General features: G+C 43.5%; 9 protein-coding genes, 2 long non-coding RNA genes and 2 other non-coding genes across 35 annotated transcripts; 6 read left to right on the top strand and 7 right to left on the bottom strand.

Moving 5' to 3' along the window:
- Positions 1-12,168: 12,168 nt before the first annotated feature.
- Positions 12,169-69,269, bottom strand: TRIM66 (tripartite motif containing 66). Of its 7 annotated transcripts, none has more exons than XM_053203498.1 (21): positions 54,003-54,432; positions 49,682-49,848; positions 43,511-43,614; positions 41,939-42,086; positions 40,938-41,070; positions 40,493-40,609; positions 39,096-39,210; positions 38,396-38,542; positions 36,116-36,233; positions 33,781-34,685; positions 32,241-32,402; positions 20,702-21,223; positions 20,344-20,536; positions 18,778-18,838; positions 18,158-18,332; positions 17,563-17,852; positions 16,948-17,074; positions 16,548-16,622; positions 16,034-16,186; positions 15,404-15,622; positions 12,169-14,657 (listed from the first exon to the last, which is right to left on the bottom strand). In XM_053203498.1, exons 3-21 carry the CDS (start codon positions 43,517-43,519, stop codon positions 14,598-14,600), a joined length of 3,729 nt encoding a protein of 1,242 aa, XP_053059473.1. In that variant the 5' UTR covers positions 43,520-43,614; positions 49,682-49,848; positions 54,003-54,432; the 3' UTR covers positions 12,169-14,597. The 7 variants fall into 7 exon arrangements, with proteins under 7 accessions (XP_053059473.1, XP_026929009.1, XP_053059476.1 ...); XM_027073208.2 differs by lacking the exon at positions 54,003-54,432 and adding an exon at positions 49,097-49,145 and having other exon boundaries at positions 49,682-53,952; XM_053203501.1 differs by lacking the exons at positions 49,682-49,848; positions 54,003-54,432 and adding an exon at positions 66,160-69,269.
- Positions 69,221-72,752, top strand: RPL27A (ribosomal protein L27a). The gene is made up of 5 exons (XM_015084677.3): positions 69,221-69,573; positions 69,968-70,031; positions 70,474-70,549; positions 71,223-71,397; positions 72,580-72,752. Exons 1-5 carry the CDS (start codon positions 69,571-69,573, stop codon positions 72,706-72,708), a joined length of 447 nt encoding a protein of 148 aa, XP_014940163.2. The 5' UTR covers positions 69,221-69,570; the 3' UTR covers positions 72,709-72,752.
- LOC113603533 (small nucleolar RNA SNORA3/SNORA45 family) lies at positions 70,729-70,858 on the top strand. The gene has a single exon (XR_003425128.1). It is a non-coding gene; the product is annotated as a small nucleolar RNA SNORA3/SNORA45 family (small nucleolar RNA).
- LOC113603532 (small nucleolar RNA SNORA3/SNORA45 family) lies at positions 72,328-72,458 on the top strand. Its single transcript, XR_003425127.1, has one exon. It is a non-coding gene; the product is annotated as a small nucleolar RNA SNORA3/SNORA45 family (small nucleolar RNA).
- Positions 72,753-78,911: 6,159 nt separating the features above from the next.
- On the bottom strand, positions 78,912-256,336 carry DENND2B (DENN domain containing 2B). Of its 9 annotated transcripts, XM_027073196.2 has the most exons (26): positions 255,858-256,336; positions 253,785-253,855; positions 235,069-235,328; positions 234,678-234,812; positions 233,256-233,388; positions 186,481-186,569; positions 182,616-182,719; positions 129,903-130,007; positions 111,973-113,217; positions 108,392-108,528; positions 100,851-101,002; positions 99,123-99,338; positions 98,054-98,150; positions 97,412-97,456; positions 96,230-96,414; positions 95,052-95,161; positions 94,767-94,836; positions 91,942-92,019; positions 91,247-91,387; positions 87,429-87,577; positions 83,586-83,763; positions 83,245-83,286; positions 82,249-82,360; positions 81,252-81,491; positions 80,285-80,371; positions 78,912-79,661 (listed from the first exon to the last, which is right to left on the bottom strand). In XM_027073196.2, the coding sequence occupies exons 8-26, from the start codon at positions 129,980-129,982 to the stop codon at positions 79,627-79,629; spliced, it is 3,399 nt and encodes a 1,132-aa protein (XP_026928997.1). In that variant the 5' UTR covers positions 129,983-130,007; positions 182,616-182,719; positions 186,481-186,569; positions 233,256-233,388; positions 234,678-234,812; positions 235,069-235,328; positions 253,785-253,855; positions 255,858-256,336; the 3' UTR covers positions 78,912-79,626. The 9 variants fall into 9 exon arrangements, with proteins under 9 accessions (XP_026928997.1, XP_026928993.1, XP_026928995.1 ...); XM_027073192.2 differs by lacking the exon at positions 182,616-182,719; XM_027073194.2 differs by lacking the exon at positions 182,616-182,719 and having other exon boundaries at positions 234,678-234,801.
- On the top strand, positions 148,639-151,769 carry LOC128311831 (uncharacterized). Its single transcript, XR_008290474.1, has 2 exons — positions 148,639-150,078; positions 151,372-151,769. It is a non-coding gene; the product is annotated as an uncharacterized LOC128311831 (long non-coding RNA).
- An 83-nt stretch (positions 256,337-256,419) lies between the features above and the next one.
- AKIP1 (A-kinase interacting protein 1) lies at positions 256,420-264,572 on the top strand. Of its 5 annotated transcripts, XR_008290473.1 has the most exons (7): positions 256,423-256,566; positions 256,793-257,020; positions 257,484-257,564; positions 259,755-259,859; positions 261,448-261,522; positions 263,720-263,976; positions 264,126-264,572. XR_008290473.1 is itself a non-coding variant. In XM_027073203.2 (6 exons), the coding sequence occupies exons 1-6, from the start codon at positions 256,486-256,488 to the stop codon at positions 263,858-263,860; spliced, it is 711 nt and encodes a 236-aa protein (XP_026929004.1). In that variant the 5' UTR covers positions 256,423-256,485; the 3' UTR covers positions 263,861-264,572. The 5 variants fall into 5 exon arrangements, 4 of the variants coding, with proteins under 4 accessions (XP_026929005.1, XP_026929004.1, XP_026929007.1 ...); XM_027073203.2 differs by having other exon boundaries at positions 263,720-264,572; XM_027073206.2 differs by having other exon boundaries at positions 256,442-256,574; positions 263,720-264,572.
- A 479-nt stretch (positions 264,573-265,051) lies between these two features.
- On the bottom strand, positions 265,052-274,019 carry CD1H11orf16 (chromosome D1 C11orf16 homolog). The gene is given in 7 exon segments (XM_015084688.3): positions 265,052-265,358; positions 265,360-265,480; positions 268,330-268,989; positions 269,587-269,821; positions 271,655-271,811; positions 273,092-273,276; positions 273,893-274,019. Coding segments are annotated over 6 exon segments (1,632 nt in total). The 5' UTR covers positions 273,259-273,276; positions 273,893-274,019; the 3' UTR covers positions 265,052-265,066.
- Positions 274,020-276,611: 2,592 nt separating this feature from the next.
- ASCL3 (achaete-scute family bHLH transcription factor 3) lies at positions 276,612-277,558 on the bottom strand. Its single transcript, XM_015084690.3, has one exon. The coding sequence runs from the start codon at positions 277,528-277,530 to the stop codon at positions 276,985-276,987; it is 546 nt and encodes a 181-aa protein (XP_014940176.1). The 5' UTR covers positions 277,531-277,558; the 3' UTR covers positions 276,612-276,984.
- A 7,388-nt stretch (positions 277,559-284,946) lies between these two features.
- Positions 284,947-299,121, bottom strand: TMEM9B (TMEM9 domain family member B). Its single transcript, XM_015084654.3, has 5 exons — positions 298,875-299,121; positions 296,666-296,757; positions 292,444-292,552; positions 290,416-290,550; positions 284,947-286,125 (listed from the first exon to the last, which is right to left on the bottom strand). Exons 1-5 carry the CDS (start codon positions 298,977-298,979, stop codon positions 285,970-285,972), a joined length of 597 nt encoding a protein of 198 aa, XP_014940140.2. The 5' UTR covers positions 298,980-299,121; the 3' UTR covers positions 284,947-285,969.
- Positions 299,122-311,662: 12,541 nt separating this feature from the next.
- Positions 311,663-336,657, bottom strand: NRIP3 (nuclear receptor interacting protein 3). The gene is made up of 7 exons (XM_027073190.2): positions 336,295-336,657; positions 319,064-319,225; positions 318,482-318,564; positions 316,426-316,565; positions 315,192-315,244; positions 314,971-315,065; positions 311,663-314,687 (listed from the first exon to the last, which is right to left on the bottom strand). The coding sequence occupies exons 1-7, from the start codon at positions 336,466-336,468 to the stop codon at positions 314,672-314,674; spliced, it is 723 nt and encodes a 240-aa protein (XP_026928991.1). The 5' UTR covers positions 336,469-336,657; the 3' UTR covers positions 311,663-314,671.
- LOC128311830 (uncharacterized) lies at positions 336,614-343,637 on the top strand. Its single transcript, XR_008290472.1, has 3 exons — positions 336,614-337,069; positions 341,438-343,058; positions 343,149-343,637. It is a non-coding gene; the product is annotated as an uncharacterized LOC128311830 (long non-coding RNA).
- A 3,558-nt stretch (positions 343,638-347,195) lies between these two features.
- Positions 347,196-414,771, bottom strand: SCUBE2 (signal peptide, CUB domain and EGF like domain containing 2). Of its 5 annotated transcripts, none has more exons than XM_027073186.2 (23): positions 413,923-414,771; positions 412,439-412,561; positions 405,425-405,550; positions 400,880-401,014; positions 395,590-395,715; positions 392,774-392,890; positions 391,940-392,029; positions 386,491-386,607; positions 385,414-385,536; positions 382,880-382,996; positions 381,474-381,596; positions 380,930-381,046; positions 380,583-380,669; positions 378,763-378,867; positions 375,993-376,148; positions 375,387-375,593; positions 362,081-362,251; positions 360,020-360,187; positions 359,151-359,312; positions 356,937-357,134; positions 355,587-355,739; positions 351,773-351,852; positions 347,196-351,078 (listed from the first exon to the last, which is right to left on the bottom strand). In XM_027073186.2, the coding sequence occupies exons 1-23, from the start codon at positions 414,041-414,043 to the stop codon at positions 350,926-350,928; spliced, it is 3,075 nt and encodes a 1,024-aa protein (XP_026928987.1). In that variant the 5' UTR covers positions 414,044-414,771; the 3' UTR covers positions 347,196-350,925. The 5 variants fall into 5 exon arrangements, with proteins under 5 accessions (XP_026928987.1, XP_026928986.1, XP_014940169.2 ...); XM_027073185.2 differs by lacking the exon at positions 413,923-414,771 and adding an exon at positions 413,400-413,899; XM_015084683.3 differs by lacking the exon at positions 413,923-414,771 and adding an exon at positions 412,796-413,358.
- Positions 414,772-438,146: the final 23,375 nt, after the last annotated feature.

The following is a 438,146-nucleotide window of genomic DNA, read 5'->3' as shown; positions in this document are numbered from 1 at the left end:
TCTTCTCTCATTCTGTTCCCACAATTATTAATGTCACTGCTGGCAACAAGTGTTGTATGCTGTTTATTTAAACACCCCATGTGGTAATGTCATTGTTACAGTGAAATATCAAGTTGCTTGACATTTAAGGGAGAGAGATGGGAATTAAAGTTTGTCACTATAACAAAACATAGAAGCAATTAGTACAGTTTATTCCAGAGTTTGTTTACCCTATCAGTAAAAATACCAAAATTTGGGGGGAAGGAATGGACTTCAGTTTTCTTAAGTCAAGAAGAATTGCTTTATGCATTCATTAAAATGTATCTCTGTCATTCAAAAGATTTCTGAGACACTCAACATCACAAAAAAACCACTCTGTAATTTTTCTAATCTATAATTATGTGTTATATTACAATTTTTTGAATGGGGACATGTCTTTGAAAAATGTAACTTTTTCCTAATGAGCTCTATCTTTGATTCTGGTAGGCTCTACAAATTTATGCAAGTCTTTCTATTTTTTCTCTTCTCCTACCTTGACAAAAATAAAAATGTACCTTATCCCCACAGTTCAAAATGAAACATTTGACAATTAACTCAGTTTTTCTGATAAACCGTGGATGTCTGACCCAGCCTCCTTGTCAAATAAAACCAATTCAAGTCAAGTTAGTATACACCAAAACTAAATTAATGTTTCAATGGGATGGAAGACTTGATATTGTTAAGATAGCAATACTCCCCAAATTCACCTACAAATTCAATGTGATCCTTATCAAAATCTCAGCTGCTTTTTTTGCAGAAATTGACAATCTGATCCTAAAATTCATAGGGAGTTGCAAGAAATCCAGAGCAGGGAAAACAACCTGAAAAAAAACAAAGTTGGGGGGGGGGGGCTCACAGTTCCTGATTTTAAAATTTACTATAAAGCTATGTTAATTAAGACTGCCAGGCTGGCATAAGGATAAACATATAGACCAATGGAATAGAATTGAGAGTCCAGAAATAAACCCATGCATCACTGACCAATTGACAAGAGTGCCAAGATAATTCAATGGGGGGAGGGGGGGTGGGAATGGTCTTTTGAACAAACGATGGCATGGCCAAACCATGGGCACACGAAAAGAAGTGAATTTGCATGTGTACTTCATGCCATATGCACTGGTGTATCCATACAATGGAATATTACTTGGCCATAAAAAGGAACAAAGAACATATACATGGTACAACATAGATAAACCTTGAAAATATTATGCTAAGTGCAAGAAGACAGATGCAAACATCCATATATTGCATTATTCCATGTATGTGAAATGTCCAGAATAGGCAAATCTATATATAGGGAAAGTAGATTAAGTGGTTGCCAGAGACTGTGAAAAGGTGGGGAATGGGGGGAGAATGCTAACAGGTGTGGGGTTTCTTTTTAGGGTGATGAAAATGCTCTAATCTAATCCCAGTGGTGATGGTTGCACAACCTTGTGAATACACTAAACAACACTGAATTGTGCACTTTAAAAGGGTGAATTTTATGGTATATGAATTATATCTCAATTTAAAAATAAAATAATTAAGTAGTGCTTTATAGTTCATGGATTTTAAAATCCACATTTTTTCATTTTTCAAACTTTGAAGTTGGGTTGTACCTTACAACTTGATTATATATTGCTGTCAGCCAGGTAGCAAACCTGATATATTATGGAAAATTATTCTGTTGACTCTTCCCTGAAGGACCAAGAAAGTGCCAGCCTCTTTGTGTCTCAGTTTTCATAAAATACAGGTTATACTAACTCACCTAATGTCACCAGCTCTATGCCAGGCACTGTCCCAAATGCTTTATATATTCTAATGTATTCAATCCCCACAACAACCTCATGAGGTAGGTCCTATCATCATCCCCATTTTACAGACAAAGAAACGGAAGTACTGTGTGTTGGAGCGACCTGTCCAAAACTACATAGCTAGTAAGGGTGAGTCCCATCTGGGTGATCCTGACTCTGTGCTCTAACCATTAGGCATCACTTCCTCTCTTACCTGTGGCATGCTATGGTGCAAGTCAGCCATTACCTCAGTCTTCAGCATTCTCCAATACAAAGTTGGCCAAAAGAGTAACTAAAGCTCACAGTGAGTCTTCTGGTGGTTTAATGATGAAAACACCAGTCATCTGGTAGTTTGATTAGCTCATTCAAACATTTTTGGGCTACGCCTAGGGGATTTCATGGTCTAGAACTTTATTTACTGAGCTCAGGTAAGAGGGAGTAATCTCTTTTTGCTTGGCTTACAACGTGAGTAAAAGGGAACTGGAGCCTTAGTCCAGACTGTCTGCATTTTTCTCCAGTTGACTGCAAAGATTGACCTCCCTCTCCTATGAGAAGATCTGGGTGAGAGGCAGACCCAGCATGGGGTTGGAGGGATGAATTCCCTCTTACTTGTTGGGTATGGGACCCGGGGGAAACACCACCAGAAGTCATCCCAGAAAGAAATGCAGGGTCAGACCTGGGGCAAATGTTCTTCCTATCACCTGACCTCCAATTTTGCTGATTTAATGCAAAGTAAATCATTGGAAGATTGGAAGGATTCCTGATGATTCAGGGGTGTCCAGCATGCCAGACTCAGGAGAGAAAATGAATTGTGTCTCTTCCAAGGAACTGTAGGTAGAGGGAAAGGGTAGCAAAGCCCTCCTTGTCCCAATACTGCCAAGGCTCACGCCACACCCAGCCCAACTTAGCCCCCCAGGTACCAGATGCCTCTTCAGAATGACTGGGGAAACCTAGCCTGAGCCTGATTGCTTCCAATGAGCTGACCCCATGGATATCCTCAGGCCCCAGAGACCAGAGTCGGGGGTGAAGACAGGACTCAGAGCCCTCCACTGCTTCTCCACCTCACCTTACAGAGGCTTCAGCAACATTTCCCAGCCATGGACAGAGTAGTTCCACCCCTTCCAGCTTAGGCCTCAGCCTCACAGGCTGGAAGGCAAACTCAGTCTTTTCAGGAGAGAAATGACTGAAGCAAAGGGACAGCAGAAGTCACACACAAGTGAGGCAGGACACCAGCTCTGAATTGTGCCACAGAAAGAAGGGTGGGCAGGGGAGGCACCTGGAACCACCATCCTTCAATGTGGTTTTGCTTTGTAAATTTATATTTGGAAATAATTTCAAACTTACAGAAAAATGGCAAAAATAAAAATAATAAAAAGAAAATCCAATAGTAAAAAGAAAAAATAGTAAAAGGAATCTTTACCCAGATTCACCTCTTAATATTTTACCCCATTTGCTTTGTTTATATCTACATATACATGTATACATATTTTTATAATTCAAAGATATAAAGTATATTATGTATTTATATATTTATATTTATATTTATATTTATATTTATATTTATATTTATATTTATATTTATATTTATATATTTATAAATACATATTTTATATATTTATAAATATATATTATATATTTATATTTATTTATATTTATATATTCATATATACTTTATAATTCAAAGATATAAAGTATATATAAATATATAATATACTTTATATCTTTGAATTATAAATAAATATATATTTATATATTTATACACACACACAGTTTTTTTCCTGCACCCTTTAAAATTAAGTGTCATACACTCTGGCCTTTTGCTCCTAAACACTCCAGTGCACACTCCCTAAAAATAATGATATTCTATTATAACCCAGTACAGTTATCAGCTGTAGTATATTTAAATTGATACAATAACGCAGTGTACTGTCCACATTCCAATTTTGTCAATTGACCAAATAATGCCCTTGATAGCATTTCCTGCCCTCCAGTACAGGACCCAGGACTCAATAGCTGAGTCTAGTCTCAGGTATTGCATTTAGCTGTCATGTCTCTTTAGCCTCTTTTAATCTAGAACATTTTTACAATTTTTCTTTGTCATTAGTGACAAGGACAATTTTAAAAAATCTTGTCCCCTATCCCCTGACCCTAACATAACATTTCTCATTTTTAGCTTGTCTGATGTCTTTCCCATTAGATTCAGGTTGTGCATTCCGGGCTTCGTTACTATATAAGTGATGTGCCCTCATCAGTGTATCACTTCTGGACTCACAATACCTCCATCTGTCCCTCATCCGTGATGCTATTTTGATCACACAGTCAAGGTGTGGATTTCTCCTCTGTATAATTACTGTATATTTTTTCTCCTTCACAACTAATGAGCAATAGGTAGAGAGACAATTTAAGACTGTCAGATATCCTGCTTCTCATCAAAATGTCTCTCTGGAGTTTGCCTTTACCACCTTTTCCAGAGTTTCCCTAGAGCTACATAAGTGCTGCTGGCGCCACCTATGGGGCTTCTGGCACACTGCAACAAGGGGAATGCTCTGTGCATCCTCTTTTACTTCTGCCACTTGTCTGGTGCTCAGGAGCTATTTCAGCCTGAGAAATTTTGAAAGAAGACACTATAGAGACCTGAGTCACAAAGCTTGAGTTCTAGTTCGACATCGCCACTAACTTGTGAGGAACGTTGGACAAGTTCTTCCCCTTCTCAAGACTTGAGAGTCCCCAGTAAAATGGGAGTCTGGATGACAAAGACCTGAGGTATTCATTCAACATATATCCATTGAGCAGCTACAGGCACTGTTCTAGGGTCTGGGCAAGATTTCCGCTCTCAGGAAGCTTACATCGTATGAGAGGTGACTAAGACAATAAGCAAGAAAGCCAGTAAAAGATAAACGATATAGTAGTAAGTGCTATGATGACAATAAAACAAGGTTGTGAGAGAAAGTGCCTGAGGTCCACTTCAGATTGTGTGGTTAGGACAAGCTCTCTGAGAAGGGGGGAATGAGCTAAGACACACAGGATGATATTTGAAACACACCATGATAAAAGTTTACATATTTGCATAAGTGTAAAAGTAGTATAACCTTTTAGTGCAAAGTTTGGAGAAAAAGCAGGAAAATCATAACGCTACCACCCTAATATACACCATAATGCTACCACCCTAATATATAACCACTGACAACATTTTAATCTATTTATATCTTTTTTTCCTTTGATTTTACATATAATTCTGTGTTCTGCTTTTTTTTTTTTTTGATGGGCATCATCTCATAAGTATTTTCCCTGTTGCCATTCTAGATGCATGCCTCATATTCTATTTGTTAAATTTGCCCTTCTCCTCCCAAGAACAGTGTAATTAACACCCAAACACCCTTCATCTACAATTACCAATTGTTAAGTTTTTGCCACATTTACTTTAGTAATATAACACATCATTTTTATGAACCTTTAAGAGTTGCATGCAACATGACACTTCATCCCTAAATACTTTAGCATTCTCCCCTTCAACCACAGTTCAAATTATCATGCTCAGGAAATTTCATATCAACACAAGCTACCAACCCATATTAACATTTTCCCACTTGTCCAAATAATGTCCTTTACAACTGGGTTGGTTGGTTTGTTTTTGGATCTGGTATCTAGTATTTGATCTAAGGACCAGGCACTTTATGTAGTTGTTATTCTCTTTTCTATTATACACTTAAAGCTTCTTAGGCAGGAAATTTTGTCTTAAAGTAAAATGATAGCATTTTAGTGCTCAGACTTGAAAATTTAGGCCATTCTAGCTGCTAGTGAGAATCAACCTAGTCCAACTAACAGTAAAGACTAGACAATCTTCTAGACATCTCTATCCACTGTGGAGACTGTGTGAAAATTTATAGTAACAGAAAACAGAGCAGGGTTGTTCAGTGAGCCTTGGAAATGTTATTCATACAAAAGCATCCTGTGCTTCAGAGAGCGTTATGTTTTATAAAAGGTAATCTAATCTGCAAATCTGTTTGCTTGCATTAATAATTTATTCCTCTTTTGATAATTGTTTAAACTGATGTCTCTGTTTCCAGAAATACTCGAGAGGTTTCTCAAGTCAGAAGAACTTTGGAATTTTCTTCTCCCTTTATGCATCCATTACTCTGGGCAGATTCTTAGTCCAAACAAAGATTTCGAGAATTTTTGTCTCATTTAAAGTATGTCCTATAAATTCCTTAAATATCATTTAAAATTATGTTCTAGTAATTATTTAACCATCTTCTATAGGCTTTTTATTGTTTCTAATATTGTACTAAAACAAACCCTTACCCTCTAAAATAATAAAAATGTAAAATAACAAAATAAAAATAACATGAAAAATAGTAAGTTTTTGGTATCATCAAATATCCTGTTAGTGTTCAGCTTTTCCCAATTGCCTCATGATATTTTTACTTTAAATCAGGACGTAAGTAAGTTCCATACTTCACAATTGATTTATATGCTTTTTAAGTCTCTTTAATCCATGTTTCCTGTCCATCCCACGTTATCCCCCTTGCAATATGTTTGTTGAAGAAACCAGATCACTTGTCCTATGGGTTCCACAGACTGAATTTTGCTGACTGTATCCTTGTGATGTCATTCAAGGTGTTCCTCTATTCTTTGCATTTTCTGTCATGTGGGAGCTACATCTGTTAATTGGTAGGTAGATCTAGAGGCCTGATTAGTTTCAGATCCTATCTGTTTGGAAGCATTTCATAGGTGATATTGTGTTCTTCAATCAGGAGGCATGTAATGTCTACATGTCTCTCTTTTCGTGATATGGGTAGCCATGCGTGGTCATCACCCAGATTCATGAATTCATTAGGGGTTGAAAAATGGTGATATTCCAAACTACCAACCCTTCAATTATTAGCTGAAATACTTTTGAAAGAGACACTTCCGCTCATCAAATATTTGGCTACCCAGAGATACATTTTATCCAGGACAGAGAGGATGAATGCTCCACTCAGCTAATTAATAAACTTAAGAAGGCACAGAGACATGGTCCTGGCACAGCCTTTGCCATGAAGTGACCCTGTCAGTGGGCCACGCCTGGGACTCACTGGAACAAATGGATAGTATAACCCTAGAGAAGAGCAACTGCTTCCACCAGCACCAGGTCTCAATCCTTTGGCTGAGGCTATGGTGTTCATGTTTCCAAGCCTCCTCTGAGGCTGGATGTTGTCTCAGGAATAAGATCTGGCCCACTGATTTTGAGAAGCAGTGATGTGCACAACTTCCAAGACACAGGGCTTTTGTTTGTGTTTTTTCTTTTCTGAACCAGATTTTATCCATGCAACTCTATTCTAACACCATCCCATTGGCGTTACTGGAACACATACATGCATGGAAGAAATCTAACAATGACTTTGATTCAAAGCTCATACTTAAAAATATGGAATGCTTCACTAATTTGCATTTCAGAAGCAGCAATGTATACAACTCCCAAGACACAGGTTTTAAATGAAACTGCTTGCCCTCCACTTCCTCTCTCTTTACCCTTCCTCAAGGCAGGCACACAGATAAGCTGGTTAACCACTTCAATCCCTGGTTGAATCCTAGAGAATGGTGACACCAGAACTTATAAAGAACTTGGGTTCTTTGACAGCCTCGAAGAGAAGAGCCATCTACCCACCTTAAACTGCTTGTTTACCTCTCAGACTGTCACCTGAAAAAGACTTCTTGCTTACCTCTCAGACTGTCACCTGAAAAAGAAATACATTGCTATTTTTTAAGCCCCTTTATTTTGGGGTCTCTTTTGTTGTTGCAGCAGTTGAGCCTGCACTCTTATATCAAAAACAGAGCATTATTTGCCCACTGGACCAAAAGGATGTTCCTAAGCTTCCTGGGCTTGCTGTACGCTGGGTCTCCTGCTCTGTAGGTTCAGCATTCATGGAGAAATATTGTGGAATTGTTAGAAAATGAATAATTAATGGGGTTAAAACTTAGACACTGGGTATTTATTTAGACTTTGCTATTTTTAATTTTTTGGTACTTATTTTTATATTAGGCCCTGGACTAGGCTCTTCCTTTACTGCCTAGTGGATAAAATAGTAGATTGGCCACATGTGCAAGAGGAACAGGTCTGCTATAGGCCTGCCTGTCAGGACAGGGCTTGCTCTGGGGAGTAGGCTTGCTGTAGTTGCTTGCCATGGAAACGGAGGAGTTCAGAGTGGACAGGCTGATGTCCCCGGGACCTGGAGAAAGATAGTACTTAGAAAATCAGTAAGGACAAACACAGAAGAAAACTCAGAGGAGGTGTGGATAAGGTTTCAGGTACTTGGGCCAGTCTGGAAAGGGATAAGGTTAGAGAAGACTTTCAGGTATCATTTTAAATATTAAAAGTGATGATCATCCTTCCTTGAAACACAAACTTCTCTGACACCACATCCTCCTGGTTTTCTTCCCGCATCCCTGGCTTCCAAGATAGGGAATATTGAAGAAGAATATGTTAAGGGTGCCAGGGACTGGCTAGTATGTCAGGTGACATTGAGACACCCAAGTGGAGGTGTCCAATAGACCATAGGACATGTGGGTCTGGAGCTTGGAGAGTGGGTCCCTGACTTCACTAGATTCTCTGAGATTTCTGCATCAGTTAGGGTGCTTAGTTCCAAGTAAAAGAAACCAATTCTGGTTAATTTAAGCAGAAAATGAGTTTCTTAAAATATTTGTTTAGAGAGTTCATAGAGCCGTTGGAAAGGCGAGAGAACTAGGAGCTAACTGGTCTGCTGTAGGAACCATCCCTGCCATCAGGCACCAGGGGCTTCAACTTGTTCTGCTGCTCTTGCTGCCATGGAAACCTCACCTACCTGCAACCAATACCACCACCAAGAAGTCTCTGTGGTCCCTGAGCCACCACCCCCCCCCCATGCTTTTTTTAATGACTACCATTAGAACTGTATCCTGGCTACCAGGGACATGGTAAATCAAGATTTTAGTACATTTAGCTACTGTAGTGAGGAGTTAGCTCTTCCTCCCAAGACTCCTGAAGTGGGGAATTCATCCAAATAGGAAAGGGGTTCAGATTCTATGCAGTTAAAGTGAATGATGAATATTCAGAACAATGTCCTTACACCCTAAATGGCTAGACACCACTGGCATAGAGTGGGCAGAGAAGACAGCTAAGTCTAGGCGACTGGGGAATGGCACTAGATAAAGGAACATTCTTGAGGTGTTCATTGCCTAGAAGTGGTGGGCACTCAGGTGGTTTTCCCCTAACTCCACCTCAACCTCATTGCCTTAATTTTGAGGAATGGGCTGTGTTCATTCAATAAGAAGCAGAGAGCTGAGTTCTTCCCTAGAGAGAAGGCTTCCCAGTCCATTCCCCACCTTGGGTTCTTAATGATGAGGCAAAAAGACCATGAAGTAGGTTCAACCATTGCTACTGAAGAAACACTCCAGGACACAATTATTGGTAAAGAAAAGTGTTATTTTTTAATTTGTTCTTGAATGTGTAGGTCCTTTTAAGATCAGTGACACTTCCCTTTACAATATTCCTCCCACCTGCCCCCAACCACTTTGGATCCAATGGCCACTTCTGAAAAAGGCCTAAGAGGAATTCACCCTGGATATCCAAGAAAGAGATGCAGCTTGAGGAATGGGCATACAGTTCAAGAAGCAGCTCAAAACTGCTTTCCTCAAAGCACCTCAGTTTGGCCTATGAGTCCCTTTGCCCTATCTTGGCCAAGACTCCCCAACATTCCCTTGCTCCCTGTGTGGCCTGAGCTTTAGAGTTAGAATCAGTATCACCATCTTTCCAGCTATAAAGCCTCTGAGAGATCACTGTTTTCAACCCTCCCCCCTCCACCAACTCTATAGAAGGGGAAACTGTACCCAAGGTCACAAAGCTCATAACTGGCAGAGGTGAAATTTAGGTGTTCAGCATCTCAAGTCACGTAAGTTTCTACTATATTTCCCCACCTCCAAGAAAACAACCACCATCTACCTCCAGCTCTAGGAACAACTGGAGCAAGCAGGTGGTGATGATCAGATGGGAAAGACCTGGCTAAAAGAGGCCAGGATGACCTCAGTAGAGCCCCAAGCAAGTGATGAATCACAGCACTTCTCAGTTTTCCCTCTACCAGAGTATTACCAGTATTACCAGTGAGTATTACACTCACCCCTGCCAGGATCCTCCTCCTGGTTAGGAGCTCACTGAACCATGCATGGCAACATGGTATACCATGATCCCAAGTGCCTCTAACTTGTACTTGGGAGCTGCCCATCAGCCTGGGAATCCCATTTATCAAACTGTTTCTTGGTAAGGCTCAATCCACATTCGTGGGCTGATTTAGATGGGACCTCTTGGTGACTAAAGCTAAAACCTGTCTCCATGATGTACTGGGAAAAAGAGAGGGAAGGGCTCACAGATGCTGTCCTCCCTAGAGAGTTCATAAACATGACTGGCATGGGGTGAACTGAGTCCAGGAGAAGAAACGGACTCAAGAAAAACGGGAGACTTAGAGGGTGGGGAGCAGAACGGCTGTGCTTCCTCCTGATGGCCCAATTCCTGAAGGGGAGAGACCACAAAGCGCTATGGATGTGTTCCCTTGTCAAGATTTTAAGAAAAGCTCAGCCTGTGTGGCTAACAGGTAAGAGAATAATCCAGGGACCTATGGCGTCATAAAGGCCATGTGAAGGGGCTGTTTCAAAGAGGAAGTGGTAGAAATGCTGTGGAGAGTTCCAGACAGCTGAGGACTGAAAGGTCTTCTTTCTATTTGGCAATGGGTGGTCACTGGTGACTTTTTTGAAAAACTGTGTAGGGTTGAAGAGCAACTGAGAAGAACTAATGGAAAAAATCCTTTTTTTAAAGAAACTTGGGGGCTCCTGGGTGGCTCAGTCAGTTGAGCATCCAACTTCAGCTCATGATCTCGTGATTCGTGGGTTCGAGCCCCATGTCAGGCTCTGTGCTGACAGCTCAGAGCCTGGAGCTGGCTTTGGATTCTGTGTCTCCCTCTCTGCCCCTCCCCCACTCATGCTCTGTTTCTGTCAAAAATAAATAAATGTTAAAAAAAATTTTTTAATAAAAATTAAAAAAAAAAGAAACTTGGCTAATAAGGAAAATGTATAAGGGGCAACATACCCTAAGCGTTTTGCTTTAGTCTTGGGGAGACCTTTGCTTGTTTGTAGGCTATGTGGAGCACCAGTGAGAGGGAAGTTAAGACCCCAGCAAATGGGGCAGTGGATGAGGGGCAGAGCAAAGTCTTGGAGGCCATACAGCAGGATTCAAGAAACAGAGCACCCAACAGGAGCAAAAGGGAAGGATGTGAGGAGGGATGTAGACACAGACAGATGGGAAGGAGAAAGGAGCCAATGGGCAAGGAGGTTCTTGCTTTAGGGACTTTTCTGTGAATAGGCAGTGAGGTCAGTCGTTGGCTGAAAGCAAAGATGAGGGGCGTGGACAGAGAGCAACGCAATCACATCAAAGATACCCATTCAATGCTGACAGCCCATCTGAGGGTGTCAACTCTGAATCTGTCATGTTTAGCAACCCAGGAAGACAGAGCAGCAAATAAGCTGATGCAGAAAATGGAGAATGGTTGGCAGTTTCAGGGGAAGTTTTGAGATGGAGAGGATAAGAAAGTTCAGGATGCTGATAAAAAAGGTCAGTGTGTGATGGGCCACAGGTTCAGGGTAGGGAAGGAAGCAGCCCACCAGGAGAAGGCTGAAAGACTGGGAGAACAAAGAAAGAGAGAGAGAGGGTCAGGAAACTGAGCTAAAGGAGCAGGCATTTAAATAAACAGCAGGGAGGGAGGGAGAAGCAGAAGAGGAAGCACAGGGCATGGTGATCCAGAAGGTGTTGGGGGGTTCAGAAGGGAAAACTACAGGGGGCATCCTGGAGTCAGAGAGGGAGCAGAGCGGAGCCCAGGAACAAATAAGGAGGGGTCTAGGTCTTAGGAGCAAGGCAAAGAGCTGTCACCAGAAGAGGGCACAGGGAGCCAGAACCCACCAAGTCTGATGGTGAGGACTGCCTGGCGCAGAGCCTACAGAGGGCCCAGCAGCTGCCACTGTGGGAGGAGGACCTGCAGAGGGTATAGTTGGCAATTATTAGGAGTCAGGTAGGGCCAGCCTGCCCACGTTCTGGAAGAGGACTCTGCAATTCATCCTGCAGCAGTGTTTGCACTGAAACCCCCCCTTTGCCTCCACTGAAGCCGCTTGGCTCTCCTGTTTCTCCCACGTCCAAGGAGCCCAACTTCTCCTCTAGGACTGCATTCTATTCTGTGAGGCCCCGGAACTTGCTGTATTTCCATTTCATGACTTTGTCAAGGGCCAAAGGACTTCCCTGACTTCAAAAGGGGCCATTGTGGGAGTGAGTCAAAAGCAGGAACAGCTCAGATGTTAAGGAAGAGCCACTGAAGTCAGTCACTCAGCTAGCAGCTTTTTTTTCTTTAATTTATAAAAAGTCATGTTCTGTTTTCTGCATGCAAAACAAAACAAAACAAAAACCATGACACAAAACATTGGTGCTAAGTACACAGGAAAAGCCTGGGGGAGGGCAGTGGTGTGGGGTAAGCAGTGCAGGGGTGGTGTGGTGGGCCATGACCTTGCACCCTTGCAGGGAGGATACCCTACATCTGCTCAGGTGCCGAAAGTGGGCCTCTCAGCATGCAGGGTCTCTGCGGTAGGAAAGGAATATGTGACTCTCGACTACGTTACTACGATCCCCTGGCCCAGCAGGCTATACCCAGCTAGGAGCTTCACGAATAAAAGGGGAGCTAAGCATTTAGCCCCGCATTTCTGCTTTATATTTGTGGTCTCCGGTTGGTCCTGTGGAAGGATCTCAGTCAGGTTTGAGACTGTCACAGCCCTCACCTGGCTATCTGACACAAAGCACCATGATTCTCACTCAGGGAAGGTGGAAATGGGGGCCACAACACAGGAAAGATGACCTAGAGCATGAATTCATGAGGTAATTACAGAGGGAACCTCGCCAAGTGAACTAAACAGAGAAAACGATTCAAACATTGAAAGGAAAGTGGCCAGAGCCCAAGCCAGAGAGTCATGTGAGCCCCAAAGAACAGAGGGCTAGGTCTAAAGATTGCCTGGCTAGTGAAGCACGAAAGACTTAGTTACCCCAAACTGGGAAACGGGATTATGGAAGCCTGTCTGCGCAGGAGAGCCTGGCAGGTGCTGGTGAAAGAATGGCCGGCGGAGGATGGCCTCTCAGCCTGGGTGGCAAAGGAAATGAGCAGCACCACCGACTGACAAGGAAAGCAGAGCTTTCTCTGAGCACAATGTTCCCCTTAACAAAGGCCCTACAAACAACAGCTTCCTTAAATTTCATCTTTTAGCAAAAATAAAGCCAAGCCACGACAAAGTGATGTCTCTGGGCCAGCCCACTGAAGCGCCAGGTCTGCAGCTCCCCCAACACCATCAGCAATAGGGTCCTTCTCAACTAAGTCCTGGCTGAGGAAGTAGCTTGACCCCCAGCATCTGCCTATGCAGCCTTCCCCAAACACCCCACACGGACCATGAAGATCCATCTCCATCTGAGATAGAGTCTGGAATTCCTGTTCCCATGGCTTCCAGAACATTTCCTTCTGCATTCTCGGAGAAGTGATGTCCTGAAGTTGCTCCAAAGTCACTGAAGGACACTGGCTTCTCACCTGTCAGTTTCCTCTTCTCTACCCTAGACAGAACTTCCCCCATGAATGATTACACCACGCTCCTGGCAGTCCCTTTGGCCTTCTCCAACCTCCAACAGAAAAGGGCTGCCAGTAGAGTCCTGACTTTTTTTGGGGCTGCAGACAGCCTGGGGGTGAGTGAGTCCGAGAACTCACTTCTGATCTTTGGCTCTGCGAACGTGGAAAGGCTGAGAACTAGGATCTCTACGACAGAGGAGAAGCCTAGCACAGCGAGCCAGTTCTGGGTCACTCCCCTTGCCCAACCCAACTCTCAGGTTTACCCAAGCAGAACTCGGGCTCCAGATCTCTGAGTGGAGACAATGAAGGGATGGCCACTGACAATCACTTCTAGGAAGGCAGGTTCTGACACTAAAGAAGAGTTATTAACCCAAAGTAAGTGGCACAGAGGACAGGCTCTGAAGTTGACATCTCCTTAAGCCTGCACGTCTGAGCCTGAAGCTGTCGGTGGTCCCTGCACAGCCACCTGGCCCCGTCAAGAATGCCATACATACCACCTAGAGCACTTTCATAGCGGCCACCTAAGTCAACATCGGGACAGGGAGCATGAGAAACAAATACCCTGAAAACCATTAGAACCCGAATAGGCACCAATTGAGACCTATGGCCTCTGGAAGCCTCCATCACCCTGCCCAGGGGAGCTTCCTGTCCTGGCAGGCCAAACAAAGGCAAACAGTGACAGTCTTTGGCTGTGCTGGGCCAGGGATCACAGGCCTGCCATATGTCAGAACCTCTCTCCCTTCTTTTACCCTCTTCTGGACCCAGGAGGACTTCAGATAGATACATTGCTCCTGAGCCTTGCACACTGAAAGGTGAGAAAAGTCTGCTCTCCTCAGCAGAGAGCAGTCACCAAGGAAGTTAAGTCCTCCCAAGCCTGACCAGACTTGGTCTTGTCAAGTGGACCCCACACATCTGATTTTTCTGGTAATAGGGAACACCTCCCTCTTTGCTGTTTATTACTGAAATCTTCTCTGTAGTGGATGCACTATGGCTCCCAAATGAATGTTGTAAGATGCAAACGGCAAAGAGCACTACACAGCTCGACAAGACTTGTCTCACATCCATGATCTGAAGAGAATGAGCTGAAAGGTGGGGAGGAGTGGTCAACAGCATGAGGCACCAGCTGCCAGAGTGCTCGCTGTACCGCCAGCTCTCACACCTGGGAGATGCTGCTGGCCAGGCGGAATGACATTCTTTTTGCTCTTTCATTCTCCTGAAAGAAAAAAAATATGTGTGTGTGGAATCAAAATAACCAAAGGTAGTGCTTATTAACGTGCAAAGGCAAAGTGTCCAGACTGGGACTCCCCAGAGCCAAAGTGTTTTCCTCTGCCCCGGGAATGCAACAGCAAAACTCACTGCAGCCACTAAACATGGTGGGCCAAGTGATGTAAACAACTGGGGATGGCTGCACACAGCAGGCAGGCAGGCAAGACATTTCAGTGGAATGAAACAGCACTGAACTGTGTCCCATGTCTGCATATGTGGGACCAGACACAGGTCAGAAGCGCTCTCTCTACTGTAAGCAACACCTCTCTCTCCTTCTCTACACCAAGGGGCTGAAAATATCCCTTCCTTTCTCCCAAACGGAATTTGAGACCAGGCCCTGAGACCAGATGTTTCTCTTCTTCCAGGGACCACAGTGGAGAAGAATCAGCATTGAGCTGTGAATCGGGAGACCTGGCTTCCCACCCTGATTCTGCTGTTAATTTGCTGGGTGACCCTGGGCAGACGCATCCACCTCTCTGAGTTCCAAGCCTCAGTGGTAATGAGACTTGATGAGCCCTGCACTGCCCTGACTTCCTGTTAGACTACAGGCTTGGGAGCAAGGGTTCCTTCTGAGCACTCTCTATGCCTCCAGCAGCTTTGCTTTAGGCTGCTCTATACACGCTGCTTGGGTGCCCCCTGACTGCCCACCCACCAGCCCCACAACCTGCCTGCCAGCTGGCAGCAACTCTTTACCATATGTCGCCGCCGCCTCTTGGGTTGGATGCCCTCCTGCACGTAGGGGGGCCATGGGAAACCCTGCGGAGTGGAATACCCACTCTCGCTTGACACCTCTTCGGAGTCTGAGTCCTCCTGCCTTGGCTGGGCAAACCGTTTCTCCGGGTAGATCTCCTTCAACCAGCCCTCAAAGAACACTTCCAGGCAGCGGCCGGCCTCTGCAACCTCTGAGTCGGGCTGAAGGGGAAGGAGAGCAGTGATGGTCTGGCCCGTATCCACCACCCCATCTCTTCCAGGTCCCTCAAGAGCTATACAAAGAGCACAAAGCCTGGCTAGGTTTCCTGGAGGTCTAGAATGTGACATTTTCTCCTGAAGACTCAAGATAACCAGTTTAGTACCATCTCTTCAAGCAGAAGTGACCCTGACAGTTACCCACAGAGGGCCAACCACTAGCATTCCCCCCTTCTTCCTTCTGAGTCCACACTGAGGCCCAAGTGTGGAAGAGAGCTTTTAAACACTCACTATGGGAGACCCTAAAAGGTTCCCATGTCCTTATGGCAGCTCAGGACCAAACCTGATATCCCCCATCCAGGCATGAGTCTTGGGGTCACTGGGAAATAGAGGAGGGGGAAAACAGGCAAGACATACATAATTGAACTTCGCACAGTTCCAGAACATGAGGCGGACGTCTGACACCACCTCCTCTGGGGTGGTGTAGTGAGCTGGGTCCTTCTTTTGCAGCTTCCTCCGAATGATTGACAGGTCCATGGGCCTCTTGATAATCTGGTAGTAATGCCGAGCCTTGGGGGAGCAAAGAAGGGGAAGCAAAGCAGGAAGAGAGAAGTAGAGGTACAGAGAAGAAAGAGGGAGAGATGGAGAATGAGTTGAAACAGATGTGAAAGGACACAAGAGAACAGCAGCAAGAAGAAAAGAGAAGAAAGGAGACAAAAAGGGAGAAGGAGGAATGTTTCACTGTCAAGTCAGGTGTGGTGTAGCAGCAGCTGGGCTGGGGGGCTGCAGTGGCCACACTGAGTCCGCTAGCCCATGCACGGATTAATCAGACTTCCAGCGGCCATGACCTGAGCCCGCCCCAGGGTAGCACTTGGACTCACACCCAGGCCCAGGGCCCTCAGCGCCGGCACAAACAGGAAGCCTTCCTTACCAGTGGGCTGACAGGTTCATGGAAGGGCAGGCTGAGGCTATGGCAGCACAAGGACAGTACCAGCTTTTCACACTTCTGCAGAAACCAGAATGGCAGCACGTTACTTCGGCCTGGCCCCATCTCAAGAACTGAAGACAGTGACCCTGATAACTCCAGCGGGGTCAGCTCTGTCCCACAGGGCGTGGGCCAACACGTTAAAGCACAGCACAGCCTGCTAGACTAGAGGAAGACAGCTGGCAGAAGGGAATCCATAGCAAAAACCCCATGGGCCAAGCTGTCAGGCATAGCCCAACAGAGAGATACCTGGAGAGACTTCCCATCCCCCTCAGAAAGGCCTCAGCCCCTGGCACAGGGAGGCTGCCCCAGGCAGGGAACCTTGTTTTCAGAAACCCCTCCCTACCTTCTGGTCATAGATGCTCAGGCCAGGAGTGGCCCGCATTCCAGGCTGATTATAGCGGGCATTCTCACAGTCGTACTCCATCTCGGGCTGGGTCAGGCTGCGGCACAAGGTACATACCCAGTCTCCCCTGCAGAGGCAGATGAGGCCAAATTAGGCATCAGCAGGTGGCCCAGAACCACCTCCCCTCTCCCTCTGCTCTAAGATGGGGGCAGAGAGAGAGAATGGTATGGGAGACTCAGTCCCTAGGCCTGCCCTGTAGGGAATGGCTTCCTAACCACAAGCTTTAAAGAAATTCACTAACTTGGGATGGAGTGAATCCAGAAAAAAATTGGATTTAGCAAGGGGCTGAGAGAGGAGTATGGGGACAAACCTGTGTGTGTAGGAAGAAACTGGGAACAGAGGAAGAAAAACAGCCACTCAAATTTCAAACACCTTCCTATCCATGCATAGAAGGCACAAGGCAGTAGGGCCACTGACTCACATACCTGCAATTCATGCAGGCCCAGAGAGGGGAGGAAGCCCATTTGAAGGAGCTCTGTGGGCCTGGCCTGGAATAGTCATCCCTGGAAGATCACCCTGCTAGGCAGCCAATGGCCCTAGATTGGCACAACTCACCCGGGGAAGCTGAGCAGGGCCGGCAAGTGGCAGGAAAGGTGGAACACTTTGGGGCAGCGATCGCAGCACAGCAACTCTCCCCCATTGAGGCACACAGCGCAGAAGTCCTCATTCTCTATTGGTACCGGGGGCCCCTTCTTGGCTCCAGGGGTCCGAGGAATGAGTCTTTGTTCTTCAGGAGATGCACCCTCCCCCTCTGGTGGCTGCTGCCCCGCCAGAGAAGTGACAGTGACCTTTCTTCCCCCCAGACTTGGGGCCTGGATGGCATCAGGCATGTTGTTCTGGCTGACCTTGGAGAAGAAGTGAGTCTGAGCAGTCAGCACAGCACCAACAAGTTGTGGAGGGAGGGAGAGGAGGGACTGACAAGCCCTGGGCACCAATTTATTCCAGGCCCCCAGGCCAGCTGAGCCCCAAGAATGCTGAGCCTCCTGATATGCATCTCACAAGCCCCTGGCAGCTGAGGACAAGTCTGGTCAGGCTGCAGCCCCACTCAGACTCTGGACAAGGCCAGAGCCAGAATTCTGAATGAAGTGGAGAAAGAAGAGAGGCTCCTAAGGTGGGCCAAGCTCAAGGACAAGACAGAGCAGAGTGGTACCTTAATAGACATGCTGGAGGACTCAGTGCCACACTCGATGATCAGCAGGAAGCTCCCATCCTGCTCATTCTTCTGGGGCTTCAACTTGAACACAGGCATCTCTCCCGAGGAGGCAGCACAGATCTTGAGCCGCTCCAGTCGCACATAGGGAATCTTAGGCTCGCTGTTGAAGGGCCTGTGGCAAGAGAGACACCCCTGGGTCTTAGTGGGAGCCTCCTCTGACCCCAGCCTCTAAGTCAGCTCAACCATGATCCGACAACTGAACTGCTGCTCAAGATCTCCTCAGTCCCACCCCATGCAAGCCCATGTTTCTCCCTCCCACCCCCGGCGAGCTGTTTGCTCAAAGAAGAGGGGATTCCTAAAGAGGGAGGACTTCACACAGAGCACATGCCCTCTGTTGCAGGAGCCAGGATAGCTTCCCACAGGCATCCCAGACTCCCACAGGCATTCCAGACTCCCAACCACACAGATCCTACTCAAGGGTCTGGGAGTTGAAGAAGACAGTTGCAGGCAAACTTCTGCTTCTAGTGAAGTCATCAAGTGTGCTGACTTTCTGTGCCAAACTCCCAGGACATGAAGTTGAGGGGTGGGAGAGGGAGGTTGGGCCAAGAGCCTGTTACCTGATACTCTGGTTCCCTTTTGCATCCAATTCCAGGGCTCCTTGTTTAAAATTCTCATACTCTAACGCAAAAGACAAATACCTGTGACATACATTTATAACAACATGCCCAATACCCATACCTTCCACTCATGTGCTATTCATACCTTTGGCCACACACCTATCATACAACTGTTACCCACAGTGTAATCATTCATAATGGTGGCAATCCTAACATGGCTCTCCTTCCTGAGAGAAGAAGGCCACCTTCTTTTAAAAAGAGAAACAACACTCAGAGGCTGTCTATGGGTGAGTGTTGGGTCGGGTGAGGGGCCAGCTTCTCACCTTCCAAATGAGCTCAGAAATCTCTTGTTTCCCATATACTGGGGTTACGTGCTCTTAGGGGTCATTCTGTCCAGCCTCTGCATTTTCAGCCAAATTCTGATATTCTAGTACTGCCTGAGAATCTAGCTCATACCACATAGGCAAGAGGCTCCCGTAGCCCTACCCTGGGTAGAGCAGTAGAGCCTGTGTAGCTGGGCAGGGGGCAGCGTGGGGAGAGAGGAGGATACTAACATTTAGTGAGCACCCACTCAGCACCAGGCACTATCCTAGGCACTTTCCTTGGGCAAGCACAGTCCAAAAATTTGATTATTTAAAATTCAGGTTTCCATTATTACACAGTTAATAAGAACCAATCAGTGTTCAGTTAGTCTTTCAGTCAGTGCAAAGAAACAAGGGGAAAATTATTTCATTTTCATTTATTAGATATATGGGAAATAGACGGATCATTACAGACTAAACACACATCATACACTAAACAGAAAAAGTCCCAAATTTTCACTCGGCAGTTGCTTACAAATTTTCCAGCTAGCCCTCGCCTACCACAGAAGAAGGCAAGTCCCATTTGAGAAGGGGTGTAGGTAGCTGAGAAGAGAATCAGAGCCAGTCTCCACCAGTCCAAATTCTCTTTACTATGAGGCACACCATAAATCCAGATGACTGTTGGGTGCAAGGCAAGTTCTTGTTACTACAGAGAAAGTCATCAAATGATCTCACTGTAGTTATTTGGCCCAGTAGTCTACAAAGTAGTTACACTAGCCCCATTTACAGAGAAAGAAATCACCTCAGAAAGGTTAGGGGTCTCACACAGGATCAAACATAAAAAGACAGAGCTGGTTTTCTATGATAGATCTACCTGACTCCAAAATCACACATGCTCTGTTCCCTAAAATATTTTGTCAAGGCTAGCCCTTCTGGGATGAGTTTTGGGATGTGTTCTTCCCAGGAAGAGTTCTTCCTTCTGGGATGAGTTCTTCCTGCTTCCCCCACCTCTAACCCAGACCTCCATGGGAATGTTACGTGGAGCTAAGTCTTGGCCATGCCTGGATCAGCCCCGGCCACAGTGAGGAAAACAGAACAGGTACCAATAAGTCAGTTCTAGAGGGAAGAAGTGAACTGAGCAGAGAGAGAGAGAAACACTGCTCCCTCACACCTAGAGCCTGTCTCCTGACCTCTCTGTCACCTGGGAGTGCTGAGCTCATGTTTGTGGCCAGCACAAATAACAGGCTACTGACTTGAGCCTCACCTTTTGGGTTCCGGTACTGTTGCAGAGCCATGGACGTGTTGATCACTGGGACCAGTGGGGGTTTCTTCACAGAGAGGTTAATTGGCTCCTCTAGTTCTGAAGGGATAGCCAAGTCCTTGGAAGCATCCAGACCACGGGTTGTGGAGTCTTGTCTCAGAGAGTCAGTGAAGCGGGTAGAATCCTCACTTTCCATCTTTCAAAAGCGAAAGGCCAACAAGAATCAAAGAAATGAGACATTTTTATTGTTACTGGTCATAAAGCTATTAAGCTAAGGCCAGGATAAGCTCTTATCTGCAGCGGCCACCCTTTTGCCCAGTGATGTGTAGAGGGTGTGGAATGGTATTTACCCAGGACTTACCTTACACAGGGCATTCCCGAGAGAGGGGTCAGCCCCATCTCCAGGGCACAGGCTCCCTACAGCTCGCCCAGAGCCAGGACTGCAGCTGGATCCAGTTTCTGGTTGCACGTCAGAAGCTGGAGGCATGCTCTGCAGAGGACAAGTCGCCAGACTTGGCATAGCCTGGGTGGGACCAGACATCAGGTTGAGCCTGGCCTGTGACTGATCACTTGCTAGGCTTGTGATGGCCTGGGAGGAATCACTCATCAGGCTGGGCACGGACTGGGGTGTGCCGCGCACAAGGCTGGGTATGGTCGGCAGATGACCCACTGTCAGGCTGGGCATAGCCTGGTTTTGACTGCTCATCAGGCTGGACACAGTTGTGGGGGTGCTGCTCAGCAGGCTTGGTACCATGTGGGAAGGGGCGGCAGGCAGGCTGCTCACGCTCTGGATCTCTGGCTCTAGGGTCCTTGCCAGCCTGGTAGATGACAGCTCCATCTCCAGTGTGTTGGAAAAGCCCATGATGCTCACCGAAGTGGAGTGCTGCAGGAGTAAAGACAAGGCAGAGTCAGGCTCTTAGCAGGGAATGGGGGGGAAGGAGGAGAGAGGTGCAGCCCTCAAGAACTCCCACGCTCAGATTTCACCCTGGCCTCAGAGACTAGTAGTAGCAAGGAACTCACACAGCACATGAAGTCCCCATTCCCATTCTCCTGCACCAAGGAGGCTGGTAGAGAGGCAGGCACAGGCTGAGGACACTGGCGTGCATGTGTGTGTGAATGTGTGTGTGTGAGAGAGAGAGAGGGAGGGAGAGAGAAAGAGACAAGACAGTGTGGAAGAGTGAGAGATAGCCTACCACCTGACCTGAGGGTGGTATGCGCATGTGTGCATGTGCACGTGCGTGCACACACACACACACACACACACACACACACACACACACAGAGCCACCGTTAGCCCATGCGCCTCAACCCCTATCCAGTACCTAATCAAAGGGTCAGACTGTAGGACTGCCCTCCAGCTTCACATTCCCTTCTGACTAAATCACTAGTGCCTTCTTGTCCCTTCTGGGGGTCCTATAGACTAGTTTCTGTTACATAAAAGTGGAAGGAAGTTCAGAAGGCTCAAACTCTGATCTGCCTCAGGCCTTCTCTGAGATAATGCCAAGGCTCAGGGAGCCCCAGTTAGTGCTGGGGAACTAATTCCTTTGCATAAAGCCATTCTTTTCCTTTGCATAAAGCCCTACAGTGCATTCCACCACTCAGGACAACTGTGAAATCAATGGCTTATCCCCTGTCCTGCTCTGCAGCCACAATTCATCCCTGAACCCTCCCATTCTCTGAGCTCCAGCCACTCACACATTTTTCAGTTCCTGAAACAAGCCAAGCCTTCCCTCCACCTAGAATCTTCATCCCTTTCAAAGAGACTGCTTCTGCTCCAGGGAACATTGTCCTATCCCTGCCCCTGTCCCACTTACCCTTCTGAACTCAGCTCACCTGTGATTTTTTTTAGAGCAAAGCCTCTTTTCATTCTGTGGCCCAGGCCTGGTTCCCTCTTTTGTGTTCTCATAAGTCCTTTTTATACTGTATTCTTGTAGCTGTAAGACCATTTGATTAATCTCCATTTCCTCCATGAATTGTAAACTCTATTAGGGCACGGATTTTACTTATTTTGCTTACCCAGTGTATTTCTAGACTCAGGAGCAGTCCCTGGCTGAATAAATGAATTAATGAGCTATTTACAATTTTAAAAAACAACATAATGTGTGATTTTTTATTCTACAAATCTTAAACCAAATAAATAGCAGCTTAGTTCTATTAAAAACTGTGTCTATGCACCTCTCTAAAATAATGGTTGTCTTCATATAGCTAAAATTTATTGAGCATTTATTATATGTAAGGAAATTTGCTAAGTGTCTTACATACATTTCCTCGCTTAATCCTCATAACAAACATTAAAGGGTTGTTGTGAAGGTTAAAAGAAAGAATCCATGTAAAGATTTAGAACATCTGCCATATTGTAGGTACTCAACAAACCCCAGCTACGGCTAATGCTGCTGCAATTATTGTTATTGTTATTATTCTTCTTATGGCCCTAATTTTACACTTGAGAAAAATGAGTTTCAGAAAGGCATCTGAAGTTTTTAATGCTACTGAACACATAATTTTGTATATTTCTATTTCTCTTTACTTGTGCTCACACGCAGAAACACGATTTTTGCATATTGACCTGGTACCAGAGACCTTGCTGAAGTCACTTGGGGAATTTCTGTGAACACAAATCATGTCATCTGTGAAGAGTTAAGTTTTATTTCTTCCTTCTCCTGTGTTTTCTGGCCTTACTCCACCAGCTAAGACCTCCTGTACCAGGTCAAATAGAAGCAGCGATAGTAGCTGAATTGTCTTGTTCCTGATCTCGGAGGATCCTTTCAATATTCCACCAACTAACAATGATACTTGATGTGGGATTTTCACAGATTTAGAATCCAGATCTCTGGCCCCGAAGCCACACTCTTGACTGTGGCCCATCTAGCTCTGTCCTTCCCTGTGCTTCCTCCCCTCCCCTTCCCACACTCTACACTTCAGCCTCTGTCCTTCCCTCGCCTGCTCCCTCTTCCTCTCCTGTTTTCCTTTCTTCTTATCATCTCTTCCTCTTCTCTCCCAACACCTTTCCCTTATTATTTAACTGCTTTAGTAAAGCTTACATTTTCTATTCTTAATTCCCAATTCGAAAAGCAGATAAGCTAAATACCTTTGTTTCTCCAAAGAAAATTTTTTATTTTTAGATGTTCCTTGGTAGTGCAATAGTGTTCAATAAAAAGGCTTCCATTTGCTCTATAGTCTAAGTCCCAAGATAAGGAATATTGAGGAGAATGAAGTATGGGGAGAATACTCAGAGCAAATTGGGTAGATTAAGCATGGAAGAGCCGCCTCAAACATGCCCTGGCCTGCATCCCTTGGCATTCCTTGCTGTCCTGGTTATATACTACCACAGCTTTCTAAGATTCGATCTTTCCTTATCTACCTACAAGAATACCCAAAGATTGTTGGAATCTCTTTTGTAACATAGGACAGTCTAACCCTTTGAGCTGGTTTCTTTCACCTTTTCCCCATTTGACATGTATATTTAGTGCAACTCTGGTTGTCATCTCATCTGCCAATGACATAGATGGCTCTGTGTGAGATCCTTGGTGCCAAGCATTAAGGGCATCAAAATCTACCTGGGACAATCCCAAGTAATAATGGTCAGGTGCTGTAGGTCACAAGATATGCACAACATTAAATCCCCAAAGACAACGCTCCCCAGATTAGAGGCAGGATATCTCTACATCTCCAGATTAAAGGTAGGATATCTTTGTAGGATATCTACTCCCCTGTCCTGATTATTTATTGTGCATCATGAAGTATGACTTAATGATAGAGGACAGGAGGGCATGAGTACTGAGCCCTAGAAGAACTGTGGAAATTCTATCACAGTTTATTTTGAGTTGGGCCTGCTGAACCTGCTCCTATAAACACCGAGCACACAGCACAAGGTCAATAACGTGTCCTAAGAGACTGCAGACTAGACTAGTCTTTTTCAAGTCCACATTCACATTCAATCTCAAGGAGACCACAGCTATCAGGAAGTAGGGGAAAGCCTTAGTAGTGGTAAAAAGAACCTGAGAAATTTCCAGGATCTCAGAGAAAGTGTTATAAGGAAGCCAGCACCACCCCATTTCTATAGGCTATACAAATACAGCTGCATTTCTGGAACATATGTATGCTGTGTGTTAGTTATTTTTGATACTTCATTTGGCTCTCTGGGTGAAGAGATGCAAAATATTAAAATGGAAGGAACTATTTCATGTGTAGGAAGAAACACAGGATTGAGAACCTCCTTTCTACCCTGCTGCCAGTGCTGCAAAGTGAGTAGAGGCAAGGGGAGAATCAAATTTCCGGGCCAGGAAAGCAGGCTGAGGAACCAGGGCCTGGGAGGAAGGACAGGGCTTCTTGAGAGCACACTAGGCTTGAGAATATGGCCATTCCTGACATTTGGTGCCTCACACACAGAAGGTGCTCATCTCTCAATGGAGACGACATTGCCTGCCCTCTCTAGCAACCAGGATTGTTCAGAGATCAAAGGAGAGAAGACAAAATTATATGGCCAACTGTAAGGTCTATAAATGGCAACTACTGACCCTTCCAAGTTGTCAGCTACATGACACCTTTCCTTCTTCTTCACATGTAAAACCTTCAGATTTCATGAGGCAAAATATGTACTTTGAAGTCTGCAAGTGAAAAACTATTTTCTAGATCAGGGAGGAAGAGAAGACAAAAATGCCAAAAACATTCACTCTGAAATCAGCTCAGGTCATCTCTGTGGTACAAGGGGAGACTGCTCTGAGCCTCTTACCTCTCTTACATAGTGTCTCCTCACTTGCTCCTAATTTTCTTTCCTTCCCCCATGCTATATGTTCCTATATGTGTCCCTTTCCTCTTCTTTTCTCTCTTTATCTCTGTTTGCCACCTGCCTGACCTGTGACCTGTCTAAATCACCTCACCTGGAACCTACAGAATCTGTCTGAACCACCAGCATCCACAACCTGCCTGACCTACGACTTCCCTGAACTGTCTGTCAGCCTCTTCTACTAGTCACCTGTGCAATCCTTCGTCCACCTGCCGCCTCCATCCCCATCCTCACCACTTGGGTCTTTTTCTGGAGTTCAATGTGCTTATTTATATCATTACAATGATTGTCACATGATGTTATCAAAATTTGGAGAAGGCACTGTTCTTTCATTCAACAGAAAAGGAAACTGAGACACAGAGCAATTACACAGATTTCCCAAGCTTATATAGGCCTAGGACTAGGAGTCTGGGCCCAGCCTTAAAAGCCTGCTGGCTGGTCTTGCTTTTGTGCCATTAGCTAGAAAGCTAGTGCTCTAGTAAAATATGATAGAGAAGTCAATAAACAGACACTTAATGCACATGCCCTGAGTTTAATATAAATTTCAGGTTCTTACAGCAAGATAATATTGCTGGGGATAAAGCAGCACAAATAGGGTGGTGTTCCACAGATATTAATTTTCCATATATCTGAACCATACCTCTTTCAATAACAAAATGCAGTTGGCTTTAAAAAATTATTTTGAATGGGACTACTTCTAAAACACTTTACACACCACCCTGTCATATTAAATAGAGTTCATGAAGCCTAATGAGACCACTCCTTAAGGACATAAACAAGCTTGGATGGACTTCTGTTGCTGGAGTAGGCTGTAGTTCAGTGATGCTATAAGGCAATGCAGGGCTTAGCTTGTCCTTTCACCAAATGACCTCACACTGTGGCACTTTTCCAGGTGATGGTTCTTGTCTTCTCCTTTGTCGTTAGCTGACATTACAGAAGTCCTGACTCCTTGCTTCACTCTGCTTACTGCTACCACGTAGGAAAACTAAAATTTCCAAAGGAAACCATGTAACTAAGTTTGCTGTCAAGACCTCTATACTAGACACCTGAGTGTGGCCTTATGATCTCATGCAGAAATAATGTGTGGGCTTTGTGACATCTGTTCTTGTTGCTGCTCCGAAGCTTTGCCTGCTCACTTCTGGGTTTTTGCCCCAGTAGTTAGGGTTGTCAAAGACTGATTGCCCTGTAAATGTACAGAGGAAAGGGGAGCAATGACTTGGAAGTTAAGTCTTGGAAATACATTAAAGGCCTTCATTCTGGTTGAAAGAAATAGATGAGGAGATAAGGATTGAGGTATACAGATTTGTATTAAATCATGGAATATCTGAGTGCTTCAAAGCTTCAGATTGGGTAGACTGGTTTAACATTAGTAGATCTTCAAACAACTGAATCAGATACCTGAGGAAGGAACTCATTTCCCCAGCAAGTTGTTTCACAAGTTGATTTTTAATAGCAAAGTTGTAGCTTTTATGGACAGTGAGTGGTCCCCCAGGTGAATGAAAAGCTCTTATACAAATTAAGACTATTCCTTTGGATGGGAATGCAAGCTGGTGCAGCCACTCTGGAAAACAGTATGGAAGTTCCTCAAAAAACTAAAAATAGAACTACCCTACGACCCAGCAATTGCACTACTAGGTATTTATCCAAGGGACACGGGTGTGCTGTTTCAAAGGGACACATGCACGCCCATGTTTATAGCAGCACTATCAACAGTAGCCAAAGTATAGAAAGAGCCCAAATGTCCATCGATGGATGAATGGATAAAGAAGATGTGGTATATATATACAATGAAGTATTACTCAGCAATCAAAAAGAATGAAATCTTGCCATTTGCAGCTATGTGGATGGAACTGGAGGGTATCATGCTAAGTGAAATTAGTCAGTCAGAGAAAGACAAATATCATATGACTTCATTCATATGAGGACTTTAAGAGGCAAAACAGATGAACATAAGGGAAGGGAAACAAAAATAATATAAAAACAAGGAGGGGGACAAAGTGTAAGAGACTAATAAACATGGAGAACAAACAGTGTTGCTGGAGGGGGTTTGGGAGGGGGAATGGGCTAAAAGGGTAAGGGGAATTAAGGAATCTACTCCTTAAATCATTGTTGCACTATATGCTAACTAACTTGGATGTAAATTTAAAAAAATTAAATTAAATTAAATCATAAATCTAAAAAAAAAAAAAAAGACTATTCCTTTGGATATAACTATGGTAATACATGCTAACTGACCAGAATCAAATGGGAAAACATTCATGGGTGATGAAGAGATAAGAACTGAAGAGTGTCCAGTGTCCTGATGATTCAGGAAAAACAGAAATGGTAAAGAGGATCTTAGAATCAGAGGTGGAAGGAAGAGGAAAGGAATAGGCTGATTCCTATAAATCTGAAGTAAAAGCCAGAATGAATGAAACACTCAAACCCAAGCCTTGGAGACTCTGAAGAATTAGGCCAGAGATATTTTGGCCAGTCCACTGTAAGGAAATTTAGGGCCCAGGAGCAAGGACCTGTTTTCTCATGAACCAGGAAACCTAGACAAAGATCTTAGATTTGATCTGTAAGTGAAATCAGGCTAGAACAGAGGAAGGAGCCTTCCTAGAAGTTGCAAAATTCAGGGAGCCAGACCTGGGGAATACTTGGCTTGGTTTCTGAGCAGGACAGAGCAGAACTCTGTATAGTTCTGCAATTCCTGACCAGAACTCAGGCTGTGCCCTAAGAAAGCTTCACGAGGCCCTGGGAAGATTCTGAGCAAATTCTGCTGTTGAGACCAGGCTATGAGGCAATGATCATTCCTGGAGTTGAGAAGCCATGACCTGGCCCATGGCCATGGATCTGGAGACTATGAAGGCAGGACACCCAGTACTTCCTTTACGTAAGCCAAGATTTAGAGTATGAGTTAAAGCAAGACACTTCCCATCTCTGGACTTTAATTTCCTCCTCCACAGGTTAATGTACATTTGAGTTATAAGAATCAAATTAAAAACTCAGGCATCAAAGTGCTTTGATAATGATATAAATGCTCTTCATGTGAGTCATTATCCCTTCCTCTTCTGCGTCACTCTTACTAATGTAGACCACAGGAATGCCTACTGCTTGGGCATCATTTACTAAAAATACATCTCAGACTTCTCTGAAGCCATAAGCAGCATCCTGGTGGTCTTGCTCAGCCTTCCGTGGAGGATGTGGACCACATGTGAGTGGAAGAGAGGTCCCCCTTGCAGCTGAATTACGGCTCAGACAGGCTCTCTGTGATGCCCACAGCCTTGGCTTCAGGAGAGGTCTGAGGAAAAGAGTGCATGTGTGTCCTTCAGCAGTTGACTCATTCAGAAGTATAAAATGCAGCCATCAAAATGTCTTCCAGTTTCACCTGGGATATAAGGTATTCTTTGTAGTGTGGTAACCGTGGTTTCTCTTCAGAATGGCTAAACCAAGATTAGGCAACCGTGAGGGCCAGGCAAATGTCAAAATTCATTCCAAAACACCCTGCTGTATGCAGGGAAGGTAGTGGGATGAGCTCCTTCCGAGACTGCCGAGCTCAAGCCACTAGAAAACCCATTCAAAAACGTTCCTATCTCACTTTCAGCAGCAATGCGTTCACCATCAGCTTGGTCAGCACCAACCCCCAGGTACTTGTGCACAGCTGCTGTGCTGTAGCGGAAGTCCTCCTCGTGGTGATGTAACATCAGTGAGCAGCTCAGAGCATGGAGGAGTCGCTGTGGAACACCCAGAGAGACGCCTGGTGCCCCAGCTTCCTCTGGTCCGTGGCCTTCACATAGACTTCCGACTTCCCTGGCACTCACAGGCCATCACAGGCTCAGGAGCAGGTTGGAGGCTAGAACACCTTTACCAGATAGAGATAACCAAGACCAAACGAGGCTGGGTCCTAAGAGCTCTCCCCAGCAGGGCCTCAGGCTACTCCCAATGACTGTAAGGGGGAAAATCCAGCAAGTGGGCGGCCAGATGGAGTCATACTTGTCACACTGCAGTACACGGGGAGAGACAGTCTAACCTAGTCCCCGAGCACGAGCAGAGCCAGGAACCCATGCTCTGGTCCCAACTTTGCCAATGCTCAGCTGTATAACTCTTAGGTGGGTCACTTAACCTCTCTGTGTCTCAGTTTCCACATCTTTCAAAGGGGAATATGAAAGTGGCTTCCTCATAACACTTCTATGATAAACAAAGACATAAAATGGAAAAATACATGTAAAAACCTACGGGAAGAGATAGAAAAATGCTATACAAAGTATTATCATTTAATGATAAGATGCTCAAAATGTTGTTTGGTGTCCTCAATCTTCATACCCTCCACCATGCCTAATCCAAGCTTTCAGACAATGAATTCCCACCAAAAGAAAACTCTTTCTCTGATCTCAGTAGCTTTGTGTATAACCAGTACCTCTCTCAGTCAAGTAGACCCAAAGGCTGCTCTGGGCCAGGATGGCAACATTGAGGTTCCTTTCTCGGGGAGTCCAAGCCATGAAGAAGCCTATAAAACATCGGGAAAAGGCTGGGCCACTTGCTCCTCCAAACCTCTGCATGAGCCCGGGTTAATAAGGGCCAGGGGCAGGTCAAGATGAAAAGTCAGAGTTCCTAGGACCTTCACTAACCCCACTGCCAACCCAAAGGCACACAGTAGGGCAGCATCCCCTTGCTGATCAGAGATCCCTGTGGGCTACCCACACAGGCAGTGTGGACTCCATGCTTGCACACGGTTCACCTCCTTTCCTTTGTACTGTGTGTGGGGACAGAACCAAGACTCGTTAAATAAGCAGTGGCATTTTCTGTGTGGCTTCTACTACACTTGAGCACTGGCAATCCCCATGTTGCCTTCTGAACTACATACACCTAGAGCTAGCTGCCTTCTGGTCATCTTCTTATGTAGCTTCCACAGGAGAACACCAACAATTCAAACTTAATTTTTTCCTCCCCCCAAATAGGCCCTTCTTCCCATGCCCCCATCTCAGTGAATGGCAACCCAGTGGGCAAGACAGACCTGGGTGTCAAGCCAAAGGATTTTCTCTCCCTCACTTTCCATCACCAATCAGACTTCAAGTCCAAAAGCTCTTGTGATCTGATCTCTTGAAGTCCATGCTTCCTCCTTATACCCATTGTTACTGATTCCATTTAGCCTCTCTTATTTCTCTGTATTTTGGTCTCCCTTCCTACAGCTAAAGTGAACTTTCTAAAATTTAATTGAAACCATATCCCTTGCTAGAAATCCTTCATTCACTCCTCACAACCCCCAAGACTGAATCCTAAACTCTGTATCATAATTTACAAGGCCTTCCAAGCACTCTGGTTTCACTCCCATCCACAGTACACCTCATGTTCCTACCAAGCCAAATTGTCTGAAACCCCCTAAGCACCCCAGGCTTTCTCGCACTTCTGGGCTTTCCTACTAGCCATTTGTTTTGGATATTTATTCTAGCCCTCTCCCCACCCCTTCACTAGCCTAACATCTTCAAACCTCAGCTTAAAAATCATGTCCCAAAGGAAGTCCTCTGTGAAAAGTTCTTCTGCCAGTGTTATGTGCTCCTTCTATACACCCCAGTGACTATCACAGCCCTTTATCATATTTATTGTTGTTGCTTATTTAACTGTCTCTCCCACTAGACTGTAAGCTTCAGTGTGAGACTATCTTATTCACTGATATGTGCCTGGAACCTAGCAAAACATCTAGCATATACTAGCATATATATAAGTATATATACATATGGGTATATATATGTGTGTGTATATATATATATATATGTATATATATAAGTATATATATGTGTGCATATATATGTGTGTGTGTGTGTATATATATATATATATATATATATATATATATATATATATATAAAACAGTGAGTGAATAAATGGATGGATCTATAGACAAACAGCCTAAGTGTAAAAAGTTAAACCCTTAAGAGCCACAAAGGGCCTATTTATAGAATCTCTATGGCCTCTAGGCCAAACCATTTTCAATAGGGTAGGACAGGCCCAGCATAGGCAAACAACCACTAATACCAGAGGGCTGGGCCAGACTTCAAGCATCACCAGGGTTTTCCAAGTTACCATTTCATTTCGCCATCCCTTGCTTTTCTAAAGTCTCTTCTCAAGTATCACTGGGATAGACTAATCTAAGACACATATGGCATCAGCGTCACTGGGGGAAACACAGTGAGGGGCAGGTACATAGGACAACTGTGTACTGGGGCCACAGAGCCAGGGGGATGTGCAGGGCTAAGCATGCAGTCTGGGAGGGTACCGAAGAGCTGACACAGCTTCAAGTGCAGGGCTGAGAGGAGGCACCAGGCCAAAGAAGGCAACAGGACAAGTAGAAACAGGCCAAGGCACACAGGGCAGGCTGAGTGGGGAGCACAACACATCAATGAGGTTCCAGCTAGGAGGATGACAGGGGTGAGGGTGAAGGGCAGGGATAAGGGGAAGACAGCTGATGGGCTATGGTATTCTGGGCTGTTGCTGGGGTAAATGAACATTTCTAGCAAGCAGGTAAGTTGGTGGACAGGAAGGGTAGCTTATCTTCCAGAATTCTCAGTGCCCCTAGATGCTCAGCTACCTCTGCAGGATGTCCTTACAAATCACTCACCCAAAAAACTCCACTGATTGAAATTCTAAAGCCAATCAATTTTGGGCTGTGGGGACACATAAAATACTTCCCCCATTTTCATTGCAGAGAAAAAACAGTCTCTGGATTCTGACAAACCCGGTTTTAAATAAACCTCACCCCTCTTGTCTACAAACTATAGGGCCCTGGACCTCAGTTTCCTCAGCTAGAAAGTGGGGGTGCCCACCTCACAGAACTGTGAAGCCCATGCACCATTCCAGGCACTGTGTAAGTGTGTAATTTCCCTTTCCCTTTACCACTTCCACCCTAAATGAAGGACAATTGCTGTCATTTTAAGTGCGTGTGGGAGTGGAAATGGGGTGAAGGAGGACTCTGTTGCAGACTCATTAGGACAGACAGCATGAGTCAGGGCTGCATAATATCCAGGGATGGAACAGGGACACTCCTCCCCCCAGCCCAGTCATCCTCATCCAGGGCCCCGGGCTCTTGGGTGGCAGCGGGTCCCCCATGGTCAGGGAATGCGGGCTCCATTAGTACCTTTCTCACCACATTTGGAGAGGAGTGCTGGATGGTGTTGTCCAGTGGGGGGACACTGGGAGGGGTTTCTTCCCCAGACGCCTGGGGCAAGTTAGCAGCAGTATTCTTGTCAAGAGGGAGAGCCGGCTTTGGACCTTCAGATGCTGGGGGCTCATCTGAAGCCTGAAGAAGAAAATAAGAATTTGAGTGGGTTTTACCGCAAAGAGTAGCAATGGCAGCAGCAAAGGCTGATGGCCACCCTGCATTACCCATTGTCATCAACTATACATTGTGACCTGCTTGAAAATTTTTCAGAAAGAAAGATACTCTTATCTAAACTCTTGCTGAGACTACATCCTAATATGATAGTCTCAAGATAGAACCCAAACCAAGAATTCTGGGCTAACCCTGCCATATTCACTTTAGCAATCCTAATGGTTCTGACTTCCATTTTGCCTGTGGTCCTCAGTGAACCCTAGACCTTTCTCTGCCATCATGAGGGTGGCTTCATATCTCCTCAAAGGAACTGAGCCTCAGAGGGAGACATCTGAAGCATGATCTGACGCTGTCAGTGCTAAAGCAGAAATGTGAGGCCTTATATTTTATAATAAAGTAAAAGTCCATAGAGCTGCTTTGAAGATACAAACGTGATTACAGAATTAAAGGACATACCACTGGGGAAAAAGTGAGAAAGGATGGGGAGAAGGGGCTGGAACAGGAAACTCCAGGAAAAAAAGAAAAGCACTAGTTAAGGATGAAGATGTGGAATGCAGCAAAGATCCCAGAGGTACAAATGTACCTCCTCAGTTGGCTCGTGACTGAGAGAAGACAGGAGCGGCATTCATCACTCCCCCAGGGAGAGAACGAGGCCTCTTCTGTGGAATTACAGTCAGCAGACCGGGATCCAAGCCTTGGCTCTGTCTGTCGCTCAATGTTTTATGATCTCTAGGCAAAGTGCTTGCCTTCTCTGACCCCCTCTTCTGCGCCTATAAAATACACATGGCAATGCCCACCTAACACTGTTGATAGGATAAACCGTATAGTATATATAAAACATACCCAGCTTAAGATATCTGAAGTAAATTTTAAGTCCACAGCTGAGTAGTGTTGGAAAGCTGCTGCCCACTAGAATCAAAGGCATGTCCTCCCGCTGCTCCTGAAGCTCTCCCCTTTCACCTGAGATTCCTAAGTTCCCAGCCAGGGAAGTGGGAGGTTATAAAGATAAGAAACAGCCTCCCTTCTGTCCTGGCAATGGCAGGAGTCTAGCACAGCTCAGAAGACTCTATTAATGGACAAGGTCCCTAGCGTCATCTAGGAGGGCAGGGCTAAGCCAGGCCACTCTGGAGAGTATTGAGCCCAGATCTATGTTGGGGCAAAGTACCATGCTCTCTAGAGCTTTTCTGTGATGGGCAGGGGAACCCAGGGAGGACTTGAAATGTGAGGGCTGAGTTCAAGGCCACCCTAAGATGAAGAATCTGTGTTCCTGTGACTGGGGAGGCTGTGTTTGGCCAGCGATCCCAGGACAGGGAGGACATGTGTCCCAAGCCACCCTGAGGCTCACCTGCACGGCATCCTCCTGGCTCTGGGACTGGATGGGTGCTGGCTGCCTCACAATGTAGTTGATCTGCCCCACAATGGTTTGCTGAAGGTGCTGAGGAGATTTGGTCTGATTCAGCTGCAGGCTGGGCTGCTGAGCCTGAAGGAGAAGCTCCAGGTCCTTCTGCATCTCCTCCAGCTCAAATTTGTGGTGCATTATATCTATGTTCTGGGAGCAGGCAGGCCCAGGCGGGCTTCCATGCTGACTAGAAGCCAGGTGCTGGGATGGAGGTAGAGGTGGCGGCGGCGGCTGCTGGGGTGGGGGCGGCGGAGGCGGCAGAGGTGGCAGCTGCTGCTGTGGCTGCTGCTGAAAGTGGCTGAGCTTCAGCTTCTGGTGGTGGCCAAACTGGACTTGGATGGAGGGGGTCTGTAAGGGGGGCTGGGCATGGGCTCCTTGCTGAACATCCTGCGGGGGCACGATGCACACTGGCTGGGAAGTCAGCTGCTGCCCCGGCCGCTGAGACGAGTTCTCCTGCTCCACGGGGGGCTGCGTTTCCAGCCAGGGCTGCATCAGTTTTGGTGGCTGAGGATTACAAGCCAGCTCTTTCTCCCTGGGCAGCAGGGCAGGGCACTGCAGAGACCCCAGTTGTTGGGGTGCCATCTCAGAGGGTTGCCTGAAGCTGTGAGCTGAGTGTATCCCGGGTGGGGGGACCTGACCTTTGAGGGAGGGCGAGACTGGGGAGCAGTGGGAGCAGCACACAGATGAGGAACACAGTGCTGGAGACTGGAACTTATGTGAGGGGTGGCTGAGAGTCTCTTGCTGTGCCACTGGGGACTGATGGCTTTGATAAAAGGATGGCGGTCCCTGTAAGCCTCCATAAGCAGGAGTCTCTGCCCGGGACAGATGTCCACCTTCAGTAGTTATACAGCCTGAAAATTCAGAATAGAGAATGTTTCCAAAGGGAATCTGCAGTTGTTCCCTGCTTGCCACTTCCTGCTCCCGGGACCAAAGGACATCAGTCAGTGGACCTGTACCAGGTGCAGAGATTAGGAAATTCAACCCCTGAACTCTAAGATTTGGTCTAGAATGCTGTCAGCAATGGAACCAGTATGGACCTTTGGGGGCCAGGGACATTTGAGACATTAGCTCAGCTTTTACCAGATGCTCGGTCCTCACTCTGTTTGTATCCCGCTACAGAAACCATGGACTCCTTCAAATAGCACCCACTCCTTTTTAACACAGGCTCAGACCAAAAAAAAAAAAAAAAGTCAACATTGGGGATGGGGAGGTAGTATGCTGGAGAGTAGCAAAGGAGAGAGAATTGACCCTGGGACAGATGAATAAGTCTCCAAATATAGGTCTGGGAGGCTGTGTTTTGGGCAAGTAGGATGGACAGAGTCGGAGAGCTCCAACACCAGGTCAGTAGCAGACACAAGCACTGTCCCGAGGTCCCAAGGCTTCGTGCATTAGTAGACAGTATATATGCCTAGCTCAATCTCGTGGCTTCCTCGCCTCATTGTTTTGATGAGGCTTGCTTAGGGAAGACCCAACACCTTGAGAGCCAGAGGTGTGTTCTATTCATCTCTGATCCCTCAGCACCCAGCATGGGGTGCTGGCCCACAGCAAGGGCCTGCCAAAGGTCTGCTGAATTAAATCAAAGTGGAGAGGGAAGCAAAGAATAAATCTAAATATTATGCTTCTCTCTGTCAAGTTCAAAAACCTTCCATAGAGGTGAACAACCCAGATGAAGGCAGCAGTTGGCAGTTAGCTTAACAAACCTACCATTGGGCCATCAACACAGGTACAACCTCAGGTTGTCTACATTCTGCCTAAAGACTCAATGCCAGAAAATCACTGCAGCAGGGAGGGCCATGGATTATCTGTTTCCATCTTGACTCCAGAGGAGGTGTGTGGACACTACCCCTCTCCCTCCCTCCTTCCCTCACCTTGTTGCTGATACCCATTTTGTGCCTACGCACACGAATACCCTTGTATGGCCACAGAGACAGAGGTTCACCTGAACTGCCATACAGCAGTCTGAAGAGCAGAGCCACTGTCTTGTTTCCTCTAGCAATGAAACCAAGGTAACAGGGACATTCATGCAGAATGGAAACCTCAGATTTCAACTGGTCCTGTTACAAAAGTCCTGCATTGCCATTGCTATTTAAGTTGTCCCCCTCCTCAACCCCACCTCACTCCCGCACACACAAAATGGTCTGCTGAGTGACTCCATGACCACTGGCAGTCTCAGGGAGTGCCTTCTCTTGGGATTAGGCTAACCTACCCAGTAAGCTAAGAAGATGCTCTCTATTCATTGTTAGCACTTATGTAAAAGCCCACAGGGTGGGCCCTGACTCACCAAGGGAAGCCAGTTGCTTGGTCCAGAAGTTAGGCTCCCAGGTGAATCTGATACTCCAAGGGGAGCCAGGATCTGTGTTACAGTTTGTCTCCAGCAATCGCTGCATCTGAAACACAATCTGACAACAGAGCCAAAGGTCATTTCTTTGGGCATCTTGCACCTGAATGACAACTCCCTCTCCCTCACTCTTCGACAGGGTGAAGGGCTCAAAGCCATAGGTCTTTAGCCTCAGGTCCCCCATACACTCATTTCCTTGCACCTTGGTATCTTCACATCCCTTCCCCTGACCTTGTCCCCTCCCTGCCCCTACCAGCTCATGCCCTTCCTCTTATCCAGGTTTCCTGATCCCCTATACTTTTATCTTTCAGGCCTTGAATGGTCTATAATTCTCCCTCAGACATCACCTGCCTGGCAGCCCTCTCAAGAGTTGCATTCATTCTTCCATAACCTTGATTTGAAAGCCTACAAAGGCAGACATTCTCTGAGCAACCACTGCTGTCCTTCCATCCATATGTAACACCCCATCCTAACAACTGCCCTCTTCCTCCCTCACCACTTCCATCTATCCCCTATCATGAACTTTTCCATTTATCCAGGATTTTGGCAAGTGTCCAACTCACCCTTGCCATCATCTAGTTAACCAATGCCTCAGTCAGCATCTTGGCCTCTTCCTTCCTCTCTTTCGTGTCAATCACCTTCACCCCTCTTTTCAGGTCAGCCACCTGACCCAGACCTTTTCATCTTCTAGAGACCTTCATCTCTAGCAACTGGCCCCTGCTTTAACTAGCTCTCACTCTTTCTGAGCATGCTTGCTCCTCAACCTTACCGAACTCCCCAAGCCCTGTGCCATTGGTCCCTAGGGCCATTCCAGCTTCCCATCATTTTCAGTAACAGTATCACTAGCGCTTAACTCCCTCTGCATCACCACAGTCTATTAGCCTTACGTCGATTCAGACATTCCAAAGCCATGTTATCTAACCTCGGGGTTAGATCACTAACCTCGGGGGCACCCTATAGTCCTTTTTCTTATCACTTCTTGTTGGCTTCCTCTTCCACTGTCCTCGATGACTATCTAAAGTCCACACTTCTCTCCTCAATTCTACTTACCCAGTGCCTAATTCTCCTATTATCACCTCCTACTTCAGAAAGGACAAGAGACACAAAAGACAAACTTCCCCAAACTGGTACCATATGCACCTCCAACCTTAACTACAATATACTGAGACCTTCCTGGTCTTCCTTCTCAGAGGGGTGCCCCTTCCATTTAGGGTCCACTGGTTCACTCTAGGTCCTATTTCTTCCTGCCTTCTCAAGATGCTCACTCCACCACACATCTCCTTTCTCAATCATCAACCTCTTCTCCCAAAGAAACTTGCACAAATGCCTTCCACATTTAAAAAAAAAAAATCAATCCTCCAAATCCATCCCCTTCTCAAGCTACCTTATTTCCCCTCTTTTCACTTGTTTCTAATTCCTCCCCACCTCCTCTAAGGCCCCTCAGTCTAGCTTTTCACCCTCCTGTTTTGCTGGAATTTCTTTCAGAAGATCACCAGGGACCTCCTGATTCCCAAATCTCAAGGCTTCTCTTCACTACTCCTCTTTCACCTAGGTAGCGACAATAATGTGGATGACTTGAAATGTGAAATTGTTCATTTATGTGCACCACACCCTCCTATTTTTCATGCTATCTATGACTATTTCTTCTCACTGTCCTTTACTCTTCTTCTTCCTTTGTCTATGCTGAAAATGATAGTATTGCCCTGGGTTCCAGATTTCTTGTCCTCTTCCTTCACACACTCTTCCGAGGTGATACCACCAAGATCCTAGTTACTCCTACATCTCTAGCCCCAACCCTGATTTTTCTTCTGACTTCCAGACCCGTCAAGCAAAACAGATTTTGGACATCTTCGAGATGCCCTGCAGGCACCTTAGATTCAACATATACAAATATAAACCCCACCAACTTCTTTCAAAATTCTTTCTCCTTCTTCTGGTCTTCACCATCCTCACAAGCCCAATACCTCAATATCATCCTCGATGCCTCCTTTCGTCTTAGCCCCCATTTAAACCCAAACAATTGTCTATGGGATGCCCAGAACACTGCTGGTGTCCGGGCTCATGTCTCAATCCATTACCTAACACAGGACTCCAGAATTTCCCACCTGAGTTGTCTGGAGGAAAGCAAGACCATTTTAGCACCTTGGCACTGTGGGGTTTGGTAAAAAGATGCTTATTCACTTACTAGCCCAAAGCCAGTGATTGATGAGTTGGAGCTCTTACCAGCTCTTTGCTGAACAGGAAAGGGACACTGGTTTTGCTGCAGACAGCCCAATTGATGAAGTTCTGCACATGTTCAAACTGGCGGTTGAGAACCATGATGCTCTGTAGCTGTTGCTCCAGCTTCCGCTTTCTCTCATTAGTAATGCCCTGCGTATGTATGGACAAAGACAGAGTCCCTGATCCTGTTCTTGGACTTCAGTCCCCCTGTTTGGGGAGTCTGGTGGCCTGTGGATCGGTGTGACCCTGACAGGGTCAGACGAGATTGTGCCCCTGAGAGGACAACAGTGGGACAGAGGGACACAGGAAGGGAGGGAGGAAGGTGGGTGGATTTTTATAGTGCAAATATGAAATGGGTGATAAATGAACGAGGACATGAACAAATGCCTACATCTCTTGGGCATAACTTGTTTCATGATCCTCTCTTGCAAGGCGATAAGCGTGTATAGACCAGGAAGGCAGATGACTTAAAGCCTTATAGCATTGATGGGAGTTTGAACTGATTTTCCAGCCCCTAATGAGCCATCCTCCCCAAATTAGACTGGACATTTTAAGATATAGAGAACAGCAGAAAGCTATGGAAACTGCATATCTGAATTCCAGCCAAGGGGGCTCCAAGCCCTGGGACTAGCTTGATATGTGCCTGGTTTCTGACCCAGGGAGATCGCCAACCCAGCCATCTGATCCATCTGTCCACATATACCTCCAACTCCTCTATGAGCCCATTGGCCTGTTTGTTCAGCTCATTCATCAGAACCATCTTGGCCATTTTGATTTGGTTTTCCACCTTCCTGTGTTGATGCTTCACTTCAAAAATCCTATAAATAGAATGGGACATAGCATGATGAGCCCCTCCTCCAGGCCCATGATGACCTAGAGATAACAAACAAAACAGCCAACAACTTAGAGGCTGCCTATGCAGGCACCAAACATAAAGAAATAAGAACCCTCCTCCACCACCCTACCCTTTGCACACGCAGCCCACTTGATCTAAGTGGGCCAATGGCCCAAAGTTCAACGAGGTTTTCTCTAGGTAAATATCAGGTCCACATTCAGGTCAACCCAGCAGCTCACTAGTTACACAGCAATGGAGACAGGACAGAAAGAGTGAGTATGAGTATGACATCGTGTAATCTGTTGTCTTAAAAAGGTGGATGCTCCACTAAACAATGCCATGCAGTAAAAAGAGCATGGGCAAGGACAGAAAGAAGACTAGTGGTTGCCAAGGGCTAGGGATGTTGGGGGGAATGGAGAGTAACTACTAATAATGTGTACTGGGTTTCTTTGGGGAGTGATAAAATGTTCTAAAAGTAGATGGTAACAATGATTTACACAACTTGGAATATACTGAAAACCACTGAATTGTACATTTTAAAAGAACAATTTTATGGTATATAAACTATAGCTCAATAAAGTTGTTTTTTTAAAAAAGAACACAGGCTTTGGAGTCACACATACCTAGCTTCCAAATCCAGCTCAGTCACTGACTAGCTGTGTGATCTCAGACAAGTCACCTAACCTCTCTGAACCTCAGTCTTCTCATTAGTACAATGGAGCTAATCCAACTCTAAGAATTGTAAGAATTGAACAAAATAATGCATGTATGATGTCCAACCCAGTGCCTGCCACATGATGAGCTCTTAGTGTCTACTAATTCCTCTTCCTACATTAAATATTAATGGTTCTATATCATTTATAGATGTATATGGAAGACACTGGGAAAGGGATGATAAAGGGTAGATTTCCACTGAGTTACTGCACCCTCATGATAAACCCAGAATCTGCTTCATGCCATCATTCTCAAGTACCTACCCTGGCTATGTCTGTCATGGGCCACATTCAGGAGGCATGTGCCTAGGCTCAAACTCACACTGATCACCCTGACCTAGCTTGGTCCCATTTACCAAGTGATGGCCCAAAGCCCTTTCACTGGCCCTGAGACCTCTAAGTTCCAGGACATATGCCTTCTGGGACACATGCCCACATCTGCTTAACCTCATGTATTCTTCATAAGTACTACATCTGATAGCCTGATATCAACATCCAGGATGTCAAGAAACAGAGCATTTCCACAATTGGCAAGGGGCTAGTCTGTGTTACCTGTCCTCAATTTGCTTTGCAGAGGTCTGTAGATTAGATTTTTTATGAGCCACCTGTGTAGTCACACTTTCCAGAAGCATCCTCTGGTTTTGCAAAACTTCTTCAAGATGTCTACACCTAAAGAAGGAGGCAGAGAAAAAGCTGAGGAGATCCGAGTATTCTTCTGAGCATGCCAGTCAAGCAAGAACCCCCACCATGTATTGTCTCAGCCAGGCCCATGGAAGCTGGAATTATTACATCTAGGGAAAGTCAGATATAGAGCAGAGTCTTAACCCTTCAGGTCTTCTCTAGAGAAGCCCCATGGCAAGAGCAGAGAAAAACTCCAGCCTCAGGGCTCCAGATTGGCGCAGGCAGAGAGAGGATTTTGATGCACTGGGAGGCCAGCACTAGCAAAGCAGAGTCCAGAACCCTCCCAGGCCCCCTTTGAGCAGCCAGCCATCCCTACCTATGTTCTTTGTGTTCCACCATGAGGCAGCTATGGCATGTTAGAACATCACAAGTCTCACAGAATAGCTTGAGCACTTCTTGTGTGTGTAGAGGACAGTACAAGGCGAAGTCCCCAGAACCACCAGTCACTCCTGCCAGAGAAGACAGAGAGAGTGGGCTTCTCTTGCTCAGGAAGACTCTCAGTTAAGCTCCACTGAGCAGCCCTCAGCCCTCAATGGACACAGGGGAGACACAGAACCTGGAAGAAAGGTGGTGCAGACAGGAGAGGCCTCTCTCTGGGCCAGTGAGGTTCCAGGAGCACAAGGAAGAATGTGAGCTTAGCCCAGCTGGATTTGCCTAGCTGTCCAGAAATCACACACCACCCAGCCCCAGGTATCTCACCACCTGCCAGAGGCTGAGGAATGGGCCTGCTACTGCAGCACATGGATCTTCTGCAGAGTAATGGATCCTCTAAAATTCAACCTAAAGCTCTTCATTAACCAGGGTGCTGCTGCGGGGGCTATAGGCCAGGTCACAGACCATTAACTCTGGTTCATGTGGATGTAACTAAGGTAAAAACCTTCCTACAGTTCAAGGACCTTGGGCAAAGACTGTCAAGGAGACTGTCATTGAAAACAAGTGGCAATGAATGGGCCAATGGACAAGCCCTGATCCAGGCTGTTTAATTATGCAAGTAACTAAATAGAAGTGAGGCATGATTGTTCTACTTAGAGATGAAAGTAGGGAACTCGGCTAGCACTCACAATAATTCAGGACTACTCTTCCCTGCACGTCTCACCCACACTCACCCCTCCCACCCCCAACAAAGGAGAGCCTAGCCATGAACTTGCACTGTGGCTGTGACTCTGGAGGAGACATTTTTCTTTTGGGAAAGGCTCTAAGACCACCTTTACCTTCACCCCAGTAGGGAGACAAGGTCAGAGAGCCACTCTCCAGAGGTTTTAGGGGCCAGAACTGCTTAAGGGCACGTGAGCCGGTGGGGGAAGCAGGGAGAGATACCTGGCGGGCCCTTCTGGGCCCGGGGAAAGAGAGGGCCCCCGGGGGCTGGGCCGTGCCGGTGCTCCTCCGTGCAGGAGCTGCACAGCCAGCGGTTGCAGTAGGTGCAGAGGATGTGTGCTGCCCTCTTCTCCTTGCACTCGGAGCAGTTCTGGAAGCAGAGAGGTCTGGAGTTACTGACAGCATCCTCAATTGGGCCTGCCTCCATGAGGGACTGGGGGCCTGTAGGGCTATTCTCGATAGGGCAGTCAGTTTTGGAAAGCCACCTAGGAGTGACAGTGGTGGCTTGTGAAGGAAATCATCCTTTGTGACTAAAAGAATAGTGGCCACAGGGACTATTCCCCCAAGTCTCAAGCTGAAGATGAGGAGAAGGCAAAGATCTACTTCCCAGGTGACATAGCCTGCAGGGCATGGCAGAAGGTTAATGGATGATGCTGTGAAAAAAGCACACAGCCAGTGTTAAGGAAGCACAGGGAGGTTTCCAGGAGCTCAGTCTAGGAGTTGCCAGGAAATATTTCATGAGGAAGTGACTTCTGATTGGATATGGAATGACAGGTAGAAGTTTCCCAAGCATGCAGGGGAGTAAAATGGGAGAATACAGGCAAAAGCGGGGAAGTTCAGCGTGCCTGCAAAAAGGGAGAAGCCACAGATGTGGGAGTACACAGAAAGACAGTCGATCATATACAGCCAAGAAAGAACAAGTACAGACCAACTCTTAGAGCTGTGTTTCCACAACTGGGGCTTGCTGGACCCAAGAGAACCTAGTCCTCTCCTAGCCCAAAGGTTCATTGTTTTGGTCAGCAAATATCTGGCAGGGTAAGGTAAAAACATGTGTAAAAAAGATTTGTAAAAAAGTAGCCTGTCTGTGCCTGGATAATATAGGCCATCAAAATAATGTGTATTCTGACAGCTTTGTACTCATACTGGCCTCTGACAAACCCACAGGGGGAAGGAGGGAAAAAAAGAAGAGAAATACAAGTGTTACTCATTAAACTATGAATTCCTTGAGAGTAGAGAACATGGATGTTTGTCTCCCTAGCACCCAGCACAGGGCCTGGCACATGTCAGACATTCACTAAGAATTCAATACAGGATCAAGTAAGTACACTGGCAAATGAAGAAAGTGTAGTGCCAGGAATACCCCAGAGGAGAAAGGAACAGTAGGTGCCAGGCAGTAAGTGATGTAAAATTGCAGAAACTCAGAAAAAGAGGTATTAGTTGCTAAATATAGGCAAGATTGATTAACCCATTTAGCTGGTGTATAAGTTTCAACTGAGGGGAAGAAAAAAGGAAATAAAAGATCAGTACTAATATTTTTCAGTCAGAGCTGTAAGAGAGAGAAAAATAGCCCCATTTTACTTCCCCCAACTCAAATATTTTAATTCTCTTTAGATGGAGGGATGGATGGAAGGAAGGAAGGAAGGAAGGAAGGAAGGAAGGAAGGAAGGAAGGAAGATTAGGCAAATTGATGGAGGGGTAACAAGTCAGATGAAGTGATGGGTGAATAGATGAACTTACGGTCAGGGGCCCCACAGATTTCTGAAAAGGATCAGTTGTTTTCTTGTCCTGACTTACCCTGGCCATCTTGGATTGCCCAGTAGAAAAGCACTGCAGAAAAAAATGCTCAGTTACATCCCTGGTGAGGTCCACTTGCTTACACCCAGGACAGGAGATGAGCTCTGGGAAGGGGGCAAAAAAGCAGAGCCAGGGCAACATGGCAGATTATACATAAGGCCTAGACACAAGGCTTTCTACTACACAACACCAAGGCATGTGTCCAAACCCCTCGTGCCAAAATGACCTGTGTTTGATGTCATAGTCTGCACTTACCATCTAGGTACTCTGGACATGACCACTCCTTTAGGGGACGGCCCTACAGACCTCCTCACATCCACCTTCCCAACTTCCTCACAAGCCATGCTACCTGTTCTGCTTCTGATTAACTGGGTGCCTTCCTGCTGCTCCCACTCCTCATTTCCCAGCTCTGAGACCCAACCTCCCATTATTGGCTAAGCTCCCGGGGGTCAGTTTATCCCAGGACACAGATCCAGCCACTAAGGTTACCACACAGCAGAACTACTATAAAGATCTCAAAGCCAGAGCTTCTAGAAAGCTCTTCCCACAGAAAGCAAGGCCTCCCTGTCTGCTCATCTAGCAGATATTTTTCTCTTCTTACTGCCAATACCAATCAGTCTGCCCATGGGGCTAACAGAGATTTTGAGGGGCCTTCCCCACCGAGTCCATATTGCACGCCCTACACAGACATATGTTTCACCTGGGTACACGAACATTTTGCCCTATCCCCTCTCCCCAGGGAAATGTAAACATCTCCAACACTTTCCTCAGTATACGGGGTTCCCGAACTACATAAGCAACATAGACTGCCACCCTGGAGACTAGAGTGCTCTTCAGGCCCACCTCAAGAGCAGGAAGCTCACTGGGTGCAAGGAAATGTGGCTCCTGGGGAGGGCCAGGTGCCTGTGCCCAGGCATGAGGGCCACCTGGAAAGGGGTGGCTATGACAGAGAATGCAGCGGTACCACCATAGTATTTTCTGCCTCATATCATCGAAATGATACAATGGCATTGCTCTAGACCTGCAGTTAGACAAACTTACGTCTAAACACAAGGTTTACCACCCAGTGACCTTGGTTGGGCAAGTCACTTAATCTCACTTAGCTCCTCAGGTGTCCTGTTTCTTCACGTGTGAAATAGGAAGGGAAAATAAGAGTTGCAAGGTTTAAATTAAATAATACTTGAGAAAGCACCTGATCCTCCACGAACGTTGACTTTGAAATCAAAACATTTCTCATATCCCATTTATGGCAAGGCAATGACCTCAATTATCAACTCTCCCAAGTGATGGAAGTCAGATAGTCTGAGAGGTAGAGTGAAAAAATAACCATAAATTCTCCCCCCACCCCCACAACCCCCCTGCATCCATGCTCTAGCATGGAGTCTATTCTCCACCCTTTGAAGCTAGGCCACCTTCATCATGTACTCTGGCCAAAAGAAAGCCACAAAAGTGATGCTGAACCAGTTCTAAGCCTAGGCCTCGAGTGGCTTTGTATGATTTAGCTCTGCCCTCAGAACTCTAAGACTTCCACCTGAACGACCCCAGGTTAGATTGCTGGATGAAAGACTACGCAGACAGAGGCCTCGGTTCTCTCTAGTGCTCACTTGAAGCCGTCATAAACCAGTTAGCCCCAAATGACTCACTGGCTGAATACAGACAAAGGAGTGAGCACAGTTGAGCCTAGCCAAGCCCAGCCAAGCCCCAAAGAACCAGCCAGAGAGTCCCAGCCCACACTGCTGACCTATAGAATCAGTATTTTTAAACTACTAAGTCTTGAGTGTCTTATAATGGAGCAAGAGCTAACTGATCTACCCTGGAAAAACCAAAATCCACCAAATCATGCAAAGTAATAATTTAATACTTGTCCTCCCCTTCCCCCCACTGAAGAGACACCCCCCCCCCCCACACACACACACCCCCCTCACAGAGCCATGGATCTGCAATCCCTAAGACATTCTCCTGCCTGTCAGGAACAGTGGCCAGAGGCAAAGAAGAATGCTCTTCATAGGTGTCATCATCCAGGGGAATTGGGTGACTGTCCCTCTCTTCCATTTGGCTCACCCTGAAGAGACTCCCCTTATCTACCCCCAGGTCAGAAACACTGCTCTAAATGTTGAAAATAATTTCCACAAGGCTTCTAACCCCCTGGTAACAGATGCCCAAACATTAGTCTCATTAGCATCAAGGAAAAAAGGGAGAAACAACTGAATAGATCAGACAAGCCTTCATAGCACATCCTCTACTGCCCCTGGCCATAAATGCCAAAATCCTCATCTTGGTGCTCAAGATGGCCTTACTTCACTCTAATCTTATCTTCAGCTTCACCTGCCTCACACCCTGTGTCCTTGCTGGGGCAAATATCTCTGCTGTCTTCAGATTGTCAAACCTCTGCATAACTCTGTTTATGAGAGTGCTGTTCCCTCTCCCTGAAATACTCTTTCTTGCTCCCCTCCTTTTCAAATAAACTCCTATTCATCCTTTCAAACCTGTTCAAATGTTCTGCCTTTAAGAAGCAGGGTTGATTTCCCTCAGGATGAGTTAATTATTCCCTCTTCTGGGTTCCCACAGCACCCTGAACATCCTTCTAGTATGACAAATATCACATTGCATTTTAACTATCTGTTCATATGTCTGCATACAAAAATAATCCACAATTGGCACTAAAAGATATTGCATAATTTTTAGCAGATTGGACAATTATATTTCTTTGGGGTTTGGGTGTCCCATGCGTATTCCTTGCACTCACAGCCACTGAAAGTAGTAAGAAGCCATCTGGAGGTTTTCAGGGTGATGAGAAAAAAGCCAGCCAGGATGATAAAGGAATCAGGTCTGATCTACAGCTGTGAAAGGCTGTGAATTGGGAGATGTGGGTTCCAGGTCTAGGGCTGGCACTATCTGTGTAACCTTAGGTAAGTGACCTCTTTTCCCTGAACCTTATTGTCTACATCCTTAATATGAGGGGAACAGGAACAGCAGGGAAGTGTGGATTATCCAACCCGCTTCCTCTGCCTAATGTACCCAAGCTCCAGAAATATTCCCCTGGGCAAGACTGGATGGGACAGATAGCCAAACAGTGACCTGCCGATCGTCTTTGTCAGCAAGTCAGGGGACAGGCTTATGGCTTAGGGGAGGCCTACATCTAAAAGTCATCCCATCTGACAAGGGGCCGTCGTGGCAGACAGCAGAGATGGAATACCACCACGGCATTGGTACAAGCAGGCCCCAGGGAGGCTGTGGGGCCCAGAGTGGACACAGAGGACATGTGCTCTCTTTGGGTCATGACATCTTTGTCTAGAAATTCTTATCTTCCTTCAGAAGGCCCCTGGCCCCCATCAAGCTGTGTTAACCTTGAGCTTTTGTTTCAAGGGGGTTCCCCATTCTTCAGTGCGAATCCCAAAATAAAGTTTTATTTTAGACAACTATAATACATGAACCCCTAGGGCTACAGATGTATATACAAAATAACCAAACATCTGCTTATAATATTTAACATTTAATGTTTAATATTTAGTCATCAATACATATTTAAATCACATATTGCACAAAATATTTAGATATGTTTCTTTTTTTTCTATCAGGATTATTCAAGCCTTAAGCTTTTATTTCATACACAGAAACATCAATTCTGAGCAATGCAGAGCCAGGGCCCAAAGGCCACACACCACCATCCCTAGAGGAAGTGGGGTTCCTGCCTCCCAAATGAAGAAGTCACAGGCCCCAGAGGTTCTTCTGGGGAACTACGAGCCTGGGAGAGAAGTTCTGAAAGCTGAAGGCGTTCAGTCCACCTGTCATAAGAATGAGCACTCCCGTCCCTGGGGTGGATCATTCTTTTACCACCACTCCCTGCATGAGACACTTTATGCATGTTATCTCAGTTAATCATCAAACCACCTCTGAGAGGTAGACATTATCCCCATTTCATAGCTGGGGAGACTGAGGCTCTAAGAAGTTGTCATCTGGCAAAGATCATATGAAACAGCCGCAGAGCCATGATTAGAAATCAAGTCTCCCTGCCTCTAAAATCCACGCCTTTCCAGAGCACCTGGATGGCTCAGTCAGTAAAGCATCCAACTTTGGCTCAGGTCATGATCTCGTGGTCCATGAGTTTGAGCCCCGCATCTGGCTCTGTGCTGACAGCTCAGAGCCTGGAGTCTGCTTCAGATTTTATGTCTCCCTCTCTCTCTGCCCCTCCCTGATTGCACTCTGTCTCCCTTTCTCAAAAATAAACAAACATTAAAAAAATTAAAATCCACCCCTTCCCATTATGCTATATCTCTCTAATTCAAATGTAAACAAGGTAATTTTATTTTAATTAGATAATTTTATTATAAGTAAAACATGCCATAATAATGATCAGACTCTAATTATGACCTGGACCCAGCTTTGGATTATGGGAATCCAGAAGGAAGGAGCTGGGAAGCCAGCCCCATCTGTGTTTAAAGTTTTATAAAACAGACTCCTTGAGAAAAGGCAGGCGAAGAAGAGTTTTTCTGCATGGTAATAAATCTGGGGACAGTTTCATATTATAGAACCAGTGGTTCTCGAACTTTGTTACATATTTGAATCCTGTGGGGCACTTTAAACTTCCTGATGTCCATTCCATATCAATTAAATCAGAGTTTTAGGAGGTGGAATCCAGGCATAAATATTTGTTAAAATTCCCCAGGTGATTACAACATACAACCATGTTTGAGAACCAGTACCTTAGAGAGAGTCTCTCCTACCCCTGTGCCTAAGTCTGATAGCTCTTTCCCCACACCATGCAGCTGAGGAAGGCAGGATCGGCCAGTTTTAAAGAGGCTCCACAAAGTTAGGAAACATTTTGAATGTGGAGGTGATGTATTTCCCCTCTGGCAAGGAAGAGAAAAGGGCACATTCCCACCAGACAGCAGGTGTCCTGATACGTGGGTACCCTGGGGACCAGCAGTGAGCTGGAGGACACCTCCTGCCCCCCCTAACTCCCAGCTCCACTGAAGGACCCAGGAGCAGACTTAGGGTGCTGCCTGAGCTTTGGCACTACAAGCATGGCTGCTGGGGCCTAGGGTGCGCTCTGCTCCGGACTGAGTGAGGCAGCAAGGGACAGGAGTCAAGACTGGGTAGTCCACCCTTCAGACGTGAACAGCAGGGCCAAGGCAACCTGGGCACCAGGGGGTTATGGTGGGAGAGATATCCCAGGGAGGTCTCAAGAAAGCTAGCATTGGGTCAGCTCAGCCCACCAGGTAGGGGCACAAAAACCCCTGTCACATAAGCCTGAGCCTGGTGCCAAGAAACTCACCGAGGGTTAAGAAGCCCTTCATTCTACAGCTTTTGTCCAGGGCTCCAAGGAACTTTACAGCTGGAGCCCAAGCTCGGACTCCCAACAGAGCAGTGGGATCCTCTGAGGCAGCCTGATGCTCCCCTGCCAGTTCTCACCTGTAGAACCAAAGCTGGACAGACCTAGCTCTGCGCTGTTCAAGTAGCCAATTTCCTCACCATACAGATGGTGACATGGAGGCCAGAGAGAGGGAGGGACTTACCTGAAAACCACAGAGCCCTTGTAAAATGTAGGTGCTGCCTTGAACCACTGGGCAGTCCTTGATTACCTACCTCTGTATCCACAAGTAAGACATTCTACTCCACAAGCCTCTGCCAATCACTAGGCAAGGAGAGAAAAACTACTCTGTGGTAGTATCCTCTGGCATGTTGGCCATCCTCACTCCTGCCCTCCCACCTGAGGGGAGCCCCAGGGTACAAGGCATCAGCTAAGCCCCCCACAACACAAGCCCCAGCAGCCTTCCTCCAGCCCATAACTCAAAGCAGCAACCTCCTCTAGAAATACATTGCACCCATTCCCAAGATGCCCAGTCCCTGCTAGAAAGGCAAATTTTGATCTTAAGGTAACTGCTGCTCCTGCCCCTGGCTGCCAGCAGGCTTACCTGAGGCTCTGTTGCCCTGTGATTAGAGCAACACCTGGGAGAGAAGTCAGAAGAGCGACAGGTGAGACCACCACAGGTCCCAGAGGACAGTGTTTACCAAGTGCCCAGGAACACCCACCCTGCATGCTGCAGCCAAATGGGCTGCAGGGCCTAATAACCCTTGGGGAACTGGGCACTGGGTAGGGGAAGGGGCACACCCTGGGTCCTCTCCTTTCTCTGATACATCCTCAGCCAGGGCTGCATTTCTCCAGCTCACCTGAGATGCTCCTGCAAGAAAAGGTTGGTTGACTCCTCCTGTTCCTGTTTATCTCGAAGGCTCTGCAGCAATTTCCCAAACTGAACAGCAAGAGGGAGACCTCAAAGAGGCGACTCTCTTCCTAGCTGCATCTCCTTCCTAATCCTCTGGGTGCCTTGGAATAGAAGCTCAGAAGGAAGAAAACGAGATTTTCAACTTTCAGGAACTAGCTCTGTCGCCCTCTGCACAGCTCGGGAGGCCATCACTCTCAGCCTTTTAGGATTCGATCCAAAAATCCTTCAGCCCTCCATGTTCCCCAAAATGACAGTGCTCATGTATGGCTGGAATCTGCCCCGATCCGGCAGCTCATTTAAATAGAGCTCATCACAACAACAGTGTTGGTGGAGAAGTGAGTAGCTGCAGGGCCCTGGGGACCCCCTGTTTATACGTAGGAAGAATGATGCAATCTGGGTATCAAAATAGCAATCCAGAATGGAATAACAGGCTCACGCAGCAGCGGTGCCTGCACAACCAAAGCTCAAGTTGACACACTCTGTCAGCCCCACACTGCTGCAGCACGCAGATGCCAGGCACACACTCTCACCGCATCCTTTTAAAAATCAGCAGGAGCCCGAGATATCCCTCCATGCCCCCGGCACTGAAGGAGGGTGTGGGGGGGAGGCCTTCGACAGACATTAAAATCTATCTCCTACACACTCACCTGCTCCTGCCACTTCACCTGAAGTCCTTATCCTGTGACGTCACAGTCAGTTGCCATAGTGACCAATTGTCCGTCACAAGTGGAGGATTAGGACTTCAGATGGGGAAGACACACATTTGTGATGCATAAAGGTCCTGGGAGGTGTCCCTTGGCAGCTAACTCTAACCCCCCCCCCCCCCAGGGAGATACAGTCAAACACAAGCAGGGAGAAAAAAGGGAAGGAAAAGCAGGGTCGAATTAGAGGAAAGACATTAGGATGAGGCAAGACTACAAGCACAAAATAATTGCAAAAACACAGAGCACAGGAAAATTTTAAAAGCACAGATGGGAAGTGGCAGGGAATAAGCTTGGAAAGACTGGTAGGAGAGTAAGCTCCTGAAGGACCCTGAATGCTAAACTAAGGAGCTTCACCTTTATCCTAAAAGCAAAGGCTCTGGAGAGTGACAAAGCTGGGCTTTATGATTATGTTGATGAACTGGAGATGGGGCACAGGGAGAAGCTTTGTCCAGTTTAGCATTGATGGGACCCTGAACAAGGGCAGAAATGGAAAGAAAGGGACAGAAGTGTTTCAAAGAGAACCAATAAGGCATGACCAAAATAAGATGTTGGAAGGAGTGGTGGTGTGTGAAGAAAAAGGGGTCAAATGGATGGGCTGTCATAGACAGAGATAAGAGGGAGTAAGAGTGTACTTGCCAAATCCCATCTTATGTGGGCCCCACTTTCTCTGGTATCCATAGCCTCTCTGGGTCAGGCTTCATTCTGCTTTGCTGGACCAGTGATTCACAAATCTTGAGGGTTTGTTAGAAAACCTGAATCTGCCAAATCTAGATCTCTTGTATGTGGGTGTGGGACCAAGAATCTATATTTTTGGTGAGTAACCCAAGTAATTCTTAGGCATTTGAGGACCAGTAATCTGGACCCAATGGCCAGGACAACTACAGTAGCCTCCTAGCAGGGCTTTCTGCATCCAGTCTTGTCTCCTCCAATCATTCTTCTCACTGAACCAGAATAACTTTTTAAAAATACGTATTTGATCGTATTCATTGACCAAAGTATCCAGTGTCTCCCCACTGCCTAGAGCTTAAATTGGTCAAGACCCTTCATAATGTGGCCTCAAATTTCCATTCCAGAGTTCTCACTTCTCTCCTTCAAACAATCCTATATTGCAGCCAAAATTAACTCCCTCCTTTGCCTCCTCCCCTTTTCTCCATGCCTCATCCTAACACTATTCCCTACCTGAAATTTCCTTCCATATTTTCCTGGGCCTGCCTGGCTCCTATACGGATATTCCTATTTGATGTCACTCACAGGTTCAAATCCATCCAATTTCCCCAGGCAGAGACTAAAACAGGGGTCAGAAAACCACAGGTTGCCTGTTTTTGTAAGTAAAAATTTACTGGAACACGGTCATGCCCATCCATTCCCATATTGTCTGTGCTGCAGTGGCAGAATTAAGTAGTGGTAACAGAGCCTATATGACCCACAAAACCAAATATATTTACCATCTAGCCCTTTACAGAAAAACTATGCTGGCCCCTGGCCTAAAGCAACAGCTACTTAAATTAAATTGTTCTAACCTCACCCTTTACAAAGGGCTCAATTCCAGTAATGGGGTCCTGCTTATTCCCAAGTTAACCTCCACCCTGTGTCCTCTAAGTTATGATAACTGGGTCACATTTGAGCCAACCTTCAGTTTGGGGTAAGATGTTACTAACAAGAAAAGGGCACTTCAGGAGGAGGGAACATCATACACAGAGGATTACAGATGTCAAAATGTGAGGCCTCTAGGGGAAAGATTCGTAAAGCTGGCTCATGCAGGAGTGACAGAGATGAGGCTCTAAAATTAGCTTGGAGTCAGATTAGGAAGAGCCTTGAAGGCCATGCTAAGTTTCTGTTCTGAACTGTAAGCAACTGAGAGCCTTTTAGATAGCTCAAAATGCAAGCCGACAATAGAAGAGAGTGGTCAGGGTTGAGGCTAGAGGATTTAGGAACATAATGCACAGAGGCAATAGGTAAAGTGTGGTTAGGCAAGGACAGCCAGAGAGTGTGGGGCACAGCCAGGTGGCGGATCTAAGCTAGAGTCAGAAACTGGGCATGAGAGCTAGGTGATAGGCTGAGGAGATGGATGGTTCACAGCTTTCAGAGCCCATGCTCCAAGGGGACCACCTGACTGAAACAAGCTTTCGGTGCCAAGAAAGAACCCAGAAGAGAATGCAGAAGATACAAGTGGGAGGAATCTGGGCTCGTCTCATCTGATAGATTGGCACCTCTATATCCTTCCCTTCAAATCTCAAGAGTCAATCCAAGGACTTCAGTGACACTCCATGCAAAGCCACTGTCTCCATTTCCAACTGGGCCTGGACAGAGAGACAGTGGAAGAACAAAGGGCAGCAGGCTACTCTAGGTCTGCAGTTCCTACTGGCCCTCAAGCCCGGGCAAACCCTGGATTGGCAGGCAAAGGAGATGAATTTTCTTTCTGGCTCTGTAACAACTATGGCATTCAGCAGGATTCTAATGCTTTCTGGACTCCTGATGCCCCATTTATTCAGTGAGGGATTAGAGATAAGCTCCAAGGGTCTTTCCTGCTCTTTAGCCTCCACAGCAGTCAACCATGGCTGGTCCCCCTTGAATGAGAGAGCTCCAGCAGACAAGGGTCACCTCCAAGACCCTATCCATCAATCACAACCACCTTGAACTCCCTCCCTCAGCAAATCTGCTCTAGCTATATCCTCCCAAGCAGTGTCGGCAGCAGCCAGCATATCCCCGAGAATACAGCCTGCCTCCTTCCCGTTACCAAGGGAATTGCTCTCCCAGTAACGGGTACTGTTCTGAGGTGCTGGTGCTACTCCCAGGGCCCTGGAGAGCCAATTAAGGTGAGGAAACTGTTCATGAACTAAAAAGCCATCCCACTGATAGGGCTCCGGAGCTCCAGCTTCTGCACCTGCTGCACGCTCAGCTCAGCCCAGCTCAGCTGGCTACCCTCCACCTAGGAGACTTGGGTCACTGCCCACAACAGACCCCACAATGGTTGGGGACACAGTTCAGTACCTGGACTGGGCAAACAACTCTTCCAGGCTCCTATAGCTGAGATCTCACCCCTGCTGCCTCCCACTCTCACCCCAGGCCATTAAGAGCCCCTCCAGCTGAGCTCTCATTAAGATCATCATTTCCTTTTCTGACTCTGAGGTTGTAGCATGTTGCATCAGTTCCCTCTCTTTGGATCTTCCCAAAGTCCCAAGACCTGCCCACCAAGGGACAGAGATTGCTCCCCTTTTCAGCATCTGTAGTTTACAAGGGATGTGCTGTCACCCATCACTAGTTTTGGGAAGCATGAGGCTATCGTGGTTATTTGGTGTTCTTAGAGCTCTTCAAGTCCAACCCTGAAAGCCAGAGAAGACCTGGGATTGCCCAATTAGTGCTGGAGTCCAGACTGAGCTCCAAAGGCCATGACTTCCATACCAGGGTTCTGCTCACATCTCACAAATCACCCACATTGATAACAGGAAAAGTAAAATACTAAACAAGTAGATTCTAAAACTTACAAATCAGAATCAAGGTCTCTCAGCTAGGATTTGCCTTTTAGTAGATTTGAAAAGAAAGAACAATGTTCCTTTTATTTACCTGGGGAAGGAAATATCCAATTAATTGCCTTTCTTCCCTAAAACAACAAATAGAGCTACAGGAATCCTGAGAATTTTGAAGACACATGGTAAATGTCAGTTTCAGGCCCACCAGCTCCCTTCAGAGCTCGCTACATTTTGAAGTATCACTTTGTGACTCAATGGCTAACTTCTCAGATAGAGTTTGACCTGGGACCATTTTCAATTAGGCTTAAAGGCAAATAGTCCCAAATAGATATTCTCATTGGCTGAGTAAATCCACTTCCAATATCCAGCCTTTCTGCACAGAGCCTTCAGCTCCAGTCATCCCACTGCATGGCTAAGCCATTGTGTGCTCAGCACAGAGCTGCCTTTGCTCTGGTCCCCATCACTACCTTTTGAAGACTTTGCCCAGCTGGTCTCCTTAGAGGCAGAGACCTAATGCAGACACACTTCCCACTGTGCTGGAGTTGCGGGGGCGGGGGGGGGGGGGGGTAGGGGAGGGAATCTCAGCTAAGCTGTGGCCTCATTAAAGATGTGCACCTGATGACTCAGGCTGCACCATTGGTTCTTTCCTCAAAGATTTTCCGCAGAGTCTCCATCAGTTCAGTGATTCCGGGTGAAATCTTTCCCAGAGCGAAGTGCTACAGTGCAGATCACAAGCTCTGAAGACAGGTTTGACCTGAGCTGACATTTAGCAGTTGTTTTGGACCTTAGACCTTACATATTCACAATCCCCAGGTTTTTCATCTGTAAAATGGGAATGCCTAATTATAGGGTGATTGCAAAGTTTAGAAAAGATAATACAGGCACGAGTACCTAGTGCAGTCTCTGCAGGTGCTTGAAAAATATATGTGCACCTTGCAACTTGAGAAGTAGAAAGGGGCAGTGTCACAAGTGAAACAGTCTTCCTTCCAGGTAAGAGCCATGGGAGATCTCTGTGAATCCAGTGATTAAATCATTCGATCAATAAATATTCACCTGAGCCCCCATCCTGTGTCAGGTTCTGTGTTGGGCTGTGGAGTTGTAGAGTTGAAAGACTCGGTCCAGTTGAATAAGATGCCCACCTCATGTCCTCCCCAGTGCCAAGTACCAGTGCAGAAGTGCAGGCATGGGAAGGCTCCACCGAGGGACTGGAGTTGGAAACCAGCTGGCCAGAACCCGAGCCCAGGCACACAGCCGATGCAACACAGCAATGCTCAGCTCTGCCCAGCAACTAGCAGAACTAGATTTATGGAAAATGACATATCCCCATGCACTGTTGGCATATGGCTGGAGGCACTGATGCACCCTATTTATTCTTCAGCCTCTACTCACCTCCTCTCTACCTGCTTCCACATTTTACTTTTGAAAACTCCCGATTGACAGCAATACAATAAGCATTTTAGCAAGTCTGTGCCCCTACTCTGCTGGACAAAGTGGAAGTGCTTAAAGCTCTTTCCAAAGAACCAGACTCCCAGAGCATGGCTTCTCAAATTATGGACCAGAAATCAAGTTCAGGTATTGGGTGTCTCACTAGACCTACCAGAGAGAGAGCACAGCTCTCCTTTTCATGAAGCAGCTCATTTGGGTACCATTCTTTTAGTTCTTCAGAAAACATTCAGTAAGCAACTGATATCCACCAGACTTGGTCTGTGGAGAACCTCCCAGAGGCATTGCTGCTGTGCCTGAACTTTCAACAACCTTCTCTTCACACCCCTGCCGCACCATATTATAATCATCTGTCTAGTTATTTGCCCTTCAACAGAACATGAGTTTCTTGAGGACAAGGGCCCTGCCTTTTCATCTCTGTACCCTAAATGCCATAGAGCCAGCTACACAGAAGTCAAATACCCATGAAGGAGACAAACATACAAACCAACAAATACCACACAGGATAGTGCCCTAAAATCTCCAAGTAGTCATGGAAGCTGATTCTACTCTTCATCCATAAACACAAATATGGAAGGTAGCAAAGGCCTAGCCAGACCATAAGATATACCAAGGAATATAAGATGCCACATATTTAAGAAATTGTCTCTCAAAAAAAAAAAAAAAAAGGAAAAGAAATTGTCTCTCTTGTTCTAAATCAAGCATGTTCACATCTAACAGATTTTTTCCACTTCAGTTTCAAAAGTTCTAAATAATAGTATTTTTTTATGTTTCTTGTCTTATTACTATATACTATGAGTAGCACAGAATGTTCTATGTGTATGTTATCATTTCATTTTCATAACAATCCTTTAAGTTAATTACTACTATTACCATCCTCATTTCATAAGCAAGACAACTTGCCCAAGCTGTCCAACTACTAAGTGGCAGGCAGATTAGAACTCACACTCATATGCCCAAATACATTGACACCAAGGCTTATATTTTTATTCTCCATTACACTTCAAATAACTTGGCAAATAAACACTATGATTCTAATAATTGTCATTAGTATGATTTAATTTTCGACTTGAGAGCCACACAAAGCCTTGAGACATGCATAATTAGTTCATGTTAAAAATCCCAAATGAGATCAAAGACTTAAACATAAGAGTTAAACTATAAAACTCTTAAAAGAAAATACAGAGGAAAAGCTTCACAACAATGGATTTGGCAATGATTTCATGGATATGACACCAAAAGCACAGGCAACAAAAGCAAAAATAGAGAAGTCGGACTTTAGCAAAATTCAAATCTTTTATGCATCAAAGGGCACTATTAACAGAACAAAAGTCCAACCCACTGAATGAGAGAAAATATTTACAAATCATATTATCTGATAAGGGTCTAGCACCCCTAATATATAAAGAACTCCTACAACTCAACAAAAACAACAAACCTGATTAAAACATGGGCAAAACTGAAACTCAATACCATTATACAACAACTCTCCATTCCCCACTCCCCCCAGTCGCTGGCAACCACCATTCTATTTTCTGTCTCTATGAATTTGACTACTCTAGGTACCTCATGTAAATAGAATCATAGACTATTTGTTTTTTTTTTAATGTTTATTTATTTTTGAGACAGAGAGAGACAGAGCATGAACGGGGGAGGAGCAGAGAGAGAGAGGGAGACACAGAATCTGAAGCAGGCTCCAGGATCTGAGCTGTCAGCACAGAGCCCGACGTGGGGCTTGAACTCACGGACCATGAGATCGTGACCTGAGCCGAAGTCGGACGCTTAACCGACTGAGCTACCCAGGCGTCCCAACTATTTGTTTTTTTGTAACTGGCTTATTTTATTTAGTATAATGTTCTCAAGGTTCATTCATGCTGTAACATGTGTCAGAATTTTCTTCCTTATTAAGACTAAATAATATTCCATTGTACCTATACACCACATTTTGTTTATCCATTAATCTTTCAGTGGACACCTGGGTTACTTCTGCCTTTTGGCCATGTGAATAATGCTGCTTTGAACACAGGTGTACAAATACTTCTTTGAGTCCCTGCTTTAAATTCTTTAATTCTCTCTGGTGTACACCCAGAAGCAGAATTGCTGGACCACATGGTAATTCTATTTTTTAATTTTTTGAGGAATGGCTGTGCTGTTTTCCACAGAAGCTATACCATTTTATATTCCCACTAATAATATACAAGGATTCCCTTTCTCCATATCCTCACCAACACTGGTTATTTTCTGTTCTTTTTTTTTTTTTAATAGTAGCCATCTTAATGGGTATGAGGTGGCATCCCATTGTGGTTTTGATTTGTATTTCCCTAAAGATTAGTGATACTGAGCATCTTTTTGTGTGCTCATTGGCCATTTGTATATCCTGTTTGGAGAAATGTCTATTCAAGTTCTTTGCCCATTGTTAAAATAGGTTGTTTGATTTTTTTTATTGTTGGGTTGTAGAAGTTCTTTATATATTCTAAAGGAACTTTTTAAGACATATTTAAGATTCACCATGTTTATAAATTTAACTTATTAGATTTCCAAGTGTCCTTTAATTAGGAATGTTTATTTGCTAGACAATTGAAATACTTAAAAAAAAAGAATAAAATATGAGGTGCCTGGATGGCTCAGTGGGTTAAGTGTCCAACTCTTGATTTCAGCTTAGGTCATGATCTCACAGTTTGTGAGATCAAGCCCTGTGTTAGGCTCTGCTAACAGCGTAGAGCCTGCTTGGGATTCTCTCTCTCCTTCTCCCTCTGCCCCTCCCTCATTTGCTCTCTCTCTCTCTCTCTCTCTCTCTCTCCTTCAAAATAATAAACATTTTTTTAAAAAAAGAAAAATAAAATACGTTTAACTTATGAAAGCAATTATTAGCTAAGTTTGTAGATATGTTCAAATATTAATAAAGTCCCTTTAAAAATGACTGTTAAAATTTGCCACATAAATAGAATGAGATTTATAAGGTAAAATTAAAAAGTTAAGGAAGAATGAAATTTAAGTTTAAAAATCAGATATTAAGTTTTATTTTTTTAACGTTTATTTATTTTTGAGAGACAGAGACAGAGAGTGGGGGAGGGGCAGAGAGAGAGGGAGACACAGAATCTGAAGCAGGCTCCGGGCTCTGAGCTGTCAGCACAGAGCCCAACGTGGGGCTCCAACTCACAGACTGCGAGATCATGACCTGAGCTGAAGTCGGATGCTCAACGGACTGAGCCACCCAGGCACCCCCAGACATTAATTTTTAAAATCAACGTACACTATCTTTTCTGTGCTCCAAGCTCACAAAAGAGCCCAGAGAGGTTACACAGTTTACCCAAGGATTTAGAGGGCCCCAAATTCATACCTAAGGACAACTGCACTGCTACAATGCCTCAAGGAGCCTAGACTTGTGCCACAAATCACTTTAACAATACTGCAGATAACAAAAATAAAGATGATGTTCCTAAATACTCTCTACTTGTTTGACTTTCTCATCCTCCAAGTTCACCCAACAGAGACTGCACCTCTGTTGCATGCCTGTGCTAGAACGCTGAGATGAAGGGATCTGGTTCCTGTCTCCAAGGCCTCACAGTCCTCAATGAGACTGTTCCCTAGGAAACCTGACGTTCAGGAGTGAGACACAAGCTCCTCCCACTAAGCAGCAATTTAACTGGTGAATGGTTGCTAGTCAGTGTGCGTCTGTTCATAATCAGGTCCTGACCAATCCTAGGGGGCCAGCAGTTCTCCCTCCGCCTCGCCTGGGAAGTTTAGTGAGCCAGGACACACGTCCTGTCTGTCTGGGGAGCCAGCCAAACCTTGAATCAACACCTTCCCAGGTTTCTCGGTCTGCCACCAATTTAAGGAAATCCCAAGCATGGCGACTCCCAGCTTACAAAACAGATATAGCAGGCATCAGGAGGATTTGCTTTGTCTCACAGATTCCCTAAAGAGTTGCGCTCAGCAATGAGTGTCCCTTGGGCATTTAAATTCCGATTCTTTCTACACTTGAAATTCGGTTCCTATGAAACAGGAAGAGACCTATGATGTGAAGGAGGGGAACCTGTGGTACTTTTGTACTTACCATCTGAGACAGTCCCAGAAGCCTTGGCAACCTGCCTCAGATCCTGGATCAAGCCCTGGAAGCAGTCCTTACAGAGCAAATGCTGGCAGGGTAGGAGTCAGGCACCGACAGCCTGCAGGTTCTGTCGGCACAATGAACAGGCCAGTACCACGGGCTCCATATGACCACTCTTGTGTTTCTGGTCAACTAGTGGCAGCCCCATAAAGCTCATACCCATATCTGACCCCATGCCCATGACCGTGCCCAGGACCGGGGCTCTTGCAACGACCTCCTCAGGTATGAAGTAGCGTGCAGAGTGAGCAAGCTCCACTGCCTATAAGTGAAGCACAAAGCAGAGTGATTAATTTCTTTGGGGTGGGGGATGTTCCTGGACAGGCCAGAGAGGACTCTGAGAACTGGAGGCTCGTGCCCTGAAACCTGCAGGGCTCAGCCCCAAACTCTCACTTGAACTCAAAGAGAGAGTCCAGCATCTCCACTGTGGAAAATAAAGCCTAGAGAGGTCTGCTAGGTTGTGTGTTTCTTACAAGGTTTGTTTGCCTTCAAAAGTGTCCAAGATCTACCTGTGCTTCTTTTTATTAGTGGGCAAGCCTGGTCCAAGATTTTGGAAAAGAAAAGGAAATGTATTAAAAGCCAAGTTTATACCAGGTGCTTTATATGCTTTATCTCAAACCTCACAACTACTCTTGGAGATAGGCATTATGATACTTCTATGAATTCAGTAAAACCATGAAGGACAGGCTGAGGAAACTGAGGTTCAGAGAGTTTGGGTAATTGCACAAAGACAGATGGCAAATAGCAAAGTTCAAATTCAAATTCAAAATTGGACTTCACACCCTTACTACTGAAATATTTCTCAAGCTAAGGTCCAACACACATATTTTTGTGAGTTCTCCTATTTTTTAAAATTAGTATTCATTCTGATAAGAATTTTTAAATCTATAAATGTTCCAGTTCATCTACATATCCACCTCAACGAGATTTTAGAGGCAGTGTTAAGAGTTTAGGATCTAATTCACACCATGCACTTATTTGTCTCAGGCAAATGGGAAGAGAAAGGGGCAGCCTTGATATGTAAATGATGCATTCTTGCCACATGAAGTCTCAATAACATTGTGGCATGTGGTGAGGAATGTTTCATCGTGCTTGGAACAGATGTAGGAGGTAGGGAAATTAAGCCATCATCACCCTGGCAAAAGTTTGCCACACCTGGCCACACTGGGAGCACCACATTTAAACTGTAATAGCAATTTAGTTCAGCAACACATCATCTGCAAATGAAACTGATATTGTTAATTTGATTGTTTTGGTTTTTTATAACTTGCAAACTGTATTCAATTTTATGTAAGTTTTGTATAAGAGCAAAAGAAGTGTACCTCATTTTATACTTGTACCTACTTAAGAAAGAAACCAAATGTCATTTAATTCACATCTGGAGCTCTGGAGTTATGCAGATTTGACAGAACTTTCATTTCAGTCCATAGTCTTTGGGAGCCAAACCCATTAAAGATGAAGAGTGACAAGGCTGGGAGAGGCCAGGCTGCTTGGAGGCCCAGCAAAATGCCACTAAATAAAATAATGGACGGACTCTCACCTCTAATTCATTTTGGGGCTCTAAGAGTAGTTATTTCGCAGAGGGCAGCATAGTAGTGCTGGTGGAGGGAAGGGCAATCTGTCTTAGAAGGTTTAAGTGTGGCTGAGTTTATTTTGTTAGACTTCGACAACATCAGACTTAATTATTCAGGACACCAAAGAGATTTTATTTATGTGGGTTATATCTACTACTATGTACCATGTTATAAATGAAAACTGAGATAATTTTAAAATATTAATTCATTTAAAAACAATAAACATATTACATGTCAACCTGAATAGCATACTTTTTAGGAAGAAAAAAACTATTAAAAAATAAATTTAGGGAGAAGAGTGGCATTGTTTTTCCTTTTTGCAAACCTCATTAATGTCTGTGTTAATAAAAGCCAGCTGGATTGCCATACCTGCTTCCGTAGTCCATCTGCTGTATGTTGTTCTGTTTACAGTGTATGAAGAAAAGCCAGCCTCACAGGGCTGTACAATTGGAAAAGATAAGAGTATTTTTAATAGCCTTGTCAGGTAACTGTGGATATCCTTTGAAACTACAACAAGTAGCACTTTCTTAAAGCTTAGTTGTAATGTGGAATCTGAAACTACATCAGTGAATTTTTCTTACCCTGTGACATGAAAATCCACTGGTCTGTCTTGCACTGTAAACTGCCCTTCTACCTAGGCATCATTTTAGAACACCAGGCATCTGTCATTTGGAAAACATTGATCCAATGACTTACGTAGACGCTTCAAACACTGATGTTTCCTTATACGATAACAAAACATCACACTCTTAAACATCACCTCCAGTCTTATTGGAAAATACTTTTTTAGGAAGATGTCAAACTCATAGAGGCAGCTATGCCTTTACCAGAATTCTAAATTTTGCTGAAAGCTCTAATTTTATCATTGGCAACAAATACTGTCAGGTTTTTTTCCTTGAAATGACAGGCTCACTTCATTTTTGAGAGCATATTTGCCATATTCTCAAGTCTGAATAACCACAGTTTGTCTGTCAGCTGTTCTCTCAAGTAAAACTGGTGTTGTACAAAAAAAAAAAAAAAAAAAAAGGCTAGTTCAGCTTGCAACTCAAATAATAGTACAAGTGCAGTTCCTCACCCTGGTAAGTAGAAATGCTTTATGCACACTTCCAGTTTCTTCACAAAGAATATTAAAATGATGCATATTTAAGGACCGGAATTTAGTAAAATACTGCCTACCTCATCATGGACACACCTAAGTGAAATTGGCTTCTCCCTTCTCCTCCTGTCCTTTCCCTTTTCCTGCGAGTGCCTAGCAGTGAAGAATACAATGACTTCTACCAGCATCTTTGGCTTTTTACACACCACCTTTGGCATTTGCTTTGGCACTATCAGTGCAAATGCCAATCCAGTAAAAAGGGCAAATAACATTCTGTAGTGTTATGAAAATGGTTTTGACTCTGTGGAAACTTGTGATCCTGTGGACACTTGTGAAAGAGTCTCAGGGACCATCACCATCCCCACCCTGCCCCTGCTTCCTGCCATAGGTCTACAGACCATACTTTGAGAACTGTTGCATTAGGCTTTAAATGACAACTCTGGGAGGGGAGGGTGCCTGGGTGTCTCAGTTGGTTAAGCATCCAACTCTTGATTTCGGCTCAGGCATGATCTTAAGGGTTGATGAGATCACCCTGCATCGGGCTCTATGCTGACAGTGCAGAGCCTGTTAAGATTCTCTTTCTCCCTCTCCTTCTTTTCCCCGCTCATGCTCTCTCTTTCTCTCAATAAATAAATAAACTTTAAAAATAAATAAATAACAACTCAGGGGATTCAAAGTGGGGACATGGCTTTCCAACATCAGTGGGCACTACTCAGGGTAAGAATATAAATAAATATTTCACTTCTGTCTTAGAAGAGCAACTGAAGTAACTCAGAGGGTAAAGGTTAAATTAAAGGCACAACCAAACAATAGAGTCTCTGATTTGAGAGTAAAGGGGGACGGTCAAATGACCTCTCTTCTAACCGCTTCCTCTGGCTGCTTTCCACTATGTCTTAGCTCTTCCCTCTCCTTCCTACCTCCTCTGACCTAGGAAAAGGGATAGAGTATGGCAGAATGTACTTAAGCCAGGGGTAGCAGATTCGAATGCCTATGGGGGCCAGGCATGTAAATAGCAAAGTGCTCCACCTAAAAGAATATGGGTCTCAGGGCGCCTGGGTGGCTCAGTCTGTTGAGCGTCTGACTTTGGCTCAGGTCATGATCTCACGGTTCATGGGTTTGAGCCCCATGTCGGGCTCTGGGCTGACAACTCAGAGCCTGGAGCCTGCTTCAGATTCTGTGTCCCCCTCTCTCCCCACTCCACCCCTGCTTGTGCTCTGTCTCTCTCTGTCTTTCAAAAATGAATAAACATTAAAAATAATAATAAAACGAATGTGGGTCCACATAGTTTTTCAAAGCGCCAGAAATCCAAATTTTTACTTAAACTCTAAAACGTTGGCAACTAATTAAAATTTAAAAACATGAAAACTGGGGTGGCTCGGTGGCCCAGGTGGTTAGGCATCAGACTTTGGCTCAGGTCATGATCTCACAGCTCCTGAGTTTGAGCCCCACTGTGCTCTGGGCTGACAGCTCGGAGCCTGGAGCCTGCTTCGGATTCTGTGTCTCCCTCTCTCTCTCTCTGTCCACCCCCCTCCCCGCCACACACACACACACACACACACACACACACACACACACACACACACACACACTGGTACTCTGTCTCCCTCTCTCTCAAAAATAAATAAACATTAAAAAAAAAATAAAAACTTGAAAACAGCATGAGTCAAACAAAATATACCAGTAATCAGCCTGAGACCTCTGCTCTAAGTCATGGAACCAGGAAACTAGGACTAAATGAAACATCATGTGAAAGCCTGGAAGGACAGAAAGCCTCACATATAACATTACCTTGCTCACAAATCACTTCCTTTTAACACCCCACAGCCTGATCTGAGAGTTTCTGTAGCCTTGCCAAGGAATGGCAGAGCAAGTCATTCCATGCCACACTGGGGGTAAGAATTTCAAAGACTGTTCGCACGGGTAGTACAGAGCAAGTGATCATCAAAACAAGATTCAGTTCAGGAGGAAAAGAGGAGAGAGACACACTAGGCAATGAGAGAACACCCACTCGATGCTAGACGGTTTGAACATGATATATTATCTGTTTACTTGTATACTGTCTATTTTAGACACAGTCCTAGAACAGAACTTAGTCTTTCTTGTTCACCATTGTCCCAACTCCTCACTGCCTGGCACATATACATAGTGTCTACACACAGTATGCATTCAATAAATATTTCTAAAATGAAAGAATAAATCTCAGTATTTTTCATTAGACAAACAAGAAAACTAAGATCCAAAGAGAGTATGTTGTTCATTTAATATCATTCAGCTAGTAAAAATAGAGGTAGAGGGGTGCCTGGGTGACTCCAGATTTCAGCTCTGGTCACGATGTAGTGGTTGGTGGGTTCAAGCCCCACATCAGGCTCCGCACACACTGACAGTGTGGAGCCTGCTTGGGATTCTCTCTCTCCTCTCTCTATCGCTCCCCTGCTCTCTCTCTGTAGATAAATAAACTTAAAAAAAATAGGGGTAGGAAATGAACCCAAGCTTCTATGTTCTTTCTGCTGATTTTATCATCTGAAATTAAATTAAAATCCAAATATTTAAGCCCTTCCTTGTTGTGCTATTGGATAAACTGTCCTCTAATATCCTAGAATTCCTCTCTTCACATTTTGCTATTCTGAGTTTAATGGCAGCAAGGTTTTCCACCTTAGCTTGCAACAAAGCTAGTTGCAGTTGTAGTATAATGAGATTTTTAAAAAATCTATTCAACAGCGTTAGGAAAGACTCCTGGAAATTCCTAATCTTCAAATTAGATTATTTTTACTTTGTGCTCAAGAAAACCCTGTGGCCCTATGGATTTTTCTCTAAATACTATATTGCCATTTATCAAAAACTACTGATAAAGGCAAAACAACAACAACAACAAAACCCCTCGAGCCTGGTGTAGCTGAAAGTGGTAACTATACATGCTGCTGGTGCATAAATTGGTACAATCCATTTGGGGAAAAAAATAGCATAAAATGAATCATAAAAATGTTCATACCCTATAATACAGCAATCTCACTCCTGGGAATTTACCCTAGACAAGCTATTGAATAGAAGAAGAAAAAACACATACACACAAATGTCCATTGCATCACTGTCTCTAATAGCAAAGAACACAATAAGAACAACAACCAAAAACACAAAAAGAAACAAAAAAAAAAAATACAGGAGAAAATGGTTTAGTAAATTACAGTACATGCTGAAGATAAATCAGTCTTAAGATATTAAAAATAATAATCATGAAGACTGAGTAGTGATACAGAAAAATGTCACGGTATTAAATGAAAAGCAGAATACAAAAGGATTTGTATGCATGATCATCAGCTTTGTAGATAGCTATGTCTCCAAGTAGACAAGAGCTGAAAGTAATATTCAGACATAAAAAAGCATTATAAAGTGTTATCATTTGAGATGTTTATACTTATATTTTTAAAGATTTTCTTTAATGTTTTACTGGATTTTCCATTACATGCTAATTTTAAAATCCTTTCTGAAATACATTAGGATTTCTGAGTTTTTCTAGAACTCTCACTTAAAAAGAACAGAAACCCTAGGGCGCCTGGGTGGCTTAATTGGTTGGGCGTCCAACTTTGGCTCGGGTCATGATCTCACAGCTCGTGAGTTGGAGCCCGCTTCGGGCTCTGTGATGACAGCTCAGAGCCTGGAGCCTGCTTCACATTCTGTGTTTCCCTCTTTCTGCCCCTCCCCCGCTCACACTCTGTCTCTCAAAAATAAACATTAAAAAAAAAAAAAAAGAACAGAAACCCTGGCTCTTTCCATCTTAAATTAACAATCCTTTACTTGAAAAAGGAAAGCAACATAATCTTTCCAAATGTCCAAACCTAAAGATGGAGAGCAAGAAAACAAGGTTGGATCTACCCAGGCTGTTGTTGCCATGTGAAGGACTGCTAAGGAACTCAGGAACCCAGAGAGGAGAAAAAGAAAAGGGGACCACCAGAGCCCTCTTCAGGGTGGGGTGTGTTCATAAGGTTCCCTAGAGAAAGGCGTGGGTTCCAGAAAAGGTCAGCACCACATTTACCTGTCTCGCCAGGCTGCTGTCTGGCATCATCTCCCTTCTGCTCATTTCATAGATATTTTCTGAGGCCCTGACTCTCTGAGGGAGCCCATATGCCTGAGATGTCACAAGACCACACTCTACTTCAGAAGAGATGTCACAGAGAAGCAGGCCTCTCAGAGGTCATGTCTCAGCACTTTCCGTGTGCCTGGTGGAGAGGGACAGGTTACCTAATGCCTAATGTCTGGATGCTACTCAACTTTGCAGATACAGAACTTGCTGTCTCAGAGCTGGTCAGCCTAGGGAAACTGACCCACATTGACAAACCACACATGAGCCCTTAGGAATGAAAGGGAACCTGCTAGAAACCAGAGCCAGACAATCACCCAGGGAATTCCCTCCACCATGATAGAACCATCAATGAGAAGAATGTTAGGTGAACGCAGAACCCAACACAGAGTGCTGGTCCACTCGGAGAATTTCCATTCAGATGGATGGCCTGAGGGATAGGATATAGCTCCTCTATAACCAAAGAACCTGGCAAAACTATCCAGAAGCAGTGCCAATTACCCAGAACCCTACCTATACCCCCTGAACAGTATTTGTCCTGGCTCTAGGCCCTCCTCACAAGACACTTGATGGTTACCTTTCATTCCCAAAGCTCTGCCCAGCTTACCTCCATTCACAGACCATGTTCCCAAGGGTAGTTTCCAGGTAGCTCAGTTCATCCCTTGTGCACTTTCTGGCCAACTTCAATGTCAAATACAGGGTGATCTCTTCTTAGACCTTGCCCCCGACTCTCAAGACCCCTGTTTCTGCTGGCCACAGGTAGTATGTGATTGAGGACTGAAGGAGTGATGAAGACCATAATGCTGTGAGGTCAGAGAGGGAGTGGTCACTGAGGTAAAAACAGATCTGGAAAGAGAAGACTAAAGGCTAGGTAGGCCCAGGCTCTGTATCTTGGCAGCTCTGTAGCCACCGGTAAGTCATTCAAACTTCTGTGCCTCAATTCTTTCATTCTCATTCATAAAATGGAGCTGGTAGTGTTGACCTCTCAGGCAGAAGCAATTTGTAAGATTGCAAGATGTATTTGGTTATTATCACTCTGGACTGGAGTGTTCTGGGAAGAAGCAGAATATAAGGTGGGCCCTAAACGTTGAGGGAGATTCAGGATATCTGTTCAGGAATAAGATGAGCAGTATAGGCATGAGAAATGGCACCAGCACAGGCAAAAAGGTAGAATGTATGTAGCAAGTTTGGCTACAGTAGAAAGCTGGTATAAGAGGAAAAGCTGAGGTTGGTTTGGAAAGGCACATAGGCCTTTCTGTAGGTAATAGGGAGCTACCCAACTTTTTGATCAAGTAAGTGAAAGGATGAAAGTTATGTTTTGGGAAGATTAACCTGGCAGAGGTGTGAAGGATGAAGGGACTGGAGGAGGGTTAGAATGCAAGCAGGGTGCCACAGGAGGATGCTGAACTCAGGATAAGAGACATGATGAGGGTCTTAATGAAGGCAGTGTCATGGGGGCTTGAAAGGAGGAAGCAGATCTGAGATAGAGAACAAACGGATATGGTGACAGTGTATTAGAGGAAAAGAAGGCTCGGGAACAATTTTCAGGTGTCCATGACATCACTATTTAAGTGGACATGAGCACCACTCACCAAGATACAGTATAAAGGAGAAGGCACCGGTGAGAAAGGAAAATTGAAGTCTTTGAATATGTTTCCTTAGTTTGTCTGTAGAATGTCCAAGGAATAATAATCAGAAATTAAGTAAACACATGAGTGTGGAGCTCAGCAATAACATTGTGAATTGAAGCCACCCAAAATAAATTCACCCAAGAAGACTGTGTATTGTGAAAAGATAAAGAGCAAGAACCGGAGGGTGAAAAATATCACTACTTGAATGGTGCATAAAATTAGAAGAAACTGAAAAGGCTGTGAAGTGGCCAGAGAGACAAGAAGAAGGCAAGAATTTCTATAAAGAAGTGAAAGAGATAAAGTACAACAGAGAGAAGTGGTATGAGGAATAGGAAGAGTCCATTCAACTGGTATTTAATTGATGCTTCGAAAAAGAGCAATTTCATTGAAGTAGTGTAGCTGAGGGCTAGATTACAGTGGATTAAACAATGAATGGGAAATGAACAAATGGACAGAATTTGTAGACATCGCTTTTGGGGGGCTTGGCTGTAAAGGAAAAAGCCAGGGTAGCAGGTAGAAGACAGTCAGGGAGAATTTAGGATATTTAGCTAAAATATATTTTAGCTGACAGGAATGGGGCAGGGAAAATAAATACACACACAGAGTAATTGAAAGAATGGGATTTCGAACACTGATTGAGACTCGAAAGAGGGCTCTTCCAGTTAGTGAAGACAGGGAGGTGAGAGTAGTTACATTCGGTCACTTAATAATTTGTTGAACATGCACTACATGCCAGGAACTGGGAGTGCATGGATAAAAGAAAATATTCCTGAGCCATTAAGGAATTTGGTCTAGTACGGAAGACAAATGTGGATCAAGAATTATATAAGAGCTATGTACTTGATTGTGTGAGGGCACAAGTGGGGAAAGTAAGCAACAATGATTGAATGGGTCAGAGAAGTTTCACAGGAAAAGAGACACTTGCACTGGGTCTAAGTGAACAGGGATTCTCTAGTCCAGGAGAGGAGGTCACGGCCATGTCAACTAGGTTCAGGTGAAAATTCAAACTGGGTGGTTAGAAAAAGTGTTTACAGAGTCTGTATAAAAAGGACCATAAAGCAACCAGGTATACTGGTGCCTGAAGTATATCAGATTGTTCAATCTGTGGAGGCCCAGAAGATAGCACAAGGGCAAAGGAGGAATTAAGACCGAACGCCTCCCTGGAGTGTAGGTCAGCAGGTGCCGGTGGGTGGTGGAGACATCTAGTGAAAGACTCCAAAGGTAGCAGAGCGAGACACCGGTAAGCACGCTGAGGATCAAATAGCGTCTCGCGAATCCTCACTGCGGCTGGGAGACAAGAGAGCAACCGCTACCGCCAGGGCCGAGCAGACCGCAAGAACGGAGCGAGACGCGTTGGACGACTCAGAACTGGGGCGTCTGACGGGTACGGTGGCCTAGTCGGGTTCCAGGGCCAAGTCACCGCGACAGCTTGGACCACACAGCGCCCCAAGCGCCGGATTCCGCGAAAGCTCTCAGCTTCAGAGCCAGAGCGAGAGAAGGTAGCGACCAGCACGACTCCCACACGTCAGGGCCACTGGTATTTCCTGGAGAGGACCAGGACACCCCGCAGAAAGAAGCAGGGGCCAGCCTTGTAGTCACGCGAGACCCGCGAGACCCAAGAGGCCCCGCCCAAGGCCGGGTCTCCCTGGCCGGAAGTGAGTCTCATTGGCTCCGCCTCCGTTGTCAGTACCGCGAGATTTCGCGGAGCCCTCCCTCTTTCTTCTGGGCCGCCGACATGGTAGGTGCTTATTTTCGTGCTTCCCCGTTGTTGCTGGTTCAGGCCGCGAGCTGCACTCGCGTTGCACCCCAACCACCCACCCCTCACCTTAGCCCGGTCTCCCAGGCCGCGCATGGCAGGCCTCAGCGCAGGGTGCCCGGCAGGGGCCTGGGACCTTGGTGCCGCGTGCTCCGCTCGGAGTTTGGGTCTCTGAGACACGCGGGCCGGCGCGCTTGGGCGCCGCCCTGATGAGGCCGCTTGTCCCCAGGCCAGTTCGTAATATCAACTTTGCTGAATGTGCTACAAAGCAGATCTTAATTCCCCAGGCCTACAGACGCCTCGCAGACGGGCAAGTTGGCCCCCTGCCACACCTACCTCCCTTTGGCCTTAATACCAAGCACCTTTTTTCATACAGCCATCCAGACTGAGAAAGACCCGGAAACTTCGGGGCCACGTGAGCCATGGCCACGGCCGCATTGGTAAGTGCCGGCGTCCCATCCCGGTCTGCTTTGAACTCCCTGTCGGGTCCTTAGCTAGCCAGGAAGTAGGTAGGGTAGAAGTGGGTTAGCTTTGTGTGGTCATTCGGATTAAGTTTGAATGTTAGCTGTTTTTTTCTTTCCCCTGTGAGAATTCTCACCAGTACTCCATTTTTAGGGAATTTCACATCATTTGGAGGAATGAATGAAAACTGGGGCAAAGTGTTGAATTGATTGAAGGCATGGAGCACTGTGGATAGTGCCGTGATGTGGAACACTGCATAGAGATGTTTCACCTGGAGTTTTGAAGGAATAGCAATGCTTAGAGAGGTATTGTAGACTGGGAACAAGATAAGTAGAGATGCAGAAATGTGGGGAAATGGTTTTGGGAGAAGAATTGAGGGGCTGGTGAGGGTATGTTAACTGTAACTTTGTATTCTTTCAGGCAAGCACCGGAAGCACCCAGGAGGCCGGGGTAATGCTGGTGGCATGCATCACCACAGGATCAACTTTGACAAATAGTGAGTGCCTCTTAGCTGTACTGTACTTTTCACTGGCACTGGCAGTCTGCATTTAGGGGCAGAGGGCTGCCCTAGAACACCTTTAATGGGAAGCAAGCCTCTTACCACTCAAAAGCCTTGTCTGTTCCTGGCTTTTACCTTTCACCAGGTTACCATTTGATGTGAACTGAGAACTTGTCATCGAGGCTAGAGTCACGCTTGGGTATCAGCTATTGCCTTGGTGTGCTAGAGTCCTCGAAGAGTAATTGCTGACCTTATTCACTGGCTGTGACCCTCATGGCATAGTCAGTCACCGGGTTAGTGACATGCATCAGATTAACCTGTATACCTGTTAGATTCACTTATTCCCCCAAATTTGCTTAGAAAACCTCTATTCTAAGAATGTGTTGATTTTCCATAATATGCTGTCAAGTGAGCTGGAAGACCTTTAGTTTTGGCACTGCCTCTTACTTTCTAAGTGACTTCTGGTTCCATGAAATAAGGGTAGTTTTTTACTCCTGAACATCTTTGGAGGCTTTTCTTAAAGATTTGTTTTAATTCAGCAATGAATGGGGTACCTGCTATTTCACTATAATCCACCAGTGAACAATTTACACTATAACCGAGGGAGATGGACAGTGAGGATGGTAAACGTCACTAAAGGGAGATCATTAAAGTGCCCGTCTCTTCCCAGTCATCCAGGTTACTTTGGAAAAGTTGGTATGAGGCATTACCACTTAAAAAGGAACCAGAGCTTCTGCCCAACTGTTAACCTTGATAAACTGTGGACCTTGGTCAGTGAGCAGACACGGGTAAATGCTGCCAAAAACAAGACTGGAGCTGCTCCTATCATTGATGTGGTGCGATCGGTGAGTGAATATTTGTTACCTTTATATGGTCCTTGCGTCTTAAAATTCTTCGTAATCTAATCTACTTGATCTCCTGCCTGGAATCCATACCCAGTTATCTACTAGACAGTTCCACCTTTTTTTTTTTTTTTTTTTTTTAAATGTGTATTTTGAGAGCAAGAGATTACTTGCATGCAGGAGTGGGGAGCGGCAGAGAGAGAATTCTGATGCGAGGCTCAATTCCACAAACTATGAGATCGTGACCTGAGCCGAAATAAAGAGTTGGACACTTGACCGACTAAGCCACCCAGGTGCCCTCAGACTGGTCCACCTCTTGATAGAATTGTCACAGCTAACTCACCAAAATTGAGCTCAATTGTGATTCAAGCAAAACATTGGAAGAATAATAATCTTTCCAGTCCCTCATTCATACAAGTACTTGTATTTGTTCTTTCTTGAATGTTTTTCCAATCCATAATTTCATTCCCACTGTTGCCCTGATTTGTACAGGTTTGCATTTCTGGCCTGAGCTTTTGGCAGTATGTTAACTCAACTGGCTCTGGTCTGCTTACATGAGGCACAGCTCTTGAATCTTTATTCGCCTTACAGAATAAAGTCCTAATATGTTTGGTTGTTATTTAAGGAGCTACATTATCTGAAGAGATTCCCACCCACACCCCAAAACACTGATGATGACAAAGGATTTTTGTATATCTTTTTGGAGCTCTGGGCGTAGCATCAGCTCCCATGGGTGTGGAGGTATTCTAAATCTTAAGGGGGCTTTCAATTAAGTTTTAAATCCCTTTTCCCTGTGTAACATCACTTGAGCAATTTTCATTGTCAGGACTTCTTGGAATACTGCTGGGAATGTGGTTTTCCCTTTCTTTTTTTTTTCTTTTTCTTTTTTTGTTGTTAATCAGCTAGTAATTGGAGAGGGGAGTTTGTGCTTTGCCTGAGGCTAGAGTCACATCCTGACACATCTCTTGTCCTGGTGTGCTAGAGTCCTCAGAGAGAATCCACTGGTCTTGATTCACTGGCGAGGGCATTCTGTGCCCCCGGTAGTGCCCAGATCAGAAACATGCCCTCCCAGTTCCTAGATGGAGCAGATTGGCAGACATCTTTCTTTATACACATCAGGGAGTTGGTACCTGCAATGGTGTGTGTTATAAACTCTTTTTTTTTTCTTTTTCCCAATCTCTCCAGGGCTACTACAAAGTATTGGGAAAGGGAAAGCTCCCCAAACAGCCTGTCATCGTGAAGGCCAAATTCTTCAGTAGAAGAGCTGAGGAGAAGATTAAGGGTGTGGGGGGAGCCTGTGTCCTGGTAGCCTGAAGCCACATGGAGAGAGGTTCATTAAATACTAACAACTGCTTTTCTCTTCTGGTCTGGGTGTAAGTTCTTTAGCACCCCTACCTCTCTTACCTGTACATTTGAAAGCTACATAACAGATCCAGGAGTAAGGGTATGAGGGCCTGAGCTCCTTTGCCAACTCAGAAAATGTGTAAGAGATAGCACCAGTACTTAAAAGGACTTGGCCCATTACCTACCTTGAACATTTATAAAGTGAGAATATTTGTTGATAGCATATTTGTGTATCTTAGAGTTGAAAGGCCTGTTTTGCATTGTATACTCTGAAAATACAGTGAGTGGGAGAATACCCTTAACTGTCATGCATGGCTCACAGGGGGGAGATTCGGGATTTTTGTGTGTGGAGGGGTTTGTTTTGTTTTGTTTTGAAGTCAGCTGTACACCCAGTGTGGGGGCTTTAACTCATAACCCAGAGATCAAGTTGCATGCACTAGTGACTGAGCCAGGCACCCGGAAAGAGGAAGACTCAGTTTGATAGGCACATTTTAAATAGTGAACAATGTGTTAGAATTGAAGCAATTGTGAAAGATGTAATTCTTGAAACTAAAGTTTTTCCTCCTTGGCTCCCTCATCTTGTACCACACTGTTCTAGTCATAACCAAAATCTTGAAATGGGGCCTACCAATCTGAATGTTAAGTGCACCAGGGCTTTTACACATCAGAGTGGTTTGGAATCTAGAAAGCCTGTGTCCTTGTGCAGAGGAGTCGTAATGTTCAAAGAAATACATCATGAGATATTAATGATTCTGGTCTGAAATGTACCTAGTATAGAATTTGGGAAATCCTAAAAGCCAGAAGCTGGAATCAGGTGAGGATTTTGCAGACCCTCAAACATAAGGAAGCATAGGGGAGCAAACTTTGTGGATTTGGTTAAGAAAAGTGCCAGGAAGGCTTTCCTCCCTTGTACAAACAACTTTATCATTTGGATTTGCTTCTTTGTAATAGTCCTGATGAAGATAAAACCCATGGGTTTTCCCATAGTGTACCTATAAAATGGAAGCTGAGGCCATCAGTTTAAACAGGTTATAGTTGATAAGAGTAATGTTTAATTGATTCCAAATAGACACTGAAGATCCAAAGATGTATAAATACAGTATCTTAAAAGATTGAGATGAAGTTTGAGATTGCAGTCCAAACCATAACAGCTGTGGTGGCTTAAGTTTAGTCCAGTTTTCTCATCTTTAAAATTGAGGATTGTGTGGATTAAGTAAAATGGAAGGCTTTACTAAACCTTTTTGACAGGGAAGCAGACAAGAAAAGCCCCTTGGTCTGATTAAGTCAAGGCAAAATGATCAAAGCAGAGGAAAGAGCATACATGCTTACCAACTTGGAAAAGTTAAGCAAGTGTTAGGTGGGCAATAAGCATTCAAGGGAGAATGTAGTTAGGGAGTGGGAGAACCAAGGAAATGGGAATGAGAAAACAAAGTAGGATTCACAAGACCCAATGGACAGGACTTGGTGATTGGGTGAATTGGGGTAGGGCTGACCAGCAAAATGGTTAAGCCTCGACAGGTTGGGTTTAGTGAAAGATAGATGAAAATTAGTTCTTAATAGCCAGGGTCTTTCTTGGAAATTCATTATTTGTACCATGTAGCCTCACTGTCCATAAACAGGATGGGGTTGAGTGGGATAATACTCCTTCCAATCCTGCTGTAAATGGACATCCTGAACGTGAAAGTCCCTCAGCTATTTTAAGTCGAAGACAGTTGAGGTACCAGACCATGTATCTGGCCTGGGAAGGGCAGGGTCAGTTGCCTGGTTCATTTACTCAAGCATCTACAACTAACAAGTTGGCAGACGCTTTGATTTTTTTTTGCAGGTGTTAATGCCAAGGAAGCTAAGTGACCAATGAAAAGCCATACGTTCATGTTCCAAGCAGACCTGTAGTGACCATTTGGTTCATTTGATGGGACCAAATGCAAACATTACGCTGTGACTTTGTTTCAGTTGAGTGCAAGGTACCACTGCTTAGATTAACAATGGTCCACGCGGAGGTAACAAAATGTTGAAACTGCCAAGCTTTGAGCCTGCCCTGTAGGCACAGAGGCCCCTACTGCTAGGTCTCTAGTAGCTGATACATGTATATAGAGTTAACGCCCTCCCATACATGGGGAACAGAATTTTGTCAGGTACCCCTGTAACTCCCATTTCCTTAAACCATTCGTTTACCTATTCAAATTGTGAAAAACAGTGTTACCAAGCACATAAGGTTAACAGCTAAATTTTCCATAAGCTTGAATTGCCAAGGAGATAACTTCCGGCCTAAGGTACGTGTGCTTTAAATATATTTTTATTCAAACCTCGAGGCTGTAGCTATAACAAGCCTTGTTGGCAATAACGGCCACATAATTGCAAAATGGGACCCCGTTATCAAAATCTGCTAAAAAGAATTGTTTTAAATTCAAATACGTGCCTTCTGGCTGGGTACGCTCAGCGTCTACATCCGCCTCCACTGGAAGGGAGGCTACGGGGATGACAGCCAGAGACCTGCAGAGGTTGGCACTCCCGTGCCTACCCTCACGGGCGTACACCGCCCTACCTTGGCTACGCCGTCATTCAACACCCATGTTAGGCAGCTCTACTCCTTCAGCCCCTGAGAACTACTTCCGGAGTGTGTGAGGTTCTGGTTCCGGGGTCACGTTGACCTTTACCACTCCTACGGCCGGAAGCCCTTTCGGCGTCTGCTCAGTTTCAGTGCTCAGCCAGTTCCGGCAGGGGGCGGGGGCGGGCAGCGCTGCGTCGCGCGGCCGGGAGACTTATCCCTGCAAGGCCGGGGTGGGGGAGTGGGCCCCTCCAGGGGGGGGGGCCAGCTAACCTCACAGCGCTTTAGATCCTGCTTCGGCCTCACTTGCGTTAACATGGCCTTTATACACGTTAGAAGGGGAATTTCCAAACTTCTCAGAATTAGTTTCAGTTTTCAAAAAGATGAGCGCCGGCTATGTTCAAGTTGTTTTGGGTACCTGCTTGTACACACGCGGGAATATTCTGGAAGAACATAAAACTGAGCCGGCATTTCCTCATGAACTTTGGGAGAGATGTATGTTTTGGTAGCTTGAGTTTCTTGCTTAGCCAAATGCATATTATTTACATATTAAAAGGCAATATAAATGGACAGAAAATAATTTGAAAGCTACCAATAGCTTGCCAGTACTGAAAAGTAATATTTTCTCTTGGTCTAGAGTTTTCATGACCTTTTATGTGATACCCACCACCACCTGCATAGGCAAATAAACCTAAGATGTTTTGTAATGCATACCACCACATTATCTGGCTCAATAATTTTGTGTATCATCCTTAAAAGTGTTAAAGCATTCATTATGCTTCATTCTGGCTCTTTGTTTTACTTATATTCCCACTTTAAGTTTTTTTTAAAAAATAGTTTATGTATCTTTATAAATAAGTCATTTTGGGTACAAGGTAAGTTACAAGTCTACATGGGAAATAAAGGGTATTATTTTTTAACAAAAATATAACTGAGCTGTGATTATAATCAGAGTGATTTTTTTAGGTCTCTAATTTCACACACCATTTGATGTGAGCCAGAGTTGGAATAATACTCTTTTCCAGGGGCACTTCTTCAAAATACTGCCCTTAAGCCCACACTCCTCTCCTCATTTTTGACACTACTGCTTACAGAGCATGGTTACTTAGTAAAGAAAGAGAGAGAGAGGGAAAATAAGCATTTAAAGATATAATGGGGCAGCCTGCCCTGCTCTACCATACTGATTGAGGAGAAAACCCTGGACCTTTTTAAACTCCAGAATAGAGGGCTGACACTCCACAGATATTGGGGCTTCTGGTAAAGGAGACAGCACTGTATTACCCCTGAGCAACGGACCCAGGGTTGTCAGAAAGGCACTATTTAAGGACATTTGTTCTCAATGGTGTCAATACCATCCTTTAGGGGGTGCAATTTGGAAATAAATGGGGAGGGAAGTTTTTGTCACAGGGAGGGGAAGCAACCAAGCATAGTGCTAAATGTCCTGCCATGTATGGGGTTGATTCCAAACAACAAAGAAAATTTTAGTTTAGATCATTTTACACGTAATAAACTTTTTGTTCCAGTTCATATACTTCTCAGCTTTCCAGGATTTCAAATGCTGTTTAAGTCAATGGAAGGTCGTACTGGGTTTTCTTCAGAATACTACCAAAAGTTGTTCAACTCTCTTAGTACGTACTCAGTAGAATCTGAGTTACTAATACAAAACACTTTTCTCTGTCTGCATGTGTAGCTACTGCGTTCACAGTAACTCTATGTATAGGTGTGAGCATCTGACCTCACTGTGTCTTCTAAGTGTATCTGTGCCCAAGCATTTACATATTTAAATACATGTTAAAACAAAATACTTTTATTTATCCCTATTTATATTAAAGTTAAGATGTGTTTAGGTAGGTTATATTATCTATGAATTTCATTTCAAGATAGTAAAGGGTAGAGTTAAGAGTATTTGCTATAGAAAAGTAGTGTTGGATGGTGATAGGGTTGAGAACCATCTGTTTAGGGGTCAAGAGACCATGTAAAACAGAGCTTAGAAAGAAGTCCTGACCACTTTTTGGGGAGCCTGGGTGGCTCAGTCAGTTGAGTGTCCGACTTCAGCTCAGGTCATGATCTCACAGTTCATGAGTTTGAGCCCCGTGTCGGGCTCTGTGCTGACAGCTCGGAGCCTGGAGCCTGCTTCCGATTCTGTGTCTCCCCCTTTCTGCCCCTCCCCTGCTCATGCTCTCTCTCTCTCTCTCAAAAATAAATAAACATTAAAAAAAATTTTTTTTTTAAAAAGAAGGTCTGACCACTTTTTGTCAACCCCACACCAGATCCCCTGGTCACACCCTCCTCTACATTCCCCCCAGAAATTTCTGTGTCTTGCCCATAATACTCACCATATGGACCTTTGCAGCCTAACCAGAGGCATCATGTGCCAGTACTGATTATCTGAATTAGGATGAGAACTGTGGCCATCGTAGGAGGAAGGAATCCTTTGGGTTAATCTTAGGTATCTTAAAATTTTAAAGATATATAAAAGTTTCAAATTTTCTAAAAAAAACATTTATACCTATATATCATGTGATCTGATCACGTCTTGAGGGTTCTTTGAAATCACGTTAAAAAAGAGGAAATAAGAGAAGGAAAGAAGGAGCACCTTTTGGAAATTATTATTATATTGTTAAAGAATCCATTTCTATGACTATCATGAAGCCAAGGACGGTAACTACACTGGACTCTGGACTTTATGGTTATAAGCATTTTTCTCTCTATACCTGGAAGATGCCAAAGCCAACTATACAGTAGGCTTTTTCTGAGAAGACAACTTTGTCTTCCCAGAAGACAAACCCGCTACTTTGCTTTATGAGGCAGTTAGCAACCTCAAGCCACAGACAGGTTGGGACCTGTGCAGACATCAGTGGAAACAGGGAGAAGGGAAGGGACTCAGGGTAGGGTTTTGTCTCCTGTTTAAGTAGGCCAGGGTGGAAGGAGAAAAAAGCTCTACTCCTTGGTTCAAATCCTGCCAGACCCAAACCAAATTCCAGTGAAAAGAATTCCAGCTGAATGCCTCATCTTGGCAATTTTCAAGGTCTCTACTCTGCGAAAGCGTTGGGTGGGTGGAAAGCCTAAGCCGCCTATATTTCCCACCCTGTTTCTCTTCTTGCTTTTCCATGAAATGTAGCAGAAATTTCTGCATGCAAACCTCGGGTTCCAACAGGAAAAACTAGTCACAGAATGACAGAAGAGCTGTAGGCAACAGACCAGAGCTATGAGCAAGCCTGGGTTGGCTTTTGCTGAGTTTCACCCCACCAATATCAGGATACTCAATCATATCTTAAGGGCTTCATACTAAATAGGAAAATGTTAAGATTCACCTAACAGTGGGGCCAAAAGCACTGAGCATTCTTTGCATCAGTGGGAACATGCACAGAGAGTCTGAACAGTTGGGTTACTGAAGAGGAAAGGTGAACAAGAACGATGACTAGGTATCTTCTAAGACCAGTCACACAGTTCAAGCTAGAGAACTTGATTTCAGGGGAGGTAAGTGACTCACACTAAAGCTAAACTCTTAATGAGGTACTCAACTCCCTACATGATGGTGTTTCATTCCTGATTGGCCTATCTCAGCCCTTCCCCCAGGAGAGAGAACTCTAGATAATGAATAAAGCCAAGGAACACATAGGGCTCTGGGCCCAAACAACTGTACACTGTTTATTGAGAACACCCGTAGATGGTGGGAAGGAGGGATGCCCTGTACCGCATCATGGCCACCACAGACTGGGAGCTGGGCCCAGAGATCACTGGCACAGCTGGGGGGTGGAGGGGTGGGCTTCCCATGACTCACTGACCATCACAAAGGTAGGAGGAACAAGAGAAGGCCAGACCTGAGAGCCTGGTACCATACTGCAAATGGGGATTGATTGGCCTTTGCCTTTCAAAAACAGAGGGTCAGGGGAGGGGACTACTAGAAAAAAATAGAAACTCTAAGATTAAAAAAAAAAAAAAAAAGTCCTGTACAGAACAAGACAGCATCTGCACTCCAGGGCCCAAGACTGGCAGCAGGGACCTCAGGCAGGCAGGCCAGGAGCCTCCAGGGAAAGATCAGTGGTTCGGCTGAGACAGTCAGCTGCACATAATTGGCTAGTCGCCAGCACCCAGCCCCTTGGGAATATACAAATATTTACCAGATTCTCTTTGCTTGTTACAAAAAGAGATAAGAAAGCTTACAGCAGATTATTTACAAACAGTATCCTGGGATATCGTGAAGGCAGAGGTGGGCTGGCTTGGAAGGTGGGGTCTGTGGGGGCAGAGCAGCCACAGTTGGCCCAGAGGGTCCCAAGCTGGCCCCCTCCACAGGCTCCAGGCTCTGCAAGGCACTGGACTCTTACTGGGAAAGGGGCTTAATTCTTCTTGTGGAGGAACTTCATTTTGTTGCCTGTGGGTCAGAGAGGGCAAGAGTGAGAATGTTTCATTATCAATTCTTCCAATAGCCCTAACCCTCCCTCTCAGTGGGAGACAGGATTAGAAAGACTGGACTTCAGCTGTGACAGAGCTGATTCAGGGCATTGAAAATATGCTAGAGCTCTAATTAGGGCACTGGTATCAATCACTGTGGGGCTATATGGGCAAGCTATTTAGCTTCTTTGGCCCCAATTTCCCTTTAAACTGAGACATTCTATGATTCCATGATTTCATTGGCTGAGCTCTTTCAAGGGAGTGGAGGTTTTCAGAGAGGACACTCTAGCACCTCGACTTCTGTAGACTCCTTTATGGCCTAGAGAAAAGCTCCCTGCCCCTAACATCCTCATATTCACTCAGGAAGGAGTACACTGAAAAAGACCTGATTTATGTAGGGATCTGTGGTTTCTCCTGGTTCTGCAGTTTGGTAAATGTGGTAAATGGTCTTGGAGCACTGGGCTGGGAACCTCTTCGCCAGGGGATCTCTTACTGTTCGGTCTACAGCCCCAATATAAATATCCAATGATGGTACTGGTTTAGAGAAGTTTGGACACAGCCTTCTTGCTGAACACCCATCTCATCAGTGACCATGCTTCTTACCCAAACCTCGGAGAAACTTATTCATCCCACTCTGTTCAGTGTCTGGGAGTTCCTCTAAATACTGCTCCACTCGCTGCTCAAAGAGGCCTGGGAAAGAGGAGGAACAGGGAAGAGAACAGTCATTGCAGGGAGGAAAGAGGAGGCCTATTGGAGGGGATCATGGGCACAGATCCCCAAAACGGAGAAACTGAAGATCTGCAATTATAATTTATGGCAGCATCTTGTTAGAATTCAGACTGTTTCATTGGAACTATAATTAATGACATCTCACTGTGTTCATTGCTGAAGCAAGAAGCCCTCAGTACCTTGGCTCCCAGTGCACATCCCTGGCCCTGAACTGTATTCCATAAGGCAAAGATGCCATTCCTGATTTCAGAACTGGGCACCTTCTCTAGTTGCTCTTAAATCACTCTACTATGTTGTTCCAAAAGATTTGTTAGACTAAATGGGCAGTAGTAGTGGATAGAAGAAATAACAACCCTGAGGTTAGACAGAAAGATCTTGATGAGATTTTATAAAAAAGGTCCTAGAGTGAGCTGAACCCCTGAACGGCAGCTGCCACCAACCTCAGACAGAAAGCTAGCTCAATCTTCTTCAAGGGCTTTTCCAACCTGTGATTCTCAGAACCCCCAAAATTGCTCAGTCTTGTCTTTTTCTCTGAATAAGAAAGGCATCTGAGGAGGGGATGGGCAACCAATGGCATGCCACTCTTGGGTAGAGAGGAGTCCTACTCTCTAACCACGTGGCTCCAGCCTGCGCACAGTCTTGTGACAGCATCTACTGGGACAGGAGCAGAAGAGAGCTCCCTTGGCAGTTTCTATGAGAAGAAAGGAATGTTAGGAGGACTGGCCCTCGCTGATGATACCGAAGAGTTTCCATCACAGTACCTAACTATTCAGCCCTGTAGTAGCAGAAAACGTAGAGGAGAGGGCCCATAGCCCCCAACCCCAAGCTCTTCTGGCCTTACCCTTTGCACGACACTTTCTTAGCTCCCTGTCTTGGATGAAGCCAGCAAACATCTGAGACTCCATAAAAACCTCCAAAAAACGGCGGATGCTCTTGGAGGCCACAGACTTGCGGAAGGCTTCTCGCTGAAAGGCCCTCTCCCCCTTCTCACTCTGGGTCAGGAAGAGGGAGTAGTGCCCAACAGTCTCCACAAAGAACCGGATAAACACCTCTGACACCAGCCCATTGAGGGTATTACATTCTGGAAGAGAAAAGATAATCTTTGAGGTTCAGGTCAAGAATCTGTAATCTCCAACCTGCAACCCCACCCTCCAGCTGGTTTTGTTTCCCTCTCTCCCAAGAGAACTTCCAGCCAGAACCACTTATCTGTTTTTGAAACCTTATCTCTTGTGCTCCTGGACTTGTAACTAGCCCCTGAGCTGGAAGATCAGAAATGATTGTCTGAACATGGAAGTTGGCAAATATTCACAAGTGAATGAGAGTGGAAATCAGAGACCAGAGGATCTCTTTCCCCACACTCCTCACCCTTGGTGGTTTTCCTGGCTTCACAAGAAGAGGAAGTTACCTCCGTCTCCTGCAGGGGCTCAAGGCAAGGCCCCAGAGGGAGGAATAACTAGTTTTCTGTCAGCAAAAAGAGTCCTGTGGTTGCCACATGTCTTTGGGTTTTCCTTCTCAAACCTCCTGAGGTAGAGAAGAATTAGAGGGAAGAGGGTAGCTTTATAGCCTGGGCCTCGCTAGAAGCGCCCCCAGTGTTGTTTATGTTTCTTTGACAAGACACCACAATACTTCTCTCCCCTTAGTCCCATTATTCCCTGAGCCCACTGGTAGTGAGGCTAGAGATTTCTAGGCTAGACTGAGACCAAGGTCCTATATCTGAAGCCTCATCAACCAGAAGGGTCTGGTGTGTAGAAACAGGGTCCCAGTACCATGAAGCCCAGACCCAGAGCAGAGGGAGTCTGGGGGCAGAGCTGATCCTGCCCAGGGCAAGCCTCACTCACCATCATCAGAGTCACTGTCAGAGTCCTGGGAGATCAGTTCGTTCTTCCTCTCTAGAGCCTGCTCCAGAGCCGCCTGTAACTTCCTCGGTAACAGCGTGTCCTCATCATCCATCTATAGGAGAAGGAAAACACACAGTGATCATAATCACATCTGACACTGGCTGAGCACTTACTATATGCTAGGCCCTGTTTGAAGAACTTAAATATATAATTTTATTCATTCCTCCCAATAAACCTGATGCTGTTATCAACCTCATTTTATAATGAGAAGCTGAGCACAAAGAGAGGTTAAGAAACTTGTCCAAGGTCACACAGGTAAAAAGTGGTACAGTTGGTGGCATTCACTGGCCAGGACCAGTCAGGGGTTCCTCGCCCAGCACCCTGATCTCTAGTTCCAAAGTGGGAAGCAGAGCTGGTTCAGGGCAGGGAAACTGTGGCCCGGCCTGTGTCTCAGTTATAAGGCTAGGCTGTCCTTCCTGTTTCTGCAGTCTGGTTCCATGTCTGTCTGGACCTTGATGCCTGTACCCAGGAGTCACAGCTGTCAGTGGTGTGTAACATACTGTACATTCCCAGGGGGTACACCATGGGCTATGCTCCTTAGTGGAGAGCCAGACTAGCAAAGGCTTTTTGAACTTGACACGATGACTGCAAACTTTGACATTCCCTGGCATTTTCGGAGGCCTGGCCAAGACCATGCAGCTCAAAACTGGCAGAGCCAGAGCTCAAGTGTTTGGACTTCCAGGCCATGCTCTCCACACACCTACACTCCCATCACACTGGATAATCCCAACCAGAAATGCAGATCCTGTTGGGGTCAAGACTTCTCAGATCAGCCTCTCCCCGCCTTTGTCTATTCTGTGAATATGGAACCCAGAGAGCTCAACAAAGAGGCTACGAAAGTTAAGCAATGTGTGTAACAGTGCTGGGTGTTCTCCAGCCTGCATCAAACAAGCACCCACCCAGGGCAGGCCACATTCTGTGGTGTCCTGCTCTTACCTGTCGGATGAATCGGTCAGATCCCAGATTCACCATCAGTGCCTAAGAGAAAGAGTCATTAGTGGCAGTGATGCAAGGTGTGAGTCCCTGCAATGCCCTCCCCAGGCCTCCAGACCTCCTGGACTCCCAGAGTCAGACAATAGGAATAACTCCAGTCAGGGACAGACCACCCAGGGAGAAAGGATAAGAGCTGGGTAGAGAGGCCCAGAAGCCACAAGTGAGAGGATCCCAGTGGTCTTTCTCCCTTTTTCCCCCCTCCGCCCCTCCCTTCTGGGAGTTTCTGTTCCTTCTGTCCCTTCCTTCCTCCCCTCCTTGCCCAGCTGGCTCCCCAGGTGGCCCACCTCCTCCACAGGCAGCTCCTTTAGTTTGGGGAGGGAACTGGAGAGCAGGCCAACCAGGAAGGGTGTGGGACAGCAGACGATGTCAATCATGGAGGCCGGAAGGACAGGAATGAAGGTGTGCTGCCAGGAGAAGGGGTAGAGCAAGGCCACCACAGCATGGGAGCAGCTGGAGAGGGTACTGGTAGACAGACAGAGACAAAGCACCTGAACCCAGGCCCGGCACCTTCAGTGAAGGGGAATTAGAGCCTGCTATGGGTTCAAAACATCCTCTTATAGGTTAAACCTCCCAGTGCAACAAAAGTGCTAATGGAGTTCAGGTCTGGGTCTGCAGGCTGGTGAAGACCCCACATTCCCACCACTCAGGGCCTCAAGGACACTGGTACCACCCTCTGTGGGACTTGACCTAGGAACAGTGATTAAGGTATAGCAACACTTGAACACACAAAGGACTCACCTACATACCCCAAGGGCCACACTAATGTACAGATAGGCCTAACTTAGAGAGGGAGTATCAGCTCAAGCCAGGGAGTATGAGGATAAGGCAAGCAAGAGTTGATCACAAATTCATAATGTGGAAGAACTAGAAAGCCCTCATAGGTCATCTTATCAATTCCACATTTTACAGCTGGGGCCACGGATATGAAGGGTCAGTTTCATAAGTGGCCGACCTAGGACACAACCAGTTGTCCCATCTCCCAGTCCAGTGTTACTTGACTACTCTGCCCTCTATCCTAACCCCCCTCTCCCCAATTGCAAAAAGTGGTCTGACTGAGGACCCCTGACTGAGGTGAGGCACCTGGCACCATTCCACCAAGCTGAGAAAAGTGTCTGCTCCCACCTTTCCTCACCTAAGGTCTCAGTGGGGCCATCCCTCTCTCAGCCTAGAAGGGGCTCCAGGCCTCTAGACCCAGCAGCACTACAGGGCCGGCTATCAGAGCAGAATGACCAGTGCAAGACAGGGAGGAAGAGCTGTAGGGTGCTAGCTAGAAGGAAGTGTGTACTCCCCACGTGAAGGGCCGGTGTGGGGCACTGGTAAACACAGCAGATCCACCCGGCTTGAACAACCCATCTGTTGGGAGGAAAATCAAAGGCTCTCCCCAAGAGACCATATTATAGATGAGAAGGCAGAGGCCTGCAGTCAAGTTCAGTCTTAAACCTGACTTTCCCACTCTGACCCGCTGCCTCTATTGGTCCCACCTATTAGCCATAATAGACTCTACTTGATCAGATCCAGCAGGGATTCTCTCCCTTTCCTAATGCCCCACCAGTAGGAGAACACGGTTCAATCCATGACAGAAGCAAACCCCCTCTTACAGAAGGATCTTTGGATGTTCACAAGTATTTTGTCACCCAGTGCCTTGTCTGGCTCTCCTGCCACCCTATGGACACCTAAAATAGTGCTGGGCCTTGAGGAAGAGACCCAGGTGTCCTGACTCTGACAGCCCTTCCCTTGGGAACAACAGCTCCCCACATGGTGAGGAGAGCCATCCAGAAAAGATGTAGAAAAGGGCTGTCTCAGGGTGGAGGGACACACTGATCTCCACAATCCCCTCCAATGAGCCTGGGTCTTTGGAGGCAGAAGATTTTATATAACCCCTAGGGCTGATCACTGCAGATCCTGTGTATATACATAGTGCATCCCTCCCATATACTCAGACATAAAACTAGACCAGAGGGATAAAGGATTTGTGGAAAACCTAAAATGTGAGCAATGGAACATGAGCTGGCTGGACTTACTGAGCCCTGACCCAGTTCAGGCCTGCATGCCATCACTGGACTGCCTACCCTGCCCCTCTCCAGTCACAGGCAGACCCTGTGCATGATAGACATCTTTTCTAAGATCCAAGAGTGGCAGAACTTGAATGCTGAGCCAGGCAAAGAACAGAGCCTTGGGGTACTTTCCTTCCAGAATGGTGCAGGAATGTGCTCAGAGGCAGGGGCAGCCACAGAAGACAACAGCTCTATTCAGAGCCCTAGTGGAGCTGGGCTATGGGTGGGGGTGGCAAAGATGAGGCCCTGCCCTGAGTGAGGGAATGGAACCTTCAGGAAAAGAAACCTCAGGGTCCAGCCTTCATTAGGGACACCAAGCTCTGGCCAGAGCAGAACCTCACAGCTGGGCAGCCAGTGGCTTTGCTGATGGATAGTGAACCAGGGGACAGAGAGGTAGCAGATAGGGGCCCCATGGAGCTGCTGTACCTGGCTAGTTCCAGCTGCTGGGCTTGGTCCCTTCCTGAGGACCTGATGGGCCCACAAGATACAAAGAGCTGTGGGATAAAGAAACACTGAGACTGGGGCAGGAAGTGAGGGGCTGTTTTCATTTCTAAGGCTGGCCTTCTCTGGAAAAGTCAGCAGCCCTGGCATTTCCTCCTCTTCCTTCTCCTGGGCCAAGGGTGGGCCTGGCTTCCTGCCCCAGTGCCCTGTGAGGGCATTTAGGGGCCCCTTTCTCCAGCTCTCCTCAGTAGCCACTCACACAGACTGAAAGACCCCAGGGAGCCTGGGCCTACTGAGGACCAACCAGAAAGAGGATTTTCCTTTTCTCCCCCTCCTATTAGCACCTGGCACGTGGTATGGCACAAAGCAGGTAGGTTAACAAATGTCCAAATGACTGAATTAATTCTACCCATCTAAAGAAACCACTTCTTCCTGTGATGGATTCTTTGACCAAAAAAATACACAATGTGTTGCCAAGATCTCATCCTTTCCCTGCCTGTCCACTCCCCACACATACTCTATGGTTTAAATATTTGTGCCCAAAATTCCAATGCTGAAATCCAAAACCCAAATATGATAGTGTTAGGAGGTGGGGCCTTTGGGAGGTACTCAGGTCATGAGGGTGGGGCCCTCATGAATGGGATGCATGTCCTTATAAAACAGACCCATAGAGCTCCCTCGCCCCTTCCACCACATGAGGACACAGTGAGAAGGCATGAGCTGTGAACCAAGAAGCAGGCCCTCACCAGAACACAATCGCGTTGGTGCCCTGATCTTGGACGCCCAGACTTTAGAACTGAGAAATACATTTCTGTTGTTTACAAGCCACTCAGTCTGGTATTTTGTCACAGCAGCTTGAATGGACTGAGACATTTTCTTTTAAATCCTGACTGCCTAGAAGAGTTCAGCTCCTTCCACAACACCCCTCCCATGGCCACAACCAGATCTTGGCATCTAGAACTTCTCTACCTGTAAAATCATAAATGTCAACATTTCTGACCAAGACCTATGATCCAACCAGCTCTTTTCTTACTCACCCTAAACCAGCTGCCCTGCCTCACAGGCACCTCCTGTCTCTGGACATTTTTTCCCTTTCCTAGTTTGACTAGACAACCTTCCTGCAACCAGTCTCCTCCCCAGCACCCTCAGTGCCTCACCTTGTCCTTCTCCACAAATCCCCAAGTGCCTGGCCCTGAATCATGCCAATCAATTGTCCTCTGCAGGTGATGCCCTAACTGGTTCCTCCCTGGGGGGCTCAGCATTACTCCTCCTACCTCTAGTCAGTGCCCTTGGCCCTTCCTCACAGTGGTTCTGCCTAGAATTCATACCTCTCCTCAAACTCAGCATCCCACAGAGATGGCCTTGCCTGCCCTTTCAGAGGAAGTGCAGCCATCAGCCAGAAATCTCCTTACTCTACCTTTCTCCATAAAATGTATCTGTATCTGCACACTTGGCTGGGGCAAAAGAACAAATGTCCCACCTCTTCCCTCAGGCCAAGTCCTCCCTTGGGTTCTCAATCCTACCACACCAATACCACAGTAGCTGGCATATACCAGGGCTCGTAAATACATGTCAGATTAATTAGTGGATGTGCCTTCCCCCTCTTCTTCCCCTTACCCTGCTGGGCCCTACCTGAGCTTATCTGCCACAAAAATGACCCGACGCTCCAGCAGCAGCGAGGCAAAGATTCGGATGAGCTGGCGCACACTGAGACAGGTAAAGAGGCACTCAAAGTCCACATGCTCCAGCCGGGAGTCCATGGGCCGCCGCAGCTCTAACACCTGCAGGAGAGCAAGGGGGAAAGTGGGTCTAGGCAGGCCAGGTGGGTGTCACGCCGGGTCCTATACAAAGTGACAGGCTGGAGGTTTCTCTCCCCACCTTCCCTTTTCCAGGTCTCTAATCTACCCCACCATGCAGTAAGACCCAGTCTCTGTCTCCTCTCAGACCACAGTACTTAGACACCTATCCTCTGAGCACTGGGGCAAACTGGATGATGAAGGAGGCTCCAGAAGGAAGAAGTTGATGGGCCATCCATCAGGCTCTCAAGAAAAGGAGGAGAGGTGACTATTCTTACAGATAAGGAGAATGAGGGGACCACACAGCTTTATCTGTGGGGTACCCCCCGCCCCCTTGTCCATCTCCCCAAACAAAGGTCTTGGCATCCACGCTGACCAGCCCCACCACCAATCGCTGCTCCCCAGGCCCTAGAAAGAGCAGCATCTTTGTATCCCTGACTGCCACCTCTTGAAAGCCAATGCTAGTGTCCTTGTTGTCATGTCCTCTCCCTTTCCTGTTAGAGTTTCCTTCCAGAGGTCATGTTTGTCCTACCATTCTGGCCTCTATCTCTGCCAGCCTGTCTAATCTCTGTGCCAGTGACAAGGAAAACACAAGGAAAGGGCTGGCTATTCCACAACAGTGCCAGGAAGCAGGACTTTCTGTATCTGGGCCAGACCTAGCTGTCCTCCCTCCAGGGTGCTGCAAGGCCACTCCCAAGGTCACTGCTGTGGCACAGAAAGCCACTTCCCTGAGGGCAATCCAAAGGGTGAAGGATAGCAATTGACCCTAGCTGTGAGAGCAGGAGAAACTGCTGATGCCCAGGCCATGCCAAAGCAGATGTCACAGGGGCCTGCAGAGTCTCCTCAGTCTCTCAGCGCATGCAGGCAGCAAGGAGGTGCAGGCCTCCTGATAAGCAGGGTGAAAAATGAATTCCCTCTTAGATCCCCTTTAGAGCTCCATATCATCTCATGTATTTCTCAGGGTCTAAGCAAGGGAAGTTCAAAGTCCTAGCTCAGTACTCATCTCTCCAGGTCCCAGAGACCTGGCACAAGCTGCCCTAGCGATGGGTGCATGCTATCTTTCCCACTGGATGGTGAACTCCCAGAAGGCCAAGTGGTGAGCATGATGCCGCGCACACACAAGGAATCCCATACCACCGTTTCCCCAGAGGCCCCCGCACCCCACTTGTGCTTGCCCCACCCCAGAAGTCACAGTGACGCTCTCCCACGCCGCTCCACCCCCAGGAGTCTGCGTGCAGTCCAGCAGGCTCTGCTCTGCAGCGCAGCTTCACACTCCCACTACCCCAGGGGTCCCTCCAGGGTGTGAGAATGCACAAAAGCAGCTCATGGGGCCTGGGCCTCCTCTCACTCACCCCTGCCCTCGAGGGTCACAGTCCAGCGGGGCTGACTGAGTCTAAACAACCACAGCTGTGAGATTGGTGTCAGAACGGAGGAAGCTACGCTTCACATCTGTACGGGGGTCCAGAGGGCCCAGAGGAAGGGCGAGACCCCAGCTGAGACAGGAAGGGGTCAGGGCAGTGGCTCAGAGCACAAGATACTTCACTTGGGCCGTCTAATGAGCGAAGGGAAGAGTGTTCAAGGCAAAAGGAAGCAGGGTTCAGCGACAGTAAGCAATTCAAGTCAGAGTGCTGAGAAATGAGGCTGGTGAGGGTGGGGCCATCCCGAAGGGCTCCAGGCAGGCTGCTGGGATCTCCCATCAGGGCAAGGCTGGCCATCTTGCGCCAGACCCCTCAAGAAGCCTAAAGTCCCTCCAAACGAGGGTGGTTGAAAGGAGGCCAAGAGAAAGCCCTGAAATGGCATTTGCGCCACCGGCAGTACCCTGTGTTTCTACAGTCAGACCTCTCCCACTCTGCAGCAACTAAGCCATTTCTTCTTCCCTCTGCTAGAACCCAGCACCCGCCTCTCACTCTCAAATGGCCTTCTTTTCCATTTTGAGAAAAGTGAAGCCGCCAGAGGATAATCCAAAATCTATGAGCCATGGCCCTTCCTGCCAACCCACAAGGAAGTGCCTATTTCTCCTAATGAAAGTCAGTCCCTCTCCGGATCCCACAGCCCTGCCACCTCCTGGGCGACAGAGGGTCCTCTCCCTCCCTGCTTCTTTCACCTCTGCCTCAGCTGGGCCATTCCCACCAGCCTCAAGACAACCATCTGGAGCCCCCTTTCAACCACTGACTGTCCCCTTCCCTAGTTCTCTTCATCACCAAGCGTCTTGAAGAGATGTCCACGCAGTCTATTCCCACTTTCTCACTCCAATTCACTTCTCTACTCACTCCACTCAGGCGTCTGGGTCCCTGGGCCCGGCTCCACTGAAATCCACTCTTGTCATTGCCATTCCTCATGGCATCTTGCCATTCCTCACCCTGACCTCACCTGATCACCCCTTCCTTCTGGAGATGCCCCCTTCTTGGCTTCCAAGCCACGGCCTGCTATTCTTCCTGTCTTCTCACTCCTGAGGGTGGCTACTCTTCCGCTGCAGGACCCCTAAATGTTGGAGTTCCCCAGGGCTGAGGAGGATCTTCTCTCAGGTGCCTCACAGGTATCTTAAACAACACGTACAAGATCCACTTCCTCCTCTTCCTCTTCAGAGCCTGCTCCCCCTACAGGCAGCACTCCATCATCTACCCTGTCACTCAAGCGAGAAAGCTGGGAGTTAGCCTTAAAATCTCCCTAACATTTATTTCCACTCAAACTGGTCCTAATTCTAAAACACATCTCAACTCCACCTACTTCTCCTCATTCTTCTACCACACCTTAATCCTAGCTACTATCATCTCTTGCCTGTAATGCTATACAGGAGCTTAGCTGGTCTCCCTGTTTTCACTCCCATCCATTATCTCCATAGCAGCCAGAGTGAGCTTTTAAAAGAACATCTCAGATCTTATAACCCTGCTTTAGATGACATCCAAAATCCTCACCTTGGCCTAGCAGGCACACCGTGACGTGGCCCTTGCTTCCTATCACACCCTGCTCACCACCCTTTAGACCATCTCGACCTGTTTTCAGTTCCTTATCACTTTCCCAACATAAGCCTTTGCCCGCGCCGTTCCCTCTCTACCTGGAATAACCTCCCATCCACACCCTTCTCTTTCAGTCTCCCTCCTCCACTTCATTTAGCTGACTCTACTCACCTTAGTCGCTTCTTCAGAGGAGGCCTTCCCTAGCCCCCCAAACCTAAAGTAGATCCCCTGTTACACACTCTCACTCCTGTGCTTGCACTTGGCACTTAACACTTTAGAAACTGTCTATTTAAACGCGGGTGTATGTATTTACTATTGGTCTCTCCCACTAGGTTACAAACCCCACAAGCTCAGAGCTGTGTCCCACGTCAACTTCATGACTGCTCCCAGGTGTGGCGCGATCCCTGACTGTGAGAGAACATTACCAGGAAATCCCTGATGAATGAATTAAAGGAGGGCAGGTGGAATGCAGTGGAGTCCAAGCAGGTCAGGGAAGGCCCCCTTGCAGCTGCAGGGAGTTGGGCCCCAATTACAGTTCTGTCATTCACTTCTCCAGTCCCTACTGATTAGGTGCACACACATGGAGAGCAAGGAAGGGGCCATGCTCTGCCCCTCCTGGGGACTGCAGCATTGGCTCAGCAGGCCTTGCTCCAGCCCCCATCCATCGTGTGAAAGAAGAGGCAGCAGAAATCCCTACCTCATTGCCAGCACCTGGAAGAAATGTCTTCACTTTGATGGTCTTCCCCGGGGCAGGGAAGGGCGACTCCATGAGACTTCTCATGAAGGGATAGACCAAGGCGGCAGAGATCCCACGCCGGCGCTCCACCTCATCGAGGACCTGTGCCCACCACCAGCAGTCCAAAAAGGAAGGGTATCAGGGCACTGCCCTTTCCCTACCTCCTGGGCAGAGAAGAGGGTGGCCTGGCATCTGACCAGCTGGGGCCAAAAGCTGGGGAACAGGAGGACTGTCTCACCAGCAGATTTACACTCTACCCTTCCTGCTTCCCTTGCACTCAATGACTGCTCTGCTCATTAACTCATCCTTGCCTCACACCCAGGAGCTGGGCAAAGGAAACACCACTTGGGAGTTGGGTCCCTGGGCACTTTGCTTCCCCAAGGACTCTGGCTCTTCCCATGGCCTAGGGACAGCTATGACACTGGCAGACCAGGCTGGTACAAGGAGCTGGGGAGATGCCAGCTGGACAGCTGGGAAGTCAGGCTTGAGAACAGGAAGGAGTCAGAGAGCCTGCTCTATTGCTCTTGCATTCTCTTTCTCTCGAGCTCACTCACTCACACACACAGGTGGTTTTCTCATCTAAGCTGGCTGCTGATACTCCTAAGGGAGCTGTCCGCTGGGGGAAAGGGGAGGGAAGTAAGCCGGAGCCCTCTTACCTTGGAAAACAAGCCGAAGCAGCCAAGGCGGCTGATGACACAGTATACTTCTGGCAGCCGAGGCCCTTTCCCACTTGGCTGGGTCGGGACGAGGCAGAGGAGAGAGAGACAGATACAGAGAATGCATGATGACCACATCTGGCTGCTTTTCCTTGGGAACTGAAGACTAAGGACTGCTCTCCTAGTGGAAGACTCTAAGACCCCACTAAACCTCTACTCAACCAGGCCCCAGGTCTGGAAAGGCTGACACTCTTGGGGGGCAGGCTTCAGCCTCTGCTGGGTCTTCCAGCCCAAGGTGCCAGACTCCTGCTAAGCTCCTTCCAGGAGGACACGGACAGAGACTGGCAAAGGATTAAGCAGTATGGCAGAAGCTTTAGGGTGACTCATAGATTTACATCTCTAAGGCTAGGAATCCAGAGGATGCAATGATAACGAGAGGGACGTGTGTACATTCTTAGGAGCAAGCCGTGTAGTCCTCTGCGGCTCACAGGGGACATTCTAAAACATTCCTATTCTAGATTCCCCTTTCCTTCCTTCCTTGATCCACCCCATTCTAGTAAGGCAAACTGAAAATAGTAAAGTACTATTTACTGAATATTTACCATATGTGAATCCTGGGCTTGGTACCTGACAATACCTTGTGACTCAGGCACTATCATCTGCATTTTATAGATGAGTAAACTGAGTTACAAAAATATTAAGCCATTGCCCAAGGGCATGCATCTAAAAGTCATGGAGCCAGGAGTCTCTTTTGGCCTCTGATTTGCTGTCTTATCTCTAAAGCATGCTGCCTTCTGACAGGATAGAAGGGAAAGGGACACAAAGACACAATAGAGGTATGCTACCAGCGGTGAACGAAGGAAAAAGGAGACTGAAAAGGTGACTGGCTGGAGGAGATGTGCATTAAGAGCTCCCCAGGCCTGGAGACCCCAAATGCAGGCTAGGATGAGTCCACAGGAGTCTACTTCTCCAGCCAGGGGCTGGCAGGACTCTGTGGCTGCCTCTGGCTCAGAGGCCTGAGTGCCTGGCAAGGCCAAGTAGGGAGGGAGCAGAGCAGCAGGTGCTGGCCCCTCATGCAGGCTGCTAAGCAAATGCAGATGGGTCTATTTCAGTTTCCAAACCTGCTGGCCACACGTCACAGATCTAAAGAGAAGGCAGAATCTGTTTTTGTCCATATTAGGCCTGAAACTCACTCCTCACTCTTTCCCTCTCCCCCGCCTCCCCTAAAGCCCCAAGTGATTAAATCAAGTATGTGGGATTTGGGTTAGAATCATTGTGTCCAATCTACAGGAATGCCGAGCTAGTGCCAGCCCCCTTGGCAGGGACCCAGCCCAGGCCCTCTCTGAGCACGCCAGGACAAACATGCTCTTCCCTGGGGGCAGCAGGCCCGCTGCAAAGGAGAGGCTCTGCTCCATCACTATTCCTGCAAAGGCAGCCTTTGGAACATTCCTCTCCAGGCCCAGGTGAACCTGGGGCATGCTGGACTCTGCCTGGCTCCCCACCTGGCATCCACACTGCTCCACATTCCCTTAGCCCTACTCACTGGGCATTCAATATTCAAATATCCCTTCCCCCCGGACTACCCTTTGGGGTGATCCAAGAATATCAGACTTGGTATTCAAGAACTTAGGGTCAATCCTGGCTCTGTCACTGGCTGTGTGACCCTGGGCAAGTCATTCCATTTCTTAATCTATAGAACTGACATAATAATACCTCATGGACTATTAAAAGGATCAAAAAAGATGACATACTTAAAGCATCTAGCCTGGAACATAATAGGTCCTAAATAATATTTCATTCCCTTTGTCTTCCCTTCTATGTTGAAAGTTCTACCTCCTCTACTAGACTATCTAAAATTCCTTGAGGATTGGGTTGGATTCATGTCTAACTCATCTTTTTGTGCCTTTAACATGCTGCCTGACCCTCAACAGGAGTATGGTACGTGTTTCGGAATGAATGAATGAATGAATGACCCAGAATCCATCGTTTGGGGTCCCTCCTATACATTACCTTTGCCTAGGACTGGCATCTAGTGAGTCCTGCCCCTGGACTGGCATCTAGTGAGTCCTTGTCCCACTAAGGCATGGGGACCCTTAAACACTGCTGACACCCCAAACCAACAACATCCCTAGTGAACTTCAGGGAGGAGTGTAACAGGACTCTCTTTACCTTACCTCAGTCTATTTCTCAGAACTACGAGAAGGGGTTTGGGGAAGGGCTTCTCTCTATATAACATGGCTTATATTTTCAAAACGTTCCCTTTCTCCTGTGTTCAAGGCATCTCTCCCAGAATCCCAGGGAAGGTACTGCTCTGTCCCTCCTCAGCTTCCAACACTATCAGACCACAGACAGGATTCTTCCTCACATCAGGCTGGCCAGTATGGTCATGAGGAAGGTTGTCCTCCACCCCTGTCTGATGCACACACATACTGCTGAAGTGATATGATCCTTCAATCTAGCATCAGCAATCAGAGCCCAGAAGCCCGAGGGAAATGAATGAGAAGAAAAAGTGTAGGAAAGTTAAAAACATATGACAGCCCAGTAGAAGGTGATTCACTCTCTCCTCTTATTGCAGATTATCTTAGATCCTGGGGCCTGATCAAAGGGGTCATTCTGAGTCCTGCCATCCCAGGAGTGCCTCCTCCTTGTGAGTGTGTGAGACCGTGTGTGTGTGTGTGTGCATGTGTGCTCTGCGGTGGCATCATGGAGCATACGAGGAAGCAGAATGTAGGCTCTCATACAAGCTAGAGTTGAAGAAGATGCATGCACACACACTTATACACACATGTGGCCCAGCCCCACAAGGACTGAATGGCCCTACTCACCAGTAAGCGCCTGCAGTAGCCAAAGCGTCTGCTGCCATCTTCCCCAGTCAGCATGAAAGAGAAAGTCTCACTGGAATAGGGAGGGGTCTGGCATCAGGGAAGCATCAGAGGACCCAGGAAATAGCACCCAAGAAGAGGGAGTGCCCTCCCAAGGAGGGGTGAAGGGCTAGGTTGCTGTAAAAGAGCAGGCTGGGACTTGGGTGTGCCCCATGCAGTTGCCCCTGCTATGGAGGTAAAGGAGATTCTGCCCCCTCCTGCCTCCAGCCAGACCAGGCCAGGCCTCACCTGCTATACTCTGACACAGGAAGCCAGTCCTTGGCATCAGGGAAACAAAACTGGGGAATGGCCTTGAGCCTCTCCTCTGCCTCCCGCATCTGCTTGGTGGGTCGGTCCAGCTATGGGGAGAGAAACATAGGGAGAGATAGACAAGAGAAGATGTGGATCCTGGAGGTGGTGGGGGGTGGCTGAGAAGCGTCTCCTCCCCTGAGAGCTCTAGATGGCATCCTACCAACTGGCATGCTTCTGCTTCTCAGCAATCCTGTTCCCATTCCCGATTCTTACAGCGAGGTCTGGGTGTGGGCTGAGTCATCATTTATTCATTCAATATGTGCCAAATGAGCGCTTTTCTGTGGCACCTGGCCCTGTGTCATGCTCTGGGGCTACCGATGGAAAACAACATGGGCAAGGTCCCTGTCCCTGCACATTCTAGTCAGGAGGGTGAGATACTCAACAACAACATTTCAGAGGGTGCTGCAAAGGAAATAAATAGGGAGATATGACAGACAGAACCAGGCAGGGGAAGGGATATCTTAGGTATTTGGAAAGATCTCCTGGAAGAGGTACTATATGGGCAGAGAATGAGGAATGAAAAAGAGCTGGCAGCCATGTGCAGAGCTGAAAAAAGAACATTCCAGGCAGAGGCAGAGAGAAAGGAGGCCAGGTTGGCTGGCTGGTGATGGGCAGAGAAGGTGTGGTAAGAGGGAAAGTAGGTAGGGGATGGGGAGGGACAACTCATTGGTACAGGGTTTCTTTTTGAGGTGATAAAAATGTTCTAATTGTACAACTCTGAATATACTAAAAGTCATTGAACTGTATACTTTAACTGGCTGAATTATACAGTATGTGAATTAGGTCTCAATAAAATGGTTTAAAAAAAAAAGAAATAAAATAGAAGTACCTGGGGGCCCTTCCTCAGGCCCTTTGCCAACCTTATAAAAAATCTGGATTTCATTCTAAGCATACTGGGAGGTGTTCTCTCCACCCTCATGCTCTGAACAAGCACTGACCCAAACCCACACCCCCTGAAGCCCTCTGTTCCCTGCTGGCTAGCAGGATCTATGCTCAGGGCTGTCGCAGTGAGGGGAGTGACTGCAGCAGGACCAGGATCTTTCTTGCTGCACAGATGGGCCAGGAAGACAGAAGGTGCTAGAGGAGGGGATGGGAGGAGGGAGAGATGGCCTCACCTTGGGAAACTGGTAGGAGACTTCAGGGAGGTAGGTGTTTCGAGATGGCTTCTTCTTGAGGGACACCACCACAAAGTACTCAAAAAGCTCCCGCTCTTGCCACTCGAGCAGTTCCAGCTCCAGGGTCCGATAGCTGGGCGCACGCTTCAGCATCGACTGGATGTGGACTAGGCGCTGTGTGTGGGCTGGGGGCAGGTCACAGGTCAGGGGACAGGCAGGCTGGACCCTCACAGATTCCACATCAGCCTCCCTCTCAGGCTCTGCCTCTGTGGACCACCTCTAAGTGCAGGAGCCTGGCCTGATGCCCTGTCCAGGCAGGTTTTGGGGGAGAAGTGGCAGGAGCAATGTATCTACGCCTGTGCAAAGGCCCTACCCTGCCTCAGGGAGCTACTACTGGAGCCTCTGGAGGCTGGGCTGGGGCTGGCAAGACTGCTTGAGCCCAGCAAACCCAGGCGTGTATCACTGCGCCTACCTACCTCTGCCTAGTGTCAACATGAGAAAACGTGGACCTCCATGGAGGCTTCATCCTGGACCCCTCTCAAGAGTCCTTGGACCTGGACCCTTTGTCCCAGTTTCCTGACCCAAAGTCCATTTGCCCACATGCCTGGTGGAACCAGTAGAGAAGGGAAGGAAGGAGCTAGGTTCCACATACTATAACCATCCAGGAAAGTCTAGGCAGGTTTCCCAGTAGAGAAAGAACAGACATTTGTCCAAGGCTTCCGGAACAGGAAGTTCCCAAAACCTTTTCAGGGAGGTGGCAGGCCTCCTCTCTATGGATATGGGGGGTGAGTGGCTTTGGGGCCTCCAGAGGACCAGTTTTCCTCAGACCGTGGCACGTTTCTTAAGCCAGAAGAGGTACTTGCAATCTTCTAAACCCACCTCTAAACCTCCAGATTTGCAGCATTTACCAGGCAAATCTAGCACCTAACTCTCGGGGACGACACCTTGTGGAAGTCCAGGTGAAGGGGGCTGTCTGAGTTCAACTTGGCAGGGCTGCCTTGCACGCAGTAGGAGAGGCTCCCCTATAGTTCCTTGCTCTGTTGGCTGCTATCCTGCCTGCCTGTTGCCTTTCCAAAGCAGGCCAAATGGGGACGTTGGAACTATATGTGTAGAGGGAGGGGGGCAAGTCCCTACAGAGAGGGCTGGGAAGGGGTTCCGTGTTCTTGGGGAGCCACACCTCACCTTTGAACCTGTCGTCAGAGTCGCTCTCGCTCTCACTATTCTCATCTGGAAAAGTAACAGCAGGAGTGCACGCTTGCTGAGCCACCGCCCCACAGCCAATGTTCTCCATGCCCCCCTCCCAGCTATCCTCACAAGGGATGGATCATACGTAGTCTGGGCTTCTATGGGCCCAGGGTCCCCTGAGTTCAAACTGAAGGTGCTAACTGCTATACAAACCCCTCTCCACCCAGTCCTGATCTGGGGAAAGCTGCTGAAGGCCTGAGCTGGAGGCTGAACCAGAAGAGAGGCCTATAGGTCTGGAACACAGGGCTTGCCTCCAGGACGCGAAGATTTGAAATGGGAAACAGACCACAGAGCTCTATAAGCCCGGCCTTTCCTTTTGCCAGAAGCAGATTCCCACACCCACCTCCCTAATCAGGGCCGTGCAGCCCAAAGCCTGAACTAACCCATCCCATGGCTTCCTTCCCTCTTTGGCCCTCCCCTTCTATGTGCTACTTCTTGGCAGGACTCTACCCTCCTAGAAGGCAGCAGAATCCTGTGATCAGCCCAAAGAAGGGTAAATTGAGGCAAGTCCGTGCCTCTCCCCATTCCTAACGTCCAAGGGCCCCAGATACCTGAACCAGCTCAGATATCAAGGCCTACCTCTCAGTGATGCTGTCTCAATGCTGGACATAGACAGCTTTTTTAACCTCTTCTTTCCCCTCTTGGCGTTGTAGATGGAGTTAATTCTTTGGACAAGCTGGGTGAGAAAAGCAGGGAGGGTGAGGTAACCCTGGTGAGGTAACCAGTTGCCCCTACTTCCAAGAAGGCTGATTAGTAGCCCATTCATTCCCTCAGGTGCAAGCTTTCTGCCCTCCTGACACTGGGCCCGGTCCTGGTCTCCCTGCTGCACTGACCCTGAGTGCAGACTGTCTGGTTGCTCTTTACCTCATCCCCTAACTGGTCTCCTGCCCCAATGTGCAACGATGTTAAACTTAGCTCCCTAGAGGAAGGAACTGTGATCAAACTAGACAGGATGGGAGCTTCTGGGTCCCCAGAGTCACTGAACCAAAGGAGACAAAGAGCTCCTCAGACATAATAACAGGAACAAAGATTCGAGCCTTTCCCTCTAGGCTATAACCTGGGGCCCCGACAGGAAGGAGCTAAATTCCCAATATACCCAAGCATTGTTTGCAAACTAAAAATACCATTTGGCTAAATCCTGCAGCTTTGGGCTGGGGATTTGGGTCTGACTGCCTGTGTGTGCAAATCGTTGCTGAAAACTCTCAATTCTGAGAGTCAGAGAAAGGAAGACTCATGTTTGAGTCCTAGGTCCTTCAAAGCCTGGAAGTGTTTAATGTGTGCAGAGATCTCCAAATGCACACCCCACACTCACTAATGGGGAGTCTCCTAAAGGACTGGTTTCCATTCATTCAATGGCATAGAGTGCTCCCTGGGGGAGAGGCTAGCCTGTCCTTGCCCTAATATCTGTGCACTCATTCATTACTCATTAATGCATCTTTGGTAATAAGAGAGAGAATTAACCAGATGAAAGAGAAAGGGCCAGTGTGAGGACCCAGAATTTATTCAAGGAGAATTGAGGAAGTAGCCCCAGATTAGGGAGGGAAGGAAGGAAGGAAGGAAGGGAGGGAGGGAGGGAGGGAGGGAGGGAAGAGCTGCCCACCTGCCCACCCACCTGCCCAGCCCAGGTTGGCTCCTCTGGGGAGGCTACCTTGGGAATGCGGCGGGCCCTTCGGCTGGACAGCAGCTCACTTGTGGTGCTGAGGCTGTCCTCATTAAGGCTAGAGGGTGAAGACGGCAGGCTCAGCTGAGCTAGCAGCAGCATGTCGTCATGGCTGTGCCTTTTGGGTAATCGTGGCAGCCGGTGGCTCTTCCTTTCTGACCAGTTCCCACTGCGCAGGGACTGGCTGTTGGGTTTCAGGGACAGCTGGCATGGGAGAGAAGACATGGGAGAGGGGTTCACCACATGCCTTGGCTGGCATCCCTGGCTCCCCCGAATCCCATCCTGGAATTTCCCTCTGCCTGGGTTTCCTCTTTTAAGACCTCAGCTGCTAATCAGCAGGTCAGGGCTAGATTAGATACATGCTTCTACAAAGAAAGCTGAACCACCTCTGCCAGAAAAAAAAGAAAGCAGAGGCTAAGAAAACTGGGCTCTCATCTGAGTGAAAAGATAAGGCCAAGCAGGAATTCTGGGGGCTCCTTGTGAGCTTCGGGGCAAGGCTTAGACTTTGCTCATTATTCAGCCTGGCTGATGGAGCTAGTCTTCCCCCACCCCAACCTCCCACCAACCCCGAGCCCCCAATCCAGCCCTAAAAGGCTTCTTTAGCAGGGGCCATAATCCACATGACAGCCTGGTCCTGCTTACTTCTTCCAAGAAAAACAGAAGGGCTCTGGGCTTTCACTATCTATCAAAGCCTGGCAAGGTGGGCCTCATAGCCAGTTGCCTTCACCCAGCTGCCCCTCCCTGGCCCTGATCTATTCTCTCCATCTAGACCAACACTTCTCCCAACAGGGCACCTTACTCTTCGCAGACCCAGCTCACTGCTAGAAAGGCAGCACCCCTGCCAACTCGGCCTGCCTCCTACCCACTGTCTGCATCTAGAATTCCCTCTCATCACTCTTCAGTTAAGTCCTCCTTCCTCCCATCCCCCAAGGCCCTCTTCCCACCCAACCAGTCTGGCAACATAAGTTCAGTGGAAGCCTGTTTGAATACAGCACATTAGAAAGGTGACTCTTGTATAAAAATGATTACATCGTTCCAAAACCAGAAGAAATTTCTGTATTCTCTAGCCAATGTTACAAAATATCCAGGTCCCTCCATTTGCAAAGAAAATTTGAATTGCCTGGGTAGGTCCATTCTCCTGCTTCCTGTCCACCCCAGATAAGGCCAGAATGAGCCAGAGTCTAAGGGCCTCCTTTGACTCCGTCTTTTTTCTCTTTCTGCCTTCTATCAGTCCTTAAAGATTCATTCTTATTTCCTCCAACACAAGTGGCTCAAGGTCTGGTAGACACGCGTCTAGCTCTCCAAATCTGCTTCTTGGGCCTATGCCTGGCCCCCAAATGCCAGTACTGAGATCATTTCTGCCAGAGCTGCAGAATATCAGGACTCCAACCAGGGCCCCCATCTTTCTGTTACCCACAGAAGGGGAGCAGGAACAATGATAAGACAGGAGGCGGCAGAGGCTCATGCCTTGGTGTTGCAGCTCAGAGCTCAAGCAGTGAAGGGAAGAGCATGGGGCAGGGTGCCCCAAGGGCATGCCTCACTTCCCTGTGAGGATTCTGACATGACATTAGTCCCTGCATGCAGAGGCCTTTCCTGAGGTCACCTCCTTTGTCAAGCACTATGAGGGAAAGAGCCTGAGTGGAAGTGGGCCCAAACCCTGGTGGGACAGGCCTCTCCTGTGGCCCTCGCACTGGCTCAAGTCAGGGCTGCAGTTACCTGAGTGGGTGGGTTGTTGTACTTCCTGTCCTGAGGACCCCACATCCTGTGCAAAGAGTCCAAGGAGTTTTCAGACAGTTGCTGGGATTTTCGTCCTGCTCTTCGGCTCTTTAAGTCCACATCCTCATATGGATTCTCCTTGGGTAGATCTCCTGCAGAGGGGGAGAAGTTAGAGACGGGGAGAAGGGAAGGAGGAAACACATGCACTCACAAATAAACAAGCAGAATTCCTGTGAACCAAAGAGAATGGCTTCTGCCTGGCCCTTTAGCCCATGAGTCATACAGCTGCCTGTCTGCAGTGGGGAGGCTACAAACAGATCCCGGCTCCAAAACCAGAAGCGAACCCCCCCCACCCCCACCCCCACTTCAGCTCAGCCTTGTCTGGCCTCTGCTTTATAAATTCAGAGATTGCACAAGACTGGCTCAGCTACCCCTGCCTGCACCCAGCCAGAGGACAAAGCCAACACCAGGCGTTGTTCCTTGGCTCCAGTTCCTCTGCCGTGAAAGCCCCAGAGATATACAGTTCAAGGTAGGAAAGGCTTTCAGAGGTCACCAGGCTGTCCCATTAGCAATGCTCCCTGAAGACCACTCTGCGGGATGGGCATGGAGGAACACTGATGAACTATAAGGAGCAAGGCGCTCCCAGGCTTCCCTCTCAATCACTCTACCATGCACCGCTCTTTCAGGGCAGGTCTACCATCCAGTCCACAGATAACCCCCACACCAGAACACTGTCAGTCAAGTAGTGAGATTTCGGTAACGATCTGCTCAACGTACTGCTCTCATTACAGTGTCACTCTAATTCCTCTACTGCTGACCTGGAAAAACAGATTGATCTTCACTCCCCTTTTGGAATAAGCCCTCCTGCTATGACATAGGGAGGTGTGAAAGGCCTGACAGCAGCCTGGGCCTAGGGGTGAGGGTGGGGAGTTTTTGCTTTTCAGGACCAATTCTTAAAACCCTGGCAGCAGGCACTGTACTGTCACTACGAGCAAACCTCGGGAAGTTGACAGCACAGTCCCTGCCCATAAAAGCAACTCCTACCCATAGCCATACCTGCCTACCTCTTTCCCTACAACCATACCTGGACGTTGCTACACTCCAATAACATCATGAGCCAGGTCAGTCCTGGCTCAAGCCTGCAACGGATCTGTGGGCACTGTGAGTGAATACAGCCCTCTGCTCCTCTTTTCCTTGTCTTTCCATATCCTCCCTGCCACATCAATGCCCCTGTCTGGGACGTGGGACCTAGGCACCAGTGACCAGCATTAGGCTGTGCTGGGGGTAGCATACATGAAGAGAACAGGCCTCACTCCTCTTTTCCCTGGTCAGCACCAGAATGGAGCCTAGTGACTGCTGAGCCCTGCAGATGCCTGGATGTGCCTCACACCCGGGAGGAGTTCAAATACCACTTCTCAGGGAGCAGGCAGAATAAAGAGCCATATGATTAGAAACAAGGCCACTGACAGTGTAAGCTTTCCTAGGATGGAACACAAAAGAAAAACTAATCCCTATATGCTTACAGAATTCTCAGTTTCCCCCAAACTGGGGGAATCTACAGTTACCCCCCTCAAATCCCCCAGATGGGGGGATCTATTTATTATTATCATGAAAAACCACAATGAATTTAGGAAATGCATTCAACAGAGGTAGGGGGAGGGAAGAGATGTGAAGGAAGGGTGCCATGGGAGCAACGCAAATCTCTTGAACTTGAGTCAAGAATGGGTCAAGAAAGGATCTGGGACTGGATGAAGTGATTCCGAGCACCACGCAGAGTCCCCAGCAATTGAGCGGAGTTTTCCTGTAACACAGTCATGCTATGAATATGACTTGTCTCCATTCCAGAGTCCTGACTAAGCAGAACTGGCCCAGCAACCCTGCCTCAAGAAGCCAAGTATCAAATCTGGCATCCAGCCTACCTTACTCTAGGCACTTAGAGAGGAGTCAGGAGAGACTCAGTACTTCTTGGTCTCCCTCCAAAATATATTCTGTATTGATGAGGTGGGTGGATCAAGGAATCAAGAATGCCAGGACACAATCTTCCTGATAGTGGGAAACGGGACCAGAGCATCACTGCTCAGATGGGGGCAGGAAGAACATTTATTCCAAGCTCATCAAATCCAAACTGCCTTGACCTGGATGACCAGCCAAAGTCCTTATCATCATCCCTCAAACCAACAGGATGACCTTGTCTCTCAAGTCCTTTAGATCAGAGTTTCTCCAAACTACTGACATTTGGGGCTGGGAAATTCTTGTTGTGGTGGTAGCCTTTCCTGTGCATTTGTAGGATGTTCAGCAGCAACCCTGGCCTCAATCCACTAGATGACAGTAGCACCACCTCTGTTGTAATAACCAGAAATGTCTCCAGACACTCTCAAATGTCCCCTGAGCAGATGGATAAATGCACGGATGGGTGAATGGATGGATGAATGTATGGAACGAAGGAGGGAGGGAGAAAGGGAGGGAGGGAGGGAAGGAAGGAAGGAAGGAAGGAAGGAAGGATGGATGGGTGGATGGTTGAAATTACTCCCCTGCCCTATTAAGAACGACTGCTTTAGACAGATGTTTCTAAACTTCCTAACAGATTCTGAGTGCCATGATATGACTCCCAACACAAACCCTCTTTCCTCCATCCTTCCCTCATTCTTTTCTTCTCCCTCTCACCTTCCTTCTCTTCCTTCTTTCTTCCCCAAGAATCAGAGCCTTGAAAAGTGATATAAAATCCAAAGCTCTCAGAAATAGATATAAGGGACTGAGGTCCAGGGAAGTAATAGAAGTACAATGTTGATACACATCAGTGACAAGAAAACAGTTGGGAACACGAGGGTCTCAATACTAGTATTGCCTCTGGAAACAAAATTTCAGGAAAGCCTCAATGCCCCTCCTGTCTTTCCAGCCTTAACACCAGCTTCTTTCTTCTTCAGCAATGCTTAAAATTCTCTCTGATATAAGCAGGCCACTAATCCCTTCTTCAGGAAATGACTGCTGGCCCAAGCCCTGCCTCCCCACCCTTAGCTGGGCCTTCACAGCCCTAGTTCACCTGCTACTCTTGACTTCCAAGACTGTTTCTGGCCACTGTTTTGGAACTGTCTCAGAAGACATACCCCCAGTCATTTTTTCCAGGGACTAAGGGTGCCCAGGGGATGGGAATATGCAGAGACCAAGCAGGCCCTGAGTAGAACCACACCTGAACCTGCCAAGAGAAAATTAACCCAGAAGCAATGGCTCAGAATTGGGAGAGGAGGAGGGTTGGGGAAAAGGGCTCTGAACTCCCTCTGGGGAAACAAGACAACAGCAAGGCTGGAGAAGCTACAGCTGAGTGAGTATGGGAAAGATTTAGCAGGGGCATGGGTGGGAGACAGGAAGCCTGGTAGACACCAGACTTTTTACCTGCATTTCCACTCACACAGCTTCCTCAAGGGTGGTCTGCACCACAATGCCCTAGGAGTGGGAAAAGAGGTAGGCCCTCTTCCCCAGAAGCCTGGACCTGAGCAGCCCCATCACATCAAGCCCAGCTGGGGAAGCCAGAGGTCTCAGCCCTTCCCAGCTTTGCTGATGAGATATGGAACAAGGGCATCGCCAAGAATTTCTGCTTTGCACTGTTTTAAAGGGGCTTGTCAGAGACCATACTTATCACACTGATCCTCTCAAAGGAAGAAACCCACCCCACCCACCCAGCCCTGCCCCCATTTCTCCCCACAGCAACTTTGGTCATTAACCACATGTACCAAACAGCACTCACTCCACACACACACACACACACACACACACACACACACACACACACACACACACTGGAAGAACCAGTTAGGGACGAAATGTGTGTGAATATGCATAGGCACTGAGAATTTCTCCCAACACAATCCTAAGCTTCCTGACCACACCCTGATTAGGGCCCAGTCTACAGCTTCCCTGTCAAAACCTCTCCCGGTTTGAACCAGCTGTTTCTCCTGGTTCTCAGCTTCTTCCCCTCCTTCCCAAGGTGGAGAGAGGGCCAGGATAAAGGCCCAAATCCCCCACAACACACTCTGGGTTGCAGCCTCAATGCTGTTAGGTGCCCTATGTTCCTTACTACCTTCCTGCCTGGGGACAAATAAGAGAAGAAGGCAGAAAGAACAGAGGTTCAAAACGCTTTGCAGTCAGGCTAACTGGCTCGGTCCCCAGCTCCCATCCCGTTCAAGTTCCTGGAAACTCTCCCTCAGCCCCAACTAGCTGATGGGAGTGGGAACCTCTGCAGGAATGCAGTCCAGGCTCCCTGGTCAGGCGCCGAGGCCACTCCACATAACTCCCTAACAAGCTGCTTCCTTGGGTGCATTTTTAAGTGTCAGGCTCAAAATGCAAATGATTATAAGGCTTTGTAGAATAGCAGCATCTTCAGGGGCAGATGTCAAATTGGACAGGCGAAATTAACAGCCCCAGAAAGCAAAGACAGTAACTTTATTTTTGAACCCCTCTATTGCAAATTAGCAGGATAAACCTCAGCCTGTTTTGGAATATCCCACCACAGGTCCCCAGGCATCATGCCTGGTGTGGGCAGGAGGCCAGCAAATTCCCTGAGGCCCCTCATTCAAGTCCACTGCTCACAGAGAAGACATGTTAGTTTCTGGGCCAACTGATACTCAACCTCTAACAGACCAGAAACTCCAATCCAATCAACTGGTCCCCAAGATGGAGATTTAACGTGGGTGCTCCCTGCCCCCCGCCGGCCCCATTATCACACACCCAAAACAAAGCTTTGTCTGTCACTGTGCAAGCAAGGCAACATAAGAGTTCGTTAATCCAAACAGAACCAGAAACGACCTTAACCTCATAGAGCACAGGCTGGGCCAAGAACAGAGAGAAGGCTCCTGGGAAGTCCTAGGCACTGGTCAATCCCAGGCAAAAGTGAAACTGACATTCAGAGTTCAGCAACAAAGGCCCTGGTGAAGCCTCTGGGGGGGGGTCCAAATTCTTGGGCCTGTCTCCCGGGAAGGAGAAGGGGATAAATCAACCAGAATCTGAGAGAGATATTCTCTCTTGTACTTCCCTCTAGCCTCCCTGGTCAAGTCTAGAAATTCAGACAGCACTGTTGTGGGGGATACAAAGGAGGAAGCCATATCCAGGGCACTGAACTAACTATACCCACACCCCACAAAGCAGAAGCAAAACCCAGGTGTCTGGGTCACTCCCCTGCCTTCCCTCTAACACTTTCCTGAGTACTCCTCCCATACTCTCTGCATAATGCTCCAAAGATCCAGAAGCCAGGTGAGCAGCTAAGGAATACACCCTAATTCCAACCTCATCCCATACCAGCCCTTACCCCCAGCTCTAACTCACACAATCAAGAAGCATCCAAGCTGCTCCTATATTTCTTTGCCTCCTCATACAACATCCCAAAGTGGCAGTAAGTCCCCTCTACTAAGTGAAGAGACGGAGACCCAGACACACTTGCCTCTCTCTCCCTCTTCTCCCTAACCTGACCTAAGAAGGCCCAGAGAACAGTTCTGTTTCCTAGGACAGTGCCCCTCAGATTCTTATCTCCCCCTGTACCACCAGATATGGTCCCCAAACAAGCCCAGACAGAGCCTTGGATCATGGAACTCTGCACAGGGAGATATGGTTGAAGCATCCCTTTCTCTTATTTCAGTTCAGCTGATACAAAACATTTCCCCACTTGAAATGACAGGACAGCACAGAAGGGCTGCAAAGCCTTCTCAGAGAAGAGGATCACAGTGTGGGCAGTGCCTGGTCTACTGGGGGAGGGGGGTTAAGAACCATAGTCTCCTTGGCCCACTGCAGCAGCCACACTGGGTGCTCTGAAGGGCCCTGGGCAGCAATAACACATTCTGGTTTCTTCTAAGCTAGAGGAAACAGAAATGTATCCTGAAACTGGAGTGGGGAGGAAGATGGGGATATGGAGCTGATCCCCACAGGTCTTGACCTCAACTCTGGGTGACTATATGTACAATGCTTTTTCCCAGGGTTAAGAGAAAAGGCCTCCCTCTCTAAACCCTTTTGCTATTCTAGGGACCTCAATCCCACAGTATTCCTGTTATGACCTAATTTTGGATGGCTATATACTATATATTCTGCTCCTGGGGAAGCAGTGCTTATGTGGATCCAAGCACTGCTTCTATTTCCCCAGAAATGCTGGCCCAGCAAGTTATCAGGAGAAAACTATGAAACTGTTGGCAAAGATCAAATGAGGGAATAGACGACCCCCTCTTCCTAAGATTCTCTAGTCTTAGGAGAATCTGGAGGGTTCTCCATTAGGGCCGTTTTTCTCTCTAATATGTTAACTAAGAACTTTCAAGGGTCTCCAGCCTCAAGGCCTAACACAGAGATGAGACAGAGCCAGAGATGAGAGAGGAGGGGTCAAGTGCACAAGCACAATGCTTCTCTTGAGTGACACTCACACATACTTTACTCCAACAAAACTGAAGCCCCACTAAAGAGAATAAGACCAGGATTCAAATGAAAGCCCAAAATAAACCCAACGCAGCCGAGACTACCAGTTTTTTGTTGACCCTGGAACACAAGTTTGCCAACACCAAGTCCTCCCAGTTGTTGAAGGACAATTCTCCATGGTATTTTACATTTCTGACTTTTGAGCAAGGGGAAGAACCCATCCAGACTGTCTTTTCAAAGATGTATAGCAAACAACCTCAGAAGGTAGAGATAGTGTCTTCCTCCAGGGCAGAGGCAGGTTTGTTTCCTGGCCAGAATAATAAAAACAAGACCTCCTTGTGGGGCAAAGGTTGGGCATGTTTGCTAGCCACCCCCTGGAAAGACTGGGGTTCCTTCAGCCTGAAGTTCCTCCTGGCACACAGACCCACATGTAAGTGCAGTTTCAACCTGGACCTCCTCCACACTGCCTCATGGGACCTGGGAGCAAGGGGACCCATGTGCTGCCTGCTGTGCCATGAGTAATAAAGTCCTTTGACTGTGATCCAAGAGTCTTGTGTCTTCGGCCAGCATCTGTGAAGTCAGGGAAGGCTAAACTTGTTAGTATGCAAGCAGAATAAAATCCCAGATGCTTTCTTGACACCATTTACTTTAAGAGAAAGTAGAAGAGATACATATTAAGGACCAGGCACTGTGCTAGGTACTCTGATATAAATTTTATCTCATTGAATCCTAACAATAATCCTTTGAGGTATTATTATTATTATTATTGTTTTTGTTGTTGTTGTTATTAACGTATCATCATCATCACTTTATAAGAGGAAACAGGCCTCAGAAACGTGATTTGCCTAAGATTACACAGCTAAGGAAGGGCACACAGCTAAGGAAGCCTTCTGAAAATAAAAGGAATGATATGGTTTTCCCCTTACTGTGGTCCCAGAAGCCTTTCAGTTTCAGTTCATTCAAGGTCAGGCTTTAATCTCTTAGCTGCTCAGTCTTTTCCAAGATGCTTCCCCTGATGCCCATTTTCTTGAGAAGTTCCAGAAGCTGGGCCATGTCTGCCCCCAGTGAATGAAGTGGAACCTGGGAGTGTCCCTCCTGTTCCTGTTCTGCAGCCCCCAGAGATAAGCCAGCCCGCCACCTCTACCACAGCTTACCCACAATATCTTCATAGGCATTTTCTTCTAAAGTGCTTTTGGATCCAAACTTGGGTTGGCTCTCAGTACCATTCTCAGTGGGAGAAGAGGGGTACAGGGACTGGAGACTGGATGCATCCTCAAACTCAAAGGATTTTCTGTGGATAACAAGAGCATGGGTCATTTCAGCAGAACTAGATTCCAACCGCCTCACTGGGGGAATGGCCATGGGCAACAGCAAAGACCAGAGGTCCTCCTCACAAACCAGCTACCAAGCAATGTATCAAGGTGGATCCAAACTTACCATTCAAATGAGGAGATAAATGGTCTGAGAGACCCCAGCCTCGGTGCCTGCTAATCATACCAGTAACAAATCCCACAGCTAAAAAGGGTGCGATGTGTCAGATGCTATGTCAAACACCTTGCACATGGACCTCATTAACCTTCACAATGCTGCTACTAGCTATTGTGCCATTTTATGAATGAGGAGATGGAGGCTCAGGGAGATGAAGTTACAAGTGGCCGGACTCACCGAGGCTGTCTGACTCCAGGGTCTGAGCTTTTAACCTGGGCCTCCAAGCCCTGGAGCCTATCATCCTTGCGAAGTATCTGCCAGTACCACAGAATGGAGTGCCTGTTCAGCCTCTGGAGCCTCCATTATGCCTGCATCCTAGCAAGCGCTCCTGCTCTTAACAAGTAGTAAGGGCTCAACAGTGGATGGGTGATGCCCAGGGCTGTTTGGGGGTCAGGGAATCAGGTGGTGATAGGTGCATCGTTAGAAGAGGAAGGGCTGAGACCTCCAAACAAATCATACCACTTCTGAGGTGGAACAAGGAGGGCAATTTGCAGCCAGAAGCTACTTCCAAGACCCAGCTTCCCTTGAGCTAGTCAGCTGCTCCTTTCCATACTGCAAATAGCCATCCCCTCTACTACAGAATTTCAAAACCACGGCTTGTTAGCTCCTCAGATAGCTTGAGCCCACAGTACTCTCTACTCCTCTCCTCCGTTTTCTAAGACTTGACCCTAGCTGCGTCCTCTCCCTCTCCAAGGCAGGTCCCAGCAAACTCCTGGGGGGGGGGGGGGGCGGGGGTGGAGAGAAAGGAAAGATACTGACTGAAGACCTCCTCCAATCCATTAACACCTCCCTCTTCTTTTGGTTACCATTAGATATTTCAGCCTTTCTCTCTTGTTTAATGAACAACTTCTCAGAGTCTTGGGGTGCAAGTCAAGGACTAAAGGTGTCCTAAAAGCCACATTCTGTTCTCAGCTTGCCTAGCTATTCAGTAGCACTTGACACAGCTGAACACTCTACACCGGCACCCTCCTCCCTTCACCTCCACGACACAGTCAACAGCTTCTTTGGCAATTAGTTTTCAGGTTCATGTGAGGGATATACCTTTTCCACTTGCCTTTTAAATGCCAGAGTCTCTCAGAGTTCTGTCTTCAGGATTCTTTCTCTCACTCTGTGCTCTCTGGGAGCCAAATACTGATGGCCATTGCTATATCTACCATTCCTACTATGATGGCTCCCAAGTCTGTCTCTGACCTAGACTTCTGACCCAGTTAAATATCCAATGATTAAGTGCAGTGGTTCCTGAATGTTGGCTCACAGATACTGGCGGTCTGAGATCAAGCTTTCATTAACATATATACTGTGAGGTCAACATCTTTTGCAGATCTCAAATATACAGATATACAAATCATGTTCAGCCAAAGTACCCTTGAAAATCCCTCAGGAAGATACCACATTGAAGACCAACACACACTGTCTTTAATTAAGACTAATATAGTCAGTTTCTCCACAGATTTATTTTTAACAGATTTCTTTCTTTCTTTTTTTTTTTTGGGTTGAATACCAAAAGAAATACTTGGTTGGTATTTTTTAAATAAAAAATTGTTAAATATAAGAATCATGCCTGACACAACCGAAACAAACTTACCATCTCATGCTCCTCCAGGGAATATGCCACTGTGTGAATAGGCAAATAAAAGAACTTATACTTTTTGAATGGTCTCTCTTTTTTTCCAAGAGCACAGATTTTTTAATTTGCTATGTTAATTATTATGTGAAGTGACTCCACCATATATGGTATATGTGTGTGTATATATTATATATAAATGTAACATGTACAGGAGTATGTGTTAAACCTTCGGGCTGATATACTCTCCCACATCCCCTTTTCCACCTAGCTAACTGCTTTTTTGTTCTTCTAAATTTAGCTCAACAACTCCCTCTATAAGGAGGCTTCCCGCACTCCCCTGTCTAACTTAGCTGCCTCTTCCTCTGGGTCTCTGTAGCATCCTACACTGACATGGATCGTGTCACATAGAGCATCTAGGATTTATCTGTGATCTACCTCCTGTACCACATCAAGAATGGAAGAATAGAAGAACCGTATCTTATTTGACCCTGTGTCCCCTTATCCAGTACAAGGTTTAGTGCATGGCAGGCTCTAGATGGGTATTTATAGAAATGGATAAATCAGAACAAAGCAAACACTCCTGGCAGGCTGTTAAAGTCTTGAGAGCCAGTAAGCATGTTGGGGTAAGCCAAAACACAGGATTACCCTTAGCCCAGGGCTCTTCTGGCCCATGCACCTGAAACTTTCTGATGTCTTCCTCTCATGGCTGAGCAGTTATCTATATGATGGTGTCCCTGAATGATATGCTGGGTGTAGCCTGAAGTATTAGACCCAACTGAAGAACCCCGAGAAGTAAAATAAGCCCAAATGCCATCTGATTTTGGGTTAGAAGAGAAAGGCAGTGAGGGAGAAGCAGACAGGCCTTTCTAAGGAGGCGGGCTCCCGCCTACCCCAATTCAGAGAATAAGGTGTCTGTCAACTTTCACAACCCTAGCAGCTCCAGTGCCCAGTCAGTCACTTATAATTGTGGAGACAGCCCAGGTAGTCCAGGGTCAAGAATGCTGAGACTGAGCAGGAAGCTAATGACAGTGTCAGGACAGGCCATTCTTGAACATGGCCAAAAAAACAGTAAAATATTCTTTGACACATTTTCCATCAGTCTCCCCTTTCACGATCCAAGGATCTCCTCTTCCTAAAGGCCCAGGATCCCTAAATGGCCAGGCAGCCCTCAGGAGAGAGAAAATCATCTTAAATGTATTGATGCTACTATGTTAATGGCAACATGCAGTATTCAGATAGTGATTCCCTCAAGGAAATAAGTTTCTAATGCTGGCATTTCAGGTAGTCATGAGACTAAGATCCTACGTTCCCCAAAGGACTGCCCATTCTATCTAAAAGTAAGGTGGTCCTACCTTTCCCACAAGGACCAAGGCAGTTCCAACAGGGCTCAAGACGTAGCCCAACTCTCCCCCCAACGCCAAATCCAGCCCACACCTTCAGTAGACAGCATTTGGAAGAAGCATTTTCATCCTCCCACTCACGTTTATGTATCCTTATCCTGCAAGAGCAGAACAATTTCTTTTTCACCTAATTGATGTCACCACCTGACAATTACTCACTGCTTCAGGATCCATGAAGCACTTCTGACTGTGACCCACAACTACAGTCTGCTTTCACATCTTCCATCGAAAAGAAAGCCACAGTACCCGGCTGTGAAGACACTGGAGGAACATTCGTTACCTGCTCTGGGACTTGCGGTGACCACGCGTGTCCTTCTTGGGTCTCCGGGTGACTGGTGGGGCTGGGGTGGAGGGCAGGGGGGGTGGAGCAGCAGGTGTGGGCGAAGGAGGTAGACCATTGCTTGGCTTACTCTTGGGATTCTTGTCAGCCTCATATTCAAAGGTGCGCTTGGGTTTGGGAACAGGGTTCACAGCGGGATCAAGGGAGCTCTTTGATGGCAGCAGCTGGGAGCTCAGGCTATTTCCCGGGGTCCCTGGCTTAGTGGAGCCACTGCCTTCTCTCTCCAAGGGTGGGCCTGCCTCCCCCCCAACTCCAGCCACTCCTCCTGCCCGGTTGCCAGTGCTCACACTCGTGCTCCCTGTCAGTTCCTCCAAGATTCCCAAGGTCCCAGTCTTCCTTTTCCCTCGGTCTACACTGTAGCAGCTGCTGGGGAGCTGGGGGAGTCCCCGGCCTGGCTGCTCCTTCAGGGCCTGTTCAATTTTCTGGATCCGACTCAGCACTGCTGAGCTCTCTTTCCTACTGCCATGCCCCCTGAGGAAGGCACTGGGCTCACTCCGGCCTGCCCGTCTCTCTAGCCGGTAGAAAGAGTCCCGGACAGGGAGCGCCTCTCCCTCCTCCTCGGTCTCAGGGTAGGAACACTCTGAGAAGGTCCTGCTCATCCTCCGGAGGCCCTTGAAATCGAAGGTTTTTTCTGAGCTGCAGGGGGATGGCGCCACGCTGGGACAGCCTTCACTGACCGCCCACTCGCCCCCAGAGCCCTCCCGCTTCTCCCCACACATGCTCATCCTGGGCGAAGCCTCTCGGCGACCCTCCCATGCTGAGATCTTCTCCCGGATGCCCAGGCTATGGGCACGGTTGCCAGTGCGGTTCAGAAAGGAGCTCCGTGAGCCGGTTCCCGGCCCCAGGGATGGGGTGCTCTGGGCAAGGGGGAGGCAAGCAGCTACTCCCTCTACATCCTGGGCTGCCCCTTGGACATTCTCCTTCTGGTCCTCTCTCTTGCACACTGAAGGGCTTCTGTCCAAATAACTGAAGTTGGTGGCCTTGAGAGGACAGATGGGTGGTGAAGTGTCTGGGGAGTGAGCTTGAGGATTTGGGGGTGAAAGATCACGGGGGTGCCAGTCCTTGAGGAGCAGCCGGGAGCTGGAGCGGCTTGGGTACCTGCAGGCTGACGTTTCACTATCACTGAATGGGTAGATGGGACTCCTTGGTGGGGAGAGAACTGGAGGTGGAGAGACTGACTGAGACCTAAAACCAACAAAAACAAAAACAAAAACAAAAGGAAAAGAAGAGAAAATGGCAGTGAGTGGCCCGACAACCAGAGGTATGTGTTACATTTGTAGAGAGCTAAGTAACTCTTTCCTACAGGACGTTCAAGCTCAAAGTACTCTATTCAAGTAATACACCCCCAAAGCCATCCTCAAGGAAAGGAACAGCTCCTTATCCACAGCAGGCCAAACTCAATGGGTCTCTCTGCCCAGTTCAAGCCCAGAGACCCTGAGTACCATCCGGAGCAGAAGCCAGCTCTGTGTCAGGTGAGAGGATCCCCAGAATCTACATCTGCCAACTAGAGCACAGTAAGGCCAGTGGTGTCTGCAAAATATTTAGCAACCGGCCCTCTGAAAGACAAAGCACAGATCTGTAATGTTTGCCAACTTCCATGGTATAAATATTCCTATTGTGGCTGATTTTAAGCTACCAACATGACCTCACTGAATGTGACATTGGGAAGAAATGCTAGTGATCAGTTCTCAGGAGCTGCTAGAAAGCATCTCCAGCACACTACTTCCTGCACTGCCCCAAATATACACCCAAGCGCTTTGATCTGTCTCTTTAACAAAGCCCTGTCTCCCCTGAGACTTCTGTTACCACAACATATGCAGCTCAGCTTGAGTCCTGACCAGAATTCAGATCTCCGAAGGTCTCAAAAGGATCAGAAGGGTCCCTCAAGAAAGAGTCCTCTTGGCCCTGTCAGTGAGGACGCCCATGGGGAAAGGAGGCCAGCTCCTCAGGCAGCTCTACCTTCCAGCGGTGGCATCCCTTCAAACAAGCACTGGCCACTTCTAGCTCTAAATCCACACATAGATCTTATCAGATATGAGGAATAGTTCTAAATAATACATACTGTTAACTCATTTAGTCTTCACAAAAACTCTATATAATAATTATTGTTTATTATTATCTTCATTTTACAAATGAAAAACACTGAAGCCCAGAAAGGCTAAATATCTCATCCAAGGCCCCTCAGCTAGTGAGGAGGGAAGCCAGGACAGGAATTTACGGTATATGATGTGGCCCCCTCTAAAGACGAAGCAGTGGCCTCTGCCATCTTTGTCAACTGCCTAGGCTCCAGGACATAACTCGGCAGGAACCCTCACAGCACTGGGCACAGCCCTGTCTCAAACAGTGCATTTATAAGGATCAGGGACCTCTTCCCCCTCAAGACCTCTAGACCTCTCCCCTACTAGACCACGATTTCTTCCAGGTGGAAGGACACATCCTCAGTATCTGTAAGGTGCTCAGGGAATGAAGGACAAATAAAGAAACAAAAAGGTAAAGGTGAGCTTATTGACAAGAACCATGAGAGGACTATCTTTTCAGTTCACTGTCAACTTCCAGCCTTCTTCTCAAACAATTTTAGTTCAAAGACAGCAGGGTTTTTGCCAACGCCACATGCTACAAAGGCCTACCTGACCCTAACACCATGGGCCTTAAAGCCGGGCAGTAGCCTCACAGGCTCCAGAGTCCCATGCCATCCACAGGAAGGCAGCCAGCTGCCCTCAAGCCAGCCTGCTGTCACTGCTTGCTCACACACAGAAAACCGTAGCTTGGGTGAGTCAGGGATTGGCCGACAATTCCCTGTTGGGTCATAGCCTCTGGCTGCCCCCAATCAACAGGAAACCTCAACATGCTTAAGTTGTTTTTAAAAGGGCAAGTCAAACAAGAGCCATCCCACGTGTACATGGGCACAGATGAGAGAAATTCAGTGCCCAGCCAAGCCAATGACCAAAGAGACTCTGCTCAGTAAGGATGTGTGAAAAGAATAAGCCTCAGCGCTCCCTAGAGTAGGCAGCAGCAGGGCAATGTGCCAAGCTTGAGCCTGGGGAGATCCCAACCTACTCACAATCGAGGGAGGCCTGAAGTCCCTCATTTATTTCACAGAACCATGGATACAGAAGGCCATCAGTCCAGCCCTGTAAGCCAGTAAAGTCTGGACTACACAAAGGATTCTGTTTCAGCTATTCTCAATTGGAGGTGGGAGAAGATGCCTTGAATAGAAAACAACTTTAATTTGTGTTTTTTCATTCAACAAATACTTAGTGAGCATCTACTATGGACCAGGCTCTGCTCTAGGTGCTAGATATAAGAATAAACAAAAGGGGTGCCTGGGTGGCTCAGTCAGTTAAGCGGCTGACTTCGGCTCAGGTCATGATCTCGCAGTGCGTGAGTTCGAGCACCACGTCGGGCTCTGTGCTGACAGCTCAGAGCCTGGAGCCTGTTTCAGATTCTGTGTCTCCCTCTCTCTGACCCTCCTCTGTTCATGCTCTGTCTCTCCCTGTCTCAAAAATAAATAAAACGTTAAAAAAAAAAAAAGAATAAACAAAAGAGACAAAAATTCATGTCCTTATGAAGTTTAAAATCTAGTGGGAGATGACAAGCATCTAATGAGACTCAGAATCTCTTAGGAAGCCTTTTGATTATGCCTCATTGCTCCAGACATTTTGATATGCTCCCTTAGAGATGCGTCTCCTCAAACTCCCAAGATGAGAAGTCATCAGGCCATGAAGCCACTGTACTTATGGGGAGTAGATGTGTGTGGCACAGTTCCCACAGGTGGGAAAGAAATAGGGTAAGGATCTCTGGTCTGATTCCAGCATGATTTCACAACAAATGGCTCCCTAACTTCCCGTAGTAGTTCCAGCATGGAGAAATCTCCACAAAGCAAGAAATTCTCTCAATGCCTAAATGCCTACCCTGCTGTAACTAAAGTTTAGTTTCCCTCCTCGCATGAATCATCAAATAGAGAAGAGACTGACCCTTGCCTTTAAAGGTCCTGGTCTCTGTATCATTGCTGAGCTGTGGCCAGAGCTACAGGTATTCCTTGCACAGCCTCCCACACAGGCCAGGCCCCAAGTGCTGTATCAGCTTGGGATGAAAAAAGGGGCCTGGAGCCCAGGCATCTCCAGGTTCATCACTCACTCCAGGGTTCTAGGAATAAATTTGTAAACAATATAGATAAGCCCTTGCCTTCATGCCATTCTCACTTAACTCTCCCTGTTTCTAATTCTACCTTTTTAGGAATGTGACCTTGGGCAAAGCCGCTCACTCTGAGCTTCCAGTTTCAATCCCTCAAAACCAATCCAACTATGTCATTGGGTTGTCATAATGGGCAAATGAGACTATGGATGTGAGCTGATATCGTACACTGTAACTCACTATGACTGTAATTATCGTTGGTATTAAGTTTTTCACTTAATGGTTATGCTAGGCCAGTTGTTCTCAACAGAGGGTAAGAACATTAGAAAGCCTTAGGGTTCACATTTCAGCATAGCCACTACCAAGTTACATGACTTTCAGCAAATAACTTCAACTCTTTAAACCTTAGTATCTTGATCTGTAAAATGGAAGTTAAAAAAGCACACATCTCTGGGGATTATTGTAAGGAATAGAGACAATATTTGTCAAGTGTTGAGCTCAGTGGCTAACACATAGCAGTCAATCTTAGCCTGATAATAACTAATATTAATGAGGGGCTCAGCACTCAGAACAATTGCTTGGCAAACTTTTTCAAAGAGCTTACCTTTGTTCTTAGATTCTAAACATCTGGGGTGAAAGGGGAGGGAAGTAAATTAAAAATGGCTGTAAATCTTTTGCAGCTCATGCTATCAAAAGGTGGATTCTATTTTTCTGCCCCTTAAATCTAGGTTGATCTTGTGATATGCTTTGACCAAAAGAATGGAGTAGAAATTAAGTGAAGTTCCAAACCTGAGGCCTCAAGAGGCCTTGCAGAAGCCCCCTTTATATACCTAGAATGCTACCCTGAGAATTTCATGTAAGGAAGCCAGTCTAGTCTTTTAGAGGACAAGAGGAGCGCAACTGAGGCCCCTGTAGCCGACAGCCCGCCTCAGTGTGAGCCTGACACGTGAGTCTAACACGTGAGTGAGGTCATCTTGGATCCAAGTGAACTTGGCTACATGGGTGACTCCAGAGGAAACCAGTGGAGGGACTGCCCAGTAAATGCACAGAAACGTGAGAATAAACTGTGCTAAACCACTACGTTTTCGGGTGGTTTGCTACAATGCAACAGTAAAATGATGCAGGTGGGAAAGGCCAGCCTTGTGTATAACCGGCCTGCCCTATCCTAGTGCAAAACCACTGCCCTGGACCTTCCATCCCTGTGCCTCTCCTCCACTTCCCCATAGAGCAGTTGTTGGTCTCGATGGTCTTGGTCTTGGATCTCCATGGTCTTGATGTTTGGATCTCATTCTCTTTACTAGGGGCTCTGGCACTCTTCTGAGAATCTCCTCTGAGCACTCCCTACAAATGGAGCTAGTTCTGTAATCCCAAGAATAGAATCAGCTTCCATCAGTCTTTGCCCCCCCAAAGTGGCTAGTATCACAAAGACAAGAAATAACAAGCACCGGCGAGCATATGGAAAAAAGGGAACCCTTGTATACTTTTGGTTGGAATGTATATTGGTACAACTACTGTGGAGAACAGTATCAAGGTTCCTCAAGAGATCAAAAATAGGGGCGCCTGGGTGGCTCAGTCGGTTAAGCGTCCGACTTCGGCTCAGGTCATGATCTCACGGTCCGTGAGTTCAAGCCCCGCGTTGGGCTCCGTGCTGACAGCTCAGAGCCTGGAGCCTGCTTCAGATTCTGTGTCTCCCTCTCTCTCTGACCCTCCCCCGTTCATGCTCTGTCTCTGTCTCAAAAATAATAAAACATTAAAAATAAATAAATAAAAATAAATAAATAAAAATAGAAGGGCGCATGGGTAGTTCAGTTGGTTGAGTGCCTGATTCTTGATTTTGGCTTGGGTAATAACCCCAGGGTTATGGGATCAAGCCCTGCATCAGGCTCTGCATTCAGTGTGGAGCCTGCTTGGGCTTCTCTTTCTCTCTCTCTGCCCCCCTTCCCCGCTAGTGCACTCTCTTTCTCTCTCTCTCTCTAAAATAAAATAAAATAAAATAAATAGAAATGCCATCTGATGTAGTAATACCACTACTGGGTATTTACCCAAAGAAAATGAAAGCAATAATTCAAAAAGAAGTATGCACTTCTATGTTTATTGCAGCATTACTCACAATAGCCAAGATACAAAAGCAACCTAAGTGCTTACCAACAGATGACTGGATAATGAAGATGTACACACACATATACCAATACACAGTGGAGTATTACTAAACCATAAAAAAGAATGATATCTTGCCATTTATGACAGCAGGGATGAACTATAAGGTATTATACTAAATGAAATAAGATAGAAAAAGACAAAAACCACATGACTACACTTATATATGGAATCTAAACAAACAAACAAATCCTTAAACACAGAAAACAAACTAATCATTGCCAAAAGGGAGGGAGGTGGGGGGATGGGCAAAATAGCTGAAAGGGATTAAGAGGTACAGCCTTCCAGCTATAAAATAAATAAGTCACAGAGATGAAGAGTACAGCATAGGGAATGCAATCAACAATACTGTAATAATGTCGTAGGGTGACTAGACTCACTGTGGTGAGAAAAGCTGTTGGTGCAGGATGAAAGCAGGCAAATTCAGGAGCAATGTCCTTAAGCAAGCAGTAAAGGGGATGGGGATCCAATGCCCATCTAGAAGGGTTGCCCTTAGACTGGAGAATCCCTTTTGTTCTCACTCTCATCTACCTGGGCTGAGTATCTTCTCACGTAGTCTCATCCCTGTGCTGCTTTATGCTTCCACCATTGGCTTTTACTGCTTTCATGTTTTCCAACTCATTCCACAGAGGGGAGAAAAGATCCAGATTTGTTCTTTGTTTCCCGCTCCTTCAACCATATGTACCCAGCTCCTTCCCCAAACACACAGATCTACATAATGACTAAGTCCTACCAATTTTACATCCTTCACATCTCTCAGATATGTCCCCTTCCTCATCATCCCTACTGCTGCTACTTCCTTCTTTCAAATCTGATCTTTCACCAGGACTATTGAAACAATCTCTTAATCTCTCTCTCTGCCTTCAACCTTAACCCAGTTCTCATCAATCCTCTTATCTTCTGACATCTTTCTAGTAAGGGAAACTCCTCATGCTTGACACTCCCCACTATCCACAGAATGAAGTGCAAATTCATTGACATGGATGTCAAGGCCCCTCATGATCTGGTCCTTATTTATTTTTCCTCTGTCATCTCACTATTTTTTCTTACATGCAGTCCTGTATCCTACCCACATCAAACTCCTTTCCCCTATTTATTTTTTCCTTTGTCATCTCACAGTCTTTTCTTACATGCAATCCTGTATCCTACCCACATCAAACTCCTTGCTTTTCATGCTTCTAGGCTTCCCACGTTGTTTCCTTTGCCTGGAATGCTGGCTTGGTCACTTACATATCTCTGTAGCTGCACTCTGGAATCTCTCTTGATCCTACCCCCTTCATCCAGGTGGAGACAGCTATGTTTTGATGCCTCCACTGAGCCTGGAAAAATGTCTGTTATGGTACTTGTAACATGTTATTGGACTATATTATTTCCTCATTTGCCTCCCTTACTAGACAATGAATGGACCTAGTTGAAGGTGGTAACAGAGTCTTATTAATCTTCGTATCCCCCATTCTTTGTAATGCATCTAGAATTTAGTAGAAATTAATGTTTATGTTGAACGACTAAATGAATGAATAAAAAATAAATGGTTAAAACTTAGGTCTCCTTTTGCCTGCCCAGGACAGGCACAGACTTCCCTGCCTCCCCCTCTTGTTGATATATGACCTGAAGAACAATACAAAAAGTTACACAAAGCACTCAGTGCAGCCCAGAGGGCAGGTGTCAGTTCCCAAAGACCTCTCCCATAAGGCAAAAATCATATAACAGACTAAGAGTCTAAAAACCTGGGTTTCCTCTGGTCCTAGTCCCATCACTTCCTGGATGTACTCATGGAAAAGTCACCTAAATCCTCTGTGCCTCAGATTCTTTATCCATAAAACAGGAAAAACACTTGCTCTAAGTATCCTTACTACTAGCTGTGTGGCTAAAATGATGTACTTTTCAAAAGTGCTTGAACACCATAAATGGCTCCAGGAATATAAAAGAAATATAAAAGTAAATACAACACAGCTAAAAGACATCTAAGACTCTGCTCTGATCATCTCTTGCTCTTTATTCTAAAATCCCAGGTTTGCCCCTGGGAAGGGAGACACTGTGAAACGCAACACTCACACCACTGCCTTGTCAGCAGGCAGCCAGATCTGCTCTCGGCACAGGCGCGCATGCCAACACCACAGCATTGGACTGGCCAAAACCAACATTTACAGAGATAAAAGGAGAAAGAGAGAAGAAAGGGAAGAGAATGCAAAGGAGCAGAGGAGCATAAATACTCACATACAGACAAATATATAAGACAAGTGAGTAGGAAACAAAGAGTATGAACTAAGGGTATGGAAAGAGAAATTTAAAGAAAAATTAAAAAAAAAAAAGAAATTTAAAGAAAAAAATTTAAAGAAGAAAATTTTAAATTTAAAGTGTGTGTGTGGGTGTGTACATAGACAGAAAGTGAGAGTTAAAATGCAAACTATCAAACTATGTGCCCTTTCCTCTGGTATTATTTTATAAGAATACAACCTAACCCTTCGCTTAGTGATCTGAGCCATTCTCCAGTAATATAGCAGTAAGCAGTCATGCTGAGGGATGCCAAGTGTACCCAAGGACTCTTTGGGAGGGAAGGCTATCTTTAATTAGTCCTTGATGACAAGAGATTTCTGAACTCAGCATGTTCTGGTGACAGGGCTTCTGAGAGTATCAATATCAGGAAGAAAACCAAGTTGGGGCCAGTTGGGGAAGGTTCCTATGGGTCCAGGAAACAGCCCCAGAGGTACCAAGATAGGCTGTAGACCACATCAAGTGAGCCTGTTTACAGATTAAGATTATACAGAGCCCAGCTTCCAATATGCTTAGTCTTTACCAAACAAGTGTCCAGCCTGCTTCTGAATGAAACTGCCTAGAAGTTGGCCATCCACCATTCTCGGGCTGTCCAATGAAGGTGGGCCCTTGTTGGCTCAGTGGACATCAGGATCCTACCACCATGCAGTGACTGCCCCAACTCTGGAGATGACATTCTCACCGTATTCCCTCAAGGCCATACTCTGAGTCTCACGGGAGGAGAAAGGGGAGGAAGTCTGCCTGAATCCTGTCAGCAAGTCCCAAAGTTTGTTCCCCAGGCCGGAGCAGGTGCTCAGTTCAATAACTCCCACTGAGATCCCACTCTGGGATGGTCCTGATAAAAAGCCAAAGGACAGGGAAACTCTCACAACTTTGACTTCCTGTTCGCAAAGCAACCTCATCTCAAATGGCTGGACCCCCACAACAGGGCCCAGGACAGCCTCATCCACCAAGTGGGGCTTCATATGAGCCACCATCTCTAGAGATTCTTGAGATCAATCACAGCTTGTCAGGGTAGGTAGAACAGTAGGTAGGGTCAGAGCAGAACCGGAGTCACCTTTTCACTTCCAAAAGTACATCTAAGAATCTACCAAAGTCACACCTGCCTGCCTTCCAGCTGATTTCTAGGGAAGCATAAAGAGGATTGGTGAGCTCTTCTCTGGGGGGGACCCTAAGTCCCCTAAGTAGTACAGAGCAGTTACAAGACAGAAGCCCTCCCTGAGGCAGGTAAAAATTATGCCTTACAGGAATAGCTCCCGGTAAAAATGAAACTGCTTTACAAAACAGAACCAGGTACTATGCAAAGCCAACAAGGAGAGAAATATAGTTTCAGGAAACCATATTAAAGATACTTGTAATGGTTTTAAAATTTGGTCCCCCAATTCTCTGACATGCCTCCTATAAAAATGACCCCTCCTTTTGAATCTGGACTCTGTGACTGCCTGACCAATAGAATACAACTGAAATGAATTTGTCAATTTTCAGGCCCAAGCCTCAAGAAACCAGCAGCTTCTACTTCCTGTCTCCCATGCTGTGAGGAAGCCCAGGCCACACAGAGTGGGCACATATAGGTATTCTAACAGTCCCAACTGAGGTTCCAGAAATAGCCAACATCAACCCCCAGACACGTAAGGTAAGACACCTCTAGGTAATACCAGCCCCTAGAGTTACCCTACACCGTGAAGTCTTTCCAGCCAAGGACCCAGACATCATGGAGCAGGGAACAGCCATCCCTGCAGTGCTGTCTGAATTCCTAAGCTACAGACTCTGTGAGCATAATAAAATGGTTGTTTACACCATAAAATTCCAGGATAGTTATATAGCAGTAGATAACTGAACAGATTTCGGTACCTAGAAACAGAGTGCTGTTGAAACAAAATCCTAAATCAGTGACTTTGGGACTGAGTGACTGGCTATCAGGAGGGACTTAAGGGAAAGTAAGGAAAATGTTAGTAGAAGCTAGAGGAAGGGGACCCTCAAAAAACATTGGAAAGTTTGCTAATCCTGTCACCAGTGGTGACATGGAAAATAGAAAATATACCTAATTTAATGAACTCGCTTAAGGTATTTCCAAGTAGAGTGCTAAGGCGCCATCTGACTTCTAGCTGCATATAGTAAGAGAGAGAAGAGATGAGCCAAAAAAGGAAATATAAATGGGAAAGGGCTTTCTGTGTTAGGAGGTAACACTTGTTTCAGTCTCAGTCTCTCCAAACAAGAACAAAGCCCCTAATTAAGAAATGGCTTTCCAATTGTGGGGGCAGTTTTACTGCATGTGTGTATGTGCGTAAATGTGTAAACTAATCAGACTGTATACTTAAGACTGTTCAGTTTATTATACTTTAATTATCCTTCAATAAATCTCTTTAAAAAATATCTGGAGTGGGACTGGAAGATCCTTGTCAAGACCTAAAAAATGTTTTCAAGCATTGTCTCATAAAATCTTACAGACAGACACACAAAAGGCCTTCTAACAATTTTAAGGGTAGGCCTGGCAGATCCTCTGTAAATAGTAAAGCGTCTAAGACTCTTAAGAACCAAGCAGTCTCACAGAGAACCCAAAGTGGGAAAGGACTCATGGTGAGGTGATTTGTACATGTGCCTTTTGTCTACTGCAGTGGATTATAAAGTGATTCGGAAGAAACTCACAAAGTTTTTAAAGGAACTATATCATCAGCTGGAACTGAGAAGCACAGAGACAGTAAAATGAAAGGAAGTCTCTGGACTCTTGAAATACTATGCACTTGAAGCAGTTGGAGAAAACTACTCACCTGTAAGAATGGACTACTTTTTATGGAAAAGGAAAAATAAGAGTCGGGATAACCAAAAGCCCTGAGGATGGAGCCAGAGACAAGGTAAATGCCTCCAAGGCAGTAAAACCAAGACCTAATCAAGGAATTGGTAATTTGTGCCCTCACTGAATATAAGAATTACAATGGACCCCTAACTGCTGTGTGGCCTCCAGTGTTCCCCTTTCTGAAAAGAAGTATCTACAGCGGTTACTCTAGGCCTGTCCCACCGGGGTATTTTGGGTGGCAGATATAAATTGTCTTTAGTTTATAGGCCTTCACATCAAGAGGAACAGTACTCAAGGAACTGCACCCAATGAAAGGGACTGCACCCAAAGAGTTTCATCTATATCTGGACCTGACTTACATGACAAGATCCTAGAATTTAAGCTGATGCCATTAAAAGGAGGAGACCTGGGATCTTAGGGGAGAGACTGAGTGTATTTCACATTTGGGAAGGATGTGAATTTTTGTGATCAGAGGGCAGACCATGGCAGATTGTATTTTCCAAAGAGAGTGCCCACAACCTACCCTATCTCACATGGCCTTCTAGCAACGTGATGTTGATAATCCTCTCATCAAGTGGGAATTAGTTGATACTGTGATTTACAGTAAGAAATATGTAATTGATCTTAGTCCCATTTCTGGCACAGAGCTCCTAAATCCCTTGGAATTGCCTAAATGATGACAGTGATGACGGTGTCTTTTGTTATGCTAATGAAGTGACTTTTGGACTACACCTAAACCTGAGGGCTGTTTGCCAGGAAAACCAACTTTGAGATTAGAGGGCTGGAACTTTCTGTTCTCCCTTGAACACCAAGGAGAGGAGGGGGCTGGAGGGTGAATCAACCACCAATGGCCCATGATCATCCTCAGTCATGCCTGTGTAACTGAAGCCTCCATAAAACCCAAAAGGGAAGGGTTTAGAGAGGTTCCAGCCTGGTGAATCAGAATGCTTCCACATGCCACTATGCCAGGCCCAGGCTCCCCAGGACAGAAGATCCTTTGCTTGGGACCTGGCCCTATGTATCTCCTCATCTGGCTGTTGATTCGTATCTATTAATATCCTTTGTAATAAACTGGTAATCTAATGAGTAAATGTATTTCTTGAGTTCTGTGAGCCACTCTAGTAAATTAATGAACTCAAGGAGAGTTGTGGGAACCTCTGATGTTTTAGGCAGTTGGTCAGAGCACAGGTAACAACCTGGGCTTGAGATTAGCATCTGAAGGAAAGGGCCCTCTTATGAAACCGTGCCCTTAACCTGTGGAATCTGATGGTATCTCTGGTAGATAGTCTCAGAATTGAGTTGAACTGTTGGGCACCAAGCGGATGTCAGAGAATTGCTTAGTGGTGTGGAGGAACACCCTCACACACACCCCCACGTTGGAATTGCCGTGCAGAGCTCTTTACCTTGAACTTCGGCAGACCTTTGTTATCTCCTTAATCAACAGAGTAAAACAGAAAAAACACTATGTAACTTCTGAGGCTAGGTCATTAAAATGTCATGCATTTTCTGCCTTGTTCTCTGGAGATGCTCACTCTTGGAATCCAGACATCATGCTGTAAAAGCATGCAACCAAACACAGAGGCCACACGTAGGTGTTCTGCAGCTGAGATCCCAGCTGACCACCAGAATCAACAGTCAGACATGTAAGTGAACAAGTCTTCAGATGATTCCAGCCTCCAGCCACTGCGTCACCAATGCTGCAAGGAAAAGAGACAGGCTTTTCCTAATGAGCCCTACCCAAATTGCAATTTGTGAGCAAAATAAATGACTATTAATGTTGTCAGCCACTAAGTTTAGGGTTGTTTGTTATGTAGCAATAAATAACCAGACAAATACTGATGACATCATGGGTGGATTCTAGGAAGCATCTCAAGTAACGGGGGGCTAAGGCCAGAGGTTCTCCTGAGAAGTAGCCTGCTTTTTTACCCACAGCCAGTACTCTCAGGAGACTTTCCCTATCTGCTAGCTCTTACCCTCTTCCTGAAATCCAGGCACAGGGTCCAGATCTGTGTCCACTTTAGCAGTGGGATCTCAAGACCTCTCTGGATTTCACTACAAATCAATGTCTCCCTCTGCACAGAAACCTGTAAATATAAGTTGAATTTACAGTTCCACTGTCAATTAGCTATGTGGGTTTTAGCTTCCTCATATGTAACATCAAGTAATTGAGCCAAATGAATCCCAAGACACCTCCAACTTTAACATTCCAAAAGAGTATCTGTTGGGCCTCCAAAGAGTCCTAATTGAGTAGGGGAAAAAAGACCCACACAAATATCCACTCTATGAGCTACTATATGATTAGTGCCATTTGGAGGCTCCAAACTCAGGATTCTAAGTGTGAATACAGAGAGTAGAGAAATCCTTCTTAGCTGGGTAGTTAAGAAAAGCACTGGGAAAGAAGTAACATCTGCATCTAGACTGGCAGAAATGCAAGTTTTGCATTAGGCAATAGTGAAGGGTAAGAGTAGAAAGAAATATCAGGGCTTTTTATGAAAGCCTTACAAGCCAGGCCAAATTTGACCATATCCTACTTGACAATAGTTTTTGAGCAGGGAGATCCCAGGAATGTTTAGAGGGAGGTGAATGTAGTGGCACAATAAAATAATAGAAGGATCGAGAGCTAGGCTTGAGTTCATCCTCCCATTAGCTTTGTATTTGGGGGGAGCACCTCTTCTTTTCTATGTCTCAGCTTCTCAATCTATAAAACAAGTGGGTTAATACTGAATGAGCTCTAAGGTTATTTTCAGTTATGCTTTTCTAAAAGTCTTTGGACTGAATGGAAAGGGAGCCCAAAGTTGGTAAGACCTACTAGCAAGATACCATAAAGATTCAAATAGCACAGCAGCCTATTCTCCAACAGGCTCACTGCCCAGACATCTCATCAACTGGCCAAAAATAGTTATCATCTTCCACAGAACAGGCATTGTTCCAAGCTCAAAGGAGAAGGAAAGAAGTCAATCAAAGTCCTTGACCCCCAAGAAGTCTACATTTTTATAGGCACCCAGGTTTCTTGCACCTACATCCAGAGGCAAGGTTCCCAAACACAATACTGACTGCCCATATTTCCATGTGGCAACAACCGGGTGCTGGAGGTTCACAGTGCAGAAGCTGTTAAGGTAATCGGCAGGCATAACAAGTCTCCTGAGAACACCCCCTGCTGCCTGCCAGGCCTTACAACGAAAGTGAAATTCCCGGAAGGCAACAAGTAGCAAACAAAGTTCACCCCATACAGGTGGCTGAATTTGCTTTACACACAACACTTCCTTGTTTGCAAGTCACCACTCTGCTTCTAGTCCCACCCCAGGTCATCAACACCAGCATCATGAAGCCTGGCCTCAGAGATCCAGGGGACCTTTGAGACTCCCACCTCCCACTCCCAGAAATGAATACGAGCTAGAGTGGGAACAACCTGTGGGAGGGTGTATCTGGCAGCTAAGGGTGAAACAGTGTGCCTCTCCTGCCCCATCAACAAAGAGAAAGGGAAACCTGCTCCAAGAGACCAAAACATAGCAAAGAACAAAACGTTGGTGGTCAAATGAAAAGGCTTAGATTTCTTCCTCCTGTGTATCCTGCCAATGAACACTGGGCTGCAGAAGAAAAGGAAGGAAATAAATAAGCAAAACACCCACCCCCCCACCCCCCCCACACAAATAGAATGGAGTCCAGGATCCTTAACCCATATTGGCTCAAGTGAAATCTCATTCAAATTAAGGGCACAAACTTGCAAATACCTATCCTGACAGTTCCACAGGGTCCCATCTCACCTTTCCCACCTTTCCGTGCCCCAGAGTACCTTCTACCCCCAAAGTGAGATACAAATGCCTCCTAGTACCACTGGATTCCTCTGCCTCCATGTGGATGATGTGGAGGTCCCCAAAGCAGTCAGGGAGTCAAACACCTAGCTTTCCCAAGCCCTAGTACCCTCATACTTCCCAACCAAAGTTCCCATCACACCAAGGAGTCTTTTCCCACTGAGACCCCTGGGCTAGCAATGATAAAAAGGGCCTCGGGTCACTGCCAAACATCTATTGAAAGGTCAGACTAAGAAATTCAGGTGCCAAGGTCATCAATCCAAGTTGTAAATGCCTTGACGAAAGAGAATGGGTCATTCTTCTTTGTCCCCCATTGTCTACCACAGAGCCTGGCACCTGAGAGCAAAGCCCTCAGAGTTCATTGACAATGACTTCCTAAATGAGCTGGTGATTTAGTGCCCTACTCAGCCCAAGGAACACCCCCTAGAAATGGCTGGGGGTGAAGACAGCCAGAGAAACCACCAGATGACAATTTCAAAATAGCACCCGCAGTCCAAGTGGTAGCCTCTGAGAGAAGGATACAGCCAGCCACAGAGGCCTGTGACTCCATGCTAAAAGCCCAGGAAAGGAGGGAGGAAGGGAAGCAGAAATATGACAGTAAAGAAAGGAAGTGAACACTTAGAGGGGAGGCTGGAAGAATTCTTTTTTTAGGCACATCAGACGCTCAGATATTTACAAACATCATCTATCATGTTATGATGGCAAGCATGCGAGGAAGTTCAAGGAAGAGCAATTTCTAAAAATATTTAAAACATGTAGGTATATATTTTCCAAACAGAAACAGGTACCTGTCAGTGGCCCAGATTCTGCCTTGTGACTTGCTGTAAAACCTCCATCTCCCATTCCATCCCCCACATAGTAGAAATTGGAAGAAAAAAAATGAATATTTAAAGGAGTTGAAGGCTGCTGGTATGGTAATTTCTAATGCAGGTCTTAAATACACTATTTCTTTAAAATTAAGAATAAACTATACAATCACAAATAATGCTTATTTTACTGCTACAGTCTCATATTAAAAAAAAAAAAAATGGGAATCTTAGTTCCCAGTCTCCATCTGCCAACTCAGTCTCAGTAACACATGCCACCAAACCAGTGAGAGCCCAGCAAAGAGGTTCCCCAGAAGCAGACAATGGGAGATAAAGACTCTAATATCTAGATCTGCTTCTGCTGTGGCCACCAACATGCCCTGGGAGAATTCAGGTTTTCTACCTGTTTTACCCAAGAAGTTGTCAGTCCCTGCCATTCTCTGGCTCACCCAGTTCAGGGACGCAAGTATGCAAGAAACTCTACCTAGGTTAGAGGAGGTGCAAGGGCAGGAGGTAGGGGCTGTTCTTGTTGGTCTTGCTGCCACAAGGTGGCTATCCAATTTGTGTGCCTAAGTTCCAGAATCTCCCAATCTCTGTCTGGTTGACACAATCCATCCAGGCCATTTCCATTGGGACCAAACCTCGAATGTGTGGTACAGGAAACTCCTCTTGCCTCGTTCACACCAGTCACTCCTTTAGGGACGATGTACAGTGTTCCATTCTTTCAACCATATCTTGATTCCAGTTCTGAATGAACCAAACAACTTCCACCAGCTCTGGACAGACACCCCATCAGATTCACCCTGGCACTGCACAGCCCAGACACGCAGAGAGGAACTAGCCCTATCCCAGCCTAAGCTGAGCATCCTTCTCACAGCTATCCATTCTACTGGTTGAGGTCCCAAAAGTCAAATTTATCCACCTTAGATTCAGCAGAAGAGGCTAGAAAAGGTACATGGCTTTAATAAAAGAGCCCAGAGGTTCTTCGAGGACATCAGCATCCAGCCTCAACCAAAACTTTTGAAGCCCTGGTGAGAACAGTACATCTATCTTTCAGCTCTGGAAGCTTTCATTCCATCATAGGGAAGGAGCTAATATTTATTGAGAAGCTTTATGGCAGGCACTACACTAAGCACTGACATATATTATGTCATTTAATCCTCACAGCAACTCTGTGAGGTAAGTACTATTATTATTATTTCGTAGATGAGTAACTAAGATTTTAGAGGGCATAAGAAAGTGTCCTGAGATCTCACTATCTCAAATCCAGAGCTGGACTTGAAGCCAATTGTATATGATTTCAAAATCTGTGGTTTTTCTATTGTTCTACATTCCCACTTTTAAAAAGAAAACAAAACCAGGAAAGTGGATTATAGCTTACGCTGAGTAAAATTCCCAAGATGCTTTGTTTACAGCCCAGCCTATATTCTTGTAGAACCTGGACTTCTCTGCTTGGAACTTGTGCTAATACGCATAACTGCCTCTCCACCCCTAACCCCAATGTGGTCAACTTCCCTCACTACAGTGTAGCCTAGCTCAGGCACAGCCCCCAAGCTGTCCCCATCTTAGGAAAAAGGATACAGCCAGGAGAACGTCAGCTGCTTCTTGCTGGCTCCATTCCTGGAGCCCTAGGCTCCTTCAACAGCACAAATCAAAGTGTTTTAGGGTCCCTGTTTGTTCTCCCCTATGAACACTTATAGAGCTGAAAAATGGCATAAATATTAGAGATGGTTTTTGCTTCAGTGTCAGCATGAACTGGGCCAGGATCATTCACCTGGCTGACCATCAGAGTCATGATGATAATCATTTACATTTTGGACCAAAGCCATATGGCTGCCCCTTGATGCCACCCTCCAGTGAGCCCCATTCCCCCATCAGTGCTCCCCTGCTCACCTGCTCAGAGTCCCCCGAGGGGCCTTAGTGCCTCCAGCTCCGTGGGTGATGCTGGAATTCTTGTTGGCAGTCATGGTCATTTCGGCTTTCTGAAAACCCAGAGCCCTGCAAAGAAGACAAGGCCTATAAGCCAAGTTTCCATGGGCAGCCAAAAGCACCTCAAACATTTCCAGATGACCTCCAAAACTGCCAAGAGGGTTTGTGTGGCGGTGGTAGGAACCACTTTCCCACATATATTTAATTCCAAGTGTTATGGCTTAGGAGGAGCCTCAAGGGACCCCTGATCTGAGTTAGGGAATGAGTCTAGGAGCTAACAGATAACTTACCACTTCACAGAAAATGACAAAACTCCATCTCCGTCCTACCTCTTTTTGTTTCTTAGAAGTCCCAAACTTCTAGCATGCCATAGAGACTTTACAAATTCCATCTTATTTGCATACCTCCCAAACAACTATTTATTCAGCATTTTTCTTGAATCAACCTGAAACAGACTTGCTTGTCTCAAAATGTTTAACCTTGTTCTATACAAGTAATCATTTAGTCATTCAACAAATACAAATGTTTACTGAGCACCCATGTCCTAGGCACCGCCATCCAGCAAAGAATGAAACAAAGTCTCTGCCCTCAGGGAGCTTACATCTCAGTGGGGAGAAACAGGCAATAAACCTGCACATGTCACATATGTGTGATACATCAGTGTACATTTGTGTATAATACGTACAATACGAAGAAGAAAATGATGCAGGGTAGGTGGGGAGTAAAGAAGATATGTTATTTTATTTTATCTCATTTCACTTTTTTAAAATGTTTATTTATTTTGAGAGGGAGAGAGAGAGAGCGCGCGAGCAGGGGAGGGGCAGAGAGAAAGGAGAGAGAGAATTCTAAGCAGGATCTGCGTTGTTAGTGCAGAGCCCAATGTGGGGGCTCCAACTCAGAAATGGTGAGATCATGACCTGACCCAAAATCAAGAGTCGGATGCTCAACCGACTGAGTCACCCAGCCCCCCACCAAGAATATCTGTTATTTAAAAAAAAATTTTTTTTAATGTTTATTTATTTTTGAGAGAGAGAGAGAGAGACAGACAGACAGACAGACAGAGCATGAGCAGGGGAGGGGTAGAGAGAGAGGGAGACAGAATCCAAAGCAGGCTCCAGGCTCTAACCTGTCAGCACAGAGCCCAATGCAGGGCTCAAACTCACCAACCAAGAGATCATGACCTGAGCTGAAGTTGGATGCTTAACTGACTGAGTCACCCAGGTCCCCTGAAGATCTGTTATTTTAAATAAAATGTTTAGGGAAGAATATTCTGATAAAGTAACATACGAGCCAACACCATAAAATTATGAGCTATCATTTTTTTCTAACATCCATTAAGATAAAAGTAATATATGTTATGGTATTTAAGTACTGACAAAGTGAAAAATATCCATTCATGTACTGTAAAGAGTTAGCTAATATATCATTATCCTTTAGGGAACATTATTTTATGCTAAAATAATAAAAGGAAGAAAAAGGTTATAACTTAAGAGTACATCCAGATTGGAAAGGAAGAAGTAGAATTATCTCTTAGTTGCAGATGGTATAATCTTGTACACAGAAAATCCAAAGGATTCCACTAAAATACTCTTAAGCTAATATATAAAGTCAAGCAAGTTTTCAGGATACAGAGTAATATTTTTTTAAATCAATTTTACTTCTAAATAATGACAGTGAGGGATACCTGGGTGGCTCAGTCGGTTAAATATCTGACTCTTGGGTTTTGGCTCAGGTCATGATCTCACAGTTCGTGAGTTCCAGCTCCACATTGGGCTCGGCACTAACAGTGCAGAACCTGCTTGGGATTCTCTCATGTTTGTTCTCTCTCTCCCTCTCTCTCTCTCTCTCTCTCTCAAAAATAAATAAACATTAAAAAATTTTTTTTAAATAAAAATAAATAAAAGACACCCATGAGTGGGGGATATTATTTGCAAATCACATATCTGCTAAGAAGCTCGTATCCAGAATATATAAAGAATTCTTTCAATTCAATAATAAAAAGACAAATAACTCAATTAAGAAGTAGACAAAGGAAGGTGCCTGGGTGCCTCAGACAGCTAAGCATCCAACTCTTGTTTTCAGCTCAGGTTATGATCTCACAGTTTATGGGATCAAGTCCCACCTTAGGATCTGTGCTGACAGTGCGGGGCCGATTGGGATTCTCCCTCTCTCTCTAAATAAATAAACTTAAAAAAGTAAACAAAGGATTTGAATAGACATTTCTCTAAAGTTGTAAAATTTGCCAATAAGCCCATGAAACAATGTTCAACATCACTAGTCATCAGAGAAATAGAAATCAAAACTACAAGAAGGTATTGCCCTTGGGTATTGCACACCCACCAGGATGGCTATAATCAAACAGACAGATAAAAACAAATGTTACTATACAGAAAAAGCATTTGACAAAATAAAGCATCCTTTCTTGATAAAAACCCTCAAGAAAGTAGGGACAGAAGGATCTACTTCAAGTTCATAAAAGCCATATATGAAAGACTCACCGCTAATATCATCCTCAATGGGGAAACACTGAGAGCTTTCCCTCTAAGATAAGGAACACAACAAGGATGTCTACTCTTACCACTGTTATCTAATCAGACAACACAAAGAAATAAAATGCATCCAAATCAGTAAAGAGGAAGTCTTTACTCTTCTCAGACAATGTGATACTCTATGTGGAAAACCCAAGAACTCCACCAAAAAACTGCTAGAACTTATACATGAATTCAGCAAAGTCGCAGGATATAAAATCAATGCACAGAAATCAGTTGCACTTCTATACACCAATAATGAAACAGCAGAAAGAGAAATCAAGGAATTGATCCCATTTACAATTGCACAAAACACCATAAAATACCTAGAGTAAACCTAACCAAAGAGGTAAAAAAAATCTATACACAGAAAACTATAGAAAGCTTATGAAAGATATTGAAGAAGACACACAAAAAAAGGAAAAATATTCCATGCTCATGGATTGGAAGAACAAATATTGTTAAAATGTTGATATTATCCAAAGTAATCTACATATTCAATGCAATCCCTATCAAAATAACACAAGCATTCTTCACAGAGCTAGAACAAACAATTCTAAAATTTGTATGGAACCAGAAAAGACTCCAAATAGCCAAAGTAATGTTGAAAAAGAAAACCAAAGCTGGAGGCATCATAATTCTGGACTTCAAGGTGTATTACAAAGCTGTAATCATCACGACAGTGTGGCACAAAACAAACACATAGATCAATGGAACAGAATAGAGAACCCAGAAATGGACCCACAAACGTATGGCCGACTAATCTCTGACAAAGCAGGAAAGAATATCTAATGGAATAAAGACAGTCTCTTCAGCAAATGGTGCTGGGAAAGCTGGACAGCGAAATGCAGAAGAATGAACCTGGACTACTTTCTTACACCATACACAAAAATATACTCAAAATGGATGAAAGACCTAAACATAAGATAGGAAGCCATCAAAATCCTAGTGGAGAAAACAGGCAACCCCTTTGACCTCAGCTGCAGCAACGTCTTACTTGACACATCTCCGGAGGCAAGGGAAACAAAAGCAAAAATGAACTATTGGGACCTCATCAAGATAAAAAGCTTCTGCACAGCAAAGGAAACAATCAGCAAAACTAAACAGCAACGATGGAATGGGAGAAGATATTTGCAAATGAATATCAGATAAAGGGTTATTACCCAAAATCTATATGAGAACTTATCAAACTCAACACCCAACACACAAATAATCCAGTGAAGAAATGGGCAAAAGACATGAATAGACACTTCTCCAAAGAAGACACCTAAATGACTAACAGACACATGAAAAAATGCTCAACATCACTCATAATCAGGGTAATACAAATCAAAACCACAATGAGATGCCACCTCACACACGTCAGAATGGCTAGCATTAACAACTCAGGCAATAACAGATTTTGGTGAGGATGCGGAGAAAGGAACCATTTGCACTGTTGGTGAGAGGGCAAACTGGTGCAGCCACTCTAGAAAACAGTATAGAGGTTCCTCAAAAAATTAGAAATAGAACTATCCTACAACCCAGCAATTACACTGCTAAGTATTTATCCAAAGGATACAGGAGTGCTGATTCAAAGTGGCACATGCACCCCAATATTTATAGCAATACTATCAACAATAGCCAAAGTATGGAAAGAGCCCAAATGTCCATTGATAGATGAATGGATAAAGAAGATGTGGTACACACACACACACACACACACACACACACACACACACACAGAGGAATATTACTTGGCAATCAAAAAGAATGAAATCTTGCCACTTGCAACAACGTGGATGAAACTAGAGTATATTATGCTAAGCGAAATAAGTCAGTCAGGAAGACAAATATCATATGATTTCACTCATAAGTGGAATTTAAGATATAAAACTGATGAACATAAGGGAAGGGAAGCAAAAATAATATAAAAACAGAGAGAGAGACAAACCATAAGAGACTCCTAAATACAGAGAACAAAGTGAGGGTTGCTGGCAGGATGTTGGGTGGGGGGATGGGCTACATGGATGAGAGGCATTAAGGAGGACACTTGTTGGGATGAGCACTGGGTATTGTATGCAAGTGAGGAATCACTAAATTCTATTCCTGAAATCATTATTACACTATATGTTAACTAAATTGTATTTAAATTTAAAAACTCTGTAAAGTAATGGTGTAAAATCAAGTTGATATATATGTGTGAGTTTGTATATGTATATGTATGTTCATACTTATGCAGAACTCTAAATTTTTTTCTTGTTAGCATAAAATTTAAATTTTCATGAAGAGATATGCCACTTCTTGGACTTATTTGATGGTAGAACTCCTTCCCACTTTTTTTCTCAGAATACTAATTTGTGTCTAGAACAGGGGTAGGTAAATTTTTCTGTAAGGCCTAAATAATAAATATCTTAGGCTATATAGGTCATACAGTCTCTGTTCCAATTACTGAACTCTTCACATAATATGAAAATAGCCACTGATTGTATGTAAATTAATAGGCATAAACGATTACGTTTCAGTAAAACTGTATTTACAAAACCAAGTGGTGAATGTCTGGGATTTGGCCAATGGACCATGGTTTCCTGACCCTTGCTATAGTAGAACATTTGTTTACTAAGACAGTTTAGATGATGTTACAGGACATTATATTCACTGATGGTTTATAAAGTGCTAGAGTAGACCAGGCACTTTATCTAGCTCTATCCACTGCAAGCCTCAGAATCTTGAGTCCAATAGTTAGGTAGAGCATATGCAATAAAGATATCTGTAAAAATAAGAGAATTAAAAATTAAAAAATTAAGGGGCACTTGGGTGGGTCAGTCTATTAAGCATCTGACTTCGGCTCAGGTCATGGTCTCACGGTTCATGAGTTCGAGCCCCACATCAGGTTCTGTGTTCACAGCTGAGAGCCTGGAGCCTGCTTCAGATTCTGTGTCTCCCTCTCTCTCTACCCCTCCCCTGCTCATGCTCGGTTTCTCTCTCTCTCTCTCAAAAATAAATAAATGTTAAAAAAAATTTTAGTGAGGCTGTGGAGAAACTGGAACTTTCATTCATTGCTGGTGAGAATGTACAATGGTGCAAACATTTTGGAAAATGTTTTGGCAGTTCCTCAAAAAGTTATACACAGAGTTACCATATGACCCAGCATGATCCACTCCTAGGTTTATACCCAAGAACAATATAACTGTGTCCACACAAATATCTGTACACAAATGTTCGTAACAGCATTATTCATAGTAGCCAAAAAGTGGAAACAAATCCAAATGATCATCAGTGAATGAATGCATAAACAAAGTATGGTATATCCATACAATGGAATATTATTCACACATAAAAAGGAATGAGAAATACTGATACATTCTATAACATGCATGAAACCTCGTGCCAATTTCACAAAATGTCCAGAATAGGCAAATCTATACAGACAGAAAGTAAATTAGTAATTGCCTAAGTTGGGTTGAGAGTGGCACACTTGGGAATGACTGCAATGAGTTTGGGCTTCTTTTTGGGGTGAAAAAAAAGTACTGGAATTAGATAGTGGTGATGGTTGCACAACTCTGAACATACTAAAACAAGTAAAATGTATGAATTTTATAGTATGTAAGTTATATCTCAAGATAGTTGTTCAAATAAAACTTAAGGACAAAAAAAAAAAAAACCCTTTTTTTAAGTGCCCTGAAGAGTGGATGTGAGAGAGAACACAACTGATACACCAAGCATATTTCTAGTGTGAACGTACATTCTGGCCTGAACTAGCACCCCCTTCCTGGAAGCTGAACAGCCATTCTCACTCTGATTGGTATTCCTATCACACAGACCAAAATGAAGTATATTTGGATGTGAAAGTTAAACATATTTGTTTACATCCAGATGGCTAACAGAACCATGAAAAGATGCTCAACATCACTCACCATTAGGAAAATACAAATCAAAACCACAATGAGGAACCACCTCACACCTGTCAAAATGGCTAAAATTAACAACTTAAGCAACAAGAGATGTTGGTGACGATGTGGAGAAAGAGGAATACTTTTGCACTACTGGTGGAAATGCAAACTGGTGCAGCCACTCTGGAAAACAGTATGGAGGTTCCTCAAAAAATTAGAAATAGAACTATCCTACAACCCAGCAATTGCACTACTAGGTATTTATCCAAGGGATACAAAAATGCTGATTTGAAGGGACACATGCACCCCAATATTTATAGAAGCACTATAAATGTGTGTGTGTATGTAAGTGTGTATGTATATATATATATATATATATATATATATATATATATATATACACACATAAAATGGAATATTATTTTAGGGTGTGTATGTATATATATATATATATATATATATATACACATGTATATATGTATATATATATGTGTGTGTGTGTGTGTATATACATACATATATATATATATATGGACTATTATTTGGCAATCAAAAAGAATGAAATCTTGCCATTTGCAACAACATGGATGGACCTAGAGGGTATTATGCTAAACAAAATAAGTCAGTCAGAGAAAGACAAATATCATGTGATTTCACTCATATGTGGAATTTAAGAAACCCAAAAGATGAACATAGGGGAAGGGAAGGAAAAATAAGAAGAGAGAGGGAGGCAAACCATAAGAGACTCTTAAATACAGAGAACAAACTGAGGGTTGCTGGAGGGGTGTTGGGTGGAGGGATGGGCTAAATGGGGGAGGGGGACACTTGTTGGGATGAGCACTGGGTGTTATATGTAAGTGATGCATCTCTCAATTCTACTCCTGAGGCCACTATTATACTATATGTTAACTAACTTGGATTTAGAAAAAAAAAATTAAACATATTTATTTACAGCCACTAAAGGCCTTAATCCTAGAGGCTGTCTTACTTATTACCTTGGTGCAGAATAGCAATTGGTCTCAATGGCAAAAAATAAGCCCAACCGTAATTTTTGTTATCATTCCTAGTTCTCTCCTAATTTCAATATGAAATGCACTTCCTCTAATTTCTTTAACTTCATCATGGAGGCTCTCCAGATTGTGTTTTTATTGATGGTGGGAGCATGGTAAAGTGGGAGTTGGAAAGGGAGGAAGAAGCCAGCAGGCATCAGGTGATAGTAATGAAACGTCCCTCCATTGTGAAGACTGCAGATGCTTTTGAAAGAAAACCAAACCTGAGACTCACTTTTATCCTTCATTAAGCAGAGAAAACCCTTCTCTATCTGTTAGGGAAAAAAATCTTTAAACCTAAGTATACAGCATAATGTTAGTGATGATGGTGATGATGAGGATGATAATGAGGAGGAGGAGAAGTCAATCTTGCACCAGCCTGTGCACACTGGCTCTCAGCCCCATGCCAAGTTAAGTGCTTGGCACATGGCTGTGTGCACAACAGAAGGAAGGGAGAGAAAAGGCAGCCTCTGGAAGCTTTCCCAGGCCAGTTCTCAGGGTCCTCAGGGAGCACAGCACTACAAGGAATCAACTTGCTAAGTATGAGCTTTCAACCGTGCCCATGGTAACAATGGTCACAATAATCATCATAACCCATCAAAACAACACTAGACATGCTCTAGCAGCTCCAGGGCAGGTCCTTAGGGAAAGGGCAGAAGATTTGTGGAAAGACCAGAAACTGAAAAATATTAAAATAACATGATAAAAAATATATTCTTTCTTCTCCCATATTTCCGATCTAAGGAGGGTGGACCCACTGCTCACAAATGCTTTTACGTAGTTGAATATGAGAACACAGAGCCAACTTAGTAAGAAAGAAAAATACAGATGACTTTGACATTTCTTGGGCCAAGAAGAAAAATCCTGTGAAGAGGTAACCAAGAGAGGAGTGGATCAAAATTGTTACAAGGCCTATGGCAAGGACTCTTGATCACACTTCTGCAAGATCGCAGCTGCTAGCCTCAAAAGTAGCCTAGGAGTTCAGGCATCTTGGGTAGGCACTGCTGAGAACCCCAGACAGGCCTGCTAAGTCAGAAGAACAGAGATGCCAACTCATCATCCTTCCTCCCACCTGCTCTCACTAGGCCAGGTCTATCAGCTCAGGGAATAATCTAGGGGCTTGAGGAACTAAGGCACAGGCTAACCCTTTACACCTGAAGCTCAGACGTGAGCACTCTGCATGGCTGGCTTCCTGGGGGGCACTGCTTCTCCCAGGGCCCTAAGAGCAACTCCAGGTTCTCATCTATGCTTTCAGTCTGATACCTTGGCTAGTCGGGCTGCAAGGAGAGAAGACACTCCAGTTAGAGGAAATAGCCACTGAGCATGGAGCAGAGAAGGGAACTGAGACACTGTTTTGTTCTCAGGCCCATCAGTGGCAAAGTCCAAGAAGAAACTGCTTGTTTAGAAAGTGAATTGTTCAATTAGCATCTACGACCAATGACAAATTGCTCAAAACCCTAGCTCTAACAAATTATAGACAACTATCTGAAGAGTCAGGACTATCCAGAGAAAGGACTATAATTAGGTACCCCCAGAATTTTTCTATAAACTGCATTGAGACAGACAAACCACAGTCCCAGGTACTTGAGGTGCAGTGGGAAGAACACCTGATTTGGGGTCAAATAACTAAGTCCAACCCTGCCTCTATCAACTGCTAGTTAAGTGACACTGAACAAGTGAGTTTCAAAGACTAAACTTTGTCACTATAAGAGCAATAATAATAACATGACCTACCTCACATGATTGCCTGGCATACAAAAGCTTAATAAAAGGTTTTTCTTCCAGATCATGCTTCTGTGGGTATGTGAAAGGCAACCATTCTTGACCTTAAGTCATTTTCAGAGTCGCTGGTACTGTCATTCAATCTGTTTGCTATACTATGCTAAGCACTATGCAAACGTACTAGAATATAAAAATGGACAGACACGGTCCTTGCCCTAGAGGATGTAACAATAAAGGGACAAGAGTCAAGTAAAAAGTGTACCCCAGGAATGTCTCATAGGGAAGTGACATTTGAAGTGAGCCTCAACCTATTTGTTACCCACAGTTAGAGGGCCTAAGGAAAAGCAAAGGTACATTTATTAAGACATGCTGCTACATTCTTTATATAATTGTAATACCTGAAGTTATAAGTGCTTCACATGTATTAAATCACTTAATCCTAGTAACAACTTTATGAAGTAGGTATTATTATTTACACATATCAAGGAAACCAAGGTACAGAGCAGTTAAATAGCTTGCCTCAAGTCACTTGGCTAGGAAGTGGCCACACAGGCACTTGAGCCTGCACCAGTGCCACAGCTCAGAGCCAGGACCCTGCATTATCTCTAATCATCTTCTGATTCTGCTCTCACCATCCTGCAAGGTAGTGATGATACAGGCCCATTTTTCCAATCAGGAAATTTAGTTTCAAAGAGACTGAATGATTGGCCCAAGATCACTCATGCAGCGAAGGAACAGAACAGGAATGTGGCCTCAGCTCTGTCTGACTCCACTGTGCACTCACTTGCCTTAACATCACTGGGCTGCTTGTTAAAAATAGAGTCCCAGGCCCCACCTCCACCTCCTGAATGAGAATCTATAGGAATGGGGACTAGAAATTTGCATTTTAAGCTAGTTTATATACCTGTAAGTGTGAAAACTTCTGTCCTACCACTTTCTGAGGACTTGGGAAGGTACAAAGGGTCACTACTGACTATCCTCCTAAGGATTTTCCCAGCTATAAGCAAATAAAAGATGGATGTTCATTCAGCTCCTCTTCCTCCTCCCACCCCTCAGCTGCTCCCACCCTGCACAGAACCACTGACCCTCAAAGACAAAGCAGCAGGTACAATATGAGATCTATAATACAATATGGATAATAATATGAAAGCATTATCAATGTCTCCTCTAAACAGTTACTCAATTTTCTGGTGTGCCCAGTGTTCTTATATCTCAAAACAACTCTTCCTGCCACTCACCTCTGGTACCTAACATCCACCTTCCTCACTTTCTCCTCACTTTGAACTCCTGGGAAAAAGAGTTTATACCTGAAGACATAAACTGGTGTCTGCAAGACATAAACTGATGGTTTGCAAGAGCAAAAAAATATGTCTTATCTGGCCCTCCCTTTATTTTTAAATAATTTGAATTGTCAAACATTTTATTTATTTTTTTAACATTTATTTATTTTTGAGAGAGAGAAACAGAGAGTGGGCAGGGGAGGGGCAGAGAGAGAGGAAAAAACAGAATCTGAAGCAGCTCTAGGCTCCAGGTTCCAGGCTCTGAGCTGTCAGCACAGAGCCCGATCGATGCAGGGCTCGAACTGGTGAATCACAAGATCATGACCTGGGCCGAAGTCAGAGGCTCAACCAACTGAGCCACCCAGGCACCCCTAGTTGTCAAACATTTTTAAAAAGTGGGTGGGTACAAATAAAATGCAAATAAAAATCAGATTCTGGCTTCTCTTGAAAAACCAGAAAATCTGATGTCACTGCATTTCTGTGTGGCAACAATTGACTAGACTGAGTAAAAGTGGCCCATTTATTTTTTATTTTTTTATTTGAGAGTGAGAGAGACAGTGTGAGCAAGGTAGGGGCAGAGAGGGAGAGACAGAGAATCCCAAGCAGGCTCTGCACTGTCAGCGGGGAGCCTGATGCGGGACTCAAACTCAGGAACCAAACCATGAGATCACTGACCTGAGCCGGAACCAAGAGTTGGACGCTGGACCGACTGAGCCACCCAGGCTCCCCAGAAGTGGCTCACTTAGATGCAGCAAGCTCTCTCCAATTTACCGCTGTCCCTGCCCACCCAGTGCCTACAGCTGGCCAGCTTTACTCAGCTCTGTGACCTGACTCTATCAGCAGGTGAGTGCTACAGCCCCAGCCTGAGTCCCAGCAGGGAAAGGTTAGGAGGTACCGTACCAGAAGCATGCTTCCTGTGGAGCATCCACACAAAGCCTCTGTACAGCTGGGCCTGAGCAGTGCAGGGAAGAGGAGCCTAGTCTAGTCCAGGGCACTGCCTCTTAGTCACTTGAAACCCCCCATTTTCTCTCCTCACTGTCACTGGAGGAAAGACCTCTGAAAGGCTCCCAGCTTTTGCTCAGGCTAGCCTTCATCTTGCAACTCTCTCTCCCACTTCTTCTCCCTACAATCCAATCCCATGACCACAGAGAATATCTGTGTTCTCTGAAGGTCCAAGAAGGGACCATCAGGTCAGTCTCTTAAGGGAGTTCCTTCTGAGGGATGCCCAGACTCTAAGAATGAACCTTCCTATCCTAGAGCAAAAAAACACCTGTTTCCCTTTGTTTAGGTGATATTTCTAAATGTCTGTATGATACTTTTCTGCAGGCCTAATTGTGGATGTGACAATATGCCTTGCCCTGAAGGAGGAGACATATGAAGCTTGAGAGTGATGAGGAATAGACACAGGCATTTGGAAGAAAGCCTCCCATTTTGCTAGGGTTAAAGTCGCCATTGAGAGGAAAGACAGTCACTGTCAAGCACTCTGTTTTACGGGTCCAGGTAAGAAGTCAAGACACCTGACAAAGGAAACCTCTAAACCATGTAAGAGAATTTCTGCTAACAACTACATTCCACTCATTTCTTAAGCAATCTCCCAAGTGGATGTGGCAGCTTAGGAAGCAACCCAAAGAGAAGGAAGAGGTGGGAAAGGGAACAGAGCTCCATGTGTGCCCTGAGAACCTGGTTGCAGCCTGGAGACTGTACAGGTCTGTACAGCTGTCATCTGACCATGGTGGGGTCAACATTCCTACTACCCCTGCCCAGGGAACACCTATTCAGACCCTCATTACCTTCTTACTGACTCCCTCCTGCAAACTTTCCTCATCACTGGTCCCTGGCCAAGAAAAGGAACAGACCAGCAACTCCCTGGAGGAGGGCTTAGGTCTTTAATTTCCTCCTTTAAGAGTCCCAGCAACCAATATTGGCTCTACCAGCTTCAGGGAGGATCATCATTAGTATGAGTTCCCTTTAACCATGCAAACCAGAGTTCCCAAAAGAGTGTTTGAGTCTTTCCTTCTCTCCAGCAGATGTCCTTGGATTAGACTAAGGTGGGAGGGAAGGGCTTTGTCTCCCTTTCATGGCTCTGCCTGGACTAACAGCTCACCTGCACAGCCTCTCTGTTGCTTGGCATTCCTAGGAAGTTCAGCGACACTGCTCTCCCGCCATGCTGGCCTCCTCTGTCCCCACATGGCTGAGAAAGCTATGGGGCAGTTCTAGCTAGTTCTTCCCTGGGTGCTCAACTAAATGTGAACTGACTTGTTAACTGATGACAGAAGAGGACCCCCAGGGAGTCAGAGGCAAGGATGACAAAGGGCCCTAGAAATTCCACACAGGGCATATCCTTTAAAGTGTGCTCCTTCTCTTCCCAAAGTCACAGCTGCTGTAAAGCTGATGAGAGTTTCCCACTGTGGCTGCCACCCAGTCAGACTGTCAATGGCAGGCCTTTTCCTTCTACCCCTCAGCCGATCTTGTCCACCTCAAGGCTTTCAATCAATCTCCTCACAAGTATCCCTATTATCTTCCTGAACGCTGCTTCAGTAACAAGTTCTCATCCAACACACCCACAAGGAAAGGCTGTTCCTGGGAATCTTGCCTTCATCTCATTCACGCTGGCTTCTCTTCCTTCATCCCCCTTTTCCTCCCCTCCTTTCCCGATTCATTTCTTATTGGTTATCTGCCCAAAACCTGTCTTTGGCTCTGCTGTGCCTAAAATCAAGGGCTTACAAGGAAAGGGGACAAAGTGGGCTCAGAGTTTGGCTGGGTAGGCACCAAAAGCTTTAGAAAGGGAGCCAGGAATGATCTTCTCAACTCTATCCCATACTTCCCTCCAAAATGCCAGACCCTTTTTCTCTGTCACTACCTCTACATACCTTATACCTTGGAGCCTTTCCATGCCAGCCCCAGGTTCTCAGATTCTAGGTCCAGAAAGCTCTTCAAGCAAAAATGTCAAGGGAATCATAAGTCTGGTCAAGTGGAGAGGAACTGAGATTTGTTTTGCTGGGAAGTCAGAAATGCTGGGTGTTTTTACAGGTCACCATGAGGCTGAAATCTTCCTCATGCAGCCACAGGAAAAGATGGTTTTTGTTGTTGTTGTTGAATAATAATCAGAAAAAAAATAAGCTCTTTCCATCTTTTCACTGTCCATTTATCACTCCCACATCCTCTTTCCCAACCCTCCTCCTCAAAGAGGCCTAGAAGTTTGGGTTTTCAACCTCAACCATTTTCAATCCCTTTTCCTGCCAGATGGTCCTTCTCCACTTCAGTACAGATTCTGTGGAGGTTGGAAGCTGGGTTTAAATGTTTCCTGAAAGCCTGAAATGGGGTGAGGGCTTGTTAGGCAATTGCAGGCCAAAGGAAATCTGGTGGCTTCCAAGATAGTTTTAAAAACCCAGACATGGCTGTTTCAGCTGGTCTGGAAACTCAGCCTGTCAGCAAGCAGCTGAACCCAACTCTGCCAGGACAGCAGAGCCTGCTCTGTCGAATGACTTGGCAGCACTTGGAAAAAGAAAGTAGAACAGAGGCTTGCCCCACAAAGAGCCCTGCTCCTTGGGGCTAACCACTGCCCTCGTTCACTTTGGCAAGAAGTGGATCCCATAATCATGATGATGATTCAAAGGCCACAGACCTGTCTCACACAGTGCCTTCCTCCGGCCAGCCACAGCAGACTGGTTGCCATTTCCCGCAGATGCCAATAATGTTCATGTCTTTAAGGTTTTGTTCAACCAATTCCTTCTATCTTGATGTCCTCCTCCCCCACTCTTTCTTGAATATTCAACTCAAGTGTCAACTTCTTTCTGAAGCCTTTCTTGATCCTAAATCTTGACCTCCTTCTCCCCCTTCCCATGCTTTCCAGTCTAGGTGAACTCAACCTGACTGATGGAAAGATGCCTTCCCTGCTCTAAAAAACACACCACCCACAAGCCAACTTTCTCAGAAGAAGACTAGGGAATAGTAAGGGCCAAAGGGACTGCACAAGTCTCCATACTTCCATTCTTCTATCTGTAGCATTAGGCAGAATATCCCACCTCTATAATGAGAACACAGAGACCAATGAGAAGCCATCTACAAAAAACAGAGGATACTCAGAACCAAGAGGGAACACACTTGAAGTCTCTAGTCAGTGGGTTAGCTTTCCCCCATTCTCAATCTTAAAATCTCTTTCCTTTTTCTTACTCTTCTAGCTGACTTTGCTTCCTGTTTCACTGAGAAAACAGTAACTATCAGAGCAGACCCTCAATAACCTACCACCAGCATTAGTGCAGATCTTGTCACCTTTCTGCTGAAAACCCTGACATGGCTCCCAAAGTAAAAGCAAGTCTTTTTACTCATAAGTAAAATGACTCACAAGGCCCTTCATGAGATCTTTGACCTCCTTTCAACTATTCTTCCCCTTACTCTTTCCACACTAGCCACACTGCCTCCTTGTTGCTTTCTCAAACACCCAAAGCATGTGCTACCTCAGGGCCTTCATACTTGGCCATGCCCTGTAACTAGAGAACACCCCGCAAGAAAGCCTGCTCCTTCTTCTTCCAGGACTTGGGTCACATGTGTCCCCTTCTTAATGGGGCCTTCCCTGACCACACTGTAAAAACTTAGTATTAACAAAATTCCCACTAAAAAACCTTCTTTGGGGCACCTGAGTGGCTCAGTCGGCTAAGCGTCTGACTCTTGATTTCAGCCCAGGTCATGATCTCATGGTTCATGAGTTCAAGCCCCACATTGGGCTCTGTACAAATGGTGCAGAACGTTCCTGTGATTCTCTCTCTCTCTCTCTCTCTCTCTCTCTCTCTCTACCCCTTCAGCATGTGCTCTCTCTCTCTCTCTCTCTCAAAATAAATAAATAAAACTTAAAAAAAATTCTTCTCTGGGGTGCCTAACTGGCTCAGTCAGTAGAGCATGCAACTCTTGATCTCGGGGTTGCAAGTTTGAGCCCACGTTGGGTGTGGAGATTATTTAAAAATAAAATCTTTAAAAACAAAACCAAAAATAACCTTCCTCCATTCTGTGACCCCTCACCACTCCTATTCCCCACTTCTTGGTTTATTTTTCTCCATATCATTTATTGCAATCTCACATACTACTTTTTTTCCCCCACTTACTATGTTTATATAAGCTAAGGATTTTTGTTCATAATCTGTGTCCTCAGTGGCTAGAACACTGCCTGACACACAGTAGGCCCTAAAAAAATATTTTTTGAATGAAAACAATTTGCCACCAGCTCAGAGTGGCCCTCCCTGGACAGGGTGAACAGCTTCAGGCTCCATTATCCAGGCCCGTCTTCCAACCCCACAAGCCTTTCCAGTTCAGAGTCTAACCCTACCTGCAACAATCCTACCCACTTAGAAAACTCAAAAAGGACCAGCCCTCTGAGCATCCAAAAGATTCAGGGCAGGGGTGACTGCAGCCTAAGAACTGACCTGAAATTGCTCTCTGCAAAGATTACAAGGACTTTCTTACTGCAAAATGCAATGGTCCTTTCTATGGATCTTAATGAATTATAGGACCTCTCTTTTCTCATGTCTACATTTTGGATACTACTGAACAGACCTCTGTGAAGCACTAGAATGTAGTTAACTCTCAATCAGGATTACACTCCCTGGGGGATTCACGATCTGCCCACAAGATTTTTATGTTCATCCAAAGGGGGAACAGGTTAAGATAGGTTGGGAAATACTGTCAGAGAAGTAGAGAAGAGGGCCAGGTGTGGGCACCTAAGGCTTTCAATTATTTACTTACTCAAACCCTTTGAGACTATCTTCCCAGCCAAGCCCCCAAACCACTGTGCTTTAATCTGGTCTTTGCCCTTGAGCAGCTATCCTATCCTGCCTGAGTTAGATTAAAAAAGATTCTGGTACAATGTAACAAGAGCTGTGAAAGAAGTATGAACACAGAGCTCTGGGAACAAGGAGAAGGACACCTAATCAGGTGGCCAGAATGGATTTTAGGAGGGCATCTGGAGAAGACAGAGAGTGATACTGGGCTGGGTCTTGCAGGGCTTGGGAAAGATAAAGAAGACAGAAGAGGAGCACTGAAAACAGAAGAAAAACCATGAGCAAAAGCCAAAGAGACAGACCTTGGAGGAGGCTGAGATTTCTGGAACAGGACACAAAAAGTGACAACCTAATGGAAAACGCTGATAAATTAACTACATTAAATAAGAACTCTGTTCATTTTTTAAATGTCATTTAGAGAATGAAAAAGGAATCCACGGAGTGTGTACACAGGTTAAAGGGGCTCAGAAGATTTGAGAACATTAGATACATAGAATTATCATGAAGAAGTAGATTTATTCTCATACTGCAGATCTTGGCCAGATCACTTTTGGAGAAAAGCCCTTTGTTCCTCAATTTTGGAAGGTAGTAGATGAAAGTGTACATACACAGCAGACTTTGCTGGCTCTATGCATGCATTTATCTCATTTAATCTGTCAGTATTTCTACTTTACGGGTGAAGAAACTGAGGCTCAGGCTAAGTAATTTGCCCAGGGATACACAGTAAGTGGCAGACACCAGAGTCTGGAGAAGGGTTAGCATTGAGCTCCATAATTGATACCAGAGCACATCAGTCCCTTGGTCTTTGTCATATCTTGCGGCAGGAAGCCATCCTCTATCCCAAGTACACACCTGCAGCCCCGCTGTATGCGGATAGAGTTTGAAAAGGATATTAGCAGAGGTCCCCTGCCTGGCCCCCAAATTCTTGTGTTAAAAATCCCATTTTTCTTTAAGCCAACTACTTCAGAGGGCCCTGAATCGGCACAAAATAAATATAAGAGATGCTCCTCTCTTGCTGCTCTTCAGGCCTTTTCTCTTCATCATTCTTCCCCACTCAGGAACAGAAACTCTCACAAAGACAGACCCTGGTCAAAGAAAGGCCTTCCCCAAAAAGTGCAGTCATGCTGAAGCAGAGACTGCAGGTAAGGGAACTCTGTCCATCCATCTGTCCAACTTCTTTAAGAGTCATTATGGGGACAGAATTTGCCTCTTTTTCCTCCTTTAAACAAAGCAAGTGCTGCTTGGCAATTGCAGGTCTGTGATTCTCAAACTGTGTGCTGAGGTATCCTAGAGCACTGCAATGAACTCACAGTAAAATACAAGATATTTTAATTTTTTTGAGGGAAACAGAGCAATATTCAACATTTGCCGGACACCCCACGAGTTCACAGTTTTAACATCAGATCACACTACATTCTTTTTAGTGATGCCATTTCTTGGTGAAGCTGGGTTTTCAGCAGCTGCAGTGATAAAAAGCGAGTACCATGTGAAAAGCAATGTAGAACAGGAAATGAGGATGGCAATATTCAATCTGATTCCAAGCTGTGAGGGGTTTTTTGACTAGTTGACGACCAATGTTGCAATAGTTTCGGGTGTATAAATCGTGATTCTACAAGTTCATCCATGATGCCATGTTCACTACAAGTGTAGCTACCATCTGTCCCCATACTAAGATGTGAGACATGGTACAGGGCCCAGTATGACCCACTAGTTAGTAACTGTAATTATTTATGAAATAAAAGTATGTTTCCTTTCCATTTAGGTGTATAATTTTTTCAAATGGGTAGTCAGTTGTTAGGATATAAGTACTTACTAAATTGTTTAGACCTAAATGTCTACGGACACTGAAAAAATTACTGAAATATAAAGGGCCCACAAACTGAGAACGTTTGGGAACATCTGCAGCAGGTGTTTTTACATCTCTGCATCCAGGAGCCAAAAAGGAGTCCCCAGGGCACACCCAACCCTGCCCCAGAAACAGGTGAGCAGCAAGCACTCAGGTCTATGGAGGGCACGCGGAGGCACACGATGCCCGACAGAACAGCTGCCCCTCTGCCGGAAGACAAGTGGCTGCACATCAGCTCTCTCTCAACCCGGAGACTGTGCACATCCGTGTCAGCTTCACCCCAGGCTCCCAGGCTCTCCTCTGAACTCCCTCCCTAAAAAGCTCTATTCAGTACTGACTTCATGAACAAAACCCAAAGCCAGCCCAGAAGCCAGCCCGCCAGCAGGAGACTTCCACACATGCTCAGGCTTGGGCAATGTCCACAAACCAAACCATTAATCCACAGAGGGAGGGAGCAATGGGAATCTGGGTGAGGGCTTCCACTGACAGACAGCCCATCCATAGAAAGGCCACTGCTGCTTTTTGGGTGAAGATTTGCATAAAAATAACTCCTTTGTTCCTAAGGAGTCTCCAGCCTGCTACACTCCCTCCCTCCATTCTTCCCTGAAGTTATAATCCTCCGTTGGTGACATCATGGCCTTTGATACAATAGCTAACTATTGTGATGTCACAAGACTCAACTTTTGTCATTTTTGGTGGGGGTTGGGGTACAGAATGTGACAAAGGGCTAGAACAGAATAAAGTTATAGAACTGGAATTTGCTTTTTCATGCTAATTTCCCTGGTAATGAAGGGCAGTGACTCAGAAAAGGAAAGGCAAGCCACTGGCAGGCAGCAAGGCTGTACATAGACTGTCCATATCAAGGGAGAGGGGTAGGGGTTGGGGGCAAAGGCAGAAAGAAGACAAAACAAAGTTTTCACTTTTAGGGTTAGCCAGCCAGATATGAAGATGTTCTGAGTCTGGCCAAGTCCAGGACCTTCTCTTTCCATCGGCCATTGCTTGGGCCCAGAGAAAACACAGAAAAAAAGAAACGCAGGAAAGGCTCCAGGCTGGAGTGTTCCCTGGAACTTAATGTTTGGGATACTGTATTGAGTTCTGGACTCCACACTGTCAAATGGACAGACTCAGTTTGGACCGCATCCTGAGGACAGCAACCGGGATGGAGGGGGCACTCAGAGGCATGTGATGGGAGAAATGACTAAAGGAATGGAGAATGTTTACCCTGGAGAAGGCAAGACTGGGGATGGAGGAAGAGGATAATTGCCTTGAGAATTCCGAAAGGCTCTCATGTGAAAAAGGGATTATATGTGTTTTCTACGGCCCCCAAAGAGACCTCAGACATAAGAAGATCCAGAACGGAGAAAATGAGGAAGAATTTTTTAGTCTTAAATTCCAATTAAAGACTTTAAGTTCTTTTTAATTACCAATGTTCTCAATTACAAACTATGCTCTTGAAGACAAGGACTATCTTGTTCACCGTAGTATATCCCAGAACTCAGGGTAAATAGCACACAGTAGGTGCTTATTAATAGTTGTCAAATAGATGAATTAATGAAGCAATAGCAATGGTCTGAAGTTGTTGGTGTTCATAGGGACTCACTCCAGAAAGTATTCACTTCCAGAAAGTATTTTTTGAATCCCTACTACATGCCATTCACTTAATTAAGATGCTATGGACACAGCAGTGAATAAGGTAGATAAACTTAGTCTATCTCCCCTCTCGCCCTGCTTTGTAGTTTAGCACAGATGGCATGTAAGGTCCCTTCCATATTCAGATTCCTTGGTTTCAGAATTGACTAAAGAATTTGAAACTGAGAGGAAAGAAGACCCCAAAGGCCACAGATGAACCCTACCTACCACTTCTACTGCTACTTAAAAAGCCTAGAAATCTAGACTAAGCTAAGGCTGCCTTTTCAGCTGCGGAGGGGCCTCCCACTGAGAGACAGCAGGGTGCTCGACCAGATCAGACCAGAGCAAGCCACCAGGCTGAACATTTATTAAAGCCCCCGTTTCACCACCACCTGGTAAAGTAGGCTTCTACGTGAACCCAAGCTCCCTCAAGCCAGCAATAGGTAAGTATGGTCCTGACAGGTAACATGAGGTATTTCAGATGCTTTCACTTCTCTCAAGGAGCTTATCATATCCCCATCAGGCAATTATCCTGCTAGAGGCCACCTGAATGACAACATAGTTACTATAGAGCAATTTTCAAAGAAATAATTCTAAGATCTTCTTTGCCTAGCTTGTGCTAGGGCTGTAGGCTTGGCTCCAACTGGTGAGGGCATGAAAGTTATAACTACAGGTAATGAAGCAGATTATTTAACAATAATGATACACAAATACACAATACACCCAGACGTTACCCTCTTCAAAGTAGTCCTTAAAGGCCTAAATGTTTATTCCATCCAATACATTGTCAAAGCATTTCTGAAACTCTCATTTGGAAACTGCCCTCAGAGGCTTTGGAATACAATTTGAAGTTTCTCTGAAGGAAAATCTGCATTCTTCAAGGATGCTAACTCATTCATATGACCAAAAAAAAGTACAAACTAGAGAAAACCATCTTAGGTCAGAATAAGCAGTAACTGTCAAGTATACTGTAGAGCCTTCATATCAAAGGGGATGTGTACTGAAACTGTCCCAAATCTCCACTCTTTAGAGGACAGCAGTTACTCACTTTGAGTCACAGAGCCCTGTGGCTATCTAATAAACCCCAATAACCCCCACAGAAACCCTGTAGGAACATACATTTCTGTCTCCCATTTCAGGGTTTTCCTTTTAGGGGGTTCACAAGCTACTCCACAGACTCATTTTAAAAATTCTTACCAGGGGCACCTGGGTGGTTCAGTTGGTTGAGCGTCCGACTTCGGCTCAGGTGGTGATCTCACAGTTATTAAGTTCAAGCCTGCGTCGGGCTTTGTGCTGACAGCTCAGAGCCTGGAGCCTGCTTTGGACTCTATGTCTCCCTCTCTCTCTGCCCCTAACCCACTTGCATTCTGTCTCTGTCTCTCTCAAAAATAAATAAACATTAAAAAAAAAAAAATCCTTACCCTGAGGTGCCTGGGTGGTTCAGTCAGTTAAGCGTCTGACTTCCCCTTGGGTCGCGATCTCGCAGTTCATGAGTTCGAGCCTTGTATCACATTGACAGTGCAGAGCCTGCCCAGAATTCATTCACTCATTCTCTCTCCCTCTCTCTCTCTCTCTCTCTCTCTCTCTCTCTCTCTCTCTCTCTCTCTGCCTCTCCCCAACTCACACTTGGCACTCTCTCTCTCTCTCTCGCTCTCTCAAATAAACCTTAAAAAGAAAACCTTAGGAAAAAAAGAATTCTTATCCTAACCTATTTTACCTTCCTCACAAATGCACAGATCTTTCCGAATGGAGATCAACACAGCTCAACAGACATGCTAATGCTCAGCACAAAGACAGACTCAAAGCACCCTGCTCTCCTGAGTCCTTGCAGCACCATGTTTCACACTTGGACCTCAGTATGAAAATTAATAAAAAGAAACTTCATTTAAAATGGAGTCAGGAGGCCAGAAGTGGGAGCTCTCACAATTGCAGGCCCAAAAGTAAGTCCACACTACTTCAGCTACTTTACTAGACCAGCAGGAAGAAGAAAGGTTTTTCTCTTCTCCCAGCAACAGCCCAGCCAATGAGAGGTCACAATTCAGCCAATGAAAAACCACTATACTCCAATGGACTTTTTGTTTATAACAGCCCCTCCCAATTTCCCCTTTTCCTCAATAAAAGAGTGTTCCTCTCCTTTGTTCTTTGGACTTGCGTATGGTTTTGTGGTAGCTTGTTTGTCTTGAATTGTAATTCTCTGCTATTCCTGAATAAACCCATTTTGATGGCAAAGTAAGTTTTATTTTTAAGGTTAACATCAGCAATCTACAAACTAATACACTTCACAAGACTCCAGGGGTGGTAGAAATGGTTAAATCCAAAAATGTTGGACTCACAAATGCCAAGAGTGCTGGACTCAAATGTGACGTTTTCTAACGTGGTTTGTAAACTGATGGAGACAATTCCCAAAGAGGAATCAAATCTACCTTCAGGAAATCACATTCATTTATCTGCAAGTGCAGATACAAAGAGCAAGCTATGTCTCAGCATGTATTTTCTCACCTAAGTCCCTAGTCTCCTTGTGAGAAGCATGGGGAATATTCCTCCTGCATTCTTCTGGGCCAGCCAGCATGCTCACCAAGCAGCTTTCACATACTAAAAGCCACCCAAGTCACATCTGACTCATGCCATTGCTCTCTGTAATGGGGTATGACATGCATCTAATCTTTTGTATATTTTCATATTTGTAGCCTACAATTAGGCATTTTTGAGGGATGTAGCTGACTAGCGGTTCTGTTCAGTGACCTATAATTATTCACACAGGCATCATGGCCAATCCAGGCAGCTATTAGGCTGGAGGCACTCTGAGCTCAGACCTCACGGAGGAGGCTGCTTGGCTCTAAAGATGTCCAGAGAATATCGGTTAGCAACTGGCTTCAGAAGGGCCACACCACTCTTCCTTGGCTGCACATGGAGACACCCCTATTCCACGCCCTTCACCCCTCTTCCTTATCCACTGCCTGACTCAGCACAGTTCACTCACAAACCTAAGTCGTGGCACATCGAGGAGCCCAATGTTCCAAAAAATGGACCATTTTCTTGGACACAATCTCCATTATCAAGGCAATAGCAATATACATCAACTTTTAAGATGCCCCACAAATTTCTCACCTGAAGAAAAACAGGTCACACCCACCGGCCAACAGAATCCTCCAGTTGCTGCTGTGCAGCTGGGCTGTGGGAGCTGACACAGGCCTCTTCTCTGAGCCAGCCTCTCTGCCACCAGCTGAGTGGTCTCACTGCTCCTAAGGGCCCAACAGAGTAATTCTCCCCCACGCAAATGCCCACCATCCTGCTTTACACTACTTTGCTGGCTAGAAAGGAAGGGCTGGTTAGCCCTAAGAATCTGTTTTAGTGATAATTCACATATATATCTCCAATAAAAACTGGTTTCTTAATTCATTAATGACAGCTCAAATCCTGATTATTTTTTTGAAGTTTATTTATTTATTTTTGAGAGAGAGAGAGAGAGACAGAGAGAGAGAGAAAATGGGGGTGAGGCAGAGAGAGAGAGAGGCAGAGAGAGACTCCCAAGCAGGCTTCATGCTACCAACATAGAACCTGACACAGGGCTTGAACCCATGAAACCATGAGATCACAACCTGAGCCAAAACCAAGAGTCACACGCTTAACCAACTGAGCCACCCAGGCACCCCTCAAATCCCGATTATAAATATACTCAAAGATACTGCCACAAGCCAGCTCAGGAAACCTGTGAAGCACAATTGTGGCCCCACACTCAGCAGCATACACATTAAGTATGAGCCCAATACCTAAACCACAATTACTATACAAGTTTCCCTTCTTCCTGAGCACTAGTTCAAAGTACTTTAAGAGTGCTTTATAGTTTTCAAAACCACTTTCACATGTTATTATCTCAGTGGAGTCTACCAAGCAAGCCTCAGAGGTTAAATGCCATAAGTATATTCTCCAACTTTTTCTTTTTTTAGTAACCTTGACACCCAACATGGGATTTAAATTCAAGACCCCAAGACCAAGAGTTGCACATGCTACAGACTTTATCAGGCAGGAGTATTTTCTGCATTTAACAAAGGCTGAGACTCTAGGGAGGCTGTCTTATCCCAAGGTCACTCAACTAGTAAGTACAGAACCAGACCTAGAACTACTTTGTAGCTATGTGACCTCAGTTCTTCATATGTCAACAATTAATAATTGTTAATTAAGCTGCCTCACAGGGCTTATAGTAAGGAAGTGCCTGGAATGGCGTCTGGTCACAGTAAGGATTATGCTGTTATTATGTTATTATTGTTGCTGTTGTTATTAATAATTATGAGTATTATTACCACCACCAGCAGAATCCCCAATTCCAAATCTAGAGCTCTTTCCTCTCTATCCTGCTGTAGCTTTGCACAGTTTACTAGGAAGTGGCATCATCTAACCTTCAAACTTTTATTTTTGTGTGCATACGTATGTATCCCCCCCTTTTTTGCACATTTTTTTTTGAGGAGAGAGAGAAAGAAAGAGAGCATGAGTGAGGGAGAGGAAGAAAGGGGGAGAGGGGGAGGGGAGAGAAAGAGAGAGAGAGAGAGAGAGATTGAGATTGAGTCTTAAGCAGGCTCCAGTATCAGTGTGGAGCCTGATGCAGGTCTCCATCCCACAACCCTGGAATCATGACCTGAGCTAAAATCAAGAGTCGGATGCTCAACAAACTGAGCCACTAAGGTGCCCCATGCATCACCTTTTCTGCAAGTCTGACTCTAGTCTCCTGGCATCTGAGGTCATTTATGCTGTGTTAGCCACCATTCTGTAGCTCACCCTGTTTGCAGTACTCAACTTTTGCTTATATCCAAGTCTTCATTTATTCACTTCCTTCCTTCAACAATCATTTAATGAGCACCTACTCTTGATGAAGCACCACACAAGCTACTGGGTGAAATATCCTTCCCCTCCAGATACAAGAAATGAGAAGTACAAAAGAGCAGGATGCACAAAGGAGTGATAGCACAGAAGTACCAGAAAATAACTGTCTCAGGGCAGCACAGTAGAGTTCAGAGAAGGCGAATGAGTTTTAGAGTGTGACTGGAGTTTCTGAGGCAGATAAATGGAGAGAATGACATTCTGAGCTAAGAGAACAGTATTTACACAGGGATACAAATCAGAATCATACAGAATATGATAATCTCATACTGCCAGCATGAAAGGGCCGTGTGTGTGTGTGTGTGTGTGTGTGAGAGAGAGAGAGAGAGAGAGAGAGAGAGAGAGACATACAGGCAGACAGAGGCAGAGAGACAGAGACAGAGGGAGACAAAGAGAGACAGAGACAGAGACAATGAGAGAGAAACAAAGACAGAGAGACAGAGACAGAACAAGCTCTGAGAGAGAAATATGTGGGAGAATGAGCCCCTACTGCCTGGAAGCGGCAGGCAGGTGGGACAACAAATATCGTGTCTGCCTTTCTACAGTCTAAGGGCAATCCCTACTCCCTGAGTATGCTTACAGTGTACCAATTTTAAATGCAAAATCCTTTAACAACTGTTTTCTCTCTCCTTCTGTCTTCTCCTCCTTCTAAAGAAGAGGCTGTTTATCCCTATTCTCATTTCTGCCCTGCTCTTAGCCCTGAGTTTTAGTGCCAATGCTTTTACACAAATCCAGTTTCACGTCCTGAGTGAAATATAATTTCATAGGAATGTAATTCTGAAATGATCTCATTGAAAAAGCACATCCAGCTTTTGGCCATGAGCAAACTTTGGGCCAGCCCATTCACACCCAGAGCCAAGGAGATTGTAGACCCCTTTCCCTTAAATGGAGAATATGCCTGGTACCCAAAACAAAGGACACCAGCTGCCCATGGATATTATCCTGCCCATAGCCAGCCTGCCTGCTTGCAGACAGAGGCCTGGGCCCAGAGAAGCCATGGCTACAAAACACTCTTCACCGTGCAAAGGCAGACTCAAGAGCATCCAAGCAAACAGGCCTCACCACACTGATGCTCCCTGTGTCCCTCCGGAGGGCTCTAGCTCCAGTCCATGAACCACCAGCTCAAACTGTTAACACTGCCCTGTCACAGTCACATCAGACAGAAGAATGTCCAGGAGCCAAACGGCTAAAGATCCTCCCCACCATGACCTGCCTTCCCTAACTGTGAAACTCAGTTGCTATCTAATTCTACTAACAGCATCAGAAATTAGGGCATGTGGGGCACCTGCATGGCTCAGTCAGTTAAGCGTCTGACTTCAGCTCAGGTCATGATCTCACAGTTCGTGGTTTTGAGCCCCGTGTCGGGCTCTGCGCTGACAGCTCAGAGCCTGGAACCTGCTTCGAATTCTGTGTCTCCCTCTGTTTCTGCCCCTCCCCCACACTCTCTCTCTCTCTCTCTCTCTCTCTCTCTCTCTCTCTCTCTCTCTCTCTCAAAAATAAATAAACATTAAAAAATATATATTAAAAAAAAGGAAGAAACTAGGGTATTTGACTCTGAAACTAGAGTCAAAAGCCAGGTCTAGTCTAGTCCGGCAGAGCTGGGACAAAGTGGAACTGGGGGAGAAATTATGTACTTTGATGGACTTCCAAAACTCCTAGCTGAAGAATCTGCAAGTTAGGATCTTTGGGGGAAAATGTCCTTACTCCAAATCTGTATTCCACCCCCACCCCCCACAAATCCTCATGAAATGGACCAGAAGGGGAAGAAAAAACTTAATGGCTTGTAGGGTCTACAGAAACTCTCTGTTCTCTCTTTACAACGTTTGTGTAAATCTAAAACTATTCTAAAATAAAGAGTGTATTAAAATTAATAGCTTGTCATGGTTTCCTCTATAAGGAATAATGGAAAAGAGTTGTCTTGGTTATAAATTCCAACTCTGCTTCTACTGGCTATGAGTGACCTAACCTTTCTAAACTTCGGTTTCCTCCTCTATTAAATGGAGATGACAGTTCCCACCACGAAGTATTGTGTAGATTAAGTGAGGCGTCGCGCAAACAGAATTTACCCCTGCCCAACATGCTTTCTTTCTGGGCAGTAACTGTTTTTCAGTTCAGTTAGCTCCTGCTTGGGGTTGGGTTGGAGGCCCTGCCTCCACTCCACAGTCATACCTGTCTCCATGCGTTACAGCCTCTTCCACATACAGCATCACACTATAAACCCACAGTAACTGCCCAAAGGGCTGAAGGCCGCCTCACAGTGAGTTCCAACTAGTGAAAGCACACCTTTGTGGACAGAAGCATGTTCTCCTTCCTGCTTTCCCCTCTTCCAGTAGGATCCAATGTCACCCTCATGAGCTCAGTTACTTTCCTGAGGTTTGCAGGGGTCAACCACAAGGAAAGGCAGAAGGTGACAGAGCCAGGTTTCTGGAAGAATTAGCTGTCTATGGTAGGGTGTGGGCAGGGGAAGAAGTATGCTCTCAAAGTTGCCACAGAAGATTCTTCACCCTTGGCAGCACCACACCACCCACCACCACCACCACTATCTCACACCCCTCCCTGCACCTTGCTCCCCACCTTGGCCCCACCTGAAGCTGGGCTGATAAACTACAACTCCACCAAGTCAATGCTCAGTGTAAATTCCCCAAAGCCAAGAGATAAGCCCCAAGGCTGGACATGAAGTCACCCCCAAGCCCTGGAGTCACTCTTGAGCCTCAGCCACCCTGACTCTTGGCTTCACGATGAGTTAATCCATTTTTCCCCTAGGAAGACTGAGGTAAGCGGACAGGGCCCCATCCTGGTTTTATAAGTGGATGGGCTGGAGGCCAAGTAAAGAATCAGGTGAAGAAAATTATGACTCTAATGTCATGTTATCTCTGAAAATCACTCAAAAGGGTAGCAGATCCTTAAAAAACTCTCCTAAACCAAAGGAGAAGTCCAATCTCACCCTGAAAATTTAGTGTCCAAATAAGGGAGCAGTCAGTGCTAGAACAGTTAGCCTGTTCCAACTTGGAAAAGCCCTGTGAGAGAAGCAGTTCCCAGGCTTAGGATTCCAGTGACAGGTTGTAACCCCTTGTAGCACTAATGGGCACATTCTAGTGGCTAATTTCTCTGACCTTCCAGTTGGCTGGATTGGGGACACACCCCAGCTGAGGCCAAAGGACATTAGTTCCTGGCAGAGAGTGTGCAGACACTCAGCAGCCTAGCCGAGTCAGATAACAGCCCCAGCTCCAGCAGTTTCAAGGACACGTTTTGGGAAGCAGAAGATGTCCTTGGAGCCATTTCTTATTTAACCAAATAAGAGCCAAATATAGCCAAATATGAAGAAGCTAACTATGTCATCTTCTATGCAATTTTTCTCCAGCTTATCACTTCACACTAAATAAATGTGAAGTATTACTATTATCATTACTAGTTTCCCTTTATGCTTCCATGTCCAGTCCTCTCTGCTCATAAACGACAGACCAAGCATCCTGGAACATCAATATAATCATGCCATCCCTTGGGGCAACTTAACTGCCAACCATACCAGATCCAGATTCTTCCAGTTCTTCCAGAACCTTGTCAAATGCTACCAACCAATCATACTTCTCTTCTTCCACCACCCCTCACCATACTACCACACCCTCCATTCCCCTCCACACAAAGACACACAGACCTGCACACACACACACACACACACACACACACACACACACACTTCTCTCTCTGAACAGAATACCTCCTGCTGCAAGCATGTCCATTTCTGCCTCCATGTTTTTGTGCTCAAACCACTTCCGGCCTGGAGTCTTTCCTTCCTTTCTGCTTATCCAAATACTATCCATGCTCCAAGACCTAGTCTAAGGTCTCAGACTTAGGTGGAGAAGCCACTCAATCCACAAACAATGCCTATGCACTTCCTCTGTGCCAGGCACCAGGCCAGACACTGAGTACACAATAAGGAAAACAACACAGCCCTACATGCGTCTAACTGGTGGGAGACATAAACCTCCCTGCTCACTTGAACTGTGCAGGTAGGGGAGTCAATGACCAGACCTCAACTGGCAACTTGCTGTGATTCTTGTGGGGGAACACAAGGGGGTGAGAAATTCAGTCCAGTTGGACGAGGTCTTCATGCCTCTCCCTTAACCATCTCCAAGAAGCCACCCAGGTTTGGTGGTTTCGAACATATTTTATTACAAGAACCATCATTCTCTCTGATCACCTGGGGAGTAGTGCTGCCTCCTGCTTTGGAGTTTTATCAGCTTCAGAGGTAGGCTGAATCCAACCCCATTCAGTAATAGCCCTAGACTACCCTTCCTAAGCCAGAAAATGGAGAGAAAATGACCAATACTCTCCTCAAGAGTTCCCAGATTTTGGAGGTCCTGGGTGGCTCAGTTGGTTAAGTGTCTGACTTTGGCTCTGGTCATGATCTCATGGTTTGTGAGTTCAAGCCATGGACTCTCTGCTGTCAGCTCAGAGCATGCTTCTGAGCCTCTGTCTCTCTCTGTCTCTGTCTCTGTCTCTCTCTGCCTCTCACACACTCTCTCTCAAAAATAAATAAACATTTAAAAAGCGATTAAAGTCTTTTTAAAAAGACTTTGTGCCACTGTGACTGCATAGATGATGGTCACATGGGAGGCAACCTCCTGAGGTCCCTCAGGGTAATGTGCAATTCTCAGACCCTAATAGTAACTCTATTCCTCTCTCTCCTATTCAAGAAAGATTATCAGAATATAAGTCTGATGGCTGTTATTATAGGGATAATCTTGCATACCTTCTAAGTTAAAAAATAGGTAACCCATTCACTTGTCCCTTGAGCCTTTAACTCCTGTAGGAACAAATGCAGTAACTCCATGAGACATATCATATCAATACAGACTCTTTTTTCCTCCTGAATAGAAATAGAAAATGTCCTCCAGATGTAATCTTAGATGCCTTTTGGATCCAGGAAGAAAGGAAGAGAGAACACCTAACCCACTCCTATTTATTATTTCCAGCAATGGAGACTCACAGTCTTCCTCATTACCTATTCTCATCACAGTCTATCTGGACTTCAAGTTTCTAAAAAGCTCGTCTCACATGAGACACAACTGCTAGTTATGGCACTAACTGTTCAGCATCCTACTGGTAGGATTACCCCAACCCCCCACAAGGCTGAATGGGGTGTCAGTCCATACTAAGGAAGCTCACAGCTTTCAGGACATTACCCAAAACACCAGTCACATGTTTAGGTGTGCAGACCTCTGGGGTCTTGGACAGGTCAAGACCATTAGAAAGGTCACAACCACTGCTGGTCAATGTACACCACATATAGCACTACAAGGGATCAATGAGCAAAAAGCCTTAAAAGAAAGACAGGACAGATGAGAAGAAGCTGCCACCAGCCCTCAGATCACAAGCATCTCACTTGGAGGAGTATCTGGCTGAGTGAAGCTTTGCATCCAACCGTTAACAAGCACTTAGTCTTTGATAACTTGTGGTATCCAGACAGTATCATACCCTACCTGACTGCCCAGGCTCCCTCACTCAGCTACTCTATCCTCAAAGGCTGGAAGTGGACCCAGCTCACACTAAGTATCTTCAGAGACTTAGCTACACATTTTCAGTCCCCTTCCACCTCAGCCCCTCCTCCTGCCCCTAACAACTCAAATTTTCAGCCTCTACATATGTGTCTATGTGCCTGTGTGTCTGTGTTTTATTTACACTACCCATGTCTGTTGTTAGCAACAGAAACAAAGTACTTTAAGGCAGAAAAGGCAAGTCAGCCAACTGGCTTGCTGCTCCCTGTTCTGCTTCCAGCTCAGGGAAGAGGCTGGTGAGGGTCCTTCGAGCACCAATCTACCATGTGTGCCTAACGCTCCCACGTACGAGGGGAACCAGCATGGTGCCAGCTTACCCCAAGCTGTCCACCGCTGTGCGAGGCCCCAGTCATCAACCCACCTTCTTCTTCCCTGGAGGCCATGCCCTGAACACCTCATTCCCTTACCTGCCTGGATGCTGAGTACTGTTGGAATTCAGAGCTTCAAAAGCCAGAATTCAGGAAACCCACTCTCTTCTCTTGTACACTAGGTGATTGTTAAAGACAAACAGGCATTGCCTCCCCAGACCCAAACTCTGGAGACCCAGCTCATGAAGCTTAACCTTCATGCCTTTCCCATCTTCAGTTTTTCTGTTACTGATAATCTTCTCAAGTTCTAGTATCAGGCTCTAGTATCAGGCTCCTCAATAAAATCAGTGGTAATTACTGGTCACTGCTTTGTTTTCAGCAGAAAAAAAAAAGACACACACACAAAAAAACATGACATGTGATTCTTGCACTCAAGGAGCTCACAGACTAACTAACTTAGGGAGACAAGAAAACAATAGGAAATAATTCAAATGTGAGATACAGAGTTAAAGTACTCTAAAGTAAAATGGTTGGAAGTGGAGGGGCTAGAGTAGCTCAGGAAAGGGTTTCTATGGGAGAGAAATATGAGCCAGACCTTAAAGGACAAACAGTAGTTGGACAGAATGAGACAGGAGGTTATTTGAGATGAAGAGTTAGACTATGACTCAAGGTCCCAAGGCAGGAAGAATGGCAAACATCGTGCCCACATGTTTTCCCATATCCAACTGAGGCTCAGCCCTGGGGGGTAAGGAGGAAAAGGACTGGCCTGACTTGATGAAAATAAAACCCTCCCCTCAGGGTCACCATTCTCTCCAATCCCTCTGCTCCCACCTCTGCCAAGAGCATTCTCAGTGTTTCCTTTTTCTGTACTACTTTGAATTCCTCTCCCCTACAGTGCACAGAATGTAGCCAAGCCAGCCTAACTCCCTAAACCCGAAACATCCTGCTGGAACTCTTGGTACTCAAGGCTCCTGCTCCCACAGTGGGACAAACTTTGTGTTCCGCCCGTTGCAATGTGGGTCAGGAGCTTGGTCTATTCCTCTACTGGGCCAAGTCAAGCTAAGTCTGATTCTTTACTCACTAGAACAGGAGAAGGGCTAGGAAATTTTAAGTACAAGTCTCTGGTAAGTAAGCCAGGGCAACAGTCTCCCCTCCTTCCATTCACACAATCATATGTGCATTCAATTAATACATAGTGAACATCATCATGTGCAAATTCATGTGCTTAGCACTGGTTGGGACACCAAAATGCCTCATGCATGAGTCCATCCTCAAAGAGTTCACATTCTAGTAAGGTGTATATAATAGAAACATAAATATAGTAAGTACCAGGAAGACTATTTTAAGGGCCATTGGAGAGATGAAACGCTGTGGATTTAGGTAGAGGGGGATTACTTCCAACTGAAGAAGCAGGAGGGACTCAATAGAGAGGGCTGCCCTTACACTGGGGCATGGATGGAACTACATGAGCAAAGTCTTGGAGGCAATAAAGTAGAAGACATATGAAAGAAAACAAGATGTTCAGCCTGGCGGGAGTTTAACTGGAAGTAAACCAGGGAAAAGGAGAATTGGAAAGAGAAATACCAGATCTTAGAGGGCTTTGAAAACCAAATTAAGGGTCTTATCTTTTCTCTGGGAAAGCATATAATTTTCTGAGACAGGAATGAAGGGTCAGGAACTGTGCTTCTGAAAAATGGAGGAACCCTCAGAAATCTAGGGCTGTAGCAGAAAAATCTCATTATGGAGCCCACAAGGACCGAAGAGCACAGGAAGGAGAAGAGAGGAAGGGAAATCAGATAATCCAGTACATGACTGGAATTCTTATCTTTGGGGTTCAGGCTGAATGAGAAAATAAGCAGGCAGTCCTGAGGGCACTAAGAGGCTCTACAAGCAGCGAAACATGAGAGAATCAGCTATCCAGAGGAGACAATGAAGAGTGGGATGTGTAAGCATCCAGAAGACTAGAGAGGGAGAGCAATTTCAGAGCTTAGGATGCTGAAAGTGGAACATCTCTAGGTGATGAGGCCAAAGATATGGTCATGCTATAAGATGAAACCAGAAGAGGATAGAAGATGAAGTCTTTAGAGCTGAACAGATTGAGGGGCTGTGAGGCCAGACCACTGAAGGATTCGCAGTATGAACTTCCAAGCAAGAATCCATGATCCATCACATCCTTAAATCACTAACCCCTTCTCCTTCCACTGCACCTACTTGTAAAGCCCTAACTCTGGATCAGTTCAACCATCAGCATCCTTTGTACCTTCTGAGGGCAACTAAAATCTACTGATCAAAAATCAACGTGTCCAAAATGTGTCTGAAAGGTCTTTCAGAAAGACATTCTGAAGTATTTATGGATGAAATGGTATGATGCCTACAATTTGCTTCCAAAAATCCAGTGGAGAAGGAGGAGAGGTAGCAGACAAGGATAGAAATAAAACAAGTTAGGCCAAGTACTAATAATAGCTGAAGACGGATGATGGATGTATAGCTGTTCATCTTTGATTCTCTCTACTTTTGTCTATGTTTGACATTTTCCACAATAAAAAGTTGAAAAAATAAAACCACTTAAGTGAAAGATTGATGGGGAACAGTGCCAAAGGTTACCCACAGATTATCTGCTGTTATAAAATGAAAACTGTAATTTTACAATGGAGAAATTTGGCTGGCCCTATCTTAAGTAGTGACCAAGTTTAGCATCAATAATAGTGGGAAAACCAGACATCATGTGCCTCTGATCTGCTGCATTATTTATAAAGGGTTTCCTCCTCCCCCCAAAAATGCTTATCCTAAATCTAATCAAGCCTCTAGATCTAATCTGCAGTTTACAGAAAGTACAGGGGAGAGAGGAAGAAGCTACACAACACCCTAAAGAAACAATCAGACAAATCCATGGGGTGCCAAGTGAATTTATGTTAAAAAATTTAAGAGAAAAAAATTTTTTTTAATTTTAAGAAAAAGAAAGGCCTAAAATTGAACTCATCATTTCTACTCCACCTCTAATAAAACACTTTTTGCCTCTTGTACTTTTCCGACAAACTTTCTCCACTTTTCCCCAACTCTACAAGTCATCTCTGACTTCTCCTTCTCCTTCTTACTCCAACTCAGTCTGGCCCTGCCAATGCTGCCTCCTTAATGCCTCAGGTTCACCTCCTCCTTTCCCCTGCCCCTTATTCACGCAGAGTTTATCATCAATTGGCTTGACTTACTGCCATAATCCCCTAAGAACCATCTCCTTGCTTCTACTTTTACTTTCTACAAGCCTATTTCCTACACTTCAACCAAAGTGATCCTGCTGCAATGCAAGTTCACCGTATCACTCCAGGGTTCAAGTGCTTTTAGTGGCTCCACGGCCCACAGCAGTGCTTCCCAGAACGCAGTAAAGAACTATAGGGCAGGCACCCTGCGGCATGAAATCACAAGGTGATTGAGTCGTTCACCTGTTCTTGCAAACCTCTCACTCGATTCAATAGAAAGTCTCCACACGCTGCTGCTAGCTCTAGCTCTAACCACTTGATCTCTTAAAAGAGACTTTCATAGGCAGCAGTATCTAGCTAAATATTTTTTTTAATTTCTTTTTTATAAGTTTGAGAGAGAGAAAGAGTGTGTGTGAGCAAGGCAGAGAGAGAAGGAGAGGGAGGGAGAGAGAGAATCCCAAGCAGGCTCCACACTATCAGCACAGAGTCCCACTCAGGGCTCAATCTCATGAACTGTGAGATCATGACCTGAGTGGAAAGCAAAAGTCAGACATTTAACTAACTGAGCCACCCAGGCGCCCCTGGCTAAAACTTTTTGTCCTCACTGTATTTACTTAAAAGTTACCTTGTGTGTATCACAAGTAATATTGATTTTCCACTTTAAGAAAGTGAGATAACATTTCCTTTTAAAACAAATTTAAGTTCAAAAGTGAGCTGATTTAAACATCATGTAAATAACAGTTCAGGTATTAAGAGGCCATGGTAATACTGTGAAGATGGTAAGCAATGAATTAAGTTTGGGAAAAACTGTCCCATAGCATAAAATTCAAGTTTCTTTATAACGCTCATGCTTTCAAAACAAGTTGGCAAACTGTCTAATATTCCTCTCCTTAAATCAGAAGAGCCCCTTTAACTACCTCAAGGAACAGAATGTGGCCTATGTGAGGGTACTTCACTTCCAAGGCTAGGTTAGATAAAGGCCATGCAACCTCTGCCAGCCTCTCTAGGGTCACTGGCTTTCAAGTCCTGAGCCACCTGATAAGAAATCCAGCAATCCCTGAGACCACCATGCTAGAGTGACCACAGGGAGTAATAATGGGGGGGGGGTGGGGGGAGGATGGAGTGAGAGCAGCAGACCACAGGAGCCCCAGATGCTTGAATCTCCCCAGCTCAGGTACCACACATGGGAGGAGGAAGCCTTCTGATGATTCCAGCCCCAGCCACCACCTAACTAAAACTACATGAGAAGACTGCAAGCAAAACCTCCAAAACCATGAGAGGTAATAACAAAATTATTGTTGTTTAAACACCCACTAAGTTTGTGGTGATCTGGTGTGCAGAGCAACGGCAGATCCATCCCTACAAGGGCTAGTTCTGGAGACCAGTCTCTGCAGTCTCACCTTGCCGCTGCTCATCCTGCCCTACCACGCACAGCAAAAATGACCAAGTTGGTAGTTATGTGCACAGAACTTTGCACATACTGCTTCATTCCTCTCAGTCTTGGCACATGCTGATCCCTCTACGTTGGAATGCCCTTCCTTTGGCTTGTCCACTTAAAAAATAACTATTCATGGGACGCCTGGGTGGCTCAGTCAGTTAAGCGTCCGACTTCGGCTCAGGTCATGATCTCGTGGTTTGTGAGTTTGAGCCCTGCGTCAGGCTCTGTGCCGACAGCTCAGAGCCTGGAGCCTGCTTCAGATTCTGTGTCTCCCTCTCTCTCTGCCCCTCCCCTGTTCATACTCTGTCTCTCTCTGTCTTTCAATAACAAATAAACGTTATAAAAAATTTAAAAAAAAAAACTATTCATGATGGCCAAAAGGAACAAACTTAAAAAAAAAAGCCACAATTTTTTCATACTTCAAAACCTAAATCTGCATCATTTCCTCTGTGAAACCTTACCCTCATCTTGATCACACTCTTCCTTCCCGCCGGTGACTAAACGAATCCCTTCCTCCTGGTGCCACTTATATTGACCTTTTATGTGCCTTGTCCACTGAACTACTAAGTTCCTTAAGGGTAGGGATTATGTCTATATGCAGCTGGTCCTACAGAGGCCTAATGAACATCCGCTGGTCTGAAGTCGTTCGTTCCTCCTGCTTCCTTATTTAGCCTATTCCCACTAAAAATAGATGGAAATCTAAGATCCTGGCTGACAAGAACAGAAATGATGCCAGGTTGATGCTGCTCTCCTGGGTCTTTCAAACCCTAACTTCTCTGGTTGCAAGATTTTACTTACTCTGACCCTTGATTAAGGCTTTCTCTTATGGGTTCACAACCCTTAGGAGCAACAACCCTTGGCTGATCCAGCACTAAAAGATGACTTTTAAAATATAATTAGGGGCACCTGGGTAACTCAGTTGGTTGAGTGTCTGACTCTTGATTTTTGGCTCAGGTCATCTTAAGGCTCATGGGTTTGAGCCCCATTTCGGGGCTCTATGCTAAGTATGAAGCCTGCTTAGGATTCTCTCTCTCCCTGGGAATGCAAGCTGGTGCAGCCACTCTGGAAAACAGTATGGAGGTTCCTCAAAAAACTAAAAACAGAACTACCCTACGACCCAGCAATTGCACTACTAGGCGTTTACCCACAGGATATAGGTGTGCTGTTTCAAAGGAACACATGCAACCTCATGTTTATAGCAGCACTATCAACAGTAGCCAAAGTATGGAAAGAGCCCAAATGTCCATCGATAGATGAATGGATAAAGAAGATGTGGTGTGTATATATATATATATATATATATATATATATAGAGAGAGAGAGAGAGAGAGAGAGAGAGAGAGAGGGAGGGGTGTGTGTGTGTGTGTATATATATATATATACACACACACACACACACACACACATATACACACACACACACACACACACACACACACAATGGAGTATTACTCAGCAATCAAAAAGAATGAAATCTTGCCATTTGCAACTACGTGGATAGAACTGGAGGGTATTATGCTAAGTGAAATTAGTCAGTCAGAGAAAGGCAAAAATCATATGACTTCATGCATATGAGAACTTTAAGAGACAAAATAGATGAACATAAGGGAAGGAAAACAAAAATAATATAAAAACAGGGAGAGGGACAAAACAGACGAGACTCATAAATATGGAGAACAAACTGAGGGTTACTGGAGGGGGTGTGGGAGGGGGGATGGGCTAAATGCGTAAGGGGCACTAAGGAATCTATTCCTGAAATCATTGTTGCACTATATGCTAACTAATTTGGATGTAAATTTAAAAAAATAAAAAATTAAATTTAAAAAAAATAATCAAAAAAAAAAGATTCTCTCTCTCCCTCTGACCCCTCCCCCACTCACATGTTTGTGCACTCACACTTTCTCTCTAATTTAAAAAAAGAAAATCTGGATGTTTTCTTTGAAAGTGTCTACTCATGTCTTCTGCCCATTTCTTAACTGGGTTATACTCGGTTTTTGAGTGTTGAATTTGATAAGTTCTTTATTTCTTTTTTTTTTTTTTTTCAACGTTTATTTATTTTTGGGACAGAGAGAGACAGAGCATGAACGGGGGAGGGGCAGAGAGAGAGGGAGACACAGAATCGGAAACAGGCTCCAGGCTCTGAGCCGTCAGCCCAGAGCCTGACGCGGGGCTCGAACTCACGGACCGCGAGATCGTGACCTGGCTGAAGTCGGACGCTTAACCGACTGCGCCACCCAGTCGCCCCTAAGTTCTTTATTTCTAAACCTTTATCAGATATGTCATTCCATAGGCTGTTTTATTGATTATTTGCTTTGCTACACAGAAACTTTTTATCTTGATGAAGTCCCAATATTTCAAAGAAGACATCCAGATGGCTAACAGACACATGAAAAAATGTTCAACATCACTCATCATCAGGGAAAAAGACAAATCAAAACCATGATGAGATATGACCTCATATCCATCAGAATGGCTAAAATTAGCAACACAAGAAACAACAAGTGTCAGGGCGCCTGGGTGGCTCAGTTGGTTAAGTGTCCAACTTTGGCTCAGGTCATGATCTCGTGGTTCATGAGCTTGAGCCCTGTGTCAGGCTCTGTGCTGAGAGCTCAGAGCCTGGGGCCTGCTTCAGATTCTGTGTCTCCCTCTCTCTCTGCCCCTCCCCCACTCATGCTCTGTCTGTCTCTCAAAAATAAATAAACATTTAAAAAATGTTTTTAAAAAGGAACAACAGGTGTTGGTGAGGATACGGGAAAAAGGGAACACACTCTTGCACTGCTGGTGGGAATGCAAACTGGTGCAGCCACTCTGGAGAAGAGTATGGAAGTTCCTCAAAAAACTAAAAACAGAACTACCCTATAATCCAGCAATTGCACTATTAGGTATTTACCCAAAGAATATAAAAATACAGATTCGAAGGGGTACATGTACCCCAATGTTTACGGCAGCATTATCAACAATAGCCAAGCTATGGAGAGAGTCCAAATGTCCATTAGCTGCTGAATGGATAAAGAAGATGTGATAAATATATCACATGTGATATATATGACAGAATATTACTCAGCCATCAAAAACTGAAATCTTGCCATTTGCAGTGATGTGGATAGAGCTAGACTGTATTATGCTACGTGAAATAAGTCAGTCAGAGAAAGACAAATACCATATGACTTCACTCATATGTGTAATTTAAGAAACAAAACAGATAAACATATGGGAAGGAAGGGAAAAAAAAAAGAGAAGAGAGGGAAACAAACCACAAGAGACTCTTAATGACAGAAAACAAACTGTGGGCTGACAGAGGGAGGCACGTGGGAGATGGGCTAGATAGGTGATTGGTACTGAGGAGGGCACTCATGATGAGCACTGTGTGTTGTTGTATGTAAGTGATGAGTCACTGAATTCTAGTCCTGAAATCAATATTGTACTGTATGTACCTAAAATGTAAATAGATAGATAAATAAATAAATAAATTTTTAAAAAATATAATTAGGTGGGACCTAACTAGTTTAGTATCCAGGACCTTAAATAATTATTCTTCTTCCTTCTCTCAGTTCAAAAATCTTCCTTAATCTTGTAAGCATCCAAGTTTCTTCACTCTTCTTCCTGCTGCTCCCCTCACCCAGAGTCACAACCTTCCTGGATGTTGTCTTAACATCCCTTTGACTTTGGCCCTTTAGTCTCCTCAGCACCAAGCATGTAATTGTCTCTCTGCTCTCACCTCAGCCAGGCTGAGCTCACCTCACCAGGTTTAAGAACAAGGCTTTCATGTCACACTACCCAGGTCTAATGTGTCAAATATGATTGCACACAGGATTCACTATAAAGTTTCTCAGAAAAGGAATGATGCAATTTTCCCCAAACATCAAGAAAAGGAATCTGGCTGCACTGTGTAAGGATAATAGCAAACAAACAAAAAAACAGGATTGGCAATCAGAAGACTTGGGCACAATTCCTTGATCTCCCTCTCTCGCTAAAGGCCTTTATATTGCAAGAATTTGAATATTGGTAGCCTCACTCACAAAAAACATTAATGTAGGGGCGCCTGAGTGGCTCAGTGTGTTAAGCATCCCACTTTTAGTTTCAGCTCAGGTCATGATCTCAGTTTGTGAGTTGGAGCCCCACCTGGGGCTCTGTGCTGACAGCAGGGAGCCTGATTGGGATTCTCTCTCTCTCTCTCTCTCTCTCTCTCTCTCTCTCTTTCTGACCCTTCCCTGCTCTCTCTCTTCTCTCTCAAAATAAATTAATAAATGTTTTTTAAAAACACTAAAGTAAATGTAATAGACATTCACAAATTTTATAAAAAGAGCTGATTTAATAGGAGAAGGTTATTTTTAGGTATTTTATCAATAAAATTTAATTCTTACCTCAATCCTTACCAGAAACTTAGTTACAACTTAAATGTAAAAAATTGGAATGATAAACACTAGAAAAAAATCAATGAGTTGTATAATTCTGAGGAGGGAAGAAAACTTTTCTAAGTATGACACAAAATTCAACTCAAAAGCCACTAATGAGAGAAAAAACAAGCCCTGAAGGAAAATATCATACATTTGCCTAAATAAAAATTTAAGACATATGATATATAAGATATATGAAAAGCAAGTAATTAACATAAAAAGTCAAAAATTAAAAATAAACTGAGGGGAAAAATATCAGCAACTTATATGGAAAACAGTTCTAACATAACATGTTATTTAAAAGCTCTTACTGAATCTACAAGATAAAATAATGACCAAATAGAAAAATGAACAAAGTATTTGAACCAAAAATTCCCAAAAGAATGAACACATCTACCAGTGAGCATAAAAGGTGTTCAATTTCACTAACAAGTAAAGAAATCCTAAGTAAAGTAACAAATAAGAAATCCTTTTCGCCTATCAGATCGGCAAAGATTACAATGGTTTATAAGATTTACAACAGCCATGCTGGCAAGGGTGGGGGAGAAACAGGCACCTTTACATACTGTTGATGAGAATTACATTGATGCAACTTCTCTGGAAAGTGGTTAGGCAATATTTATTAACATCTTAAATGAGCATGCCTTTGATCAGCAAATCTTCCCTTCTAGGAATTTTGCCTAAGGTAGTACAAGTACTACAACACTGGGGCAAAGACAGCCGTGTGCTGCTGGCTACTGCAGCCCTGTTTATAACAGTTGAAATTGGAAACAACTCAAGTGTCCATCAATAGGGGCTTGGTTAAATAAATTACATTACATCCACCTGAAGAAACACAATGCTGCTGTTCAAAGTAATGTACTGACATGGAAAAATAGCCTAGATGAATTACCAAGTGAAACCATTTTCAGTAGAGTATAATCTTGTTATTCATTTTTAATTGGGGCAAAACATATATAAAATCTACCATCTTAAGCATTTTTAAGTTTACAATTCAGTGACATTAATTACATTCACAATCTTGTGCAACCATCACCACTATCTATTTCTAAAACTTTTTCATCACCCCAACAGAACTCTGTAACCATCATTATACAATAGCTCCTCATTGTCCCCTCTCCCCAAATTCTTGGTAACCTCTAATTTACTCTATCTCAATGAATTTGCCAATTAAAGATATTGCACATAAGCAGAATCATACGATATCTATCCTTTTGTGTCTGGTTTATTTCACTTAGTACAATGTTTTCAAGGTTCATTCACACTGTGGCAAGTATCAGAACTTCATCCCTTTTTATGGATGAATAATATTCCATTGTGTGCATACACCACATTTTGTTTACTTATACATCAGCGGGTGAACACTTGGATTGTTTCCACCTTTTGGCTACTGTGGATAATGCTGCTACGAATATTGGCATATAATTATTTGAGTCCCTGTTTTCAATTTTGGGGGGCATAAATACCTAGGAGTGGAGTTGCTGGGTCACATCGTAAGTTTTAGCTTTTGAATTTGTTCCCCAACAGCTGTACCATTTATATTCCCACCAGCAGTGTATGAGGATCCTAATTTTTCCACATCCTCGCCAATACTTTTTATTTTCCATTTTTGGTTAGAATATAATCATTTTTACAAAAATAAAATAAATGTTTATATAAATGTATTGTAGAGGAAACTGTTAACAGTGATTATACTCCTGGGGCACCAGTTTATAGGAAAAGCTCATATTCCAACATGTATTTTCCTATTGTGTAAAAGTTTACAGAACAAATGTATTACTTTTGTTATTAAAAAAATACTTATTAAAAATATTTACTTATTTTGAGAGAGAGAGAGCAAATGGCAGAGGGGCAGAGAGAGATTGGGGGAGAGAGAATCCCAAGTACACGCTGTCACCACAGAGCCCAACACAGGGCTCGATCTCACCAACTATGAGTTCATGACCTGGGCCAAAATCAAGAAGAGTCAGATGCTCAACCAACTGAGCCACCCAGGTGCCCCCCACCAAAAAAGGTCTTAAAGGAAAATTAACCTGAGATAGTTTCATGCACGCTTACTAATTTGAAATTGTAACACGTTATAGTTCTTGTGAAATGCTTACAGCAAAGCCCTGAATCAAAGGTCAATTCCCCGTCCTGGCTCTGCACCTTGGGCGCTCGGTTTTCTCACCTGACGCAAGTGGGACTCTGACGCAAGTGGGACTGGACCAGAGTTCCCAACCACAATGCCAAGAATGGGTTATGGTTGTGTAGACATCGCGACTCCTTCAAGCCCCAGGGCAGCACTGGGGCTCAGCGCTACCAGGAGCCTCCTCCTGTTATCCCAACGTGCCTTACAAAAGTTAACACTTCTTGTGTGTGTGCAGGGATAAGAAAAAGGTTGGGCAGCGCTAGGTCAGGTAACCTTTAATATCTCTTCCCGTACTGAAACAGAATTCTACAACTGTGCTGAACTAATGAGCAAAGCTAAGAAAAGGGGAGTGTCAGGGAAAATCTAAGAGTCACCTACCATAGAGGAGAAAATGGAGATCCTTCCCCAAGGAGAGAAGAAGCACAGACAGTGATTCAAGAAATGAGAACCTCAAGGAAGAGAGGGCAGTTTATGATTATTCACTCAAGTGTCTCACATGAAGCCACAGATCCTGAAACAGAGAGCAAGGGAGCACTGCTTGGAGCGACACTGCTCTGGGAGAGGCATCCCAAAGATACCCACGTGGGCAGCAGACAAGTAGAACGCCCGACCTCTGTGGGAAGAGGCACTGAGAGGCCTGGCTAAGTGAAAGCCAAGTGAAATCCTCTCTTCCAGGTGTTCTCAGCCTATCAGCTGCCAACTGTGGACTTTGTCCTGGAAATTCAACTCCTGGGCTAAAGAGATAATCTCCCAGGCATGTCCTGTGTAAACCTGGCTAATCAACAGAACACACTCAGAACTAAGCCTGACGGCAGTCCCTAAAACAGTCCTGCCAACCAGGGGGTGTGCTAAAGGGCAAGGTGGGAGCTCATCCTGGCATAAATGTCATCTCTCCTAATAGAACCAAGTGGCCAGGATGGGCATTTTCCAAAAATAAGTCAAACAGCTGCTTAGAGACAAGCACTCAGCTGGAAACCTCATCCGGAAGTGATATGGATATCGTGAGAAGAGTCACTGTGACTGAGGGCATGGACCTTTACTGGGCTTTGTTGACATTACAGTGGTAAGCCACCCAAGAGATTCTAAAGTATAGACATGAAATTCTAGGTCACTGAAAGAAGGCATACGGATTACATCTGGCCCTCACACCCTTTTTGAACCTCAGCTGCTGAGCCTCTTACGCAGTGGTTCCCAACCAGCAGCAGCACTTAGAAACTTGTTAAAAATGCACACCCCCAGGCCCCACTCCAGATCTACTGAATTGGAAACTAGCTCTCCAGGTGAATTTGGAGCCCCTCTCAAGTCTGAAAACCTACAATCTGGAGTTCAGATCCTCCAGACTTCCCTTATACTCAGTTTTAAATAAGCTGTGAGAGACTGGAATACTGCCCTCACTAGTTATACCCAGTAAGACAAGTTTCCTCCCACCCCCATTCTATCTTCCACACGGTCTCACAGGTTTCTTTTCCACCAACCAAATCCAATTGTGTTCCTTTCCTATTTTCAAAAGAAGGATTCTCCAGTACCTGGAGGGTTCAAGCCCTTAAAGATCTGACCAAACCAATCTTCTTAGCCTCACCCCTAATTCATCTGTATGTACCTACTCATGGTAGGTGAGAATCTCATGTTTGCTCAGCGAATCAGTGCTAAAGATAAAAACGTTGTCTACATGAATCTTTCCTAACCACACATCTTTTCCTCCAGAAGCAAAGTGGTTACTAAAACAGACAGAGACAGGGGAGACAGGAAAGCAGAATCCCATTACAAAAGAAAATTCCTCTGTGTGTCAAGAATCCATGCTAAATCTGAAATTCAATCTTACCCTGCTCTGCCCTTCAAACTATTCCATCTAAGCTGGCTGACAAGGCTGAACACAGATCTCATGAACACCGAGGAATGAGAGTTTACAAACAGCCCACACATTTTCATTTCAGAATCCTGACCCTTGCTCTATAGAATCCAAACAGGATCAATCCTTCAAAAAAGGAAGTATCCACCAATAGAAACTAGTCAATGTTCAATTTCCAGCAAGTGAAAGTTGTGGCCTGATAAATTTATTTCCTCAGACATTTCCAATGAACTTTGAGATTCTAAAAGAAACCTGTGAACTAGGAAATCATAGTTTATTTAAAAATGCTAATTTACTGAAAATTAGTTATCTTTTCCCAAAACAAATTCTATCTTTTTACTATAAAACAGAAGGGATCGTAATCTAAGACATCTAACTACTTGTGGAATATTGTTAATGAAAAAGATCATCACTTCTCCTACCCAAAGAGTTATTATTCAGGTTATCTGCTTCTGAGTCTTGCCACCTATCCCCAGCCTCCCCGGTTTTTTATTTGGAATGGAATTCTCCATACTTAACCAGGTACTCCTTTCAGAGAAAGTTGAAAAGAACTCATTAAAATCGACAAACATCCAAAATCTATCCTAGCTCCCAATGGATAGATGGCAGAACATCAACACATAACAGTTCAGAGGGAAAATGCACATGAAGTATGTTAGATAACTAAAAGAAAGTACAGTTGGTATACCAATTAGAGTGGAGGTATAAAAGGAGCATATCCTTTGGAATCAGACAGGCTTAGATTTGGATTTTAAGCAAGTTAGCCACTCTCAGTTCCTCATATGTAGACATCAAAACATCAGCAAATTCACTCAAAGATGATTGTGAGAATTTACTGAAATGATGTAAGTAAAAATGCCTGGTGTAATACAATGCCTGGAATACAGAAAGCATTCTACTAATGATATACCACAAACCTAAAATATACATCAGTTTTTAAAACATATATTGCTTGATCCCAAGAATTATGCAGCATGGAATTATACTTATTCCACTTCTTTTAGCTAATTAGCTAGGCCTATCCCCACTCCAGATCCCCCTCAATTTCCCCATATTTTTTCTTGATTCTTCTCAATCAAATCCAATGTTCCTCTTAGCCATCTCTTTCATATTTTGACATCCTATCTCTGGTTGTGCCACAGACCTAGAATGTACACCCTTCACATTGGTTCTCCAAACTCCTTACCATGCCAAAAAGGCTGTACCTGAACTAGCCTCTACCAACATTTTATGCCCTTATAATCACTGGCTCCTTATATTCTAACAATGAACTTCATGTTCTTTCAACATGCCAAGCTCTTTCCTACCTCAGGGCCTTTGCCCTTACTGTTCCCTCCTCCAGAAATGTACATGCCCCAAACCTGAACATTCACAATTTCTTTTTGTGCTTGAACTTGCAGCTCCAATGTCCGATTCTCAGAGAGGCTTTCTCTAACTCCTCTTTTAATAGCTTTCAAGTTCCTGCTACTCTCTCTCTTTTACATCACCACTATTTCTCTTATAGCTCATATCACTATCATTATCTCATTTATTGTTTACTTATTTACTGACTGCTACCCCCAAACATTTTAAGCTCCATGACACATATACTTTGCTGTTTCAGTCATCTCTACATATAAAACAGTGCCTAGACCAGAATGGGTACTCAATAAACATGTAATAAATAAATGAATGAATAAATAAAAAGTTTCTAAACAAGAGGTGCAGAGTTTGACACACACACCCCACACCCTACTTCTCTACCTGGTAGCAGAAGATGGAATCTCCAGGAAAGAGTGTACAGTAAAAAGAGAAAGGCTCTTATAAATAATGCTGCAATAAATATAGGGGTGCATATATCTTTTCAAGTTAGTCTTTTGTTTTCTTTGGGTAAACATCTACTAGTGGAATTACTGGATCAGATGATACTTCCATTTTTTAATTTAATTTTTTTAATGTTTATTTCTACTTGAGAGAGAGAGAGAGAGAGAGAGAGCACAAGCAGGGGAAGAGAGAGAGAGATAGAATCTGAAGCAGGCTCCAGGCTCTGAGCTGTCAGCACAGAGCCTGACACGGGGCTCAAACCCATAAGCCATGAGATCATGACCTGAGCCAAAGTCGGACGCTCAACTGACTGAGCCACCCAGGCACCCCAGTATTTCCGTTTTTAATTCTGAGGACCTTCCATACTGTTTTCCACAGTGGTTGTCCCAATTTACAATAGCCAAGATATAGAAGCAACTCAAGTGTCCATCAAAAGATAAATGGATAAAGATATGGTACACACACACACACATACACACACACACACACACACACACACACACACACACACGCATGCTTTGGAATATTCCTCAGCCATAAAGAATAATGAGATCCTGGCATTTGTGACAACATGAATAGACCTAGAGCGTATAGTGCTAAGTGAAATAAGACACAGGAAGACAAATACCATACAATTTCACTTATATGTGGAATATACAAAATGCAACAAACAAACAAACATACAACAACAAAAAACAAACTCTTAAATACAGAGAATACACTGGTGGTTGCCAGAGGCGGGGGTAGGTGGGGGAATGGGTGAAATAGATAAGAGGGATTAAGAGGCACAAGTTCCCAGTTACAAAATAAATACATCATGGAGATAAAAAGTGCAGCATAGGGAAAATATTCACTAATATTGTAATAACCTTGTGTGGTGACAGATGGTGACTACTTGGCGTGGTGAGCACTGAGTAATGTATAGAATTGTCAAATAACTATGCTGTACACCTGAAACTAACATAACATTGTATGTTAACTATACTTCAATTAATTTCTTAATTAATTTTTTTAAGGCCGAGGAGAAATAAATTCTTGGGGAACACAAACAGTCATCCCAACTCACCTGCTGACAAAACATTAACTACTCTCAGAGCCTGGGATGATGTCAGAGGTGTTACTGTCTCCATGGCTTCTTACCACCATCACTGCCTTTTTTACCACCCGTCTCCTCCCAGCCAGCTCTTCCAGCACAGGTGAGCAGTAACTCACTCCTGAGCAGCAGTGAGGACTCAAACCCAGAGACACAGAGACACAGAGAGGACAGTGCTTCCCATACCACTTCAAAAAGGCAATTTATCTGGCAATCTTTCCATGTGCGTCTGAACCCAGACTGGTGAGTGAATCAGGGGGTTAGAGGGAGGCAAAGAAAATAAAAAATTTCAGTGCTCTCTTCCCTTCCTAGATTCCAAAGCCTCAATTCTCTGAACACAGCAGCTGAGTTGGTCAAGTCACAGACTGCCAACCAAGGTCACTGCCATTGCCAAGTTCACCTCAGCTGTCCCAGGTATTTTCCTCTGGCATTCAAGTACCACGCTTCTTTATAGATGCTGGGGTCAGTTAAGTTCTTTAGTTTCCTTTCCCTATTTGTATCTGTTTTACCAAGTGACAGAGTACTGTATATGCACACACAGATCTGACCTTTTTCTCCTCAGATGAGTGCAAAATCTCCATGTGTGGTTTCTATACCATGTGCTCTTGGCCACTTTTAATCACCCCTTCAGAACACACGATAGGTCAAAAACTGCTAATAAACTAAATGGGGTGAAGGATTCTGGCATAACTTTGTGCCAAGAAAACTTACCTCCTATAAGGACTGCCAGGCATGGTTTTGGCAGCCGTAAGTCCCATCAAGGCTGAGCCTCTCCCAGCCGTACAGGGAGCTACTGTAGAGTCTGAGTGCCTGCCTACACAAGTAAAACTGCAGAAGAAATACAATGTTTGACCCTAATCTTCAGAGTTTGGTCTTCTCTAAAGCACAAAGAACCTTAAATTATAAACAGTCTAACTCAAAGGGAAAATCTGTGAAACACCTACTCCCAGGAACTCCCCATTCTGCCCTAGGCCTGCTTGGGTTCAGCAGGCCCATAAATTGGCACTGTTGATATGACCTTTCCAGGCTATATTTCAACAAGAGATAACAACAAAGCTGAGAGCTTTGGTAGCACTCAGAGGAGATTTGAAGGACTTAAAACATGCTGCTAAGTTTGGCAGCAAAAGTTCCTGTTTCTTACAGCTGGAAAAGGAAATCTCTTTATAATTATACTTGTAGATAAGACACACCGAGCTACTCATGCTACTCATTCTAGTTAGGAACAGATTAGAGCCGACTCATCCCAATCCACCATTCCTCTGAGATTGATCTGAGTGAGCACTGTGGGGTGCGGGGGCAAGTCTCACCTGGGGCTGAGGAGTCAACGTACCTACAGGGAAGATAAAGTGCCAGGAGCTTCTCAGTGGGGCTTACTGTCATAGCCACTACCACTTGCTCAGAGATACCTGCCACTCTTCATTACCTAGCTCTACTTTCTGTCATCCCACTTCCCATCTTCCTCTTTTACCCAGGGTTCTGCCATGCCCCTAACTCCAATGCCATATAACATGTGTTACTCATCACAGAGGGTCCTTTAAACCTACATGCTCTTTTGGCTCAGATTCTTTCTGGTTTATATATTTCTTTACAAAAGCAAAGTACAAGAGCTACAATCTATGTACTGATTGCAGGACACTTATTACTGCTCTGCTGATACTAGATGTCTGCCCAAAACATGGAGGAAGGGAACATTGCTCCACATTTCTCAGCAGAACAAACCAGACAAACCAACCATTCGGAAACAAACTCTGCTTGGCTTACAAGGTAATAAGATATATAACAGTAATTGCTCACATTTCATTCAGCACCAGATACAAGGTACTATGCTAAGCACGTGACACTTAGGCCTTACCACAACACTACAAAATAATACAATTAGCACTTCTGTTTCACAGAAAAGGAGCTGGGGCATGGACAGGCTCCATAACTTACCCAAGATCTCAGAACTAGTAAGTAGCAGAACCAGAATATGAACCCCTACTGTCTGCCTCCGGAGCCCAGGCTCTAAATGTCACTCTTTCATTAGACAGTTCTTCTCGTAACACACAGGTTTTTCTTTGAGCACCAATGGCTCGCTTCAAACCCTGAAGGAAACACTGACATTTTTCTCCACAGAGAGAAGGAAATAGTGATGGCAGTACTTATTCACAAAGCTGATCTGAGTCTATACAGCAGAACAAATAAGTACCCTAAACATCTGTCAACCAAAATTTCCCCAGGAGCACCAAGTGAAACCCACCTCCTTTCTTACTAACCTGGTAGATTTTCTAACTTACTAAACGCTGGAGCCTCTTTGCAGGTTGTTACAACCAAGCCCTGTGCATCTGAGAGCAAGATTCCAGGCTCCAAGTTATGAGAACCAAGTCAAATGCTTTCTAGAATCCAGCTGATAGGATTAAAAAAAAAAGCTATGCAAAGATTTTTTAAGCATAAGCAATATATGTTGGCCAATTTGGGGAATAATTTTATAGAACTTCAGGGAATCTAGTTGGAAAGACAAGACATATGCATTTAAGAGTCAAGTCAAAATGTCAATGAAAACACTCTATCTAAACCCCCCACTTTCTAGAAGAGGAAACTGAAGCCTAGAGAAGCCAAGGTTACTCCCCCAAGATCACCCAAAAGTCACCAACAGAGCCAGGACTAAAGCTCAGATCTGCTGACTACCTGGCCAGGGCTCTCTGTACTGCTATATGGAGGCCGAGGAACTCACAGGAGGGACAGATCTCAAACAACAATTACAGCTAACAATTACTGAAAGCATATTTGTGCCAGCAACTAAGCTAAGCGCGCTATATAAATTCACTAATTTGGTGCACCTGGGTGGCTCAGAAGGTTAAGCATCCAACTTTAGCTCAGGTCATGATCTCATGGTTCATGGATTCGAGTCCCACATCAGGCTCGATGCTGACAGCTCGGAGCCTGCTTCACATTCTGTGTCTCCCTCTCTCTCGGCCCCTCCCCCTCCAAATAAGTAAACATTTTAAAAAATTATTTAAAAAAATTAACTCATTTAACCCTTACAAGAAACCTTTGAAAGGAGTAAGATTATTCCCAATTTACAGATGCAGACACTAAGGTTTACAAAGGTTAACTCGCCAGAGATCCACAGATAGTAAGAGGAAGAGCCAGACTACTAAGCACGTAGGCTGGCTACAAAGGGTCTTAAAGGATACACAGGTAGGATTCATGGAAGTAGAAGGACCAACAGCAGCTTGTGAAGGGCGGCCAATGTTGGGGGAAGGAGGACCTAGGGCCCTGACTGGGCAGGCTGCCAGGAAGCAACTGGCAAGAAGCAGTTCTAGTCTGCCATGACAGTGAAGGGTAGGCATCCTACAGGAGGGTAAAGCAGAGCCTCTGAAGCTGGGGTGAGAAGGACCACCGTGGAGACTCTCCCCAGGTGTCAGAAAGGTGAATAAAATGCAAAGTATAGGGACACCTGGGCAGCTCAGTCGAAACTTCTTGGTTTCAACTCAGGTCATGATTTCACGATTTGTAAGATTGAACCCCACATCAGGCTGTGTGCTGACAGCGTGGGGGCTGCTTGGGATTCTCTCTCTCCCTCTTCCTCTGCCCCTCCCCCTTCTCACTCTCTCTCTCGAAATAAATCTTTGAAAAAAAAAAAAAGAGAGAGACGCCCGCTGTACTCTTCAAAATACTGCACTAAGTTGATAATGATAATGGAAAGCACCGAACCTTTACTAGGTGCCAGGCACTGGCTGAGAGCCTTACAGGTGTCATTTCATTCACTCCTTGGCACAATGCTAACAAGCTAAGTACTACTATTATACATTTCACAGATGCCTCACAGAAAAGGGAGGCTCAGGGAGATTAAACAACTTGTCCAAGGTCACACAGCCAGTAACTGTAATGGCAGGTTCTAAACCTAGGCGTGTAAGACCCTTGGGCACCAGCTCTTCGTTACCACATGTTGCTGCACTGAGACATTTACAGTAAGTGCAAGTGGTCCATTCCACCACACACGCACTGAGCATCAAGAGTCACTGATAGCTGAACAAACACATTGCAGGTTGATTCATTTAAAAGCAATCTATGATATTTAGCTGTCAGAACTCCATCAGGGAGCTGTGTTCCAAGACGTAAGTGAGCACACCAAAATTCACTTCCTCTAACAAGGCTAAAGAGTTCTGAAAACTAGCTGACTATATAGTTTTCTTTCCAATTTTTCCCTTTCCCTTTTCCTATCCTCCCACACCCAATTCACTGACACTCTCAGAGAAACTTCAACAGAGACCTAGAACCCTCTCCCTCCTCATATTTCCAGTCCTTTATAGTTGGCTTTCGTCCATCATTCAAACAGTACTTCACATCAGAGTCTAAGAGTTGGCTATTCCTCCTTCTTCCCAGCCTAACGCATGAAATGATCATTAACCCTACCTGCAAAACGCCAAACTTCAGCGGGTCTTTGTTTCTTCTTTCTTAGTCGAACACACAGAGGCTCACTTTGGGGAGGAAATAACTACAATACAACATCTAACATAATATATATATGGGATAAGTCCCTCACTTGCTATTATCTAGACCCTCCCCAGCCCTTGGCCTAGCCACTCTGTATTCACTGACAAAATGGGTGAACAGACTAAGAGGGCATATGGGTACCAGAGATGCCTCTGAGCCCAAGAGCAAATGAACAGGGGTGTCAACTCCAATGCCGGCCTCCCAGGACACAACGCTGTCTCATTGGGTCCCCCGGGGACAGGCCAGCCTTCTGCTAAATTGTAAAGGCCTCCTAGAGCAGCCCAAGAACTACCTTCTATCTCCCCTGCTTCCCCTAAGAACTACCTTTCCCCAGTCCCCTTGCCCAGGGCCTTTCTCCTGTTTCCTTCTAGTTTTCCTACTGCTTCAGATCTTGTCTCCCCTAACTCCCAGTTCATTTCATTTTCCCCAGGGTCAAACAGTCCTTCATTCACTGTACTGTTTCTCATTAGTCAATCTCTAGCTCATATACAAACCCCTTCAGAGACAAGTCACACAGAAGAGGAGTCTGTATCTTTGAGAAATGGGTGGTTTATAGGACAAACACTTAGAAACAGGTCAGCTTTCATTAAGAAGCTTTCATATCCTAATTGCATATATAATTCACCTTTTATAGATACAGTGCAATCTAACATATAGGCAGTTTTTAGATGAGAATATTGTGATCATTTCAATAGCCCTTCAAGAACAGTATATCAGAGCCAGAAATAATAAGAGAAGGGATCTTTGGAGAAATCCTACAATGAGGTCTAAACTCATTTAACATCCTCCTCTCCCCTCAACACACAAATACACACAGGCAAGTTTTCTAGGTCTTACAGGTGGAAACAGAGACATTGGGGATTTTTCTATCAGGCAATATTATGCAGCATATTCCCCTAAGATAGATGCACCCAGCATTTTACTGCACCCACCTACTGAGATAGATGCACACAGTGCCTCCTCCCAAGCCAAAAATAGATGCTCAGAATCTCCCTCCCCATCCCCAGGAGAAGGCACTCACTAATGCAAGTTCTCCCTCAGGCTTTATAGAGAAATCTCTGCAGACTATGCCAGATGGTAATTTTTTTTTTCTTTCATGCCCTCCTGGCCCCTTCTCCACTTTCCATGGTTACTCTAACTCAAAGAACTCAATTATCTACCAGCAGATTTCCCCCTCCCCCACCCCTGTCCACCCTAAACACCCTCTTCTTCCAAGCTAATGTAAAGGCTCAGAAGGGAGGCCAAGCCAACACTCTGCAGGGCGGCTGCCTGGACTCCTCTAGGCTCAGATACACATTCCCTTCGCTTGGCTGCCTCGGCAAACTCTCTTGGGCCCAACACTGGAAATCAGGAGACTCCAGGGCAGTGACACATAACAGACAAAGAGAAGCAACAAGAAGACATGCTCTTCAGTCTCTCAGCCCCACCTGCCTGCAGGGAGGTGTTCTGGCAGTCCCAGACTCTGACCCTTCCACCTCCTCCCCATGGTCCTCCCCAAAGTAGTTCTTAGAATCAGATTAGGTAGACACGGAGCACAGCCTCTCTTACTTATAACTCAGCAGTGTTGCCAAGATATCTGGAGTCGGAGGCACCCCTGCATACTGTAAACCCACACCCTCCATTCCAGGGACAGGGTAGAGCCAGCAGAATTCAGGATGCCCTAGGCCTGTCCTCTAAGGCATTTCAAAGTTTCAACTTCCTTGGGTAACTGATTATTCTAATTTTAGAGAGAGGGAGCCCAGAGGGAGAGTATGCAGGAAGGGCAGTAGAGGAAGGGGAGAGAGGGAGTGAGAACAGGAACGTTACTTTTTAATCCTTAAAGAATATGGAGGGATCCATCCAACGTGTGACTCACCTCTGGGATGCTGGACTGAGCAGGAGTGGGGACCAGCTGCAGCCCCAATCTAAGCTACGGACCACTTCTCTGTCGGGCCTGAGAGGCTACTGTGATGGATTCACCTGAAAAAAGGCTCTGTTGTTAAACAATAACAGATCTGTCTCCTCAGGGTCTTCCCAAGGGCTTCTTCCCAGAGCCTACTCCAGGGCATGGAAGCTTGCCCTGTCCTGCTACAAAAGCTGAGGCTGCCAAATGGGGGGCCAGGTCTCTCCCTGTGTTCCCACCTAGCATGCCATGAGCCCTACACACTCCCTGAGAACAGATCTGGGTGCCCTTTCCTGAAGTCTCCCCACCCCTGCTTTTCTGTTCCTTGGCATAGTCCCAATGCATATCAAGAATCTCTGCCCTTGAAATTCCCACTTCCTCATTTCTTTCTTGTTTCCCTCTAAGCTGTAGCCATACAGGTTCCTGAAAGAGCTGCCCAGCCCCCAAGGAGCCTTTCAGAGTGATAACTCTGCCTGCCGGTTAAACCCTGTCTTTCAGACCCAGAACCCAGCTAGCAGAATGAGGGAACCAGCCCTGACAATCAGAAGCCTCTCTTCCAGCTACTGAAATGTATACCATAACTGCCAGGTAGTTAGCTGTGGGACACTGGAAAAGCGAAGGGTCTCTTGGAATCCTCTCTTCTATACTAAACACATGAGTCAGGTAACCTAAGCAAAGAAAGCTTCATCTCTGAAGCATCATTTGTGAGGCTCAAACCTGCAGTGAACATCACTCTTCTATTTCCCAAAGAAAGCATCATTTGTTTCCTTTAATATCTCGAAGGACTTTTTAAAGTTTTTTTTCTCATTTTTATTTATAAATGCACAAAAGAATAGGGCACTTTATAAATTGGGAAACTAGACCAGAGAGGCAAAATGCCTTTCCAGAAGAGAATGGGGCCATCATTCAAGCTTTAATTCACAACATCTCACATTATACAGGACTTGACTTGCTTAAAATTACTTTCATAGAAATTGTTTTAAGCTTATTTATTTTGAGAGAAAGAGAGAGAGAGAGAGTACAAGTTGGGGAGGGGCAGACAGAAGGAGAGACAGAATCCCGAGCCAACTCCACACCATCAGCACAGAGCCTGATGCAGGGCTCAAACTCACAAACTGCGACATCATGACCTCAGTGGAGATCAAGAGGCGGACACTTAATTGACTGTACCACCTAGATGCCCCACTTTCACAGAAATTAGCTCATTTTTGTTCCTCCCAATAGACCTGTTAAAGTAGTTATATCATTCTCTCTCATCTCAGAGCTAATAAATCTAAAGGTCACATAGGTTAATGGTCTTGCCCATGGCCACCTTGATGGCAAGTAGCAGAACCTGACCATGGACCTAAGTCTCCTCACCTCAAATCCAGTACTCATTCTGCTACATCAAAAGAATGACCACCTACTCACCCTCTTCATATGTGTGGGGGTGATAAAGTTAGAGGAACCCCAACCACAGCCACTTGAGTAGAAAAGTGGGATTCTGGATTTGCACTGCCCACTGACTCAGAGAGGCCTCCTCCTCACACCCCCAAATTTAAATCCCAACCAACAGTGCAATGCCATATGCTTCCAACAAAACAGAGGTTTCAACTAAGCTAAGGATCACTGGGAATGTATTAAAAGGAGGCATCACTATAGCAGTGGCCCATCTGAGGTCCAGGGCCACGGAGTTCACCCCTGTGGACCCTCAGGCCACAATACTGATGCATACATGTATACAATCAGGGAGCCCAAACTGGGGACATGGTCAGTGCTTTTACTGGCAAGCTGACCCGAAGTTAATCAGAAGGCCCCCTCATTGTCTGCCAGAATACAAAAGACATTCTGTTCAAAAAGTTCAAGAAGAAAAACCGAAGAGCCAGGACAGCAGCTGTTCCCTCAACCCACAGAGAAACCAGAGGCATCCACAATGTTCCCTAAGGCCCAGCAGTAAGTTTGAGATGTAACATGGCTGAAGCGGAAGCACATCTCCTGATAAGTCTCCACTGCAGGGAGTGTCTGCTGCATTAATGCTCCAAATAAGATCACTGAGAACCAAACTACCCCATCACCTATAAAAGTGCCTTTCTGGAAGGATCTCCTCTCCTAGGCCACACTGAGCTTAGCACACACCACTCCTCTGGGGCAGAACAAGTTTCACCAAAGCATAGGACAAACAAAACAGGAATGCACAGTGTGGACAGTGCGTGCTCTGAGATTTGGTTAAAATATTAACCTGAAGAATCCATCACAGTACCTCAGTACTGTGTCTCCACAACCACAACCTCGTGCCTCATGTCTCCATAGGCAACCTAGTAGCAGCCACCACTGAGAGCTCACTCAGAGATATCTGTATAGGAAACCTCTTCACAGCCCCCACCCCCAGCCCAAAACACACACACACCTGCCAGCCTCCTTTAGCAAAGCCTGTGATGGGCCTTATTAATAAAGGAGGACAGCTTGCTTCTTTCCAAGTTACCTGAGGGAGAAACGAAGAGAGTGACCCTAGCTCAGATATCCCTAAGACGGTCCCTCTGTCCTAATAACTGCTCCAGAGACTGGGAACTCACCACAAGCTCCTAGCTGAGTTAATTGGAGCTTTTTCTTTTTTCACTACAGGTCAGACATAGCAACACCAAGAGACAAAACAGACAGTGTTCACTAGAACAAACCAAGCCACTCAAAAGACACTGGAGTTTCCACGTAGGAACTCCAAACATAATGCTGGAATGACGATAACTTGCTTTTTCTATATATAAAAAACTGTTTCTGTAAAATATCCTAAGCCTTTGTGCTAAATACAAGATGATGATTTCTACAGAAAAGTCTAAACACCTCAGGTTCAGCAAGAGTGAGATCAGCTAGATTTGCAAAGTCAAGAAAATTGGCTGTTTCCCTCCTCCTTAAGCTAATAGAATCCAACTGTTGGAGCATGACATCATTCCTGAGCCCCAAACTCTGAGCAGAGAGTACAGACTTATCCCTGCCTCCCAGAAAACAGCCCAAGACTATGGCCAGGAAAGGAGAAAAAACAATCCAAGCCGGAGCTGACCTTACCTGAAAGTCCCGGTGCTTTCCTGCCCACTCCATTCTCGGCAGAGTTTGGCTCACACCACAGTCTGTAAGGAAGCCCGGGGCCCCAAAATCCACTCGCTTAAGCTCCGATACCTGCTGCGAGCTTCCCACAGCTCCTTCCTCTGACCTTTCGTGGCGCTCCTTCCAGCCAAATGAGCAGAGCACTTCTAGCCGGCCAGGCCAGTTGTCATGGAGACCCTGTTCTCGCCAGCCAGCGTGCTCTGTGCTCTGGCTTGCTCTCTCTCTCTCTCCTGCTCTCGCTTGTGTGCTCGCGCTCTCTCTCTCTCTCTCTCTCTCTCTCTCTCTTTCTCTCTCTGTCTGTCTCCTCTCCTCTCTCCCCCTCCACCCCCCTTCTCTCCCACTCTCAGTTCTGGGAGGCTTCCATGAAACAGCACTGTCTTTTGATCAGCTCGGGTTTTGCACACATTCCACTCCTCCTACCTCCCTTCCAGTCAAACAAGAGCTCTGCGCAGCTCCTGGGAACTTGCTTGAACAGTTAAGATGGGAGAAGGGAAAGACAGTGAGTGGACTTGTTTTCCTCCCCTCTAGTGTCTCATTTTTTTTTTTTTTTTAACTTGGAAGAAGCCTGGCCAGCAGGGAGGGAGCTAGCTGGAGCACTTGGGAGGGGAAGCAAGCCCTTCCTCTGGGTCCTGGAGTGTGGGTAGGAGGACCCAGATGCATTGCCTTGACTTGTTTGTGCACTTGGGATTTTCCGGGCAGCACTTGAGGCGGAAATGTATTCACATCCCAGGAGCTCGCCTGGACTGGCCTCTCCACTTACCTTGCTGCCTGCCCAGGTTGTGGCGATGGCTTTAACCAGTGCAGGGACCCATGGTACTATTGCTGATACCCAAGCAGTCTCTCATCTTCCTGCAACAGAGAGGAAAGATACCAGGTCAGGACCATTAAGAGTCCCAGACAAGTCCAGAGTCATAGCAGAAGCAACAAACAAGATACAAACACAACCTCATCTCTCTGCCCTGCTCAGGACCTGCAGCTAAAGCCCCTGGATGTCTGTGAGCTGCTGTCACAGCCAGGGATACTATCATTTTTGTCCAAGAGCCAGCACAGTGCCTAGGACACAGCAGGCCCTCTCAATTCAATCCCCCCATGTATATTTCTTCTTTGTGATCCCGCAACCCTGGGATCATGACCCGAGCTGAGATCAAGCTCAGTTGGATGCTCAACCAATTGAGCCACACAGGCGCCCCATGACCTTCTATTATATGCACTATTTTGTCTGACCCTCAAACCTTCTGAAATACACTGAGCAATATTATTACCATTTTATACATGGGAAAACTGAGGCTCAGAGAGATCAAATGTTCAGCCCACAGTTACACAGCTAGTGAGTTAGGCCGTCAAAGAACTAGTAGAGGCCAGTCCATTGTCCTTTAGTCCAGTGTCCTTCCACTAAAGCACACTACCATCTGATATTAAAAACTAACAACTTTTTTGATAGCCAGTATTGAGATACAAGGAGGAAGGCAGAGAATCTTTCTGAGTCATTGTGAATTAGACCTGACTACCATCCTGTTGGCCTGAAGACTGTATGATGGCATCTATGAGCTGTAGAAGGTAATGATACACAGATTAGAGGGAAAAGTCTTGCCCTGTAGCTATAATTTACCTTACACTTTTTCGAAGTACTCTCAGAAATTTTGACTCATCTGTTCAACACAACTGACCTGAAAGTTAGGACTGCTATTATCACAGATTATTAAATCTAATTTAACAGATTGAGATGAAAATCTGAAAGAGAGGTCAAATGACTTGCCCCAGGTCACAGAACCAGAAAATAACAGATCTAGAAAGAGTACAGAAGCTTTTCAACTCTCTTTTGTGTAGTAAGCAGAGAGGCTGCAGGGAAACCAGGTGGAGCAGGGGGTCAGAAGACCTTGGCAGTATCTGGTTCCACCATTAACTAGCCATGTGACCTTGGGCAAGTCACCTACCCTCCCAGTTTCTACCTATGAAACCTGTCCCATGGGCAACTGATAGGGCTGGGACGGGCATAAAAGAGATGACTATGTAAAAGCATTCTCCTTAAGTCGGGCACTGAGCTAAGAACTTCATTCATCTCTACTGTTTTCACCACATACAAACAAAACCCAGGGCCTCTGTTATCTCTCCAAGAGGAGAACACCAAGGCTCAAAGAAGAGATTTTTCTTTTTCTTTCTTTTTTTTATATTTAATGTTGGTTTATTTTTTTGAAAGAGAGAGAGAGACAGACAGACAGAGCACAAGCGGGGGAGGGGCAGAGAGAGAGGAAGACACAGAATCTGAAGTAGGCTCCAGGCTCTGAGCTGTCAGCACAGAGCCTGATGTGGGGCTCAAACTCATGAACAAGATCATGACCTGAGCCAAAGTCAGATGCTCAACCAACTGAGCCACCCAGGTGCCCCAAGTAAGAGATTTTTCAATGCTGCTTTCCTAAAACACTGCCAGTGAGGTCCTGATGGAATCTTTAATGCAGCGATCCTTTATAGAATCCTTTTGACTTTTATTGACCTCTGATATATCACAAAATTATCAAAATAAAATTTTAATTGACTTGAGTTTAAAAAGTAAATATATGTCAGAAGCTAAGGTAGGGAAAGTGTTAGAAAATCCAACAGGAAATAAATCCTAAGTGGTGGGCACTATTGCTTTAGTGAAACAATCAGAGCTTCAAAACGGTCAGGTCCAACTTCCCACTACAGAAGCCTGACCTGACCCAAACACCAGCTCGGGAATCCCTCAAAGGCCCTAGTTCCCCACGTCTGCAAAGAAAGACTGAATGAAATGACAAGTGGAACACCATCAAGTCACTGAACCTCTCCCCTTCCCATTCCCAACAGGCATCCCTTTGCTCTCCTCCTGACCCTCCACTTCCAAGTACCCACACTAAGAAGAGGTGATGCCCATCCACTTCTACAACAAGCTAATACTCAGTTACAGTATTAGCACCAACAAATATTGATCCAGCACCTACCATATGTCAGGCATTCTTCTAAGCACTGTGAGGGGCCAGGGGCCAGGACCAGGGCTGAAGACACAAGTCAGACTCTAAAGTAATGCAAACTTCAAAAAGCCCCACAGACCAGGAACAGAATGCAGGCCATGCTCCCCCTAGTGGCATGCTGGAGTTCACAGAGGTTCTTTAGAGCCTTGTCCTCTAGGGGAAGGGACACAGTAAGGGCCCCATTATGGGAGAATCAGAATCCCTGCTTGGGTGCTGTGACAGGTATAAGCTCTCTGCACTAGTCAGAGCAAGAGGACAGCTGAATCCCCCTGCTGCCCCTGCACAGCTGGATTCAGACCAATCCTGTTTGACCTTTCCCAAATGATACGGCTCTTACAGCCTCATGTGGTCTAGGATCTGTTGAGTGGCATGCATGCATACCTATGCCAGAAATCTGGGAGATACCCTTGCATATTCCCACCTCCCCCTCTCCATATCCAATCCATTTACCAATTCCAAACATTTCTTTTTCCAAAATGTATCCGTCCATTTTTCTGCACCTCCACCTCCACCCTAGTCCCCTTCCTTAATGACTGAAAAATGTCCGATTGCCCCAGCTTTCACTCTTGCCCTCACAGCTCCATTCTCCATGCAGCTGTCTGAATCACCCTTTTACATCAGATCATGTCATTTCCTCCTTAACACACTTCAGTGTCTTCCCACTGCACTTTAGATGAAAGCTTGATTCTTACCAGGACCTAGAAGGCCCTGTGATCCTTCTCCAGCCTCCTCTCAGCACATTTCCTGCCCTCCACCTGAGTGTGCCAGCTACAAGGGCCAGATTTTCCCCAAGCTGTTCCCCTTTGCCTGTGTCACTCCCCATGTGCCAAACTGGCTCTTACCTTGCCTCAACCGGGACTCTCACCTCCTCAGAGAAGTCTTCCACAATCCTCCAATCTAAATGAGGATTTATCCTTCATAGCACTCACCATCATCTCTAACCAAAATATATCCATCCTTTTCATAATGTCAGTTTTCCCCAATGAGTTCCTTTAGGAGCAGGAACCTTGACTGTTTTTGCCGCCATATTCTCTGCATTTAGTATGGGGCCCAGATCCCAGCTGGCACTCAATTAATGTCTGCTGAATGAATGCAAAAAAAAAAAAAAAACCAACACATTTCATCCTGTCCTACAGGAAGAAGAAACTTAGAACAGCTATTTCATGTCACTCATTGTTTCTTTTCATAGGCTTACAAACTATAATTACATCCCCTTTTCTTATGTGCCTTGCCTGTGGGCTCAACCAAAAATTCCTGTAAAGTCTCCCTGTGGTTTGTTTCCCAGAAATTTCCTCGTAAGGTCACTCTTCTAGGGACGCGCTCCAGGGTTTTATAGCCTCTCCCATTACCCATTACAGGCACTCCTCCACCAGTATCATTGCCAAACCAAGCGGGATGCAGGAATGGCCCAACTCCCATACATAAGAAGGTTCTCTCAGGTCAGCAGCATTCAGGGACAAAAACGCTTTCTCTTATGTCTACTGTGCAGGTCACTGTACTTGCAAGAAATACATTTTCCCTAAAAAAAAAAAAAAAATCATCTTATGTTTTATAATTTGGAGTATAAAAGGTTTGAAAAAAATTTTTTCATTACTAAATATTTGTATATGTATACATACACATTCATACATATATATACACACATTTATACGTACATATATATACACACATTTATACATACATATATATATATATATATATATATATATAACTACTATTTGAGGGGAAAATAAGGAAAGCCTAAATAACAGTAACAGCTGTGTGACTAAACCCCCTCATGAGATACATTAGCACCAAAATCTGAAATCCTTTCTGGCTTCATCTGCTGCCCATGCTTCCCCTGCTGCCCACACCCATCTACTGGCACAACAACCACACACCACCTATGCCCTGAACACTGCGTTTTTCCTCTCCTACAGCCCCTCCCCAGTGCTCATGCTGTTACCTTTATCCGCCTCCCTACCTCCGCCTCTACGACAGGCAAAAGCTTACTGCTTTCAAGGCCCAACTCCGTTATCACCTCCCCTGAGAAATATTTCCTGATCTCTTGGCATAATCTGTTTGCTTAGTCTGCAATCCCACAACAGTTTGAAGATGCCTTCATCATGATATTTATATCACTTTATCACTGTCACTTATACCCCTGTATCCCCCACAGTTGTGAGCCCCATGAGGTCTACCAATTTTATTATCTCATTCACAGTGGGCAATCTATTCATGTAATAGATTGATCCTTGAAAAAGACTTTTTAAAAAATAAATACAGAAGCTGTCTCCTCCATAAGATGAGGGAATTTGAGTATATAGACTTACACTGTACCAAGAGAATATATATGTGTGTGTGTGTGTGTGTATGTGTGTATATATATATGTGTATATATATGTATGTGTGTGTATATATGTGTATATATATGTGTGTATATATATATACATATACATATATATATGTATATATCTATGATTAGATTCTAGATTTAGTTCCTAGAAGAGTTTATAGTATTTTCTTAGCTCTTTAAAAACAACTGAAATTCCAAACCTGAAAACACAGGAGCAAAGTAAATCTTTTAAAGTCACTCCTTACTTTGGGATCAAAGGAATTCAAGAAAAGCAAGCTGTTGTTGGATACCAGAATGCCTAAAAGATGCTGTGTACTTCAGAAGCCTCCCAGTGCCCACCAGACTGGAGTCTAGCAGCATCTCCACCAAAGACAGCTATTTCTACCCAAGTAACAGGGAAATCAGGCACGTATCCTGCCCATTTCTATACTGGGCTCTGGCCGCCATGTGAGCAGGCAGACTTACACAAGAGCCCTTTAGGGCTTTCCAGTTTTCTTTTTCTACTTCTGAGTGGCAATGTGGCTAAGAAGGGAAAAATTAAAAATTCAGAGAGGGAAAGAAGGAGTCAGCAGGCTGGAGCCCAGGTCCTGGTTTCCAGGGTGGTAAGATCTTGAGCAAAACCCTGCCCCCACTGAAAAGCCTCTGCTTTTCCCTGCGTATAACAAGAGGGCAATTGGGCTGTTTGAACTAGCTGTTCTCTAAGGGTCCTTCCAGCTTGAATTTTCTCTTGCAGTCACCCAGTCCAAATGTCCTGTCCTAGTCACCTAGTCCCAGTGCTTTCTGAAGAGTCCAGAGCAGCAAGAAGACTTCTTGTTTCAGGGGCTACAGAGTCTCCATCTAACTCTTTCAGCAGAGCCCCTGATCTGGGGCTCTGGAGTCATCTGCCTGGTATCAGACAGAAGACTGTCCCCCCAAATAGGGCAGGCTTTCCTGGAGAAGATGGAAGATTCAGGCTTCTTGACTAAGGAAAGCTAGAGAGAGAATAAAGATACTAAACACCAGATGCGGAAATTTGGAAATGGCCTGGGAAGTGCCTGGAAGGAGACTGAGGCTCCCAGGGACTTACTCCTGGCCATCAGTCTGAGACAAAGCCGCTTTTACAAAGCAGAAGAATTGGCAATATCTTAGTTCTCTTGAAAGATAATCTGCCTACTACAAATCAAGCAGTCTCTTCTACCAGCACCTTTGAAGCAACAAAATAAATGTCTCCCTCCATATGGCAACCCCAGCCTCCTCTGCCTCTGTCAGGAGGCACATCCAGCAGGACCTCCAGTGTGCTGGCCACTACTACACATACTCTGCTTGCACAGCCTTCCCGGGAAAACAGAGAAAGAGCCATTCTGTGTTCAAATCCTGCCGTTTTATGGCAGGATATTCTCTGGGGTCCTTACTCCTGCCTTAATCCCACCTGCCTCCCACCCATCTCCTACCCTCCCACCCAACACTAAGACTCTGAAGTAAAAGAGTATGGGATTCAGCCTGTAATTATCCTGGATCCTACCGCCCTGTGGTGAAGTGGCTACTAGACATCATGCTGGGTTGAGCACACTTTCCTTTGGTCTGTCAGCCTTCTAGCCTTAGTTTACCTCTATTCAGCTTCCAACCCTCAGTATGAAACTCACAATTCAGATCCCCAGATCACAAGATACACAGTGGCTTCATCCAGTCTCTTGGAGTATCTGTCACAATGCTGATATACGGGCTAATTTCCTAGAATCTCTCAAATCCACAGACCTCTGACTACTGTCCCTTGCCAAGTCTGAGCATTTTAACACTGGGCCACATAAACACAGTCTGGGGCCAGGAAAGACTGGACAGGCAATATACCAGACCCCCCTCTAAAAGCACCATTTTACCTTTCCAGAATGTGCTTCTCATGCTTACTTAGAACTCTGAGCTCAACCAAGATCTTAACCTGTCATGACTGAAGCTTCAAGATGGGGGAGATAGAGCACAAAGTGGGGGGAAGGGAGATGGTGGAATAAGAAGACTGTGGACTCAAATGGCTTCTCCATGATATAACCAAGAAAATACCTGGAGCCTGAAAAAAAAAGTGCCCCTCAGAATAAGATCTGGGTAAAGCTGTAGGAAATGTGGGCCCAGACTGTGTCATCTCCTCCATGCTGTCTCCCCTGATTTTCCCCGCCTGGACTGGATTCTCTACCCACAGCGCCTATACTCCTAAGTACTAACAGTTGTTAGCTGCGCTCACTGCCTTGTATTTTAGTGTACCAAGGCTATTCAACTTAATTCTCCTACTAGCCTATAATATTCTTCAGGGCAAGAACTACTTGAATTCTTAACTCTGAATTCTAGTTTAGGACTCTGTCCCAAGCACAATTATTACATTTTTAATATATGAACTAATGAAACCAACCAACTAATCAACCTTAATAAGGGATCAACAATATCAGCACAAAACCTAAACCATTTGGTGCTTAGCACCTCAGAGTGGTCCAGAGTTTCCAAGGTATGGTGTGTATACAGATGATTATAAGTGGTATATGGACAAACATTTTAAAAATGTTTAATACTTTTGTATTTGTCTTAATGTGCATAAGAAAAAACACAACCAGCTATCATTTTCACTGATCTCATTGATTAGACCAATGCTAAAAAAAAAAAAAAAAAAAAAAAAAGGTACAGTTAACCCATGAACAACATGGGGGTTGGGGTGCTGGCCCCCTGTGCACTTAAAAATCTGCATATAACTTTTGACTTCCCCACTACTTAACTACTAATAGCCTACTGCACACTGGAAGCCTTACTGATAACATAAACCATCATTAATACCTATTTTGTATGTTATATGTATTATATACTATGTTCTTACAATAAAGCAAGCTAGAGAAAAGAAAATGCTATTAAGAAAACCATAAGGGAGAGAGAATACATCTACAGTACTACACTGTATTTATAAAACAAAATCCAAGCATAAGTGCACCATCTGCACCTTCACTGTTCAAACCCATGTTGTTTAAAGGTCAATTGTATATATTTTGTGTTTGCTTTTAATTTTGTTTGCTAAAGTTAGTGGATAGAAGTTTAAAGAGAAATAGCAGACTTGCACAGCTTCACAGTATCTTTATAATTACAAAGGCAGAAATACAAAAACTTGACAATGAAGAAACCCAGCAGACATTATCTTTACCAAGTGATCGAAGTTAACATTACTATTAATAAGTCATACTGACATCATGTAGCCCTGACATGATGCAGTAAGAAGGGCATTTCATTTCTGTGGCATTCCTCTAACCTCAGTCTAATAATGAGAAAACATCAAACAAACCTGACTTGAGGGACATCCTATAAAATACCTGGCTACCACTCCTTAAAAGTCTCAAGGTCATAAAAGACAAGGACAGAGTGCAGAACTGTCAGAGACTGGAAGAGACTAAAAAGACACAATACATAAATGTAATGTGGGAACCTGGATTAGATCCTGGAATAGAAAAACTAATGAAATCCAAATTAAGTCTACAGTTTACACTACACTACTATTAACTTCTTAGTTGATAATTGTACCATAGTTATAAAAGGGTAAGGGAACTTGTATTGTCTCTACAACTTTTCTGTAAGTTTACAATTATTTAAAAATAAAAAGCTCTAAAAAAGCCAACTTAAAGATCAGTAAATAAAAGTATATATGGTACAAATCATAAGAATGGGTAAGAATGGCTCCAGTTTGAGAAACACTAAGAGCAGTCACCCCTTGCATCCCACATCCAAGAAAAGCTCCCCCCAGAATGAGAGTAGTGGCTCTAGAGGAATATTTAGTATAGGGGCACCTCGGTGGCTCAGTCAGTTGAGCATCCAACTTTGGGTCAGGTCATGACCTCATGATTTGTGGGTTTGAGCCCCACATCAGGCTTTATGCTGACAGCGTGGCACCTGCTTTGGATTCTCTGTCTCCCTCTCTCTGCCCTTCCCCAACTCATGTGCTCTCTCTCAAAAATAAATAAGCATAAAAAAAAAGAATATTTTAGTATAATAGAGAAGTGTTCACTTTATATTACTTTGAGAAAAGTAACAAATTATCCCATTTAATTAAAAAGTATATAACACATTGGGGCACCTGGGTGGCTCAGTTGGTTAGGCACCTGACTCTTGATTTTGGCTTAGGTCACAATCTCAGTCATGAGATCGAGCCCAGCATCCAGCTCTGTGATGACAGCTCTCTCTCTCTCTCCCTCTCCCCTTCCCTACTTGTGCTCTCTCTCTCTCAAAATCAATATTTAAATGTGTATATATATATATATATATGAATATATATAAATATATATATAAAACATTTATAATGCATAGAAAATGTGTTAAAATAAAAATAACCTATACTAAATAAAATACAGACAGCATTTATTAAAGAGTAAATGGGACAAAGATTTTAGAAAGTAACTTGGCTACATTAATTAAAATGTTCATATCCTTTGGCTCAGTATTCTCACTTCTAGGAAGTTACCCTAAAAAAAAAAAAAAAAAAACATTCTGTAGGGGCACCTGGGTGGCTCAGTAGGTTGGGCATACAACTTCGGCTCAGGTCATGATCTCACTGTTCCCAAGTTTGAGCCCTGCACTGGGCTCTGTGCTGACAGCTCAGAGCCTGGAGCCTGTTTCAGATTCTGTGTCTTCCTCTCTGTCCCTGCCCCTTCCCCAGCTCATGCTCTGTCTCTGTCTCTGTCTCTCTCTCTCTCAAAAATAAATAAACATTAAAAAAAAAAATTCTGTAGTATGAGGGGGAAAAATGCCTATTCCCAGTATTATTTATAATAATGAAAAACTAGGAACAACCTCAATGTCAATCATTACTAGATTGGTAAATTTCAAGTATGCTTTGACCAGGATCCAGAGTAAAAACTACAAATATAACATAGTATGTGCATATGTGAGAGGGCATGTGTGTGTGTATAAAACTGAACCAAAAAGTTTTCTCAGAACAGTACTTATCTTTACCATGGGAGATGCTCCCTGCTATTTTCTATCGTAATCTATTTCATTAAGAAAACAAACAGAGCTTGTACAGCCCCCGCTAAATGATTTTCCAACCCACTAGTGATGACCTGCAGTCTGTGAAACACTACACTGGACTATTGTGCAGCATTAAAAGAGACGACCACAATCCACAAGCTGCTAGCAGCAACTGGCTCTAGGGAAAGAGAAGAGAAAGCCAGGGCAAGACTCACTTTTCTCTGTACATCTTTTTGTACCTTTTGAACCTATATGTATTACTTTTACACGTGTTACATGTATCACTTAGTTGGGAATTAACTTTAAGTGATGACTGTGAGGACTTTAACAGCATCAGACAATGATAACTATGCAAAACAGAGCTGTAACTACATGAATAAAAACACATGCATGTGAAAAAGGAAATAATGCCAAAACAATAAACACATTTTTTTTCCTTTTTACTAAGTTTGAAATACTTTACACTATTTTACTTCTACAATTTAACATACATATTGATTTTCTTAAATTAAAACAATTATTGGGGCGCCTGGGTGGCTCAGTCCATAAGCATCTGACTTCGGCTCAGGTCATGATCTCACAGTTCATGGGTTTGAGCCCCACATTGGGCTCTGTGCTGACACCTCAGAGCCTGGAGCCTGCTTGGGATTCTGTCTCCCTCTCTCTTGCCCCTCCCCCATTCCCCCCCCTCTCAAAAAAATAAATAAATATTAAAAAAACACTTTTTTTTCATTAAGACAATTATTATTAAAGGCACATAGGAGATTTTAAAACTAATGGTAATGTTTTCTTTATTAAGCTGCGTTGTGGGTACATTAATATTCACATTTATTTTTTTAATTTTTTTAAGTTTATTTATTTATTTTGAGAGAGACAGAGGCAATGCAAGTGGGGGAGGGGCAGAGAGAGAAGGAGAGCTAGAGAATACCAAGCAGCGTAGAGTCCAACATGGGACTCAAACCCACGAAACATGAAATCATGTTCTGAGCTGAAACCAAGAGTCAGACTCAACAGACTGAGCCACCCAGGTGCCCCAAGAATATTCACATTTAAACTGGACATATAAAAAAAAGTACTGTCTATATTTTTAATAATATTTTTAAGTGAAAGATTTCAGAAGTGGCCCCCCTTGCCAGGCCAGCCTCTCCTTACTTTCAAACTCAGTAAGACACTCCAACAAAGTACTGGGATAGGATTTTAAAACAGTCAGTCAATTGGATACTTTCTATCTTTGTACAAAGGTTCTGACATGGAACATACCACCACTATGGCTTCTGGAGCTTTCCATTCAGAACCTGGTAATGGACTAACTTCACCATCCCATTCACACTCAGGATTCTCTTTTCTGAGTTATTCTGCTTTCACTCCTTCCCCCACCAAGCTATTGTTCATCCCTTCATATCTGTAATAACATAAAAGCTTTTCTGAGCAAAGAGATCATTTCTTATTAGTCTTTGAATTTTCAACAGACTATAATGCGGTGTTTTTTTTACATATAGGAAGTACTCAATAAGTATTTATTAAATAAGCAATATCACAGGCAAAACTCCAGAACAAAGAAAAGTGAAAAGTGGAAAGGACATAGAGAAGGAAGTACCAGCCACTAGAGATTACACACAAATCATACTAAAACACATTATTACTTTCAATGAATAAAGTTAATATAAAATTATTGTAGAGAATAAAGGAGACATTACATGTAAAACACACAGTGATAGAAATCAAGCAGTCTATAAATAACAACTTGGGGTTTAAAAAGTAATATGCACACATATTTCCATGATACATATTTGTATATGATATATATGATATATCACAAAAATAAACACATACATTTGCACACACATATATCAAAAAATGCCGGGAGCACAATTTATCTGGACTTCAGAAAAACTTCCCTTGATCTTAAGGATAAAACAGAAATATACTGGCAGCTGGATGGTCTGGGAAGTCAGGACAGCTGGGGCCAAACGGTGCTGCAATATGGATCAACTAAGAAGAAGCTCTCTGGAACTCCTAGAAGTTTGGCCACTTCCCATCTGTTCTAGATCCTACCATTGTCACCCTTTTTATCAATGACTTGGGGAAGACATGCTTATCTGAAATGCCTCTGACAACCTAAATGGGAGGGATAATTTATATACTAGAGAGAATCAGAATAAAGGCCTCAACAAACTGGAACCACAGGTTAAATATAACAAGATGAAATTTTAAAAGGACAAAAGACATTATTTTATACTTAAGTTTAGGGGGAAAAACTGCATAACAACACAGGATGAAGATGGTATAAGTGAAGATTTGAGAAATGATTCAATAGGAGTCAACTGATGAGTCCATGTGATTTTTAGATTCACTGACTGAAATACAGAGCCCAGATCAAATGAGGTCCACGTCTTCCTCTGCTCCATTTGCATTAGAACAATTGTGCATCCAGGGGACACACACTCTATGTGCAGACTCAGGGGTAAATGGAGTCTTAATAACATCTCAGGCAAGTATACTGAAGGGAAAAAAATCAAGTCTATGGAGCCCCTTAAGCTGAGAAATAAGATAACGCGTCTGGATCGTGAGGCTCTTAAGTCCTCCTGCATAACAGGAAGATACCACTTTTATCCCTATGGAGTCATCTCCGGGGGACTGGTGGCTAGATGAGATAAAGAAAGCTCACATAAAGAAGGGCCAGCTGAGCCCTGCCTGATCTGCCCTTTGTCATTCCTGCTACTCACCCTGGAACCTCCCATTTGGGGCTCTGACCACCCAGGCTTTAGTAAGGACACAGAGAAGCTCAAGAATCTCAACAATTCTTAACCATCATCTCCCCAAACCATGGTTCATCATGATCAGAATTACAAAGTGATATTTTTAACCAGCAGAGTGAATTCTCGTGGACCTTTAGCCTTCTATACTAAGGTGTCATCTGATAGTTATTGGAGAGTAAGGACTCGGGTTTGACTATTATAACTGAAACATTAGACAGTAGGAATGCAGCATTTCAGCTCCATCAGGCATTGCTGGGATATATACATGCCAGCTTATCTCCCAAAATGGAAAACTATGATACTTCTTCTAAATACTTAGGAAGAATCAGCAAGAGAGAGAAGAGCAGCGGCCCCTCAAAACCTAGTTCTTATCCTAGAAACATGGAAGGCAGCCCTGGTCTACAGAAGAGGGTCACATTAAATAAACTTCAACATCCTATAGTACAAAATGTCATTTTTTTAAACCATTCTCTTTTTTCCAAAGAATACAAACCTAGAAGTTTCTAGAATGATTAGCTCCTTCCTTAACAATACATGTACTAGGTGTATCCCACTTTTACGTAAAATAGAGCTAGGTGGCTTTTGTATACAAAGAGGTGCTTCCAAATGTTCTTCACTCAGGGGTGCCTGGGTGGCTTAGTCAGCTAAGCATCCAACTCTCGATTTTTGGCTCAGATCATGATCTCAGGGTCATGAGATCGAGCCCTATCTGAGCTGACAGAGAGGAGCCTGCTTGGGATTCTCTCTTCCCCTCTATTGGTCACACACTTGCTCACTCTCTACCCCAAAATAAATAAATAAACTTAAAAAAATAATGTTCTTCTACTGAGAGGGCAACATAGAAAAACCTATGCAATAGGGGAAAAAATTAGGCCCCAGGTTGTAAGGAAGGGAAGAGAGGTGAGATGATGAGGGGGAAAATAGAGGAAAGTAAAGGGAGAGGAGAAAGTAGTTGAAGATCCTGAAGGACAGAAACAGGAGGAAGCTTGTTTGGAAGTCTGAGAATAGCATACTTGGGGGAATTCCCGAGCATTACTCCAAGGATGTCAAGGAACATATCTGAGTACAACTTAGCCTCTTGAAGGAAAGAAAGAATTCAGAAAGTCTATTATTCCCTCAGCGTCAGGATTCCTTATGCTGGGTTAACATGATCACCCAAAGTCCATGTAACTGGTTGGCTAACACTGCTAAATGACTGGGAGGAGGGGGGAAGAGTACAAAAAACAAAGGGTCAGGGACCATTGTCCCTGGCACAGCAGATGCCAGCAGAAGGCTTCTTTCTCAAGAGCTGTAGGCCTCCAAAGGCTGTATCTCAGAGACACTGGCTCTCTTCAAACCTGAGCAAGCACAGGAAGTCAACCATTTGAGAGTCCTCAAGGTGATGAAAGATTGCAGCCACTCATGTCAATGCAGATAACATCTGTGCTCAGTCATGCGTGGGACACATCTCTTCCAAGGAAAAGGCCTACCGGAGCTGAAGAGAGGTAAATCTACTTGGGAACAGTTTACCGAGAAGATGAGGCTTGACTCTATGTCCTCCCAAGAGAGTTACGACTGCTGATTAAATTATTGTTCCTTTTCAGATTCAGACTGTGTCCAAACACGGCTAGCAGAAGCACAGCCAGCAGCCAATCTCAGAGAAGAGAGCTACAAATGTGTGACAGGCAAACAAAAAGGCTCTACTTGGGATTTGGAGGTTTGCAAAATGCTTCTGAGGACACCAAAAGTGACCCTCATCTTTACTTTTCTTTTTTCAACTGTGACCTCTCTTTCTGCTCTCTCTCTCCTGCTGTATGGGCAATGGGAATGGACAAGGAGGGATGATCAGGAGCTATTTTAACAGAAAACAAGAACTTGGGGGATGCAGGATGACTGACTATGGAGGTAAGGAAGTGCCCAGAATGACTCCTGGATTCTGGCTCTGATCACTGGGCGCCAGTCACCGCATCAGGGGATACAGACAAAGCAGGATATTCCAAGGTGCTTTGCTGTAGTCATGTCTGAGTTCAAACCAAGAGGTGAAGTCACTCCAACACAGGAAGTTGTTGAGAGAACAAGATGGACAAGAGTGTAAAGGACAGAGATGGAGGATGGGGGACGAGACAAGAAAAACAGTGAAGGAGAAAGAATAAAAGAGGAACGGAAGGAGAGAGGGAAGGGAGTGGAGGAAAGTGTGTGTGTGTGTGTGTGTGTGTCTTGTGTTTCAAGAGGAGGTGGGGAAAAGTGGATAATATAAAAAGAGCCATAAATGTAATCCTGCAAATACTGAGTTCTTGGCTGCTGATTATCACTGGCTATAGTCCATTAACAGCAGAGTTGTGTCCTCCTCAGTGGTTAGGTTCTGCGGTCAGCACATAAGGTGAAAATCATATGGAGCAAATTAACTCTAGAAACTCCCTTAGAAAAGACCACACTGGAAACCAGCCAGTCTCCCAGGAAACCCAATTCAGTACCTTTCATATACATTTTTTCGTACACTCTTAAGAATCTCAGAACTAGAAGGACCCAAAGAATCCATCTTCTTGTCTAGTAATTCTCCCAAAAAAAAAAAAAAAAATTCTCAGAGCTGGTCTGAATGTCTCTGAGTAAGCTTCATTTTGATCAGAAATTAGTAATCACCTAATGTCACCCAACTAGCCAGGACTTTTCCTGATCCCACGCTCCTTCCTCCATGTACTCTTCTCTTAAAATTCCCTTAGGAGATGGCGGGCTGAGACTGGAGGTCCAGTTTTACCACTAAATAGCTGTGTGAAACGGGAGCAGCAACTTCCCCTTTCTAATCCCCACCTGGAAAATGAAGCCAGACTAGATGAACTGTAAAGAGCCCAGACAACTCTGAGATACTTACTGAATGAAAAAATGCTCTGAAAAGTGCAAAGCATTTCATAAACACAAGTTACCAGTAACAGTCCACTCTGATAGGGCAGGCATTTTGACATCTTCTGTCTTTCCCTCAACTTCATCCCTAACATCCCATGTCTGGGTCCAACTTCCTCTGCTTCTAAATATTCTCTAGGGTTTTACCCCCTTCTTCTCTCTTCCTGTTGCTGATGTCCCACACTCTTTAACAGGTCTCCTTACTGCCAATCTCTGTCCTCTCCAAAATTACTCTACTTTTTTCTACAAGAGTGATTTCTACAAACTCTCATCGCCACTGCTTCACTTCCCATCTCCTATGCACCAAAGTAGAAGTCCCAGGGTTCAAATTCCCAGCTCTGCTCCACAAGACCCATCACTCCCAAGGCAGATCACCAGTGACCCTAACCATGTCACATTCTATGTTTTTGCTCTTCTCCACATCCACAACACTTCCCACTTCTCCTTTGCTTATATAAAGTCCATCTAACTTTCAAAGACCAGGAAAGATTCTGCCTCCTCCAAGAAAGCTTTCCTATAGTTTTAAGACACGACTTTCTCATTTCTGAAGTATAAATATACTCAGTTAGTAACTAAACACAGTTAAGATCTTTGATATCCTCTGTTTAATAAATTTTGTCTCTCCTAGAGATTATAGGTTCCCTCAGGCAACAAACAAGCATTATACAATATTTGCATCAAAATGCTGATTAGGCTGAAAAATTCAGCAAGTACTTGACAACTGCCTGATGGCTGCAAAGCAGTATCTTGGTTTTCTCTCCTGCCCTGACCATTCACAGGATACGCTGGAGGTAGAGGAGGGGGAAAGGGAAGGGGTGGAATCAATACCCTACCAACTCCTGAAGTACCTTCCCACCTTTTCCTTCCTGCTTTCACCCACTCTGTTTGGGGTGGAAAGGCCCTATCGATCATCACAGATTCAGATTAACCTCTTCTCTAAGAATGAGCCTGAGCACACCACGGCAGTGTGCACAGTTATATTTAGCTCCATTCTTAATGTCCTGATCAGTCTATGTGATGGCAGCAGCTGCTCACAATCCCTGACAGTGATGGGAAAATAAAGGGAAGAGAGAGACACAGAGGGATGAAGAGCCAAGACTAGCAATAATTCTGTAATACACATTTCAGATTTGGGCCCTTGAGGTAGGTCTGCTTCAAAAAAAAAATTTTTTTAACATTTATTCATTTTTGAGAGACAGAGAGACAGAGTGCAAGTGGGGGAGGGGCGGAGAGAGAGGGAGACACAGAATCTGAAGCAGGCTCCAGGCTCTGAGCTGTCAGCACAGAGCCTGATGTGGGGCTCAAACTCATGGAACGCGAGATCATGACCCACGCTGAAGTCAGACGCTTAACCAACTGAGCCACCCAGGAGGCCCTTAGGTAGGCCTGCTTCAGATGAAGCCCCATCAGTTCTCAAACCCCAAAGAGCCAGGCATCCATGAGAAGTTTCTGTAACCTGCCAGGGTACAGACACCTCTACAAGCTGTGTCAGCCAGGACTGGCAGCTACAAAGATGCTTCTTCTCATCCTTAGGGAGCCAGCAAACTGGGAGGTGGGGACTCTGGCTGGCCAACCCACTCTCAGACCCACTGCCTCTGCCTCAGAACACTCTAGGCCAGGACCTCTGGCAGACAAGAATTACACAGGTATAATACAGATGCAGAGTGGAGAGGGCTATCGCAGGACCAGCTCTATTCACAGAGGAAGGCATTCAAGGCCATCATACTCAAGGTATTCAGCAATGCAAGCACAACGGAGATGCCCACCTCCCCACTACCATGGGCCTCCAGCTACTCTAAAACACAGCTCTGCAAAAATTCCCAGCTTCCATGTTCTCCACAGCCAGCTTGCTCCATTCCCTCTCCAGATTTACTACCCTTTCCTATTCATTAGCAGTGTTCACTCTCACCCTCCACTTCCAGCCATCACACACACACACACACAATCCCTTGGGTGGTATTTGGGCAAGAAGCCTCTCTCTTTCAGGCTTATCTTTTGCCCAGCATGTTCATTCTTCTTAATGCTCTCTTGGGCCCTTGTTACTTTACAGGAGCTGATGATGGTGCCCTCCGTTAAGATTTTAAACCAGGTGAAAGTGGCACTTGCCTTTAAGGCGGAGGAGATGCCAACATAAACCATTCACAGTGTGAACATACCCAGCCTGGGAAGACACCCAGCTATACAGCAACCAGAAAACAGATTCTCTCACCTGCCTCTAAACTCCTTCCTCACAAAAGGCATCTGCTGCGTCCATCTCCAGTACCAAAGCGAGATCACAGGAAACTGAGCACCAGGCTTCCTCCCCCACTCCCTTACAGAGTAGCAAGGAGACGGGGAAACAAGTTGGAGAAAGTTTTAAGAAAAATCAGTGCCATACCACATCCCATGAAAAGCAAGCTCCTGCTTCCAGGGTGGCAAGAAAGGGCAATTCTACCTTCACACTCCTGGCCATCTCCAGAGAGTGGCCTCTGTGGAACTGCCTTAGCATTCTGCATCACAGAGGACTGAAGCAACCGCACCCCACAGAGTCCCGGAGGCAGAGTTGGGCAGAAAGGAATGCAGACAGCTTCCCAGAAGTGCCCAGCTAAGAAGGAAACCAAGAGCTTACCACAGCTTCCTGGGCGCAGAAGGGGAGGAACCAGGCTCTCAGAAGAAGGACTCTGGCAGCTCAGAGACCTTGAAGGTCCTCCTATCTGAAAGCCCAAAAGAAGAGAAAAGTACAGCAGTAGAAACACGCCCAGATAGAACACGCCTGGGCTGGCCCCAGACGGCTTCAAGTAAGCAGTGGCTATACTTGAATGTGAGCAAGAGTCTTAGAAACAAACCCTAAGTACTGACAACCCCAAAGAAACCCAAGCCAGGCCAGACTCAGGTCTGAACCTCTGAGTATAAGCTTTTGCCGATGGCTTTATCACCTGCCTGCCATGCAGCAGCTTCATTTTTTCCCACGTTCTTAGGGGAGGAGGGTAGAACCAGACTGGATACCCAACATCTGACAGAAAAGTAAAGCTGGTAAGCAGATGGGTTTCACAGGCTCCAACACCTCCCAGCTCTATTCTCTATTCTCTCTGTCATGCTTCAGAGGTCATAAAACTTTTTCCATACCTGCTGTGGGGTGCAGGCTTCCCAAGAAGCCTCACCGCAGTTCCTAGACACCCATACACAAGGCAAGGCTAAGCAAAGAGGAAGCTCTTCCCTGCAGAAGTTCTTTCTCCAATTGTCACAAATTATGGCTTTGTGAGGTTCTGTTCCAGGATAAGCCAGGAGAAGGAGCAGAACACAGAAAGGAAATTAGAAATGCCTTCCTGTTGTATACTGTGTCATCACATTAAGAGTATCAAAAGAAAATAATCAGATAATTTTAACAAAAAACTAGTCAAATAATAAAATGCTTTCCCTTCCAAGAAAAGGACAATTCCTAATACAGATTCTAAAAACTGCAGATAATGCTTTCCCATCTCATATTCAACCCTCAGTTCAGAAACCCTCATCAGTTGTTAGCATTAACACAAACTACACAGACACATAGAGACACACATGTATATTCCTTCCTCAAAGCTCTGTTCCACAGCCAAAGCTGCAGGACCCCTTCTAATTTCAGGTCCCTGTGGGGACAGGAGGGGGCAAGAAATAGACAAAGGCTTTTCCCAAGCAAAGGCTTTGGCTGCCAACGGGACTGGGGGTGGCATTAGACACCCCCACGTGCAGGAAGGCGGCTGAGCACCTGGAATCTCCCCTTCCTCCACAGCACCAGGAAACTAGCTGATGTCATCTCTCTGGTAGCCACATGTCTGCCTCCTAGCCCCTGGGATTTTGCCCATGCTCACCTCAAAATTGCACAATAAGCGTCTGTAGCTGATTAGTTCAGTTACTTACAGCTTGGTACCAATGAAGCAAAGGTGAAAGGTTTGCTACTTTGAAGAACCATTAGTTTCACCCTCCCCTAAGGCTACAGATTTTATTCCCCAACCATGATCAAAATGCATACTGCACCACTCCTGGGCACCAGAGAAAGACAGACAAAGAAAGAGGAAATCAGCTATGGACGAACTTCTCTGGAACTAAATGACACACACTGTCCCCAGGCAAAAACACATGGATGAGCTTTCCCACTCTAACAGGAAATTCCCAGTCACTTGGAACCTAGTGAAGTTTAGAATTTTATTCAAAAAAATTGTTCCATTTTCCTGAACTGCTCATTCCAATTGAGATGCTACAGTTTACACACAGAGCACAGGGACATCTTCAGTTTTCACTAATTGGCAGCAGATTTCTCCCACTGGAAATGTACACAGCCTCAAACTAGAAGATTTCCATTCAAGACCTGATATAGCATCACAAGAATGTATTGTTTCCCATTCAAAATAGGAAGGGATAATTCAATTAACTGAATTAACAACATGTTTAAACATTAAATAACATGTTTAAAGGAATGTGGGCCTATCATAATTAGATCATGATTTCCAAAGTGGGGGTACTTCTTCAGTCTTGAAGTGTCTTGAATGTCCTGAAGTGACACACAGTGTGGAGGGCAGGGGAAGAGAGCTTAGGCAAAGGCAGGCATGGCATACTCCAGCACCTCTGGGTCCCTCCTAGAGACTCAGACAAAAGGCAGGAGCAGGACCACACTCTCCTCATCTAGCTCCAGGCATGCCTGGCAGCACCTCTCTTCTTCTCCAGATGACAGGAATATATATAGTCAGCCCCTTCCAAGGTACCAGCACCATCAGGGGCCAGAGGGAGAAGACTATGTTTTCACTGATACCTCCTTTATCAGTCAGTCACTTCTAAAAGTTGAAGACATTTTCCCAAATAAACAATATTAGACATGGTCATTGAATACCCAGATAAGCTCATTACCAAATAACACGGTCAAAATACTGTTTGTGTAAAATAAACGTACAAAAATACCTGTGTAAATACTAGGAATAAAACAAAACATAAGAAAGATAAAATTAGATAATTTTTACATATCCAAAGTTGTGGTCATGGAAGAAGGACAGATTAATTGTAAGATGGGAATTTTTAGGGATGTCAAAAGGTATTTACAAGGACAAGATGTGTACCACTAATTTTTCACACCATTTAATTTCATTCCCAAATGTCTGACTTTTCAACGTGTTCTGGATGCCCTACTTCTCAGCTATTAGGGCTAGATTTTACTCTACACTCAAAGAGGCAAGGGGGCGAGGAGGGTGCTTCCTGAGATAACCAAGCAAAATAGGTAGGAAAGAAAGAGGATGGAAGAAGAGGGTTAAAGAGGACATGAGTAGGGTTTAAAAAACACTGGCAGTGTTTTGACAGTATGAGCTCTGTTTGGTGAGAGACACAAAAGCCAGAGGGCTCATGAGGATCCAGAACTAGAGTGGCAGAGAGGACACATTAGCATATCAGGCATCACCTGACAACTACCAGGTGTGCCATCTGCCTTGGACAACTTGGCTTAAGACCAAATGGGATGATGGAAAGTACCAAATAGGCAGATATGGGCTCATAACCCTTATCAAGCCCCAAGTCAAGCTCTTATTTTGCCCAGATGATGTTGACATTCACAATGAACATGTTTACAAAGCCTACAGAAAACACTCACTGCCTATTCCCTTGGAGCTGGATGATTTGGAATATCTAGCTACCTAAAGAACAGGAACTATCCCAGAGTTCGAGGTCACCTAGCTCCATCAGTCCCAGTAAAGAAGACACCCTCATTGGTGATGTAGGGCCAAGATGGAGTCAGAGCTTATGGAGTAAAAAAAATACGGCGTGGGAACTCTGCTATATATCACAGAGTTTAGAGATAAATAAAGAACGGCAGAATAGTAAATAATGTCCAGTTGAAAGTTGGGTCCATACAGAGTTGGGGTGCCTGGGTGGCTCAGTCGTTTGAGCGTCCATCTCTTGATTTCAGCTCAGGTCATAATCCCAGGGTCATGGGATCAAGCCCCACATCAGGCTCCAAACTGAACACAGACCCTACTTAAGATTTTCTCTCTCTTTCTCCTTCTGTCCCTCTCCCCCACTTTCTCTCTCTCTCTCTCTCTCCATATATATATATTATATATTATGTATTATGTATATATATTATATATTATATATATTATACATATTAAATATTATATGTATTTATATAATATATATAAAAGAAAGTACACAGAGTCAATTACATAACTCTACTCCCAGAACTACTCCACTCAGTTCTGTTTCAGCAGCCTGAGAGCCTCCAGGGTTGGGCATAGCAATAGTGAGTACAAAACCATATCACTAACCCTGCAGAGACAAGTATCCTCTGTACTCATTTAGGAAAGTTTCTGCTGATTATGTCTGACAAAGGATCACAGAAGAGCAAAAGACTCTGGAGACTATCTCTGTCCAACTCATTCTGTGCTGGAAGAAACCAATGTAAATCTTTATAAATAAAAAAATATAAACTAGGCAAGATCTGATTAAATTCCAGAATCCTTTCAGAAGGGGACAGGTAGGGATATGGAAAAATGTAGCTCTGCCTATCTGAGTAGGTGTAATGGGGCTGTGGTTTACCTAGGAAGATGTTAAACCACTTTGTTTCTTCTTCAAACATCTGCCTCTCATGAACACCAAGAGGGTATCTCTCAGTTCTTTCGTCTGCTTTTATTTCCTAGTTTCTAGTGATAGGATCCCCCAAAGATTCCCCCCTTCTTGCTGGAATCACCTTTAGGGCACAAGAACTGGAACACAGCCATGCACAGAAGGAGTTATCAACAAATGCAGAAGTTGGACATGTTAGCAAACATTTAAGGTTTCTGGAAACTACAACTTCCAAGGACCATTCTCCACATGATGAGGAAATCAAAGCCAGGTGAGGATCTGGGCTGAGTTTCAAATATTCCTGGGGTTATGAAGGAGGTAGAAGGTGGGAGGTGGAATTCTGGAACTGAACCCGCAGAAGGCCAAGCCTCCCACATCCCAAGGGTGACAGCAAATAGGTGTAGACCCAGAGCAACCCTAGGGATGGACAAGGCAGTTCTCCCTGAAGTCATCCTGGTCAAGAAATTTCCACCATTTTGTTATCACATCTTATACTTTTTCAAAGTGATTATATATATTAATTTTATCTGCATTTGAATTTGCATTTCCTTCTGGTTCCACTAATGATACTCACAGTAATGGTTCTCTACCTCTAACCTGTCTACTATCTCCTTGGTCCCCCAGACTTACTCTCTGGGTTCCCATCTCATGCCCACAGATTCCTGTCTTCTTTATCATAAGGCCCCTTTGACAAAAGGAAATTGAGACATAGAAATGTGCTTTGCGCAATATCACACCACAAATTAATAGCGCGGCAGGGACTAGAATCTGATTCTCCAAACTCTGGTCCAGCACTGTTTTGGCTGACCACAATACCTCCGTTTTAGGAGGAACATCTGCCCTAGAGCACCAAGACCAAGAATCAAAACAGTTTATCTGCATGTCTTCTTAAGCAAAACAACACGGCCAGAATGTTTGGCAGAGACTAACTAAATATTTCCTTTGTGATCTATGCCGGAGGGGAAGACTGTGGGAGTGAGGTAGGAGCAGCATGCGGGGAAACTGAAGGGAAGACCACTGCTAAGGCCAGCATGTGGGTGGCACAAGAGGAAGAGACCCAATCTTAAACTGAAGACACGCTAGGGGCAAGGGAATCAGATTTAAAAAAAAAAAAAAAAAAAAAAAGGTGAGATTTAAAAATAGGATTCTAGGTCTAAATGTGAATGAATGTAAATAGACTGCCATCTAAGAACTGGACAAACAGAGGCCAGAAGAAAATATATGACAGTACCAAGCTGTGAAGACAGAAATCTATGGGCATGAGAGGGGCACCAGGAACTCAAGGAGAGAGTAGACAGGCTGCAGGCAGAGAACCACTAGCAAGGAGTGTCATTAGTGAAATTTGAGGGACCCAAACAAAGTTCTTCCAAAGGGAGAACAAGACCCAAGATCAATCTGAAGGAAGACGTGAGGGAATAGAAGAAGTCACTATACAGAACGAAGTCCACTGATTTAAAAAAAAACAAAAAAAATTCTACCTCAATTACCCAAGAGAGAAGCTCTCCCAAGAGTGTGAAAGTTTTGAGCAGAGTGAAAAAGTTATTATCATCAAGTAAAACTCACTTGAGCTTTCCAAGGACTTTTAAGAAAGAAAAGGCTTCAAAGTGCAGATAGGATCCCTCAACTCTGTCAGAGACTCTGAAAGCAGGATTGTTCAAATGAACCAGAAGAAAAGGGGAGTTAGCACAAAGGAACACAGAGATCTCAGGCAAGCCTTCTACCACTGCCCCTAAGGGCAAAAGAGTTTTCTCTTGTACCTACCTACTGTGACCCAGAGTCTAGCACACAGTGATGTCAGCCTCAGAGAGGGTATGGCTGTGGCTGTGCTCTGCATGGACAGGCTGACACGGAGAGCAAGGATGAGATAGCCTCACTGGCAAATTCTGCCAGTGGTGGTCACCCTCCCCATAATGCCCACCTTTCTTCTCACATGCCATACCATAGACTGGGGAAAAGAGAAAGAACGAATCTAAAGCTCTTAACCTCAGAGAGTTTACATTTTACTGGAGCAGCCAAGACATTCCAAAGAACCAGGAAATCCTGCATCAATACAACAAGAACCAATAAGCGGTCCAGCCTCTGGGCTTGGAAGAAACACTTTCTTAGGGAGAGTACTGACAACTAAGGCAGTGACAGGCAAATGAAAAAAAGATCTAATTAAGTCAAAGAACACAGCAAAAGAGAATCTGAGGAGACAGATTAATTGCTTCCTGAATGTGAACTGATCCACTAGGCCAAGTCTATGACAGGAAGAGTTAAGCCAAGGACAGTATTTTAATAATGAGGGGTGGAGGAGGGGAGGGAAGGATGGGGAGGACAGCTCTTCTCCAGGTGGAAAAATTGTGAAAGCAGACAAAAGGAAGGAGTGACCTCCATGGAAGCAGGGAAATCCCCCATCCAAGGCCTCATTTGTAATCAAAGGCAGAAAGGACCAAACTAATGTAAACAGGCCAGGAAAGCTAAAGTGCCCTTCTCCAGAGGCCAAAACACACACTTCCCCTAGCTGGGCCGTGGAAATGCAGAAGGTAAGTGTTCCCTTGGACAAGAGAGGCAGGCTAGGAGCGTTGGGGAATTCCCAAGCTGCCTTTAGGCTTTTTTCCAGGCACTTGGCATTCACAACTCCTGGGCATGGAGACCCTGTAGAAGGTGAAGCTAAGACTTTACTGCCTGGAGGAAAATGCAGTTTGCCCCAAGTTCCCATAAGAGAGACTCAGAAGAAAAAAACCAGGCAGAGCAGCAGGACCACCCCCAAATCTGAGCACCTAGACCATAGTCCTGCTGGCTTCCCACACCCCTCCTAAGCACCAATGTAATAAACAGCTGCCCTGGAGAAAACAATGGGCCTTTGTCTATGCCTCTGCCTTTAGATTATCTTGGAGAACCAAACAGGATAATTCCTTCAGAGGAGCGGTTCCCTTAAATACTGGTCCAGGCCATGATAAAAGATTTTTTTGTTTTTGTTTTTTTACCATCTGCAGCATCTCTCTCAAATGAATTCCCACCTGTTCTATACTGGGCAGTGAGAGGCCTACACAGCCCTCACCCCCACCCCACATGGGAGCATGGGAATCAGGGGCAGCCAGGTCCCTGCAGCCGGCACTGGCCCCATGGCCTTTACCAATCAGACCACAGAGCTACAACTCGTGCTGCCTTCTTAGCCCGGCCACCGAACCGAAAGCTAAGAACTGCTCTTACTCCCCTTCTCTCCATTCACGAGAATATTCCATATTGAGTGAACTATTGACAGCTGTTTTCATCAACACACCTGTTGAAATGGACTATCAACAGTAACTGTGATTTAAAAAAAGAAAAAAAGTATGAAACAACCAGACAGGCAAGCCCCTCCTAACACTGTACCATCAAATAAAAGTTCCCAAACTGACAAACACGTCAATAAATTTTATGTTGTCATTTTTCTTGATTCAAAATATTTTAAAACTAACCTAATTTTGTACAAGAGGAGGATAAGGTACTTTCTTGGAAAGGGCTTGCCCTTTCATCCTATTTTATTTACTTGTTTGTTTTAATTTATTTATTAGTCTAGTTTTCAAATGCCCTTTCTTACATGATGTGAAGATACAAGATTTGAGGTTTTTGTTTATTTCTAGTCTCTTTCCCTGAGAAAAAAATTTTAATCTGGGAATCCCATGTTGGCCTCAAAAAAACGAACAAACAAAAACCGTGTTTTGTGAAATCCCATATCCCTGGAGTGTGCTAGTCTTCTCGCATTTTCCTTCACAAGGATTACTCATGGCAAATGAGTTCAGGAGCCACTTCCTCCAAGCCACCACCAAGGACTAGACGCCACAACACAAAATCCCTTTTCATGAAACAGACGATCTGAGGAACTCCTAGTGTTTCCCCCCAATTCCTCTCTCCTAGCCAGAATTACTCCTCTCCCCAAATGCCACCAAATAAAGCATACTCAGAGTTTTTCAGAACAGTTAGCTGGATACCATAAGTTCCCTGATTCAATTCAGAATTATCGCTCATTTCCATGATTTCAGCACAAGGAAGCATCACAGTGTAGTGGAAAGGGTTTTGGAATCAAATGAACCTGTGTTCAAATTCTGGATCAGACAAGTTCCTTGATTTCTCCAAGTCCTGACTTCCTCCTCTTTGAGACAATTAGTAAGATTTATGAAAGTGTTAAGTAGTGAATGGCACAGAATAGGTCTCCTGAACTGACTCAGTACTTGCTTGACAGCATTCTCTCCTACTGTCCCCAAGAGCTAGGCCTTGCTGGTTATATTTCCATGGCTGTCCTCAATTCCTTTCCAGGCTCTCCTAGGAAAGGCCCAGGGCAGCTACTGAACGGGTATAAATCTTCCATTTCTCCTTCTTAAGAGCCTGAAAGAATGAATTATTAGGTGGCTCCGGGTTCTCTAAGGGCAAGGCTTTCAGTGTCATCCTGGAAAATATTAAAATGTGGAAAAACCACACATCTCATCACCTCGTGTTTCTGTGTGGTATCAAATCAACCCTTTGATGATTTCCTTTTGGAGTTCATTCAATCTGCTCTACGCAAACACTGAATCAGGGCTCTATCACTTTGCAGAACAAATATTTCAAACAGGCAAAAAGTGTAATCAATTTTTTCTGTTTTTTCTGGACTATACATAGTCTTATTTTACAGCCCTCTTATTTTGATCCCTATAATGGGGAACTTCTCCATCATGAAAACAAAAGAATTCCCAGTACCAGATGGGCCAGAAGTATGCCCTTGTGGGCTACCTTTTCTGGAACCAAAGAAATTTTATACAGTTGAATTCTTTATAAGGGTGATTTAGTTAAATTTATATGTTAAATTTGATTTAATTTGTAGAAGTTTGTAAAAGCTTTTCACATAAACAAATTTACAAATCAGCGGGGGTAAATCCTTTATTGGCCCAAGGATCTCAAATTTGGGCTCTAAAAATGTAGTCAGCCTTTTCCATGACAAGCTGAAGGCCTCAACTAAACATGTGGCCAGTGTGTAGAAAGAATCCTTGGACTCTAGTGCTAATCTCAGCCTGCACATCACTACTGACGTACAAAACCTAGAAGTGGAATAGAACCTCACTTTTCTACCCTAGCAGAATATAAATAAGAATCTTTACATTTGTGGGGCCCCTGGGTGGCTTAGTCAGCTAAGCGTCCAACTCTTAATTTCAGCTCAGGTCATGATCTCATGGTTTGTGGGTTTGAGTCCCGCATCAGACTCCACACACACTGTCAGTGCAGAGTCTGCTTGGGATTCTTTCTCTCCCTCTCTCAAAATAAATAAACTTTAAAAAAAATTTTTTAATAAATTAAAAAAAAAAAGAACCTCTACATTTGTAAGAATGTCTAGAAGATTACCAATACAGAAAAGAGCCACTGGGGAAAAGGCACCATTAATGGACTGCACTTGTCCTCACTACCTCCTGCCTGGCCTTTAGCAAGAGCTCCCTCAAAAGACCTCCACTCCCCCACCCCCACCTCCACATCCCCACCCCCCATCACCTCTGCTTTCCAGGCCATCAAAGTGTACTGTCAGGCTGGCTATAAATCCCCATCCACCTCATGCCACTCCAGCCATCTCCCCCGAAGTCTCCATGTTCTTTTATACCTCCAGGTCTTTTGTATACACTGTTCCCCCTTCCTTTCCACCTCTACTTTGCTAGCCAACTCCCATTGTCCCTCAAGATTCAGCTCCAATAGCACCTTCTCTGGTTGCTTTCTGTGATCCTGGGGCTTCCTTTGCATCTTTTCCTTATTATTCCTCCTTCTCCTCTAGTTAATCACCTATATCATACTCTACTATAAGTGTTTCTCATGTTGCCCTAAAAGAATTTTACAAAACAAGTATTCTTCCCATATGTCCAAGTTAAAAATTACTTTTAAACATATGTTTTTGCATCATAAATAGTAGTAGAAATATGCTTTCTAGCCTATTATAAATATTGGCATTTTATAAATATTGACGTTTTAAAATGAAAGTACTACATTACTCTTTTTTTAAATGAGTCCAAATTCATCCAATGAAGTCTGAATACCATAGTGATTTACAATCCATCACCATCCACTTAAATTTTTTAAAATATTTATTTATTTATTTTTGAGAGAGAGAGGCAGAGCACAAGCGGGAGAGGTGCAGAGAGAGAGGGAGACACGGAATCAAAACAGGCTCCAGCTTGGAGCTGTCAGCACAGAGCCCAACGCGGGACTTGAACTCACGAGCTGTGAGATCATGACCTGAGCTGAAGTCAGACGCTTAACTGACTGAATCACCCAGGCACCCCATCACCATCCATTTAAAAAAAAAAAGCATGAAATTTTATATCCATTCCTTCTTCTCTATGAACTTTTACCTTTTACTTCCTTCTCAGGATTTTATCCTAATATTTATGCTTGAAAATCTTTTAGTGATCAACTTTTGACATTTCTCTGCAATATAAGTATTATATATAAATACATTTACATATTTTTAAATCCTATGATATAGACTCTAAATGTCCAAAAAATAATTTCTTTTGGATTGAGTTTTCATTATATTACTATTATGCAACTGATCAAAACATTCATATTACAAATTTGTATTAAATATAAAAAGCAAAATTTTATTATAAATGCATTAATTTCTGTATTTCTAGTCTATATGTTGCAAGGGCCAAGAAACTTTGTTCACATAAATAACTACATAGGAATGAAAGAACTTTTGTTATAGCAATATCAATCTTTGCACTCTGAGTTAGATGCCCAAATTACACAGTGATCTATATTCAAAAATTATTTTGGGATGCCTGGGTGGCTCAGTCGGTTGAGCGTCTGACTTCAGCTCAGGTCATGAGTTCAAACCCTACATCGGGTTCTATGCTGACAGCTCAGAGCCTGGAGCCTGCTTCTAGATTCTGTGTCTCCCTCTCTTACAGCCCCTCCCCGGCTTGTGTGCACGCTCGCTCGCTCGCTCTCTCTCTCTCTCTCTCTCTCAAAAATAAATAAATAATTAAAAAAAATTTTTTTAATTATTTTTAATCATCTACCAGAGGGCAACTCTTTCAGTTTTGTTGAAAGCAAAAACTGGAACCATCTCATTTGGGAAAGGATTTGTTACTAAGTCATTCATTTTTTAAAAAAATTTTTTTAATGTTTATTTATTTTTGAGACAGAGAGAGACAGAGCATAAACGGGGGAGAGGCAGAGAGAGAGCAAGACACAGAATCCGAAGCAGGCTCCAGGCTCCGAGCTGTCAGCACAGCGCCCGACGCAGGGCTCCAACTCATAGACCGTGACATCATGACCTGAGCCAAAGTCAGACGCTTAACCTACCGAGCCACCCAGGCGCCCTGAGTCATTCATTTTTTAAAAAATATTCCTAATTGTTCCTTTGCTATCCTGGGAGTTTTCAAACACCAGACACAGAAATGGCAAAAGAGTCAGAATGAAAAACAGCAATGCCTTCTCCCACTTCTAGCCAAGTGGGAGCAGAGTGACTGAGAAAGGGGACACCAGGAGCGCAACTGCCTTCACAGACCTGGAGGCTACAGGAGTCAGGAAGCTCTCCAGAAGCATGCCCAAGCATTGTGTCTCTCAAGCACAAGCCACATCTTCATACAGAGCTTTCTCCCATCATGGTAGGGCTCTTCCTTCAAATTCATCTCAACAAAAGTGAAATGGGACAAGGGTGGGGAGGTGGCTCCTGGCTGGCTCAGTGGGTTAAGCCTCCTATTCTTTTTTTTTTAATTTTTTATTTATTTTTGAGACAGAAAAAGACAGAGCATGTGCAGGGGAGGGGAGGGGCAGAGAGAGGGAGACACAGAATCCGAAGCAGGCTCCAGGCTCTGATCTGTCAGCACAGAGCCTGACGTGGGGCTCAAATTCACAAACTGTGAGATCATGACCTGAGCCGAAGTCGGACGCTTAACCGACTGAGCCACCCAGGCGCCCCAAGTGTCCTATTCTTGATTTCAGCTCAACTCATGATCCCGTGGTTTGTGAATTCCAGCCCCACATTGGGCTCCATGCTGGCAGTGCAGAGCCTGCTTGGGATTCTCTCTCTCTCCCCCTCTCTCTGCCCCTCTAATGTTTTTTCTCTCTCTCTCAATAAATAAAAAATAAATAAACTTAAAAAAATGAAACGGGAGTCTGGAATTTCACTTCTCTTTTATGAAGTCATTTTCCAAAATGGGGGGTTTATAATTAGGTGATCATTAATTAAACCGTCAGAAAAATTAAAAATGGCTCAATTCCTTAACCCTTTATAATGAGGCTGAAATAGGATCTCAATATATTGAAAAGAACTTCTCACAAATCTCAGTAAATACAGTGCAAACCAAATAGTCTGAACCTATGAAAGGGGAATCAACAAGTAAACTTAGAAAACTTAATAAACAGGAAAAAGATATAAGCAAAGAAAAAAAAACTTAGGAAACAAAAACAAAGCTAATCACTATAATGGAATGCCTTCCCCACAGTAAACAATCAATCAATCAAATTTATTGAATTGAATCAATTCAATTCAAATTTGAATCAATCAAATCAGAACAGTTGGCATCTCCTGATTCTCAAGGAGATAAAACAGACCATCATAATGACTATACGAGTACAGGCTGTAAAAACAGGAGGTCCATACTAAAGCAATGAAGGGATGAATGTGATAAAAACGGAAGTGATGCTACCAGTCAAGAAATCAAGAAAAAGATATGATATGCAGAAATTAATGAAAGATAAAGAGAGATTCAAGAATGTACAAGCTGAAAATCATGAGAAGGAATGCAGCTCAGAGAATCACCCTGCAAATAGTAGAAGTCTTTCAGCAAATGGGCTCAAATCTGTAATTAAAATTTTCATGGAAGCAAACTGTCCAGAAAAAAGAGTTTGGTCCAAATACAAAAGATGTATGGAATTCTGAAAAAAATCAACAACTACAGACTAACACTATCACATTCTCATATTTTTGAAGTATAAAGAAAAGAAAAAATTCTGCCTGTAGAGAAGACCCAAATCTGAATTTCTTCCAATTCTACAGAGGATACAATTAAGGCCCACAGATGTGTATAAAACTCTCAGAAAAAGTATTTTTTCATTTTTTTTGAGTTTTTATTTATTTATTTTTGAGAGGGAAGAGTGCAAGCAGGGGAGGGGCAGACAGAGAGGGGGACAGAGGATGTGAAGCGTGCTCCATACAGACAGCAAAGAGCCCGATGTGGGGCTTGAACTCATAAACCATGAGATCATGACCTGAGCCTGAAGACAGATGCTTAATCAACTGAACCACCCAGGTGCCCCAGAGAAACTACTTTTTTTACCCCAAATTCTTACTTTTAAAAAATTGTTTTAATGTTCATTTATTCTTGAGAGAGAGAGAGCACACTCACACAAGTGGGGGAGGAGCAGAGAGAGGGAAACACAGAATCTGAAGCAGGCTCCAGGCTCCGAGCTATCAGCACAGAGCCCAACACAGGGCTTGAACTCACAAACCACAAGATCATGACCTGAGCCAAAGTCAGACACTTAACTGACTGAGCCACCCAGGCACCCCAACCTGAAATTATTTAACAAGGTTAGACTTGTTGAGAAAATGAAAAAGAAGTATCTGTTAGAGCTTTGATCTTAAGAAATTTATGCATCACATACCTCAGTCCAAAATATGGCTGAAAGAACAACTTTAAATGACGCAAGTTTTAAAAATAAAACTAAATAACCAAAATCAACAATTTACTAAAATGATGAATAAAATGTTAAATGGGGAAAAGAGCAATTGTCAACAATAAGTTACCAGTAAAAATATACCAAAGTAAGCAACAGAGAAGGAGGGTGGGAGCAGTATCAGAACATGAAGATAAGTTAACAAGTAATTTATATAATGTCTTTAACATGCAAGAAGAGGCATATCAACCAAATACAAAGTGTAGGTATTACATGGATCCCAATTCAAAAATCCAATTTAAGTAAAAGACACCTTTGAGACAATAGAGGACATTTAAATACAAGCTGGGTAACAGATGATATTGAGGAATTAGTTTACTTTTGTTAAATTTATTAAGAATTGCTATATGTTTTTCGAGGGGCACCTAGGTGGCTCAGTCAGTTAAGTGTCTGACTTTGGCTCAGGTCATGATCTCACAGTTCCTGGGTTCAAGCTTCGCATAAGGTTCTGTGCAGACAGCTCAGAGCCTGGAGCCTACTTCAGATTCTGTGTCTCCGTCTCTCTCTGCCCTTCCCCTGCTCGTGAGTAGGCTGTCCCTCTCTATCTCAAAAATAAAAACAAACATTAAAAAAAAAAAAAAAAAGAAGGGCTGGGGCGCATGGGTGGCTCAGTTGGTTGAGCATCTGACTTAGGCTCAGGTCATGATCTCACATTTCATAAGTTCTAGCTCCCCATCAGGCTCGCTGCTATCAGCCTGTCAGCACAAAGCCTGCTTTGGATCCTCTGTCCCCTCTCTCTGCCCCTCCCCTGCTTGCACTCTCCCAAAAACGAAATAAATATAAAAAAAAAAAAAAAGAAGGGCTATATATTTTCAAGTCCTTATCAATTAGATTTGCTTTCTGAAATATCATTGGGTAAAATAGCATAATCCAGAAATGAGGACAGATAGATAAAACAAAACTGGCAAAATGCTGATAATATTTGAAGCTGGATGAAGAAGTCATTATGGGAGTTCATTATGCAGTTCTTTGACTTTTGTGCATATTTGAAAATTAAAAGTTTTTAAAATTAGCATATTTATTGGGCATCTACTAAGTATCAGTCACTGCCTAGGTATGAGACACAAAGATAAAATGGCCCCAAGAAAGAAATACAATAAAGCAAGAGTTTTTAACCTAAGGTTCACCCTGGCAAATATCCATGACGAAGTCAAAGGTAGTGCTATTACTACTGTGCTTTATTGCCTATATTCATAATTAAAAGAAATATTAAATTTCAGTCTGGGATCAATGAAAATGATGATGTAATTTTTTCCTAGCCAAGCTGCAGACCCTCTGAATTCTATCCATGAACCTCCAAGAGTGACATCATTCTGCAAATATTCATTAAATACCTACAAGGCAGCAGTCACTGCTAAGCACTGGGGATGCAAAGGTGAGGAGAATACCATCTTTCAACTACACAGATTAAAACAGTGTGGCATTATCACCAAAAAAGACAGACAGCGCAGTGGAACAAAAGTTTGTAACATACCTAAGTATATGTATAAATTTAACATATGATTAACATTGGCAATTTCAAAACAGTGGCGAAAGAATGGATTCCTTAAAAAATGACATTAGGTCATTGGGAAAAAAATTAAGTTAGCAGAGTAGTTGAGGACATGGGCTCTAGGGCTCAACTATCTGAACTTGACTCCTATCTTTGCAACTTACTAGCTGAGCAACCTTCAGCAAGTCAATTTACAGTGATACTAACAGTGCCTATAGCACAGGTTTGTTGAAAGTTTAAATGAGTCAGTATAAGTGAAGCAAGTGCCTAGCATATAATATGCACTCAAAAAATTAGCTATCATTAGTATTATGATTTTGTAACAGAATAAGTTCCAGATTGAGTAAAGATTTAAATGCAAAAAATGACGTTACAAAAGAAGCAGAAAAATATATAATGGATATTTATCTAATATTCCCTCAGGAAGATCATTCTAAGAATGACACCACAGGTAAAAAAATTATTTAAAAGACTAATAAATTTGGAGTGGCTGGGTGGCTCAGTCAGTTAAGCATTTGACTCTTCATTCCAGCTCAGGTCATGATCTCATGATTCATGAAATCAAGCCCTGCATCAGGCTCACAGCACAGAGCCTGCTTAGGATTCTCTTTTTCCCTCTTTCTCCGTCCTTCTTCCATGCATGCATGCTTGCATGAGTGCACTCTCTCTCCCTCTCTCTCTCTCAAAATAAATAAATAAACTTTAAACAATAATAAAAGACTAATACATTTCACTACATTAAATTATTTAAAATGTTTATATTTAGAAACAAATTAAAGTTAGATAAATTACAAACTGAGGGATATATATGTAGTATATATGACTTAATATCCTTAATATTAAAAACATTGATAAAATCAGTACAAATATAATACATGAACATATAAATCACATAAGAAATATAAATTATATAATATAAATTAAATGGTATTAAGCATATGAGAAAATACTCAACCTCAGTAGCAATCAAAGAGATGCAAATTAAAACAGTAATGCAAAACCATTTTTATCTTATCAGATTTACAAAATACCATTTTCCTTCTTTTTAGTTTTGCAGAGACAGCTGAAAACATGCACTCTTACCCTAGCAGAAGTGTACCCAGGGTAAAGACTTTTTGGAAAGTGATTTGGCTAAGTGTATCAAAAGTCCTTAAAAATGTTCATCTCTTTCATCTACATCTACAAATGTATCCTCCAAAAATAATCAGGGAACTGCACTAAAATATAGGCATAAGGATGTTCAACAGTGTTTTTATAACAACAAAAAGTGGGGGGGGGGGAACTAAATGTAAATAACAAAGCAGATATTTAGTATTTTGTGAATGAATGTCTATTTTGTGAATGAATGACAGTGTTGGTATATATTTTGGTATATATGTAAACAATGGTCATCTCTATATAATGGATTTTGGGGTTTTTTTGTTGTTTCTGTTTTCTAATTTTTCTGGAGAAAATATGAATTACCTGTGTAAAACTGGGGGGGGGGGGAGGTGCCCCATCCATGGGCTCTTGAAAATGATAAGTAGAGGAGAAAGACATGTAAATAAGTAACCAACTATAATAATCATGCCTCCAGAGAACAGAGAAGGGCTTGATTCTGCCTAGAACTGAGTTTTTAAGGATGAATTTGCCAGGGAATGAAGTAGAAGGCCAAGAGAATATCAGGCACAAAAAAATGAAAGGGAAAAAGAGCCTATTGTATTTGTACACTACATGCATGGCAGGAAGGGCAGGCTACGTGCAAAGGACCTGAAGTAAAAGCCAGATGACAAACATGTTTGAATGTCACATTAAGTGAGTTTAGAATTACTGTCAAAGATATAGAACAAGAAGAATCAATAAAGGGTTTTTATGATTCATTTACACAAAGGTCAAGAAAAAGCAAAATGGAGATACACGAGTGGTTAGCAGTAGATACAAACTTCCAGTTATAAGACAAATAAGCACTATGCACGTAACATACATGATGACCATAGCTAACACCGCTATATGACATACAGGAAAGCTGCTAAGAGAGTACATCCTAAGAGTTCTCATCACAAGGAGAAATTTTTTTCTTTATTCTGTCCTTCTTTCTTTTCTTTTTATTATATCTATACAAGATGAATGTTAGCTGAACCTACTGTGATAATCATTTCATGATACACGAAAATCAAATCATCATGTTGTACACCTTAGTTTTATGCAGTGATGTATAGCAATTATTTCTCAATAAAACTATAAAAAAGAATTCTATTTTAAGTGTTTGTAAAGATTTGAAAAGAAAAAAGGAAAAACAAATGGTAATAAAAGAGTGGTTAGGGGTAGGAATGCACATTCTACCTCAAAAGAGACATAAAGCTGGAAATGTTCTATATCTTGATCTGAGAGTGGTTACATGGGTGACTACATATGCTGAAAGCCAGTAAGTTATATGTTTAATATTTGTGCACTTTACTGTATGTTATTCCTCATAAAAAAGGAAAGGGTTTTTAGAAAGGAACTATGATAATTAAACTATTTTAGAAAGATCACTCTTGGGAGCAGCCTGAGAGACTGACTGAAAAACATCCAGGGGCAGGCATTCTGAGACATTAAGGATGCATTCCACAAAAAAGATGGTCAAATCTTTAACTGAGTTGGAGGCAAGACAGTGAGGAGGACTTTCGGGAAATGTAACTGACAAGACTTCGAGTATGATTACTGAGAAAAAAGGAGAAATCAGAGATGACTCTGATATCAATAAAGGAGCTCATGAATACAGAAGAAAGACAGCTTTATAGAGATAGGTACTAAACTAAACAGGGAAATTTTGAGAGGCCTGCAGATCATCCAGCTGTCCAACAGCAATAATTATACACACTAAATTACATGCCAGGTCATCTAAGTACTTTACATATATTAATTCATTTGTCCTCACAAAGACCTTAGGAGGCAGGCACTATTTTTACCCCCATTTTACAGATGAGGAAACTGAAGCACGGAGAGGTTAAGTGACTTGTCCAGGATCACATATAATGAGTGGTATAAAAAGGATTTGAGGGGTACCAGGGTGGCTCAGTTAGTTAAGCATCCAACTCTTGATTTCGGTTCAGGCCATGATCTTATGGTTGGTCATGAGATGGAGCGCCAGTTCAGCACTAGGTGTGGAGCCTGCTTAAGATTCTCTCTCTCCCCTTCTCCCTCGGCCCCTCCCTCACTCATGCACTTGCATTCACGTGCTCTTTCTCACTCTCCCTTTCTCCCTCTCTTTTTGCCCCTCCCCCACTTGCACTGTCTCTGTCTCTCTCAAAATAAATAAGCAAAAAAAAAAAAAAAAAAAAAAGGAAATAGTTGAAGCCCTGAAGATAGCTGAGATCCCACAGGAAGAGGGTACCAAAATTAAGAATAAAATATGCTTCTCAGTGTTGTTGCAGACATGAATAAAGCAGAGCAAACCCCAACAGACAATGTACAAACTGGCTCCAGATACCAAGCAAAGGAGGGGAAAACAACCTCACTCCAATTGGCAATTCAAAGCCTCGATGAAACACTCTTCTGCATCCATCTTCTTTTGCCTCTCTTCTGTTGAGCAGCTGCCTTTCCAAATGATGGGAAAATTTAGCATGATTGCCTCCCTCTCATTTGTGTCATTCACTCTAAAAAAACAAGGCAACATGCCCCTCCTGGCATCTCCACAAAGAGCCAGTGAAGCAGGCCAAAGTGAAGAGCCTGAGAAATACCGAATGCTGCATACTGTGTGTCCAACTGTAGGCAAAGCAACTTTCAGAGGAAGGAGGAAAGTTCCCATGGAGAAGCCTCTTCTTTGAGATTACACAGACAGAAGAGATTCTCTGGGAAAGATTTCAAACTTTATTGAATGTTTCGTCAGAGAAGTGCTGCCCTTAATGGAACTTCCCCAATTTAATGCAAAGGAGCTAATTTTGATTTCTCTTAAATTTAAAGATAGGCTTGGAGAACAGTGGCAAGGGGGACAGGGGAGGACCTAGTGTGAGCAGAACAAGTGAAGAGGGATGCACTACTGCTGAAACCCCCTCCTCTTGGGCTAGGAATCCCAGGAAACTTAACAGCTGCCAGATCTACCTGGTATATTCCAGGTGACCAGTTGAGGACCCTCACTAATCCTTGTTCACCTTCAAAACTGCCTCAACATTCATCATATTGCCTCTTATATAGTAAACTTTCAACAAGTGACTGCAAGCGTAAGTGAACAGTCTGAACTAACTGAGGGTTTATTGACGAGCTATATAATGTTGGGGGCTAAACTGAATGTGAAATAGAGCCAAATGTTAATATCTTATTAATAACATTTGATGCAGCATGATCAAAAGATTAAAGTTCCAATACTAAGCACAGTATTAGGTGTTTCACAGGTCCTGCTCAATAAGTATTTGTTGAATGTTAAATGCTCCAGGATTTTTTTGCAACTCAAACTCTCAGATCCAGTATGAGATATTATTTAAAGGTCTGTGTTCTCACTTACATGCTGACTTTTAAAGTTTTCCCTTAGAGATGGAAAAAGATTCCTGAGGATGGAAAAACTTTTAAAGTATCATACCCTGTGCCAATTCACTGGCTTGGTAAGGGTTGTATTAGTCTATTCCCCTCAGTTCCAGTTGAAAACTTATGTGGACTACATGAGTAGGCCCGAGCTTCAACACAACCAATCCATCCAAAGCATTTGTGGGCCCAGGAGCCTGGTTCTTACTCCCACTGACCTCTTGTGTCCAAGGAGAAGGAAGGAGGGAAGGAGGGAAGGAGGGAAGGAGGGAGGGAAGGAAGGAAGGAAGGAAGGAAGGAAGGAAGGAAGGAAGGAAGGAAGGAAGAGAGAGAGAGAGAGAGAGAGAAAGAAAGAAAGAAAGAAAGAAAGAAAGAAAGAAAGAAAGAAAGAAAGAAAGAAAGAAAGAAAGAAAGAAATGGTGCCAGGCTGAGGAGCCTGGATGCCTGACTCCCCAGCCACAATGCAGTACCTGTGACAGAGAGGTCCAGACTCTCTTTTGGAAGCTGCTCTCATTCACTGCCCATCTGCTCCTTCTGCCCCTGCCCATGCTCTCCACCATGATCTTCACATGGAGGACAGTGTTATCTTCTATCCCTACTTTACTAACCTGACCTGGGTTTCTTAAGAAGGATTACCATCGAGACACTAAAATTTCATTTACAACATATATGGAATTAAATAAAGTAAAATACTGGTTCTCCAGGCTTATTGCTCCCAAACTCTCTTAGAAATCAGGGTACACACCTTTTGTCAGAGAATTACATATCATCTTCAAAAAATACACAATTTCTAAAAACAAAAACAAAACAAACTGAAATGTTACTACTCCCCAAACTACACTGATATCTGGATTATTATAATGGCTTCCTAACTCCTACAAGGCTCCAACTTATTCTTCAATTATACTCCATTTTCTATATTACATTATTTGTCACCTTCACTGAAGAGAAAATACAGAACAATATTTAAAGTATTTTCACATGTCTCCCTGTCATTCCAAATTTAAACTCTTCAAGATAACATTCAAGATTCTCCAGGATCTGGGGCCTGGCTGGCTCAGTCAGTAGAGCCATGCAACTCTTGACCTTGGGATCATTACTTCAAGCCCCACACTGGGTGTACAGATTACTTAAAAATAAAATATTAGGGGTGCCTGGATGGCTCAGTCAGTTCAGAGTCTGACTCTTGATTTCTGCTCAGGTCATGATCTCACGGTTCATGAGATCGGCCATTTCAGGCTCTGAGTGGAGCCTGCTTGAGAGTCCCTCTCTCCTCTCTCTCTGCCCCTTCCCTGCTCGCACACACACTCTCTCTCAAAATAAATAAACATTTAAAAAAAATAATCCTCCAGGATCTGGTCTTACACAGCTTCTACAGCCTACTATATCTCCCATGGATCTCTTTCATTAACTCGCTGATTCAATTAACATGGCCTAATTTCCATCCCAATTTCTATCCCACACAAGCCAACATCTTTTCTGCCTCTGAGCCTTTGCTCATGCTATTCCTAGTCACTTCCCACCCCTCAAAGCTCCTCCCTTCATTCTGAAGGAAGCACTGTATAGAGGAAAGAGAACTGACCTAGGAATCAAAATACCTGGATTCCAGACATGGTTCTAACAAAACCATGTGTGCCTTTGGGCAAGTTCTTGTCTCTCTGGGCTCAGTTTCCCCATTTATAACCAAGAAGCTTGAACTAGATCATCTTAAGAGTCCTTCCAGCTTTAAATAACAAAAACAACAACAAACCAACAAAACTCAATCTCGCCTTGAAAGCCTACAAGTCCTCCACAAATTTCTCTAAGGACTCCAGTCCACACTATTCTCTCCCTTCTCTGAACTCCTGTGTGTAATCCAAAATAAATCAAACTTTGCATTTGTTCAACTCAGATATTCTGAGCATTTTTTTGGCCAGATACTATGGTAAAGCCTTGGTAATAAATATAAAAGCAAGTAAGACCCAGACTTGTATGTATCACCTGCATATCCTTTTCCCCTCTACTATTTTTATCCAAGTGAAGTCATGTTAAACATGAACATCAAATGCAAATGACACCACTTACTCATTTAACAAATATTTAAAGAAAACTTTCCACATACTGTTCTAAAAAGTAAGGATACCAGTAAACAGATGGACCAACTCCCTAATCCCACGAAGTTTATTTATTTGTGAAAGCAAACAGGAAAAACACACAAATACGTAATATAATTTTAGAAAGAAAAACAAAGGAAGGATTAAAGATTCACTAAGAGAAGTTTGCATAGGATGGTCAGGGACAGCCTCCTCGAGGAGATGCATTTGAGCTGACACCTAAATGAGGGAGGGTACAAACTAGCAATATTCAAGAAGAATATCCCAGGTACAAGGCAAAGGCTCTGAGACAGAAGAGATGGGAAGGACGGTGGACAGCAGGTGGGAAGACTAGAGGCTAGAGCACTTAAGGACTTGGGCAGTAAATCTGAACTCTAAATATGAGGGCTAAAGTAGAGGACACACATAATACTTTGGTTGCTATGTGGAGAAGAGACTATAAAGGGACAGCAGAAGAGCTGGGACCAGTTAGAGGCTATACAGAACCAGTTACAGGCTTGGCATTCAGTGTGTAACTGTCTAGGTTCACATCCTGGCTCTTCATCTTTTGAGCTGTGTGATCTCAAGAAAGTTCATTTCTCTGTATGCTCACTTATGGATAGGTCATGTAAATTTCAAAACAAAAATCAATGTAATGTACTATGCTTTTCCCTAAAGAAAAAAATCTTTAAGAAATGATGTGGATTATAAAATATTCTCAGTACCATTCCATCATCCAACCATCAAGCCCACCTGAGCAGACACAGTCACAATGGCCAAAGCAGTCACACTACCTGCCATGCCATTTTCCTTTCCGACTTTGTGTATACATTTTCTGACCCTCTTTCCTGGAAATTTGTCTGGGTATAAAAGCCTCTCATGCTGGCAACATGTCACACTCAGCACCCCTGCCCCCGATCCCCATAGCCCTAAAAATTTCTAGACACCAAAGCCAGAATATTTCTTAAGAAAAAAAAAACAAATCAGCATCACAGCCTAGGTAAAAAAGAGGGAAAGAACAGAAACAACCCAAATACATATCCAGAGAATCATCTAGGAGTGTCCTTCCCGTCAGTGTACAGAAGTCACAGTGCCTTCACCTAGTTACTATGAGGGTGCATAAAATAACCTCAAGTAGTAAACGTTTTCAATGGAATGGAGGTCTAAGTCAATGAGGGGAAAAAAAGAATTATAACTTTTTCATTTATTTACTCGATTTCCACAGAACTACATGCTCTTCTGGTTTTCTTCCCTGTCCCATCCACCCATTTCCCTACACCCACAGCCCTAGTAACCTATCAGGGCCAGCTCTTCTTTTTTTGAAGATTTTATTTTTAAGTAATCTCTGCATCCAACATGGGGCTCAAACTCATAACCCCAAGATTAGTTCCACCAACTAAGCCAGCCAGGCACCTCTTGATGCGGTTTCAACCAAGTCTGAGCCTCATACCCTGAGATCTACCCCTGGCCTCCCAGGGACCAATAACAGTGACAAATACATGGGAACTAAGTAGGCAACTTGTATGTCGGCAGGGCTGGGCACATGATACAGCTCTCAAATTGGCTTTCTTGCTTTTATCTAAATCAGGAATAAACAAAAACTGATAAATGTGATTTTACCAATACCTTTCAGCAAAGCTATTTCAAACTAATTCTAACCACTAAGCTACTCATGGGGATTTTTTAAATGGTCCATCTGAAATAAGACACAAAGTGGCCTCTGCCCATCTCCCATGACTCTACTATATCACTTGCTATATAAACGTTTTGGTCCTAAATACTATTCTAATTTAAGACAGTGACCTGTCAAAACACAGATATGGAAAAAAATAGCAAAACAAAACCCTTGGAACTGATTTTTTTATTAATTTGACATTAAGGAGTCAAATGAACACTTTGACCTTAAATCCCATTTTTCCATGCTTTCCCTAACCCTATAGAGCACTAAATATTCATCTGTAAGCTGGCTTTTCTTCATCTCTAGTACAGATTCTACTGTCCATTGAAAAACAAAAGCTTTGGCTTCCCTCCCATACTAGTAAAACATTTTAAGAGAATTTCCATTCCCCTTGGGTCCCAGTGTGAGAATCACTCTGGTCTGTGTAGAAGCCCTTTGGATCCAAGCACCTAGAATCTATCCTTGGCAAAACAGACCTTCAGGAAAACCCTCTCCAGGTAGTTCTCACTACCAACCACTGGGTATTTTCTACTGCAGTGGATATTATGCTAAGTGAAGTTCCTGGCAATAGAAAATGTAATCTAACACAACTGGTAGCAAAAATAATTAACCAGGCCCTGTTCACTCACTAGAAAATATACCCCACATGCTCAGCCTCCTTGTCAAGGGTCATCACAGCACCTAGAAGAGAGGGCAGAATGATATAAGCATGGCCACTTCCCAACAGCAGCATTCAAATCAAGAGATATCCAACACCCACATCCAAAAATAATTTCTAACTTTTTAGCTTTACCCATTCACTGATTCATCAAACACCTAATATGATGTTCACTAAAAAAAAAAAAAAAAAAAAAGTAGTAAGAGAACAAACAGATGCTTAAAAAGGACTAACCCAGTGCTTTTTCCACAGCAGATATTCAATAAATGGTGAACACAAGTAAGGGTGTATGAATGACAATAATACAGACCAGTGTCTGATAAAACATCCCAACACAAGGATACCTTGGTTAAAGGCACTTGCTACTCCACTCCAATTAGCCTTCAGAATAAAAAGAATAGGGAGAAGGGTAGGGGGGAAATCCACAAATACCTAGATTCAAACTTGTTCTTAGTTAAATTAACATCCAAGATCCCAATTTCACACCAAAGGAAGACAAAAAGCCACTAACATTTATACTTGTCTACTCAAAGTAGTTTCCAGAGCACTGACAATCAGGGTTCCCAACATATTCTAATCACTATGACCTTTATCACAAAATGTCCATTAAAAAGAGTTTTATTTCTTACGCTATTAACAAAGTGTTAAGTAGATTCTTTCTATCATATTTGCTTGGGTATCCTAAGTTCTGGTTTAAACAAATGATTCCCACACTTCTAGAAGGGCCTCAATTGGGATAGTCTGTTACTTTTAGAGTAATCTTATAAAGGCTGGATTCTTTTTAAGCTCTTAAAGGGGACTTAGGCAAAATTCTTTTGATATTTTTTTAGAAGATCATCTTCAGTATTTACATATGTTACACAATTATTCGTGCCGATAGGAAGAAAAAGCACATTTTATTTCCAAAAGGCTCCCTTCACTGAAACCTGTAATTGCTTACATATCTGATATTGACTTCCTGCATAAAACAAAAAACAAAGCAACAAGTATAATCATGGGTCTAAAAAGAGAGTTGTATAAAGAAAAATACAGAGTGCTCAGCTTGTTTAGCCAGACAAAGAGAAAGAAAGGATGAGTCCAGAGGGGCAATCTGCACATTTGGTAGCTGCCACTGGGGCCCAGGAAAGACAACTTGTTCCCTCTGTGAACATTTGTGTGTTGAAGAAGGATGGGAAAACCGTGAAAGCAAGAAACATGAAAAGAAAACTCAGGCTAATAACAAGGAGATAATCTGTGATTATCAGTCTGGAAAGCTCAGAAAATGTTTCCTAGAGAGGTTGTGAAATCTCTCGAGAGACAGCAAATCACTTGAGAGAGATTAAGGATATTTGGAGGCAGAGTGAGTTAAAATAGTCAAATGGTTGTACTATACAGGAGATTATATCTGAGAACCAAAAGGATACCCCAGTCCTATTTTTCTAAAGCTTTCAGCTACCTTAGAAAATCTAAATCACTCCTTTAATAAATGATAAAAATAACAAATGCTTACCAAATATAAAAACATTAACAACTGTGTGAGTAAGCAATGAACCAAAAATGCAACCAAACATCTCTGGCATTTAACTAAGAGCACTGTCCAACGTAACTCCTCATCAGGGAAATACAAATCAAAACCACACTGAGATACCACCTCACACCAGTCAGAGTAGCTAAAATGAACAAATCAGGAGACTACAGATGCTGGAGAGGATGTGGAGAAATGGGAACCCTCTTGCACCGTTGGTGGGAATGCAAACTGGTGCAGCCACTCTGGAAAACAGTGTGCAGGTTCCTCAAAAAATTGGAAATAGATCTACCCTATGACCCAGCAATAGCACTGCTAAGAATTTACCCAAGGGATACAGGAGTGCTGATGCATAGGGGCACTTGTACCCCAATGTTTATAGCAGTACTTTCAGCAATAGCCAAATTATGGAAAGAGCCTAAATGTCTATCAACTGATGAATGGATAAAGACGTTGTGGTTTATACATACAATGGAATACTACTTGGCAATGAGAAGGAATGAAATATGGCCTTTTGTAGCAATGTGGATGGAACTGGAGAGTGTGATGCTAAGTGAAATAAGTCATACAGAGAAAGACAGATACCATGTTTTCACTCTTATGTGGATCCTGAGAAACTTAACAGAAGAAGACCATGGGGGAGGGGAAGGGTAAAAAAAAAAGTTAGGGAGGGAAGCAAACCACAAGAGACTCTTAAAAACTGAGACTAAACTGAGGGTTGATGAGGGGTGGGAGGGAGGGGAAAGTGGGTGATGGGCATTGAGGAGGGCACCTGTTGGGATGAGCACTGGGTGTTGTATGGAAACCAATTTGACAATACATTTCATATAAAAAAAAGACCTTTATAGTGGAAAAAAATAATTAAATAAATAAATAAATAAGAGCATTGCCAAAGTCGCTATTTGAAACCTCAATTCTCAAAACTTAACAGCATTCTCACAGAAACTCCTACCAAAGATCACCAACAATGAGACTTGCCATTCTCTAGAGGAAATCCCAGCTGATTTTCCTTTCTGATCTATAACTACAGGCTACAGATGAAACAAAATGGCTTTCAGGTGACACAAGATAACAAACTACAAGAAGGAACCAAGGGACTAATCAGGGCATGAACTCTGTCTGATGCTAGAGCATTACCCTCACCTAGAAGAACCAGAAAAACTGAGCTAAGAAATCCCTCTGATATCAAACTCCAGACACTTCTAAACAAAAGTGGCAAAGCTGGAACTTGAACCGATATCTTTGGAGTCTAAATCCCCTATGCTGAGAAGTCACATTCCTCTGAGATCCAAAACCCAAACTGAGTCGTCCTGATACGATTAGAGCCGGTCGTGAGAATTTTACCTATCAAAGCCCTACCAATGCGGTAAGCAAGCTCTCCAGTTAGAGGCTCTTTAAGGTAAAAATGGGTATAGAGAACTGAGATCCTATGTTGGGTTTACATTTTTTATTTTACACAAAACTATGGTTGACTCTAACATTAATTAAAATAAAAATCCTTGGGGCGCCTGGGTGGCTCAGTCAGTTAAGCATCCAACTCTTGATTTTGGCTCAGGTCATGATCTCACAGTCCTTATATTGAGCCCCATGTCTGGCTCTGCACTGACTGTGGAGCCTGCTTAAGATTCTCTCTCTCCCTCTCCCTCTGTCCCTCCCCTGCTTGCACATGCACAAGCTCTTGCTCTCAAAAATAAATATATAAACAAACAAACAAATAATAAAAATTCTCTAGTTGACCAACTTGATTTTCTGCCTTTTTTGGGCACAACTCCCCCACTACCTGGTATCCCTTGCCTAAAAACCAATTCTTTAGAGTACTGACAAGTTCAGAGAAAAAGGCCTAGATGTCGCACAAGGAAGAACCAGTTGCACTAGACTGTATTCAAAGTGGGAGACAATTCTAATAAAATGGCTCCACCCACTGCTGCCCTTCCTGAGCCCATTATCTGCAGAGAATCAAAGGGTCTAGCTATAAACTTGGGTATTCAAAGGCCCCCTAAGCTCTCTAAGTGTATATATGAACACAACTTACTGGTAAGAAATGTAGAGGGGTAGGAAGAGCTCTGCACATCTCTAAATCCTGGCTTTCCTATCCCTTTGAAATTCCCACACAGTAACTTTGCAAAGGCATCCTATTGTTCCTCCATGACAAAAAAAGTGAAATAAAGTGCATTTTCTCTTAACTGGTTTTATTAAGAAACAGAATCTCAATTCATTTTTACCTTGGCAATACCAAATTTTAAAATTCAACATTTTTAGGAAACAAGGAAATGTTGGGGGGAAAGGACACCTCAACTTAAATGAGATCTTTAGAGCAGAAGCCCTGGTTTGGGAGCTCAACTTTCCCACTTACTAAAGGCTCTTAAACAAATTATAACATTGATCTCTGTCCTAGGGTAATTATAAAAACAAACAAACAAACAAAACAAAACAAAACACTTTCACCAAAGCATTGCAACACATGTGGGAAATATAAAGGACAAACCATGTTGCCCCACATACACATTCCAGTTCAATGTTTGCCCGGTCAGATCCAGCTCTTTTCTAGATCCCCAGCAGCCCTGTGGTCAGTGCAACAAAGTCTTACCCAGTGAACCAAGCTACTGGAGAGGCCAGGAATTTAAACATCCAGGTATCTTTCCTACATTCACTTTTTTTTTTTTAACCTCCTTTACTAAGAACTACATCTTGCACCTTACCTGTGATGAGCAAGTTACAAATCCTGTACCCTGATGTCACATTAATCTTCAAAAAATGGCTTTGCCCATCACTCCTTTTCTCAAAAATCTTTAAAGCCAGACCATGCATATAGGATAAAGTTGCAACTCCTGAGCCAGAATTCAAGCTGACCAGTCTGCTTCAACTGAACTTCCCACTGCCCATTGTGGAAGGCAGCTGTGGAGGCACAAACTTTAGAGGTAGACAACCAGGAGTTAGAATTCCAGCTTTACCACTCACTTCCTGTGTGATCTTCAGCAAGTTACTTATATTTCAGCTCTTCTCTTTGTAAAACAAGAATTCCCTCTCTTTAAGACAAGAGTAACAATACCTACTTCGAGAGAGTGTGGCATGTGGCACCGAGTAAGATGCTCAGTAAGCATCACATTTCTCCCCAGCTCCAATCCAAATGATCTACTGTCTCTCTTCTTGGAAACTCTCCCTAGCAACTCTCCACCAGGTTTAGAGCCATGCTTTGCTTCAAGGCCTAATTGAAATCCCTTCTCTTCCTTAAAGGCACTCTGGTTCATAATCATATTCTCCTCTGAGCTTCTATAATTAATTCTTATATTCTAAGCCAATGGATCTAAAATTTTTATTCTTCTCTTATGTGTCACTCCTCTTTCCCCAATGAATCCACAAACCCAAGAGCAAAGTTTTTACTAATTATCAGCCAGTCACCAAGTGTTCCATAAAAAATACTTTGAAGATAACACCACTTCCCATATGCACTTGAACAAATCACCCCCATATCTTAGGGAGTTTTTCCAAGGGTAATAGTTACCAGATAAATGAAAAGGATGCTTGTATCTACGTAGTCACAGTGGAACTCTCAGACAAGCCAGCAGAGTCCAGGAAGCCTTTACTTCACTCCATGCATTCAACAGGCTCTTCTTAAGCTCCTTCTTTGTGCAGTCCTTAATTCAGCACGGGAGACAGACTATGAGCAATTTGGTTTCTACCTTTGATCAGCTTTCTGAAATCTAGACTATTTAGATTCTTTAGAAACCCGTCTCTGAAAAATCTCATCAGTGAAGGGATTCACTTTCTGAAAATACTACTTGGGGAAAAAAGTAACACAGTCACTTGAGTTTTAATCTTGTGGCCCTATCCCAAGATGGCCAGTTGAAGTGTGTGCATATAAAAGATAACTCAAAACTGTCCTGGAGCTGAGATAATGACCTCTTTCCCATTCCCAAGACCCTGCTGCCCAAACAAGAGAAACACCTGCATGGCATAAAACCAAGAGCTAGACTAAGGCAGCATTAAAACAAATTCTCTCAGTTAGTGAAGTTGTTTTATTCATGTCCAAGCAACTGTAAACTACATTCGTATAAAGATCCCAGGAAAATGCAATAATCCTTAGAAACACTTGAAAATGTTCAGTCTCTTAAATTCTACTAAATTACTAAATTCTTGGATAAGGTAGCACAAACATTGGCTAGTCTTGAGTCACTTAAAATATACATCTTTAATACTTAGTGCATTTCAGGTGAAGGACAAAAAAGGAAAGCTAATCATTCACCAATACTTGCAGTTTAATTTGTTAAAGTCATAGAGTGCAAAGTTAATTTTCCTTTGTTTGAGTTCCGTGTGTGTGTGTGTGTGTGTGTGTGTGTGTGTGTGTGTGTGTGTGTGTGCGCGCGCGCGCGCGCGCGCGTCCCTCAAGGAGCCTGCATACAACCATCACAGCCGCAGGTTAGGGCTCAAGAGCCACGGCAGAGCAGCTTGGCGAGTCCAGGGGACCAACCGGCGGCTGCACGCGAAACCCACTCACAGGCCCGCCGGGACTGCCCGCAGTCTCCTCTGCGCACCGCAGCTTTGCACTTCCCCAGATCCCTGGTCTCCCTGCTCCCCACCCCCAACTGCGTGGCCCCAGCCCGCCGGAAAGGCTGCCCCGACCCACCGCCCAGAGGGCAGTCCCCACCAGCCCCGCCGAGCTGCCCCTCCGCCCTGCTCTTCTGCGCCTGCAGAGGCCCCCGAGTGTGGGCGCCCGGCGCGAATACTCACAGGGCTGAAACTTGGCCGGGGCTAGGAGCGGTGAATAGCGGGAAAAGGGCTAGGGCTGCAGCGGCGGGCAGGGCGCGGCAGAGCGGAACCGGCGCCCCTCCTGCCCGCCCGCCGCGGGAGCCAGGGCACGGGCACCCCACCCCCTCCCGAGGGAAGACGGACTGGGAAAGCCAGGGCGGCGGCCGGACGCTCTTACCTCTTGAGTTCTCCAGCCAGGCTGGGCGCTCGCACTGATGGGGGCTTGTCTGGAGCCGCGCAGCCCGGAGGAGGAGCCGCTCCGGGAGAGAGGGCGGCGGTCGGGCAGGCATCCGCGCCCGGGGCTGCGGCCGGGCTAGGGGGAGAGAGATGGGAGGGAGCACAGATTTGTGTGGAGGGGGGCGTGGAGGAGGTGTGCCTCCACCCGAGACAGAGAGGGTGGGCTGCTGAGCCCGGTGGCGGGGTGTGCTCCAAGGCACTGGAGGGAACAAGAAAACCCGCGCTGAGAGTGTGGAGCTTGGGGGGGGTGGGGGGGCAGGGTGTGCTGGGGTTGGGAAAATGGAGGTGGGGGGCAGGATGAAGAGTTGGCCCACAAACCGGACGGCCCTCACCTCGGCACCATCCGAAAAAGAATTGTCTGGGTCTGGAGCAAAACACAAGGGGATCTGAAACTTTATGTCATTTTCTCATACACACGTGACCCCCCTGCAGTCCAGATGGTTTCAATCACTGGAGGAAAAAAGCGGCTCTGCTGGTATGCATGAAAAGCCGGAGCTGGGAGAGTCTGGGAAAAGTTGCCTGTACAGCTTGTCTGCCTTCAAACAAACCGATGAGCTCTTTCCGTTCTTCCAGCCCTTGGCCTGGGGCAGCCCTGCAAAACCCAAAAAGACATTACAAGAAGCTACGTTTGGTACTGCCAACTGTGGCAGAGGAACTCTGAAAGCAGTAGGGTTCCAAGGAGTTTGATCTGAACCGAAAGTTCCAAGGGCATTCTGAGATTTTGTTTTAAATACTCCATTTGGCTTGCAAAACCCAAAACTAGAATAGGGTGTCATTAAATAAGCAATGGAATACTAGCAGTGAGAATCTGTGATTTATTAGTGGAATTCTGAAAGACATTGTTAACTCAGTGTGACAATCCACTTGGAAAAGAATCATGCAAACCACTTAAAATCCAAACCCACACATACTTGGTGGGATGTTAGGAACCCATGTTACCCAATTTCTCATCCCATAAATCACTATAAATAGACTTTGATATTGGAATGCACAAATCTGACTTTCACAAACCTAGTTATAGCTTGAAGGAGCAAATGTATATGAATGAAGATAAACAGGCTATAAAGGCCAAGACATGTTTCAAAGCCCAGGCCAATTCAATTGTCACATGTCTGAAAGAGGGATTTATTCAGTTCAGAAATAATGGTGGGGAGGGGGTGGGGGCAGGGAGGCACCTGGGTGGCTCAGTAGGTTGAGCATTAGACTCTTGATTTCAGCTCAGGTCATGATCTCAAAGATGTGAGGATCAAGCCCAGAGTCTGGCTCTGCTCTGAGCATTAAGCCTGGTTAGAATTCTCCCTCTCCTTCTGCCCCTCCCCTACTCGCTCACATTCTCTCTTGCTCAAAAATAATAATAATGGGGACTTTAAGATACATCCTAAAAATAATTTAACTTGTTCATGATCAAACAGAAATAGTGGCAAGAATCAAACCGATAAAGTCTATTGTTCCTTTGCCTGAAAAGGATATTAATATAAATCACTGGTACGAACTCTTTATCTTGTAATATCAGTGCCAGAGGATACATTTGGCCTTTCTAGCAGAAGGCCTTATACACAGAGTAACACAGTTGTCTGTGTGTGAAAAATATATCAGCTCTTGGTAAAGTGAATTGATTCTACATTAAGAAAACCCAAGGTTTCCATTGTTGAGGCACACTGGAAAATACAGATGACAACCTGAAACTAGGCAAATCAAAACAAGTTTTACTCCAAATTAAAAATCTAGCAGTGAGTTTCTCCTCTAGTTTAGTGAAGTACTTGAACCCTTCAGGAGACCAAGGCCATATATGGATGGACTTAGCCTCCAATCTTCAGTCTCAAATTAGGGTGGTTCTACTCTCCAAAAGCAACAAGAGAATTCATGTAGAAGAATCCTTAGGGGACACAAGCCACAGAATGTACTAACACTCCAGGCAAATTCCACCTGCAGCTCCTTATGCTGTATAAGGAGGTTCTTAAGTTTCTCACTTGCAAGACTATTAAAACTTCTACTTATTAAAGTCCTTTCTTATGAATGACAACTGTAAAGAAAGCCATCCCAAAAGAAAGCATCAAGATTTTCTTTATTCAGACCCAGGACAGTAACTGTTTTCATCTCCAAGAGCTGCTGCTGCTGCCTCCTATGTGTACTAAAGCAATGTAAGAGGGCAATAATGAGATACAAAGAGTTCTTTTTTTTTTTTTTTTTGCCAATGCTATTGCAAATTATGCATAGAGCTTTTCTAATTCTCAAGAAAAACCTTAATTAGATCTGCTCTTTCAGAAAGAAAATTAACATCCCTTAAGTTTTTTAAATACAGCCTAAATATAGTCTTGAGTCTAAACTCCATTGGGGCGCCTGGGTGGCACAGTCAGTTAAGCGTCCAACTTTAGCCAGGTCACGATCTCGCGGTCCGTGAGTTTGAGCCCCGCGTCAGGCTCTGGGCTGATGGCTCGGAGCCTGTTTCCGATTCTGTGTCTCCCTCTCTCTCTGCCCCTCCCCCGTTCATGCTCTGTCTCTCTCTGCCCCAAAAATAAATAAACGTTGAAAAAAAAAATTAAAAAAAAAATAAACTCCACTGATGTCAGTCTCAGTCAGTTAACACTGGCCAAAATTTTATTAGAGACACTGACAACTGAAATGTTTTTAATACTAATTTAAAAGGTGCTAATTAAGTAATTTACATTAATCTAATGTCCACGTCACACGACAAAACTAAGGGAGATGTAAGCTCGAGGACTGGGACCAAGTCTATCTTTGCTAATAATTACATTGTTATGTGCCTAGCACAGTACCCAGCATGAAATATGTGCACAATAAGTGCATGGTGTTTGAGTAAATGAAAGATGAATAAAACCACTCCCCATAAGATGACAATCCTGTAGAGGCATGTGACTTGTAAACAACTGAATGAAATAACAGCTTTAGGAAGGATACTAGCAACAGAAAAGAGGAAGAGGTAATTAGCATTAGCTGGCTTTGGGCTTTATTCACAAATAAGAAGAGTTTACAAGAGGAATTTGGTATATTTGGTGCCTAATTTAGGGATCTCACAGATACACTTTCTCAAGTCCCATTATTCAGTCCCCTCAACACAGAGCCAAGACAAAATTTGAGCATAAACATCCTGGCTCTAATTTGGATTGTATGAATACTGTTCCTTTCATCCTCTCAAATACATCGCCTCCACCCCCAAGCCATTTCCTCTGTACTGTCTTCTGTCAGTCTAATGAAAGTTTCCTAATCTTTAGAAGCAGTAGCTTTGCTTCTCTTTGTGTGGAGAAATACAATACACTCTGATTACATGCTTATATTCCATACAGATGCCTGGCAACACATCTTATAGCTAAGAGTCTGTTTAATATTTTAACTTTGAGGGACTTATGATTCAACTATTTTGTTATATACCAAAATAGCACTTGACATCACAGAGATGGGCTTTACTTCCTTTTGCTATTTTAAATCCTGCACTTAAACATGGTGAGTGGCTTGGGTTTTCTGGTTCATAGATTTTGCTTTGGAGTGTTTTTTTTTTTCTTCGAGGGACAAAGGGATTAAGATTTTTGAGGAAGTCTTCCAGGTTTGCAGGTCTAGTACTCATGAAGCAGTTACTTCCTCCTACATACTCTGCCTACAATATTATATGTGGTCTTAATTAAAGGGGGAATTGGGGTCTTATTATGCTTCATGATCCAAATAACCAGGTTTCTCTAAGGCAGGCAACTGGGCAAGAAGGTTGGCCCAGATGACCTACCTTTAAGTTTTCTAGGGCATGCTTTTCTACATATCATTTCCTTCTTTAAATTTTTAATAAAAATTTTATATTTTGTTTTAAATAACTAAACTTAAATGGTAAATATTGAAATCACTCTAAATAATTACTAATTATTAAAAATTAGTAATAATTTTCAATCACTCTAAATAATTACTAATTATTAATCCATAACCTCAACAAGTACTATTTAATCCAATTCTGTTTCCATTCCCCCTACATTTGAGTAGAACCTCATTTCTAAAGCACCCAATATTCACCCTTGAACTTTTTCCATAAGCTTTAAGACTTAGGGCCAGTTTCAATATAAAACAACTCTGATCTGTAATCTCCAGAAGCCCAGCATGCCTCAGGAGTAGCTATCAAGGTCATCCCTCTGGCTTTTTACTTTCCTCTTTTCCAAGACCCTCAAAAGGCGAACGGGACTTACATTCACACAGTTGAAATGTCAGTAGTATGAATCCTTATGATGAATTTTTGCAATCAGTAAAGCATAATAGCATGTACTAGAACACTAGTTCCTAAAGCTGAGAGCCCTTCAGAATCATCTAAGAAGCTTGTCAGAAATACAGTTTCTGGCCGTAGTCCCAGACCTACTGAATTAGAATCTCCAAGGTTAAGAAACACTACACTAAATGAATTGTAAGATCTTTGTCAGTTCTACATAGGCCAATTTTCCCTTAGAGGAAAGCCCCTCTATCACCACACACTCACACAGGCTTCCCAAAAGAAATCAAGCAAGACATTATATGAATTGAAACATAATATAGCTCTTTTCTTCCCAATAAGCAACTTCCTTAGTCACAATTGCCTTTACAGCCTACCTCTGAAAGAAAAAAAAATCCTTAAACTGATGTTTAAAAAAAGTATATTCCTACTAAACAAAGTTTAACAAGATTTCAAAACAGATCATTGAGGACTCAGCATGTTTTGTTAAATAAACAATAGCACTAATAGGTCACTGAAACTATTGATTATATTTCTATCTTTGGTAATCAAGTAAGATAATCCGTAACTGACCTAATGTATATTCTGTTAAAAGCTACTTAGTTTTTAAAATTGTAGAGGATAAGTGGGGCACCGGGGTGAAGGCAGCGGGTGGGGGGGGGGGGGAAGCCTCAGTTGTTTAAGTATCTGACTTAGGCTCAGATCATGATCTCACAGTTCATGGGTTCGAGCCCTGCGTCAGGCTCTGCGCTGACAGCTCAGAGTCTGGAGACTGTTTCAGATTCTGTGTCTCCCTCTCTCTCTGCCCCTCCCCCACTTGTGCGTGCTCTCTCTCTCTCTCTCAAAAAAATAAACAAATATTAAAAAAATTTTTTTAATTGTAGGGTATAAGAAACACAGAACCCAAAATTGTGTGTAAACAGTTTTTCATTGTGACTTTAAAATATATATATATATATATATATATTTTTTTATACGTATATGTATACGTATATGTAAGATATATACCTGGTTGAAAACTTAAAAAACAGTATAAAAGGATATTTGGAGAAAGAGAAGTCTTCCTTCCTACTCCTGTCCTCCAGCTCCCCTCTCTTCAGGCAATCACTGTAGTTTCTTGTATATGTTTCCAGAGATATTCAAAGGGAACATAAAATTATTTGTGTATAACGCATTTTTGGGAGAAGAAGTCCAGAGCCTATAACGGATTATCAAAGAGGTTCAAGATCTCAAAAAAGATAGGAATCCCCATTCTAGAGCAAAGCTAAGGGTTCACGCTCTATTTCAGTCCATTGGAAGGATTAGCAGAATTACAACCTTCATTTTACTTATGAGCGTTACTACGCACAACTCCAGACTACAAAATAGCTTCAGCGAGCAATGCTGGTTAACATGCAGATGTGGTTATAAAATGCCACATCTGTTTGTAAATAACTTCCTCATTTTTATGTTTTTCTTAAACAAGCCCTCCAATAAATAGTTCCTTTTGTTACTGTGTTAATAGACTGACAGTGAAAATCTGTACAAAAACTTCTGGCATATACATACCCTCACAACCTGAAATTTTTCTTTTGTAATAAGAGAAAGATTCTATTTATATCTACACAGAATTTAAGGGGGAAAATTGACTTAGTATACTCTTGGTAGATATAATTAACATAAGTTACAAGGTTATTAATAAAGATCTTAAGAACCTTATGTTTTAAGATATACATTATTTTTGTCAAGATGGTAAATCTCATTTGGATTTAAGTGATTATTACTTTCATAAGTGTTATAATTGGGATTTTAACATAAAGCTACAACTAAGCTATTAGTTTGTTAAAGTACTTAAGGGCTAACTGAACAGTTTCCCTTATTCCCTTTTTCAGAACAGAATCTGTTTCCTTGCCTGAATACCATGTAGTACTTTTCACTCTCCCCTTCCTAAGTGTATGAGAGATATAGTACATAAAATCAAGTCTCTTTTCCTATAATCAGCTTACAAAAAGGTTTAGTCTGACCTAGGTCCATTTATTTTTTGCTCTGTAATGCTATTTGGGGTTTTATTCCAAATACCAGGCTATTTACTATTTACTTAAAGAAAGTGTTAGGACTGTTTGACTGATGAGGCTGGGCAGGCTAGACCTGGGAGAGAATAAAGAATAAGATGAGATACTGGATGCTCTTTAGATGGACAGGAAACAAGAAAAAGCTCAGAAAAGCTCATGAAGACTGAAAGGTCTCCTCACTCATATGTCTTGCTGAATGGTTCTTTTTCTTCTCTCAGGGGCTTAAAGATAATTTTTAATTGGAAGAAATTAAAGTCTAAAAATTTACTGATTTGAAACACTAGTTATCAATTTTTGTTCCAATGGTATCAGTTTTAGATCTAATCAAAATATCCCTAGATTGAAGAATGATTTATCTCTGTCACTAAGCTCACTAAACTTTGCCCCAAAAGCATCCCCGAAATAAGAATTGTGAGAATGTGATCTCTTCTAGTAATTTTCCATATTACTTGCAAAAAAAAAAAAAAAATGAACCTACAGCAAATGAGAAAAAAAATAGCTATAGCTATTTACTTCTTTATTCACTCAACAAACATTTATTAAACACCTGCAAAAAACTGTCTTTGACATCAGTGGAGCATAAAAGAGATAAGTCATATAAGCAAATCTAAAATCTAGTGAGGAAGGTACATATTAACAATATATCAGAATAAAATATGTGGTATAAAAGAGATAAAGAGGAGAAAAAAGAGGAATTTGCCGTAGTAGACTTTCCTCCCAAAAACTGATGGAAAGAGGGTAGGAACTGAATCTTAAGTAATTGTTACAATTTCTTTTCAATAAATAGAAAAGAGGAGGAGATAATTCAAAACCACAGGAATTGCCTGAGCTGTGAACTACTAACTTTAAGAACAATGACTGCTCTTCATTTGACTAGAGTAACAGAGGCTAAAAAGGCAGATTAGTGGAAAACAGTTTGGTGGTTCCTGAACAAGTTAAACATAGAATAACCATATGACCCCACAATTTCAGTCCTAGGTATAAACTGCAAGGACTGAAAACAGGTGTTCAAATTAATTGTGCATGAATTTTCATAGCACTATTCACAATAACCAAAAGGTAGAAACAACCCAAGTGTCCATCAACAGATGAATTGATAAACAAAATGTGGTATATTCATATACTGAAATATTACTTGGACACAAAAAGGAATGAGGTGCTGAAACATCCTAGAATGTGGATGAACTTGGATAACATTACGTAAGGGAAAGAAGCCAGACACAAAAGGCCACATATTGTATTATTCCATTTATATGTACTATCCAAAACAGGTAAATCCAAGAGACAAAAAGAAGATTAGTGGTTGGCAGGGGCTGGAGGGAGGGAGAAATAAGTATGGGGTCTCCATTAGGGGTGATGAAAACGTTTTGGAACCAGACAGAAGTGATTGTGCACAGCATCGTGAATGCAATTAATGCCATTGAATTCTACATTTCAAATGGTTAATTTTTATGAAGTTGTATGAAGTCCAACTTAACCTTAAAAAAAAAAAATAAGGAGATATGGGTCTGTGGTAGATACAACAAATGCTTACTAATATCCTACCCAGTCCCCAGAAGTCTATATGTTCCATTCACCCTACAATTAGGTAGGGCCATATGACTTTCTAGCCAACAGGTTGTGAGCAGAAATGACTCATGTCACCTCCAGGCCAAAATTTCTAAGAATGAGTGAGAGGGGAACCTGGTGCGCTCAGTTAGTAGAGTATGCAATTTTTGACCTTGGGGTCATAAATTCAAGCCCCATGTTGGATGTTGAGCCTACCTAAAAAAAAAAAAAGAAAAGGAATGAGTAAGAGATGTGCATGCCTCTCTTCTCTAACCACACAGATCCAAAGCCATGTGAGACAATGGGGCAGAATGGGTCACTGAATAAAGTAGTGCCTCCCTATTGACCCATGCTGGACATGTTATATGAGTAAGAAATAGACTTTTTTTGAGAGACAGAGGCAGAGACAGAGAGAGACAGTGAGTGACAACAGGGGAGGGGCACAGGGAGACAGAATCCCAAGCAGGCTCCATGCTCAGCATGGATCTCACAACTGCAAGATCATGACCTGAGCCAAAATCAAGAGTCAAATGCTTAACTGACTGAGCCACCCAGGTGCCCCAAGAAATAGACTTTTATTGTCTTAAGCCACTGAAATTTCAGGGGTTGCTATTGCAGCATAGGCTAAACCTACTCTGACTGACACAGGGTCAGATCTAGGAAGGCTAAAAAAGCAGTACTAAGAAATTTGAATTTTATTCTGAAGGGCATGAAGAGACAATGCTTTTGAGGAAAAGAGTAACATGATGTGCATTTCAGGAATATAATTATGGATGCAATGTGCTGAGTAAATTAGAAACAAAGATAGTCTTCAACCTTGGTGCACATCAGAAATCACCTGAGAACAGTAGTCCTCTTCCAATTCCTTTATATTTCTTTAAAGAATAAAATATGTGTCCCCAGGGGGAAAAATCATCTGAGGAGTTTATAAAAATACAATGCTGTAGTCCAGGACATGTCTAGAGATTCTGATGCAGAATCTCTAGAGGTAGGGTCTAGGCAGTTATAATTGAAAAAAACTCTATGGGAGATTCTAGACTACAGGTTAGAGTCAAGGAAAAGATGTCTAGCTCAGAGATGACCAAAATTACATGCTTAGTGGATTCAAACAAACAGTATAATAGAATAACTATTTTCTTAACAAATGGAATGATAAATGCTTAGAGAGCTTCTGTTAAAATAGTTATGAAAAAGTTACTCACATTACCATTTGTATAGTCATAGTTATGACTTTGAAAATTTAAACATCAGTAAGATGGGGGTGACAGTTTGTATGTGCCTACCCTATTGTTAAGTGTAATCTACCCCAACATCTCTGTTAGCCTGAGAAACATGGCTGATACACTCAAGTCAGAGGACAGAGCTGCCCTCAGTCTCCTGGAAGGCCAACCTCTTCCCAGCACTCACATCTATCTTATTTCCTCCTTTCTTTCCTCTTTTCTTTTCTTGCAGAATAACTAGCATTCCATTCGGTCTTTAGTTCCTTCCTCCCCAGTATCTAAGTCATCAACCAACCTTCAAGTCATCAAGACTTAAAGAGCCAAGATTTAAGGGCTCAAAAAGTCTGGGTTACAGATGCATTGGAAGCTGTCACTCTAACCTCTGTGTGTGTGTGTGTGTGTGTGTGTGTGTGTGTGTGTGTGTGTGATTTTTACTACCAATTGTAATTTTTTAAGAGTCTCAGCTTTCCAGCATACAGATCTAATACCATGAGGAAATTGATCCTTTACCAACCAAAATTCAGTTTGTGTTATAAAAACAAATCTTCAGAGCATCTCAGGAAAAAGTGATCTCTGATAAAGAGCATTGAAGTTGACTGACAAAAAGTACCTTTATGATTTCTGAAAACCTACTGAAAGGTGCAAAAGAAACTGACAGGCTTCACTACAAACCGCCTCACCGTACTGAATACTGCTCAACAATCCTTTTTTCATTATTCCTAGTGATTAAGATTCTTTTCTTGCTTTCCACAACAACTGTCCCAAGTTTGTATATTTTCAAAACTTCTAACCCATTACTGTTAGCAGGCAACCTTGCCCTCATCGCTGAAAAAGCAGAGGTGTACTTTCCTTGACATTCCTCTACTATGTCAAAATGCATCTGCTTGCCTCCCTATCTCTTATCCCAGAAGCATGCCTATTCCTTTTGAAGAATAACTCTACTATGTTGGATCTTTTGTTTCCTGCATCTCATGTCTTTTTCTTTTTCGATCCCTGTTGTAGTTTCTGAGAAAGGGTACATAGAAGGTAAAAAAAAAAAAATTGATACTTTACAAGGCTGAAAATGATTTCAAACTATTCTCCCACTGGACTGACAGTTTAGTCTGGTAAAGAATTCTAAATAAAAAATATTTTTTATTCAGATTTTAGAAGTTATTGTTCTACTGGTCATATGCTTTCTAGTATTGCAGCTGGGAAATATAATGCATTTTTTGTGTCTGCTAGCTTGGAGGATCTTTTCTATCTGAAATCTGAAATTTCATGATGATGTGCCTGCATATGGGTACTTTTTCAAACATTGTTCTAAGGCACATTAAAAGTGGGCCCTTTTAATCTGGAGGCTCATATTCCTTGATTTAGTTCCAATAAATGTTTTGTTTTGTTTTTCATAGATTTCCTCCCCTAATTTTCTCTAATTTCTCTTTCTAGAACTCCTATTTATATGTTGGACCTCCTAGATTGATCCTTTATTTGTCCATCTCATTGTCTTTTTCTTCTACCTTATGGGAAATTTTGTACATTTTTCCTTCTAACTCTTCTATCAGACTCTACATATTGGCTTCATTATGCTCAGTCTCATAAATAACTTGTCATTTCCTGAAAATGTCAAGAAGGTTAACACTTTTGATAGGCCCAACTCAAAGGTCACCTTTTCAGTAAAGCCTGCTCCTAGGCAGAATGAATTACTCCCTCTCTTTGCACCCAACGCACAGTCCATAGCCCAGAACATCTGTTCACAAGTATTGTTCACCATGACACCCAATCTGTTGATTCTGCTAGAATGTGTACCTCTTGAAGGTGTATCCATCTTCAATATCTAGTAAATGACAGCTACCCAATAAATGGCTGTTGCATTACAGTAATTTCAAAAGAATATATAGTATAAATATTAGATTATGTGATCATTAGCTAACCAAAGAATGTAAACAGAAACCCAACCCCCTAGAAAAAATTATATAAGCTTAAAAATGCACCTGTGAATATTTTTAATCTTGAAAGGTTATTATTTTTTAACCAAACATTCCCAATCTTATCCAAAGGCACATTCTTCATAGTCACTCACACATATGCAAATTCAGAATTTAAAAAGCTAATTCACTTTTAAATCATCTGCTTACCCAACCAGGCACCTGAAGAGTTTCCTTAGATTACAGTATATATTTGTTGTTGCTGTTGTTTGGAATAACCAAAAATACAGCAAAAAAGGCAAGAAGAGATTTCTTTAGAATGCATCACCCATATAAAAATGTTAGTAACTGGTAGCCAACCCTCCAGTAATCTTTCCAGAAACATTAGGTGATTAAAGAGTAAGGAACAGAAAGACACTCCTGAACACTAACTACAGCATGGCTACTGAAGGCATTACAAGGCTCAATAAAGAATGTTCATTCGTATACAGGGATTTAAGCGCTGTAAGGGATTTTTGTTTACTTTAGTTTTGGTTTGATTTTCTTTTTAAAACCATGCCCTAATGCCAAATGTTACTTTTTTTCTCTCTCTCTTTCCTGTTGAACTGATGCTATGTTAAGATATAAGCACAAACATCTCATAAGTGTTTTAAATCCATCCAATTGTTCAAGAAGGCATACGTGCCGGGCCAATGAAGCCAAAACATTAGAGCTAGGAATTTTGATGAAGATAATAATTGCTTACAGACCAGCTTGTTTTAACTTGCTGAACAAAGAACACAATTTTATACCACATTTTCATCACAGGCTTCTTCTCTGCATAATCACTACTATAATGAACACTTTTAAAAGGGAGATTATCTACAGGTTAAAGAGTAAGGAAGTTATCAATTAGATTCCATCATCTTCAAAATTTCACTTACTCAAACTTTATATTAATTAAAAAAAATTTTTTTTTGCTGGCCTAAGCACTGTTTTGAATCTTTACAAACCATTTGTTTAGTGTACAGCATAAATCTGAAAACAAAGACACTCGGTAAATTTCTAGTGCTGCCCTGGATGGCTCTATAACCATGGGTATGTTAATAACTTCTTTGTATCTTCATTTATTTCTAGGACATCCCTAGCAATATGGTTTCATCTTTCTCATATATGAAAGCTGCATTCAGGTTCTGTGCCTATGTCAGGAGTTCCTCTCCCACTCCTTCTCCCACTAAGTTACTTTCATCACTTGTAGGCCCCTGCAATAATTCAATATTCAACCAAAATTTATTAAGGACCTACTCCATGACAGACAGTGCAGTGAGGGGGAGGATGAGCTCGGTCTCTGAGAGGACCGTGATACTAGTTCCCTGACTAACAGAGAGGATTGTCTCAGTCATTCTGCTTGTTTCACCCTGACTCTGGATCTCCTATTCTTTACTTCCCCTGGAATATATAGCTGGAAGTCCTAAAAATTAAGGTGGTATAGATTCACAGGATTGGGCTGAGGCTGTCAGTCAGTACCCAGATTGTTGCTGGGCCAGGTAATCTGGGAACCAACATGGTTTCAAGACAGATAAGAAGTCATGGAATGGACCAATGTCCCCAATTCACAAGACCAAGATAACTCTTTGTGCATGATAACAATGGTGACCCTATCTTTTCTAAATCATTTTGCCCTTACAATTCCAGCCTCGAACACAGAACTCTCTACACTCTAGACTATGTTGACTCTTGATTCCCTTATTGCAGGGAGCCATTCATCTCAGCACATAGGCCTTCAGTATCAGTTGTGGAAAAGCAGGGTCATGTCTTCCAACTATGTCTGAAACCTTGTAAATTACAGAGAAAAGGAGGGTGGGAAATGTGAGATCTATGCTGTCCAGAGTATTAATGGGACAAATTCTAATGGCAACCTTAAATTTGAGACCCCAAACTTTGGACATATGCTTATCATTCCCCACCTGCCCATCTCACTGGTGTTTGTATGCCAATCAGCTGTACTTTTGTCTCTGATCTGTTGCTTGCCCTGATCCTTGCCATTCAGTAGTTGTCTTGTTCCAATTCATGGCCTTCTTCTGACCTTGGATCATGGATACGCTCTGAATCTGAACCACTTACCTGGCTCCAGTTCCCCAGCCTAGGCCTGATCATAAACTATTCTCTTGCCACCTTCCCATGCCATTCATTTCGGGGTCATCACAGCTTCTTATCCTTCTTCATCTACTGCTGCCTACCCTGGTGCTGGCTAGAGTTTTAGAATCCTTTTTAGTTCATTCTGGTAGGACAAAGAAGGTAAGTAATAATTAATATATTTAACAACAGTGTGCAGAGAGGACCTAAATTTGCCAACATTTAACTGTAGTAGGTACTGAAGTTACTGTATTTTTCCTGTATCTCAAATTTCTCATCTTTATATTAATACACTGGCTGTCACATTCCCTCAAAGATACATTTATACTTAATTAAAATAGCATGCATTCTGGGGTCACAATAAAGCTATAATATGCTCTTATATTCCTAACTATATAATGAATATTAAAAACATTTAGAAACAAATTGACTCCCTAAAAGGAATAAAAATTTTGAGTAATTTTTATTTTTTAAACATACTATTATCTCACTTCAGAAAATATTTCTGAAATGTTACATGAAAAGAAAAAGAAAAATATTATAAGTCAATTAAGCAGAGCATACTCTTCAGAAAAACTCAATAGTGGGTTCTGTTTCTTAGTGAAGAAGGATTTTGCAAATGTTAACACTTATCCCATGATTAATAAGTTTTATATATTCAGATATAATTGCATTGAGTTTTCTGAAAAGGAGACTTAGCTTAACAATCATATGGGAAAAGGAATATTCTAATTACATTTTATTGGGTTAATTCACTTTAAGGCTTTGACTTCTCTGCTAGTCAATTACTAAAACAGAGGCATTTTTTTTTAGAATTTAAAGACACAGGAATTTTCATTGTGCTAACATAAAGAGGAGACCCAAAAGTGTTACATAAACTTTATAAAGTTTAAGAGTTAAAGGAGATTCCTCATCTCAATTCCTAGGAGATGCTGTATCTGGAAGGGTAAACAGAAGCAAATAGTTTTCTGAAATTGTGCCAAGGCTACATGTCAACTGCCTGGCAGGAAATGCTTTTGGAGGGCCTAGATAAACAGACCATCATCTTTTTTTGGAAAAATCTTCTCCTTTGGATTCTTACAAAGCAAATGTACTCAGTTTAAACTAGCATCATAAACACAGTAAACAGAAAAGGATTTTAAAATCGTGGTACCTATAGGGTTTATGTCACTTAAGTGATCTGTCCTTCACTTTTAACACACAAGAACCTCAACTGTTCAGCGAGCATAGACTCAATACATGCATATTGAAATCTGTGGTAAATTAAACCTCATCTTTCCATTAATTTTCATTGCAATTTTGGTGAAGCTTTATCTTACGAGAAAGTTTCATTTAGCAGTAGCTCTTAATATTTTAGCATTATACAATGATATTTTCTTACATTTATGTAGCAATGTGTCTTTCCAAGTATTTCACATCCATGATTTTAATTTTTGTTTTAACATCTCATTTTATAAGTGCTAGCACTGAGACTAAGCTAGGACTTATAAAATGAGATGTCAGCACAAAAATTAAGTCAAAGAATAAGTTAGTCAGAGGACCACACCTAAAACCAATTAGTCTGAAACATTCTCTAGTCCATTTCCTTCTGTCCCTCTGTCCATGTTATGCATCAGATAATGGACCCTCAAATCTGGCTATCACATTTATTAAATAATCCTTTGACCTCACTTGACTTTTACTTTCTTAAAATCCAAAAAGGAAGATGAGGATCTAGCTGTTGACTCAGAACGCCTACTATCAGCCAGAGAAATCTTCTGCCCTGTGTCAAACCTAGCGAGCTTTTTGCACCTCCTCTCTCCACAAGGCTGCATCTTCTATTTGGCTACTATATTCTTCTCCTCCTTCCTCATAATGAAAGCATCCTCTGCCCCACTCACCTTATGCCCAATCTTGCCCAGTCCATGATAAAGAGAAAATTTCCCCGGCCCAAGGAACAGAGTAGTACAAAAGGTGACATACCTCTCTACCTGCCATGCCTCATCCTATAATCAACTTCAGATAATAATTTGAGCCATCTCAACTTTGGGATCCTCGCTCATTGTCCACAGCCACCAGGCATAACTTTCAATATCCCCCCAATCTGTCCCATCTCTCCCAAATAGGACATCTTTGCCTTAGTTACTATTGGGTCTCATAAGGAAAAAAAAAAAATACAGAAACTTTTTCTGTAGACCATTTTACGTTGTCTACACAATGTTAAGAGGATGGTGTATAAGTGGAAAAAAGTCACAAGCTGAAGGATACGAATATTTGAGTGTGAACAGCATATTATAAATAATATAATCACCATATTACTTATTAAATTTTTAAATGTATTTCTATTATTTCTTAAAATGGGATACACCTATAATTATAATTAGATAGACTTAGCACAGACCAGAATATATAACCAAGGTTTACTCAAAAATGTTGTAATTCCAACCCTGGAAATTTGGTTTCCTACTCGACTTATGAGAGCTTCCTGAAATGCAAATACATTCCAACATCAATATAGAACAAAGACTTAAATGACCACTGAACAAATAAAGAAATACTGATAGAGGGGCGCCTGGGTGGCTCAGTCGGTTGAGCGTCCGACTTCAGCTCGGGTCATGATCTCACAGTCTGTGAGTTCGAGCCCCGCGTCGGGCTCTGTGCTGACAGCTCAGAGCCCAGGGCCTGTTTCAGATTCTGTGTCTCCCTCTCTCTCTGCCCCTCCCCCGTTCATGCTCTGTCTCTCTCTGTCTCAAAAATAAATAAACGTTAAAAAAAATTAAAAAAAAAAAGAAATACTGATAGAAAGAATAAACATAAATTTCATCCTAAAAGAATATGTAAAAGTAAACCTCAAGAGAGTCAACAATTGTGTTTTAAAAAGCTAGGAAGGATGTAAAATTGGAAGGGAATGGTAAGATCTAAATATTAATTTTTAAAAAGCTGCTACATCAGTCAGGATATATGGTGTCAGTTTTTAGGACATTAAAACTCTACCTAGGGGTAATTCCAGAATGATAGATTAAGGAGATTGGTAAATCATCTGTCCAAAGCCACAAAAAACTATACAAAATTGTCAAAAAAAGCATTTCAGCCTTTTTGTTTTTTGGGGTTTTTTTTTTTTTTTTTTTGGAAATTGACCAGAGGTACACAACAAATTGAAAATCACTTATTTTGGGGGCACCTGGATGGCTCAGTTGGTTAAATATCTGACTCTTGACTTTAGCTCAGGTCATGATCTCACGGGTCGTTGAGATCTAGCCCTATGTGAGGCTCCATGCTGAGTGTGGAGCCTGCTTGGAATTCTCTCCCTTCCTCTCTCTCTCTGCACCCCTCCCCCCCATGGTGTGTCTGTCTGTCTGTCTCTCTCTCTCCCTTCTTTCTCCCCCAAAATAAATAAATAAACATTTGGAAAGCATTTATTTTTAAAATAAATAAATAATAAAACTACTGAACCTCTGTGAGAAAAGTGGGACTCTGGGACAACAGAGGCTGTTCCCACTCCCTTTCCCTGACCCCAGCACCAACACAGTAGTTCTGTTAAGACAGGACAAGTCATGAAAATCAGTAGTTCTACCGTTGGAGGGCACTGACTTGATTTGGTGCCTAGGGTATTGTCAGAAACAAGTGACCTTAGAAAACAAGTGGTAAACAATCAGGGAAAATCAACATCACAGCTGGCTGAGACTGCAGTATTGGTTGGGGTAAGCAACAGACCAGCAGAAATTTAACAGTGAGACCCAGGAGCATGCTAGCCATAGTGGACCTTGATAAACTCTCACACATCCTTGGTGGTCTGGAAGGTGTGCACGTGTCCTAGGTATTCACTGCCTGAACGTGAGGACTTGCACACAACAGAAAGTAAGTCATAGCAGACTTGATGTTTTGTTCCCCAACTTGTACACAGATCATTTGGCAAAAAGATTTTCTAGCTACCAAGAGCACAATCCATAAAAGAAAAAAAACTAAGAAATGGACTTCATCAAAAGTTAAGATGTGTTTCAAAAAAACACCATTAAGAAAAACATGACACAGACTGAGAAAATATCCTTATACATCATACATCTGATCAAGAATTCTTGTTCACAGCAAGAACTCTTATAACTCAATAATAACTTTTTAAAAAGCCAATTAAAAATGGGCAAAAGGTTGGGGCGCCTTGGTGGCTCAGCTGGTTGAGTGGCCAACTTTGGGTCAGGCCATGATTTCACAATTTGTGAGCTCAAGACCCATATCGGGCTCACTGCTGTCAGCGTAGAACCCGCTTTGGATCCTCTGTCACCCTCTCTCTCCGCCCCTCCCCAGCTTTCACTCTTTCAAAAATAAACATTTAAAAAAATGGGCAAAAGATGTGAATAGACATCGAATAGACATCTATTGAATAGACATATTGAATAGACAATAGAATAGGAATGGCTAATAGCTACAAGAAAATGTGCTCAACATCAGTAGTCATTAAAGAAATGCAAATTAAAATCACAATGAGCTACTACTGCATGCCCAGTAGAATGACTCTAATCAAATGACAAACAATAGCAAGTACTGGGGAGGGTCTGGAAAAACTGGAACCTTCATACAACACTTGTGGAAATTTAAAATGAGACAGCCACTTTGGAACACAATTTAGCAGTTTCTTAAAATGTTAAACATAAATTTAACATAACCACTCAACAATTCCACTCCTAAGTGTCTCCTCAAGAGAAATTAAAATCTGTGCCTACACAAAGCCTCGTACCTAATCTTTCATAGCAGCATTATTCATAACAGTCCTCAAGTGAAAACAATTAAAATGGCTATCAACTAGTGACTGGATAAACAAAATGTAGGATATTCATATAATGGAGTATTATTCAGTCATACAAAGGAATGAAGTACTGATACCTGCCACAACATGGATAAGCCTCAAAAACATTTTGCTAAGTGAAGCCAAACAAAAAAGGTCACATACTGTATGATTCATTTATATGAGCTGCCTAGAAAAGGCAAATTTATAGAAATAGCAAGCAGAATAATGGTTGCCTGGTTCTAGAGATAGGACCTGAGACTAACTGCATATGGTGGGCACAGGGATCTTTTTCAGGTAATGGAAATGTTCCAAAATTGGATTGTGGTGATGTCTGCAAAAATTCTGTACATTTACTAAAATTTATTGAATTATACACTTAAAACAGGTGAATATAATGTAATGTAAGGTGAATCATACCTCAACTCAATAAGGTAGTTTTTTTAAAACTCCACATGGATTCCAACTATTTATATCCACCAAAATTACTATTCCTTTAATCTCTGATGGTTTTTAAAATGACAAAACTTTTCCCTAATCATTCCTGCTCTGCAATCAATTTTTTAACTTCCAATTTTTTAATTTTTAACAGGTTGTGAAAGCTAATTCTCAGAACTTTGATCCATTTTCTTTAATCTATATAATCAAGATGACAATTTTGATAATGACTTTCTTTCATTCTCCAAAAACCCAATGAGTTGATGTAATCAGGCAAAATGAATGATCTAATAACTCAGTCTATAATACTACTTTACAAAGCTGTAATGATTCTAAAGCTCCCTAAGTCTGCTGAAGAAATAAAAATACCACCTGTCAAATAAAATGATTTATACATTCTCTGGTATGTACAGTATAAATCATTGTCTAACTCTGGCATGATACCCACTTTTACATCATAGGTTTTTAACCCTTCTTTTGCCTTCTTCACACAGAGAAAAATAATTTACATTTTCTCTTCACTAAAGTTGGTTTTTCTGCTCCTCAAAAAGTCCCAAATACAGCACCAATCTCTTTCCACAGATTCCAGGAATAAAGATGTCCTCCAACTCAACTGTTCCCCAGAATACAAGGGGAACTTCTAGACAACTTCTATGTGTTCCCTGTATTTACGTCATGAAGAAAGAAATCATGAAAGACTTACATCAACAGTTCCTTTCTCCATTGATGATCAGATACATTCCTGATCATATTCCCTCCCTCTATTTTCTGTTATATTTCCAAGTCCCACCAGTGGCTTTAAGGAATACCTGGCTTGGGCTGTGTTTGATCCACATGGGGCCTGATGGTAGGTCATGTTCCATCATTATTTCCATCCAATCTTAAAAAAGAGAAAAAGGAGCCTCTCAATCTGTGGTTTATGGTTCAAACCTTGAAAGCATTTTTTAAAAAGATATATATAAATATGCTTATAAATATAAAAATAAATGCAAAATTTTAATTTCATGTCAGTCTTTAGGCTTTAGTTTCATTCCAAGCATCTTCTTTCCATATATTTCTAACTGTTAAATTCTGGGAAAATTAGTTACAACCGAATATTCCTTATATTCACTCAAGTATGTAGGTAGATTTTTTTTTTTCCAAGAAGCCAACTCTTATCTGGCCTAACAGGGATCTATTTAAATAAAAAATTAAGTCAGTAAATCCAACAAATGCCTAATGAACACCTACTGCTTAAAAAGCCCTGGATGTTTAGAAACAAATCAGGAATAATTTCCACCTTGAAAGAAAATGAAGCATAACTAATATAATTTAAATCAGATTGGGATGAGTATATCAATATTAAAAAAAAGAAAGCCATGGAAACAGAGGTTGCATCTGTGAATAGCAGATTTCAAAAAGTTGACTTGATAAAAAGTAATGCTTCAACTGGAATGGAATTGGGAATGGGAGGTAGTAACAGAATCCTGTGGAAGAAAGCCAATTGATGTGAGGTATGGATATAGTATCAGGTAAGTAAGCACATATTGGGAGACAAGGCTGAAGTCTGATTAAGATAATACTAGCTAATATTTACTGAGTATTTACTATGTGTCAAGTACTATTCAAAGCATTTTATATGTATTAATTTATTTGATTCTCACAACTCTATAAGGAATATACTATTATTATTCCCATTTTAAAGATGACAAAACTGAGGTAGAAAATGGTTAAATATGTGCTCATGGTTACATAGACACAGTTAAAAGTTCGAACCACATTCATTATAAAAGCAGTTAACAGGGATTTTAAATATCTGTTATTAATTCTTGGGCCATCCTCAAGACTTTGCTCAAATGCCTTCTTCTCTAACGAGCCTTTCTTGATACCCCCAACTGAAAAGTATCCCTTTCTCCTCTAAGCCTCAGAGCACTTTATCAATCTTATAACAACAGCTTATGAACAAAATCTTAATATTTGGCCTCTGGCATTACAGATTTTATGTGCATCATTCTCTCGTTTTTATTCTGCTTTAACCTGATCCATTTCTATTTTCCACAAGTCCTAGAACAGTGCTTGGAGCGTTATAATGCTAGTTAAATCTGTGGAGCACTTACTGTTTGCAAGGCATCGGGCTAAGCATTTTAGAGGATTTATCTCACACACAAAAAAAACCCAGCAACCCAATTCCTACTTCACTGCATTCAAGAGCTATTTTTAGCCCCTTCTGTCACAGATAAAAAATACTAGATGCGCCTTAAACTCAGTAAACAAAATGAACATGGTCCCCACTCTCAAGAAGCTTACAGTCTAGGAGGTTGCTACTATTAGTATCCCTACGTATAGAGAAGAGGAAAAGCGAAGTTCAAAGAAGTAACTTGTTCGCCCAGAATCAACACGGCAAAAAAGTGGCAAAGTCTGAATTCAAACTCAGCTCTCCAGACTGGATATTCGGGACCATGTGCGCCTAACCACTAAGTTCTAAAGGAGGCAATAAAAACCATTTACTGGAGGAAAAGTTTTAGAATATTTTATACTACACTGGAAATATCCCAATGATAATGAAGACTTTTACTTAATTTCCTTCTGTGAGAGGAAAGCAGGAAATGAGCCACAGTGCAGATGGAGGTTGCAGTGGTATCCTGGTGGCCCAGAACTGCTGATCAAGCCATCTGCTGAGGAGACGAGGTCAGCATTGATTTCCTCGTGTCCCTTAAAATGACCCCTAATGAGCAGTATCCCTTAAAGTGGTTCTTCCTGAACGTCAAGGCTTTGCTGTGCTGGCTGTGCGCAGTGTGGTGTAGCCCAGTCGCTAATTAGCAGCGAGACCTTGGGCTATACCTTCTATCAAATAACCCAGAGGTGAGGAATGGAGAGGAAGAAAACGATGCATAGCTTCTTACTTAAACGTTGCTGCAACTATTCTTGAAAGCTGGGTTCAACCCCCCAAGAGAAGAGGCTTCCAAAAATGCGTGAGTCCCTACTCTCCACCGGAGAAGTTAGAAAGCCGCCACGATGAGACTACGGAGCTGTACGTAGAACTCAGATGCCCCTCCGGCCCTGAACACCTGTCTTCTGGCGGAGGGCCCCGAGTCCCACTGCCCACAGCCGGCGGGCCACACTCTTCTCCAAGCGCCACCTTGGCGGCCTCACTGTGTGGCCTCACCTCATCTCAAAAGTTTTTAGAGTAGCGGTATCCCAAACTATGGACCAGGCAGAAAAAGGCTCCTGGAGGCAGGTGTCTTATTCCCCACAGTTTCTTAGCCCAACAGGCGACCAACTAACTTTACTCCGAATCTATCACGTAAAGCGCTGGAGATGACCTCGGAGGACATGGCCCCCAGCCCAGGGGTCTCACCGCAGGCGCAGACTGGCCGGCCCCGGCCCTGTTTCGACTCAGACTTCCACGCCCCGCACGCCGCCAAGCCCCGCCCCTGCGCCCGGCAGTTAGCCCGGCAACCGGCGCTCCCGGGCCGCCGCCAGGACGCAAAAGGCGTGGTCGGCGCAGGCCCCAGGCCCAGCCCCCCGCCAATGGCCTGCTGCGCCGGCGCCGGGTTCTCCAGGTCCAGCCTTCCCTCTCCAACACAGGGCTGTGCGCATGCGCCTGGAAAGGCGAGTGGGTGAGGGCCCCCTACCGAGGGGAGGGGGGGAGACGGAAATGGAGGGAATCTGCTCGCACCAGCTGGCCCCCGGACGAGCACCGGCCCGAGGGCGCTTTGGGGGCGAAACTGGGGGCGGTGGTCGCCGGGGAGGTCGAGGCTGGGCTCCCACCCGCAGCGGGAGTAGGGTCGCGGCGGCCCGCTGACCAGCCCGTGTTTGTGTGTATGTACCCGCGCAGGGAGATATGGAGAACTGTTTGGCGGCCGCGGCGCTGAACGGGGTGGACCGACGTGCCCTGCAGCGCACGGCTAGGCTGGGTCAAGAAGTGCTGGAGCGGGCCAAGAGGAGGGCGGTGGACTGGCATTCGCGGGAGCTCCCCCAAAGCAGCGTGGGGGTCACTTCCCGGGAACAGCCTGACCGAGAAAGACGGCCAGCAGCCGGCCCCCAGCGCCTTCTCCCGGGAGAGGTGAGGGCTCCTGTGCTGGGGGACCAGCCCATTCATTCGCTCCTGGTGGCCTGCTGGCAACCTGGGCACGCCCAGCAGAAACACCTGAGGGGTCCTGTCCTTGGCGGAAGCTGTAAAGTAACGGGACAATGAACGGAAAGCCCCCTGAAAACTCTTGACATTTGACAGATTCTTGTTGGGTAGTTTAGGGTACCGCTAGTGGTCGGCCCTGGTATGTTACTTTTTTTATATATATAAAAAAATCTTACATGTTACCACCTGATTTTACGGGAAAGCTAGCAAACCTTTCCTTGTCCTGGATAAATTCCTATTAGATTGGAATTCTTTCTCAGTAAGGTCCTTCTTACTGACTTAAACTTGCAGAGGCCTTTTGAAAAGCAAAAAAGACGCCATTCTCCAAATGGCTTCATTCTCCAGTAGGGAATACCACATCTCACCTGTGATTTGCCATTTATTCAAATAGAGAGAAGAAAGACAACCAACCCTCAGTGCTTCCTTCAGAACAATGGCAGAATTCATGGACTATACTTCAAGTCAGTGTGGGGTAAGTTGGTGTAAGCCAAAGCCATGCCCTTGATCCACCTGCAGATGGATCACAAAGTGGATCTTTGCAGAATTTAGGGAGAATCTGGAGACTACCTGTTTGCCCTGCCCCGCCTTCAAGGGCAGGTTGTAAACAGGGATTTAAACCGGGTGATAAATCCAAATTAGAATTTATTCAACAAATATTGCGTGTCCAGTTCTGTAGGTATTATTGAGGATACAGACTATTGGGGCAGGAGGGGTGGGAAGCTTATTTGCTGACTTCCAAAACAATCAAGTCCAGATATTAGGGATTTTTTTTAACTTTGAACTGAACTAAAGTTAAAAAAACATCAGTAAGGTCACTCTAAACTGGAACTGAGCCTTTCTGGTTTTCGAAACGTATTGAAACAAAAACAGAAACAAATTCCCTACACTAGAATTTAACCTCTGTTTCAAGTCCCCGGTAATTTGTTTTTAAGTATGTCCCTATGAGTCCATATCACTTTTTGGCCACAAAGATGGTTATGTGGAACCCTCATAACCTGATGAGTGCCCCCATCAGAGGTGGTGTGGCTTACTAGCAGAGCAACCTCCCAGGAATCACACCCATGTTCCGCCACTTTCTGGCTATGATGCCCTGGGCCTGCTAGTCTCTCTCAGCCTACCTTCCCTGTCATAAAATGAAGATCTCTAAAGTGCTTTCCAGCCTCTAGAGTCTGTTTCTTCGGTTTCCACTGAGAGATGAACACCAGAAAATTGTCATGAACTGTCAGCATGAGGGACTTGAGGGATATTTTTGGTACCATTCACTGAAAGGAGTGTACAAAGGTTTTAAAGACTCTCTTCTCAAAACCATACACTAAGTCATCTTTAAGTACTTTGAAGGAATGGTGAAGACAGGCCAGCCTGCGTCCAAGGAAATTACCTGCATGGAAGATACTCTGTTATCTAGAAGTTATGGCAGACTCTGTGGTCTCTTCCAGCCTTAACATGATGTGATTCTTAATGTGGTTATAAGGATGCTGGTCTACAAGGGAGAAGGAAGAGAATACCTTGTTTCAATTTCATCTATTAAGATTTTTAAAAATCTCTTCTCTCTCTACATCTTTTGTAAAAGCCCTCTGACTCCAAGAACAGGATTCCTATCAATGAGATATGGCCCAGAGAATATTTTTGTGTTATTCTGTTAGTTTTAGAAAAATCCATAACTTCAGCTTTTCTGTGAAGTGATCAACTTAAACATTTTGGTACATGGTTCAGTGAAAGGAATAACATTGATCTTTGGTTTGAGGTTTAGCAAATTGGTGTTCTTCATTTTGATTTTCAGTCCATACTTCAGATTTTCACTCTGAATGGAGTCTCAGAATCCCGTGGCTTTCTCGAGATAGAATTAAGACGTGTTCTGAGCTTGCCTTTACAATTTTGAAGGAGCCCCTAAAATACATCATTAGACCTATGTCCTGAAGTGCTATCCCCAGCTTCTCATTCTTTTGGTCTCATGCCTTAAACACTTTTTGTACACTGTGTTCAAAACAAGCAGGCTTGTGATGTCCTCATCATTAGTCATAATCAAGGGCAAGTTTAAGGTTAACTTCGAGGGGGAGGAAGGAAATAGACAAGAAAAAATGTAACTGCTTTCTGATCCTTTGGATTATTGTCCTTAAATTACAGACCTCTTCCCCCCCCTCCCCCGCATGGACAGAACCATTGCCTAGCTGTTGAGTTTTTGTTACATTTCCTGTTGTATTTCTAAGTCTCAAGGAGATGCACCCCTCTTCCCTTGTCCTTGTCTGGGACTTAGACAATAAAAATGGAACAGCTCATCAGAATTTGTGATGAGAGGAGGTGGAAGGGCATATGTACTTGACATTGGGGCAAAGACGTTGTGACAATTATTTAACCTGGCAGAGAGCATCTTCCTGCCCAACTGTAGATGGCCAGAATTCTTGCCCTACAAAGACAGCAGATGGCAGCAAAGTGATGCCAAATGCAGTTTCCTTCTCTGCAGCTATTTTACGTGGGCTCAGAGTTGTTCCTTAACTTCAGAGGCCTGTCAAGAGACTGGATGATTTACCTTTGCTCTGATGCCTCCCTCCTTAACCACATTTTCCCCAAGTAGCAGGGAGGTTTTTGGGTTTTTTTGTTGTTGTTTTTTTTTAATTTGATCAGACTATTTGGTTACCCAATATCTTTCACATCACTTGTATAGAAATATTATTCATCTGTACTGGAGGATGGAGGGGCAGCCCACGTCTCTCGTTATCACAGAAGGAAGTCGGAACTGCATTTGTGCTGTGACGGGAGGAATGGTCAGGTATGTATCCTCAGCTGTCCGTGCCATGCTCTTAGTACGTACATACACACACCCACACACCCACCACCACCCCCGAAGTGATACCCTGTAATTAGGAGTTCCTGCTGGATTTGTATTTGGGGGATTACTTTGTGTCTCAGCATTACAGTGTTCAATGGAAATGTATCAACCCCCAACCTTGGAGACCTCGCAGCAATGAACACGAAATAGAATTTTGTCCAAAAGATAAGATTGATGCCACTGCAGCATCTTCAGTTGAGCCTGAAATCCTGAGTCCCAGGATCCTTGGACAGGCTTAAAGAGGAGAGCTTCAAATGTCCTCACCTACATCTACAGATACGAAAGAGGTTTTTAATAATCACATACTTCACCCTAAGTTAGTGATAATTATCATGTCTTTGGTAATTTTAAAAAAGGAAGTGTAAGGGGGGGGTCTCTTGTAACAGAATTCTTTTCCTAAAATATTAGAACATAAACTACTAGTATTAGGAACAATTATAGGCCTCTTACTACAGTCTTACCTGTCTTTTACCACATGTTCTGGGGAAGCCAAAGATTCTACTTGTTGAACTGATGCCATAGGAGTCCATTGTTGTTTTTGAAGAGAGTAGGGTTTTGTTTTGTTTTGCTCTTTTTAAACTCTCCTAGTTGTACTTGAAGACAGCAAACTTAAGTTCAGAGTCTAATCCACAGATTGGATTCCTGACTTCTCTGGCCTGTGGGTTTAGGGAAAGGACAGAAGAATGGCCACAGGGATGTGAGTGAGGGCTGGATGCACGCTGGAAGCCCCTCCCGTTTCCCTGGCATGTGTGGAGCACCAACACGGCCCAAATCCTGGGTTCCCTTTTCTTGCCTGATCCTAAGGGGGTTACGTGTGAGCAAGGGTCAGTCCTGCCCCTCCCATCCCTTCCTATAAAATGTAAGTTAGTGCTTCTAAGGGAGATCGACTTTATCAGTTCTGCCTTTCTCCTCTAGTACCCCCACTCCTGGGAGAAGCATAGAAGAGAATTCTATTTTCTGAGAGCCTGCTAAGTGTCAGTCACTCTTGCACTTAAAATCTCCAATCTAGTATCCCCATGTTGTAGACTAGGAAGCGGACTTAGAGAAATTAATCCACCCCTTTTTGTAAAGCAGGAGATAGGATTCAAATTCAGGTCTGTCTCCAAAGACCATATAAGTATAAAAAAGAATCATGGTAGGGGTGCCTGGGTAGCTCAGTCAGGTAAACGTGCAACTTTGGCTCAGGTCATGATTTCACAGTTCGTGGGTTCGACCCTCACGTCAGGCTCTGTGCTCAGAGTCTGGAGCCTGCTTCAGATTCTGTATGTCTGTCTCTCCGCCCCTTACCTGCTCGCACTCTGCCACTAAAATAAGTGTTTTAAATTAATTAATTAATTAATTAATTAAATAACATGGTAAACATCTGACTACAAATACCTCACAGAGTTCACTAAAAGCCTTAATAACTTAGGTGACAACTTAGAAGAAACTGACAGAACAATTATTAAACCCTAATAAAGTAAGAGAAAGTTTCTTGTTATAATCCAGAAGTCTGGGCACTAATCAGTGTTTCAACTTATCTCTTCAGAGAAAAGACACCTCTCTTGGTCTTGGAGTCATCTCTCACGCATCAGAGTGTGCTCTACAGGCCTGTCAGCAGCCTGTGAGTACAGATCTTCTGTGTTCTGGGCTTCACCACCAGTGCATTCCATGAACCAGTTGACCTGGTTAGAGTGTTCTTTGTACCAGATCCATAGTATTTGAAGTTGGAGGTTTCACCCTTGAGGAAAGAGAGAATACAGCATTTTGATTCAATGTAAAATTATGTTTTCTTGGTATCCTTCCTTCACTTGAAGCTTAAGGGATACTCTTTGTGCTTGGGCTCATACTTGCGGTTGGAAAGAATGTGAAGTATTCACATCTCCATTCTTACGGCCCAGCTGGGCTGGCACTGGGTCCTGCTGGAATCCCACCATCTGTTCAAGCAGCAGGGGGGTGCTGACCCTCCTGCTTACAAAGTGAAAATCATTGCTGAAATTCTGAAACATAAATTTGGTTAGATCGAGTTCCAAAACATTTGAAGGGATTTGTTCTCATTTTCCACAAATGTTTCCCTGTAAAAATGCAGTGATGAGTTTTTCATTTTTAGAATAAAGTACTCATTAGTTCATGAACCCAGGGAATTTTCTGGAAGTTGGAAGGGCTGGAATTCTGAGAAAAGGAACTCCAGCATGTTGCTGGAATAGTTTGCTTAATCTTTATTTGTCTACAGTGTGCTACTAGCCAGGATTCAGAATATGCTAGAGTTAGTGGCAATGAACAATATTCTGCTTCTAGCGCAGATAAGTTGTAAGGTTTAGATGCCTCCCATGCTTGCTGAATTTTGGTAATGCTAATCTGCCCGATATTCATGGTGTTGAAATCACAGATGCCAGTCTTACCCCTGTGTTTCCTTTTATGCAGACAAATGAAGTATCCTTGGCTTTCTGTGATTCCAATATAGCCGAATTTTCTGAAACCGACTTTTATGTACTTAGTTGATGACCAATGCGTAGTTGTGGTAGAGTCCTATGCATTCGTGTCACTTAAATGATAATAAGGCCAATTTTGCAGTAACTGAGCGTGAAAGAACAGAGGTTAAAGCAGCTTTGGAAAAAGTTCACTTTATTTTTAATTTTTTTTAACTTTTATTTATTTGGAGAGAGACAGAGACAGCATGAGCAAGGGAGGGGCAGGGGAGGGTGAGAGAAAGAATCCCAAGCAGACTCCTCACTGTCAGTGCAGAGCCCGATGCGAGGTTCAAACCCACACAACTGTGAGATCATGACCTGAGCCGAAACTGGGAGTAGGAAGTTCAACCGAATGAACCACCCAGGGTCCGAGGAAAAGTTCATTTTAAATCTCTGCAAAGTAGAGGGCGGGGAGGCGGTTTCATAAAAGTATAAATATTACCATTTATTCCTCCTTGTGGAATTTGCTGGCTGGTGGTTTGGTTTGGGCCACGGGTATGGTGGTAGAAAGGGCAGCTGCTCCCTGTGGCTACCCGCCACCCCCCACCCCCGCCCCGCCCCGCCCAGCACTGAGGAAGCATGCAGGACGTCCCAGCTGTAGGATGTGAGCTTTGGCTCTGTACTACAGGCTCTTCTCTTCTCCTGTGTGCGGTGTTGCCGTCTGTCATCAGAACTGAGACCCCTCCTCTGGCCGCACATCTACCCGCTTCCCAGCCATGTGTTGAATCTGTCCTTGGAAGATGGTCTGTGTTCGGCACAGCTCTAAACACAACTCTTTCCGTTGACTCCAGTTTCCCGTGCTTTGTACTATGGGACAACCAATCCTCCGGGGGAGGCTTTGGCCAGCCAGCCGCCTTGCTGCATGATGGAATGGGATCTACTCTAGCGTGCTCCACTTTCAGAGAAGAGAATAGTTCATCTTACTCCTGAGTTAGCAAGGCACAGTTAAAAAGGGTCTCGTTATTCCATGGTGCCTTGTCATTACTGCTAATCCGTGCTAACAGGTGCCACTGTCTGTTTTTGATCCCCAACACGATGATTGGAGTGTCCCATTTATGACCCTTCATGTTCTTGTAACATTCTAGCGCTTACAAAGTGTTTTCACGTACATTTTGTGAGGTAGGTATCACAGTTTTAGAAATAAGGGAACAGGCACAAGGAGAGGCAGAGACTTACCTAAATGACATTCCTGTTGTCTTCCCAGGCTGACTTGAAAGCAGGACCTCCATGTCCCACATCAGTGCTTTGTTCCACTGTACTTCTGGCACACAGGGGTCACCTTGCTGGAGGTGCCCTGATGGCACTGTGATAGAAAATCTCTAAACCGCTAATAAATGCTTTTTCTTGCAGGCTGAAAACATCTCTAAGGACCTCTACATAGAAGTATATCCAGGGACCTATTCCGTCACTGTGGGTGCAAATGATTTAACCAAGACTCACGTGGTAGCAGTGGACTCAGGACAAAGTGTGGACTTGGTCTTCGCCGTATGATGTTGACCATCACGGCCATCGCATCACCTTTTCTTAAGTAGCAAGAAGAATAAAGTCACCATATGATTCTCTTAATATTTACACATTACTCCTGCTTTTACTGCTGACTGTAGAGGGTCAGTCTTCCTGGGAACTGGAGTTTGTCTCTTTCAGTGCCTATTTTAACTTAAAATTCTGGAAGTGCCCGCCCCCTCCCCCCCCCCCCCGGCTGAAAATAATAATGTAATGATGCTATCTGAATGGTTTTTAACTGCTTACTTTCCAGGTAAAGGCTAATTATAATAAAGGGAGATGATTTGGAAATGAAGAGAATTCCTTTTTATTGGTATTAAGAGGTGAAACAGTGTCGCTCACTCACAGCTGAAGGCTTATGAAACGATGGCAGAGAGGCTGTGGACACATTTGCCCAAAGCAGGCCAATCACCCCCTGCAGCTTCTGTGGAGGAGGCATCCTCGAGCAATCTCCCCAGGCCCCCGTCAGGGAGCCCTGGCCGTGGCCACCAGACTCCTGTGCCCCTTGTGGCAGGTGCCTTCCTGCCGTTCATCTGCCGGGAAGTCTTAACGGGTGAAGATGCTGCTGCTTATTCGACTGTCACCTGAGGCCTGCACTCTGCCTCCATCCATTGAAGAAGGACTTAACCACTTTGTAATGCCTCCTCAGGTATTTACCACCACTACTCTTTTAGCTTCCTATTAAAAAAAAAAATCCTGAGAGTCTTAATGCTGACTATAATTATAAGGCTCAAAAGTCACAGATTTTATTTATTTATGTGCACTGGGGAGGGGCAGAGAGGGAGAGAGAGAATCCCAAGCAGGCTCCGTGCTATCAGCACAGAGCCTGACACAGGGCCCGACCTAAGGCTCAATCCCACAAACCGTGAGATCATGATCTGAGCTGAAGTCAGGAGTTGGACACTTAACTGAGCCACCCAGGCGCCCCAAAAGTCACTGGTTTTCAAAAGTCCTTGATGTGCCCTAAACTTCTTTAAGGTACCGTGTCAACAATATTGCATCTGTCTGTTTGGTTGCCTGGTAATTCATCTCATTCTGAATGTAACAAGTCTTTCCTCAGGATGAATGCCAATATTTTATATGATGAAAACTAAGTTTTATGTAGAGCTATATTAGCATTCCTAGGGAGGAACAGACTCCCATGGACAGAGGCCTGATAAAGCAGACCCATGCCCATCACCCTAGGGTAAAGTGTCATTTCAGTGGGATCCTGGCCTCCCCAAGGAGACTGTGATCAGCCTTGTGGGTTCTGTAAGCCTTCTGAAACTGAATGCAAAATCGTGGGTCTGTGCATTTTCCTGGGAAGAGAGCATGGGATTTTTCGTTCTCAAAAGGAGCATGAAGAACCACGCAAGGAGTCCTTGAGAAGCCCCTTCCCGACCATCCTGCTTTACCTGGCTCCTCAGGGCGTTCGTTCTGAGGGCCATTCCTTTCCCTCCCATGTGTCACTGTACCCTGGCTCCATTTTCTGTGTTCAGCTTCCTCTGCTCTGTGGCCGCTTCATGCCGCTTGCTTCCAGAACCAGCTCCTTGGTTCTCCCCACCACTGCAGTTCGTACCCTCTGTTGTTTGCCGCCCCTCTCTTTCCAGATGATGCCACGTCTTGTTCCTAAACCCCAAATTTAATTACTTATGTTGTGTGTGCCACCATGGGATGAGTCTTGATGACTGAAATAGAACCACATCACGGATCCCAGAATCTCTGAACTATCTGTAAGTGTCGGGCACTGCTGTTTGTAAAGAGAAATAAAGTCTGGTAGTTATTTCTGGCCATTATGCTTTTTGGATAGGTTATATCTGATAGCCACATTTGGAACTGGGTGGAGAAGGTATTAGTCATGATTTTCAAGCCAGCCAGTAGGGGAAGCAAAGGTGGCCAACTGCCACCTGTCAAAGGAGCTTGTAAATCACACTGATCACAAAGAAAAGGTGGCAAGCTGCTGGGAAAACAAGTTTTGAAAGGTTGAACGAGGCACAACAAAACATTGGGAGATGTGACTCCAAGGGGAATAGGACAGTAATCTAAAAAGGAAGGAATGCTGTACAGGAATCCATCCCTGTCCTGGCTTTGAAAACCACAGACTGAATCCTGTTTAGGTTGTAAGCATGGGAGAAGAGCAACCTAACTGGGCAGCCAGCAACCTGACCTCTCCAGAATTGTTATGTGAGGATCAAACGGTAACTCAAAAATAACCAAGTGTGGAGGGCAGAGGGACCCACACGAGGGGATTCTTACAAGGCAGAGCCTAAGACTGACTGTCAAACATCGGTAGTTGATCGGTGCCATCAAGCACAATTAGGAGAAGCAAAGTAGCAGGTTTCCTTAAAAACATACAAAATATGTAGGGGAGAAAAGGAAAGTTCTGGCATTTGCCATTGTTCCCAACCCTGGTGCACACATGGTTTTTTGCACCTCTTTTTCACTAGTTAGTTATGGCACACAATGCCCCACCTGTGACAAGGGTCAGGGATGGCCCCTTTCTCCACACCCCAACTCGAGTATATTCCCCATAGCTTTGGGCACAGGGTTGTGAGCTGGGAGAGGGCAGGTCCTGTGATCCTCATGTTTGAGCTCTAAGAATTAACCTTTGCCTGGAGCGTAACAAGTGATCTAATACCTAAGGGCAAACCAGGCTGAGTACCTGCAGGTACCATATTTATCTTCTTTATCGTCAATTAGAAATTGCTTTGGGAGGGAACAAAACACTTCAGAGTGGAGCTGTTTAAATGTGGTGAGGGGCAGAGAGACTGAATGTGGGTGGCTGGGCACTGGAGGGAGAGAAGAGCTTTAGGGGAAGTTTGTACTTAGCCAGGTCTGGAACCAGTCTAGGTGGAATGTTGTGCTGAGCAGAGCTACAGCAGTGGGAAGGCAGACTGGTGCCTGGGGCATGTCTGAACTCCATGTCCCCTCTGGTTACCCCTCTGGCGTTCCTCCCTGAAACTGAACCCCGTGCTGCTCAGTTGCTCCCTACAGACTCCTCTCTGTTGGATAGGTACAGCTTTTCTCTCTCCAGTCTGCTGAAGCAGGAGGCAGTGGAAGCTACGGAGAATTTAGCATGAAAACTCTAGGTTTGGGCACCATTTTCTTTATAATATCACTTGTAGAGAGGGTATATCTGGTAGAAACAGTTGTTTCCAAGTAGCTTCTGCCAGTACCTCTCACAACCTCTCACTGTAAGATCAGGGACCTATTTTACAGGAGCCCAAGAACCTGCCCCCCCCCCCTTTATATTATCAATACAGAGTTTCCTCTCAGGGGAGGAGGAGCTCAGCTGCACACAGCTGGATTCTTGTTTCTCTAGTTAACCCCCTCTCAGAGGTGGGGGAAAGATCCCCATCTTGAAAACCAAAGAAGGTCTAGAGCCCTCAGTTTAAGTCCAACAGCAGCCAACCCCTGTCCATTCCCAACCACCCCAAAACCCAGGGGCCCAGGAGTCACCAAGAAAGTTTCTCAGTGTAGAAATAATTTAACTTTCTGGAACTGAAGACCAATAAAGTTTTTACCCCTGGGGCAAGATTGAAATCCTCAGGGGCTCAGAGGTCCTTCTGGCTGAGCCTCAGCTCTCCTGGAAATAGGGCAGTGGCCTTAAACAGGGACACACAGTGGGTCCCAATGTGGGTGGTGCCTCAAGATCCTCAAGCCCTCAGGAGTGGTATTCTTTAACCACATAGCCTCCTGCCTCAGATTGAATGTTCATTTAGTTCACTGGAAGTTAGCCCCAAGAATCTGGTCTAGGGCTGGGCTCATCCCATCCACCTCTGCCAGCTGACTTAGGCTTCTGCTCTTGCTGGGGCTTACTGGGAATTAAATTTGACAGAGGTGAAGCATGTCAGCGATAGACTGCTTCTAAACCTATGAGGGGAGCATGTCTCACACTTCATAACTCAAGGTGAAGGTGAGGATGGCTGTGGATTGCCAACAACAATCCCTTTGTAAGCCATTGGGATTACAATCCCTTGTAAGGAGTGAGCAGCATGACACAGGGCCCTGCTTCTCCCCACTCTGATTTACTAAGGGGACCATCTGGGAAGTAAGGCCTGACGACCAATATTTAAAGACCAGTTTCTGTGCTTCTCGGGACACTGAAGACTCATTGACACCTGGGGGCATTTTGACTCTTCATCTAGAGAAAACTCAAGGGCTCCAAGAAAAAAAAGTAGGGGTATGGGGCAGGCCAAAGCAGACAATGGCAGTGCCCTGTCAGCACAGACAAGTGAAGAAGGAAAATACAGTTGTTAAATAGGGATGCAAACCTTCACACAAAGATCAACCCATCTTTTCTTAGTGGGTTTTATTGTTCAGATGGAAACCCACTATTTCCCTCTTGTCCCAGCTTCCCCTTCAACATGGCCACACACCTAAGTGTTACTTCCAATCCCAGTACAGTGGACACATGCATGAGATTCCTAAGAGATACATGGGAGGGAAGGGAGCAGGGATCTCAGGAGGTGTTGTACCTGGCTTCCCAGGACAGGGCTCAGGCCCGTTTCTCCTCCAATACCTCCACTCAGGCTGGCAGAGGGCACCCTGCCTCCTCAGAGACTTCTCAAGAAGAATAGGGTCTGTGTTGACTGTGCTGTCCACCGCCAGCCTCTGCGGGAGGCGCATCTCCAGATCGTTCTCCAAATCCTCTTCCTCAGAAGAAGAGGAGGAAGAAGAGGAAGAAACACCCATGGGAGCTTGCACTGCTACTGCTTTCTCTTCTGCAGGACCCTCCAGAGGCAAAAGTTGTGCTGTGGGCTTTAGTTCCACCTCTGGATGTTCTGTGGCTGTGGCCCCTGAGGTCCTGGCTAGAGGCCACCAGGTGGGCCCTGCCCAGGGACAGTAGCAGAGGCAGGTCTGGTACGGCAGCTGGCAGCAGGCCTGGGGGAGGCAGGGCGGGCACAGGAACAGAGTGCCTGGAGAAAGCCCACTGATGACACATCCAGCGACCGGTCCCAGCGGAGAGCAGCAAGGGGCCCAGAGGAGGGGCCCGGGGTGCTCCCTGGTTAAAGGCTTGTGCAGCCTCTCCACAGCCTTCTTCCACACAGCTGGGGGCACCCACCTGACCTGGCCCAGAGGCACAGTAGCTGTCTTGCCATTCCAGAAGTGAACAGTAATTCCTCCTCCTTTTGATGCTACATAACAGAGCAACATTTTGTCAGTTACCTCTTCTATGTCATGGCCTCAAAGCAAACCTCAGGGCAGCCTCTGCTCTGCCGGCCTCCCCTCCCTGGAGAGCCTTCCCCGGAACATTCCCTCACCCACCCCCTATCTACCTACTGCCACTTCCCATTGCACTTGCAGGCACCTCCCTGTCTCAGTTTTCAGGTCAAAGTCAAAATGCGTCCTCAGAGGGGAAAGAGGAGAGGCCTCCCCTTCTCACTGTCTAAACTGCAACGATGCTAGCTGGTGCACCCTGCAGAGGGGACTGTCCCCTTGATGACTTGATGGGGGACCCATCATGAGTGTGGCCCCATCGCACCATAGATTAGCTAACCTATTTAGACATAATAGTTTTAGGCTATTTTTCCCCGATGAAAAGCATTTTATAATTCAAAAGTTATGATCTTTTTTATCTGTTGCCACATCCACGATTAAGCTGCAAGTGAGGGGGTGAGGATTTTTTTTTTAACACCTCTAAGACCCTACACTCCCCTCTAAGACACTTTTGGCTCTCTCCTACCAGCCTGGCTCCCTCCCGGGGACTGATAGGTCAGAGCAGCTCCCCTTACCTCTCAGGGGGTCTCTCGCCTCCAAGCCCAAGAGAACCGTGCCAGGGCCATACCGCTGCTGGTCTGGATCCCAGGCTGCAAGCACCTTGTCCCCTGGCCGTGGTGAGTGTTCTACGCACGGCAAGAACTGAATGACATCTTCTTCTAAGACCACACTCTGCCGCTGGGCTGGCAGCTTTGGGTCTGTGGCAGTGGGAACCTCAAATTCCACAAGCAGGGCCCCCTGTCTCTCCAACTGTGGAAAAGAAAAACACTCAGCGTAAGATGTGGCACTGGGAAGTAGAACAGGGAAGCACTGCAGTTCCCTACAACCAGGCCCAGGGGCTGGCTTACAGTTCCCAGAACCAGGCCCAGGGGCTGGCTTACTCACAGTGAGGGCCAGGGGACAGAGACAGGGACAGGCCGGCTGTGGTGTGGACGTTCTTCCCTCGACCTCTTTTCACCATGGGCAACTTTTGTTTGTCACTTCCTGCCATTCCTTTCCCTCCCTCTTTTCCTGTCTGTCTTTGCTCCCCTATATATTTGGCCTGCAATTCCCAGGGATAACCTGCGTCCTCTGGATCTTTCCCCAGTGTACTCCCCCTCCTCCTAGCATTCCCCAAAAATGTTGTCCCTGCATCCAAGACCAACCAGGGGTCGCATATGCATCCACAGGCCCACACCCACATGGGCAAGGAGCAGCTGTGGCCTAACATGAGGGCAGCCCTCAGCACTGCCATTACATCAATGAGGATAGGTTTGGCTCAGCAAGTGGACATCATAAAAGAGAGGGCAGGGAAGTACTTAAGCTACTGAAAGTACACGCTGTTTTGAGAACTCAGTATGATTTTAAAGAGAAATAAATTCTGGTTACAAATTAATCACAAAAAAATTAATCATGAGACAACCTATTACTTGAACGAAACTGTGCTAATATTTCATTGAAATTCACATTTAGTTACTGGAAAAATGACAAAATGACTTCTGAACGGAAATTCACACTAGTCTTCCCTCCATGAATCCACATGCACGAAGTCTGACGTTGAAAAGAAGAGAAAAAAATCCCAAAGAAGTAAACAGCCACGGAAGTACAGGGTAGGCCTGACTCCCAGCATGTGGGGGACCACACTTCCGTGTGTACAGGTACAGAGGCACATGTGTGGGCAGAGGGGTTTGCTTCTTTCCTTTAGGCTGGTGCACATAATTCAACACATTGAATTTTCCTGAACAAAGCACTTGTTACTGCAAACTTTCTTCACTGTCACAGGTTCAATTGTATCCTCCTCGAATTCATCTGTTAGAGTCCAAGCCCCTCCAAATATGACTTTATTTGGGAATAGGATCATAATTAGTGAAGACAAGGTCATGGTAGGCTGAGGGGAGTGGCTGCCTAATCCAATGACTGATCTTCTTTTTTTAAGTTCATTTATTTATTTGTGAGAGAAAGCACAAGCAGGGGAGGGCCAGAGAGAGAAATCTAAGCAAGCTCGGTACTGTCAGCACAGAGCCCAATGCGGGGGTGGGGGCGGGGGCGGCAGCGGGGGAGGCTTCAAGTCACAAACTGTGAGATCATGACCTGAGCCAAAATCAAGAGTCAGACACTTAACCAAATTAGCCACCCAGGTGACCCCCAATGACTGATGCTCTTCTATAAAGGGGAAATGTGAACACAGACATGCACAGAGGGAAGATACCAATTGAAGGTGGGGCAAAGATTGGGATGCCGCTTCTTCAAGCAAAGGAACAGCAGAGATTGGCAGCAAGCCACCAGAAGTCAATCAGAACAGGCATGTGGAACATATTCTCCCTCATAGCCTTCAGAAGAACCAATTCTGCCAACATCTGGGTTTCACTCTCCAGAACGGAGAGATGATACATTTCTATTACTTAAGCCACCCTGTTTGTGCTACTCTGTTACACAGCCCTGGAAGACTGATACACTCACTGACATTACATTTCCCTTCTGGAACCTGGCCACAAAAGACATGTGCTTATCCAAGAAACTGAACTGCCGGACACACACAGCTGAGCCATAGCAGGTGTGACAGGGCCACCCAGAGGAGGGTGCTGGGACGTGCGAGGAACTTGCCTCTGGAGCAGCCTTTATCTGAGCCCAGTAATAAAAGCCATCCGGTGCCCTTCTTGCGAGGATCCATGTGTCAGCAGCATCTCCAACTCTTCCCGACCAGCCAGGCCCCTGCCATGCAGAGTCAGCAATGTGGAGACACGGGTGGTAAGATGCATATCTGCAAAAAAACACAAATGGAATTAGGGAATGGAGACGATCAAGCCCTGAAAACATCGAGAAACCCGTTTCACAGATCTGAGCAGCGCCGTGGCATGTGTATGACATGTAAGGCTATATGGAACAGAAATCCATGTGAAAGGTGGCTGGCAATCTGTGGCTTCCAGTATGCTACGATACACTGCTAGAAGGGGCAGAAGGAGAGGACAGTGAAAGGGAATATCGTTTGGGGATTGAGAATTGCTTCAAGGTCATCAAAATGTGATTCGCCTTGATATATTCAAGTGAATTAACACTGGTTCTGAGAATGAACAGGAGACCAGGAAAGGGCCCTGGGGAGGTAAATCCTAAGGTGGTGCGTGGGAATCTGGGCTGGATTCATATGCGTGTTTTGATGCTAGTGCCAAAGGAGTAAAACTGGAAGGATGCTTGTGGGCTCAGAAGGGAGGAGGAAGTATTTGAGCAAGGGAAGCACGGAGGAGCTGACTAGGGGCCTGAGAGACAGAAATAAAGGAGATGCCACTCCTGAAAAGTTTTGTGGACAGGGCCAAACCAGGGGTGTGGGGGTGTGGGATGGTTGAGTCAGGGCATGGGTTTTCTGAAGCAGCCGGTTACTTTGTGGGAAAGCCTGGATACAGGGATGCTTAACTCTGGCTTTGAACGAGAAGGTCCGCATAGATGAATCCAGAAAGCCGGGCTATTAAGGGTTCAAGCTGGCATGTCCCTAACCTGGGCAGAACAGAATTGAGTGTCACGGACACAAGTGAGTCCCTGGAACTGACACCACTTGTGTGTGCTTGAGGGCTGAGCTCCCTTTCCCTCTTCTACAATCACACTTTAGACAGCCCACAGAGGAAATTAGGAAAGGCCAGGATAACCGAGGGATACTGAGGGGACCTGTGGAGGCAACTGGAGACCTCGCCTTAGCTGTTGGTTGCAGAAACCCTAATTTCTCACACGGTGCCGGGGCAAGTCTCTTGGTTAATGGTAAAATGAGCTAGAAACTCTTTAACTCTTTAACTGGTGAATGCCTGACTGCCTTCTCTCCGTCTAACCTTGACACCTGCCACCCTCTACTAAGTGCTACAAGGAGTACAGTTTACACACGAGTGACATAATACCCCAAGCAACTCCTAGCCCACGCAGTGAAGAAACCCTTTCAGCCTTCCCAGGAAGCAAATTGTCTCCCTCATGATATGCCATCGAGAGCCAATACCAGAGGGGAACAAAGGGTGGGGGGGGGGTGCACGTCACCTCTGCCAGAGGTGCAGAGACTAGTACCTGGTAAGGGGGATGTGCCTGCTGAGCCAGGGTGCCTGGATGGCAAAGGGGCAGGTGAAGGAGAAGTCCCAGCAGGGAGCAGCACCAGCCCAGGAGGCAGACTTCAGGGTTGAGGCCACACTGCAGTATTTGGGCAAAGGAATCCTGGGCCCCGCAGAGGATTCCATGGCCTTCAGGGAAACCACCTGAGAACAAGCACACCATTACCTGAGTTGCAGCAGAGGGCTGCTGGCTGGAGCAGGGCTCAGTTCTGCCATTAGCAGTCTCCAACTGCTCCCACAGACTGTTCTCTGAATCACCTGCCTTGAGAACCTTGGCTCAGAAGATACAGGAGGGGTTGAAAGGGCAAGAGTTGTGACTTCAGAGAAACCGAGCTTTAAATCCTTCACAGCCTGCAGGCTGCGTGCTCACTCCACCACTGTGCTTCAGCTATGGCACAGGAGAGAATATATGGGATGCACCTGGTGTATAAGCAGCTCAATGTGTGCTAGTTTTTTCCTTCTCCCCAGGTGTAGGGACTCCCGGAGGTAAAACAATACAAATATGACTGGCCTAACCCTCATGACAAACTGACCCCTAACCTAAGCCACAGACTCCCTTCCTAACCTAGTGGCCCACAGGACTAACACTAGCCCCAGGTAGAGCTGAGATCCCAGGGTTGTGTCCTCCACAGACCTGTTTAGAGGTGACAGCTGCCACCCCGCTCCCAACATCTCACTCCATTGCCCCAGCCCACCAGCGCTATGTTAGGGTCTGCCCCTGCCCAAGCCCACAGGGCTGACCCCAACGGGACTTACTCACAGCCCCAAACTCCTCCACCTCAGCCTCAGCCCGTCTGACAGTTGGAGCTCAGAGCCTCAGCCCAACTGACTTCTGGTTGCCAAGCAGGTTGCCATGGATCCAAGACAGCAAGAACACTGTGGACTGAGTGTACTGAGCACGTGCACAGGAGTGGCAGGGGGCCTTGGGAGACATGGCAGGGGAGAGAGGGGAGGGTTTCTCTTGGAAGAAGGGGAGAAAGGGCATTAGAGAGAAAGCCCATTGCAGCCTCATTTCCCCAAAGTTCAGACTTTCCCACTGCTGGAAGAGGCAGTCATGGTGGGAAGCCCTCATGACCCAGGGGAGTCCTGTGAGGGAGGGAACTGTCCCTACAGAGACTAGGGGCTACTGATCTGTCTCCACCCTGTGCAGGCAGGAGACCAGGTCGGGTGAGCCCCTGACTGGCCAAAGGACTCTAAGATAGAATGTATCTGTAGTTTAAAGCAAAATAACTAAACATGTGGGCACATCTTTTCTGTAACAGACAGGACCCTGCTGAAGAGCAGAGTTGTGGTTACCACTTGGGGGTGATGGGAGTGGACACCAGCGACCAAGGGAACAGAAGTCTGGACTCCGCACTTATTTGAATGTCCATGGAACAGGCTGGTGTTTGAGGCATGTGACGGCCATTGTGCACCGATTATGTGCCTGGCACTGTGTTCAGGGGAGAATACCAAAAAAGTATACTGGGACATTTGCAAGTGTTTTTCCCCACATCCATTCCCCTCTTCCAACAGTTCCCATTTCCATTTGCAGACCCGTGTGATTAGGAGAGGCTGACCACACCCCCAGCTCCACAGGTATAATGAGTGTCAATCAGCACATTCCACTCCCCTGGGGTTGTTCCTGGGGTTTGGTTAAGTATGGGCATGTTCCTAGCCTCTCCAATCAGAATAAATCTCAAGACTTTTGTTGGGAATTCTGGATTATAGACTTTCTCTTTCCTCTCTTTCTATGCATAAATAAGAAAGTACATTGTTCTAGGGGCTTCTGGCTGCCTTTGTGGGATACTGAAGCTATTCCCAGAGAAAGGGAGAATAGACCTAAACAAAACAGGTTCTTGGTGACATTGTTGAGCCCTGATTGAAGGCAGCCCTATTGCTATACAGATTTGACTGACTGTTGCTAAAGGCCGAGTTCTTTGGTGCACAAAATTAGAGTCCAGGAAAGGCCAATGGAGTGTCTGGCAGTGAGAGAATAAGACAGGTAGGATTTCAATGATGGAGGGAAAAAGGAGAATATTCCAGTTTAGGAGTCAAGAGCTAAGAGAGAAGGATGCCTTTGCAAGACTGCTTTTCTCTTCTGGAGGAAATGGGGTGTCATGAGAAAATCAAGATGTGACTATTTGGGAAAGTGCCAGATCGGTGGGAGCTTTGAAAACCAAGAAGATACATGTAAACAAAATGGTAGTCAAAGGGGATATGTCATAGGGTCTTGACATCTTCACACAATGAAGTGACAGGAAATGCTTTAAGAAAAAACATCAGAGTGAGAATGTAACCAGTTAAGAATAGAGCCCAGGAGGCCAGGGAGGAGACTGTTAACAGTGACCAGATATGATATGACAGGAGTGGAATAGGAAAATAGTAACACCAAATATTTTACCCACAACACCTGCCTGATTTGAGGCTCTTTGTTGGGTGCTAACAATTTAGAAGGAATAAGACTGGTCTACCGAAGAGATAGGTGTGTAATACAGAGTGTAAAGATAGTAGGATAGGAACTTCAAGGAGATATGTGTACAAAATAAAGCAACGAGTAATGGCTGGAGTGGGAAGACTTTACAGAGATGACAGTAGAGATGAGTGTGCCAGTTTATGGAAAGTCCTGACTGGGCTTGGTGACAGATGGAACCTGGGAGTTAAGGGAGAAGGAAGAGCTGACACTGGTCATGGGAATGGAAATAGAGACATTTTGAAGGCAGACTCCAAGATATGGGGCAGTGACAGTCCTTCCCAGGGGTGAAGGAAAGGCGAGGCACATGCACATTTTCTGGCCAGGAGAACCTGGAGAATGGTGATGCTACAGACAAAACAAGGTTAATAATAGTAATAATAATGGGGCGCCTGGGTGGCTCAGTATGTTAAGTATCCGACTCTTGATTTCGGCTCAGTCATGATCTCACAGTTTATGAGTTCAAGCCCCGCATCAGGCTCTGTCTGACAGCACCAAGCCTGTTTGAGATTCTCCCTCTCTCTCACTGCCCCTCCCTCCTTCTGCCTCTGTTTCTCTCTCTCTCTCTCTCTCTCTCAAAATAAATAAACTTTAAAAATTTTTAAAAAATAATAGTAACAATCATAATAATGGTTATGAATACTTCTTTGTCAGGCACTGTTAATTCTCCTCATAAACATGGGGGACAGTTCCTGTTATTATTATTCTCACTCTGTGGATGAAGAAATGAGACATGGAGAGAAGGTAGCAAGAGTCCTAGTTTAAACTGAGGCAGTTTGATTCCAGAGACTGCCTCCTTAACCCCTACACTAGGCTGCCTGAGGAAGTATTCTGCATGCGGGAAAAAGATGACTCCAAAATAATTTCACATGACAACAAGACTTTGTTAACTACCTTTGCTTCAGCCCTGGGATGTTCTCCCATCAGGACATGAGTAAGATAGAGATGTGTAGATTTTCTGTCAACCCCAAATGCTAGCAATAAAAACCACCACACTTTGACAAATCAAGAGAGGTTCATTGTGGTCATTTCGCGTGAAGTGTCTGCAAAACGCATTACAAGCATTGAGCAGTCATTAGTCATACTTTACAATACTTTTGTGAGAGTGTCTCATGGCTGAGACTCTGGCCAAGTGTGTGAGAAGGGCTGGGGGAGATTTACAGAGAATCCTGGGGACTTCTGCTCCTCTAAAGTTCTTGAAAGAAATCACCAAAGCTTAAGATGCATCTTCTCAATCCACATAAGGTAATTGTCATATGTCTGAAACCCCCGTAAGAAATAGCCAGCATAGGTTAACATTTGAGCTGTTATTTGCCTATTCAGAAATTACATTTAGGAAAAACTATTGAATGATGCTGTAAAAGACTCCATTTTGTGAAATTATTTGTTTCTGTTTAGGATCAAATGATTCTAAAAATGGGGTCACTGTGGCGGCTGGTGGTTGCCATTATGGAGGAAACTTTCTCAGGGTTATTCTTGGTTTCAGTCTTATCAGGGTACAGAAGAGACTGCAGGTAATTAATGTACTTGATAGCAGCTCTGAGGGTTTCCACTTTGCTGAGTCGTTTCTCCAAGTACTCTTCTGGCAGATGATGTCGGAGCTGGGCATAGCCTTCATTGACACACTTTACCCGCTGCCTTTCCCGTTCATTCCTTTTCCGGATGAAGGCTGGCCCATAGGCATATTCACACCTTCTGTAATTTGCATAAGGCATGGGGAAGGAGAAGGAGCAGGGTTCACCATAATTTTCCATGATCAGGGAATCATTGGGAAAAGGCAGCAACGGCAGGTCTTCAGAGAAAGGGGATGGTACTGGAGCATCAGGGTACAGGTGGAAAGTGACCATGGGGTCCAGATAGAAGGACCTGGTCAGTGGCAAGTGGACAGAATCAGAGAAAACAGGCAGTTTTTCTGGCAGATTAGAGTAGCTTCGATTGTCCATCATTTCCTCTTTAGCCTGGAAACATAACCAAGTTTATTAATTTGGCCAGATCAAAAGAGAGCAGGTCTCATTGATTTTCTCAGAAATCAATAGTTTAAAGACTTCTCTGCTTTGATGCATAGTTTCTGAGCTCATTCTGAAAACGATATTGGGCTATAATACTCTGTGGGTAGGAAGAGAGGAATTTTTGGTGGTACAGGGGAACAGCATTAAATAACACTGACTCACTTTGTAAGAAAGTTATTCTCTTCCAGCTCTTTTGATCCTTGTGATTACAAAGATACAGCTTTAGTCTTGTAAGAGTGTGTCTTCCACATTACTAGAATGCTTTCTGATTCTCCCCAGATGGAGGCCTTCAACAAGCAATAGTATCTAGCTAGAATTTAATAATGCTTTGCTGTTAATTTCTATTAATTGTGAATTATACTGAGTTCACTTTTATGGAAGTGATACAAAATTTCTTTTAAAAATACATCTGCTTGGGGCACCTGGGTGGCTCCATCGGTTAAGCGTCCGACTTCGGCTCAGGTCATGATCTCATGGTTTGTGAGTTCAAGCCCTGCGTCGGGCTCTGTGCTGACAGCTCAGAGCCTGGAGCCTGCTTTAGATTCTGTGTCTCGCCATCTCTCGGCCCCTCCCCTGCTCATGCTCTGTCTCTCAATAATAAGTAAATGTTAAAAAAAACATTAAAAAAATACATCTGCTTGAGTAAAAAAATCTCACTTAAAGAAAAGTAGTAAGTAAATAATAGTACACATGGAATACAGATAATGAAGACCATGAAAGTGCATGCAAAGCAAATAAGTAAAGTTTGGGAAACATTGAAATACCACAATATTCAAATACATGCTGGAAACATTACAAACGAGTTAATGATCATGCAACCTCACGGGCATAGCCTTAATTAATACCTGATACGCCACAGGAAAAATAAAAAATAAAAATAAGAAAGGAATCATTTGCTCTTAAAAATTCACTTTAAGATTCTTTTAAATAAGAAACTCCCCTAATATACTTAAACATAGTCAAATTACATATTTTTACTTACATAGAACTTTAAATATATTGAATGAAGTCCATCTGTATTTAGGTGTTTTGTTGTTGTTTTTTTAACAGAACATAAGGATAGAACATTATACCCAAGAAGTCCCACACCAATACATTCCTTTTTTCTGAATAGGTCTTCATGCACCTCATTTATTAAACAACCGTTACTTTTTGCCTTTGACTATAATAATAAAGCCACAGCAGATTTTACAGGGATACTTCAGAGTAACGAGTTAACTAGGAGGTAGGGTAGTGCTGTAAGAAAAGAGCATTTTTCTTTCAGTTATAACACCCTTGAGTTTCAAACTTGGCTTTGCCCCTTCATAGCTGTGTGTCCTTAGGCAAGCTTCTTAACCTTTCTGAGCTTCAGTTTTTTTCCTATGATCAACTGAGTTATTAACTACTCTGCAGGGTGGTTGTGAGGATCAAATGAAAAAATATATATAATGTACAGGCATCAGTTATTTTCCGCTTTCCTTTCTTTACAGATGAATACTTGTGTAGTGTCCCTTTCTAAATTGCAGCTCACAGAAAAACCTGGCTTATATTTTCCCTAACACTGGAAAATCAAACATTGGCCTATCTAAAACATATTGGTTGAGAGACGATCATACCTAAAATGGAAAAAGCAACATGAAATCTACCTGTGGGCCTCCAGAAAAGAGGGAAATATGACTTTCTGTTAATTCCTCAAGGATGTGATTTTAAAACATCTTTAGGAATGAGGGCTTGGCCTCTATAGTTGGCATGTGTAAAGAAAAAGAGGCAACTTCCCCTCCCCACCTGAAAAACCTCAGACCTGTTTATGAGCAAGATTAGGTAACATTTCACTTGCTTCTCTACCTGAGCATAGCAACAACCTGCAAGCTATACTATGTAATGGGTGGAGTAGCCTCTAAGCACCAGAATTCAAACACAATGAGGTATATATTTTTTTCTTTTCTCTTCTTTTCTTTTTTTAAAATGTTTTTAATGCTAATTTATTTTTGAGAGAGGGAGAGAGAGACAGAGCATGAGAAGGGGAGGGGCAGAGAGAGAGGGAGACACAGAATCAAAAGCAGGCTCCAGGCTCTGAGCTGTCAGCACAGAGCCCAATGCTGGGCTAGAACTAACTCAGGAGCCGTAAGAACATGACCTGAGCCAAAGTCAGACACTTAACCAACTAAGCCACCCAGGTGCCCCCCCCCCCCTTTTTTCTTTTTAAGTAGGTTTCATGCCCAGCCCAAGAGCCCAACCTGGGGCTTGAACTCACAACCCTGAGCTGAGATCAAGAGTCTTAGTCTTAACCAACTGAGTCACCCAAGTGCCCCTAAGGAAGTGTATTATTTTAAAGTAAAGTGCGAAAAAGCCTATCCCATCTAGTATGGCTACTGAAAGATGAAAAAGACTATAGAATCAGAGAGGGCAGTATGTGATGGGGGTGGGGAGGGTGGGAGGTGAGGAGTGCTATAAGAAGTCATGGTGAAACACCCAGGAAAGGAGCAAATGCCAGGAAAAGCTCTTCCTAATATGGGGTTGGGGGTTGGAGGTGGGGATGAGACAAGTGTGTAGGTGCAATTAAAAATCAAAACAAAGGAACAAGAAATGAAAGATTCCAAATTACTGACCAAATTGGCCTAAAATAACTAACATAAAACAAAAATCTCTTGAAGATTAAAAACTAGCCAAGATTCTATCAAAAATAAAAAGTTGCTGAGAGAAAAGTTAGGAAATTCCCAAGGCAGGAATTCCAGAGGATAAGAGATAAAGAACATGGATGGCAGAAGCTACAAAAATGGCACAGTGGGTATGGAGTCTATATTTCTACATTTCTGAGAACAGCAGAGCCTTATTTCTGCCTATAGCTAATAAGCCAGAACTGACACAACAGAGTATCACAATGTAAAGCAGATGTCAGCAAAGCCAATTACACACAAGAATTCTATAGGTATGGTTTTACCCTGACAGATAGTTTTAATGTCTTAAACCTTGACCCAGATGAAATCTGAGTAATTTACATATGCCACAGGTACTTGAAAGTTTCTAGGCTTTAACTAGACTATGCATAATTCTTAGAAAAAGAGCTTGGTGTCTCTGTAGACACGCTGTTGAGAAGCTTTTTTTTTTACTAAGCATTTCCCAAAAGTTCACCAATCAATGTAGTAGCATTGAAATATGATTATCTTTTACTCAAAGAATAAAATTTAATCACAACACAACAGAGTGATACAATGATAAATGCAGTAAAGAAGAGGGTCAAGATAGAAACCTACTGGAGGATGGAAGTATTTGTAGAAATTGAGTACAAATTTTTAAAATAAAGCAACACAGATTATTGGTGTTGGGGCTTCACAGCTCCAGATACATGCACAGCTAACAAATGCACCTATCTTGGGAAAATCTCAGATTTCTGTCTTCTGGGAAATAAATGATGAGGTCTTAATGATAAAATCCTAAGAGATTCCGGTAGTTCTGCTGAGCATAAAAACTTCAACTTTTCAAAGATATTAAAAATATCTAGCCTGTAAGAAAAAAAAGCTACAACTGCACGTATAATTGATTTATGGAATCTTAGGGATGGAAAGAATCTTACAAATCCTCTTATCCAATCCCTCATAGGTTGTGAGTTGGCTAAGCTTGCAGAGCTCATAGCAGAGCAGGGGTCAGAACCTAGGTCTCCTGATTTCCAAACCAAACCCTTTCCACTTCTCCAGATCTAATCACCAGCAAAATCTGGATCTTTCAATTTATGGGCTTATTTGATAGTTTAAGACAATGGAATAATCAGTTGATAAAATTCATCATTTACCAACTGTGCCTGGGAATTTTCTTAAAAGCCATATTCTTATTCTCCCTCTGTGGGCCACTCTGGAAAAGAGTCTCTTACCTGTTTTGTAGCTAAGATGCTGTATTTTGGGCTGTGTCAGACGTAACCTGATTTATAGGTGATCATTTAGTAACTGTATGCAAAGTAGCTTACAGTTAAACAGAACTGCTTAGTTCTGGTTTAGCCATTTTTTCTACTTAATATGTAGATATGACAACACATAACAATACTAAATAGAAAGGTTTGCTTACAAAACTGGACTCTTATAACAAATTATTTTGTAAAAAGAATGCCTCCCAGCCATCTGATTCATATGATTTTCTATCAGAATTATTTATGGAAAGTATCTTTAAGTAATAGTCTCATAATGTTGGTCAATATTCTTTTAAATAGAGATTAAGGCTATAACCAGGGAGGTAAACATGAACCTAAATATAAACCTAATACATTTTGTTAAGATACCTGTTATATTTTCCTCTATTGAGACTTTATTTTTTAGAGTAACTTTAGATGCACAGCAAAATTGAGCAGAAAGTACAAAGATCCCATATACCCATTCCCTGCACTTGCACATCCTTCCCCACTGCCAACATCCCGCCCCAGTAACATATTTGTTACAATTGATGAACCAATATTGACACATCACTCAAAGTCCATAGTTTACCCAACAGTTCACTCTTAGTGTACATTTTATGAGTTTTAACAAATGTATAATGACATGCATCCACCATTACAGTCTCATACAGAATAGTTTTAGTGCCCTAAAAAGCCTCTATGCTTCACCTTTTCATCCCTCCCCTGACAACCACTGATTTTTTTACTGCCACCATAGTTTTGCCTTTCCCGGAATGTCATATAGTTGGAATCATGCAGTATGTAGCCTTTTCAGATTGGCTTCTTTCACTTAGTAATATGCATTTAAGGTTCCTCCATGTATTGTTATGGCATGATAACTCATTTCTTTTTAGTGATGAATAATATTCCATTGTCTGGGTGTATCACAGTTTACTTATCCATTAACCTACTGAAAGACATCTTGGTTGCATCCAAGTTTTGCTAATTATGAATAAAGCTGCTATAGCCATCCGTGGGCAGGTTTTTGTGTGAAGATAAGATTTCAACTTATTTAGGCAAATACCAAGGAGTGTGATTACTGGATCATATAATAAGTGCATGTTTAGTTTTGTTAAGAAACTGCCAAACTGTTTTCCAAAGTGGCCATACAATTTTGAGCTCCCACCAGCAATGAATGAGAGTTCCTGTTGCTCCACATCCACACCAGCATTTGGTGTTGTCAGTGTCCCGCATTTTGGCCATTCCAATAGTGTGTAGTAGTATCTCATTGTTGCTTTAATTTGTATGTCCCTAATGACATGACGTGGAGCATCTTTTCATATAATTATTTGCCATCAGTGTATCTTCTTTGGTGAGGTACCGTTCCGGTGTTTGGCCCATTTTTAAGTCAGGTTGTTTATCTTCTTGTTGACTTTTAGGAGTTCTTTGTATATTTTGGATCATAGAAATGTATGTCTTTTGCAAATATTTTCTCCCAGTCTGGCTCATCTTGTTCTTTTGACAGTGTCTTTCACAGAGCACAAGTTTTTAATTTTAACGAACTCCAACTTCTTTCACCATTCACGCTGTTAGTGTTTTGTCTAAAAAGTTATCACCAAACCAAAGGTCATCTAGATTCTCTCCTATGTTATCTTCTAGGCATTTAAATTTTGTGTTTTACATTTAGCACTATGATCTATTTTCAGTTAATTTTTTGAAGGGTCTCAGGTCTGTTATCTAGTGTTTTTGTTTGTTTTGTTTTCGCATGTGGATATAGTTGTTCCAGCACCATTTGTTGAAAATGCTTTCTCCATTGCATTGTCTTTGTTCCTTTGTCAAGATTAGTTAACTACATTTGTGTGGGCCTATTTCTGGGCTCTCTGTTCTATTCGTATCTATTCTTTGGTCAATACCATACTGGCACTGACTTGATTACTATAGCTTTATATTAAGTCTTAGAGTCAGATATGTCAGTCCTTCAACTTTGTTCTTTTCTATTAATATTGTGTTGGCTTTCTGGGTCTTTTGTCTCTTTATATAAGCTTGAGGATCAGTTTGTTGATATCCACAAAATTATTTGCTGAGATTTTGGCTGGGATTGTGTTGAATCTATAGATCATTAGGAAAAACTGACATCTTGTCAATCAATATTGAGTTGTCCTATCCATGGATATGGAATATCTCTCCACTTATTTAGTTCTTCGATCTCTTTCATTAGTTTTGTAGTTTTTCCTCATGTATATTTTGTACATATTTTGTTATATTTATACCTATTTCATTTTGGGGGGTACTAATGTAAACTATATTGTATTTTTTTATGTTTATTTATTTTGAGAGCGAGAGAGAGAACAGGAGCAGGGGAGGGGCAGAGAGAGAATAAAGGAGAGAATCCCAAGCAAGATCCGTGCTGTCTGCATAGAGCCCAATGTGGGGCTTGGTCTCATGAACCGTGAGATCATGACCTGAGCCGAAATGAAGAGGCAGCCGCTTAACCAACTGAGCCACCCAGGTGCCTCTGTATTGTTTTCAATTTCACTTTAGATAGTATATATGAAAGCAATTGACCTGTGTATATTAACCTTCTATCTTGTAACCTTTGTATAGATCACTTAGTTCCAGGAGTTTGGGGGTTTTGTTTTGCTAATTCTTTTGGATTTTGTAAGCAATCATATCATCTAAGCTGTTTTATTTCTTCCTTCCCAATCCGTAGAACTTTTCTTTTCTTGTTATTGCATTAGCTAGAATTTGCAGTATGATGTTGAAAAGGAAGTGATGAGAAGATATGGTATCCTTGCCTTGTCCCTGGTTAATAGGAAATCTTCTGGATTCTATGAAGTATGATGTTAGCTATAGGTTTCTGTAGACGTTCTTTATAAAGTTGAAGGATTTCTCCTCTATTCCTAGTTTACCAAGAGTTTTTATCATAAATGGGTTTTGAATTGTGTCAAATGCTTTTTCTGCATCTATTGATAGGATCATGTCATTTTTCTTTAGCCTGTTGCTGTGATAGATTTGTTGATTTTTCAATGTTCAATCAGACTTGCATACATGAGATAAATTCCACTTGGTCATAGTTGAACTTACATCTTTTAATACTAACAATAAAATCAATAAGTTTAGATTAGGTTCGTAGGTTCAAAAAAAATGTTTTTGACTAGCCAAAAAACCCATTAAGAGCTCCTAAAACCTTGGCCTTATTAATTTAATGTAATTTAATTATCATTTTGCCAAGAATTTCTTAGAACAAGCACTCCTTCATGTGTTTTTTTACATGAATTTTAATCTATTTGTCAAAATAATATTTGTATACTTTCAGGGCCACATCAAAATACCCATACATTTTCTCATTCTCCCTTTTTCTCCACACACACACAATTTAGTACCAATATTTTATAATTAAACTGTCATAAAACAGTAGTCTCATAACATGATACCAAATGTCTTTGTATCTTTGAATGTATTATGCAGCAAATGAAGGAGGAGAGAAAAGTTAGGAGACATAGATATACTGGTAAGTGTTTCAAAAATTATTTTTATTGTTACATTCCAAAGAGGATGTCCAAAGAAAAAAGCCAGTTATCCAATAACTGTTACACATTTCAGAAGGAGGCCCCCAGAACCCCAGAACACACTAGAGCTCAAACAGCTGCCTCTCCACCTGACAGGAAATGTTGACAAAGGTGTGTATGTCACCAATCCAGAGAGGCTTGGGGTAAAAGAAAATTCCTTTATTGCAAGTGTCCAAGTTCTTAGGATTCATTCTTAAAGATACTAGAAGAAGATGAGAAAGACCACACACACCAGACTATGTTTAGTCATTAAACTAGCAAATTGCTAGTTTGTCCTAGGATGCATTGCATCGGACATCACAGTACATGAGGAAAATCTGCATTTTATGAAGAGCCACCAGGTATTTCAGATCCATTTTACCATGAAGTGCAGCCACAGGCGAACCAGATACCTAGATAATATAGTCAGTGCAAAATTCAAATGGGTAATTCAGGGCTTTGATGAGGCTGGCTACACTGCAAAATATAAATGAAGCTTGAAAATAGAATGTTAAGTCTATTTACAAAAGTGTGTTTAGTAAAGTGACTTGAGAAAAGTTAAGCTAACCACTTCCCACACATCCCTCCCCGCCCCTGCCAGAAAAACAAAACAGAACAAAACAAAACAACAATACCTGAAAATTATCTTGAAAACCAAGTTAAAACTGTGTGGTGAAAAAGACAGTGTTTGTTCCAGGTAAAGGACTTCAAGATAATTTACAGGCAGACTTATTTTTTATTAGTAAAAGTCACAAATAGGAAAAAGGTTTATTGGTTGACTTTGAGGTGTGTGCTTTTAAAAATGTCTGTATTAATACCTTAACAAGAAAAGAAAATACCAAGCACATTTTTGTTTCCAATGCTGAATTTCCCAGCAAGAGTTGGTGAAATCAACAGGGTATTAAAACAAAACCCAGGAATACTCAGTCAATTTTTTTTCAGTTGTCTGCCTTATTTCTTTCTAATCACCTGCAGTATGATTTCCAATTAGCTGAGGACAACATGACGGTCAAAGACGGATTTTCGCTGCTCTTGAACTTGAAGCTTCCAGCGCTGCTGGGCATACTCTACCTTATTCAGCACATTGGCTCGACTGCGGGAGCGGGCTAGCACATCGTGGGCATTTGCAAAAGGCTGGTGATCCTGAAAAGTCCAGGAATGGAGAACATCAGAGGTGGCATGCTAGTGTGAAACACACACACACACACACACACACACAAAACTGCCATTATCCAGCCACAGAGATAATAGGAGCAGCTGGACTTTACAAACAACAGACCATCTCTTTGACCAAGCACTCCTAGGCACCCAAGTGCCAGAAGCAGGATGAACTCAACTACAGTAATAGGTGGTTCAAGTAGTATGAGTGATGAGGAGGTATTTGTGAAATGTTTCCTTGAGTCACCATTTCCAAAGACATTTCCCAGAAGAAGCAGGGACCAAGACAGACAGTGGTCATTTATGTTAAAGACAAGCTTTCCCTGACAAGTAGGAGAAAGAAAATCCAATTTCCACATTAATAGCTACCTGTTACAGATATGAAAAGCAGGACTTCTCCCTGTTTTATTCAATACTATATAGCTAATCTTGCAGAGGAAAGACTTGTCATTTAATTTCCTGACTCCCATTACATTAGAATTGTTAACTTGCCAGCTTGGGGCCACATTCATCCTTGGGAGAGGAGTTGACAGGATCTTATCTTGGCTGGTTTTAATATTTCCCTGCATCTTTAACACATACACTAAATGGACTGGTTTCCAAAATCCTTTTCATTCCCCCTCCCCGAGTCTGTAAGGAAAAGAGACATAGCTCAAGTGCCACAATTACCATCTATTACCAAGGACAGTAGGAATTATTACTTCAGCCTTTTTATTTGATAAGTACTTGAATCTTTCACTCCTGGGCACTCAGGGGCTTCCATGTTAGTTGCTGCTTTCGGAAAGAAGCTACTGAAGGGTTACTCAGGTACCTGTGTAGAAAACCAAGCTATCCTGGTGAAAGTAAACCAATGCCACTGATGTTTGTAGTCATTACACAGGAAACCACTATGCTAATCTATCTATGGATTTGATATAAACACAGCTGCCTAAATGACAAAAAGCATTCAATACTAGTTCATTGCTTTTGTTTGCCTTTTCCTTGATCTTCTTCCTGAACCCTGTGTTAGCAAAGCTTCTAAATGTTCCAACATAGGATCCAAGTCACAAGTTGTACCTCTCTCATTAAACCTTGCCTCAAAGAAAGAAATATTGTTTTGCTGTGCACGTTTGCAAAAGCTCCATTATATATCCAGGGCGGGAGTCAGCACGTCTATAGAAAGCTATCCATAACCACATTAACTATATATACAACTTTCACTATGTGGAGTTATAACACCTGGTCTTCTTTTTATAGAAAGACACTTACACAATGTCTACATTTCAAATACATCAAAGAGTTTTCTATAAGGAATCTTTTTCCCTGCCTTCTCTGCCAAAACCGCCTCAACTTTTCACTTACTTTAGGTACCAGCTTGTTACAACAAAGGCAAACGGCAAGCCCCCTGCCCCTTTAAAAAATTTTTAACCTTACAAATGAAAATAATAAAAACATATTCCATAAAGTTCAAAATGTTTCAAAGATTTAATAAAAAAGGTCAGGAAAGAGGAAGGCTGAAGTTGTTTGATTACTTGAAATACACTGACCCGAGGTCATCTAACAAGCGAACACAAGGCTTACCTCACCTAACCTTGACTTGGTGTTACATCATCTCTACACACTGATTTTGTCCAAGTAGATTAAAATGACTCTATGGGAATATGGTGCTTCAATGAACTTGTATATAAAATAGTATTACCATTGGTTTGTTTTGACATAAATAAGAGTGGGAAGAAGGATATACTTTATAAGCAGAGCAGCTCTCAATTTCATAGTCCTGTTATCTACCCTTCAAGGTAGGGGGAGAAAAACCTTTCTAAGGGACAAATTTAAAGGACTAAACAAACCAGTTAATCCTTCTGGTCTGTTCTCCACCTATCAGAACAAGATTGAACTAGCTGCTCATGGTCATGGATGCTGGGAGAATGCAAATAGAGATTTACCCCTTTTATATGTTTGTTCTTTTTACACCTGATAAAATTACAATAAATACAAAACATGTTTTAATGCAATGCTTTGATAACAGCAATGATGTGTCATGGATACATGATACGATAAATATTGTGACTACTTGCAGTGAGCTTCTTAACTATTTGTACTAATTCTCACTTGATTTAAAACGCTCTACAGTGAACAAAAATGGAAAAAATAAAAGAATTTAACAGAATTTAATAAAGCATTTTTAAAAGCACATAAATAGTAAAGAACCCTCATGATAGATAAGCAACAATTGTAGGAATTTAAATTTAGCTTCTTTTTGTACAGAGTTGTTACCATAAATTCACAGCTGGAGGTTAGAAAACCTTTCTCTCTGCCCAGAATCAAGTCAATAGATATCCAAGAGTCAGCCAGACATCTCAGAGAACATGTTTTCAGTTAACATATGCACAGAATCAATCACTGGTGAACAAAATGGTTATTAAGCACATTACCCTACCCATCACATGACTTTCCTACATGTTTTCTTCTACGCATTTGTGCATCCACTTCTTGTATGTTCTATGTGTGTTACATTATTTCTAAAATCAGGAGCCAGATATTTTATACTGCAAAGAATATAGTTTTAAGTCAGACTTTCTATCTGGGTGCCTATTATGAAATGGTTTATGTGGCCTTTAATACATAACATTTTCATGTTAGTTCCCAACTGGGAGTGTTTTGCCCCCCAGGAACATTTGCCAATATCCGTGGACATTTCTGATTATCATGATTGGGATAAAGGGTGCCACTGGCATCTAGGGGGCAGAGGTCAAGGACGCGGCTAAGTACCTTACAATGGACGGGAGAATACCCCACAACAAAGAATTATCCAACCCAAAATGTCAATACTGTTGAGGTGGAGAAAATCTGTCATATGTGAATGAAAAGTAACATGGGAACAGTATTTGAGAGTCTAATGCTTCTGGTATACAAGCTCCTGTGCTTCTAGCTCTCTTGTCCCGTTAGCCCCGTATGCCTAGTTTTTGCCCACATCAGATCTCCAGTCTTGACCTTTCTCCCAGCCTATCACTCCCTGCCTTGAATTCTTACAAAATAAATAGGCGTTTGTTACATGTTTAAAAATAAAAGGTGGAAACGTACTGTAATTACTCATTTCTTTTATGTGTCTGTCTCTGTTTCATTCATCTCTTTATTCCTAGTCCCTAGCAGAGGACCTGATACAGAAAAGTTACTCATTATGTATTGGTTGAATTAATAAGGAAGCAAGGAAAAAAGAGGCAGAGGTGTTTCTATGAAAGTTCTTGACAAAACATAAATGAAATCTTGCCCAAATCAGTTAAGTATTCATAATTGATATTCATATGATAATGTATTCATTGAAAAGTAGGCTCTGTTTGTAGTTATAACTCAAGCCATCTAGTCAGGATATCCTCTTCCCATCTTTTAGCAACAAGTCCACAAGCAATTCCAGAGTAAAAGGACTTCTGACTATGGTTGGCAAGGGCTCACGCTGGCTTAAGCTTTTGGGATTGGCTCTTGAAACTGTTGAATTTTACCCATTTTAAGGAACATAGGCCAATAGAGTAATCCAAAATAAAAGTAATTTCGGAAAATATGTACATATAGAAGAATGAAATAGTAGAAAATTTGGAAAGAGGCCCAAACAGGATAATAACAAAACAATATAATTCTCTAAGTTATACTGAATAAATAACAAGTCTGTGGAGTATGTTCATTACTAGACATTTGTGAATGAAGTAATGTTAACATAAAAAGGAGACCACAAACTAATTTACACACATTATACCAAGTATATGTACAAATATAAATGTGTTTTGAAGACAGGAAGAGAATTGAGAATGATAGTTTTATTTTCCTTCAAAGATTTTTTTTTTTAGAAGGAGGGAAAAAGAAACATAAAACATCAGCAGGTTATCAAGCTGCACCTCATTAAGAAAAGAACATTGTCTTCATGCTTCCCTTCACTAAAGCCTCTGCCCTCTAATATATTTGGTCATGCTGACAGGAAAGGTATTCAGGCAGGAGCTTGGGGAGAAATCTATCTCAGAAGCTTTTCTCAGTGTAAACAGGGAAAGGCAATGAAGATTGTGCCCTTGATACTAAAGGGCAAAGCCTTGCGCAGCACACTCACCAAGTTTAAACTACCATATTGATGGCTTTACAGAGCAATTTCCTCATGAAGAGACATATACTACAATCAGACCAGTCCTTAGCTTCTCTATTTGAGCATCTGCTCCAGCACATGAACATCTATATGCGACCATTTTTCACTTGCTCTTTGTATCAGATGAGGACAGAGACTGGCCTCACAGCTAGGGCAAGCCAAGTACTTACCCCAACATCATCATCGCTCTGTATCAATTGTGAGTGTCCAAACAGGCGTCTCTTCAGTATGGGCTCAACAAGGGTAAGATATACCATGTACAGAAGTAGAAGGCCCAAAATGGAGAGATAAATTATAATGGTAACCTGAAGGAAATTGAAAATGAGTTAATCTCTATTCAAGCCAAGAAATCAGAATTTTGTGTAATAATGACACCACAGTGAAGACTGATTTTTCAGCAAAGCATATAGGATTCTTATACAAACCAGATTCCAACATAAACAAACTCAACTCTTCACCAAAGTATTATTTAAATAGAATGAGGAAAGTAAGCATGTTGTCTTTGAGATCTTTTTGCAAGTTTTCAAAACTCCGTCTTCACCTACTGATAATCATCTGTCAAAGCTGCTAGCACACAGTTTGCTTTTTTCACCTGAAGATGGTATCCTAGATTCAGCAGCACTGTGTTAAGACAACTTAAAGGAACCCTTACAAAAAATGTAATTCAGATGAATTTCAACAGAATACTCTTTTAGATCAATTTAGATATACAAAAATACACTTCAGGTCAGTGATTTCCCTGAGATCTTAATTTGTATGCTGTCAAAAAGTACAGACTCTGGAATGGCTATAATTAAAGATAGACAGTGCCAAATGTTAGCAAGAATGTGGAAAACATGAACCCTCATACATTGCTGGTGGGAATGTAAAATGGTACAACCACTTTGGAAAACATTCCAGCAGTCTCTTAAAAGTTAAAATAAACTTATCTCTCTAAGGAATCTACCTGAGAGGAAAACATATATTCACACAAAGACATGTGCACAGATATTTATGACAGATATTTATTATTTATTCATAATAATCAAAATGTGGAAATAACTCAAATGTCTATCAACTAATGAATGGATAATGAAAGTGTGGTATACTCATATACTAAAATGCTATTCAGTAAAAAAAAGGAATTAAATACTGATAACGTGCTAGAACATGGATAAACCTTAAAAACATACTAAGTGAAAGAAACCAGCCACAGAAGACCACATATTGTATGATTCTATTCATATGAAATATCCAGATCTGTAGAGACACAAAGCAGAATAGTGATTGTCAAGGGCTAAGGTGTGGGAATAAGATTAACTGTAAATAGGCATGAGGGATCTTTTTGGGGTGATGGGAATGTTGTAACACTAAATCTAAAAATTTTTTTTAATTGTTTTAAATTTCCCCAAATTTATTCAATTATACACTTACAGTGAGTGACTTTCAGGGTCACTCATGTGTAATTACACATCAAAAATTTAGTTGAAAAATAAAAACGTACAGTGAGGATTTCTCTACTGGATAGCATCCTGCTAGAACAGAAACTCTCCCACAGAAATCTTTGTAATTGTTACACTGACCACCCCAGATTCTTCATGAAGTCTTTTCTCAGGGAAAATGAATAGGAAGTTCCATGTAAAAAATTAGGGAGGAGAACTGTTAGCCACCATAATAAAGTAATTTAATTCATTAGAGGTCCAAATGGTGAGGAGAGTGACCTATATTCTATTTCCTATAAGAAATAAAGAAAGGAAATCTTAGAATCCAGAAGTGTTATTTCTAGAACAAAGTAGTCTATTTATACAATTTTTTTCCCTAAGGGTTGAGAAGGCAGGAAGAAGAGGGCCTAGTCATGCTGTGCTTTTACTAGCTTCTGGCAAACATGGCCCACAAAAAAGCCAGGATATGTTTTGGGATATACACGTAGGGCATTTTTGTGCCATTTCATATCACACCTATGTAACGTGTCCTAATAAACCCACAAAGTATCTCAATGAGGTGGGCAGAGAGCAGGCCCACTGTTCTCTGGGGTTGATATTGAGGGTGAGGAAGGAAAAGTGTTCGTGGGTGGTGAGGAGGGGAGAGAAGAACAGTACTTGAGTGACTAAAATAGAATCCAGATGTCCAAAATTTTCTTGTCTAGATACCATGAAGAACTATTCCAGAAGCAAAAAAGATGAATTTTTTTTTTTTTTTTTTTTTTTTTTTTTTTTTACCTTGATCGTAACAGAGCTTCTTTCCTCGTACTTGCATTCACAGCGTAGACAGTATGCTTCTACATCAGGCCCGCGCACGGGCATGGGATCCACAACATGAAGACAATCGCTGAAAAAACAAAGATAAAAATACTGCATCAGGCTACCTGGATGTTCTACTTGTACTGATCAAAACTTTCCCGAAATCCAGAATAATCACTGACCTTACCCAATTACAGAATTTAAGGAACAACTAATAAGGGAAGTGAAATCATTTGCTTTCTCAATATTAGCAATTTAGTGAGATTTAACAGTCTAAGAATCATAAAGACATATATCAAGTAGCTATTTTCAAAGTGTTGCTTGTTGGAGCGCCTGGGTGGCTCAGTCGGTTGAGCATCCGACTTTGGCTCAGGTCATGATCTCGCGGTCTGTGGGTTCGAGCCCCGCATCGGGCTCTGTGCTGACAGCTCGGAGCCTGGAGCCTGCTTCAGATTCTTGTCTCCCTCTCTCTCTGCCCCTCCCCCACTGATGCTTTGTCTCTCTCTCTCTCTCTCTCTCTCTCAAAAATAAATAAACATTAAAAAAAGAAGTTAAAAAAAAAGTGCTGCTGTTAACAGTTAAAAATCCCAAAAGGCATTGAAAATTACTTAGCATATCAAGTTATATTTAGACTTGTACAGTTACCAAGAAAAACTGCTTTAAATGATTTAAAGTATCTTGGGGCATTGTTCAAATATGAGATATCTCTTTTATGAATGAATTTAGTCTTAACTGCCACAGTGTGGTATCTGAATGGCTAATCACACTTAACAGTTGGTAAATTCTGAAACTCTGAACACTCAAAAGCACAGTAAAAAACAATTACTTTTCTTTATGAGCAAAGGTCTATTGAAAAAGCATGTATTTAAAAGTGCAAACTGATTACCCAGAAGAAGTATATAAAAAATAATAAAAGGCTGAATATTTTTGTTGTTGGATATTCTTTATTTTCCCCCCATTTTCCAGGCCACTTATGAAAAAAGAAATTCTATCCAAAAAATCTTTCCCCAGAAATCTGTGAATTCTAGGAAATAATTAAATTATTACTCTTCCCAGCTATTAAGAGCCTACTACTCTGTTCACCTTCAGCAAAAGTAGGCAAGGGGCACCTGGGTGGCTCAACTGATTAAGTATCCGACTTCCACTCAGGTCATGGTGGCTTGTGAGTTCAAGCCCCACGTCGTGCTCTCTGCTGACAGCTCAGAGCCTGGAGCCTGCTTCAGATTCTATGTCTCCCTCTCTCTCTGCCCCTCCCCCACTTGTGCTCTGTCTCTCGCTCTCAAAAATAAATAAACATTAAAAAACTTTTTTTTTTAAAGTAGGCAAAAGTTTCCTGTCCTGCCAGCTGCTGGGCAATTTTCTTTTGTCATCTCTTCTTTAGGCACTTCCGACTGCCTAAAGAACTCTACAATAGCATCCTGTCTCACCCCACCCATCTTTCTTGGGGGCACACAATTCTCTAGGCTACAGCTTTTCCTTTGCTGTACTTTTTTATGTGTCCCATTCCCTCAAGCCATGGCATAAGAGAGAAAACCCAAAATGGCATAAATGATAAAAATTCCATCAGTTATCCCTAACAGGTTATTTAATTTTAACAAAGGTACTAATGAAAAGGAAACCTCAACTGGTAGTATGGTAAGGTAATCTATCTCAGAATCCTAGCCCAACACTTTCATAGAATCCAGGGCTCCTACCACCTAGGTCAGCTCCCCTGTATTTCTCTAAACCTCAGGAAAATAAGACTTATCTCCTAGTTTCCTATTTCAGCTTCGGAAGCCTTCATAACAATACCCAGGAATTACTTGAGAATCTAAATGTTGAGTACTGAGTGTTTCTTTTTAAATACTGATGTAGTTTAATAACAAGGAGATATTGAGCATTGTGCAAAAGTTGTGCGGGGTGGGAAAGGAAGCAGGAAGGTTGGTTCTGGGTGGCTGGTCATGATAAACACAGAACCCAGGTAAAGAACGCAACCACTCTGGGAACGAGGCAACACCTCCCCCTAGTGCCAAAAGGAAGACTTACATCATATCCCAAACACAAACCAGAGAACTCAAACTTTTCTTAAGTTAGACAGTGTAAGTCAATAAAGAATTAATGCCAACAATGGATGAAATGGAAGCCACAAGGTAAAACTATACCTAGGACCAAATAGTTATTGGAGGCTTTGTAAAGCCATAACATCCTGGTTAATCATAACCTGCCTACCCTTTTAAAGCCAGCTAATAACTGAGAATGTATCCTCAGTAAAAGGCTGAGCTGCAGGAAGGAAGCAAGGGAGAGAGGGAAGAAAAATCGGAAGCAAGCTTTGTTCTCAGTTGTTTATTTTCAAAGCCCCCTATTTTGACCAATACCCAAAGATGAATGGCATATGGTTCTGTCTGAACCTGGAATTATAAAGTCAGTGAAAAGATCAGTGCTAAACACTTGAACAGTGAGTTAACCTGCCCCTCCAATAACAGGCATCATATTCTATTAATAATAATAGATTAACCTAAATGTATTTAATGTATTTGGAAAATTTATAGGAATAATGTAATTTATTTGAGCTTTCTTATATCATAAAAGTAACTTGATGATATACAAATCTATAAGAATATAGCTAAGTCACTTTGTAATATGAGACATTTATTTGTTTACTTTTGAGAGACAGCATGTGAACGGCCATGAGTAGGAGAGGGGCAGAGAGAGAGAGAGAGAGAGAGAAGTAGAGAGAGAGAGAGGTAGAGAGAGAGGTAGAGAGAGAGAGAGAGAGAGAGAGAATCCCAAGCAGGTTCTGCACTGTCAGCATAGAGCCCAACGTGAGGCTCAAACTCACAAACCATGAGATCATGATCTACGCCAATATCTAGAGTCAGATGCTTAACCGACTGAGACACCCAGGCGCCCGTCTAATATGAGACAATTTAAAGTGGAGCATGGAAGTTCACAAGCAATTTTCAAGAACACACTTATCAAATATCAGACTGAACCTAAATGCATATCATGGGAAGAACAGACAACAGTATCAGAAAAAATACACATGCTCAAAGGCTACCTTTTCTTTTTCAAAATCAATTTGGAATATTGTAACCAAATGAACTTAATTTTTGCTTTCAAAAATTTTGCTGTATATTTAGTTGTGAAATCAGGTATGTGTGAAAAGTTCCTAGCATAAAGAGCTATTTTTCTTGTAAGCCTATCCCAGCAAGATTCCACCATGGTTACAAACCATAAAATATCACAATTTCATGAGAAGGAGCCCATCCATCCTGCTACAAAACAACTGCTTCCCAATCATTTTATGCCATATGTGGAAAACTTATCATTTGTCAGGTCCATAAATAGAGGGGGCTACTGGTGACCAGTGAGGCAAGATCCCCGTCATCATAGGCCTGCTTGATTACCCCAAGGGCTGAGGGAGTTCTTGACACACCTGAAACCATGGCATACCGACTGGGAAACTATGCTATACACGGCTCCTTCCCATTCCGTCCTGAGCCTTTTGACACTTCTAAACATAGTCTCCTATGTAGTTGGCAATATATCATCAAAACCTACAAGGTGTGAAAATTATAACCCAGATAAATGAGGCTTGCTTACCTTCCACTGAAAACCAAGAGGGAGGACTAAGATAGCCAGAAGGTAGCTATGGGCAGGTAGGTGCCACAAACTCAATTCCATCCCTTATAAAATGCTCCCTACTTGGGGTTTTGTGTTTTGGCCATATTCCTTTAAGTTTACATCAAGCACGCAGAGCCTTACTCTCACTTTTTCAAATGGAAGTGGAATTTGACACTTACAATTAAAAAGAAATACAGGTGACCCTTGAACAATAAGGGTTTGAACTGCATGGGTCCACTGTACACAAATTTCTTTCAGTAGACACAGTAAATGTATTTTCTCTTTCTTATGACTGTCTTAATATTTTCTTTTTCTAGCTTACTTTATTGTAAGAGTAAAGCACAAAATATATATAACATACAAAGTATGTGTTAATTAACTATGTTACTGGTGAGCCTTCTGGTCAACAGTAGGCTATCAGTAGTTAAGTTTTGGGGGATATTTTTGACTGTACCAGGGTCGGCACACCTAAGCCCTACGTTGTTCAAAGATCAGCTGTACCTAAAAAGGAAACAATACATTGGATAAACATTCTGGGCTAACAATGACACCCATAGAAAGAAATTTGACAGGTAATTCAGTAATCTAGAATACTTACCAATCTTTTTGGGATATGTTCTTATTATAAATATGCCCAGAATTATCTTTATAGGGAGGACAGATACATTTACATCGGACATCCTCGAAGTTCTGTAACCAAAATGGAAACTTAGTATAGCTTGTTGACATGTTAGCATCGATATTTTTTTAAAAAACTGTACCATATACATTTTACTAAGCATCCCCTGTCAAATATTCTAAAACCATTAATTCTGAGAAATAAAACTTTTAAAAAGTCAGGTTCTTTTTGGTAATGCTAATGAATCTTTATATATTACATAAAATTATTTTGAAATAATACCTGTACATGATCTGTGGTTTATTACTTACAATTTACAGGTCATACGACAGTCAAACTGTGCTAATGTTATCACCCTCTGCCTGCTAGTAAAAAGACACAGCAGACAGCTGTGCCTGCAAATAAGAATCCAATTACAAAAGGATGGGGAAGAATCAAACTAAATATTACTTATAAAACAAGTCACAATTCTTTTATCCACCATTCTTCCACCCTCTGGTAAAATGGCATTGATATGGATAAAAGGGGTTGTACTAGAACTCTATACAAGGTATGAAGTTTTAGAGGCACTCAGCTACAATTTAGAAAGGAAGTACACAGGGAAGTAGCTGAGTCTAGCTGAGATCAGTTTGGTCTACCCTTCCCAGGAAACTTTGCTTCCAATTCTGGTAGACAGAGAGTATAACTACTGATAAGCAAGTTGCAAGAGGTGGAGAAAGAGGTGACTAAATATAGGAGTACAGGGGGTAGGAGAAGCTTCATTAGCAAAAGGGAATTTATCTGAGAAGGCAGCGGCTCATTAGTCCCCAGAGGACAAGGCCCAGTGTTGCTATATATGTGATGCTATGTGTGGCAGAACTGTTGACAATGCATTCATTCATTCAGCAACCACTTAGTGAGCATCTGTTCAGTACCAGAACTTGTGCTCAAGGAAGTAGATTCAGATTCCTGCCAGTTATTAGGACACACCCTAGTAATGGAGACTGACAAACAAATACATGATTACAATACAATACTTAAAGTGACACAGGAGATATGCAGAGGATGCCAGCAATGTTCTGAAAGTCAGGAGAAGCTGCTGTCCCTGTTTCTGGTGGGAGGTAGGGAAGATTTCAAAAAGAACTCCCAGTTAAAAAACCCCTGATATGTCTGCATGTAACCCGTCTTTCCCAGCCCCTATATTTAAAGATATTATAGATTAAATCTCCTATTTTTAAAAAATGCAAATGCCATTGTTTCCCCATGACATTAATGTGAATTCCTTCTGTTTTCTCCAAGAAGGAGCTAGCTCATCAAGGAGGAAACACAAGTGTGTATGGGGCCAGAGCACGTCTGGAGGGTGGGGGCATGAAGGGGATTAAAGGGCAGCATGAGGAGGCTAGAAGGACCAAGAACTGGAGCAGGGGAGAAGGCCACAACTTCACCTCTCCTGCAGTTTGGATCCTCCCTTCTCCCCTAAATTATCAGGGAAAGAGAAGGCAAACGAGGGCCAAGAGATCCCAGAATCAGTTAGGTTAGTTTACTAGGCTGGTGAGAGAGACTCTGTGTAGGTCCTATTAGGAAGGAAGGCTGCCAGGAAAGGCAAGTTCTTACACTGGGGAGGGAATCGTTCAGGGATGAGTTGAAATGAGTCAGTTCCTAAGAGGGAAGATTTCCGTGACATGCGGGCTTCCTATCACTTTGGCTTAGGGAATGGAGCGGGAGGGTGAGGAAGAGGGCTGTCTGTGAGGCAGGTAGAGGGCGGCGGTAGACTGTCTGGAGCTTAATTAAGGGTGGAAAGTTAAAGGCTCTTAGAGTTGGAAAGGCTGTAAAGTTTCAGGTGGGTGCTGTAGGGGCTGGGAAGGGAAGTGTCTAGGAGCTAGAGGAGTTGCCTCTCCAGGCTGTGCGCACGGTCAGGGCTGGGTGGAGCTGGGGCCGCAGGCGGGGTATCAGGCGGGAAAGAGGAGAGTAGTGTCCGGGCTAGGGGTGGGAGTGGGGGCAGTGACTGTCAGACTGTCAGGACCAGAGGGCGAGAGTGCTATCAGGCAGTAGGGTGTTGGGTGGGGGGTTTGCTAGGGCTGTGAAGCCAGGGGTCGGGCTGGCAGGGCTGGGAGAGTAGTGGGGTGGGGAGCAGGTTGACAGACTCAGTTTCCGCAAGGCCGGGGCAGGGGAGGAGCTCCAGTCTGGAGCGCAGGCTGGGCAGACTCACCTTGGCGGCGTCTGACAGCTGCACCAGCAGCAGCACTGAGAGCGCCAGGCAGGAAAGGCTGAGCAAGGAGCCAAGCCGTAGAAAGCCTCCCCACAGAGTCGCCATCGCTGCCAGGCCCAGCAGTTCCCACAGCCCGGAGCCCGCCCCCCGAGACCTGCTCCCGGCTGGGGTTCAGTCTCGGGCTCCGGCTCCGGCTCCTCCGCCCGCACTTCCGTCTGGGCTTTGGCGTCACGGCCGCGCCGGGTCAGCTACAAAAAGCTTCCGCCCCGGAAGCGGTTCCCGGTGCTAAGAGTCCAGAGGCTGCGCCGTGCCGACGCCTGTCTCGCCTACACTCGGACCGCGAAAATGAAAGGGGAGCCTCCGGGGGCGCAGCCTTGGCCTGGCAGAACTTTGAGGCGCGAGGCTGCCTTTCTCGGATGCAGTAGCAGTGGGGATTGTGGACCGCCAGTGCTCTGTAAAGTCCGCTCGCCCAGGGAGACCCCCAGTAAGCCCAGGAGCTGAGATGGGAACCTCCAGCGACCCCTGCGAGGCCGGAGCCGTTCGTTGCCAGACACTAGGCTGCAGTGAGCCCAAGCCCCAGGGATTGCTTGAGAGGGCGGCCCATCCCGCAGGCGCAGGTGGGCGGGTGGCAGGCGTGGAAACGGAGCTATGGGACTGACTGGCCGAGCCATCCTTTCCCGGGAAGCCTAACCCCCTCAACCAGGGGTTTGGGGTCCTCTCTGGCACTTTGGGTACCAACCTGTCGCCCGTGCGCCTCTCGAACGCCGCTCCCCGCAGGGTTTTTAAGTCTCTGCTTTCGTGGGTCTGGCTTCTGTTTAGGTCTCCCCACTTGCCTCCCGCTGGGGGCTGACCGTCTAGGCTCACCCTGATGCCGGAACTGGGCCACAGCGACGCGGCGTGGGCCAGGCCAGGGCAGGCTCCGCAGGGTGTGGAGTTGGAGAAAGAACCACCCTAGTGGCCTCCTCTGCCCAGGACTCCAGAAGGTGGGGGATCCCGGTGCTGCAATCCTATTCAGGACGACTGGCCCCTAAGTCAGAGTTGGGGGAGCGCTGACCGGTCTTTCCAGTGCAGGTCATCCTCTATAGGTAATTTAGAACCCTGGAGATGGCACAGTGTCTCCAATTAAAATATTTTTCACTTAGTGGAGAGTGGAGCTGGATAATGGAAAGGATACAGGGTTCATCACCACTACTACAGATTTGCTGAATGACTAGGCAAAACACTTACCTTTTCTGAGCCTCTGGTTCTTGGTTCAGTATGAGATTGAACTTTTATCTGTGGATTTCAAATTGTCCCATGGGATACCCATGTTTCTTTCTTTAAACAAAACTTACAGGTTTTTCTGGTTTGCAGACATGTTTTAATAGAATTTTTTCGGTATTTTTCTCCCATGTGATTATTGTTGATGCTAGAATGTAACACAAGGTGTCTGATGTTGCCCCCCAAATATTTAACCCCTTTCGATCCCAAATGGCACCTAGTCCCAACCAGAATCAGAGGGGTAGGACTAGATGACCTTCCATCAAAGTCCCTCCAGGCTGCCCTGTGAAGATACTGTCACATTAGTGAAATATCAAGTCTTTGTTGTGGGTGGTCTGTTGGCCAGAGAACAACCTGGAGACACCTGAGGTCAGATGTGCCTATGAACCATTGTGGATCTGAGATTGCTAAAAGCAAGTTTGGGATCAATTTAGGGTTAATTGTCTAGGTCTGGCATTTAAAGGGAGTACTCTGGCTAAAACCTCATAGGCTTTTTCTTCAAAATTGTTCTCCCTTGACTGGGAGTACAAAGGCTTAAAAAAAATATATAGTAACGCCTCTGATAGGCCTCATCTGTTTAATGGAGAAATACCAAGTACACTCATGGAAGCAGAATTTTAAGGTTACACTGTCCAATACAGAGTCACTAGTCACATGTGGTAATTGAGCACTTGAAATGTGACTAGTCTGAATTGAGTGTAGAATAGACATTGGATTTCAAAGACTTAATACAAAAAAACCCCAAAATACCAATATTTTTATATTAAGGTTGAAATATTTCAGATACATTGGATTAAATAAAATGTTATTAAAATAATTTCATTTGTTTCTTTTTACTTCTTAAATGTAGCTAGTAGAGAATTTACTATTTATGTTAGGTATCACTGTTGTAGAATATGGAATATGGCTACCATGAGTGAAGAGTGACTGTAAGATGGTTGCCTGGCTGGAGGCTGAATGAAGACTCAGGCTTGGGTAAAGAGAAAGGTGACTGGGAGGAATTGGCACATCTGGAGCCAAGGGTTTAGGGGAGGTAGATCTCTGCCAAAAAAAAAAAAAAGAAAGGAAAGAAAGTAATTTTAGGTGATGCAAAAGAAGTAGAGAGGTTAGTTCCTCTTGTTCTGCCCTGCTCACACCTAGATAACACTTTCCCCTTAGGTCGGGGGTCTTCTAAGCTAGAGAGACTTACCTGACTTAAGTGCACTCCCTTCTGTGTTTGTGCAAATACCTCATAACTTACCCCATTATGGTAAAATTATGTTTTCACATCTGCCTCTATATTCCCAGCCTCCACTCAAATATTGCAAGCTCTTTGAGGGCAGGGACTTTGCCTATTATCTTTGTACCTGGAGACTGGGATAGTGTAAAAACCAATAAATGTTTGTGGGGATCCAGAAAAGGGAAAGGGTGAACAGGAGAGGTTCCTCTGGTCTGTGTCAAACAACCAGGTACCTACTTGAATCCCTACTTGATTCCTTTCTGATCATTAGAAGGTGATGCTGAGCCCAAAGAACTATGGATGGGATCTGGGGCACCATAGTAGGCAGGAGAGGGGAGATTTCTGACATAGGATCTTCCTAGACCTTCAGGCCACATCAGAGTTCTTTTTATAGGAAAGACTGGCCTTAGTACCCTATCTTTTCCCTTAGTCAGAATCCACTCTTCCCCTCCTTTTTTCTTGCTTCCCTGTGACTAGGTTTCCCGACTTCATTCTTTTTTCAGGAGTGACATAAATCCAGGGGCACCTTCACACTTGGCCTGGGCCCTCTCACTTCTTTTTGAGGGCTGAAAATTTCCCTGGTGGGGGGATTTAAATGTGGAAGTTAGAAGGTTGGGAAGGACAGAAGCAACAACCTAGGACAAGTGTATCTGGGACCAAGGTTTTGCCAGCTCTGTCTGTAGCCTCCTCACCTCCTTTCCCCTCCAGTGATCAAACAGCTCTCTGGATGCCCCTTTCTTATTTCTCCACCCTACCCGATCTACTCAACACTTTCCCAGGCCATGCCAGTCCAGAACAAATGGAGTCATGCACAACATCAATGATGATGCTTTCCTTGGATTGTGCCTGTAGTGGTTATGGCAGGACAGGACACACACACACACACACACACACACACACACAGTTCTTCCAGTTATTTCTGAGCATACCCAGGAATGTCTTATATGAGCCCTCTCCTTTACCACGTGCGTGACTAGGATACTTCCTCCTACTTGACCTCCTTTAGTGAGATTTTCTGCCCTCTGCTGCCTGTAAAGCTGTGTTAAGTGTGCCATGCCACATCACTTGCTGGTCCCCACCATGATATTAATATATGGGGCCAGCATATTCTCCCTATTCGTAGAAATGCTGGTGCAACTATTGCTGATAAGTTACTGGAGTCCCTAAAATAACAAAACAATACAAGGTTTAGTACCAAAGCTGGGAGAATCTTAAGCGTTTCTTTCAGAAGACTGCTAAATCTGCATTGTTGGTCTCCCAGTGTTCTAAGGGAACACTTAAGGATAACAGTCCCTCCTCTCTAAACCATTATGATTTTCAAATAAATGAAATCTACATTTGTGTTTTTTACCAATATAGTATATTTTAAAAAATCAAATAGGATTTCACAGCAGACTCTGCCCCAGCCCTCTATACTCTCAATTTCAGCTCCTCAGAGACAACCCTTTTTTTTTTTTTTTTTTACCTTTTAGCTATCTCTTGGGATTTATGTCCATATATATATATATATATATATATATATATATATATATATTTAATGTTTATTTATTATTGAGAGATAGAGCAAGACAGAGCATGAGCATGGGAGGGGCAGAGAGAGGAGGACACACAGAATCTGAAGCAGGCTCCAGGCTCTGAGCTGTCAGCACAGAGCCTGACACGGGGCTCGAACCCACCAACTGCAGGATCATGACCTGAGCCGAAGTTGGACACTCAACCAACTGAGCCGTCCAGGCGGCCCTCTCCATACATATTTTTTAATGTCTGTTCATTTATTTTGAGAGACAGAGTGTGTGAGCAGGGGAGAGGCAGAGAGAACAGGAGAGAGAATCCCAAGCAGGATCCTCACTATCAGTTCAGAGCCAGCCATGGGACTGATCTCACAAACCAAGAGTTCACGATCTGAGCTGAAACCAAGAGTTGGATGCTTAACCAACTGAGCCACCCAAGTGCCCCTCTCCATGTTTCTTAATAACATGCTTATACTACTAGTTCTTGATTTTTCAGTTTGGTCTATTATTTTACCTCTTGCTATAGGAAATAGACTATGCATTTATACTTTAATGCCCTCTCATAAACACATATTTCTCTATCCTTCAATGTATTTAATAACACCTTAGGTAAATAACCATTCATTATATTATGACTATGTATTATTCATAGTTGACCCCATTAGCATAATACTAAATTTTGGCTTTTTGACTGAAATTAGCCATTGCCTCTTTTTCCATGCTTTCTTAAGTGGCTAGCACTCAAGTATCTATAATTAATTTATCTGAAAGTCTTCTCTCAATACATTCAAATAAATCAGGGAGGCTATCAGTTTGTTTTTTAAACTGGAGACAACCCTCTAAGAATCCATCATCCTCCCTCACTCTGGACCAGTTGTTCTCTAAGCCTACTGCACAGCTTTTGTCCTAGGATAATTTATCGTTTCTTCCCTTTTCTACTTTTTTTCCTGAAATATTTACATATTCCAAATCTTCTTTTGAATTTTTATATTTCAGTTATCCTGCCTTATATTTACTAGAGTACTTTCTTGTCCACCCTTCCCTCCACCCTTTAAATAGCATTCTCTTCCATCTGGGGGATGCAATATCTTATTTATCTGAGAATATTTCTAATGTTTTATTTCTTGAATTGTCTGCATTGAGTTTTTCAGTCTTTGTTTCTATCTTTTGTGTGAGAAGCTTTTCTTAATGTCTAGAGATCCTTGGCTAAGAGTGCAGTCTTAGAAAGCTGATTGGAAGCTCAGTGTACATGGACAGGGCTTGTAATTAGGACACCCTGCAGTATTCAAAATTCTGATTGCAAACCCATTAGTGGTTTGTAAAATAATCAGTTGCAACCAATCCCTGCCTCTTGCTGCCCCAAATGACAGAAAAGAATGGAAAATATATCAGAATATATCACATATAAAAAAGTTATTTTATGGAACTTTTATGTACACACCATATGTACATTTCAAGTACTGGGTCAATCCCATAAAATGGGGATTTCTTACTGTGGATGTTTTTTAAAGAAATTTGAAAAATTACCACTTGGTGTGCTCAAGGAGATCTCCAAATAACAAGATAGGTAAGTCTTTTCTCTTGGAAGGAGAGATAAGTTTCTCTGAAGAAAAATTCTCTAAACTTCTGCTTGCTGGTCTGGAAGTGTATGTCCATTCATTCAAGTATTTGCTGAATACATACATGCTAAACACTGTTCCAGTTCTGGGTATACATCAGTATATAAAACAGAAAAACTCCCTATCTTCTTGAAACTAAGCTTCTAGAGGGGGAGACGGACAATAAACAAAAGTGGTGAATTATATAGTAGTTAGGTGTTGTGCTATGGTAACAGCAACAGAAGAGAAAGCTGAATATATGTATACAGATGCAAGTGAGAGGGTAGTTAGAGGCTACATAAGGTAGGGGTAGTAAGTGTTGCTGATTATTTTATGAATGAAGTAGAAAGCAAGGCCATCATCTGAGAGTGAGAATGGGAAAAGAGGTGTTAGAGACTTGAGAAGAAGAGAAGGTATGAAATAACTTAGGACATAGCCCAGCAAACCACAGCCTATGGCCAAGTCTTGTTTTTGTACAACCTGCAATCTAAGAATAATTTTCATACTTTTAAATGGTTGGGGGAAGAGGGGTGCCTGGGTGGCTTGGTCGGTTAAGCGTCAGGTCGGCTCAGGTCATGATCTCACAGTCCATGAGTTCGAGCCCTGCGTCGGGCTCTGTGCTGACAGCTCAGAGCCTGGAGCCTGTTTCGGATTCTGTGTCTCCCTCTCTCTCTGCTCCTCCCCTGTTCAAGTTCTGTCTCTCTCTGTCTCAAAAATAAATAAACGTTTAAAAAAAATTAAAAAAAAAATAAATGGTTGGGGGAAGAAATCTAAAGATGAATACTACATTGTGACACATACAGATTATATAAAATTCAAATTCAACTCATTTACATATTGCCATTCTGCTACAATGGCAGAATAGATTAGTTATTAAAAAGACTGTGTGCCCTGCAAAGCATAAAATACTTCTTATCTGGTCCTTTATATAAATAGTTTGCAGATCTCTGATCTAGGAGAATGGGAAGGGGAATGACTAAGGAAATAGGATTGTTGGGCAGAAGTAAGGACCTGAGAGTTATGGACATGAATTTAAAGTGAGGCCAGTCACGGGGCGCCTGGGTGGCTCAGTTGGTTAAGCGTCTGACTTCGGCTCAGGTCATGATCTGATGGTTTGTGGGTTTGAGTCCCGCATCAGGTTCTGTGCTGACAGCTCAGAGCCTGGAGCCTGTTTCCGGTTCTGTGGCTCCCTTTCTCTCTGTCTGTCTGTCTCTCTCTCAAAAATAAATAAACGTTAAAAAATTATTTAAAAGAAATAAAGTGAGACCAGTCACAGTCTTCAACAAAGGAGGCAAGAATGTGCAATGGGAAAAAGATAGTCTCTTTAACAAATGGTGCTGGAAAACTAGACAGCTACATGCAAAAGAATGAAACTGGACCACTCTTACACCATACACAAAAATAAACTCAAAATGGATTAAGGACGTGAATGTCAGACCTGAAACCATAAAAATCATAGAAGAGAGAACACAAGCAGTAATCGGCTGTAGCATCATTTTTTAGATATGTTTCCTGAACAAGGGAAACAAAAGCAAAAACAAACTATTGACTACATCAAGAAGTTTCTTTTTTTTTTCTTTTTAGAGAGAGAGAGGGAGGGATCAAGTGAGGGAGAGGACAGAGGGAGAAAGAATCTCAAGCAGGCTCCACACTCAGCATGGAGCCTGATGTGGGACTCAATCCCATGAGTATCAGATCATGACCTGAGCCAAAACCAAGAGTTAGACACTCAACCAACTGAGCCACCTAGGCACCCTAAAAATAAAAAGCTTCTGTACAGAAAAAGAAACAACAAAACTAAAAGACAACTTACTGAATGGGAGAAGATATTTGCAAATGACATATCCAATAAAGGGCTATTATCCAAAATATACAAAGGACTTCTACAACTCAACAGCAATAAAACAAATAATCCAATTAAAAATTGGGCAGAAGACATGAACAGACATTTCTCCAAAGAAGACATACAGAATAGCCAACAGACACATGAAAAGATGCTCAACATCACTTATCATTAGGGAATGCAAATGAAAACCACAGTGAGGTATCACCCCACACCTGTCAGTATGGCTAAAATAAAAAACTCAAGAAACAACAAGTGTTGGCAAGGATATGGAGAAAAAGGAATCCTTGTACACTATTGGTGGGAATGCAAACTGGTGCAGCCACTGTGGAAAACAGTCTGCAGCTTCCTCAAAAAACTAAAAATGGAACTATCCTATGATCCAGTAATTGTACTATTGGGTATTCATCCAAAGAATACAAAAACATGAATTAGAGTGGATATATGTACCCCTATGTCTATTGCAGTATTATTTACAATACCCAAACTATGGAAGCAGCCCAGTGTCCACTGACTGATGATAAAGAAGATGCAGTATACACACACACACAGGAATATTATTCAGCCATAAAAAGGAATGAAATCTTGCCATTTGCAACAACATGGATGGATCTAGCAAGTATAAATGCTAAGCAAAATAAGCCAGTCAGAGAAAGACAAATACCATATGATTTCATTCATATGTGGAATTTAAGAAACAAAACAAATGAACAAAGGGGCGGAGGGAAGACAAACCAAAAAACAGACTTTTACCAGAGGGGAGACTAGTGGTGGGATGGTTGAAATAGGTGAAGAGGATTAAGAGTACACTTATCTTGATGAGCACTGAGTAAATATATGGAACTGCTGAATCACTACATTGTACACCCAAAACTAATATAACACTGTATGTTAACTACACTGGAATTAAAAACTAAAAGTGAGACCAGTCAGCATGGTTGCTGCACATGTGCAGGCACAGAGTAAGCAAAGAGCTGGTTTTAACTAACATTGTAGTTTTGTGAAGTGAGTGTGAGAAAAAGAGGGTATACAGAGTTAAAAGTATATGCAAGTGAATCATTGTAATGACTGGCCCTAGGACCCAAATTGGTTAATGATGGGAAGAGAGGAACTCAGAGAGAGAGGGTAGGGACAGTGAAAGGTGGTAGCCAAAGGAGTGTTGGAATCAAGTTACTAGGACATGGCTGGAAGATAGAATGTAGTGGTCAAACAGTGAGATACATGAGCCTGACATGGAGGAGTTAGAGTGTTTGGAAATAACATCAAAGGTATGGACATGGGAATGAATGGCAGGGAATAGGAGAGGATAAAATCGATGGAACACTGTTATTCAAGGAACCAATATGTCAGGGTGTTGAAAGGATCATCCATGTATATAATTAAATCACCAAGAATTAAAACAGAGTAGTGTTGGGGGGAGTGAAATAAGCCAAGAGCTAAACTTTTTGAGAAATGATAGTGAATGACCCAGGGACTAGTAGATTTTGTAGATGACAGCAATAATGAAATAAGGGATACAATTTGATGGCATGAGACTCAAAGCTGGGGAGTTTTAAAGGAAGACAAAGGGAGAAATATCTGGAAGCAGTGATAAGGAACAAGGAGCATATCTACTCCAACTCTAGATCAATAATAGGAATGTGGGAGGAAAAAACCACCTTGAAAGGGCTGCAGTGAAAGCACTGTCTTAAGAAAAGAGCAAGGGACAGAAGTGTCTGATGCTTCAGAATGCTCAACTTTAAATCTCCATTTTCAGTGGGATGTCTTCTCCCATTTCCCAGTTGTTCTTGGTGACTCCGACTAATTCAGCTTCTCCAGGGGACGAAGGAATGAACAAACAAATGAATAACAGGTGAGGTTCTCAGCTCTAACTTACTTTATAGCCTAAGTAATCATTGTGTTTTTAGCCCTCTACCCCTGCCACTTGATATTCAGATGACTGATGTCTCCAATTCCTCACTCAGTCTTTTCTGTGGTTCTGTGGCACACATGTGCTTGATTATTATTATTATCCCCCACCCCTAGCCCCCACTCCCCACACTAGATTTCTGCTTACTCTAGACTGCTCCAACAATTGTTGCTTGTCTTTTACTTTCCATATTCAAAGATTTTGTTGACATTGTTTGGGTGCTATTATCTTTTCTCCCATGTTGTCCTCATTGATTTATGTCATTTAATATTTTTTACCATTATTTTTTTAAATGTTTGTTTGAGAAAGAGAACGACCAAGCACAAGCAGGGGAGGGGCAGAGAGAGAAGGAGAGTGAGAATCCCAAACAGACTCCATGTAGTCAGCACAGAGCCTGACAAAGGGCTGATCTTACAAACTGTGAGATCATGACCTGAGCCAAAATCAAAAGTCAGACACTTAACCGACTAAACCACCCAAGCACCCGTACTGTTTTTTTAGTGGAGTTTTGGGAGGAAGCTGTATTTTCAGTCCACCATTTTTAATAAGATGTTGCTAACAAGAATTTTGTTAAGGGGTCAGACATGTCTGACTGGTTCACTCTTCCCAGGATGCTCCTCAGTCCCTCAAATACATAGGCTCTGACTGGCCCACCATCCAGGCTTTTGGTAGATACAGATGGATCTGAACACCAGTGGTGGAATCAACTTATGCTGGCATTCCCACTTTGGTTTTGCTTCCTTTTAACTGTCACTCTTTTCAATTCCTGCCCTTCCCCTCACCCCTTACCTGCTGATACTGAACCCTACTATTTCTGAAATTCTACACTCCAATGAGCATCCCCAGCTGGCCTTACTCTCTGGCTACCCTTCCTCAGAGCTTAGAACTAGCCCCTTTCACACACACCTACGGTCTAATTGGTCTTTATGAAACCTGTTAACTTTAATATACTTTCTATTCCCCACTGGTTCATATATGCCACAAACTATTATGAACTCAGTCATGTAAGAGACAGTTTCTGTAGAACTTTCAAAAAAGAGTAATTGCTTCTTCATATGATCAGCCCCAGTACCAATCAAATTCTCATCTCCTTACCCATTTTTAAAATAAGTAAGATGAGAACCACTTTAGCAGCTCCCCCAATTACAAGGTCATCTAGTGTATCCAAGGAATCAAGAATCCCAAGACATTCCACATTAGTTTGCCACATGATGAAAGAAAGATTATTAAATGCCTGTTATCTAGGCTCGCAGTACAGAAGATTATATTTTCCCCTCCCTTTCCCCTCCAAGTTTCTCCCCTGGCAAACACAAGTATCTCCACTTGATCAACCATACTCCCCTTTCCCAACCTATTTCTCCTCTTCTAGACAACAGGCATGGTTTGAGTATGTCAATATCAAAGTATGTGAGTTCCCTGGAGAGTTAAGTTTTCTATATTAATTACAAATTTGGAGGCTACTATGGTTCTAGTAAAAGCAATGCTAAGACTGAATTCCCCTCTCTGATTTTTATGGCTGGGATTTGCTGGTTAGAGGCATAGGTCTAGGAAAGAAGGTGATAAAGGTGCTGGAGAGAAAGAACAAGGCTTGTAGTCATCAGGTTGTTAAAACCTTTGGACCAATCACTTAATAAAATTAGATAAAGGCCCATTGTTCTCTATTCTGGTCAGGCATCTGGCAGCCCCAGTCTTCCAGAATATACCATGACCCATGAATAAAAACATCTTTGAGAAAACAGTTGTCACAATGCCCATATGCTTGACACCATGTGAGAAACAGCTGCCAGTAGTTCATTGGCCAGAAAAATGAGCACAAAATAAGACAGTAGCATATTATAGCTCAGGATGCACTAATAATGAAAGGAAGAAGTGGCAGCCAACAGAGGAGTCCAAGCTATAATACACAGTTTCTCTCTGCTTTCTGATTCCATAAGATCAGTAACCTGCAACCCTTCAAATCTGGGTAAAAAGATCATAATTTAAGTCCAAATTAATGAGTCTGTTTGTAGTGATGGCAGTGAGTCTACAAGAGACTATATTTGATTCACAATGCCATTTAATAAAGATATCCTAGAATCAAAGAATTTTGGCATCAGAAATTACGTTGGAGGTCTCTTTATCCAACCTTCTACGCAATACAGAAATCTTTCACAATATTGCTAGAAAATGATCATCCCACCTTTCACTTCCAGTGAAAGAAAATTTAGAGACAGTTCATTTAATTGTGCCAAACAGTTGTATCTTGATACCACTCTGAGCCTTAGCTTTTCCTTCTGCAAAACTGTGAAAAATACTACCTTCTTTGCAGGAGTTAGCATAGTCCCTGGTTTATAGTAGATGCTTCCCTCCAACTGAACCAGGATCTGTATGCCTCCCTGAAACCTCCACCTACTGGAAATGATTGCCTTCTGGTTCCAGAAGGAACACTTTCCACGACAGCTCTGAAGCCAGTAATCATGTTGTCATTGCCCTGTTCTAGATGTTCCACAAATTGTGCACATGTTCCTATCTTACAAATGACATCTCCTACACAGAGTCCTTAATAATTCTACACTCCTTAATTAAAACACCAACATCATCCTCATGCAAACCTGTTAATCCAAGATTTCCCCCACTGTGCAAGAGCAATAGATTTTTTTTTTTTAATGAAAGTCAGGATCTATTTTTTTCAACTCTTTAAAACTTATTTTTCTTTATTTCATTCTATTAAGATAATCTTGAATCTTGAATCTGTCATCCATTGACTAAGAGTAACATTGGGTAAATCTTTTTAATTTTTAAAATTTAGAGTAAATGGACAAAAATAAGAGAAAACCTTTTGAGGTGGTATCATCTGAGTAGTAGTGGAACCATAATTCTAGATTGTGATAACCACTGTCATAGTTAAAAAATGTTTCTTGCTGATTCTTTAATCATACTGTTTAAATATTAAAATATTAATGCTTAAAAGTTTATATCATCTGTAAAATGCATTTATTTGAAATGTCATTTAGACAATGGCTTTAACTTAATATATATTAAGGCTCATTCAATAATATTTCCCCTTCCCAAACCTGTGCTATTTATTTTAACTAAATAATATTTCCCTTTCTGGAAGAATTACTCTCTTACACACTGCTGACCCACCATGAAAGATTATTCTCACATGCAGCTAAATCTTTAAGGGACAACTATATGACAACCACTTTACATTTGATACTGTGTAGCAAATACTATTAATAAATATGTTTTAAAAATTACAAAACCAAGCTCAGAGAGGGTCACTAATTTTCCCAAGGACATACAGCCAGTAAGAGACTGCCAAAGGACCAGTAGCAATGGAAAAATGAGGACCTCAAAGCCTTGTGTTCAGAAGACCCTATGAGACAAACACTGATGCAATTAGGCTGTGCCTGGGCTCCCTTACCTTCCAGGGGCCCTGACACAGAGACTTTGTCAGACAAGCACACAGAGGGGAAGATTTCACTTTATTGTTACATCAATCTCACAAATAAACCCAACACAGCCATAGACACTGAGCAGGTAAAGTGCCAATGTAGAGGCTTGGCAACAGAAGGAGGGAAGAATCCAGTTCATCTCCTCCATGTCTCCAGCCTGGAAGGATGCTTCTATTACACAAGAGTCAGGGCAGCTGACACAATAAGCATTCCATTCTACAGACACTTTGAGCTAAGGAATAGAAAATCTTACCAGATGGGGTCTGTGCAGGGCAAGGAAATAGAAAAGTCAGAAAACATTTGTTCCTCAAATAACTCAGGCATAGATATACCAAATAACAAAAACAATATTTTTCAAACTTCTTGTACTTGAGATGGAGATCTAATAAGAAATGAGGGGGGTACTAGTTCTGCAGGGTTAATGCCTGCTACTGCCTGTCTTGAGAACTTTGACCTGGGTAGACACTTTCTTCTCACATCCTGAATCAGACGTGCCAGAGAGAATATTGTAGGGAATTCTGGGGAGAATAACTTTACTTTTTTACCTTGCCAGCTCCCAAAAAGTAGATCAGGTGCTCCCTCATGAATACCAGAGAGATATGGGCTACCAGAATAATAAACTTGGCAGCATTTAAAGATTAATGAAGTTCAAGACTTCCCATAATTGTCTTTAGACATTTTTAGGTACCTCTATAAAGCCTGAGGTTTAAAGCACAATTATTTGGTTAGTGAATTCAAATGATCTGACTGCATTGAATGAGGTTATGATATCCTAAGCTCGGATCATCCCAATTGTTTCTATTCCAAAATTGGAAAATCATTAATTTTCAGAGGCCAGAAAGATCACTAAAGGCCATCTGATCATTCCTCTGACACCACATAATCCTCAACTCAATTTGTCAGAATCAGTCACATCTTTCTAACACCTAAGAATTTCTGGCCTCACTTGGTCCACCAGGAATCCAAATAAGGATAAACCAGGTGAAGGAACTTACAATATGCCTGTCGAGTAGCCAAGAGTCAAGGCTTGGAGTGGAATTTTCAACCTGGGAAGGAAGGGGTGAAGTATTTCAACCCAGCCTTAGGGTAAAGAGCAGGCCAAAGTGATGCCATGATAGGTAGGGCAAGAGAGTGGAGAGGCCTCAGTGGAAAGGCACAGGTCTCCCTCACCCCAGGAAAAAATGTGGTAAATTTGGAGGGGGCACTGAAGGCTGGTAAACTGGGATCACCCCTGCTGAAGTTCAGGCATGGCCTCCTCTGCTGTGGCTGTGCTTAGTTTTCCATCTTGCTTCCGCTATAGAGGCTGATAAGAAGGGGAGCTTGGGGTGACCTAGGCTGTACTATGGCTGCCTAGCTGTTCAAGTGGGAGTCACCAAGTTCCTAGTCTTTAGGGAGCTTCTGTAAGCCTAAAAACATTCACAGTTCCAAAAAGTTGTTTGGTAGAGGCAGTAACTGAACACTAGATGAGATTATAGGTGGGACCTGGCAAAGTTCAACATGGGATCTGTTAAATGCGCTGGAAACTACTTCCATGAAGCAAGGATAGAGTTGGGAATCTCTTAAAAAGATACAGCTGAGTATTTTTCTGACTTCTCCAAGTACTTTTATGACCAAATTGAAGGGGAGATTCCATTATAGGTATCTGTGTGCCTAAGCTGACACCCCAACAAAAAAGTTCAAGATACCCCTGTGACCTCCAATGTTTTGAGAAGAGGCAGGGGACATTGGGCAGTCAGAAAAAGTTGTCCTTAACACTTCCAGCCCTACCCTGCCTCTTTCCTTAAAATAGAGCAAAGCTGAAGAGCTTCCCAACCCTCAGTTTCCTGCCTGGAAGTTTCATTCCTGACCACCATCCCAGAAAGGTTTCTATAGGTAGGAGTTTCCACCAACTTATTCTACCTAGTATTTCCTTCTATTCTGGACCTCTTCAGGTTTTTTGCATCTCCTTTCCCTATTCATGATACCAGCTACTTGAGTCCATGGCAGACAAATAATAGACTGGGCAGAAATAATGACTGGATCTTGGAGGTATCAATGTCTAATAGTGATCCCCTGATTATTTAACATAGCCTTCAATTCCATCTCAGAAAGTGATTAATGTTCTTATGTCTGTGGCTCCTTTCCCCCTTCTCCCCTCTAAGAAGTTCACAGTGAGAGACCATCTCATTCATCTTTGTACCCTCAGTTTTTAGGCACCAAAATAAGGCCCTATATGTGACAACTGGGTGCAGAGACTTTTAGTAGACTTAGCACACAGGAGGGAGGGCTACTCAGATCCTCCTGGCACCCATCCCCAAAGCAGATTCTTCCCCTACCCTGCGTTTTTACAACCCCCCACCTCTTCATTCTCCTCTCAAGGCCTGAAGACAAAAGTAGCAGAATGGGAGAATGAACATAGTCTTGGCTTGTCAAGTCTGAGTCTCTAGGTTCCTCTGCCACTGACTTAGTATAAGAGCTTAGACAATTCACTTGCCTCTCTGGACCTTTAAATAAAAGGGTTTAACTAGATGATCTCTCTTGGCCCTTTCAGATAAATTTGTACTTGATAAATCAATGAATGAATTAGAAGAAATTCTAATTCTGAGACCTAGGTATCCTGCACCTCTTTGAAATAGCTGAAAGGAGATAAAGGTCAGGTTCCTGTTTATTATACATTTTAGCTATAGGAAAAGAAGCAAGTGTATCTATAGAGAAATAGAACCTGACAGCCCCTATACCTGACTAATAAAAGCAAATTCCTGGAAGAAGCAGAGAAGTAGGCCACAAGTGAGACCTGGCAGTGTCAAAAGGTCTATAAATTAAGTGATCAGAGGAGTAAAAAACAATGGCTATAACCAGATAAGATCTCTAAGCACAGACTAAAGTCTAGAGAGGTCTGGGTGGGAAGGAGCCCCTGGAGCTTCTATCAGAGGAAAGGACTTGGTCCACAGCAAGTTGCTACAGCATTTGGTTCAAACCCAGGTTTCTCAATCTGTCAACCTGGTATGTATGCATACGTGCAGACATGCTGCAGTCTGTAGTTATGCTTCTGAAGTGCTGAAATGAGAAAGAAATAGAAGAAATGATACCAAATTCAAAGAAGTTAGGTTGAAGGCAAGTACAATTTTAGTTTAAAAGCTACTTAATTTCCCCACCAGTATCATTACTACTCATTCCAGAATATGGGCTAAAGAGTTTTGTGGGATGGTGAACTCTAGGGGTTAGGGGTGAATGTACTTATGGCAAGACTGAAGACCAAACACAACCCAATATCCTGTATGAGAACCCTCCACCTAATGACAAGTGGATTTTACTTGACCTGACTCATTTGGGCACTTACTTGTCTTCATTCAAGGAAACTGTCTCCACAAAAGGGATTTCTTCCTTGTCTGTCTTCCCCATGATCAGTCGGTGCTTATCCAAATTTATTATGCACTGAAAACAAAGGAGAATTACTGGGCACTGTCAATAATCCTACTGTCAGTGCAAAAGGATCCCCCCCACCCCCCACACCCCCCACCCAGAGAGTAAGTATCAAAGGGAAAATAAAATCAACCCTACCTTAAGGGATCGGAGAGTCTGGAGACCAAGGGACAAGTTTTTCTCATTGTCCTCTAAAAAAAAAAGTAAGATTCAACTATTGCCATTCTGGTTTAGAAGTCAGCCTTATCACTATTGGGTTCCATCTAATCATCCATCCATCCATCCAATAAACATCTGTTGAGCATTTATTATGTTAAATAATTTTCCCAGATCATTACAGTTAAAAGATGATAGAGCCAAGATTCAAACCTAGGTCTTTAAAACTCTAAAAGCCATTTACCCAAGGGATACAGGAGTGCTGATGCATAGGGGCACTTGTACCCCAATGTTTATAGCAGCACTCTCAACAATAGCCAAATTATGGAAAGAGCCTAAATGTCCATCAACTGATGAATGGATAAAGAAATTGTGGTTTATATACACAATGGAGTACCACATGGCAATGAGAAAGAACGAAATATGGCCCTTTGTAGCAACGTGGATGGAACTGGAGAGTGTGATGCTAAGTGAAATAAGCCATACAGAGAAAGACAGATACCATATGGTTTCACTCTTATGTGGATCCTGAGAAACTTAACAGAAACCCATGGGGGAGGGGAAGGAAAAAAAAATGAGGTTAGAGTGGGAGAGAGCCAAAGCATAAGAGACTCTTAAAAACTGAGAACAAACTGAGGGTTGATGGGGGGTGGGAGGGAGGGGAGGGTGGGTGATGGGTATTGAGGAGGGCACCTTTTGGGATGAGCACTGGGTGTTGTATGGAAACCAATTTGACAATAAATTTCATATATTGAAAAAAAAAACTCTAAAAGCCAAAGGCCTTTAGACAAAACTCAGGATTTACAGTAGTGTAGAGGAGACTACATAAGGGAAAGTACAAGAGGTAGTAGAAAGTGATTGATGGCAAAGGAGTAAGAGGATCTTGCCTTCTACCTCCAATAGCTCAGGGAAAGCTTTCAGGAACCATCTTCACTGGCACACAAAAATGTCTATTTTCTTACCCTTAAATTTTTTTATCCTGAATTACACACTCCTTTTTCTTAGTGATTCTCAACATGTCTTGAATGTAGCTCAGAGTCCATCTGGTACTTTGGAGAGTAAAAATTGGGACAAGTCTATAGTACAAAAAAAAGTGGAAACCTGGGATTTTGAAGAGGTCAGTTATTTACAGGCATGAGACCTCACAAGGGTTTGGTGGAAGAAGGGAGAGGGTTTACAAAAGGGGTCCATAGGTCCCACTTTCAATTCTACTCACCAACCACAGCTGCTGGACAGTCCAGATGGAGGGAACCCAGTGTGATCACCAGGTGCTCAATCTGGCCCACTACTTTCAGATGCCGGGGTAGAGAAAGTTTCTCTCCTTCATGCTTGTGAGACCTGACATGCTCCTTGAGTCTGCATCAGAGAGGAAACTATCAGAATCCCGTTGGCAGAGGTTTTTGATAAAATCTGGCAATTTCTACCTTCTGGCCCCCAGGTGTAATTTTCCAGGCTTTCCTGGGTTTAATTTACCAAAAAAAAAAAAAAGTGCTAGGAAGCCTATACTTCTTGTTTCAGAATTTTGTCCTACCTATGCCAGGGGATACAAAAACTGAAAGATTTAGCTGCTGTTCTCAAAAAGCTATGTCACTATCTGCATTGGTGTAAATGAAAGTCGATACACTCAGAAAATCCTATTCTGCATCCTAAAATCCCCACTTATATGCAAGGCAACTTAGTTAACAGCTAACTGCCCTCAGAGAGGGCAGTTTATCCTCATCAGTCTTAGAATATAAGGTTAGTGGATGCTGGTACTTATTTGGTAATCACATTGATATTGATATCAGCAAGGAATATCATGGAGAAATTCATAATTAATTTAACTTGTCTCTGCAGGGGAGAAAGGAAAGGAACAGCACCCAGGTTTTACACAGTTATATAAGCTGATTGGAACAGCTAGCACCCAAGCTATTATGGGTTGGTGGATAAAAACTTAATTATGGATTTTCTGTGCCAATACTTCTGCATTACTCCATTTCCTCTCTTTTGGTGTTATAGCTCATCCAAAAGAAAAATAACTGCAGTTTTACAGATGGTTATTAATTCTGCTGGAACCATGGCAGACTGGTGCCTAATTATGCATCAGGACATTATTAGTCTTTCTGGAACCATCATGTTGCACTGTATTTCACCTCTTCACCACATAAAAAAGCTCAGGATTCTTCCCACAGGAGCACTTGTGTCCTGGGCTCCTCCCACCAGCCTAAATATCAGTGTACAAATCCCACAGAGCCAGCTTCAGAGAGTTACAGTGGTGGTGAGGGTGAGGACAGGGTAGAAACAAGAAGGAACAGATCAGGTGGCAGAGGTCACTAACTATACAAACCAAGCTTTGTTCCAGTCCCACCTAAGAATATGAACATCTTGAAAGTAGCTTAGAATGGACCATTTTATCTACACTAGTGATTGTTTCAATAAAGATATTTGAGCTGGGAATGATTTGCTGTACCGAGGGCTAGAAAAATAGAAAATGACATTGGATTGATTCTTCCAATTCTGGGCTAGACCCTAGGGCCCCCCTACTACTTAGGAGGAAAGAGAAGGAAGAAGGAAAGAAATAAAAGTACCCATTGACTGAAAAGGAGGAAAGATACAAAAGGACTTTCTCTGACCAGAAGAGGAAGAACCCAATTCTAGCTGTTAAATAACCAAAGACATTCAATATATGAAGTATCTGCTTCACACCCAATCCCCAGCTGGAGAAGCAGTAAGATTTGATTTTACGTGTTCTTTACAGAGAGGAAAGGCACTAAGAAACAGCTAGCTAATCACACCTACAATGGTTCAGGCCCAGCAGCAATAGCCATCCTATTCTAAGTTCTATCTTCTTGGGACAGGCAGTATGGCTTCCAGAAGTACTCTGAGTAAGCTAAGATAAAGTGCATCCCTGCTTTTACTCATCTGGGATATACCAACAGGACAGCTCCTTCTAATCTGTTGTCCTGGCAGGGCACATATCAGAATCAGGCCATGGCAAACAATGAACCAAGGATCTCACACTCTCTCATTATAGACCCTCAAAGTCTTTGCTCAGAAATTAATAGGTGGGAGTTGATGGAAAACCTGAGGCTTTCCTGGCTCACTGATTTCTCCCACATGCCTGGGAATCTACCATGCCCCCTCTACTAAGGACTAATTCCAGCTGACTAGTTGAGCTCTGCACACTTCTCTTGGAGCCTTGGTAGAGACCCTCACCATCTCTAACCTCAAAATAGATTCAGGAAAAGAGTGCCTTAGCATCTGATTCCCACCCAGTACAAGTGGCTACTTACCCCAGTCTATCCACACAGGCTGAAGAGATGAGATTATATTGACAGCCTGTGTCAACCAAGGCTTTCACATCCTTTCCAGCACACTGTGGAGAGGAAACATACTGTTCAGCAGAAGCTAGAGAAGCAAAAGGGAAGGGAGCAAGCAGATGTCATATGAAAGGCAGGGCTGGAAAGCATCTCACCATTATGGGCTGGTAATGTCTCATCTTTATCCATGGCAGAATCTCCTTTAGGAGCTTTTTTCCTGCTGAATCTAGAGCTGACGAGGATCCCAAAGAATTTTGTGTGTTTATAGTTCTATACACCAAGTAGCTCTTAATTTTAAGTGTGTGTGTGTGTGTGTGTGTGTGTGTGTGTGTGTATTACGCATTCTTGCAAATATGATGAAAGCTTTGGTCCTTTTTCCCATAAAGATATACATGCATAAAAATGCTGCATATGCTTCCTGTAAAACTCACTTATGGTGAGTCCATGATAAGACCCACACTCTATAGTTTGGAGGAGAGGGCCCCACTATGGGGATCACAATGGGCCCAAATCCTATTCCAGAAAACCCTGGAAAAACTACTCTCAGAATATTACCTGGCAAGAAACCAAAATCATGTCATCATCATCAGACTTCTTTAGTCCCTCAGACTTAGCCTGATTCAGTTTGTTGGTCTTGGAGGCCCAAGGAACACGGCTGCTTCGAAGTTTAGACAGGTTGGTTTCCATGAGGCGCCTCTGCAGAATGTTATGAGGTTGCTTGAGGAATAGAAAGCAGAGGCATCTTAGTGACAGGTCATTTCCCCCCTTTCCCATTGTCCCCCAGGTCCCACAGAAGTAATGAAGGAACCTCACATAACTGCGCTCTACCTTTGCTTCTTATTTATTCTTCCTTCAAGTAGAGACTTCATTGGTATTATCAGAGCAGGTACTATGAATCAATTTGCAGTAGGCCACTCTGAATGAATTAAAGAGCAAGGTGGGACATTGGAAAATGTGGATAGGGCCAGTGAATATTCTATGGCTAAAGAGAACTGAGGGACCCTTGTGATTTGGAAGGCCTACTGCCTTCCCTTCCCTTACAAGGGCTAAAGTGACCTTAGTCTATGTGGAAGAAATGTATCCTCCCAGGTAATTTACAGATGAGGCAGCTCATTCTCACAGACCAAAGAAACCTACCCAGTACTGGTTGTCAGAAGCTCTGCTCACTTCTATTTCTTTTTAAAAAATTTTTTTAATGTTTATTTATTTTTGAGAGACAGAGAGCGAGTGGGGGAGGGACAGAGAGAGGGGGAGACACAGAATTCGAAGCAGGCTCCAGGCTCCGAGCTGTCAGCCCAGAGCCCAAAATGGGGCTCAAACCCACAAATGTGAGATCATGACCTGAGCTGAAGTCAGACGCTCAACGACTGAGCCACCCAGATGTCCCTGCCCACTTTTATTTCAAGTCTCACTCCCTTACAGTCTCATCTTTTGGACCCAGTATTCATATGCCTTCGTGACCTGATTGTCCTGTGGGCTAGGCAACTCATGGGGTGGTTGGGGCAGGAAGAGAGGAATCCATACCTGCTGAGCAACCCTCTCAGGAGACACTTTGGAACCTGGCAGAACCCATATGACTAATCCTTACTGACATCCTCTGGACCTCAAGATGCACCTTGTCAGATGCTTGTTATCCACTCTCTCTGTCTCCAATGGGCCAAAAAGTGGGAGTGTAAAAGGGGAAGCGACTGACCAAGAAACAGGAGACTTAATAAGACCTTATATCTATGCCAGGATACCTAATATTAGGAGGCAGAATAAGGAATGTGAATTCAAGTCTGCTCTTTGACAGAAATTCTGTTTGGAGAGTTCATAGGGCAGCCATATCCATGCTCTGCTCTTTCTACACAAAGTGGCCTGTAGAAAATATAGGTTACCTCTTGATAAGAATTCATTTGACCTGAGTAATTTCTATACACAAGAATCTTATCCTCAGTTTACAACAATATTTAAAATCTCTCAGAGGAAAGAGTCTAACTCCCAAGTTTCTATATAACACATACCAGGTGCCTCTCCAATTTTAGGGTGAAGAGGATCACTCTTAGAAGCCTAGAGCCTAGAATTTTCCCAAGAAAGGGGTTAAAACTGGATAAGGTCTTAATTATCTACCACCTTACAATTTCTGAGGAAGAATGGAGTCAGAGCCATGACTCACTGTAACCCTGGTGAGGTGAAGAAATGGATTCCCAAAATACACAGACTCTTGGCAAAACAGATTCTAAATTAGTATCCTTGGGAAAAGGAGAGAGAGAGAGAGAGACAGAGAGAGAGACAGAGAGAGAGAGAGGCACTTAAAAAGAAAATAAGAGCTTCTTAACTTGATAAGGAGCTAGAGGAAGTGCTAACTCTGTCAGATTTCCTGATGTGACACTGGAAAATGCTTTGCTCCTCAAAAGAAACAGAAATTCTTCATTCTTATCTCTCTCACTAATAAGCCTGGATTCCTAGCTCAAGTCATATTAAAGCAGGGTGTTTGCTTTGATCAAGTCCATGCTCAGCAGAACCAAGTCAGATAAACTACCTTTGTAGAACTGAAGACTAGAAGGGATTCAAAGGCCATTTAACGAAAGCCCTGCTCACTGAAAGTTTGGGGCTTTCCTTCTACATCAGTCTTGCTGAACATGGCTTTACCTCACTACTCCTAATCTTGCAAAGGAGTCTAATCATCACTGGACAGATGAGGAAAATTCTGAAATTATTTTCCTTGAAGTCATTGCTCTTCTGAATCCTTCCTCCACAGGTTATAAAACATACTCAAAGTGCTCATATATTGGGGAGAAAACTCCACATAACCTCAGACCCTCAATTCAACATCCTCCTCTAATCACACCCTTGTCTTTAATAGTCTATTTTTTTTAAGTTTAATTATTTATTTTAAGAGAGAGAGAGAGAGAGAGAGAGAGAGAGAGAGAGAGAGAATCTCAAGCAGATTCTGCACTGTCAGCATGGAGCCCAACACAGGGCTTGATCCCACGAACCATGAGATCATGACTTGAGCTAAAATGAAGATGTGGAAGCTTAACTGACTGAGCCACCCAGGCGCCCCACTGAATAGTCTATTTTTAAAGAAGCCCCAAATCACTATGTCTATTTCCTGATATCCTATATTTTCTTCACTGAGATTACTTCTGATCCCTCAACACCAATAATAATCTCCTAATTTCCAAATCTGGTAGACATTTTTCAGCCTTCATTTTTCCTTGAGTTCTCTGGGGCATTTGACCCTGCTGACAATTTATGTGTTCTTTTCTTTAGTAACCAAAAAAGGTTCAAACACAATACATGCTCAGTGAAAAAATTCAAGTATCACTGAAATATATAAAATCAAAAGGGAGTGTCCCTCAACTCAACCATTCCTCAGTCCCACTCTCTACAAATAACCACCATTAAATTTAGAAGTATATCCTTCCAAACATTTTAGTACATATACAAACACATACAAAAATAAGATCATACTATAACACAGTTCTAACATTTTCTACTTTTGTTTAATATTTGAAAGACATTTTTCTATGTCATACATATAATTCTCTTTGTTCAATTTCATAACTAAAAGTATTCATAATATAGTTTAGGAGTTGAAAATTCACAGCCAATAAACCCACATGAACCTCAGAAATAGTTTTCTGTGGTCATTTTATTATGCCTACAGGTTTTAAATGACATGCAACTGCATATTTACCTGTGCTCCCAACCAAAATTGCACTAAAATAATAGTCAAGGAATAAGAAAGGCCTAAACCTATAAGAACAAAAAGAACAATATACAGGAAACAACAATAACAAAAAAGAAGAGACAAAAAGAGACAAGATTGTGGAATCTGAGAAGCAAACAGAAAAGTGGTAACTGACCTAGACTAAAGAAAGCTTCACACCATTCCACTCCATACAATGCTAGAGTGGCAAAGACTGCCAGTTGTTCATCAAAATCCATGTTCTCTTGTGCAGTACAACTTCCTTGTAGTTAGGCATGGCCATATGACTGACTTCTAGCCAACAGAATGTGAGGAGAAGCGACATGTACCACTTTAGACCTGATCCATAAAAATATCCTGTGCACATTCCTCCATTCTTTTTCTCTTCTGACTGGTTGGAATGGAAATGATCCTTAAGATAACCTTCTTAGAGGTCACATTCAAAAAAAATTTTTTTAATGTGTATTTGAGAGAGAGAGAGACAGACAGAACATGAGCAGTGGAGGGGCAGACAGAGAGGGAGACACAGAATCTGAAGCAGGCTCCAGGCTCTGAGCTGTCAGCACAAAGACCGATGCAGGGCTCAAACCCATGAGCAAGATCATGACCTGAGCTGAAGTCAGACACTCAACTGACTGAGCCACCCAGGCAACCTTTACAGGTGACATGTTAAAGACAGAAGAGCCACTGGCAGTCTAGGTCCCTAAATGACTATATGGAAGAAGACTGTCTTGCTGACCTTTCTACTAGTACTGTTACTTAAGAAAAAATAAACTATTATGTTTGAGCTATTATATTTTTGGGGTCTAGCTGTAAAAGCAGTTTTCCTACTCAAACTAAAACTCTGAAAAGGCTGAGGAGTTAGAGGTATTAGAACCTCTACAGTTAGAGGGTTGGAAATAGATCAGTATAAAGGCTTCGTAAAACTCCCACTTGGCCCAGACAAATGGGAAGTATGCCAAAAGTTTATTCTTTTTTAAATAGTAAATCAAAAAAACTCTGTCTGGTTAATAGTTTATCTAGGCTTAGAAATTATGTACTGTCAGATTTCTAGAACAGCTAAGGGTGAGGATGGAGTACCATACTAAGCCAGAGCTGAAGGATATGGATTTAAAGATTGAAAAAATCCACGTAGAGCCTCATCTAACAAGAGAAGAAAGGCCCACAACAAAATTTCACAACACTATGAATTTGTGGAATATTATGGGTGACACAGATTGCAAAATCTTCCAAAGAGAAAAAGATGATCCAAATACAAAGGATTTGGAACCAAAATGGCATTGGGACAACTAGAGAAGCTAAAAGACAATGGAATAATACTTTTTAAAAATTTGACAGTGCATAGTTTCCTAACCTAGCCAAACTATCAATCAAAACTCAGGAAAGATATTTCCCATGAATCTTTAAGAAACTACTGAAGGACATGCTCCACTAAAGTGAGGGAAACCAATGAACAAAGAAAAAAATCATATGGTCCAAGAACAAAGGATCCAGTAGAGAAGAGAGGCAAAGGATATTCTGAAATGATGCTGAAGGAAAAGTCTAGGATATAGGATATATAACAGGCCTTGAGAGCAACCAGTCCAAAATGAAATTAGAGGATGGAGGGCTCCAGGAAGGATGTCTCCAAGAAAAAAGTGATGAACCTGGTATATCATCTACAGTTTTAAGGTACTTGGAGATTTAAATTTTACATAAAAAATAAGCTGGCAACTATGAATTTTGAGAAAAGCAAATATTTGTATGAGAAAGGAAATACAGTACATTATTTGACCCAGCTGTGAATAATATGAACAGTTCCAGTTTCTTATTTACTAAGCAGTAAATGCTGATTGGACCCAAAACAATTATTTAACAGAATATTAGTATATTAGGAGAGAGGACATAATAAAGAGGTGTAAGAGAATTAAACCCTTACCTATTATGGTAGAAAATCAATAGATAATGATAAAATCAATTAAGTCAAGAAATAATAATATCACCATTGACCTAGATATATAGAGATCCCTACACAAGGAATAGTCTAAATTTTTAAATGTATCTTTTATAAAAACAAACATTACATGAAACAGTATACCCCATATAGTAGGAAAATGTTCAGCCACAAGAAAAGCCAAATTACAATGTCTTAAATGGAAGTGTATTTTTTCTCATATAACAAGAAGTCTGGAGGTAGACAGATGTTGGCAATAATTCAGCAGTTTAACAATTTCGGGGCTACTGTCTCTGTACTCTTGGATATCCCCTCATGGTCATATAAATATTCCTCAAGGAGTGAGGAAGGATATAGGGACAATGTGCCATCTATCCCTTTCATCAGGAAAGCAAAAGTTTTCCCAGAAGTTCCCTCAGCATTTTCCCTATACATTTTTGATCAGAATTCACATGCCCAGTCTTAACTGCAAAGGGAGTTGGGAGAGAATTCAGCTTTTCTAATCTCTATAGAGGAGACATGCAGGTAGAAAAGGTCTGAGAATGGGTGATGATTTAGCTATCCAACAGTATCAGCCCAATCATGCAAACACCAAAGTGTGTGTGCATGCGTGTATGCACAGGCACCAACAATGTAACTTAGGCAGGTAACCACCTTGGCACCTGTTCTCTTACATCTGCCCTATTTTCTGCATTTTAAAACAGCATATCCTCTGCAGACATTTGAGTTTGTGGTTCAAATATACTTCAATTTAACTATTTAACTACTGATGGACATTTAGATTGTTTCTACATGTCTGCCATTAGAAACAATGCTGCAACAAAACACAGCCACTCCATTTTTCCTGACACACTCCACTAGCTTCTAAAACCACCTTTCTGTCTCTATTTGGCATCTATCTCTTTTACTGGTTCCCTTACCTCTGCTCGTTTCTTAAATCACTAATCTGTCTTTGGTCCTTTCTTCACTCTACATATTCTTTCAGGGCAACCTTATCTACTTTGATTGCATAAATTACTACCTTTATGATGATGACGCTGTCTCATGCCCAGATCTCACTTCTGAGTTTTAGACTCATAGATCCAACTGCCACTTTGAACTTTCTACTTAGACATTCCACAGGCACTTTCAAACTTAACTTGTCGCACTGATCTTTCCCACAAAACCTGAACTTTCTCCTTTATTCCCTATCTCGGTGAGTGAAACTCTGCTACCTCTTTAACACCTTATATTTCCCTCTCCATTTCTACTGTTATTGCTAAATCCAAGAAATCTCCTAAAAGACTAGTTTCATGGTCTCCTTAACCTACAGAGGTTTTCTGGCCAGGTATATCAAACACAAAATCTTCAATTTAACGTTAAAGATCTTCCAGTACCATTCATCCTCCTTCCCAACTTATCTTTATTCCTCCAGGAAGACTTTCTACTTGCGCAAAATGATCAGTTGTCATATATTATCTTGGGCCAATCACTAATCTTGGTAGGCATTACTTTTCTCAAGCCTTGCTTTCTTCATCAGTAATAAAATAAGTTTTTTTGAGCTTCCAAGTCCTGTTCAGTTTTAACATTCTGGATCTCTCCCTTTCCACCAACTTGGTAAAATGGCACCACCATACACCCATCTATTTTTGATTCTTTCCTTTCCCTAAACTTCCATCCCAAAGTACCATTGTTGCCTTCTCTAAAACATATCTGGAATTAATCTACTCCTCCCCATCTTTACTACCTCCAATCTAATCCAAGCCATCATCATTTTTTTGTCTTTTATACTTGCAGAAAACCTTCAAAGCTTGTTAGACCTTAAAAATGCAATGTAACTTTAATTGACCTCATCCTCTAAGTTTTATTTTAAACAATGCAATTTTTATTTTTTATTTTTAAAAAATTTTTTTCAACGTTTATTTATTTTTGGGACAGAGAGAGACAGAGCATGAACGGGGGAGGGCCAGAGAGAGAGGGAGACACAGAATCGGAAACAGGCTCCAGGCTCTGAGCCATCAGCCCAGAGCCTGACGCGGGGCTCGAACTCACAGACCGCGAGATCATGACCTGAGCTGAAGTCGGACGCTTAACCGACTGCGCCACCCAGGCGCCCCAACAATGCAATTTTTAAATATTGAGGTATAATTACATTATACATGCATTATATTAGTTAAAAGTATATGACATGATTTCATATTTGTATATACTGCAAAATGATCACCACAATAAGTCTAGTTAATGCTCATCACCATACATAGTTATAATTTTTTCCCTTTTTTCCTTATAATGAGGACTTTCAATATCTACCCTCTTAGCAACTTTCAAATATGCAGTACGCTAGTATTAACTATAGTCATCATGCTGGGCATGATATCCCCATGACTTATTTTTTTATAGCTGGAAGTCTGTACCATTTGACCACTTTCATCCATTTCGCTCCCCTGCCCTCCAGGAAGCACCAATCTGTTCTCTGTATCTATGACCTTGGTTGTTTTGTTTGTTTGTTGTGTTTTTTTAGATTCCACGTATAAGTGAGATCATATGGTATTTGTATTTCTCTGACTTATTTCACTTAGCATGACCCTCACAGTCATCTATGTTGTCACAAATGGTTAAGATTTAATACTTTTTTATGGTTGAATATTATACATATACTACATTTTCTTTGTCCATTCATCCACAGATGAATATATAGGTTGCTTCTATATGTTGGTTGCTTCTAGGTTGCTTCTATATGTTGGTTCATCACTTCTTATCTGAACTGCAAAAAAACTCCTAACTTATCTTCTGCCTCTTCTTTCATCCTTTTCCAGTTCATTCTCTACATAGCAACCAGGGTGAGTTTTTAAAAATATAAGTTGGATAATACATTCCCTTACTCCAAACGCTTCAATAGCTTCCTATTGTTCTTTGAATAAAATTCAAACTTCTTACCATGATCTATGTGGTTCTGCATCATCTGGTTCTTGTCCATTGCTCCAACCTCCATCTACAGACCATATACATGCCACACTCCCTTTATTCATCCATACTTTCTTGTTCAAAAACTCTTCCCCATTCCAATGCCTTTGCACCTGTTATTCCCTCTGTCTGCAATGTTCTCCCACTAACACTTCAAATAGTTAGCTTGTTCTCATTTTTTCAAGTCTCAGCTCAAATGTCATTTCATCAAAGATGCCCCCCCAACTATACTATTTAAAGTGGGTACCCCACCTCTTCAGTTATTAACACATCCTACTCTTTCTTTCATAGTAATTATAAATCCACAATTATTTTGCTTATTTACTTGTTTACTATTTCACTTCCCCACTAGGTTGTTAATTCCACAAGAGCAGGGACCATAAATGTCTTGATCACAGCTATACCCCTAGTTCTTGATATAGTACTGAATAAACAAATCTCTACTCTTTACTTCTTCAAAAAGCCTTTCTTGATTAACATCATCTAGATCTTTCTTTCAGAATCCCTTCAATACTTACACATTACATAGTTCGTAATTTACTTTCCCATTCCTTGACTATTGCTTAGGAAATTTACTTAGGTGGTTTATTTTTATGTTTATTGAAAAATTGGCTTTCCAAGAACTGTATTCTAGTTTCCTGAAGTCCTTCAAGATACACATTAGTAATTAGTTAGAAAGGTGCTACAGGCACTCTGGTGACCTTTGGACATAATTCTCCAGTCATCCTACTGACATGGATCTTGCTTTATGCTTTACCTCAACAAGGTACTACTAACCTAAGCAGTCCCTGGTTCTCTCCTGTTTCTGAAATGTGGCTGCTAAACCCTAACCAGGGTTTAGGCATCTAAACCTTAGCAGCAAGCTCAAATGTGCTGCCTTCACTATTATCAGGAGCTTCTGAAGGAAATGCACTCTGTGGGCAGTGTTGTATTCTGGGTAGAAATAGCTGAGGTTCCTCAATCTGGCACCCAATCTGCTTAAATATCTCTTCTTCTAATCAGGCTATAGAGTGGGAAGAAAAGTGAGGTGAGAGGAAGTAGATTATACTGCAGAATGCCACAAAATCATGTTTTGAGCAAGAACTTCTAAGGCCACTTTCTTAATCCCTTTACCTATACTGCACTGAAGCCAGACAGAATCAAACTAATGGAATTTTGTGGTCCACAGAATAGACCAGACCAGACAATAGGGTTGAAATTACATAAGTCTCTCCCATTTGTAGCTTTTATTCCCAGAAGAGAGACCCAAGGTTTCTAGCTAGCAATAGAACCACAACTAGAACCACTTTGAAAGTGGGGTCAGCAAATACAGTCCATAAGCCAAATCCAGTCTGATACCTATTTTTGTAAATAAAGGTTTATTGAAACACAATCAACCCCACTCATTTACTGTCTATGGATGCTTTTGCACTACAATAGCATTGTTGAGTAGTTGAGACAGAGACTGGACTAAAAAGCTGAAAACAGTTACTATCTGGTCCTTTATAGAAAAAGTTTGCCAACCCTTGCTTAGAATAGTATTTAAAATATATGCTTTATAGAATTAGACCTATAAATACGGAGAACAAACTGATGGTTGCCAGAGGGAAGGGGGTGGGAGAGGTGAGCAAAATGGGTGAAGGGGAGTGGGAGATACAGGCTTCCAGTTATACAATGAATATGTCATAGGAACAAAAGGCACAGCATAGGCAATATAGTCAATGATACTGTAATAGCATTGTATAGTGATGGATGATAGTTACATTTGTGGTGAGAATAGCATAACCTATAGAGAAGTTGAATCACTATGTTGTACACCTGAAACTAGTATAATGTTGTGTGTCAACTATATTTAAAAAATTAAAATTAGGGGCGCCTGCGTGGCTCAGTCAGTTAAATATCTGACTTCGGCCCAGGTCATGATCTCACGGTTTGTGAGTTCGAGCCCCATGTCAGTCTCTGTGCTGACAGCTTAGAGTCTGGAGCCTGCTTTGGATTCTGTGTCTCCCTCTCTCTCTTCCCCTCCCCCACTCATGCTCTGTCTCTCTCTAAAATAAACATTTAAAAAAAATTTTTTAAATAAAATAAAATTAATAAATTAAATTAATAAAGTGTTGAGAGAAAACTCCCACTAACCTCAAAATCTGTACCTGCCAAATTATCCTTCAAAAGTGAAGAAGTGAGGAGCCTGGGTGGCTCAGTCAGTTAAGCATCCGACTCTTGATTTCGGCTCAGGTCATGGTTTTGCAATTCTTGAGTTGGAGCCCCACATCAGGCTCTGCGCTGACAGTGCACTGCTTGGGATTCTCTCTCTCTCCCTCTTTCTCTGCCCCTCCCTGCTCTTGTTCACCTGTGCATTCTCTCTCTCTCTCTCAAAATAAACAAACAAACAAAAGTGAAAAATAAATAAAGGTATCTCAGAAAAGCAAAAATTAAGGGAATTTGTTGCCAGTGATGTGCCTTGCAAGAAATATTAGAGAAGTTTTTTAGAGAGAAGGAAAATGACATGTCAGAAGCTTGGATCTATATAAAGATAGGAAGAGTACTGTAAAAGCAATAAGTGAAACTAAAATAAGGCCTTTCCTTTTTTTTATTCTTAATTAAGGTAACAAATAACAGTTTTTTTCAAAATTATAATAGCAACAATATATTTTATTACATATGATTTTATACAATGCTTTTATATAGTAGATGCTGATATACTCTTATGTATAGGTGAAATGAAATTAATACTGGCAATGACACAAGAGATGGGAAAAGGAATTAGGATTATCTTGTTATTATAAAATGTTGGGGAAGGTCATGGAAAAGATATGATCACTGGGTTGACCCATGAGCTGGCACTGTACCATCCAAGGCTCTTACCCCCACCCCTATCCTTGGAATGTGAATTCCACTTGCCCTTCCCACTCCCAGAGGCTGCTCCAAGAACATAGACAGTGTTGAGGTAGAGATGTGTTGAGAACACCTTCACGGTATGTGTAAGTGAACCTAATCAAGGCCTCCCAATAAACTTTTAAGATTTGGTGGGCAGGTGCAAGAGTCTTCTTGTCTTACTGATGCCCAAGACAAGCCTCATATGTAAGTTCTTTTTGCTTATTAAACCTGCCACCTTCCAAAAAAATAAAAAATAAAAAATAAATAATAAAATACATACCTTGGAGTCAGACAAAGTTGAGTTCAAGTTAGTAAGCACTTTGTAGTGCATTGGTGAGGATTAAATGAGATGATCCATATGAACATTTAACACCACATCAGGTATAGAGTAAGTGCTCAAATGTTAGTAAGTATATATATATATGTATATACATATTTAAAATCCTCATGCTCAGCTTAAAATTGAAACTGATTACCATTCTTTTTTTTTCCCTAAAAGGGCATGTATTATCCTACTCCATTTAGTCCTCATTTAAAATTTGTGGATAAACATGGACTCCTGATTGACTCTCATTTCAAGCTGAATATACAGATCTATCAGGCCTTGGAAATCTAAAAGAGCACTAGTATCTGTGCCTTCTCTTCTTTGTTTACTCATTGCATATATAACATGTGACCCATTCTACCCCCATGGGAACATAGACAAGTTGTCTGTGGGTTTACATTTATTCAAAAACTCATGGGGACTGGAGCGCCTGGGTGGCTCAGTTGGTTGAGCATTCAACTCTTGATTTTGGCTCAGGTCGTGATCCCAGGGTCACAGGTTTGAGCCCCACATCAGGCTCTGCACTGAGCACGGAGCCTGCTTAAGAGTCTCTTTTTCTCTCTCTGCCTCTCTCCCCTGCTCTTGCTTCCTTCTTCTCTAAAATAAACAACAACAACAACAACAACTATAACAACAACAACAAATGGGGCTCTGTCTAAGGTAGGCCATTATGTTGCTCCAGACCTTCTGTGTAGCTCACGGACACGTTATTTCAAAGAGAAGATCCCTATTCCTGATTGTTATCTGCTTTGTGGATTAGTCTGAGCAGTTTCTCAGGTGCCCATGGCAGGCTGCATTTTTGTTAGGAAGGATTCACACAGGCAGGGACTGGACCAGATAAACTGTAAAGTTCTTGCTCTGAGGTTCTATAGGGCACACTCTGGCAGCCTCCTCTCCATAACATCTTGTAGTCAGTTGACTCACTATGAAATGATGACACTGTAATCAGATGTTGATCTCCATTACTATTGCCACACTGAGCCAAAGTAATCACTTCTTCCATGAACTCCTCTAGTGCTTATAGACTATAACACCTTGGCAACAAGCATAGGCTTCCTGATGGTGTTATTTGTCTTCTCATGGAGCTGTCTACTCAACAACTACACCTGATTCCTGATTAACTAAGAGATAACCCAAACTTAACTCATTCAAAAATCAAATTCCTGATTCCTAATCCATATCCCTAATCTACTCTTCCTGTAGTCTTAGCCATTTCAGTAAATGGCAACTTTATTCTTCCAACTGCTAGATCAAAAACCTTAAGGTCATTCTTGACTACTTTCTTTCAGATCTCTAATCCAATCTATCAACTAAACTTGTCAGTTCTATCTTCAAGAACCTGATCTTTCCTTGTCCCTTTCACTGCTTTCTCACTGCTCTGAGCCACCTTCATCTTTCGCCTGGATTACTAGATAACAAACTCCTAATCAGTCACCCTGCTTCTACTCTTGCCCATCATCAGCCTAATCTACACAGTAGTCTGAGAAATCTTTTTATAAAATAAGTCATGTCATGTCACCCCTCTGTACAAAGTCTTCTACTGGTTTCCCATATCAGATTAAAAGCCAAATAAATCTACAATGACCTATAAGGTCCTGAGTAGTTTGGTCTCCCACTATTTCTCTGATGTTATCTCCTATCACCCTCCCACTTTCTCATTTTGCTCTGACCGCAATGATTTTCTTATAGTTTTTCAGTCACATCAAGCATACTGACACTTCAGGCCTCTGTACTTTCTATTCCTTCTGCCTAAAACATTCCTTCCCAAGATATTTTGCTCTCTGATTTCCTTCAATATCTTCTACAATGTAATCTTATCGGAGAGGCCTTACCTGACCACCTTGTATAAAGTACAAGGTTCCACTCCACCCTACCCTGGCCATTGTACTCTCTATTCCCCTTACCCTGGTTTATTTTCTCCATAGCACTTATTGCTACTTGATATATTACACATTTACTTGTTTTAAATTAATTTATCCTGTCCTTCCCCTGATTTATAAACTTCTTGTAGAAAGAAACTGCTATCTTCTTTGTGGTCTGAGCACCTAGTACTGTGTCCTGAACACAGCAAGTGTTCAAATAATGTTTGCTATAATTGGATACAATCATAGCTCTGACTCTTCAGTTTGCACCAGATCCTGGTGTTATACTGGTATTTCATGCTTCTCTTCTAAGGCTCCAAAAGTTCTCTGATTCAAAATATATACCAGTAGGGATGTCTAATGGCATTCTGTGATCAGGTAGATCAGATGCTCAGAGTATAGGACTAGTGATTTCATGGTCAGGTGGCTTTGCTGTGTTCTACCATCCTTACTGCAGCCTTCATTCCTAATTCTAGTGAGTTTTTCTAAAGCATTTGGCTATAAGTAGATTCAATCATAGATGGGAAAGAAAAACTCTTTCTATTGCTGGAAAACTAAAGATATAACCTGATGGTCAATAATATTATCATGTAGGAAAGACAGCTATTTGACAGCATTGTTTTTAAAAATTAAAAAGTCCTGGAGCACCTGGGTGGCTCAGTTGGTTAAGCATCCAACTCTTGATTTTGGCTCAGGTCATGATCTCATCACCATGAGATCGAGCACTGCATTGGGATTTGCAATGTCAGTGCAAAACCTGCTTGGGATTCTCTCTTTCTCTCTCTCTCTCTGCCCCTCCCCAACACACACTTGCACTCTAGATCTCTCTCTCTCTCCCTCTTTCTCAAAATTAAACAAACACTTTTTAAAAATAAAAAGTCCTTACCTCAATGAAAAGAACATTTATGAAACTGGTAGCTAAGACAAAAGAAATTACAAGAGGCAAAATTCCAAGAGTAGAAATTTTTTTCTCCAACTTCATCAACTTAAAAAAAAATAAAATAAAATATTACTCATTCATATCTTTGATTTTGGTTCTTAATCTAATACAGAAAAAAAATCACAAAATGAAAGGATAAACAAAATAAGGTAACCAGACATAAGAAGTAAGATTATATCCACAGCAGACTCTGTCGCAGCCAACTACACATAAACAGGAATAGGACAAAGGCACTTCCCTGGGTCCAAGAGAACAAGACCACATTTTATTGCCTACAGGTGCTCTTTGCCAAACCAAAAAAAAAAAAAAAAAAAAAAAAAAGAAAGTTGGCAGGCTGGTATCAAATAGTGAATATTTCAGAAACAGCATGTTAAAAGGTAGATAATTCATAAAACCCAACAGTATAATTCTAATATAGGTCACTAGGGTGAGGAAAACAAACCACAATCTCCTCACTGGCACAAACCCAAGTCAATTCAAACTAAGTTGTCCTGGGGCACCTGGTTGTTCAGTCAGTTAAGCGTCTGACTTTGACTCAGGTCATGATCTCACTGTCTGTGAGTTTAAGCCCTGTGTCAAGCTCTGCGCTGACAGCTCAGAGCCTGGAGCCTGTTTCAGATTTTGTGTCTCCCTCTCTCTCTGCCCCTCCCCTACTTACACACGCTCTCTCTGTCTCTCTCTTAAAAATAAACATTAAGGGGCACCTGGGTGGCTCAGTTGGTTGGGCGGCCGACTTCAGCTCGGGTCATGATCTTGCAGTCCATGAGTTCGAGCCCCGCGTCAGGCTCTGTGCTGACAGCTCAGAGCCTGGAGCCTGTTCCAGATTCTGTGTCTCCCTCTCTCTGACCCTCCCCCGTTCATGCTCTGTCTCTCTCTGTCTCAAAAATAAATAAACGTTAAAAAAATTTAAAAAAAATAAACATTAAAAATTAAAAGAAGAAATCTCAAACTAAATTGTCCTCTATTTCTGTACCATCAACAACAAAAACCTAATTTTTTCTTTCCCCCATCTCCCTCTTTTTCTCGTTCCTCTTCTATTGGGTTTGTACCACAGACCTATCAATTAGTTTGGGCTCAAATTTTCACTTCGGTGAAAGAAAATTCAATCATTGTCTACACTACCAGACACAGGCATAAAGTGAAGTGATAGGGTACTTGTAAGGTTATTTCTTAGATTGTACTGAGGCAGCAACATCATAGCTTTTCTTTCCCTACCCCAATCTGCCTTGGTTTCTGTGACCTGTTCCTAGCTCTTCTGTGTAATCATTTTCACATTAAGAGTGTGAGAACAGTGAGAGAGGGATATCAAATCCATGGCAATGGATTTCTCTCTTTTTCAGAGAAAAAGTGTGAATCCTAATTCAAGGTCTCACAGTAAACTGCTATGCATCATATCCGTGGCAATAACTTGCTTCTTGAGGATGTGTCCTCCTTCCAACTGACTGCCTATGTTTTATGCTATCAGCTCCTATGTGACTCCAGTGACACAGACTGGAGTCAGAAAAGCAGACAGAATTCTTCCTGCACAGGATGAAGTAATACAAGGAATGCTAAGCAGGATAGAGTGGTAGTTCCTCAGGGCTAGGGAACTCCGACAGCCCAGGACAACCAAATGTCAATCATTTCTTATATCCAGCATAAGGGCAAGAAAAACATTCCACATTTTACTTCTTTTCTTAAATACTTCCCTCTTTATTGGTTCCTGAAGCTTTTAGGAACTAGGATTATTTTGGCCTAAAGGTAAGATTTAGACCTGGTTTGCTACATGAATCTAGACCACTTTAAAGTGAAAGAAGGGAAGACAGAGAGTTATCTTTTTTCCAGGAATGCATTTCAGTCACTCATGATTCTGAGTGAGTATGAATTAGGTTGACTATCCTGTAACATACCTTGGAAAAAATCAGAGAAAAATAACTGGATAGCCTTTCCCTGCTCAAAAATAACTAAAATTATTCTCTATCATAATGGGGGAGGGCAAATCTGATATTGGAATCTGTGTGTCATTAGTCATGGTTAAAAAAAAAAAAAAAGGAAGTGGATTCAGAAGCTCTAACTTCCATACTATCTAGGGCTTGCAATGGCAATTTCAGTGAGCCAGGCTGACACCTTTCTTTCTCTGCCAAATATCATACCAAATTAATGCCAAATTAAATATTCCAGAATCTCAAAAAATACTGAAAAAATTATACAGACCACCTACCTCATTTAAAAGACATTTAATTAATGCTTCATAACCTATTGCCCAGATAATACCGTGATTGTGAAATTCAAGAAAACAAGTAAACTACAAGAAAACTCCAGATAAAACTGCAAACCTAAACATATATTTGGCCCAGTTCCACTACAGTGACTGAAGGATGAGAGTCAAGCACAGTTCTTTAAACTAGCAATCCTGAACCATCCACCCCCCCCTCCTAGAGAGGACAGCATGGTCTTTGAACCCAGACCTCCTGTCCTGGAGTTTCTCCTTCTTAAGGCAAAGAACGACCCTGCTAGAAAAAAAGCCTGCGCCAGCTCCAGCTCCACACGTTAGCTGGCCAGCGAGATGGAGCAGCCTGGCTGCCTGTATCCACTCTTTGGAGGTAGAGGTGGATGAGAATGATGAAGAGATGTCTGCGGTTCAAGAAACCTTCACATTCGACCCTTTTTCTCTCTCCCTCCTCAGAAGAAGGTCAAGGTAGATAAGCCCAAAATCAAACGGAGAAGTAGACTTGGCAAAGGGGGAAATGGATGTAACAAAATCATCTGGGTATGGTGACTGCCAAGAAACCCCCCTTCCCACTTCTTCCTCTTCTTCCCACACCCATTAAGGAGTCACCTCTGTCTGGGTCACTGGACTGGCCAGGCAGCCCGGCCAAGCGAGGCTCAAGCCCCATGCAATCGAATTCGGTACTACGAATGAGAATAACGGGAAGGAAAGGCGACCAGAGGGCCAGAAGGCAGGGCAGGGTCTCCTACTCTAGAGAGAGGCACGAAGCGGAAGGCAGCGCGAGCTAGAAAAGACAGCTACGACGGAATCCCGACAGAAAGCGAAGCAGGGAGATGCTGGATGGACAGGAATCCGAGCCAGCGAGAGCGAGACAGCGGACAGCGGCGGGCGGAGGCGGGGGCGGAGGCCGGGCGGGTGACTCAGTGAAAGCGGCCAAGGGCGGGCCCGGGGAGACCGCACGGCGCGACGGTGACCGGTCGCCGCGTGCGGGCATCCCCAGGTGGCGCGGCTGCGGGGGGCTCACCGTGTCCTTGGACGAGCCCAGCTTCTTGAGGCCGTCCAAGGGCAGCAGGTCGGCGGAGTCCTTATGAATGAACTGCACGGCTTGCTTCATCCGGCGCTGCTGCCGCAGCGACGCGGCCTCCCGCATGTCCGTTTCCTTGCGGCCGCCCTCGCTGAGAAGCCCTGAGTAAAACATCGCTGAGGCGCCCGCGGCCCGGCGTCCGCGTCGCTCTCCTCTCCCCAGCAGCCCTCAGCCTCGAGCTCCTCCAGCGCCGCGAGAGGCGCGCGCCGAGAGTTTTATAGCCGAGCGTGACGTCACGGGGAGCAGCCAGTGCGCGCGCGAGGGGCGGGGCCAGCGGAGCGCCCCCGCCCTGCTCACGGCTCCCCAGCGTCCGCGGGCCGCTGCGGGTCTCTGAGGCACCTCGTTGAAGGGAAGGACCGGCGACAAGGGGTGACGCTGGCTGAACTGACTCAGAGTGCCGAGGCTCTACCACGGCCGCTTTATCCCACCGCCCTCTCCTGTTGCGGGTGCCCCGCATTCCCTGGACCGGGATAGGGTGTGGGGGCCCCTTGGTGGAGCAGCCTCTCCCACCCCAGCCGCCGTAGCACCCGACTGCCGCTCACCTGGCCACGCCGTGGCGGACCCCGGGATCACCGCCAGCTGAGCCATACTCCAAGTCCCTCCGTCCGCGCCGCTGCTCGGCTTTGCAAATTCCCACCTCCGCGCCCCCTCCAGGAACCCCAACGTCCACAGCGCACTTCAGAGTTGGGATGGCTCAGGATTTCTGCAACTTCAGGTCGGTCCCCACCCACCAGGCCACGTGACTGGGGAGGGGGCAGCCCCTGCAGGCTGGCTGGAGCCGGCTTTCCGGGGACATCTCCCCCACCCCCTACTCCACCTCCTGGCACCCTCTGTCCATGTACCCGCATCCGCACTTGCGAGCCGGGGGGCGCAGGGCTGGCTGGAATCCTGAGAGTCAGCCTAGGGCTGAGGAGTGGCAATGGCTCTTGCCTCCGCGCTACTGCACAGGAGTGCATGGTGCCCCACACCTGCTCTTCGGAACACCGGGGAGAAAAGCACCCCTAGGGCTTACCGTCGGAGGGTCTTTCACTCTCCAGCATGCTTCCGAGAGCAATCGGAACTCGGTGTTCTTTGTGAGTCCTTGATACTCTCAAGACATTCTAAAGAGCCTTTCAGGCATCTGGCTTCTGGCCTCTACCTTGCGACTTAAGACAAACCACACTTCCACCCTAGAAACCACCGCCACTACCCTCTCCCACCTTGTCTGACAGGAGCAGATACGAAGCAGAAAGATCAGCTCTACGAAGAGAACCAACAAAAGTAACAATAACGACATTAACTGAGCTTTTACTGTGTGTCAGGTGCTGGCATAAATACTTAAAATGCGGTATTTCATGAAATCCTGGTAACAGCTTATGACATAGTATTACCTATTATTCCCATTTTACAGGCAAATGCCGGAGACCTCTTAACTGCTCTCCTGAATGTTCTTTGATTCTCTTCTAATCCATTGTTCTTTGCTGCCAGAGTAAACCTTTCAAACTACAAGTGTGTTAATCTCACCTCTCTGTTTAAAGCACCACAAAAAACTGTCTATTGCTCTTAAGACCCACATTCTTGCATGGTCTGTCCCCACTTGGGTCTCCAATCTGCACTTCTTCTGCCTCCTGAGCCTTCTTCCCGTTCCTTGGAGGAGCCATTCTCCTTGCCACATGGCCTACCCTTGAATATCCTGTTCTCTCTGCATGGAATGTCCCTTCTACCCTGTTCAGTAAACAGACCTCAGCTCCATTATCATTTCTTTAGGAAAACCTTCTCTCAATTCCCAGAGTGGGTGAATTTTCCCTAATTATATGCTCTACATCTCTCCTGGACTTTTCTTGTGTGTCTATGTGGTAGTAGTGGGCATCTTATTGGTTGTTTGATTAACATTTATCTTCTTTACTAACTGTAAGCTCTAAGAAGGCAACTGAGTCTATTTTTTTTTGCTTACCATTAAATCCCTAGCACAGCACATACAAGGTGCTCAATAAATACTAGTGTAAGTATGGCAAGAAGTTAAGGTCTTGCCCAAGGAAGGTAAGTGGCACAGCTGGGAAAGACTGCCCCCAGAACATGTGCTGGACTTCCCAGACCTGGAAGGACTGGGTTTCAACTCATGAACCTGCTTCTTACCTTCCATTCCTGTCTTCAACACTTGTCCTAGATTCACAGCTCACAGCCTGCTTGTGGGAAAAGAAATCCAGAAGTCCGGAAGGCTACTCACCTGGCTTCAAGAAAGCCCCTGCCCCCTAGCCCCATTCATTAAGGGCAGGATCTCTTGGAGGGAGGGGCAAAAAGGAGGTGGGATTGCAGCTCACCTTCCAGTCCTTTGGTATGCTTCCAGCAGTGAACAACAGTGGCTGCCCTGGCCCCTTCTGTCCTGTTGCCTGGATTCCTGCCTGGTCACTCCTCCAGGCATGAATCACCCAGGGAACAGTGAAAGACAGCCTTGCCTTGTCTCTCTAGGACAGGTACCTCTGACTGGGCAATGCATCAAGGCAGGTCCAACAGTGAGGGCCCCTGGGGCTTAAGCTGGGACAGCTACTTTCCTCTGGGAGGAAGCCAGGCAGGCAGATTCCAGGTACCACTCCTTAGGCAACTAACTCAGTCTTGCAGCCCTTTTGCTGAGGATGGCCCAGTGGAAGTAAGGGGCTCCTTTTATAGCAAGATTCCCTGCTCCCCCTCTGGGAACACCAGGAAGCTGAATGTCTCTGATTGAACTGGAATTTGTCCATATCAAGTGTTGCTGAAAACTAAACAGGACTTTGGCTGGAGCTAGGGATCTTTTTATGAATGCAGAGCTCTTTGCTATAATGGGATTTGTGTTCTGCAATTGGATCTGTGGCCAAACCACAATTGGTCCCCTTATCTCTTAGAGATCATCCTCAGCCAGACTGATAGCATCACTTCACTTAAGCATGGGTCAGTGTAGTGAGGCTAGCCTGCACATACACTGAGTTTCTGCAAACTGCAGCCTGGCTGCTCTGTTTGAGGAGTATCATCCCTGGTGAGTTTATCCAGTTTTCCCAAATGACTATGAGAAAGTCACTTCCTGCCTCTAAGCCTCAGTTTCCTTATCTGTAAGGTGAGTACAGTAAGATTGCATATAAAATTAATCTTTGTGAACTCTGGAGGGCTTTACCGACAGAAAAGATCATTAATTCTCCATATAGCCAACCTTCCCTGCCCTATTGGCCCATCTTGGAAGCAGTATAATGTAATTCTTAAAAACAACTAGGCTTGAGGGGCACCTGGGTGGCTCAGTCGGTTGAGCGTCCTACTTTAGCTCAGGTCATGATCGTATACAGTTCGTGGGTTCAAGCCCCGCATTGGGCTCTGTGCTCACAGCTTGGAGCCTGGAGCCTGCTTTGGATTCTGTATCTCCCTCTCTCTCTCTTTGCCCCTCCCCTGCTCATGCTCTATCTCTCTCACTCTCAAAAATAAATAAACATTACAAAAAATTTTAAAAACAACTAGGCTTGAATCCCTGCTCTGCCACTTACCAGCTATATGACTAGTAAGTTACTTCACCACTGTGTTTTAGTTCCTCATCTAGAAAGCAATGCCAGTAACATCTCTGTCTCAGGGCTGCTGTGAGGATTAAATAAAATAATACACATAACACATTTTGGCACAGAGTAAAGGCTCAGCAGAAGGTAGCTACCATAGTTGTCACTTGAGACAGACTCAGGAAAACCCATAGGTTGCTAAGTCTCAGAGTGGGCCCTGACCTATGCCTGCTCCAAGCCTTTCTATAAAGCTCCAGGCAATGCAATTTGGACCTGCGCATCTTATACCTTCTCTGGAGCCAAGGCCTCCTGAGGCAGGGGCTGGCCAGCTCTCTTCCTGTCCATGGTGCCTCTGGATTCTGAATTTACCATTCATATGGTTCTGTACTAAAGTTCCCTGCATCTTGCCTTGGCTATTGTAGAGGATTAGTCCTTGAAAAGTGTATTAGACAAATTGATGCTGTTTCAATCAGGATTTTATTTGTGTTGTTCTTATTATAAGTGACAGAAGCCCTACTGAAAATTTCTTAAACAAAAGTGTAAACCTTTGGGTCGTCTTATTTAAAAGTGCAGGGACTTCAGGCATGGCTGGATCCAAGGGTTCAAATGACATTACCACTCTAGGCACTGAGATGATGCCACCGTAGGCAGGCTCTCCCTGTCTTGTGACTGTCAGCAGCTCCCAGTTTATAATCTGTTCTCCCAGCACCCCTCCTTTGAGTCTTCAGCTAATAGGAAGACCTTTGAGAATGGGGTATAGAAAGAGTGCTGGGGCCAGGAGACCAGAAGAGTAAATGAGAAGAGTAGAGGAGAAAGTGGATATTTCTAAAGAGTTTTTATCCCCCTCTTTCCCACCTAGGCATATTTTGCTCTGACTTTGCCCTTGGGCACCCCTGGAAGTAATGGCCACTGCCCAGAACCCCCTTTGCTCACCACCCCCATCCTTATAGCTGCAGAGTCTGCTTTCTCCTCTGGTGCCCTCCACCCCACCCCAACTCCCTCTGTCAGGAAGATTCTTCAAACACCTGTCCACTGCAGGTACCATATGTGTGCCAGGATCTCTGGCTACACAGAACCCATGACTTGGCACACAGCCCCAAAGATTATGTCTACTTTGGCAGGTTAAAGCAAAGATGAGATATTTCTGTCTTCTTCCTTCGGAGTGATTCCCAGCATCACCGTAGCCTCATAGAAACAGGACTGATGGCAGCCCTGCTGGTGTTTTCCAAAGTTGGCTAGGTCTTTTGGATTCATTCCTGTTAGCAATGATTTTGTTTCATTTCCTGGGATAAGGACAGGCTGTGACCTCAAATCAGACAGCAAAGAGGAGAGAAGGAGGGAGAAAAAAATCTCAGTATCTGAAGCAAGAGTTTCTGGGGGAAAGAGGGGAATCTAGGCTTGGCTCCAAATCTGGCTCTGCCTCCTGCTCACTGTGGAACCTTGGCCAAATTACTGCAGCTCTCTGAGCCTCAGTTTACCCATCTGACAGGGCTCTGAGTGGTTTAAATAAAATAACATGTAAAGCACAGGGCCTGGCACAAAGTGAGCCCCCAATAAATATGAGTCCTCTTTCCCTCTCATTCCCTCTCCAGGACTGCAGAGAACTTGGAGAAAGATCAGCCCTCCAGAGGCCAGTAGAGAGCTCTTCAGTCTGGAAACAGACCTCTGAAGATGGCAAGCCTCTCAGAATGCAGCCTAGGCCTGACCTGCCTGCTCCCAGCTGAAGGCAAGAAAGCTGCAGGGCAGCTCACTCTGGTTACCTCTGCCTGCCTCAGGCACACAGAGGCTCTACTGCTTTCCCCACAGTAGCTAAAAAAATTCCTTGGGTGTGACAGCGAGAGGCCAGTGGCCCTTGCTGAGCAAGTCCAAGGCCAAATGGGGCAAATAGTATAGGAGACACAAAGCGCCCTATGGAACATGTATAGGCACTTGGGTGTGCAGACATCTACACACCACACACACACACTCATACAAAATTTACTCTGACCTATTTTCACACAGCTCTGCACGGCCCATAGAGAAAAGTCATTTGTGGTTATTTGTAAATGATTTCAAACTTACAAAAAGTTGCAAAAATGAAAACAGTCTAAAGAACAGCTCTATATCCTTTAACCAGATTATTAACATTTTACTCCATTTGCTGTATCATTTGCTTTTCCCAACACACATAACACACTTTTTTTTCTGAACCACTTGAGTATGAGTTACCTATATCATCACCCTTTATCACTAATATTTCATTGTGTATTTTCTAAGAATAGGGATTTTTCTCTTATGTAACCACAGTATAGATATAAACTTCTTGAATTTACATGGATATAACATTTTTATCTAACCTACTGTTCATATTCCAGTTTTATCCATTGATCCAATAATGTTCTTTGTGACATATTCCTCCAATATAGGACCCAGGCTAGGATCAGGTATTGTATTTGGTTGCTGTGTTTCTTTAGCCTCCTTTCGTCTGGAATAGTTCCAAAGCTTTGTCTTTTATGACACTGACATTTTTGAAGAATTCAGTCTTCCATATTATAGAAAAAAATTATTTTACAGAGATATATAACCTTTTGAGGAACAGACTTTTCCAAAGTGGCTACACTATTTTACATCCCTGCCAGCAGTGTATGAGAATTCCAATGTCTCCACATCCTCAACAACACTTGTTATTATCTGACCCTTTAATTGTAGCTATCTTAGTGGGTGTGAGATCGTGTCTCATTGTGGTTTTGATTTGCATTCCCCTAATGGCTGATGATGGCAAACATCTTTTCATGTGCTTATTGGCCATTTATTTATCTTCTTTAGAAAATTATCTGTTCAGATACTTTGCTCATTTTTGTTATTTGCCTTTTTATGATTGAGCTGTAAGAGTTCTTTATGTATTCTAGCTACAAGACCCTTGTTAGATATATGATTTGTAAACATTTTTCCCCATTCTATGAGTTGCCTTTTCACTTTCTTGATGGTATTTTTTAAAATGCAAAAGTTTTAAATTTCATTGGTGTACAAGTTGTTTTTCAACTCCTCTCCCTTTTTAAAAATGGAGTATTCTTCATTTTGTTTGTATCTGAAATTTCTTTGTATTGACATTGAGGCTTTGCATTCTTGGCCTGAATACTGTATAGGTGATGGTATGTTCTTTCAGGGGATGTGGAGCCATGTGACTTGCTTATGCCTTTTACTGGAGATGATAATTCTGAACATCTTATCAAGGTATTGCCTGATTTCTCTTCTGTATAATTACTAGAATTTTTTTGTCCCCCATTCATGACTTTTTAAAAGATGAAATGTTCTCTTTTCCAGGTTGTCTATACTCCATCAGCACATTTGAGTTCGGTGCTCTCCCAGGCACGTGTTGCGTGGTGGTCACACCCACGTTGGCCAGGCCTGTGTCCTCATGTCTCATCAGGGACTTTGTCCTGCTGATCGTGAGGGCTCAGATTCCTCACTCTTTTCTTTTGGGCCCCGAGTTCACATCCTGGCCTAGTGAGTCTCTTTGTAGGCTTGATTTGCCTACAATCCTGATTACTGCCTCTCTGGAGTTAGAAGTTGGACTTTGCCATGTTGGTAACATCAAATTTGAGATAGACATTTCTGGAGAATGTGTTATCCTGGACTCAGCAAGATGTACTGACGTCCTCACACATCAGGGGCTGAAGACTGGAAGTAAGGAAAGATGAAGGACAGACAGGCCTCTGTGCGGTGTGCTGTTCCTGACCTGAGAGCAGTCTGAGGAGATTGGACAAGGCCGTTTCACTTTCCCTGCTCAGGAAGATAAGGGTTTTCAGAGGTCCTGTGACTAAAGGACCTTGTGTTTCAGTGAGATGGGAGAAACCAGCACAGTGTGAACCCATTTAAAATAGATTTGGGATTTAGGCTGACCCATGGGGTGGTTGGAGGGCCCAGCACACCCTCCAGTAGGTGACCAATGGCGGACACCTCCCGCCATTGCATCTCCTGAGGTGGGCACATCTGCTGGCCAGAGATTTGCTTGTGGACTCACCTGAGTCCTCTTTCCCATGGTGCTGACATGGCTGGCGCTCCAGGGCCCTGGCTCCCCTGACTACTCACTGAGCTAAGTTAAGTGTCTCCTGGCTCTGGGAGGTGCTCTGAGGAGCTACACCCCATCCTCTTTCCTATTATTGTTTCCTGCCTTGTCTTCTGAATGTTCAAATAAACCCAGCAGATGTTAAAAAAAAAAAAGTATCTTGAATTTAACTTCTCAAGTCTTCAGAAGTGGGAAATAATGGTGATGATAATAGTTAACATTTACTGAGCCCTTCCTACATTCCAGGCAGTATTCCAAGAGTTTTCCATGAGGAACTCATTTAATTCTCACAACAACCCTATCCAGTCAGTGTACATACCATATGAGGAAACTGAGGCACAGAGAGGTAAAGTGACTTGTGCAAGGTCGCACAACTATTAAGTGGCAGAGCTGGGATACCAATCCAGGTACTGCAGAGGACATAATAGGAGTCCTGGAGAAAATGAGCATTAGGAAACACTCTTAGAGAAACCTTTCACTAAGATAAACAGAGAGAATACATTCATAAAGAGAACTTTCGGAATTCTGGGAGGGGGGATATTGGATGACTGATGCTGCTTGAGTCACATCAGTTCCTTACTGGAAGTCCTCAGTAAGGATTTACCAGGCCTCTGATACCTGCATCCACATCACCTAAAATTCCTGCTTGGGTACCTTTGTGGCTGCTGAAAGCTCCCTTCCTCAAGCCAGGTCACCTGGATCTAACATTGGTATTCTGGACACACATTCTTGCTTTGTCGCCATTACCATCCTGCTATATCATCCAGTTTTATATGTTGGACAGATATCATGCACATGCAGCTGCATTGGCAGTGTGTGAAATGACCAGTTTGTGGTCACACAGTGAGTTACCCACAAGGCTGCGGAGGGCTGAGCACAGCTGGCCAGGGTTTACCACAAGCTCACACTCTTTAACTGCCACACTGTCTTGATGTTACACATTGCTGGGCTCTGTCCTCCCTGGGGCATTAGTTTCATTTCCTGCTCAGCAGCTATTAATTTTTCTTTAATCACAAAGTGTGTATAATAAGGCAAAGCCAGGGGCACCTGGGTGGCTCAGTTGGTTTAGTATCTGACTTCCGCTCAGGTCATGATCTCCTGGTTCGTGGGTTCAAGCCCCACATTGGGCTCTGTGCTGACAGCTCAGAGCCTGGAGCCTGCTTCTGCTTCTGTGTGTCTTTCTCTCTCTGCCCCTCCCCTGCTCATGCTCTGCCTCTCTCTCTCTCTCTCTCTCTCTCTCTCTCTCATAAATACTTTTTTAATTAAAAAAAAAAAATAAGGCAAAGCCAGCACCAAAGCCCATTTGAGGTAGGTTTGTATTTCTGCTTTTTGCATTGTGTAGGGAAAAGACAGAAAATTCCAAACTGTGCCTCAAAGTTATCCTTCAGTCCTAGTGTAGACTATAGGATCAGAGGACAGTCCAAGGTCAGGGGTATGGTAGCTCCTGGAACTACATGTGCTAAAAGATTTCACAAGATTACAATATGGGGATTCTCCCCCCTCATTCTTTCAACTCCTTTTCCCTGCTGTCTCAGCAGTATATATCCAACCTAGCATGGTGCCTAGACCATTAACAATGAATGAATGAATGAATGAATGAGGTGTGTGTGTGTGTGTGTGTGTGTGTGTTTGGACATGATTCAGAGCACTGTTGACAGTTTGAAAAGACCCAACTCAATGACTTCCCACCTGGTCATTAGTCATTAGGCCAGGCAGAGATAAGGAAAAGATCTAAACAGATACATTCTGAGGGCTGTATTAAACAACATGCAATCAGTCACAGCCCTGGTCCACAACATCTCACTGGTAACATTTTGCCTTGAATTGTGGCCATTTAAACTCCAAAGCAGGGGAGTGAATGAGACACTGATCTATTCCATTTTACAACCACTAGGTGGTGCCTGCTCTAGAAATTACAAAATGGCTTGTTCACAACTTGGAGCTCTGGTCAGCCTGGCATGAGATGAAATGTCAAGTGCTTGCTGGGTGCGTAGGGGAACTTGCCAGGGCCAGCACTGCCATGGTAGGCTTCAGGAGCAAGTGCCCTGGGAGAAGCTTGGATTCATGACTCCAACGATGAGCTCACCCTATCTAAAATAGCAACTCCCTCTCACCACCTATTCATCCTCTACCATTTTACCCTTCTTTATTTCCTTTAAACAGTTACCACACTTGACTTTGCTATTTATATTTATTTATTTTCTGTCTCTCTCCATTAGAATCTAAACACAAAAGCAATGACTTTATTTTGCTCACTACAGCACACCAGCTCCTACAGTACTTAGTAAATGTGCAAGAAATATGTTGGATAAATGAATAAATGAGTGAACACATAACAAATAATTATTAGTAACTCATATCTGTAGTAGCATTCCCCTAATGAGATACTCTGAAAACCAAATAATGCTAAGTTACTGTCATTATTTGCAGTAGGTGAATTTGTGACCTTTTATTCAGCTTTTAAAGCAGCCTCCCTGAGAATTAGAGTGGTTTCACTTTCTAAATCTATAATTCTATTTTGATCCTACTGTGTTCTCTGGAAAGTGATCCCCACTGAGTAGTTAGGTCTTTGTGACTGTCTATCACAGGAACAGCCTTGCTGGGCCATCAGGTCCTTGAGGATGGTCTCCTGCAGGCCAATCAGGACTACCTGAAGGGAGAAGGAAGCAGGGAACCACACATACTCAGGAAACGCAAGCTGGGTTCACAGTCCCCTGGAGTAGAAGATGCCACAGAAAGGAAGCCTCACCAAGGCTTCTCACTTCCTATGGATGGGCCCCTAGTGGCCACACGTAGGGCCTGGATTCCGAGGATGGCTTGCCAAGCAAGGAGGCCATACATAACAAACCTCCCTGAACTTGGTGAGGAAATTGCTTTACTCCTCATCTAATCCATTTGCCTCCCAAATACTGGCTAAGAGTGATATAGGCTTGGGTAAGGCTCTCAGGACTCACCCTGCTGTGTGAAAGGAAGCAGAGATGCTGACAGCCCTAGGAGGAGGCATCCCTTCTGGACTGAAGAGAGGATAGAGTCTGGGCTTGGTGTGGGTGCACTTTCCCAGCACACGGGCCCACCCACTAAAGCAGCCTGCAGCAACAGCCCTGATGCTCTCCCCACAAAGATCTGCCTGAGGGCAAGTGAGTCCTTGCTTTGTGCTGTGCAGCCACAATCCCAGATTACCACATGACAATTTTAAAATCACCTGCAAGCCTAAATCCAGTGAATGCCTACAGACAACACATTTAACAGCTCAGAGAATGATTCAGAGGAAGCAATTTTCCACAGTGAAGATAATCATCTGGTAGTGTGAAAAGGCAAACACTCTTTTATTAGCACTGGAAACTCAAGGGAAACGTTGCTAAATCCACAAATGCAGCACTTAAGTAAATGGTTCAAGAACAATATCCACAGCTGGAAGGAAGGTCTTGTACAGATTTCACTTCCACTCAGTGTCCTCCCACAGAAAGAGCTCTCTTGGAGGGCAGGGGAAACAGCTCTGACCTCTTCCTGTTTACTTAACAAGCAGTTCCTCCAAGTCTTGGTCCTGTGCCCACACAGGGAATCCCAGAATTCGGAGCTCCCTGGTCCTTATGTACATACTTTTCCCAGGTGACCTCTACCTCATGTCTCATGTCTTTATTCTGTGATGTTAAAATTCATATTCCAGCACTGACCTCTCCTGGGGCTTCACAGGATCAATTGCCTACCTGAACTCTTGAGTGTGGATTCCTAAACAGGTACCTTATACTTGAAATGGCCCAAACTGAGCTCTCCTTTTCCAGTATCTTATTATTGCATAAGAAATCACCCCAAAACCTAGTGACGGAAAAAACAATAACCATTGATTTTGCTCATGAGTCTGCAATTTTGGTATGGCTTGATGGGAACTGCTCTGTGAAGTACTAGCTAGGGCGGCTGGACATGGGGCTGGAGAATTCACTCCCACATGGCTCACTCACATAGTTTTACTTGCTGTCACCTGGGAGCTCAGCTGGACTATGGGGTGGGGGGCCGTGGTTCCTCTCTGCATGGCTGCTCCACAGGCTGTGGTGACTGAGTTCTCAGTGGGAGCAAAAGAAGTGGAAATTGCCAGTGTCTGAAGTCCTGGGCCCGGGAACTGGTAAAATGTTATTTCTGCCACACTAAACTGGGGAAGCAGTCACAGAGCTCCAAGTTAAGGGGAGGGTCAAAAGACCACCAACTTTCCATGGAAGAAGCATCAAAGAAGTTGTGGACATGTTTTAAAACGGTCACATGTCCCAGACTCTCTCTTCCTGTGGTCTCCTCCAGCTACCAGTTGCTCAGGCAAGTAGGAGGCCTCTTCGGTTGCTGCCTTTCCCTTCCTCTCCATCCAATTCTCATGCGAATTCTTGACTCTGCCCCAAAACATGCCCAGAAACTATTCTCACATCTCCACTTCTACAACCTTAACCCAGACAAACTCATCTCCTACCTGGATGACTGCCTGGTTGGTTGCAATAGTTTGTTAATGGCTCTCTGCCTCCATGCCTTTTTCTGAAATCTATTCATATAGTAACCAGAACGATCTTTTACAAACATAAATCAGGTCATCCCACTCCTCTGCTTAAACCCCTCTAAAAGCTTCACAACATATTCAGAATTAAACCCGAACCCCTCATTCTGGATTCCAAAGCTTGATGTGCTCTGGCTCCTGTCCAGTCCCCTGGCCTCACTTCATCCCATTTGCTTCCTCACTGGACTGTGACCCCCACACACACTGGCTTCTGCCTGCCAGCCTTTGCACTTGGTTTCCCTCTCTCTGGAGTACTCTTTGCCCTGACTGTTCCTGTCCCAAGACTGGTTCCTTCTGGCTATTTTCAGTTTGAAGTGTCATTTCCCCAGAAAGGACATCCATAATCCATAATTCTAAAGTAGTGACACAGTCATGTGTCACATTAACCTACAACATAACACTTAATGCTAGCTGATACTTTTTTGTGGTGATTTGTTTAGTCATTGACTATCTCCTCCCTCTAAAATGTAAGTCCCATGAGGGCAAGGACCCTGTCTGCCTTGGGACTGGGCATCCCTAGGGCCTAGAACAGTACCTGGCACAGAGCAGAGGTTCAATAAATATTGATTGATTTAGTAGGTAGCAACAGTAGCCCCAGGCAGCCAGCCCACCACAACATCTCTCAGGGTGGTTGACGGGGATAGAGAGGAAGCTTAGGGAGGACCTCAGTTGCTCATGCTTATACCAGGAGCATAGCTCTCGTGTGGGGTCTCAGCCCACAGTGCATTTCCATCCCTAGTCTTCCTGTGACCTCAGCAATACAGCATCACACAGTCATGAACATAGAGTTACTAACGTGCTTAGGACAGGATGGCACAGTTCAGCTCACCCCTCCTCCACATGGATCGGGTCACTGACTCAGGTTATATTACATTTGAATTTTCATCTTATGATGAGACTCAGAAATGTAGGCGAAGTCCTTGTATGACAAACTCCAAGTGCTTATTTTGATGATGATTGTAAAAAATGAAAATATTCACATTTTTGAAAAGCAATTTGGAAATGGGTATTTAGGACCCATGCAAATAAAGAAGAAAATTTGGATTAGGGTATTTTTTTTTAATCAATGTTGTACGTAGGTTAAAAAAACAACAACTGAGGTGAAAAGAGAGCTTCCCAATAGGCTCTGTTTTCTTTAAAATTATTTGCTAACCATTTTTTCGTACTTTGGTGTACAGAGTTAGTTTGTTACTGAAGTAACAAAACACTATAGGTGTGTGTAGTTCAGCCCATTCATTAGGGAAATGGCAGCTTGTTTGATAGGATTCTTTTTTTCTTCACTGTAATGAGATTTTTGCCTATGGATTTAAATTTTTACAAATTAAGTAATGTTGAAAATTCAAGATTCTGCAGAAGAAAATGATTGTGAGTCCCCACTGTGCCAACCAAAGGTGATTCTGCAGTACCTGGAGACGGGGATTTGTGCAGCTGCTCCTGGTGGTGGTGTGGTGACTAAGAGAACGAGCCCACCCTTAGTGGTGCCGCTCACGTCCTCAGAGCTGCGGCAGTGCCTGACCTTGAAGAGTGGGCAAGGAAGGCAAACATAACCGTCTGGCTGCACAGTGGCCCACGTGGCCCTCAGACACCTGTGGAGGCAAGCCCACTGAGAAGTAGCACCCTTGGCAGTAGTGACTCAGGATCTGTGAAATCTCCTTTTCATAACAGTGGGTGATTCTCATCCGCCAAGGAGATCACATCCGGCCTGAACTCTCCAGGCCTTGATGCAGGGCCCAGTGGAGCATCTGAAGGCACAGCTGAAGGTGCTAAAACCAGCACTGTGCATTCGCTGCAGAGTGGAAGCTGGCAACTAGGAAGGCCATCGTCCATAGATCCACATTATTACATCTGTGGAAGTGCTTAGTTTTTATCTTTTTATTTCTAATTCTTTCTGCTTTAAGTATTCTTAAATGATCACTGCTCAGAACCCAGGGTCCTGGGATCAAGCTCTGGTCACACAGGCTGGAGAAGGCTATGGGGAAACAGAATCCTTCTTGGTCTCAGGTGGGTGCATGATGCCTGAAGGGCTCTCCCACCCTCCCTTCCTTCTTTCCTACTCTGCCTGGTCACAGCATAGGTGCAGAGGGCTCCCTTAGGGAGGACTGTAAGGAGGAAGCTGAAGTTTCAGATAAGGCAGCCCCTTCTGTGGACTCCTTTCCACCATGGCCCCCTTGAGGAGGAGTGAGAACCAGGAAGGACAGGTGAGTCTCACCTGAGCTGACTAACGTCCAGCTCAGCCAGCCCTTGATGTCCCCAAGACATCCACCCACCACAGTGAAAGATGGTGGGACTCACTGCCATTCATAGCCCATGTCCACAATGCTGGGAAAGAAAAACCAAGTTCAATTTACCAAAATATCTGTATTATCTATAAAAATTGAACTCTAATGAGTCACTGCTACTGGAGGCAGCGATATCCGACTATGTTGGCTGCATAGGCAGATGGCTACATCCCAGCAGCCCACAGGCAGATCATGGCACTGAGTGGCACGTGGCCCGGCTCATTTGTAAGGCCTCAAGAACCTGGACACTTTGGAACGTAGCAATCGGATGAAAGATCTTGGGAACATCTCTCGGGATTCCTGGGCTGTGTACTTGAAATAGTTCTGGGGGTGGGCCAGGACATCAAACAGAGCTTTGATCAGCTTCTTATCCTAAAAAGAACACAAGTTTTGTTACTGGGCCAAAATACTTAAACATTCCAACATTTTGCCAATGGAACTATAATGTCCCAGTGTTGGACAGTAGGTTGCTGAGCTGAGAAACACTTAGTGAAAATTGTTTCCTCTGATTTTTATCTCTTTTCCAGTATTTATTTTCCCAAAGTATCTACAAAAAACATGGGTTACTTTTATAAAGGAAAGGGTAATAAATAAAAAATGGTTTTCTTTTTCTAAACCAGATGAGATGCAACACTGGAATCTGGGGAATATTTACAGGGTTAGTGAGATGGCAAGTGTCTGATAAGTACTTATAAGCATCTAAAATTTGGTGGACTTTAGGCTTGAAGGATAAACAAGGAGTCAATGATATTCAGTTATTTGGAGAGTGAACATGGAACCATGATTTGCCACTGGCCTGGATTTAGAGTAAGCAAGTTTCCCACTGTTCCTCCATGCATTTCCAAATTAAAAAAAAAAAAAAAAATACAGTTTCACTTGACAACATTGAAGAAAGCCATCTGAATATTTTTTTTAATTAAGTCTGGTGAAGATATAAAACTGACCTCAGCCCAGAGCAGGCTTGGTGTCTGAAAGGTGGCAACATGGAGCAAAAGGAAAACCTTCCTCCAGTGGTGCCTGGGAGCTCCATGGGTGACTGCAGCATCCACCTTCACTACGTACTCACCTTAAGTATTTCCTGATGGTTCTCAGATGCATAGAGCCTGCCATCTCGAACTATATCTTCAATGAGCTCCTGGTAGTCCTCTGTTGGAATAAAGGACATGATTGACATTCATGGGATTTAGTTATTTCCAAACTCACTCTTTCTTTCATTTTTAAATAAGGTTCTGAGAAATGCCTCTTCTGCAGCTGCTATCAGAATAGTGACTGCTGTGATACTGAGAAGGTGATCAGAAGAGAACTTCCACAGACTCCCACATCCTCTCACCTACCAGCCTCTGCACCCACCTCTTCTGTTCCATCTTCCCTTGGATGAACCCTCTGTGCATCCAGTCAACACCCTTCCTCCACTTTTTCCACTGGCTCCATCTTCTCTCACCAAGTCAAGGGCATTGTTCCAGTACTTCTGCCCTTTCTTTCCTACATGATGACATTTTCTCTCTCTATTGGGCCTTCCCCATCAGCATGTAAACATGTTATTATGTCTCCAATCCCAAAAAAGTCCCCCCTTGACCTCATTTCTCCCTCAGCTTCCATCCTACATTTCTGCCCTCTTTGTTGCAAAACTACTCAAAAGAATTGTCAACTCAGTCTGAGTTGACAACTGAGTTGTCAACTCAGTCAACTCAGTCGACTCAGTCTCCAGTCACCCCTCCTCCTCGATCCACTTCTTCACTCAGCTTCTGGGATACCATGCTTTCAGATTTTCCTCCTACCTCACTGGTCACTTTGCCTGAAGTTCCTTTGCTATTCTTCCTCCTCTCCCTGACCTCTTACTATGGGAGGGTCGCAGGGCTCAGAGCTTGGTTCTCATCTCTTCCGTCTATACTTGCTCTCTGGTGAGTTCACCAGCTTCAGGGCTTTTCTTTTCTTCTCTACTTTTCTCCCTTCTGTCCTCCCTTTTTTCTCTCTGCCCTTGTATTATGTAAAACAATCAAGCTTCTTAGTACCAAGCAAGACTCTTCTTTCCTTTTTTCCTCTTTTTTTTTTTTTTTTTTTTTTTTGGAGGGGATGGGGAGAATTTTATTGGTTAAAGAGGGAAGAAAAGCTATGTTCATTTTCTTATTAGTTAATTTTTGGTGCTGATGTACATAGTAAATGCAATGCACACAACGTAAGCTGCCTCCAAATCTAAATCCCCACCTTTCAAAGTCTAGCCTACTTCCTAGTCATAATTCAAACCAAGCACATGCAAAACACAATCTTTTCCAAATTCCAGGCTGTAAAGAATGCCTCTTTGTATGCATATCATGTACAAATAAAACCAAACAAATCATAAGAACATCACTGGAACTATGTGGAAAGAGTGCTTGAAAAAGTTTCTCCTAGTCAAGTGGTGATTAATGAAAATTTATTAACTATTAACTATCGTATGGTCCTCATGATTACTAATTTAATATAGGTTCAACCTCACTGGTGCTCTATTCATGTGGTATCTTCCTTCTTATTCTTCTACTTCAGTGAATATCAAATATGAGTAAGAGTACATGTTTATCTTGAATTCCTTTGTTGCAGAGTCTCTTGCTCAGAGAACTAGCTCCTCTTGATGATGGGTGTTCACCACTAGGAGGACCAGTTGCTGTGCCATGTCCTAGTGTAAGAGAGAACTGAAGCACTGTTTGCCACCACACCAAATGCTCCCAGACTGCTGTCTTTTTTAAATGTTTACTTATTTATTTTGAGAGAGAGAGCGTACAAGCTGGGGAGGGGCAGAGACAGAGGGAGACAGAGGATCCAAAGCAGGCTCTGCACTGTCAGCACAGAGCCTGATGCAGGGCCCGAACTCATGAACCATGAGATCATTACCTGAGCCACCCAGGCACCCCAGACTGCTGTCTTTTAAAAGCATTCCCTCCACTATCAAGAACTACCGTGTTTTATCCCTTGCTACAACTGTCATAAGAAAAGCAGTCAAGAGTCATAGGTAAGAACTCAGGCCCTGGAGTCCCAAAGATCTCTGCCACTTTGTCCTCCTGACCTCAGGCCAGTTAGCCTAAGTTAATCTCTAAGCCTGACTGGTCTTGTCCGTAGAATCAGGAAAGAATCGTGTCTATGGCAATTATGAGGGCTATGCGGTGTCAAAGGCACTCAGCACATGCCTGGTACTCAGTACACATACTCAGCGCAAGTTAGCCGGGACTACAGTTCTCCCCATCCTCCAGTGGTCAGTAAGCCACTCTGCAGCAGCCTCACTTGCCCCTTCTAAATGTGATTTCTATTCTTCCGGGCTTGGAAACCAGGTATCAAGCTTGTCTGAAATATATGTTCCAAAAAAAAAAAAGATGAAATAAGCTCTGAGTAAAGACCTAAAAGGCTTCTATATTACTAACAGCAATTTTCAACTAGTATCTGCTGTGACATGTGTAAGACACACTCTCATGGGCCTCAGCAGCTTTATGTGTAATTTCCCTGGTTCAAGCTACAACTCTTTGAGAAAATGAAAAAAAAAAAAAAAAAGGTGTTTTCATGTATTACAAAGGTAGAGTTGAGAACAGCCAAGCAAAAAGATGTGAGCTTTAGTGATATTTATTCTGGAGTCTCCGTGTCTTTTTTGGTTCTTTCACTGATTCCAGATTGGGGGCAGGGGGGCTGTTGGTTGTTTGCTTTCAGGTAGATGAGGTGTTCTGTCTCTCTCAGCAGAGCCACATGGGAGGCATTTATGTCCACCTAGGGCTCTGATCCTAAGAGCCCTTATCAGGAGGGATTTGGCATGGTTTCAGGCACAGAGTTGATAATCCTGGATTTGGAACATGTTATAAATGTGAAATGCTTTTATAAAATCCATAGAATACTATCTGTCCAAAACATCTACTGTCAACACTTGTATAAAAACCTTCAATGGCTCATGGCTCCCTGTAAGATTAGGTCCACCCTTCTGAGTTTAGCACTCCAGGCCCTTCACCACCCAACTTCACACGCTTCTAATCTTATCTCTCACTGCTAAGCCCCATGCACCCTACCAACTGACCAAATCAGGCCATTAATCAGTCCCCATACATGCCAGGTACTCTATCCTTTGGCCTAGATCATTCTCTCTAACTAATGTTCTTCCCATTATTAAAAAAAACACAAAACAAAACAAAACACACACACACACAACTCATATGTTCTTTCAAGACCCAAATCTCTTGAGATTTTGCTGTATTCTTTCCAGTGCATTTTGTATTTTAAGTAAATGTTTATAAACCAAGTCCCAGACCCAGGTAGGCCCCCAGAGCTCACACGGGGCACCCCTTCACCTAACAAGAAGCAAATGAAACCAGAGAACTCATCTGATTTGCCCAAAATTACACAGCAAATTAGTAGCAGAGACAGGACCAGAACTTGGGTCTTTCTCCCCTGCTCCTCAGGATTCCATGTAATGAAAGTCACAGTCATAATTAGCTAGTATTTACTGAGCATTTACTATGTGCCTGGCACTGCACCAAGTCCTTTGTGGATTATTGCATTTAACTGCCATGTTAGATCTAATGATTATCGTCATTTACACATTAAGAACATGAGACTTAGAGATGGTAAGTAACATACACGAAGTCACTGAAGAGATTAGGTCGAGGCTGGCCCATGTGCTTCCCCACCAAGCCATGCTCACTTTTACTTATTTTCTAAAACATCTTTTCATCCCTGTAGTCAGTGTCCCCAAATGCTTGTTTAAAATTTGACACATGTGAGTCAGCAGTGTCCTTTCTCCTTATTCCACCTGCCTTTCTGAGCACGTGTGCTTGTCAGCAATCTACCAGCTGGCCCAGAAGTTGGTTCTCCCGAAAGCAGAGAAGCTCCTTGCTTCTGTGAAGCAGCCCAAGCTTCACAGCGCTTACCGTCGTATGTCACATATGGGACCTGGAACCCTCTGGCACTGTTCCCTTCATTGGACTTAAACTGAATCCACAGCTTCTTTGACCTGGAGGTGAAGGCGATGGGGCGTTCATAGGTCTGACAGGTTTCGTATGTTGTCACAGAATTGGATGAAGCTGCCAAGGGAAGTTAGAGAGGGCAAGGTTCAGGACTCATCCTGAGCAGCAGACAATGAACACTCATTGTTTCAAAGGAAAACACCGTAAAACAAGTTATGCTCCAGAGCTCTTTGGGCTCAGCTCATAGGAGCCAAAGTCCTGGGAATTGAGTGGACTCCACTGGTGATTGCAAGCCCCCAGGGAAGGCTAACTGAAATGCCCATGGCTAGGCAAACAGCAGCAGCCCAGGCTGCGGTGCTCACTGCAGGGGCTAAGGAGAGGCCGTCTAATTCCAGAGCTACCTGCTGTCATCCAGCAATAACCACCCCCAATCCCCGCATGCTCCCAAAGACTAGGTGGTGCACTATGCACTTTATGGACTTTATCTCACTTAATCCTCTGAAAGCCATAGGAAGTCAGTGCCACTGTTAACTCATTTACAGAGTTTAAGCATTTGCCCAGGGTCACAGAGCCAGTATGTGGATAGCTCAGAATTCAAACCCACACCTGACTTCAGACACTGTAACCACTAATAAGAGTGGCAAACACAATGGCTCCATGTGTCATTATTATTCTAAGTGCTTTATGTACATGAAGTCATTTATTCCTCATGATAACCCTATGAGGTAGCAACTATTATCATCCCCATTTTAGCAGATGAGAAAAAGGAGTTGCAGAAAGAATCAGAATGTATGTCCAAGATCACGGAACTAACAAAAGGTGAAGCTGGGTTCAGGTCTAGGCAGTCTGGCTGCTGAGCTCACTCACTACACTGCCTTGAAGTTGTGTTGCTGGCAGTGTCCCTTAATGGGCACTGGGTCATGCGTCAGGATAGGAGGAGGGTCCCTCCTGGCTGGACTATGACTTTAGCCTCGGTCAGTCCCAAAGCCACGAGTGGCTTCCCACAGTGAGACAACGGTCTGGGGCCTGGCTTCCATGAGCTTCATTGGCTCTGTGTGATGTTGTGGAAGAGGGTACCCGGCGAGCCCGGGGGGGGGAGACTGACCTGCAGAATCACTACCTCTGGGATTCAGCAAGAGGCCTCAAGTTGGGTTTGTCTAAATTTTGTTTCTTGGCAAACACTATAAACTCATGTCCCATCTCTGTTCTAATACAGAGGTGACACTCTAGCCTTGCTGCTCACATTTAAAGCTGGGGAGCATGCCAGCAGGCTTCCACGCTAGCCTTAGAGGGGAGGGGAGAGAGGGGACGCACAGGTTTTCCGCATCACCAGGTAGTCTCCACAGTCATCTTCTATGGGCAGGAAGATCTCAGGGACCACAATCAAGATTCGGCGCTTGGGCGGCGGGTTGATGGTCCATGTACACTCCGTGTTGGCTGGGTAATTGCCTGGGTAGTTTGGGGATTCAATGTATCCGGTGAAATCTCCCAGCTCCCCTCCACATCTTCTGTCTGGAAGAGGAAATGCCATGAGTTATGAAGGCACAGCATTTTCATCATTCTGTCATGGCCACCAGCAGCTCAACTGAGGAGAACCACTGCATCCTCTTGCCATTGAGGAATGGCACCATCCCAGGAATTAATGTGTTCTGTAATGCCTACGGTCGCCCGTGGGAGCCTAACTACACTAACTCCCCACACAGAGCTCACCCCACTGAGTTCCCCTCTGAGTTACCATTTTCTCTTTAACTTGAAGGTGCTCAAGATCAGAGGAAGGCACTCATGAAACAAAGGATGAATTTAGTTTTCAATATTTTGCTTACAAAGTCTAGGTGCCAGGGGAACCCATGACATAGAATTTCTAGGTCTTTAAAAATAGGGAGAACAGAGCTGACTACTAACTAGAGGATATGTGACCCTTTCCTAGAGACCTTGATGAATTTATGATAGCCATATTCTTTCTCTTTTCCTTCTGTTCAAGACCACATTTTACTTTTGGTGCAGAAGAAAATTCCAATTAGGTCTCAGTCAATATGGGGCTTGCTGGATACTCACCTCCGGGAGCAAAGATCAGGAGCACTCGCGTGCGCACACACATACACACACACACACACACACACACACACACACACCTCAGCCATTGAATCTCCATTCATCCAATAAATGTTAGCAAAAGCTCTGGGAGTTCAGAAATGAGAAAGACACAGTCCTTGCCCTCAAGGGGCTTATTGTATAAAACTGTCAGGTGCACCTGTGCAGGAGAGGATGTCGAAGGGACTATTTTTTTCCTCTCTAATTGTAACTGGCAATTATTTTTTTTAATGTTTATTTATTTTTGAGAGAGAAAGTGTGAGTGGGGGAGGGGCAGAGAGAGAAGGAGACAGAATATCCTAAAGCAGGTTCCATGCTGTAGGCAGAGAGCCCGATGTGGGACTTGGATCCATGAACCATGAGATCATGACCTGAGCCAAAGTCGGACACTCAACAAACTGAGCCACCCAGGTGCCCTGTAACTGTGAATTATTATTCTCACTAGAAAAAATTTCTTCTTGGAAGGGGGTGGAGTGGGGAGAGCCATGGAGTTGAGAAGGACTCAGCTTCAAGTCTGAAGGACAGCCTGAAGATCCGTGCCATGTGGCTCCTAAGGGCCAATGAAGGGTTGGGGATAGGAGACAAGGAAACAGATTTCATCTGGGTACAGGGAAGAATTTTCTAACACTGTGAACTTCAATCCCAAACTCCTCCAGTATGGGAAGGCCTCCTTGCTCCCTTACACCACTGTGTTAATGACAATGAGTCAGCTGAGATTCACTTCTGACCTTTACTGGAGAATTTTACATAATGGTTAAAAACCAACCAACCAGCTAAATATACAACAAGTCCTTGAATGATCTGCTCCCCATTCCTACAGGACACAAATAAAATTCCTTTGTGTGGCATTCAAGGCTTCCCTTCCTGTTCTGCCTCAGATTCCACTCAGACATTCCATGATCCAGGTCCAGGGGGTCTCTCAAAAAGCCTTTCATTTTTCTGAGTGTGTGTTTCCTTCCAGCTGTGGTCTCAGGTATAAAGCTCTTTCTCCTGCTCTCCCCCCACCCTCTCCATCAAAACCTTCTCATGCCTTCCAGAAGCCTTCCCTCATCTCTCTAGGCAGAGTTAATTGCTCTTTCCTCTTCGATCCTACAGCCTGTGCTGCCTGCAGGGCAAGGGACTTATTCTGCTTGGAGGGCCTCGCATTTGACAGGTCCTCAAACAATGTTTGCTGAACTGAAACTCTGCTTGTGGGAGGAAATTTCAGCGAGCATAGCCTGTCAATGTGCCCAGAGAAGTAGCCAGGATCAACACAAGTAAGTACCTGGGAGCCAAGCCTGGCTCTCCTTCGGTGCTGACCTGCAGTGCGTGAGCTGGGTTAACCGTGTCCTCATGGTTCTCAAGGCACCTGGGACCCCTGCACCAACCCCCCCAGTCCCAGGTGGAACCAGGCACCTCCCTCTTGGTCAAGACTGTGAAAGCCTTAGAGAAACCTACCTTTACATTGAGTTATGTTTGTGGAGCCATCAAAGTCAGTGGTAGTATTTCCTGGGCAAGAAACACAATTATTTTTTCCAAATTCAGGTTGATATGTTCCTGCTGGGCAACGAATACATCGGTGAGTGGTGGTGTTGTAGAAATGTCCAGGTGAACATTGAACTGTGGGGTTGGGGGAGGGTGGAGAAAATGAAAAAAAAATTGTGTTTTCATCAACGGTCACATAAAAGTTTTCACAGTTGGTGAAATAAATGTGTATGCCCAAATGAAGTACTGCTTTCCTACTAATCTGGGGCTAATCAACACTTAATTCCCTAAATAGCCAGCTTGGGTGGGACCTGTGACTCACGACACTGAGCAAAATACACAGGGAACAAAGTATGGGTGTATCTTCAAAGAGTTTACAGTCCATGCAGAGTCAGGCATAAATGAGCACAGCCTGAGTTCTCATGCAAAGCACGCTTGTGAGCTGTGAGGGTGCTTAACTGATGCCAGGTCCTGGGAGAGGTGGCAGTGGGTCTCTGGGGAAGGGCAGGACCTATATGGGAGGGGGGCCAGGGGAGGGGGCTGAGAGGGAGGAAGGCTGGAAAGAAGGAGCCAAGAACCTGTTGCATAAAACCTGTTCACCTCTCCCAGACCAGTCAGCCCTGTCTGAAGGGGGCCAGGTGGCTAGGGGAGACCACATCTAGGGAGTTCCCATGCTCCTTGTATATCCTGCAGGAGTGGATGGTGCTGGGACCTGACCTCTCAGCTACTGGGACACCACACAAGGCACCTCTGGGCTGGGCTTGATAGGAGCTTTACCAGACCCCCACGGTTCTCAAAAGGGAAATTCAGCTCTGGAAAAAAGCAAGCTGCCAAGTCCTCACCTCTGGTTTCACAGTCCTGGAAGGAAGTGGCTCCCAGATGTTTGGTAGGGAGGCCTCCTCCACAGGGGAAGCAGGAAGTACGGCCGGCCTCAGGCTGGAATGTGCCCAGGGCACAGAGCTGGCAGGGTGCAAAACCATCTGCAGAATATTCACCGGGTTGGCACAGACCTGGGGAAACCAATGACCCTAAGTGAGCAAGGCCCCCTGGTCAGACCCTTTCCCATCTCTCTGTAGATGAGCTCAGAACTCGGTGAGACCTATTGCCCTATGCTGACCTGAGCTCCCACCTCTGTGAGAGGAGCCCTCTCCTGCCCTGCCACTGACCCTGAGTAGGTGGCATGTGAGTGCCTGATGTTTACACACAGAGCTACAAAGCATTGTGCCAAGATGGAGACCAAGGAGCCAAGTGTTAACTGCTTCCAAAGTTGGGGTGAGGCCTGCATTTGCTTAAGGCTTAGGACTACACAGTGCCCAGATAGCCCCTGCAATGCAGGAGCCCCCAGAGAGGGTTCTCTGCTCTGGAATCAATCCGGTAATCTGTCCCAGAAGTACACTCTTACCCAGCTGCTACATCCTAGTGATATAAAGACTCTCTGGCCATGAAAGAAAGAGTCTCCCTGTTTTATCAATTATATACACTAAGTTACATCTTACACTAGAGTGTGCCCTGGACTCCCCCTACTAAATCCAACCAATCGAATCCACATTGATAGAGGGACCCAGTTGGTCTTTAAGCACCAGAGGGACTTTAAGCACCTTACTTTATTATTTTTTAAGTTTATGGCAAGAAGCACAGCCATAAACCAAAGGATTTCTAAAAGCACATGTTCTTTAGGAATTAGCTTGTCATTGCCAAGGTATTATGAAAATCTGTTGACTCTTGTACTGCTGATCTCTCCCTTATTAATTTTCACAGTCTTCTTTCTACCTATAAGTTCTAGATATAATGACATTTAATGAACACACACCCAGGGGAAGAGTCTGGAATCTGTCAGACCTATGTTCTGATGCCAGATCCTCCACTCTTTGGCTGTGTGACCTTCAGTGAATTACCTGACCCTCATAAAGTTGTTGTAGTGATACAACAAGCAGAGGACTAATTCATGTAATATACTTTGCCTATGCCTGGCATAGGTAAGTACTCAATAAATGTTAGCAATTATTATTATTATAATTACTACTAACATTATTATTATAAATATATCTTAATAAGGTCACATACAAGTATAAATAGATGCTCCAAAGTGCTTCCTTATCAACCCACAGTTGTCCTAGGATTTCATAACAGGCCAAAGATATGGTAGGAGTCACGCAGTTAGTCTGAGGCTCTGATTTTTAAACCCTTTGAAAGATCCCACAGTTGAGTCTGGAGTCATGTAGGTGGGAACTAAAGCTGACTCTGGGAGTCACTGGGAGGAGAGGCAGGGGCCATCTGCTCTCCACCACAGACATCACCTACAAACTGCCGTGTCAGATCACACCTTCTATGTGAGCCCACAGAGCATCAATACAGCTGGCCACTTAATCAAAAATCAAAAATCAAATTATTTTATTAATAAAATAAATAAGAAATAAGCCCACAAAAATCTAAATCAACCTGGCTCTAGAGTTAACATAAGGGACATGAAAAACTCTTCACAGAGTTTTAACAAAGTCACCAAATGGTTACTCCTTAAAAATCAATACGGTATGAATTTGAGACCAAAACTGGACAAACAGTGAGAACCACTTTCTCCACTGTAACACTACACACTGGGAGATCATTCAGGTGTCAAGGTATATTTATTTATAGTGAGTAAAGTGTGCATTAGCAACACTTACACCTTCTTTTCTGACAATGCCTTCTATCAACTTTTCATTTATTTGTCCAAGTGAGCATCACCCCAGCATGTGTTGGGCACCAAGGTAGGCACTTGAGCCAAAGATAAACCCAGTGTGGTCCCTGCCCATAGGAAGCCCATGGTGCAGTATGCATTGTCTGCACTGAAACGTTACTTAACACCTTCCATCTAAGCAATATTGGAGACCGGAGGAATAAGAAGGAGCAGATGGAACCCTTACCTCCACATTCAGATATATTCCAAGCTTCTGGAGTCTTCAGGGCTCCTGGATTTTCCGGTCTTGGGCACGGTTCACATGTGATTTGTCCTTCCTCATTTTGGAAGGTTCCATTTGGACATAAAATGCAGCGTTCTTGTGCTCCATCATAATATGTCCCAGCCCTGCAACTGACTAGCCAAAGTGGGAAATGATCTGGTCAGTGAGGGGACAGAGGCCAAGAAAGGAAGAGTGCTAGAGATAACAGTAAACAGATGGCATTGACCCCACACTCCTTCATACAAACCCCTGAATACAGAATGTGTGCCACCTTTGGGTTTTCTGTGCACACCCCTCTGCCATGATCCCTATGGCCCACTGTTAGAGGTGTTTACAGGTTTTCTCTCCCTAGACCATGAACTCCTTGGAAGCAGGGATCACAGTGGTCTTAATTATCTTTGAGCACAAGCACTTGATGACTTTTCCTATTTCACAGAGCTGTCAGAAGGATTATAAAGTGAAAATCATTCACTGAACATAGGCCCAGCGCTAAAGGAATAGAAACGAGGGTACTATTAATTCTGGCTGATGGCATCCCTGAAGGCTTCCTAGAGGCCACATCTGTGTGCGACATTAAAGGATGAATAGGATCTCCCCAGGAAGAAAAGGGGGCAGGTCATAAAAGGTCATGCTTGACATATAGGAAGAGAGGGAAGAAAGGAAGTTTAGGATAGATTTTAAAAATTCTTGAATGCCAGGCATTTGGATTTTATTCTTCAGGTAGAGGAACCATTGAAACATTCACTCTCTGGTGGCTGTGAGGAGGGTGATCTCAAAAGTCTTACCACTAAGCTCTCCAACATAGCACGCTTCATGTTTGTAATCAAATTAATATATTATAAAGAGGAAACCATGGTAAATGTCTCCTGAAAGACTAAACTACAAGGAAATTAATAAACTATGCTTCTGACTTTATTTCTGGTATTATTAGTTATTAAATATAGATTTATATCTTATTTTAGAATATAAATATAAAATAAATATGCTTAATTGGGTTCTTTAATATCATATTCAAACATCATCATAACCATCAAAATAGCCTTTCTAATGGCTAACATTTACTAAGTACTTAATATCTCCTGTTAACCATGCCCAAATCTTTACGTACATTATCTCATATCCCCCAAAACAACCCTATAGGGGTGCCCGGCTGGCTCAGTCAGTAAAGCATGTGACTTTTGATCTCAGGGTCATGAGTTTAAGCTCCACTTTGGGCATGGAGCCTACTTAAAAACAAGCAAACAAACAAAGAAACAAACAAACACAACCCTTAGGATCTAACAACCCTAAGGAGTTAGGTACTATTTTTAACTACATTTTACAGAAATAGAGACTTAAGGACGTGAAATAATTTGGCCAAGGTCCCACAGATAGTCTGTGAAATACACCTACAGTGAGATTAAGAGTCTTGGATTTAAGGGGAAGAAAGTTCTCTAACAAAAGTGCGGAATCATAATTCAAGCCTTTCCCAAGGATTCTCTATATGGCATTAGGGGACCTTGACTAGAATAAACATATTCTCTCTCTCTCTCTCTCTTTTTTAAATTTATTTATTTATTTTGAGGGGTGATGGTGGAAAGAGAGCACAAGGGAGGAGCAGAGAGAGAAGGAAAGAGAGAGAATCCCAAGCAGCCTCTTTGCGGTCAGCACAGAGCCCAGTTCAGGGCTCGAAACCACACACCATGAGATCATGACCTGAGCTGAAACCAAGACTCAGACATTTAACCAACTGAGCCACCCAGGCCCCCCTCTCTTTTTTAATGTTGACTTATTTTTGTGAGAGACAGAAGGGGAGAGAGAGGGAGAGACAGAGAGTGCACACACAAATGAGCATGAGTGGGAGGAGGTGCAGAGAGAGAGGGAGACAGAGAATCTGAAGCAGACTCCACGCTGTCAGTGCAAAGCCCAGTATGGGGCTTGAACCTATCAACCATGAGATCATGACCTGAGGCGAAGTTGGATGCTCAACCGACTGAGCTACCTAGGCACCTCAACACATTCTCTTTTCTACTGAAGCTGCTAAGATATAGAAAATAAAATGTCACATGATAAAATTAGCTATCATATCTCTTCAATGTCTGTGAGGAGGAATATCTGTTTTCATGCAATTTGCATTTATACTTTTAGGGTTAAACATGGCAAGGCTCTCTATTACCATTAATAAAAATGTCTTTTCATTATTCACTCCAAAATCTAAAAAAGAAAAAAAAACCCAAACGAGGTTTTTTCTAAATCATAATAAGCCAAAATATACCATATTTCAAATATTATTTCTACAATTAAATGTCATCAATCAATAAAGTATACTCTAAATTCAAATTTTTAATACTTTTTTATATTGTTTGGATTGTCTTTGATAACATTCATAGTATCATTTTATTTAATTTTATCATATTTTTTTTAAAGTTGAAAGTGAACCAAGCTCTCTTGCTTTCCTGGCAAATGTTATAATGAGTCTAACGTACAGATATGCGGCCGACAGAGTCTATAATTCCAGACCTAATTCTCGAATAGGAGAACCACTGGATAGAGGCTTCCATAATGACTCTGGTTTCAGTTCATCTCCCATGAAAAGTGGTGCTGGATTATGTACTGGGAATTCCTGACTTCTTATCCTGTGTCCCTCCTGACTGACCTAGGATGGGCCTACAGCAGGCCAGTAAGTGACAGAGTAACTTCTTCATGGCTCTACCAAGTCAACTGTCATGAAGTCTGGCAGAAAGTAAATAAAACCTGGGCTGTCTGTCCGGATTCCCTCCAGCCAAGCCATTTCCATTTCTGTAACATGCATGTGCCTAGAGGGAAAGTACCAGACGGCGGCAATGATTTCAAAGCCCCAAGAATCATAACTTTGAGTCAGATCAGCACAGTCTGTTCCATCATAGTTGCCCTGGAAAACGGATCCCTTCCATGGATGGACAGGAATGGCTCTGGTTCTCACTGGAATGAGTAACTGGATGGGCTCCTGCTGCTCTGGGTTTCCACTCTTCCTTAGAACAATTTAAACCCCCAAAGCCTTTTCAAGATTACATTTTGAGAAGCCTCACAATGTCCCACATCTGTTGCAATTTTCCAACTGAGCAAAGGGCTGAGAAATGGCCCCTTGGGCTGCCCTGCAGAAAAGAGGGCACTGGTTCTTTTTTCTCCCAGTGAAAGGCCTGCTTCACACAAACAAACTCATATTGTCACTCACAGTTTCCATTTTCCTTCCAGAAAGACCTACAGAAATAATTCCTGCCAAGCACCTTCCAAATTAATTTGCTTCTTTCACAAGGGAAAAATGAGCTAAACAGTAAAAAGTGATGCTGAATGTCATGAAGAGATGCCTGAAAACAGCTTTTTGCAAGTGTGCTGAAGATCTGGCCTAAAGAGGCCTCAATCACACGTTCCAGTTGGTTCTCTTTTCTCCTCCAGCAGCCAGCTTGTTTTGCTGCCCCAGACAAAGGAGTCAATTGCCCCCAGAACACTTCACGATCACAGCAAAGCTTTTGTGTGTCTTCAGTGACCATTAAAATCCCATTCTCAAATCCCACACAGCTGTTTTCTCCCCCTATTAAAAAAAAAAAAATACAAGAAAGCTTTTCTGATGCAAAAAGGAGAGACCAGCAGGGACCAGGATTAATGGCGACAAAGAGACCTGAAGGCTCACCCTCTTTTCAACACTATGGCCTTTGAGTATTTCAGGCTATGGACAAACACTATGGTCTCTCTGTGGTGAAGATGGTGACCCTAATAAAAGAGGTCACTCTCTAGCATCTGACTTGTTTTCTTACGAGGCACGCCTTGACTTCTGAAGGAAAGCCACAGGCTGCCCACGCCGGCCGATTCCCAGGGTGTTCTGGAGCTGCTGCTTTGTCACAGCTCAGAGGCTAAGACAATGCTGTGGCCTTGGGATTCTGGTTTGAAGCTCTTTTAAAGGAGCTGTTCAGAATAACAGGAAAGAGCACCCCTTGGGGCTGAGAGGCTGAGCTGTCACACCCATCCAGGTTTCTGGTGTGTGCTCAGGTTTGCTGTTTGAAAACGTTCTTAGAGCTGGGGCAGAGAGATGAGTGCAGCTGACACCTTTCTGGGGGGGCGGGGGGTTCCCCAAGGCATGCTGTGTTCTCTTCCTGCTTAGTTAACTGGGGCTGAGATGTCACTTCCTTCAGAGGGCCTCTTTTGCCCTGGATTTAAATATTTCCCCAAAGATTTGCCCTTTGCCCTCTTTTGTTTTAAGGTTGGTGGCTATCCTTGGGATTTCATCTGTTGTCCCTGTGAAAATTCATTACTTCAGTTAAATGCTTAGCGTTAATGATGTGCTAAGCACTGTTCTAAACAGAACTGGAGATATAGCAGAGAAGACAGATAAGGCCCTGCCCTCAAGGGGCTCTCATTCTAGTGGAGAATAGGGACAATAAGTAAGCAAATAAATAAATATATAGTAGAATGCTACCTACATGTAAGTATGAATGGAGGAAATTGCAACAGGGTAAGAAGGTAGGAGAGTGGTGGAGTGGGGGTTGTATATATGTTGTCTTAAAGAGCATCCAGGCTTTCCTCTCTGAGCAGAGACCAGACTGAAATGAGGGAAATGGCCTTGTGATGGGATTGCCTAATGGAAAAAAAAAAAAAAAGCCAGTGTAGCAGGAACACAGTGAAAGGGTCAGGGTGATAGGAGAGGAATTCTAAAAAGCAAGCAAGGGCCAGATTACATAGGTTCTTGAAGGTCACGGTAAGAAAATTGGACCTTACACAAGGTGTATTGGAGGCTTCGCATAGGGGAGCCACATGATCTGACTTATGTTTTAACAGATCGTATGGCTGCTATGTGGAGAACACACTGAGTCAGGCAAGGGTAGGAAAACGAGTCAGAGCCTGTCACAATAGACTGGGCCCAGGATGATAGTGACTTGGAATAGAGCGGTAATGATGGAGGAAGACAAAACTATGTAGATCCAGGATACAATCTGAAAGCAGATATGATAGGATTTGCTAATGGACTGGATGAGAAGCATGAAAGAATGAGAGAGGTCAAGAAGACTGTGAGGTTTTCAATTTGAGCAATAAGGTAAATAGAAGTGCTATTTGCTGAGATGAGGGAGAAGCAGGTTTTACTTGGGAGGGAGGAGGGAGCAGGATAAAATGTTTTGTGGAGTTTAAGATGTCTGTTGGCCATGCAAGTATTGACATTGAGAAGGCATTGGTTTTATTATTGGTCTCCAAGGTAGCATATTACACCTCGGGGTTTACAAAATGATCCACTGGGTGTGGACAAAGCATTTTCCCATCTATGCCTATTAATTTTTACCTAAAAAAAATAAGAAAGAAAGGTTCACTGGTTTAGTGTAGGGTATAAGATTGGTCCCACAGTCTGTCCACATCTCCATGAGTCAGAGACACATATGAAGTAACAAGGTCTCCAAGAAAAAGGAAAAACAGGCATCCACAGCTCTGAAGGTGGGAAGGTACTGACTGCTTTACTTCTTTTCAAAGTATTGAGAATTACAGTTTGCCTAGTTGAATAGATCTATTGATTTTATTATCCAGTGTCAACCAAGCTAACTGGCACAAAATAGAGAGCAGCTTCATACAATCATACAGAAACCCTGGACTGAGCAGGTATGGGTAAACAGCAGGGAAGAGCCAGGTGGAAATGCCTTTCACTACCAAACTAGTTCTTTGTCAAGCATCAAGAGATGGAAACAGTAATGATTTCATCAGACCTGACAAGAGTTGAGCCAAAACACTAGCAACTCACAAAAAGACTATTTGAAAGATGGCTTTATAACCACTACTGTTAGCAGTGAACCTTTCCAAATTATAAATATGGTACCTTAAGATGCTGGCCAGTTATTTTTAAATTTTGTTTACTTAATCTGTAACTCATTCTTCTATCTTTTATGATAAGCATAATATGTTAGCCAATAGTATAAGCATGTGACTTTTACATAAACATTCATAAATTCAAAAATATTTCACTGTGTGTGTGTGTGTGTGTGTGTGTGTGTGTGTGTGGTAAAGAACATTGAACACACCCTGAGATAAAGAAGTCCATAATTCAAAAGAGAGGTTAGAGCTGGAGAGGGCAGTTTGGCAGTCACCAGCACATGGTGGTATTTAAAGATCTGGCAGCGAATGAGGTCATATAGGAGAGTGTGAAGATACAAGATGGGGGACAGAAGACTGAGCCTTGGGATATCTGATGTTTAGAGATCAAAAATTAGGGGAGAAGCAACATGTAAAATAAAAAGGGAGCAGCCATTGAGGTGGGAGGAGAGCCAGAAGAGTGTAGTGTCTGAAACTCAGGAGAAGAGAGTGCTTCCAGGAGGAGGGAGTGGAAATAAGTACCTGGATGAGAGTTGGCAACTGGACTTGGTAACATAAAAGTGGTTCAAAAAGCGTAATAGTGCTTTTCTTGGGAAAAGCAGTTTCAATAGAGGGGTTGGGAACAAAAACCAGACTGGCTAGAGTTGAGGAGAAAATGGGAGGGGAGGACGCAAAGACAGCAAGTTTAGATAACTCTTTCAAGGCGTTTGGCTCTCTGGGGGTGGGGGGTGGTCAAAGAAATGAGGCAGTATTTGGAGAGAGGCATGAAGTCAAAGGAGGGTTTGTTTGGTTTTTCAGACAAGAGATAGGTTTGTGTGCTGTTGGAAATGATCTAGCAGAGAGGAAGAATTCTGAGATGAGGGGTCACTGGGGACAATAACAGGAGCAATGTTCTTGAGAAGGTGAAAGCAAATGGGCTCCAGAGCCCAACTGGAGAAGCTGACCTTGGCAGGAGCATGGGCTATTCATCCATTTTTACAGGAAGTGGGTCAGAGTATGTGTGAACAGATGCAGGACAGGAGGGCTGGTCTGTACATGATAAGATAAAGTTATTTTCCTAGCTCCCAGAAGCTCATGGACATCGCTGCCTGGAAGTCTTGCTGCAACTCAAATTTAACTTGCTCAAAGGGAATGCTTCTCTTCCCTTCCCTGCCCAGTCCTTCCTATCCCTCTGGCTTTGCTCTTTATAAATGGCATCTCTACTTCCCCAGGCACCAAGACTCCAACCCTTGCAATACTGCACGCAGTTATTATTCCAGACCTATTTCCTCCCTGCCCCATCAGTCAGCTGCAGCATTCTGCGGCTGTGTCCCTTTTGTCCATCTGCTAATCCTCACCTCTGTGGCACTAGGGTCCTTCGATCCTCACCATCTCCTATCTAGAGATGAATAACCTCCCAACTACTTCCCTTGCCTTCTGTTCCTCCCTGCTTCAGCCCTGTCACAGCATAAAGTCATACTAAAGTACTTCTCGGACTGCTTCCCTCCCTGACTCCAAAACCTCCTTGACTTGACTCCCAGCACTCCTCTTAGCATCTTTGATTCAGAACTCAGCCTTTAGTCTCCTTTTCTGAGTTTTCTTTCTTTCTCATGCTCTCTCAAGAGCCTATTTTTTTCTGCTTTTCCTATAAATCTTTTCTGATTATTTCTTCCCCAGTGATCACATTCATCCAGCCATTCAACCAACCCACAAGCTTTTTCTTCGTGCCTCCTTGCACATGCAACAGGGCTGGGTGAGATTAAGGACCTATGGGAATGAAATGAAGGATCAAGGCCAAGTCAGAAACCTCTGAGCTCACACTGACTTTTCCTCTTCTCAATCCCTAACCCAATTTATTACCAAATGTTACTCACATTTCCTGCTAAGTATTTCTAGAATCCATCGCTTCTTTTCTACTCCATCTAGTGCCTTCATGTTCTCAACATCTCTCATGCAAAGCATTCAAAGCCTCCCAAGTTGGGTTTTCTGCCTCTGATCCTGACTCTCAATACAGTAAAAGAAATCTTTCTAAAATACAAATATGACCTGCACATTCCCTGATTACAAGCCCTCTAATGGCACCTTGTCACCTAGATATAAAGTCAAGGCTCCTTAGCAACATATTCAAGGTCTCTCATGACCTGCATGCTTTTCCCACTAGCCTAGCTACCCACCACATCCTACCTTGTGCTCTTGGTTTGGTAATACTGAGGTGTCAACCACCCCCAGGGGCACATCTTGCTCAGTCTCATTCCCCAGCCGGAATACTCCTCCCCATTTACACGTCCTCTGTGCATCCTTTAAAATTCAGTGAAGGCTTCTCTTTGGGGAAGGCTTCTCTAACTCTTCCCTGGGAGGGCTAAGGGTGACTTGAGGGATTGTGTCTTATTTATCCAGGCCTCCTCAGCATCCACTGCAGAGCTGGCCCATTGTGGGTTCTCTATATGAGTGCTATAAGAGTCAGAGAATCACATGACACAGGCTGTACCTGGAAATGAGAGCATTCACACTGAGAGAGGAATACAGGCTCTTGAGACAGATCTGGATTTGAACCCTGGCTCTGCCACTTACTTGCTGAGTGACATTGGCAAAACTCCTTACCTCCCTATGTCTTAGTTTCCTTATCTGTAAAAAAGGCATGATGCAAAAGAGACTTGCAATGAGGACTGAAGGACATAATATATGTAAAGTGCTTAGCAAAGTGCTAAACACATTGTAAGTGCTCAATAAATGTCAACATTTTGCCAAATTCTGTTTTTTAAACTCTTTTAATGAAAAGAATTTCCTACTACTTGTTGGGATGAGCACTGGGTGTTTGTATGTAAGCGATGAACCATGGGAATCTACCCCAAAAACAAAGAGCACACTTTTCACACTGTACGTTAGCCAATTTGACAATAAATTATATTAAAAAAATAAAAAAATAAAAAATAAAAGAATTTCCTACCAAGTCTGTGTGATAAGTATTGGTCTAATATTGGTCCATATTGCTTATATAAGCTTTATAATTTCCATGATTTAAAACAGATAAGAAAATTTCTGCGTGTTCAATTCCAAATAATTTCTCAATTCTGAAATAATTAAGAAGAAAATGTCTGGCTCATTCCTGCCTCAGGCCATTTGCACTTGGTGATCCCTCCTCAGCCAGAACGTCCGTTGCCCCCATCAGAGCTTTACAAGGCCAGCTCCTTCTCATTTAGGTCTTAGATCAAACGTCACCTGCTCTGAAAGCCTTCTTGAACAACTGTGGAGAGTAATCCCTCCTCCCTTCTGTCCTCTGTATTATTATCTTCATAGCATTTCTAACTTCTGAAATTATTTTTTTCTTTACTTTTTTATTGTCCATGTCCTTCTGTTAGAATGTGAACTTCATAACAGCAAGCTCCTCACCCATTATGTTCACTGCTTCATCCTAAGTTCAGAGTGGTATCTCAATAAATATTGCTTGAATTAATTTTTCTCAATTGCTGCAGAGGAAAGTTACTGCTGTTGAAAGTTCAATTAAACCTTCTCAGTTTCTCTCAAGAACTCAGGCACAAAATTATTCCCAGTTTGCCAGTTGCCTGAATTGTGTCTTCTAAAAATTTCCGCAAGTTTTCAGAATAATCAAATATAAAAATATATATTTTGGCAAGTATATTCCTTAAATAATTCATCCTTTATAAAACGATAAATGGCTATGAAATAAAAATAGAAATCCATGTCATCTTTATTTTTTCTTTAGGTATAAAGGGCTTTGTGAATTTTATGGAGCTTAAGGAATTTGTTCCTCAGAGAATGTAATCACTATTTTTTTTTTGACATCAAGCTAGAATTGATCACAGATGGTACAAAGGTCACCTGCAGCAGACTGTCCCCAAAGTTCTTAAATGCCAAATGAATGAGACCTTTCTATGCAAACATAAGTACAATAAATAAAGTGTTTTATTGGTCAGAAGTGATTATGTTCTTTGATGTAACTTAGGACTTTAACATTTATTTTTTAAGTGATATTGGAAAAGCAACAATTTGGTGGAAAAATAGGCAAAGAATGCAGATATTCCCAGAAGAAGAAATCCAAATGGCCACAGACGTATGATAGCATACTCAGTTTTACTAATAATCTAAGAAAAACAAGTTAAACTTGGTAGAAGTAGACTTCTATGACATCTCAAACCTACAGGCCACGTGCACAAAAAAAGGATATTCACTGCAGCATTTTTTGTTGTTAAAAAAATTAGGAACAACTTAATTAAGTGTTCACCAATGTGGGTATGGTTAATAAATACTAGTATCTTAGAACAAATACAGACTAGGAAGCTTTAAAAGAAATAAACTTAACTCCTCTATTAGCATGGAAGGATGTTAATGATCTACTCTATTTTTAGAAACAACCCAGCACTATTCAAATTGTATTGATACATTTTTTTAAAAATGTTTTTTTCATACATCAGCCTATAGCTGCCAGTTATCCTTTTAAGACATGAGTCAGAAACCCTGTTACTCCTCTGCTTAAAACTTTTCGCTGACTTTGTTTCTCACTCAGAGTCAGAGTCAGAGCCCTCACCGAGATTTCCATCCCCACCTGGTCTGGCCCTTGGCTACTGCTCTGACGTCCCACCTTTACCCTCCCTCCCCCACCTATCTTCCTGGCCTGCTTTCCCTTACCTTGGTGTTTCAGTACTTGCTGTTTCCTTCATCTGGGACTCTTCCCCCAGATATCCCCATAGCTTGCTTCTTCCATCTCTCACATCTCTGTCCAAATGACACTTTGCAACAACCACAGTCCCTGACCATAGTCTACATTAGGGGAGAGTATGTTCCTCCTCAGCCCTCCCCCTTCCCTGCCACTTTCTATTCCACTTCCCTGCTTACCCTTCATACCCTTATCACCATCCACTACACCATGTATTTCCTTCTTTATTGGTTTGTGGTCTGTCTTCCTCTTCCAGAATTGTAAATGCTAGGAAGGCTAAGATTTTTGCCTTTTTGTGTCATTACTGGATTCCCAGCTCCTAGAATAGTACCTGACACACAGTAGGTGCTCAATAAATATTTACTAAATAAATAAAATTTCATTTTTATATGTATATAACAACAGATATAGAAAAATACATAGCAACCTATTGACAGGGATTCTTTCCCAAGAGTAGGATTAGGAGAGCTTTTACCCTTACCGTATACATTTCTGTACCACTTGAAACATACGCTAATTTGGTAATGGAAAACTAAATAAAAAATATTTTAAAGGAAAAATGTAATGGTTCCATCTTTCCTCCCAGTGACTCAAAATGTTTTTGGGAGCTCCTTTCTGCTGACATTGAAAGTAATTTCCAAAAAGAACTATCCTAGGCATGTCTCCACTGTATATACCATCCAGAGTTCAGAAAATACCAGTAAGCTTGGGATTTATGATGTTCAAATAATCCAGGAATATAAGGAACATACGACAAGCTCCCCCTGTCCCCCCTCACTCACTCCCTGCCCCCTTGCCCATGGCATGTGTCTTCTGGGTAAAAAACAAAAAAACAAAAAAACAAAAAAACAAAAAAACCTTTCTAATTAACATATGCAGCCCCTTCTTATACACACTTTCTCCCTTCACCAAGGAAGAAATTTCACTGATAATTCTTTGTGCTGTTTTCTCTACATGGTAAAATCTTCAACACTGCTGTCAGGGTGAACCTGATTTGGTTCCATGTGGGCTACAAAATTCATCCATTGCTAGAGGGAGCTCTTGAGACAAGACACATTGCCTCTCAACAACAAATTCAACCTAACTTAGCATGACAAGCATCTCAGGACACATTAATACACACAACAGTGACATAAACCCCGTACCAAATGTCTTTCACAAGTTGTCATGGTCATGAGGCCTCTGTTTAAGTAACTCTTGATCCTCGTCCTTGAGCCTTTTCCATGGGAGCACAGCCATGGTAGTATTAGTAATACTTTAGTTTTGCCTGATTTCTTCACTGGCCACAAAGCTCCCTGGCAAGCCCGTAAGGCCTCTCTCTACCAGAATAGCAAATGGGGAAAGGGGATGCAATTTAGCTCTCAGAGGCCAGCAGGAAGACTGGTCTGCCTGTCCCTGACAGTTTCTGCAACTCACTCCGTAAAGTAGGGCAGCAACAGCCAACTCTCATCACCATTTTGGTACGGAAACAAACTTCTAGAATTTTAAATGAGAACAAACCAACCAGCTGGGTTGTTTCTTAATTTTTTTTTCTTTTTAAAAGAGTTAGCTAGAATCAAACTCAAGACTATTTGAAAACCAGCCCCTGGCGGACAATTACACTTGATTTTATACTTGATTTTTACTTCGTTTTGAGAAAGCAACAGAGTTGGGGTTATTGCCCACAACTCTTCTGAATGAGTGCCCTGGGCTCAGCTTTGCTTCTTGAAAAACACTGGCTTATTACTCCTTAGGCCAAGCCTCATTTCTAGGGCTTTGTGATTCTAATGCCACTTGAGAAAGGACAGCAATTTTTCTGGAGGGGTCTGGTTATCAAAATGCACCTTACTTGAGACCAGACCACAGGCTTGGAGTCAGACCATCAGTGTGATCTAGAGCCAAAGAACCTGGCCTTCTGAGCTCCAGATTGTTCCTCTGTTCAGTGGAGATAATAAGACCTACCTGGTAAGATGACTGGGTTAAAGGAGATACTACAGATACCGTGCTTAACGTTGTACTTGTGTCAGATGAAAACTCAGTAAATCATTACCATGATTATTATAATGTGAGACTATAAAGTGATTACCTATAAAGCTAGACTCTCACATTATTGCCCAAAACAGCTCTTCTTCACCAACAAATCTCAAGACCAACCACCCTTAAACCTCCTGCCTAGAACTTCATCAGAGAAATAGAATTGGTGTAGTTCAAATGCTGGGTCTCAAACTTAATTCTGAAACACTCACACAGACACACCCATATATGGAACTGACACTACTAGGAGCCTTGGGCTGAAGCTCAGGGATCTCATTAGGCTGCCAAGTGCCCCCCCCCCACCCCAGCCTTGCCTCTGCACAAAACTATGGTCAGGAGATTGTTCATTGCCAACACTGTTCATTGCCAACATCAGTCGAGCCAGAGGGAGACAATGGGGAACTGACAGTGGAGCGTGCAGAAGGCTCAAGGGTGCCTTACACCTATAGTCCTGCCCCTTGCCTGGGACCACAAGGCTCTGAAGATCGTCATCGCTCAGACCCTTTAAGGTCAGCACTCCCTCTTGTCATCAACCCTACCTCTTCCTTTCCATCCCTCAATCCAGCATTTATTAAGTGCCGACCAACAAGCCAGACACTGTGCCAGGTGCTGGGGAGCTCCTGGTCCAGCAGGTACATCAGACACCAACATATAGATCCCAAGTAAGAGTGGTGTCTAGGGTGTTCTCTGGAGTGAGTCCAGAGAGGGAGAATAGGCCACACTTTGGGTTACCCTTAGTCTTCATGGAGATCGAAACAATTCCGTTAGCGAGAAGGTCCTGGCCAGCAGGTCACTCACCACATTGGTGTCCTGCATGGCCCTGGCCCACTCCGCAGGACTCTACTCGGTGTTCAGATGTTCTGGGAGACTTTTTTGCCACTTCAAGGTCCATGCCCGAGAGCTGGAGGTGAAACTGCTCCCTGTGGGCAGCCTTCCGGAGTGCGCGGATGGCTTTCCGGAGCCGCTTCTCAGTTCGCTTTACGATGCAGCTCAGGTCACAGGAAGCTACAGGAATGAGAGGGACAGCAGTGGGGAAGGAGGTCAGGCTGCAGGATATGAGGATGTCCAGACACCAGCTGCAGGACCCACCAACACCCGCTGTTCCCTGTGGACAGAGTGGGGGGACACCTGGGGCTGGGCACCTAGCAGGCTGGGCAGCATTTGATTCCAACAGAAATTTGTTGACTAAAACCGAAGCTTTGAGTTTTTATGGAGCAGATTAAATCATGAGGTTCCAAACCAATTCAGTCTAGTTTGGGAGTGAAAAAAACCAAAAAACAAAAAACAGGAGATACTTCAGTGGTTGCAGTACTTTTTTCCCCCAAGAATGATGAAAAGTGAAAGGCAAAAGAGTAAGGAGCAAGCTGTGAGCAGCCTGACACCAAAGACTGTGTTCAAACCAACCTGTCACCTCCTTTTGGTTAGTTTCAAGTTCAAACTCAACAGTGATAAACATTTCCTTAGTGGCGCTTGGTCGGCCAGGGGCTCCTGGGACTTGCTTGCCAGAGCTGCATGTAAGGTTTGCGTAGCGGAAGCTCTCTTTTACTGAGCTGTGCTTCTCTGTATGAAGAAACAAAATTATCGGAAGCCAGATCCTGGCAAAGCACTCAGTTGAACATTCGCTAGAGCTCAGTAAACATTTCATTAAAACAACTCTCAAGGGACTAAGTGATTAACTCCAGATGCCAAGACGTTGCAGCTAGGAGCACGATGACATTTTAAATTCAAAGAGCCAGTATTGCCTCCTATATAACTTAACAATTTAGCCCTTGAAAATTATTTGCATAGGTGAATGCTAGATGTTTCTGACTGACCAGCCACATATGTGGAAGACAGGACACCAGGGTTGCCTTGCATTCCTAACTGACAGTCTGCTAAGGTGTGCTCGTGTTCTCACAGTTGGTTTCCTTAGAGCTGGACTGTGATGTACCAAGCAGGGGCTGAGCCTTCAAACAGGGAACAAGCATAAAAGTAGAAAGAAAACCAACTCCTGCTTTCAGGCAAACTGACCTTGGAGTAATTCTAACCTGAAGAAGAAGCTGGAAAGCACATTAACAGTGAGGTCTCATTTTGAAATAACCAGGAGCAATATACGGCACAAAGCATCTAGAGAACCAAACAATATCATGAAGGCATCTAGGGTGGGAGGGAAAGTGTTGTGTAAGGCAAGGCTCTGCACATCCCTATTCCAGACTCTGGCCATCTCTCCTCCTCCCCTCCCCATGGCTTCCAGTGTATATTTTAACTAATGGCTGTTAACCCAAACCACATTGTCATCCACACAACTGATTTGTCTGATTTTTAAAATTTTAATGTTTATTTATTTTTGAGAGTGAGAGAGAGAGAGACAGAGCACAAGTGGGGGAGGGGCAGGGAGAGAGGGAGACAGAATCCGAAGCAGGCTCCAGACTCCGAGCCCAACATGGGGCTCGAACTCACCAACCGTGAGTGACCTGAGCTGAAGTCGGAGGCTTAACTGACTGAGCCACCCAGGTGCCCCTGATTTATCTACATTTTAAACTCTTACTTTACTCAACTGATGTATCATCTGCATCATATTTTTCTTCAACACTACAAGGATGTTCAAAGCAATGGGTGATCAGGAGCCAAAGGAAGGAGGAGGCAGATTAATTCTCCCTCACACCTAAATTTCCCCTAAAAATCCATCTTACCTTTTCAAAAGGCTAACTTCAAACCTCAAACTAAACAGTCATTTTGAATATTTCTCTCCTTCAATTTTCCCAAATCTATATTTTAAACTTTTTATTTTGAAATAAGTTTAGATTTACAGATAAATTGCTCAGATAGAACTGAGAGTTCCCGTATACACTTGGTTGTTTCCCCTAATGCTAACATCTTACATTAACATGTATATTTATCAACACTAAGAAATTAACATAGTATAATACCATTAAAGAAACTAAAGACCAAGTCTCTTTTAAAATAATGCTTTTTCCCTCTGATCTAAAAGTATAAATGCTCACTGTGGAGAATTTGGAAAACGCAAAAAAAAAAAATTAAAAATTAAAATCTCCTGCATCCTCCCACCTAGTTATTACTACTACTGATGAAATGGTGAGTTTCCCTTCTTTTCCACCTAGTCCCACTTTTTCTTACATAGTTTGGGTTGTTTAGATACACAAAATCTTACTCTCCCCTTCTCCATCTTAGCATTTTATTATAAGAACATTTTCCTATGTCATTAAACATTCTTTGGAAACACATAATTAATAGCTGCATAATATCCCATCAAATGGGGGGCACCTGGGTGGCTCAGTCGGTTAATCGACTGATCTCAGTTTCAGCTCAGGTTATGATCTCATGGTTCATGAGATCGAGCCCTGTGTTGGGCTCTGTGCTGACAGCACAGAGCCTGCTTGGGATTCTCTCTCTCTCCCTCTCTCTCTGCCCCTCCCCTGCTCGCATGCACGCATGCACACATGCACTCTCTCTCTCAAAATTAAACAAATAAACTTAAAAAAAAATCCCATCAAATGGAGGTACCAAAATTAATCTCAATTAGTTTCTTAAAAAAAAAACAGGCAAAAGTGACTACAGTGAGCTTTGTTCATTTGTATGATTTATTAGAGGTAAACTAAGGAAAGAAGCATCCCTAAGCCATGAATCCTGATTTTTTTTTAATCTTTAAAATTATTCTATGAAATAATACTGGAAATGTGAGCTGCGGAAGGAGTGTTGCGTTCTGTTCTCTAAAAGGCCAGTTCTACTTGGATGGTGTTTGTTCTGCTGAAGCTAATGGAGTCCCTGCCTCCAAAGACTGGATCCAGCAGGAAAGCTGGATATTACATCTTAGTTCATCAAAGATTATCCTGAGCCAAACCTCTTTCATTTCTTTGGCTTATATTCCAAGTGACTCTAAGATCTAGAAAATTTAACCCAATATGATCACAAATTGACAATGCATCTTAAAGTCCTTATTGATTCCTGTGAACTCATATGTTACCCCAGAGCTTTACCATCTGTACCTGGCAAAGGAAACCCTGAAGTATAACTCCAGAACTATACAGAGGTGCTAGGTTAGCTCCTCTTCTTCCTGCGAAGAGAGTCCTTGCAGATTCTGGACTGTTCAATTCCATCTGAAGGGCTCGGCTTGTTACAGGCCCTTTTCCCAACATGCAGGCAAGCTCCCTGCACCAGCCATCTGATTCCATACCTGGTAGTGCTGGCCGCAGACCCTCGGGAAACCGCTCAGCCTTTTTCAAACTACACTTGCCTTCATTTAGTTTAAAGGTTACACTTGTCCTGATGGTGGCGACATCTTCAGAAAGAAACAAGTGAGAGATGTTATGTTCAGAGACAAAGGAATGGAAATACCTGGTGGGTAGTGGCAAGCTATCCGTAGGCTATACACTGCACACCCTGAGCTCCTCTCTTACCCTGAGACCACAAAAGATTTGGATCATGGAGTGCCCGTTACCCTGAGGCTGGGGACACCAGGAGCCTCCTAAGAGTTACACTTATCCCTTCATCTGAAGTGAATCCTGTGTTCGAATATAATAAAGAGAGAACCTAAAACAACCTGAACGCTGAGATGAACCATGAAGTCACTTTCATGCCTTCCCAAGAAAGAAGACCAGAATCTCCTAGTTCAAATTTAAACAAGACTGCTGATGGAAATGGTGAAGGGCAGATTCTCCTGGATAAGTCTTTCCTTGGAGGACAAGGTTGAGGGAGCAGACAGGGATGGCACTCACTAAGTGTGGCTAGGATGTTCAGGGTCTGGGGAAAGCGACAGTCCCACTTTTAGGGCCTCTTGTGCAAAATTCTGCTCTCCCTCCCACAATCAGTCTTAATCATATGTCAAGTTCTGGAGCCAAAGACCAGGATTCATGCTTTAGCTCTTTGACTTATGATGAGAACTTAAGCAAGTTACTAAAGCTCCCTAAGCCTCAGTTTCCTCATTTGTAAAACAGACAAAATTGGGGTACTTACATGAGGATTATGTAATCCTTATGAGGATTAAATGAGATAATAAAAAAAAAAGTTTATCCTACTGTCTGGCACAAAGTAAGAACTGAATGACTATTAACTATTTGCTTGCCCATCCTGGGGGTGGCCTAAATTTCCAAGTGCCCATCACTGAGGGATTTGGTGAAACAGACCATGATATCTGTTCTGACTGGGTCCAAATGTTAGGCAAGAGAGGCAGTGAAGGATGATGCTTACGACTCTAGATCTAGACTTCTGGTTAAAATCCTGGCTCCACTATTTCCTATCTGAGTCACATTGGGTATATCATTTCACCTCTCTGAACCTCAGTTTCTTCATCTGGTTAATGAGGATAATAGTAAAATTGCGCCGAGGGTTGCAGTGTGGATTAGATCAGATAATACATGTAATACAGAGGCTGGTATGTTTTAACTGCTCAATAAATATATTCGAGTATTATTACCAGCTAGCTCTGCTCATATATGTAATACAGACATCAGGAACTATTTGCTCATTCAAATATTCTCATGACATAATCATAGAGATATCTAAATCGAGGCGGAAAAGGCTACTTAAAAGCTTTACATTTCATTCTTTGTCTTTTGACAAACGAGAAAGTGTTCAGGCCTTTTTCTCTGGAGAGAATCCTTGCGCCCCGTCATGCCCATGTCTATCTCTACCAACTCCATGTGCTCCAGGCACACATTGCCTTCTGGGCCTTTGAGGTGCTCTGGGGTACAGGGAGTTTGAGAGACCCGAACCTCCAGATCTCAGAGTTCTGTGCACCTCTCTGCCCAAGATGACAACCCACCAGGGCTGAACACAGAGCATCCTAGCACACAGTGGATAGTCAGTAAGTATTTGTTACACAGTGAGTCAGTTTTCAGGCACCAAGGCTGTGGGCAAGAACATCCTGTAATGCACTCACAGCAATGAGGAGATTAAGAGAAAAGAAAATAAAGCCAATGCCCAGAACTGCACCTCAAGAATGAAGCCCATTTAACACAGTGAACCCCAGAGAGAACATGCAGATTTGGTAATTACCCCCGAAAGCAGAGTCATTGGATTTTTGCTGTTTGCTCCTGAGAGAAGAGGAAGAGCCGCAGGTGACAGAGTAGGCCTCTTGCAGTCCTGACAGACAGAATGTGGGTTGTCAACATGAAAGCAAGGTTACGGTATCTCCTGGTAGGAGCTAAAATCACCCCCCACCTCCCATTCCACGTGGACCACTAGACAAATGCTCAGCATATGGGTGTCAAGGCATGGGCCTCTGGTGGTCAGGGGGCAGCTGGTCAAACACCTGGAAATCCTTTGAGGGTGTTTAACACCTAAAGGCCAGGAAGGCCTGGTTCTGGCATGAGGACTTGCCCCAGGGACTGAGACCCACTCACCTGAAGAGAGGTGAATGCCAGAGTGACATCTGAGGAAGCATCTGTCTCCTCCACCACTCCTACCGCAATGCAGGGCCACATGGGGTGATACACTAGTGGGCAGGACCCCCTTCACTTCTAGACAGGACAAAAAGCAGACACTTATAGAAAGAGAAGGACACTTCCAGGCATGCTAAAGGCAGCTGAGTTCCAGACATCCAAGGCCCCAAGAAAAGAAGGTGGAACTGATACCCAGCACAGAACACAAGACACAGGGCGCCATGTCCCTCCAAGGTAAGGAAGCTATTTGTATGCTATTTTTTTCCATGCAGAAAAACAACCAGAAAAACAGAAGTGCTCCAACCTACACAGAAGCACAGAAGGAAACACCAAAGAGCCTGTAAAGTATCTCCTGTTTTTGAACTATTTAAAGAATGGCTGCTGCTGCTGAGGGGAGAAGAATCAGTGAAGGGATGGTCAAGTGCACTCCGGGCCCAGTTGGACACGGGAGAGAGCTGCCAGTGGCAGTGTGAGCCTGCTGACTGTGAGCCTCGGTACCCCTTACCCACACAGTCTTTTTTATTCCAGTGGAGCTTGTATGCAGAGTGGCATCGGCATTCATAGCTGCCCACAGTGTTCACACAGACCTGCTGACAGCCTCCGTTGTTGACGCTGCACTCGTTGGTGTCTGTGGAACAAAACACTCTCCTGTCACAGCAGCCCATGGATGACCGGGCTGGCACTGTCCCTCCCTTGAGGAAGTCACATGGTTGAACTCACTAAACAAAGGGAAGGTGCTAACTGCCTTCAGGATGTGCACCTGGCACCAGCAGACCCCACTCCCCACTCAGTGGATTTCCTGGCATAGGCCTCGCCAGGATGGTCTCAAGTTCCGTTCTTGACCAAACATTTCCCCCATTCAGGATACTCAGAAGGGGGGCACACTCTACTTTCAGATGTCCAAGCTCAAGCACTGCATAGCCCATCCTCCTGGGCTACATACCAAGGGAGACAGAATTAGGATTCTTCACTTGACAGTTCATATTCAGTAGGTGGAATATAGAAAAGGAAAATGACTTGCACTAATTCCCATCAACCTGAGACTGAGTCTAGGTTGGAAGGTGGTCCATCAAAAACCCAGACACACATCCATATTCAGGGAATATTTTCTTGAATATATTCTTGGTGGACTGGAAAAGTACATTTTTAGCCATGCCAAGGATGTATCGAAAAGAAGAGAGACAATACTATCTATACCAAATCCCACTATGCTCCATTCTTATTATGTATAGAACACAAGGATTGGGCAGGAAGTATTTAGGCCAGTAGTTCCCAAATATTCGGATACTCAGTAATACCTTTAAGAAGCCCAAGTCATTCAGAATTGTGGGGGGAGTCATTTGATGTCAAATCTTATTTATGCCATAGTCTACATGAGAATAAGGACAAATGACATCAGAACATGCTGCTACATGGGCACAGCACAGAGAGATCAAGTCGATGGTCCCACTCCCAGCTCAAAGACCTGTCCAAAGACCAGCTCCAAGCTTTAAAAAGGTTTTTCAGCTAGTTCCTGTGCACAGTAAGGCTGTGGAATTGGTTGGTGCCCTCTCTGAGGACTGTGACTTTCCTATCCACTGGGAAGTTCCAACAGACAGGATATCAGCTCCTGAGAGACGCTTCCACTGAATACAACTATGTCAATAAAGTCAACAAAGAATTCACAGTTGATTAGCTCACTTCTTCTCTCTGCTCCATTTCACACTCAACACGTTAAAGGGATCAGTGTGATAGATTTCCCTTAGCAGATGTTTCCCTTGAGTTGATGAAGTCACTACGACTATACAGGGACTAAAACATCCCATTCACTCCCCAATATAGGAAAATTGACCCTGATCTGGAGAAACCTTGGGAGCTAGGCCTCCCCTGCAGGCCCAGGTTCACCTGACTCTAGAGGGACATTCTGCTCACCTCCACAGTGGGTGAAGCCATAGAGGGTGTACCCTCTGTTGCAAGCACATGAAAATGTGCCAGGGTGGTTGATGCAGCTGTGGTCACAGGTCCTATCCAAAGAGCATTCATCCACATCTGTAATTGTCAAAGGGAGAGGGGAGCTGAAACCAACTCTGAGGGATGAGTGGAAAGAGCATTTGTAATTCCACCTATTGACTGACAACGAAAACAACATAAACAGAATTTTAAAAGTATCAGTTCTCTTGCTCACTTGTGTTTAGACAATGTTGGGCAGACTATAATAAGTATACTCACAACCAGAATCCTTATTTCCAAATTCTGTTGCAAACTGCACTTGTCTTTAAGCTCAGTTGGTCTTTCTCACATGCCTATTTGCAGAGCTGAGTAATTTAAAATATTTAAATGAAGCTAAATGAGACAGCATACCTTAAAAGGGTTTGTAAACTATAAGGTGCAACCCACACATTATTGTTGTTATATTACTATTGGTAAAACAGCAGTACTAATTATATAAGCTCTAGCAAATTGAAAGGAGAAAACAGCTGGGTTGGAGATAAATCTGGTTCCTGTCTTTCCAGAATTAGTCTTCTGGCCCCAGGAGTCCAACTTATCCTCGGTTTTAATGTCCTCTGCACTAAAAGAATGCATGAACACAAACATCCTCAGTGAGTTTCTATTGCAGACACGAAAATTTGGTGTTTAAGCTCCAAACTGGATCCTCTTGGCCAATCCCTTGGCTTTGTTCTTCTGCCATGGTCCAGCCCCACAAGGCCCCTCCTGTCCTGGTTCAATGTGGAAGCATTGCTGGCTTCAGCTGAGGTCCTGGAAACTAGCCTCAGGAGGCTGCCTTTGTCGATTTAATCATCTCTTCTTCCCTGGTCTGGTCTTCACATCTTTCCTGTAGACTAGAATTTCAGTGCTTCCTTTCCTCAACTCTTTGGAGGGTTTTTTTTAAATAGAGTTATGACTTGTGTCTCCAAATGGATAAACCAGGACCAGTACAGAACTCAGTGGAAGCCAATTAGCCCAGAGCTAGATCTCTTTTTCAACACCAAATGTGCCACAAGAAACTATGTTAATAAAAACCAAACATTTGGAAGGAACTGGAGGAATGAAAAAATGAAATTAGAAAGGGCAAATTCTTACAAAATCTCTTCATCATTTGCTTTTCCCAGAAATCTTGGCAATTTCCTCAGTAAATTTGTTCTGTGAAAATATTTGTTCTGATCAGTGAAAAATAGGAAAAAAGTCCATTTCTTCCCTAGTAATTGATGTCACTCTCTGAATTCTGTGATTAAGATCAACCAGTTGTTGGGAATGTGGACTTGTTCAGTAGCTGGCTTTGGCTGCACATGATGGGCTGTTGCTTTGCCAAAAATAATGAGATCACTTTTCTAATTCCTTTTTAATGTGTTTACACAGCTTAAACAGTATTTCTTGCCCTATACATTAGGAAACATTATGTGCAACATCAAATTTGCTTTCCAAGTCAAATAGAGGAAAGCCATGCAATACTCATCTAGAATGATCTTGCTGAATTTAAAGGGGGCTATACTTGAACTGCTGACAAATTATGTATTAGGAGGAAAAAAAAAAAAACCAAGAGAGAAACCTAATTCATACCATAAGGCTAAAAGAAGGTAATGTTCCATTTTTATTACCTAAAGTGAAATCAGATATTATTTTCTGATTTTAATTTAATTCTGGGATTTCTAACAAAATAAGTTAGGCTGTTCTTATTTCCAGAAATGGAACAAGAATACATGACAGCACATCTTTCCTGAAAGCTGCTTCCTATATATCCATAGGGCATAAAAGGTGCTCATCTGAAACTAGATATGATGCTTCTCACCCAACAAAGCTTACTCCCATCCATAAGAGTTATTAATATCAACAACTGCTCCCCAAAGATGCTCCCTTACCACACCTCTTGTGTGGGAGGAAAGCATGTAAGAGGGGGTCTGCAATCCTGCCCGAGGACCCACCAGCCTTGCCTCCACTCAATTCCCCGTCCCTCTCCACCGTCCCTCTCCCCAAGCACCAAAGGCTGGTCATTAAAACAAAGGCTATAAGGAAGAGATCAACTGGTACATGACCTTGATTATGGGTTGACCCCAACTTTTCGCTAGGAAAAGGTAAGGTATGTTAACTCAATCTACATACTTTTTCCACCAAGTTTTATTACAAAATCCTCAAAATTAAAGGAAATTTTTAGAAAAGAAAAATTCTTCATAATCTCAACACCCTAATGCAACCCTGTTTACACTCTGTGATCCATTCCATTTCTAGCAGCCAGCTCTGCTGTAATCACACCAGATGGATTCTTTAAGGTGTTCTCTAATCGTTAATACTTGTGAGCTACATTGGTGTTTTTACTCTACCAACAGATGAAATAAGTGAAGCATGGACTGGAGGTTGGATTAATGACTCCATCAAAAAGCCCAATGAGCCAGTCTCTGCCAAAGTGGGGTTTCGTCTTCTCTGCTCCAACCAGCGGGCATTGCACAGCACAGCTATGTTTCAGCACATACCTTGGCAAGACTTCTCATCTGTTAATAATTTAAATCCCTTTCTGCAGCTGCAGTCAAAACTGCCCACGGTGTTTTTGCAGAAATGATCGCAACCTCCATTGCGGGTCTGGCACTCATCAATATCTGTAACAGGTAAGCATCGGCAAATCAGAGAGCGATACTTGCCTGGTTTTCCACAAATCCCTGAAGTGCTATTGTGTGCGTGCTTCATTACTCTCTGAAACAAAAACAGACCCATAAAAGCGTTTAAGGATGTTTGCTGATGTTTTTAATCTTACACATGTTTTCTAGTCTGGCTTAACTGATTTGGAAAGACAAGTGTCTTGTCCCCTTGAGAACTCTGACTTGTGCTACCCTGGACTAGCATTAAGGACACATATTATGGGAAAGAATGGTGATGTCCTATTATAGTTTCATTCTTGCCCTGCTCTCTCAAGATAAGATGGCTCCCTTGGGCATACTTTCCATTCCAGTTTAATGCTTCAGTTTATAAGGAATTAGAACATTTGCTTTGGCAAATTACACAACAATCAAGTAGTCTCAATGCTTTTAAATGATTCCTGATACTCAAATTAATCTTATCTTCTCTCAGTTTCATCTGGTAACTGGTTGTCTACTTTTTATCATGTTAAAGAACTAAGCCTTTGTACTCTTGTCCATGAAATGCTAGCAGGTCACTGAGGTATCTATTCATTAGTAAAAGCTAATTTTATAGTTATTCATTATGTTCTCTGGATAATAATCTTGGCTGTTATTTATAAATAGTCTCTAGATTGTTATTTATAAGATGTTGATATTATCACCTGCAAATGAATGTTTTCTTGAGCTTCCACCTTTTTCTAATAAGGCCCTACCTGAAATGGGTCATCTGATGCTTGCTGAAGCTGACCTTCTCAATAGTTAGTGTAATTAAGTTGGTTCTAATTAAGCTTACTCAATTATAACCTTCCACTAGTCCAGGGAAGAAAAGCTTCGATCAATATGAATCATAAGCAAATCCGGAATCACTCAGGAGATATGGAGGGGAAGAGCTTCCTTCATCCCCATACATTAGCAGCATGGAGAGGCACAGGCTACCTTTACAAGTCTTCCCATCCAACTGGAGGGTGAATCCAACGGGACAACTGCAATGAACACCTGTTGAAGTATCCTTACAGGTGCGATCGCAGCCTCCATTGTTGACAGCACACGTTTCTGACAAGGAGGTAAGAAAAAGACAGTTAGCTTGCTAAAGAAATGCTGATACAGCTGGGAGGAAAGGATATCGCTGCAGTATTAATAACTGGCAAAGTTCATGAAATCCAAGAAGCATGGTGGGGTACTCACAGTTGTATCCCAAGTCTCTACCACCTGCAGGTGAGCTAAAGAGACAGCAGGTACAGCTCCTCTCTCCCGTCTAAATAAGTGACATCTCCCAAAGAAGCTTGATACAAGGCTAACAATGTCTCTCTCTCCAACTTGCTGAGCCTTCCCAATCCCCCACTGGCAGATTTGAAGCCACTAAAATTTCCTATTGATCCACAGCCAGTGACCTGCTAAGCATGGCTACATCTGGCAAGCTAGATGTGAATGCAGAACAGGGCAAAGGGGGATGTCCCTTCCTCAATCCTGAACCCTCTCCCTTCAATATAAGTAATAGGAGAAGCAAGAGAGGGCAAGCTTCCCCTACCCCAACTATTCCCTTGCTGCAGAAGGGAAGTCATTGGACTTCATCCCTGCAACTGCCAATTAACTCAGATTAGAAGTTTACCTTTCGATGAAAGGAGAAAGACCTGTCAGAAGTACATGAAAAAATCAGCCAAAGTTGTTAAGTCACAACTAAAGAGATGAGGAACAACAAGCAAATGTCCTTCTAGTTTCACTTACTGCTTTTACTTCCATAGCTACCTCACTGTAGAGCCTTGGGGGGAGAAGCTTAGTTCTAATTAAAAAGGACAGTAGAATAGGTATATCTGTTTCCTCTCAAATCCTAACATGAGAGTAAATAGATTTTTTTCAAGTATAAATCCTTGGGGCACCAGGCTGGCTCAGCTGGTTAAGCACCCAACTCTCAATATCAGCTTGAGTTGTGATCTTGCAGTGGTGAGATCAAGCCCTGAAAAGAGCCTGGTGTTGGGCTCTGCACTGTCAGTGAGAAGCCTGCTTGGAATTCTCCCTGTCTCTGTCTCTGTCTCTCTCTCTCTCTCTCACACACACACACACATACACACAACAAAAAATAATAAAGTATAAATCCTTAAAAAATGGTGTAAAAGAGTATGGAGATTCCTCTAAAAGTTAAAAATAGAACTCCCCTACAATCCAGTAACCACACTAGTGGATATTTACCCAAAAAATACAAAAATACTAATTCAATGGGACACATACACCCCCATGTTTCTGGCAGCATTATTTACAATAGCCAAATTATGGAAACAGCCCAAGTGTCCATCGGTTGATGAATGAATGGATAAAGAAAACATGATACACATACACACACACACACACACACACACACACACTGGAATATTATTCAGCCATAAAAAAGAATTAAATCCTGCCATTTGCAACAACACAGATGGAGTTACAATACTCTATACTCCGAAGACACTTAAAATTTTTTTTCATGCTAAGCTAAATAAGTCAGAGAAAGACAAATACCATATGAGTTCACTCATATGTGGAATTTAAGAAAGAAAACAAATGAGCAAAGGACAAAAAGAGAGAGACAAACCGAAAAACAGATTCCTAACTACAGAGAACAATGGATGGTAACCAGAGGAGAGGTAGGTGGGTGGATAGGTGAAACAGGGGATGGGGATTAAGGAGTGCACTTGTGATGGGCACCAGGTGTTGTATGGAAGTGCCAAATCACTATATTGTACACCTGAAACTAATATTACACTGTATGTTAACTATTCTGAAATTAAAAATTTTTTAAAGTACAAATCCTTAAGGACAAATAAAATGGAAGCCAAGACAATATAAATATCCTGGAAGTGGCATATCAGTGGAGGAGCAGTAATGGGCACAGCAGAAAGATAAACCCTAGTGGTCTGCAGAGGGGGTGCCAACAGGTGGTAAGCTCATATGAGCCACAGAACCCAGAAAGGCCTGGGAATTGGAGATACGAAGTTACTCTAGAGGCGGAGGTGAGGACGAGTTAAAAATAGGAAGATTGATTATAAGTCTGTGAAAGAAACAGATAAACCCTCAGATCCCCTCCTAAATTTCACAGCCAGGTGACTCCCCTTCCCTATTCGGGCTACAACAGAGAAATTTATCCTCTGGAGAAGTGGGACCAGAGAAGTACTGGGCTCCAGGGTACCAGGAATAACAGAGAGGGAGGAAGAGACACTGTTAGGTAAAAATCTATACCCTGAAAAGAGAGATCTCAAAGTCTTACCACCAACCACCATCATCCCAGCTCTGGGAACACTGACAGGCAAGACTATGTCTGCTTGGCAGGAGACTGAACTGGCCTGCCCAAGTGAAAAGACGTATAGATATTAGCATTTGAAGATCTCCAGATGAAATGGCTAAGTCACTGCTAGTCATCCAAGTATAAAGCCTACCAGCTGATAGAATATCCAATTGGCTTTTTAGTATTTCACTATTAAATATGAAAACTCAACCTAGAATCACCAGACAGTTCAAGAAGGCCTTTAATATGAAACAAATGCACCAAATCAAACAAACAAAGAAGAGGGAACTTGGAAGAAACAAAGCTAATACAGGGGAAAAAAAATAAAAGTTTTGAAAATCTTGTAATTAATTTCCTCAGAGAGATAAGAAAAGCATTCACGAAACATGAATATGTACCTACAACAAAAGACCAAAGTAAAATTCTTGAAAAATTACAGTATGAAAACAGAAATTTAAAAAGAAATCCTGAAGAGGATTAGAAGAAAAAAATGGAAAATCTCCTAGAAATAGAACAAAAATTTAAGAAAAGAGAAGAAAATTAGAGGAGTTAAACAGCCAACTAACACAAGTTCCAGAGAGAAAGAACAGAGAATATGGAGTGAAGAAAATTATCAAAGAAAAAATATAAGGAACTGTCTCAGAACTAAAGGACTCAAATATCCATATTGAAAAGGCCAACTGAGTGGCCTTCAGCATAACAGGTGGGAAAAGTCCCATAGTGAGGGTCATTATTGTGAAATTTCACATCAACAGGGACAAGGATAAGACCCTGAAAACATCCAGACAGAAGCTTTCATAGATTCCATTCAAAGGATCAAAAATAAAAATGACTTTAGATTTCTTAAAACAACACTGAATGCCTGAAAAAAATAGAGCACTCACTACTCACAACTTGGAATTCTATACTGAGCTAAATTCTCAATAAAAGGAGAGTAGAAAGGCATTCTCAGGCGTGGAAGGCTTTTAAAAACCTATACCTACCCGTGTAAACTAACAAAAGAGAAGACATGAGGTCTACTGACACAGGAGCATGGTGAAGGGCATTCCCAGGCTGGTGCTAATGGGAAGGCCCAGAGGAGAAGTGTACAGCCAGCCTGAAGAATCAGGCCCCTCCACGGCAGGGAAGCCTCATAAGACACTTTAAAAACATTTTTTTTTCCAACTTTTTTTTTGGGGGGGGGGGGGGACAGAGAGAGACAGAGCATGAACGGGGGAGGGGCAGAGAGAGAGGGAGACACAGAATCGGAAACAGGCTCCAGGCTCCGAGCCATCAGCCCAGAGCCTGACGCGGGGCTCGAACTCACGGACCGTGAGATCGTGACCTGGCTGAAGTCGGACGCTTAACCGACTGCGCCACCCAGGCGCCCCTAAAAACATTTTTTTAATGTTTATTTATTTATTTTGAGCGGGGAAGGGGCAGAGACAGAGGGAGAGAGAGAATCCCAAGCAGGCTCCGCTCCATCAGCACAGAGCCCAACGTGGGGCTCGATCTCACAAACCGAGAGATCAGGACCTGAGCTGAAATCAAGAGTCAGAAGCTTAACTGGTTGAGCCACTCAGGCGCCCCGGAAGATACTTTTTAAGAAGGAAATGGAGGTGTTGTATGGAAACCAATTTGACAATACATTTCATATACTGAAAAAAAATAAAATAAAATAAAAAGAAGAAAATGGAATTGATAAGACAATTGTTGTATTTGAACACATTGAAAGGGTTTTAGAACTCTGCCTGAAATTTGCAAAAGAACTGCTAAGAGGTACTTAGAAAACTAAGCAGAGAAAATAATAATCATAGCACATTATGTGGTTCAGGTGAATCATATTTAGATACTCATAATCACAATGATGTAAATACATAATATTGATTTAAATAGTGATAAAACCACATTAAGGGTATGGGAGAGGGAGTGTATGCATTAGGGGAGAGAGCAGAAGAGAGCTAAAACTTGTTGTGTCCTGGAATAGGAAGTCAAAGTAAATATCTAAAACTGACACATCAATAAATAAGTGTATAATGTCACAATATACGTGAGAAAAAGAGAAATAACTATATATACTTTTCAGAAATATGGTGGAGGGCAAGTTAGAAGAAGAAACAACTAGGAGAAATGAAAATTGTTGCCTTTGTCAAATGGGATGAAGGAAAGGGAAGTTTTGAGGCAAGGAAATGATGTATTTCATAACATGCCTAATAGCACTGATTAAAGTTTTTAAGGTTTTTTATACTATTTGTATGCAGTATTTTAATTTAACACAATTAAAAATAATTTTAATAGGGTAGAAAAGAGCTCAGAAATGTCACCTCCCTGGTGGCCAATGTCTGCTCAATATATTACCTGTTAAATATAGAAGCTATCAAAAAACTGGTTTTGTTTAGGTCAAGCCAAGCTTTCTCCAGAATAATAATGTGTCAGAGGATCTGATTGCCACCCACACAGCCACTGCCTCTACTTCTGTTCCCGTCTCCAGCTCCGCTGGCAGATCTGCTGGCAGACCTTCTTATATCCCGCAGCCAAGTGCCACTCTTCTCCATTCATCTCTTTTGCCATTAACATGGGCTGAAGTCAGAGAGAAGATGGCTCAGCTGACAAAAACCCAGACAAATCACCATGCTAAGCTAGGGGCTGCCTGCCCAAAGTGCCTCCCTGGTCAGTTAGTTACTCAGAAGGACAGGAACTGACATCCACTGACCACCCACTAAGTCCCAGGCATTGGACTATGGCCACTTTGCATATTATTATCATAACTGAGCTTCCTGATAACCCTAAGAGGTAGGTTTTATTATATCCGTTTCAAAGAAAGACCAGGAGACCGAGGCTCAGGGGGATTTGCCCGAGTCTCACAGCCAGTTGGGGGCAGCGCTAGGAGGCTAACTTGCTTGTTCTGATTGCTGGGCCGGTGCCCTTCCCACAATTCTAGAGTCCTTGGATGGTGACTAAGTAACAGCAGTGGGTGAAGAACAGACACAATGTGGCTTGACAGGAGCTGCTGACCCAGGTCCAGCTGGTCTGAGGGTGTAGGGGCCCTGATGTAATAAGTTAGGCCCAGGTTCAGGCCTGATGTAATAAGTTAAGGAGGGAAAGGGACAGGACAGTGGCCAAGGAAGAGGGGGCAGTGCCTACCCATGAGCAGCCGCCGTTTCACCCGTTTATCACTGTCCACCACTGATGTGGCATTGCTCTCTGTCACCTCCAGGGCAGTGTCCTCTTGCTCTATAAGAGACGCAAAACAACACAGTTCTCAGACTGAATGAATCAGATTATTCATCCCCTGCACAACCCCTTCTGCCGAAACCCCAGACACGAGAACAATGTAAGAGGTGCCACTCTGTTCCCTCAATAAAAACGTGTTGTAAAGAGGCGCTGCGGGAAACACAGTATGTTGAATGGCCGCAGAGCCTTAGTAAACAATAAACATGGAAAAGATTTTTGAAGCATATTGCAGTGACCAAAGAGACACTAGGGAATGTAAGCTTCAGATTCACTCTAGTACCCTCAGTCCAGGACAAAAAGAACCTGGGGCCTGGGAACCTCTAAAATGGAGCTAGCAAAGGACGGACCATGAAGTACAGGATAGCATCCTGACAGAAATAGGCAACATAGGCTTCTGCTGACCATAAGGGCCACTGTGTCATCACAAATGGCTAGCTTTAACTTCATGTTGCCCTGGACCTTTAGGATGTATTGTCCCAGTCTCCAGAGTACCATCTTCAGGAGCCCCCCTAGTCTAGGAGAAGAGAAAGGGCTTTCCATGGTGGCACAGGGAGAGAGGGGACACCCTCCCAGGACTAGACTACTCCCACTACCACATGTAAAGCATCACGGAACCCATCTGGAGGCAAATGCTCTGGAAATACCCTGAATCTGGTGCTAAACACCATTAACAGTTAGGTTCAGTTTTGGGGTTAGGGGTGGGCAGGCTGGGGCAGACCCTCACCAAGTGTAGGGGTCACTCACCGAGGCAGCTCCTTCCATCTGTGTGCATCTTGTACCCTGGGTGGCAGCTGCACTCCGGGCCTTCGGTGGTGTCCTCGCAGGAGTGCTGGCACCCACCATTCCCATGGTTACAGGTCACTAAGAGGAAACCCAAGCAACACACTGAACACTGACTTTTCCACAACCAGGGATGGGTTTGCTTCAGAAGATCTCTGCTTGTCATTCAGCAAGTTTTGAACACCTACTGTGTGCTAGGCACAGCACATAAAAGAAGTAACCCTGACTCAGAGCCAGACGCTGTCTATGTAAACAGATAGTCACAATATGAATTCAAGAAATGCTGGGGCACCTGGGTGGCTCAGTAGGTTAAGCATCTTGACTCTTGATTTCAGCTCAGGTCACAATCTCACAGTTCGTGAGTTCGAGACCCACATCGGGGTCTGCATTGTCAGTGCAGAGCCCACTGGAGATTCTCTCTCTTTCCCTTTCTCTCTGCCCCTCCCCTGCTCTCTCTTTCTCTCTCTCAAAATAAATAAATAAACTTAAAAAAACATTTAAAAAAAAGAAATGCTGAATGACAGATTTGAGCAGTTATACAGGAAAATGGCAACAGGAAGGTAAGAGAGATTATCACTATTCCAGGAGAATTATGCCAAAAGATTCTAGACTACTGCTTTGTTCTATCAGGAGAAGTTTGCATATTAATACAGCTATACTGGGGCTTTAGAAAATGTTCTAGCACTTTACTCTGGAAGAAACAGATAATACTTATTTGTACAAATACGTTAGAATTTCTCTCATCAGATTCTATCTAGATTACTTAGAAGGGAGGGAATGTAGAGGAAATGATGACTGCACACATTTAATGCAACATTAACCAACGATTACGAAGACTGTGTATGAACTCACTGACGATAAGCCAAAAAAAAAAAAGCCAACTCAAAATGATCTATCATCAAACTGAACCGTGGTTACCTCTGGCAAGAGAAATGGGAAAGGGAAGGTTATAGATTTTCTTTACACACTTAGGGCTGTTGAAATTCTTACATAAGCATGTGTAATGTTTCCAATGTGACAGAACGAAATACGTATTTGTGACGTGAGAAAGAAACTGTTCTGTGGTCACAGTGGTGTAAAAATTGAGTATGTCTGAGAACAACTAAATGGGAATATGGAAAAAGTGAAGGGACATGAGGGAAGAGCAAAAAACAAACAAACAAAAACAGTGAAACAGCTGGTTATGTGGTGGAATTCTTCTGTTTTTCTTTTTGTTCTTTCCTCAAATGTAATTATAATAATTTTTGAGGAAGTGACATCTCAAGAATATTTTAAAATTTAAATTCCAGGTATTCTACTAGCCCCTGAAAAACTGAACTGCCAAAGAATCTCACTCCACAGGTGAGTCTCCTCTAGAGACATGGGTCCTCCTTGTGAAGGCACCTAGTGGAGCCACTTGGTTCAGCCCACTAGAAGCTCACAGGGACAGCCTCACTTTTAGGAGTCCTAAGAGTCTGTCAGAATCTATTTCTGGTGGTGGCACCAGCCCTGGTTTGGCAGGTTTCAGAGTTGCACTCTGCTTTGTGATGGAGACAATGGAGAAAAGTCTCTCACCAGAGAAACTACCTCCTCATCTCTTAACCACTCAGGTCGACTCACTGTAAACAACCATCCTCCGCAAACTGCAGGGGAATTATAGAAAGTCCATGGCTTTGGGAAGAGTTGCTAAAGGAAAACCATCTGTCTCCTCTGGCATAGATAGTGGTTTAGGAACACCTTTAATGGCAGGTTGTTCCCTATTACCAGTTGGAGTTTCATTATTGTGTTTCATCGTTGTATGGCAGCTGTGTCCAGACTGGGTACACCATTGATCCATCCATTCATAAATAAATGTGTAGTGAGCACATCCTGTGGTAGGCACCAGGGGAAGACTAAGAAGCAAAAATAAGACAAGGTCCCTGACTGTGGGGGCTCACAGCTGGGGAGACAGACACATAAATACACAATTCAAGCCTGGTGTCGTGTGCTATAATTGAGGAATCAACAGTGCTGTGGGAGCCAAAATACAAAATGGCTGCCAGGTCTGTCAGGGCTTCTGGGGAAGTCTAGCAAAGTGCTAAAGAGCCTTCGAGCTAGATCGACACCCGAATCCTAATTGGCCATGTGCTCCCTGTGTGACCTTGTTGCTTTACCTTCTCCATAATTTTCTCAACTAAAAATGATGATAATAATACTTAGCTCATAGGGTGGTGATATTAAGAATTCAATGGAATTGGTACATCTTTGGACAAGACTTTGCACACAGTAAATGTTCCCCAAAAGTAGCTATTATCCTTATCATTATTAGGCGTTAGGCAGAATATTAAAAATTGAGTGAGAATTCACCAAGCCAGGTGAGGAGGAGGGCTTGGAGAAGGCTTGGAGGCATGAAAGAACATGGGCTGTTCTCCAGCAGGCAAATAGGTCGGTGTTTGGGAAAAGGAGGTGGATGTGGCTTGTACAAGAAGCAGGACCAGGTAGCAAAGAGCTGTGATTGCCAGATGACAACATTTGGTTTCATTCTGTGGGAACAGGGAGACTGGCCCCCAACATTCACAGTCCTCACTCCCAAATTTTATTTCCTTCTAATTGGTTCCCTTAAAAAGTATCATTTCCTTTCCCTATCAGAGACTACCCTTGCGCAGCAAACTTAGTCCTCAGTGAAGGTCAGTATCTTAAGATGGCTGCCTTTCCTGATGTGATTGCTCCACCATGAGGTGGCGTTTCTGATCCTGGGCTGCAGAAGACAACCTGTGGAGTAGGATGGTTCCCAGCACAGGCGTGTGCCAGTCTGTACTTACGGATGCAATCTCTCTGATTCTTGGCCAGCTCAAAACCTGGCCTGCACTCGCAGGCGACACTGCCCTTCGGGGCCTCCTTGCAGATGTGACCACAGCCGTGATTCTGATTCATGCAGCTCAGACCCTCTGCAAAACAGCAGCATGCAGCCAGTGACCAGGCTGTAGGCACAGTCCTGAGCCCCAGGGGCACTGCAAAAGGCTGGGGAGAGGGGGGACCTGCCTGCCTGGGTCTCCATCAGCCCCACATTTTAAACAAACATGTCATCCGAATCCAGTCAGGTCAATTAACAGAGACATAAAAATTTTTTTATCTCACCCAAGAGATACAATGTCTGAAGTCTCCTAGAGGTAGGAGCCTTCCTAGTACACTGAAAAGAAAGCACAAGAGCTCTCTGGGGGGTGTGGAACCACAGCCTGCAGACCCCGGGAACTGCTACCTAGACTCTTACCTCTGCCAGGTTGTTACCATGCTGACCAAGGATACAAAGAGGGGACAATCTCTCTAAGGAAATCTGCAGAGATGAAGATTCCCAACTGGTTCACATACTCTTGAAGATGATTTTCTGAAAATGTCAACTCCCCTCTCTACCCCAACCAAATCCACACTTTGGAGGGGACTCTGACTACTATCTTCTGGCATCAGCATGTGAACACCAGCCCAGGGGTCTCTCTTCTGTGACCACTCTCACCTAGTCCCTGGGCCCTCCCTCAGCAGGTTCAGAGCATAGCAGCAACACAACAGAGAGAACAGAAAGAGACCTCACACATGTGCTGTAAAATCCTTTCCAGGTATACTATCATTTTCATTAGGTCCAATCTTGTGGTAACAGAGCTGGGAAGAAGATTCTTTTCCTGGCTAGTTTAATATGCACTTAAATGATGGGGTCATAACATAATGTATATCTGTGTGGTTTGCCAGAATCCTGCCTCTTCTCAAACCAATTCTTTGAGACCCTGCCACCTGCCAGAACTCTGGAGGAACTCTCATCACACCCAAGAGTATTCTCAAAACCTCTGCTCAGTTTGTACTGCATTATTATATTAAATACATGCCCATGTGATGCTTCTTTGCCTCTGTACAATAAGTGTCTTTGAGAGTAGGTTTTTTTGTTTTCAACCAACAAGACACTCTCTAACACTAGAAGTAGAAATTTAAAAAAAGTTTTTAACGTTTATTTATTATTTAGAGTCAGAGAGAGACCGAACATGAGCATGGGAGGGGAAGAGACAGGGAGAGACACAGAATCTGAAGCAGGCTCCAGGCCATCAGCACAGAGCCCGACGCGGGACTTGAACTCACAAACTGCGAGATCATGACCTGAGCCGAAGTCAGATGCTTAACTGACTGAGCCACCCAGGCACCCCAAATGTAGCACTGTTTTAAACATGAGTACAAAAAGTTTTCATTCAACTTCTTTAGGATCCTACACTGTTCTGTATTGTGCCCCTAAAATCTTTTGACTTAATTAGAATCAGTTGGTCCTAATTAAGTCAAAAGTCACTTCTCACTAATTCTCACCATAGAGTCATTGATCTATGCTTAACTGGAATAGCTGATTTAATACAAACAGATGTCATTCCTATTCCAAAAGACAGTGTAACTGTTAATACATCCCATATTCTCTTAAAGCCATTTTGTTTTTTATCTGACAGTTACAAGCTGTTTGAACTCCAGCACTCAGTCTGCTGGAAGTTGCTGAGATTCATTCACCCATGCCAAGGCTGCTGTCAGTTAACACAGAATGGGGCTTGTACTGGATCAGAGCAAAGCTCTCTCTTAGTTCTGGCTGGTGATTTTTGGAAATGTTATTTGCTCCCAATACTGAGACAGCACAGGAGGTGAGAGCTGTCTCCAGAAGCAGCGCCCTGTCCTCCTAGGAAGGCCCAGCAAGAATTACATTTGTTCATGGATCAACAGAGCATTTGGAATGACAGGCACCAGGAGTACCAGGGCTAAACATAACAGTGCCCAAGAAAAGGCAGCAGGAATACCTGCAAAGTACGCTCCCCAAACAGGTCAGCTGCTGCTTCTCTTCACTCTGTTTTCAAGTCTAAGACATTTGCAAAGTGACCTTTACCACCTCAGAGGAGCAATTCACTTACACAAGAAATATTTCATAAGAATTGACTGTAAAAGAAAGAAAGAAAGAAAGAAAGAAAGAAAGAAAAGAAAAGAAAAGAAAAGAAAAGAAAAGAAAAGAAAAGAAAAGAAAAGAAAAGAAAAGAAAAGAAAAGAAAAAAGAATTGGGGCACCTGGGTGACTCAGTCAGTTAAGCATCCAATTCTTGGTTTCAGCTCAGGTCAGGATCTCATGATTCATGAGTTCAAGCCCCGCATTGGACTCTGCCAATAGCATGGAGTCTGCTTAGGATTCTCTCTCTTTCTCTCTCTCTCTCTCCCTCTCTCTGCTCCCCCCCCCCAACTTGCACTGTCTCTTTCTCAAAATAAATAAACTTTTTAAAAAGTTAAAAAAAGAAAGAAAGAAAGAAAGAAAGAAAGAAAGAAAGAAAGAAAGAAAGAAAGAATTGACTGTGTCAGATGCCATGGGGATACACAAAAAGTTGCCCCCAATGTCCTATCATGTCAAGCCAGACCTAAACTTACCAGGAGGTAACAGAGGTTAAAATGACTCTGGAAATGCTGGGGGCTTTTCAAAAGGTGCCCCGAAAGCTGTTCATAGTACCCTGACACACACAAAAAAATGCCACTGCTAGGGGAAGCAGATGGGTCCGGTCCCAACTGGGAGGCCCAGCCAAGATTCTGGCTCCCCCCAGAAATTGGGCTGGCAGTCATATTTAGGGTTGTTTAGTTTACCGGGAGGGAAATAGCTCACAAAAACATTAGAAATAGCCTATTGTGGTGGTCCCCAGCTCAGAGTCTCCCTGAAGAATATTTCTGGAAACTGAATTAATATATGCCTTGCGAACAGAGCAAGAAATGTTCTACAAAAGACAGAGACAGGCCCTGTTGAGAGCACAGCCCCTTCCTCACTACCCTGACACCTTCCCCCTACTCTGCAAGGGCAGCGGTGCAAGCATCGAAAAATATTCTCAGACCAGACAAAACAAAAGAGGAATGCTCATTTTGAGAGCCTGAGCACCCATGAATGGGGACAAAGGCCAGCCGGGGCAGTATGTCTCTCTCCAGCCTACCCCCATTACATGGGTGAAAACACACAGTCTCTTTATCAGAGCTTGGGGTCTCTAAGAATAATAATTTAAAAAAATCAATAGCTTAAGCTTTCCCTCAGAATCATCTATTATGATCCCCTAAATTGAAGAACATTTAGTAAATAATTATTAAAAGTAACCACAACACTAGAAAATACTAGCTTGTAATGTCACCTTCTTTTAACCAATTTTGGAGTATCAACAATGGGTTTTAAAGTCCATTTTAATAACAGGTTCTAAGGGTTTAATGTGCACAGCAAGGAGGAAATCCTAAAGGAACACTGTTTACAGACTGATCTATTTGAAGAGTTAAAACCCTAGGATGGACAGGGTCTCAGTTACAGACTGCTATAATCTGTTGGCTTACACTGCCCTGAATTCACCAAGCAATCAGGTTGAAACACCACAGAAAATCACAGAGAGCACACTTAGACCACAACTCAAATTCTTGGATTTTGGCTTTAGCTCCAGACAAATAAGTTCATTTTAAATACTCTTCAGGGAATCCAAGAATGTCTGAATTGTAGAAAATTTAGAAAACACAGATTGCAAAAAGGAACTGCTTTTGTATTTACTTCTGCTATGAAGAGCCTGTGTCTGTAATCAGTCTGGAGGTCTCGCCAGAGGGGAGAAAGGGGCTGAGCTACTGCTTTGGAAGTGCAAGAGTAAGAGATAATCTTAATCACTGCGAACTGCTTTGTGACTGGGTAGGATCCATACTGTGTTCAAGCAATGGCATGACCTACAGGTCCCCACCCCATTCCCCACCACCTGTAGGGAAAGCCGAGTGACTTCCCAGGAAGCAGCTTTGAGCAACCAAAGAGGAGGTGCCCAGAGATCCAGATCGCTTTTAACTGCTGGAGTCTTAATCCTGCCTATTCCCAGATGCGGGGCTCACAGAAAAATCCAGAGCACCTACCAGGAGCTTTAAACCCAACTGTTCCTCTATCAAGTGCCATGCCTGCATGAGATAAGAGATCTGCCGGATTAGAACCAGTATTTGTCCATCCCACCCAAACCTTGAGAACTAGCAGGCTCAAGATGATAAGACTCCTCAAACCCACTGGCCCATGACCATTCTTCTTACTACCCAAACAGGCTTCCTAAGTCAGGTACAAGGAAGGAGCCATCATTCTTGGAAAATGAGGCAGAAATCATCCTCCAAAAAGACACCCTTGGAAAGTCACAAGAACCATGATTTAACAATAAATCTACAAATGTGTGATGAAATAGTAGAAGAACTTGAAATCACCTCATTCTTAAGTTATGAGAATGAACAAGCAGCACCACATGCCAAAAGGAGTTAATAGTCTAATGTTTAGAGCATTTCCCTCAAAAACAGACTCAGGCAACCCCAGGAGAAATACAGCCACCAAAATGTGGTTCTTTGGCTTAAGAAAGTGCAGAGAATTAAAAACATGTCATTCAGTTAAAAGTGGCTGACTGGCCACGTGTTCCTAATGCCTCTCCCTCCTAAGAATCCACTGAACTAATAGAGGAATTAAAAAAAAGTATAGGCCCAAAGCAAAGAGAACAAAAGGGAGGCCATCAGAAGAGTTGTCTACAAATTTATGGAGGAATCATAAGCAGCCACACAGGAAAACCACAGCATAGAAAGCCCACTTCTAGGGAGGGGGTCCTAGAATGCCAGAGGCTCAGGGTTCAAAAATGGGAAACCCAGGGAAGGCCAGATCTGGGTCTGCAAGTCCTTATAAAAAGGCTCCAGCCCCTCCCTGCCCACCCAGAGCTCAGAGCAGGCTCGCGCTTGGGGCTGTGGTTTGCAGCACCGTTTTGAAAAACTTGGCAGATTGTCCATTACATTCTTCCTGAGACACCTAGTCATGTTTGAAATGTTCTCTATTTAAAGATTAGAATCAGGAATGTGAGAGTTTAAAGAGCTCTCAGAGCTCACCCAGCCCAACCCACTTATTTTGCCAGGTGAGGAAGTGGAAGCTAAAATAGCTTGCCCAGGGTTCACCCAGTAGCAGGGTCTAGATTCATCCACAAGCCTCCAGAATGTCTATACTCCGTACTTCCCCTCTAAACTCACTCAGGGTGAGGGGCTTCCTTGCCCCCTGCACCCTCCCCCCCTGCCCAGGCCCACAGCAGAGCAGAGGCACCTTCGGAGCGGTGAATGCATGTATGCTGATTGTCACTCAGGAAAAATCCCTCCTTGCAGCGGCACTCGTAGCTCCCCATGACGTTGACACAGGTGTGCTGGCAGCCGCCATTGTTCTCCAGGCACTCATCCACATCTGGAGGGAGAGGAGGATTAGCCTTTGCTTTTGTGACTGTTTCAAATGCCCACCCCTCCCAGCATCTCAGGACACCCGCTAAGCAGAGATGAGGTCCCTCTTCCTTCCCTGCATCACAGAAACTCTCAGAATTGACACTAGCAGGGACCCAAGACCACAAAGTTCTGGGGCTCACTTAAGCAGGCCCTCCACATGAATACAAGATAATATATTCCGTAAATATTTATTGAACACCTTCTCTTTCCAAAGTATGGTGCTAGATGGGACAGTAAAACACAGATGAGAAGGATCAAATTCTTTTGCTCTAGGAGCATGGCCTTCAGCAAAGGGAAAGAGACAAACGTACAAGTAATTGTGAGATACAGTAAAAGGTGGTACAAGGGAAAAAGAGGCTACCTGGTTGTGGGGTATCAGGTTGGGTTTTATGGAAAAGCTGATGGAAGATGGGATGTCTTCAGTTCTAAATCAGGAGAAGGGATTCTGGACAAAAGAAAGAGTATGAGCATAGCACAAATGCTGGGGAGCATGGAGCATGTTCAGATAAGGGTGAGTCATTCATTTGGCTGGAGCATGGGTACATGCAGGGAAGTTATAGGAGATAAAGCTGGGAATAGATTGGGTCACTCTGTGGAGGACCTTGAATACCTGTCTCTTAATCTAAGAGGCAGTTGGAACCACTGTAGCAAGGGTGGCATGGCCAGATCCTGGAGTTAGGAAGAATAAGGTGATAGCCAAGGGTAGGACACAAGGAAGGAGAAGACTCAAAAGCCTGGCTTCACATGTGAACCTGAAATAGCTGGTGCTAGTCGGGGACAGGGCCTGGGGCCTGGCTGAGGGGATGCCTAGGAAGGAAAAAACAGAAGCACTGTGGGCAAGGTGCCTGCAGGGTGGAAAGCCACATGGGCATCGGGTAGGGTGACCGAGAAACATGGTGAAGACCAGAGCTGGGTAGGGAAATGGGGATGGGGCTGTGGTTGGCCCCCACCACGGTAGGGAGGTGATATATGTGAGATGCTGACATTCAGGCCTTGGTCCAGTAGCAGAGGGAAACCTGAGTCTGGTGTTGTAAAGACACCGCTGCAAGTCATTTACTTGTGGTGGCCTTATAAAGTGGTGGATGTAGATAAGAAAGCCCCAGGCAGGAGTGTGGGAAGGGACAGAAGGGTTGCAGAGAGCACATAGCCAGAGGTAGAATTCGGGAGAATACCAGCAGCAGGAGGTAGGTGAGACAGCAGAAGCCCCAGAAGAGGAGCCATCAGAAAGACAGAAAGGGGGTGAATCTTCCTCTATCTGTCTTTCTGTGCCCCCCAGGATGGAGTTAGGGGACTTTCCTTCCACTGTGTCATAAATTACTCTGTGCATGGCTCTACCAATACACTTACCATAGTGTATTCTCAAAATCTTCTTTTTTTTCATTTGTACCTTGGACCCCTCAAAATCTTTTACCTATCCATCTCCACTAGACTGTGAACTCCTTGAGGACAGAGACCTTTGTTTTATTTAGCATAGCCCTGTAACTTCAGGTGCACATTAATTGTTCAATGCATGAACAAAAAAGCAGGAGAGCACAGCATCACTAGAGCGAAATAAGAGGAAACTTCCAGAAAAATCTCAGACATGACAAAGACTCAAGGAGAAGGCTGATATAAAAGCAATTTATTTCTCTAGCCTGATTTCCCATGTGCCTATCATTAGCTTCTGGGCACATCCATAACAAGAAAATTCACATTTAAATATCTGTTATCTGGTTTCAAGTTTCTGATCTTACAGTCATGCATCCTCCCACACTACCAGGCAGATGCCTTTCTAAACTGATGGGACCCGAGCCATCCCCTTAAGCCTAACAAACTTGCCCTTCTCTATGCCAAAGGGTGAAGGGAGCACATTCCAAAGGATGAGTTACTCTGGAACACACCTGGCCAAGGTGTTCCATGGTGAGGACTCATGGTGAGCTGGAGAGATCTGTTTCCCTGAACACCAAATCCTGGATTGGTTTTGAATAAAGGTGTGTTCCCCTCTGAGCCATCACCCACCCACCCTCCATTTAACCCACTATTCCTTTCTCCAAAGCAATTAGAAATGTGCCATTGAGGTGACACACTCTGACTGAATTAATACAAAAGTGTGTGTTCACATGCACAAAGAGGTATCACTAGCCTGGCAAGTTTCTCTAGACTGCAAAACAGTGGTTCTCCACCCTGGCTGCATGTTAGCACCCAGATGCTTGGACCCCACCTCCTGAGACACTGATATAACTAGTCTTGGATGAGACTTAGGCAGTGGTGTTGTTTTAAACTTCTCCAGTGATTCTAACGTGCAGCCAGAGTTGACAACCACGGCCCCCACACTGAATAGCTACAATGCACCCCCAGACACTCAAAAAATGGAAACTGAATTCAGGCAAGTGAGCTATGTGGAAGAGCTACATTTCATTTTTCAAGCTCAATGGCATTCAGGATCTTGGAGCAGTCTGGGTTTGGTGCCAGATTTAAGTAGTATTTGTACTGTGTATATTCTGGTATATTGTAGCTAGTATGTGGTAAGGGGCTGAGGAGAGGCAAGGGGTCATCCCAGAGAACACAGGAAAGTACTGCTCCTGAAAAATTCTGGCTCTGAGCTTCCTTGTCACAAAATGCTTCAACCCTTTCAAGTCTAAATGGCAGAGAAATCTCTGTATCTGCTGGTCCTGCTCTTCTAACTATATCACTTTATTTCTCATGCTTCCTTTAAAGAATCGTTTGCCCCTTTGGATACACTCAATGGATACTCAGGATCTTTCTGTCAGGAAGATCCTTGCTACCAAGTTCACAAAGAGACCCCAAAGAGGGGGAATGGAGAGAGGCTGCTGAAATATCTGTGTTAGCAGACAAGGCAAGGAAAAGACTCCTGGGCTGAGGATTTCTGAACTGGCCTTTCCTCAAAACCACCTGACCCAACACTGGCCCAGGTCCTTAAACCCTGCATAGTTTGGCCTGTTGCTCTTAAGAATCTCACACATTCCCCCAAGCACAACTTGAGGTTTAGGCAAAACTGTAATGACTAGATCTGCCATTAGATATAAATTCCCAAAATGCCACTTTTGGCAAACCAAAAGGACATGTGAGATTTACCCCAGATAATGGTAAAAAAACAAAGCCAAACCCTCCAAACATACTGCATGCTTCCCAAAATATTACACACTGAAAGTGACTTCATATTTTGTTCAGTTTTTAATTAATCTCAATTGATTATTGTTGTCATGATGGTCTCTCTAGTGTCTTTTTGAGGCCTGGCTGCCCTAGACAGTCTGCAAAGGGGTTAGTGAGCCCCCAGCCCTCAATCAAATCTTCCTGACAGCTACAGGCTTGGAAGGCCAAGTGGTCTGACCCAAAGACTGACCTCTCACACAGCACAAATAGGAAGGGACAGAATCTATTTCAGGATGGGGTTCCAGGTGACAGTGAAGCGGGATAAACATCATACAAGGATTGATTCCCAGAATCAAAAGACTTCGGAAAGACTTTCCTTCTCTACCACTCAAAAAACAAGTTCTGTCTGTACTTATCTATGCTGATCTCAAAGCATTTAATCAAGTGGCCATTCCCCCTGTACTATAAGGGAGCATCTCAGTAGCTGTCCACTCTGTGTCAGGACCTGGTTCAAGTTACTCCTTGGTCAGCCAAGCAGATATCAGCAGGTTAACCGCATAAAAGGTCATCAGCATCAAAGGACCCTGATGCCATCTGTGTCCCATGATGTCCTCCTGCACAACTGATAACACCAGCCTTAAAATGCAAACAGACCAGGAATACCTTTCTGCCAAGTGTGCTGCATCCTCTAAGACTATTCCACACCCAGTCCCATCCAGTTGCTTGCTATTTCTGAATTCTGTTTATTCCTGGCATAAGCAACCAATGTAAACAATGCTCTTTGCAGTCCGTAACTCAGGAACTAAAACTCCGATAGATGTTTCTGTTTTGTGGGATAATAGGATGATGTTAATGGAAGGTTTCTGTTTGAACCCCTTTGCCTTTCAAGAAAAAAGGAGGTGGGGTTACCTGGCTGAAATCCAATCACATATTTGGAATTTTCAGAATAAGTAGTTTTACCTAATTCTAGAATAGAGATACTTATAGCATTAAATCAAAGATCTTAAAGGTGACAAGTCAATGCTAGAAAGTCAATACGTAGTAACAATGATGTTGTCCATCTCCTTAGACTAATGGAGAATTTACATTATGAATGATCACATATAAACCAAAGCACTTTACCTGGTTTTCTCTCAGGGACTATGATTTTGAGGGGGCCAGAAAACACAAGTCTCTGCTCCCCTTTTTGTTTTAATGAGTATGTTTTCACCAAAGGAAAGAAAAGGGTGGGGTGCCAGAGGGTAGGTACAGTAGAATTGCGATTTCCAACTGTTTTCCTTACCAAGACAATTATGACCATCATGAGCCAACATGAAGCCATCAAAACAAGTACAGCGATAATTGCCTGGAATATTCAAACAGTCATGGACACAGCCTCCGTTGAATTCATTTTCACATTCATCAATGTCTGAGGAATAAAACAGAAGTAAGCCAGACAGGTGGCATCTCTTTAGTATGGAGATATAATGTATTTACCTTCCAACCAGCCATCCCACTTCTAGGACTCTATCCTCAAGATACATCTCCAACAACAGGAAAATAAATATGCACAAGGTAATTCACTGCAGTACTGTTTGTAATCACAAAATACTAGAAACAACCGAAATGCCCATACATAGGAGAGAGTAGTTGAAGAACTACAGTACATTTATTCGATCCAATACTGTGCAGCTGTTAAAAATTAATTAATTAAAAAAATAAAGAATGTGAAAGATTTCTATGAACTGATTTAGGGTGATTTCTAGGATATACTACTAGGTTAAAAAATCAAAATGTGAGAGTACCCATTGTTTATTATCAGGGAAAAAAAATAAGGGAATATGAAAAAACACACACATGAAATTCCAGCATGTTTTTTGACACAACTTGACAAGCTTATAATTTATATAGAAACGCAAAAGACTCAGAAGAACCAAAACAATTTTGAAGAAGGAGAACAGATTTGGAGGACTTTCACTTACCAAAAATCTATAGTTATCAAGACAGTGTGATACAGGCATAAAGAAAAACAGATCAATGGAACAGAATAGAGTCCAGAAATAAACCATTATATTTATGGTCACTTGATTTTAGATAAGAGTGCTTTAGCACTCTTGTCTAATTTGTTGGGACAAATGATCGTCTTGTCCAATTTGTTGGGAGAAATGATAGTCTTTTCAACAAATGGTGCTTAGACAATTAATATCCATCAGCAAAAGATGAATTTGGACCCTTACTTCATATCTCCACAAAAATCAACTCAAAATGGATCAGACACCCAAATATAAGAGCTTAAACTATAAAACTTTAAAGAGAAAACATAAAACTTTTATGAGAAAATCTTGAGACCTTGGATTAGGTAAAGATTTCTTAGATACAACACCAAACACACAATTCATAAATTTTAAAATTAGTAAGTTGGATTTTATCAAAATTTACAACTTTTATACTTATGAAAGTAAAGACAAGCCACAGATTGGTGGAAAATATTTGCAAATCACATACGTTATAAAGGACTTACAAAGGACTCTTACAACAAAGAAGACAAACAATCCAATTTTCGAATGGGCAAAGATTTGAATAGACATGTCACCCAAAGATGATATACAAATGGGTAAAAAACATATGAAAAGACGGCCGACATCATTAATTATTAGGGGAATTCAAATTAAAACTGCAGTGAGATACCATTTCACACTCACAGGAACAGTTATGATAAAAAAAAAAAAGGCAGACAATAGGGGAGGCTGGGTGGCTCAGTCAGTTAAACAAGCGTCTGACTTCGGCTCAGGTCAGGATCTCACAGTTCATGAGTTTGAGCCCTGCATGGATCAGGCCCTGTGCTGTCAGTGCCAAGCCCACTTCAGATCCTTCTCTGGCCTGCCTCCACTTGCACTCTCTCTCTCTCTCTCTTTCAAAAATAAATAAATAGTTATTTTTTAAAAAGACAAACAATATGATGTGGAGAAATGGGAACCGTTATATACTGCTGATGCCAATGTAAGATGGCACCACTTTGGACACAGTATAGCAGTTTCTTAAAAGGTTAAACACAAATTTACCATGTGTGATCTAGAAAGTTCACTCCTAGGTATATATTCAAGAGAAATGAAAAATTATGTCCATAACAAAGACTTTGCAGGTAAATGTTCATAGCAACATTACTTATAATAGCCCAAAAGTAGAAACAAGCCAAATGTCCATCAACTAGTGAATGGATAAACAAAATATAGTATGTCCATACAACAGAATGCTAGTTAACAATTGAAAAATAAAATAAAATGCCAGTACAGGCTACAACATGGATGAACCTCAAAAACATGCTGGGTGAGGCGCGTCTAGGTAGCTCAGTCGGTTAAGCAGCCAACTTCAGCTCAGGTCGTGATCTTGTGGTTCACGAGTTCGAGCCCCACGTTGGGCTGTGCTGACAGCTTGGAGCCTGGAGCCTGCTTCAGATTCCGTGTTTCCGTCTCTCTCTGCCCCTCCCCTACTCACGCTCTGTCTCTCTCTCTCTCAAAAATAAATTAAAAAATAGCATTTAAAAAAAATTTTTTTTAAAAAGCCAAAAACAAAAGACCACATATTGTATGATTCTATTTATATGAAATATCCAGAAAGGCCAATCTATAGAGACAGAAAGTAGACTAGAGGCTGCCTGGAGCTGGGGCTGGGAATAAGGATTAACTGTACCTGGGCATAAGGGATCTTACTGAGACAAGGGAAATGTTTGAAAAGTGGATTATGTGATGGCTGCACAACTCAGCTAATTTACTCAAAATCATTGATTTTTATACTTATTTAGAATTGGTGTCTTTTATGGTATACAAATTAGAATTCACTAAAGTAGTTAAAAGGAAAATTACACATTTGCTGCAAAAGAAATCTAGGAGGCAGGAGAATAAATCAGAAACTAAAAAAGATTGGTAATCAATCCATGGTATGTGGGAAAAGGATGAAAAGAAGGAAGAGGGGCACCTGGGTGGCTCAGTCGGTTTAAGCATTGGACTCTTGATTTTGGTTCCAGTCACAATCTCACAGTTTGTGAGATTGAGCCCCACGTCTGGCTCTGCCCAACAGTCCCTCCCCTGCTCTCTCTCTGCCCCTCTCCTGCTCACATGCATGGTCTCTTTCTCTGTCTTTCTAAATAAATAAATAAATAAATAAATAAATAAATAAATAAATATTAAAAAAGAGAGAGAGAGGAGGAATGAGGAACAGAGGAACAAGAATAGGGAGAAGGAGTAATACTTCTCTGAGTATGCCTTTTAATTTAATTTAATTTAATTTTATTCTATTTTATGTTTAAAGTTTATTTAAACTTTAAATAGAGAGAGAGAGAGAGAGAGAGAATCTCAAGCAGACTACACACTGTCAGCACAGAGCCCAGTGTGGGGCTTAATGACACAAACTGTGAGATCATGACCTGAACCAAGACCAAGAGTCAAACGCTTAACCGACTGAGCCACCCATGCGCCCCTGAGTATGCCTTTTTATATAGTTTTGACTCTCAGCACCATAGTGATACATAGATGAATACATATATATATACATAAGTAAATACACATCTTCTTATGTACATACATATATAATCTAGTATACAGAGGTAGGGGAAGAACACATAAAAAATAGGATACAAACAGAAACAAATGAACTCAACTGTATTACAAATGAATAACAACCACACTGAAGGAAACGTAGAAAAAAAAAGTACTAACACCAAGTGACTCTGAAAACCAATATATTAACTGAATGTTGTAAGGCTAAAAATAAAGATAGCTACAAACAGATACTGTACTCTCGTAAATCTGTTTTACTTGCAAGGCTATAATAGTGTTGTAAATTATTTATGTGTACACTTGGATTCAACAAACAAGTAACTATCTTGCAGATAATGAGAGCCACCTTTCTCACTGTTGGAAAAAGAAGTTATGAATAACCAAAGAGGGAGATTCAATTAATCTTGTGGCATTGTTTTGGAATCCAAAGCATCATCAGTGTAAGTCATTGTTTTTAATATATATACAAATGGATAAATATAAGCAATAAATATAGATAAATGTGTATATGTGGGTTAGAATACATACATATGTTTCCTAGTTTTGTGCAGTGAGATAGCCTAGGAGCAGTGACATCCCAGTAACAGTAAGAACACCAAACATTCAGATCTTGGTTTCTATATACCATTTTCCAATAAAAGAAACCAGGGCTCCTTAAAGAAGTGGTTGGTTCCAGGGCTGGGAAGGGAAAATACAAGATGAGTCTGTGGTATCTTATGGTACCAGAAAACAAAGAATTGCCCCCAAAAAGGATGGGGGCATGTCAAAAGGACACAGGAAACAATGTGAAGGAGTTCCCAATGGCTAAAGCTGAAACAATTTGAGCCCAAAACAAATAACTATACATATAATTAAATATCTACCAGTCCATACTGGCATAAATACATAAATCAATGCATAAATAAGTGGGGGAGAAGCAACAAGTCTTCCTTACAGAAGAATCTCAGTTAATAGATGTATATGGAATGAGGGAAATACAAAATTACCAATTATTACATCATAGTAATAATTGTTGCAGACAAGATCCACAGTTGGATGCCAAAATCAGTGGGCAAAGACTTGAGAAGAGGGGCTCCTGGGTGACTCAGTTGGCTAAGCTCAGCTCAGATCATGATCTCATGGTTTGTAGGTTGGGGCCCTGCATCTGGTTCTGCTCTGACAGCTCAGAGCCTGGAGCCTACTTCGGATTCTGTGTCTCCCTCTCACTCTGCCCCTCCCCTGATTGTGCTCTGTCTCTCTCTCTCTCAAAAATAAACAAACATTTTTTTAAAAAGATTAAAAAAAATACTCGAGAAGTAACAGAGTATTAGCACAGGCTGAATGTATCTACCCTAAGATATGTGTTATTGCAAAAAGAAAAAATAGTAATTTTGCAACAGAGAAACCCAGGATGCACCATCTTTTTTTTTTTTTAATAATTTATTGCCAAGTTAGCTAATACACAGTGTATACAGTGTGCTCTTGGCTTCAGGAGCAGATTCCCATGATTCATCACTTACATATGGCACCCAGTGCTCATCCCAACAAGTGCTCTCCTCAATGCCTATCACCCATTTTCCCTGCCCTCCCCACCCATCAACCCTCAGTTTGTTCTCTGTATTTAAGAGTCTCTTATGGTTTGCCTCCATCTCTGTTTGTAACTTTTTTCCCCTCAGGATGCACCATCTTAACCAGGTGATCAAGGTTAATATCACCAGTAGTGGGACATATTAACATCATGTGTCTCCTCCCCATGTAATGCACTAAAAAGTGTATAATAGCACTTCCATAGTAGCCTTGACAAAAGCTTCTTTTACTTTTTACTTTTACTTTGTGTATTACTACAAATGCATAACCTTAATTTTATTGTGAGGAAACACAGGACATTCACTTATTGTGTCAATTCCTACCATATCAATTCTTATAATGAAAAAACATAACTTCATATGTATTCAAAAGTATTACAAGCATTTAAAAGATCAAACCCCTCTAGGGGCTCGTGGGTTGCTCAGTTGGTTAAGCATCAGACTCTTGATTTCTGCTCAGGTCGCGATCTCATGGTTTGTGAGATTGAGCCCTGAGACAGTCCTGAGATCAAGCCCTTCAATCAGTCCCTGGTAGGATGCAGTGCTGACAGCAGGGAGCTTGCTTGGGATTCTTTCTCCCTCTCTCTCTCTTTCCCTCCCCCACTCATGGCATGCTCTCTCACTCTCTCTTTCAAAATAAATAAGTAAACTTAAAAATAAATAAATAAAAGATACTATTTCATACATTTTCTGTATTGTTTGACTTTTATACCAATAATACATATTATCATTTTAGAGCCAATTTAAATATATAAAAGCAACAATTCCAGTCAATCATTTTAGTTATTTTAAGCTAAATAGTAGGCTTTTCAGCTATAAACTGTCAGCAATTCAATTCCATGTGTCATACGTCAAGCCCAACAGCTAAGAATAAGGAAATTCCTGCCACTTGTCATTCAACATCATTTACTAAATATGTATTCTAACTCAAAGAAACTATAGCACAGTTTCTGCCCATCTCCACCCCCAGAGAGTATACAGTGACTGGAAAACCAGTGAAAGAGTGAACATTTTTCCCCCAAGCAGGGTACCAACATGTGTGAATTCCAGTACTGTAAATAGAATATTTAATACAGTGAGAGTGTGGTATGGAGGAACCTGCAGAGAGATGTCTCAGGGAGAGGTAGTCTTTCGGTGAGAGATGGCTGCCTATCTCTGGGAAAACACGAACTTGAAGAAACACAAAGTCTTTAAGGATAGACTACCAACCCCATTTGCTACGAACCTGACCAGGAGCATGTCTCCTCTGATAGGAGAGGCAAGTTTTGCTCCTCATGCACAAAGTATAAATATCAGGATTTCTCACCAAAGAAGGACATCAGGAGGCTGAGTGAATACAAGAGATATGGGTCCAGGGACAGAGATAGGGTAGACATCTGACTTTCTTTCACTTTTCTTTTAACTGTGTTATTATGGCCACAAGCCCCCCTCTCAATTCCCCAGGGGCCTCAGGGTCTCACATCTGAGGGATAGGAATGTCAGAGCTCCCCTGAAGAGCCCTGCCAGTTCCAACATGCCATGATTTCCATCCCCAGGAATAGCCTCCTCCTTTCAGTACCCAGTCTCTGGCTAGTTCTGAATTTCAGAATTCATGACACTGGCCCAGAACACAGGATGACAGAGATCAGACTTTAGCTCAAAGATCTGGAACTCCAAGGGCTCAAGGTATCCCTCTGCCTACATCTTTCCAGGGTGAACATGCAGCTTCAAATAAGGCTGGCGCTTGGTGTACCTCTAAAGTTTGGGAGGTCACAACGCCAGCCTGAAGCCAAGAACAAGATGGAGCCTCCAGAGCCAGCAGTGGAGGGCAAGACTCCTGCACTCAGACTCCTGGGCGAGGGTGTAAACTGCCCCAGGGAGGCGCAGGATCAGCCCTTCCCTGGCAGGCACGGCTCTCCTGATTGGGGCTTTCTGCTCCCAAACTGATAGGCACCAAAAATACTAAAGCACTTCTTTTCTTTTTCACAAGCCAGACAAAAGGACATTTCGGAACCACAAAAAACTGTATGATCAGCTCTAGGAAAGACCTGATGTTCCTAGTTCTTTAAGGGTCTGAAATGGATTTGGGGGTGGGTGGTATGACCTGGGGGGGCAGAGGAGCAGCACTTTTACCAACATGAGTGGTCACTACAAGTGCTGAGGAGGTAGGGAGCTTCACCTGCTGGCCCACTCACCACAGGTACCCCAGTCACTTACCCTCACACTGCCTGCCGTCCCCTTGGTAGCCAGGCTTGCAGGAGCACTTGTAGGAGGTGAGTGTATTCTGACAGAGGGCATTGGTGTGGCAGTCATCTAGCCCTTGGGCACACTCGTCCACATCTGCAAAAGAGCATAGCAAGCACTTGGTATGGTGCCCCAAGCCCTCTGTGATCTGGCCTTGGTCCTCTGGTAGCTTCACCTCCCACCAGAACCCCCCCCTTCACTCCTCATCAGCTAAACTCTTTGGGAACCCCGGGATGAACCATACCACTTCCAGGCTCCTTTCCCAGGCACAGCCTGTTCCCTTTGACTAGAATACACCCCCCCACACACCCACACACTCTTTTCACTCACCTTCTCCAAGAAGCCTACCATGATCCCCCAGTGTAGGTGGGTGTCCTCCACGACCTGCTCCCATATTTATCTCCTTTCATAGCACATATCACACAGAATTGTCACTCTCTGTTTTCCTGCCTGACCTCCCCTCTAAATGGTGTCTTGATTACAGACTGAGTGGGTGTCCCTGATGCCAAGCACAGTGCCTGGCACATGAGTAGGCAATAACAAATGCCTGTTGAAGGAAAGACCAGGTTGGCAACAAAACAAAACAAAACACTGTGAAAACCAGGCAATGTCAGCTTTCTCAGGGTTTGGGGGATGGGGGAGTAGCTTGCCCTGGGCTCTGACCACACCATCCCCAGCCCTCAGATGGAGGTGCAAAGTGGGAATGGTTCCCACACCCCATCAACCAGCTGCTCACCCTGTCAACCTGGAAACCGGCCTTGGTGGAAGTATTTCCTGGGTTGACACCACTCCAGGATGTTAATTAAAAACAAAAGTTTTGAAAATATTACGAGTCCTGTTAATACAGAACGTCCAGAGTACTTTTCTCTGGCAGCAGAAAACAAAACAAAACGAAACAAAACAAAACAAAAAACCCAGGTTTGTTGCGGCTTACGGGGTATTCCCGGATGGATCCTCAACCGGCAGAAAACTCTCCGGAGCCAACCCTGAAGCCGGCCGAACTTCCCGGCCCCAGAAGAAAAGAAGGAGCAAAGCTGCCGAGACCTCACGGACGTACCCCGCCCGGGGCCCTCAGTTTCCCCATCTACACAATGAGGAGCCGGACCCCGGTGACTCCGGTGCCCTCCGTCTTTCTCAGCGGGTGAGAGTCTGACTAGCAGGCGCTCTCCAGGGACCCCGGGCGGCGGGACCGGGCTGGGAACTGTCATTACCCCCGTGTCCGAGGCCGGGCCGCAGCACTCAGGCCCTGGGCCTCTAGCCCAAGCGGTGGTGGTTCCGTGGCCTGGCCCGCGGGTGAGGCCCCAGGGGAGCGGGGGCCACGCGAAGCTTCCGCAGCCGAGCCCGGGGCGGGCCAGCGCGGCGCGACCCCACCAGGGGACCCGGGACCCCTTCCCGCCGCCGGCTCCGCATGCCCCTGCCAGGTGCGTCCCCGAGGCTCCGGAGGTGCGGACACTCACCCTCAGGCGGCCCTGGGGCGCGGCTCCGGCCTGGCGGGATGGCCGCGGTCAGCAGCAGCGGCAGCAGCAGCGGCAGCAGCGCCCCGGCCGTCCCGGGGCAGCCGCGGCCCAAGACCCCCATGGATGGCGCGGCGGCTGCGGGCAGAGGCGGCGAGCGTGGCGGCGGCTCCGGGAGGTGTGTGCGGGCGCCCTGCCCGCCGCGCTCTGACACCCCCGGCCCGGCCCCGCCCGGCCCCCGAGCCCCGGCCTCATTTTCACACGGTCCTCCCCGGGCCGGGGCGGGCGGCGCGGGGGGCAGTGCCTCCCCTCCCGTCCCCCTCCCTTCCCCCTCCGGGCTCGGGGTGGAGGGGGCGCGGCCGTGGTGGCCGGAGGGCGGCTGTCAGCGTCCCCAGTGCAGGCCCCGTCGCCAAACCCGCTGCTCCTGCACCCCCGCTGCTCCGTTCCAGCCCTCAGAGCCCCGTGCTCTGCCTGTTTGCAGTGCCCTACAACTTGACCCAGTCCCTCTTTGTGAGGACAAATAGCACTCTGGCCTGAAATATTCAGACTCGAGGCTCCCAGAAAGTGTCCTGTGTAGCTCAGAATCCTATACTCCCTGAACTCCAAGGCCACCTGTAGGGCTTTCCCACCTCTCCACTTGGGGTGAGTAATGTGGTTGAACCCTCAGGAGATTCAGGGGAGACAACCCCAGCTTCCCTGCTCACCTTCACACACACTCTGCACCCTTCTCCATTCTGTCCAGCCCAAGCCTTCTGTGATCCCCAGCCCCAGGCAGTGTCCCACCTGTCCCACTGAGGCACTTGCTTAGACTGTGCCTCTCTGGTGCACTAATGGGCCAGGAATCACAGCAGAAGATGCTCATCTCACTGAACACTAGTTCAATGTGTATGTACAGGGCAGCCAAAACGTGAAGGGAAAGGGGCTAGAGGTCAAAGGTGAGCACCAAGGACAAGAAACCACCAATTTTGCCTGAGGCACAGATGGTATCTATGACCACCTGAACTCATAATGTCAGATTGGGCCAGCTGCAGATGCAGGTGGCAAATGTGAGCTGGCCCTCCAAGCAAGACAGTCCTTACAAGGGAACCCATGTATACAGGGACTTCCCATACCCCCCTTGCCACGGATGACAGAGCCCACTACACTCAGCATCACTCCAGGAACAAATGCCGCTACAATTTCGAGATGCAAGAAAATACTGAGTGGTTTTAATCAGAGCTCCTCTTTATCCAATTTTCTCCTGTAAATATACATACATACATACATACATACATACATACATACATACATACGTATGTGTATGTGTGTATATATTTACAGGAGAAAATTCAATAATGAATATATATGAATAGTGTATATGTAGATCTATCTATTCACACACACAAACACACCTTTGGTAATCAGAAAAAAAATAAACATCACAAAAAATACCCACCTAACTCATGCACAAAAACATGTCTTCCTGGGGTCCATGCCCTTCCCAGAGCTCTCCACTCTGTAGCACTACACCCCGACTGCGGCCCCTGTCCTTCCCATGCCCATGGGCCTAGGTGAAGACTGCCTCTTTGGGCCTTCATTGTTAGTGCTGCTGCCTGATGGAGAATCTGAGAAAATAACTTTTCTGTGGTTGTTTTTCTTTTGACCTTTTCATCCCCAGTGAAGGCAGGCAGGTTGCATCCCTCTTTCTGTCTTTGCCCCTCCCTCCTATCCCCTTTTGTTTGGTACCGAGAGACACTCCGCTATTTTTAGTCATAAGGATGGTTTTTACACATTTGTAAATCTTCACTTAGTGAAATGTTCCCTCCGCCTTTGTCTTTGTGTCCTTAATGGTAGCCATAAATTACCGCTTTCTTTTCTCTTCGCTGCATCAGGCTTCATTGCTTTTGAAATGATCAAAGTTATTTTCTTTTAAAATCCAACTAGAAACTGCCCATTGTGTGGCACAGACCTCTTTAGCTCCAGTCAAAGCATAGAAATACATAAAGCTGCCCATTAAACTCTATGGGAGCTTCCTCCAGCCCCTTGTGCCTGGTAAAGAAATAAGACATGTGCTGTTCTTTCCCTTCACCATTTCCCCAAGTTTATGTTTCAGGAAGAATACAAATTAATTATGATAAGACCCAGTGTTTTGCTTAAGAGGGTCAGTTTTGTCATGTTTCCTGGAAAAGTTCACCACTGGCGCAAATCTCAAAAAATGTTCTGAATCCTATTTTGTTTGCCCCGACTTCCACACAAATGTGCTTTCAGCTGGTTGGCTCCCAGACTCCTGGGCAACCTTTCTGACACTTCAGATTAAAGTCACTATGGTTTACAACTGGAAATTTCCATAGGGGAAAGGCTCCAGGGGAAATTTGTGTTCAAATGTCAATGTTTTCAGTGTTCCAATGTCAGAAAGGACTTGGTGAGCCCTGCCATCTGCCATCTGCCCTCTATTGTCCAGCTGAGGTCTCCACAAACTTCTCTGAGAGGCCACAGCCACTGTCCCTAGACTGAGGCTGTATCTCCCTCCTCCTCTCCTCCTCCCTTGCCTCAGGCTGAGAGGCCAGTGAACAAGACCTGAGAGGGAAGATAGCCCCAATCAGCCCATCTCACCCCTGTAGGCTTCTAGCACAGAAAGACTGTGGAGACAGAAGACCCTGGGTGCCTCTGCACCATGTATGGCTAGGTTAAACTCTGTATTCACTGGACCCCTTTCAATGCCCATCTTTTTTTATTTCTCAGCAGCTTTTGGAAACTCTTTTTGGAAACTCCTTTTCCCTGGATTTTCATCACAGCAGGCCAAGCTCCTGATTTTTCTCCTACCTCTCAGGAAATGCCTTCTCAATCATCTTTCTGGGATCCTCTTTCTACACCCCCTTCCTGAAAGTTCACCCATTCCCTTGTTTCCATAACAGAAATCTCCAGCTTGGATCTCTTCCCATAACTTCAGTTCCATGTATCCAATTGCTTACTGGATACCTCCACCTTGATCTCACATAGGTCTCTCAGATTCAAGATGTTCAAAAAAGAGCTCATCTTCTGCCTCAAACCTGCTCCTTTCTAAGTGCTCCCTCTCTCAGAGAAGGGTGTCACCATTCTGCCAACACCAAGTCAGAGACCTGGCGGCCATCCTAGACTCCATTCCCTCCCTACTACATGCAAACAACTGTGTCAAGTCTATCTTCTTATCATCTCTCAGAACCATCCTCTCCCTCCATGCAAGCCTCCAGAACTCAGGGCCTCATCATCCCTCACCTGGTCTATTACTCCTAGTCTGTGATTCCTTACTAGTCTGTCTACAGTCTCACCCATCTTCCATAGGGGATGCCAGAGTAAAATGGAAATTTCATCCCACTGTTTCCAGTCTTCCTCAGGCTAAAGTCAAAACTCCCTTGATGCAACCACTCTGGAGAACTGTTGGGTGGTAGCTACTAAGACAAAAACCTACACACTTCTAGGTATATACCCAAGAGAAATGAGTACACATGTTCACCAAAAGACATGTACAAGAATGTTCATAATAGCTATAGTCACACTAGCACAAAACTGGAAATAACCCCAATGGCCGTCAACTAGAAAATGCATAAGCAGATTGCTGGATATTCACTCAATGGAATACTATGGAGCAATAAAATGAACAAAATCTCAGACGTTCAACAACACAGAAATATCTCATGACCATCACATTGAGTAAAAGAAGCCAAACACAAAAGGCTAAAATTGTACAAGTCCACTTCTCTGAAGTTTAAGAACAGACAGAACTAATAAACAGCAACTGAGGCCAGAATAGTAGTTCCCTCTGAGGATGGGGATTGACTGGGAAAGGCATGAAGGAAACTTCTGGAATGCTGGAAATGTTTTAGGTCTTGATCTGGGTGGTGATTGTATGGATTTATATACATATGTAAAAATTGAGATGTTGGCTTAAACTTAATGCACTTTACTGTGTTTTACCTAAGTAAGCTGAAACAAGAACTGCCTAGTCAAAGACTTTTATGATCTGATCCCATTCTACTTTCCAGCTTCTCTCCTATCATTCTCTCACAGGCTATGCTCCAGAGACATCAAACTACTTATACCAGTAGTTTATCATTTTTCCTTCATACATCTTTTCTTTTGCCCACACTCTTCCCTGGCCTAAAAAACATGGAAATGGGTCTCAAATATTTAGGGGTGCCTGAGTGGCTCAGTCAGTTAAGCATCTGACTTTAGCTCAGGTCATGATCTCACAGTTCATGAGTTCAAGCCCTGCATTGGGCTCTCTGCTGTCAGCATGGAGCCCGCTTCAGATCCTCTGTCCCTCCTCTCTCTCTGCCCCTCCCCTGCTCACATGTGTGTACGCACTCTCTCCCTCTCTCAAACATAAACAAAAATAAAACTTTAAAAACTAAATATTTAGCAAATGAAATGATACATCTTATCCAGTAATATGAATATTACTATATCTCAGAGAAAAAGGTGTTTGCTGAGATGTCCCCCCAAAAGCAATGAGGTATGGATGAAAGTTCCGAAGTCCGCAGGTTAGCAGTTCCTAAGAATTAATGCTAAAAGGAAAACCTATCTATTCTTGTTCACCTGTTAATTTCTCCTCCATGGATGGCTTTCACATTTCCTGAAAAACTTTTTCAATATGTCTGAGCTGGATGTGAGGTAGCAAATGTTTCTAGTTGCCTACTCATCCCCATCTATTCCTTTCTCTTTCCTAACAGTTAGTCATCCCTTCCTAAGGCAGGCCACGTTCCTGAGGGAAGCTGCCCCATCCTCAACTTCAGGCTCTGGACTTGGCTGAGACAGTATCTTTCATTCTATTCCCCTTGCAACAGTCATGGGTTCAGGGATAAGCATATGACAGTACTCTAATCAGAGTGAAGCTCAGTCCCTTTGCTTGAAAGGCTGGAATGGAAGTGTTCTCTTTTCTTCCAGGGATGTGGATGCAGTGAGTGAGAAACTGTAGTAGCCATCTTGGTACCAACCTGAAGAGGGTAAACCAAGGGAAACACTAGAGCCAACCCAGAGGCACTCCCCACCTCAGGGTCTCTAGTTCTATGTGCCGGTGCACATTCTTATTGTTTGAATTGGGCCTGTTTCTTTGTTTTCAAATTGTGGTAAAATATATGCAACATAAAATTTACCATTTTAACCATTTTTAAGTGTACAATTTAGCAGCATTGTGCAATTATCAACACCATCCACATTCAGATCTTTTCTCATCTGCAAAACTGAAACTGTTCCCATTATACAATAACTGCTCATCCCCCTACCCCAACCCACTCCAGCTCCTGGCAACCACAATTCCACTTTCTGTTTCTATGAATTTGACTACTCCAAGTTTCCTTATATGAATGGAATCATGCGTTATATGTGGCTGGCTGGTTTCACCAAGCATAAAGTGTTCAAGGTTCCTCTATACTGTAGCCTGTGTCAGAATTTCCTTTTTTGTTTTTTAAAGTAAATGCACAATTTTTTAAAGTTTATTTATTTATTTTTGAGAGAGAAAGTGTGTGTGCACGTGTGCGTGCAAGTGGGGGAGGAGCAAAGAGAAAGAGGGAGAGAATCCCAAGCAGGCTCTGCACAGCAGCATGGAGCCCGATGTGGGGCTCGAACTCACGAACTGTGAGAACATGACCTGAGCTGAAATCAAGAGTCAGGATGCTTAACCGACTGAGCCACCCAGGTGTCCCTTTCCTCTCTTTTAAAGTCTGAATAATATGCCACTGTATGTGTATTTCACATTGTGTTTATTCACTCATCAGTGGGTTGCTTCCACCCTTTGGCTATTGTGAATAATATGATTATGAGTATGGGTGTACAAGTATCTTTTTATGTCTCTGCTTTCAACTCTTCTGAGTATATGTCCAGAATTGGAATTGTTGGATCATAATAGCAATTCTATTTTTAATTTTTTTAAGAACTTCAATACTGTTTACCATATCAGCTACACCATTTTTCATTCCTACCAGCAATGCACAAGAATTCCAATTTCTCCATATCCTCGCCAAAACTTAGTCTGTTTTGTTTTCATTTTTTTTTAATGTTTATTCATTTTTGAGGGAGAAAGAGTGTGAGCAGGGGAGGGGCACAGAGAGAGGGAGACACAGAACTTGAAGCAACTCCAGGCTCTGCATTGTCAGCACAGAGCCAGATGTGGGGCTCGAACCCACAAACCATGAGGTCATGACAGGAGCCAAAGTCAGCTGCTTAACAGACTGAGCCACCCAGGCACCCCTGTTTTGTTTTGTTTTGTTGTTTTGTTTTGTTTTAAATAATAGCCATCCTAATGGATGTGAAGGGGTAGTTCACTGGGGTTTTTTTTTTTTTTTAATTAGGTTTTCTGTTATTTACAGCCCCCAAATATTCCTATTCAGTTCCATATAAGCCTCCACTGGGAAACTTTGGCTGAGTAGCAGGTGATCCTCTCAATGAAGTGGAAGAAAGATAGTTGGGTAGAATTGAATCCTCTTAGGAGCCTAAGAGATAAATGACTGTTTTATTTACAAGGTTGATGTTATCTTGGTGGAAATGCCAGGACTCCATTTATTTTATTCAATGGTTCTAAAAACCACATCAACATTCTCTTTTGCTTAGAGAGGGTTACAAATCCTTCCAGTAAATACTTACTTAAAAATGATAATACTTAACATTTGAGTGAATACAAAATGTCAGATGCTATTCTAAGTACTTCATGTGCATTAGCTCATTTTATCCTCATAGAAACTCTGTGAAGTGGATATCACCATTATCTTTATTTTACAGATGTAGAATTTGAAGTGAAGAGAGGTTAAGTAACTTGCTAGAAAGTGGCAGATCAGGACGCAATGCCAAAATGTCTGCCATCAGATCCTTCTTCTTAACCACTGCTCTGTACAGCCCACATGTGCCAGGCATTGTGTTAGGCATTATACAAGACACAAAGATGAATCAGAGGCAAATCCTGCCCTCAAAGACCTAAAAGTCCATTCTCAATACCTCTTCCAAAATATACAGTGACAATTCCTGCTTATGGGGCACCTGGGTGGCTCAGTAGGTTAAGTGTCTGACCTCAGCTCAGGTCATGGTCTCACAGTTTGTGAATCTGACGCCCTCGTTGGGCTCTGTGCTGAAGCTCAGAGCCTGGAGCCTAATTCAGATTCTTTGTGTTCCTCTCTCTCTGCACCTCTCCCACTTGCACTGTCTCTCTAGCTCTCAAATAAACATTAAAAAAATTTTTTTTAATCTTTAGTGAAATCAACTAGAAAAAATAAATTAGAGGTATAAAAATTAGAAGAGAGGCATATTGTAGGAAATATAATTGTATATCTAGAAAATCTATGAAAATCAACTGAAAAACTGCTACAAGCAATAAGAAATGCAGTAAACCAGTAAGGAACAACATCAAAATACAGAAATCAAGTTTTCTCAATATAAATGATGTGATATAAAAATACCCTATTTATAATAACAACAACAAAAAATTAAATACCTTGGAATGAATACAGAAAGAAATATTCAAGCCTATGTGAAGAAAAAATTTTAAATACTACTAAAACACCATCCAAAAGAAAACTTGAACAAGTAGAAATATAACATGCTATTGGACAGGAATACTTGACATCATAAAAATGTCAGTTTTCTATAACTTAATTCAAACTTTTAGTGTAATCCAAGAGGTTTCTTTTTAACTAGATAAATTGATTCTAAAGTTTACACACAAAAATAAAAGAGCAAGAATAATGAAAAAGTGTGAAAAAGAAGAGCAATGGTGGGAGAGGTGGATCTATACTACCATATATTAAAAGATGTTACGAAACTCAGTAAGCAGACAGTGTAATGTTCGCATAAACAGAGATGGAGTGCTAATGGAGTAGGATATAATATCCAGAAATAGCCACAAAATTATACACAGATACAATATAATAAAGCTGACATCTCATTGGAGAAAATATACACCACTAAATAAATGGTATTGGGACAAATGAGTAGCCACTTAGACAAAAATGAGGTCGAATCCATTCCTCATGTCTCCCTGAGTTAATTTCAAATGCATAAAAGACTTAACTTTTCTAAAAATTCCAAAAGTACAGAAAGAAAAATGGGAAAATACCTTCATCGGAAAGTCTATCACCCAAAATCCAGAAACCATAAAAGATTAAGAAGTTCAACCATTCAGGGGCACCTTGGTGGCTCAGTTGATTAAGCATCCAACTCTGGATCTCCACTCACGTCATGATCTCACAGTTCACGGGATCAAGCCCTGCATTGGGCTCTGCGCTGGCAGCCGAAGCCTGCTTGGGATTCTCTGTCTCTCCCTCTTTCTCTGCCCCTCCCCAACTTGTGCTCACTTTCTCTCTCTCTCAAAATAAATAAACTTTTAAAAAGGTTCAACCTTCCAAAAATATACTCTGATTTTTTTAATGTTTATTTATTTGAGAGAGAGAGAGAGAGAGCGGGAGCATGAGTGGGGAGGGGCAGGCAGGGCAGGAGAGAGAGACTCCCAAGCAGGTTCCACACTGCCAGCACAGAGCCCAACACAGGGCTTGATCTCACGAACCACGAGATCACAACCTGAGCCAAGGTTAAGAGCCGGATGCTTGGGGTGCCTGGGTGGCTCAGTCGGTTATGCACCCGACTTCAGCTCAGGTTATGATCTCCCGGTTCTTGAGTTCAAGCCTGCATTGGGCTCTGTGCTGACAGCTCAGAGCCTGGAGCCTGCTTCCGATTCTGTGTCTCCCTTTCTCTCTGCCTGTTCCCTGGTTGCACTCTGTATCTCTCTCTCTCCCCCCAAAATAAATAAAGACTAAAAAAAAAAAAAAAAAAAGTCGCTTAAACTTACTGAGCCACCCAGGCACTCCACTCTGATGTTTTAAAAACATTGTAAGTAAGGTCAAAAAATCAATAATAAACTGGGAGAAATATCTTCATATCAGGTCACAAAGGAGTAATATCCCTCATACATAAAGAGCCATTAGATATCAATAAGACCAGAAATCCAAAAGGAAATAGGCAAAGGGTATGAATTAAAAGAAATATAAGTGAATCTTAAACATATGAAACAAGAATCCAAAGTTTGATTATACACTCTCCTTGCAAGACTAGGGAAATGGGTATTTCAAATATTAGTGATAAGAGTGTATATGGACATAAATTCTACAAAAAGCAATCTTAAAATATTGATTTAAATAAATACATGTATATATAATATGGATTGACTCTCATGTCTAAAAAAATGACATCTGGACAAAGCCATTCATTATAGCCTGTTTGTGGCAGCAAAAGATTAGAAGCAACTCAAATGTCCATCAATAAGTGGCTGGAAATAGAAATTATGTGACATCCATAAAACAGAACATTATGCAGCTGCAGAAAGGAATGAGGAAGCTCTATACATTTTAATAGGGTTTTTTTTAATGTTTATTTTTTGAGAGAGAGATAGAATGCAAGCAGGGGAGGCACAAAGAGAGAGGGAGACAGAATCGGAAGCAGGCTCCAGGCTCTGAGCTGTCAGTACAGACCCCGATGCAGGGTTTGAACCCACAAGCCGTGAGATCATGACCCGAGCCAAAGTCAGATGCTTAACCAACTGAGCCACCCAGGAACCCCCATTTTAACAGTTTTAATACGGAACGATCTCCAAAATATACTTTTTAAAAGTAGGTTCCACACCCAGTGTGGAGCCCAACACAGGCTTGAACTCACCACCCTGAGATCAAGACCTGAGCTGAGATCAAGAGTTGGACACTTAACCAACTGAGCCACTCAGGAGCCCCTGCAAGATATACTTTTAAATGAGAAAAACAGGGGCACCTGGGTGGCTCTGTTGGTGGAGCATCAGATTTGGTTCAGGTCATGATCTCACTGCTTGTGAGTTCAAGCTCCACATCAAGCTTGCTACTGTCAGCACAGAGCCCACTTTCGACTTTCTGACTCCTCTCTTTGCCCCTTCCCCACTTACACTCTCTCTCTCAAAAAAAAAAAAACTTAAAAAAAAATGAGAAAAACAAAGTGCAGAATAATGTAGATATTCTGCCACCTTCTGTGTAAAGAAGAAAAACAAGAATCTGTATTTGTATTTGTTTACATATACATAAAGAATCTAGAAAGATATACAAGAAATTAAGGAAATGGCTGGATAGATGGAGGTGGAGGATGGGAGGGAGGTTTCCAGTGATTATCTCTTTATATGTTTAGGTTATTGAGTCATGTGACTATATTGCCATAGAAGAAGAAGGAAGAGAAGAACTAGAGTGGAGGTGGTTTTTATTATCATGACCACCAAAGTAACTGAAAATTGAATGAAGTCTAGATCCCAACAATTTTTGAAAATCATGAAAATTTTCAGTGTGAGGTTTGTTTGTAGTCCATTTTCAGCCATAAAGTATAAGTGAATTTTTCCTGCTGCCCTAGAATTGTTGACACCTGACTATGGTAAGTTATCATCCTGGACCAATTTAGGCGAAAGAGGCAACAGGTAACATTTTTTTAATTCTTGTGCAACATTGCTAACTATTGCCCAAAGCCTGTGGGAAGAGAATGGGAAATCAAAATACACACACACACACACACACACACACACACACACGCACACACACACACACAACAGTGAGGTCATGAACTGAGCTGAAATCAAGAGTTGGCCACTTAACCAACTAAGCCACCCAGGCGCCCCAATTATTTCTTATTTCTAAAACACTATTCATGCCAATATTCAAGAAAAAAAGAAAAGAAAAAAATAGAGTTCATATATCGTATATCAAAAACTGGGGCAGCATATGTAATAGAAGAAACAGGGACTTACAGTTAGGTAAATACATTTGTAGAAAAAGTAGCCCTTATTTCCGTCTTGCTACCATGACACCAAAGGGATGATGATGAAGTTTCTACAATGAACATGTATTACTTTTATAATTAAGAAGACAGCTCAGGTCATGACCTCTCAGTTCGTGAGTTCAAGCCTGCATCAGGCTCTGGGCTGATAACTCAGAGCCTGGAGCCTGCTTCTGATTCTCTCTCTGTCTCTCTCTGCCCCACCCTCACTCACGCTCTGTCTCTCTCTCTCTCTCTCTCAAAAATAAATATTAAAAAAATTTTAAAAAAAAAAAGGAGAAGATTTTTTCTAATGTAAATGAGTATAGGTTGAGTGTGCAGACAGCCCTGAATGTTAATTCTGATCCTGTCATTATTATCTGTGAGATCTTGGTCAGAGTCTCAGTTTTCCAATAGATAAACTATAGATACCTGCTTTGCTGGGTCAAAGTTACGGATGACACTGTGTTTGTGAAGCGCTGAGTACAGGTTCTGGCACAGAGTGGGCACACAGTGAAAGAGAGTCTCATCCCCCACACGCCCAATAGAGGTAAGACTCATGGAAGCCAAGGCTGGCTGGTACCATATTCCTAAGTTCTTCTATTTGGGCTATTCTATGGCTATGACAAAGCACAGGTACTTGCCCCTGCCTGTTGCAAGAAACCTGATTATTAATCCATACCCGTGGCATGACTGTAATTAGGAAACTTGGAATTTCTGGAGATAAGCTAGCTCTGTTCAGATCCCAGAGGGTGTTTTGCTTTTTCGTGCTAATGAGGTTTCAATGCAGGAAACTGAATGGCTCTAAAATTACCTAATATAGAGAACTGATAACTCATGAAATGCTTGGAAAAGCAAGAGGGCTAGGCTTCAGGGATGATTCCCAAAGACACCAGAACTCATCTGCAGGGAAGCCACCATTTCTGCACAACCAGGGCAAACCTCAAGAACTCTCCAAGTAGCTGTGAATTCAGATACCTGAGCTTGAACTCTGTCACTTGTTATCTATGTAACTTTGGGCAAGTTACTTAACCTCTCAAGAATCAAGATAAGGAAGTTGCCATCATAGTATCTGCTTCTCAACACCTATGGAATTATTTCTACAACTTTGTTTATGAGCAAAAACAAATAAAGCCAAAAGCTAATGGAAAATAGCCTCTGTCTCACCCCAACTTTTCAAATCTCGCATGAGTACATTTCACTAGCAGAATATAGGTCACATCCAGGACCCTAGCTGCAAGGGAGCCTAGAAGAGCTGTTTATGCTGGTTTGTTTTTTGGGTTTTTTTTTTTTTTAGCTTGGCAGACTATGCAGTGCTGGAAGGAATACTAGAGGGACTTGGAAGTCAGTGCTGACGACCAAATAAACAAATCTATCACAGAAAGAGTTATTTAGTTCCTACTAAACTGGGGCAACTTCTGTCAATAGGGGGATCCAAAAGTAGTCAAGGCCAAAGCTCATTGTGCTCACTGGAAAATGTAGCAAGACATTTTTTTGGTTGCCTCTCAAGCCTCCATAACCCATTATCTACTCCTAACAATGCACAGATTTTCATTCATTCATTTCATTCAGGTATCCATCCACCTCTCCCCTAAGTAACTCATGTGCTTTGGAAAACTGACCCAAATTCCATCTCCAGGAGTTGGCCCTAATTGGTTTATATAAATTAGCACATTCCATCTTCTTGGCCACAGTCATTGGTACATGGACTAGTCTCTCCCAAAAAAAATGATTTAAATTTCACATTCCCTCTCCACACAGGATCCAAGTGGTGAGAGTATAATTTACAATTCATTGTTTTCAACTATAGATTTCTTTGCTGTTTCTTGTTCATCTTCATCCATTCCTACATCCATTTCTTCTTCTTCATCTTGTTCTGTGTCTTCTGTTGTGTCGTCTGTATATACATAGAAAATGAAATATTATTCAGCCCTAAGAAACAAGAAGATCCTGCAATTTGTGACAACACTGATAAACCTGGAGGACATTATGCTAAGTGAAATAAGCCAGATAAAGAAATAAAAATACTATGTGATCCACTTGTATATAGAATCTAAAAAGCTTATATAGTATCAAAGTATATATAGTATATATAGTTAAAAAGTATATATAGAAGTAGAGAGTAAAATGGTAGGTTACCAGGGGAAGGCGCATGGAAGAAATGGAGAGATGGTTAAAGAGTACAGAGTTACAGTTATGTAGGATGAATTAGTCTAAAGATCTAATGTACAGCATGATGGTTATAGTTGACAACACTGTATTTTATACTGGAAATTTGCTAAAAGAGTAGAATTCAGGTGCTGTCACCACACACACAAAACTCAAAATTTTCTGTTTATCAAAATTCACCATTAACAGAATAAAGGTAAATCACAGAAGGGAAGAAGATATTGCAATATCTATTAATAACTAATTGGTCATATCCAGAATATACAAAGAACCATTACAAGTCAATAAGAAAAAGAGAGACAAATCAATTTTTAAAAATGAGCAAGAAACTTGAACAGGCACTTCATCAGAAAGGATAGCCAAGTAGCCAAAACACAAATGAAAATGTACTCAATATCATCAGTCATTTTAGGAATGCAAATTAAAACCACAATAAGATACCACTGTACTCCTATCGGAATGGCTAAAAATAAAAGAAGATTGACAATATTAAGCGTTATCTAGTATGCACAGCAAGGAGAGTACTCCCACCCTGATGGTGGAGTGAAAATTGATACAATCACTTTGGAAGAGTTTGACACATGTAGCCTACCAGCAATTCCCCTTCTGCATATATATATAAATCCATATCCAGTAGAAATATATGCACATTTTCACTCAGAGACTTTAAAGGAACTTCCTTAGCACCATTATTCATAGTAACCAAATCCTGGGAACAGCCCAAGTGACCATCAATAGCAGAATGGATAAATAACTTCATACTACACAGTGTACTGTTACTATCAGCAATTAAAATGAATGAACTTCAGCTACACTAAGAAAAAAAAAAGAAGATAACCCTCACAAAGTTAACACTGAACAAAGGAAACCATACACAAAAGAAGAGGACACATTGTATGATTCCATTTGTCATCAGTTAAAGAATAGGCCAGCAGTTCTCAAAGAGCTGTCCCAGCTCAGCAGCATCAGCATCATCTGGTAACTTGTTAGGAGGGAAAACTCTCCACCTTCAGTACACACTGAATCAGAAATTCTGAGGATGAGTTCCAGAAATCTGTTTTAACAAATCTTCCAGCTGATTCTCATGTACACTGCAGTTTGAAAACCACCAGAAACAATAAAATTGATCTATGGTGTTAGAAGTTAGGATAGTGATTGCTTGAGGGTGTGGGGAGGAGGGAGGGCCACGTGAGGATTGAGAGCAGCAGTAATGTTGCATTCCTTGGCCTGGGTGGGAGTTACACAAGTGTTTTCAGTTTCAGTGGTGGTAATTTGCTGATCCAAATGCACACTTATGATCTGTGCACATTGTCATTTGTGTGTTATATTTCATTTACAAAACCTACTAAGTATTACATGATAAAACTGAGGAAATCTTCCCCAAAACAAAGACAAAATGATGGGAAAATGAGTGAGTAGGAAGATGAGGTACAGGGCATATAGTATCTCAGTAACAGACATTCCAGAAAGAGAAAACAGAAAAAGAAGAGGAGGAAAACATCCAAGGAATAATTTAAGAAAATTCCCTGGAGGGGCAGCTGGGTGGCTCAGTCAGTTAAGCGCCCAACTTTTGCTCAGGTCATGATCTTGCAGTTCGTGGGTTCGAGCCCTTTGTTGGGCTCTGTGCTGACAGCTCAGAGCCTGGAGCCTGATTTGGACTCTGTATGTGTGTGTCTCTCTCTCTGCCCCTCCCCTGCTAACACTCTGTCTTTGTCTCTCAAAAATAAGTAAACATTAAAAAAAGAAAAAAGAAAGAAAGAAAAAGAAAAAGAAAAAGAAAAAGAAAATTCCTGGAAATGAAGCCCATTAATCCAAATTAATTGAAAGGGCCTATTAAGTGCCTAATAATGGATGAAAACACACACACACCTAGGCAAATTTCATCATCAGAAATAAAAAAAAAGACGCCACAAGCTCCCAGAAGGAAAACACAGGTCACATACAAAGGGTCAGTCGTCAGAATGGCTTTGGACTTCTGAGTAGTGACCCTGGAAATTAGAAAGCATGAGGCAATGCATCTTAAATTAAGAAAAAGTATTTCCAAGCTAGAAGTCTATATTTTTCCAAACTAGGAATCTGTAAGAACAGAATAACATTTTCATACATGTAAGATCTCAGAAAACGTACAGCTGATTGCTTCCTAGGGATGTTACCGGAAGATATGTTCCACTAAAACAAGGGAATAAACTAAAGAAAAGGAAGGCATGGGACCCAGGAAGACAGAATATTTAATACCGGAGAGTACAATAACCACAGCCTCTATACAATGAGGCTGAGTGTATACTGTATACAGTGAGATGCCCTGCAGCCAGGATGATGGTGAGAGGAGACCTCAGGATGACAGTGGGCCCCAGGCAGTCACCAGTCCAGCCTGGAGCAGGTCCAAGGATCCAGGAGAGACTTGTTTAAGAAGACAGGAATGCACTGAACATCCTGGTGCAAACTAATGCATTAAGAGGAGATTTTTGACAACTAGCTAAGGGTTCAAGGTTAAATTAGTGGTTAACTCAAGGATGCTAAACAAAGAAACTCTGGAGGAACCACTTGTAAGGACTACTCTAGCCCCAGAGCTCCCATAACACCACTCAAGGCTGAGCTCATATCTTCTCTCTCTCCCAAATCCCCAATTTATCTTCTTCCTCTCTATACACAGGTGTTGATCCTAAGGGTACTTTCCCTAATAAATATCCTACACACTAAGCTCCGTCTCACAGTATGCTTTCTGGACACACCAACCTACAATGCAAGACAACTCCAGAGTAAAGAAAATTTGGGGAGGGAAGGACAATCATCATATTTTACTATACTATGCATCTATCAATAAAATTTTTATAACTATAGTAATGTAAACTTTACCTATTGATCTACCCAAAACTACCATATCATTTTATCAAGAGAATAGGAGAATGGGGAAATGTGCATATGACTTGGAAGTATAGGAGGAAAGATATAAATCCCCAATTTCTGTAGCAAAAAATCATAGCAACCTATCAAGAAATAAAACCTAAGATAAAAAATCAATAAGAGCAATTGTAGGCAGTTATTTAGAACCACAGGGGTAAATACCAAAATAATTGGCTAAAAAGGAGATGCAAGTGGTTACATTTGCTCCCAGGCAGAGGGAGAGTAGGTAAGGGATTGATTGCTATTTTTCACAGCAAATTTTACAGAATTAGTTGGTTCTTCAAACTTTGAGCATGTCTAACTATCATAAAAACACAGCTAAAATTGTGGATAAAAAGGAACCCTTGTGCACTTTGCACTTTTAGTGGGAATGCAAACTGGTGAAGCCACTCTGGAAAACAGTATGGAGGGTCCTCAAAAACTTAAAAATAGAATTATCATATGATCCATAATTCCACTACTGAATATTTACCCAATGAAAACAAAAACACTAATTCAAAAGATACATACACCCTTATGTTTATTATAGCATTATTTACAACAACCAATATATGGAAGCAAACCAAGTGTTCATCCATAAATTAATGGATATAGAAGTGGTACATATATACACACATAGTGGAATACTACTCAGCCACGAAAAGAACGAAATTCTGTCATTTGCAACAACATAGACAGATCCAGAGAGTATTATGCTAAGTGAAATAAGCCAGAGAAAGACAAATACCATATGATTTCACTCATATGTGGAATTTAAAAAACAAAACAAAGAGAAAAAAGAGAAAAAAAAGAAAAAAACCTTTTTTTTTCTTTTTTTGAGAGAGAATGCTGAGTGTGGAACCTGACCTGAAGCTTGATCCCACAACCATGAGATCATGACTTGAGCTGAAATAGAGTCAGATGCTTAACCGACTGAGCCACCCAGGTGCTCCTAGACTCTTAAGCATACAGAACAAACTGGTGGATGCCAGAGGTGGGTGGGGGGATGGGTGAAATAGGTGAAGGGGATTAAGAGTACACTTATTGTGATGAGCACTGAGTTATGTACAGAATTACTGAATCACTATATTGAATACCTGAAACCAATATAGCACCGTATGTTAATTATATTTGAATTTTAAAATTTTTAAATAAAATAAGGGGCACCTGGGTGGCTCAGTCAGTTGAGCAGCTGACTTCAGCTCAGGTCATGATCTCACAGCTCATGATTTCGAGCCCCATGTCGGGCTCTGTACTGACAGCTCAGAGCCTAAAGCCCGCTTCAGATCGTGTCTCCGTCTCTCTGCCTCCCCACTGCCCCTGCTCACACTCTGTCTCTCTCTCTCAAAAATAAAAAAATAAACATTTAAAAATAAACTTAAAAAAAATTTAATAAATAAAATGGATGAAAATAAAACACATGTAGCTAAAATCAAAATATCAAGACTTGACTGTGTGATCAGGTATGTCAACTATGGTATCTCCATACAAGATACCTAGAAATGATGCCAAGATGAATATTATTGAAATGGAAGGATGTTAAGTGGTAAAAGCAGACTTCAAGATGACATGCACAGACATCTCCCATCTCTGTATCCCCAAGTCTTCTGGCTTCACAGGATTACCCTTTAACATTTAAATAAAAATGGCTGAGGGGCGCCTGGGTGGCTCAGTTCATTGGGCAACCGACTCTTGATTTCAGCTCAGGTCATCTCACAGTTCATGGGATCAAGCCCCACATTGGGCTCTGAACTGACAGCACAGAGCCTGCTTGGGATTCTCTCTCCCCCACACTCTCTCTGCCTCTCCCCCACTCACACTCTCACTCTTTCAAAATAAACAAACAAACATTTAACAAATGGCTGAAATCTTCATCCTATATACTGAGGAAAGTATATAGCAAATATACTTAAATGTAAGCAAATATATATAAGCAAATTCTGATGCCTTCCCCCAACACCAGTGCAAATATCCAGGTGCTTAGTTCTTATGTTTACTACGATTTCCTCTTCCTGCCACTCTCAGTTACCCTGGCATCCCACTTTCTGCAGCTGTTCCCTTTTCTATGTCCCTAGTAAACAAATATGGAACACTGACCCTTTTCCTTGATTTCCCCAAAGACTGTCTTACATGAGGCACTGCTGAGGGGGCTAAAGTTCTACATGGCACAGGAGACAACTTAAAATCAGCAGGAGGGGGGCACCTGGGTGGCTCAGTTGGTTAAGCATCCAACTGAGGCTCAGGTCATGATCTCACGGCTTGTGGTTTAAGCCCCACATCGGGTTTTGCACTGACAGTGCAGAGCCTGCGTCAGATTCTCTGTCTCCCTCTCTCTCTGCCACTCCACTGCTCATGCTCTCACTCTCTCTCTAAAATAAACATTAATATCAGCAGGAGGATTCCTGTTCCTACATGTCCTGGCTGACCCTGCTTCTTGGGGATTCTCACTGGACATTCTTCTCCCATCCCTGCCTTTCACCAAGTGGCTGGAACCCTCTCTAGAGGTCCTTACTTGCTACCAAACTACCAAATCTTTCAAGTCCTTTGTTTTCTTATACAGAGTATGAGGCCTCCTTTGGACAATCTACTTTTCCCAGCAGAAAAATCTTGACCTTTCATATGCACAAGATGATCAAGAACCCTTTTGGGGTGCCTGGGTGGCTCAGTAGGTTAAATGTCTGACCCTTGATTTTGGCTCAGGTCATGATTCCAGGGTCATGGGATCAAGCCCCTAATCAGGCTCCACGCTGCTTGAGATTCTCTCCCTCTCTGCCCTTCCCCTGCTTGCATACATGCTCTTTCAAAAATAAAATAAAATCTTAAAAAAAAAAAAAAAGAACTCTTTTAAGAGTCATTTCCTCCAACCTGAAAAAGCGGCCAGAGCCAGTTCTTCTGTTTGCCTTCCCATTACATGCGTAATGACTGTGCATTTTCTATAACAACTTTATGTATCATTTTGTAATTGTTTTGCAGGCCGAGCAAACTTCACAACCAGGTGAGCTACTGTGGTGGGCTACGCTCACTCAATTCCAGCTCTCACCACAATTTCCTCCAATCCTCAAACCTGAAACAAGAGGCACAAATTATTTTCTATAGGAGAGATACCACAGAAGTCAGGAGTTCAGCCCATGAGTAAGTATAAATGTCAAGTCCCATGACTGCAGCAACCACCCACAACTCCATGCCAGGCTGAGGAGACGCTCATTAGCGCAGTGTGGAATGTGGAGGCCAAGGGAGGTCCAGAGTTCCTTAAGGCTGCTGAGCACAGCGTGAACAGGTCAGCAACAGAATTCCAAGGACACATTTGGCCTGTGCAAACAAGCTGAGACCTTGCCCCGGGGGACCATGATGCCTTCCCCTTTCCTCTCTATTGATATCTGCCCAGGCCTGGCTCAGATGCTGTCCCCTCCCCTGGAAGCCTTCCCTGAAAGTCCTCCCTCTCACTAGCTCTGGTACAGCTGTGTGTCAAGTTAGTCCACCTTCCCCACAGTTTCCTCATCTGTAAAATGGGGGATAATAATATTTGTGAGAATCAAAGGAAAAATACTTATAAAGTAGTTAGAATGGTGCTTGTTTCAGGAATTAGTGCTCCATAATGTTAGTGAGCATCACCATCATCATCATTATTATTGTCACTATGTCCACAGACTTTGTCCTTGACCAAGGCATCTTATAGTCATATGTGGGAAGCTCTCCAGGCCCAGGGCAGGGCCTGGTATGATTTATCTCTATTCATCACATCCAGCCCAGGTGCCAGCACAGAACTTGTGCTCAATGCCAACTTGATTAAAACTTTGCAGAGAAGAAATAGGCCAACTAAGAAATTACACATGGGCATTACCTGCCCTGAAACTCAATTTGAATTAATTTTTGTATGTGATGCAAGGTAGGCATCCAACTTTATTCCTTTGCATGTAGATATCATTGTCTCGGCACCATTTGTTGAGACTATTCTTTTCCCATTGAATTATCTTGGCACTCTTGTCAAAAATCAATTGACTGTGAATGTTAAGGATTTATTTCTGGACTCAATTCTACTTCACTGATCTACATGTCTGTCCTTCTGCCAATACCACACTGTCTTGATTACTGTGGTTTTGTAGTAAGTTTTAAAATTGGGAAGTGTGAGTTCTTCAACTTTGTTCTTCTTTTTCAAGCTTGTTTTGGCTATTTTGGATCCCTTGAATTTCCATATGAATTTTAGAATCAGTGTATCAATTCCTGCAAAGTCAAATGGAATAGTGATAGAAACTGCAGTGAACTATATAAGTCAATTTAGGGAGTACTGCCATCTTACCAATATTGTCTTCCAATCCATGAACGTGGATTTCATTCTATTTACTTAGGTCTTCATTAATTTCCTTCAGTGATGTTTGGAAGTTTTCAGAGTATGTGATTTCTTTCATTAAAGATTCCTAAGTATTTTATTCTTTTTGGTACTATTGAACATAAAATTGTGTTAATTTAATTATCAGTTTGTTTACTGCTCCTTTATAGAAATATAATTTATTTTTGTATATTGATCCTCTATCTTGAAACCTTACTAAGCTCATTTATTAGTTCTAATAGCTTTTAGTAGACTCCTTAGGATTTTCTAAATACAAGATCATGTCATCTGCAGATACAGTTTTACTTCTTCCTTTCCAATTTGGAAGCATTTTGTTTAGTCTTCTTGCCTAATTGCTAGTGACTTGTTTTGGAAAACCATTTACTTCCTAGGTCTTTTAATCTTCAGCACACACCAGTAACAGGAGGCTAATGTGCTCATTTTACATATGAGGAAACAGAACAGGAAGGTACTCTACTTGAGTTTGTGGGACCCACAGTATTTTAAGACTGCAACATAGCTGCTTCAGCTTCCCAGATTAAAGTCTGCATTTGGGATTCAGCAACCTTATTCTTTTTTTTTTTTAATATATGAAATTTATTGTCAAACTGGTTTCCATACAACACCCAATGCTCATCCCAAAAGATGCCCTCCTCAATACCCATCACCCACCCTCCCCTCCCTCCCACCCCCCATCAACCCTCAGTTTGTTCTCAGTTTTTAACAGTCTCGTATGCTTTGGCTCTCTCCCACTCTAACCTCATTTTTTTTTTCCTTCCCCTCCCCCATGGGTTTCTGTTAAGTTTCTCAGGATCCACATAAGAGTGAAAACATATGGTATCTGTCTTTCTCTGTATGGCTTATTTCACTTAGCATCACACTCTCCAGTTCCATCCACGTTGATACAAAAGGCCATATTTCATTCTTTCTCATTGCCACGTAGTACTCCATTGTGTATATAAACCACAATTTCTTTATCCATTCATCAGTTGATGGACATTTAGGCTTTTTCCACAATTTGGCTATTGTTGATAGTGCTGCTATAAACATTGGGGTACAAGTTCCCCTGTGCATCATCAGCAACCTTATTCTAAATAAAGAAATATCTAAGAGAATCACCTTTGTGAATTCAGTAAATTGAAATATGTTGCAAATAAAACCAAGCACCAATGTAATTCAAACTTCTGGTTGCTTTTTGCTACAAAACTGTATAAATCCATGTTGCCTCATCATGCTAGAGGGTTAAGCTTAGCAAACTGCACAATTAGGTGAGCAACTGTGGTGGGCTAAGGTCATGCAACTCCAGTTCTCACCGGTGTTTTCTCCAATTCCCAAACCTGAAATAAAGAGGCACAAACATAAGACCAGGAAGCTTTTACAAAGTCTTACAAGATCTTACTTAAAGGTTTCTTTATTAGGAGGCCTAACCCTGGGGCACCTGGATGGCTCAGTCAGTTGAGCGACCAACTTCAGCTCAGGTCATGATCTCATGGTTTGTGAGTTTGAGCCTTGCATTAGGCTCTATGCTGACAGCTCAGAGCCTGGAGCCTGCTTTGGATTCTGTGCCTCTGTTTCTCTGCCCCTCCCCTGCTTGCACTCTTTCTCTCTCAAAATAAATAAATAAATAAATAAATAAATAAATAAATAAATAAACTTTAAAATAATAGTAATAATAAATAAACATTTTTTAAAAAAAGAGTAAGACCTATCCCTAATGTGTTCAATGTTTTTGGTTCTCAGTTGTAACATCAATGGGAACAGCAACATTTTGGAAAGTAGAACATTAAGATTCAAAGAGTTGTCTGGCCCAGGACTGCCCACAGAGGAAGGGAAGGTATTATTTGCCCCCAAAGCCAGAACTTACCAAAGATGGAGCCGGAGATTAGGAACCAAGAGTTGGACCAAGATGAAAAGTAACATACAGTTTGGTCAGTTTGGTCTAGGAATGGCTCTTGGTCAAGCACTGAGGTCAGCAATCAAGCAATTGAAACCAACCTTTCAGCAATTAATCCTGTAGTTCCAAGGTTGCCGTGCAGCTCGAGTTAAAGGTCAGACCCTACAATAAGCCTCTTTCAAAAGTTGAGATCACTGCAACCCCAGTCTGAGGACAAAAGCAGAAATGTTCAGGGCCTGCCTTACCCTGGAGGAAACAGTAGCGTGAGGGAAAGGCAGGGAGGAACCTCAAATTCCAAGGATTCTCGAGTGCTCAGCCAGCCCCACCTCCCTCAGAATCAATATGAGCAAAAGAAGTTCAAAGAGCTTCAGGGTGTCCCATGCGTGACTGGGTCAGTAAGCACGGATATACACACCAACCCATACATTTTAATTTGGCTAAAAGCACAAGTCTGCACAGTGAACTGAAGTGTAGACTATGCACGCCTAAGGCCTAGGAGATACCCTTGACAACTCTTCTTTCTCAGCCTGTACCCAATCTATCACCAGGTCCTTTCAGTCTTGCCTCTGAAGCAACTCTAGACTCCCTTCCCTTTAATTCCACCATTCCTAGTCCAAGCTTCCATCATCTCCCCTTTGGCCACTAACTGGGATCCTCACATCCCTTCCTCAAAATGAAAATCTGAACATGTCACCCACCTCCAGGAAACCTTTGCATGACTTCTTAGAGCACAAATAGTAAACATAAAAGTCCTTCAGGTGGTCTCCATAGCCCTGCATAGCTGGCCTCCCGCTCTCTCTCAGCCTCAGCCCCACCACACTCCCCATCATCTTCTGCTCCAGTTGTGCAAGCCAGCCTTTGGAATTGTACGCTCTATGCTCCTTCCCAGCACAGACAGTTGGTATAACGTTGCTTCGTCTACCTAGACAGTCTTCCCTTCCTCCCCACTTGCCCAGTCAATTTCAGCCTTCAACCTCAGGGAAGTCCTCCTGACCTCGCTGAGTAGGCCAAATCCCCTAGGTTCTCATAGCATTGGGTGTCTTCATAGAATTTATCACAGTTGCAACTTAACATTTGAGTGATTTTTTAAAAATTGATATCTATCTCTTTGTTAGACTACAAACTCCATAAAGGCAAGAACCGTATTTATTAAAAAAAAATTTTAATACAAAATTTAATGATGGGAATGCAAGCTGGTGCAGCCACTCTGGAAAACAGTATGGAGGTTCCTCAAAAAACTAAGAACTACCCTACAACTGAGCAATTGCACTACTAGGCATTTATCCAAGGGATACAGGTGTGCTGTTTCAAAGGGACAAATGCACCCCCATGTTTATAGCAGCACTATCAACAATAGCCAAAGGATGGAAAGAGTCCAAATGTCCATTGATGGATGAAAGGATAAAGAAGATGTGGGGTGTGTGTGTGTGTGTGTGTGTATACATACATACATACAATGGAGTACTCCTCGGCCATCAAAAGGAATGAAATCTTGCCATTTGCAACTATGTGGATGGAACTGGAGGGTATTATGCTAAGTGAAATTAGTCAGAGAAAGACAATCATATGACTTCACTCATATGAGGACTTTAAGAGGCAAAACAGATGAACATAAGAAAAGGGCAACAAAAATAATATAAAAACAGGGAGGGGGAAAAAAGAGAAGAGACTCATAAATATGGAGAACAAACTGAGGGTTACGGGAAGGGTTGTGGGAGGGGGCATGGGCTAAATGGGTAAGGGGCATTAAGGAATCTACTCCTGAAATCATTGTTGCACTATATGCTAACTAATTTGGATGTAAATTTTAAAAAATTAAAAATGAAATTAAAAAAAAATATTTAATGAGTTTCCGTGTACTTCATCCAGCTTCAACAATTAGAAAGTATCACAAAGTAGGCCCCTGGGATTCTGGAGCAAAACCATGCCACGTGCAACAGAGAATTATATACCTTTTGTGAAACAGCTCTTGGCACATGACTGGGCCCTGGTTTAGATGAAATGCTTGACCATGAGCATCAAGTGACAATACATCAAGAACTTCCCATTATGAACTGGGTTCTATCAAACCATAAAGTCGGGTAGTTCACTGTAAATGGAATAGTAGTTCACTGTAAAATGGACATGGTAACCAAGCTTGATTAGCTGATGGTCAGCTTGGTATGTGGGTGGAAAATAGAAATGGATAGTGGCTAC

The sequence above is a fragment of the Acinonyx jubatus genome, chromosome D1, assembly GCF_027475565.1.
Source record: "Acinonyx jubatus isolate Ajub_Pintada_27869175 chromosome D1, VMU_Ajub_asm_v1.0, whole genome shotgun sequence".
NCBI classification, from domain to species: Eukaryota; Metazoa; Chordata; class Mammalia; order Carnivora; family Felidae; genus Acinonyx; species Acinonyx jubatus.
This window is presented reverse-complemented; position numbering and strand designations above follow the sequence as displayed.

Excerpts from the sequence above, each read along its gene's own strand:
- NRIP3 (XM_027073190.2), bottom strand. The coding sequence starts at position 336,468 with ATGTTTTACTCAGGGCTTCTCAGCGAGGGCGGCCGCAAGGAAACGGAC. Across the intron at positions 318,565-319,063 it reads TGATTTTGGTTTCTTGCCAG|TGTGCTGGAAAGGATGTGAA; the intron begins GTAATATTCTGA and ends TCCTCTCCACAG. Across the intron at positions 316,566-318,481 it reads GCCTGTGTGGATAGACTGGG|ACTCAAGGAGCATGTCAGGT; the intron begins GTAAGTAGCCAC and ends TCTCTGATGCAG.
- TMEM9B (XM_015084654.3), bottom strand. The coding sequence starts at position 298,979 with ATGGCGACTCTGTGGGGAGGCTTTCTACGGCTTGGCTCCTTGCTCAGC. Across the intron at positions 292,553-296,665 it reads AACATATCCCAAAAAGATTG|CGATTGTCTTCATGTTGTGG; the intron begins GTAAGTATTCTA and ends TTGTTTTTTCAG. Across the intron at positions 286,126-290,415 it reads AGAGCGATGATGATGTTGGG|GATCACCAGCCTTTTGCAAA; the intron begins GTAAGTACTTGG and ends TGGACTTTTCAG.
- DENND2B (XM_027073196.2), bottom strand. The coding sequence starts at position 129,982 with ATGACCATGACTGCCAACAAGAATTCCAGCATCACCCACGGAGCTGGA. Across the intron at positions 113,218-129,902 it reads CCTCGGGGGACTCTGAGCAG|GTCTCAGTCAGTCTCTCCAC; the intron begins GTGAGCAGGGGA and ends TGTTGGTTTTAG. Across the intron at positions 108,529-111,972 it reads CACCGCAAGTCCCAGAGCAG|AAAATCCTTTGAGTTTGAGG; the intron begins GTAACGAATGTT and ends TGTTATCCACAG.
- ASCL3 (XM_015084690.3), bottom strand. The coding sequence starts at position 277,530 with ATGATGGACAATCGAAGCTACTCTAATCTGCCAGAAAAACTGCCTGTT.
- TRIM66 (XM_053203497.1), bottom strand. The coding sequence starts at position 48,807 with ATGAAGGGCTTCTTAACCCTCG. Across the intron at positions 21,224-32,240 it reads CTCCAAATGTGGTGAGAAAG|CACTCCACTTCGGTGAGCAT; the intron begins GTACTAATGGAG and ends TTACTCCTGCAG. Across the intron at positions 16,187-16,547 it reads ATGAACCTGTCAGCCCACTG|GCTCGGCATTACTACCAGAT; the intron begins GTAAGGAAGGCT and ends TGCTCCCCCAAG.
- SCUBE2 (XM_027073185.2), bottom strand. The coding sequence starts at position 413,673 with ATGACAGTTCCCAGCCCGGTCCCGCCGCCCGGGGTCCCTGGAGAGCGC. Across the intron at positions 360,188-362,080 it reads GAATATATCTGAATGTGGAG|GTCTGTGCCAACCCGGTGAA; the intron begins GTAAGGGTTCCA and ends TGGTTTCCCCAG. Across the intron at positions 351,853-355,586 it reads CCCATATGTGACATACGACG|AGGACTACCAGGAGCTCATT; the intron begins GTAAGCGCTGTG and ends TTATTCCAACAG.
- RPL27A (XM_015084677.3), top strand. Across the intron at positions 70,032-70,473 it reads CCATGGCCACGGCCGCATTG|GCAAGCACCGGAAGCACCCA; the intron begins GTAAGTGCCGGC and ends GTATTCTTTCAG. Across the intron at positions 70,550-71,222 it reads AGGATCAACTTTGACAAATA|TCATCCAGGTTACTTTGGAA; the intron begins GTGAGTGCCTCT and ends GTCTCTTCCCAG.
- AKIP1 (XM_027073203.2), top strand. The coding sequence starts at position 256,486 with ATGGCCTGCTGCGCCGGCGCCGGGTTCTCCAGGTCCAGCCTTCCCTCT. Across the intron at positions 257,565-259,754 it reads ATACTTCAAGTCAGTGTGGG|AAATATTATTCATCTGTACT; the intron begins GTAAGTTGGTGT and ends TCACTTGTATAG. Across the intron at positions 259,860-261,447 it reads GTGACGGGAGGAATGGTCAG|AGAAAAGACACCTCTCTTGG; the intron begins GTATGTATCCTC and ends TTATCTCTTCAG.